Genomic DNA, 541,454 nt, shown 5'->3' on the forward strand with positions numbered 1-541,454 from the left:
GCTCATGTGATGCTAACTGGTGGGGCTCTGTGCAGCCTTGAGTCACTGCACATAAAAAAGATTGGGGACAAGGCAAAAATACTGTGCCAGAGACAGCTCAAAAGAATAGCCCAGATCAGAACACAGGGGAGAAGCCATGGATGCTGATTTTCTGCTCGTTGTTTATTGAGTATTATTGTCAGTAATGCTGATCTTCTGGGCATTTGGGGATTGCTTATGGAGGGTTCCCCAGCTCTAGTTTTTTCAGTGATAGTATTTAGCAATACCTGTTTTGCAGAGAAAACCATCCACGGTGATTCATGAGAAGACCGTGACTAAAGTGCACACCAGACATGGTGGGATACAAAATACTAGTCTTACCTGTCCTGTTTCTTTACATCTGTGAGACACGTTCATAGTGAAGTCCCTCGTTTTTTTCACTGTGTGGAACCTAACGATTCCCTTTTTCTTTGGCAACTCCCTCAGTAGGCAATTACCATGGCTTTTTGCTGTTTTTGTAGGGCTGAGAATCTGGCCCGTTTGACTCCAGGCGTCTGTGAAGTGTGAAACACAAACTTCTGAAAATTAAACTGCTTTGTCAAAAAATCATCTTTCACTTAAAATATTCCAAAAGCAAGAGATGTCAAAGCAAATTTTGCATGCCTCAAAGCAGAACAAAGTAAAAGGCCCCAAAGAGAAAAGGGAGATTCCTGGCCTGAGATTTAAGTGTTCCCTCCTCTAAATTTAAATAACAAAAATATTTTTCAAAATATGAATCTCTTGGGCACTAGCATGTTATGTCACCAAATAATTCATTAAGGAAAGTTAGCTTTACTGCATCTGTTTGAAGTGTCAGAGGTTTCTTTGCCTGAAACAGCCTGTTATTCCCAAGGATGGAGAGAAGAAGAGAGTTCTCTTTGTATTTTTCTTTCAGAGCACAATGGATTAAAAACAAACAAACAAATCCTAAATAATGAGATAACAGTGAAGAAATTCATTCTAAAGGATTCTAGAGTGCTGTAATAGTACGTCGCCATCCATAGTAGGGCAAAGCTCTGTTCCCTCCCTGTGCACCAATTGCTTAGTTGCACTCTCTGCCACAGTTTATTTCCTAATATTCAGCATGATATTTCCTCCTTCTAGCCTTCAGCTTATATGGGTTTAATGCAGCCTGCCCTGAAATTAATGGAAAGACTGCTATTTACTTCAGGGTTCCCTTTTCCTCTTGCTGCAGCCCATTGGCTGCTTCAATGATTTCTCTTGTTTCCATTTTGGCTGGCCTTCAAGTCCTTCCCAAACATCATGCCTCTTGTTCTGTACACAAGCACAGTGAGAAAGAGGGAGAGACAAGATAATAATCTGTTTCCCATGTGCACTGGCCAAGGGGCATGGAATGGTTCATGTGGCAGCAGTGTAGGGAACAAACCAGGCCTCCTGTCCCAGGCAGCCCTCGGCAGTCACCCCAGCCTTCCCCACCTACTCCCACTCTGCGGCAGCTGCCGATACCAACATAGCCAAGAGTTAGGCAGTTTTCTGCATTTATCAAACACTACATGCTGAGTTTTTGAGATCACTAGACACAATCCCACACCTAGTCTTGGTATAATGCCCCCCACTTGGGTGATTTTCCTTCTAACAGTTTTGTCTCAAAAAATGAGCATGGATATGGTCTCCTTGTTTACATTATAGCACTTAACCTACTATCTCTAGAGATAATCTCTCTTTGAGTGATTCGCTTGCTTGACTGCAAACCCCTGGGTTTGTGAAGTATTGTAAAAAGTCAGGTGTATACTTTCAGGTGCTCAATACTGAAATACTTATCAGGTTTTTCTCGCACTGGCCCTGAGTATTTATTAATTGTGGGTTGATACTTTCTTGTCTGGCTTTATCAATTTATTCGTAAATTCTTGGAGAACTGTAGTTTGCCCACAGTGGCAGGATTTGGCCCATGGGTGTTATCTTTTCATCCTATCTCTTGCTCTTATTACCACTGCTGTTTGATGGAGCTGAGTACCAAAGGTATATATTCACCTTGACAGCAAACATTTTTACCAGGCTGCTGTTAACACTTTCTGCAGGGAATGTTTCTCTATTCAGGAATGGTTTTGCACATATTTTCTCTTTAGTAGCTTGCTTTAATAAGTCTGCAGCACTTTTAAGCAGTGATTAAGCTTCGTCATTGTAACATGATGGTGACGTGAAACTCCTCTTCCAAGGTAAATCATCTGAACAGAGTGGCCCAGTTCAGGGCCACTCTCTGAAAGCACAAAGGCTGAGGATACCAGGCCTGCTGAAATGATTCCTGCTGTGACCATTGTAGTGTCTGACAATCATCTGCTTCCCATCAGCCTGAAAGACAGCCCACAATGTGTGCACAGATAGGGAGGGATGAGAAGCCAAGGCAATTTCAGGGTCTCAGTTGGGTCAGCTCAGTTAGGCAGTAGTGAAAAATGTATGTGCGGTGTGGGTGGGAGGGGACGAGCAAGTTTTAACTTTTTCCGAGGCGCCTGTAGCTCTCTATATCTACACCACTGAATAAGGGAGGATCATGGACTAATCAATGGTCCCAATTTCCAAGTGGAACAGACTAGATCATGCCCACCCATCTGTGGGGTAGTCACTTGGAAGAAACTTAAGTTTGAATCAACCAGAATAAGCCAGGAGTGACAATTAAACAGTGTGGACAACGTGCTACCAATGCTCAAGTTCATTCCCACGCTGTCCCTTATTTAGATCACAAACAAACCAAATGCTATGTACATTTCATCGGCTTTGCCTGGTTTTGGACATTCCCGTATGAACCCCAACTGTTTACCAGGTCTTTGATATCCCTGGTCATGTCTGCCAAACAGTGACATCTCCAGTTTTTTGGAGACACACTTCAGTTTCAGAAGGTGCTCTGAGGAAGCGTCTGTGATCTGAACACTGAGAGCCAACTGCCTTTAACTATGATGCTATCTTGTATGCTCAGACTGCCTCAAAAATTCAAGCATTTTGTGCATGTGGGTGGGAGTTCTCCTTTGGCATATGCCCCGCTCCACAAAATTATAGATAAGAGCACTTGTTTCATATGGTTTGTTGTCAGATTCCTTTCAGATGCTTCCTTGACAATGGCAAATAATTGACTTGATTGTTTTCTGTGCCTTTCTCTTATCCATTTTTCTAGCAATTTGAGGATCTTGTGTTTTGGTTCATTTGCTGTCCTTTCATGACCAGAAAATTAAGTCAGCTATATATATCTAATCCTATCTTTTTGTTGGGTAACTCAGAATTGTAGCATTGCAGTTTCAGCATCATGGAGAGATACAAGCAATAACTCTTTTAAAATGCTCTCTAGTGATTTAGTGTCATTTTCTACTTCAGTTGTTTTACATCCTCAAACTTAGTGATGAAACAACTCACATCAAACATGATTGCTAAACATTTCGTCTTGGTTTGAGTGTCTTTTGGTTCTCTGTTGATAATCAACTCAGTCCAAAAGCTACCAGCTGTCTCTGCTGTAGGGAATTTCTGCTTTAAAGTACAATTCACTAGCATCATATAGTGTTGTTGTCTTTTCAGTCATACAGGATAAATGATTACCTGTTTCCTGGTATTATAATGGTTATGTGTGGTAACCTCATCTATTGCATCTTTTTCCTTTTTATTCAGAATTCAGCAGCTGTCAGATGATGGGAAAATAGTAGAAAAAATGTAAGCTAGTTTAAAGACCTAATATTAAAGCCCTTTAGAAATTAGATGTAGCTGTGTTGCTTTGACCTCTTTGGCACATAATCCTTAAAAAGTCAGCAAATGCATGTGAAAGCGTGGCAGAAAAGTGCATTTTACTGTGTTTTCAGTCAGATTTTATTCCATTTCCTGAACTCTCTCAAATCAGGTTGTGGTCAGCAGAAGGTTGTGAGACACATGCTGTTCCCAGTAGATCCAGATAATCCTACTCCTGACATTGACAGGCACTACTCACTTCTGAAGATGGAATCCTAAATGCCATTGCCAGCTTTCTTTATCTAGATGAGGTCCATAATCTTTCAAAGAAGCCATTTTACTTACCTGAGTGCTTTTGACATTACCATTGTTTGTCATGAAGCACTGGGAATCACTCTGCTTCTCCAAAGCGGGTAATGTTCATTCAGGAAGGTTTTAGTCATGAACTCTAGTTGTCCGTAAATGTGCAGACTTCTCTGGCTATGGTGCTTGCCTAGCTTTTCCTCATTCAGTCATAGTACAGAGAAAATGGAAGCACACTCGTGTGTGCTTCAGGGACATCCAAAAGGCACTTTTGTGAAAAGGGATTTTGATTATCAGACAACTCTTTTAAGTTCTTAAATGAAATCAGCACCGAAGTGGAGCAAAGCATAGGTATCTGAAAAGAAATTCCTGTTGGTAGGAAAAGTGCGCAAGAGAAGGGTGCAGCAAAAAACGCACGGAGAGTCATCATGACTTGTGTAAAAAAGATGCTTATCCTTTCTGAGTTGGTACAGTCATTCACATGGTGACACCCATGAGAGCCCTGTTGACCTCACCCTCAAGGCACTAAGAATAGTGATGGCAGCTTGAATTTTATACCATCCTACCACCATTATAGTAGTCTAGCTGGTTCTCGTTAACCAAGTTTTTCTCTCAAACAAGTCTGAAGAAGTCTCATCCCTTCACATATTTACTACCAACCTAGTGCTTATTTTGTGCTTGATTTCCTGAGGTTTTTTTTTTAGTTTATATCACAGAGTTTGATTTTGGGCTGGTTTTTTTGATGCCATCTTGTATTTGTATCATGAGATTGTCTGAGGTTTACAACAGCATTTCTGTTTCCATGTTATTGTGCTGCATTAATACTATGTGTCTGCAAAATCTCACTCTTGGTCTCACTTTCTGCCTCCTTGACAATGTTATTTTGTATTTTTTCTTTTATCAGTACAATTAATCTCAATGACTTTTTTTCCATGATTATTATATACAAAGTCTTTTTGCAGGGCACCCTTTCTTACTCCTCAGATTATTTGTTTTTCGCTTTTAATTTTTTTTGTCTACTTTGTACCTATGTGCATTTGGAGTTTGCATTCATAGGTTACATTTTCACGTTTTCTCTATTCCTCCTAGTGGATTAACTATTCTAGGTCTGGCTCATCTTAAACCTTGTGTTTACATGGGAAATCACTCCTTACCCTTGCATACAGCTCCAGCTTTTGGAGGCTTGTTGAGGAATGTTCTTTTAAGTCTTTAAAATTCTCATATTTAGGTACTTTTAGATTTGATAATCACAGGAATCGTGATATGTTCAGCAGGATGGTCATCTGTTCCAGACTGAGCAGATACTCTTTCTGGTGGAAACAATCTTAGAAAGTTTTTAGTTCTTCACTTGGGTACTCACCAGCTTAGTGTTGATGCATCTGTTCAGCATGTGCCTGCATGTCTATCTCGGAGAGCAGAGTGGCTGCATTTATTTTGTTTCTCCTTCTGCCTGGCTTCACTACATCCTGTATCTGTTTTCCAGAGTAAGCTAGGGAATGTTCAAATGACGAGCATGGTCATCTGCATACAGGTAGCTATGGTACAGTGCCATGACTATTGTTTTTTCTTTAGCAGAAGGATCAAAAATTCATCCTTAATGACAGGTGCAATTACAATTGGCAAGCAATTGAGGATCCTGGTTAGAAAATAAGGCAATTAGGGCACAGGTTCATTTTGACATTGTCAACAAAACAGTCAGTTCAAAACACTACAAGAGGTGAGAATGACGCAAAAAAAGGACAGTGGCACTCAGACCTGCAGCTCCACAACAGCACTCTGTGGTGCTGCCAACATGATGACGGCCAAGGTGATGGGAGATTCACTCTGAATCACATCCATTTACAGGGGCCAGCAGACACAGTGTGGGCAAAGAGCACAATGAGCACACTGCTGGATGTTTTTTTCTTGGAGATAACAGCAGCGGAAGACGCTCTGATTAATAAGCTGAAAGCAAATGCAAATCTTATTAATCCTTACTTGGAACCCAGTCCACAAGTTTTCATGTCATTAGAAATAGGGTTAGTATCAGTAAAGTAGTATATCAAGGTCCTTGGTGTGGGACAGGGACAAACCTATGGGGCACTAAAGACAGCCCCTATGAGTATAAGTAGAAAGAGGCAGATTTGGGAAAGAAGGTAAGATAATCTATGAGAAGTTGGGCCCTTACCCCAAATTGTGGGAACACCCACTAGCACTCCACTGCCAGCAGAGAGGTGGAAACTCTATGGTAAGATTTGCACTTTGCACCTTCCTAATAATTGTCCCAGACAGGCGATGACAGCCCAATGCTTCTGAGTAGTAACTCCTCCAGGAGGAGGAGTGCAGGCAAGCAAACGACTCTCCCAACCCTCTAATAAGCTCATTAGCATATGTCTTTGCTAATGATATGTATGGAACCAGTCTACTCCCAGCTGACAGATATCTGGGTTATTTTACCATTTAAAACAAAGAAACAAACAAACAAAAAACCAAACCCAAAGCTGGAAAATAGCATGCAAAAATAGATTTAAACAACATGAGAAGTGGAAGGTCAAGAGTTCAACAGTTGGGTAGTGCCAGAACTGGGACAGTTTACATAACCTTGCTGTAGCCTCCCCGAGTGACTGCGGCAGTTAGTCACAGGAACATGGATCATTTTTTTGAGAGGATGCTGGCTCATTTTGTGTCATAACGGCCAAAAGGATTAAAGAGAGAAATAGAGATATTCCTCTCCTCACATTCAGGAGGTGGCACTGTTCAGAAATCCAGCCCCAAAATGGAAACAGTATTACTAACTTTATCCATGAGCTTCTGCAATACAGCATGCCCAGAATATCTTTAATTATTTACAAATACTAATTAAACTTCATGCTGCACAAGTAAAAAGACATTTTTAACCCCATTTTATATGCTGAGGAGAGAAGCACTGTAGTCAAAGTATTCCATTGGATAATCTGAGATATCCTTATGGAATCAGTTATTTCTTAGCACCTGCTGACATTTTAGACCTGAAGATTGCTATGTTAGTTCTGTTACACAGTGTGGCTTGGAGACAGTGACAGACAAGAAACATTTTACTTCTATTTTTTGGCATTTGGAGATAATTCTTTGGACAGTGTATACTTCTGGGAATCACAAAGCCCTATGTGGGCCTGTTTCTTGAAATATATCTGCAATTTGTCAATGGATCTACTATAGGGTTGGTCTCTGCAAGTAAATTAAGAAAGTGATATTTAAGAACAAACTTGTGCTTTTTGTTCCACGTTTATCCCAATGTAAGAAGCCAGCCTTTCCAGCATTTCCCTGATGCTCAGCAGAGCGCTAATGCTGACAGCAGAAAGACAACAATAGCACATCTTTGACTATATTATCTGTTCTTCATTTCTACAAAATTATGTAATGTAATATACACACTGTCTCCTTTGAAAATATACTATGCCCAGAAGAGAATTGATATATTCCTTGGCTGGATTATAGGTGCACTGTTGTTCGGAGTGTTCTCATCCCACAGGCTCCTCACTGTCATTTAAAAAATATTTTTATTGAAAGTCAATACCTTTTACCAGCTTTCAGAGAGAATTTAAATGTTTATTTGAGTACATAAAATAAGAATAAGAAATTTTATTCTGACTTTAGTAGTATGTGACTTCTAATAAGTCTGGAAGTTATAAAAACATGGGTTTAATATTTTTATGTTATTTCTGGATTTCCTAAGGTAGTCCCATGTGTGTTTTTTATTTCCATGTCCATATGTAGCCACAGAGAGTGCAAAGACATGCGGAGCTTATAAACACAGACATTTAACTTTTAGAAAATGCATGATCCCATTAGAAGATGTTATGGTTACAGTTTGATGCCTGCGTTGCTGGTTTGGGAAAACCTTTGCATAGTGTTTGAGGAAACACCTCTTCCAATTTGTGTTTTAGGAATATTCTAAGACAAGAAAAGTAGGTTCATATGTATATAAACATTTGAGATTTGACCCTCTACAGCAGTAAGGAAAGCCTCTTCTGCTTATTCTTTGAAGACATAGGGTGATGAAGTTTCTCTTGTCTATTTGCTCCCACAGATGATCTACCTATTGCACAAAAGGCAAAGCACTCTTTTCCTATGCCTGCCAATACCCTTTCTTCTGCTTCCGTGTATTAGTGTGACTAGTGCTGACGAGCAGGATGAAGAGCTCAGTTCAAACCTTCCCTTCTGCTTCCAGGCTGCTGTTCCCACCTCAAAGATGGTGTTCCCAGGGAGGCAAACCTGCCACCTCAGCACCCCCTGGCAGTAATCACCTGTAAGTCAGCAAGACCCATTTAGCGCTCCCCAGCCGAGGAACCTCCTGAAAATATCGTGGGATGTGCCAGGCAAATACTGTCAGCCTCCTAAAATACTGTAGGCAAGTTCAGATCCCTTTTTTCCCCCACTACTCTGTAATTATTTATAATATGCTATACATGACAGACTACAGCTGGTAAAATACGCACAGCCAAAACCAAAATGAATGGAAGTGTTGCCGAGTTAGCAATGTAGAAAGGGAGGAAGTGTAAGACAGAAGATAAAATGGTGAAGCAGATTAGTCACCTATCAGACTGTGATTAATGTACTGGTTTGAGTGAAGAATTTGAACATGACATTTGGTTATTCTTATGAAAGGTAATCTCAATTAAAATGTTTTGATTAAAAAACCCAAAAACCCCAAAACCCAAAAAGTGTAAAATTTAACACTTTGGGGGTCTTTTAAAATACAAGTTTCTTAGGATCTCACTTTTACAAATTATGGCTCAGAAGAATCCAGCAAACAATTCTGACAGGTTTTTCTGAGAGTCAGCCTAGTTTTACCAACAGTGGCTTGAAACAACCAAGAAAATGGAACTTACATCCTGCCCTGTTCTACAAAAGAGCTGCCTTTACATCTCCTTGCTATTACAAAGCTGAGCATGTTTTGTTCTCAAAACATTACCTTTCTGTGCAAACCATGGCTATTATTTATTCAGCATACATTCATGATAGCTGTCACTGATTTCTTGCCCACTGACAACTCCAACAGTCACTCGTGTGTCATTTTGTGACTGCATTCCCAGATGCTAAATTATTATTACAAATAAATCCTAAGCAGGCTCTTAATTTTCATACTGCTGCAAAAAGCCGTGTAGCTCTTTAGGAAGATAGGAGCAGGGAACAGGAAGGAAAGGAGAAAATCTCAACACCACATCATTTAGTACATGTGACTGCAGAACTAAGGTTTTAACAATATTTTTCATATTTTCCATGCAAATGGCTGATGGAGAAGCCATGGACATTATTTCAAGATTTTAATGAATAAGTGTTTTAAGGTGAGATTGGAGAAAGGAGAAAGTAGTTCGGCATGAGGAGGAAGGCCACATAGAGGAAGGAGAGAGAAAACAGTGTTATGGACTTCAGGCTAAGATGCTTAGAAAAGTTGGGAGAGTAAAAGGAGAATATAAAGAACTGTGCCTGTATTATGTGGGTAAATTTAATTATTTCTTCTGTTTCACTGGGAGAATATCTGGCAGATTTTCTGGGTGATTTCTGAAGGCAGATATCAATACAGTCAAGCCATGGTGGTGAGTGCCAAAGAACAAGACTTGTGTGAGGACCTGCTGTGGGCACACATAGGTTTGACTCGTGGAGGGAACACTCCAGCACATCTCACCTCTGCCACAGGGGCCGCAGGAACTCAGAGCAGCTCTGCTGGCCTTTATGATCCTAAGGAAATTACAGGTACCCTAAAGGGAAACCCAAGGCTTCTTCCTATGCTTCCCATGCAACTACCGGCACTTGATTCCTGACTCCAGCACTTGATTCCTGACTCCACACCTTGCTTCTCTTCAGCTATACTCGCTCAGAGCATCAGGCTTTCGATGACATGCTGCCAAGCCAGTTTATCTGCACTGGCTTAGAGTAGTTCTGTGGCTGCTGTGTGATCTTGTTTTGGTTTGCTTTCATTGATTAGTTGGTTATTTTCTGATTTCACTCAAAAAAGAGTGGTAAGTAGTTTTTTGATTGATTGGTTGTTTTTTTTCTTTGTGCGATGCTGGTTTTAATTCACAGCAAGAGCATTCAAAGTTTTGGACAAACACTCTATATTCCCGCTTTTTGATTATAAAATTAAGTGCATTTTTTCCCTATAGCTTTTGCAGCAAGATTATCTGGTTGTTTGATTAATTTCCAAGATATTAAGATCCCCAAGAAACCTCTATTGACTTGTGAAGAGGTAAGATTATGTATAATCCCATAAAAAAAGGCAAACGGTTTATGAAAATGCCCCTTTTCCTAAAGCCACATTCTGGTTTTCTGCTGAGAAATCTAGAGTATTAAGATACCATTTGCAGTCCTGACAGTCTCCAAACAGGAACCAGTAGCCAATTCAGAACAGACTGATAGTCTCCATAACCCTGCTCTGCCTTCAGACTGCTTTGGGCCAGCTGAGGCAGGCTGTTCTCTAGGCAGCAGCTCTGTTCTGTCTCAACTGGTACCTGCTGCCTGCTGCTGGCCCAATGGCTGCAGCCTGTGCTTCTCAAAATCTATAGGATCAGGATCCCGATCAGTGTTTCTGGAAAGGCAGAATAAGACCTCTCCACTGAGCTGCTGTTGTCATCCAAGAGAATGAAAAGCGGAAATTGTTTTTTCAATTGATCCATGCATTTATACTCTTGTGTTGTATATATGTTTTATGTGGTAATATAATTTTTTTAAAAAACCAATCTTCATCGAAAGATTAGGAGGGAAACTTAAAATTAGCTACTTAGGAGCCTGAAAATTTTGTTTCTTTTTACATCTATAATTGGGTTTAAAGTGAGAAGTGCCATAAGTGACATTTTATTTTGAAATTACCATCCTTTCCAAATTCTTTATTTGAACTCATGGAACAAACTCTGTTTAGTCCTGAAATGTAATGATCGAGAGTCACCTACACACAACCTACAGTCACCCAGACAGAGAACTGAAACTCTTTCTTGTCATGAACACATATCTGTAGACATTCTGATAGGAAACAAGGTTATATTTGAACTTGTAAAACTGCAATTTCATCAGGAAATCAAATTGTCAAGATTAAAGAACTCTCTGGTTAAATATCAGCAGCCAAAAATGAAATCCAGGGAGGAGAAATGAGAGGGAAATGTAAACCTTAGTTATTGAAAACTTGTGTTATATTTTGCTATTTCAACATGTTTAATTAGGTTTCTCTCCCTCTGCATTTGTATTTTATATGTCTCTCATGTTCTTGTTGGAGCCTAACTGCAATTTCTTCAATGCTAAGGCAGAAGAGCTTTCCAGCCTAGGAAATAAGGGAAAGGGTGATGTACCAGTCTGTCAGTATGGGAGCATCCAAGGTCACAGACAGGGTCATGCTGAGGAGAGGACTTGAAGCTGGAGCATGCGATACTTTCAGAGGACACTGGAGGTGGATGCAACACCTTGAGAAATGCCGGGAGGATTTATGGCAGTGCTGAGAACCTGAAGGGAACAAAGTGTACAGAGAACTTTTCTAATCACCTGTCTGTGGGGCAGGGTGCACTGTGACTGTAGGACAGTGAAGCCTGCACATCTTCGGGTGCAGTGCAAGACCGAAGCTCCAGCAAAGGTGCCCCGCCGTGCTGTGGGGACGTCAGGTACACCCCTGGAACACAGCCACGGTGGGGCTGATGCTCCTCTCAACACAGCTGGCCCAAATACTCCGCGATTAAATGTGGAAAACGGAATAAAACCATAACCCTGGAAAACCTCTGCCTTTTTCACTGCCACCGTTGTCTTAGAACACACCATTGCCAATTTCAAGAATTAGGGATAAAAAAAGAATCGTAAAAGTAAAACAAGGCGTCGTCTTTCACAAAGAGGCATAATCTGCTTAAGGTTGTTCTCCCATTCATCGGGGATGCTGAGACGCTCAGCTCACTCCTCCCGCCTCCCGAGGCGCCCCGACAGGGCGCAGAGCACCGCGAACGGCTCCAGCGGTGGCAGCTGTCGGCCGCGCCCCCTGGCCCGACCACCTCTTCTCTTCCTCCTGCTCCCGCCTCTTCGCCCCCGGCTTCTCCTCCCGGCCAGCCCGGGGCAGCCCGCGCCACGGCCCCGCCGGGTGCCCGAGGAGCAGCGGCCGCAGCCCGGGGATGTCTGCGGGCGCTGCCCGCCCGCGGCCCCCGAGCCCGCCCCGCCTCCCGCGCCGCCCGCCAATCCCAGCGGCGGGGGCGGTCGGGCGCGCTCTGCCATAGGCCGGCGCCGCTGTCAGTCGGGGCGGCCCCGCGGAGGGCGCTGCCGGCTCCGGGCGGACAGCGGGGCCGGGAGGCGGCGGCGCTGCGGTTGCGCCATCTGTCAGGAGCCCCGGTGGGAGGGAGCGCCCGAGCCGCGCTCGCCCGGGCGGAGCGGAGGCGAGGCGGCAGCGACAGCAGCAGCGCGGAGAGCCCGTGCGAGCTCATCCCTGCCCAGGCTGCGGCTCCGCCGCCGCACGGAGTCGCCGCCTCCGCACCCGGCCGCGGCTCGGCGCAGTGCGTCCGCCCCGGGGAGAGGCAGCGGCGCTCCTCGCTGCGGGCGGGCGGGCGGGGGCAGCCGGCGGAGGAGCGGAGCGAGAAGGATGCGAGTGCGGCGGCGCCGCCCCGGCCCCGCGCTGCGCTGAGCCGAGCCCAGCCGAGCCGAGCTGAGCCGCCTTAGGTAACGGAGGGGCCGAAGCCCGCCCGGGAGGGAGCGGGGGCGGGGGCTGGATAGGTGGATGGATGCATGGATGCTGCGGCGAGTTTGTTTCCTTTGTGCGCCCGAGCGGTGATGGGGTGCGGGGGTACCGGGGCGGGGAGGCGGCCGCGCTGCTGTGGATGTCCCCCACGCAGCACACGCGGACCCCGCGCCCGGTTCCGCCCCGGCCGCGGCCCGGGGAGGGCCAGGGGCAGCGCCGGGGACCGGCTGTGTGGGGCCCTGCGTGCCCGAGGGTCGCCCATGTCCGCCCCCGCGGCCGCCGGCCGGGGAGAGGGGAGGGGGCGCAGCACAGGGACATATTTGTTGTCGCCGAACTGCGAAAAAGGGGAGGGGGAAATAAATAAAAAGACCTTCTCTCTCTCTGAAATAAATCGTATAGGATTTTCTCGTCTGTGACAAAGGCCTCTTTCAGGGAAGAAAGAAGGGACGCACAAAACGCCCAAGGGTGGTAGGATGTGAAAAGAGGCTTGTTTCTTGTCTCTCCCCTAGAGCCTCTCTGTTCCTCCCCAGATGAGGCCGCTGATCTGGTGCCAGTTCCTTTTCAGACACATTTTAGATTAGGGAGAGATACCAAACGCCACACCACGGGTGCCAGCATTTTGCTGCGTCTGCAGAGCTACGGTGTACGCGTCGCCCGACCTCCTTAATAACGCTCAGTTTGGTCTCTGCTTCCTCGGGAACTCGCCTGATTGCTGCTCCTTGTGGATTCTGTGTGAGCTCTGGGAGAGGACTGGAGAGGGAAGGGGGTCACTTTGTGGAAACAAGCATGATACCTTGGTCCGTTCATTGGTGACGGGGAGGGCAGGCCTGAATAGGTGCTGGAGGAGAGTTTAGGATGAGTGGAAAAGCAACCTTCTGCAGTTGCTCATCAATCGCTCTGATATGCTCCGATTTTTAAGGTGCTAAATAACAAGTGAGAACAGATTAGGCTTTTGAAATGCGTGCACAGGACTGGGAACGCCTTTGAGACCTTGCCATTTTCCTCCTAGTATACAACTCCCACATCCTTCCTTCCACCATCCCTGCAGCTGTAACACTTTCCAGGATCTCCTCCCCCTCCCCCCCCCCCTTTTTTTTTTTTTTGTCTTGATGTCTTTTTAACTAGCTTCTGGAAGCAGAGAACAATTACAGGTGAAGATCTGTTTGTTTATATGCTGGTGGAGGAAGTGTTTTCATTAGAGTTGACTCATCTGGTCTCTCCTGAGGAGGAACAGTAAGCTAAAGGGACACTGTCAACTTGAAATCCAGAGAATGTGTATGATGAATGGAGAGCTGTGTCCAATATTACACCCACCGTCGAGCTCCCTGCTGGAGATTTGTGGTTTTTATAAGCCTGTCTTCTGACTATGTGGGTTTGTCATGCAGTAAAGGAGTAAAAACACACTTCAAATAAAGTTCTGTTAAGTGAACAAAGGAGTGCAGAAGAAAAATATCAGAGTGGGAAGGAGGAAAGGCAGCACCTCCAACTCCTCAGTTACATCAATTGTAGCCACTGCTTGACCCAGTGGGAAACTGAAGGGGCGATTGTTTTTTTTTACAGTCACACATTTACTTAGTATCAGTAAAGTGGAAAGGTTGTTACCTTTTCCCCAATAGTACACGAGTTTTCAGCGCCTTGGTGTATATGCTCAGAAAACTGGTAGCGCTTGATGGATGTTTATAGGTCAGTGTATTTTCACAATATAAGAACAATTTTAAGAAGAATATCTCTTGGGAAAAAGACCATGGGTTCCTTCTTGAGCCCTTTTTACCCCATAGAGCTGTGAGTTTGATGACAAAGAGAGAGAAAGATTGCCTAATTAATGCTTCAGAAATTAGTATTTCATTGATAGTAGGCTGCAGATTTGTCATAGTTTGTTGAAATGTTCGGATGCTTCTTAGAGGATGCCTGTAAGCATCCTTCCTCTCCACTTCTAACAAATTGCTGCCTCATCTGTGTGAATTGTCTTTGGCAAAAGTAACAATTTCCAATATGAAGTTGTCTAATGGTAGGCCACTAGCTGTGGGGTTTTGTGGTTTGTGCTTCAGGCATGTTGTTTCGGAAATTCTGCATTGCCTGCTGGTGAAAGATATGGTGGCATGAAATACCAGTTAAGTATAAAACCCTGAACAGGCTTCTCTGGAAATTATTTTGATGTTGAGTAAATACATGTCTTCAGTGACAGACAAACAACTTCGGCATAGGGGCATGGCAGTCAATGTAAGCCAGAAGTGAAGAAGGTGGTACAGAGAAGTTGCTTATTGATCATTTTAATAAGTGTCTTTAAAAGCTAGGACCCGTTCATAAATTTCTATTTCATCTGAGTAAAAATAGTGTTGCTGAGGAACTAGTTATTTTACATACTACACTAGGTTCCACAATACCTTTATGTGAAATGCCTAAATGGTGTTATCTGAAATGCATGAGTGGAGTCTGATACGGAGAGGGCCTCCATGGCCATTTGTCCTATGGTTTAGCTGAGTTAAGTTGAATATACTAATCTGGACATGGTATGGGCTGCACTGGATTTATAGTGTAATAAAATTGTGGCTAAAATAAGTGAAAACTGTCCAGCACCTTTGTGATAATTTAACACTTTAATATGGTACATCTACAATATCATATATTTCATGGTGTTAAAGAAAGCTGAGAGCTGTTGGCCATCTTATGCCTGATTACTTTTATTTAACCAGTGTCTTCATTTTGCTGTCTTGATGCATTATAGTGCTTTTACTTCAGGGATAGAAAGAGTTGAAGGCATATGTTTTCTCTTCATCCTTCTCTCTGGGATGCACATTAATATTTGATTCAAACTTGTTCTGTAAAGTTCTGCTTAATTCAGTTTGGGCACTACTTTGAATATATAATAATAGTGTTTGTTTGTGTCATGGACAGTGCTTTCTAATTTGCTTTATGGGCAGGTCTACTGCTGAGAGTGTATTGTCACAGTGACCTTCCTTTCAGAGGGAGAAACCAATAATGCCTGTCCCTTTCCCACCCCTGCAGCTCCCACAGAAGTGTCTTCACAAGTAATTTTGACCCATTACTCCAAAAACTTGAACCAGCAAATCTAGTTCACATAAGCAATCTCATTCAAATCCAGCAATTAAGGATTCCTTTGGTGACAAAAGGCCTACAGATCTGTATTGTGCAAGTCAGCCATTTACTCAAGTCAAAACCCACAAAAGGGTTTGCATGCTTCAATGTGGAGCTCCTCAAGACCTTGCTACCAGGGCACTTGTGACCCCTGTGGATCTCACTCCCCTGAGCAAGGGATGTTGCTGCTTACTGTGCCATGCTGAATGCATTGTGCACCTCAGAGCTGCGTTCCCAGTGGCCAGAGTGGCAGGGGAAGTGCTGCCAGGGCCGCTCAAGGCAAAGTGCCTCAGAAGGAGGTGAAACTCCAGGGCTGCATCTGCCTGCCTGCTGGGTGTCTCACTTGGTATCACAGTGAGTAGGGTTAGCTACTAGAGTTTAAAAACCCTAACCTGCTTTTGATAGGGTAGTAATAATTTATACAAAAAACCCCAAATGCACACACACCTCCCCAAAAAAAAGGAAAAAGAAAAAAAGAAAGAGAAAAACCTTGTGTTTTGTGTTTGAATAGATGATGAACATGTGTAGAAGAATTCGGATTTCTAGCATTTGCATCCTGTCATGGGTTTTGCTCTTAATGCCTGACTTCCAGACAGAGAAATTACAAGTACAGATGATACATGAAAGGTTGAAGTTGTTTTGGTCCATCCAGGAAGTGTATGACACTTCTTAAGGAGTGAGCACGTGAGCCCCATTAGCACTATGCTATAGGGTAGTCTCACTTATTAACTCAAGCATTGGTTTGGTTTCAGGCAGGTAATCTGCCTCTTGGTTTGAGAGTGGTCAAGTTAAATCTGTCTGTGGGAGGTGTCCTTGAGCCCTGAAACTGGTAACAGGCCTGACCTTAGAGCAGTTTGCAGCCAACGAAAAATACTCTGTTGCTGTCCTTACCACTGGCTGCAGGAAAACAATGACATTTTATAAAGCTTTTTCGGAACTTTCCTTCACTTGGAATGGGAACAAAACTAAACAATATCAGCACTTTCACTGGCGTAGATGAAAAATTAAATTACTTAAAGTCAATCAAAACATGTTACCTCATCTTGCTTCTGACTGTTTTAGGTGGTAACTGGCTATGAAAGCAAGGATTTAACTCAAAATACTGTCATCTGTTTGGAGTAAAATAGAACCTTTGACATCTTGACTTTTTACTGAGGTATAAAATCAGCAACACTTTTGTGCAGCTTTTAGGTATGGATAGAACTAAATCACCTTGCAGAAAATGATTGTCAGATTTTTCCTGACCAGCTCTACTCTGTTTATACCATGAATTTGGATTAATATTTTTCATCTGAAAAAGCTATCAAAAAATATCCTGGCAGTGTCAATTGCTATGACTTAGATAGTCTGAGTTAAATTGTTTTTTTCAAGCGGGGAGAGAACAGCAAATTAATTTTAAACTTCCCTGCACTTCCCAAAATGCAGTTCCTTTTTTTTGTATCAAAGACATCCCAATTTGGATGGATCTACTGATGTTGTTTGTGACAAGGTGCCATGGCGAGAGGTTACCCCATGTTTTCCAGCTCAGCTTCATCTGGTTTAGGGAAGTCTTGCACCTCTGAAAGTTGCTTGTTCCATGCTATAATTTTCTAGATTATCTATGAGCATTAAGTCCTTGATTAAGCTAGAAGCCTAAATTCTTTGAGCAAGTCAGTTGATATTCATCACATTGAGATATGGTTTAATATGATGAATTATACGGGGCAGCTGTGATGTGAGAATGTTTTTGCGAGAACAGAGGAGGTCACCCCTCTGCACTTATTTATTTTGCTATGTTTTGTTGGGGTTTTTAGGAGGTAGCAATTATTGGGTGCCTTTTCTAGCCTAGGGAAATTCTTTGTTCCATCCTGCTTTAGTTACCCCGTGGCTACAACCAGAAAGGAGGGATGTGGAGTAGCATCTGTGAGTGATGTGCTCAGTGCTTTAGAGTACAAAGCAGCCCAGTCAGAGCTCCTCAGAGGAGCCAGAGATACTTTTAATAGTATCTAATGCTGTGCTGTGAAAGCAGTTACTGAGCTGTCCCCAAAACAAAGGCACGATGGTCAAACAGCCCTAAACAAAGACTTTACCTCACATGGTGCACTTTGCTTCACAGCTCTTGGGGTGGCCTATGGAGGAGCTTCTGCACATCCTCGATGCTGCCTTGCAACGGCTCTGGGATCTCTAAAAGACAGATAAACATCTAAAGGTTTGGCTATGTAAGGGTGATTTTAACATGAAATAGAGACATTACATTTCAGACAAAATGTACCATCATTAGTGGGAGTTTTCAGAAATGCTTGAAAAATATTGATTTATCCACCGAAGTGATGTTGCTTGCAGTGGCAAATTTGGAAATATTTTGAAGCTGAAAGTGATTGTAATGGCACCAGCACAACATATGAAGAAGCAGAGAAGTACCTGGGGCAGAGGGATATTGAACAGACCAAGGGAAGAGCTGGCTGAAGCAGGTAGAGAAAGCTGCTCTTGAGTGTGTGTTTGTGTGTGTACATACATTTGCTTTAACAGAAAAGAAGTGTTTGGCACCACTTAAACATGAAAATAACTCTTGATTTAGTGATTTGGTGATTTTGGGAGGAACAAGGAGGAAACCTCAAATGATTGGCTTGGCTTGGATGAAATATCTTCTCCAAAATTGTCTGTTTCCTCTTGGCTCCAGTTTTCCCATGTTAACAGATTTGACAAAAATAGTTCTCAAGCCTTATTGGTATAGTCTAAAATGAAAATATTATCACCAAATAATCATGTCAGGTCTCAGTTTGCTATATGAAGCTATACAGAGAAGTTAAACAGGCTATGAAAATGAAGATCAGTATTAAATACCCACTCATGGTTTGTTTTTCTTTGAGAAAAACTTTTCTGTTCTATGAGAGTTCTCTAATGACCTATCTGGTGGTTCCTAGCATCCTTTTTCTTTACAGTTTTTATTATTCTACTTGTTGGGTGAGTGTGTGGTTTTTTTCAAACAAATAAACTTTAACATTTATTTGAAGGCTTTTTATTGTATGAATAAAGATCTTTCAACCTCCTTTGTTTTTGAACCTGTGTGTGAAAGATCACTTTGCATAACACTGATCTTTGACTTGCAGCTGCACCACTTACAAAAAAGACAGCTCTGAAGGTTTTCCTGACATGACTTTGGAATATCATGTATTTCCTATCTTGGCTCCTGATAGCAAGGTACAGATAATTGTGGAATTTTTTTTAATTTATTTTTTTTTTACAAATATATTAGATTTTTCTCTTTTGTGCCTGACCTTTAAACCACAGAATTGCTCTGGGCTTATAATTGAAGTTGATGCTCTTGCCCAAAATAATTGGGAAGACTTGTTACTGATTAGTTCAGAACTTCTCCAAGCCAGAAGCCACCACAATGTGCTGTGTCACAGCATCGTGCTGGAAGATGAAAGTGCTTGGCATGTAGCTGGAGCTGAGATTAGCAGGGGTATTGGTGAATGACCTCGTGTCGATTCTGAGCTGACAGTGAAACTCAAAATATGAGTACCCACAGACTTTTTCCCTCTCTTTCTAACCTGTACAAACTTCACAGCTACAGTAATGAGGGCTGTAGCTGTCTGTATCAACCAGCATCCCAGGACTCTGATGGCTGTATTAACTCTCTGGAAAAATACAGCAGAAGCTTGTCTGTTACTTTCTAATTTTTGGACTTATGTCACTTCTCTACAGAAGTACTTTTCCTTTTTCTAGCACAACTTAATTCCATGCCTGGTCATTTCTTGGGACATAGCATATGACCAGCTGATACTCCTGTTTGGAAGACGGTGATGATTGTGTCCTACAGCCAGCTGCTTTCACCCTGGGAATGGGGGAGGAGAGCAGATGTAAGCAAAAGCATGTCTCAAACCCATAAAAGAAAGGATATTTGTTTGTTCCTGGGACTGTGTTTTTATTTGTGGGCAGCCCCTCACTAGGAAGCTATGATATATTTTTTCCAGGAAAAAAAAAGCATCTCCAAGACTCGGAATGAAAACCTCTATTGTCTGACTGGGCAATTAGACTGTTTCTTGTCTTAAACTGTGTGTAAATGCTCAGTGTTTGTTCCTAGTGGTGAAGTTCATGGTGGAGGGGCTTTATTATGGTGAAGTTAATGACCTCTTGCATGTTTCTAGACCTCTCTGTGAACAGGTCCTCTTGCACGCTGTCTCTGTATGCTAATAAAATTTGAAAATGGAAGATCTGAATAATAGGATTACAGAGGGGGAGCCCACATCCAATCAAATTTTTGTCTAAAGACCAACAAAAATGCCAGTTCTATTGCCTGTCTGCCTCCCTGGGAAGTAACTGGAAACTCCAAAATTTCCTTCTGGAATTTGTCTTTTGTCTATTGTGATAAAGCCAATAGATTATGAAATTTCTGGATGTTATCACTGTGGGCAACATTTGGATTGATGATTTCAGCAAGAGACAGTCTCACACCCATTTCCAAAGTATTTGGTAATGTCTTGATGGTTTCACTCTTTGAGAGGGAATAAAACAATTTAAAGCTAATCCTTTGAATAGCACAGTATTTGAGGTCATTCATAATTTTAATTTACAGTCTTTAGCTGAATATGCAGGCCTTTTGTTCCAAATATTAGGTTCTCCAGGTATCTTTGAATGGTCAGTGATTTTTATATTCATAAGACCTCATACTTTGGACAGGTGAGGAGGAATAGCAAATGGATTTTTATTTTATTTTTATTTTTTACCCTTTTTTCTATTTTTTCTCAGAAAGACTGAGGCAAACCACCTTTAAAGGGGAAAAGAAAAAGGGTGTTTAATGCAACACATTTTATTAGCTGCAATCACCATTGAAAAAATTTGTAAGCCCATCAGCTTAACTGTGATAAGGTCAGTGTGCAGGGGCTGAAAACCTGAAGAGCCAGATTTAACTCTCAGGATAGCAGACTGTATGCTCTCAAAAACCCCACACATAGCACTGACTTCTGTTTCTTTTGACCACTTCACTAGGAGCTTCACTTCTGTAGAGAAAGTAACGAGGCCAAAAATTTGGCTGAGAAGAGAGCCACTAAATGTTGTGACCCTGTGGAAGAAACATCCCTTACATCTGAAGGTCGAAAGTGACCTTTTGTGCATTGGGGGAGGTAGAAGACAAACATTGACTGTCTTTCTTGCTTAGGGCAGCATTACTGACATGCTTAAAAACTGCAGAACTTCTTGTCCTAATGTTCAAGTGGGGCTGCCAAAAAGGAACAAATAAGGCTGCAGATAAAATACGCAGGGAAGACTGTGTCCCTCTTCCTCCTCCTCAGTCATCACAGGCAGGATGGGGACAGCATCAGTTTGCACAACTTGATGACTCGACATTCAGAACAATTTGCTGCTGGTCCTGTAAAAGATTAAAAAACTTCTTTCATTTATAGACTTTTCTAAAATCATGAGCTTCCTCTGGCCACCAGTGTGATTCAGTGACCTCTTTAAGGTGGTGATGTCTCTGCTCTTGCTACATTTTTAGCAACTCTTAATTCAAACTTGTGAGGTTACATTGTTTGGGGTTTTGGTTTTTTTTGTTTCCTCCCCATGCAATAGGCCTAGGTCTGCTTTATAAAGCTGGCTGTATGGATATAGATGTTAAATGAGTCACCCAAATCTTCCTTTTGTGGTCAGCTCTTCCATGACTTGCCACGTAAGTTTGTCTTGCAGAAGATAGCTGTCATCCTTTTAGAGCTAGTGTGGCACAGCAGGACTGTACTGAGAATAATCTAGGCCTGAAAGCAATGACAGCATAGCTTTGGTTTTACTTCCTTGGCTAGAGCAAGTCTAGGACTCAGGATACATCTGCGTGGCACTATGCCAAGGTGGGCAGAAGAGCTCATGTGGGGGAGCCAGGATAGCCGCAGCGTCCCAGGAGGAACATCATGCTAATGTGCCTGCACTGCTTCCAGGACCACCATGATATGTTCATGATTGCTGTGAGTGTATCTGTGTGGCAATGTGTGGTGCTGTAGAGGTTGCACTTTACTTTTTGACACAAAGGAAATGAGACATCAGAGCAATGAGCAGAAAAAGTGGATTAACTACATGAATGTTTATTTTCGTAGCACCAAAGACTACTCAAATGAGCTTTTTTAAAAGTTGTTACTAAACTTTAAAGAAATCCTTTTTTATTATTATTTTCTTTTTTTCTTTTTTTACATTATCTGCCCCACCAAAGAACAATGGTTATGTTCCTTAGGAGCTTCATCTATAAGAGCTACCCATATGCTTTAAAAGTGACACAGTGCTACAACAGTATCATCCTTCTTTAAAGCAGGATGCATTCAAATTTTATTACCTTGAGAACTGTAGAGTATTTCTTGATGAGGGAGATTTTACCAAAGTAAACTGGTTCAGAAGACTTGCTGTCTCAAGTTTAATTTTGAAGTTGTAATACATTTCTGTAGATTTCTTAATGCTACTGGACCACTGTTGACAGTCTCTTCCAAAGGTGAAATATCTTATGAAAATGCAGGTGTAAGCAACTCTGCAAGGGAAATAAAATGTGTGTTTGCTGATAATGTAGTCACCCCAAACTGTGATAAGAATTTTTTCCTTAATCAGCAATATGTTGCTACTGTGAGTTATAATTTCTGAGAAAATATCTTGAAAATGGCTGTCAAACCACATCATGTAGATTTACTTCATGATTGTTGGTACGGGAACTTGCTAAACCTTTGTAAATTGCGACAATTATTTAGCTTTGAACTTTTTCACATCAGACCTTAAAGAAGGGGGTTGGAAGGGGAGAAACTGTTGTTTGAAGGAATGATGACCTACATTTTTTTTCCCAATCATATTGTAAAAATTTATTTTCTGTAACTGATCTCTGTCTAGAGCTAAAAGATTGCCTTCTAAAAGTACTTTTTAATAGTTCTTCCATTAAGCTACTTTTTAATAGTCCTTCTAACTTCTCTGAGGTAAGCTCTAGGTTTGAAGGAAACAATCTCCCTCAACAGAATATGGATAGCTTCAAAGCCAGGGCCTCATCCAGACAGGTTTTGTGTATCTCCCAGGGCAGACTGAACAAACCCAGCTCTCAATCTCCCCTTCATACGTCGAGCACTTCAGTATCTTGGTGGCCATCCACTGGACTCACTCCAGTGTGTCAATCTTTCTTTTCCCAGGACTCCTCAAACCAGGCTCCAGATGTGGTCTCACGAATGCTGAATAGAAAGAAATAATTACTTCCCTCCACCTGTCAGCTAATAAAATTGTTTATTTGGTGCCAGAGCTTCAGTTGCTGTCAATTGTCTTCATTTCTTTCAATCTGGAGCTGGTGGAAACTGCCCCTTACAGGGGAGTACTCGTAGAATTGTCTGTCATCTCAGAAAGAGCTGGAACAGAGATGGCCCTTTGCTTCCATTACATGAAGCAGATGACCAATCTAGTGTTTACATACAGAAAACTGCAAAGGTTTTCCATTTCACTTTAGTGAATTTTTGCACCAGACTTTCACGCTTCATACAGCAATATAACCTGAAGCAGTAAGATTGTATCACATGTTTTGGTAAAACAGTAAAGAAAATACATAGTAAACAGCATATGCAAAAAGGTGCATTGTGTGTATTCTGTTTGTTTTCCTGGCAGTACTTTAGCTATTTGCTTAGTTACCCACTTTAAAGTGAATGTTTGGTAGCAAATATGAAGATTGAAATAACAGGCGTGCCAACCAGATGAGCCTCACAGGAGCTGTGGGACAAAAACTTGTGCTTAAAATTTTATAGCCAGAAGGTGTTTCTTCTCCACTAGATTTCTGAGACTCTGTCATTGTGAGTTGGGCTATTACAGGTGACTGAAGTACAAAGTACATGTGACTAACTGTAGTCTGTGCTTTTAAAAGGTTTAATCATCCTACGCTATTTGATTATTTTTTTCAAACACACACAAAATGAAAATTTCGTGATTGGTGGTTTAAGTACTTAAATTAATATTTGCTTGAAAAAATAGAACAATTGGAATACAAGATAAACCCCCAACCATCACCGAACCTGTGCACATGGGCCTTACCCTACAGTTGTTGCTGCTTCTTGGAGTATGTGGCTCACAGCACTTAGCTCAGGCATCCTCACACCCCAGTGTGGGAGAGCAGCTAAATGTGTAAATCTTCTACATGCATATCCCTGCTTTAATGTGTAAAATGTTAGTATTTAGCTTAGGAAATTCTGGCTCACAAAAAGCTGTGTCAAGGGAAGCGTCTGAGGTGTTGAGTGGATACTGTCGGCTGCTTGACTGACTGGTGGTTAGGTAGGTGGCTGGGCTGCGTGGTTCCTGTACCTGGAGGACCTCCTGTGTATTTGTTCTATCAAACAAAAAGGAAGCCTTAACAGTCCCATGGGGTAAAAGGAAGCATTGGTAGAGAGGTTTGAGCTGGGAAGGTGGACAAGAGAGGGGAAACGTCAGGCTGCTTTTTTTGTGGGTTTTTTTGGGTTTTGGTTTTTTTGGGTTTTTTTACCTTCAATATTTATCCCCACCAGGGAACTTGTTCAAAGTCTCCCTTCCTACTCTGGATGTTGTCACCACTGTTTTCCTCCTGTGATTTTAATTTGGGTTTTTATTCTCACTCTGTGTCACTGACTCTGGCTGCCAGAGGCTCTTTTAGTGGTCCCTCTTTCATCTGTTTTGTTTCCATAACCCTGCTTACAGCAATCCTGTCTTCATGCTTGCTTACCTCAGTCTTCTCCATTGCTCACCTTCCTTGCCTTGCCTGCAAATCCTCTCATGTCCAAACAAAAATGAGCTGTTTATCCTTGAGGTAATGGGTGCTCACAATGCTCTGATTACAATGCTGCAGAACTGCTTATATTCACGGCAATTAAAAATTAAAAAGATTATTTCTTTGCCCTACCCCAAAAAATTAGTTGTATTTTTTCACTCAGTACAGTTATCACTGTAGGCTTACTTGACTGCAGCTCAGAGGTAAACAAGAAGCCCCTCCTGGTGTGGAAGCAACCCTCGGGTTACCCAGTTTGTTCAGGTTACCCAAGCATTGTTGCGTAGCAGAAAGACAGTATGCAAGAGAGAATTCAAAGTGGAGGCATACTACTAATCTGATCGCTGTATTATATGGAGAAATGGAGAGTTTTGCAGTTGACAGTAATTAATGCACGCATACCCTGCTTTGGCCCCCTGAGGACATAGACCTTCCACAGCTGCTCTTGGCAGTGATGGTGAACAGCTCTCACTGTGGCTGCTCGGGTGAGGTTGACCATCTCAGGCAGGTGCATGCTTTTATTTATTTGCTTTTATTTTAATCAGAAACTATGGTTGCTTGGTGCAGTATATAAGCTCTCATGGGGAGAGAGTGAGAGTTGAAAACCTTTAGAATTTTTGTTCCAGTTTTGATTTAAGTTGTGTGAAAAGCTCACAAGTTTTCTGGTGTTTGGTTGCAGCTTAAGTAAAATAGTTTCAGTGGGAAGATGAGGGGGATGTGTATCAGCTCATACTTAGTATTTGTTTAAAGGAGTTATGCAAGATAAAACTTAGGTTATTGTTAGCGAGTGATCACAAAAGATATCCTCTCCGAAGAGTGTGACGTGTATTATTTTGGTGGAAACTTCAGTAAATGAGGCAACAGCAGTCTTCTGTGACCCTGACCACTCATTTGAGTAAAATTTGGATGGTGGCAAGACTGAAATCAAGCGTTACCAACCTCAAATGTTTAAATATTGCAGTGGTTTTTGGTGAGAGGAAGAAGAGGACAGAGTATGGAGCTAGAGATGTTACATGGGTTCATTTGGACACTGAGGTCCAAGGTAGTCTGGTGGGAGCTGCTGCTGAAGATCTCAAAGGTTGATATCTTTTTCTTATGGAATAAATGTGTGTGTACTTGTCAGCACCTTCTAATTAAATCTAAGACATTCAAATCATGTTGGAAATTGGCTCCACCAGTGTGACTCAGGTATTTTTAATATATATATATTTTGATTACCCTGTCTGGAAGACTAGTTGGTAGAGTTGATTTGTGGCTGATGTATGCTCTTTTGAAATTGCTGATACATAAATGGGTGTAGTAGAGGCTGATCCTAAAAATATTCTCAGTTTTCTTATGTTAACGTTGGCAGATGTTTCTAAGCAATATGCTGTCTTCTTTGTATATAGTTTTTTAATGTCTCTGGCAAAAAAAAGAACAAAACAAAAACAAATTAAAGGGAAGACCTCTATAAAAGGAGTGGTAAGAGCTGGAACATTGCTCAGTATGAGGTTCTCTGGTTTGCAATAGTTGAAGCATTATCAATACTGTCCAAACAGACAAGCTCACCAACTCCCTGCACCTCACCCTCTCTACCCTGGCCAAATATCATACCCTCCTGAAGATGCAGATACCTTCCAGTATAGCTGACCTTGGGCTGTTCAAACACACTGGCTGCCTGAGTGCAATATATGTATGAACTGAAAATGTCAGAAGCAGTCCTTTTATGTTACAGATGTGAGTCAGTTTTTTTTTTTCATCATCTTGTGACTTTATTCTCTGACAAGCATGTGGTGGCTCACCACTTGAAAAGCAGTGCCTTGGGTTTTGACCCTAAGCACATCACATATTGACTGCTGTTTTAAGGTGCCTCTTTATTCCCTCTGGTTCTTTGTTGTAGGAATTTCCAAGTGTCAGTTTTGTCAAGAATTACTTTTTAGCAACTTAAAAGCGATTATCACATTTGCTAAGAGGCAAAGTAAGGAATATAATGTATTAAAACTGGTTGGGAAGGTCTCAAATAACTTTATCTCTAAATCATAATTTTGGAAACTGCCTTTGCTGGTGCATTTAAATCTGAGTATATGTCACATGCTTGGACTAGAGGTATAGTACCTGCCATTGTCTGTACATATAGACAACTGGTTTTGAACATATTTTTCTTTTGGGTTGGTGGAAGAATATGTTAAAGAAGGCATGTGACCTCTTTTTGACTCAAAGGGAGAGAGACCTGGATGATGATTTTTATTGGTTAGCCGTGGCTGAATCTTGGAAAAAACCAGCATAAACCTTCTTGGCAGTATTTTTGTTAGTTGTTTGGGGTTTTTTTTACTTTACCTTATGTTCACAAGAAACTGCTAACCTAATTTTCTTATTCCTACGACAGATCATTTGTGATGAGTTGCCAGAATTCCCCAAATAGATTTTAAGATCCTTGTTAGCACCTGTGGGTTAGGTTCCTTTGCTTCAATTCTTAATACCAGTTCATTTTTTTCCTTTGTACAAATTTGCATTCTTTAGGAGGAATATTTATCAAAGAAAGAAAGATTAATAATATGAAGTATAAGAAATTCTTTGGGTCTACATAATGAATATTTGAAGATTTGTGCCACTTTTATGGCTTTCTGAAACTGTACCTGAAGTCTCCTGTTTCTGTAGTGTGAGGGACCATACAGTACAGTTGACTGTATATTGCAAAATTTAAAAATACTAAAGAGTACAGTGTGGGGTTTAATACAGAAAAGAAATAAGTGTAAAAAACATGGATTTTTGCATAATCTAGATTTCTTGTAGGCATAAGCCTTAAATGGTTTGTTCACTTGTCCCTCAAACTTAGAGTGTTTTGATCTTTCGGAGTAAATTTGAAGATGACTGTGAATGATGTTCATGACTGATTTTTTTCAGGAGAGGCAGGTATGCAGAGGAGACACTGTGCTTTTAACCCTCCTGAAGGGACTGTTGAATTTGGTGCTTGTGGATGTCAAACAACTGAATGCTGCCAAACCAAGTCAGCATGTACGTTTTGCTTAACTAGCATAGCTCTTCTCTCATTTCTTTAGGGTGTCAGGAGACATGGAACAAAAGGGTAGGTGAAAGGGAATGCTCGACAATACAATTGACTAGGAAGTAAGGAGGAGAACGGGAGGATGCACCAGCAGGAAACAAAACTTTGTTGGCCCGGTGATTACAACTTGGTATTTAAATTGTGACCCTTATTTGTAGGAAGTTTAAAACTGTAGCTACTTGATATCTGAAGTAACAGTTTTTATTTTTTTTTTAATGCAGAATCTTTATCAGTAGGCTTGTTTATCGGGCTTTTATAGAGCAAAAGTAACCTAAGCCACTTGATCTCACAATGCTCAATAGAGGATTTGAAAGCCTGATAGCCAGTTTGCCTTCTAGGCATACCCAGCAATCTCCCAGACTCGCTCTACCAGCCAGTCATGGCATTTTAGTGACATGAATTGACTGCATCTATGGCTGAGTAATATTTCTCTTCAAGTCTGTTGGAAGAATGGTTGACTTGTGTGTAATATAATGCCTTACTGTACTTAAATTCACATAGATAATATGCAAAATGCATAAAACAAATTTTCAATCTCTTCTTCCTTTGATTTTTAATGTCCTAAAAGTAATGTTTCATTTGTATCCCTCTCATGCTCCAGAAGTTCAGGAGCAGTCTGCTTGATCCCTTTAAGGTCTTGCTGGTCTGATTTCAGTGACAGTTATAGAAACTACTTGGTATAAGAGAAATTTGGGGCTGAAAAGTGCAGAAAGGGGAGCAAACAAAATGTTTCATTCCATTTCTGGGCTGAGGTTTATATCTCTGTGCTTTAGTGTAGAAGTTTTGACTATGACCAGCCCTTTCCTCTGGGAGTATCTGACCCATCATACTTGTTCTGCGTTTTCAACAGCAATGAAGGTACATGCTGCTTTTTTTTTTTTCTTTTACTAGACTTCTTCAAGATAAATTTATTCACTAGAGCAAAAGAAGGAAGAAGGAGTGAGGGGAGAGGAAGAAATGTATTGCTGCAATTTTTAGGGAGTGAGAAACTTGGTGTTTCTTGGGACTTCCTGTTAAACATCAAATGGTTTGTCAATTTTGTTAACTATCTTTTACGCTTTTTATTTTTTGTAGGTAAGCGTCCTGCATTAGTTCTCACTGAGTAGAGGTGGACAAATTGTGCCACCTTGGCTTAATCTGATATTATCTTTTGTTAAACTGATACAGTGAAAGGGATTTATCTGTGCACGTGTGGACTCTACTTAATAGATTTATTCAACACTTGACAGAGTTGGGGGGGGTGGTTTGTTTGTTTTGGGCTTGCTTTGGTTTGGCTTTCTATATGTTATTGTTCTGGGGCCTGCCCTTCTAGTGCACGCTGCACCCTGGTAGTCCTGATGAAGTAGCGCTCTTCTGCACAGAGCTCTGAGCTGGACACTTATAGTTACTCTGAGTTACATGGTTTGTGTTGGTTTCACCCTCCTGTTAGGTACAGAAGCCTGTGGGAGAGCAGAAGGGATGTGTCTCCCCATCATAGGCTCCTCACACCTAGGTAGCTTGCTCAGACTGGGGTGTTGAGCCTGCTCTTGGTGAAAAGGGTAAAAGGGGGTGTAGGTGTCTGTCCCTCTGTCCCCACCGCTGTTACTAGAGTACCTGGGCTGACATGTGAGTGCAAAGGCATCCCACAAGTTGTAGGCTGGCTGAGCTCCAGATGCACCACTCTAAACTCCAGAAGATTTAGCTGTGGATACTCCCGTCTGGCACAATCCCTCTTTTCTTTCCAGTGATCTTCACCTAAACTGGTATGGAGAAGTGTCCAGAAGAAAAATATAATGCACATAGTAATTCGGTTTTATTGTCTTCCCTGCATTATATTTGTGGGGTCTGCTAATAGATGTCCAGAAGAGATCATTTCACAGCTACTTCAGAGAGTTAGGAGCTTGCAGTTGCAGTAGCTGTGCTGGTTCTCAAGAGGGACTTTTTATGGTCCTCATAGAGGAGGGTGAAATGTTTGGAGATGTGTCACTCCAAAAGTATTGTCAGTACTTCTATACTAATAATCTACTGCTTCTCTAAGGGCAATTGGTTTTCTTAAGTTACAGGTATGCCACAGAATAGTCTTTATTTGCCAGTTCAGTTACAAATACTTACCGAGAGCTTTCTGGCTGCTGTTAGAGCATGTACATGAGCAATGTTCAGTAATGAGTGCTAAGTGGGAGAAGTGCCTGCCCATAATCTTTACCAAGTATCTCACATGGCTTTTTGCAGTGTCTGTATCCAGTACTGACATAACATATATGTATTTAAATTAGCATTGACTCAGGCTAGGTCTTAAACCGAAAAGCACGCAAGCATGTTGAAATAAGGGCAGGCGGATGCCAGTGAGGTTTTAGGAATCCTGCTTTTCTGAGAACAGCTTCGGAAAGTGATACAAAGTTGTGCATTGTAGAAACTTAGGACACGGAGGGGCTTAAGTCGTTGCAGTCCTAACGGTACAATAGGATACAGTGAACACAGGTTATTCCATGGGGGTTCAAGGGAAGAGCATCTCCTACTGCTCTCTTTACACTTCAGTTATTGGAGAGCTTCTAATATCCAGACATAATCAGTATTCGTACAGAGCATCTCTGTTATCATCTTTTGTGTACTTGGAGAAACAGAGAACCAAAAGGGCACAGGTCCTGAAAGCTTGTCTGTTCCTGCCTGTGTTTCTTATGCAAGTAAAATGCACTGTCACTTTGTAAAAACCTTCTTCATCTTTCAAGGCGACTCATGTGCTGCCTTCCCATTCTCTGTCCTTTTTAATCAAGCTGACCAATCCTCTAGCCTCTCTGCATAGGCCACAGCAGAGAAAAGACTTTCAAACAGGTTGACAAGAGGTCATGAGTTCCGGAGTCCACTATGTCTAATCTGGAGTTAATTGAACTGAGGATTTGAGGGCTTGGGTTCTTTCCTTCTGCTGGTAGCAACAACCCATGAAATCTATTGATAAATGAAGTGGTGTGTACCCCTCTGTCCTCCCCCTCGATTGTGGTTAGCACAGTGGCAAAAACAGCATGAAGTTTCCAGTTTCTCTCTGAGCTTAAAAAGGAGAGACTGCATCAACCTGTTGGTTAATCACAGGCACTCCTGTGATGAGAATTTCTCAGGGGATTGGAAAGGTTTGCTCCTAACAATCTTAAAATAGTTTCATTTCAAAGAACATTTCCGTGATTTTTTTTCCTGATGTCAAGGATGCTCAAGTGCTTGCAGCATTAGTGTTTGTATTACAGTTTGGGTTTTAGTTGCATGATATGATCTTGGGTTTTTCATCTGACAGGATCCCTGTTTCCTACAGTGCACTATGGAGCAAACTGAGACAGTAACAGGAGAGATTGGCTCCTGCCGAATCACAGCTTCATCTGTTGCAGGAGCTGGGAGGTGCCATGTGAAAGAGGTGGGGAAGTTTAAAGGAAGGAAAAGGCAAGGGTCTGCTAGGCATCTGGGAAAGAAACTCCACTTAAGCACACATCGTTATGAGAAGTGACTTATTTTGCTGCATAGCCCCGCCAGTAGACTGTGGAGCAACTGGAGAAGTGTCAAGTACGTGCAACTGCAAAGGAAGTCAATGGACTCATTGCTGTGGGTGTACTGAATAGTCAGGCCTTGGTTGTCTCAAACTGGGCACCTAAATAAAGAACACTTTTGAATTTATCTTCTCTTTGTCATCAAGTACCAATAGTACTCCTGGTGTCTCAGGACGCTATAAAAAAATGCATGCTTTGTGAGGGAAAACTTGTGCACTGAGTGGTGCAGGGACCCGTGAGTGAACTGGTTGTGTTTCTGGAGCAGGCTGGGAAGAGAATTCTGTGAAATGACAGTGAATGTCAAAAACAAAAAAAAAAAAGGTATTAGATGTCCACGTTGAATAAGGACCAGCCATTTTAGGCACTGAAGGGGATACTGTGCTCATATGGGAAACTTTTCGTGTGACCATGTAATTAAGAACTACATCACAGTGAAGTCATGGGCAGGCTGGGGGAGGGCAGGCAAATGCAAGCAGCACAACCAGTAGCAGCCCTGGAAACTCTAGCATTTGTGTGCATAATTTCATACATAACTGTAATATTTTTATCATGCAAATGCATGTAATTGGTCTTTTAATGTGAATTTGCAGTGAGATGAGAGAGAGCGAAAGCTGAGGTGTGAAGCTTTGTGTTGTTCAGGTATGAAGCAGCACACTCAATATCCGGAGAGGTCTCACCGCGAACTGGTGTTGCAAGTCAGCACATGTGAACCACACTAATTTGCTGTTGCCTGCTGTGCTTGTGGCAAAGATGACAAACCAGCCTTTGTGAGAATGAGAAACCAGAGACACAATGCAGAATGGAAATTTGGTGCTGTTGGGGGCTGTAGGCGTTCACAGCCTCTGTTCCTGTGGGTGGGAGGGTGTTGTACATGTGTGTATGTGGGGGGGAGTGGTCTGTGCCACAGGTTGGCTTTCTGAGGTATCCCAGTGGGTTAGGGACAGCATGGCTTGTACTGCAAAGAAGCCTGGTGCCCTGGAGGAGCTTACAACTCTGACTTCTGTTTTTCTAATTTTCTGGCTCTGTTTTGGGGTGACTGGAGTGGTTTTGTTTCTTTTTTTTTATTAAACACTAATAATAAGGAGTTCAGTCTGTACCATGCTAAGAACTCTTTGGTTAAAGAATGTGAAGCAGCTCTTTAATGCATATATATTAAACCTTACTGTCCTTTACGGGTAATACAAAGCAGAGTCAGAACATAAACAAGCAATCTCGTGTCTGTCAGCACTGTTACTCTGTTTTATTTTAAAGCTAATTATATTTGAAAGGTGTTGGGGAAATTGAGAACCTGACTTTTGGCACTTACCAGCACAATCTTATTAACCATCACCACCTCTTTCCATGCATTCCTGCGAAGGGCTCCAGTCCTATGATCTCACTTCCCTCATCTCATCTGACAGCTAATGCTCTCAGGTTAATTTCTGTTAACTTTATAACCTAGTCTGTCTTCTGTTTAAAAATAAGAGGTAAAACACTTCTGAAAACTGTCTGGGCTCCCTGCACATCAAAGCACAAACTCATCAATCTGTCCTTTTCTGACTCTCAGCAAGAGACTTCAGGGATATATATAAATTTCTACAGTGCTTGCAGTGGGGTGATAAGATGTTATGAGGTGCACTTGTGCTGGCAAGTGAGATTATAGGATGAACAGAAGACATGCAAGGAAGAAACTACGTATAACTTTTACCTGCTAAATGAGGTGATTGTAAATGAATCCTTTGTTAACTGTGAACTGAAATTTTTTGTTGTTTTTGCTGATAGAGTGGAAGGAAATAGAAGACCTTAAAGCAATCACTGAACAGCTGGCAGTGTGTCAATCAGAAAAAAAAAATATAAATAGAATCAACAAGTTATGTTCTTGTGTTTTTTAAAAATTTCTAGTTAAAACAACTTTTAACATTGAACATGGCAGGTTTCAAAAGCTGTCAGATAGTTATTGGAAGTTGTTGGTTTTTTCTTTTTTTTGTTTTGTTTTCTTTTTTGTTACTACCACCTTGGCTTTTAAAAGGAAAGGGGAGAGCATTGTTTAAGGAGGCCAGAGGTGAGGAGATGTTGTTTGGCGGTTGACTTTTATTTGAAGTAAAGATATTTTTAAAGCCACAAAATAACACTTGATTCGTATAATCCCTGGTGTGCTTGTATAAGCTGCTTATGAATTATAATAAAAAAGAAAATCCCAAAAAGCCTGTTGACAGTAGTATTTAGACACTTGATGAAACATTTTGAGTCTAAAGAAAAGAGAAGAACGCAACCACATCCTGTGCCCATAACATTATTTTATTAGTAAAAGCTGGTTCAGTGCCCATACAGTGCATCCCCAACACCATGCTGATGACATTTTGAGAGAAGTGGGTAAACATTTATACTGTGCTCTGAGAAAAGGTTACCTGAAAGCTCTTTGATGGAACATGGATTTGCTATTTTGTTTTTGCTTCCTTAAACAGAAAAAATACCCCGAACACCCTCTCACTTGTGTCTGTGAGAGGTTTTCTTCCTTGGACTTAATGACGCAAAGTAAACCAGATCAGAAGTGCTATAGGTATAGCAAACAGATCTTTTATTGTTGCTTCTAGTCTTAAATATTTATTTAAGACTATAATAATATTTTTTAACATAGAAGTAGTAAGAGGATCTGCAAAATGTAATGCTGCTTGTGATTGTAACTTTAAGAAAAATCCATTGGTATTTCATGACACAACCTACCAGAGTGTACACTTAACTTACTGATCTGGAAGGGACACCTCCTGTGACTGGTTTCCTGTGGTCTCCAGAAGACAGTGGTCTTTTCCACTGTCATTTTGTCTGTCGGGGTAAAGTAGAGATTACCTGCCGTCTGCCATTTCCTCTTTTCCCTCTGTCTCTGTTTCTTTCTGGGGAGAGAGAGAAATAAATTTTCCTCTGGCTTGTGCAGATGTTAGCGCTGCAGGGAGCTTCTCTAGCTCCAGCTGCAGAAAGCGTTTCCCACATGGACCATACAGTCCTTTGGTCTTATTTTGTCTTTTTACTTGATTTTATTTAAGATTGCTAGTATTCTGTGCTGACAAATTTTACTACACAGCAGTACTATGTGTTTGTGGAGAAGTAATCATTTCGTGATTCATTTTGGAGGCACTCATCTGTTAAAACAGCATATGAAGGAAAAATTATTCAATAAAAAAATTTCTGAAATAGAACTCTAGTCTATTTGCTTCAGAGTCCAGGAAAGGTGCTTTTAAGCAAGCTTACAATAGTACATCTTGTACTGCTGTGTGACCAAAGCATCTGTGTCACAAAAACACTGTGAAAACATGCTAGGTGCCCATGGTATTGATGGTTTTGCTTCTTTAAGAACTGAAATTTTCTACCATCTATTGTTTTATTAAGACCATTTTCATTCTACTTGTGGAGTTTAATGAAGCCCAGACTTCAATCTTGTGTCTCAGTACAACAAAAATCTTGCTTGCACAACTCCCCTGAAGCCTACAAGTAGGAAATGCCATGCCTATATGATTTTCAATTACTTTTAAAGATAAGAAGGATGGAAAAAAAAAAGGATTTTTATTTATCTGTAAATGTTTGTCCTTGCCCTCTCCCCCACTAATCCACTCGTCTATGATACCAATATAGTTTCCACTCCCAAAAAAGTGCTGCAACCTGGGCTAGTTGGAGTGTCCAACTGCTGCTTTTTTGGAGAGGTCAGGGAACAAAATGAAGTGAAACCACATTGACTTACTTTGTGTTCAGGAAAAAGGTGGTGTTAATGGAACAGTCTGGGAAGATGCTGCTTGCGCTGTTCAGTCTTTAAAGAAAAAGTAGTATTCATCCACAAAGTGAGGGATCTTAGCACCAGTCACAAGCCCTGAAATAACCAGTACTTGCAGGTTCTGGTTCTACTTTATTCTTTCTGTACTTACTTGCAATGAAATTGTATTTTAGGAGTATATCTCCTGATCTTTAGAGCTCATGGAAAGCTCAAGTAGTTAGTGAAAGCCTTTATACTTGCTAATAAAGTGGACAATAAAGGGATTGTGAACCCTCCTGTTAACCTGCTGAAGTCAGTAAATTGATGGTGAGGAAGAAAGTGCTGTTTCTTGCAAATAAAATAACATTTAAGTGGGTTGGTATTATAGGCTTTGCAAGGAGCAAAGAAATGAAGATCCATTGACAAAGCCTTACTAGAAATGGTGTGTTTGCAATATTTCTTTTTCTGTGCTGCTTTCCTCCCATTCTCAGTGGAGGCTGATTATTTGTTTGGAAATAAAGCCTGTTTCTCCATTAGGGGTGGACCGATTTCATCTGGGAGAGTATAGCCCATTTTTTAAGGAGAAAGAGCAACAATGTTCGGGTGGGTTGGTTATTTTGCTTGGGTTTTTTTTATCCCCTGTTGTGTATGACAGGGAGCTCAAGGATGCAGAGCTGCCTGGAAGGGCTCTCAACCAGAATGTGCAGGCAGCAGATTACAAGCAAGCCTGGGAGTTTGAGCAGGTGTCTGTCAGAATGTGGGTGAGGCGAGGAAGAGAATATAGGTGGGTTTATTGTTTTTTTCATTGTGGGTTTGTTGATTTTTGGGGTTCTATTAGTAAAGGTTGGGAAAGGTTCAAGGGCAGACGTGGTGGAGATAGAACATACAGCCAGGACAGGAGAGCATCTACAGAAAGCAGAAATGTTGAAGCTAAAGAAAAAAACATAGCCTTGAAATAAGTGAAACCCCACAGTACTATGTAATAAATTCGAGTGGGTTGAATCCCAGAAGTCAAATGAATTTTTTAGAAAAAACACTGGAGAGGCTGTAAATTCATGGACCAGAAAGCTGCATGGTTGTGTTATTATAAAGTGCAGTAATATGCATTTTGGTATTTCAGACTGCACTTGCTTGGAATGTGGCAGGGCAGAGCTTTTTTATTTAACCCATGTTGTTCCTAAAGACATAATGGTTTTTGCATTGTCCAAATCTGAGCATGAGGCTGGTGAGAGAAAGGGGTGAAGATGCTGAAATGTGGAAATGCTGAATCAAGCTGAGGACACAACAGCTCAGAACAGCAGGCATGGAGGTGGCTGCAGGCAGAAAGAAGATATGAGGGCTAGGAGAGGGATTGAACTGGGGAGAGGGAAGTGAGAGGTAGGTTAATGTCTTGTTTAATTGGTAAATCTGTTTTGCAACTTATTCTTTCACATACCTTTGCTTTATCAAGCACATATGTCGTTCTTGCAAGTTTAGTGACAAATACACTTGATTAAGAGGGCTAGGAGGGTTGACAGCAGAAGTCTCAACTGGTGGGAGAAAATATGAGAATTTTTATTTGGGAGATGCAAATTCAGTGTGGTGAGGAGAGCAAAAGTTGCTGTTCAAGGGATTTTTCTGGTGTCTGCCTGAGAGAGTAAAATTAAAAAATAAAATAATAATAAAAAAAATGAAAAGTAAGAAGAAAGAGAAAGATTGAAGTGTGAGGAAAGAGATTTGGACAGTGAAAGAATATCAGACTTCAGGCCCAGAAGTCAGATAAGACTTGCTCAAGGTGTTGAGGGTTTTCAAGACATGTTATTGGAGAGAATGATAGGCAGGTGAAGTGCTGCCTACTGGAGAGGGATGAGGATTCTCATGGGGAGCTGGAGCCAGTCTACTTTCTCCTGCCATCCACAAGACAGCAGCTCTCTGGGGAATGGGAGAGAACCTGAGTTTTCTGGGGTTGTGGGTTATAGAGGCAGAGAGTCTGATTTAGCTAATAGGAGACACACTTAGTGTTTCACAAACTGAGTTTCACAAACCAATAGGTGACCTATTTTTGAAAAATCAGACTGCACTGCAGAAGGCAGGGTCATCTCTTGCATCCATCTGAAGTGGAGAGGAGGCTTTGGCTTCTGAGGAAATTTTGTCAGTCACAATGATAGTGGAGCTGTTGTCTAAGTCTCCCTTTGTAAGAAGAACAAAGTTACATCAAGGTGAAGTTAATACTTCCCCAAACCAGAACTGCAGACCAGGTGCCATGGCATTTTCCATGTTACTCAGGATAGGAAAACGTGGCAACCTCTCTGCCTGCTCGTCCATACGTGCACATGGTAAAATGTCAAAACACTTTTGCATATTTTTAGCTAACTTGGAGTGGGGGATGTATTGGTGTAGGGCTCTCATGTTTGTTCTCAATTGCTTCATAGTTTTTTTCCTTTCTTGGATTAACATATGGAAGGAGTGGGTTTTTTGCATTTTGGGGTTTTTTTTGGAAGGCTGTGGCCTGCAGCAGAGGGAGGGGGCAGTGACAGGGAATGGGAAACAACCAGAGATGCATTTAGCTGTACGAACACCCATCTGTCCTCCGTTAGGAAAAACAAGCGTAATGGCAGTAAAACACACTTTCCTTTAATCCATTTCTCTACGCCTTTATCTCAAGATAAACTTTAAAATTCGAAGTATCAAATAAAGGAGTTGCATAAGGGTATTGCTGTACCCTGGAGCGTGATGTGCAGCACAATAGGAAACTCTTTAGCAAACCTGGAAATCACAGTGAGGAAATAGGACAAATGTTCAAAAATGCTCTTAATTAACTTGCATTATCAGTAACTGCACTGAGTTGGTTTCTCATTTAAATTTTCAATCTAGAGGTCCTTCTGACTGGAGTATTTCATCATTACTGCTGCAATTTAGCCTTTGCAATTGGGACATTTCAAAAGTGATGGGCTTTACTGTCTGAGAAAAAGCTTCTCCAAGTTCTGGCTTTTAAAGCTTAAAACTCATTCTAATATAAATGAGAAAGATGTAACTTTGCTATTGAATCTTACTTTTTTTTGCAGAAGTTGGGAGGTTTTCATATTTATTTAGATACTGATGTTTTAAAATTTGCATACAGTTCTTTGAAATTCCACCTTTGCTTGCTGCAAATGTCATTTTTAGTGCTAAATGAAAAATGATAAATACTTTCTAGGAGTCTGGAGCTCAAGGATTAATGTGGTTGAACTAGTTAAATGTTAAATCTATTCAAAGTAAAACTGCATAGAGACTGCAAATGTTCTCACACGCAAGTAAATCCTTTTTATATTGAGTCTGATTTGCTAAAGACGTAACTGCTCTGCCAGCTTGTTCTGTACAGATAAGTTATATGTTATAGGCACTCTATCTTAGGGTGCTATATTTGCTGTCCCCATTAATGCTAAACTGAGATTGCAGTTTAATTCTGCTTTGTATTAAATAGGAATCAGTGGTTTTGAATGGAAGGGAAGGCGCTGTAGCACACAGTATATTTTATACACAGACTTCGTATCCTTGATGGCTAGAAATAAAAATTTCTCAAGAAAATTACAGGGATCCTGATAGAAGTTTAAATATTATCTCATCTCCTTCAAGTAAATAACTTTTCAGCCTTCATCTGATAAGAGTCCTTGGTGGGGTTTAGTTGAACTTAGTTATATCTGTGAAATGAAAGTATTGAACATCTCAACATCATCTTTTTGTGCAAGTAAGCACTGTTGAAACTTGTGCTTATCAAATAACTGAGAAGTCTTAATTCTATCCCTTGATTTAGCAGACTGGCCATCCATTCCCTCATGTCTAATTTTAAATGGGAAAGTTTTGCAAAAGAATAGTCAGAATGATGTTTTTATTTCACGTGACATATACAAACCTGCAGATAAAACACTGTGGAAGAGCTGCCTTGGGATTCCAAGTTCAAGTACTCACAAGTTGGGGAGTGAAAAGAATTTACGCTGGGACAAGTTTCAATGCCCTGTGTTCTCAGAATAAAAGGTTCCTTTTTTGCCCAGCTACATTCTTGGAAGTGACTGGGTTGTTTTGGCTGCAGCTTCTCAGAACACTCAGCCTGAACTCGGTGCATACAACTTCAGCACAAAAGGTCTACAGAGTTGCAAAGGTTTCCTAAGCAGTGAAGAGCAATGTGTTGGGAAGTTATAGGTACCGCCAAAAGTAAATTGCTACTTCTTTCCATTAAGATTTTTGATTTTAAATTTGCATGTCAGAATTCAGTTTGGGCCATCTCTTCCTTTTTTGCTGGAATCATTGCACAGCCTTTATTTTTTTTTTCTCCTCTACATTAAACAAAAGCCAGAGTTGCTACATCTAAGTCATATCTGTGGCACAACAAATTCAGTAGCTAGTTTCAACTTAACCAGATTGTGTTGCTTTGGGAAAGGTTTTTAATACCACAGGAGATAGAGAGGAGGCAATGAATCTTTTCTTACCTCCTTTGTAATTAGACTAATAAAATCTTACACGTGACATTTAATAGCCCCTCTAACACCATTGCCAGCAGTACAGCAACACTAGGTGCTGTTCTGTGTATAAAAGAGTATGGAAAAATGGACCTTCATTCCTGGCCCACTGCTTTCTCACAGAACCATAGAATAGTTTGGGTTGAAAGGGACCTTTCAATGTCACCTAGTCCAACCCCTACAATGAGCAGGGACATCTTTAACTAGATCAGATTGCTCAGAGTTCTAACTAATCTGACCTTGCGGGCTACTAACTTATAGAAAAACTTATTCCTTCTACTTTGGCTTAATTTCCATAATGCCTCTTCTTGAGTTTGAGCTCCGTAAGGGTCTGCGGTATTCAAAGATGCCCACCTTCACTTCAAAGCAACAAACCTGCCCGGATGGTTCTGCAGCTGCCAGATGTTGACAAGCACCATCTCTTCACATGAGATTTCTATAGGGAATGTTAACCTAGGTTTCAGTGTTTCTTCAGGATTGTTGTGGTCCTGAAGTAATTTTCCCCAAAAAACCACAGGTTATAAATGCAGTTAAAGTCTGATGGCGAAGATGGGACTGGAGATGTAAACATAGTGTTAGTTTTTCAGACTGGGACTTGAGGGCTATCTAAAGGCTTAAGATAAGAATATATATACACACACGTATCTATGAAATCAGGAAAAGAGAAGTCATGTAATTTGAGGCTGTTTCTAATTTCTTCTGCCATGTGATAATGAAACTAAAAGAATGACTTCTCCCACTCTTGGTTGCAAGATCACTAAACTGCAGACCGCTCATCTATAAATGGAAATTTCTGCCATATTCTTTGTTTTTCTGACTAGTTCTGAGTACTATGAGAGCTGTAGAATTACTGTGATTGAATCAAATGTAAACCCATCCAAGAAGTAAGGAGGGTGTTTCCAAAAATTATCTTGGTTGGGGTATAATAAGTTTTAAATGTGTGCTGTTATATATAAAATCTGTGGCCAAAAACTTGGTAAAACCTTCAAAAAGCTTGTTTCCACTTCTAAGAGAAGATTTATTTAGCTTTCAAGTAATCACAAGGCAAACATGGCTGTGGTCTGTAATTTTTCTGGATGTAGTGAAGTATTTTTGGAGGTTTGAGAGCTGTTGATAAAATGACAAACTACTTGTATTTCATGAGCATTTCCCTCATTTTTGAAACTGCAAATGCTCTAGACAGAAGCAGTGATAAGTTATGGATTTCATTCATAAATAATGCATGTTAATATATTTTAATCATTAGTGTAGGTATAAGTACAGGAATTATTCCGTCTCCAGCCTAACTACTGTTGTTGCTTTCTGTTTGAGATTACTTAAGTCTTTGAGAAGTAACTTTCTACTTTGAGGGATAAGACTGGGGGGTGATGACCATCATTTGTCATACCTCTGTCAGCTTCCTTATAGGACATAAAGGCAATTCCTGTGAGAAGTGGTTTTGTCTTCTAAGTGTACCATGGGTGGAAGAGGACTGTTTGTGGGTGTCCCTTTTGGCATTTCATTGTCTGAAATGCCATTGCCTGGCTGCAGCTCACTGAGACCTGGATAACAAGGAGCATGCAGAGGTCCTGGACCTCACCTCTTTGAGGAGTCCTAGGGCATTGGGGAAGAAGCAACCCTGGCCTTATCAGCATATGGACAGCATATGCTATCCATGGAGTTCAGAAGGACATGGCAAGAGAGCTAAAACAGGCCGTGTGATACTTCATTTCCATGCCTATGATTGTCTCCCCACCTTTCTGTGTGTATCAGGTTGAGGGCACTTTCTAACCACCTGCTGCAATGGCTGAGTGGTTTAAAGCAGAGATGTGCAGGGAGGGTGAGACCTCTACAACAGAGCCCTCTTTGGCTCCTGCACAGGGACAACAGGCGGTTTTCGGCTTCGAGGAAGTCAGGGCAGCTCCTCCTATGGTGAAGTAATCTGTCTTCCCTTCCTTTTTTATTTGGTTAGGTTTGCTGCAGCTGTTTTTTTGTTTGGTAGCATTTTCCTTAATGTAACTGGGGAAGCTTCTGAACTGCCACTAATCATGAACAGCTAAAACACTAGTTGTAAACTTAATCCTGTCAAATATAAATCTACTTTCAGCAAAGCCACGGTTGTTGATTTAAATTTAATCAGACATTATCTCTGCCACAATTTTTAAAAAACATAGGAAGATTTTACATTCTGGGAGGGTTTTGAAACATAGCAAATTTGTAACAAAATGGATGAACTTCAACCATGTTGCTTTCTTGTAATAAAAATGCTCTGAGGTAATTCCATCAAATTAGTCTTGTAGAAAAGATAAATATGTAACATGGAAAAAGGTACACCTTTTAACAGACTTGAATGTCCATGTATTTGTTTGCAACAGGCTCATGTTGCTTCTGTCACATTTTTCTTTTTTCCATCCTTCCTTTTTTGTCTCTTGCCTTTAATTATTTTTGAAATCCCAAGCAGCAGCTGTATCTGTACTGCGTCTCATAGGGTGGAGACATAGTGATGTCTTGGAGCTCTCTGAAGTGCTGCAGAATTAGCTCTAAGAAGCAGAAATGAGAGAGTATAGGCTTCAGCTGAGATTCCTTTCATCAGGATATTCAGTGTTGCAGCCATCACATAAACAGCAAAATCAGGTCAAAATTGCCAGACTTCCACTTGCTGAGAGAAAATTTTGTGTAAAACTATGGCTTCAAACTTTTGAAAAGGAGGACTTTATAAACAAGTATCACTATAGTTTATAATACAAAAAACAGTATTACAATAACTATGTTGCCTCAGGGAGCTTATTTTAGAATTTTTCTTCACTCGGTTTTGTAGTATTCGTGGTGCATGAATAAAGCCTATGTTCTGACACTTCATATTGTTAGGGAGATTCTAGTGATGCGCTTGCTAATGCACTCCTCAGTGCTGTCAGCCTCTTGCCTTGAGCTTAGCTCTTTGATCTTCACCCTGTTAAAATGAGGCAAGTGGTTATGGCTTTGTTCAGCTGGTGCTGAGACATGTGGCCAGAGCCACAGGAGAGGCTTCCTCTCTTCGTCATCTGCAGAGGGTGTGATGAGCTGGAAAAGAGGGGAAAGCCTGTGGTCCTCTGATGTGACAACCCTGGGTAAAGCTGAGGCAGCCATGTTAAAACAGATGGGTGAGTGAGCCCCTGCTACTTCTCTTCTGTGAATAATCTTAAAGCTCATCACTCTTGCGAAGCCAGATGGGCACAGGAGCCAAAATTTGTGGTTTTATAGTGTAGTGAGCTTGGACTGGTATCTTGATGCAGAAGGGAAGCTCACCTCGCTCTGTGCAAGGTGCAAACTGCTGGTGGAGCTTGCAGTAGCAGATGAAACTGTAGTTGTGAAGGAAAACACTAGTGCAATGGTGATGACTAGTTTGTAAAGTGAACAAGAGATATGGTTGTCTAGTGTAGTGCTGGATGTTGGAGAAAGTGCTCCCCCACCCCTGCCCCCCAATTTTTTGGTAAGGCTTTACTCGTCAGCCTGGTCTCATCAGTCTGTATTTTTTTGAGATTCCTCAGGACTCTCAAGTCCTGGGAAACCAAATGAAAAGCCTAACTCCAGCTTTTTCCTCTTTTTGGAATTCGCTCCGTTTACCTAGTGGTTCATGTTAGGACATTGGGCAGCGAGATGGGGAGCTCAGCTTCCAGTCTTCCTCCTAGTCAGCATCTCTGTGTCAGCATCAGCTTTTTCTGTCCCTCCTCCAGTGAATTTTTTCAGACCAAATTTATGTGGCTTTGATATAAGGGAAACAGCGTTTTCCACCAAACTCATGTATTTGCTGAAGGTGTTTGCTTTCACTACATCTGTCACTGGCAGCAGTAAGAAAGCCAGACTCATCTTGGCTACTGAAGCAATTTGGCAGTTTATTGTGTGTTTCAGCAGCACTAATCAGAGCTAGATTTGGCCAAATTTAATTTAAATTCTGTTCACTTCTTCACCAGTCAATGGAGGCATGATGATGTCTTCTGGGGGCTTGATGAGATTTCACTGCACAAACCAGGAGGATTTCTCTTAATTGAATCTAGTAGTTCACTGTTTTGGTTTGCTTTTCTAATCTTCTCTCTAAGTCTGAGAATGCAACCTTGACCTTCTGCAACCTAAGCTGAGCCTACTTGCATGTGAAATGCAACAACTTCAGAGATATTTCCTTTGCCAAAATGACTTCTAGATTGTCCCATTTTTGTGTGGCATAAACATTCCTTAATTTTTAAAGTACAGAAAATGTTGCTTATAGTAGTTTTTTTAGTGAATGGATTTGATTTGTTTCATTTTAGGGAGGAACTGCACTGGATATTACATTTATGTTGTTGACAGGTAAATGTTAATTTAGCAGGATGTTTATTAATGCTTCCAGCTTGTTTTCTGTTTTATTCTAGAAATTAAAACTTCAGCTGTTTAATTAAAACCTTTATAGTTTTTTATTGTTGTTTTGCTTTCCCATTTTAGTTTAAGTATCCTTTGTATGAGTCTTAAAGATTATTTTTAACCTTTAAAGTACTTTTAAATGGTTGGTTTGTGAATCTGAGTTCTAATGAGTCAATATAATTTTCTTTTTAAATTTGACCAGTGAGATGAAGAGCAATTCAAAGTTCTCTGATAAGCATGCATGGAGCTTTGGATTATTGCTTTCTTTCTGTGTATTCTAATGAGTACAGTTTCATCCTTTCAGTCGCTTCTGACTGAGAAATTAACTTCTAAGATATTTGCCATCAGTGCATGCATGGAAGAAAAAAATTGCTTGCAAAATTTTTTTATTGCACCCATTAAATGAGTGTGGGGAGGACTATATACTTAAGAGAAAGGAGTCATTAGGAAAAAACAAGTAAGTGTGGGATTAGTTGGGGTGTATGCCTGCAGCTCATGGGTTTCTGAGCAGCAACTGCTGTATAAATGTTCATCCCTTTGTCTTGGGTAATTGTGCTCTGCTGCAGTTATAACACAGAATAAAAGTATGCTTGTGGATAGCTAACGCTCGATATACACCTCCTAATATGAGTTCACAAGCTGACACAAGTTATTATAAAGCATTTGGGACCGTGGGTTGGGACTTCTGGCCAAGAGTTCATGATGTTTGGGCTACGCAGACTGTATTTCCCTCTACACAGAAGTGTGTATTGAACAGTTACCTTGTAGCCATGTTAGCACAATCTGCGTTTGAGAACAGAGACAGTTTGAAGGAGACCATTGTCTTCCTTCATAGTAAACAATATTTCCGGATTAATCTGGGTAAAGACTGTAGTTATCTTTGTATGTGTGTTCAGTTCAATTTCAAATGGCCATGACATTTAAAACTCCTAGATAAACTTGCATCTGTCATCATTTACAATATGCGGATTCAGGATCTAATCAGTCATTTGAGCTGCCATTGTTTGTTGGTCTCTGGCCATGCTGGATGTGTAACTTTTAAGACTGAGCCTACTTTAAAATAACCCAAAAGTAACTAGATACTTTTGTTTAGTTTTCACTGTTTCACAGTGTCAGTAATCTAAAATCAAACTCCGATTTTTTGAAATTATTTTTAATGTCCTGTCTCCATATAAATAGATAGCACAAATTTAATTCTTTGGTAATGTGTCAAGCTGACTTTTATCTTGGTGAAAACACACAACCTTTGTTGTGGTAAGGAAGCCAAAAACTTAACACTACTTAGCCGTGGAATGGTGAGAAGAAGGATGGAAATGAGAATTAACCTCTTCCTTTTTTTTTTTCTTTCCACGAAATATTCTGATGCCCTGTCAAATGATTGTTAATGAAAAATAATTTTTCTAGCATATTTTTCAATTATTTTTCAGTTTAGTAGTTTGGCCAAAATATATTCTTCTTGAGTAACAAGACCTGCATGATGCTTGCACATGTGATAAATGTATGCTTGCATGAACATATCACAGGAGCCAAAAATCAAAGCAGCACCATCAACAGCTGCCTCGCATATAATGGCTGTAAACTGAAACACAGATTCCACCTCAACATGAGGAGGAACTTCTTTACTTTGAGGGTGACAGAGCACTGGAACAGGCTGCCCAGAGAGGTCGTGGAATCTCTCTCCATGGAGACATTCAAAATCTACCTGTTCCTGTGTCACCTGCTTTAGGTGACCCTGCCTTGGCAGATGAGTTGGACTAGATGACCTGCAGAGGTCCCTTTCAACCATAACTATTCTGTGATTCTGTATCCAGTTCAGAAGCAGTGACACTTCCCTCCTACATCGAGCTTCCTTCACCGCACTGAGGGCTATAAACCCTTCTGTGACGATTTGGTGCAGGCAGTTACATGGTGCAGGGTGATAAACTGCCGGCCTCAGCTATGAGCTGAGCCTACATTGTTTGTCATCCTATTTTAATAACAAAAATCTAGAGATTGATAGGGAACTTGCTGAAGTTAATGGAAAAACCCTAATCAGTGGGATTCGAACCGGGCATTGACAGTGCAATTTCTTTGGCAAAAAGGCCCTTCTGTGGTATTCATTCAGGGTAGTTATCTAAAGTACAGCGCCATTGGCTGCATGGAACCATTTTCAGTCCCTTTTCATGTGCTAGTTTCTCTTTATCATGAATAGTTAACAGCTCTTTGTGTTTGCTGTGAGCATGGCTACACGTGCAGTGCTAGTGCTGGCTGCTGAAGAGCAGATTTCGAATGAAGCCTTTGGGTGTGCACCGAGAGCTCAGCTGCAGATGGGAAGTGCCTTTCCTGTGGAATTTAGATTAAAATTGACACCCGTAACATATCATTCTGTTGTTAAAAAAAATGTAGATTAGGTCATAATTCATAAAACAGATATTGAAAGTTTAAATATATAATCTTGATTGATTATATCTTTCTTCCTCAAGCTCAGTGTTGTCTGTATTAAAGCAACTTCATAAAATTTTACAGGAAAAAATTAAGCAGTGTTTTGACCATTAGATGTGAGCCTAGTTTTGAAATATTACTGCATATTATTTCCTGTGTGTTCTCTGTTCGTGTGGGGGGTGAAATGACTTTTCTTTTTTTTTTTTGAAGTGTAGATGTGTCTGTAGATACCTCATCAATCATGCTTAAACTGAATAGGCTTTTAAAATATACATATCACATCATGTGGTTTGGTGTTTAAATAAACATGTATCCAATCTTACTGTTGTTAATTTGTAGAACTACCACTGGAAGTTATAGCCATCTGATCAAGTAAGAGGGCTGGATAAAATCTCATATAAGATCTTAAGGAAGTGCATGTCTAAGAGGAATCTTTAGTCCTAATTTTAAATAGTATTCTAGTACCATGTAAGCTTTTAGTTATTTAGCAGTTAAAGTGTTTCCTCCCATTTTGATGGTGAATTGCTGTATCTGTTTAATTTTTCTTGGATCATTTCCTGTTCACAAAAGACTTTATCTTAATACTCAGCCTTTTTAGTAAACACTCAATAGATAGGAAGTTATATTTTCCTAATAGACCACATCCATGTGGAAATCTGTAAACATCCTTTTACATCCCTTTTTTGGAGATTTATTCATTAGTCATTCCTGCTACACTGCTTGATTTGTGTGACAGCTCGACAAGGCAGTGCTTGTCAAATAGGAACCTTCTCACTCTAACACACCAAACTAAAGCAGTGCAGAGAAGGTGTATCAGTTTGAATGCTAAGATATCTTATGTAGCCTAAAAAGAAAAATAATAACCTGATAGGCATCTTGGATGGCCAAAGGAAGAGCTTTGCACAAACACAAAAATTACCTACTGCCCTGGGAATATTTTTTTCCACATTAGCACTTTGGAAAAGGTTAGTATCAGGAGTGGGATAAGTTGATGCCCATAGATGATCTTGATGGGTCCCTTCCAGCTCAGCATATTCTTTAATTCTACCACTAACATTATATATTCTATAATACCACTAGCAAGAAACCTTAAACACAGTAATTTTTGTGCTGAGCTGGTAGTACTGTCCATAAGGTGATCAGAATTTTTGCCTAGTTTACAATTTGTTCTTTGTACATTGAAGAATATAGATCTTAGCCGATTAGGTCTCTGACTCTCAAAGTTTTGTGCATGACAATGGGAACTCTGTCCCACTCCACATCAGAAGAGCCAGGAACCTCAGCACAGCGGTAAAAGTAAATCCGTGATGGGGACCCCTTGACTGACCAACCTGGCTGCTTACTGAACCTGGCATACCTGGTCCTGGTCCAGCAGCAAAATGCGGCACCATGAAGCAGCTGGAGGGCTTGTGCTTCCCTTCAGCCACAGCTTCTCTTTGCTGTTGCCTTATTATACTTCCCAGTGACAAATACAGGAAATAAAATTCTGACAAAAGCATCTCCTCAGTTGAAAATTTCTCTTCACGGCTTATGGATCGAGAACAAATAGCAATTACCTCAGTCAAGATCAACTTTTCCTGTACCTTTTAGCATAATTTCGCATACTTACTTGGTTCAAAAGTTGATATTTCTTTCCAAGAATGTGTTTGCATATATTATATGTGAAGATTTCATCATCTGCTTTCTTGTAGTGACTGACTTAATTACAATGGCTCCTAGGAGAGATGCACAAAAGATTCTGCCTGAAGTTGTTTGAATTCAGACTTTAAAGCCTGAGAATTGTGCAGGTCTTGATTTCTAATTCCAGAAACTGCACTGCTGATATTCATGCTTTTAATTCTTTTTGTGGCTAATTTGGCAAAACAGTGATGAGGCTATTTTCACTAAGAAAGCTCCAAATCCTGTCAGTTTTGAGGGTGAAATGTGTCTCTTTTCTCCCATGACTTCTAATCTCACTTAAGAGCCCATAAATAAGGTGACCTAAGCATCAGAGGTGGCTAACGTAACCTCTCTGGAGCCCAAAAGCATTGCTCTTGAGGCAGTCACTTGAGTCCCCTCATCTTGGCTCAGCGAATGTGACTATTGCTTCTGCATCTTTCCTTTCTCATGCTAGCCAAAGAGCGAAAGAGTGTGCTGCTTTCATCCTGACTGAATTGAGACTGTGAATTCAGCATGTCTGAGGCCTGGGGAGAACTACCTCCCTTCACCTGCTGAAATAATCTGCTTTTATAATTCTTATTTTTAATGTCTGTGTGTTCTAGAGGAAAACTGACAAGGCCATCATCTGCAGTCAGGCCTTACTGTGCTGCTGTAATGCAAACTAAGGAAGATAATTTCTTCAACCTATATGCCATAAAAACTAGCTTTCTGTGGAGAGCTCTCTTGAATCTCAAATCTGTCTGGTTTTCTCTTCTTCCCTTCCTGTTTCTCCTTCATGTTTGCACTCTGTACAAAATATCTGTATTGCTGTATGTCTGCTCTGTATTATTGGATGCTTTGGGAAAAAGCAAGTATCCCTTTCACAAAACCTTTTGGACAGCTGGTATAAGGAAGGAAATGGCCTGATTCGTGTATTTGAATTACTGACACAGTCTCCAAATACCTCAGATTGCCAAGTCAGGAAGTCTTTTCAATGCAAGTCGGAGACCTAATTCTTTCAAATAGATAAACCGCGCAGAATCACAGCTATATACTTCTTTCTGACAGGTCTAATGTTATTGATGAGTGAGGAGCTATGGTGGGTTGACGCTGGCTGGATGCCAGGTGCCCACCAAGCCACTCTATCACTCCCCTCCTCAGCTGGACAAGGGACTGAGAATATAACAAAAAGTTCATGGGGCAAGATAAGGACAGGAAGAAATCACTCAGCAGTTATCATGACAAACAAAATGACTTAACTTGGGGAAAATTAGTTTAATTTATTACCTATCAAAGGAGAGTAGTATAACGAGAAATTAAAACTAAATCTTAAAACCCTCCCAGCACCCTTCCCCACCCCTTCTTCCCAGCTTAACTTTACTCCCAATTTTCTCTATATCCTCCACCCAGCAGCTTAGGGGGGATGGGGAATGGGGTGTGTGGTCAGTTCTTCACATGTTGTCTCTGCTGCTCCTTCCTTCTCAGTGGGAGGACTCCTCATGGTCTTCCTCTGCTCCATTGTGGGGTTCCTCCCACAGGAGACAGTTCTCCATGAGCTTCTCCAACATGAGTCCTTCCCATGGGCTACATTTCTTCATAAACTGCTCCAGTGTGGGTCCCTTCCACAGGGTGCAGTCCTTCAGGAACAGGCTGTTCCAGCATGGGTTCCCTACAGGGTCACAAGTCCTACCAGCAAACCTGCTCCAGTCTGGGCTTTCACGGGGTCACAACCTCCCTTGGGTTTCCACCTGCTTCCGTTGGAGGTCCTCTCCAAATCAAAAGTACAGCTGATTGGGATTTTTTTTCCCAAATAGTGTTCCATTTTTATTCTTGCATGAATTGGCAGCTGAAGAAGTCTCCTGTTTCCTAACCTCATTTGGAGCTAGGAAAAAAGAAGCAAATATGAAGTTAGCCTGAATTTGCCCCTGTTTTTCGCTCTGATATTGACAGTTCTACACATCCTAATATGTTCTTTCCTTAAAACACCAGATCATGAATGCACTTTTCCATTTACTTCACTGCTTTTAAGTTCAAAAAAGGTTGCATAAAAACTTAGAGATCAGTATCCAATAGAGTAAGTTTAAAAAAAAAGAAAGGCACCAAAAACTTTATTCATGAGAAGATTCCTTGTATATTTTCCATCTTGAAAATAAATGACTGCAGCATGTATTACATGAGCTTATTAATAATTAACCAACTTCTGAAGAATCTTGTGGTACTTCCTTAGCAGACACTCAACACAGAGATGTTACAGTAACCTAGGTCTTGTCCCTACCTGAAAATAACACATAATTTGGTAGAACTGGTAGTGAATATGTTTTTTCATGGGCCTATATTAACTGTTAAATTGAAGCTGCCATCAGGATGTTCGATCCTGTGAAGTCCAGCTGGTGTGTTGAAGTAGTAATATTCTGGGTAATACTGACTCATGCTTAAAGATGCTCCTTCCGGTGTGGTGGCATTTACTGTAACTCTTCTCTGCTCAAGTGAGAGACTGATCTATGAGGTGTCACTCTGTGACACCTTCCAAACACTGAACGGTCTCCTTCCCACGCATGTCACTTGTGCAGAGTTGCCTCTTGGCTATCCATTGGTGTAACTGTAACACTGTTTCAGATACAGGCAGATGACTTATTTCCTGCAGAAAATCCTAAAGCTAAGGATTGGACTCAATGATCCTTGTGGGTCCTTTCCAACTCAGCAGATTCTGTGATTCTGTGATCATTTCTATAGAGCTGCCATTCTACGCACAGCTCTCCTAGTGACTGTTGAATAAGTCATGGTAACTGCACGTCGTAGTGGATTTGGAGAGGTAGAGGTAAAGAGGAAGCATCGGAATAAAAACTCTGATCTCATGGCACATGACCAGTATCTAAATTAATCATATATCTTTGTCTTCTTCTGGAGCGACTGCAGAGCAAGAGATGATGGAAATGAGAGTGATTTCCTACAAGAAAATAATTGAATTGCTGAAGAGAATGAATGTGTGAAGACAAATCTGCAGATAAGAGTTAATACTGCCTACTGATTTTTAAACTGTAAAAGGAACTGGTGAATAAATAGTAAAGATTATCTGTTTCTGTGAAATGTTTCTCAGTAGTAAGTGTGAAGGGAGGTAGCTGCCGTTAACCTCCTGTGTAGGAGCTTATAACTGATGGTGCAATAACAGTAACCATCTTGAGAATCGTGTGGCCTTGAGGAAAAAGAGATGATTCCTCTGTGTTTCTGGCTATCCTTCTGCACAGTGGTGCTTTTTGCGGCGCTGCTCAAGAATCTCCTGCTCAGGTGTGAAGGAAGAGGGCTATCTGGTGTGCAGTGCCTTGGCAGCCCAGATCACTGTCCCATACTTGAGATATGCATTGAGAGGCTTGCCAACTAGGGCATTGCTAGGGACACATAACAGTGTGTAATTAATCTGAGAGCATATTAGGTTCTTACTTTGATTGTAAGAATGTGTGTCTTGTGGGATGTTCAGATGAGGGTTTAAGATTTCATTCTTCTCCAAGTACCTCTCCCCATACCAGGCTTCCTAAGAAGTAAGGATGCTTATGATTTTGATCTCTAACTGTTTATCGGGCAACCGAAGGTGGTGCTGCCACAAAGTGACTTATGCTTTTTTGGGCTGTTTGAGGAAACTGCCTGGAAAAATCTAGCCTCATCCAAATGCTAAGTTGTATGCCCAGGATAACTAATCACTTTTTAAAAAATTAAAATAATAACTGCCATTTAGAAGTCTACGTCTTTGATTTTTTAGAGCTGTTTTGTATAATCCTTATTTGCATAGACCTCAAAGTGCTTCATAGGGTGAGTGAGTATACTTTGCTAGCTCAGAGTAGAGTCCTACTTTTTAAGTGGGATTTTGTTAAGAGTAGAAGATATTCATAATGTTTCCATTTGAGGCTCTGGGTAAGATTAGACAAGCAATTTTAAATTGTACAAGTGCTGTTTCCCCAAGGTATATAGATTGAATAGTTTTGGGGTTGTTGTTGTATTTTTAATTCTGCAAACTGAAGCCTTGAGCTTTTATTATCTCATGTAATAGAGGAAAAGCACGTATGTGGAATCCCAAATTATTTGCCCTTTTTCAATATTAGTTTTGAGAGCTGGGGAAACATGTGGACTATGAGATCTTAGGGTGCTTAGTGGAATGTTTTTCTTCTTGGGACAATTTTCTGTTAGGAACAATGAGGTGCTTAGGTGCTTCCAGTGGGATTTGGATGTCAGTAGAAATCTCCCATGAAAGAGCAGCACAGTAAAGCTTTTGAAACTGGAAGGCCTTTTCTTTCACGAGATATCTGGCCCAACGTATTAAATTACAGGTAAGAGAACACTGTGTTGCTGAAGTTGTTAGTGTCCTTGGTGAGCCCTGGGTTATTTTCCCTCTTTCTCTACTCTTCTAGGAACACACTGCTGGGGGAATTGGCAGTAGGCATCTCAGATACCACATAGCCTCTGGAAGGGGAATGAATTTTATTCCTCACTGCTCCCTTTATCTCCTGAAGAAATGTTGGTCCCTATCAGTTTGTCAAGGTCTTTACACTTGCAAGGAAGGGAACTTCTTTTTTTTTCTTTCTCAGTGAAAGTTCAATGATGTCTCGGCACCATGCTCAGGTAATCACTTAAACTCCCCACCTCAAAATAGATGGGGGGTTGTTTAGTGAGTTGCCATCCCCACTGGTCGCACAAGCCTATTCAAGTATGACCTGACTTTTCTTTGTATGGTCTACTGAACGTGGTGAGGCTCAGAGGATATTATTTTTGGGTGCATTGAGGAACATAGAGTGACCACAGAAACAGATAAATGCAGCCACTGACCTTGCTGTTACCAAGTAATCTTCCTCTCCCAAGCACACATGACTAATCAGAGCTACAGAGAAAGGCAACGAGATAAGCTCAAAGGGAAAGAGAAATCAGATTGACACAGATGTTTCACAATCTGAGAGTTGTGTGGTCACTCATGTAAATCAGGTTGCAAGTAAGGAAAGCTTCTGTGTTTTGCATGCTTGTGTAAATCTAATGTCTGCTTGCAACTGTGTTTAGCTGTCTGGATGGGTGTTTCTAATGCAAATTGCATTCAGAAATATTAATGCAAAATGTTTTAAATCCTTCATGTTCAGTTGCTTGTGTATACCTCAGACTTTCTCATTTTCGAGTTAAATTAGAAGCACGATCTAGTTATTTTCCCACATTCTCTTTCATAGAAGTAAAAACACAAAGCTGAAGGAACATGTGATTATTCAAAATACTGTTGGCTACCCTGTTAAAGTTGTAGAGCTAAAGTCAAGGCAGTCCTTAAGGATTTAAACTTATAATGAATAGGATTTAAAAGCCAGTCTCCTAAATACCATTTTTGTGATTTGTTCCTAAATCTTTTAACAACAGTTGACACATTCGTCTTAACAGTTTGTCACAGCTGAGAAAGCTACAAACCATCTTCCCATGTAAAAGCAGAGATGAGAGCAGAGTGCACAAATTAAAGGGAAGCCACAAAATTGTTAGACTGCTTTTTACTACCCTGAGGTGAAGTTCTCCTTACTCATTATGCAGAAGCCTGAATGGAAGAGAAAGTGAAACTAGAGCCTGCCTCCACAGCAACACAGGCTTCCTCTCAAAGCCTCATGCAGTCACAACTGCCTCCACAGAGCAATAAGGTGAGAGCCACTGCTAGCACTGGTCACTCATGTTTGTACAGGGGATTTGTAGCTGACACAGCCTGCATCTGCATTCACCCTTCCAGAGGGATGTAGTCCAGAGGGATGTTCTAGCTGCTCCCTCCTCTGAAACCACTTACTCCTCTGAAAAAGCAAGTGATGGCTTTGTAGCAGGAGGAAGTACTTACTTGGAAGAAAATGGTGGTATGATGTAGATGATGCTGCAAGTTCATATGTAGACAACTGCTTGTCAAAGCTCTCGTACAAGCCCATGGGACTCTGTCTCCCTGTGTTGCCTGACCAGAGTCTGGGTATTTCTCGCTGGATGAGGTTCTATCTTATGAGTATTCAGGGCATGTGCACACAGATATCCTAAGATAGAGCTGTTGGAGTCTTGGCTATGAGGTGTGCAGCAGTGGAGAAACTCTGTAGAAGGTCTCCCCACACCTCCAGGAGAAGAGACTAGATTTGGTGTGTCCAGAACCCAAACACATGTACATTTTTGACCAGCTGGTTTTCACACCTGCTGCCAGCTGTGCCCTCCTGCCCTGATCCCCACCAGGGGAGCATTGTGCAGGTTGTAGAACAGAAACTATCAGTGGTAAGCTCTTGTGTCACTGTGTGAGAGAGAAGCGTTGGTGGGGATTTTTTTTCTGGAGATAACTTCCTCCTCATATCTACTCCTGACCTTCTTCACTGTCCTGGAAATTCCCTCCAGTAACTGGGCAGCATCATCTGACACTGACATACACATTTCCTTCACCTTCTGTAAAGGACTTAACTTCTGACACTAGTAGGCAGAAGGAGGTATGTTTTTTCCCCATACCTCTTTCTCCACAGTTGAAATTTCTTCTGAGGTTCCTACACAGGCATGAATTTTTGATCTGCTATCAACCTGCCTTCCGGTGTGTGTCCTCTAGTTCTTCTCCCACAGTTTGGGGTTTTGTAACTAGACGAAGATGATGCTTTGCATGCTGTTTTCTAAGCACCCTCCAGCAAAGGGAGTCTCTCCTCTCAAAAGACAATGAGGGGAGTTGTCAGGTGGGCAGAAGAGGCCGAAGCTGGGCTACCTGTCTGTAGTCTCTGCTGAGAGTCTCTGGGGTGTGCATGGGACCACAGGTCCTGCTTTCACCTCATATATCAGCCACGTTCTGAGCAATGGTGCTAGTGGCCCAGGGGTATTCCCCAGCTGGGCATAGACCTGCTACAGGTGCTCTCTGGCTTCAGAGCTGGAGGGCAGCTCCCTGGCAGCGAAGGAATCAAGGGGGTCATCTGTAGAAGCACTTGGGTTTCCTTTTCCAATATATTGTAGGGTTTGCTTCCTCAACTCACCAAAATCTAAGATATAGACCTACAGCTTTTTAGTGCAGTATGGAAGATCAGTTTTGAGGTTAAAAGAAAAAAAAAAGCATAAAAGGTAGCTTCTTTTTTTTTTTCCTTGCTGGTATTTGTGTAATGTGTGTTTCATAAAAATTCTGTATCTGCTAAAGGAAAAAATAGAACTTGTCAACATTCATCTGTGAAGACACTTCACTGGCTTACTAAGTGTAAAGGGCTAGTAGATAAATTCAGTCATTCAGAGTCTGAAGAGTGTAATATTTCAATTTGCCCAAAAATCTTGGGCAATCAGTTTGCCCAGAAATCTTTTAAGAAAACTTAAAAGAGTCCAAAGCTTCAAGAAAGGTTATTTGCTGTGATTTGTATACACAGATAAGTACAGGAGACCTGATAGGATTGTCTGTGCAAGATGTATCAGCTGGAGCCTTGCTGTATTCATCTTCAGTGCCAAGCAACTCCGATTACTCTTTGGTCAAACAAACTTTTTATTCATTGAAGTGCAGTTGTTTGCCAGAGCTATTTGCTGTCATGTGTCAGAGGGGGTACAATTAATACATTGTAAAAATATTTTTTTTTTTATTAATGGAGTATGCTATGGAGATGTAATGGAACCATGCTGGCAGTGCTCTGAGGAGCAGTGCAGGGCCAGGATAAGGATTTGCCAGATCACAGCTGAGCACTTGAAATTCTCCAACCAGCAGGAAGGAAAAAGTACACAAGAGAGCCTCTGGGAACTGTATTTTGGTTCAGCAGCATCCGTTAGATTGTCAAACTGCCTGTCTCAAACTGTTAAGACTGATAAACTGCCAGTAATTATCATTTAGAAAATTAGTGGCTGGCAAGACCATCATGCACATCACATGTGTTGGTTGGACTGGTTTGAAATTACTTTGCTTTAAGAAAAAAAAAAAAGAAAGAAAAATTCCTGAGCCGGCATCTCCTCCAAGAATAGCATTGAGTTTTGACATATGACAGTTGGTGCTGGCAGTAGTTATTTTTGTTGTTCAGAGTAGGCTTGGGAGATACTTTCTTGGAGTGCATCTTGGAGTGCTGTTTACCGTTTGGGTAACAGGGCAATTGAGACCTCTGAATGTTTGTAGCAAATCTAAATAAATAGCTGAGGCTAGTGGGATCTCCCTTCCCCTTCCTATCCTTCCTTGCCTATGACACTGGACAGAGAGAAATAAAAATACCGGTTGCCAGAAGGAAAACTTTCTTATTCTGCAATTGATTTCCAGCCACTGTAAAGGAACTGAGTCATTATGGAAGGGCTGAGCAGGGCAGAGCAAAAACTTAAAAGCAGCTTTGGCTGCACACCACCATCACTTCATCTCCTCACAATCCTCCCAAACAACCTGTATGTAGAAACCATGGCTTGAGTCAGAGCAAATGTAATTTATTTCCCCCTGAAGGAAGCTGAATGCCACCATGACCAAGACCTAGGGATGATATGAACACAACTGTATCATGCAGACATTGCTGTGAAAGAAGATGGGGGTGATGAAAAGGCCATGTAGAAGCTTGCATGATGTTTTTTGTTACAGGAGGTTTGTGATTTGGTCAGCCATCAATGAATAAGTGCAAAGTCTCTGAGTCAATGATCAGTAAGTCTGAAGGACTCCAAGAAAATATCGCTTGTATTTTAGTGTGTGTACCTTTCTACTTCTGTTGAGTGCAAGGGTGTAAAAACTTTGGATGCTCTCTGCTTTTCTCTCCAAGCCGTGGTTCAAGACAGGTCTTCTGGAGTGACACAGCCAACTTCTGAAGTTCCTGCTCTCACTCACTCTCCCACTACTGTTTCATAATTTAAACCAAAACATTTTGGAGTGATTGATTTTAAATCCCCATGTTTCCAAGACTCAGCGGTCAGTGCAGTGTAACCGACAGGCAAATCAGTTGAACTGAAGTAGTGAAGAATTGCAGCAGAACAGCCTCTGCCTCTGAGATAGGGAGACCTCAGGGTTTTTCTTCATCAGCATTTCCAATTTGCTTTGGAACTACACGTTTACAATAGGTGATGCCATGTATCAGCTTAATTTAACCCTTCATAAAAGACAGAGGGAGAATTTTCTCTTTTCAAACAATATTTCAAGTACTGCAAAACAAGTTGCTTCCTTATGACTTGGAGAGTACCAAATACTATGTCACAAAAATGAAAGAAAAACTTATTGCATTTCATTATTTCATCTATGTGAACACTTTATCTAATTCTGTTGATCTAAAATTATAAACAAATTTACCCTGATACAATCTAATTTTCATTATAGACACCAAATGCTATTATGTTGGGCAACGAATTGGCTTAAGATAATTCTGTCTTTACAAAATAAGATTGTAATCAACAGATTTATAGTTTAATAAAGTCTGCCGATATATGTATACCCTATAGCTTTTAGAGCTTTATTTTCAGTTCAGAGTTCCCATTAGTCTAATTTAGGATTATTGGTACAATCATTAGATTTAAGATATGCCTTTTTTTAAAACCAACAAAGAGTGTCAGTGTGAGATACTGAAAAGAAGCAGTATGAGGGAATCATCTATGAGGGATTTTATTGCAAAGCTGTTGGTGGACAAGATTTATTGACAAGAGTATGCAATGAGAGCCTGTGTTCTGTCTAGAGTTTGGAAAGGGCAGGGGACAGTGAGGATATGTAGGATCCCAACTGAGAAAAGTGAGATTTTAGTCTGAAATAATGCCAAAATGTAAAAAGTTTCCATAAATCAAAAATAGGTTTTTTCTTTCTTTTCTTTTTCTCTAAGTCGGTCTAAACTGTAATCACTAAACACTGTGCTATAGTTTATTGGCCAGATAGCACTGATCTTGAGTTTTAAAAGCCCACCAGCAGAACTCTTACCAATATGGATGTAGAAAATCAATTGCATCTTATTTGTGGAAGTACTTAAACAGAAGAAATTGGGGGTTTGTCTGCATGTGCGTGTTTTAGTTTCTGATTTATTCATCTACTTTTTTTGTGCTTTGAAACAATGAATCTGCTCCATTTTGCTTTGTTTTCTAAAACAGCTTTTTGTTTTCACAGAAACATAGAATGGTTTGGATGGGAAGTGACCTTAAAGGTCATCTATTTCCAACCCTCCTGATATAGACAGGGACACCTTCCATTAGACCAGGTTGCTCAGAGCCTCATCCAACCTGACCTTCAATGCTTGATGTGATGGGGCATTCACAGCTTCTCTGGGCAACCTGTTCCAGTGCCTCACCGCCCTCCAAATAAAGAAATTCTTCCTAATATCTCATCTAAACCTACTCTCAGTTTAAAGCCATTCCCATTGTCCTATCACTACATGCCTTTGTAGAAAGCCCCTCTCCAGCTCTCTTGTAGCCCCCTTTAGGTACTGGAAGGCTGCTTTAAGGTCTTCCTGGAACCTACTCTTTTCCAGGCTGAACAATCCCAGCTGTCTCAGCCTGTTGTCATAGGAGAGGTGCCCCAGCCTCCTGATCATCTTCATGGCCCTCCTCTGGACTTGCTTCAACAGGTCCACATCCTTCTTATGCTGAGGGCCCCAGAACTGCATGCAGTACTCCAAGTGGGGTCTCACAAGAGCAGATTAGAGGGGGAGAATCACCTCTCTCAACCTGCTGGTCACACTGCTTTTGATGCAGCTCAGGACATGATTGGCTTTCTGGGCTGTGAGCACATGTTGCTGGGCCATGTTGAGCTTCTCATCCGCCAACACTTCCAAGTCCTCCTCCTCCAGGCTGCTCTCAATCCATTCTCCATCTAGTCTGTATTTTCTCTTGGGATTGCCCCAACTCAGGTGTAAGATCTTGCACTTGGCCTTGTTGAACTTCATGAGGTTTGCACAGTCCCACCTTCAAGCCTGTCCAGGTCTCTCTGGGTGGCATCCCTTTCCTCCAGTGTCTCGACTGCATCACTCAGCTTGGTGTTGTGGGCAAACTTGCTGAGGGTGCAGTCATGTGCCTGTAGTTTGCTCAGCTCCTCGCCTGAGCAAACTTGCAGAAATAATTAATTAAGCTTGGATAGTAAGCAGACTGTGGATCTGGGTCATTTGTAACAAATAGGTGAGATTTTGTGTGATGATTTTGCTAACATGATGAGGTGTGTATACAAGAATGTGAGTTTCTAGCTGGCTGGCTGTGTGTGATCAGAATTAAAGTATGTATACTTTTGTTTCAGAGATTGTATGAAAGGTGACAATATGTGCACTTGCTCTGGTTTGGGATATTCTGAAGGGCTGGCTGGGGAGAGACTGGCATCTCTCTGTCCTGGTTTGTCCCTCTACTTGTTTCAAGGAATTGTAGTCTTCCTTAGATATATTTGGATTAATGTTGCCTAAGAGCCTGTAATTAAACATGTGGGGCATGAGGAACCTGGGAAAGAGCAGTCCTGCTCCATTCTATGCATCCGTCACCAAGGACAGGCACAGCTTGGAGCTGTGAGCAATAGGCCATGGCATAGGCAGCTCTCTCACCACGACTGTCCAGCCAAGGGGGCTGGGGAAGGGGGCTGCAACTGTGCTTCGACTCAAACCATGAGTCCCCTTTTGTGCTAATGGCACAGGAAGACCTTATCTCCAGTATAACTGGAACCAGCAGGGTGTATGTCGGGGAGCACCTTCCTTTTCTCCATGCCCCCCTTCACCCATGCTTTCAGAGTAAAGAGAGGGTTTCTCTGCTTAGAAAGCTGTGTTTCATGAGGACAGGAACCAAGAGACAATTTTTTTCTATGGAGAGTTGCTATAAATAGCTTGCTCTGTTAACATAAATTCTTTCACTAAGTGAATCCTACAAATAGGGTTTTGTTCCAAGCCTACAAAATGCTTTGTATGCTCTTGTTACTTTGTATGTGCTGATGCCGGCACTTCCCCCCACAAAATGAGAGGTAAGCCTCACACTTGCAGGGCAACACTGTTCTCTTGATGGAGTGAGGGAGTCAGCCTTCATAAACAGGCCTGCTACAGCTTTAAATTTTTACATCGTTGGTATCAAAAGGACCACTGGACATTTTTAAGGCAAGTAGGGCAGGACTCTCTGAAGTCCAGACTCATCGGTGTTTAACCCTTCAAGTAGGCTGCAATGTTTTCTACTGCTCTGCTCTCTAATGCTTGCAGTCAGTCCGGGTCAGAAGCTGTAGCTACTGCAAGCCTTGAAAACATTACAGGGCTTTTAGGAAGCTTGTAATTGCTCCGCTGTGAATCCTAGAGTGCGAAAAGAACTTGCCCAGGAGGAAAATGTCTTCTGTTACTGCTAGAAGCTCTAGACGTAAATGATCCCAGTTGTATGATATTCATCTCTTGCTCTGCAGGTTTTTATTTTCTTCCTTTTACATAGTCCTAGTACTGGAAGTCCTCTCCTAGGGAGAAGATTTTCCTGTTTCTGTTTAAATGTGTTTCTGCATTTGACTATCTGATGCTCTCAGTCCATGTCTCTTTCCCCTCTTCACATGAAGTGGAAAGCTGTTGAAATTTTAACAGAGCTGAAAGATGTGACCCAGAGGTGTCTGCCTGGAAAAGGGAAATGCTTTGGTGTGCAGGCAGTTGATAAAACACACGTGTTAAAGAAGAAGTATGCACTCCTGCTTTTTGTCCTTTTTTAAAATGCATCTGTCTGCTTGTGGAGACTACTTGTGAAGACTTCCCTCCCCATACACATGTATGACAAGGTCAAATACAATTCCCTTTCTTGATACCCTTTCATGCATGAAGTGTGCTTGCTATAGCTTGCTATAGCTCTATGTCTGCATAGGTGAGTTAAAAGTGGAGTAAGCAGTGGATGAGCACGTGTAACATGGGGAGAGGAAGCAGACCAAACACATTGTCTGTCATACAAGGTGAATACTGCAGTGTGAAGGGAGTAGGGCATGTTGACATGGCAGGTGGCATTTCTGCATAGACTGTCAGCTGCAGTGCCAATGGCTTTGTGGGACTGTTGTGGTCCCAAATTCTATTGACAATTTGCCATTGATTAGCTGATGATGGTGTTTACTGTTGAAATCTTCGCCACTTGCCCTTGCAGTGGCTCACAGATCGTGCAACGGTTTTTGGAGGAGAAATTAGCTGGTTTGAATACTCAAAAAGAAAAAAAAAGTCTTATCTCTTTGTAACTCTCAGGCATGCATCCCTCTTTTTCTCCATAGGATTGTTATGGATATGTACTTCCAGAGATTGTACCATCAGCCTGTACCATTCACATATTTTGTAGAGTTCATAATCAAATGTGTTTGTGGCTGAAAGTGGCACACGTGCTGTTCTGAATGCTCTTTCTCAGATGTCTCCTGCTTCTGGTAACCCACATTCTGCAGCTGGAGGCTGCGCTCCAGGCACCACATGAATGGTTCATCTTGTGTTTCACTGAGGCAGAGTGAACTCTATTCTAGGTCAAAACTAAATGTGACATTTCCTAAATGCACAAGTCCAAAGTAGTTACAGCACTAAAAAGTGGAGCCTGTGAGTGCTTTCTGTGTGTTATTTCTCAGCAATTTATGGTCTATTTTACTAGAGATGGGAGGGAGGTTGAATGTGCTTTTATTATCCTGGTTATACCTGGAAAACTGAGAATAGGGAGAAAATAAACCACTGTCACTTCATCACAGTGGGGTGCAAAAGACTTACCCTTACAGTACCAAAAATCCACTTTTGTTGTTCCAGGGTGAGAGTATCCAGTTTACAAACAGTGGCCTAGATAATACCTGCCAGCACAGCTCCTCAAATCTGCAGCCTGCTTCTCCCTGCTCCACTCTTTTTCCCCACAGTCCTCACAGGCACAGCGAGAGCAGGCAGTGACCCAGATGCACAGCTCTGAAAGTGCCATTTGTTTCCAGCACTCAGCATGCTGACAAATTTGATACATGGCTACACACGCATCCATCACTGGACCAAAATACACGTCTCCAGTACTGTGAAGGGAGTTGTATCAGATAAGCCACTGCTGACAGGGCCAGTAGCTGCTCCCACGTCCTGTGAGGTGTGTGCCAGCGTGAGTGCATGGGACACCTGCCCTCCGAATGTGGACAGATTTGTTGAGCTGCACGATGCAGTGCTGGTTACAACAATTGCTAAATTTTTTTGACTGCTTAAACTTTCCAGGGGGTTAACAGGAAAGCATTTTGCTACTATGTGCTTTGTAACCAGTCATGCTAAGAAAAAGAAAGGAGAAAGGCCTTTTTCCACTTCATTTTTTGTCAGGGAGTGCAGAGCTGTGTTCTTTCTCTTCTCCTGTTCTTCTGACTATAACTTTATCTCTGATTACTTTGCCATAGACAGAGTGCCATAGACAGAGCTATTACATGTATGTATGGAAATACGTATTTATGCAAATATATATATAAAATCATGAGTCATAGGTATGTAGATACATAAGATTGTTAAGACTGGAACATAAAACTAGTCCTCTCTCTCCTCGTCTAACCGAGAACCTCAGTCAGTCTTTCTTCACTTCTTTGTAGATACCAAGCCATCAAGTCTCATTCAACATGACTAAACAGATATCCATTGATACATCCCTTCCTCTCTCCACCTGCAGCTCTCCACTATCTCACGCCTCTGTTGCCATGGACAACACCAGTGTCCCTCAGCCAGGCCAAGATCTGTCCATCTCTCAATTCTCTCTGTCTTGACTCTGAGATCAGCAGATTCTTGCTGCATACTATCTCTTAATAAATGCCCTGTGTTATCCAGATCACACAGTTGAAATCCAGACCACACAGTTGAAATTCACATCTAAACACTCATTTGATGTCTTCAATTACTGCAACATCATTTTCTCTAGCCTTTTCAAATTATAGTTCCATCTGTTCAGAATGTCTTTACAAATGGAATTTGTCCCATTTCCTTATTTTTTAAGTGTAACCTCCCCTATGTGTTCCTCTACTGATTTCTTTATCATTCAGCATAATGTACCTATCTTTATCACCAAAGCCCCTCACTCGCTCTCTACTTCCCATCTGTCAGCCAGCTCCAAGAGGGCATCTTTCTGCTGACCTAACCCACCCTGTTAATGTTGGCAGGACTACTTTCTTCTTCTCCTTTAGGTCTCTCCTTTAAAATATTCTTTCCTTTTTTTTTTTTTTTTTTGTTCTCTGGGATGCAGGCAACACAGAGCACCTCACCAGCCATGTTTCACTTTCAGAGTGTAGCACTTGTACAAGTAGTAAGCACTCATTGTAGTAAATTTAGACCTTATTGAGATTAAGGCCTTAACCAGCATCTTCTGTCGTTGCAGGCTTTTAAAAATAGGCTCAACATGCATGGTAATAGCAGCATTGTAACCATGGCAATGCAAGGAAGGCAGGGTTTGCAGGCAGGGATCTCTTACCAGACCAACTGGCATGTCTGAGGGCTGGACCAGGGTGACACAGGGATGACATTTCAGGCTCATGAAGGGACTCTGAGCCCCAAAGCATATCTGTTTTTCCCCAGCTGGGTCAGGTGGCCTAATAAAAAGAATAACATAAGTGTAGTTGATCCTGCCTTGAGCAGGGAAGCTGCCTAGATGGTCAATCAAGGTCCATTTTAGTCCTGTGGCTCTGTTTTAATAGGGAGAGCTGACTTTTCATTTTTTGTGTGCTGTGCATTTGAGCATATGCTGATCTTCTGCTGATACCAACAGAAGGCCTCTGAATATCAAGAAACCAGAATAACCTCATTAAGGATCTTCTTGGAGTATATGAGAGCAATATATCGCTCTATGAGTGAAGACTGACTTTGTGCAGCAATAAAACATCAATATTAAAAAGGAAACCAATGACACTTCTGAAACATGTCTGAGACAGAAATCCAGATGCTGTTCGGGGATATAGGCCCTTAAGCTTTAATGTCTCTGCTACTCTTTTTAAAGCTGCAGCTGCATAGTTGGGAGTGTAGAAGGAGGCATAGCAGGAGAAAAACCAGATTTTTTAGCCTCGTTTCCTGAGGAAGTGCAGGTTAGGCTGTTAACTCGGTGTGTTTGTGCGCCAGTCCTTGTCTTTATAACTTTGCAGACTGTCTCCAACCAGGGAGGGGCCTTTGGGGGCAGCATTGGATTTCCTGGTTATTTCTCCTGTCTATTAGCTGCTGGGAGGAGATGGGCTGGATGTAGAGGCAGCAGGGGCAGGGTGCCCCAGGCATCCCCAGAGCAGTCAGCCAGCAGCTGCAGCAGAGCTTGCACAGCAAATGTGACTGGGTACTGGGCATCTGGGGCTATGGGAGAGCCAGGAGCACCAGGATGCAGTCTCGGAGGGACTCTCATTGTAAATTTAGCATCACAAGCCCAAATGAGCTGGAAATCCAGTTTCATTAGTTCCACTGATCAGGCATTTGCTTAATCTTGGAAAACAAAAGATAAAAAAAGTAAGAGAGTTATACTGAATAGTAATGACATTTTAAATCCATAGAATATTTCAGCAAAATAAATGCTTTTGTGTGGCTTTTGCATTGCAAAGAGATTTATATTAATGTAGCACAATCCTGGAATTACATGAATCTTGTGTTTATTCTGGTTCACACTGGGACACTTGCTTTCTAAGGCGAAACCTGATGGTTTTAAGGGCAATGTGAATGTATAAAGACTTGATCTTGGGCTTGAGACTGAAGCATTATGTCAGTGCAAAATCTTTTCATCCATATTTCTGGTATTTCATTAGTACTTCTGGTACTTCATTGGTACTTCTGGTGTCCTGAGCTTTTAATTTCCTGTTTCCCACTATGGGAGAGACTTTTTTGGAAGCCATTAGAGAGCAGGGTTGGTTATTTGGGGTTTTTTTTGAAAGTAAACTGTCAAAATACAGTGACTTTTATTTATTTATTTCCTGAGTATAGAAACCAACAACATGAAATCTCATCATTAAAGTAAGTAAATAAATAATCAACTAAGTAATATGAGGGATACCCTTCTCTTTTTTCTCTTCCCTCTCCACTTTTCCCCACCCTCAGCCCATTGGTGATTTTTCCTAGGTTTGGCAAAGATGCTTCTCAGATTTAAAGTTTATATTTCCTTCCGTTTTGTCTTGTGTGACAGGGAAGGACCTCATTTATTTGCTTTACTTGTCTCGCTAGAAAAAAAATAAACCAGAAAGTCAAGTTTTTTGTTCTTCTATTTCTAGTACTCTTGTTTATTTTGAAACTTCCAGAAAGAGATAAAAACAGCTTAAGAAAAATGCTCTCCAGAGTAATCCTTTAAAGAGCAGCAAACAAATAGTGCAGATTGGTCCTTAAGGCTGTGCTTCCTTTCTGGAGAGGGAGGGAGGTGGGGAGAGAGGATGTTTTCATTTTAGCTTCGCTCTAATCATCCGATCTGGGATTTGATAAACTCCACAAGTCTGAAACTGCTGCCTCGTCCTGTCTTCCCCCTTCCTGCCTCTCAGAAGATTAAAGTGAACATGGCAAAAAGGAAACAGTTTATTTTCAGCTTGTTGTAGTTAATAATTAGTTTACAGTGCAGCATTCTCATTGTTTGTGTTCTAATCCTGTTGCTATATCCTTTTCTTACAGTGTTTACTTTTTGCTTCATAGGCTTTCTTTGATACAGAAATAGGTTTACGGATAGTTCACTCTTGCACTATTTCATCCTCTTTTCAACATTTTAATATTTCAAATCAGGAAATGCGACCACATATAGGTGGAGTATCTTCTGCAAAGACACGCCTTGCCTGTCCCCACAGTCCCCCAGCTTGTGGGGTGCAGTTGCAGACTGTGCCATGCTTTCTTTTCACTCTGACAATCTGGAATTATGGTAGTTAGGAAAACCAAGTGTACACACTATGGAACAATCAATCCATTTATGTATTACATGTACAACATATAAATATTATTTGAGACATTCAAAATTAGCTAAATCTCTGTATCGACTGAACTACAAGAAGTCCTTAGTAATACATAGTTCCCTCTTTACCCCCAATTTGTCCAAAGAGGATATCTGCTGGTTCTTTAAACCTTAGAGGCCTGGAGGTAAATTTGCCAGGACTTGAGACTATTTCTTCCTATGTGTGTATTTTTTATGATTTCTTGCACAATGGTAATGGCTTACATTATGGGTACTATATTATTGCCACATTAGCATCTATATTCTATATATACTCCATATGGGTGTGTTCATTTTCATTGTATGTCATGGATATAATGTCCTTAATTAAAATCTTGCACATTGATCAAAGTGCAAAAATATTTATTGTATAAGTAAGATTCTCACTTAAGAGGGAAAGGGAAAATTGTTTATAATAACAATTGTTTGCAAAAACAAATTTTTGTATATAAAAACCCTACATTTGCCTTGTAATGTAATTGCACTTCTAAATGGCCTTTACTGCCTCTCCAGAAGGTTTGTAAATATGCTGTTTAGCCAGTTTCTGCTAAAGGTTCTGCTTCCAGGCCAATCATGTATCTTCAGAAAAAAATGTTTTCTTCTTTGAGAGACACTGCAAAATCAATTAGTAAAATAGAAGCTTCTGAAACCTTACATTATGCATGCTTTTTTTCCCTTTGCTGTCTTTTTTAACTTTCAGAATAATGTGAATGCTTATTTCTAGCCATAAAAGTGTTTCACTGATGCCACTGGGGTATGGGGCAGGTAAGGATATGCAGGTTGTGGGTGCGGGAGAAGGACACAGCGCTGGCTCTAGCCACCACCTCCCTGCCTCACTATCTGCTTGTGCTCTCTCTCAGCCCCAGGGGTGCCCAGCAGCATCTCTAGGAGCCAGCTCAGAGGGTTGGAGAGTTCAATCTATTTTTAGGACTATGGGCTCCATTCATTTATTTTTTAAAAAAATTTTTGGGGCATAGTACTTCTCATTTTTTTGCAAAGAGGAATGCAAGCACTCTTCCTGCAATTAATGAAGTAATTTTTCTACTATTTTGAGAACTAAAGTACATTGGTACAATCACATGTTCGTCACATGTGAGTAACATTTTCAGTCTGAGTGCATACTTGGTATTGAGCTTGCTAATAGCTTTCCCTATGGATTGCTCAGCCCTCGTGATTGCCGACAGCCACCTGACGCAGGGGCAGGCAGTTCTAGCGGGGAGACTGAGGTGTGCAGAACACACTCTGGCTTTCAGCTCACACAGAGCTACACACTTCCTTCTCTCCCCTGTGTGAATGGCCTGGGATGCAACAGATTGTGGATTCTTCTCAGAACAAAAAGACGGGATTTAGGAATGGGCCGTGAGTGCCATCACGATTGCCTTTCTGTCACCAGGGCCCTCACCGTGTTGTGTTCCACTTGCTCACCATAACCACCAGCTGTCCCACCAAGGGTTTCTTAATGCTGTTGGCATCTTCTGATTCATTGCATTTGCCCCTGCTACCTCTCTATACACATCCACACATTCTACCTGTATTGGCTCTTTCCATGCAGGAGTGCTTGGTCAGATGGTGCCATGTTTTCAGATCCTAGCTTCTTTATGCTTTCAGCTCTCTACTGTGTTACAAAGCAAGTTGAAGCCTGGTAAAGGAGCTGTGAATGAAGATTTTGTTTAGTTTATCCAGCTTCAAAGTTGAGAGGGAGAAAAGGTACTAGTATCACCAATACCGAGCTGTCAATATCAAGGGACTTACACTGCCTGTAGGAGGGAAGCATCCTAGGGTGAAGGACAGCAAGCAACCCTCTTCAACAGCCACAGGACGTGTGGACCAGCTAACAGCAGCATATCAGTTAAAGATAAGTCAATATAGCCAATGTGTGAGGAAATTGAAGTGTCACAGAAAAAACACTGTCACAGTTCAGCTTATGATCTTTAACAGAGTTTGTAGGTTTCTTTCTCTTCATAGCTTCATTTTATAAAAGCAGAAAAAATTCAGGGAAAGCCTCTGTATTTTCCTGGTGTTTTTCTCCCAAGTTTCCTGTTTCTTAAGATTTGTTGCCACTGCAAAAGTGACTTTGCATCTGAGTTCCTTCTTCTCCAAACAGAAAGGGCAGCAGGTTGAAAGGTGTGTTTTTGGACAGCAACGAGTTTCGTGGTACAGACAAATATTCTTGTTTTGAAACTACTAATCTACTTTTGGACTCCTTTTTAGAGAGGGACCTTAGTTATCCTTATTTACACCGTGCATGTGCATGAAGCTTTCAAGTAACTCTTTCAGAAATCCAGTGACTATCACATGAAAAAATAATTCAGGGTGCCTATCCCATAGCCACTGTCCTCTTTCCAAGTTTTGGCACTGTTGCATGGGAGGACAATAATAGTGTTTAGTCTTAGTATGAGTCTTCTAATAGTGTTGCTGTTTGCTTTCTTTTTTCTTTTGCTGTTTTCCAGGGTTATGCCTGGACTTGTTGCAAGAGTTGATTTTGATGGAAGCTCCCTCTTTCTGTCCTCAGCTCTCTCCCGCAGCTCTCTCCCCAAGCCTGTTGATGACCAGGCTTTTTCATATCATGTGCCAGCTATCTGGGACCATCACTTAGAAAGGGGTAGTTTCAGGCCAACAGGGAGGCTTTTGTCTCTGTCTAAGAGCAAGCCTATAAGCTTCCCTTAAACCTTAAATGTTTTATTGTTAGAAAGCTTTCAGATGTTCACGGAATAAGGGGTCTTTATATGTAATCTGGCATTGCACTGTAAAAGATTACTTTATGTAAGTTAAGATGTGCAGTTCCTTTATAAACTGGCCATATAAAATCAGCATGCAGGAGATTGTTTTTCTTCTTCTGTTCAATGTTGCTTTCAGAAGGCTTTTTTTGGTTTTGGTTGGTTGAGGGGGATTGTTTGGTTTTGGTTTTAGTAAGATTACAAATCTTAGGTGGTGGGAATAGGTGGAAAACATGCACCCTATTAAAAACTGAACAGATACACCTCCATGCATTTGTTCGAACACCGGTGTCAGCAGTGTCCTGGGTAACAGAGTCCTCAACCTGTCTAAAAAGGGTAACTCAAGACTCTGTTATAGGGCCATGGTAACCTAATACTGAAAAGTACCTTCTAGACCAATTCATGGCCCAAAATCTATGTAGTATGATGTATTGTAACATAAGCATGGCATTAGACAGGCTATTGCTCTGCAGACCAACCAACACTTTACGAAGTGGATCCAGCTTATTTACAGGTTACACATGCTGATCCAGACATGTTCATTTGTAAACTGTTCTCCAGCATGAAAAACTTGATCTTCCCAGTTTTTGCCAAGTAAAATAGTAGCCCAAGCACCAGGAATGCCTGCTTCTTCTTGAGGTTTGAAAAAACAACAACAGAAGCATGTTGCTAATATAAAATTGACAGATGTTTATGTAGATATTTTTCTGTGTTTGAGTATCATAAACTAAATTGCATCTACTAGCATTTGAAAAGTATGTGTGGCCACTTATGACTTCAACCAGCCACTTCCTCCAACAGGATGAATCTCGTTTGAGCTGCAACATGTACCAGACCAGAATACTCTGTGTGGCTGTTTTTATGCTTTCATACATGTTAATATCTGTTTTAAAGGGTGGGTGAATTGTCACTGAACAATTTTTTGCTTCAATTAAACTCAGGGGTTTTGTGGGTTCACACTAGGATTTTTCACAGTACACTTGATCCAAAGATCCTTGAAGTTGGTGCATGCAAACAGTTTTGGGAGTGCAGAATTGAGCAAAAATGAGTTACTGTGTCTATTGTCAGTGATTTCTCTTTAACCAGTAGTAATAAACTTAATTCTGATCCCAGTATGAACTGACATAAACATATCTGAAAGTTGATGAGGCAAAGCAGAGGTTGTCTCATGAAGCAATGTCATGAAACTGAACACGCAAATGATATGTAGTTATGCTACTCGCCACATTCTGTTTCACAAAATACTTCTTTCTTCATAAAAAGAAAGTAATTTTTATACGAGGCTACATAAATACACTGCTGGTATATATGTAACACTGGGAGGGGAATATGTGTTTTTGGTGAAAGATGACAATTTGTTGAAGATCCTGCTGCCTACAGGAAAAGGCTGTTCCTAGCAGATAACTCTGATTACGTCCCAAGAGTGTTTTGTTTTTCTTTAACGTTTCAAATCAAGTCTCTCTGAGATTCAACTCAACTTTCCATGTGTGTTGGTATGCTAAGGATTTTCTGTATCTTACCATTTAGGAGAAGATGCTTGGACAGCTTTCGTTTGGACACTGTTTCTGTATTGGCAGTGATGTGTGTGTCACAGTTTGGCATGACTCTGTTATAAATGTTTTGGACTGGAATGGGTAGCAATTCCAGCTTCTTATTCCTATAAGATAAGATAATGCTGATGTTGCTTAAATCTAGTACTATTCAATTGCTTCTACTTTAAAACAGCTTCATTTTTTATTTGATTTTAGTTGGCAAGCAGAATGGGAGTTTTTTTTCCGAAAAGATTTTCTTTTTTAGCATTTTCCTTCACCTGCAACTTCTCTTCCTTCCCCTGGCCGCAGTAACAAATAAATCCAAACGTATACTATAAGCCATTCAGTTGGTGCCAGCGACCTGTTGGATATTAAGGTGTACCTTTGTACACTTATAACCAGCTCTTCATAACCAAAGCAAATCAAAATAGTTTAGGTAAATGTCTCTGTTAGAACAACTATTTGTGAAAATAGACATCCATAAGAAGGGCACCTTTCACTGAATAGTCACATGGCTGCTTCCAGATTTTCATTTTCCCAAGCACAGAAACTTGGGAAGACAAGCTTTCATTTTTTAGTAATTCTGGACAGACAAACCTTTTGTCACCTCTTCTATTTATTATACTAATTGTAAAAGAAGCCTATATTGGTGTGCTTCGAAACCTATATTAATTTATTTTTCATCTCCTATGCTGTACTTTCCAAAGCTGTACTTTTCCGAAGCTCTTCTGAAAAGTGCTGGTCCGAATTTGGAGATATGTAACATGATTCAGAGCCTTCAAAAAAAAAAAAAAAAAAAAAAAAAAGGAAATATTCCTTCTACATGCTTAGGTAGAATGAAAATCATTAAGACTAAAACTGAGTTCTGTAAAGGCCCCCAGCTGAATACAAAGAAAGAGTGAATAATTTTTGGTTTACTCTGCAAGCCATGTCCAGCCCTTGCCCTTAATTATGTAGTTTCTCTTCCCTTCTCCGTTCCTGCCGCTCCACTTTCAAACCTATCATCTCCATTGTAGCCAAAGAGACAGGGCATGTGTTGTACCAAAGCCAAAGACATCCCCTGAAAACTTTCAAGCTTTCTACCCCCAAAATTCTGAAGATCTTTCAAGGCTAGAGGCATGGCAAATTTTGTCTCTGCCTCAGATTTAACTAGACACTCCTTGCTAGTTTTTGTCATACATGGTCTCAATGGAGGGCTTGGACTAGACTCCTTTGGCATGTATTAAAGTAGCTGCCTGCAATCCTGTACTGTAACAGTGGAATTCCACTGTAGGTTGAAACAAGCACCACAGCCAAATAAGTGGACCTGCCATCATTTCCATCCTTTCCATCCTTTTACCCTAGAACCAGCATAGGCTTCTTTTTTTCTTTTCTTTTTTTTTTATTTATGTTCTTGTTGTTGGTGGTGGGTTTTTTGGGGGGGTTGTTTTGTTTTTTTTTACTTATTTGCAAACTAGACTAAAGAATTCCCCCAGTTGATTTCAATCCTGGTCACTGCACAGGCATTTTTGCAGGGGGGAGGGAAAGAGGAAGTACTGCTGGGGCTGCATCCAGAAGTTCCACACCAGTGCTGGTCAGGAGTTCAGCCCCTTTTGGCAGTGGTGCCAGCCCCTGTCTCAAGTATTTATGGGACCAGCAGCATGGAGTACAGAGTTTGCCTTATTTGTCACTTCTCTGAGGAAATTATTAAATCAGTCTCCTGGTGTAGAAGAAAATAATGAGCTAATCTGGAGTCGAGATGCTGTTGGATTGTTTTGGACCTGGCTCATTTCTTAAGCCTCTAACTTTTCTGCATGCAAATGTTATCCAATTAGTTTGGAGGCAGAAGTAGAGTTTCTTAACTTGATTTTTTCTTTCCAGGCCAAATGCCTGGAAGCTAGGGAGGGAAGTGGATGGCACTAGAATAATAACCACCTTCCCTCAGCTTGAGCAAAGCAGTTAAGACCCAATTTTTTTCAGTGTTTTCAAAAATTCTGCCAAGATATACAAAAAGTGATGGGGGAGGAGGGGTGTTCATTTTTTCTCTTTATTCCTTGAAATGCTCAGGTTTTTTCTCAACCACTAAACAAAGAAAGCAAGCAGAGAAGAAGACGCTTTGGTTTGTACTTTACTGATAAAAAGTGTGTTCCTAAAACCTCTCTCAACAGCCTCCTCTGATTTGTAATGATTCTTTTTTATTCCCTTGAACCTGAACCCTCCACCCAAATGGAGTCTCAGCTTTATGATATCAGATGTCTGCTTGCTAATCAGGATTTAGAGCAATGTGATCCAACTGCCATGTTTTAGAGGAATATTCATTTGTTTATTGCTGAATGGAAATTCTATTTTCATAACTCCTCCTCATTTAAAGATGACCAGTAGAAGCAATTTGACCTAAGAAGCCATTCCCCTTTCCTTTCCTGCTTATGCTTACAGCATCCTTCAGGAGAGGTGCTGGCACAAAGATTTGCTGTTTCTGCAGCTGAAACAGGTTTTCACGATCAGTAATGCAGGGCTCCAAGTCATCTGTGTATAGCTGTAAAGTTACTCATCTAGCAGTAATTTCACAGATACCTCCCTTGTGGAAAGTTCGGCCATGTACTTGGGGGAGAATGGGACTTTAAAGCAGTTCAAATTCAGTCTGGCTTCACTGGTGTGGACACCTGGGCACTGAAAAGTGTATCCTCCATTTGCTACACAGTTACCATTCCCAAATGTGGACACCAGCAGAATCCTTACTCCTCCGTCTTCTAGGAGTTTACAAACTAAATGTTTTAACATCATTGTTAGTCTGTGCTTCCCCAGTTGTTCTTTCAAAGATTTTACCTCAAGGAAAAGTAAGGCATAGCTGTCATTTGAAATTTACTTGGGGTTGGCGAAATGGTGGCATTTGTCACTTTTGCTTTCTATCTTCTTCAAATAGGCCCTAGTGTGTGTCAAACTGGATATTGTTTTGACTTCCTTCTTCTCCCTCTTTGTTCTTCCAGAGAATGCCGAGTAATTAATACAGTATAAAAATGTAGTGTGGCACAGCCCCTTTTTTTTTCTTGTGTAGTTTTCAAACGAGGAGGCTGTCAAGAACCTACGTGAATCAAATTTCAAAACCATTTTGTTAAAATCACTAAGAGATATGGGGCTGACCATTTTTTTTTAGGGTTGAGTCTAAAATAATTGGCACACTTGCTGTGTGCTGTTGCGCGTTTCGTGTCGTTGACCTTGTCTCCCTGAAGTCTGAACAGCCATCATGTCAGTGACAGTGATGTGTCTGAGCAGTCTGAGGGAGTCCTGCAATTATTTTAATATTTTGCATAATACCAGTAGAAAATAATTAGTTGTGAAGGTTCAAATCCAATTACCTCCTTCCCTAAAACAGGAAAAATAGTGGAAGTTGGTGATAGATGTTAGCAGAGTGAGAAAAAAGTGTAACATAATTGTGGTGTTCCAGTCACTAATTATTTCTTCTCCTTTCTCTCTTATTTTACAGGGTATGTTTTCAAGCCATTTTTGAGGAAATGTGGTGAATGTAAACTTACTCTCTTTGGGGGGGAAATTTTGGTAAGTGGTGCTGTCTTGATCAATTTTGGTTTTCAATGAGAACTTCAGAAAGTTTTTTATGTTTTAGCTTTTTTCAGTTTTAATTTTTTTTTAGCTGACAGGAAATACAGAGATATAGTAGATTATATAGTTGATATGTGTTTGTCTTCCCCTGGTGTGGAGACTAGCAGTATGAGAAGCATTGACAGAGAACAGCATGCTGGGCCTCAGGGCGAGGAATGTGTTTTCATTTGCTCCAGTGGCATCTGCTCTTGTGTTTGTAGCTGTTCCATTCTGTTGAAGAGTGGTTGAGCTAAAACCTAGAGTAGAAGGAATAAAAATGTCTAATTTAAAAACACAGGGTACAAAAAAAAGCATGCTAGTTTTACAGAAAATAAAGAGCAAAAGTAATGCAGAGAGAGTACATACTTCCCAAAGTAGTGGGGGTGTCCAATCACTCTAAAATCTTTCCATCCGTTCCCAGGATGTCTGACTGGCATACTTGCCACATAGAACTCTTATCTCTGAGAGATAGTTAATGCTAAAGATAGTTAATACTCCTGTATACTATACCACTTTTCTATTCCTCCTTTACATACCATGTGACAAGCTTTGCTGCTTGTCTGGCTGTATTGTATGCAACACTTCCAGAGGCATCAGCTTCCAACAGGCTTCCAGTCCTACATTGCTGTGGAAATATGGCACATCATGGGTGACGTGTCTGTGCTGCTGAGCTGCACTGCTCTCATAGAAGGAGACAGAGAAGAACAGGAGGTAATTAGTGACATGCCCCAACTAGAGGGAAGTAATTCAGAGAAAATTCTTTCAAGCTGCAGAAAAAAGGCAGCAGATCTGAAGCAGTTTGTGGGCTCATCTTGCTTTTCCCTCTAGGAAACCATCAATATATACAGTTCTGGCTAGTACCAATCAATCACCATTACCCTTGGGAAAAAAACATGCCAGCAGAAGACTCTGTCCCTCCTTTCCTTTGGCCAAGCACAGTATTGGACTGGTGTCTTTTCTTCAGGCAGAATGTGCAGATTGCAGATGAAAACCGGCTTATTCTCCACTGGCAGAAGACTTCAGAATTGGATAGCCTGCAGGGTAGAAAGCTAAAAATCAAAGACTTGCTCTGTGAGAACACTTGTTCCTTTCTGCCATTTAAAAAACCCCAGATGTTACGTCATACAGAAAGATCTGGATTAGCTAGCAGATGTTTAAGTGTCCTTCTGTAAAATTTATACTCTTAGGGATAAGGTAAGGTAAGAAAAGATAAGATAGTCAAGATCAGAATTTTACAAAGAAGCTGGCCAAGCAGATGAAAAGTCCTGAACAATTGTACCTGGCTAAACCCTACTGCAGCTCATTCTTTTAAACAGTTTTCTCTCTTCAGGTCAGCTTTTCTGACAATTGTTCATGTTGTAAGTTTGCACCTATATCCATATACTGAGAAATACAAAGAAAAATTATTTAACTATAATTTAGTTGTAGGGCCAAAGATGAGCCCCAGGCCAGAGCATGAGTTCCTTAGCCCACGAGATTTTGTGGTGACTTTGATTACTACAGAAGAGGATAGGATCTATTTCTAGTTTTCTTTTTGGTGGTAGTAATGATAGTTTCATCCTAAAAGTTGTCCAGTGTCCTTACAGATCAACTGATCTTTGTGTGGGGTGTGACAAACCTATGGTGCTCACAGGTGAAGGAGAGCCATAATTCAGAAATAGTGATGCCATGTAACACCAAGGAAAAAAGTTTATCAGCAGACCTCAGTCAGATGGTTGTGTTCTAATTACCCTTCAAAGATGTGTCAGCTAAGACCAGCTTAGTCTCCATGGCTGACCTTAATGAAAGAGCATAGCCAAGAACAGCAAGAGGAAAGAGACAGAAGAAGCATGTTTCTTAGAATCATAGAACAATTCTAGTTGGAACAAACTGCCAAGTAATGGGCACAAACTGTCATCTTGTCAAACCACCACTTGAAACCAGTCCTATTAGGTCAGGTTGCTCAGGGCCTTGATTTTCAAAATTCAGCTGACTGGAAACTCTACAGCCTCCCTGGGAAACTTCCCTGTCTTCAGAGTGAAAAAGGTGCTTCCTTGTTGCTGCCTGTTGTTGTTCACTGTTGAGCAGTGCAAACTTTGAATCTTCTCTGCCTCTGAGAGAGAAGTCTTGAGGAAGGCCTCAAAATCAGGAAAGTTCCTTCTTGTGGCTCCAAGGAGATGTGGTGCCACACAGATGCAGTAAACTTGCTAGTGGGGAAAAAAACATAATCTGGTTCACAAAGGTTCTGCTTGGATGATGTTTCTCAACCTATAGATGAAGTTCAGACTTGAAGAGCAGAGCTGCTTGACTTGGTTGAATCTTGAAACTTGGAAGAAGGTTAGCTGACAAACTGATGCTCCTGAAAACTACCTGCTTTCCTGACTTGCTTAGAGATATAAATCAATGAAAAGAGGCACTTCTCACTGCTGGATTGTAAATATCCTGGAATTTCTTCAAGCCAGTCTGGAGCTGGGTTTGTACCACTCCATGCTTCAGGATTTTGCTCTAGAATTTGTTTTCCTACAGCCATTATAGTACATAAACAGTCTCTGCAAATTTTGTTTCTTTTCACAGATGTTCTTTTCACTCATCCCACTTCAAACTGTTTTCAATCTTTTATTTTGAGGTCGAATAATCACGAGAACTTGACTTTCTCATCTATAAGGATCTCTGATGCCACTGTATGGTTGCCTGTGGCATTCCAAATTTCCAGGGAGTTTAAAAATAATTGCAAAAAATATGAAACAAGGAAACAATTTTGCCCGGTCTCTGTCCCTAACCCACTGAATCCAAGAAGTACTGGACATCAAGAGAACATTTTGAATTTATCTTGACATAGCAGCTGAGCTCAGAGGCTCAGCAGTTATTTATTTGTCTTGTATCAAAGTCCTAGAAAAGGTCATGCAGCCTCTGGATCAAAAATTCATAATGGATTTAGGAACTGATTAGAGAAGTATACTTGAATGCTGGGAGGGGAATCTTGGCTGAATTTAAAACTCCCTCAGCTAAGCTGATGACAGTGTGAGAAGACCCCTCATTTGATGAGATTTCTCTAAAGCAGCATTGTAGATTTCAGAGCAGATATTCACATGGCACTGTAAGTCTTGCACTGACCATAGCACACGGCAGGCAGTCACAGAATGGCCACCCTCCACATCAAATACTTATGCAACTGCAAGGAGTAACAAGAAGCATGACTGATGTAGGACAGAAAACCTTGGGGTGATCCGTGTTTTATTTTTTCTCCCTAGTCAGACTGCTCTTTGCCAGTCCGCGCTCCCCTTGAAACTCTTGCCTATTGTAACAGCTTTTTATATTTCTAAGTGTGACTTATGCTGTACAATTTGGTGTTCTGTCCCTGTCTATCTAGACCCTGTAGTTGGTTACAGCCATCAAGATCAGAGGAGGATAAAGCTGTGAAGTGAATAGAGGGACTGCTGTACAGAAAACTTGACCATCTTCCTGTGCCAGGTGTGGCACTGTGCACTGGTCCATTTCCTATAGTTTCCTCTTCCTGGGAGAGCTGTGAATGTTTCAAACACAGGCCTTGAAGCTCAATGTATATCTTGGGGCCTGGAAATGCACGGCTCTTTGCCCTCTGAATTTAGGCAGGGATACCTCCCCACAAGTTCAGGGCTTTTTGATGTTTCAGCTGAAATCTGAGATGCTATGCTTCTATTTGCACGCTTCTCTGCAGATTAGAAGCAACTCATCTTAAACAATGGCTTCAGCTATTTCTAGTTGCTCAGATATATCATGGAAAATTCAGATTTCAGCTGCTAAGACACTCATCTGCTATTTTGTTTTGGTGTTTTTTCCCATTAAGAACAGTCAGGTTTTTCTTCTCTATTTTAAGCAAACAAAAAAAAAAGCAGATAATGACTGCTTTGATTTTAAGAAATTATATACACATCTTAAATTTTTTTGCCTTTAGAAAGATAGTGATACCTTGTGCATTCCTGGGTGTTCAATTTGTATGGTACAATTATTTATATCTCTGATGCCTACCAGAAATGCTATTGAATTTCTCTTGGTAATTCTTCACACTTTTTAGGTTTCTGACAAAAAGTATTATAGAGCAACTATGTAGTATCTGCAAAGAACTTGGAATATGTTCTCACTGCAAAAATAACCTGCTGTAACTTTTGCTTTATTACCTGTACTCTGCCATACACGCAAGAGACCTTGCCAGAATCATTAGCCATTCTCTGTAATTAGGGCTGACCTGGTGTATTTTGGTCCTATTTTAATAGCTTTTAGTTTTCCAGAATCATTAACTTGGGCACTGATGCGCCTCATAGAGTGCTTCTGTTGCCTACCATCATTATGTCTTCCTATGAGCTGAAGATTGTCTTCCTCCTTAGGAAGAAAAGTGTGTGGAGTGCTTGAACATTTTAATATATTTGGGGCTTACCAAGATTTGCTATGCAATGCTTGTGATTCCTTCCATTTTAGTCTATTTCTTTTCTTCCAGTCTAGTCTGTGTGGAAGATGTGCATGTTGGTACTGCTGAGTATAGTAAATGTTAAATCTGGCCCATAAGATTTCTAAGAAATGCAGTTTGTCCCTTGCCCAGAACTGCATGTGTCCAGTCCCAACCAGACTGGATTTAGTCTGCTCTCTGTGAAGCATTGTTATACTTGTGTTCAGTTTATTAAATCAGATAACCCTACACAGGGAGATTATGTTCCAGCCTCCTGCAGAAAAGATCTTTGTGTCTAAGTCTCTGTAATTTTCCCAAGTCTTTTACTACATTTCACTGGTAATTCATTTATTAGAGCTTTTTTTTTTTTTCCCGAGTTTGAGGTGATCCAATCGTTGGAATTGCTCAGCAAAAGAGAGTTAGTCCACGGGCCATCTATGTGGATATCTCTTGCTTTAGCCACTGGAGAAGCAATAGGGAAGAACAGTGAAGACATCAGGTGGAGCAGAGCACTATATGCAGCTGTACCTCTCACCTTTTTTAGCTGGCTCAGTGGTAGAGATGTGTGCAGCGGATCACGTTACAGCAGCTTAAATATCCATGATAGGATTTAGCAAGTGGTAAATTGGTTGTGTTGTTTTAAATCTAGATAATAAGCCCTCTAAGTGCTCTGTTGAAAGAAAAACATTAAGTTTGGAAATTTAGGTGTTGCTTTAGGGAGTGTTATATCAACACTGCTCTTTTCTGTATATGCATTGGTGCAGTCGATACAAAACCTCCTGTTCCATCACACTGGTATGTTCTCATACTTTATGTTCCCCTCCCTTCTGTCTAGAGAACTGAATACAAACATTTATGTCCTACAGGGCTATCCAACCCTTTAGAAGTACAGAATTAGATGTGGAACAGCCTTGCACTTGGTTTCATGTCCAGCTCTGATCATTTAATGTTAAAGTATAAGTGCAGCTTGGAGCAGGCAGGTCCCACCCAACTGGTAGTAGGGTCCTGGGGTGTTGTAGGTGGGAATTTAGTTGCTGGGAAGCATCACTTCCTTAGTGAGCTCATGCCAATTGAGGGGGTTTTTTTCAGAGGTTAGTAACTTAGCCTTGTTTGGCAATTTTCTGCAAAGATCAAAACACAAAGATTTTGCTTTGACACCTTGCAAGTTTATGGTCCAACTCACAAAACCTCTTGAGCTGTTCCAGGAGCAGCTAGAAGCTTTTCACGTGAACAATCACTCCACTTTCCCATGCCTTGCTTCAGAATTAGCTTGAAAAATCTTGGCTGACGTCATGCCAAAAATCCAAAACAGCAACAAAGCAAGGGGGAAAAAAACCCGCCCAACAGACATCCATCACGGAGAATATTGCCAAACTTGGGTCTGTTTGTGCCAAGTTTATAATCAGGCAGCAACAGGGTCTTGGTAGGTAATTCACTCAACCCACAGCTAATGAGCCCTGCAGCACAGGGAGTGAGGAGTGCTGCACAGAGAGCCTGGTATGCTGTGTGTAAGACACAGATCATATCTTGGATTAAAAAGAAAGCATAGCATGATTTCTGGGCATCAGATAAGGCTATTTCTGTGGATATTGCTCTTACTGAAGGAATAGGTGTTATAGTGACAGATAGATCTATAGGCAGGGTTTAAGGCACGAGTAGGGATGTAGATTTTCCTGACCTGAGTGTGCTGTACTTTGTCGTACAGCCACAGTGCTGCTTTACTTCTAGAGTTTCTTTTATGAAGTACAGGGGGAGGGAGATGTTCAAGTAATTCTCTCAACATTAATTCTGCCTCATCAATACTTCATGGATTTAATAGATTTTAGAGTTACAGTCATTTGGGAGATTATTTTATCTGCCAAGTTCAGCGGAGGTTGCTGAAACTAAGAGGACAGAATGCATGCGTGTGTGATACAGGATGCTGTGGAATCAGGATTTAATTATTATGGGATTTATTTAGGAGATTTCTCTGTGCTATTTGTGAAGCTTTATGTTGAGCACTAAATACTTTGCATATAGGCAAGTGATCTCTTCAACAAGAGTTTGGTATGGATCTCTAGGCGTAAGTGTCTGTTTCCACCTCACAGCAGAAGCACACTGCTCTAGTTCATCTCTCATTACATCTCCCTCTCACTTAAATGCTCATCTGGCACAAACGTAATGAAACTGCATATAAAGGATCATGAAGAGGAGGAGAGATCTCATTGCAGATTACCAAAGCTGAATATTTTTGGACATTGAGTTATTTATATTATCACTTTGCTACGCTCAAAGATAAAAGAAAGCCTTGGATGCAATCCAGAAAAATCAAGAACAGAAACTAGTGTAAAGATCATGCATTCGTGCATGTCTTGAGAATGCCTGCAGTGCTATATCACAATGCCCATTCCAAAATAAAAATGAAGATGAGTGGATCCTGAAGGCCAGTGCTCAGTGATGGGGAAGATTACTGCTTGACATTACACTCCATTAGCTGAGGTGGAAAGCTGTCAGGGAGCACTCTGCATTGTTCTGCAGTTGCCCTGCTAGCAATGGTAAACAACATTTGTGGGCTCCAAGGGGTCCCATACAGCCTCCACTGGTCTGGAAGAGTCACCTCTTCCCAAGACATGTTATCAGGGAAATTGCTGATGGTGATTTTTAGAAAATGTCCAGCGAGCTTAAATTCATGACAAGTTTTTGTTCATGTTAGCTCTGAAAACTCAGAGCTAACAGAGATTTATACAGCCTTCTCATAAACAGTGTTTTGTCCTGGTGACCTTTATACTTGTTCCCTACCCACCTATAGGAATATAATATAGCAAGTCATATTACTCCTATGGTTTCTAAGGAAGAGAAAATAATAAAAGATTCAACTGTGTAAATGTCATTCCTGCCCAGCCTGTTTAGTGTTATGAGACAGGGAGAAGTCTGCTTTGAATTTTTCCCTCTGGCAGGAGCTTGAAAAACCTTGAATATTGTGTGCATCCTCGATCATGTCATGCAACAGTAGTAGTGAGAAATATAAAATCTACTATCTCATTCTGCTAGGGTTTTGAGTGCTGTGCTGAGTGCTGAGAATCCTGCCTTTCTAGTCATACAAGATGATATCGAATCAACAACAACCTTTCAGGATAGCTATGACATAGCCACCATCGTGGAAATGTGGTTGGAATGGCTTGCATGACTGGAGTGCTGCAATGGATGGCTACAAGCTCTTCTGAAGGGACAGGCAAGGAAGGAGACATGGTGGTCTGGCTCTGTATATTAGGGAGTCTTTAGACTGTATAGAGCTTGATGATAGTGATGATAAGGTCTGGAGCACATGCAATATGAGGAGCAACTGAGGGAGCTGGGGTTGTTTAGCCTGAAGAAAAGGAGGCTCAGGGGTGACCTTACCACTCTCTACAACTACCTGATAGGAGGATGTAGCCAGGTGAGGGTTGGCCTCTTCTCCCGGACAACTAGTGACAGACCAAGAGGATATAGTCTTAAGCTGCACCAGGGGATATTTAGGTTGAACATTAGGAAGAAATTCTTCACAGAAAGGGTGATTAGATATTGGAATGAGCTGCCCAGGGAGGTAGTGTAGTCATTACCTCCTAAGTGTTTAAGGAAAGACTGGACATGGCACTTAGTGCCGTGGTCTAATTGTCATGGTGGTCTTCAGTCATAGATTGGACTCGATGATCTCAGAGGTCTTTTCTAATCTAATTGATTCTGTGGGATTCTGCAGTTCAGTGATTTCAGACAGCATTGATTTACTGACATAAGTTTTGTGCTTTTATTTAATCAGATTGCATTTCTTACCTTGTATTTTATTTTGTGTAAAACCATGATAACTAAAACAAGTGACTTTACAGGCAGAAGGATAAAAATAAAAATACCATTAAATGGTTTAGATTCTTTGTAAAATTATCAGTTAAATCAGGCATGAATCTTAAATGGGATCTAAAATGTTAACTACTTTGGTTCCTTAGGTTAACAGATGTTCCCATTCATGCAGTGAAGATGCTAGATAGAAAAAAGATTCTATGTGAAAGAAACTTCAACTGTATACTGTGGAAAGATTTTAGGTTGTCTCTTGTCCTCTTTTGCTACTTAGCAAAAGTTAGAGGTTTGTCTTTTTTTTCAGTGGGAACCTACACCAAATTATAATACAGTATGCTTAAAGCTAGTGGTTATATCAGTGCACCAGCATCTGTTGCTGTGATGGGTGCTGAGTGTGGTTAGCTTTAATTGGATTGACTCATCAGTCTAGGAAAGTCCTCATTTTGCTATGATATTTGTTGCTTGTGCGTGACACTTAAGAGTTTCTGTCTATGTTTTCCCCCTGTGCTAATTCCTCAATATAAGAACATTAATCTCTCTCTGCATGCCATTTACTATCAAACATAATCTCCTTTTCCCCATATTTCTTTCTGTTTACATCCTTTGATGAGAAATATTTAGGCCACTACATGTCTTTATTCTTGTCAGACAGAGTAGATGAAAGATCCATTACATGAAATTCTTCTCTATCTATAGAGCAGGATATCTCAAAATACATGCATAAACATATAGAAAGCATGGAGACTGACAGCTGATAGATGCTGTAGACTTTTCATTGTTTTCTACCATGGTGATTATGCCAAATGTGTCAAAACACAGGAAAACAAATTTGGATATGAGTGAAGCGGCACATTTTTTGGCTGAGAAGGCAATGCAATGTCCACAGTCCTATTTTTAAGATATACTTCATGACCATTTTGATATGTGCTAAATGTCTTCGCAGGAGCCCAAGATCATTCCATTTGCTTTTTTAAATATCTTTTCTCTTGAGTTTTGCCCTCTAACTGACTGTAATTACACAGGGAGGCTTAGTTTGAGTCTAACCACTAGCTTTCCTCTGTGTCATTAGATGATGTTGGAGGATTAGCATGCACGGTTGCAAATTACAGTATATGTCTTCATTTTCTTTTTTCGATTAAACAGTTTATAAACCAAGTGTTTCAGATGACACAGAGAGAGAGCATCCATCAAAGCTGACAAAGCAGAAGGAAAGCTTATGTTGAATTACAGCGCTGTTTGCAGCAGCCTTTTGCTCATCCCGAAGAAGTAAGAACATGCTGAACACATAAGCTGCATTGCTAGTGTAAAACAGAATTCTTACATGTTGATACTAAAGTATTCATAATTTCTGTGTTAGTGCAGCATGTGCCTTCCATGTGGTGTAGGTGTTATCCAGAAACAGTTACTTGGAGAAACTTGTCTGGTCATGCACATGGAATATGGCATTGACTGCTATCAGCAATAGTAAATCTTGCACGTAACTGTGGTCCTGTCTTGCTCTGAGCACTTTCATGTGGCTTATGCTCAGCAAAAGATGTAGCACCCTTCATCTAATGTCTCTTGCACCAGCGTGCAAAGGGTCTATGTATTGCATAGTAGGCAGAAAGCAGTCCAGCTTGAAAACATCTCAAAAAGTGGATGGATGTTGGGCATATCTCTGAGGAAGGAGCTCTGTTTCCAGACAGGGAGACCAAAGCACTAGAGCTGCTTGCTGTGCACAGTCAGTAGTCTTTGCAAAGACCTCACACTCACATTGGTTTTGGTACTTTGCTTTTCCCATCCAGCTTAGGTCCCCTAACTTACATCTGCTTTTATGCTTTTCTGCATCTGTGATTTGGGTGAATGTATGTGAGACCTGAATTTTAAATTTTGTGGGAAACACAGACCTGCTACTGTATAGTTGCAAGACCCCTTTTATAGCACCATTAATTTTCCAAAAATCAAAAGAAAATCATGTTTTTTCTTTGAGGAATATATTTGACACATCATTGAAAGTCATGTGTATTGTGCAGGACTTTTAATTGCTGTATGAAATATTTCTGTTATTTAATATCAAAAGTTTCAATCACTATATTAAATATTTCCCTAGTTGTGCTTCTGATTAAAGAAACAAAAAATTCCTAAGCCACCACTTTTAAACACTTCCTCTTCTCTAAAAGACCTCGTCGTCAATACTATGAGAGACCAGTACCATTACAGGCCACCATCCTGCTTCAGCAGGAGCTATAAGAGTGCTGCTGTCAAGTTACTGAGATTGCTTTGCTTCCACTGTAACCAGCAATTCTCGTGGTATTTTTTTCCCAGAATATTTCTCCTGGTTTTGAAGCTACCCATGAATATAGTCAATGTCTTCCTATGCTCTTTTTTTTGGATTTCTTATGTCTGGGATTTGTTCCAGGAGCTTTTTGGTGTAGCTTTAGGCTCCTCTGGGTTGGAGATGCTTCTACTTGTCATCCAGACAAGAACTTTCCTTAATTATTTAAGACCAGGAAAAAAAAAAGAAAAAGGTAAAAGCACAACAAAAAATATAAAACCTTTTTCCATTTCCATGGTGGAGGAAGAAAACACCCTAGGCACAGCTGGCAATTAGTTGTATATTTTCTTCAGGTTTATAACCAGCTCTGATAGAAATCTGTTCTTTGATGGACAGTTCTCTAATGATAGTGGACAGCGAGAGCAGAAAATTTAATATGCTCTGCAAGTCAGGGTTGGTTGAAGCACCAGAAAACTGTGAAAGTCGAAGAGAAATCCCCTTGGAGCTTGCTTTGTCTGCTCTCAACTTGCCCTTTCTTGTGTTTAACCAGTTTGAGTCCAGGTCATCTGCCCTAGGCTTATTTGTGTTAGTGGAGTGGGGGAGTGTGAAGGGAGCTGCTTTTTTTTCTGCTTTTTTTTCTTTAAACCCAGAACACACAAGGAAAACAATAGGTTGGTTGAAATCATGGCAGTTCATGCAAAGTGTCAGAGTAACTGTTGGTTGTTGTTGTCAGAAATCTCTTCTTGGTCAGTTTGGCAAGATATAAATTAGCAAGTGACTCTCCAAAGGTACTTCTGTGGTTATTCAGCATATTTACTGTGCTAACAAGTTTGACAGTAGTTTAACATGTCCAGCAACCTCCAATTACGCTTTCTGTAATTTACAGAAGCAATTCCTTCTGATGTTGCATGCTGTTATCCTGTAAGGGTCTGGAAACATCTAAGCCATCCCAGTCCATTTGTTAAATTTTATAGGTGTTGCTTATCTTAGGATTAAACAAAGACTTGAAAAATAGGATTCTTCAGTGGAGCCCAGTTAAATCTTTTGCAAAGACTGTTAAAGTATGCAAATAGCAGAAACTGACACTCCAGATCATTTAAATCTGTATTACCTCTTCAGTGGATAACTTAAAAACCCCACTGATTATGTAAATGTATTCAGAAACCAGTAGAAGGCTTAAGTATGTGAGAAATCATACTTTTATGTGCTGTAAGTCATCTCACCTGTGTTGTGTTTGTTCTGGGTGAAAAACAGTGTCTGACCGTGACTGGGAGCCTCTCCAGGGAACTCGTCCTCAAACCTCTGACACTGTGATTTACAGGAACAGCACTGTGAAACCTCTTGAACCTTTTGGAGCTTCCTGTTTCTTTCTTGGTCTTTTCAAGACTAATGCAATTTTAGCTCTTTCTTAGCAATTAGACTAGACACATGCAATTTCCTTGTAAAATTGCTTGAGCAAGTCCTTTGGTAAACTGTAATAAACTTGTTGTGGCTCAGGGGTGTTTGGCAGAATAATTAAACTGGACTCTAGTGCCACAAATAGGTATATAGTTAAACACCACAGATCTGCTAAGGTGCTTGGTTAAGTTTCTATAAACATAGTCTCTGTCATGGCCTTATGTGTCTTCTGTTTATGGTTTCTGCTACAATCTGTGCATTGTTCTCTCTGAAAAATCATGTTTTAAGTACATTGAATGATAAAGCAGTTGTATCTCTTACCCCACAAGTGTGCCAACATTAGACAGATTCACGTTGATTTGTGCCATGTCTGTCTTAGGTATTAATTTTAAAATAATACCCTGGAATGTGTTTATTTTAGAATAATACTATTTTAAAACAATACCCCTGAATGTTCAGGGATTTTAAGACAAAGAAAAGAGAGCAGTTAAAGATTTCACACAAATCAAGAATCACCTTTGTGAGTATCTTTCCAAATAAGCCTGAGAACTGTACAAAACTGACAATTACTTTTTCATGAAAGGTCCGTATTGATTTTGTGCAGTATGACACATTCTGCTAGGTCTTTGTGCAAAAGAAGCTGTGCTAACCTCCTGCCCCCTTCCCTTGACGTCCTCATCGTTTTCTGACTGCCTGTGTATGGTGCCCCTGGAGCTATCCCCATAAACACAAATGCACCTTTCAACATCATTTCTCAAGCGTTTTCCTCTTTGTTTCAGAGAGCACAGTGAAAGCAGAGCATCCCTGTTCACACAGAGACATACCCTTATGATTCCAAACAACAGTCTGATTGCTAAAAAAACCCCAAAGAACCCGTGGGTAATTAGTACTGTGTATGTAGTTAATAAATTTAAAATTAAATGCTACTTGCGCTGGTGAAAGTTTGTAGTAGGTTTTGTTATGGCTTTGAAAAAAATCTAGTTTAGTGAAGGCTGTCTCTGAGAAGGAATATTGGTTCTTTGTGTGCTGCCTGCGACAGAAACAAAGCTGGGGGTGCAGTTTTCACAAAGGATGCTGTAAATTTCATCTTCTAGATCATGGAATTCCTGTGCTGAATTTAAGAGAACAGCCCTGCAATGCAAGGAAGCGGATGTATCTTCTTGTGCACAGCAAAAGGAGGTGGTGTGCCCGCGGTCTTGTGGGTGAAATAGGAACCTCATCTCCGGCTTCCTAGTCCATCATCCTCATCATTAGACGATTCCGCCTCCCAGGCAGACAGATTACTTCATATTTTCATTCATTAATGATTTATCAGACAGCTCCTCTCCTGAAGGCTCATCTCCTCAGTTATACTCACAGCCCACACGCAACCAGCAACATGTAGCTGCCAGCTGGCACTCTGGCATTGGGAGAGCAAGTTGCTAGCCCTTCCCGCATCTCCTGCTGCCCCCCCTCCCCTCCCTTCCCAGCTGCTCGGCTCACCTGCCAGCTCCTTGGTGGATTAGATTGCACCAAAGCCATCAAATCTCCATGTGTCCTGTCCTCCTATCCCATCTCTCCAATCTGATAGCTTAATGTGCTTTTCCTTACTATTTTTTTTAATTTAACAAAAGAAAAAAAAAAAGAGAGATGAGATGACTCCACTTGTAAAGTGGCAGTGCTGTGTCTGTTATGGAAATAGTGGCCTCTCATTTTGGTGAGACGGTATGCTCAGTGGTGACTTACATTTTAGTTCCAGGTAGACAAGAGGGAGTGCTGGGGAGGGACTGAGCTGGGTCTGTGAGCAGGAAGGTGTGGGTTGGCAGCAGTTTCAGATTTTGCTATCAGGTGCTTGGCAGAACAGCTCTGTTGAAATCCCTCTCGAGTTGTCTGTGTGAGAGAGTGATTTTTATCACATTGCTAAAGATTAACTCTATTCTTGTTCTCTGTTCTGCTCCCAGGAATCAGGCATGCTCTGAGGTCTGGGAAAGAGAATCCAAATGAATTCTCATGATGAAAATCCAGAATTGTTTGCTACTCTCCAACTTGTCCACTGCCAGCAGGTTGTGACCAAGAGCAAGGGGAAGAAGGGCTACAGGATAGGAGGCAAAAAATATAAGCTAGGAGAAAAGAAATAAATGAAACTCCCTTGAGTCATTTATACATGAATGTATAACTTTTGAATGCTTAATCTGTTCTTGGTAAGTGGTGACTGATAATTAATTTTCTGTCTTCCCTCTCCCACCCCTCCCAGAGTGTTCAGAAAGGACACGTGATAGGAATAATAAATCTCACTATTTTAACAGGCTACAATACAAATTATGGATTAAGTGTGTTATGGATACCTCAGTAGAGAGAAACTTACTCTTCCTAGGATGCCTAAAATCTATTTTCACTTATATAGTTTTTGAGAACTGTCTGAGTTATTCAGGTCCCTCCACTTACCTCTTTGGCACAACAGTTTTAAGTAACCAATGCTAAAGGCATCAGGGTCCAATCAAGCAGCCTTGTTCCTCTTACGACTTGAGGATCGCTAGAGACTGACACTGAGTGGGCTCAGACTTGGGGGAAGTCTGGATCTAAAGCCAGACCAGATTACCTTTACTCTAGGTCTCTGAGCTGGAGCTTTGTACTGCTGCTCTAAGGAGCGAGATTAAAGGTGAAGGGGAGTTCAGGCTGACACACATAATGGCGTTACCATTCCATTTTGTGCTGCAAAACTAATCAGTTTGGATGCTTTTGGCTTTGGAGGGGAAATAGGTGCATGAGAACAGTAGATGCTTGTGTTCTTTGGACTGCCAGGTGTCTGAAAAACTGGTGTCAGCTCTGAGGGTGTAGGAACTCTTATTGCTGCTCTGTGGCCAGAGCAGGCTTCAAGTCTCCCACAGGGGCGGATGGGAGGCCATGGCAGGACTCTGCTCACACAGACTGAGAAGAGAGTGCATTGTACAGTGACTCAGGTCAGAACAGGGGGAAAACCAAGAACAACAGCAAGTAACTTATTTCAAGAGGTAGTTCATGAGCAGAACAAGGACTTGGGACATGGGTCTTGCAAGTCCCCATACCAAGGACACAATCCACTGGTTGCTGCAAGACTGGTGCATTCCAGTACTGTGGATGAGGATGGCAACCGAGATAGACAAAGCACTTGCATGCATTAGCAGCTGTGTCAAAATGTCTTTCAGGTCTCTCAGTAAAATATGTCAAATCTGGCCCATGACTGTCAACAGAGCTAAGGGCATGTTGCTCTAGGAGATTGCTATCAGTAAAGCCTAGTGTAAATTTACAGCACCTGACTACTTCATTTTCTGTCCTCTGTATGTGGAGTATGTTACCTTGTGCATAGGGTGCATTAAGTGTGCAAGAAGTTGCTGTAGTGTAAAGAGTGTGCACTGAATTTCCACCTAGTGCTACCTGTCTGTGCTAAACCACAGTTTACCAAGCAGTTGTTTGTTTTTTCTTGCATCCCATCTCTTAGCTTTACCACTTGAATTAGAGCACAGGATCTAAAAAAGCAGGAATTTGAACCACATCTTTTCCCTGCAAAATGTATACCATGCTTTTGTTAACTTACTGAATTGTTGCATTTGTCTCTGTCTTCTAAAAGGAGTGAGAGGAGGATTTTTGTAAGTGCAGCAGGTCTGCGTATGACCTGGCAGAATCACATATTGCTAGGGTTAGAAAGGGCCTCTGGGGATCATCTACTCCAACCCTCTGCTCAAACCAGGGTCAACTTAAAGTTGGTATCTCAGGGTCTTATCCATATGGGGTTTGGATATCTGTAGCAGTGGAGACTCTCCAGCCTCTCTGGGCAACCTGTGCCAGCATTCAACACCCTCACAGTACTATAGGTTTTTTCTTATGTTTAAATAGCATTTCCTGTATTTTAATTTGTGCCCATTGCCAGTTACTGGACACCACTGTGAGCTCTTGCCTCATCTCATTTACTGCCTCCCATGAGGTATTTATATGCATTAATAAGATTGTCCTGAGCCTTCTCTTCTCCAGGCTGAAGAGTCCCAGCTCTCTCAGCCTTTCCTCATAGGAGGGATGCTCTAAACTCTTAACCATCTTTGTGGACCTTTGCTGGATCTGCTCAAATTGGTTTGTTTGTAAGTATTAAGTCCAGCACAGCATTTCCAGTTGTGAACCCAGTCACCTGTGTTAGGGACTTACCATCAGTGCACTTCAGGAGTCTCCTGGATTGAACCCTGCTGATTCAGGTTGACATTTTCAGCATTTTTCAACATGTTTAATGTATCTGTGGCTGCTATTTCTTTGTGCAGACTATTCAGTCACTTTACATTATTAAACTGTTGAACATCATCCTGAAATTATGCCCTGTGGAATGCAGTTTGCAAAAGAAGGCTCAGTTAAGCTTGTACCAAAATGAAACATATAACCCACCTAATATGTAGGGTTTTATTTCCTCCCTTTTTCTCATGCTTAAATGTAAAATAAGCATTATACTGTAGGAACCAGGCAAAGGCTAATTTGCCTCATTTGAATGTGAAAAGGAGCCCACATCCTTCCTGTGCCCTGCAAAGAATGCAGAAAGACTTTACAGAGAAAACAGATGTACTAATATGTATCACTTGTTGGGGGGAGGGGGAATCCAGGGTGCTGCCATTAAAGCAATGCTGAACTTGCAAGAAAACAAAAGCACCAGCATACAAAATATAGTTCTGGGAAGCTGACACAGTTGGGACTGTTTTCTTTTGCTTACATTTATGCTCCTGGCATATGAAAACCTGCTTTGGAAAAAAAAATATATACGAAAGAAAACATGGAGCCTCATTTTTCACACTTCGTCTTTACTGAAGACAATTGAGTGCCCAAAATGCAAACAAAAGACAGAGGCTCTAGCCAGGCCATAGGGAAATCTGCATTTCAGTCAGTATTGCCTCATCAGAAGAACACACTACTGACATCATAAACAAAACAAACATAACTTTTGGAAGTATCCCTTAATTTTATTGGTATTTTATATACCTCTCTAACACATAAATATGAAAGAGCTAGTCTTGTTATCTCACAAATAATGCAGGATACAGTGGGAAGGGTTTTAATGGTCTAATGGTTTTTAGCATAGAAGATAGAGAGCAAATGATCTCAGATGTTATTTCTATGACTATGCAATCCAGTTCAGAGTACTGCCCTTTCCTGGCCCATCTGTTTATCCCTTTCCAAGAACTCTGGCAACAAGAAGTCAGCACTGACCGGTCAGCCTGTGAATTCTAGTGCTCCCAACTTCCCAAATTCAGCAACCTGTCTGATGCAGATTTGGCCCTGTAGCAGTATAGCCTATCTTGCCAGCTTTTAGCTTGCAGACAGGAGGCAGTAGCATGTGGCCATTTATAATTTATTATATACATGTATCGCCAGTCAAGGATAAGTATAGAAGAATACTTTAAAGTTTCCTATTTAAAGGCTGCCTCAGACTTCCTAAATTAAAAACTGGTTTTCATAAGCAGAGGAGTGAAGCATAACAGTTACACAAATTCCTTCATTCAGCAGTTTTAGCTGGGTAACGTCCATGGGTGAGTATGGTGGTTTGTGAAGATCTTGTGCTTTTTCTTTAAATGCAGCAAAATGGCCCTTTCCTTACAGTCTGCAGTACTGAGGTTCAGGGCGACAACAAAGACCCTTCAAAATTGACATTTCCTGCTTGATGTACTGTTTGCACCTTTGGGAGGCGTTCTTGATTTGCAGAAGTTTTAAAACTGTAACATTGACACAAATATCCAGCCATGGATAAGACAGGCTCAATAACCTTGAAAAGGGAAATTTTCAACCCACTTACCTAAATCACTTACATGAATGTGAATGCAGCACAAAAGCTGAGGTGTTTGAATTGCAGTTTAACTGCTGGCTTGTTTTGTGGGATCAGGCTAAATAAAATCTTGGCCTTGAATTAATGTCTGTGTATTGGAACAAACATCTCAATGCAGCACACTGCAGAAGGAAGGAAGCAGAAGAGAAATTAGATCACCTTCCTGCATTATTTCTTGTAAGTGTAGTCTTCTTACGTATGGAACACACATTTCCTGTTGTAAAAATATTGTAACAGCCTGCAGTAGTCAAACAACAGATAATCTGTTGTTGCTGAAAACTGGAGTCATATTAGATGAGCATGTTTAGAGGGAAGTATTCAAAGACTGCAGATGATCAGACCTCTCACTCTCTGGAAAGATAGTGAGCGTGAACTACATAACAACTGCTGTGATTGTCGTAACAACTGGAGCTTTACATTATGGAAGAAATAAAAGACTGACTCTTCATACAAATGACAATGTGAAGATATGGGTGCTTTTGATTCTTGCTTTTTGTTTTGTATCATCTATACATTTAGACAGAATCATATGGATATCTTATCCTCTCTTCTTCATGTGCCTTAATCCTAGAGTGCAGGTGCTTTATTTATTTCTGTCTACAGTAATACAGGTTTGTACCCCCACTCCACAGGTTGTCTTACAGCACCATTAAGGCCCAGCTGCATGAACTGCACCAACTCTGTTTTGTGATAGCAGCCATGGAGGTGACAATCCAATTCAATAACAGAATCATCAATCATAGAATAATTTGGGTTGGGAGAACCTTTGAAGTCCATCTATTCCAAAACTCTTGCCCTGGATAGTGACACCTGCCACTAGACCAGGTTACTCAAAGCCCCATCCAATCTGACATTAAACATCTCCAACAATGGAACTTTGTCAGCTTCTCTGGGTAACCTATTCCAGTGTCTCACCACCTTCATTGGAAAAGATTTCTTCCTATGTCCAGTTCAAATCTACCCTCTTTCAGTTTAAACTTGTTGTCCCTCTTCCTACCACTAAAGGTCTTGGTAAAAAGTTTCTCTTCATGTTTCTTATAGCCCCCTTTAAGTTTTGAAAGGCTGCTGTAAGGTCTTCCTGGAGTCTGCTCCATGCTGAGCAACCCCAGCTCTCTCAGGCTGTCTTCATAGGAGAGGTTTTCTAGCCCTCTGATCATCTTTGTGACCCGTCTCTGGACCTGCTCCAACAGGTCCAAGGTCTTGTAGTGGGGACCCTAGAACTGGATGAAGTATTCCAGATGGGGTCTCATGAGAGCTGACCAGAACCACCTCCCTCAACCTGCTGGTCGTGCTTCTTTTGATGCAGCCCAGGATATGGTTGGCTTTCTGGGTGGGAATCATACATTACCAGCTCATATCTAATTTTTCATCCATCGGTATCCTCAAGTCCTTTTCTATAGGGTTGCTCTCAGTTCCTTCATCCTTCACCCCGACCCAGGTGCGAGATGTTGCACTAAGCCTTGTTGTATGAGGTTCACAGAGGCCTACTTCTCAAGCCTGTCAAGGTCCTCTGGATGACATCCCTTCCCTCCAGTAGTCAATGGCACCACTCAGCTTGGTGTCATCCACAAGCTTGCCGAGGGTGCCCTCAATCCCACTGCCTATGTCATTAACAAAGATACTGAACAGGGCAGGTTTAGATTAGATATTAGGAAGAAATTCTTTACTGTGATGGTAGCGAAGCACTGTCGCAGGTTGCACAGAGAAGTGGATACCCCATCCCTGCAAGTGTTCAAGGCCAGGTTGGATGGGGCTTTGAACCATCTGTGGAAGGTGTCCCTGCCCAGGGCAAGGGGGTTGGAAATAGATGATTTTTAAGGTCCCTTCCAACCCAAACCATTCTATGATTCTATGATTAAATTATTTATAATTCCTGATGCTTTACAGCCTTAAAACCCTTATTGCCTAAACATTACAACGTATACACACGTCCCAACACATCTTAAAAGATTCTGTGGCTTCTGATGCTCGGCCAGACTGTGGACCACATTTTGTGGCCACATTCTGGGGGCAGGTCACATCAAGGGTGGTAGGCAAAGAGGGACAAAAGTCTGGTTTTTCTTTGTCTAGGGGTGGTCTGATGTTCCACTTCAGTGGCTGTAACACATGATATGTCTTCTCTGGGACCACACTTCTTATGGACATTCAAAATGGTAATTTTTATCTGTCTCTCCATCATGGTCAGATAGCAGATGCAGGCTTTTATTGTGGTAGAGTGACCCACTCAAGTAGCTGCAGAAGAGCAAAGTGAGAATCATCACAAGACTTTCTCTTCTTGGAAACACTCCAGGCACACAGAAAGAGGAAGCCTTGAGTGTTTCATCTGGTTTTTGCGTTATACCATTGCAGACAATCTTTCTGCATGGACTGAAGCAGGGAGGAGCTGGAGGAATGAGAGAAAAAAAAAATTGTGAGTAGCAGAGGTGGAAGCCTTTCTTAGGAGAGGAAGTAAAAGAGAGAAGAGGGAATGAGTTTGGGATCTGTTCTTTTTTCTGTTTTCATTGTATAAAGCTGAGAGACAAGCCACATTCAGTCCCAGTATTTTCCCTCATGAGTTCTGAAAAACTGTACCATTGATATGTGGGATTTTTATATTTTCCTTTTATACTGAAGTTATTTCAGGAGCAACAGCAACCAGCTGGAGAAGAAAATCTTTAGCTTAGCCTTTTATTCTCAAGATAGGCATCGTATCATCCTTGATCTGGTTTCCTACCATAATTCATGTTTTGCATGGAAAAAAATATTCCCATCTTCTTCTCTTGCTGTCCTTGTGCAGAAAACATCAGTATTGCCTCAGTGTTCTCTGACATCAAACTATGCAGCCTGAAAGTTGCTAGAGCTTGGATATTGAAGTGAGTGGCAAGGCAGGACAATCATATTGAAAACAGGTCCACGCAGTCCCCTAAATTTTAGAAGAATGGGAGAAAGAGAAGAAGAGTGTTTTGTTTTGAAGTGAGGGAACTATGTTAGGAACTCTTTTGAATGTACTATGACCATAAAGGACTGAATTAGGCTGTTCCTGAGGTTTTAAATTAATATCCTCTATTGAACAGATGTTTCATGTGTGTTATGTGCAACGAGCCAATTATATAGACAAGTCATGTAAATTTAAGCTATAGATTAAATGCTATGTATACATCCAAATGCTACTTAGAAATGTTTGTCTTGGCTCTCCCTTTCTTAGATAGCATGTAGAAGTGTTGCTGCTGAGAGATAGGCGTGTGTTTGGCTAGGTTTTGGGTTGTGCTTTGTTTTCTCTCGTTTTCTTCAGTGGAGAAAGGAGATTGGATAAAACTCTTTTCTGGTCTCTGTTGACATCAGCACATTCGATCTGCCTGTGTCCAAAAGAATTATGTCAAAGCAATTGCCTGCATTTGTTTCTTAGCGTGTTCTCCAGCAGCACTGTCGCTTGAGGGTCAGACTGGAATACATTAAACTGGAATTGGGGCAGAAACTGCAGCCAGCCTCAGGTCAATGATGCCTCTTGAGATTTGCGAAAGTGACACTTCTGGGGTTCATTGCATTAAATTCCATAGCGTTTCTGTGTCTAGTCTGGATGAATTACAAAGGCAGATGGGATGGTTAGTCTCTCACTCTCCCATATAATTCTTTGTCTGTGTGTCTGGAATAAAAGGACAAGTCTTGCATCTATTTATTTTGTAATATTTAAAAAAAAGATTTTTTTAAATCCATGCACTAAAGCTCTTTGTTTCTATGTAGTTTCTATCATTTATGTTTAGGAAGATTACCACAGTTACTTCATCTGTAAAATTATATTTGTGGAGTCTAGCCTCTGATCCTTGTAATGGTACAACTTTCGACATAAGCAAGCCTTTACAAGGCTTAAAAACACAGTTGCACATGTGCTTAACAGAATATCCTCATGCTGTAGGATGTAGTTGGAGTTGTGCCAGAGGAAGAGGAAGAAAAATGCATCCAAGAGGACAGAAAGTATTAAGATGCAAAAGCGCACAATTCAAACCATACTTTTGCAGGGTCTGATTCATCTTTTATTAGTAGTTCTGAAACCTCACTCTCAGTCAGCTTTCCCAAAACTTTTGCTCTATTAATGACTAAAGAGTTGCAGGTTTGAGTCTTGAGAACTGTTGATAGGAATACTGGGTATAGCAGGGATGAAGTGGTGGTGTGTATGAGTGCATGTACACGTATATATACACACACCACGCTTGGACAGGCCATCTTCCTCCCTAAAATTTTCACAGACTTTCTTGTCTTAGTTCACTCTGCAGAAGTTTTGTACTACAATTTTACTGAAGATGTATGTTTCTTTTATGTTTGTAATATAGCACTGAGATTTTAGTATGTTGAGCATGCTGTGTTTTAGCAGGCACCACTTACTGACTGACCGAAAGTTTGAAAAACATTTTTCCCACCTGTTGAACAAATGTATATATGTAGAATCATAGTTAAATATAATTAGATGTTTCTTTGAAATAATGCCTTCTAAATCTCTGGAGTGGCATATGTGAACCAGTCCTGAGCTCAAGCAATTGGGATTATTTTATCTGTTTTGTTTGCGGAATTTACACTGCAGCATTCAGTCGTAAGTGGGTTCATTTGAGAAGCTTAAAATGAGATGATACCAGCAACTGGCACAAATCAAACACTTCTCTGCCTTCCCGCTCCTGCACATTGATAGGATTAATACTTTCTGGCCAAAGGCCCAGGTTGAAACAGACAGCATGGACAAAAGCTTGCACTGCCTCTTTAAAAACCACCAAATCTAAATATGGGCATGCTGTGGGATGAAGCAAATTCAGTTGCCAGGTCCTTAGGAACCCACCTGCCCAACCTCAGCCTTGGGACAGAGCACCAAAAGCTTTCTTGGCAGCACCCAGTTCCTTCAGGATGGGGGAAGGGGATGAGAAGACATATGTATGTCTTGAGTGACCTAGGAGGTGCCTGCAGGAGCAATGCTCACGTCCACTCATCCTGCTTAAAGGCACTAACTTGTTTTCCTGAAGAAGGTAGCTAGTCCAACAATTCATCCCAAAAGGATGAATTTGGGACAGGAAATATCTGTGGGATATGGAGGACTTCTTCCCTCACCATGATTCTCTGAGGTCACTTTCTGTGGCTGGGTGATGCTGGGATGAAATCCCAGGCAGATCCCTGGGACAAGGTCCCAGTAGCAGGCAGCAGACAAAGTGAATTGCTGAAGCGAGGAGTCGCAGGTGCTCTCTCAGTGTCAGAGCTGTAATAACACCCATCAGTTTCCTGAAAGTGGTTTCCTTGGCATTTCAGTGTGAGGAACTTTGTACAGTGAGGCTTTGTGTGGAGCAAGTGCTGGGAATTGAGAGCCTGCAGATCCTGCAGAAGACAGACAGTTGGGCGTCATTTGTACTTAGATGGCATCTCATCCTCAAAAGGTTGGGGTTTCCCCTGGAGATATTTTGTAAGCCATGAGCAGGAAGGCTGCCAGGATTACTACCCTGGAGAAGGAGTGTTTCTTGGTGGCAACACAAAGCCCAGTGTGATGCAGTGACCACTCACCTGACCTCCAGCCTTAGGCAGGCAGTAGGTCTTACCTGCAGGAGCTCCTGCTTTGTGCCGATTAACCCAAGCCATGTGGGTGTGCATCCTTTTTAAATCAAGCATAGTTACTTCCACAACTTTGCAGAGACAGACAGTGCATCACAGCCTGTTGTGTAAAGGGTTAATTACTGGTTAATTACCCATAACAGATCATTGCTGAAAAAGCAGAACAAAGTTGCCTGTTCACAGTCTGGACTGGAATAGCATTCCGTTCCAATGCATTTTCCACCTTTGCTAGATTAGAGCCCGCAGTTGCCAGATTTATTCATTGTATGAATACTGCTATACTGTGAACAAAATAACAAAATGCCATTTAAGGTTTTGGTTTACAACAAAGCCTTCTGCCACCCAGTTTTCAGTCATTTAATTTCTTTTCCCTGAACACTCTTCCAGTTTTTCCAGCAGTTTTTTGTAAAATGAAGCAGCAGAACCTGAATATGTTATTCATGGAGCAGAGGAATGAGAACCAAATACAGCATCACCATAACCTACCTACTCATCTTTTGATTTTCATTTGTTTGTACAGCTGAGGCTCACATTAGCCCTTTTGGCCACAGCCTTGCGTGGGGAATTCATGTCAAGCTGATTGCTTCCCAGGATCCCGGGTCTTATATTCAGTCTCTGCTTTGGAGAATAGAGTCCTCTCTCTCCCTCTCACCCTGTAAGTATGGCCTGTATTCTTTTTTCTAATAAGGTGATTCTGTACTTGGCCATATTAACACCTAAACTGGTTTCTCCCATCTTTCTACAGATCCCAGTTGCTCTTGTAAGGCTTATCCTTTTGTGGTTTGTTTTCTGCTGTCCACAGTCTCGTGTCTAACCACAATGACTTAACTTTAATCCAGGTCACTGATAAGGCTATTAAATAGTAAAGAGATGATCACCAATACCTGTGATAACCCAATAGAAACCCATTTGTTTGCTAATAAATAGTTTCTCATTTACTGTTACAGATTGGTTTCCTTCATTTATCAGCTTTATAATGCTTTTAATATGATTGTGGACTCAGAAGTGACTTTAGTATAAAATAAGTTTGAGAGTTTTGCCTGACCTCATACAGTGCTCTCCACCTATGGAGTCCTGCTCTCCATGTATAGATGGAGACACTCCATAAGGCTTCAAAGCGTTGTTTCTTCATAAAGATATCCTATAGAACAAGTCAAATGACTTAGAATTGTAATAGTGCTAACAAAGCTGCCTTCATCAAGTGAACTTGTAATTTTTGCAAGAAATTCCATCAAATTAGTTTGACAGGATCTATTTCCCTTAAAGCCAAGTTAATTGACTTTTATTACAGAGCTTTAAAAAAAAATTATTAATTGAGATCTATATTGGTTGTTTTATCCTCTGCAAAACACTGGAGACTCAGCCAATCGGTGTGTGATTACTTTTTACCTCTCTTAAACAGTAGCCCAATATGAGCCTTCCTCCTGCCCCTGGTCCTTCCCCAGTGGCCCAGAACTGCTTTAGATGCAGCAGTAGCAGCTCCAAGACTAGATCTTTAAAAGCTTCTGAAACAAGTTTATTGCTAGCAACTCGTCTGAATCACCCAGAATTGTTTATCTGCTGTTTAACAACCCCTCTCCAGGGGCTACTATAGTGGGAAGCTATTTCATTATCATCATCATAGACAGATCATCCAGCCTTTTATCTGTGTGTCAATCAGAAATATTTTTTCATAACTCCTCTTGCTGTCATATTGTTATGAACTATTTTACCATTTGTATTGTTCAGGATTCAGCATTCATAATCTATTTAGAAAAATAAAAAATTACACATCTGATTTTATCTGCCTTAATTTTTCCTAGTGTCTTCTTCATTCCTCTATATAACCTTTATTTAGCTTTTTTGCTTATTATCTTTTCCCCTTTCTCTCTTCATGTATCAGTTTTGTATATAACATTTTATATGTTTTTTCACTTCTTTGTGAAACAACTCAGCTGTTAGGTTTTTTTATTGTGTGTTATTTTTATCTAGCCCATTTTCATGGTTGTAGCACTGTAGGCATTTAGGAAATGTCTTAAACTGCTTGCAATGTCAGCAACTTTCTGTATGTTCTGCCTTCAGCCTGATTTGACTCCCATTTGCTCTAGTTTTGTGAAATTGCCTCTCAGAAAGCATGCACTGTGATTTTACTTTATGCATATATAAAGAGCATATGTTCATATATTGCTTAAAATTTTGCTAGTCTGGGTTTGATTGCAGACAATGTTAGCTATCTGCACAGGAAGCGTTGGTCCTTTTCAGTCTAAACAACCAGTAACCTTATGGTTTGTGATCATTTCCTCCCTCTGAGACAAAGTGGAGAGCAGGGATGCTCTGACTCCTCTACTAAACCACATATGACTCACAGGCAGTTCAGGTAGCTCCATCATGGGACCAGCAGCAGTAAGTTGTGCTTGTGCTGGCCCTGCAGCTCCTGCCAGTTGCAGTCCCTGGCTGGAGAAGGAAGCAAGTAAGTGGGTCCTGCTGAGCATGGCATGGTTGTGTGATCACCACGGGGTTTAGCTTGTGTACAGTGGAGTTTAGCTATGGCCCATAAGGTCCTCATGTTGTGGTGATCATGCTGTGAACTGCTTCTGAATTGTCTTTCCCCTTTGGTGCTGCAAGGCCTATGTTGTGTATGACTCATTTAGCTAATTGGCAAGAGCTTTATTTCACGGGGTTAGGATGGCTGATCTTTCTTTTAAGTTAGCAGTTAGTGACTTGTCATTTGTAGCCCTTTGGAAAGTACAAGAGTGCTTTAGTGCTAGTGACATAAGGATTCCAGCCTAAGTAACACAGGGAGGGATTTTGTACTTCTTGTATATAGGTGTTGAAGAAGTCCATCATCCCTGTACTCTCCAAGATTGTTTACTTCCAAGTTGTTGGTCACTTGGACAGACATCATTTGTGACATATATGGCCTGTCAACTCCCCTCTTCCATTTGGAACTTTTAAAATTGACTACAACTGTTTCTGTTAATCTTATAATTTAAATGCAGCTATTATTTTCAGGAATATTTTTTGCATTGTTACTTTGCAACTACAACTGTTTCTGTTAGTAATAGAATCTAAATGTAGCTATTATTTTTCAGGAGTATTTTTTGCATTGTTACTTTGCAGGCAGAGGGTATATCCATTTTTTTCAGATTCTTGTAATTAGCGTATAGGCAACTAAAAAGGGTTATCTTCTCATAGCCTCTGCTTTGGTTAATGTTGCCCTCAATATCATGGGTTTGTGCTGCATATGATTGTGGTTGTTTCTTTAACCCAACTTGTCCAGCCAACCTGGCTTACAAAGTGTGTATTTGTTCCCTATCAAGAGGTCCCTTTCCTTTTACAACACAATCCACAAATATGAAATCTGTCCCCTGTGCTGTTTACCTAGTTTTTAACTTCAGCAGCCTTCATTTTTTTGTCTTTTTGTGCTAGGAAACAGGGAGGAACTCCAAACAGAATCTCACAATATCCTGAATTGTTGAGAGATGTGTAGTTCATGGGGCATATTGCAAAACAGTAATTTTCCGTGAAACCCTGTTTGGCTGCTCCAGATTACCATCCAGTCCTCCACTTGTCTTTGTGTCTTAAATACACAGAAACAGAGAAACCTCTGTTGACTACCTCTTCCTCACGCATTGCTCTTTTCATTCTGCTGATGAGGATGGTTGGAGCCATCCTCAGGGGCACTTTGGGTCAATTGCTCTTACTCAGAGGGCCAAACTGGGGAGGGCGTGCAGGCAGTAGGAGGGGTAGCTCAAACACCACCAGCAAAATGTTACCACAGCGTCCAGTGGATGTGTATTTGCTTGGTCAGGTGTCTGCTGTGGGCTTGTGGACCACGCAGTGATTTATGGGCTCCAATGCTCTCTGGACCACCAGACAAGGAGCACCATTGTAGATACTCCTGCATGTTAAACTGAGCAAATGTCCACTTTGGCAAACTTCCACACTTGATTCTGTGTGACTAACAGGATCTTCAGATGGGTTTTTGAGCTTGGCAAATGCACCTTGGTTTGCAGACCAGAATTAAAGTACAGTTTCTTCTCCTAAGCATATGAATCTTTGAGAAAGAATGAAAGAGAGAGTGAGAGAAACAAAGAAATCAGCCTTCCTCTGGCTTTAGGGAATAGGCTATTAAATAGAGTTAGGATCTGCTGTTTTGGTCACTCATTGCATAACAGAAAACCAGATGGCAAGAGACTCACCCATCCTCCTGAAGATGCCTCCAGAGACAGTGCCATGCCCGGCAGGTACTTGTTTAACCTTCACGTTGCCTTAGGCAGTCTATTCCAGGTTGTTTTGCTGTCCTTGCCGATGGAAAGGATTTTCTTCCCTGACACCTAGCCTAAATATCCACAGCTTCCAGTTAGTCCATTATTTCAATGTGACTTCCTGCTTAGGCCATGAAGGTTTAAAATAGGAACTCTATTCCTATAGCTGTTCTGAGAAGATTTCAGTAGCTTTAAGCTAAAGGACCAGGTTGTGGACCTGTAGCTTAGACTCACTACACATGACTATACCTTGCAGATCATTCCCTGACCAGTATGTGCAATGACCTCAGGTTCATGATGAAATAAAATTATCTCTTCTACTTGTCCTCAGATATGGACATAAAGCTTAAAAATAGATCTACCATATGTTTAGTGATACTTAGGTATTTTGAACAATGTGAAGGGCCCTCTAGCTGTTTGCTGGCTTCCTTTGGAAAATTCTCACTAACCCAGCAGAATCTATCTTTCATGGCTTTTTAAGCCCAATTTTCTCTGACTAGCAGAAGCGACCTTCTATCATGATTTTTCCCACCACCTCTTTTTTAAACTCGAAGTCCCAACTCTTGAAGCATCTGGGATGTTCTCCCATGTTTACTGTTGGCTCATCCACCTCCAGACTGTGATATTCCAATTCAAGCAGCCACCTAAGAGTCAGGGCAGGCTGTGGGTTCAATCACCAAAAATGAAAACTCATCAGTTCTACAACCATACACACTGATGCAAAGACAAAGAGGACAATACATGGAGGAGAGAAGGCGTCTGTCCAGTATTGTGGTTTTGTGTTCCTCTATTGCTGCTGCTGCTATCTTGAATTGCTAGTATCTTTTCATGAGGGAGAGAGAGACAGAAAGAAAGACAGAGAGAGACAGAGAGGAGCAGGCCCTTTTAGGCATAGGTCCATGTGTAGCAGTTTTGGTAGTACCTCTTAGAGTTCCCTGAGGTAGCAGCGGGAGATGGGCAACCTCATTGGGCTTTGTGATACTGCAGGGTCCACTCTGAGCTGAGCAGTATTGATCCACCTTTGGAGGCAGAGGGACTTCCTTGTGGTTCACTGGTCTGCAGCAGAAGCCAACAAAAGGGAAAGTATCTATTCTTTCTCCTCCTGTTCTTTTGGATTCTGCCTCAGTTCCCTTCCTTACTCGTCTCCTGCTCTGGTGATTGCCCCATCCAGGTTTCTGTAGATTATCTCTGCTTCTAGGGGCATCTCTCAGCTTTTTGGCACTTGGGAGTGTATGTGGTTAAAAGGAAGTAGAGACTGACCATAGACTTCCTAGAAGTCATCCCAGGTAGCACAGTTGCAGCCTGTGGTAGAACATGGGGAACTGTAGTTTGTAGGGTAGTTGGCAAAAGAGAGTTGAAAATCACTGGTCTTAATCACCTCATGGTTGGACTGTGTGCATCAACACTGACACTCTTCTGTAAGAGGGAATGCAAAGTTAGGAATTGAAAAGAAAATGAGTGATGCAGATGCACTGTCACCACTTCCCACCAGCAGACTGATGTTCACCCAGTCTCCGAGCAATGACTACTCTCAAAAAACTCAATTTTTATTGCTGAGCACAACATGATATGGTATAGAATATCCCTTTGGTCAGTTGGGGTCAGATTCACCAGCTGTGTTCCCTCCCAACCTCTTGCCTACCCCCAGCCTACTTGCTGCAGTGCCAGAGTGAGAAACAAAGAAGGTCCTGATGCTGTGCAAGCTAAAGTAGCTAAAGCATGGGTGTGTTATCAACATCCTTTTGGTCACAAATCTAAAGCACAGCAGAGTTTGGAACGCTATGAAGGAACTTAACTCCATCCAGACCCAATACGCAATCCGAAGCTGTCACCTAGCAGTAAACTGTCATACACTGAAACCACAGTGGCAACAGCTGGGTTTGAGAAAACAGGTCTCACTGGAGCACTTTTTTGTGTGTGTATGTGTAAGTGTGGGCAGAGTTTTTGCGTCTTCCCGTTACTGATGTAGTCAGTACCATCAGCACTCTGGTCCCTTACTGGCCTTTGCCACAATGTGACTGCCACCCTGTTTGGGGTCTCCACCTGTAAATGTCTTTGCTGTTGTATATGGAGCCAGCTACAATGATGGTGAAAAGACTGGGGGTTTCTTTGTGAGATAACCACAGGCAAATTTTTGCTTGTGTTTTTGAAGGAGGATATTTTTAACCTGTTGTAACTGGACAAAGAAGGGATTTAAATAATACTTTTAAAATATTAACAGTAGCAACCTTGGTGACATGAGAACACCTTGGGATGGGAATGGGTCCTGAAAGGGTCTCGAAGAAAGTCATCTGCTGATGTGAGTCTCAGCATGCTCCCTTTTCCTTGCCGTCACATCCTCCAAGGTCTTCATCACAAAACAAATCAGACAAGGCTGAGAAGAGGCTAGTTTCATTTCTGCATGGGCAAAGGGGGGTGGGGAGGGAGCAGTGAGGGTTTTTTTGAGAGAAAATCTTTTTCTATGCCTCTTTCCTAGTCCACAGTGGCAAGCACGCAGAACTTCTATACTGCTTCCTTCCCTTTTCTCCTCTTCCTTCCCTGCCCATCCTGATTCACATTTTGCACTCTGCTCTGTGCTGCTCCCATACTGCAGGTCAGATGAACACCCATTAATCCTGGGCAGATTCTAAAAATAAGAACTGAAAGAAAAAATATCAGAACAGTGTGAATCAAACTGCAATCATCTTTCTGTTCTCTCAATGAGAGAAAATAAAAGAGGAAATCAATGGAGACACTCTTTCACTTCTTCTCTTTCCAAGACAAAATTATTCTGGCATTTGCAGCAGTTTCCCCTTGATATAGGTTTTCTAATTTATACACTTAAAAGACACTTTACAATTTAGGTGCATTAGCTCAAAATGCTTATGCAGACCATTCACCCACTTCTCTCTGCTTGTGAATAGAGCTGCCATAAGCAGCCTGATGAAGGAGGAATGTAGCTTGAAATCACGCTATTGAATTTGCATGGTGCTCTCATGTGTTACTCCAAACTAAGGATAGACCCATCCTCTGGGAGGTTTAGCTATAGAGTAAGCACTGTGTTTACTGTGTGTAGCTGCTGCCTTTAGCTGTTAATTTCAAAGCTTCCTTTAACTCATTTTAAGCATAAAAAAAAACCTTTATGCAGCTTTGAGTCTGACTTGCTCTTTGGCTTATGAGCATAAAACCTGCAGGCCTTCCTTCTAAAGTTAGCTATACATAAGCTTCTTTCTTTTAGATTACAAATGAAGTTTGGATGTTGGTGGGAAACGAAAAAGACACAGAAGGACCTTTTCTCAGAACTGCTCTTCCTGTTCTGTGTTTTTCTAGGGCATCTTTTTCTTAAAGTAATAAAAGCCCTGAGACAGTACAAGGCATAACTCAGTTACTGCAAGTTTAAGAGACTGCAGGGTGAGCCTCTGCTTTAATTGCTTCTTGTGTTTTGTTCTGGTTTGGTTTTGCTGAAAGGGATGTATCACGGAGAGTGGAAGAGAATTCACTGTGTTTTGAAAAAGATGAAGCCATGACATTCACAGATTCAGCTGTCAAAGACGACACAGAAAACCAAAAGGGTGGTAACATGTCCCTTTGGGAGCAGTTTGGAGGTTTTGTCTTCTCTTTTTGGATTGGGGAGCTTTCGATTACGGCTGCTCAAATGGCCACATTGTGCTAATGCAGCTTCCTGTGGCCTTGCCAGGTGACCTCTTCACCAGCCAGTCCCACCACTACAACTGTCCCTCAAACAACCACCTACGGACATTGTTATTGTCTCTCCTGCCCAGCTGGAGCGCTGACTTCCTTTTTCTTCTCTAGTTTGTAAAATACAGCTCGTATAGCTATAGTGTTAAGAAATAGATCATCTGGGTTGTAATAAATCTCTTGCCAGAGTGCGATCATATCCTCTCACCGGCAGGGTGATGGATCTGTTTGTCAAGACATTCATCGCTCTTTCTTTCTGGCATTGAGTGGCCACCCGCCCTGCCCCATGGACAGCTGTGCTCACAGCCTCTGGCAGAAGCCAAGGGTCTGGTTGTAGCTCACTGAAATCCTTCAACATGTGCCTTGTCTTTGCCAGTTCTGACCCCCAAGGCTGGCTGAAATTAAACAGCAAGATGAAGCCCAAACCTTCCACCTTTCATAACTGACTCTTAGTTCAGGTCCCAAAGAGGAAAAAGAGGGAAGGCAAGCACAGGGCTATACTTCACAGACATGTGTTACAACTTAAATCTTGTCTGTAGTGTCAGGAAGCTGTCATTTCCAGGGCTGCATCCCCAGTCACTTACTTGGTAACAGGGAGAAACAGCAGGGCAGAATATGGCACTTCAAAGCTCCTTGCAGGATCTGCTCTTCTCGTAGTAGCAGGAGCTGCTCCTTTTCCTGAACTGCTTCTGCCACCATCGTAGAAGATTTCCAAAGCAACTGTATGCTGACAAGAAACAATAGTAGGAGCACTCCAGCACTGTAAAAGACATTTTCTTTGAACCAGAGCACTATGGCAGCAGGAACTCATCTAAGACTGCTCTTCCTACTCCTCCAGCCATAGATATTCCATTGACACTGGGCAGCAGCCTGACTTTTGACTGCTGCAGATGAACAATTAAACAGCTGGGATTTTTATGGTCAGGCTGCTAAAGCAGAATCTCGGAGTGAAGCATTAAAGGACTCCCTTAAAAAATCAAATTAATGCAGCCTAGGAATTTTTTAGTGCTGTTTTGAAACGTACTTGACTTGAAGTTTTGCCCTGGTGTTTCTGGCTTTTTGTTCAGAAATATCACATAGTGTATATGAGATTTTCTGCATATCTTTAACAGTCAGAGGACATCCAGTGGTAGTACTGCATCTGATTTACATTTTTTAATGCTGTCTGACGAGTGTGGTACACACATAGATTTGCAAGAATTCTACACAAATCTCCAGCTTCATTCAAGGCTGAACCACATTATCACATCACAATAAAATTCTTTCTAGATCAGACATTAGTATAAAAATTATATGAATATATACTAGCCTGCAACCCACAAGCCTGAGAAATAACTAATAACACCTAAAAGTTTGAATTATTTTGAAGTATTTGTTGTATCTTCCTGACCTGCTTTATGATTCCTAAAAATTGTGGAATCACTGGTTAAGCTGGAATGAAGACAGTCCTCTGAAAGGTACCAGAGTTAATAGATAAAAACAAAAATAATTCAATAATTGTTGCAATCTTATTCCATCTGTTTCATTTGAGTTGGCTCGAAACTGACACAGTATTAATTCTGAAAATCCAAAATGTTCCCATCAGCGTAGATGATGAGTCAGAGAGAGGTCAGCAAGCAAACAGCATGAGAATTACTGACCTACATAGGACTAGTTTTAAGTGCCTATTTGTTGCCCAACTTGGAATGCCTTCCTAGCGACTTGTAATATTCAAAGTGGGGGAGTGAACCTTCTCGGAAAATTATGGGGTTTAATGTGTCTCAGGCTTGTGTTTCAAAATACATACTCCATCAGTTTCTCTCTAGGGAGCTACTAATAGTGGAATGGAAAGTAAGACATTTCAACTTCAGGGTAAATTTCTGTGTTGATTATTATCCATATCCAGCCTGCAGGAGGAATTCCTCAGAAAACTAAAATCTCTTTAAAAATTCTTGTAGTTCTTTCTCTTGGAAAGCCTTTTCTGTCCTTCTTGCATCTTCTTGGTAACTCAGAATGTTACATTTTGAATATAAAATCCTACTGTAGCTCATAAAATTTGGCTTATTTGATGTCACAGTCTGATAGTTCTGTGGTGCTTTCAGCAAAACATAAAACACCAAAAAGATGTCCCTTAGAGAATCTATTTTTCACAGCCATGCTGGATGCATCCCTTGGTGTGATTAATAAGCATGTTCACCACAAAGACTGAATAAAAGCCAAGGATTTTGTGCTTCTGATTCTCTTTTAACATAACTATTTCTTAACTCAGCCTCCCTGCTGATGCTTTCCAGACAAGATTTGTAGGATTTGGTCAGAAAAAGACAGTTGATGGTTACCAGTCATCCAGCCTTTCCCTTTCATGTCTTTCACTGGAAGAAGTTGTCTTAAAAATATCCCATCCAATTTCATTCCACAGAAATCCAAGGGGAAGGAGAATGCACCCTACTGGGTTTGAACCTGCTCCACATCTCTTCAGCAGTTTGGACCCCTCTCCCATTCTGGTCCCCTTTCCTGTGCAAGGAGTTCAAGAACAGAGGCTATGGTATGGATGGAAAGGTGCAGAATAGACAGATTTTTCCCTGCATCTCCCTGTACCCCTCAAACATTTTAGGACCTATCTTCTTTTAGAACTCTAAAAAAAGCAGGTTCTGAAAAGGCACCATAATTCAGCTGTGAGTTGTAAAATCATAGAATCATAGAATCATGGCATGTTAAGGGACTGGAATGGACCTTAAAGATTATCTAGTCCCAATCCCCCCTGCCATGGGCAGGGACACCTCTCAATAGACCAGGTTGCTCAAGACCTTATGCAGCCTGGGTTTGAACACTGCCAGGGTTGGGGCACCACAACCTTACTGGGCAACCTGTTCTAATGTATAACCACCCTCACAGTGAAAAATTTCTTCTTAATATCTAACCTAAATTTCCCTTTTCGATTTGTACTCATTACTCCTTGTCCTATCACTACAGTTCCTGACAAAGAGTCCCTCTCTGGCTTTCCTGTAGAACCCCTTTAGATACTGGAAGGTTGCCATGAGGTCTCCACACAACCTTCTCTTCTCCAGGCTGAACAGCCCCAACTTTCTCAGCCTGTCTTCATAGGGGAGGTGCTCCAGTCCTCTTATTAACTTCATGGCCCTCCTCTGGACTTTCTCCAACAGTTCCATGTCCTTCTTATGTACTGTACACAGTATTTCAGATGAGGTCTCACAAGGGCAGAGTAGAAGGGGAGAATCACCTCCCCCAACCTGCTGGCCACGCTTCTGATGCAGTCCAGAATTCTCATGGCTTCCTGGGCTGCGAGCGCACGTTGCCAGCTCATGTTGAGTTTTCCATTAACCATCACCCCTAAGTCTTTCTTCACAGGGCTGTTCTCAGTCACATCTCTGTCCAATCTGTAGGTGTGTATCTGGGCTTGCCCTGACTCAGATGTAGGATCTTGCACTTGGCCTTATTGAACTTCATGAGGTTCACACAGTCCCACCTCCCAAGCCTATCAAGGTCTCTGGATGGCATCCCTTCCCTCCAGTGTGTCAACTGCACTACACAGCTTGGTGTCCTGATGCTCTGAAGGAGTGAATTTACACCAGTCTTTCTCCCATCCATATGCTTACAGATGCAGAAGCTACACTAAGTAGAGGTTAATCAGTACTTTTTGCTTTTCAAATATTACATGTTATAGCTTTTAAAATAGAAGTATAAAAAAAAAGAATTTTCCTGGTATTCCTTGACTTTTCCTAGGATTTGATTAACTAGCAGCGGACTGCTTTTGTTTCTATAAATGGAGCGGATGCCTGGCTTTGTTAAATGTTTCAGTTTTGGCTTCCATTTTGTATCAAGAACCAACAGAAAACCAAAGGAGGTCGATTTACAATAATAAGAATGTTAATACATCTCCTTAGCCTTACCCAAAAGTAATTAAAGTGCTATGATTATATAAATAATTAATAATGATATAATGAATTTTATATCTTTGTCAACTAATATTTTGACCATGTAGGAGGAAACTACTATTCTGGTTAAACTCATGTTGGATTGCTTGCAATGTAAATGTTGGAGTCCAAGAAATATAGCAAAGGCAAGAAAGGAGACAAATAACATAATGTTTATTTTCATTTGTCACTAAGGAAGTCTCAAAAAACATGTAAGTGAGGATTTTTTATGTTTTCATGAAAACACATGTTTTATATTGCCCATAAAAACACAACTTTAGAATAAACAAATTCAGCTTGCTTACATTAGAAAAGTTCATTTTAATTAGACCAGTTACATACCTTTTTACAATCCCAGTGTCAAATTATGATAATTCTGCATGACCCATAACTCACACATCTGAGAAATGCTGCCTTTCTTAATGAAAATGTAATAAAAACTTGTTCCTTTACTGTAAGATGCACAGCATGTTGGATGAACAACATTGTGTGCTCATCTCTGGAGATTTTAGTGTAAAACAACTCCAGATTTTGTTTGGTGATCTCAGAGCTGGCTGAATAACTTCAGCCTTCCACAGCTCCAAATGCTGACATGCAGGGAGACGAGACTTTTGGATATTAAAAGCCTGCTCTGTGATACTGAAGGAGATTAGTTTTTGGAATCCATTCATTAACACAAAGGCCAATGCTGAATGGAGGTTATATTTATTGTCTATGAAACCCCTGAGTAAGCTGAAATCACTTTAGGCATGTACGTGCATACATGTATTCTCTCACATTTAGCCAACTCCCCATGATGCTGTTTCTTTGAGCCAGGAACAGACAACTTGCAGAGACTTGGCTTGAAAAGATGTGTGCATGTAACACTCTCTGTCACATTTTGCAAGAGGCTACAGTTAAGCAGTCTTTATACTTGGATTGTCTAGACACTGTGACAGTGGGAGGGGACAAGTGAAAGAAAAAGCCCATTTTGTCAGTCATTCTCTTTGCATCTCCTTCCCTGTGTGCTGCCATTGCCAGCAAAAAGCTAAAGCAAGCAAAAATCAAACAAAAATCAGGAAACTGATAATTCACTGGTTTACTATACATATCATTCCTAGTAAAAAACCCAAACAATTTTTTTTGGAACTACAGTACATATGTATACCATTTCCTTGTTTATTCACTTTTTTTCAGAATTAATACTTTGAGCAGTTTTAGTTTTGCAGCTGATTTGTCATTTTAATTTTTTCCTCATCAATGTGTAAATGAGGTGTGTAGGGCTGTCTTGTCAGCAGTTGTAAATTTGTATGTGAAATATACCCAGATTTCAGTGGGGATTTCTTTTCCTGCTCAGCTGAATCTTAGTGAATAAGCAACAAGAAAACTCCTTTCCCTCCCACTGCTCTCCCAGATTTCATGTTTTCTATCTTTTTTTTTCTTTCTTTTGTACTTTTTTCCAAGGAAGCACATGGGGAAAAATAAGAGAAGAAACAGAGCTGGGAGGGGAAAGGGAGGAGGTGATAGAATTTCACAGGGACATAAGCCTGCAAGCCATCAAAGAGGCTGTGAGATTCTTCACTGCTTTAAGGTGAAGCATGCTGCAGCACTTGCAGCTTTTAACCAGTCTAATTTAATGGCTCACTCTTCTCTGTTCAGATAGTCAGCATCTCTTTCTGCCTTTCCTTTTGAGCTGGGATTTCTCTCATGGTATCTCCCATGCAGCATTTGCTCTTTGCCCATGTTTTGCTCCCTGCACACCACAGCCATGCTTTCACAGAGGGTCCCAGACTAACTCTTCCTGCCCAAAGCCTCCTGGACACTTCCCATGCTATAGCAGTGAGATGAGCCACCACCACACTGGGTTCTTGTCTTCCATATGGTCCTGCTTCACTTCCTGGCACTGCCCATGAGACTCCTTGGTTCTGAGAGGAACCAGGAAAACTTCACCTCTGTGTGACATCTCCAAACAAAGGGTTTCCAGAGCCAGACCATCCTGCTGTTGAAATTGTAAAAGCAGTAGATGTTATCTCCACAAGCAGTTTTTCACAGCTGATAGATATGAAGCCAGCTGGGCCACCTCTGCACCTGTTGTGGTCCCTGTGGGCTCACCTGGAGTCACTACTGGTGCTGGGCATGCACAGGACTCTGCACCTCCAGTTCCAACCCAGCTTCCAAGGCGATCAGCGGCTGGAGGTCCACACAGCTGCCACAACAGTAGCAGCAGCAATGTGTTTTGCAGCCTCCAGGCTGCAAAACCCTTTCCCTTGTCCTGTTGCTTTAGTTTCTTGAGGGATGCCCACACGTGCCACCTCTTGCTGCAAGTGCAGACTCAGGAGTCCATTTTCTTGTTCTCCTGAAAAAACTTAAACATTTTGGTGAGGGAACCCTGCTGAATGGATATGGTGTCTTAGAGGTAAAAAAGAAATGCAAAAAGGGCACTTTTAAGTTAGAGGAAGGGAGGGTAGACTCCTGCTAACTGCAGGCAATACAGGTAAGGGAAATGCAATAAAATTTCAGAATCACAGAATCATTTAGGTTGGAAAAGACCTCTGAGATCATCACATTCAACCGTTGACTGATCATCACCTTGTCAACTACACCATGGCACTAAGTGCCATGTCCAGTCATTTCTTGAACACCTGATGTCCAGCCTGAACCTCCCCTGCCACAGCTTAAGACTATGTCCTCTCATCCTGTCACTAGTTGCCTGGGAGAAGAGGCCAACCTCCACCTGGCTACAACCTCCTTTCAGGTAGTTGTAGTGGGTGATAAGGTCACCCCGAGCCTCCTTTTCTCCAGGCTGAAAAACTCCAGCTCCCTCAGCCTCTCCTCATAGTACTTAAGGTCCAGACCCCTCACTAGCTTTGTTGCTCTTCTCTGGACTTGCTCCAGCACTTCAATGTTTTTCTCATTGTGAGGGGCCCAGAAACAGACACAGACACAGAAACAGACACTTGAGGTGTGGCCTCACCAGGACTGAGTACAGGGGGACAATCACTGCCCTGGGCCTGCTGGCCTGATACAAGCCAGGAAGCCATTGGCCTTCTTGGCCACCTGGGCTCACTGCTGGCTCATCTGCAGCTGCCTATTTACCAGCACCCCCAGGTCCTTTTCCACTGGAAAGCTTTCCAGACACACTTCTCTCAGCCTGTAGCGCTGCATGGGGATGTTGTGGCTGGAGTGTAGGAGCTGGCAATTGGTCTCGTTGAACCTAACACCGCTGGTCTCAGCCCATCAGTCCAGCCTGTCCACATCCCTCTGCAGAGCCTTCCTACCCTCCAGCAGATCAACACTCCCACCCAACTTGGTTTTGTCTGCATATTTACTGAGGATACACTCGATCCCCTCATCCAGATCGTCTGTAAAGATATTGAACAGGACTGGATCCAATACTGATCCCTAGGGGATGTCACTAGTGACCAGACATCAACTGTTTGCAACACCATTCACCATCACTCTCTGGACCCGGCAATCCAGCCAGTTTTTTACCCATTGAAGAGTGCACCTGTCCAGACTTTGGGACGCCAGCTTTTCCAGGAGAATGCCGTGGGAGACAGTATCAAAGGTTTTGCTGAAGTCCAGGTAGACAACATCCACAGCCTTTCCATCCTCCACTAGGCGGGTCACCTGATCATAAAAGAAGATCAGGTTGGTCAGGCAGGACCTACCTCTCCTAAACCCGTGCTGGCTGGGCCTGATCCCTTGGTTGTCCTGTATATGCCGTGTGACCACACTCAAGATGATCTGTTCCATAACCTTGCTGGGCACCAAGGTCAGGTTGACAGGCCTGTAGTTCCCTGGATCCTTCTTCCATCCCTTCTTGTGGATGGGCTTCATATTGACAAACCAAAATGGTGCTTGTTTTTCTGAACAGGCTTGTAGAATAACTGGAAGTGTCTGCAAATTTTAGAGAATACACTTCAACAGAAGTGTTCTGCTTTTTAATTAGGCAAGGTTAGAGGTAGGAAACAGATATCAAGACTGGATTGTCACAAACAAACAGGGAGCTGCTGCATAATTTTTCAAGCATTAGCACTCATGAAACATGTTTTTTCTGAATCCCATGAATTTGTCAAAACCAACTTCCTGTGTTAATGTTGGGGTAAGGCATAGAAAATAACCAGCCTGGCAGCTACAGAAAAATTAGGAAATTTAAAAAAACATAGGCTTTTTATTTACCCTAAGTGACAGATATGGGCTGAAATCTGAAAGAGAAATATGGGGCAAAAAAAAATGCACTTCACTACACTTTTTTTTTTTTTTTCTGTTCTCCGCATTTTCTCCCTGTCTATTTATATATTCTGGGAAAAGTTTGTCTAGTAAGTCTAGTTTTTTAAAGATTTTCTTTTGTTACTGCTCTTCCAGCCTCAGTGTTTAGAGTATGTTATTTTTGCACCAGGTTACATCTAAAGAGTCACTATACTGGTTCAGATCAAGGATGCATCCAGATAAATATGTGATTCCCTTAGATTAATCACACCCAGCTTCAGAAACTCAGGTTTTGTGCCTAGGATCAACTTGAGTCAATAGGAAAGAGTTCGGTAACCCCAGCACATGGCTTATAAAATGTTAGAGCTAGCAGATGAAAGGCAACACCAGGTAACAGGACTAACCTCCTTTCAGGACTGCTTCTAAGATGTGGTGAATCACCCTCTGTCTCCTTCTATGTAGAGAGAGACAGGACCTAAAATTAAGAGAGATTAACCCAGGCTCTGGTAATGCCCCATGAGTGTGCGGAACAAGAGGTTATAAGAATTAAAAAAACTTAGAGCAACCTTTTCAAACACTCTTGTTTTCATCCTTTCCGGGATCCAGACTTTGAGATGCTCTTCATTTGACATGTTAATTCTTCTGGGACTTTCTCTAGTTTCTTAATGTGTGTACCTTTGGCAGCCCCACCTTCTGCTATTAGCAGGTTCTAGCCTTCAGTTTGTTTTAGTTCTGTCCTCTAATAGCTCCCTACTACTTTCCTGTGCTGTAATAACTATTGGCGCACCGTGACTGCTTTTCTACTTGCCATGCAGAGCTCCAGCAATGGAAGAAGATTGTATTGTCTTTAGGTGAAGTCTACTCCTGGGTAGTTGGCAAGGTCAAATATGAACCATGAGCCAAGTGCCTCATTCTGTGTGGTGGGGGGCAGACTTGAACACCTCAAGCTGCACTTTTTTGGCTGAGTCCTTTGCCTGTCAGTCATACCCTCCTGGTGAAGAGTGAGCAAGAGGGATTTCATCCTCTTTTGCCCACCGTGCAAGCTATTGCCTGGCAGGGCTTGGCAGAGATCTGCCACTACTCTAAGAGCAGGCAGGACCTCTTCCCCAGGCGTCAATGGGAAACTACCAAAAGGGAGATTTTGTGTGAGCTTTTTTCCAACATGTTGCTGTTTATATTCAAACCACTGCAGGGTTTTTTCAAAGTACTTAACTTTTGAGCAGTGAACTTAATTCGAGCCTCATCATATGTGTGTTTGGGGGAGATCTGGTGAGCATCAACATATAAACACCTGTCCTTCCCTTCCTCTCCTAGGATTTTAGATAATGGGCTGTGTGCAATGTAAGGATAAAGAAGCAACAAAACTGACTGACGAGAGGGATGGCAGTTTAACTCAAAGCTCAGGCTACCGCTATGGGACAGATCCCACTCCACAGCACTATCCTAGCTTTGGTGTGACTTCAATCCCAAACTACAACAACTTCCATGCCACAGGAGGCCAAGGACTGACTGTGTTTGGTGGAGTCAATTCTTCCTCTCATACAGGGACCCTGCGTACAAGAGGAGGAACAGGTGAGTTTGAAAGTCTTATTTTAGTTCTCTTAGTGAGTGTCAATCATGTGCCTACAGCAGAGACATGACTGTCTCAGCATGCTGCTTTTGGGGAGAGTTATTGCATGAAACAATGTAAAGAATTGAAGTAGGGGTGGAGTTGAGTCTTCATCCTTACCTTTGCTAATTTGCAGGTGCTAGTTCACTTGGGAGGTGAGAAATTATGTGTACTTACCCAGTTTGGCTAACTGCCCCATCACTCTAGCAGGGAATGGAAAGTGTGGGCTGAGCCACCTCAAATTGTTAACAGGAAATACTTGGCATGGCTATGTCTACACTCTCTCTTCAAACCCCTTTTACCCATTTGGGGTTCTGTGACTGTACGGAGTGAAGGAGGTGAAGTGCCTGCCGGCTGCGTAAGACAAGAGGAATTAGAATGGTTGTTCAAAAAGTAGGAAGGTTTAGTTTATTTTGCTCTTCTGCAACCTGAGTAGCTTAAATGTTGCTTAGCCACCTCATCTCTCCAGGTTCCTTTCTCTCCTACTTTTTGTGATAGAGTATAACGCACCTATCTTTTCCTTTAGGTGTAACTCTTTTTGTGGCACTTTATGACTATGAAGCAAGAACAGAAGATGACTTGAGTTTTCACAAAGGAGAAAAATTCCAGATACTTAACAGCTCGTAAGTTTTAGGCTGGGAAATTAATACTTTCGAACCTATAATGTTTACAATCATGTTTGCTTATGTTATTTTTAAAATCTGATGTTGGATATTCAAGATATGGAGGGGTTTTACTCTATGCTTACTGACTTGTCCTTGCATTTAGTGCACTTTTGCAAAGTGCTTTATTGTTAGAGGAAAAAAAAAAACTTCAACCACATGCAGCTTTACTTCAAAAATAAGTGTGAGATTGTGTGATTCACTGCTTACATTTTACAGTAACCCCACATTCAGAACTGAGACTACCAGCTCTGTACTTTACCAGTAGCCACAGAAGTTCTGCAAGGCAGGTACTAACACTTTTTGCAATCCGATGCAAGTATCTCCACATAGAAATGAGCTAAAAACTGATTCACAAAAGAGGTGCTATCCAGACTTGCATGCCAGGTTTAAAAGCATTTTTTTTTCCTCTTAAAGGTAGGTCATGCAGTCAGAACATGTTAGGAAGTTCTGTTACCATCGCAGTTGCATCTGACATGAAAACCACACTTCTATCCTGGAAATCATCAAGTTAAAATTAATTTTATCAACTGCCCATAGAAAAAAAATCCCTTAGCAACTTAAAAATAACATCTAAAATTCACTGTGCTACTGACCTATATCTGAACATCTTGTAATTCTTGGCTAAGAACATAAAGTGGCAGGCTCTGTGTTATGTTCAGTATTGCTATCATGAAGAAGTAAAAATGGGTTAACAACAATGTCGCTTTCTAAAGGCTTTGTGATATTGGTCTCTTTTTTTCTTACACTGTGTGACAATGAGGCAAATCCATCCCTGGTGCAACTCCTGTTAATTTTAATATAACAACTGCAGGGTTGGAGTTGGCTCAATGTGCATTGAAGTTAAAAAAAATCAGGTAATTCTGTGGAATATTTCATGAAGCTGAAGGGCTTTGATGTAGATGAAAGCACAGAAACTTCAGTTATGATTAGTAAAGGGAGAAGGAGTTTAAAACCTTTCTACTTCTGAATCAGTGCTTGAAAACAAACCCTTTTTTAACCTATCATCCATTTTTGTTCACATTGCCTGCTGCTTTCCTAACCTTGTACAAACTATGCTATAACTTGAAACAAGAAGAAGTTCCACACATTATAAATGCCAGTTGATGAAATCAGGGGATGCTCACAGGGGCTTGCAGGGCAATCATCCTTGAAGTAGGTGAGACAGAGAGATTCTGCTACATGTGAATGGCTGCAGTACATGCATTTTGATGCAGGTAATTACTGCCTGGAAGAAGGTTTTCTAACAAAAGACCAAATATCCACTGATTTTTCTGTAGGATTATAGAAGTTCAGTATCCATTGTAGTCAGCTCTGCATATAAACATGGACCTAACCACACTCCTGGAGTAGTGACATCCAGGCTGGGGACCTCCAGAAGGCTGTGTTTCTCTAAGAATGCTTCCTCTCTTCACTTGTATCAGAAATTATATGAAAGCCCATTTTTTATGTGTCTGCCAATGGTGCTTGCAAACAGAAAGCATATATGTGCATAAAACTAGTTTGTCTGGAATTTTTGGAGGGGTTTGGATTTTTCTTTAGTGCTCAACAAATTTGATTTGTGCTTTGAAGTAAACATTCAGGGCAGCAATACCTGAAATGGCATGCAGGGGGTATCCCCATGATTTGAAGTCAGAAATTATACTAGAGGCAGTCGGGGGTGGGGGTGGGGGAAGGTACTTGCAGAGTGGTTCAGAGCAGAGTCTAACTTTGGGGCTCCAAAACACTCAGCTATGCCCAGCATCCCCACCGCCACTCCCACACACCCTGTCTAGCCCCACTGGCTAATTTCCTCCTACCTCAGCTGCATGTCTAAAATTAAGAGCTGTGAAAAAAACCTGCATTCCTCCTTTCTGGCAATGCTTTGAGAGATTTAAGCTTCTCTATCAAAGCGGAGGGGGTTGTTGCTGATTTTGTGATCATCTACGGGGCTGCTTTTCCCCTCCCTAGATACGACAAAATACCTCCATCTAGTGGACTCTCTGTACAGTAAGGAGAAGAAATGTAATGGTACAATTTATCAACCACAGTATAGCATATTGTCTCAGAAATATTCTACAGCAGCATATGGGGGAAGGGTTAGCACTTCAGCTGGTAAAATTAGGGATGCAAACAGATAGGGCTATTTGTCTGCCATAGTAATTCATACAAGGTGTATTAAAATAGTGTCAACTGCCAGCCTCTACAAAAGCTATTTATTCTTCACATTTTTTGAACTGTAAAATTGGAAGCAGCTCCTTTTTGACTAATCACAGCTGGTTTTTAGTTGTTTTCCTTAGAGTTCATGCTCCTTCAAACTGTTAAAGAAAGTGGAGTTGAAAATTTAAAGTAAGAACCCACCTTGTCACAACCTTTCTTGCCGGTAATAGCTTAGACAGTGTGTTTTCTGTAACTGCTTGCTTCCAGAAGAGGCTGAATTCTCCAGCCACATTTGATAATAGTGCTTTATTTAGTGAACAAAATTCTGGTTTACAGAGAGGGGAACTGTGAAAGAGTTTCTAAGCAGTCCAGAAACAGAAAAGAAAATGCTTATTATTAGCGGTAGGAGTTAAATACTGGTGAATCTGGTACTGAGAATGAAAGACAAATTGCTAAGTCCCAAATCATTGCATCCTGTAAAAAGCTGAAAAATAAACTTCTCTTAAAGCTGCACATCTGTGCTGGTTTAAAGGTAAACCAGCAGCAGAAACGAACACAGCTCCAAAGAGATTATAAGTCAGAGTTACAATTTAATAAAAATAATACCATAAATACAATTATATAGACAAACAATTGGTTTTAACCCACAAAACCCAGATGTATAACCCAGCACCCTGGGGCACAAACAGAGTGTTCATTGGCCCCTGTGCTGAGCCCCACGTGGTCCCCCTGAGTCCAGAGTAAAAGGAGAGGGAAAACCTGTTGGTGAGAGTGCTGGTCACAGTCTGGTCGAGAGCGGTGATCGCAGTCCGGTCGAGAGTGCTGTCACAGTCTCGTCGAGGGTGGTGATCGCAGTCTGGTTGAAAGCGATGGTCACAGTCCAGTCGAGAGTGGTGGTTGCAGTCCGGTCGAGGTTCTGGTCCTCCTCTTGATCCAACGAATGGTACCAGAAGTCCCAAGACCCCAAGATTATATACACTCATGTTCAGGCGGGAGTGCCCAGTATCTCCCCCCAGGGTGGGGAATTCCACAATGGGTGATTGTAAGTCATGGGTGTGAGGACAGGAGCATGCTCCTATCTCACAGGCCTCTTAACACCCAGCTTATGGCCTGCGGGGGCCAGGTGTGCTCTGGGCAGCTGCTGCAAGTGGTCTATGGTTAACAGTTTCTGGTAAATGGCATGGAGGGTGTAGAATACACAGTTTGGGTTACACCCACACAGTGATGAACTGGTCCCAGCTGTTCTAACTAGGACAACATCCTACAGCAGCACACATTGTCTGAAAGGCAGTACCAGGTCCCACTGTGCACACCAGTGTAAGACAAAAATTCATGCTAAGCCTACGGAACGCTGCCTTAAGATACTCCTGCATGAACCTCTTCACATTTAAATGTTGTGAGTCTCTTCCAACTCAGAACATTCTGTGATTCTGCAATATTTTTTGTAAGTATTTGAAAAAGCAGCCTAGTCCTTTGCTACTTCAGATACCTCCTCCAAGTAGCCAGCAGAGGGAATCAAGTCAATGAAGCATGCTCCTTAAGAGCCATCTAAAATGCCATGTTGATAGATGGCTTTTTGATATCTTTGGGTTTCAGGTTAATTATGCTCATAGAAGTTTAAAATTAGCAGTGAATGTGCTGTGACACAGTGTTATGGTTTAACCCCAGACAGCAATTCAGCCCCACCCAGCAACTCAGCCCCACCTAGCCACTCTCTCACTCCCTCCGGTGATGGGATCGTGGAGAGAATTAGAGTGGTAAAAGTGAGAAAGCTCATGGGTTGAGATAAAGGCAGTTTGATAGGTAAAGCAAAAGTCATGCTCACAAGCAAAGCAAAACAAGAAATTCATTCACTGCTTCCCAACAGCAGACAGGTGTTCAGCCATTCTCCAGGAAAGCAGGGCTCCATCACTCATGATAGTGACTTCGGAAGACAAGCACCATCACTCTGAATATCCCACCTCTTCCTTCTTCTTTTCCCAGCTTTATATGCTGAGTAGAGCACCATATGGTATGAAATATTCCTGTCATCAGTTGGGGTCAGGTGGCCCGGCTGTGTCCCCTCCTAACCCCTTGTGCACTCCCAGCCTCCTCGCTGATGTGGTGGGGTGAGAGACAGGAGGCCTTGATGCTGTGTAAATTCTGCTCAGCAGTAACTAAAACATCCCTGCCTTATCAACAGTGTTTCCAGCACAAATCCAAACCATAGTCCCATACCAGCTACTATGAAGAAAATTAACTCTATCCCAGCCAAAACCAGCACACAGTATTCATCTTGGCAATTTTCCTATAAGCTCTCTCAAGGGTCTGTATTAAAATAATTGCCATGGAGACAGTTTTCAGTATTCTAGTCCAAATCCAGCCTGCACAAACCTGATTTTACTGGGCTGTTATGCCTCTTTATGCCATTATGCTACATTTGGAAGGCTACACTACTAATCACTGCTGAAATAATTACAGGTATAAAGAAATATGTTTATTATTTGGGTTTAGATGTGAACAGCAGTCTTGGAAGCATGCTGGTGATAAAGAGATGAGTTGCTGTGGCTTCTTATGCCACACAGTTAACAAAGTCAGATCATTGTCTTTACAGCTGTGCCTCACTCTCACTTCTCCTCACCTCTGTTTCTGCAGGGAAGGAGACTGGTGGGAGGCCCGTTCCTTGACAACAGGCGAAACTGGTTACATTCCCAGTAATTATGTGGCTCCAGTTGATTCCATCCAAGCAGAGGAGTATGTTTTCTTTTTTGTTGTAAAGACCCATTAGTGCTGTATAAGTAGGTGTGAGGAGTTGGTTTTGATTGATTGCAGTGATTTTTCAGATTACTTACATTATGTTTATTCCAGTTCTTAACCGCACTGATAAATAATTAGGTAATTAGTAACAAAAGAAGCACAAGCTCAGTGCTTTTTCAATGTCAAAACAAAGGAAGAAAACCTAAAGGAACATAGGTCTGCTTCCTTTTTTCAGGTGTTGACTAATTTCAAGCTTTAACCAGAAGGTGCCCCTGCTTTTCCTGAACCAACTTGTAAAAATATTTTGAGTCAATTAGTGTGCAAGTCAGCTGCATGTCTATTAAAGAGGGCGCATTGCATCAACAAATACAAATCCTACGATAGTAGGATGCCTACAACACATGCAGCAGGCAGCATAATGAGGACATATCTATGCAAAGAAAATGAGTGATGTGTGTATCCATATTATTTCGAAAATAAGAGATACAGTGGAGGAGCTTATACAGCTGAGCAGGCGCTGGTGTAGTCTGCACTTCAGGTTGATTGTGAAACAAAAAAACCCATTTGGTGCAGGAAGGAAAAAAGGCAGTAACTCTGAAAGCCTCATAGAGAACCACAGTAAAGTGGTTACATCTGGTCCTTCTGCTGAGGTTTTAGAGATGTGCTTCAACAAAAATATTGGTTACTAATACATCACTGTATAAGTCAAATATGTAGCTTATAGCAACATCTGTAAAAATACTGCTCTTCAGCAGCCACACAGTTTTCTGCCCTTTACCTTGTCTATTCCTTCCATCCACCAAGTCTTGGTTTCTGTTTGTCCAAGTCTTGCCTTTTTCGTAGGATACCAAGCAAGCATTCTCAGCAACTACTGATTACAGGCTTAGTGCGAAGTGCTACTGCATAACATATGCAACATTTACTACACAGTTTGTCACATTGGCTTTCCACCATGCTGAGACACAGTATGACAAAAATGGTTGACTATACTTGAGTAACCATCGTTTCCACAAATAATCCTCCATGTTTGAGTTCTGTGACACTAATTAATAATGCTATGTGGCATTTGTCTTACTATTTCTGATGCTTCCCTAAGGTGGTACTTTGGCAAACTCGGCCGAAAAGATGCCGAGAGGCAGCTGCTGTCATTTGGAAACCCCAGAGGTACCTTCCTGATCCGGGAAAGCGAAACTACCAAAGGTAGGCTGGCCAAAGTTATTCCGATAACAAATGAGACAATTAACAAGAAAAATTGTGCTAACTGTGTGACGTACCATTTTCAGTGGTATGAAGGTAGGGATAAGAATCATCTTGCATGTATTTGTGGATGTCTGGATATCTTAAGTCTTAGAATGAGTGTTTAAAGCAAACAACCCAAGTGCAACCTCTGTCATGCTCAACCCATGGTATCTGCAGTGCAAGTGACACAGTGTGATCCTTTGAAATTCTGTATCCTTGGCTGGTGGGGGAAGAAAAGGAAAAAAAAAATATGTAGCAGTTTCAAATTCACATATTAACAGGGAAAAAACTTGAATATATTTCTAATTAATATATTCATAAAGTGTTCAACTGTATCTATTCTGTTGAAGTCAAGTGGAAGGATGTATTCTCCTCCTTCCCTCTAAAAATGTTGAAGGAGTTCCAGTTTTCTTGATGGATGCTATTTTTGCTTTTACATTTTGTTCACAAGGCCTGTCAACATCTTCTCCAAAAGTTTCACATATATGAAAAGATCTCTCTAACTCATATAACTATTGAGGAGAAAACTGCAACTAAGTAAAAACAAACCTGGCCATTTCTCAATTAATCAGCAATCCAAAACAAAAGCTGTGGGAGGCATAAGTCACTGGAATTAATTCCATGTAAGTTCTGAAGTCTAATGATGGTTCATGTGCTTAAAGCACTGACTTGTCAGTGCTTTGATCAGAGCACACTGTCAGCTAGACTTAGCATGCAAAGTGCTGGAGTCAGGCTAGTTAAGGGGTTTAAAGGAGAGAAGCAGTACTTCCCCTCTACCCGATCTATCTTCAGATGCTGCACTGTCATCTAAAATTGTAAGTTTTACATTTTTGACTCTCGTAGTCACTGGATTCTTCCTTTGCTGCCTATAACTCTGAAGACTGTTTCTGATACAAAATCTGAATAGACAGGCTGTTGTTCCAGACAGCCAATTTCTTGTCACCACACAACTTAATCATGCTTCACAGAGCAGTGAGGCACTCTCTTACCAGGAGCAAGACAGGCTCTAACTTGCTCTTTTTCTGCAAATAGCCTCCACCTGTTTTTTTTCACCAACAGTTGCTATGATGTGTGTGAGGAACAAGTCTTTATTCCACTCTGTGCCAAGTTTAAAAACTCGCTCATATATGCAGCCATGGATCCTAAAAACAAACACAACACTGTTTCTCTAAACCACATTATCAGTTTAGTTGGGTTTTCCCATTTTTTATACTGTGATAGGGGATATATTTTGCAGGGCTGTTTACTTAGCTAAATCAGGGCTTTTTTCCGTGTTCTTGGGAGACACAAAAGCATTGGGGAAATGGAGTAATTCATCATGGATGGACTTAGAGCAGCAAGTTTCATTTCTCTGCATTTGAACTTAAGGCTTTCTACATCTTCAGGGTAAGTTTTCCTCAAAGCCATTGGAAAGAACCAAACATGCATGGTTTTTGTCAAAAATGCCTATTTCCTTTCTCATCCTTGTTGTGTTTCAGTATGTTGTTAGAAGAAAACAGCAAGCTTGTTGTTCATGAGAGAGAAAAAAATTGGCTGGGTGGCCTTAAATGGTGTGTTCTGCCATTAGTCTTCTTGAAATGCTTTACTCCAGCTAGTTGTCTTGGGCTTGAGGCAGGAATTGTTTTGTGACCTAGAATTGTCCCTTCTGCTTTAAATAATAGCAATAATAAAATTATACGGGATCATGTTAAAAAGTATCATTGTAGATGATTTTAGCGTGAAGTTAACCTCCCTTGATCAGGGTTGTCTTCTCTTCTTACTTCCAAAATAAATCAGATGGAGCTGGCTTTTCATTTTTTCAATGCCTGACTACCCAGATACTTCATCAGCTTTTGTCTGTATAACCTTTCACCTGGTTTCAATAGCCACTCTTCAAGGCTATCTGGTTTTAGGTTTGGGTTTTTTTTAAAATTCATTAGTATGATATATTGTAATGTCATGTTTCTATCCCAAATTTTTATTATGTATATCTCTTATATTTGAATTTATCATCAGATAATAACATGTAGTATAAATAACCAACAGCCTAAATAAATGAATAATGAAATCCATCTTGGTTCTTGTTTTTGTCTGGATTTGAACTAATGCTCCAGTCCTGCAACTTGATCTGAGGTCAGCGGGGGTCCACAGAGGGCCACCCACGCAGCTGTGATTGCAGACCTGGAGCCACAGACTGTTTACATTTTCCTAAAGAATCTAAAAGAGTGACCAGATAGGCAGGGAGCGTGACTAAAGAAAATACAGCTGCTGCCAGTGAATCAAAACTCACAAATGTGGACATGGAGAACACTGCCTGGAAAATTCTGAAAGGAAGCTGACAATGTACAACCCAGAGTAGTGGTACAAAGCATGCACAATACGTGCTTGCAGATCCTCAAGAAGCTTTGAACTCCTAGTTGAAAAAGAGTTGAGAGAACTCCTAGTTGAGGTGTACTGACTCAGTAACGGTAATGACCTCAGAAAACTGTCCTAAACAAGGAGTATTTTTCTACGCTTAGAAGGCATAGAATCACAGAAGGGCTTGAGTTAGAAGGGATCTTAAAGATTATCTAGTTCCAACCCCACCAAAATAAATAAATAGAAATAAAATATAAAAAAAAGTACCCCACCGTCACTTCTTTAAGGGTGCCTCCCATTCGCTTAAGCCAGAATCATCTGTTTAAGTGCTGGCTCTTTTCCTCCCAAATAGAAGGCAAACAATAGGGAATTTGAGAAGTCCTTGGAGTCAGGGTAAAGACATTTTACTCACCACAGCTCCCTCGGCAGTGAGCCACTCACCAGTGCAACCTATTGCAAGTTAATGTGGTCAAGGAAGCTTCTTCCTGAGGAGATATCCAGGAAAGAGATCTTACACCAGGGCCGCCTTTCACATTGTACAAAACTGTCTGCTTGTGGTTTTTCTTTCCTGCACTTAGCTGACGTGGTTACGTGTGAAAGTAGCAGAGGCTCTGGAAGGAGGACCTTCCTGAGATCTCTGCAGCTGCCAGTTACCTCTTTTCCTTTTAATGCCTGAATTCCTCTGAGTAAACACAGTATTTGCCTGAGCCATGAGTGAAGATTTGTCTTCTCCGCTGCCTTCGAAATGACCATGATTTTGATCAGAAGCTGCATTATGCTGTAAAAAGTGGCTTTGCTTTTGACACCGTAGAGAACCAACATGTGTGCCACTATATGTTGAATAGGATTGTCCTTCAAGTAAGACACCTGAATGTGCAGTGCCCTCCATAGGTGTCTTGAGCTCCTTTTACAGTCAGCAGAAAGCTGGGATTCTGTTCAAGTGCCCATGCCTACAGACACCACAGTGCCATAACACTCATAGAAACTAGGCTGGCATTCAGCTGCCCAAATAGCACCAGAAGCTTATGTGTGGGCATCTAAATCAAGCCCATAGCCCACCTGCAGAGAAGCTACCATTACACCTAAAACTACTGAGGTTCCTTTGCCTGGTCGTGAGTATCCAGAGACATTTGAAATGCCTTCAGGGTATCAACATGGATGGAAAAATGTGACAGCCTGTGGGAAAACTGCCAAGCAGCATGTCCTGAGGCGTCTCGCATGGCACTTAATCCCTGTGCTTCAGCATCTGAGTCCCACTAGTAAGCTCTAAAGCCCCTGCATGGATTTGGGAAGTTAAACATGCAGTTCTTGCAGATCTACTGGTTCACAGTCTTCATTTAGTATCACCTTCAGAAGACTATGGTGTACAAAGTATGCTTATTTGGTTGTTTAATGCTTATAAAGAAGTTTGGTATCCATCTAGGTAACAATACTACGCACGTATGAAGACATTTTCTCCAGTGCTTCCTATGAAAACTTGATATTTACCAGCCACTGTCATTTACATGAAGTGTAGTATTTCCAGTGTAACCTGAAACTTAGAATAGAAAAAGTAAATTTAGCAGCCTGAGTCAGTAAATGTTAAAATGTGAGTTTTCGATTATCCAGAAGTCCCAATTTCTTTCTAGAACATCATGAAAGGAACGTGGTGTGAACATCCTAAGATCTCTCTGACACTCATCTCCTTGTGTTAAATAATTCTGTTCTTTTTCAGGGTATGGTAAGCATTTTTTGGAAGCAATTTCTCTTTCACTTTGTAACAACTGACCAGGAAACAAAATCTTTGTGACTAAAAGCTAACTACAACTTTTGGTTTCTCCTTTGCTTGGAACAGGTGCCTATTCCCTGTCTATTCGAGACTGGGATGATATGAAAGGAGATCATGTCAAACATTATAAGATTCGTAAACTTGACAATGGTGGATATTATATCACAACTCGGGCACAATTTGAAACTCTTCAGCAGCTGGTTCAGCATTATTCAGGTAATTTTTCAGATAATACATGGCACTCTGAAGTATTTTAAAACAAAAGTGTTTGCTGCTGAGCTGATAGATGTGTAAGATACCCTAAAGAGTCATTTGAGCTATGAGTCTTGGTTGTTGTAGTGCATCTTCCATTTTGCCTTTCCCATTGCAGTTCTAAATGGCTTTGAATGCTGTTCACAGTGTAGTGGCAGAGCCTTTAAAACCTAACGCTTACTGAGGTAAAGGTTTTGTCTGCTCTCCTTCTTCTAAGCAAACAGAATTACTGAACTTGACTTGCACATCTCAAAGCATGAATTCCCTGTGAATAAATGAGTGCTAATATGTATCATTTTGCAGCACACTATTGCTAATAAAGCAAATAGGGAATTGCATTATGGAATTGTCACTGAAAGCAATGACCAAAAGGTTTGCATATATTACCTGAGTCAAATTTTCCTGCTTGAATTGTGTTCAATGTGCACAGTATTAGCATTTAAATTGTAATTGGTCTAATTTTAAAAATAAATGAGGCAATGTGGGTGTTTCTGTGTGCATACTGTTTATGTCCACCCACCAAGCTTTTTTTTTTTTTTTAATTCCTGTAATTAAAATGTGGCATGCACTATTCCACCCAAAAATGCATCCTGCTGTCACTGGTGATTAGTGTACAACAGATACAACTTTAAAGGCCCCTAAGCCCCTGCATAGGACAACTGGTTCTTACACAGAAGACTGCCATGCTTCTTTTTGAACAGAAATTTGTATTTTGAATTATTTTGCTTTTTTGTTTTTTTTTCCTTTACTTTAGCTTTTCATAATATTAACAGACGACCCAAAATGCTTGCTGCTCAAAAACTTTTCATAATTTTTACTTGGGAAGTCAACTTCTCTGTGGGGCATTTTTTCTGTATTCTTTGTATTCTGTCTGCTGTATTCTTATGCTATTCATACTAGACATCTGGCTGTCTTCTCCACCCAGTTTCTGATGGGTACATGCTGCCAGGGAGAACTTCTAGTTGTTTCTGGTGACTCTACTTTAAGCTAAATGAGGCATAAAAACTCACATGTAAGAAAGATAATTTTCAACCCCACTATACCAGTTGATATATGTCAACTTTTAGTTTTCTCTGGTCAACTTATTTGGGTGGTATATTTTCCATGCAAAGATGCAGAAACAAATAGATCTAGAAACAGCCATTTTTGTGCAACACAGAGGCATAATCAGTAATATCCAGATAGGGTAGCTCTGGAGGCATGGTACAGATCAACACTCTAGAGGTTTCATCTGCTGTCTCCCAGATCCAGGCGAACGAGGAGCCCTCACTCCACACAAGCCCCTGCTGACTTGAAACATAAAGGCTGCCTCTAACTGCCTGCTTTGCACTCTGAATTGTGGGAGGTAGATTAGCCACAATGCCTTGTGAGTGCCCAGATTTAATTCTAGGGAGAGCTCAAAGATGCCAAATGATTCAGCAAAGATCAGCGTGGTTCCTGAAGAACCACTGCTGAGACTGTAAGTCAGTGCCTTGTTGGCAGGACACCCTTCATGGCCACCCACCCTCAGTCTTCATCCCACAACTGTCCAGGCTGGAGGACCCCTCCTGTTCAGGTAGTTGGAAACCAGGCTACCCAGGTGGAGTGAGCAGTTTGTTCTCATGTGAGCAGTCCTAGGTCAGGAGCTGGATGTACAAAGTGGACCTCTGTGCAGACAGAGCACAGGCATTCCTGCACTGTGCTCTCTTTGCACTGCCAAGTACCCTTATTACCCATACTCACCTCTTATCCCAGCCCCTTCTCACCTAGATATAAAGCTAACTGCAATGTCTGGGCTTTCACAGGTGAGATGTACAAATGAAAAATATTGAGATCCCCAGAGTGTCCTGATGTCAGACTGAAGTCCAGTAACAGCACGTCCGAAGTTGAAGCACCATTCCCCCAATCCCAAAAAGCTGGCCTGTCAAGCATAAGCTCTTGTGCCATCTGGACTTAACTGGAGCACCAGCATGCCAAGCTATTTTTTAAAATTAAAGAAAAGAAGGAGGTCTTAAAAACCTCCAGCTTCTTCTTGCAGCTGTCCAAACTCATAAGGAAGCTTTTAAGATACAATCCGTATTTTTAGTAGTCCCTATCCTAATGTTCCGTTTGGAATTATCTTGGAATAAGACATGTCAACTGTTTGGCTAATCTTCCCTGTTTTGTGATCTTTGTTGTCTTGCTACAGGACACACAACAAGGTCCACAGTCAGGGTGTCTGTAGGGATTCCCCCACCATTACACAACATTTGTGCTGATGAGGTAGAGCTTGGTGTTGCAAGGAGCTTCAGTGCTTGCCCAACTTATGATGCTGAAACAAACTGTTCACTTGCCTGAAAAGAAATCTTGCACAGAAGAATACAGACTATGTTTGAGTCTGAAATACAATTGCAGTTCCTCACCTTGTTCTGCTCTGCTTTACCTGTTTTAAGATACAATTCGCTGTGCAAGCTTTATATTGTAGTCTGCTTTGTGCAGCGTAATATACTACTCATCAATATGTATGTATACATATGGGTTTTTATATATATATGTAATTGTTTTTACTCCTGCTAAAATATCTTGTGTGACTTTTGTCACAGTTCAGTCCTCTGTGAAGCTTTCCAAGAGACAATATAATGAACCTGCCCAAATGATGTAGGACTGGCTGCATATGCTAATAAAGGTTTGCTCTAGAAAGAATGTCAGGAAAAGTCTTTTACATGACACCTACAAAAACACCTTTTCACAGAGCAGAATATAGAAAATACCTTTTCCCAGGATACAAGAAGTCCAGCAAATTTTCATTGCTGTGATTTTCAGAAAAAAAAATCTTCTTTTGCTCAGCACAGAAACAATCCAGCTTGTAATTTACAGATAATTTTTAATTTTTGTATACTGTACTATGGTGAACCAGTTTCTTATGAGGTTGTCTTAATGCAACATTGTGGGAGAAGGGAAATTCTGAGTCCATGAGAGAAAGCACTGGCAGTCACCTTCCATTTCAGGCTGTGGAAGCAGAGACTAAAATATTTCCTGTTCTGTCTCAAATGAACATGTTTCAGTGTTCAATTTCTAATCTTCCAGGATGCTTTGTGGTATGCAACTAACAGCTGTTGTGAGTAGCATTGTTTTTATGCTTACTGTTTTTGTTTTATGTCACACTTTTTTTTCTTTCCTCTCCTTTGCTGTTGGCTTCACTTCTGGCTCCATCAGAGAGAGCTGCAGGTCTTTGCTGCCGCTTAGTAGTCCCCTGTCATAAAGGAATGCCAAGGCTTACTGATCTGTCTGTCAAAACCAAAGATGTCTGGGAAATTCCACGAGAATCCCTACAGTTGATCAAGAGACTGGGAAATGGGCAGTTTGGGGAAGTATGGATGGGTATGGAGCAAAATAATTATTCTAAAATAGCTCTCTGTGTGGGGATTACAAGATGGAAGGTGAAAATGTAGGACACTCTAATGCTCAAGAAAAAAAATTAGTAATGCTCAAAATGTTAGGAAAAATGGCTTTAGAATCATGTCTTTGACTTTGAAATTCTTTAATCTTCAACTTTCACTGTAATTGATGGCAAAAGAAAACTAAAATACCATGTTTTCTTGGAAGGTTTTGATTTTGACAAATTACCTCTGTCTTAATAATAAATCAAGGCTCACACAGTAATCTGTTAGTCATACCAAGAAGCCTTTTTCTGCAAGCTAACAAAAAAGTCCTTACCCTGAGTATCCAAAACCCAGTGTTTGCAAATGAACTTCAATGCAACTCAAAAACAAATCACCTTCCATCTTTCTCAATGCATGCATAATTTTGGATTATAAGTGTGTTTTTTTTATTAATTTCCTCTCCTATAGAGAAAGCTGATGGTTTGTGTTTTAACTTAACTGTGATTGCTACGAATAATACCCCACAAACTGTTGGATTGGCTAAAGATGCATGGGAAGTTGCACGTGATTCATTATTTCTGGAACAGAAGCTTGGTCAGGGGTGTTTCGCTGAAGTGTGGCGTGGTAAGGCAGAGAATATATTTTGCTTTGGATGGATCTTTTAAGGCCCTCTTGGCAGAAATAAACATTTCAAGTAGAGATCTTAAAGCTAAAAGATCAGAATAGTATGAAATGTTAGTTTATATTGCCTGAAACAGTCAAACGTAAATACATTAATCCATGGGGAAGGTTCCTTTCACTTGCACACAGTGGTATGAGAGGCTCGGGCATTAAACTGCATTAATTGCATTGGGTTTATTTGGGTAACTACACAATTGCTAGATATTAAAATAGGAATGATGATAAACCTCTAAGGCAGAATTGTTAACCAGAAATTAATCTGGTAAGTAGACATTTTTCTTTCATCATGTGTTTTAGCACTGATGGGATCAGACCCTGAAAATGCTTCCATCCACTCTTCCAGTTTAAAAATAATGACAAGTATCAGCAAATTGATATTGTCGAGCTAGCTTTCCCATGCATCCACTTCTTTAAGTCTGAAATTTGTATCTGCAGCAGAACCCAGTAACTCAATATAGAGAGCAGGGACAATAGAGGCAAAACTTGCTGGGCCCAGCTGAACTCCCACTTTGAAGTCCAGAAATATTGACATTTTCCAAATCCACTGACACTCTGTTTCCTGCACACTTGCCAGCTAAACTTACTGACCCCCGTCCCCTCCCCTGTGGGCCTCATTCTTTTAATGAGTATAAAACAATAGCAGATTACAATGTGCATAAATCTTAGTATGGCCATAGCATTGAAACACAATACAGTGGCCATTTCATGAGAGGTGGCTCAATTTTTGTGCCAAATTGCATTCTGTAGAGACTCTTTAAAATTACTAATTCAAATTAAGAATCACTATGTGTTGTTTCTTCAGAAAAATTTGGTGGAGCAGTTTGGCCACTTTTTGTTGCAGTGACACAAAAGTATGTAAAGCCAATGAGTTCTCCTTGGTTCTTGCAGCTGTTTCCCATTGCAAGATTACAGCAAGGAGCACGGCAGCAAGTCTGTGAAATCTATAGAATTTATAGACTAGAAATATAGAAAGTTACAGAATCTCACAGAATTACAGTTGACCTGTTGCGAAGAAAGCTGCATACATTTTCTGTTGGCATCTCCAGATAACTGCAGTTTCACCTTCCTGTTCTCCATCTTGAATGCATGCTCAAGTTTCCAGTTCATGATAATGCTTACTGGTCAGCTTTGTGTGCAGTAGATCTTAAACTGATACAGCAGTTAAAGGAACAAATTTTAAAAAATAAAAAAAATCAGCTCTGGGAAATAAAGGGCCAAGTACCAGTACCAAATATCTGTCAGAAATGCAAAAATTATTGTTACAATTATGACATTATGTTTCTTAATGTATAATAAAAAGATGTTAACAGCCCTGAAGCATTACCAAACTGGAGTAGATTAACACAGTAAAAATTAATAAAAAAATACATTAAGTAGTAATGAACTACATATGGGAGGAATTCAGAGGGAAGTCCGTGCTAATTTTCTATTAGAGAAACACACCAAACCACAACAAGAAAACTTAACAATTTAAACTCTAATCTGGGCTGAGAGGATAAGTTAACATTTTTGCTTGATTTTCTTTTTTTAACCAGAGAAATTCATAGGAGTATTTAAAAACAGACCTGCTGAAAACACTTCATGGTAACAGAATGAATTCTGGAATTTTTATTAAGGCAATGTAAACAGATAGTACACAGTTAATCCTGTTAACACACCAGGTAAAATCCTAGTTTGTTAATGCCAGACTGGTGTCCATGAAACTGTGGTTTTATTCCTGGTTCGTATAATTTGCGGTGCCTCTGTAGAGTGGCTGTGACTGACGGCATGCTGGGGTCCAGAGCCTCAGTGACTGCAGACAAAACACACTCCCTGTCACCCATCAGAAAAGATTTTGGCCGCCGTGGTTGAAGTTAGGAGGCAAAACTTCATCCTTCCCTGCGTACATAGGAGTGTTACTAAAGCAAAGTCTGCTTCAGCTCTGATTTGGAGGACTGAGTGAAATTAAGACCTCAAGAGTCTTCCTGAAGTGTGCTGGGGTAGTGGAGGTGGTAGCTCAGGACATTACTTCGCTGACAGTACAGTGACACTCGGCAGAAAATCAAGGCATAATGAAAACAAACTTGCTCTGCATGGTTTTGACTAATATGTGCCTCCAGCCCCCACCCAGACATTTGGGATTGCCCTTTAAGTGATGCGTGACACAGGAGCGGCAGCTCCTCCACTGCTCCTCCCCTGTCCTCAGCTAGACAAGATGGACCTGAGATCTGAGCACTTGCAAAGGAAAGGACCCAGCCCATTTTGTGCTCTGGCAGGTTGCAAAAGCTCACAATGAAGTTATTTTGGCTTAACCATTTCCCCTGCAGCAGCTGAGCCCTGCTAAATGTTCATGTACTTTTAGCGAAGACAAACCGGGTTTTTTACATGTTACCTTTTTTGATGACAGAGCCTTTGTGGACTTTATAGGCTTTCTGCTTATACTCATGCTTAAGTGCAGAGGGGTAATTTTTACCCAATGTGATTAATTCCTGAAGTCATTTAGTGTTGTTCTGCCCTTATTACACAGCAGCTCCCTATCAACAGATCACAGGTCCCATTCAAAGCCATTTCAGCCCTGACTCTGGAGCAGGGTTCTGGCAAGTCTGGGCAAAGACAACCAGAAGGCACTAGAAAAGTGGTATTTCTACCCATTTTAATTTTCCTTCCTTTCCCTTACCCCCCTAGCCCCCCACCCCCACCGTTGCCAAAAAAAAAAACCAACCCACTGTTATCATAAATAGGTCTTCTGGGATTTTGTTCTTTCCAGTTCTTTCCAGTCTTCCTTCTTCCCCTTGCAAATACCTGAGTGAAGCCTTATCTCTTGTGAAATGCCCTGAGACAGCTTTCCCCAACTCTCTCAAAGTCCTTGTGCAGGCTTTTGGATGTTAGAGAAGGCTTGGTAGCTGATGACTGAAAAATGATGCAACTTGTCCATTTCAGTGCTGACCACAAGTAAAGAACAAGATCAAGTAGACAAGAACCACCTCATTTTCAATCAGCAGCTTCTGGAGATGAGGAGGGGAAGGAAAAAATTGTATTTCAGTTTGGAAACACAAGTGTTTCTAAAATCAAATCACTTTAGGATTTGGTTTTGGGGAATTTTTCTTAAAATATTTTTCTTTCCTCTGACAGAACAAAACCAAAATGTTAAAATGTCTTGCAAATAAGAAGTTCTGGTTTTAACCATTTTTGTTGTCTAAATCTGTGACTGGAACTGTGTAGTTGTCTGTAGCAATTACTTGTTAGCAAGTAATTGCTGCAGATAACATGAAGATGGGTTTCAGCAGTCCCACATTTCTTACTCAGAGGAGGTTTCTGTGGAGATCAGTGGAAACATTGAGTAGGACAACAGCAATTGTGACCCAGTGCCAATGGGAGTATTATTTTTCAGTATAAAGAAAAAAACTAAAATATGAGGGAGGCATGGGAGGAATATAATGATAAGGCAACATGGGAAACCAAATTAAAAAAATAACCCTTATATTAAATGTCTTTGCTGGTTTTTCCTTGGTTACATTGGGCATCAGGCAGAAAAAGGAGGAGAAGATATTTAATCTAACTAAGTGTCTGTGCTTGTAGGTACGTGGAATGGAAATACTAAAGTGGCTATCAAGACCCTGAAGCCTGGCACTATGTCTCCAGAATCCTTCTTAGAGGAAGCCCAAATCATGAAGAAGCTAAAACATGACAAATTGGTCCAACTTTATGCTGTGGTATCTGAAGAGCCTATCTATATTGTCACGGAGTACATGAGTAAAGGTGAAGCCAGAGCTGCTGGCTCGATAATATTTTTTCTTTATTGATGCTTCTTGGGGATACAGACGGAGGTGCAGTGTGGTGCATGAACAGCATGTGAGGAAGGAGAGTGAGAACAGGAAAATAAATTCACCTTTGTCTTCAGAAGAATTATGAATTTCACTCTGAATTGGGCCCAAAACCTGATGCACAAAGAAAATTTATACTAGGTGGGGAAGGGAGAAGTTGGTGCAGCATAAGTGATTTTAACAGCATCAGCATCCAAACTTCACTGACAAGGGGAGATGTGCATTTTCTAGGTTTGATGATATTACATGCTGCTTCCCAAGATCCTAGCTTTTTCCAGCACAGGAGAGTTCTTGCAGCATCTTCTTTCAGTGTTTACTTGTCAGCTTAGGATTTCTGTCTCTTCATTTAGCAGTCCTGAGTTCTGTCACATGCACCATGCTCTCAGATCACAGCTTCATTTTCAGTCCACCCCATTTATCATTTTAATACATGATTTGCACATATTATTCTTTCCCCTCCTCTCTGCCTTTCCCTTTCCCCTTCTCCTTTCTCTCTTTCTTTAAGCTACTTAACTGGTAATGATGTAAAATGAGAAAAGGAAAACTTTTTGCTTCCTCCGATCTCCAGCAGGGGTACTGAGAGCAGAGCAAAAAATCTGCTTGTTTTGGAAAAGCAAATGAACCAAATAGGAAACATAAGTTCTCACAGGGAAGTTTCATTGTACATTGGAGGATGTACTCTGAAATTTTAAGTCCATTTTTTCAGTCTGTTTGGAGTTGATTTTTATTTTCCTGGCAGGTGCTTGCCCACCTCCCTCCTCAGAGGCCTCCAAGCCCTGACTAACTCACACTTTAATCATATGTGTCGGTGACAAGCATATGCCTTTTCCCTTTTAAAAAAAAAAAGAAGACTTTTCAAAATCCTTCTGAAGTACATGGTTTATTTTGGCTTACTTTACTAGTTTGTACGGTAACATTTTACATCTTTGGATCTGAGCTTGAGGCTGACAATTTATCAAGCGAGACTGCCACACTTCTCTGTTTGAATACAAGATTGGGATGGAAGCTATAGGCATTTTATTTAAAGTGACAGGGTACCTCCTTGTTTTCCTTTGCACAGGAAGGCTGTGTCCTTATTGTTTTTGCTGAAGTTACTTTCGTTTCATGTCTGCTTTGTCTTCCTAGCAGTCTTCTAAAATTAATGATTCATGCTGTGTTTAGCTCTGGGTTACCTAGAGAAGGAGCACTACTCATTTCTAAGGAAAAATAGCCTTTGCTAATGCTATCCCCTTTGGGCTTATCAGGCTTCAGGCCGACCTTTCATTTGGAGCTGGTTGAGCTGGGATCTGACTTTTTCCATAGCTTGTGTGGCTTGGAACTGAGCTGCTGCTTTTCAGCTAGCTGAGGCCTTTAGAGAGCAGCAAGTATGTAGTTTTAAAGAGCACTGGAAAAGTTAAGAAAGACCAGCTTTCTCAGTAATGGTCAGGAAGACTAAAAACAATGTTGTTTCTTTTCCCTGCAACTCTCCTTGTACTAGTGGCATATTCTTCTGCAAGACAACCTTAAAGAAGAGCAAAGCAAATATAATAGAATTCTAAAATATCATGGGGGTTTTTTAAACTGTCTCTTAAACTTGAAACACTGCTGTCTTTAATATGGCATGTATTGCTGCACTTCCATCCTGATGAGTTGCCATTGTTTTCCTAACATCTTTCTATTGTGTCAACTCTGCATTTGCAGGGAGTTTGCTAGATTTCTTAAAAGATGGAGAAGGAAGAGCTTTGAAGTTACCGAACTTGGTGGACATGGCAGCCCAGGTCTGTCTTCAGAGTATTGAGCACTGAGATGTATGTTTTGTAGCCCCTGTATGTCTGAGTTCATTTTAAATGCACCAATTGTGTCTCATGCTTCTCACAGGTGGCTGCAGGAATGGCCTACATAGAGAGAATGAATTACATACACAGAGATCTGCGGTCTGCAAACATTCTGGTGGGAAACGGCCTAATATGCAAGATTGCCGACTTCGGATTGGCAAGACTGATTGAAGACAATGAATATACAGCCAGACAAGGTAAAAACAATGGCAGATGTAGCACTGAGTGTCATTCTTGTGACAGGGAAAGAATGGAATGTGGCTTTGAAAAGCTCTCTCATATGTTTTGGGGTTTGGCAAATCCTGAGGTCTCCTAGGCAGAAGTTCATTACTGAATGCATGTCCCAAAGAGAATCTCTTATTTAGTTGTCTTCCCTTTAAAAACTGACAAAAATGAAACAAAGATGATGAGTGAGAGCACAGTTGGTAAAGTGACAGTAAAGATGAAGATCCTCATGGTGCCATAACAAAGAGGATACTTTACTTACCAGCCTTGAAAGTCTGAATGGGGTAATCCAGAAAAGTCTATGTAAGCTATTTCTTTCATAATGTGCCTTCTAGTATTTACTAACAACTATCATTATTGCTGTGCTATTCTTATTTTCTTTATTTTGAACAGGTCAACTAGTTGTGCCTCTATGCAATGGAGCTGCCTTTCAGAGTACTATGTTTTCTTTGGGAACTGAAAACATTTTTTTAATAGAAGTGCCATTTTCCAGTGCCACACAGAGTGCTAGGCATAGACAACCACTGATACACTATGAAAATGTATCAAAGAGTTTTGTAGCTTTTTTTAAAAAGCATGTGTGTCATGACACAGGCTCTTTGTAGTTATTCTTTACAAATCATGCTTAGTTGTCAGATGTTGGTCCAAGCTGTAAAGCTACATTTTTGTTCTCTTTCTGCTGGCAGGACTTTGTTAGTGTTTGCTCAATATGTGTTGGTAAACAGCACTCCATCCATTTCAGTGCCAAAGCCAAGGAAGGTCCCACTAAACCCTGTTGTATGTCACCAGAAATCACAGGTCGGCTAAGTGCTTCATTACCTACATTTACTCCTTCCTGTTGTTTCTTCTCTTGAGCAAAGTCCCTGTTTCAGCATAGATCTTGCCATTAATTCTTAGAAAAGAGCTCACCTCTTTCTGTAACTTTTTCTGTAAGTGTTGACAGAAGGAGCCAGAGAGTTTCCAGCACTGCCTTGGCCTAGGAGCAGCAGCAGCTCTCTTGGTGTTCTCACTCCTCTGAACTGCTGTCAGAAGTACCTAGTCACAGGGATGTGGACCACAGGGTGCATCCACCCTAAAATTGCCTGCTTCGCATTTGGACAGTGAGGCCTGATTATTTTGATGGGGTCCTTGAAGTACCTGTGGCAGATACTAATGCAGAGACTTAACCACTATTGATTTCAGCCTGAGCGTGGGAATTGCTTTTTGCTTGAAAAAAAATAGCCTTGTATCATTCTCTCCAGAGAAATAAGAGTGTCTGGGGGCTCTGGTAAACAGAAAGCTGGCTGCTTGCTCTTCCCCTGTGTAAAACAAGAAGAGTTTTCCTTAAACAAGGCAGACAGATCCAGTCTGCAAAATGGCTTTGAAATGGTGTCCTACATTATCTCCATTTCTGTCTGGTTTGCTGCCATGTCTTTTGTTCCCTTTGGAAACCACCCAGTGTATAGTTTTACATGATTAATTATTTGTTTTCATAGACAAGTATGTGACCTACTTCTGGCCAGATCTTTTCGGACTCCTGATCCCTAGAAAATCCTCTGATGACCTGTTTGCCTCCTGGTTTAAATCTCTCAGAACAGTTTCACTCTCTTCACATTTTAAAAAAGCTGTGAAAACCTGCCTGACTGATATTGAGGAGAACCTTCAATTTTTAAGACAACAGAAATTACTGGATTTGGGGTGGGGAAACTTTGAGCTGAGAAAAGCATAACACCAGGACTGGCAAGGAGAGGGAGTGTAGCCATAGGTATCTCCTGCCCTTCCTTCATGACAGAAATCACTTGTATTGAGGAAAAAGTGTCTGAGAAGGGACAATTAGTTTGGCTTTTAAAATGCATTGCTGATGATCTGGAGATCTGAATTGTGTTTGCCTGGCTTCATCTCATGGTGCTAGTATGAAGAGGTCATCTATCCTTCCCATACTTGAGGGCAACGGACAATACTTACTTCCACTGTCCTCAGGGTCAGGCTGAAGTCCTTCAGAGCTACAGAATTCATTAAAAGAGAGACCCAAAGAGCTGTAATCACAAACATTCCTGTAGAAAGGTTTTCCTACTTTCACTAATGTCTTTTAGACCCTTTCTTAAGTGGTAGCTTGTTCTAGGAAGGGATGCTTTTCTGACCAAGTAGCACATTGTCAATTATGCTTCATTGCAATTAACCTGGCTTCCAAGCCAGCTGGGCAGCCAAGGTGAGCCTAAGACCTTTAATTTATTGAGGAAGAAACATGGTTTTTAATGTGGCACTGGATTATTTTTTTTCAAGTGCAATTCAGTTGTGGTGTGTTTAGTTAAACTTTAGTTTGAGCATTGCTTGGTGGAGACCACAGTATCAGAAGGAAATGGTTGCCTATGCTTGTTTCCCATGACCTATTACTTCAGCCTCCAAGGAGATGCATCTGGGGACTGCTCTGTTTATCTAGCTGACTACTGCTTCAGTGGGAATTTTGACACGGGAGAGCCTGGCCAGCAGAGGGGAGGGGGATGGGGAGTGCTCCAGACTGGCAGCTCCTGTGGGAGAAAGGAAATGTTTTTCCTTGCAAAATCCAAAGATTAAAGTCTCTAGTCACTCTCTCCTTAGCAGCCATCCTTCTCTTGGCTTAAATGTGTTAGTACAGAGCTCATTGTTGGCGTGGAGAAGAGGTGGTTTTCTCCAGCTTCACTTGATCTCCTCCTCCCTTCCCCCACTGTCACTTTTGTCTTCGATTAAATATTTTGAAAGGAAACAGATGGGGATGCTTTAAGCCCCAGCAGGCTAGAGTGCAGGATTCCTGAACCTGTGTGGGTATTACTTAGCCTGGTGGTAATGTTTTACTGACTGGTTTATTTTCTTTTTGGTTTGAACAAAGGAGGCCTGACTGCTCCTGATTTATGAGAGGCAAATAAAAAGTAGTTCGTTGTCTGCACTGCCATTTCTCAGCAATTGTCAGGAAGGAAAGAGATGGTCATGCCACTAATGATTTAAAGTGTGTGACTAGCAGCTATACACTGCCATTAAATAATACAAAAAAAAAAAGTTCTTGGCTTGTAATGAGCATTTGGCTTCTCTTGCTTTTAGAGGAAGTGAGTAATCAAAGGGGAAAAACATGCCTGTTAATGTGACGCCCATTTCAAAGGCTACACTGATGGACTGTATTGCAGACTGCACCACTGGGTCTTGCTTCTTTTGACTGATGCTGTTGCAACATCTTCCCCGCACACATAGTGTCAGGCACTGAGTCTTATTCCTTACACTGGTGTTAATGCTGTGTCAGTCCTCTAAGACAAGACTTAAAACTCCTGATATCCTACAGGACAAAGAAAAACTTCCCATCACTTTCAACACAGAATTTCCCATGCAGTTCTGCTACCCTTCTACTGATCTGGTTTACAGCTATGTGGAGCCAAGCACGTGGCATTTTTGTGGAGAGTGCCGAGCGCTCCACAGAGTTGCTGGGTTAGAGTTGTTACTATTCTAAGCAGAGCAGCTGATACAAATTTAAAATTTCCTTAATAAAAAAAAAGAGCAGAGTTATTTTTCAGGCCATGTTTCTACTGCATACACTGGCAGCACTTGCAGTAGTGCCACTCCAAGCACATATGAAAGAATAAGAATCTTTCTGATGCCTTCCAGACAAGTCAGAGCTATTCTGGGAGCTCTAGTACGTGTTTGTAAACTCTCAGATGATTTTTGCCTCCTTAACACTTAGAAATACCTCCTTCTTGCCCTGCTTAAAAACAGGTGATGCTTCTTGTTTTGATTTCCTAGAAATAAACAGGGATTTTTTTCCCCCTCCTTCCAGGCTCTTTCCAGTCCTTTAGTAGGGACATGTTCACCACCTAATCAGATCTATCTTGTTTGTGACTGACTGTACTGCGGGCTGTAGTGTCCAGGGCTTTGTCAAGGGCTTTGTTCTTGCTCTTTACCTGCTGTTCCCTGGGCCAGCCCGGGAGCAGACAGGAGAAAGGACTCTTGCTTCTCAACAGCCAGCCACCTGGGTCTGGGAAGGGTGTCACTGATATGCTCTTACAGAGCTGCCATCTGCTTTATGAGAAGGAGCGCGGCCAGGTCAAGAGGAAGGACAAGAGGAAGGGGGGCGTACAGGCAGAGAGAGAGAGGGGGATGTTTAGACCTGCAGTTCCGCCCCTTGTCCCCCTCTTCCTGGGAAGGGGTCCGCCTGCAGAGCCTGCTTCTCATCGCTGATGTTTTGCCAGGCTTGTAATTTCATGTTCGTTCTCACAGAACAAAAAATGTAATTGCACAGTCCCTCCCACACGGCACTAATCGTCGCCTACTGGGGCTGACTCGTTTCCTGTTTCATGCTTGCTTCAGCACTTCATTTTTACCTTTTGCAGCTTATCCTTTCCAGCCCCAGAAGCAGTTCAGTGCCACACTGAATTTTCTGGTAGCTAACCCGAGAACTCCCTGAGTTTTGGGGTTTTAGAGCTTGGGGTGCTGCATCGGCTTTGGTTTTAAGGTACTAGAGGAAGCAGCTTTGTAGCATTTCCAGAAACAGGATCATTATCAAGCTGGCAGTGGCTCTGGGGCACTAATTTCAGAGGTTTCTGCTTCATCAAGATTTAGATCTGAAGAAAAACAAAGCTCTGAGGGATTTTCACTTGCCTCAGAAGAAATCATGCTGAGAGTTGTATGTCAAGGTCACTCAATCATCCCAGCCCCCTCCACTCCTTCTCATCACATGGTCTGCTTGTAGCCAGAAAAGAATTAAAGGAGGGCCATGGATTGATTTTTCCCAAGGAAATCCTCCTGGGAGATAACCTGTGTGAATGCCTGAGCAGAGCCAGGCAGAGGTCCCAAGAACAGGGCTGAACCTAACAAAAATCCTCAGAGGCAGGAGGCAGGGCTGGCTGCCCTAACAGTAAATTGTATCAGCAGCTTTGGTTTCATGTGGTTGCAAGCAGTGCAGAAACCCAAAAAAGGCTTTCCCCAGGCTGAAACACTGCAAAAAAAAAGGACTGAGATAAAAGCTGCAGATTAGTACCTTGCTTTGGGGCAAAGACAGGCTATCCTGACCTGATGGATGCAGTGTGCGGTTGGGTTTTATGCATGGGGTTACTGATGTGCTAGTTTGTAATAAAAGAGGTTTCAGCAAAAAAAAGAGAGAAATCTCTCCCCTAATGATGTAAAATCTGCCTTCAAAGTAGGAGATGGGCTGCCTTGTCAGCTGGGGCAATTTGGCTTATCAGATTTATTAACGTGCTTGTCAGTAATACACATTTTATTTGATGCTGTAATTTGTTTGCAGCACAAAGTCATCTTGTTTAATAAGCTTCTGAGGCCTGGGCAGAGTGAGGGGATGGAGTTTTTAATCAGTGCGTTGGGAAGAGAGTAAGTGTGGAAACTGTGTGTGTCAGTCAGGAGCCATGCACAGTGTCTAGTCTGTTTGAACTCTTCCTATAGCAACAGCAATCAGGAGGCTTCGAAGCAGCGCTCAACACATTTGGGAATTTTTGTGCTTTCGTAGCAGTGCACTGTCTCAGTCTCCAGTGCAAGACATTGGATGGCAGGCAGCACCCTGGGGGGAACCCTGTTAGACAAACACAACACACCCACTTACACAAGCTGCATGTGATCTCTTTGTGTTATGGCAGTGCACGCACTGTACGTGCAGATGACCAATTTGGCATGTCCTCACTGGTCTCTGCTCTGCCCTTACTGATGCCTCTGCCATACTGGATTGCAGGCTCTCTTGGACCATCTAGCTTCCAGCATGTGTTGCAGGGCCAGAAAACCATGAGGCAGGGCTCTGCTAGCAAGCTCTCCACCAACCCTGCCTTTTTCTCCTCCCCATTTATCACTTCAAGTCTATCATCTATCAGGAAATACTGCAAAAACTGCAGAACGTGATTTTTGATATTAGTTGTTTTAGTCAGAGAATCATCCACAGCAGGGACATCATCATGGCTAGGCTTCGCGAACGAAGATTTGGGAAGGCTCTATCCACATTTTTAACAGGCACGTTGGTGACTTATGAGGCCAATACGAGACAGACATGTCTGATTGCAAAAGGCACAGCAGAAAGACTCCTTAGATGGTATATTCTGCAAAACACGATTCTTTCTGCATTGCCTTTTCTCCTCAAGAGTGATCCTGCGTGTGTTCTCAAGGGAGACAGCTGAGTTATAGATGGTGTGTCTCCAGGCCTCCCGATTGGAGGCCAGAGTAGACCAGTTATGGTGATCAATATGGCCAAGGCTGAGATGTTGTTTCAGGGAGTCCTTGTATCTTCTCTTCGGGGCTCCTCTCTTGCAGCAGCCAGTGGCAAGTTCACCATAAAGCAGGATCTTAGGGAGGCGGTGGTCCTTCATCCTTGAGACGTGCCCTGCCCATCGCAGCTGTGTTCTCATCAACATGGCCTCTATACTTGTGACTGCTGCTTGTTCTAGAACAGATGTACTGGTCACATAATCTGACCAGCGGATGTTTAGATTGAACGGAGGCAGCGTTGATGGAAGCGTTCTAGGAGACGCAGGCTGTCCTGTCATTCAAAAATCCACAGCACAGACCATTTGTCTTCTCCAGCAGTGTTCATCACAGTCCAGTGAGGTCCAGCTCTCAGGAAAAGGGATGTGCTGGAATGGTCCCCTCTTCTCAGGGACTTACCTTGCTTCTCATCTTCCTGTGGTTCCTCAGCACACCACATACTTGTCTCCTAGAGCCACACTGGCAGTATATGAGGAAGGCAAAAATACCAGGAAAACTGGCTACAAAAGAGTCTGAAGAGATTTCTTTTCTCCAAAGATGAGTTGTAGGTGGTTGCTACCTTTGGATCTGAGTATGAAGCACATGGGAATTAAAGCAGGTTTGACTAAGTTCCTCAGAAAAACACAACTGATTAAAGAAAGAAAAATTGTTGAATAAATGTATGTAACGTGAACAAGCAAACCCTCACACTTGGCCATCTTATACACCACCAGCTGATGTTCAAGGCTTCAGGCTCCTGGCCAGCTCAGGCTCCTTTGTTCAGCTGGCATGGGTTGTGTGTACTATCTTAGCTGCACGTATGAGAGAGCAGAGGGACATTGGCCCTTACATTCAGGGCTGCCTGCATAAGCCCGTCTAAAACCATGCACTGCAGGCCTAGGGAACCTGACCACCAGCTACACACAGCTTGCAGTTTTTCCAGGGATCAGCATGGGGTATAGAGCCCCAGGTGGCTGGAGCAGTGTTGCCAACCCCAGGTGGCTGCTGGTGCTGATGAAGCAGGGCCAACTTCCAGGACAGAGGTTCCAGTGATGACAGCTACTGCTGTCACAACCAAGGCAATTTTTAAGGGAAGATGAAGTTCTGCAAATTTTGAGTCTGGTAAACTAAGATTGGTCACACGAAGAAGTATAAGTTAGGGAGATTGAGACCAAAGCCAAGCACCCAAATTTTAGTTCCTGCCTACATACCAACCAATGAAATTATAAAAGAGGCAGAATTTAAAAAGTGGATAGGCATCCAAAACTCCTCCAGCACCTTTGTGAATCTAATCACTGATGTGCTGATGCTTAACTAGACTTAAGTTCCTGACTTCAGGCATTCGGGATTTGAAACTTTGTCTTGCTTCTTTTGATTTAGGAGGACTTACTTGAGCAATTGCAATATTGCCTAGAAAAAAAAAAGTATTTGTTTCTGTGTAATAGTCTCTTAAGATCATTTATATGCAGAGCAGAAAAAATTTTAGCACATCAGAGTTTTACTAAGTAAGGAGATGAGAATTACCATGTTTACTTTGCATTCTGAGTCACAACAGATTGGGCTGTATAGCTGAAGGTATGGGACATTGAGCACTGGGTGTGATGGCAGAACAGCACCAGCAGGGAACTCTAAACAGTGCCATAAGTTCACTCCCTGAGAGTGATTTGTCCACGTTATTACACTTTCCACACTCCTCCTGAAAGCTACGGGAGCTTTTATGAGAGGGTGGTGTGAAGTCAAAGTCAGTCTGTTTCCAAATTGAAGAGTGTTTGTCACTAGGGATCAGCAATAAGCAATGCAACTCTTTTGCCTGTATGTTAATACAAGGCACTGGGGAAATGTCTGCATATTTTTTCGTACATACTATGAGTTAATTATTACCACAAGACTTTTCTTTAAAGTCATACTGAAAATATTTTCCCTAAGAAAACAGCAAATTACTGGAAAAGCAAATAAATCAGTGTTTAAAGACTTGTTATCTTACCATCCTTGCCACAACTGGCTTCTGCAAACTCTGATGATGGATGAACACATTAGAACTGCACGTATTTAAGGCACTACAGGCTTTTCAGTGCCAGGAACTTAAAGTACATTGTCAAGTTATAAATCATAGGCCAAATTTGTGCCTCAACATCATGCACTCCAAGCAACTCGAATGGCAGTATTATTTTTAATTCCTTGCATGTTTCTAATGAAATATTAGGTTTGGTTTTAATTTATGTTTTCACCATGTTTGTCTGTTTGCATTTTGCTCAGCTTGAGCAGCTAAACTAGGAGGTACATTTCCAAATATATCTCATTTCTGCTTATACATGCTAACTGTGTTTGACTTGCAAGTATCTCAGGGAAATGTTAATTTAAAACATTTTGGGAAAAAGAATTTCTATTATATTGAGCTTAATTGTCTTTAAAACTGCTTGGGTTTTTTTTTTCATTTTATAAAATTTCAAACTGGAATTAAAATGTCTTCTTAGCCTTCTCTTGGGATGTGGGACAAACCCACCCCTTCCCTGCTTAGTCTTTCCTTGTGCCCTACACATTCCACCTGCCTGTCCTCTCTGACCGTACTCCATGGAGCTTTTTGTTAACACTTGCCTGCAACTCTTTCTACCTGCACGTGTTGCAGAACACAACAGTCACCTGTAAACTGGTACTTTGATTCTGTCTCTGTTCTGGTTAAGATTCATGTATTCTTTCGTTAGGTGCAAAATTCCCCATTAAATGGACTGCGCCAGAAGCGGCACTGTATGGAAGATTCACAATAAAGTCGGATGTGTGGTCTTTTGGGATCCTACTGACAGAGCTGGTAACAAAAGGGAGAGTGCCATACCCAGGTAAGAAAACAGTCTTACTTCACTTGGGAAAAGGAATGGGAATGAGCCATATGCTTAAACTGGAACATTTGTTTATATTCACTGAGCTCAAATGAGGATGGTTATAATGCATAAGTTCTGTGTATGCTTGGAAACAGCTCTAACTGAAAACTACTGTGCAGTGGTCATTATAAAAATGACAAGGGGACAATTCAACATATTCATTTCTAATTTTGTAGTTGTTCTCAATTCAATTAATATAATTTCTAGACAATTAATGAAAGCAACATAAAATTACTATATTCTGGAGCAAATAGCTCTCCATAACATTGCATTCGCTTTAAGATATCAACAGTTAAAGTCCCAGAGAGACCTTACTCCATTTCTTCTGTCAGTCTGGCTCTCTGCAAGGTTTGATGACAAGGTCTAAACGTCTGATATTACCAAATCTCTTTTTTATAAACTCTTAAATTTCAATCCTTGCTTTTGAGAGGGACAGAAAGGAAAGAAAATAATTCTGCAGTGTGCAGGCCAGAGCTCATAGCAGGGTCACAGCGGGGCCAAATTCTCTGCATGGGGGAACCGGAGGCCTCATGGCTCTTTGTTGAAACCCTGCCAAGTATCCGATGGATTAAGATTTGTAGGAGGGGGTGATTGGATCTGCCTATGCAGAAAGAGCTTTTGATTCTGTTGCCCCCCTGAAGATTGTAGGCATTCAAGTGAAAAGGAGAGGGATGAGGTGAAAGCCGTCCATTACATAGAAAAGAATTCAATCCCTTCATTTTCTCATCTGCGCAGATACTAACAACAGGGGATGCCCTGCATCTGAAGATGTATATAGCTGCATTTTTATTCTTTTTATAAAAAAAAAAAAAAATTCTCTAAATACTCAACTGTATGGCCATGTGCACTGCAGGTGAATTAATGGAAAGTGCCCTACAGCAGTTTCAATGTTCCAGCCTGTGCTGTGATTAAGCAGTCAGTTCCATATATCAGATTGAGCAGGAGAAGCATCAAGGTGGAGTTCTGTTTCCTGTGGTATCTCATGCCACTTCAGAAGCCTGAACTCTGCAAAACTCATGTCCCAGACTTTCACTAGGAATGTCAACTTTGCTAGCACCGAACAGCCAGTAGCTGATATTTGGGTAGAGAATATGGGGACTGAAAGGCATCTCATGATCCGAAGTGAATTCTGGCTTGATTAACAGTGAGCAGCTTAGCAAAGCTGTGACTGAGACCACAGAATGAGGTAAAAGAAAACAGTTTCTGTAGGAAGGATGAGTCCCTCTGTAGAGTTAAGGTGATTTTTTTCCCCTGAGCTCCATATTGGTGGGGCAAAGATGCTTAGTGACTTAACCATCTGCCTTATCACGTGCATGAGCACAAACAGACACGCACACATGCAGGGAAAATACCATTTCACATGAAAATGACAATTTAAGCCCCATGTTTACTCACAAGTTTGTAGCTGAACAAAGTGTCGGCTTTGGATGTCTGCACTTCACAAATGTTTCTTTCCCTCCCTAAATGAAAAAAGTCCACTGGATCTGCATTTAAGTGCTTGCAATACATAACTTCTTGTGGGAGTCATGACAGTAATCTCAGGCATGGGCTGTGTCCTGAAATTCTGGACAGTTTTATTATGTGGCAGTTTGAGCACATCAAAGACAACCAGCGGCATCTCTCCTCTTTCAGCACAGTCCTCCCCCTTCATCCGTCACTGCATAAAGCCCTCACACACCAAAAGTCCTTCCAGCTCACTCTCCCCCACCTGCACTGTGAAGACATGAAGTAGCTGGAAGCAATTTTTTGTGTGTTACATATCACAAAGTCAGCAATTTTCTGGACAGTCATGTACTGCCTTGGTTACACACTGCCTGTGCACTATGCCAGGGCCGTTCCTCGTTGCTGGGACTCCCAGATTGCTCATCCGGGAGGCCTTAACCATTCCCATGGCCACCATCACTCCCCTCCAGTTTTACCTAAGGGCAGCCTCTATTTTACATTTGAATTTCCAAAGTCTTTACAGATTTCAGTCCAGTCTCAGTCCCCAGACCCTAACTGGGAAAGCTTTTATGGATTGAGGCAACAGTGGAGGGGAACTGAAGCCTTCTCAGAAGGTTCTGGTTTTGCATGTGGGCTGAAAAGAGGGCTCAGACTTCCCAAAGTGACAAAGGCCTCCTGAGGTCTGTAGAAAAGACTATCTTCCCCTGACATAGAAAGGACCATCCATCTTCTGCTTCATGCTGGGAAGAGGAAGGACCTCATGGAAGGACAAAGTTTCATGAATACATGTCCCTGTCTGAGGCGTGGAGTAGGGTTCAGATGCACCCGCAAGACTTCTTCTGCCATTGTGGCATGGCTTGCACAAGGAGAAAAAGATGAGATTTCAATTGCCCTGAGAAGCAAGACTCAGGCATCTTCACCCAAGTAGACAACTTACAGGTGACAGAATGCAGTCTGTTGGCACTGCCAGCCACTTTGGCACCCGAGGCGTGTGGATTTACGAGCTCTGAAAAGCATCAGTCTTGAAACAAAGAGGATCATGAACTGTCACTCTGCTGTAATATCCAGTTTCTGAAACAGATGTGGGCATGTTGTCCTGATGTTCCTGCTTACAACTTGTAGCAGGCTGGGGGAGGAGCAGGGAGAGGCCCTCAGACAAAGGGATTGCTCTCTTGCTTGACAAGCTCTTAATGCCTGGAGAGGTTATTTATAGCACACACCCTAGTTCTGGTGTGGTACCCATGCCCCCAGGTCACTGTACCTTATGCCTTCCAGTGCCTGGAATCAGGCATTGTTTTAAACTTGTGTAGAAGGATGGAGAAGTATAATGAGGAGGACAGAAGGAGAAAGCAGGCAGTTTATAGGAGGGAAACAGAATGGGTAGAACAAAACTTAACATGCTTTGTCCCCAAGATTTCCAAGCAGTTCCTGTCCTGATGCCCCATTTTGGAAGAGAGGCTGGAGCAGTGGTGAGATATATGAGCAGTAAAGATTTTGCTAATAGAGATGAAAATCAAGCTGGAGTTCATAATCAAGCCTTGCCCCAAGCCCCATAGCTCCCACAAGCAAGACCAACTTTCTGATAGGTGTCCTCACGTTCATGTTTCAACTAAGCCTGTTTTACTGTCAGTGGTTATAATGGACCACTATGATAACTAATTTACGTGGGGGGGTTTATGCTTTCTTATTCTTTTCACAAGGCAGCAGATTGAAATGAGCAACTTTCATGGTCTTTCTAGGCATTCATATTTTCATTGCTGGGATTAATATTTCCATTATTACAGTGAGGAAATAAAAAATAGATATGGGCAGAGGAGGAGACAAGTTTAATAAAGTAGTCGGCTTGTTGAACTTTTTCAGTGTCTGTTTCTTTCCCTTTGACAAATGCCCTTTGGATTTTAGTTTGTTTTTTGTTTTAATGGAGTTTAAGAGTAGGAGGCTGAATTTCTCTAGCAGCAGTCAGAGGATTTGTGGGGTTTTAACATGCTGCCTTTTGGATAGCCAAAAATCTCAGTTGCACTGAACAAGCACCTCTGACCTTGCCCCTTCTTTCTGCTGCACTTGTCACATCAAGAGCATTTACATTTTATGTCTATTGTGACAGCCACCATGGTGCTATCCACATTGCTGCCTCTGGCCAAGCAGGTCTTTGAGCCTGGGCTCCAAGCAGCCCTGCAGTCTCTGGGGAGCTGTGTTCAGCCTCCACATCTCTGGGGGAAGCTGAGCCACAAGTGCCAGAGAGCACATGGTGCCCAAGCCTGAGACCAAGTATGTATCAGCAAGCCAACATATGTGTGTGTGTAGCATCACCATGGATGGTAGATGAGGAGTTGAGAAAGATGTGTTCTCAGCACACAGCATAGATAAGATCAGGTGTGTTTCTTTGTAAGCAGGAAAGCTCCAGTCACAAATGCTGTACCATCTATTACACCAAGCATATGATTACTTATTTTAAAAATCAAAACCAAAACAAAGAACAGATATTGACAGTCTAGCTTTGTGGGTGCTTTGAGGATGAGGAAATGTTGGGTGTTTTCAGGCCTTAATTTCTAAATGAAGTGATATGACTTCTAGATTTTTAAAGCTTGTTACTACTTTTCTGCAGAAATAACTAGGTTCACATTGTTATCAGTAAGAACAGCATCATGCTTCAAAGGTTGTCTTCCCTTAGGAGCAGCTTTCCTGTTCCCTTCAGTGCACTGTATTAGTTTGATCATTGGTCTGAAAGCATGTACTGGGTCTAGAAAGAATGTCATTCTCAGCCTAGCAGAAGAAAGCAAGAATAAAGTGGTTTAAAACCATCACTCTCCTCGCTGGGCTTCACATGGCCAAAAGTAGTCTATATAGCTCATTTACTTTGTATGTAGGGACTCTGCCTTGTTACAGTAATGTTTCTGGTCTTCTGGAAGAGCAGCATTGCCCAGATCTGTGCTATTTGCACGTCTGTTGTGCTCCATCTAATCAAGCTGCTCAGAGCACTCCAAAGCAATTTCCAGTGTTTTCTTTAGCCACAAATGGAAACTTCACATCCTCTTTTGTGTCACAGTAACTCTTAAAGTAACTCTTAGAGCCTGTAACTTAAAGTTACTACAACGTTTCTATGAAAAGCCAAGCACTCTTGAGTTTCTGTCCCCAGTCCACACAAGCAGTAGATTTTTGTTGTATTGTGCATTAAAGTGGCCATATCCTGTGGCATCCTAAGATTATTGGAGGCTCCACTAATAAAGCTGAGTGGTGGGAGGTTATTTGATTTTTGGTCTTCTCAGAGAATTAAAAGGCTAATGGAAAAGCCATTTTTTGGAAACAGGATGTTTTCTTCTTGGAACAAACTGTAATTCTAGAAACATCATGAGCATAAACTGTTTTTTCATAGATTTGTAGACTTCATAGAATAGCAAAAGTTAACTAGTCCAATCCACCTGCAATAAGCAGGGACATCTTCAGCTAGACCAGGTTACTCAGAGCCCCATCCAACCTGGCCTTGAACGTTCATAGGGTTGGGGGCATCCATGACCTCTCCAGGCAACTTGATCCAGTTTTTTCACCACCCTCATTGTAAAAAAACTTTTTTCTTATATATAATCTAAATCAACTCCCCTTCATTTTAAAACCATTACCCCTTGTCCTATTGCAAGAGACTCTGCTAAAAATGTTGTTCCCATCATTCTTATAGGCCCCCTTCAAGCACTGAAAGGCCACAATAAGGTCTCCCTAGATCCTTCTCTTCTCTAGGCAGAACAATCCTGATTTTCTCACCCGTTTCTCATAGGAGAGGTGATTGATCCCTCTAATCATCTTTGTGGACCTTCTCTGGGCTTCCTTCAACAGGCTGATGTCCTTCCTTCCTGTGCTGAGAACCCCAGAGCTGGATGCAGTACTCCATATGGGGTCTCACCAGAGCAGAGTAGAGGGGCAGAATCACCTCCCTCGACCTGCTGGCCATGGTGCTTTTGATGCAGCCCAAGACACAGTTGGCTTTCTGGGCTGCAAGTGCACATTACTGGTTCATGTCCAGCCTCTCATCCACCAGCACCCCCAAGTCCTTCTCAGCAGGGCTGCTCTCAGTCTATTCACCCTCCAGCCTGTATTGGTACCAGGGATTGCCCCAACCCAGGTTTGAAGGGGTCTAGAAGCATACTGCAAGCAGAATGTCATTTATTATTTACTAAGAGTTGAAACTTTTGGGTATTCATTAGGAGAGAGGAGTTGTACAAATGCTCAGATATTCTCTGTGAGGTGTTAGAAGTGCAGATACGACAGGCTCCTGCTATCAAAAAAGAAACACTAAAACTTGCTTGATAAGATAAGTGAATCTATAGAATAAGTTTGTAAACATCATTAGGCCTTTTAAGAGGTAAAATGTGTACCTGAAGCACTGTTATAAGTCCGACTAATAATTCAACAGATTTAGGGGGAAAAAAGTCTTTGAAACTTCTTTTTTAAATTAGCAGCACATGTCAGAAACAACAGAATTTCTTTGGCAAATCCTAGGTGCTTCAGCCCTTGCTGGATATATGAATTCCAGTAAGGAACATGAGGATTACTTGGTTTAGTTTCATATCTGGGTTTTACTGTGAGGGAAGGGAAAAGAGAAAGGAAAAGAAGGGCATTTTCCTGGATTAAACCATGATAAGAAAACCTGGCTTGACTCACTTTCCAGGGATGAAAAAAATTACTATGATTTCAGACAGCAATGTTTCTTTCATGTTCTTTTTTCTATCTTTTTGTTAAACAAAGGGAAGTGAAGGGCTGTTTATGTTTTTCCTCCCCCCTCTGTTTCCTCAGGGTTTTTCTTCCAGCACACAGTTCCTTATCAGGTTTCAGAGTGTGCTTTGCAGCACTGAGTAAAGCACTGGGTAAAAACACCAAACATTTGATATCTTAGAACAACAAATCAGTTGGGAAGAAGCTTTTCTGCTGCTGTTGCTTCCATCCATGTTGTATTTAAAGGCATATTGCCAAAATAAAAACAAAGAATGCAGTTTGCTAGTATTTTTAGGTATATACAATAGATGAGGTACTAGTAACAGTTATTTTCATAGCCGTTATATGTAAGGGAAGCAAAACACAGCAGAAGTTCTTACCCCAAAATATGAGGCAATTCAGCTGATTCAAAGACAAGGATATGAAAAAAGGATGCAGATTTTTGTTCAAAACGCAAATTTATAAAACTAATATTGAGAACACAATGTGAACAAAATGCCCATGTTTTTTCTCACAGCATCTTGAAACCAGCAAGGCCAGAGAGTTTGGGTTGATGCTGCCTTGAGTTGGTGATGACTAACAGACCACTAGTGTTGTCTTGTAATTTAATGAAAAAGTAAAATACCTTTGAAAATGTTTTTGTGGGATAGTGAAAAACACCCAAACATTTGCTCAGTGTGTGGCAAGCTTTTCTGGTTTGTTATGAGCCTCTGTGACCTAACAACATCAGTTTGGAGACAATAATAGAAAAGAGCCTTAACTCTATGCAGGATCTGATGTCTGCAGAGAACAGTTATCGCTCTATATTCATCATTTTGAAGTCCTAACCACCGTCTACTTTAGATGCCATACAAACTGTTTGCTCCTACTTATAAACATCTAACACCAAAAATACAGTGGATGGATGCAGGTGATAAATGAAATACAAGAAACCAGTGCTAAAGTGTTGGTCTACAGGTTAGGAAACACTGTAAATTAGTAATCTAATCTTTCTTTTTGCAATTATCACTGCTAAAGACCAAATCCAAGGATACAGCCAAGTTACCAGCCTAAATGCTATGTAGTGTAAGGATATTATTCCCTGCCATGGTTTAACCCCAGCTGGCAATTTAAGTGCCATGCAGACGCTCACTCTCCCTGCTCCCACCAAGGCTGGATGGGGTGGAGAACTGGAATAAAGGTAAAACCTTTTCTTCTACCTTGAAAGGGTAATATCCTCATGCTGATATCCATACAAGAGTTTGAGATAAAAACAGTTAATAATTGAAATAAAGTATAATACATTAATAATTTTAATGAAAGTGAAAAAGAGAGGCATGAAAGCCAAGGAAAACAAGGGATGCACAATACAGTTTCTCTCAGCTTCTTGTGCACCTCCTCACTGGCAGAACATGAGAAACTGAAAAGTCTTTGACTTAGGATAAACACCACTTATCAACAACTAAAACCTCTGTGTGTTATCAACATTATTCTCATACTAAATCCAAAACACAGCACTGTACCAGCTGCTAGGAAGAAAATTAACTCTATCCCAGCCAAAACCACACATTGCCACTAGTCAAAGTGTAGAGTAGACAAATGAATCTGCATCGAAGAGGGTGCTTGAATTATTCCTAACAAATAAGTTTACAAAAAATACAGGGTAGAGAGAATTCCCTGGCCCTTGAAGGTGGGACAAGGAAATTCTTCAAGAGGACAACCTGAAAGAAGAAAGTGGAGGATTCGCAAGGAAGGATGGTGTCATGGAAGCCAGGGAGAGGATAAGCTAACAGAAAGTGCAACATCAAGGTTCTGGTTTCTAGATTTGGTCTTGGAGAAACTTAAGTATCCCTGCTGGTTCTCCTGCAGAACTGCCTGGTAGGACCCACTAAGTCAGGGGAGTGAAGCCTACCAATATTTTTCTGCAGAGGACTGGGGCAAGGCTTGCCAACTGTCAAGCCACAAAGCTTGCAGTCAGCATGCATGCTTCTCTGAAACACCTCTGCATACAGTGCCAATCTTACCTTTGGTACTGTTAAAAAGCCAAAGGAATTACTAGAAAAGATATGTAAACTAAAGCTGAGTTGACTGCAATTAATGTTTGGTGAAAAGCACCTCAGCACAGGAATCAAGGGTTGAAGGGATTGTATAGAAAAGACAAGATAGCAAAGGGCCTGGCCTGCCTCTTAGAGACAAGCAAGATGAGCCACCATCCCTGGACATATTTAAAAGACTGTAGATGTGGCACTTAGGGGTGTGGTTTAGTGGTGGATTTGGCAGTGTTAGGTTAACAACTGGACTTGATGATCTTAAGAGTCTTTTCCAACCGAAATATTTCTGTGATTCTGTGACAGTAATGTAACTTTTTACCTTTTTGAGAGAGAGAACTGTGGTTCTGCAGTGGAGCTATTTTGCTTGGTATGTGACTTGTCTTCTGAGCAACTTTGCTCTCTTCTGGGTTGGGATGGAACAGTGGAATGTGATAGAAACAATATTAACCAGCTCACATGGAGAGAGGGCAAATCAGCAGCAATAAGCTTCTGAACTGACATTGAGGGCAATGTTGCTGGACATCTCTGGCAGCCCAGAGTGGCAGAGTTTGTGTTGAAGTTCCTGAAGCATGACCTTACAGAATGCTTCCAGAAAGGCCCACACTCAGTGTGAGGGTTTCAAAAATTCATCCTAATTTCGATAATTTTGAATTTTCTACTTATTACAATGGATTTATTTTCCTTAAGCATTTTACATAATATATTTCACAGCTACTGCTGTTGGAGAGGGAAAGCACCAAATCCTGCCCATTGTGAGTAAGCCAAGAGGGTAAACATGGGAGCAGCATTTTGCTCATCACTGGATCCTAGAACCCTCTACTGAGAAACAAAATAATCCAGGTTACCTTGAAGTAGATGAAGAGCTGAAACAGGACATTGGGGTGGTTTTGTTTCATTTGTCTTAACCTAAAGAAATAAGTATGATTGAGGAAACCTCATATAGATATAATTATACTTGAGTTCATTTTCCTGTAATTTAACTGTGGATTTGTATGTCCTTTACAGGCATGAATAACCGTGAAGTCTTGGAGCAAGTAGAACGAGGTTATCGGATGCCATGTCCTCAGGACTGTCCCATCTCCTTGCACGAGCTTATGATTCACTGCTGGAAAAAAGACCCAGAGGAGCGTCCAACTTTTGAATATTTACAGGGTTTTCTTGAAGACTACTTCACTGCAACAGAACCCCAGTACCAGCCGGGTGACAACCTGTAAATCTCTGGTTTTCAGACACTGTCATGAATTACCAGGTGTTTCTCAGCCCTGTCCCACCTGCCCTTTATCTTCCAACTCTGTGATCAGCTTCTCCAGAGTGCAACATCTTCCAGCACCTCAGTGCACAGGAGGGGCTGAAGTTGAGAACTTCCGCAGCCCTTGCCTATGACCACTTGTCCTAATAATCTGAATGTCCTGGATGAAAAGGAGAAAAACACTTGTTTTTTTCTGAATCAAAGACTCCAAAACTGCATTGTATTGATGTTATGTAAACTGCAAAACCTCTGTTCATTGTAAATAGTAACTCAGTGCCAATAACTGATCCTAGTGCTTTCCTTTTTTTAAAATGCAAAACCTATGTGATTTTAACTAGTCTTCTCCTGATTCAACTAAAAGTATTATTTTCCAGAAGTGGCCTCTTTGTCTAAAACATTTTTTTTCATGTTTTAACAAATAAAAAATCAGGACAGGTGTTTGGTTTTTTGCTTTTTTATATATAAAATATATATAATATATATACATACCTGTACATACAGTATACGGGTGCTATTGCAAAGGAAACTCATTTGGATTGAATGAATCCTGCTGCAGCAGTACCCAGAAAGCGATAATTTTACTGCAGACATGAAAACACTGGTGGGATTCTGAAAGCCAGTGATCTAATTTTTGGCTTTTGCCAAGCATGATTTTTTTAAATTGGATTGCACTTTTTGTTTATGATTATGTACCTGTAGATGGTTGTAACTTTGCTCTTTCAGGAATCATGTGCTGTATTTACAGTAATGTTTCCAATGTTTGACAAGTGTGTGATGATTTGTTCTTGAAATTAAAACGAACATATTTAAAGCAAGAAAACTACACCATCACCGTTTGAACTGGAAATTGAAACTGCAAGGACTTATTGTATCAAAACATGTATACTGAAATGGTTCAAAAAGATTTATTAAGCAGTGTAACCGCATTCAGATGGTCTTAAAATCATAGCATTTTAGCCATGTCCCCCTGCTAAATTGTTGGTCATGCAACTAGGATTTTTCTGTTTTATGTGTAACATTTTTCCATTGTAAAATAAGTGTGTTAAATGTCCTGTACTGCTAATGAAATTACTTTCTCTGTGTCTGCAAGTTCTCCAGTGGAATTACTATGCACTTCTTTACATTTCATGGGGGATGCACAGAACAAAGTATTACCTTTTCAGTTGTCTGTACCAGCCTTGAAATACTTACGTTTAACCAAAAAACAAAAAAAAAATTCATTTCTATTTCTATTGAGTTTTTAATACTGAGTTGCAAATTTTAAAGTCTTAATTACATTTTGTTATGGTTTATTTGCAAGTTTACATTTTAAAACTGTTTAACTTTCTTAATTTAGTAATTAAAAAAAAGGAGCATTTTACATTTGGATAGTTGTTTTTTTGTTTAAACTGTGGAGATAATGGTGGAGATGAGATTAAAAACTTTTCAAGAAGGGGTGTCATGCCATTTGAGGCATCATATTTCATAGGAGTATGCAGACCAGTTACCTATGGGACATCATTTTCCAAATTACTAAGTCAATATGTTTTTAAACAACTGGAGTTCAACTGTAAGGAAGACGGCTGAATGCATAGCTAGTCTCTCATTTTTCTGTTCTACAAACAGTTTGTTCTTTATTAGTTCTGTTGCATTTAACGTGACTACTTTTACATTTACAAGTGTTGCAGGAAAAGATTTTCTATGCCTTGTATTGCTGTTATTGCTTTAAAAGATTGCGGCCGAGTAAGACCTCCCAACAGTTGAAACTTGTTTTTAATTATTTAATACTTAGACTGTGAATTTATATTTTGAAGATTCACACATTTTCTAAAGAGAACCTTTAGTGAAAACTAACCCAATAATGAATTGAGATTCAGAGAACAAATTGTCATTGTTTTAATATTTTCTATACAAAACTTTGACTGAAAATCCTCTTGCAAAGGAGGCTTCCACACTTAGCCTTTCTCGAAGTGTGAATTTATATGGCAATGTTGCTTGTTACCAGATTTCCATGATAAATTGGTTAACGTTTTACATGTAGAGTCTATGAGCAATGTTATGTACATGATATATTCAATGTTGCTGTACCTGTAGCTGTGGAGTACTGAAGAGGCCATGATTCTTGTTGGACTTTTAGCTTCCTCGTAGTACTTACAAAGCAAGTCGTGGTCCTCTTTTTTTTTCCCACAGCTACCCCCCTGCCTTAACACATCCTCCACGGAACTGAGGACTCCATAGTAACTCAGCGGGCCTGGTGAAGCCAAAATGTCACCTACTCAGCCCAGTGCTCGGTGGCAAAGCATGGCCATTCTGCCAAGTTCCTTAGCAGCCTTTGCTATGACACAAATTTGAGTGCAGTTTCCATCTGTAATGCGGGATGAGCCTAGAACATTAGTTTGCCTATGTTTCTCATTGGAAGTAAGACTCAGATGGGGCATTGTTGGGGTTTTATGGCCTTTATTTCTGATTCTTTGGGTTTGCTGTTCCTTGTATTGCATTCGGTCTATGAGTACCTTGTTGGTCTCTGCCGGATCTCTGCCTGCAGCTGGCTTGTGTGCAGACTGGTGCCACTGTTGAGTGGCAAATCCAGACCATTTCTCATCGGTAGCTCTTCTGCTTCTTTTTATTAATGTTGGGAGTTTTGTTGTTTGGGTTTTTTAATCTCTCAAATAAAAACATTAGCAAAAAATTTAAACAAGGTTGTTAGCATTTTTGCTATAAATTAATAGAAGCCATTTCTTAACACTGTGTATACACCACAAATAGCTGTGTGGTGACTGTAAAGTAGAATTTATGAGATTAAGAATTTCCTGTTCCCTCCAGTAATTTTTTAATGTAAGGCTAATAAACTCCAGATAAAAACAAGTGGCCAAATGCTTCCCCCCACTGCCCACCTGACTCCCAACCGATCCACAGTGCAGTGGAGTTCCAGAAGTGAAGTTCCACAGTGAAGTTCCAGAAGAGGTCTTTCAGAAGACGTCCCAGCAGCTGAAAGGACTCTGTGGGGTGACAGAGGCATCTCTAGGCCAAGTTTAATTCAACACCATTCCCAAGAAAAATGGCAGGCAGAAATGCAACACTGCTGCCAAAGGGACAGCTAGTACAATTATTATTATATTTCTGTGGGAAGGAAATGATGTGAGACTTGGTGGTCTTCAAAAAAGACCAACGTTTGTCAAAGGCACTAACATGATATTCTTTGGCTTATGTAAACAGTGCTCGACTTAGTTCTGTGTGACACTCTGGTTTTGATTTAATTACCATTGTAGAAAAAACAAAGTAAATACAAAACAGAAAAGTGATTAACTGCTAAAATTACAAGAATAATCACAAACGGAAAATCTGTCTCCAGTGTGAGTGTTTCTCCTGAAGCCTCTAGACTGGAAGGGACTACCTGCAGACCAAGAAGGCAGACTGTAAATGTACTTGACCTTGCCACATAACTTCAAGGTGAGTTGAAAGTTGCTCAGATTTATTTTAATATGCACCATCCTTTTCTCAAGCTCTGCAATAAAAATGCAGTACACTAATGAATGCAACCATATTGCACCCAAGGGGTTTAAGGGCCTCACACAAGGCTGAGCCCAAGTATGCAAGAGCTATTAGGAGCTATACAGTAGCTTCTCTTCTAAAGTGTAGACAATATTCATTCATCAAAGAAGTCTTTTCCTGTCTAATGGGAAATTACCACCAGCAGTGCAGACAAAAGGATATTTATTTTCTCCAGTCTTGTCAGTTTGAGGGTCTGTCTGTCTTTCAAGAATAATTGAAGTCTGTTTGTAGCTCAGAAATCTCATTGTGTTCTGCAGTCTTGGAAAACAGTGATTATTATTTCCTGTGACTCATATACACGGATATTTTATCACTGAGGGACTCCTGTCGACTGGAGCAGCATTCTCTGCCATCTTAACTGAAGAAGAGGGCACTTTAGTTTCAAATTTTCCTGCACAGACCAAGCCAGAACCTGTGTCCTTTTAACAGAAAAGGAAAAGAGGCCCCTTGCCAGGATTGCTACTGGAGTAGGGTGCTAATTCCTCCCTCTCAGTGCTTCTAAATTTCTCAGGAGAACTTCTTACAGCTAAAACCAGGTTGCTGAAGTTCATTTTGAATGTTAGGGAGGAAATGCTGGGTTCACTTAAGTCTGTGAGATATTTCTATTGACGTTTAATACAGACACTCTTCTTTTGTGTGTGTGTGTGTGTGTGTGTGTGTGCATTTATCTGTATCTCAAAAGGAAATTCACACACAAAAACATTACACAAACATCAATCCATCTCCATCTCCTTGTATTCCTCCCCTGCAGCTGAATGCTTAACAAAAATGTAAGACCAGGACATGAGTAGATTAGAGGACATAATGGTGTTAACAACAAAAGAGCTCCTCTTTTTTTTTCCTTCTATTTTTCTTTCTTTTTTTTTTTTCTGATGGTTCCCACTACATGATCAGTTACAATCCATATTTTCAGGAGAGAGCTGGTAGCAGCAAGTGCTGCTGCCACGTCCCAGTGATGCTCTGTGTCTCTGGCTACTGCAAAGAGCAACCTGCAGCTGATTTCAGTCAGGGAGAGAAAACATTTCTCCCAAGGGCGCGGCTGCAGTTTGGAGCCTGCGGCGTGCATATGCAGGAGGGCTGAAAGAACTGCCCTCCCAGGAAAAACAGGTCATTAGCTGATAGGCACTGCTTCGTGTCATGGAGAGAGAGAGCCAAAGGTTGCAGCACCAGCTGTGTTCACAGCACCAGCTGTGCTCATAGCGCCTGTGCTTAGTTGTGCCCAGGGATTTGGGTGATGAGATTAGAGCAGGCTGAGGAACATGAACTGCATTTTCTGTTACTTGATGTAAACATCTTCTCTGTTACAGGGTAAATAGTGTATGTTCAAGATGGGGAAAAAATTACAGGACTGGTGTGGCCTGTGACTGGAGGGCAAGTGTTACATCTGCATGACCAGGCCAGATGGAAGTTTGATTGTTTGGCTCATTGTTGGGAATAACTCAGCATTAAGCTCTGTGAATGGCTAAAAGGGCAAAGAGCAAAGAAATGAGATTATCCTCCTTCCTCTACAGCCAGGCTAGAGCTTGCCAAGGGCTCTGGTTTGCTTTTTTGTGCATAAGCATTTGTTGCTGAGTCCCCGCACCCAGAGCCTTGTGAAGTTTGCTCAGCTACTTATTGTCACAGCTTCACAGAAAATTCCTGAGCCCTGTAATGGATGGATTTTAATCTGGAAAAAGAAAAAAGAATGCAGAGATGCTTTCTGACTGTTGGGGCTCAGCCTCATGCCAGAGGCTTGTCCATAAGCCGTGGAATCCCCTGTGCTTTATTCACTGCTGCAGCTCAGGCTTTGGGCTGCCTCCCAGACCCACTAGGCTGCTGGATTTCCCTAGCTAGAAGATGGTACTCATACAGAAAGGGTTCCTGGTGTTGGAAAAGGTCTGAAGTGGTCCCAGCTCCTGGCACTGCGCAGGGCCAGGGCCATCCCTGCTCCTGGGCCAGGCTTCCAGGAGACAGTGGCAATGTGGAAGGAGCCTGCAGTTTCCCTGGAGGCCCCTTTGACACCCCAAGCTGCCATGCTCCTGGCCGAGGCACAACTGCATGTAGCTGCTGCTGGGTCTTGGAGTGACTTGGCAGGGACTGTGTTGGTACAGCCTGTAGTTCCAATGACAACAGAGAAGCAGATGCTAGATGCTAACTCCTGCTCTCCTAAAAAAAGCAGAGGCAAGGAGCCACATGGGGAATAGCTTTGTATCTTAAAGTCAGAGGACTAGGTACGTTGGATCATATGAGAGTTTAAACGTTCCCTCAAATTCTCAGGCCTCCCAAAAGCAGTGTGGCCACCGGCTGAGCTTTGTATATGACTTCATATACATACAGTGTATAAAACACATACCACATATTGAACATTTGCATATGTTAAATGTTTTTTGTTCCACTTGGGTGGCCTTCTCCTCCCCCTACCCCCACGTCCTTCCCCATTACTTGCTGATGCAGCTCTCCTCACGTTATTCTAGATGTGACATTTCTGAGAGTCCTGCAGAGGCTGGGGGCTCTTTAACTGTCAAATGTTGAGTAGGTAATGATCAATGGATGACTAATTGGAAGCAAGAGGGAATAAAACAGGTATTACTTAGGTTCTGCTCTTAATTAAGAGGATGCATAATGCTATGGGGAAAATCTTAACAAATGGCAGGAGGGGATTTTGTCATTATGCAGCGTTTAATTAGAAGTACTGCACAAGCTAACATCCAGGTACTGGTTTTTTTCCTTTCAGGTGTCTCTCCAGGGTGTGACTGAAAAATGACAAAGCAAGAGCTTTAAAATAAACTAAGTGGCAAACATTTTTGTAGGCATGTGCCTAGCAATGTAAACAGCAAGAAATAGAAGAAAGCCATGGTTTTCCTCACAATGCAAAAGCAGTGAGGGGCAAGCCAAATGCAGGGAACCGGAGTGAGACCATCATGTGCGTTATGCTGAGGCAGAGGGGATGAAAGGCTCATTGCAATGTCTCCAGGTTAGTTTGCAGCACCAATGTTAAAAGGAGAGCAACATGACAGTGCTTTATTTGAATGGTTGATCATTTGGAAGCAAAATCATTTCGGATTTAGTTCCCTGAATATATAGATGTGGTAGGAAATACGAAAAGCAGCACTTGATACCAACATTATCTTCCTAATGGAAAAAGAAACATTACAATTCCTGAAGGATTAGGAACCACTTCTTAAAAAAAAAAAGCTCCACGTTAGTTGCCTTCCAATGAAAACACTCGTCTTGCACCTAAATATTAATCTGTACTTTCTATGACAGGCCCAATACGACACATCATGTTTCGCTTGTGAACAATATACAGATGATATAATAACTTTAGAGAGTTCAGAGTTTGATCTGACTTTCAGTGATGTGCTGGTTTAAAGGTAAACCAGCAGGAGAAATGAACCCAACTCAAAAGAGACCGTAAGTCAGAGTTACAATTTAATTTTAAAAAAATAATACAATAATACAATTATATGGACAAGTAATTGTCCATATAACCCACAAAACCCAGACGTATAACCCAGCACCCTGGGGCACGAACAGAAGGGTGCTCATTGGCCCCCATGCTGAGCCTCATGTGGTCCCCCCGAGTCCAAAGTAAAAAAAGGGGAGAAAAACCTGTTGGTGAGAGTGCTGGTCGCAGTCTGGTCTAGAGTGGTGATCGCAGTCCAGTCGAGGTTCTGGTCCTCCTCTGGATCCGACGAGTGGTACCAGAAGTCCCAAGACCCCAAGATTATATACACTCAAGTTCGAGTGGGGATGCCCAGTACCTCCCCCAGGGTGGGGAGTTCCACAATGGGTGATTGTGAGTTGTGAGATATTTTTGGAATCCTTGGTAGCCCCTTAGCAGACATGACCCCTCAGGCTGGGTGTGGAGGTGCTAATGACTCCCTGGAGGGGAGTTAATATTACCCATAACTATAGCCTGAGGGGTCAGGTGTGCTCTGGGCAGCTGCTGCAAATGGTCTATTGTTAACAGTTCCTGGAAAATGACATAGAGGGTGTAGAATACACAGTTTGAGTTATACCCACACAGTGATGAACTGGTCCCAGCAGTTCTAACTAGGACAAGTGAAGTCAGTAGGAGGACTTCAGAAATACAAAAGAGGCCTTCAGAAAGCAATTAGGATGGCCTTAGTTTGGGGGATGAGGGAAGGAGTCTTAAAAAACGCTGAAATAAACTTGAGTATCTGTTCTCCAAGTTTCCTAATCCCAAAACAAGTTAATTGACAGCAGTTTCTACAGCTTTGTGGGAGGGTACTTACATTTGGGCTGGGCCTCAACTCTGCTTTGAAACCCACTCAGCAGATAGTGCTGTTAACAAAGTCAACAGAGTGTGATTTTCAAGCTTTTCTCCCTCTCTTTTCTCAGGCTGTTAATAAAGTACATAAAGCTCAAGTGAGAGGAAACTGTTCCAAATACCTGCTGTTTTCTGGGGATTGGCAAGTAAAAGAGGGGACAGAGACTGGTCCTTTGGATGCAGCTGAAGACACCATCAGGTTTCTAGATTACTGGGCCTGGAAGTGCTCACACAAGGGACAGAACTCACAGCCATAACCTTCCCTCCCCTGGACAACGAGTAGCTGTCTACAGGGCTGGTAGGTGGACACTGTTGTTTGCTGGGTGTTACAGACCCACGTCCAGGCTAAGACTAGCAGAGAACTGAAGACTGTGCATAGCCATTGTTGGTAAGGGAGGCCACTCCACTGCATGAAGGGAGAGGTGTTAGATGGCTTCACAGCAGAGCCTTTTACAAAGAAACCCCACAAAGGTGGGTACTGATACAATGTCCCTGGGGGAGACTGCCTACTGAGTCCCCACGCCCAGCCATGGCTTGCCTGCATTCCCTGGGGGGCACTGCAAACACTACATATATCCTTCACATAAGCCCCAGGAAGGTCAGGCACTCCTCAGAGCAACTTTAGCTCCCTGCTCTCATCCCGTCTACATTCACCAAGGCCCTGGTTTTGGCTCATGTGTGGCCATGGGCCCCTCGCCACCCTTACCCACTGTGGCTCACAGGTGGCAGCAGAGCAATCTCTGCTCCTGGGTAGGAGGCTGGTGGGAAGGCTGGAGAGAGAGGCAGCTGCCCAAGCCCAGTGTGGTGCAACTCAGGGCTGAGGAAGCCCTGATGAAAATGATAGGTGTCATGGTGCAAAGCAGCTGCACAGTGGAGCCACCACGCTTGAGGCCAAGCCAGAGGGATTAAACCTTCAGCTGACTCAAACAACTGTGGTTGTAGCGTTCACAGAATGTTCACAGAATGTTCTGAGTTGGAAAGGACCCTCAAGGATCATCAAGTCCAACTCTTCAGTGAATGGCCTGTAAGGGGATGAAACCTACAACCATGGCACTATTGGTACCATGCTCTAACCAGATGAGCTAATCATGCAGCCACTTCAGTCATAAGCATCTACTGCCCATCACATCTGGGTCTGGCTGAGACAAGCAGGGACTGCCTGGGAATTCTGGCAGCAGTGAAGGACAACTTCAGGATGCTCTAAAAGGGAGACCTGGTGTCCTGCTGACTGGTGACTTGGCAGAGGATGGAGGAGGGAGGGAAGGAGGGAATATAGGATGGCCAGTCGCAGGTACAGGGGTTTCTCAGGGAGGAAGGGTAAGCTCAGGCTGCAAGGCATCGCTGCACTGCCATTGATACGGTCATAGCACTTGGCTTGGGGTCACATGCTACTCCCAGCTGCTTGAGTTTTCCCTCCAAAAATGTGGGCAGTCATTCCCTGACAAGAGGAAGCAAGTGCCTTGGTCACAGCTTCAACTCCAGACCATAAAGAGGGGCTGGCAGAGCAGTGGGTGCACAGAGAGGGCTCTTCCAGGGGGAAGGAATGCCAGGCAGGTGGCTCCTATCTCCACCCCCCCACCCCCGTGATACAGGAAGGAGCAGCAGTGGCACTGCTAAGAGCAAGGAGCTTGGGGGATGGTTTAGATGTTCCTATGTGCACAGGCAGATCTATCAGGCATTGAGGCAGCATGTAGTGGCAGCCCATTCTCACTTTGGAGGATGAAGAACCATGCACAAGTTGCAGCTAAGTGAAACTCCTTCTAGGGTTAAACTAAGAAAACGAGCCTGGAGATCAGGAAGAGCTTCTGGGTAGGGAGATGCGCTGAGTGTGGGGTCAGGAAAGCAGTGTGGGCTGGGGCGCGCAGCTGTGTACAGTGGGCGCACCAGGGACTGCTGCTGCAGAGCCTGGCACTGCGCCGATGAAGCGGCTGGTGTGGCTTAGCAGGGCTCTTGGAACCCCGCTGCACCATGCCAGCAGTGCCAGCACTACTCGGCTTTCAGGAACTGTGAGAATACAGAAGCGTTTCAGCTCTTAGGAAAAGCGAGTTTCTGCTCCTTAAGAGTGTAGAGAGGAAAGTGGAAGTGCCTTGAAGTCTAACCTAAAAGAAAGAACCAGACGAGAAATCCTTTTTTTTTTTTTTTGTTCTTTATATAGTTCTTGCACCCATCATGTGATTGTCTCCAGTACTCTGAATCACAATTGTTTTAACATTCGGCATTGACAGTAAGAGACCGAGGGCTGAAAGCAAAGGATGACTTTCCCGGCGAGGCACATCGTTTTGGAATCATACCGGGTTTCCCCTACAGTAACTTATCTGCGGGGCTCAGGCAGAAGCAGCCTGATTTCCCACGAGAGAGGGAGCGAGCTGCACGCAGGCATTTCCAGAGGGTTTTGAGCTTTAAAGTGTCACTCCCCCAGAGAGGCTCTCCCACCGCTGCCGCCACGTTGTGCCGTGCATGCCTCTTCCACTTCCTGCTGCAGAGCCAGTTCTGCCGCTTACCTGGGAGAGGCAGGGAGGGTGTCGTAAAAGGAGGAAAAAAAAAACACCCAGCCGGCTGAGGAAGGAGACCCGGGCACGCCCGGAGAGCGGCGGGGAGCGCAGGAGGCAACGCCAGCCCTCCCGCTTTCCTCGGTCAGCTCAGAGCGAACTTCCCTGGCCCGCAAGGTAAGAAGTGTCAGCGATGCTTTCTCGGCTCCTGTTTGTAATTAGCTGCTGACCCACTTGTGGCTCTCAGTGGGGCTTTTTTCCCCTCAAATTGCTGTCTCGCTCGCTTTCTCCCCCTCTCTCCTGTAATGATAGCCTGAGCTTCACAGATGGTTACAACATGTTTCAGCCATTTCGCTGCAGTTTGTTTGGATTTTTTGGGTTTTTGTTTCGTTTTTTTTTTAATCAGGAGGGGTTTGGGGTAAACACTGGGAACGGACACGCCTGGTGTCGAAATGCTGTCCTGCCTATTTACGTAGTTGCCTGGCAATGCCTGGCAGCCAGGCCTGATCCCGCTCCCGCCCTGCACGGCTCTGCAAGCTTAAGGTGGTTTGTTGGCCGAGGCTTCTCCTCTCCTCCCTTTCCCTCCTTTCCCCTCCCTTCTCTTCTCTCTCCTCTCTGCTGCCTTGGGGCCGCATAGGATAGGTCCATGAACCTGGTGAGGGAGAGCTGACTGGAAGGCATGGAGAAAACAGGATCACAGATCCCTTTTGCATTGTCCTCCATAGCATTGGTATTGAAACAGTGGGAGCAAGGTGGTAGTATTTATTCTTAATTAGATAAAATCAGCCATATAAAACCCATTCACCCAGTAACTAATTGTTTCAGGATACAGGTTTTGTAGGGTTTCCGTTGACTGGGCAACAAGAACAGCACATCTGGGCTTACTGGTCCTTGACCACCACCACTGCCCACCAGATCAGAAATTCCCATTTCCTGCAAGCCCTGGGCGGGTTCAAGGCCTGAACTGGTCACATCAGTGCCGTTACAGGCAGGCGTCAATGCCCCACCATGACTAGATAGGCCTGTGAACCCCACAGCTGGTGATGCCAAAGACAGGGGTGCGAGGGGCACAGGCAGCAGGGCTGGTGCTGGCGAGCATCTGCCAATGGAGCTGCTGCCTGCAATGCCTCTAATGCCTCTGAGGCTGGGCTTGCCCCTGCTGAGTGCTGGCAATGTCTTGAAGCATGCTGGGTTTTTTGTATTTTTTTTTTTTTTTATTCAGTTGGGTTTTCTTTCTGTTTTTCTAAGGCAGGAAACAAGGCACGTGCAATTATGCTGTTCATGTCTGTCAGTGCCCCTCACCCCCAGCCGTGGCTTTTGAAGTTTGGCAGAGGGTACATGTCTGAAAGATATACATTCTGCATGTTTCATGACAACGAGTGAGGCTGTCCTCACGCCAGCTGAGGGAGAAAGGTCAGGTCTCCCAGGCTTCTCTGCAGCCTCCCACCGCCCACGCACCCCTCATCCCTCGAACTGCAGAACAGGGAGAGTGGTTGGGGATGCGAAAGACATCAGCCCCATGAAATACTGGAGGTTCTTCCTTATTAGGAACCAGAATCCTCTATGTGAGGCATGAAGCTATAGGAAAGCAGGCTGAGGGCATTTATCCCTCTCGTGGTGGTCCCTCCATCCCACCCCACTCAGCCAGCTCCAGGTTTTTTGACAGGATTTTTAGATGTGCCAGGGCCATGGGATATCCCACGTTGGGGTTTATTCAGTGCTTATGGGAGTTTTATTGCCAATGGATGGGAAATAACCTCTGGAAAACAAGCACATTTTTAAGAATATCTAAGATCACTGCAGACATTTTCATATTTCACAAAGTTTAGAAAACTGACAGGAAATGCTGCCTATATCTGAGATGCCTGTTTGGATCCTGCTTGAAGATGTCGCCCTTCTAATTTCTTACTACTTATTGCCCAGTATTCCTATTACTTGTATATTGACATCTACATTAAAGAGACAAAAAATATCAGGTCTACTCTTCGCACCATGGATTGCCCAGTGAAGCAACATTAGTGCTGCAAAAGAGAACATGATGTTTGCCATGCAGGGAAAATTTGAAGTATGTTCTCCTAACACATGTAGACTTTCATGCCATGGCTGCAAAAAATACTTAGGAGCAACCATATAGTCAGTGTGGAAGAGGAACATTGTTTTCCTATTCTTTTGCCTACTTTTTCCAGAAAGTATAAAAATAAACATTACCTGCCCTCGATGCCTAAAAATCTGGTCTAGGAATGTGATACACTGCCTTAGTCCTTGCTGTATAGAGTACCCAAGGGAGAGGGTAAGCATCTGTGATGACAGCAGCCAAAATTTTTCATGGTGAAGTGTGAAACTCTGGAGCTTGGATTTCTTTGGCAGTGTTTATTTAGGTTATAGATCCAAGAGAGTTCCCACATTTGCACTTTCTCTTCCTAAAAGGATTTCTCTCTGAGATTTTTTGAGCAAAGTTGTGTCTAGTGCTTCTGTAGAGAAAGCTGCACTTAGAGCAAGTGTACTTACACACTTATGCTTACCTAACCCCACAGCAACAGCATTCATTGCAGTCTCAATGTGTGCATCTTTACTGCAGCTTGCAAATTCTGCATCCGCTTACTCCCATCCTGCAGATGGATATCAGCAGCACCAGGGAGCTTTAAGGATTCAACCAAAGTATGCAGGAATTATTTGGAAATCAAGAAATTTCTGTCTATCCCCACCCCTTGTGATCTCAACTTTGCCTTAATCTCTACCCATGCCATTTCAGAAATGCCATGACTAGTGAATAAAAAACCCTGTCCTTGTGTGTTGTGCACCAAGGAAGGTGAGGTTTCTTTCTCATCTTAATATTTTCTGTTTTAACAAGGTAGACAAATATAACTTTGATCAAAAGAGCAAAGGTATTTTCTCCCTTTCCAGAAGCAACAGGGAGCACTGCCATGCTCAAGTTGCAGAATCTCTCTTCTGTTTCTTCATGACAGAAGGTTTCTAATCAAAAGCAGATAGATGGTTAGTGTGTGTTTTGGGACAGCACATCCTGACAAGTCTTTGTGCTGGGAAACAGATGAAATACCTGATGGATTTTGCAATCAGCTGCAAGAAAACAGCACAGATGAGCCTGAGCCCAACACCCTTCCTGGCCCCTGGCCAGCCCCTTGCCTCCATCGGACAATTTTTAGGGGAGTTTGGCCATTGCTTTGAATTTGGGTACTCTAGTTACCTACAGAAGAATTTGCTCCCCTTCATTTATCTCTCCCTACAGCTTCTGAGGAGCAGCCATGACCAGCAGCAGCAGGCTGTGAGCAGGAGGGCTGGGCGGCCTTTCCTGTCTTCCTGGCAGGAGTAGTGAAAGAACCTCTCTAGGTGTGGGAAGCCTCACAAGGGAGCTGGGATGGGCTTCATCCCAGGAGCTTGAGTCACTGAACACCCACCCACAAAGGTTATTTGCTGAGTTAATGCATGGTGCAGAAATGGGTGTATCAGCAGAGGAAGGAAAAGAAGGAAAAAGGGTTGTTTAAGGAGCTCCCTTGACGTTTTTTTGCAGCAGTACAGGTCTGGATACTCTGTCCCTTTAGGAAGGGCCTCTTCACTTCATTAAAAGCAGAAATATATGCAACAGCTCCAACTGGTTATCAGTAATCTCCTGAATAGTCATAGGTGTGGGGGGGATATTAAATTCTTTAAGCTTTCTGGCAATATCATGATCTGACTTGAAGCTGTAGCGTGTTTAGAAATGAGATTGGGCGCGATCTACTCTCTCCAGCAGTCTCTGTGCCAGAAAAGGGATCAGGCTACAGGTTTCTGAGGGCATTTCAATATGCTGAAGCATTCCTCTACCCTAGTTCTTCAACACGGGAGACCTAAGTGAGTAATTTTTCTGTGCTGTGCATAACTATATTTACAGGATAAGCTAACTAGAAAAGTCAAATGAAACTCAGCAGCAGAAGGCAACCTAAAATACAGGCATAATGGGCTTGGTGTTGGGTCTTTTTCTGAAAGCCAAGGATCTTCAGCTGAGCAGAAACAACACCCTGAAGTACTGCTGTTGGAGGAGGATGTTTTTGAATCATCTGTTACATTTCCAGCAGTGTGAGGATTTCTCTTGGGAATTCCCATCCACATACCATTGCCAGCATTGCTCAAAAAGTGTTCAGCATGTCCTGGGGTTAATTTATCCTTGGGACTATCTCTCCAGACAGAGCTCTGCTGTTGTAACAGCTTCTCTCTCCAACCAGAGCTACTAAGGGAGGAGGAGGATGAAGTCACATTTCCCCCTTTTTTAATGCCGAAGCCCTCACCCCTTTGGTGCCTCCTTCCTTGGCCCTGTGGGAGCAGGGGCTGTGCGTGGGTGTCAAAGCTCAGCTATCCTGCATCAGGGTCTAAGCAAAAACCTGTCTAAAAAAACTAGAAGTTTTTGCAGGTAAAAAAAACAAGTGATGGAATGTCTTTTCTGTCTGACTAAATTATTTTACTCATATATTTGAAGTAATTTTTTTAGCTTATGTTACACAGGAAGGAAATAAGGCTCTCATTTAAATATTAGGTCGATTTGGGAGATAAAGAGGCATCTATCCTTCCAGAGATTAAACTAATAGGAAAGACATTTTTAAACTATTCTGAAGAAAGACATTTTAAGAATTTTGTAGATGATCATTTGCAATAGTGTAATAAAGTCTTAATATCACTCCTTCAAAAGGCAGAGTAAATACATTAAATAGCAAACTTGAAGAAAACAAGTTTGAATTTTCCCTGCCCATGTTGTGCCGTTCATTAGAGTCATGTAGCCTGTGCATGATCTGTTTCACTGATAGCCAGATGTTAGCAATGCAACTAAGAAAAAAAGACCAAAAACTTTGGAGGTTATAGCCTCCAAAGGAATTTAGTAACTTTTAAATCCCATCTGACACCCAATCCAAAACCAATTTATTTCACTAAGCTCTGGATTGAGTTCTTGGTTTCTCCACAGAAATCTGTTCTTCCTTTCATGGTGCTAAACTAAAGGCTATTGAATACAGAAGATCTGAATTCAAAGTATTTTCTAGCATTTTCATCCAGCTACTTCAGGGACCATCAAAGAAGCATTTTAGTGTATGAGGTATTGCAAATTTGTTTCTGAAAAGTCTCATTTGCATGTGGCCAGTTGTGTGGCCAGTTGTCCCCAGGCCACAGCTGAGCTTGTGCTTTATGAACACCAGGGTGAATTTTGCACAAGTTTACTGGAGATGGTCAGAGGGAAAATAAGAGTTTGCAATGTGATTTGTGCCACTGGAGTGCATGTCATTCATTTTACAACCAAATAGACAGAGATAGCCACAAGTTGAAGCATGTCTGAGCAGGCACTTCAGGGCCAGATGATCCAAGGGTCAGGTTTACAAAGCTGTTATGATGAGCAGAAGACAGATGGTTTGTAGGGTGTTTGACACCTAACCTTCATAGGCGCTTCTCTAAGCCTATCAGGGGACCACTCAGCAGCTTTATGGCTTGATTCTTGTAAATCTGACTTTGTGCAGTACTACCCTGTGAGTCACCACCACAAGGACAGTCATCATTTAAACTGCCATCTGACCAAAGGTCCCAGGCAAAGGACATTTTGCCACCTTTGCAGAGCACAGCACAAGTCCCTGTGTCATGGCCCCGTGCTGATTCTGAGAGCTCAAGGTTTTCCCTTTCCCATCACATTGGTTGTGACTGTCAGAGAACCGTGACTCAGCGGGCTTGGCCAGTGTTTGTGATGTACTGTAGAGGGAAAGGGATGCAAACCACAGGGAGAGATATGTGATGGCGGTGAGCTGACCATCAGGGTTTAAAGCCTGGTTGCTGGTATGGGAAGGAGCTGGTTTGGCACCAGACACGGCGCTCTCATGCAGGGGCTGCATCTGTGGGAGCAGCAGCGTGTGTGCTGTGTTGGTGCAACTAATAGCTGCTCTGAGGGTTTGCCTACATGGGAAAATTTACCAGCATAATTATCCCACTGTAGTTATCCCAGGATAACTCTCCCTGTGGATGTGCTTAATATAACATAGGGTATGTATGAATATATGATAAATCTTCTACACAGATGGGTTTTAAGTTACATAGAGGAGCAATATTTACATTGCAGCCCAGCACTAAAGCACAGTTTTTCTCCTACTTTCCAGAAAATGTTACACCCAGAATTTTCTATGTCAGAGGTACTTTCAGGGGGAGGTTGTGTCATTTGATCTGATCAGCATGAATGTAAAGCCTCACTCTTGCCCTCTTAACAGGGGGCACAACATTCGCTTTTACAGAACTGTTGTGAGAGCCAGGGTGAAGGCCAGGACACTGCCTTGTACCTCTCTGTGATCCTGTTCTACTGTTTTTTATACTGTGGTCATCTAAATATGTTCTTCATTTAACCCTTCTGTTCAAGATACCGTGACTGAAGTCATTGCTTGAGTGCTTAGTCCACTCTCTTCTGATAACTCTCCTACTTGGGATTTCAGCTCCTTCAATGTGATAGAAGGTAAATGGCTGGGGAAATGATGACCACTGGGCTTATTTCTCTAAACTCCATGGTAAGAGATAAAATTTGCTGGCAGGAAGCTAATCAGCACTCTATAAGAGGATGAAGATGGCTGCGCTTCCTGAAGCCCACTCAGCATTTACCCATCACTGCTGCTGTCGTTCTGAGTGAGGGTGAAGCAGCACTGTCCATCATTGGGCATCACTTGTCTGAACCAAATTTACTGACAGCACTCCCAAAAGGAAGTGATAACTTTGATTTGGGCCCATGTTTGGGCCCAGGTCAATTCTGAAGGAAGGGGGAAAAATTCCAAACAGTAACTAATCTCTCTAAATTGCCCTTTAATTTTCAATAATTTAAAATAACAAGAGTCATATGATAATAGGATGGATGAAGTGGTATGATAAAATAAGCAGCCACAATTGGAAACAAGCTTTGGAGTTGAAATTACTCAGCTAGGTGTGTGGTGAAGTTTAGATCTGAGGCATCAGCACGAAGCTATTATTAGAAGGTCAGGAGTAAAATAATTGCAAGTGATTGAATTCCCTGGATTATGCCTAAACCAAACCGCCAGACCTAAGTAGTTTGATCTATTGTCAGGTGCAGAAATTACCTTTGAGAGACAGTCCATCTGCTTTTGTCCATCTCCAGTCTCAGCAGGAACAGTGAGTTCCAGAACTCCCATAAAAACAACTGGTTTGCACAACACGATTTCCAAAACTTTAACTGGTATTTCTTTTTCAGACAGAGTTATTTTAGGATTATTGTCCATGTGAAACTGTACCATGTTCACAAGAGCCCTTTCTCTTGTTTTCCAGCCTGCTGAAAAATCCTGGCCTTGCAGTAAGGCAGCTGACTCGCTTCCAGTTCAACTACAAAACTTGGAAATGGCCTCTGTGTCAGGTTAGTCCAAATTATAACTCTGTACTAGCCACCTTTCAGCTAACCCTCTACTTTTTTGTTTTTCCAGAAGTCACCCAGACCTTTCTTGCTGTTTTCTACCATCTTTTTAAAAAATATTAAAATATAAAGGATATAAAGAATGCATACTGCTTTTCAGTACTCCAGCTCACAGTCACTGAATGATGACTGAGGATAGGCATTTGCCTCTATGGCTGTCCATCTACAGTGTTTCTTCTTTCAATTTTTCAGGGACTTTTGTGGGACGAAGCATACCAGTTGAAGTGGATGAATCCATACCATGGTCCCAGTTACCTGAACATGTCTTGGAAAAGGCTTTGCACCCTTCTGGAGAGGATATGGAGGATGAGGAGGCCCAGAGGCCATGTGTTTCTCGAACACCTCAGCCTGCCGCCGATCCATCATGCCTTTGCAGAGCACCAGCATATCATCAGTCAGCACCGTCTGTTGAGCTGGACAGCAGCTTGTGGTCAAAATATACTGATCCTGATGGAGATGGACACTTCTGTTCCTCCAGTGAATCAACAGCAGGAGTATTTCCCTCCAAGAGGCATCTTACAGCTATGGACAAACCAGGCATGCAGCCAAGATCACAGCTTTCAGCTGACACCAGGCACAAATCCAGTAAATCAGAGCAGATCTTGTCTGATGTTCCTGAGGACTCATTGGAGGAGAGCAGCCAAAGGAGTTCACAGTCACAACAACCCTCAGGAAACAGACACCCAGCAGAGCTGGGGACTGTGGATACAGGGTACAACTCCCAGTCACGAGACGTAATGGGCATCAGGCACCTGGAGCCCCCCTTACCGCTGGTGTCTGTACTGAACTCTCAGGATCTCCCAGGACCACTGATCTCCAGAGAGTTTTTCGAACCTGAGCACCAGCAGTGTCCTATGTGCCAGCACTTGCCCCATCCCAATGCGCCCTTGCAAGCCCCCGGCTGCTTTGGGCACCAGTGCCCGGCAGAGCAGCACCCCCAAGGCCCATGTGAGTAGCACCACTCATCCTGCAGGAGGTTCTCTGGGTGTATCACAGCCATCGCTCACCCAGGCAGTGTTTCCCAGTGTGGCATGCAATTATTAACCTCTTTAAACATCTATTTGCAGTCCTTTTACAATTTCAGGTTTTTGAGTTATGCAGCTGGACTCTCTGATGCAAAACCTCTGAGCCAGATAAAAAGTTAAAGAGATCACGGTTACTCATAAATGCAGGCTAATGATTTTGCCTAGAAACTAGCCTTTGCTGGTCACGCTGAGCATACAAAGCCTCTCCCTGCTGTTATTTCATATTCTAGTCATTTCCTTCCTCCTTGCATCAGTCATTCGGCAGCCTCCTATACTGACTTAATTCCTGTTTTTTTCTTAGATTTGCTTGCTCCCACTTGGATCCCCAAAGTTGAGAATTTCCTGCCAGGATCAGGATGGGAAGTTACCCTTGATCTCTGTAAATAGTATCCCTCAGCACTATGACCAAACTCACCCATGTGTTTTATTTCTATGTGAAAAGAGCATGACGTCCATCATCCTCATTTTTTTCTGTTGTGAGCTGAAATGAAAGCTCATTACTTAAAATGGAGCCCTCTCAGCTTCTGGTGATTGTATCGCTGAACGCTGATGTGCCTCCATCAATATGGGTGTTTTGGCTCTTGGAGACTACACGCAGTTTACAGCTTGCTATTAATTAGTATTCCTTTTCAGTCTCTGAGATTTTTATCTGTTACGAAGTGAGCTTTGAACATTCAACAGCAATATAATTGTTTTAATACAATTTATATTACATTAGACTCATGAGACCCCGACCTGTTTTGGGCTGGCTTTGTAATAAAAAGCTGTAGGCCTGTGCTGATAACCCTTTATTATTTTTTTTTAACCTTCTGTTGACTCTACAGCTGTTTAAAGAGTTTTGTCATTCCAGCAATGTGCTATAATTAGGTATATGAAAGAGAGAGGGTTTCAGAAAGTCGGTTTCCAGCTCTAATTTTGGAACTTCATAAAGGGGAAGGGGCTACAGATGGACTTTCAACAACTCCTACAGCTTAACATTTGGAAAATGTCCTCTGCTTTTCTTTTCGTACCTTCTCCTTTCAGTTCAGCTTTCAGCAGACAAAGAGCTGGTTGCACAACACCCCTCACTATTTACATCCATTTACCTCCTCCACAAGTGGGCATCATGAGAAGTAGGACATTTAACTGAATGGGGACATTTTGTTTGAAAGCAGGAACTCTGAAAGGCTTTCTTTAGAAAAATCACTACCATTTCAACCATATCCAGAGGGCAAAAAGAGTAAAATAAACTCAGATGGCTGGAGCAGATTTGGTCAGGACCAAGAAGCTGGCAACTGTACTCCTGTTTCTCACATGCCTGGTACAGCATAAATCACCTCGACAGCTCCTTGCGTTTCAGATAATTGTTGGGCAGTGGCAACCCACAACAAAGCTCTGCAGTTTGTGTGTTGCAACATGCCTCCCCTGGGGAATAGCAATTGTGCCTGGAGGCTCTAAACTGGCTCCGGACACCTGCTATTTGAGATACAAAAGCAAAACTGCTTCTGAAGTCAAAGAAATTCTCAAAACAATGCTATGTGCCCAGGGATGATTATTTCAGGTATCTCTATATGAGAGGTGTGTCGGTGTATGGGGGCATATTTCCCTGGCCACGTTGTGCTTTGAAGGGCAGTGACTTCACCATTAAAGTGCTGTGGATCAGACAGATCCAAAGGAAGCCAGTGAAACACTGGCCTTAAAACCTCTAAACCAAACTGAGTCTCCCAGATCCCTTCCATCTTCCCTAGAGCTGGTCATGAGGAATCCATGAGAAAACCATATTGATTTGTAATATTATTCTCCCAGCCCTTTTCACCCTGCCCTGTTGCAAACAGTTAAGAGGGGGAGTGGGAAAATCTAAAACAATCTCAACAAATGCAATGTTGCCAACTCACAATTTCATCAGGAAAGTCTTTGTAATTATAGGGTTGGTTGGTTGGGGGTTTTTTGTTATTGGCCTCTGGAATTGGACTATTTAATCAAAGCTTTGTTTTCTTTCTTTTTTCCTCCACTTTAAAAAAAAAAACGATAGTCCTCACGGCTGCTAGGGAAAGGAAAGCATGACCCCCAAAAAGCTAAAAGGATTTTAAAAAAATAGTTTTGGGGGGAAAGAGCATTTGAGTACTGCAGCTTTCAGAATCAACTCTTAACACCATAATCAAGCAGTGCTAGTAAGCGCTGCCAGGCTGGACTTTGATCTGCACACAGCAGTTTGAAGGTGCATGGAGCTGCTGCCTAATGAAAACTGCAAGCAGAAAGACTGGGGGGGGGGGAAATTACTTTTCCCTATTTGAAAAGCAAACAGCTTACATTGCTTTCTCTTTCAGTTTATGCCAACAGTTCCACTGTACATTAGTTATTGAACAGCATTATGTGCTTGTGCTCAGTAACAGTGAGGGATTTTTCAGAATTACTTGAACAAAATCGTCACTTTGGGCTTCCCCTGCAGCCTCCTGGATGGCAATGGGAGCAGCAGCAAGGCCTTAAAAAGTCACTTCAGCAGAAAATTCACACAGGGGGAAGTAACAAACTAAGAGATTACTTTTTCTCTTTTCATTTACAATAATCACGGTCTGTTTAGCCTTAGTGTTGCAAACTGATTTGTTCCAGGATTTTGCATCTGCTTTCATGAGAACTTTGGGATGATTCATTTTTACAAGTTATTGCCAAAAAAAAATTTATAAAAAACCCCCAACCCCTACTGAAAAACACTGAGGCATGGTAAGTGCAGGGACAAAGCAGCCCTGAATGTTTTACTGTCAGTTGTCCCAACAGCCCAACCCAGAGCGAGGATCTGAACCATGCCAGGTTCAGATGTGAATGGAAAATAGAAAGCTTCAAACTATAAAATGTTCCTTCATCTGGCTTCTTCCAGAGTGAGATACCTGCAAATGCCTCCAAACTGCTCAGTTTCCTGAGACATGAAGGAGGACGTGCCTGGAAAGGAATAAACACAAACTGAGGCAAAAATGTGTTGGCTGAAATGATAGTTGCTGCCTTTATTTTCTCACCCTCCCAGACGGCAGAGCTCCTTACCAACATTTTGTACAGACATCGCAACCACTTCCTCCTGTTCCTGGACCTTGCATGAGAGTTATCCGCCCAGCCCAGCAAGTCATCCCAAATTACTCAAACCTTCGTGCTCCCAAGGGCACTGGAGACCGACCACCACCCCAGAGGACATGCTCCTCCCCTGGTCCTCCTCGATTCCCGTAAGTATGCCTGGGAGCACTGGGGGTTGGGGAATCTGGAAGCTCCAACCAGTAATTCTGAATCCTTGTACTGTGAGTGTGCCCGGGCTGCAGGGGGGCATGTGAGATGCTGGGTCGTTTTCTTTATTTGCTATTTTACACCCAATGGGGGCCTGACCTTACCTCAGAGAACTTCAAAGCCAGATACCTGATATGTTGTTACAGCACACCCTGAAATGCACACATTAAGAAAGATAAATGCTTGAAGGTTAAAGGGATGAAGGGTTGAAAAATATCTCAGTTGAAACCTTAGAGCTCTCCTGCTCAAGGGCAAAGGTCAATTTGGTGGCTCACTGTGGTCTTCAGCTTTGCGCTGTACCAGCCTGGGACAACTCAGTCATTGGCTTCCAGTGATTTCCTTCTTCTCTCTTCTGTGGTGCAGAGAAAAAGGGAGAAAAACTCATAAATTGCTGATATATCTCTACACTGCAGCTTGCAGCCTTTTCTATGATTTTTCATGTAGTAGTGTAACACCACACATCTGGCACTTTTCATCCAGGGGTTTTTGACTGGTTTTCAAATATTAATTTACCAGGCCTCATATCCTTATATGTACATCATTAGCAGATGGGAAACCTATCCATGCAGGATTTTTTGCTTCCAGACTCTGTTACCTAAAAACAAATTGAAGCTTCAGATATTGAGGATATTTGAAATCAGACCGTTTTTATTTAAGTGCCACAATACTTTTAGTGGTGTTAAACTTACAGGCATCCGTGCTTGAAAATGTCCACTTATGTGACATGGTCTTGGCAGGAAACTGGGAGAATAGGCAGGACAAAAGAGGGCAGATGACTGAAATATTGCTCTGCTCTGGCCTGTGAAAAGTTAGGGGCTGTGACAGAAAAGTGACAGCAAGATAAGGCAATTCTCTCTGCAGCAGAGAGAATTGCACTGAAGAGTTTGTATGGAAATGTAAAAATGTCAGGGAATAGTGGGTGTCCTTTGCAGTAGTAAAATTTAAAAACAGACTCAGAATTTTTGGCACATTTTTTAGATAAAGTGAAGTTTGGGGAAGATCTGTAAATTAGCCACAGGGTGGGTTTTTTGTGGCCATTGTTGAGGTGCGTTTTGCTTTTATATGCTAAAAGAGATCCAGAATATGCGGGGTCTGTCCTGTGGCTGCGTGACTGGTGTTTGCAAGCTGATTCCCAGAACAGCAGTTATATGTTGGTAATATTTGCCTATAGAGTATTTTGTAACAGAAAACATGTGCACCGAAATGAATAAACCAAATCTTAATGTGACAACAGAAAACATGCTGTGACCAGCCTGTCATCATTCATTTAAGGAAGGCTAAGAAAAAAAGAGAGTGGTCTTGACTGACTAAACATCACAGCTCTGTGGGGAAAAGCTCTCAGAGAAACCTAATGCTCATCCAACAGATTCAACCCAGCAGATTCCCAGCACACCTCACATAAAAATCTCTTAAACTGTGAAGCCAAAGTGTCACAAGACAGGAACTGCTAAGCTTCCAAAAACATACCTTTCTATCTGTTCACTACAATGAAGATGTTAGGCAAGATTATTGCACGTCTGGATCTCCAGTCCGTGACATGAGAAAGCCTTATTTGGGTTTGCCATTCCTGGTCAAGAAACTAACTTTGTATCCTTTAGGAAAACTTTGTGTTTGTTCAGAACTGGAGACCCTCCAGAGCTGGAGGTGGAGTGCCCTTGTAGCCCCATTTTTCCCAATTCCCACCTTGCTCTGTGCCCCCTGTGCTGCACAGGATATCGTGAGAGCATGTGAGGTGCCATGAAGCACCCCTTAGATATTGGGAAGAGGTTACCCAAGTGCCACCCTGCTCCCATACATGCATAACAACATCCACACCGCACTATTTCACGCTCAGAAATGGCCTTTGCTTCTGCTAATTGCAAGCTGAACAGCTTTCAGCTATGATGTGACTTACTTCCTGTGATTGATATTGCTTCAGCAATAAACTGCTTCTTGAGGTAGACTGTCACCAAAGTATCCATTCAAAAGATGCTGTAATGACTTAGTACCTATGCTGAGTCAAGCATCTCTACAAGAACTTTTCCTAGCTAATATGTAGATCAAGTTCTTAATGTGTTATTAAAAGAATAAAAAAATTCTGAAATTCTGAATTTTGCCTGAAAAGAAGTATTTTTAAAACCCCCACTTGCTTTTCTTTGTAGAAACCAGCTATACAACCAGCTGCCTAATGGTCAGATGCCACCCAAGGCATGTGGCCCGGATGAAGCATGCGGTTGTCCTTCTGACAATTTTCCATCTCCAGCTGCTGTCCCAAGACCTCTCAGTAACCCTGCAGCCAAGGGAACTCTCAGAACCAGCAATTTGCCGGAGGAGTTGCGTAAGTGGTTGGTTAGCAAATTTGTTCTATGCAAGATTTTACAGCGCAGACTAACAGTTTTAGGTGGGAAAGCTCCAGAAGAGGGAAGGGAGCAGGAAATGGCAGGGGGAATGACACTGACACAAAGACAACAAGAAAAGAGTGAGTGTCATCACATCTGTAGAGTGTGTCTGTGTTCTGTGGGATGGAATTATCCCCTTGAATCCTGAAAATGTAATTGTCATTAATTGCTTGTTATTTTGTTTACAAAAAGTAAACACTGTTTAGGTTGTTTTCATGACTCTTTGCTAAACAGGATGTGCCTCTGAGGCAGGAGGGGCTGAAGCTTACAGTAAAAGCCTAATAACAAACAAAGTCCTAGGGATAAAGCATTGCTGCCTGTCCCAAATGAGACAAATATGTTGAGCCTTGAACCCAGTTTCTCCCTGACCTGGTGAATGGAGAAGACTTTGGGTCAGGAACCCATGCTGAGGGCAGCACAGATTCTGGCTGAGGTGCTTTTATTGCCACCAGCCCCACAAACACATTCACCTTCAACTCATACAAGGAAGTCAGGTTTCAGAAAAATGAGTTCCTTCTTAATGCCAAGGTGGCTAGTAGGTGAGAGGTAGCATTGCTAAGAACCCTCCACATCTCTCCTGAGGTTTTGATTCTTCCTTTTGTCTTCATTTTGCACATCACCTTTCTACTCCAGAGAGTGGCATCTCTCTGGCCTGTAGGAGTGAGTTACAATACCGGGTGCCACTCTTGGATATACTCTACTTTATCAGTTAGATGGAGGAATTACTGGATAAAATAGTGTCATTTGTGGCATGTGCTCAGCTGGGTTAGATTAGCCAGCTGGTTTACCCTGGTGCAAATCCATGATTCTTTAGTTAGTATAGAAAGCCCTTCCACAAGGGCAAGGACAGCTGAAGGCCTTGTTGTCATCAGCTATGCATCCTCCCTGCAGAGGGGGTTAATGCTGCTGCAAGGTGAGGCAGTGTGGCATAAGGGCCCCTCCAGCTCCATATCAGATCAGTGGAGTCTGGGGGAAAGTTGTGCTGGTTGCAGCCAGTGCAGGCAGCAGGAGCTCTGGGTGAGAGCCCAGCCTCACTTATGCCAAAGGGCTGGGGAAAAGCAGTTCTGGCCGCAGGGCACAGTGAGCAGCAGTGATGTTACCCTCTGCAGCTTGCCAGCAACAAGGCAGTAGGACCTCAAATCTACGGCAAGGTTCTGTACAGGGGGAAGATTTCAACACCAAGGCACTGCACTATCCCACATGCATTTTGTAAATAATCCTAAGAAACCGAAGTGGGCAGAACCTGCAGTTCTGGAACAGCAGGAAAAGGAGGGCTGTGACAGTCTCACCCTCTGAGTGGTATATTTAAATGTGTTTCATATTCATATGGACTTTCTCTCCCAGGCAAGGTCTTTATAACCTATTCAGTGGACACAGCAGTGGAGGTTATGAAATTTGTGAACTTCCTGTCTGTAAATGGATTTCAAACTGCTGTAAGTATTCCTTCCGGAGAAAATTAATTTCAACCAGGGAAGAAAAGAAACATTTTTTTAAAAAGCAGAGGCTATCCATTTGAATGTTTTTCTGTTTATCATCACATTCTGTAGGTTAAAGAAGATACACAGAATGAACTAGCCTTGGCTTTGCAAGTTGTAACTTAAATTATTTGCCTTTTTGTTGATTCATATTTTAACTGAATTTTATGCTTTGAAATGTGCTTTAAAAATGACCCTGGAAAATTTCATTTAGTGCCACCAGATACCAGATGGGCAATTGTATGAGGGTTTGTGAGCTGTTCCATTAAGATTGTCTCATATTTGATCTGTAATATCAATATTAAAAAAGGTCAGTTTTCATGTTCCTCCCATCCCAGCTTTTTTTTCTGTGATGCTATTACAGTTAGTTCTTCAGATGTGAATACCTTTCTGCTAAAAAATTATCTAAAATGAAATGAAACAGCCCATCTCATGGTTTCATTTGTTTTGTTATACTTTTAAAAGGGATTCTAAAAATCATTGGCCTGAAAAGGTCTGTGTCCCACTGTCTAATCCCATAAACCATTCAAATTTTTACTGAACTTCTCATGAGTTTGCTTCGACACAGCAGCTCTCTCTAAGGGATCTATCCACAGAGGCTCTAGGATTCAGTGTTCATCAAAATCTTGATTCGTATTTTCTTATTTCAGGAGTATATGCTATCTGACCCCTCAACCTTCACTCTTTGGCTCCGATTCAGGAAACCATTTAAGCAAGTGACTGTCATTAAACTGAATGAGACTTGGTGGGGGGCTTTGCACACGCTTATTTATTTTCCTGAATCAAAGATTTTTTTTTTCCAGAGACTGCAATTATACTTCTCTCCAGCAGTTCTGTACTATGACCAATTCGTAAGAAAGCTTTGGGCACCATAGAGTTACAGAGTAGAAGGCTCATTAATTTGCTGCACGGGCAACTCATGGACCCTGCTGCAGAATAATAAATACAGCAAAATGGCCCCAATGCAAAGAAACAAATATGCTTTCTATGTACAAAAAGGGAAAAAGAAAAACTTAAGAGCAGAACATGACTCATCTATCAAAACTTGGAGAAGTTATTACTTCCTCCATTGGTCACAGTCACTGATTTCTGGTTTCTGAGTTTATTGGGCATGCAGAGAAGCGAGCAGTGTTGGTCATATTCAGTCTATGAAGTCCTCCACTGCTCTGCTGTCGCTGAAGTCTGGGTTACTGCATCCAGTATCAGTGACCTGGCTGACTTCCACCACACACCCTGAACATTTAGTTCAATATGAAGCTAAAACTTCACACTCGGTATACCCTTGCAGCCAGAAGATAGTGGGCGATTGCAGCTATACAGATAGAGAAAGTGGGCAGCCAGCCATCCTCATGAGATGTTTAGAGTGGCAAAAAAAGCCACTTTGCAAACATCACATATCTAATGTTCACCAGCATTGTTTTTTCTTGTTCCATCAAGTGAAAAAATGATTGGGAGCTGGGAGCTGGCAGGGCAGGGCAGCCAAAGGCCCAGCAGGAGCCCAGCAGTGTGCCTACAGCAGCCCCTCTGTGCCTGACTGGTGCCCATCCAGCTCCACTCTGAACTGCAGGGAAAGGGGAGAAGTTGTGCTTGTACACATTTCTTTCCTAAGGGAATCGGGCATGCCTGTTAGAAACTAGAGAAAAGAGTAGGTGCCATATCAGTGCCATCAAATGGAAGGAAAGGTGAGAGGATGTTCACCATGGACTTTCATTCTCTTGCAGATTGATATCTTTGAGGACACGGTACGAGGTATTGACATCATTAAGTGGATGGAGCGCTACCTAGGTGATGTATGTAAGGGCAATTTAACCTTGTTCATAGCAGAGGTGACCTGAGGAAAATGGTTGAATTATAGTAACAGGGACAGAATCAAAATGCAAGACCCTATTGTCATCTTCCCTGCCCCTACAAAAATGGCAGAGGCCTTACAGAGAGAGCGTAGGCAAATCTCACTCACTTCTGTGTCTTACGGTCCCAAAGCTCTCTCTTTAAGAAATGAAGTGCTAATCCTGGAACTCTTGCCAAATTCCAATGCTGGCTGTTACATTCAGCCTGAAGCTGCCATTGGACAAGTTGTTCCTCCATCTCCTTTTTAAATTGTGGGGTTTAGCTATGTTTGGTTAAAGTGGTATCTGTATTTCATCCCAGGCTGCATAGTTGTGGCTAATGTTCATCCTTCTGACCTGTAGCTTTTAAATTGCTATCTAAAACACTGAAGGGTTCTTCTGGATAAACAATCCTATATGTATACTGGAAATTGGTATTCTGTTGGTTGATAGATTTGTTCTCATGACTTGGTATCTATCTAAGCAGTAAAACATAGAATTATCTTGCTGCCAGTGCAGTTCCCTGCAGCAACAACTTCCTCTGAAGTTCAATTGAGCGGTGAGCGCACATCTTTAGGATTAAGCCAAGTTGGTCACGTTATACCAGCAAAGCTGGACGCAAACTGGTGATTCTGTCGCTTGAGACATGTCATCATGGAGTGAATTCCTTGGATTCATGCCTTGCTGAGTAGCCACCAAGCCTCTGACTCACTCTGAGCAGATCTCTGTGGTTCAGGAACAGCATGGAAAAGTGGTGGGCTCTCCCTGGCCTGAGCAAGAAAGCTTAACCATCTGAGACAGCACTACACAGGTTTCCTGAAGATATCCATCAGGGCACCTTAGCTCATGTACTCAAGACATGGTACAACTGCATGCAGAGCCAGCCTGGGGCCTCTGCCATGGAAATGCAGTCATGCCTTTTGGAGTTTCATCAGGACAAATTACGCTTGGTCTCACCATGCGTAATGGAGGTACTAAAACTAGAAGACAGCATGAATTTGCTTTTGCCAAAAACATCATTATCACTTAAAATACAAACTGGCAGATCTCCTTTAGGACTCCAGCACGGTCAATGGGAGAGACAAGTATGTGCAGAGAACAATTCCATGCCTCCACGTGAGGATCTTTCTCTGACTGGCCACCCTAGAAATGTTTGGTTTCCTCCATTTACTGTAGAGGCACTTTCTAACTTCAGAACCCTTACACGTGTGAGGAGGAAGGGACTGCTTGGACACAAGCAGGGAATGTATGCAACTGGGCATGTGTCTTTCTAACCCTCCACATCTGTAAATGCTTATATGCATGTCAGGCATGAGCAAAAGTAATTCTGGAGTATGTTAAGTCAGTGTAAAGGATAATGGCTCCTTACCGTATTTGACCCTGTGATGGGGCAAATTCTCTTGATGTAGCACAGAAGGAAGGAGTTAATTAGGTGCCGGGCTGACTATGAGCCACAGACTTCGAAGCCTTACACAGCCTGATGTGGCTGTGTCGGGGATGAAAGACAGGCCCTAGGTAAACTCAAGTTGGAAGCTTTCATCTGCCAAGCCTCTCCACTGGCCTGCCATTAAGGAGGAGAGATGTTTCCCAGATATGAAGGATGACCCCTCCAGGGAAACCTGAGCTCCAGTGGGGGGCTGGGATTAAAGAGGTCACGGGCTGGATCCAGGCTGTCCTAGCAAGGTAGAGGAGCATTGCTTTCAGCCAACTGGGCGAGGTGGGACAGAGCTGCTAGGTACCCCTAAACCTGCCCAGGCCATCCACAACAGCCCACCCCTGCACACTTCACCACTAAGATCAGCAAGAGAAGATGTCATTTCTGCTGCTGAGAGCCCTCAGGGTAACTTCCATAGACCACTGCCTTTAGTGGCTTTTTGTATACAAAGCCATAGATGGCTAAGTAGATGCACTTTTACATAAGCTGTTGGAAAACATTTAGGTCTGAATTTTAAGATAAAACTTTTCTGTGTATGCACATAGACACTCTACACTGATAAAAAGTAGCCTCATATTACAGAGATTCCAAGTATAAACTGGTAGCTGCTAATATATCTCTTGACATTTAGATTTTCTATATTACGAGATCTCGAGAAATAATGAGGCGAACGAGTGTATGAATTCTCCTGTATTTCCTGCCAGAATGAATGAGATCCTCTCATGTTTGCCAAGAACACAAAGATCACTTAAAACACAAACTGGCAGATTTCCGATCTGCTTCTACCAAACACGCTGCGTTTCCCAATTTCATAAAAGTGCTTTTCTCCCTAACAGAAGACGGTGATGATAATCATAGCAATCAGTCCAAAATACAAACAGGATGTGGAAGGGGCTGAATCCCAGCTGGACAGGGATGAACACGGCTTACATACTAAATACATCCACAGGATGGTAAGCAAGGACATGCATTTGCTGTTTTACAAAGACTCTGTCTCTTCTCAAAAGACAAATCTGTCTCCAAATGGCAGGTTCTTTGCTTTGTTTTCCCTAATCCCTGTAGTTAAACACCCCTCTTTGGAATTCATTAATCCTTCCTCTCATCAGATCAGCTCCGTATGCTCATTAACATCTGCTAAGAGGTTCAAGGGAGAAAAATCCTATTAAAGGTGCTCATCTTATTTCTCCATATTCTTTATTGTTCCAGGTTTTTTTCCCTCCTTCACCTTCTTGAGCCCTTGTATAGCCCTGAGCACAATCTTATCTAACAGTGCCTGACCTTCCTCTCTATAAACAGCCTCTGTTGTTCAGCCATCCCGGAACTGAGGTATTTTTCAGGCAGCAAGGCTGACTGAAAGGTGGAATTGCAAAGCAAAGGCCAGAGGTGCAAGGGGGGATTCCTGGAAGGTGACAGAGGACCAGACACCCTCTCCACAGCCTGTCACAGGATGGACATTTAGCCCAGAAGATGCCACAGAGCCATGAAACTGATCCTTTCTCCCTCGTTTTGCAGTGTGCTGCCTTTCTCACCCTATAACCCATCTGATTCCATAGTTTCGTCCTGCAGTCAAACTTTCCAGAAGCTGTCACCAACAGATGAGCTCTCAGCAGTATTTTGCTGTCCTTATCACCCCTGGGATGCCTGTGTCCAGAGCCATGGGGAACAGGCTGGGTCCTAGCTTGGACACAGACCTGGCCTCTGGCTGAAGTCTTTCACCCTGTTGGAGACTGAACAGGGGCCTTAGTCAAGTTGAGCTTCATCAGTTAGAGATGGATTTCGTGGGATTGCAACTGCAGCTAAACCTATATTTATTTCATACCACAGAACTAAATGCTCAAAAAAGGCTGACATCTTTCCTATATCATTTCTGTAGTAATGAAGAATCAGATTAACTGGCCAAACCAAACCAAGTCCACCAGTGATAGATAAAATCACTTAACAGAAGAGGAGGTTAAGTAAGCAACAAATATTTTTACACATAGGGTTCAGATGCATGCAAAGAAAAATTATCATGGCGTTACAATAGAACTGGCATTTTGTTCTATTCTAGATGCAGATCGAGTTTATACAGCAAGGAAGTATGAACTTCAGATTCATCCCTGTGCTTTTTCCAAACGCCAAAAAGGTAAAATACATGCATGCTTATAAACTTGTTGCATGATAAGTACTTATTATTTTGATCACAATGCACCAGGTGGAATCTTAAAACTAAACCACTCAATTTCTTGGTTCTTAATACCCCACTAGTAATATTTCAAGGCTCCATTTTACATTAAAAGTTTATAGTTTTATGTACATACAAATAAAAACTATTTCATCCACAATATAAATCAGTGCATAAATGTATTTCTGATGATGAACGTACAATAAAACTCAAATTGCCTTTAGCATTGAAAGAATTTAAATGGGGAGAGACAATCTATCCAGGAAGCCTGCTTTTTATATTAACCCTTTTATAATTTTGTCCAGATGTAATGCCGATGAGTGAGATGGGCAAGATTTATGACTGATGTGAAGTGAGGATCTGGAAAAGGGTGTGTTGAGAATATAAAAATAAAGAGTATAATAAATATTAAAGTACTAGGCTGTTCTTGAACTTTGATGGGCCCATCAAAGGCAAACTATAAGATTTTTTAGGACTTGCAATTTCATCTGCCCTCCTTACTTGTTTTGAAGACCCATTTGAGAATAAGAAATAAGTAATGCAACAGATTCTACCTCACTCTGAGAGAATCTCTTGAATTTTTACAAGGCCAGAAAAATTAAATGACTTCATATATAGTTGAGAAATAGCGTTCTTGCCCAATCTCATGCATTGGATTCATGTTCACTTTTCATAACTAAATGCTGTGTGCACTCTTGGGTAGCTGTCATGTTACCCCCAGGTAGGTACAGCTGCACTTTGGAAAAGTGTGGAAATTTCTTTATATTTCCTTGTGTGACAAGATTTTGGAACGTCGGTCAAAATTTAAACAATGTTATCAATGATTATAGGTCTGTGAAGTCCCACTGCACTTCTGGATTTTGGTGTAATAAAATTATTTAGGCACCAATTTAAGCTCGGAAATTTGAAAATACATCCCTGGGTTTGTAAAATATGTGAGGTCCTTTGGAATGAACGGTACCTCTGGTATTTCATGTAATCCCTTCCTGAATGGTCTCAGTCTGGTACTTATCTTAAGTGTGAAAATTGGGATACAGCACTGGTGGAAATTGTGCAGACCAAAGGCAGGGAACCAGCCAGCATTTTCACTCAGTCTTTGCAGCTTGATTGAGTGGAAAGGGCAGGATGGCTCCTAACCTTGGGGCTACTTAAGTGCCCACCACATGAACAGACCCTACACCCTGGTTGCAGAGAGAAGTGTCTCAGGAGGCACTGTAGCTGCCTTTGGGCTTTGAGACAGAACAAAAAGTTATGTTAATTTTGGCTGAACATTATTTATCGGAAGACTATTTAGCATATAGCAGTGTTTCTGTCAGACAGAGATCTGTAAGGAATTTCCAGGGTTGGTTTATCCAGCTGCCTCTATCGAAGCAACAGGCTCCAGGCATCCTTCCTGCCTATCCTCTGTTGTCCACATCACCCTTCAGTTTTTTGAGAGGTGCCTTTCTCATTACATTATGCAGATCAGAATTTTTTACTGCCATTAAGCTTTCTCCACGTATTTCTTTGCTACATCACCTACCTTCATCCAGCTAGTTAATGATAATGTAACTGAGGACGTCATGGGTGGAAGGAGAGCACCAGAGCCTGAACAAGCTGCAGTAATGAAATCCATAGGCAGTCAGAGAAAGTGAGGTACCTGAAAAAATGCCAAGTATATGTACAATTGGATGGTGTTGGTGGGCAAATTATTTCAATTTTGTCTTTTATACTGTGTTTTATATGCTCAAGTAGCAGTGGAAGAAAGCAGAAAATGGAGGTTTGGAGGTTTCATCTGGGGATGTGGCTATTAGATGAGTTAATCTCATACAAAGCACACCATAAAGCACTGCTGGTATGTGAAAATTAGTCAACCTCCAACAGGAAGAGATCTATGTGATCCAAGGAGCGTTCATTAGGAAACGGAATAATGAGGGGGCAAAAGCACAACACACAATTAAGGTGGAACTGGGATTTCCAGTTTCCCATTGTACACTGCTAAAGGAGACAGGGGTCTTGCTGGTTCAAGGTTTGCATCGCAGCAATCCACAGAAATATGTCTTCATCTGGCCACCTCATGACCATTAAGCCATGATTGCCCCATGCTGAAGGCTCCCTCTGGCAGAGTGGAAGCAGCTGGAGGGGTGAGATGAACAGGGTTGATACCAGGGAAGCCAGGACATCTCAAACTACGCTCTGCTGTCATAGCCCTAAACAGTCCTGCCCTCTGCACTAATACACTCTGCCCTCTTCCTACCAGTTTAATCCTCAGGGTTACAAATACTCATTCTATGGCATAGAGAGAATTTCCTCTCAGCTTACAGATGCACAGCCAAGTTAAAAGAATTTAAAGGACAGTAAACCATTTTCCCATTACTCCCACCTGTAATGACAGGTGTCATATGGCAAGGAAAAGCCCCTTTTTCTCTCTCCCTGCTCCCCTGGGTAAAAATAGCAGCTATAGTTACCCCTTTACACACCTTCATCAAGTTAAAATTACTGATTAATGTGCAGGTGCTTTTTGCACTGGCTTCATTATGGAGGATATTAAACGAAACTGCAGGAGCAGTTCTGGAAGAAAGGTGCGGAGTCTGTCTCTGGATGTATAGTGCCTCTCTCATTATATCCCCACTTACTGGTTTCTTACCTATAACATATTTCCCACACTAATTTCCATCTTAACTAATGATTTCCCATATGGACCTATATCAAATCCTTTTCTGAAGTCCAGACCAATTATATCTAATGCATTTCCTTCCTCAAAAAATTGTAGTTTCTTATCAAAGATAGAGAGAGGGCTCTTCAGTAAATGCTTGCTGTATTTCATTGCATTTCCTTCTACAGCTCTTAACAAGATTTAGTAAAGAAACAAATTTCATGTAACAATGGTATGCGCATGCATGCAAACATAGTCATCTTTTTTTCTCCCAGTAACATCTGAATCACTTGGCCAATTCCAAGCAGCTTTGTCAAAAGAGTACAATTCACAAAGACTAAAATCCATTCCTATGCAAAAAAAACCCTAGCAGGTGGAGGCAAGAAATCTTATTTGTGCTCCTAACAAAGGGAATGCTGTGGGATCTTGCCTCACAGTGAGGTGTCCACCTGGTTTAAAACCTGCACTTTAGGGAGAGCACTGACCAAAGCCTATACTTTCTTGAACACTGGAGGAAGAGGAAGGTCAGGCTTGATAGATACCTCTGCCACTCACGAAGCTGCTTGTTCAGAGGCCTAGGTGAGTTCAGACTAATGGGTGTGTAGGTGCCTGTGTGACTTACCTCTTTCTTCCTATACATAAATGCTATAGATCTAACAAAGTGGTTGCAACAATTAACACAAACTGCTCCCTGAGCAGGGAAAGTGATGCAGCTTCATTCCTACAGCTGAACAGGCCAAGGAAAAGACATCCAATTTGAGAAGCACGATACTTGGAAAAGAAAGATTTGGACTGCAGCTAGATTGTTTGCTGGCAGGCAGGACATGTGCTGCCCATGCCAGGGCATCCCCTGGCGAGGTGCCAGAGATGTGGTTCACACCAGCATCTTTTTGCTCTGTCCTCTTGGAGCCAGCTCCACTACCTTGACAGGAACTGTGCTGCTTCTAACAGGAGCCACCTTGGGAAAACACTGCCTGCTAAATGAGAGGTCCAGGGAGCAAGTGCTGGATGTCCTGGCTGCTCGTGTTGCTTACCTCCTTTCTCACTTTGGTTGTGTTCTAGTGTCTTTAACTTCAGCTCTCCAAAAGAAATCTACATCTCATGGTGACCATGAGCTGGTTTTGCTCAAGGATCAGTCTGTCTGTTAATTAATGGTATCATAATAGCCCTTCACCCCTAAACATCCAGGCTGTCTATATGGAAACCTCACAAGGCTGTGGAAACATGCAAACATGAAGTCTGAGTGAGTCTCTCTCCATCAGCCTGCTGTCACTCTCTAGGGCCATTGTGGTCCTGGCTTCATTATGTTAATGGCCATTAGCCAACCCCTATGAAAGACTGCACCTTTCCCAGGGTGCAAGGAGTGGTGGAGGTTTGACCCTGCTAATCTGGAGATGCATTAGTCTCTCCTCAAGCTCAGCATTGGCCTCAACCTCCTGCTCAGGAGGTGGTCAGAGAACACCATACTTGTTGAAGGAAGGTGCAAGGGGAGGGTGAGAGGGCTACCAAGATGTGAAATGCTCCCATGGGGTCCCGCTCTTTCCCTATTGATTCTCATTCCAAGGTTGAACATGTTGTCTGGATCCTTTAGCAGCTACTAAGGTGGCAGCCTTTCCCTGCACAGGACACTGAAATGTCTTCCTTCTCTTCTCAGTGTTTATTTTCACAAGCCTTTCGATGCCTGTCACTGAGATGAGACTTCCTTTGAAATGCGAAATTAGCCAACATGATGGCAGAAGAGAAAGAGAGACAGGCAAGCTGTGAGATCACACAAAGTTCATTTATTTAGGAACCCAAATACAATTCTGAAGCCAAATTAAAATTTCTTGTTGTTACAGGAAGTGCCTAGAACAGACAAAATGAAATCTTGCTTGGCAGGGCCTGACAGAATCTGCAAGGTTCTGGTACAGATTCAGGAGGATTTACAGGATTTAGTGTTTATTTTCCTTGTTTTTTCAGGAACATGTGCCTACCTGGCTGCAGAACACCCACATTTATAACTGGCCAAAGAATAAGAAGAACATCCTTTTGCGGTTACTGCGGGAGGAGGAATATGTTGCTCCTCCAATAGGCCCTTTACCAACACTCCAGGTTGTGCCGTTATGAACATTATAACTTAAAGTGTATGTTGAGCAGTTGCTAAAGGGTTGTTCCTGGCACAGAGCCAACGCTCTTCCAGATGGCTCTTTTTGATGACAGAAGACACTTTCTGCTAAAGGAATTGGTTGTCTTGGGTTACGCAGGCTCAGCTTGTTCTCTCCCATGTTAAACAACTATTTCCAAAGCTGATGGGGCAGAACTCTTTTCTTTAGATTTTTAAATAAGCTGCAAATGGAAAGAATGCCCAGTTTTATTTTAACATCTGTTTTTAACATATTCCTTTATTAGTCATAATAGCAAACAAATACCAGAAATAATGCTGCAATAAGAGTAAAATAAAAATTACATTCTCCTTTTTGCTCAGGGTTTCTTTAAAGATATTCCTGCCTTGTATAGCATTATCAAACCATTAATTTGTATATACACTATTAAATATTTGCCTTTTTAAGGCACCTTATATATTGTGTCTGCTTTTATTATTGCTGGGAACAAGGGAGAAATGGGTTGGATAACGCAAGTATTCCTTAGCCTGTCTTGCATAAAGACACTTGTCTTCAATTAGAGGACTTTCAGATCTGAAATCTCTGGAGTTCCCTTTCCTTACAGCAGCAATAGTCCAGAACAGGAGACCTAAATGCATGACTACGTGTGTGCTGTCAGTGCCACGGAACACTGCAGTATTTTTTGTAGCAGCCCTTTAGGTTCATTGGTGCTCTTCAGCCCTTATTTAAAACAGACCATGTCAAAGGACAGTTGGCGCTTGGAAAGCCATCAATTGTTAAGAGAAAGAACATTGACTCCTACAACTTGTATGCAGTATAGAACAATAAAATAATCAAAGATGGAGAGCCATGGGGTGTTGGCAACCGGGAAGGCTCAACAACATCACGTCTGCTAAAATTGGAACATTTTTTTACAGAGCACATAACCATGACTTTCGTGAGGAGTCTTTGTTTTTTAAACAGCCTTAACCTTACTGAGGTAACAGTGGACAATTGGCTTGAAATTCTGCAGCCCTTATTCTTTAGAGCAGTCACACAATAATGTCTTGCTCTGACACCAGAGCGCTTCATGCCTGCTCAATGCAGGCTCTCACCAAGATCCTCCTCAGCTTTATTGTTTGTCACAAAATGACCCAAACACAGCTTTATAAAAAAGTACATGTATTCAGTAGTCTGAAAAGTAAATTAGCCCAGAAGTTTATATTCCTCTTACAGTATCCAAATTATTTAATTAGCTTTCCACAAAGGTGATGCCAGCATGGTGTGTTGATGCAGGACGTGCCTTGTGGTGCTTATGAAGGAGAAATTTAAACTCAGACCTTCCTTTAGCATAAAGGAATTTCCTTTTGCATAAAGAGTTGCAGCCATTTAAGGGAACTGGTAGAAGGGTGCATTCAGTGTTGCCAACTCCTATAATTTTGATTGTAGTATTGTCTGTGCTTCTTACAACTCCAATTTCAAAAGGGAAGCTCAACAACTGAAATGGGCTAATACCTGCCATGCCAGCAGCTTCCTGACAAAGCACAATAAAACTGTGTTAGGTGGTGGTACTTCTTGGCACCTACTTGCATGCAGGGAAGGAAGGTCTGTTTTTCATGTGATAAATTGAAAAACTAAGCTTCCAATTAAGAAAATAACTTTTTAGTATACGGTGAGAAGCCCAAAGTCATGGCAGAAATCCATCTCAAATGGTCAACAAAATGAAGACAAAAGGAGTGGAATGTGCATACCTGACCATCACCATTTAGAGTTACCTGGAGTACCCTGAGCATGGAGCACAGCCTCTAGGTTGAGCAAATCTTCTGAAAGGCTGTGGCACATCTGCCAACTCAATATGGCTGACTCTGGTATTTTAAGGTATCTGAAACATTTTAACACTGTGAACTAGTCTGTCTGAAATGGCTTCTGCGCCCATTAGCCAATTTCTGCCACATTTAACAGGGAGAGCTCAAAGATACTTAGTGCCTACGGGGTTTCATGGTAATAATTACCTGAGCAAAGAGCAAGCCCCAAACCCGCATGCTTTGAAGGGAGAGGCAGCAGAGGTTCTGGCCTGCAGAGGTCTCTTCCCAGAGGAGGGCAGCTGCCCATCCAGCACTCACAGCAGGCACAGTTGGCCACCCTGCCCTTGGACAGGGCTGGCAGGGTGCTGGGAGGTTTTTTCAGGTGCACAGCCTGGGCAAGGCTGGAGAAATGTGTAGGGAGTTTTGCTGCTTGCAAAGCAGCATATTAGGGAGCCCAGTTAAGCATTCAAAATGATTAGAGAGGCTGGGTAGTAAATTCCTTTCATCATTTTGGCTGTCATCCGAAAATATGTGCTCTAGATTTACCACAGATTTGCTTGGTTTGGGCCAGGGAATTTCATTAAGTAACTCCTGCACCACGTGATACACAAGGTTACATTAAATGGTCCAGTGATTATTTCTATTCTTCTGTTTCAACGATCCTTTTCTGAAAAACAATGTAAGCAGAGTGAGGAAGAAAAACTGTGCTTTGGTGTTTAGGAAGTACAAAGAGCCCAATCTATTTAACTGCTGGGGCTTTTTTTTTTTTTAAATCAAATAACAATTCCTGGGATTCATTGATCTTTACATTAGTTAGAGCATCCTACAAGGACAGAAACCATGATGGGGAGAGTGTGAGTAATGAGCTACCAGCCTAGTGAATCATTTCCCCTAAAGCTTTGTATTTGTAGAGAGACAGATGGTGGGAGCTGTGAAGAGGGAGGGGGAGGAGAAAAGCTGGTTTTTGCAAACAGCGAAAGTATAAAGGACAGAGAGAAAAAAAAGAGAAATAATCAGCAGGTAAGGGAGAAGAAGAGACTAAGAATACATTGGCTGTTTCAAAACTAACATGTTAATGTTACAGTGGATTAGGGTCAAGGGAAAATAGAGGAAGGAAATAGCAGAAAACAAGAGCTTTGTGGCTGAGAGGGGAAAAATTTACCAAGAGCAGCCCTAAATATGTATTTGTAGATGAACTCTTGAGTCAGTTATTAACTTTATGTGCAAATATTGGAGAAGTAGCTGAAAGTATGCAAGATTCTGTCGTGCAGGTTGGCAGTGCTGCTGCCCAGCTGAAGCTGCCAAGCTGCAGGTATCCACAGAGGCAAAAGGCATGGCTTGGACAGCGAAGGTAGCACCAGAGATTTCTCTCACAGAACCTGAACATTTGTAAAGTGCTTGTGGGAGAGAAAATCCACTGTCCCTAATGTGGAAAATAAGAAGCAAAGCAAGAGAGTTACGTACTTAACACAGGGATGAGTGCAGCATTAAGATAGAGATAAGATGATTGAGAGACAGCCTGCTTTATGGCCTTGCCAAAACTCCAATGATATTAATGCATGTAAAGAATTCTTTATGCACATCACCTGTATAACAAAAATATGGTTGTAAAATTTTATCCCACAGTTAAGTTAGATTGGCCTCTCCAGCAAAGGAAGTGTAAAGTGGTTCTAGTACAAAGTTAATTCAATAAAGCCTTGTACATAAGACAAGAAATGCTGCCCTAAGAGCCCATTTTCTCCTGGTAGGCTCATAACTGCCATAATTTGATGCCATTTAAGAAAATAAATCAGCAGATTTCCCTGCAGTCTCTCTGAGACCAGCAGCAAGGCAGATAACAAAGCTGGCTCCATAGAGCAGCCTCATCAAAGGGTGCTTTGCTGAATTCCTTTCCCTCATCTTCAGCCACTGACCAGGCTGCAGGTACTGGAGACCTGGGCATATTAAAAACAGCATCAGTTCAGGCAGCAAACTTGGGCAGTGTGGTCAGGGAAGCTCTCCAGTGAGATGTACTGATGGAGAAAAAGGAGCAATTACCACCCATTAGCAGGTTTCTGGGTTGTCAGACTGGAGGCACTGGTAAAGCTGAGGGAGGCCTCTGGTCTTACAAGGGAAGGGGAGAAGGGAGGGGAGAATTGGGAGCTATGCAGCCTTGCAGTGCAAAAGGTCTACTGTGGTAATGAAGTACACGTCTTGGAGAGTTTCCACCCTCAGCACACAGAACAGGTACACGTTATCTTCCAAAGCAAACATCTCTCCTCTTACACTTTGGCTTTAATTTAACAGGTTCCTCCATGCCTACACCTGCAGCAGTCTGCTACTGTTTAACCCATTTCTGGGAAACAGATCCTGCTGGAAGGTCATAGCTTTTGCCAGCCTCCTCCTCCATCATCCTTTATCATGATGCTGCTGCAGGGAAGCACTGCCACAACACTGGTTTGCAGTATCGATGGGCTGGCACTGCTCCTTCTCCCTGATCCCCAGCATAGGTCTTCTGAAGTTCAAGGGTGGCACATAGCGTATCAATATCATTAGAAATGCCCATTGTGTCATATCTCCTTGAGCTGTGCCAGTAGCCACTCACATGGGTCCCTGCAACCAGCACAAACCACACTGGCACATGAACATCTCACAAAAGCCACTTTTAAAACCCTCTCTGAGAGACTAGGCCTTCATACACACACCTCTACCACCCTGCCTACTGCTATTACAACTAATGGAGGAAGAACAATACCTATATTTGTATTTATATTACAAGTTATAACTCACAGCAAGAGGTGTTCTCTAGTCTGCAGGAGAAGGACATCTGGAGCAAGCAGAGGCATCTATTGCCGTGGCAGACAGGTGATAGTTGCTGCTGTCCATGAAGGCAAAGCCAAATTGGGCCCTGTGGAGGAACATCAGAGTGACTGGGAGAGATTCAAAGCCTGGAGAGACTTATACAGAGCCTGAAGAAGCTAACAATCCATGGACTTTCATGTTATTCCCCAGTTTTATACCATGTTTAATGTACCCCCACATATATTTCTGTGTTAATCCCCTTGGTTTGTATTGTTCAGGGCTTGTCTGGACTTGCCCTCACATTTTCCTGCCAAAAGTTGTTTACCACCTTGTCCTCCCCTGTTTTCCCGCTCATCCCCCACTGACTGGCCGATGAGTGCCGCAGTGCAGTGAGCTCCTATTGGTCCCCTTCCCCTAGATACTCCCGAGTTCCTCCTACCTTTCTCTCATTCCCCAATCCCATATTCCCCTGAGTTGTCAATCCCATGCTCCACCCTGGTTATCAGACCTCCCCTCATCCAAACCCTATATAAGTCCTTGTTTCCCTCAATAAACGGGCCATTGCACCCTGACCTTCTACTGTGTCAGAACCCTCTGTGCAGTGTTGCATCCCTATTCCCTTCCCCCTCGGGCCGTGGCAGGGCCCTGACACACCAACCCGTGGAAGAAGGGAGCAGAGTAGCAGCCACTCCAATCCACCTCCAAATGAAGCCAAGTATAAGCTGGAATTGCTTAGCCCCACTCCAGACTTTGTCAGCTCCGAGCCCAGCCTCAGCCTGATCATGGAGCCGTGAAGAGGCCACCAGCTGTGTGTCCCTCTCTGTGGCCAAGATCACTTGTAAGCAAACAAAAAAACGTCTAAAGCTAAGTTTCCCAGCCTGACCAGATATGCCAGGTAGGCTACATTTCAAGAGCTTGCTGATGTAGATGGGACCAGACAAATATAAATGCGAGTACTCCCCATCATGGCTCTGAGCACTGCATGCCACTGCACACCACTGCACAGATCCATCCAAACTGGGAAAAATGCCACCAAAAGCAAAGGCAGGAGTCTTTAAAACATTTTTTCTTCATTGAAAGGTATCAAGGACTTCTTCAGTTTCCAGAGGGTGAGAGGGCAAGCACGTGCTTGCCCACCTAACCCTTGGGTAAGGGGAGCTTCGCAGCCACCAAGTCCAGGGAGCTAATGGACAGATCCAGAGAATCTCAGGTGACACATGGATGAAGCCAGAGGATGTAAATCCCTGCAGGGCTGACTGTTGAGGAAGAGGCATCTGCCAGGGTGTAGGCAACTTCCCAGTACCTAGTTGCTGGTTGGGCAGGTGAAGTCCTCTCTGTTTGACTCGTACCAGCCTTCTAAGAATGGGGAAATATATGCTGTGGGAAAGCCCCAGAGCACCACGAAAGTGTGGGTTTTCTGGGGCTGCAGAAAAAGGTACTGTAATGGCAGACACTAGACGAAAAACCAACTACTAAAATAAATAAAATTGATTAAAAAACAATCACGACCAGCACCACCTGCAGTGAGCTCATTCTGGCAGAATTTCATTATTTGGATTTTCCACTTTTTTTTCTAAAGAAGTATATTCTGGAAATACTGTCTTGGAGGCTTTATTCAAAGCTACCTTCCTTTACTTAGGCTGACAGTCCTTACAACATGTCTGTTCTGTTTTTCATTAGCTACACCCAGTGAAAGTCTGGTAAATGTGATGCTTTGTGACTGGCATGTTAGGCAATGCAAGTGCCAGCCTCAGGACTTCCAGCAAGGAGCAGGTGCTGCAGTCCACTCTTAAAAACCCTGCAGTCTTCAAAAGAAGAAATTCAGTGAGAAAGACTTCTAAACAGATAACATTACTGGGGATTGAGTGGAATGGCCCAGGAGTGGTGAGTGCATTAAAGAATCGTTCATCTTTAAGCTGGGAGAGAGAATTTAGCCCAGCTTGGCACTGGCCAAACCCAGTCTGGTTAGTATCTGGTAGTATCCATTCTCAGTGGGTGTTGTGTGCACCCCACACATGTGCAAATGCACGCAGCCAGATGCACCTGCCAGAGTCTTTCTCCCAGATCTTCCTTCCTACCAGGCTGTATAGAGACACTGAGATCCAGCCAGCCTCAGCATGATACAGGCACTAATGGTTCCTGAATGCCAAACAAACAGCACGCAGTGGACAACTGACCATTTCTCTTTACAGCAGACTAAAAATATCCCTACCAGCAATGATTCCAGATGCTCAGTACTGGCCTTCCCCATGCACAGAGCCATGGAACATTTGGAAAACAGAAGTTTTATTCTCCACCTTACTACTGCATTGCTGCAGACAGCAGAAAGTTACCCACTCACTCTGCTCCGGTCTCCTTACCTAAGAAGCTGAGACATAGCAAATAGCTGCTTTAGGTAAGGTTGTTGAAGACTTACTAATTAAAGAACTACACACATACAAAAAAATATTTATTTTTATGGGTCCATTCTTCTCCCAGCCTTACAAGATACAGTTTTTTCTTGAAGCACCAGCTGTGTAGAGGCTGAAACAGCAAAAAGCCAGCAGTAAGACTGTCCCAAAAGAAAGATGAAGGGGGGCTCTTTAAATAGGCACAACAGCAACTCAGAAGACAGAGTATAATAAAGAAGTGAGAAAAGAAGCAAGGAATCGTACTGTAATAAAACTGACTGAAGTAGCAAAACTAGTAAGCTAGCATAGATTCATCTCTTTTGGTGCCATGCTTTATTTTAAAAGAGGTAAAATAATTTACCATTTACTATTTTTAAAATGAAGAGCGAAAAGATAGAAAAACAGTATTTTCCTCCAGGCTTTTTAACTTACTAGTTGGAAACCAACCTTCTAAAGCATCACAGTCCCTCCTGAGGACACAGCCATACTAATGACAATTTGATATATCAGTATATCAGCAGTCAAGAGACCGACAGCTGTATCAAGAAAAGACAGACAGGTACACAGTACATGGAAAACAAAGAGGTTTCCTGTAACACAGTGAATGAAAACAGCACATCTCAAATCCTCACATCTGTTGACTGATGTAGTCAAGACTCTTTGCTCACTCCAGGCTGGAGTTAATTACTCCCAGGAGAAATTAACAGGTTGAATTTTAAAGCTCTGGGCTGCATGGACATCAGCAGTGGAGAGACAGGTTTCACTGTTCCCTCAAAGCAGTGCCCAGACAATGGTGTCAATTTTGTGACTTGCTTTACTGGAGCTATACTAGAGAAAATGCATCATCCCCATCAAACAAGCATAGGGTTTTTCTGTTGCCCATATTTCTCAGTTCTGCACACTTCCCTGGTTTTGATGTCTTACAGAGTAGCTTGTTTTGAACTGCCCAATGCTCTTTGCCCTAAGAGCAATTTTCAATATCAAAAAAAATGTTAATCTGGAGGCCCACATCAGACTCAGCCTGTGCAACCCTACACAAAATCAATATTGGGTCAAGCCTTTATGAGACACTACCTGTGAAACAGCATTGGTGAAAAAATACAGTGAGTGCCAGAAAATCTGGTGTCACATTGCATGTGACAGAGCTCAGTAAAATTAATGCCCCAACCTACCTGCTCCCAACAGCCAGAACATTTCTTAGGTACATAACAGGGAAATGCACTTTATCCTACCAAACGTACAGTGTACAAACACAGGTTGCAAACAGCATGTCTGCAAGCTCTGAGCTTGTCAGACAAGTCTCAGTGTCTCAAAACCTTAGTGCAAGCTGGATTTAGCAGGCTTTCAAGGCATTTTGCATCAGCTCAGTTATCAGCTCTGGCTATCATGCAGTGCTACCACCCCACCAAAAACATGGGTTCAGTTCTGATTTCTCTTTTTTCTCACATGCTTCCACTAGGAGACCCGTAATCAAAAGAAGAAAATATTTTTTCATGTGTTGTCTGTGTTTTACAACATTAGAAACAGCTATGTAGATAGCTGCCTCATGCCTAATGCTGAATACCAGAAGGCTGTTCTTATGAAGAGCTTACAGTCTGACTCTATCTGCGATTTGAGTGGCTAACTAAAATCCTTTGCAAATTATCTGTCACTTCTTTGTAAGACCTGCTTCCTTTCTTTATGTCTGAATTCGGACTGGGGATAATGAACTTCCTGTATCATAGACCGGGATACAAGGAAACTCATTGTACACTCACCAAGGAAGAGTATATCAGTAAGTAGCTTATAAGGCAGCTCTGAAGGGTCTTGTAAAAATGACTTATTCTCCAAGTTTCAGTGGTTTGATTAAGTGGATCATGTGATAAACACTTATAATGAACGTCTTCAGATGCTGCCAGGGAAAGCCCAGCAGATAAAATGCTGAATCCCACGGCACTGCTCTATGCATAACAAACTGATTACAAAGACGGAAAAATCATGCAATTCACTGGATTGTTCTCCCACTCAGGACAGCACAACAGTGTTATACAATTTTCTCTCTGCTGCCCCAAATTAAAGTCTCGTTGCTACTCAATCCAGTTCAAACTAGTGCTATTTTTCTCCTACAACTGACCAGGCAGATTACAGCTAAATGTAACTACATGTGAGCAAGCCTAGTCAAGCTTCTGAGTGATTTCTTTCTTATTAAAGAAAACAAAATAACACAAACAAACATGCCCGTGTTGGAACTAGATGATCTTTAAGGTTCCTTCCAACCCCAACCATTCTATGATCCTATATGAAAAGAAAAACCCAACTAAACAAGCACTGAGCATAAACTCACAAGTAACATATGCTAATTTGGTTTATTTAAAAATGGCAGGAAATGTCCAAGTGCATCCCTTGCAGTTTTTACCAGCCCAATACCTGTAGGACCAATGACCAGGATAATATATCGGCATCTGCTCTGTTCTCCCCTCACCCCCAGTTAGCAGCTTGTTGTTCCTCCTCCTTGGCAGCACAGCCTCTCCTCTTCCCCCCCCTACTAAGTTGTTTCTGCCTAATAAGCTACAGTGTCTCCACAAAAGGCATCCTGGCTCTGGCATGAAGCATGGGATGTATGTACCTGTCCCTGCCTTGTCACTCAGCATAGATTACAATAATAAATTACATAAATCCCTGACTCAGGTGTCAGCTGCAGCAGGTGTGACAGATGGGGTGCCTTTAAGAAAGTCTTCTTCAGGTCCTGTGACTGAGATGAAGCAAAGACCCCAATAGCTTCTTTTCCTTGACTAGCAATACCCACGTGCTCCTGCAACCATGGGCAACAGCTGTTTGCACCAGGATGTGCACACTGGTCTCATCCAATACCCAATTAAAATATTTGTCAGGACTGTGCTACAGAGAAGAGGATTTGGAGCTCTGCTGGGTTTTTGAGGTGTCAGGGTGGAGGAGGCAACTGTTTCAGCTGGGCATGGTCCGGCTGTCAGGGAGCTTGTGGAGAGATATGTGAGTGCTAGGCTCTGAGTAAGGTAATTGGTTTTACTTGGGACCCTTAATTCAATAAAGGGGTGGTGAGGGCATGAACAATCCCATTCCTTTAAGCTACTTACTGGCTGGTTGTCCCCAAGTTCAGATCCCAGACTTTACAAGAGTGGTAGTAGAGATGGCAGAAGCTGCAAAGCCAGCCCACAGTAATAATGCCTGTCCTCAGGCTACCTCACTCCATATCATCCCACTGAGTTATCAGCTCTTTAGTGTCACTGGGTGAATGGCCTTAAAAGGAATTGCTTTGGGAGTTCAGGGGTCAGTAGAAACAAAAGGGTAAAGGGTGGTAAACAGCATGTCACCTCAGCAGTTCTGTCCTGCATGTCACCAGTAGGTCTGACAGCTGTCAATGACGCACAGTGGACCAAACTGGCACTGCTAATTCCTCCACCACACTTACAGCCCTCGCATTTCCCTCCTGCTCAGCAGCCAGTACGCACAAGGTAAGAGTGCCCAGCCTGGCACAGAAGTGCAATCACTTGTGCACCATCACTAGAAAGGCTGCTTTGGCACAGCACTTCGGAGAATGATCTTGGTTGTGGTTGGCATCGAACTGGGCTCCTCACTCCACCTGCTTCTCATGCAGAAGAGCAGCCCCACATCACCCCTCCATTGTACTGAGCAGAGTGTTAAACCACCTCGCTGACTACCAACTATCAAACACTTGGATATGCACAGGCACGCAGATGAACTTGAAGTGAGAGGCTGCAGTTTGCACTGACACTAGAGCTGGCCTAGAGGCAAGCCTAGGAGCATCCTTGAAGTACAATATCAACATTTTAACAGGCTACATGAGTTGACAGCCTCATCACACCTACTGCAGATGTTGTAAAGAGACCTAGGGAGGAATGTTTTCCAGATGTAGAACACATTCATGAATACCAAGCTGACTTGTCAGATGAATTAGAACATCAGAGAGGTGGCAGGATGCTTTGCTCCCTGGCTTGACCCATCAGAATTCTTATCTATCAGTTCTGTTTTGAGGAATGCTCCAGCAATTATGGCACTTCACAGAAGTTCTAGGGGATGGTAAAAACTGTTTGTGGTTTTTTTCAAACAGCCAACCTGCAAACACAACTGCAGTTTAAAATGTACATCAAAACCTTTGTATATCAGCTTTCCTATACCATTACTAGCCATTAAGTCTCCCCAGGTCGTGTTATTTTCCAATTAATGGGATTGCACAGGTGTAATTGAAGGGATAATATACCTATCAGCTCTCATCAATTGTGATGGCACATGAGAAAGAGTGCCTTATCTTGATTTACTTTACAGCCAAAGGGAATTCATGCATCTAAGGAGGAGTAAAGGTATCTTTAGAGCATGCTTTGTATGCAATCAGTAAGAATCAATAACAGTAACACTACTGCTATTAGACTCTGTCACCAGAGAACAGTGGAATTTTAAATATGTAAACCAAGCAAAAATTTGCAATTTCAGTTGTTTCCAATTGACAAAGGAGTCTTCCTCCTACATGACAAAACAGATACAGGTATTTGTGGTTTAAACTACGGATGCTAACCTAGCCACAATCTAGTCTGAAATTGTGAATCAGTTTGGAGTACCATTCAGCAGCTGCTTTTTTACTGATCTCATACTTGTATGTATCAAATGCTGTCCACAGATTTCCTGTGTAGGCCTGTCCCCAGGGACTGAAAACCTGGTGTACACAACTCATAAATAAAGTTAGTGAGACATGAGCAAGAAAAAGCATAGCATACTTCTGGGAATCACTCCAGGAAAATAAATATGCAAGATGGCACATCACCCTACACAAAGCTGGCAAAGGTAAAATAACATTTGGGTTCGATCATTATGGAAAAGAAAATAATTCTGTGTTCATATGTAGTCGCTGATTTTCCACTGAGACAAAAGGGTAAAGGTAAGACCAGAGTTTGATTCACAAGAAAACAAATCTGCTGGTAATAGTTGTGCCATATTTAACTAAACTGGGGGACCCAGTCTGATTTTGATCCCTGGTTTTCAGAAGGCCTGTGAATTCTCTAGAAATGATGGCCATTTCCTACCTGTGTGGTTCATGACTCGTCCTATGGCATGTGCTTGCTTGTAAATTCTAGGTATACCTTTCCCTCAACAGTTACAATGCATGACTTTATGCAATAGTATTAAAACATGGTAAAGAACAAAAGCGGAACAATTGTCTTGCTTTCCTATAATGGGTTTGGATGAACATGCCCTCCTGTTTCCATATGTGCTTCACTCTTCTTTTTTTTTTTTCTTGAGAGTAGGATATTACATTTACTGGCATTGACTTTTCCCTCAGAGTTTATTATTTTGTTCCACTTCTGCTCGTCTCTCATTTTCCCAGTCTTTTTTTTTTTTTTTGGTATAGTCTCCTGAATCCTTATTTTCCTATCAAGCTTCACACTAACTAATCCCCAGTTTAGTTTACTGTTGTTATTTATGAGATATTGAAAAGTTTAAGCCACTGTATATAAGGTACGACAATAATATGATTGCACAGAAATGCTCATTATTTAAGGGATGAATTGGCAGAAGACACATCCTGCAACTATGCAGATTGCAGACAGATGTCTACCTGTGTTTTGCTTGGCTGTGATTCGGAAATGTACAGAATTCTTCAAGAGCAAATGTTCATGCACTCTTGCCAATTTTTATTTCCTTGTGGATTGCTCTGTACTTTTGCTTTTAGGGATGATGGCTTACCATTGTCTTATAACTGTTTGCCTGGTAATATTTGTTGGTAATTTTGATTGTGTTCTTAAATATTACTCATGACAGTAGAATTGCACACTCACTGTGCGGATATAGCTTTAAAACAAGCTATTTATTGGTGTCGCACTCCATTATATGTTTTGAAATTTGGAGTTTTAGGACAATATCTAAAAAGTAGTAACTCACACTACTTCAAATGTGGTTTGTTCAGGTACTCACACACTCTGTGTGTGCATTTGAAAGTTACTTTATCCTCTGTATGACTGAACATGCTTATGCTATCTGGTAATGCTACTTTCACTACAAAAAGAACCTGAAGGAAAGCTTTTCATTCATCTCATTGAATGAAAAGTTACTTACAGTATGGTACTAGGTGGGACTGCAAGGCCTGATATAGCTATATAGCACATGTAAGCCTTAAGGCACCTTGAGATTTTAATCTGGGCAATAGCACACTCAGTGCACCTTATGTGTATGAGAATCCCAAGGGTGCAGAAGTGCAACGAAAAGAGAATGGGGGCTGTGTGGGATATGTGCACATCTAGCACTGATCGCTACTTATGGGTAAATCATTTTTTGTTTTCCTCCTAGCAGTTATCCACATGCAGTATATATCTGTATTTTCACTGCCGCACATGCAACAACAATCACTAGTTTCTTTCATGGCAGACTGAGATTCTTGAGAAGTTGCAGTTGGAACAACACTTTACGTTGTAACAACACTTTACGTTGTAACTCATCAAGAGTTATTAATATATGTAACATCTGTTGAATTGGGAAGACAGAGCTTCAGGATGATGCTCTGTAGATGTCTAAGATAAATAATTTTCTTGCTGAAATTGTCAGCACAGATGCTGCTCTGACAGAGTATGATCTAACGGTTTACCTGGAATTGCCATAACAATCTTAAAACAGACTTGCAGTCTGCAATATAATTAGGTTGGAAAAGTCAAGTGAGTATCTTAAAATACTTCACTTTTTGTCGTTAACAGGGCAGCTGTTACATCTCAAGTGTGGAGAGATGACTGTTTCCAATAGCATGTGGTTTGATAACAGAATATAAAAAGACGAATTTTCTAGTTTAGATGGAGCTCCGTAACCACCATCGGCAGAAACTGAAGGATTCCATTAAGTGTTCTGTATCCATTCAGAGGGGAGGGATCAGCTGTACTTTTCCACCTCTCTTGTCACTAGAGCAATGGCCTTCAGAAGATTATCCTACCTGACAAAAGTCATCAAAGGCATAAAATTTTTGTCAAGGATAGGGACTTCTGGGAGCTGATGGGTCCAGACACAGGTTCCAATCTGAGGTGGGAGAACTAGCATATTTACCTTGGCTGGACACTTCAAGACACTGGAAGAATCCAGTGAGGTGGGTGAAGTCAATGGATATGGATTGCTGCAGATTCAACTTCTTTCAGCTTTTCAGGACTGACCATTGCTCCAAAGCCAGAAGATAGTTTTAAGTGTCACATAGCAATTCCTTAAATGTACTCAAGATACTTCATGGGTCTAGGAGGAAAATCTCATTTTCTTTGCCAATTAGATTTACCTCAATGACGTCTTCTTACCATTCTCCAAGACTGAGTGAAAAGTGGCACTTCCTATTCTTAAAACCCACCCAGAATGCTGGCTGAGAGAGAACCACTTTAAGTTCAGACACCAAACCAATCCTTTGTTTGGTGGTTCCAAATGCTGGAAGTCCATCAGTTCTGCAGTCAATCTATTCAGGATATCTGGAAAACAGGACTCTTTCGGCAAGTAGTGATTAAAAAGGTTACTTTTGCTGAGTCTTACTTAATTTTGCCAAGTAATCTGGAAATTAGAAGGACTGACAGGAAAGAATAAAAGGAAACAGCTGTCCCTGGAACAAGGAAATAATTGTCTTATCTACTTGTGCTGTGAAGATGTCCATTCAGGACAACTCTATTTTGAGAAGATGCCTTCAACAGTTTTTGATTTCCTGTCTGTATTTTGAAGAGGAGTATCTGCTGAAATCTTTTAAACAGATATTCTGCAGACTAAGCACAACACAAAAAAAGATTTTATGCAAGTGCCATAATTTAATTTCTTCCTGGCACAGAGAGTAATGCCACATTCTCACACTATTGACATGAAGCCATATAAGAAGATTGCTAACAATCATGATGACTTTTCTGCTTTAGATATTTGTCCACTGGAAACTGGTTTAAGGGTCTGACTTAACTGTAAAGAGGCCACCCAAAAACTATCAGATGACAACTTTCTGTCATGACTTGTGACGTGTCAAGAACTAACCTATATCCTATGAGTTACTCATTTCCTACAAGAAATTCATTTATACTATCATATAACACAATAGCAATGACCTATTCTGCACTGAAATACTTGCCTGCTTTCTAATGTTTCAGTCTAGCAAGCACAATTCTCCTGAATTGACAGAATTTTTAGAGTAAAATGAGAGGTAAGGTTCTGTGGTTTGGGGAAGTCAAAGGGAAATTCACTGCCTGATTCAAAATCAAATTTCCTTGTGATCACGTGCAAATTGATGGGTTTCTGTAGCTCACTGTCTCCAACAGGAAAAATTAAAAAAAATAGAGGAATGAATTGATTTGTATTTGTGAAATATTCAGCTTTTCTTCCCACTTGACTTGTAAGAAACTGAGTGACGCACTTGAGGTTTGTTTTTTAATCCTCACTATTTGAAAGCGCCACCTCTGAGAGTAAATGAGACCACCATAGTTGTGTCTACACTGCAAGGGAATCAAAAGTCCTTTGGACCAGAAGTAAGCATGGTATAATCCTCCTCTCCAAGCCTTATCCATTCCAGATACATTATGGCAGCAAGGACCACCCTCACACTGCTTGTGACCATTAAGATGCTACTGTATTAACCCACCAAACTCACTCAGGTACCCTACATGCTCTAAGGGAATGGAAATATGCCCATATCTGAGGTCAATCCTATATCCTCACAGTACAAAATGTGGTTAAGTGTGATTTTCAAAAAGGTTTCAGGTCTGTTTTCATTGGAGCACAGATCAAGGTCTTAAGTGATTATGCAAATGCAGTAATTATGTAAATCTATAAGACTTATGACAATTGGAATTAAGGCTGAGAATGTAAATGTAGACCCTGCTATCTTGCATTTTGTGAGAGAATTTTTATTTTTCTGAACAATGTAACATATGAAAACCTCAAATCCAACACAGATCTGTACTAACAAATCAGGTTGAGGGGCAGTAGGATAAAGGTTAAGCGTAATTTGTTATTTACAGTTTTCAAAATCATATATAAATCCCTATGTTCTGAGTGCTAAACTCTTGTGCCCCATACATATGTTGTTTGTTTTACTAGACTACATGTGAATGAAAAGAACAGCTGTGACCTCCCCTTCTACTTCGAAAGGGCTCCAACAAAAAACAAACACCCTCTTTAAGAAAAAATTCTTAATTGAATTCATTCATTCTGCACATGTAAGGACCCACAAAAGTATTCCATGTTTTTATTACATTCAAAATTAATAGTGAAGGGGCAGCTAAGGTAGAATTTCATACCTGTTTATATTTAGTTTTGGAGTTATCCCTTAATATTGCAGTTATACTGCATAGTTCACCACCACTGTTTTCTAATCTAGAATTAGACTCATTGTAAATTGATATGGCATTCATGTAAGACTGTAGCTGGGCTGAACCTTTGAGCTCAAGTAATGCCACTTCCTCTTTGTGCAACCTTCAGTTACCTAAAATATGCTATTAAAAGGATTTTTGTCTTTCCATATATAATTTTAACAACTCTTTGTTGGATTGGGTGTCATTTTTTAAGTTTAATCATTAAGCTGATAGAAGTATTTAATAAATTTATTTTTAATAAATTCACTAAAATTACTGCACCTGCACTGCAGGCTTATGTTGCTTTTATTACACCAAATTATTTCTTTCAAATAGCTAACAGTACACAAAAACTAGTGTGTTAAACTAATGCAAAACCCTACACAGTCTTATAGACTTAGCTTACGTCAAAAAATTAGACAATTAATCAGTGTAAGTTCTGAATGTGACCAAAACCGTAAAGCACTCACAGCAATTATCAACCAACTTCCCTTCTCTATGCTTCTTGGGCTGCACACACTCCATCTTTTTTCCACCAGAAAATATAGATCTTCAAATACAAGCATAAATAATGAGAATATAACAACAAAACAAGAAAAAGGCCTCTGAACTCAGCTGGAGAATGAGGCTGTTGCCTCCCCAGCAACAAGATGGTGTTGATCAGTTTGCCTTTCTGTGAGGCAGCTGCTCACAGCTTCTGCTAAGCTTTGCACTCAGTATGGGACATGGAAGAGAGGAGATAGCGGTGCTGGGATAGGAGTCTGGAAACAGGGAATATTGCAGTTCGTATTACGGTGCGAAAGGAGCTGAGGAAGGAAAATGCAACCAAGCCAAATGATTTGTGACTCACTGACACTGTCTATTTTATTTGCCTTGTTATTGGCCTGTGCACATTTGATGATCTCTGTCTTTTGGTCTTCTTCCACGTACTCCCACTGCTATGTAAGATTTCCCATGCATTCAATGACCCAGATGTTTCTCCTCCACCGACTGTCTTCCAATTTGACTGAGCAACTCCTGTGATTAACAGGCAAGAGATACACAAACAGTGTGCATTTTCAGTAACAAATTCTGCAGCTCACTGAAAACTAAATTTTCATTAAAATATTTTTAAATATTTAGTTAGTAGATGACTGATTTGGCGTCTACTATTTTTTAAAATTTTTGTATGTAATCATATTTAGAGAAATTGAAATTCTATGATGAATTATCAAAGTCCGTTACAGAATCTCTGCCTTTTAATACTAAGTAACAGAAAGATTGCTCATGTGTATCACTGCCTGGAGAGATACAGGAACAGGCAAAGAAAGCGAGCGGAATATAGCTGTGCTCATGTAATCCAAATATTTAATAGCCAAATGTTCCTAACAATAAAAAAGCAATAGCAATCTAGTCTGTATCAAAGGATATATTTGAACTCCCTGGGGAAGTTTTGGCTTAAGCTTATGAGGTATGTGTTAGTCAAAAAGAAATACACAAAAAAAGGTAAATTTGTTCTGAACTATTTTACCAACAAAGAGGAGGGGAGGGTGCAGGAATGACCTACACAGTTCTGTACTTTGTTCTTGAAACAAGCAGAGTAACTTCCTTCAAAGCACATGCTGTGAACTGCACAGTCTGTGAGAAGAGCCCAGGCCTGCCCAGATACTCAGATCAGCTCATCCTGCCCAACTGGAGTCACATCATGTCAGTGGACACATCAGCTTAACGCACAAAGCAGTCATAAGAATGTATTCATCCAGCTGAGAGAAAAGTGCAGTATATCTCTCCGTGTCATTTTCTTCCACGTTCTTCAAACACAGTTACATAAACCCAAGCCACATTTCCCTTTTACTATGTGGCAAATATAATCCTCTCTCTAATAAAATAATAATAATAAAAAAAATCTACATCTGAAAAAACATGTTAAATAATTTGCAGGCATGATTAATAGTTCTGCTGACTAGTAAAAATCTGGTTAGAGCAGCTAGAGTATGACGGATTTTTAGGAGCAGGGTAAAGTTTGTTTGATTCTCTGTAACTGAGTGTCCTCAGCTGAACCTACCAGCCCTTTGCTGTGTGAGGATTATAACTCACGCTGCAGTTGGATCAGCCTCCGTTTCTATTTTTAGTGCAGATCTTGCTCCTTATTTAGTCCTGATTGCATAGCCAGAACTGCATTCTCAGCAGCTCAGTGAAAAGCCTGCCTGTTCCATTTTATAACTTTTCCAGACAAAGAGATGGGATGCCGGTAGCTTTCCAAACAGTCTTATTTTAGGAGCTTGCAACATGATACAGTCCAAAAACCCAAGGGCCGCATGAATCCCTGCTGAAACACTATAGACTTTCCTGTAGTTTTACACAGCAAGAATTTGGCTGCTTCTAAGTTAACCGAGATATTAAAAAAAACCTCCAAAACAAAACACACCGAAAAAAAAAGAAAACCCACCAAACAACCAAAACCAAACCCCCAAATCCCCAAAAAACCTTCTTCACCCTAAATCCTAAAAAGATTTTTATTGAAACAGTAATATACATCTGGATCAAATTCTCCAGAAAACATTTTATCCTCCTCAGATTCATAATTTATAAATCCAATTCATGGAGGCAACTACTAGCCAAAAAAGAATTAAACAAGGAAAAATGGAAAATGTTGGTTTAAAAGAATCTCTTAGCAGGGATGACCACACAGAAGTAATTTTCTGCCACTCAATTAAAACCATAAGAACATTCTTAGTTTTGAACAAAGTTTTCCCAGTACAGCAAGGAGTTTCTGTAATTCTGTCGCAATCAGCTACAATGCTTCACCTTCACTTCTAGGATTTGTTTCTGGAATATCTCCTTAATCAAAGATACTTAGTAAGTTATATTTCCATGTTTTGCAAGTAAGCGCATGACTAAAAACAAGATTAAGATGATCAAGGCCATTGTGAGGCTGTAACCATACAAAATATAAAAAATCTACACAGATAATACATGTAAAATACATTTTTATCTACATGTACTGAAATACAATGTCAGTAATGGATCTTGTTTCCACGTGTGAGGATACTTTGCATCTTACCATACAGTGAAATTACACATACGTACAAACAGGTCTTTTATTCCTAACTCGAGACAGTTATATCCTTGCATGCACAGACCTCTTCTTAGATGTAATCCTAACTCCTTGCTGTCCCAACCTGCCACAAATTGCTAAGGAATTGTTATGCTGGTCAGGCAGTGGTCACTGAATTCTCCCGTTTTTATTGTACATGTAAGGATATCCAGCACTCCTCCTGTACTGGGGAGATTGATTGCAGACGGAAATTACCCTCAACTGCCCCTGTACTCAGGCTGTTGACTAGTCCTTTCATGCCACACTGGGAACACAAAGGCAGATTTAAAGAAAATTAACTGGAGGGGTAAAGAATGAAAATCAGTGAAGAGAAGGATGGACTAATATATTCTCATTGTAAATTCAGTAATTTAATTAGCCCCCAGTCAAACACTGGACAAATAACAAAGACAATACAAAACAGAAGGGCCACAAAATTATGTATTCAGCAGGTCTGCATTTGCATATTCTGTGTTCCCCAAATATCCTACTGATTCTGTGAAAATGGAGAATATTTCAAATACATGAAGTCAAGTTCTGTATCTTGATTTAAATGACAGGCTTGAGAGAGAGAAGTTGAATGCCACAAGAAGTGCTAAAGATCACTATCTGGAAGGCAGGAGGTTAGAAACTGAAAGAACTGGAAGTCATTAACTGAAAACAAAAGACCCAAGTATTTGAAAGCTTGTTCATCCTAGCAGTTCTCAGTAACATTGCACTCTTGTGCCCGAAGGGGAGACTACTGAAATTTGGGTATTTGAAATATGGACTGTATTGGCTGTGCTTCTCAGTGTGACACATAAAATTGAAACACATTTAGAAAAATATAATACAAAAATACTGGCACCAAGGTGTCAATGTGTAAATCGAGGCAATGAAATCGTGACGTGTGTGCCTACAAATTAGGAACAAAAATTTACACATGACCATTCTGACAGAAAGGTATTTAAGAACAGAGCTTTATTCTCAAAAAGTCACCCAGATCTATTTTTTTTTTTTAGGATTACACTGAAAGAGACTGAACTGCACATGAAATCATTCAGAAAATGCCTAAAAATGTTACAAAGCCAGAGACTAATATAACTTCCTTTGAGCCCTTTTCAAGAAGGGGTTTTTGAGCTGACACATGAAAGAGAAGCCCAAGAAGCTGATACTGAACTGCAAGGGTCCAAGACATAGTGTGGAAGTCTGTATACCTTTATGAGCATATACCATATTCCAGGAGGCTTGGAAAAGTCTTCCACAGGGAGATTCTAGTATGGAATCATGACAAGATTTTCTCTAGCAAGCCTCTGGCATGAATTTTCTTATGAAACACCATAGCATAGTGCAAAAAGTATCAAATTACCCACAACTATTCTGGACATAATTTTTAATAAAAAAAGTGACTGCTGAATCCATTTGGAAGAAAAGCTGTTCTAAATGTATATAGCTTTGTTTGTAATTCAACACTATAAAGAGTATCTGAACAAATTATTAGTATTTCATGTCTGATGTAATAAGTGTTTTTGTATTTTCAGTTAAGAGTGACCAATTCTGTGTTTTGAATTAGGAAATCTGCATAACATTAAAATAAATTACTCAAGTGCCATTTGAAATCAAAATGAAGTAGGTCACTTTGAAGTCAGCTTTGATGGGCAGTTTTGTTGTTGGTGTTGGGTTTTTTTTTCAAATGAGAGCACGAGTCTGTTCCCTCAGCACCACTTAATCACTGGTAACTTTCATGAAGAGCAAACAAAAGGCCTCTTTTATTTATCCATTATGTTCCTAAGAGGTGAGAACAGCTTGATGCAAATGAAAATCATTAAAGCATTCTGCACTACCATTAACTGTCTGAATATCTGTCTATGCAAATGCAGCACATTACCCAGTGAAACTGCAGCCTCGTGACCTTCCACATTGAAAATCTATGCCTTATGACTCTCTTAAAAGTTAAAATGCTCTCTATGACGTGCCTTTCTATAAGTGCCAGGTTTGGACAGGCATGATAATGGAGTGCAAGCCATTACACAGAAACATATTCAGTTTCAGATACCCCTTCACCTCTTCACCCTGACTGGGCAAGGGGTAACATCAGATATATCTGATTTGCAACAATGCTACAGGACGAATAATAAGCTAAAATGTGATTGCTCAGATATAATCCTGCATGCAATTACACCCATAACTTCACTCAAATGAGTAGTTCCATTTAAGACACAATGAACATATAATAATGCAAAACTGTAAGTGGTTTGTAGGATTAGAGGCCTAATTAGACATAAAACCTACTGACCTAATTCTTTAGAACTTTGTCCTTTGTGTAGCCATTTATGCCCCATATGAACAGTGCACAGAACATGGCTATTCTCACTACGTATCATGCCACCTGATTGAAAAAGATGGGTGAATGTATGAACTAGAGAGTTTACTCCCTCAACAGCAGTATCTGGCAACAGAAATGTACCACAACTCCTGCCTTCTTAAGAGCTTGAACCAGAGACATATTTATGACAGCCCAGACAGCAGGTTATGGAAGGACATTTACTGCTGTTCAGTCTGTCTCTCTCCTTGGCAAAATTTAGGTCAGGCACAAATTTGCACCTGCTGCCTAAGAGCTTTTCTAGAACTAAGTCTTGGCAGGGGTTAAGGACATCTCCCCCCCCTTTGGGACACATACTTTTGTTGCATACTTTCATGTAGCTGCAGAGTAGTTAGGACACTGCATTATTAAACAGTAGCTGAATTAGGCAACAGTAAATCGGATTCTAGGTTTTCCTTTGCTTGAAGGACACCAAACCAGCCTCTCCTGTCTCACAGACCTGGCACATTCCTAGGAGAGTGCCCCCATCAGCAGGTGGTTGCATGTAAAGCATCTCTTACCTTCAGTTCAGAATTCTGCCAAGCAGTGCTGAGGATTGGAAAACTTAGAGGCCAAAAAGAGTAAGGAACCTTTAACTTCCTAGGCCTTATACAGCTTGCATACATGGTACAGAGTGCAGGACTAAGGACTCTTAAGCAGGGGCCCTTATTACTCATTTATTTGAAAGTTATGAAAGGTAAGTAGTGTGTTTCAAGGCCAGGCTGGACATGGCTGTGAGCAAGTTGATCTAGAGGAAGGTGTCCCTGTCCATGGCAGGGGGTTTCAAACTAGATGATGTCCCTTCCAAACCATTCTGTGGTTCTATTTGAAGCACTGAGAAAAGAAAGAAATCAGTGGAACTGAATACCCCTGAAGTCTTGTTCTGAATTTGGCAAATTGGCACATTTTAAAAACCTCATCTGAGACACCGCTACTCTGCCTATACCATTTAGTAAAATGGTACCAAGGAACAAACCTGAACGCCAGGCTGCTCATCACCCTGGCCATTAAGTTGCCAGTGTGTTGTGGGGCAGCTTAGGACCAAAACAACAACTGCTACCTGAAGCAGCACTCCCATGCTGCTCAGGGACAGCATTTGGAAGCAGGGGGACACAGTGGTCTCTACAGCCATTTTTTATTTCTCAGTATAAATGCAATATAAGGTAGGAAAGATTACAAAGGAACCAAGGAGGAAATTACGAATTCTACCGTAGTCCATACCAAATAACTTGGAATTTTTAAACCTTTGAAGTATCAGTGTTATCATTTTATAAATTATTAAATTAAAATAAGCTTAAAAAGTTTTGGGTTTCTTAGGGACACAGAAATAAATTATGCTAACAACAATACAATATTCACTGAAAAGTTGTGTCTCTAACATGCTCATTCATCTCCTTTTCTGTCAGAACATGAGAAATAAAATATATGTTTCCAGGTAAAGCACTTCATTCCTTTGGCAACTACTTCTGTATTTTCACTTTATCTGAGTGAAATTTACTTCTAAACAGAACTATTAAATTTAAAAAATGCTAATACTTTCAAATTGTGATAAAAGATAAGAGCTACTCAAAATAAGCTTGAAAAACATGGATGCTGTTGATTTCCTTTGTTTAAAAAAATTAATTTCTGAACTACTCCAGGCAAAAAGCAATTCTGTGCCAGTCAGAAAAAGAAGAAATTAGGGAACTGACTAGTAATCTTGTGCTGGTACAAGAGAGAGAAACTCAGATTACTGGTATTGAAAGCTTGATTACAAAACAGGTTGCAGCTAAAACGTGGTCTTAAAACACATATTTTTTTTCTCCAATAGCAACTAAGAAAAGGGGGAGATTCTTCATAAGAAATCCAATTTCCTCTTCAAACGAACACATATTAGAAAACGTTACAATGCTTTTAAAAGCTTATTCATTACAGCACAAAAATGCAGTCTCATTTTTAATGTGTACCTAAAGATTTACCCAGAATAGCCACCATAACTGCTATCTTTAGACAACGATCAAGAAAAAAATCAGGGGGTGCAGAAAAGGTATTATTTAATGAAAGACACACCCACTTTTCTCAAAGCACAAGAGACTGTGACACTGACAATTCTTGTTTCAAATGCCCAGTCCTAACACTTCATTTCAGAATGCTACAGTATTGCAGACAAGGCCACAACTACATTTGATTTACTGACTATCTTCTGTTTCCTTTTAAAGATAAAGAATGTGTTTAAAGCTGACTGCAAGAATGTGATCCCTTCTTGGAAGATTCTCTTCCTTCTCTGAACAATGTGAGACTCTTTCAAAGTTATTTTTACAGCATAATCATTTCTTATTTTTCCCTTTGCATTAGTACTTTCACATGACAATCACTTTTTTTTTAAAAAGCATCATCCTAATGTGAACACACCACTTAATTATTACAGTTTAAAAATTAAATAGGTCAAAAGCCTCAGTCTTGTCCTCAGAAAAACAGCACAAAATACTGTCTCCACAAAATAGCTTAAAGAGTACCACAGGAAAAGGAAGGTGGAGGTGCCATGGGTGAGGAGGCTGGAATATGGCATAGTACTTAATCACAGATTTTGGGGACAGTGTTGTTTCATTTCACTAGCCAAGTCACCAAGTTTCTGCTTTTGAACGAAAACAAGCATCACTGATTTTCTAAGTAAAGCAGATGCAAGATTACTGAAGACACAGGAGGAAACACACCGTATTATAACAGAATCCAGTCTCAGTTGCTCAACTGCACAGCTTCCAGAGAGAACATACCCAATTTCTGTACTTGACCAGGTGTCCATAAGCAGCACAGAGGATTTTCCTCCAAAAAAACTGGAAACAGAATCACGGTACCTTACCTTCCAATCTTCCCTAACTTCAGTTAACACATCACATTAGATTAGCAGATCTAATGCTGATCTATGAATTTGTTTTCTTCCCAAGTTTGCATCTCCAGTGGTAGCTATCTCACGCTTTGAGACATAAAATGATCAATATATTGGTATGAAAATTAATTTTGTTTGCAAGACTCCAAAATTGTTGAGGTAGATCTGTGTGCTGATGGGGTCCACATTTTCAGTGTCATATTTTAGCAGATACTACAAGAATTGGTAGATTATAATGGTAATAACATAGTCTCAAAATAATAATAATAATAACAACAACAACATAATAACATCATCCCTTCAATGTAAGCACTGGGAAAAAAAAGAACATTATCAGAAAGTACTCAATAAGTGAACATTTTTGAAACCAGGTTTCAGTAGCTATAAAATTAGTTGTTTAAACATCCAGATAAGAGCACTACCCCTGAAATTACATTGAACTTAATTTCAGTCCAAGCAAGCATGAAAATGCGAGCCTTAAAGGACAACAGAATACTAGACAACACTTAGCTTACAACAAAACTAACACCACCACTTTCCCCAAAAGTCAAAACAAAATACACAATCCAAAGGAAACTTTTAGATATTACATAACTCAATTTTTGGAAAGCATATGGTTCTCTCACGAAACTTCAAAAATCACTCCAAATGTACGGGATAGATTACAATGCAGAACAGGAGGTCCAACGACACAAGGACTGGGTAAAAATCCTGAAGCTTAAGAAAAACAGTGAATAATGCAGGGCTCAGGATGAAACTGTGAAAACTGACAGAAAATAAAAGAATCCCAGGATAGAGGACAAGTAGCAATCTATCTATTCATGTGGTGCCACAGGAGCTGTTGTGAGGCCTTGTTTTATTTGACAGCTTCATTAATTCCTGAGAGGCTACAATGTGGACATCTTTGAGAGCACTGAGATACCTCAAAGTAAATTAGTGAGGCTAAAATGCAGTCAGAAAACAGTAAAATCAAACTGACTACAAGAGAAAGCAAGCTACTGCAATAGAAAAGTCTGAGAAATATTCTGGAACAGATTCTGGAATATATTCAGTAGGACGGAAATACCCCCAAGGCATCATATTTGTAAAGGATCTAAGGATAACAAGCAAGCAGAAACTACAAATAGATTTGTAACAGAGTACCAACAAAGAGACTAATTTAGATTCCACTTGCATATGTAAGCACTGTATCCTGGAGCAGGAAGGTAACAGTTTCTCTTCCTTCAAGCTTCTTGGTGGACCAAACATTAATACTCCCAAGTAATTAATTCTGTCCTACGAATGGAGGTCATATGAATGCCTGGACATAAAACATAAATTCTTCATACATGCTCCTTACAACCATGTCTGGAATTCACCAATGAGTTGTAGGCATATCACAAGAAATATCTATGCAAATTGGATGGAATTCACATAAAAATAACAGAAATTCTTTGGGAGCAGGAAAGAACAAAAAGCAAATGCTACAAACCTAAACAAGTGTTAACTTACTTGCTTAAGCTAAGCAAATAAGAAGTTCAAAATGTTTTTTTTTTTAAGTCAGGTTGATCTGGAAAATTATTGCAAAGGAACAAACATCAAGAAGGAAAAATAATTATCTGAGGTGATAAAAGGTTTTGTGTATATATATATACACACACATAACTAGTAACCTAATTCAGACAATAGAGAAAGCCTATAGTGAGTTCTAAACTAGAGGTAATTGTCCTAATAGAAAAAAATATAGCAGGTATCTGAAACTGCAGTATAATGTATACATTCATATATGACAGGGACCAATACCAACAGAGATGGACAAAATATTTAATGGAGCTCTGCCATCTCTAAGCTAATCTTAAAACATTTTAAGTTTACTCTTATAGCAACACTCCTCTTTCCTTTTGGATAACAGATGGCTGTTTGTGATCTACATATTGCACTGAGGCTTCTTTCACTTTGTCTGATGCATGAATGAGGAATGCCTCCCATAAGTCGGACGACATGGCAGAAAAAAACATAGCATCTAAAATTAAATGGCTTTCACTACTTACCATCCAGCCCCATTTCTGTGATTCATTCACAGAAACACATTTCCCATTTTAAAACAACAAAAATTCAAATAGTAACCACATACTCATGTATATTTTGCTACATAAGTTATAGAAGACTGATAGGGCTTGTGGTAGTTATAGTACTTGAAAATTTTCCATTATGACACCCTTCTAATTACTTATTATTTGAACCATTCGGACTAACTCTCTTCACACCAGACATATTTCCCAATGGAGAGTTTCAACTAAATGCTTTGGCTATTTATCAGAACTAGAATATGAAAAATTATGTTTTACTTGCCTGTTGAAAAACAATTCTTAAAACCATGTACCTGAGCTGCACTGTACAGAGTAGACATTTCAGAGTTTGGTAGGGACTGGCAGTTTTCTTGTTAAAATAAACAAATTACTTTAATTTTTTTTAAAAAAGCTATTCAAATGCTCAGTCTCTTTTCCTTGTATACTCCACTACTTGCCAGTAACACTGCTGAACATACCAATCCCACAAACAGTATTAATGTTGAAATGTTATTATATGTCATTACACACTGTTTCTTCTGTTAACTCCATACCCAACTTCTATAGTCATTAGTCTAAAGCACTAGACAGCAGGCTTTTAAATTATGCTGATTCAGCAATGGCACTCAAAAAAACTACTTTAGCACTACTCAATTATCTAAGACTTAATTCATCCTCATAAAATTTCATCTACAGAATTCTCATTGTCATACATACAATCCCTAAACATCACTCATTATTATACTGTTAACTGTTCCCTAATAATGTGTGTGTTCTTACACTAAACTGAATTCCTTATATAAATATTTTACTCTTGATAGTAGGTCATTTTCCAAGTATGGAAGGGAACCTCAATCCCTTCTTGACATGTAGAATTCTGGAGCAGATCTGGAATCTCATCTTTACAATTAAGTGCTTACTGTCCATTTTCTTACAGGTTACATATGTTGCTTCTCAATTAAATACACTTTCTCAATTTTTTTTAAAAATGGCATAGTTCTACAATGTTATACATTTAACTATTTATTAATTTTTACATTTCAGTTTATCCAATTTTCTTGAATACTTATGCATTTTCCCGTATATACATTCAGTGACAAGTTTTTCTGATACAAGGCAACAGCAAGACCTGAAAATGTTGGGAAAGAAATCATTATTTAAAAAAAAATCAAAACAACAAAAAAACCACCAAAAACTGAGTAACTTTCAGTCAAAGCTTCTGTTTGAAATATAAGTTGCTAAATGCAAATACAACCCAGGAAACAAAAATGTTCAAAGGTGATTCGCATTTTCATATAAACATTATGTATGTGAATTTGTATACATAACTCATTTACAGATATGAACATACATGAGGCCACAATGCATGTTGTAAAAGGGTTGCATTCTGCACTACAGTCAAGATTTTCTGAAACCGAAACCTGTGCAATATCTGTGGTATACAATGTGGTTTGTACCACGATGATGAAAACTCATTTATCGTAATGGTTAAATTGTCTGCATCGATTAGAGGAACCCACTATTGAAATGTTCAGGGATCTACATGCAATCCTGCTAGAAGATTTGATAATCAGGTGCAGTCAGATGCGATTACCAGCAAACATCACAAAATCCTTTTCATAATCTCATCAATCTCCATATTAAAACTTGCTGAATGCTCTGCCCTGCTATTTTCACTGAGAGAATAAATTCATTCCTCTGTTGGCTAGAAACCTTCTTTCATGGCAAGGTTATGTCCACTTTATATCTCATCATTCTACATCGACACTGTTCTTAGGCTTACATATTCTTTATTCTTCCTTAACTCCAAAGTTATGGATCTTGTATAAAATGCTGTTCTGCTTCAAGATTAAGGTTACTAGCAACTTTTATTTATATGCTAACTAGCATTGCACTAAGGACATTAAATGAGCAGACTCTACTTGTAGCCAACTTCCAGTTTTATAGTCCTTCTTTCAACACAATCCACCATAATTTCCCATCAGCAATTTTCTTATGTTATGCATCCTCCTTCATTTCTCATAGGGTACTATACTGAATCATTTTATGAAGTAAAGATTAAATGTGATTGTGGTGGTGCTAGGATGATGGTTGGACTAGCTGATCTTGAAGGTCTCTTCCAACCGTGATGGTTCAGTGATTCTGTGAAATTGACTTAATTTCCTTTGTCAATAAATTATTTTATTAAAAAAATTACACAGTTATCCGAACAAATCTAATGTTACTACACCAAAGACATATTTCTTTTTTTACTTCTATGCCTTTGCACACCCTATGTAACCCTATGTTACAATTTGTTTCATATGTCCCACACAATGCACATAACACTTCCATGGGCTCTCCTTCAAAGACATTTGTTTCTTTCCAATCACGACACCATTCTTGCCCTGATAGGTTTATTAAGTCTCAGCCAAAAGACTGCTTTGATACTTCTCATATTTTCATAATTGAGAATTAGGTTAGTTTTGCCATCAAGTTTCTAGTGACAAGACACTGTTGGTGTAATGCTGTTGATTAAATGTGTGACTGCCCTGGTTCTGACAGAACCTGAATGCACTACACTTCAGAGCCTAGCCTATATCTATTAATTGAGAATGAAAATAAATAAATAAACCTCATTAATTAGGACCTTAAGCACTTTTGCGGACTAAGAGGATGACTTCTTGCACTGAGTCACATCTGAGGAACATCTAACATGAGACTATGGATTGTCATACGTGGCAAAGTACATACAGGTTTGGCAGTCCACAACTACACAGCATAGTACCAAATATTTCAGTCTGAAGATTTAGACTTTTTTCATTCACTTAGTCTGTGGGCATATTGGGAAATAAACTTCCTGTGTAATGAAGACAATCTGACTGTTTAGGTTAGGATACCAACTGGATGGCTCATATATTACTCCTGGTCTGTGTGCCCAGGTTTTCTCCCTGGGCACAGAAAAACATCGTGTTTCTGTCATCTGAAAAATCAACACCTGAAAATATGTGTCACCCTCAGCCCTCATTCTGAAATATAGTTTGGATAAATCCAGGGCACCCTCATACTGAGAGAGCAGTCCAAAATTTCAGATCATAGATTTCAGAAATACTGAACATCCTTGAAATCAATAAGAACTGAAACACAGATTCTTTAGTTGGTTTTGAAAGTAAGATGTACTTTTAGAAATTTTACCTTTGTCTCATAGTCTAAACTTTTATCACCAAATTCTGTTGCACTCTGCTACTATAATTAGATATTTGAAAAATGTGGCTCTTCCCTTGGCCCCCATCATCTTTAGTCACTAGATGATTCTGTGTCTGCTCATATTTGCATTTATAATTTTTCTGTGAACTGCGATACCATTTTGTGACCAATTTTTTTAAGTAGCTACACAGTAAGCATTAAGGAAAAACAGAAATGGTCGTGCCTTTTGTTTAAAAAAAAAAAGCAAACCTATATTGATTTTACTCTATAGAGAAATTCTAACTTAAAAGACAGTCATCAGTTATGGTTATAACTAATACTATTAATACGCAAATTTTGATTGTACAGCTGTTTAGCTGTGCATGATTAAAACCAGTTATATATTCAAGCTTGATTATTTTCATGCAAATACATGGCTGGCTAATGGGGAGAAAAGCTGCTGCTTAGCAACTGGATGAACAGAGAAAGGGGGTGACTTGCTTTATAACAGGAAACTGGATGAAACCTCAGAGAGAGAACATACAGTGTTTGGAGGTACCAGGGAAAATGGGTGGTAGTGCTCTCTAACCGGGATGTTTCCTTTTGCAATTATTGATATTGTAGAATGGCAGTATTTTCAGGTAATAAGAGTGTAAACTACAAGAAAATTTATATATCATACATGTTCATGCACATGTGCATGAACAACACATAAAACAACTGCCAAAGACAAACACTGACACACAAGTTGATATGCAGGAAATACAGAAACAGGCTTTGTGTGTCTCATCTACTGTAAGGGTTAAACTGATTTGCAGACTTCAGCAACTTTAGCTACCACAAGCCAAGACTTCTGGAAGAAGTGTTCTCTTTTTATTCCTGCTGATCCAACTCAGCCCCTGCACTGCCTCCTTCCCTGTGCAAGCACAGGCTTCCACACCCAAACATAATGAGGCAGACTGAGGAGGACCTGATCTAAGTTAAAATTAACTCACAGGTTTTAGTGGGATCACTTTTACCTGGCTCAGTTTCCAAATCAAGTCTCTTGTGCAGCTATTCAAATGCTTGCACTGGCATGAGGAGGAAGGCAGGGGACCTCCCGTGACAGTGCTGACTCAAACCTTTTCTGAAAATACAGTCTTACCATGGTGTGACCCTGCAGACGAATTTATTGACTTGACTGCAAGATGACTATGAAAGCAGAAGTGAGCTGTAAGAAATGAAGGGAAACTGAAAAAGCACAGCTCAGAAAGCATGTGAGTTCCACAAAAATGTCTGCATGGCTATAAAACTACCACTTGGATTAAGCTATTTACATCAAAAAGGAAAGTCACACCATTTTTTTTCTGAGAGTAACACTCAATACTTTCAGAAATCAATTCATACCTCATATGAACAAGAAACTGGCTCTAAGTTAGGTAGTGACTGTTCTCATCTCAGTTCTGCTGCCTTCTGTTTGCACAAGCTCTTCCTAATTCAAAGCATGGTTCTCTCTGATTTAATAGACAACATAAAAATTTTTGTAATTAAATAGAAGACTCTGAATGACGTGCTTTAGTGAATCCTGCTTTATGCTCCTAAAAAGTTAGTTAATCTTTCTACGTTATTCTGTTGTGGGCAATTGCTTTCTCTTCAGCAGGACTACCAGGTATGAACTTGTGCCTACACCTCACACACCGCAGCCATTTAGGAGAAGCCAGAATCCACCAGTAGCTTAAATGTCTTTGTTTATACATCAACCCAGCTGAGGGGCTGATACACATCATGTTCTGCTGCCTATGTGTATGACAACAGACAGTAGCATATTGGTATCCCCTAGCACATAAGCGGACTGCTGATGTATCTTCAGCTCATGCAGGAAGAGGCACCAGAGCACAAGTGCCACTGTTCAAAGGCATTAAGGCGTCAGTGAAATACACAGTGGTGGGAAGACACAATGCTCAGGAAGTCAAGATGATCACATGAACAGAAAGAAAACAGAGCACAGAATGGAGTAACACAAGAACTGTTATTGCCCCTACCGAGTCCTACAGAAAATTAGGGAAATGTATTAGTGGAGCAGCAGTACAAAATGTATTCAAATAACAATAGTTGGAGATGGTGTTTGTTAACAAGCTTCACCAGTAAGCTTCTAGTGATTTATTAGCTTTTGTGAAATCTAAGTATTCATAAGAGTATTCTTGCAGTTGCAAAGGTTCTCTAAATATTAGCTTTGCAAATGCAAACAACTGTCAAAAATTAAAGTTGCAACTCAGCTATTCTTTAGATACAATGAAAATACTTTGTATTTCAGCCCTATTTCAACCAATGACTTCTGTGACTCAAGATTTCTTGATGACTAGGTAGTTGGATTTTTCTTCTGTTAGCATAAAATGAGTTTAAAGATGAAAACAGATGTGAGCTAGAGAAAATAAACAGCTTACAAAGAAAGAGTAGGAAACCAGTTACTCTTGAGTAGACAGGCAAGCTTCCTGTTCATTACAATGAAAAAATGAAGGGTAGCAACTGGCTGACCTGTCTTTTGTTCAAATCTAAACCCAAAACATATGTAACCAAAATGTGAAACATGTGTTCTACATATTGGACTTGTGTCAGGTTTTATAGATCTGTACATTTGCCTCGTATTATCCACTCCTGCACGCACATGTAACAGCACCATTCTGAGGGAGCGTGAGAGTATTTGGCCTTTTAGCAGGCTCATCTTCAACCCTGCCAACACTTTGGATATTTGCTGTGGATTGATTTTTCTTTTCCCCCGAATCCTCAGCCCTGAAACAAAGAGACTGCAACAGGAATCTTAAACCTAAACTCGAGGGTTTTGCTATCACTCTAAATAAAAACATGCACGAGAGCGCAGCAAAACGCAAAACAAGCTCCAGGCACTCCGAGGGCTGCGGCTGCCGCGGGGCCGACCCGCCCGCAGGAGCAGGGGGGCCGCGGCCCCGCCCCCCCCGCTCCGCCGCAGCGCGCCCGGCCCGGCCCCGCCCCCTCCCGCGCGCTCGGCCCCGCCACCAATCGCCACCGCCCCTCCATGGCGCCGGCCCCGCCCCCCGTGAGCCGCGCGCGGGGACAGTCACAGCCCGAGGGGGCGCGGGCGGCCGCGGGAGCTCTGCTGCTCCGTTCCACTCCCACCACCCCCGACCCCTCCGCAGTCCCGGGAGGTGACCGCGTTTGTCTCCTCCCCCCCATCCAATCTTTTAGGTTGATTTTTTTTGTGTGAGTGTTGTTGGCCCCTGCGGCGTGCGGAGACTCACCTCCCCGCCATCCAAAATGGCGGCCGACCCAGCTTAACCCCGTCGTGTCCCGGCAGCGCTGCCTCCCCCGCCCCGACGCGCCATCCGCGGCTCGGGATTCCGTAGCCTCGCCCCCAGCCCGCGCGGCCGATCGCCGAATTACCGAGGTCCGCCCTCCCTCCCTATTCTGCCACGGGGGGAAGGGAGGGGGTAGCATTGGAAAAATTTCCCCCCCTGCTCCCACGCACGCTCGCGCCCCGCCCGCCGAGCCCACACGAAAGGCTGGGGGGGGGGGGGGGGGCGTGTGTCTGTATCGGGGAGTGAGTGACACCTCCCTCGCTCGTTGCGCCACCCGCCACAACACACGGCCCATCCACCCCGCCCTCCCCATTGAGTTCCCGCAATGGTTGCGTCCGTGACGACATCATCATGGCAACAGCAGCTGCCGCCCGGGGCCGGGGCGCCGCCGCCGCCGGGGCGTCCGGGGGGGACAAGCGCGCGCTGCCCCTGAGGCGCGCGCGGCTGCACGGGCTGTAGGAGCACGCGCGGGGCGCGCCGCCGCGCACGCGCCCGGAGCGGTAGCGGCAGCACTAAGGGACGGGTGGGGGGGTGGGGGGAGCAGAAGCACGGACAGAGGAGGCGCGTGCGGGGCTGTGCGCGCTCCCGCGGGGCGTGCGCGCGCTCCGGCAGGCGGGCGGGCGAGGAGCAGCAGGCGCGGGGGGGCTGCGCGCGCGCGCGCGCGCTCGCTGCGGCGGCGGCGGGCGGGGGGAGCCGTGCGGGCTCCGCGCTCGCTCCGCGCTCGCTCGCTCGCTCGGTGCTGTGGTGGTGCCTCGGCGGCGGCGAACAAACATGTTCTCAGTGCGGATCGTGACTGCCGACTACTACATGGGCAGCCCGCTGCCCGGCCTGGACCCCTGCCAGTCCAGCTTCCGAGAGGCCCCGGCCAGGCGGGTGCCTGTCGTGAGAGTCTTCGGCGCCACCCCTGCAGGTAAGGGGTGACCCCCCCCCGCCGCCGCCACCGACGGGCGGGGACGTCCCCCCGCTGCAGCGCCGCGGGTCGTGCCGGCGCCGGTCGCGCCGCCGCCCACCCCGCGGCGGAGGCAGCGGCGGCTCCCGCTCTTTGTGGCTGGGTCGCGCCCCCCCCTCCGCGCCCGCCGCCTCTGCGGCGTCTCACCTGCCGGGGGGAGCTGGGAGCAGAGGGGACCTGCCCCGGGTGTCCCCGCGGGGAACCTGCCCGGGTGTCGCGCCGCGCCCGCCCGGTGGCGGCGGGGGCTGCGGGTCCGCCGGGGCTTTGTGCGGGGCTGCCCCGGGAGAGCGGAGCAGCTGTGCAAACACCGGGGCGGTCGGTGCCGCCCTCGCCCCCGGGGCCCGCACGCCGCTCTCCTGCCCTGCCTGGGAGGTGTTACCGCGGGAGAGTGAGCGGGCGAGGGGGAACCACAGAGCGCGGCCACAAGTGGGACTTGCGCGGCACTTGGGAAGTGGAGCTCGTGTGGCGGCGCGGATCGCGCACGGCCGGGGGCACCGGTGCGGCACCGCAGGAAGGGGCGTCCTGAGCGCCGGCCACATGTTGCCCCCCGGGACTCCCGAGTGTCACATGCCGCTTCTTCGCTGCCTCTTCTCCGTGGCCTTGTGGGTCGTCCCACGTCTCAAATGTGTTTCTGACCAATACAAAAATGATTCAAAGAAACTTCTGCCAATCTGAAAAGCACTTTTATTACGGCCGGGGAATGCAAAGGGGCAGGTGTTCTCCCCAGTGCACTCCGCCGAGCCAAGAAATAACATAGCCTTTTATACAGTTTGAAAGTAGCAAGCTCAAAATTATCTTTACACACACTCCTTTTGCAGTCTTTCTTATCTAAATAGACACTTAGTTTTACCTCCTATTCTTACCATTATAGAGTAGTTACGTAAAGTTTTATCACTTCAAGCAGTTTCAGGTTCCCCACCACTCTATACGTGCTAAAAAGCCTTCCCCATTCTCTAAGCCTTTTATCTCAATTGCCCACAGTTCGGTCAGAGACTTTTAAGCAGTTTTACATTTTGCAAAGTCACACCTTCATAGCTAAATATCTAATATTTTATTTCATTCTCTATTTCAATTCCCCCCTTTTCTTTTAACTAATGCAAATTCTTTTGCATCACTTTTTGTACAGTCCAGAGCACGTGTACTTGTTGTACTATAGTTCTTATTTTCCACCACATCCATAGATTGACGATTGTAAGGAGGAGAGCTGCCAGCATCAAAACCAAGATCGGGTGAATCAGGAAGTTAAATAGCTGAGCTACCGTGGGTGAATGTCTATTGGTTAATCCCAAAAACATGCTCCACCAATGATGTTCTCCAGTTTTTGTCACTTCTGTAATGATGTTTTTTATCTCTGTTGTGTCGTGTTTCACTTGCCACAGCATGCGACGTGAAGTAGCATTTACCTTTTCCATCATTTGTTCAATATCCGGATGATAGAGCATTTTCTGGAGGATATTAATGTCCATGCCTATTTGTAGTTTAGGCACTTCATGATATGACATATATCTATCCGAGATCAATTGCATGGTGGTCACAGGAGCAGTGTATTTAAAGTCACATCCTATTATTTTGGTAAAATTGCAAACACAGAAGTTAGTAGCATTAGTTAGTTCTTTACAATTATCAATTGTTATACTTGTGCAAGGTGTCCTGATGCAGGCACATCCTTTACCTACATAATACACTTGGGACTGTGCCTGTGTATTTGGGAACATTTCAAACGTACATACACTGTCTTCTGTATCTAAACATAAATCCTCCTTCTCTATTACAGCATTTTCACACACATATCCTAGTTGTTCCCTAGGTATACAGGCCTTCGTGTTGACAGTTTGCCACCTCCCCGTGTCCTTGTCATAGCTTGCCCAGACATTATGCCCTATAGGTCTAACTACAATGTCCCGGTGTATTGCTCCTAATGCTAAGACAGGAAATATGGTCTGTTCTTTTGCCTCACGGATGGTAAGACCATATGCCTCTATTTGTTCCTGCTCTGTGTTATATGTGAAGTTCACTAACTGCCACCATGCCTGATGTTCTTTTTCAAATTTACTTGTGGTGTCTTGTCTGGATATGATCTCTCTTATCTCTTGAGGTAAAATTCCTGAGGTTCCTTCTCTTATAATTCCTGCCGATACAGATTGTATCCATTGCTGAGTTTGGATACACTGTATTGCTACTGAGACATCTTTTTGTAATTTTCCAAAGACATTAGTCACAACCTGAAAGTCTTTAGATGTGTGTTCAGTTAACAAGATCATCAAATCTGTAGTAAAAGATTCTGTTTCAGCTATAGTCATTAATGATGATCTGAGTGGTACTTCCATATAACATTTCAAAAGGGCTCAGCCCTTCTTTAGTTTTAGGTTTGACCCTTATTCGCAATAAGGCCAGAGGTAATGCTTGGTACCAATGTAGGTTTACTTCTTGACAGATTTTTGCCAATTGTTGTTTTATCAAATGATTCATTTTCTCCACCTGACCACTTGCTTGTGGTCGATATGGAGTGTGTAATTGCCAATTGATTTGCAGGATGCTGCTAATTCTTTGTATTACTTTAGCTACAAAATGTGGTCCTCTGTCCAAGGAGATGATGTCAGGTACTCCAAACCTGGGGATAATTTCATTAAGTAGTACCTTGACAACTTCTCGAGCCTTATTGCTTCGAGTCGGGAAAGCCTCTGGCCAATTTGAGAAAGTATCTGTCAAAACCAACAGGTATCTGTAGCCTCCTTTCCTAGGCAACTCAGAGAAATCTATCTGCAAGTGTTGCCCTGGGAGATTACCTTTGCCAATTGTCCCTATCTCGATTTTATTGGTTGTGTGAGGATTATTTTGAAGGCAGGTCTTGCATTGTTTAGTAACCTGGATTATTGTAGTGTATAAATTTCGTCCTATAATTTGTTTCCTTAGATATTTGTGTAATGCATCTGCCCCCCAATGAGTTTTGTTATGTTCTGCCTGTACAACTTTCCACAGTACTCTTTCAGGTACCACTATTTGTCCTGTTTCTAAGTAGTACATGTTACCTTTGCGTTGAGCTTGCTGATCTTTTATTAATTTTAAGTCCTCCTTTGAATATGATACATTAGAGCTTACCTCTATAATTTTGCCATCAGGAATTAGGGAGGCAAGTTCTACCTGGCCGTTTTCTGCTGCCTTTTTCGCCTCTCGATCTGCCAATCGATTGCCTTTTTCTTGGTCAAGCCTTTTTGATGTCCTCTACAATGCAAGCCTTTTCGGTAACTGGACAGCTTCAAGTAATTTTAAGATTTCTTCTGCGTGCTTTATCTGTTTTCCTTGTGATGTGAGTAACTCTCTTTCTTTCTACACTGCTCCATGAGCATGAACTACTCCGAAGGCATACTTTGAGTCCATCCAAATATTAATGTCCTTTCTTTTTTCTTTCAATGCATAACCAGCTTTGTGGATTCCATCTTTCATATAGCTGCTTCCGTCCGTGAACCACATTTCTGCCTCAGGCAGTGGTGTATCTTTCAAGTCCGGTCAGCTGAAATATGTTGCTTCAATAGTTTCAATGCAATCATGATACACCGGTCTCTCTGTGGTTGTTGAACTTGATAAGAATATTGCTGGATTTATGATGTTAGTGATGACGATTTCAACATCATCTTGTTCTACTAGAGTGGCCTGGTATTTGAGAAACTTGGAGGGCGAGAGCCAGTGACTGCCTTTCTGTTCGAGCACTGCTGAAACCACGTGTGACACTAGAACAGTCATTTTCTGTCCCATTGTGAGCTCTCAGGCTTCTTGTATGTTCAGTATTACTGCAGCTACGGCCCTCAGGCATCCTGGCCATCCTTTGCTCACTTCATCTAACTGTTTAGAGAAGTATGCCACTGCTCGGCAATATTGTCTGACCTGCTGGGCCAGGACCCCCAGTGCAATTCCCTGCCTTTCATGCGAAAAGAGCAAAAAAAAAAAAAAAGGCTTAGTTACCTCTGGGAGGCCCATTGCAGGTGCCTGCATCAGTTCTTTCTTAAGCCAATGGAAGATTTGTTTAGCTTCTCCAGTCCATGTTAATTGTTGATCTCCATCTTGTAGAATTTGGTATAGAGGTTTGACTATTAGTCCATATTTGTAGATCCAAAGCCTGCACCAGCCAGTCATTCCAAAAATGTGCAACGTTCTTTTTGGAGTCTGGGGCAAAGGTATATTACAGATGGCTTCTTTTCTTTCTGGCCCATGTCGATGTTGTCTTCTTCAGATTTCTACATATTGCAAGAGGACTCCGCTGTCTGAAGGTACAGTCTATTCTTCAAGATCTTTGGCAAACTGATCTCCAAAAATTGTTGGATTATTTTATATCCTTGTGGGAGAACAATCTATGTAAACTGTGCTCGTCTTCCTGTATCCGGGCTTTCTCATTCAAAGGCAAAAAATTTTTTGATTTTTAGGGTCCAAAGGCAAGCAGAAAAAGGCATCTTTTAAATCTAAAACAGAAAACCAGACATATTCATTTTTTGTTTAGTTAGAAGTGTATATGGGTTAGCTACCACTGGGTGGAGCTCTTCAAAATAGGTGTGTTGAATTCTGATTTACATTCAATTAATTCTTACCGGCCGTGTCCCAGGTTTTAATCTTACTGTTACAGGTTGAGCGTGTCTGGCCCTTCCTGGGGTCCTGTCAGCCCAGACCCCCCGGGTAGATCTGGTCATAGATTGCTGGTGGTACTTCTCCCGATATCTGTGGCTGGATTAGAGCAAGACTTAAAATTTCGATTAATTCATTTTCTTTTACTTTAAGTTGCATATCTCCATTGTTGAACCTAATTTCTGCATTTAGTTTTTCTAATAGATCCCTTCCCAAAAGTGATTTAGGTGCATGAGGCATATATAGGAATTTATGTATACCTAAAGTCTTACCTAATTTAAAACTTAGTGGTTTCATAGAAGATACTTTTTCAACTTGACCAGTGGCTCCTATCACATTCAAAGATACATCGTCCATGAGGTTTAATTCCTGATTTAACACAGAAAATGTTGCTCCAGTGTCTACTAAAAATTCTATTTTATGTTTATTTTTCCCCAGTTCCATTATAACCAAGGGATCCCTGGGGGCAAAACCCCTCGGTCCCCTTTAATCCTGGTCCAATTCTGCCATTAAAATAGGTTTTTGCTCCCTTTGAGGGCATTCTCTTTTCCAATGTCCTTCTTCTTTACAAAATGCACATTGGTTTGGTCTCAATTTCTGCTGGTTACCACTTCCAGGGTGCCATCCAGGTCTCTTAGAGCGATGTTCTCTTTTACCCAGGGCGGCGATGGTTGCCTTTGTGATAGCTTTACTTAATTTCTGTCTTTCTACCCCAACTGGGTCATCTTTATATTTACGAGCAATATCCTTCCAATTTTCTAAATCTCCCATATAGAAATTAACTTTAAGTTTTATAGGCCCCTGCGGTCCTGCAGCCTCTCTTAAAGGGGCTTGTGTAGTTCGCCTGGCCTCTGTGTATGGGGAGACAGATTTTGCTCTCGTTTTACTGCGTGTCCACTTGCTCAGGGGAGATAAGTAAGGAATTTCCCTTCTTCCCCTTTCTCCGTTTCTTTCCCTCCCCTGCTGTCTTGAAGATGTGGACAATTTACTGTTTGGTCTTGAGGGGGGGGCAGGAGCCCTTCCTTCGGCTATTTCATTTGCCCTTTCTCCAAAGGGACTTACATAATCCTTAATTCTACTTTCTAACTCCTTGTTGGTATATTTCAAACATCTCTGTCCTATTGAACAGTTTGAACAACATCTTTTGAGTTCTCTTATATCTTGTTTTACATTCTCTTTCTCTAATGTTAGAACAAACAGGTCTCATGGGGCTAAATTAATGCCACACTCCCTCTGCCATTCTGGGTGTTCCCTCAAGCAAAAGAACATATTAGCATAGACCACTTCATTCCATCTTCCATGCCTTCGCAAAAACAACATTAACTGCAGTAAAATATTATAGTCTAATGATCCGTGCTTTGGCCACTTTGCTCCTTCCTCTAGTTTATAGAGGGGCCACCATTCTGAACAATATTTGATTAGAGTTTTCTTGTTAGTAATCTCACCCTGAGATTCCCCAATTTCTTTCCAGTGTGTTAAAACACATCCTAATGGACTTTTATCAACCTTTTGTTTTCCTTGCCAGTTTCCCATTTTTAGCTTTTGCTTTGGCCTGTTTCTAGTCGTGCCCTTTGCACAGATGTAAACTCGTGGTTATCTGCAAATTTCAGTTATATACTTTCAACACACACCACACACACACCACACCAGCTTTGAGGCAGGAAAGTTCTGAGTTAGCCCTGTTAGCTTGTTCAAGTATCTCCTGTCTGGTAGCAATCCTCAGTCTGGCAATAAAAAACTCCTTTCTTAGGTGTTCACAAAATAGTCACACTCCACACTTACTGATACAAGGTAACAATCTCACAATCTAAGTATTAATGAGAAAAGAACCACCCTTTTTTTTTTTTTTTTTTTTTTAACCTTATTTTACCTGCATATTTTGTTACTCTCTCTTAGATACTGTATAAAACCGTATCTAAACTTAACCATTCCAATGTTAAGATCTCCTAATGCCACTCTTACCCCTAACACGCCAAAATTGCCAACATTTAACACAGATTACAAGTATGAGGTGAACAATTTTACAAATTGAGCAAAGATATGGGTTTGCACTTTCAGAGGTTGTCAGCCCTGGAGTTTATGGCATCTGCAAGCGGCCAGCAAACTTCCTGGCTTAATTCCTGCAAACAATGAGTGTTAAGGTTCCGCCTAAAACCATAAAACCACAAAACCACTATCTCCTGTAAACACACGAAGGTAGTCCTTTTGCCATGATTAGGAGAAAAACAGTAACATATATGAAAACAAATATAATTACCCAATATTTGCTTACTTAACATACAACAGTAATTTCATGACATAAGAGACAGTACTCACAGACAAAACAATACAATTCAGCAAACACATGGAACACAGACAGATGGTTTAAAACAAACCCAGATATATTACCAAACTTATAATAATAGCAATTCCAAAGCCAAGTCCCAAATCTAGCCACAGTGGTAAACTCAAAAACATCTGTCACAAAAAAACCTATACCACCCTCTAATGGGACTGTTAACCCATATTCAGAAGGATGCAGCCCTCTGCCCAAAATTCCTCTTTTTGGTATAGCTTCGGTGAGACTCTAACTCACAATCAAAGCCATATGCATCCTCCTGGTAGGACTCGAACCTACTATTAAAAGGGTGTTGCTCTTGTTAGCTGCTAGCAAGCCCAGAGCCCTAAAAACCAGCGTACGACTTACGGTTTCCTTCCCAAAACCCTAGGGAAAAATAAAAGAGTGCTTTAAAATTTGTATACTTGTGTTTTAGAATTTGTATACCTGTGCACAGGGTCTTCATCTACTCCCGTGGTGATCCAGCGGAGCCCGGGGAGCCTCACCGGAGTAACGTCCCGGGGCGCGCAGAGGGTCCCCGGTTCCGGAGGGTCCTCACCGGCGAGCAGAGATTAGTCCCATCTGGGTCGCCATATTGATTCAAAGAAACTTCTGCCAATCTGAAAAGCACTTTTATTACGGCCGGGGAATGCAAAGGGGCAGGTGTTCTCCCCAGTGCACTCCGCCGAGCCAAGAAATAACATAGCCTTTTATACAGTTTGAAAGTAGCAAGCTCAAAATTATCTTTACACACACTCCTTTTGCAGTCTTTCTTATCTAAATAGACACTTAGTTTTACCTCCTATTCTTACCATTATAGAGTAGTTACGTAAAGTTTTATCACTTCAAGCAGTTTCAGGTTCCCCACCACTCTATACGTGCTAAAAAGCCTTCCCCATTCTCTAAGCCTTTTATCTCAATTGCCCACAGTTCGGTCAGAGACTTTTAAGCAGTTTTACATTTTGCAAAGTCACACCTTCATAGCTAAATATCTAATATTTTATTTCATTCTCTATTTCAAAAACGTTTTCAGAAAAAAATTCTAAAATTTAATACTTAAGAAAATTAATTTGATATGTATTGTAGTTTACCCATACGTTAAATATTAAGTGGGAAAAAAACCCAACATGTTTTTTGAGATATTAGGCATATTAAGCATTGTTGCTTGTGATCCCTTTACACTTAATGTTGTGTAATGCTGACCTTGGGAATTCAGGAATTTCTGCATATTTTTTTTTACTTGCCTGTTGAAAATTGTGTATTGGTATATACATTAAATGTTAGGCAAGACAAAAAGCACGTAATAAAAAAGGCACAGCAGAGGTGTCTCCCTTCACTCAGTTATTATAGTAGAGCAGACCTTTTTGTTGTATTTCTTGATGGCTTGTTTTGTTTTGTTTTTTTTTTAATTCAGAATTACCTCTCTGTTCTCTGTTTAGGCACAGAGGAATGTGAGACATTAAAGCTGTTGTGCTCTGATGCAACTACAGCTCCAAATTATTAAATGGATGAGTGGGATTAATAGATAGAGTATTGAAATAGTGGGACCTATGTTATTATAGCTCTAATTCTGCATACAAAGGAGATATTATGTAATAATATTTATGTAATGACACGAGTAACTATTTCATTATTAAAAAATGCAGAGCCTGAGGTTGTTGGCAGGTAGCAGGATTTCTCTGCATGCGTGTGGTTAACTCATTAAGGCTTATTTTGTTTTAAGAAAATATTTAGGCTATGCCATATCATGAATGTGGCATCGTAAATAAACAGTGAAGTAGTTTAGTTGTCCAGCTATTAGGAATACAGTAGGAAATCCCTGGCTTCCCTAACCATAAACTTTAATATTCATTTGCATAATAGAAGTGTTTCTAATTTGTCTTGTTAGAGAAGACAATTCATTAGTGTCTGCAAAGGCGGTGTGACTTGTCTATCTTCTATTTATTTCCTTTTTAAACTTTGTGTAATGGCTTTTTTTTTCTGTTCTGTACCTTTAGTAATGTTTGCATCGCTGCACTGTTGTTTGGGTTTTTTTCAAGGAGGCAAATGTAATTCTATCTCTTCAAAGGTGTTGAACCTAGGCAGACATTGTCAGAAGTACTCTGGCAGTGATTCTCAGGTTATTTCTTGAGAGTTGAAATACAAAGTGAAATGAAGTATAATCATTTACACCTACATTGTCATTTTCTTCGAGAAAAAGAACTAGTAAAAACAACTTCTAGTATACTGTCCAAGACAGTAGGGTATCTGTATTCTTTGGCTTACAGAGGCAGTGCAATGCTTGTCTCCACTTGGTTTGGTCTGGGTAGGGATAACCCTTTCTCACTGGGTTTAACGTGTGTATATTGACTGCGGGAAAGGTGCTCAGTTGCCTTGCTGCCTCCATGGCAGCAACCCATTATGCCTGTATAGGCTGCTTCACCTCTGGCATGATTAGCCCTGCACGAATCTTAGTGTGTTTATAGCTGTGTGCCCAAGCTGTGTAGTTAATTGGGAGTCAGGTTGAGAACGGACTCCAAATTTCACCTGCTGAGTGAAGGGGGTTTGATTGGTATGTGGCAGTGGCTTGTGCAGATGTTCAGAAAGTCAAACGTCTGGCAACCCTGTATCCTTGTGTCTACTGTCAGCTATGGACAGTGGTCCTGAAGGCACCCACCTGTGCTTCCCGTCCCATCTTCTGGAGGTACTGTGCTTCGTGAGGTATATGAATGACAAGGGTTGCCGGTGTTCTGACCTTTGAGGGCTTTTATGTAATCCAGAACCCAACAATTAATTTCTAAAAGTTTACTAGTATAAAATTCAAGGGGTTTGTGATTGGGGGAGATAAAAAACAGACTTTCAGTTAAAAATAATGGAAGGATCAACTCTTAGAACAGACTGTGTTGGCAATAATATTTAACAACTTCTTTATGTCTTTTGAGGAAGAAATCTCGTTATATTTGGCAAGACTGCGAATCATCTCTTGATGTCCTACATCTTTGTGTAATAAGAGCTTGAAAGGCGAGGAATCAAAATTTTGTTTAAACCCAAAGATCCGCTTACAATATTATGTTATTCTGTGAAATAAAAACAGTAAAGTTCTGATTACAATAGCAAAAGATGAAGTGAAGCATTACTGGAATTTATGTTTGAGTGTATCTTAGCTGGTTGAGCTGTTTCATTCCATTTTAGCTGTTTGGTGCTTTAAGCAGACTGGCATATCTGTTGACATAGTGACTTGGACAAAAGTGTAATTTCAGAAGTGCTGCAACACTGCCATGATGGTAATACAATGAAACCAGTGTTGAATTCATGCTTTATTGTGTAGAATCGTCAATATTATTTGATACGGTAGTATTTGTATCTCCAAAGGAGCCTCATAATATTGCAGCTTATATTTAAAAAAAATAGGTTTTAATTCACTGGGTAATGCTCAACTATGAAACAAAGTTTCATTATCTGCTCAGGCAGTATTGTCTACTAGCTAGCAATTTTTGTAAGTGCTTTTTGTAAAAATAGAAAAAACCCTTTGAAACACAGCAAGGCCTGTTGTTTAGAGTGAAATCGTAACGCAAATTTATTTTTCTGTTAACGTGTGTTGTTTGTTGAATTGGCAATTCTTGAATTGTCATTCTTGTTCCTAATCTTAGTCTTGTTGAGATTCTTGCAACCACATAAGTACCTTAATTTATAGCTTCAAAACAGATATATTTAAGGTAAGACATACCTGTAATTATAGAAGTCTTGTATGTTAATAGTTTTGTTTGGGTGAGATTATTCCATAGGTCTTCATCACAGAATATGCTGAGTTGGAATGGACCCTTCAGGATCATTGAGTTCAACTCCTGGCCCTGCACAGGATACCCCAAGAGTCACACCATGTGCCTGAGAATATTGTCCAAATGCTTCTTGAACTCTGTCAGGGTTGATGCCATGACCTCTTCCCTGCAGAGCCTCTTCCAGTGCTCAGCCACCCTCTGGGTGAAAAACCTGTTCTGATATCTAACCTAAAGCCTCCCCCAACTCAGCTTCACACCGTTTCCTCAAGTCCTGTTACTGGTCATGAGAGTGAAGAGATTGGTACCTGCTCCTCCCTTGTGAGGATGTTGTTGACTGTGATGAGGTCTCCCCTCAGTTTCCTCTTCTCCAGGTTGAACAGGCCAGGTGACTTCAGCCACTCCCTGTGGCCCTCCTTTGGACATTCTCCAACAGCTTAATTTCTTTCTTATATTGCAGTGACCAAAACCGCACACAGTCCTCGAGGCCACACCAGTGCAGAGCAGAGTGGGACAATCCCCTCCCTTGACCAGCTGGCGATGCTTTGCCAGATGCTCCCCAGGACACAGCTGGCTCTCCTGGCTGCCAGGGCACTGCTGACTCATATTCAACTGGCCATTGTCCAGGACCCCCAGGTCCCTTTCCACAGCGCTGTGCTCCAGCGACCAGGGTTGCCCCATCCCAGGTGCAGAATCCGGCCCTTTGTTAAACTTCATACAGTTGGTGATTGCCCAATCCTCTAATTTGTTGAGATCTCTCTTCAGGGCCTCTATGCCCTTTAGGGAGTTGGTAACTCCTCCCAATTTAGTGTAGTTACAAACTTACTTAGTGTTCCCTCAAGTCCTGCCTCCAAGTCCATAATGAACCTGTTGAAGAGAACTGGGCTAAGGATGGAGTCCTGGGGACTGGATTAGTGACCAGATGCCACGGCTGTATTATTTTTATTCCTCTGAAAAAAGTGTATGGAATTTAATTCCCAGTTTGTTAATCAAGCTTTATAAGTCACCCTAAACCTCCTTCTAATTTTATATTAAATTTAGATGACCTCAGAAGGAGAGCACTATCCCATGTTGCTTCCATTTAGCTTGTACTGTGAAGATTTGTTTACTATGAGATGTCCTGTGGTGTATGGAGGTATCAAAGCTTTGATTTCTTTCTTGCTAGCTTGTGGCCATTTCAAGCTCTTGGAGTCTGTCCTCAAGATTTCACTGACCACTTTAGAATATATATGAATGCTCAGTTGGGTGTTTCTGTCAGGTGCTTATTCAACTGCAGGAAGACAGAAACAAGCTGTAAATCCATCCATAAAAAAATCAGGGTGAGACTAGATGTCATTTTAGGAGAGATATTAACAAGAAGCTGAGGTTGCTAAATTATTCCTTTGCTTAACAAGACTGAGTGCCCATAAACCACATATGAGATACTTGTTGATGTGTGATAATGAGTATTGTCAAACAGTTGAAATATTAAAAGAAAGATAATTTTTATTTGAATTTGATTTAAGGCTGATATGTGATAAATTTTATAGAAATAGGTGTACATGTTAAAATTGCTTTTGAAGAGTGTTAGGCTGAGAAATGTGTGTTCAGTTAACAGGAGGGCCTTTGGAGAAGGTAGATTAGCAATTTACTTAGGAAAAAGCAATGTGTAGGTTGAGGAGTAATAGAGCTCTGCTGTCCTCAACTTTATGTATTTGTCTTGCTTGGAAAGGTTTTGTATTTTACATTATGAAATCACTGATCCAAGAAAGAATCTTGTTTCAGGGCAGCACAAAAACTCGGCCAAAGAAGAGGATGTTTTTAAGTTACTCTTGCATGCTTTTGATTAGGAGTTTTTCTGAGGCTAAATGTAATATGGAGTAGGGGCTTACAGTCAGTAAAATTTGAATGTATTTCATATAGACATTTAAGTTTGGTGACTTCACCTTGGTTTTCTGAGAGCAGGGGAAAAAAAAGCAGAGGCAAATGCTCCAGCTCAGATCTGGCTCCCTTCCAGCAGCAGTAGCTCTGGTATGACTCAGTGAAGGGGCCTGCTTATGTTCTTTCTTCTGTTCTTCCCTCTCCCTTTTCCCCCTTCACTGACCTGACCAGGCTCTACATCTAGTCCAGTCCCAGTGTCTGTCTTTCTGCCCTCTGTTGCTCATTTAAGAAGGACTAGCTCATTGCAAGATGTCGCTGAGCTCATGATTAACTTTTTTCTCTCCCCATTTTTGCTACCCTTTCAGACACTGTGCCCCATAATGGTCATTCCTGCAGCCTCCTTAGTTCGTTATCCCAATGTTCACAGCCAAACATCATTGCAGTTGCTGCTACTTCCCATATTCCATCCCCCAGAAGTGTATACTACTTGCTAGTACTCTTTCAGTTTCTTCTGTGGCTTCACTGTGAGAGGATGCAAAATAGAATATAGCCATTATGGTGAGGCTTATACCTCTGCTTTCCCTTTTCACACCCTTTCCCAAAATATACTGGCATACAACTCTTGCTAAGGGAGTTATTCTGTGGGCTGCAGCATGGCCTAGAAGATTTTTTTGTGTTGTACAGTGTAGCTTCACTTCCATCGTACCATTTCTGCATCTTGCACTGACAGGCTTCTCATACTTCTGAAGAACCGAAAAATTGTCTCTATTTTTTTCACTTCAGAGGTTTATAGCTTCTGTGAGATGTGAACAGGGCTCCAGTGGGTTTGAGGAACTTGAAATAATATGTTTATTCTGAGATTGGTTTTAATGTTTGAGTTCTGTCAACGATGTGATTTGAGATACTTAGCTTGTTCTTACCTGGTTCTTAAAAGGATGTGTTTTCTAGGTTTTTGGTTTGGTTGTTGTGTTGGTTTTTTAGTGGCGTTTTGTTTGTTTCTTTCTTTTTTGTGGGATTTTTGTGTTTTATTGTTTTTTTTTCTGAGAATCTTCTGGTTTGGGTTTTGTGTTTTTTTTAGAGGCATTTGTTCTATACTTTGTATAGATTGCCTGCTGACTTGTTTGAGCAAAGGGAGGCTGCCTGAATGAACTGAGATTCTGCTCCGCTGACATGAAACTTGTTAAGTAGCCAATTTCATACTGCTATATATACAACTTGCTAAAATTCTGTTTCTTAAATAAACCTTAAAATACTGTGACAAAATCATTGTTCTAGGTAGAATCCAGATATTGGGTTCATAACCAATATTCTGCTTGCTACTGTAGAGTACCTTTCGGTCACATCATTAATATATTTGTGCTTTTCTAATTCAGTAAAAAAAATACATGCATAACTGACCCTATGTGCTTAAAACTCGATCAGCTGCTGACTTCAAAGTGTTTCACAAAGTAGCTGCATCTGAATTGAATCTGGGATTGACTTTTATGATCAGTGGCCCTGGAAGTAGACTAGGAGCTTATCTATCTCAACCACAACTTCCAGTTCTGTTATATACTTCTTAAGGGTGCTTTTTGGCTGCTTGTTGAAATATCTTCTTTTTCAGCATGTAAAATGAACACTCCTCAAAATAGAACACTAGTCTGAAAATAGTTGTCTCTCTTATTTTTACCAGAGTAGCACATGCATATCACAGCTGAGGTTGGCAGGACTAGACGATGTGTAAACACTCAGTGAGAAACAGCTCCTGCTTAGTAATTTTTGCAGTCTGAGTAGACAAGATAAATATCTGAAAGAAGGAAACAGGTGTAGTAATACCATGCTATCCATTTCTTCGCAGTTTCTCTTTTCAGAGTTCCAGTATTGATCACTTAATAATACTGTGTTCTGCTAACTGTTGTCGTTGTTCTGGTTTTGTCCTTTACCCTTGGTTGTCTTGATTGACCTCTGTGTGCAGTGGACTCTGAGAAGGATGATGATGACAATGAGCATATAACCATTTGGAAAGAGGCAGTATGAACACTGATACTAAAAGATTTATAGTTTATGTTCTGTCTCACAGATGAAGCAGCTAAAATATTTTATAATGATTGGACAGGGTCACTGGAGATTCAGCCTCATGTTACAGGAGATCTGCTGATCAAAATCTCAGGACAACTGGCAGTCAAAATTTTCGTTTTCGTCTTTAATTAAGCACTCTGTATCTCCAGCTGTTGCAAAGCCAGCATCTCAACCTCATCTGTAATCACTGGATGTTGAGGTAACAACTGCTGAACTTCCTTCTTTGCTTCTTCCTCTCTGTCTGCCATGTCATGTGCGCTGTCTTCTGTGTTACAATTATATATGTTTTTTAAGTTCCTATGTATGTCTCCTCTATATCACATTTATTCTATCAGGAAATTTGGCTCACCATATTAAATTGTTATCTCACATTTCAAGATTATGTCCTTGACAGACAGCAAGGTATATGTGTGTAAGGAAAAGAATGAATTTACTTAGGGTCCCACATCAAATAAGTGGCAGAACTGATAGTACAATGAAGAAGCTACTGTCTACAAGCAGTGTTATTTCTGTGCTACTACCTTGCCCAGTAATAAATTAATGTAAACAGTAAAATAATGTTCTTTTGTATGTTGACCGAAGCTATAGCTGTGGTAGCAATTACAACATTAAGGCCTAGGTTTGATTAACAAGGTCCAGGGACTGGTTGCAAAGACTTGCCATGAAATACATATAGTTAGGCTGTAATTGCACTGTTATTCACAATACCTATATGTATTCTGGTGAAACGAATAATTTTTAAGAATGCAGTGGAATAATCAAATATAGGAACTTGCAAACAGGCAGTATTTTTCTGTCAGGGATGCAATTAAGACTGAGAACAGAGCCCAAAATATACAAGAACCTAAACAAATACCAGAAGAGTTTGTACTAGATATAGGGACTGTCTGAAATGTCACTGCTTGCATAGGGTTCATTCATGCATGTCTGTTGAGGTTCTTTTCTTTCAAGAGCTGCTTTTTATTACAGAGAAGTTATTAGGTATATAGAGAACTTTGTGGGGTTTTTGGCAGGGCATTTAAATAAATCTTCACACTTGCTGGCTGGGCTGAGCCATATGGCTTTTTAGGGAACCATTTGATGTCTGTATGTTCCAGTCTTTCTGTGATCAGAATGGCCATTTCAGATAACTTCTTCTGTGACTCATATATATGCAGTCTGTCATGTTGACTGCACGGTTGAGTTCATGTTATGTTACCTTAGTGTATATGTGCATGCCTTCTCAGGCTATGGAGCCATCGTCCTTGGAGACATTCAAAAAAGTCTGGATGTGGTCCTGCGTAACCAGCTGTAGGTGGCCCTGCTTGGGCAGGGATTTTGGTCCAGGTGACCTCCAGAGGTCCCTTCTGTCCTTAACCATTCTCTGATTACTGAGATTGCTCTTGTAATCTTGGCAAGGTTATGGATCAGATCATCCTAAATGCAATCACACAACAGCTACAGGATGGACAAGGGATCAGACCCAGCCAACACGGGTTTAGGAAGAGCAGGTCCTGTCTGACCTGTCTGGCCTGATCTCCTTTTATGATCGGGTGACCTGCCTGGTGGATGAGGGGAAGGCTGTGGATGTGGTGTGGATGTGGTCTATCTGGACTTCAACAAAGCCTTCGACACCATCTCCCATAGCATTTTCCTGAAAAAGCTGGCAGCCCATGGCTTGGACAGGGGCACTGTGCTGGATTAGGAACTGGCTGGAGGGCTGGGCCCAGAGAGTGGTGGTGAACGGGGCTGCATCCAGTTGGCAGCCAGGCACTAGTGGTGTCCCCCGGGGATCAGTGTTGGGCCCAGTTCTGTTTAATATCTTTATTGATGATCTGGATGAGGGGATCGAGAGTACCATTAGCAAATTTGCAGATGACACCAGGTTGGGGAGGAGTGTTGATCTGCTGGAAGGCAGGAGGGCTCTGTAGAGGGAGCCGGACAAGCTGGAGAGATGGTCTGATTCTAACAGGTTGAGGTTCAACAAGGCCAAGTGTTGGGTCCTGCACTTTGGCCACAACAACCCCTTGCAGCGCTACAGGCTGGGGACAGAGTGGCTGGAGAGCAGCCAGGGAGAAAGGGACCTGGGAGTTTGGATTGACAGGAAGCTGAACATGAGCCACCAGTGTGCCCAGGTGGCCAAGAGGGCCAGTGGCATCCTGGGCTGGATCAGGAACAGTGTGGCCAGCAGGACCAGGGAAGTGATTCTTCTCCTGTACTCAGTGCTGGTGAGGCCACACCTGGAGTACTGTGTCCAGTTCTGGGCCCCTCGGTTCAGGAAGGATATTGAGGTGCTGGAGCAGGTCCAGAGATGAGCAGTGAGGCTGTTGAAGGGACTCGAGTACAAGTCCTATGAGGAGAGGCTGAGGGAGCTGGGATTGTTTAGCCTGGAGAAGAGGTGGCTCGGGGGAGACCTCATCACTCTCTACAGCTCCCTGAAAGGAGGTTGTAGCGAGGTGAGTGTCAGTCTCTTCTCCCAGGCAACCAGCAGTAGGACAAGAGGGCACGATCTTAAACTGTGCCAGGGGAGGTTTAGGTTGGATATTAGGAAAAAAATTTTTACAGAGAGAGTAATCAGACATTGGAATGGGCTGCCCAGGGCAGTGGTGGATTCACTGTCCCTGGAGGTTTTTAAGATGAGACTGGATGTGGCACTTAGTGCCATGATGTAGGAACCATGGCAGTGTTGGATCAAGGGTTGGCCTTGATCTTGGGGGTCTTTTCCAACCCAGTTGATTCTATGATCAGTGAGTATCCAGGTGCTCTGTACAGCCTGTTTGTGCAGTGCAGGTAAACACAGTTCCATCAAAATGGTGTGGAAAGGTTGCCAAGTAGCTGTCTTTAAGTTGATTATCCTATAACTGTAAAAATTACTGGAAGGTTTTGTGGTGTTAGTGAAAACTGATTTAGATTTGGAAAGAAGAAAAGAAAAAATATTGACTACAGAAACCATTGCTAAGTTGTGTTTGTCCCTCAGTGACATGTTCTTTTCCTAAAAATTACAGAAAACGTAGGAGCATACCTGCTTATTTACATTCAAGTTGTGCCTCCGTGCTATTTCTGACTAAACCAGTGTTTACTACAGAAAAGCTGCATGTCCTATTTTAGATGCAATATCAACATGCGGTACTCAGTGTGAATATTGAAGGGACTCTGGAATGTTGCACCTAATCCTTAATACCTGACATTACTCCTCAAGGGAGGTTTACAACACGAGTTTTCCAAGTTTTGTATAATGAGATGTATAATGAGTCTTTCATTTTGCGTTTGAAACTACCTAGGTGGGTTTCTGCGTAGTATAGATCTTATTAAGCAGTGGGAATTGGAAACTGATTCAGCCCTCACTTTTACAGGTACTGCCTTCAGATCAGTAATGAACAAATTTTTATTGCTGCCACCCCTACTATATTTATTATCCAGATGAGGAGGCTATTTTCTGGAGTTCTTGATATGAAACTTTTGTATTTTCTTTTTAAAAGTTATGTATTCAACCTAGCTAAAATGTTACAAAGTGCTTCCATTGCAGATGAATCATTCTTCGTGTTTTTGTATGTCTTTACTCATTAACCATTAAGCAGATGGGTTTGTGATGTTCACATTTGTAAGCAGTGAAACCTATTTTGCTGTCTGTAGGAAATTAGAAGAGATTACAGGCAATTTCTTATGTTGGCATAAAAATAATCTATTTTTGTAAATACTTTGTGTCAAATATTTTAATTTTTGAGCTGTTCAGATTAGCTTTGTGGAACTAAGACTAAGCCATCTTTACTGTTAGACCTAAATAGTAGCAGTAAAAACAACCCAGTTCTGCTGTGGATTAGCTTTGTATCTATTTCCTACAATAGAAATGTGTTTTCACTCAATGTTGATTAATGTTGATGTTGGAAGGGACAGCTAGAAATTGTCTAGTTAGTCCAAGCACTCTGCTCAAAGTGGGGCCGCCTAGACCAGCTCCAAGGATGGAAGTGCCACAGTCTGTCTTTGTAATTTCCAGTGTTTGACCATCCTCACAGTAAACTAAAACAAACGACAGGGAAAACAAAACAAAAAAAAAACAACAGCAACAAAACCCCCCAAACAAATAAATAAAATCACCAAACTTCTTTTAAGTTTCTTGTATTTCAATTTGTGTTCATTGTCTCTTGTCCATTCATTGGGTACCACTGAGGAGAGTCAGACTCACTCTTCTCTAGTGCTTCCTATCTGGTATTTATACACATTGCTAAGATCCTTCCCACCCCTAGTCCTTCTCGAGGCTACAAAATCCTGGCTTACTCAGCCTTTCCTTGTATGGTCCAAGCCTTAATTGTCTTCATGGCCTGTCTCCAGTATGCCCATGTCTGGTACTGGGAAACATCTCACCAGTGCTGAGTAGAGAAGGGTCCTGTCCCTTGACCTGCTGGTGTTATTCTTCCTAATGCCACTCAGGACACTCTTGGCCTTCTTTGTGGCTGAGGAATGTTGTTGGCTTGCATTCATTCAGGATTACTGGGTCCTTTCCTGCAAAGTTGCATTTCAGCCAGTCTGCCTTCAGCCCATGGTGATGTACAGAGTAACTGCTGCCCAGGTGAGGACTTCGTGTTTCTCCTGTAGGGCTTCATGAGATTTCTCCCTCACCATTTCTTCAGTCTGTCAAGTTCCTGCTGAATGTCAGCACAACCTTCTGGTGTATAAGACATTCCTCAAATTTTATCATCTGCAAACTTGCTGAGGGTGTACCAGTTCAGTTCTTTAGTGAAGATGTTGAACGACATTGGCCTTAGTAGTGACCTCTAGAGTACACAACAAATGACTGGCTCCATGTTCTATTATGGCAAGGCTGTTTCTTCTCAAGTTTCATTTCTCTCCCTGCTGTATAACAGTCAAATCTTAGAGATCTCCAGTGTGTTTTGTTGGTACCCCTTCCTTTTGTAGCATACCATCCTCTGAGGTGAAAGTATACACACCTCATCTCATTTCTGATTACAGCAATGTTTGTTTTCTAGAATTTATAAAACTTCTATGTAGATACCTCAGGTATCGTATGACTGTAAAAGTAACAATCTGTATTTTCTGTTTTTTGATGGTTTTACCTGACAGAAAACATAAGAATTATGTAAAATAACTGAATATAAGCTGTTGTATGACTAAAAAGATGTTCTGTATCAGAAATACAGTTTTAAATTGTTCCATTTTTTCCTTACTTCAGAAGAGTGGTGTATGTTGTACATAAAGTAATTTAACTTGCCATGATAATTCAGGTCATTCTTTATTCTGTTTTAGTTTGTTCCTAAGGAACATGTGCATATATTTGTAAACCTGCAATTCCCATGCAGTAATGAATTTAGTACTGTAAATTCAGTATAGATTCCTGGTTGTAGACTGATGCATTACAAAAAACAGTATAGATTCCTGGTTGTAAGTATAGTATAGATTTACAGTATAGATTCCTGGTTGTAGACTGATGCATTAAAAAAAACCCACAACAAAACAAGCAAAAAAACCTAAACCATAAAAGATCCCTCCATCAACACAACCCCCCACCTTTGGATAGATGGGAAGAACAGAACAAAGTGCTGCTAAGCATTTATGGACTGTGCCAGCATGTCAGGTTTTGGTGACTGTGTTCCTATGCCAGCAGTTGGAAACCTAATCAAGGAAATAAATAGCTGTTTTTAACCACTGCTGTATTAAAGATGAAAGGCTTAAGAACAGAAACCAGTTGTTTTAGGCAGTGTGCAGATAATAGTAGATAGTTCTCACTCCAGAAAAATTATGTTCTGTATAAACAGAGCATTGAAAGGTGTAGAAAGAGTGATATGTTATGAAAACAGATGGCATGGCAATATTGTTAGTCATTATTTTGAAGTGGAATTTTGTAGGAGTGATTTCCTGAATGGAAAAGCAGGAGGAGGGTAGGATGTGTTGAAAGAAGACTGGGAATGGAAAGGAATATGTAGAGCATATGAGGTGAGCTGGGGAGGGGTAAGGGTTGGACAAAGGAGAGTGCTGAGAGCCAGGACTGCAGAAAATATTGATGTTGGAGTTGCAATAACAGGGACCAGTTATCTGAGGCTGCTCCCTCTTGGTTTCACTTGCTTTGGCTCATGGGGCTGATTCACCCCCTGGAATTTCTTATCTCCAGACTTGTGGCTGGAAGTAGACGAGGTGTTACATGAGGTTTATTGCTCTGTGCAGTGGGAGAAGAGAGAAAGAAAACAAAGTCTGCTGACTGAGAACAGTCCAAAAGGTATAGAACATAGTGGAGAACTAGAACATTTTCATGAGCACTGTGTAGTTTGTGAACACCCTTTGTATTGCCAACTTTGATGAAAATTTATATTATTTTTAGGTTAAGGAATGTGAAAAAGTAAATAAAACAAATAAATATCTGGTGTTCATCTTCCCAGTGTTTCGGTAGAAAGAAATTAAACAACTAGACTTCAAGCCTGACCCTGCAGTGATGCATGCACAAGAAGATGCGTCTTTTGCTGACAGAGAAAGATAGGTGGGCCTGTATAATGTTTGGTGCATATGTGGCAGGTTTAAAAAACAGAACAAAACCCATGAAAAACAGGACTTTTCTTCAACCGATCATCTCTTTAGTGCAAATGGGCTTCCTGTAGCCTGTTTGTTTGTCATGTTTTTCAGTTACATTCATAAAAATCTTACTTGTTTTGTGTAAGCTTGATTTGTTGAAAGAAAACCTTAGCAACATCTTGTTCTTTCCAAGTTAGTCTTTGGCTTTTTCAAAATGTCATTCTCTTATGGAAACCGCTAGCAATGTAGTGTTTTAAGTTTACTAATAATTTGGCTTCTGTAGCCATCTGACTCATAGTACACCATTTAATTTCACTGAATGTTTGAATTCTAGTTTTTAAGGGATGAGGGCTGCATTTTTTTACTTCTAGTACCCTGATGATCAGGGACTTGATATTTTGATAGCAGAACATTTAATGATGAGAGGCTGAAGATTATGCATTTGGCAGTGAAGTTGTGGAGATTAAATGGTGATGGAAAAATAACAGTAGATCAGAGAGGAGTTGGCCAGAGAAAGTTCAGTAAGAAGTTGGTTTAGGAGAAAACCTGGTGACTAAGACTGCAGTGTAGTGCTTTATTGTCTGAAGATACATAATTTGGTATACAAGAGTCAGGAGAAGCACATGCACTGTTTGAAACTGAGTATACAAAACTTGGCTGTTTTTACAGCTGCTTTGCTGCAACCATCAGTTGAAACTTAAAGCTTAATCATACAATTGAATCTCTGTACATCAGATAACTTGATGAGCTTCCAAAACCAGTAGATTGCATTTTTTTTTTCTACTATAGTTAATGATTTAAAATGTTTTATGGTGTGGAGTATTGAAGAGTTTCTTGGTCCAAGAATTTGATGTAGTAACCATCACATTGCATCAATACTGCTTTCTGAAGACTTCTGATTTTATTTCGCTTGTGTTTCAGCACAAAAATGGACAAGTGTGGTTATTTGTTAGTGCTTTTACACTAGAAAGTTGCTTAGGAAGAGGCAAGAAAGGGGGAAGGATTGATAATATATATTTGCTGAGCTAAAGAGACTTTTAGGGAGTGTTTGTGGTGGTTTTAGTTTTGGTTTTTTTATGGAGGTAGACTCAGTCTGTTGTCCTCAAGTAATTGGGTTCATTGTTAGCACAGCATAATTGAGGTTTTGGCTGTTCTAGAGCTGAAAATAACTTACTGCTTCAGAATGTTTTGTGAGCTGCATATTGATGCTGTAATGAGTAACTAAAGAAAGGTAGATGATTTTCTACTGGTTGTGTTCTGAATTACTGCACACACCACAGCTTTGCAGAAGTGTGCTATTTGAGTACATCAGAACAGTAAAACAGTGTACTTCTAGTACTGGAGGTGGCATGTTTATGTGAGGATTACAGAAAAAGATAAAGAAAAAAGAGGAAAAAATAAAGCTCGGAGAGGGAATTAGAAATCCATTCCATCTGCATTCATGAAGGAATCTCATTTTTTTCCATCTAAACATATTAAAATGGTTTCTTAATTTGTTTAAATGTGTACTGATCTGTTACAGATACTAATAATTCCTTAATGTAACTAGACATAATATAATTAGATGTATTCTACTACTCTGAATATAAGCCCAGCTCTTCAATATCTGTAAATCATATTTAAGTGCATTCCAAGAACCATAGTCTTTTTGACTGAATAGAACCTATTATAGCAGTTACAAATGTTATGGTACAGTTTTCAACAAAATTTTGAATGTTCAAATTAAATATGACTCTAATTATTAACTTTTTTTCTTTTTCACATTTAAGTAATACTTGGAAAATTTTGCAACTGTTGTATTGATGTCCTTTATTTTCTTCAAGTTTTTAGAGGAGTGGAGGAGGAATGTGTGATAGGGAGAGCTATCTGCTAAATCTGGCTTTGTCAATACCAGAGTGATTGGGTATGAGAGCAGTCCCGTGTGATTATACTTGGAAGTGTAAGTTTCATTTGTTGGTGTGGGTTTGTTAGGGAAAATTCAAATGTTTGGGAAAATACTATTTAAAAATCAGTTTAAAGGTTAAATTTGTGATTAAGGATGCTAGTGTCATCTGTACAAAAGGAATGACTTCTAGTAAACTTCTGTAGAAGTGATGGCAGTTTGAGGGTTTTTGGTGTTGATTTCCTAACTATTGTCACTGGTGCATGTCAAAATCTCTCGATGTGGCTTTGTTACTTCTTTCTATGAAACTTACAGTACTGGTAAAAGGGATGGCAACTCCAAAAATTCTTTCCAGTGTTCCAGCCAAGAAATAAACAATCAAATCCTAGTTGTTATTACTGTTTGAATGCTAATCAGTTACTTTTTAAAGTATGATTTTTCTTTCCTCCTTGTAGCACTTGTGTCCTCTCAATTTTAGAAGAAATGTGAGATTTAAATATAGTTCGATGTAATGACTTAAAAAAAAATCACTTTATGAAAGAAAAGATTACATATTCCAAAGTACAGCAGCTGTTTTACAGCATCTGATTGCAATGATTGTTTTTTCCAAGGTGCTATTTTAAGCAGTCTCTAATTGGAGTGTTAAATGTAATGTGCTTATTAGTACATAATATAAAGAAACTTTATATTGTCTTATATTCTTGTTTGCAAGGTAGGATTGGAATTGAAAGAAAAGAATACAAGTTACTTGCATGTAAGGAAGCAGTCTTTTTTTAACCTGAGTTGTTTGTGGTTTTTTTTCTATTTTGGATTAGTTTTCAGTTGACCAACAAAATCCATGACCATGAGAAATTACATATTTTACAAGGAGCAAAAAGTGCTTTTTTTCATCAAGCTGTGTTCTAGTAGCTGCTAGCATTTAGAAGAAGGAAATCTCCAAGTTGACACTGGAGGCTAGCCATGTTAAGGATAAGGTGCCAACTGCATGAATTGTTTGTTTTTCTGGCAAATAGCTTCTGTGTATACTCATCCCTAACTCAAAAGTAAATCTGGCCTGAGGTAGTTTCTGCTTTTATGAGTTAGTTCAAGTTTAGCTCTGAAGTCATGAAGCATAGGTCACATATGTAGTGAAAATTGTTGCTCTTTGACCATTTTTGTAGTTGCACAGTAAGGTCAAAAGCTCCTTTTCCTTTCAGGAACTTCAGTCACATTTTAAAATAAGCTCAGTTGCAACTGGACATCATTGTCTCTCATTGTCAAGCTGTATGTTGAAGTATTTAGGTTTAAAAAGGCTTCTGAAGATTACCTCTCATGAGGCTTAGTTGTATTTCTGCATAGGCCCAATCATAGACAAAAGTCTTTACTCCAAAGAGAGTTTTATATTAGAATTTGCTCGAGCAGTTACGAAATGTGTTTAAAAAAAAAAAAGCAAACCTGTTTTCTACTGTTAGTGAAAAAGGAATGATCTTTTCCAAAGTAAAGTGAAACAAAAAGAATTTTGGATTAAATTAAAACTCATAATTTCCATTAAGTGAAAGGTGAAAAAAGGGTAAGAAATGCAGTAGATTATGATGATTATAGCTAATATTTATTTAGAAATGGCTTGCAACTTTTGCAGTGGGGAGACAAATATTTATGTTCTGTAATTGTTAACAGAGTTCTTGATCCCTAGCTGTTGAACAGTGGCAGGTGCAATAACGGGATTAACATGTCAAAAATGTCACACAAAGATTTTTTTGGTAACTTGCCACTGTTGTAGGAAATCATGTATTAGATCTTTGTTTTAAGACAGTTTCTTAACACTTGAGACATTATCAGGGGCAATGAATTTCAAGGGGCAATTCATAAGTTGTGTGCAAGGAGGTTTGTCAGTAGATGATCGAGATTATGTGGTTTCATAACATCAAGACTTAATTTTTCAGTAGTATATAAGAAACACGATTCCTATAAAATCAATGTCTTTCTGGCTGTCTTTTTTTTTTTTTTAAGAACTGTGCTACAAGTATTTTTTATTTAGAAACAGTAACTGGATTCCCATGGGTTTTTTAATGCATAATTGTCAAGGTTAGTTACTTATTTGTAGGAGAGAATGAGGAGAACCCAGAGCCTCATTTGTGATTTCTGTATGAGTTTAAGGTTTTAGTTCTTTATGACTGTAATTTTTAAGTGATTGCTATTTTTCATGCAGTCATAATTTAAGGTTTTGTCTCCCCCACAACTCCCCACTTCAGGTCCTAAACAGAATGTTATATGTCAAGACCTGAAAACCTGATATTAGGAAGATAAATCAAAAGACTTGCCATATCAAACCACTGCCCATTTAAGCGATATCTCTGTTGTTTCATTATTACTTTTTAGATTTACATATTAGAGTTATTTTAAATGGGATTAAACTCTTGCAAGAGAATATTTCCTTCAAGTTGGCCTTTCAATATTATGTTCAGATTAAAAGCTGAAAATCACATGCAGAATCTGTGCAAAGACATTTGCGAAGATCTTTCTTCTAATTCCATTGCAAAAGAGGGGGTTTTGAGTGTTTATCACACATATAGACTGCGTGACTGCTTTTGTCTCTGAATGCCATGTATGCGGTTAGTGAATGATTTTGTGCTTTAAAATATTTAATTAATTATTAATTTGGTTATTATAGATTTGGAATCAAGACTGAGGGATTGAATGACTTTTGTACAAGGTCATGAGGGATTTGAAGTGGGATTCATCCTCTTTTTCTTGCCTCTACGTGTTTTAATCAGAAGCCCATCAGCTAAGATAATGATATGCACTTGTGAAGAATTCCTCACAAGATGTGTTCCTTTATGCCATAATAGAGCGTGCACATTTGTACAGTAATGAGCAATAGACTGGAAACAGACATTGTAGAATATATAGTCTCTAAACAAACAATCTTGTTAAAAGGTTGTATTTTGAGGGGAACTAAAGTTGGCTTATTTTATTAAAGTTTATGCTCTTTTTATCACATGTTAAGAACGATTTTGATTATTGAGTACTGATAAATGACAAGACTCACGGGATAGCATTTTGTGCTCTGAATATTAAAGTTTTGACTGTGATGTGTCTTCTAATGTTTTTGAACCATATTCAAATACAAGTCTGCATACGTGATAGTGCACTTCCACTTTCTGAAAGAATTGCTTGAAAGATAGTCCCTGACATAGTTTGGCTCACACAGTTCCTTTTTTTAAAAAAAAATTCCTGGACAGGGATACTTGGCAGGCAGTCATATTGGAAAATAATAAACATGCCTCTGCCAGAAGTGTTTGAATTTGTTAGTCATCTGGTCTGGACTAGTAGCTGCTTAGAGATCTATGAATAGCAACAGTACAGGCAGAGGAACAATTTTTCTGCAGGCATAGGATTGAAATTATTTTCATTTGGAACTCTGCCTTTGTCATCAAAGAGTTAGAAATATAGGGATTTTTCTCTCGAAGTTTTTTTTCCTGAAGAAATTAAAATCTGTTTATGTTACATATAATTAAAAATTTTTGAACATTAATTTTAGAACAGGACAGTGCAGAAACTCCCCAGTCACAGCAATTAATTATTTTTCTGACCAAACTCAAAACAGAAAATAAATAGCGTTACCTGTGTTTTTATATCTCAAGATCTTTTGGTGGTTTTGATGGCAATTCTTTTCTGCTTTTTCTAGAGAGAATTTGTTATCCTTTAAAGGGCTAGAGCCCCAGAGGTTTTAATAGTCAGCTTTTCTTTAAGGTTGCACAAAGCTTACTATTACTTTCTCTCAGTAGATTTTCAGGTTGTTTTCCCAGTCCACAGCCATCACTGTTAATGCTGTGATGTAGCCTCGCCTGTGTGAGAAGTTCTCCTGTCTGTGCCTTGCTCTTGATGCACTTTGTATCAAGAGTAAAATAAATACATGCAAGTTAATTGACTTGGATTTTAAATAATCAGCGAAGTGTGGGCCGTAACTATGCAAAATAATTTTTAAGCAGAGATTTCTAATCCTGATTATGGTCTGTTTCCTCCAGTTGTCCAAGTGTTCGAATGCCCACTGGAAAAGTAAGAGCAGTCTGATGGTTAGAGAGAGTTCAGGTTTTGTTCTTTCCATCAGTTTCCTGTGAGACTTTGGAAAATGCTTCTAATGTCTATAAAAATACAAAATAAAGTAGAAGTAAAGTCCTAATTTATAAATTGGCATAGTGCTGCACTGGTAATTTAATCTAAATAATTCGAGCCTACATTGTCCTATTTTCACCTTTTGGTCTGATTGCAAATAAAAAAAAATATCCTTTTTTTCATTGTCCTGAACTTTGCTATCAGTACTTCCAGGTTCTTCTGTTTTGGATGCCTGAGCAAGTTCAAGTGTGTCAGTTGTGTCTTTAACTCATTATTCATAATTTCATCATTATTTTTCAAAGGATTGAATTAAACCTTTCTCTCAAAAGGACCTGGAGCTGAGACAGCTAAATAAATTTCATTGTCCAGGATAGAAGAGATACTGGAAATAAAATGCAAATACTTCCAAATCTGAAACGTGAGAATGGGAATATTTCTGTTCTGTGATACTGGTGTTCTCAGAGACTTTTTCTAGACTTGAAGTGGGGCCTCTAGTTAAATAGTGCTTTTATTCCTTTGCAAAACAGTACATCCTGAGAAATTTTTTACTTCTTTTTTAAACAAGCAAGAGATGGTGGCAACTTTATACCTTAACAGCCCCAAAACATTTTACTAATTGGTAATCTTTACAGACTGTGAGTTAACTGCAGCAGTAATTGTCCAACAGACCTCAGGGACAAAAAAAATTGGAGCTGTGATTTCTCAGTGTACTTCTGAACTTGTATAAACTTCTTCATCTATCTCCTGACACTGAATGCTTAGTCTGAAGTTGTTGCATGGTTTCAGGAAGATGGCTTTTCAACTCTTCAAAATGTAAATTGCTTCTGAGGAAGACTAAGTCTAATAAGGTGTGTCTTCACTAAGCAATTAGCAGTAGTGCTTTTGGTTCTTGTCCAAAAGTATATCATATCATTTACATTAACAATCTGTTCAGATTTGGTCAAGTTTACTGACTTTAGGGAAAATCATAGGTTGGAATTCAAGCACATTTCTTACTCAAGCTTGTTGTGACTACACAGCTAGAATTATTTTAGAGGCTTTTAGTCCTTCAGGCCTCTTGCTGCAGTTGTTCTCGAGGGGCATGTAAGCTGACATTATTTGCTGGTAAAACCTCTTAGAGGATCTCAACATGAAAAACAGAACATACCACTAGAGGTACATGGATGAACGAAGAGTATTGAAGATGCAGAGTCACTGAATGGCATTTTACAAGGTTAACCTGTGTTCTTCAGATGTGGTTGCTAATTTTTTTGTTCTCTAAGGGGTGAGCAGCTGTATGGGCATCTAAACACATATGTGAATAAAGCGAAAGCTATTTTCGGAGAGGTGGATACAATTGCTTCTCTGACAATGAAAAGAAAAATATGTTCAGTAGCTTCTAGTCCTCTTTGTTTTCTTTTATGGCTAGCTTTTACTATTCCAGTAGTTGTAGCATGGGAAAACAATAGTTTGAGGAGATTACCATATGTGTATTCTACCATCAGCTGAAATAGAGACCTAATAAATGCTTGCTTCTGTAAGCCCTTGGGTAAAAAGCAATGAATCCACTACAGAAAACCAACTAGTGTGGAATAAATTGGTTTCAAATGTTTATTAGTTTAATCAAAAAATATATTAAAACCATATAAAATTATGTTTCATAGCTAATCTGTAGTGTTATCTGCAAGTTTTACCTGGTAGTGTGGTAAGGAGAATTTATCTTGTTTACTTACTAAGTATGCAGTGTCCTGAGAGTTCTGTCCCCTCCACATCGCTCCCTCTTTTACCTAACATTTAGTCCTAAAACTCTCCAACATGCTTTTTGTTGTTTTGCTTTTTTTGTATCTGTACTAGCCCTGCATTTGTATGAAAACTTCTTAGTCCACGTGGACCTTTGATTAATGTAGTGAGATGTCTGAATTGGATTTGGATGTTGCTGTTTCAGTTATCATGTTCTAGTGAAGAGCTTAATGAAGTCCAGTGGGTGTCTTAAATGTGGATGGCCTCCATCCCATTAATAAAATATGCAGATTTTAAACAGATTACAGATCAAAACTGAGGACTTACTTTGATCCAACTGGATGATGATGGTGATTTTCTAAGTGCATTGGAAGTGCAAGTTCTCCGCATTCTTTAAACGTGCTTTTGATGATCCGTTCGGCTCAAAGGCTTAATACTGTAAGATTTGAAATATTTATATTCAACTTGTATAGATATTCGATACCTTTTTCTAAACATGGTAGCTAATAGACATAAATTTTCAAAACCTGAATCAATAAAGTTCTGTTAGTCTAACTTTGTATGCAGGTTTGTATAACACATGCTGTTCCTTGCCATCTTCAATTTAAGCAGAATTTTGTGTAAAGTCAGACTTCTTAGAATAATAGCAGCAATTCCAGGGGACATAAAAGAAAGGATCTTGGGAACCTTGTTTTGTGATTTGTCATCTTAATTTCATTTTCAAATGAGAACCAGTTCTGTAGTTGCAGTTGCAAGGAAACATTCAACACCAAAACTAAGTCAATGTATTAAAATACTGTGTGCTTGAGCTGTCAGAGAGCTTGAAACAATAGTTCTGAGGTATGCACTAACCCATTCTTAAAACGATGCCAATATGAGTGCCAGTAGTGATGCTCTAAAATGTCAGAGTACTTTACTGTTTGTTCCTTGAGTTTAGAAAGTAATACCATATTTATGCGTATGTTATTCACATTCTGAAAATGTAGAGCCCAGACCAGCTGATAGAGGGAATAAAATGAGCAAAAGAGCATATGTACATGGATATTAAACTGAACAGAAGCAAACTTTTAGATTTGGAATTTGTTTTCTGAAATAACTATTGTAAAACTTTAGACTTGCTGATATAATTAATGTCAATTCAGGATACTTCAGTTGTAGGGCATACACATTAATAAATTATATTTATTTCCTTGAAGAAAAACTACCCCACTGCTTTTTCTTTTGTTTGCCTTTTTTGTTGGGCTTAAGGCTAACTATGATTTTGATTAAATGGCTTAAACATTTGTTAAGATACATTTGTGCAGAAACGGAATCAAATGAAAAAAAAACCAACTAAAATACTAGACATTGTCATAGACTACCTGCTTTAGCTGCCTCTTCTTTAAGTGGGGAGGTTGGACTAGATGGTCTCCAGAGGTTCCTTCCAACCTCAACTGTTCTGCCAATCTGTTATGTGACAGAAGAATTGCATTTAATATAGCTGCATTAAAATAAGTTTATCCAACTAGTTGGTATTTCAGATTATTTTCTTCTTTGTTTTGTTGAAATATTTTATCTTGTTCTATTGTCTTCAATTAAAAAATACTTAAGTCATTTATACATGGTATATATTAATGGTGCTCTTTCTCAATTCTGAAGGAATATCGTTGATCTGTTTGACGGAACTTGAAGATACTTGTTCTGCACCTGCTTTAGACAGATGCTCTGTCACAAGGTGTATTTAGAAGAACTCTAATTCTAGGTCACTCTTCCATTTCTATGGTTTCCTTAGCATTTAAAATCATTTAATTGAGATTATGTTAGTGGCTTACAGCAAACATAAACCTCAGTGTAAGTTTTTTCACTTTCAGACTTAATTGTTAAAAGGTTTACTTTAAAAGGAGAGGGTTTGTTTGAAAGTTACTTAAATGGGAATAATTTGGGTTTATGGCTGTTGCCTCATAATAAGACACTATCAAAAGGTTTGAATAGTTTTGTGGTATTCAGTTACTGAGGGTTTTCTAGTAGCCATTTGTGTGAGGGTCTGCCTACCACTTATTTCATCTCAGGGCTAGGTTGATGGTATTTTAGTTTACATTAATCAGTCTTTTCAGAAATATGATTAATGAGTAGTACTGTGTATGGGGTTTGCATGGCAAGGTTTTGGCTACAGGGGTGGCTTCTCCGAGAAGCTGCTAGAACCTTCCTGTATGTCTGATTGCCAGCCGGCTCCAAGATGGACCTGCTGCTGGCCAGGGCCAAGCCCATCAACAGCAGTAGTAATGCCTCTGGGATAACATATTTAAGAAGGGGGGAAGAAAACTGCGGTCACAGAAGAGAGGAGTGAGAATATGTGAAACAACTCTGCAGCCCCCATTCCCCATCCCCCTGTGCTGCTGGGGGAGGGAGGTAGAGAAAATTGTGAGTCAAATTTAGCCCAGGAAGAAGGGAAGGGTAAGGGTGACAGTTAACTATTTGGATAAAGGAGCATTTCATCCAGGTGAAGTTAGTACAGCTGGCAGAGATGCACTCTTGCTCACGATGAAGCACTTCAGCTGTTGTACTCAAGCATTACAGACTTCTAAGAATTGAGTTTCAGGAGAGACATACTGTTATGTCAGTAAGTTATTAAATCTTCAATCACTGGAATAAAGGCAAACAGCCAACACTTAGTAAAATTTGCATAGTTCAGATTAAGTTAGATTTGATTGTTGGCATTTAAGAGCTCAGTTAGCATGCAGAGTATCCCTTCAGCAGATTTACATTTGTCAGCTTTGGTGATTGCAGTGAGTACCAAAGGATTTTTAAGTAGGAGTACTTCAACAGAAATGAAAATAAAAAATAAATAAGTAAATAAATAAATCTGAGTTAGACAGTGCTCTGTTAGTCCTGCAAGTAAAATTTTAGAGTGCAGACATTTCAGGGGGAATGCTCCTTTTTGGAATGAACACACCCCATACTGTAATTACCATATATAGAGAGAGAAAATATATGTAGTTAGAAATGCTACAATGTTTTTAATACACAATGTATCTTGTGTTCGGTTTGACTGATTTTGAGCTCTAAGATAAACATTCTTGCATGCTTTTGCACATATATTTTTGGTATTGTTACTGATTCATTTTTGGTTTTATTCCTGTAATGTTTGTTTTATTTATTGTTCTTTAGCCATATGCCCTGAAGTACAAGCATACTGTCTCTTTCTGGCCTGTTGAACAACAATATTCATTCTAACTGTAGTAAAACTAATTAATTTATTGAGAGTACAGGACACAGAAGAGCTGCTTGACAATTTTTTTATTTTACTATTCACTGCAGTGTACAGAATTCAAGGTAGAAGTTTTCTGATAACTATATCACCTAATACTATATGCTTTCATTTGTTTTGAATTATATGTGTTTGCAGAGTAAGAGAAAAGTTAAAAAAGTTTAATAACTTTGGGGGTTTCATCCTTTTAAGGAGCATAAATATTTCACATGAGAAACTACTGGTTATAATATTTATAATAAATTATTTTAGTGCAAGTGGACTGTGGTTGTCCAGTTTATATCAATAATGTATTCATAGAATTCCAGAAGGGCAGAGAATTGTGCAAAGTTAAGTAGTGCAGCAGTCAGACATAGTTACATAAATTACTTGATAGAGTTTGGGTGTTCAGACAAAGTGGGATGTTGTATGTAAGAAAAAGGAATGTAAGCAGAGTCCATGGTATAGAAAACAGGGTCTGCAAAAAGAATTTCTGGTCATTGCAGACAAGCAGCTGAATGAATATCAGTATGATGCCGAAAGGGTTAATACCATTTTTGGTTACAACAGAACACTGAGGGGGTTGAAGGTAGAATTTGTGAAACAGATGTGATAAGCAGTGTGTCTGACTCTGTGCCAATGTATTTTAAAGTATGTTGGAAAAATATAGGGGGCTCGGAAGAGAGCTCAAACATGGTTTTTCCTCCTACAGAGAATATTAAGATACGCTTTTGTTAGATGGTATCAGGAGCAAGAGAAGTTCTAGTTTAGTGAAGAAAACCACTGAAAAACCCCAAATACCTGAAATTTATGCTAATCAAATTCAAACAAATACTTACACAACAAAGAATTTGAGAGAGAAGTTTAAATGAACTGCCTGTTTGAGGAAAGTGTAGCCACCTCTTCTCCTAAAGCCAGACATAGATCTTTCTAAAATGCCTGCTTTTGTCATGTGAGCTACTGGACAGCCAGATGTCCTGGAATACAGGATAACTTAAAAAAAAAAAAAAGTACATTAAATATCAATCCACTGCATCAGTATGATTCAGTGCTGTATCAGTGCAGGGTTGCTCCTGGATGGGAAGCACTGCTGCTGGTTCAGTCTCAGCAATGCAGAGTGCTAACTATAGGTGTGTGAAGTAGATTTAAGTTCCAGTTCACCATTAGGGTCCTTGTGTTACTTCAGAGCTTACTGGCCTGTGCAGACCTGAGCTATATGTAAACAGCTGACCCCAAGTATTGGAGTTTTAGATAAAATCTGTGGGTAGGGTTGTGCTCTCTCTATCTTGGAGCTCGTAAGAGAGCTCAGTAGCTTTGCAGCACCGCTTTAATGGTGTTACCCTATAGTAACAGCTACGCAAACTGCCATGGCAGGAGCAGCTGATACGCTGTAAATTTATGTGCTGGTTCAACCTGCTGTAACTTGTGCATGTGCTCATGCTTCCAGGGATGACAGGCAAAACATCATGCCTGTGCTTTCAAAGCATTTGAGCAATCCGTTGTAGTGTCTTCATCTGGTGTCACTGCTGTAGTGGAACCAGAGTTTGAAACTAAGTGTAACTATTCCATGAAATGTGTCCATGGGTAATCAGGGTTTCTCTCTGCCATTTTCTTACTATGGGGGAGGGAGAGTAGTGTCATAGAGCAGAGAGGCCTATGTTATCTTCTAAAAGCAGCTGTTAAATGCACAATGTGAGTAAATTTTAGGTTGATAAGCCAGCTTTTTGAGACGTGCTTGTCCTTAAAAATTTATCTGATTAATATTTCAGCATGGGCAGGATTGGATTCTTCTGACTGCTTGTGACCTAAGAGAAGATGCCAATACTGAGTGCTCTTATGCCTTGTAGCTCAGGGCATAAAGGGCAAGTGGCTTCTATCTGCTGTCTGTTCTTTCTGGTTCTAAGAGAGAATCCTGTAATGAATGCATACCTTATAAAATAGATGTGATGTGGATAGAATTTACTTGCCCCTTGTTTCTTTCTCCCTTTCAGGTAAGATAAACACTGTGTAGTAGCATTTTGTCCAGGTGCAAAACCAGAAATGTTTGGGTTCATAGAACATTGGACTTTATTATATATCCAATATTGTTAAACATTTCTGATGCTTATTGCATCCTTCTCCAGAATGATGTATAGGACACATGAGATACCTTTTCAGTTAATGTTTGATCTGGTTAGATCTACTGAAAGATCAGGCAACCGTCTCAGCCTAATAAAACCACTATTTAGCAAGCCCAGTCTATTTTTATTCAAACCTGGTTTTAGCACATAAAAAGCAGCTTCAGGAGAGCACAGCATCAGGCCAGATGTGATTTGATTCTGTAGTGTGTGAAATAGAAATAGAAAGCCTCTGCTGTTCCTTTCTAAAGCAAGTGTGTTTTTGTTCCAGTTAGTGTTAAGCACTTCAACTTAACTAAGTTCACTGATACCAAATACATCATCACAATATTCTTTGAAACAGTTATCTTTATTTCTAGACAGATTGATTTATTTATGGCAATACAAGTATTTCAGTGATACAGACTTGATTTATGGCACTGAGAGACCTTCCTGGCACTACCATTGCACTTGCCTCTTCCCGAGAGCATGAGAGCTCATTGCAAAATATAGGTCAGTATTGTTTTGGAAACAAATGTTTCCAAATAGTCAGACCCTTCTGAAAGAACCTCATCCCTTCCAGTCCCATTAGAGGTCATACTTTCCTCAACACATCTTGGTAAAACACAAGTCAGAATGAATCACTGGAGAATTTTCAAGTGGAACTGAAGAGATGATTGTTGTACAAGAAGCAGCTGACATTGTCATATTTACTCCAGTACCCTCAGCAATCACAGAAGGACTGAGCCTATTCTAGACAATGGGCTTCATTTGTTGAAGGTTGATGTCCATCATTGAATATTCACTGAATTCAGTATTATTCGTTTACGTCCTTCACAAATATACACTCCAGCTTGAGTGAATGTTGTCCTGGTTGAAACCCAGTTTTTAAAGGGAGCACTATTAAAGGAAAAAAGTATTTGCCAAAACATCACAGCTTTCCGGGCAGTCCAGCTATGGGCTTAGTTGAGAGGACTTCATACACTTCAGTGGCAAACTGTCAAGCACTCTGCATTGTATTTCTCATAAAGCTTCATAGCATAGAATCACCATGGTTTTCTTTTCAATGTAAGTTACATTTGATGTTTCTGGTTTAACACTGCTGTGGCTTCGATTCTTTAAGGAGAATGTGTTCCTAGGAAGACTTTAGGAAGTGGTGCCCATTGACCACTCCTCTGCTTAAGAAAGGCAGAGAAATATATATGCTTCTTGGTAGAGGTGATTGTGCTGTTCCTACTATTTTTTATGGTTCTTTCTCAACACCTCTTTCCTCATAGGTCAAACGTTAGTGGTAGGAGTCCTTAGGGTCCTTTCACTGTTAAATTCATGTAAACATGTTCTTCTGACAATTAAACACATGAAAATATTTGGTTTTTGTTCTCTCCCCCTTCAGGGAACTGCAGTACAGAAATATCTTCATGTAGTGAATGGTAGCACAAAGTATATGATACAAGTTTTGAAGTACACATAGGGAAATGAGTCGAGATAGGGAACTGCAAATAAAGAGCCTCACACATATAGACAGGCTGCATGGGCCCTAAAAGTGCAGGCAGGTAACTGAACAGATCATGTTGTTTGAACATGGTGTGATAACTACACGAAGAGTAATTTTATCAATTATTTTTGTTGTATGAATATCAATTGTCTTTGTCTACTTGTGTTTGCAATGATTCTACTTTTGCTGAAATAGTCAACTTGGGACTAGGAAAGTTTCAAAAATGACTTTGTATTACCTCCATTTGAAGTTAGACAGTCCTTTATTAGATGTTTTTCCATTAGAAAAATTAAACTCATATTCATGCATGCTTATAGTGTACACTGGGGGCTTGTCTGCATAGTTTTTTATAAGCAATGAGCTGCAAATTAGACTTTTAAGCTTTTTTTTTTAACCAGAATAAAGGTACTTGAGAAAATAGCCTGTTTTGTAATACACATCCCTAGAGCTATATATCTTTCAGTTGAGCGCAGATGTTAATTATTAGTTGGTTAACCTCAAACTTCTCTGGAGCAAAAATGTAAACCTGGTCACATGGCAGGCCACGGTGTTGATTTCTATCATCAGTACTTCTTAAAAGCTTTTTAACAATAGTCTTAACTTTTTTTTGATGTTTAAGTAAATTTGCATTCTTTTGCCTAACTACAGATAGTGGTTGGTGTGTCTTGAATCTTGTATTGGGTGTATTACAATTAGATTGCTTTTGTTCAACTTTTTAAAGTGCTTTGATAAATCATAATTCTGACACAGTAACTTTATGCAGATATGTTTGAATCTCCAATGCTGAGCCAATTTCTTGTGCTATGATTTCTTTGAGAACTTTCACGAACATTTGTTTTCATTATATAGATCTGTATTTATAAGGGATATTACCAAAACATGAAACTCAAGTAATCTTATGTGGTTTAAAAGTGATAAGACAGTCTTGAAATTGTAGAACAAATCCTTTTCTGTTTAATTAGTCTTTGGAAGTTGCTTGGTTTGTCAGTCCAGTTTGCCGAAACTATTGTAAAATACTGACTGACCAGCTTGCTTTAAAAGGAAGAAAAATCTAGAGATGTTGTTTGCTCAAATATGTTATAGCAGTTAGTTAAGTAGTATTTGCAGGAAATACTGCTTTTTATCTTTCTTTAGTAAAATCATGGAAGGGACACAGCGTAAAAGCTGTGTGGGTGTACCAGCTGTTCCTTCCCGCTTGTAAGAATGTGATAGTACAGGGTTGTTTTCCTTTGCTTTTAAAGTAGATAACAATTAAGTTATCATTTTGAATGCTGCTTATGCTGTCTATTAGCTGACACTGATACTGTGTGAAGCAAGAACTGTGCACAACTGCCCTGTGCAGCTTTGTATCTGTGTGTGCTGGCACAGTGAGTTGTGCAGTTATAGTGAACTTGGCAAGCTGATTTTTGCAGGGTAATTTTTTTATCCAGGTCAATGTTCCTGCTCAGTTCCTAGTGCAGATGTCCAGAGTCTTGGAGAGCAGGAGCAAGACCAGATGACCTAGACAGCTTAGTTTTTGTCTGATTTTGTCTCTACTGTACAGCCAAATGGCTTTTTCTAAAGAGTGATCTTTCTGTCATGTCTTCTCTCTGTATAAACACGTGGAGGATATTTTTGTATTGAAATACTTGGAACACAAAGTTGATTTTGGGGTTGTGTTTTTTGCTTTCCTTATGCTGTATTTTGATTTTTTTCCTTGACTTTCCTAGAGAACTAGAAAGACAAAAATTAAAAACTGAGGAACATATATAGCAGATGTAATACTTTGGATTTGTACAACTGTGTTATTTCATTTCTTCCTAAGTATTGTTAAGGTTAAAAATGAGTGGAGAAATGGAAGTAGTATCCAAACTTTGAAGTGTTTTCCATTCAATTCACTGTAATCTGAAAACTCTAAAATCTAAATGGACAGTTTGCTATATGCTAGGTTTAAATGATGCTTTAATAAATATATTTTTTAAAATTTACTTTAGAGTGTAATAAGTTAAAACATGCTTGTATTTCAGCAGTAATTCATAGGTAATATTTAAATAAATTTGACATTTAAATTTGGAAAAAAAATCAGTAAGCAAATACTTTACTTCTAACTCAAATACATCCATATACCTTTATAATGTAACTTCTGCTACATTTAGCAATTTAGATGAAGCATTTGTAACCAACTGCACTCATAATTTCACCTTTGGATACACTTACTGAAGTTGACGTGTGCAAATGCTGAACATGCAATACTGTCATAAAACTGGTTTTAGATAGAAATTCATAAGGAATCTAGTACATTATTCATTCCAACCACAAGGTGACTCGTGCACTTGTTCTTTTAGAGCTTGAATTGTATGAGGAAGTATATGTATTCACCATAAAGGACAGCATACAGCAGTAGCTGAACCAAATGTCTTTTGTTTACCAGGTTTGCTCTTTTTGGCCTGGCCTGATCTTGATTGAGAACATTAAATAGTGTGATAGATGTCAGTTGTGCTGAGGTCAAATGTCAATCAGTTTAGGTTTGGTAGATAGTTGTTCTCATACTGATATGTAAGAGCTGATGTTATGCTGGCAAAGCATATGTGTTATGATACCGTTTCTTGTTGCTTAGTTCTGTATGTTCTGTTAATATATTGCAATTTCCTGTAGGAATTTTGTGACTTATCAGCAACCTTGAAGTTCAATAAATTGATGCTTTCATCTTGAACACATTTACGTTTTACCTATCTCAGTTTTCCATTATTCAGTGTCTTATTGTTAGGTGGCTTGCTTCTTTATATTGTTTATCTAAGTGTAGTAAATCATTTTAGGCTTAACCTGAAATACAAGCTAAACCTAAGCAACAGAGGAGAAATACAGCCTTATAGAGCCTTGGAAATACTAACAAAGATTTTGATACAGACTTTTGGTCCTTCTGTGTCCGTGTTCTTCTATGTCTATGTTCTATGTTCTGTGAAAAGGAGCAGATGACTTTAGATCTTGATCTAGATCAACATGGTCTGTCAAGTGGCATCTACAGGTCAATTGGTTTTTTCGCCTTCAGAGAACCATGAAATGATTTGGCTTGGAAAGGACCTTTATAGATAATGTAGTCCAATCCCCTTGCAATGAGCAGGGACATATTCAACCTTCAGAGTTGCCAAATTTTAACTAGTTCCCTTCCCATCTCTTTTCCTCATCTGCTATAGGAGTTCTGCAGTCCCTGTTTATCAGTGTTGCATATAAATTCTTTATTAAAAGAACACCAGGGTTGCAGTCACTAAAAAGAATGAAGATATGGCAGAAATCTTTTCCCTTGTGTGAAAGCATTAGGATGATTTTCCATAATGTGATAAAATGCTATTTTTTCTCATTTTCCATAACAATTAGCATATGGTGCTTAGTGACTTTTTAACCAATTATTCAGCAAGTGAGGGCAATCTTCTTTATTATCCACAGTCAAAAACTTAATCCAAATAAAACATTCACATAGAGAGGGTTTTTTTTCTTGTAATGTTAATGTATTTATAATGTTTTGTGATGTTATCTGCAAGTCAGAGCTATGGTAATGATAGTATCTTGTACATGAAGAGCTGAGATTACAAAGTGAAAATATTAGATTTTAATTTTTTAAACTTTTGTGGGGTTTTAACCTGAAAGTATTATGGTTTAAGTTTTTATAACTTTACAGTGCTTAATACTTTAATTAAGCATAGGATTATTTTGCCATTTTCTAAACCATTTTAGGTGTTTCAGTGTAATAAAGGCTCCCTCTGCCTTTTTAACATATGACTTACTCAGCATCACAATAAAAATTCCAGGAGAAAGGTGGGAATGCTATCTGTTTACTAGAATGATATTCATCTGCCTCGATGATGAACGTTTCTGTATGCATTGGTGCCTTCTTCATTGGCATAAATTTCAAACTACTGTGACAAATGAGATATGCATTATGCAAGTAAGTAATTCAGCATGTAGTTCTGACTTATTGCAGATTCCAGGTCTTTCCTCTGTATCAGATGAATATGTTTTGTGAGAGAGTCACTTCCAGTTGCACAAATACACTTTAATAATATATGTGAGGAGCCAAAGGCTTAACTAGTTGCACACTGTTCTGGCACTTGCTAAGATTTCAGTGACTAGGTTGGCCATGTTCTGCCTTCACCCCCACAACTCCCACTCTGCATTTTTTCATCTCTCTGTTTCCCCCTCTTCATGCAAGGTTTTGTCTTTTGGGTTGGTGTTTTGTTGTTGTTGTTGGGTTTGGTTTTGTTTTTTTTTCTTTCTGCCCTTGCTGGATACCAGCAGTAGGGCTACTGAGAACCCAGAGAGAGGGAATCTATGTATTTTAATGCAGTTGTTTTGCTCTTGCTGCACACTTTATTCATGCTATTAGACAAAACCACAGAAGAAATCCCCATTGCTCAAATTTTGTTTTTATTTTTAAAGAAAAACTTGTAGTGTATCAGTCACAAAGGACATAGATATAAGCAGCATCATGGGATTGGACACTAGGAGGAATTTCTTCACAGAAGAGGTTATTGGACATTGGAATGGGCTGCCCAGGGAGGTGGTGCAGTCACCGTCCCTGGAGGTGTTTAAGGAAAAACTGGATGTGGCACTTAGTGCTGAGGTCTAGTTGACAAGGTGGTGTTTGGTCATAGGTTGGACTTGATTATCTCAGAGGTCTTTTCCAACCTAATTGATTCTGTGGTACTGCCTATGTATCACCGTTGTCATAGATTTGGGGAAAGGGATAACTGGTGATGGAGAGAATTCAGATCTGAACAGAGCAATGGAGAGATGGATATTTAGTCCTTCAGAGCATTTGAGATATTAGCTTAATATGTGAAACTAGATTGTTTTTGAGGGAGAGCTTTTGTTTTCAGCACAGAATGGTAGTCAGTAATTAGTTGTTCTGTACACAGAATTTCAGCCATTGAAAGTTTATTAGCCAGTGACATGACCTTGTAAAATAGGAGTATCTGGACTGGATGACACTACATCTGTGACAGATACTTCTGAGTAACACTTGAAAACATTTCTTAAAGAATGCAGACATTGCTGTAAGTACTTTGCTTTGGCAAGTGAAGCATCCAGTCTGCGAGGTCTTTACGGCCACTGTGAAGGTTATTGAGTAAATACAAGAACCACATGAAATGATCTGTACACAGCAAGCAGTCTTTGGATACATGCTTTCTGTAAAGTGCTCAGGTGTTAAAGTTTTTTTGCTGTAGCACTAAGACAGAAAAAGATTTTGTAGTTTTAACCATGTGAAGAGGTAAAACAGTGTGTGTGTTACCAATTAATGACTGTAACAAGCCTAAGATAAGAATGCTGCAAAGACTGGGCATTCTTTGCAGAAAGGCTCAAGCAGGCAAATAGCCATGAGACCCTTCAAGTGCTGCCACAAGACACTAGACGTTACAGAAGATGAAAAGAGGGGGACGGATGTCTAATTAAGGATGAGGAAGTAAAGTAGTATGTTGCAAGAGAAACCAAAATAGGAAGTACAATACTTAATAGTATTGCAAAATGTGCAAAATAAAATAGCAACACCAGCTGTATTACTGAAAGAGCATTTATTTACATATTTTGTAAAATATAAAGGAAGAAGGCATAAAAAGATCACATTTGAAGAGTGACGGATGCTGTGCCTGTATTTAGCATCTGTTTTCTTCAGTGGATGCTAAGGTCTTTGTTTACCTGGAGTGGGGGAGAAAAATCCCTGCTTTTTAGTACCCACAGCTGAGGGTGTGGCAGAGACCTGAGGACTATATTTGCAGTAGAAAGCAAAAAACTAAAATACAGATTCTTTTGATATGCTGTAGATAAAGTCTAAAAAGGGCTAGTTTCATTTACTTTTGGTTTCAAGGACTTTTTTCCTTGTATATGAATCTTACCCTCCCATGTCTTTTGACAAGCAAAGAGGCTATCTAATATATTGACAGGCAAAATAAAAATAGAGAAATAACATTACTGTAGTGTGATTTCCACATACGTGCTCTTTTAGTGTGAAGGAAAACAATTAAAAAAAAACCACTGAAAAATGCTGTAATCTGAATTTTATTTTTCTAATGCTGCTGTTTTTTCTACTGTTTAAAACAGTTGTTTTTGCACTTGCACAATATCTTTCAAGTTAATCCTGAGTAACTACTGAATATAAGTATAATTATTGAACAACTGCTAAATTGGGAGTGAAGAAGTTAAAAATTATCTGAAGGAAAAGAGGATGGTAAGATTTTTTGTGTGTGTGTGATATGAAGTATAGAACTGCTCAGGATTTACAATTCTGTGAGGTGAATCAGGATTCAGAAGAATCAGCCTTCAAGAATACGGTTTCTGTAGCTCCTGTGTCGAGCTGCTCCCTCTCTAATGGCTCTCTAGAATTGAATTTGGCTGGGGATTGGTTCATGGCAAACCAAAGGCTGCTGTTACCAGCTGAAAATCATTTCCCTTGTGTAGCTGGTTGAAGGATCCTGTCATGAGAATCTTTAGGCAAAACTTTGAATAAGAATTTGAGGTATATGCAATCTCAATCGAAAGCATTTTTTTTAAAAAAGCTGCAATGGATTAGAGCATTCTGTCACTCTATCTGCTTGCTGTAGCTTCTCTTTCTCCCTCACTTGGAAATGTCTTGAACATTCTGCACCGTCGTGCATAACCTGTTTTGGAAAACTCATGAACAGGCATATCTTTCACTAATATGTTTTTAAGTAGGTTTGTTGTTAAGGGTAATATTGTCTCCCACATTGTTTAATTATATATTAATACAACAAATGGACAGTGTTTATACCATGTCATTTAATGTAAGCTATGGTAATAGGACTAATTTATGGAAAGCTTGTGGTTAAATATATTAATGTTGCATTGAAAGGTTTTATTACTCTGGTGATTGAGGCTGTATGTTGTTTTTCATTAAGTTAATACAGGTAGGCTGGAACTTCTACTCTGAATAAAGGTTTAAAGCAGAGACTTATAGCTGTAACACCCTCCGAAGTCTCCTGGTGAAGTTAGAGATCACAAGGTAGCAGGTAGAAGTCTACTAACACTGACTTCCTTTATTTTTTTACCTTTTTCAAACCTTCTGGCAGAGTTTGTAGGGCTCTAGAGGCTGACATCCAGAGGATCATTTCTGTTGACCAGTGCTTGCCAGGTTAGACTTGGCAAACAGCAAAATTCCCACCCAGCTGCTTCCTTCCGCAACCTACCACCCCAATCTGGTAATACAGGGGGATAAAATAGGAAAAACAGAAACATTAAAACAATAGGTTGAGATAACCACAAGGAAATTGCTTACCAATTACCATTGCAGGCAAAACAGACTCTATGTGGGGAGAATTAACTAATTTATTGCCAATTAAAATTGATTCAAGTAGTGAGAAACAAACTCAAAACAGCACACCTTTCCTCCCCGCTCCCCCCAGGCTCAGCTCTGTTTCTGCACTCCAGACTCCCCAGACCACACACCCTACCCCTGCCGTGCAAGCTCACATGGAGAGTGGCAGGGAGGTTGCAGCCAGTACATAGTGGTATCTCTCTGCCTCTTCCTCAGCTCTGATGTGGGCTCTCCACAGGCTGCAGTTCCTTCAGGAATATTCTTGTGCTCCACTGTGACATTCTCCAGAGGCTGCAGGGGATATCTGCTTCCATGTGGGCTCTTCCATGAGCTGCAGGGGATATCTGCTGTTCCATCTTCCTCCTCCACTTTTCTCTTACTTTGGTGTTCTCTTTCTGAAATATGTTTTCCCAGAAGTGTCCACAGCTTGGCTGAAGAACTCAGCTGTTCTCTGCAGTGTGTCTGTGGGATCTGGCTGTGTCCCATACCAAGTAGCCTCTGGCCTCTTCCCGCAGCAGCCCCCCCTCTGCCAACCGCTTGCCACATAAACCTTGAACACAGAGTTAGTAAGATATTAAGAACACAGTTTATTTTCTGGGTCATGAGATTCTTTTCTCCTGCTATTACTGTCACACACCGTGTAGTCATTTCAAAAGCTTATACAGAAATTTAAAAGGTGTCTATAGTAAGGAAGTATTTTGTAAGTAAGTTGCTACTTGTCCAAAAATTATAGGCCTAGAACATACAAAAGATAGTAAGAACTTCTGTAATGAAATAAAAGGGGGGGCTGTGATAAGGAGTACCGAGTGCTGCAAATTTGCTTATGGGTAGCCTAAGAGCAGTGCTCATATTTGTGGAGCACATCCTCTAACTTTCATTAGCTAGAGAAGTAGGCTGAAATGACATTTACCGACAAGTGGGAGATCTTAATGCAAATACAAAAGCAAAGAAAAATTCCAAGAAATATTCACAGAATTAGTTAGTGCTGTTTGAAGAATAGAGGAAGAGAAAACAACAAACAATGTGGTGTCATTTACTTGTTAACGTAAACTAATCTGACTCATCAGTGTGCACACTCTAGAGTGTGTAATTTTGGGGGGATTGCACAAGCTTGGTGTTGTTTGGGAATTTATAAATAGCGAATGTTTCTGAAAAGTGTCTATGAAAGATAATACTGATGAAAACACTGTTAACTTTACCACAAGGTCAGGGGTTTTTTGCCTGCAGTTTAGAGTAACTAAACTTTTGGCAATAATTTATGGTGCTTTTTCTCTAACTACCTATGTAGCTGACAGGAAAACACCTGTTGAACAAAAATGTTTCAGTTGGTTTTGTCTGACACAGGAAAAGAGACAAATTGTGGCTGGAACAATTCACACACATCACAGTATTTAAACAGGCAGATGAGCCTCATACAGAGATGAAAGTTCAAGTTCAGTTACCAACCACCAGAACCTTTTCTTCTTTGAATATCTGTTCACCATTTTCCATTTACATGTGGCTTGTGTTACTTGCATCAAGAAAGACCAAAAAGATAGGTAACAGAACTTGTGTAGCAGTATCAATCTTTAATGAAATGGAGAGAAATGGAAACCAAATGCTGTCTGACTACTCTGCTCCCCCTCTTTACTACTGCCTTGTTTTTTCATCTTTTACAGGATGTGGTAAAGTACACCTCATTAATTTACCTGGGACTAGTAAATACATTCTTTTCTATTCAGCTGTACTCTGGTCAGTGTGGTCAAACATACTTTGCCTCTGTTGCTTTCATGTGGTTGCTTTTCTTACTGGAATAGCAGCTTGCCTGTGTTACCAGCCTGTGAATGCCAGAAGCCCAGTATGATTGCTAGAATCTGTAGCTCGGGCCAGCTGCATTTGCCTCCTTTATGTCTTTTAGTTCATTTTAGCTGGCTTCATAGTGATTTTTGACACTCATTTTAGAAATAGCTGCTGGTACTGTCCAGCTGCTTACATGAGCAAGCTGTCAATAGCGGAAGCAAGAATAACATTTTGTGTGTGGTTCATTTTAGCGATGGGTGCTTAATAAGTGAATACCTAACCTTGCCTTGCATGTCTTAAGAAAAGAAGAAAATGTTGTTGCTATTTTCTTGCAACTCACAAGTCATCATCTAATGAAGAAGGGTTTGTATATAGCTCATCCTTGCTCTTTGAGGTGCTTAGCTTCTTTGGTCTCTGTTATTTCTGGAGACTTGTACTTTTAAATTATCTTCTGCATCTTTGGATTTTCCTGCTTCCAGTTGTAGTGTGTAACAATAAATTTCATGAGTTATATTTCAGTTATTTTTGCTTGGGGATAACAGTAGGTAATAGCTGTTGCTTTCTGATAGTGTACCTTTGCATCCTATAAATGGTTAGGTTCATCAGTAGTATTTCTGAGATTGTTTTCTAATATCACAACAGGAATTCCAAAAGGTCCATCCTTCTCATTTCAAGGCAGAAGGAGGTAGTTTTGTGAAGATCATCAGAATATCTTCACTGAGTTGATGTATTAAATAACCTGTTTCAATTTTTATGCTTTTTTCTTGGGGTTTGCTCATTACTTATGTGGGAAGAAATAACAGAGCTTCTTTTACATATTAGAATAAAAAATATATGTTAAATATTCTCAGTAAGACACAGATAATAGCCTTGGTTTTGGAACTTACAATTGATACTTTCCATCAACAGTAATGCCCAATGTAAAAATCAGTGTTTCAGATGTTTACATAAGTGTTACCTCAGCTATTATCTTTAAACCTTGGAGCAGTAGAAACACTCGTTCCAAGGTTCTCAGGCATCTGGACCTTGGGACCTGACATTTTTGCTAGAGAACCTGAGAGGAATTTATCTTTTGGAAGATAATGAATTCAAGGAAGCTTGTGGACTTCTTGCTCGAATCTAGTTACTGCCCAGAGATCTGCTTTTCTCTTATCTTTGTTTCTCCCCATAGTTCAAGATATTACATCAATATGCACCTAGTTATACAGAGATTTTTGATTTTAAATTACAAACAGAAAACTCAGCTCTTTTCCCTCTCTAAGGATCTCTGCATCAAGGGTAAGGAACAGTCTAATTTTAATGAGTCAAAGGCCCTCGTTTTCTTTGTGGGTGAGCTTTCTTTTTTTATTTTTTTATTTTTTATCTTCATATGAGTAGAGGTATTACATGAACAGTTACTGACTAAAGAATTAAAAATAACTAAACCCTCCATTTGGATTCCAACAAACGTAAGAAAAAAAAAAATTTGTCCCATTTACAGGTGTTACTGAAATGTGTTTTCTCAATCCTAGGGAAAAACTGAAAACTTTCACACAAATATCTAATATTATATATGAAATAAAGTCTTTGTGCTCTGTTCTTGATTTTGTTTTGAGAATACCTTGCTGCTGCAAGACCTTATTTCATTATTCTTGTTTCTCTGACATCCAGTATTCTCTAGTATCCAAGACTACAGTGAGTGTAGTCCTCCCTTTCTTCTCATCCCTTGGCAAAAAAGCTGACTTGATTCAGGACTCTGGGAAAAGGTTGAGAGTTTCATTTAATCACCGAAGAAGTTACATTACCGTAATATACTGCTGAAGAACTTTGCGACATTAAAAGATTAAACTCTTATGTTTTGAATGACATAGCAAGAGTTGTAAGACGGAAAGACCTTCCCAGGTTTTGCTGGGAAAGGGGTTTATCTTCATCAAAGCATTACGTTACTGGTGTCTGTCCACGTATGTGATTCATTTGCTTTGTGTCAGAGGGAAAGAATGGTGACAATGGTTTCATAGGCTGCGTTATCACCATAAAGGAATCGAGTTCTGTCTATTTTCAGTAACTCGTTTCTGAGTGGTACTCAGGGATTTGACAAGTCCACCTCAGTGAGCGACATAGATTAAACTTAAAAGCACCATCTAAACTGTGTGCAAGATGTTCGTGTTGCATCTACCTAGCAGGGTAGATAAAGTACTCCTGTTACAACTTGATGTTGCTCTCTAAAGCTTGTTCCTGGAGGAAGGGTGAGATTGCCTACAACATGGTACCTTTTATTGTGTGAAGAAATTACTATGAAATTGAGTTCTAATGTCTATCCCATTTATGAATTTTCATTTTTGGAATTGTTTTTCCAACAGGATTGTTGGTTTTCTCATCTCTGTAGGCATTACAGTTCACAGTTTTTCTCAAATATTTTTGAATCTAGGTAGTTCAAAAGTTACTTGAAAATATCTATTATCTTTTTAAGATGGTGGCGTCATGTCTGTTTCTTTCTAATGATTTTGCTTTACTGTTGCTGTTAAAGGAAGGAAATCCCTTATAACTGCTTAGCCTTTTCTGCATCCTGTAGTGACACCCTTGATGTGTTTGTGTGTCTTCTTCTGCTAATATTGCCCATTTTTAATTAGTCCTACCACTTAACAAAACTACACTTAAAGTACTTCTAATGGATGGCAAATGTATAAAAGCCCTTTGTCTTCCATCTTATGCATCTTTTTGTTAATCACCAGCCAGAATTTTCCTAAACTCTTGGGCTTTTGCCATGCTTTTAAGTGCTGCTGCATTCTCCATTTTAACACACCCTACCCCACCCCCATTGTATTTTACAATGGTCTGGGAGAAATGGATCACAGTTCAACAATTAAAATAACAGTTTTAGGGACAGCTTCAACAATACTGGTTGTTCATTTACATGTAGGATTGCATTCCATGTAGTTGTTCCCCATGGCTCTGCTTAGTTTCTTATAATGGAATCAGCTTGTTCTACAGCAGAAATAACACAGCAAAATATTTCTGCATGTAGACCACCATTTAACTGTTTTCTGAAGTCATATTTATCTAGATTTAGTTTTTGTTTTCTAAATATTAAAGGAGATGATGTCTATTCAAAATGTTTCCACTATTAAGTTCAGCTTGCGAGGGTTCTGTAGTCGGTTCCTAAATTAAGAATTACAGAATAGGAGCTAAATAAATGGCTTAGAGTGTCATTTATGAGAAGTTAGTAAAACTGTATCACAACTGTAGGACATGCTCTCATTTATTATTAGAAATAGTAGAGTAGTCAGAATGGATTCACTCAAGGTAAATCATGCTTGATCAACCTGATTGCCTTCTGTGATCCACATGCTCTGTTCAGACATGAGATAAGTCTTTTTGAGGAGATAAATGGAGGCAGTGTCTGCAGGAGCTCTCCCCTTGATGGAATATGAGCCAGCAGGTAGTCATGTCTGTGTGGAATTCCATCTAGAACATTCTCCTTGAATGTATATACAGATTTCCATGTGCTAGCTGTGATGACTCCTGAAGTGTTCCATGTCTGTCTTGTTTGCAGACTTTGTTCCTGAACTGGAGAATACAGTAAGTTCCCTTATTAGTAATTTTCACATTTTTCTTTTGTACAGAAATTAGTCCAATTTGATCTCAGTGGAAAGAAGTTTTTAGAAGTTAAAATCAAAGTCAATGTTTTCAAATTATGAAATAGCACTTCTCTGAGGACACTTGAATAATAATCCTCGGGTTCTCTAGCTTACTGTACTGTGAAATTAGGTGTTCATAAGTTTGGGCAAGAGGCTGGACAGGATGAGTTTCAGAGGTCCATTCCAGTCTCAACCATTCTGTGATTCTGTGTAGATTGCATCTCAGTTTTATCTGTACCAAATCATCATGTGTGGCTGAGCATTTTGGTGGTCAGAAGACATCAGAAGACATCCTATATCTTACTAAGTAGTTGTTGAGCATCTTTGCATTCTTTATTGTACTGGTTCTAGTTCTCTTCTGATAATATTGAACTTTTCTGTCTTAGGGTTGCTACAGATTTTTCTTGTAATATTATAAATTATAGAGTAACTCAAGAATTATTCTCGGTTTGTACTCCTAATAGTAATATATATGGCAATCCTCTTCCAGAAAAAATACAAGACTCTTTCTTAATCTCTCTCTCATGGATTTCAAGTCCACGAAATGCTATATTTTAATACTTCAGTAATATTTATGCCACTTGCTTTTCTAAGTATGTGTTTGGGGGGTGGGCTCACTTTCTGTAATGTATGAAATATTGCATTTATATTATTTTTGAAGTATTGATTCATTATTATTATGGCTATTCATCTATATTGATGTTTCATTCGCAGTGTCTTCTTTTCAGAGAAAATAGCCAGTTTCCTAGTGGAGTATCTTGTAATATCTCAAGGGTTTGTGTATTTCCTTTTTATTCTACGTTACAGCAGCATTTTTTGTGTTCCTTCATTTAATGCTTCATTCAGTGCCTTACAAAGACTCATGATTAAACTTCAGCTTTACTTCTAGATTTCCATACGTTTACTTAGCAGTTCCCTTGAGTTGTACTGGAATGCTTGATCTGTAACCTGCAGATCAATCAGGCAGTGCAGACCTCATTCTTCTAGAGAGTGTAGGCCAGAGAAACTGTTGGGTCAGCGTCCTCATCCTGACTGCTAACCTGTATTCACCACTAGCCCACCACATTTAATGTGCACATTATGTTCATTTCTCAGTAGAGACATCATGTGTGCCATTTGTGTACAGAATGATTTTGGTGAACAGGCACAATTGGTCCATGATGAGGCCACAGAACAAAACATTTTAGCAGCCTGTCCCATCTGTCACCCAGTGTTGTATCTGGAAATTCTGAGGAGAGCAGTCATATGCAGAATCTGCTGTCCAGCACCATTTCCAATGATTCTACAGATGTAAAGAACCTGATGAATAGATAAAAAATAACATCTGTTGGTCACTGTAAGTGGGCACTGTAGCAGTTGGTGCTGTTCTAGTGGTACAAATTAGCTTCTCTATATCTCTGAAAAGAAATAGGAATTTAAGAGTAACATAGTTAAAGCATAAAACTCATTAACCTTTTCCCAAGCCAAGTTTTTAATTTATGTAAATTGGTGGGTCTTTGCGGCCTGAAATCCTCAGTGGGTAGATCTGTTTTGTCCTTGTGACTCTATTGGAAAGAATTCACTAGAATTTGTAATGGTTTAGTGCAAACCATGGTTGCTGTTACTGGAGTCTGTCCTCAAACTCAATACCATGACATTTGATGTACTTTGATGCTTTTACTTAAATGATGGAAATAAATGACTGCTCTTAATACTAGCAGAGTACGACTTGTAGTAATGTGGGTGGAAGTAAAAATAGCAGTATAACCAAAAATCATGGTAAATAAGTCAATACTATCAAGGATCAAAGTAAGTAGCTGTGTAAACCCATGTAACTTGACAGCTACTGGCCTCGTAGTAGTCTTACATCAGCAGTAACTTGTTTGCTTTCTTGGCAGAATCAAAAATGAAGAGCAGCTCACTGTATATGTTCTGTAAGATTTCCCTGGAGTTAAGTGGTAATTTGACTCTTTACTCAATTTTAAGCTATAGTGTGTTTTTCATGGGATTTTTGCACATAAAGGGGAGTGCAGGGGAAGGGGACAGAAGGAAAGAGAAGGAAACATTCTTTGTATGTGTCCTTTTTTTAAATTCAACAATAAGATTATATTTTCAGTTCAGCAGGAACTGTTAAATAGCTGCTTAACTTGAAAGGAACCTTAATTTAGGTGTAGTAAATTTGGCTGTCTCACTGTTCTTTTTATTCTGGTGCTTTGCAATTTTGTGTTCTAGGGGGACATAGATTAACTATAACTCAAAATACTTGAGCAACCATTAAAGGTATTTTTTAAAGTATCAAAAAGAGCAGGAGTTTATAGCTATTAGTGCAAAAAGAAGTGTAAGTGCATAACTGATTGTGACTGACAGGCCATAGGTAGAAAACACCTGAATTTATAAAATTCACGGGGGGGGGATAGACCTCTCGATTTGCCAGGAATTCATAGTCTGTAGCTCCAATATCAAATTTAGCTTGGGGTGAGTTGGTTTGTTCACTTGTTTTTTAAAAGCTTTGGTGGGCATTCAGACAAATTATAATATGAATGAGTTTGAATTTCTCCCTGAATCTGATCCTGGGATACATTAAAAAAACCCCACCACAACCAACAACCCTCTCCCCTTCCAACTCAACAACAAAAATACAAAAACGCACCAACCTCAAACCCTTTCCAAAAACAAACAAACAAACCAAACTTGAATAGAGAAACTGTAGAACTTTAATTGTATTTGGATGGGGGAAGCCTTTATTTCAAAATCAATCTTAAGTACAACCAGGAGTAAACACTCAGATTTGTTAGTGACTTGGTACAGAAAATAAATGGTTTGGTACCACTCCACAAATCAGTCCTCTTGCAGTTCACATGCTACTAATAAATTACTTTTTCCACCTTAGGGGGGCAGAAGTTTCTTGGGATATAAAGCTTTTACTGTGCTTTATTTTTTTCCATTAAAAAACCACCCCAAACAAACCTTTAGTTCATAGTGTCTCTGTCTTTAGTTTCCCCTTTTTCTTAGTGTATTATTATTTGAAAAACATGATACATAAATAAGAATTTTCTTTTCCTGAGATACTTTAAAGGCATGAACAGAATTCCTAGATGATGACTTCAACATTATGAATGCTTATATAGATTGTATTTCAACACTGATGAAGAGGCTTGATGGAGTTGACTTGCAAGAAGAATAAAATTCACCGTTAAAATGGACTTGTAGTACCATCCTTTGAGCATTTTTTTCACTTCTAGACATTATTTGAGGAGCAATAAATCTAATCCCCAGTTAAAAAAAAAGGCTATGCTGTTATTGGTATTTGGAGGCATGCTTTTCACAGGTGCAAAAGGTTTGCAGGCAGTCCTGAGACTGAAGCTCTGTTCTACCTGCACTTTAATGGATCTAGAGCTGTCTTCACTGGGTGGCCACTGGTGCACTGATGTGGGTATGAATGAGTATAACTACTTCAGGCAAGGTCCACCTGCTGAGCAATAATCTCAGTTTGAAAGAGTGGACTTCTGGAAGTCTTTTCGTTGGTCCTGTGGACCAGTGAAGTTGTGCTGCCTCTTTTTAATATTTATCTCCTGGCTGATGAAAGCACAGCCTGTTTTGTTGTCCTTGTGCAGGGAGTTCATCCAGACAATGCAAAACGATGTGTGCTGCCTGTCATTGTGGTGATGGGTAAATCAGCAACATGTGCTTATAGTATTTTTCTGTGGAAGTTTTTCACTGGCCGGTGAAAAGTCATGAATGATCTTTGGGACTGAAAAGGTTGTGAGCAGAATCTCAGGTTTGTTTCAGCAGTGAACGCATGCTCTGCTGTATTGTGCTAAGAGAGCAGAGAACATGCACTGCACTTGAGACTAGCCCTCCCCTCACCCCTCCAATAAAGAGAAGATGTGGCAGGTTTGGGAGATCCCAGTCTGCATCACTGTACTGCCTTGTCTGAATGAGGAGCTCAGGTTGTGGTCTGGCACAAAGGTTTTCATGGTGTGTTCTTTCATTCTGCTGTTACTGCAGGCTTGTGGAAGCTAATGCTGAGAACTAAGCGTGGTATTAGAAGTCTAGAGATCTGCGTATACAGTAGAGACCTTTCAGGGATCCACAGATTTTAGAAGTTGAAAATCACCTGGGTTTTTTCCACATCTCAACTTATGCCTTAGTAACTAGAATATTAAATGGCCTCCTAGGTGCTCAGGACGTTCTTTTTAATTTCTTAGAGGTTGTGTGCTCATTCCAGTGAAGAATGGGAAGAGCTTTGATACTGAAAAATTTTCACAAAGCTGAAAAACCATTAACTGTCCAACACTGACTCAGTATGCAAAATTATTCTTAGGAATGTGTTGTGTTATGACTACAAAAAAAATAATTAGTAGTGAATTCTGCTATTACACAGGTGTAATCCTATGTATGCCATGTAACTACATCTGTTCTGTGTTGTTTTTGTCAATTAATCAAATGTGAGAACTGCTCTACATTGATACCTTTTGTTTGAAATATGCCACATTTGTTTCATAAATTTATCCTATCTGCGGAACCAGAAACCAACATGAAAAAATTCAAATTTGGTGACTCCTTAAAAGAAGAAAAAGATGTAGTCGTTAGAAAATAAATGTTTACCCTTTTATTTTCAGGTCAGAAGACTTGTCTCCACTTACATGGTATCTTTCCTTACCTCTATATACCATACGATGGTTTTGGACAGCATCCAGAATACCATCTTCGTCAAGTGGCATTCAGCATTGACAGAGCCCTTAATGTGGCTTTAGGCAATCCATCTTCTACTGTTCAGCATGTTTTCAAAGTGTCATTAGTATCTGGAATGTAAGTATGACCTGTTAGGATTTTTGGTTATTTGTTTTGAAATGTTTTGCAGTTGTACTACATTGAAGCACTTACTTTGCACTTGGGTGACTGCAGTGCCACTCCTTTTTCTTTCCCCTCATGTATACAGGCCTGTACAACTTTAAGTAACTTTTCTCACTTGCTTTAACATAGTCAACAGGTTTTCCCCAAAAAACCCGCTTGACACAACCTTTTTTACCTAAATTTGTATCCCAGTGTCTATAATTTTTCCAAATCTGTTGGTTTTAGCTCTGCTGTTGCACTAGTACTTTCCAGCCACAATTTTCTACCTTTCTGGATTATTCTAGGTTTCCCAAGACCAGGCATGCCTTGCAGAAGACTGACTCTAGGTCTCCTTTTGTTTTTTATCTAAAATGGCCTCCACAGTTTGGGTCATGTTTATGCATCTGATTCTTCCAGCAGTACAGGCCATGAAGTGGAGGCTCTTAAACATTCATTTCTTTATCTACCAGGCTGACTGTTGTGTTTTATGTGGTATAGCTTCTGCTACTGCTGGAACTACATGCTATTATTGACCTTTAACATTTTAAGGATTCTCTTAGTTAATTTTTATGTATCTTGCATAATCAAGGGCTGAAAAAATATGTCAAATTATAGGAAATAATAGGAAACTGTCTTGGAGGAACACAAGTAGTCTATACATGCATGCAATTTTTCATCTTCAAAGCAATGTAAATGCTAATTTTCAGTACTGTGCAGCACTTCTGAAATATATTTTTTCTAATTGTTAAGAGTCGGAAGATAATATTTCTGGTCCCAGCCAGTTTTAGTGGCTTCTAGATATTGGTAGTAAAGTGGCTGCAATAAGGTGTTTTTATTTTCAATCAGAACTTTCCACTATTTTTACAGTAACAGGTAAGGTAACCCCCCCAAATTCCTTATTTTTGTTCTTTTTGTGGGAACTATGTAAATGGTAGTATAGCTGTTCATCTCAACAGTGAAAGCTGGGCAGAGTAAACTGTTGAAGACAATCTTTACTTGAATCAATGAGAAAATAACAGGTAGAAATTAGGAGAACCTGCCTGTTTTTTACCTCCCTTGTCTTAGAGCTTCAAAACAGCCATTACTGAAAGTCAGATGCTCATTGCCTCAAAGCAGCATAGGAAAGAGTGTTTCAGGTATTTTGCTTGTGTAAGAGCCTAACTGAAATATATCTTCATCTTTACCTGGGTAGATAGACATGTTTATGTAGTGACACAAATGTATTCTCACCTGAGACAAATTCTGCTCAGAGATATAGTATCTCTGTGATAAGAAGCCTATCTTGGAGACCTTCTGCATTAGCAGAAAGATTTGTTTTGTGTTAAAAGTGTTTGTTAAACCTCTGTAAGTTTAATATAAAATTTTTGTTGCATTAATTTCCAAACATAGTAGAGATCCAAGAATAAAAAAAAGGCAAAATATTCTGTCCTTGTCTGTTATGAAGTTAAATAAGGTGTTCATAGCTAACCTTGAAAGTGTTGTAAATTTTGTCCTCCTTGCTGCCATGTCAATGTGAGGATGAGCCATTATAGCTTAATGTATATAACCTGTCATTAGGTTTATACTATAAGAGAGAGAATGAATCATATACAAGATATGATCTCCTTTTCAGCTTAGCAGCTTTAAATTTGTTCTTTCAATGTAGCTCGGTTTTAACATCAAATTTTTTTATCAGTTCAGTCTAGCTTTTGGCCATACTAAATGCATGCATGCATGTTTAACCATATTAAAGGTAGCAGTAGTTGTGAGGTTCTGTTGAGTTTGTGTTTTATTTAGGGCTGAAATCCCTCTTACTACTGAACTTCATTTCATTTGACTTAGCAGGTAAACGTCCGCTCTAAAATTTTTTGAAATAATATTTTTGATGAAGACATTTTATTTTGTTTGTAGAGGTAACAAGTAAATTTATGCTTTCCTGAATTTCTGTTGACTTTTGTTGTGATTACTGCAAACTGTTGACTTCTTGCATTCACCCAACACATTGAATTATGGCCTGTTTCCTTAACGTGCTGTTTTACAGGCATGTTAGATTAAATTAGAATTCTAGATGCTGAAAAGTGAGTAATTCAGTCAAGTTATACCAGAATTAATGTTGCCTGTTCAGCCTCAGTTTAGTCTTGACTTATTCATTGTTCTGTGTATTCTTTAATTGCATTCTCAAATCCTGTTTTCTTCAGGATTCATGCCTCATTTAGTGCACGAGGTGATTAGTAATCACTGAAAATGGGCAGCTATTCACTCTTCTAAGCCATTTGCATTGTTCAGTTATTTATGTTACACAACTGGTATTTACTCATTTACACCTGATCTGCAGGATTAATGTCCTTAAGGACTTTGTTGCAACATGTGTCAGAAAGTGTGAAGGCTGTTTTTGAAGCAGTCCATCTTCTTAAAAGTACTATTATGATGGTGTGCCATCAGTGTGTTTTCACGTGGGGAAAGTTAAAAACAATGTTAAGCCATAAGTGCCTTCTAATTTTTTTATATATTTTTGTATGTATAGCCCCTATTCTTTTTATCCTTATACAGAATCATAATGTTCCCCTTTGGCCTGATGTGGAAATTTTCATTCTCTAGTTTATCTTCTAATTTTTGCCCCCTAGAATTTAATACTCTTTATAGTAAAATGTGTTTGAATAAATGCCACAGCATAACTAGCTAGCTTCTTGCTTTTATTTCTTTCTCTCCAGGCCTTTTTATGGTTACCATGAGAAGGAGAGACAGTTTATGAAGATTTATCTTTACAATCCTGCAATGGTAAAAAGGTAAAGATGTGGAGATACAAAGTTGTGTCTGATTTCCTTATATCTTGAATTAAAAAGTCAGTTTTGAAACAAGATTCACCAATAGCTTAACAAAATAAAAGTTACAGAATTATTGTCCCAAGATTTCAAGACACTTTAGACATTGCTAATTTTAAACACATCAGTAACCTTTTTAAAGCAGTAGCATGTTAGGAAAGCAAGACCAAAACATACTTGCCTTTAGTTGTCTTGTGTTAACTGTAATTCTTGAACACTTGGAGAAATTTGCATCTGGTTACTTTTTCTGCAACTCTTGAGGAAAACTGTGTAGCCATCGTTCATATATTATGAAGTAAATTTGGATACTTCTTAAAAGGTTTATGATTCCAGCGACAATTATTAAATATAAGATACATTTGGAAAACTGAATAGCTTTTGTTATTAGGCAGTTTCTCTGTTTCTCAATAGCGTTCTGTTAAATGAAAGCACCGTCGATCTCAGTCTTACTATCACAGTAGTTACAGTACATTCAGGAACAAATAAGGAGGAATTGTTTCTCAAGCATAAACTGAAACCCCTAGTACCCGCTGGAACTTTTTTTAAAAGGTCTAATACATGATCATAAGATAGGATTGTCTAATTTTTCTTCTAGGCTAGTGGAATTTTGCATGATTTAAGATTTCTGTCTTAATGTAATCTGTATGTATAGCTGACATGACAGTTTTTAAATTTGGAGCTTCTTGTGATGGATTGCTCCTATCCAAATAAGCACTGACAACTCACTTAAATTATTCCTTTGTTTTTTGTTGTAGAAAACTTTATTTTTAATCCCAGTTTGTTGCATTTAGAAATGCTTAGTGCTTTTCTTTGATTTGTAGATATATACTATTAATTTGAGATAAACTTATCGCACCAATTCATAATTAATCCAAATACTTGCAGTTATTTTTTAATGTGTAGCTGTTTAAAAGAGAGGATTTGTCATGCTTCTAGGGAGTAGTTAAAATACTGTTTCTGAGTGTACAGTATGTAGCTTTAAAACCAAGCAGGATGTCATCATATACTTGTCAAGGAGAACTAGAAAGACTTTTGAAGTTATTACTGGTGTGTATGCACACATCTGCCACAGTTACTTTGTGGAAAAGATTTCCATGGCCTACAGTGGCTTTGGATCAGTTGCAGGAACAGTGCAGGATGGTTTTTTTTTGGAGAGTTTCATGCTTTTTAGGCTGAAGGATTCAAGGCTCCTTTGTAACTAACACCCAAATATTCTATCTATATTAGCAGAGATCATTTTTGCGCATCTCTTAGCGTGAAAACACAGTTCTTAAGTTACAAATACAACTAAGGCAAAATTTAGAAAGTCTTTTATATTTTGATAAAATTAAAATAAAGTGTCATTATTGTTCTGGAATAATTTTTTGTTTATGTCCTAATTTATCTTTAATTTTAGAGTTTGTGAGCTTCTGCAAGGTGGAGCCATAATGAACAAATCTTACCAGCCTCATGAAGCCCATATTCCCTACCTCCTTCAACTCTTCATAGACTACAACTTATATGGAATGAATTTAATAAACCTGGCTGCTGTCAAATTCAGAAAGGCAAGGAGAAAAAGTAAGGTGTTTATTTCTTAAGACCAAATTGTTTTGAAGGCTAAAAGCTACCATTTTGAACAAAATGTCACTAGCTGTCGGGCTTTTGCTGTAGTTTGGCTGAATGTGTATAGTGTTGTTTCCCTAAAGTTTGCTTTCTGTGTGAAAACAAAGTCCCTGTGTATCATTTTTCCTTTTTGTCCCTGTGTGTGGGATTGAGGAAGAGCCTGCTTCCTGAAATAAGGAGAAACACATGTTCGGTCAGCAGTGTAGCTGTGACCATACCTCTTTTCAAGTTAGAAGATTGAGAATTGTTGTTATTTGGTTGAAGAATTGACATAGAAGATAGCATACTAATACTGTTGCTTAATTTTTTTATGTTTGTTTCTGATCCTTATGTCAGTCCAAATTATTTTTTTTGCTGCAGCAGTGTCTGTGCAAAATTATGGCTAATCATTATGCTCTGATGACAAGCAATGTTTTTAATCAAAGTGCTTGTGTTTGTGCTAAGGCTGTTTGCTCTAAGGTGAAATTTGAAGTATTAACATCTGAGCAAAGGAAGTATTTTTAAAAAGTAGTTTGGCATTTTGAATGTACACACTGACACAAAAATTAAGTTTGGTAAGAATGTCCCTAATGTTATCTAAATGCTTCATTATAAAGGAGACAACAGCAGGAAAACCATGTCTTTCATACTTAAAATTTAATAAAATAAGGATTGTTTAGATCATAACTGTTCTTACAGCTAATGCAGAAGTTGAAAAGAATGGTAAAGTATCTTCCTGTAAAAATGCTAAGCAATAATCATACTGACTTTAATTTTGTTTCATTATTACAGCAGTAGACTAATGCATGAAGTTTTATAATTAATTCTCATTTAAAGGAAAACACTCTTCATGCACACCAATAGGCCACACTTTTTGCTGGTGTCAGAACTGTAGGAAGACAAAAGGTCAGCCATGGACAAGAGCATCTTCAGGATTTTCAGTCCTGAGGAAGTATAGTTAGGTACCTTTTGTCTTCCAAGTGTCCAAAGCAGCCATCTGGAAACATTCAATGTGATTATATCATATAGTTGTTGCCATTCTTTTTCTATAGCTATTTTTCCTCTCTTTCAGATGATAGATTAAGGACATAGGCTATTTTTATTCTCCTTCATCATTTATTTAAGGATGAGAGACCTAAATCTTGAATGGGAACAAGAGGGTAAAAGAGGAGCATGGGCTGAGACCAGTGGACTTCAACTATTCTTGTAGGGAAGAACCCAATGGGATAAAGGGAAGAAAATGGCACCCTTGTCTGGCTTGATCAGATAATGGCTGCAGTGCTCCTAGCAACATTCATACTGCTCTGCATGGCTCCACATCACACATCCATAAGTAGCCAGCCTTGGTCTGCTGGACAGGCACAGGATCACTATCTACTGCTCCTGGCACAGCAGCTGAGCAACAAATGGTTTGTCCCTGGTACAGCCTTACAGAGGCACTGCTGTCCTTGTACAGCAACCCTTTCTAAGCTCAGACCTGTTGGACAGGTCTACAAGGCACAGCCTCTGCTTACAACTGACACACTTACTTGCCTGTTCCACAGCGTCTGTGTCTTGGGAGTATGCATTCATTTCAGTCAAGTATAGTTGTGTTATGCAGGCCAGGCCAAACATTGTTTTTAGACAGCAGTAAAAGCCTTTGCCTAAGATGTGCAGCAAACACTTATTTCACTTCCCTTGCAGATGATGATCTAAAATTTGGTCTGGCAAGTAGTAGAAAATTCAGTAGTAGATCTGTTTGTAAATATAAGTGAGCAGCCTCAGGAGCCTATTTCCAGTGGTATTTTTCTCACTGAGATAAGTAGACTATTTTGAAGGCTGAAAGAGGCCAGCAGGCAAATTTGTTGGTAGCAGGAATATTCTGCCTTCATCAGCCTGTATCCAGAAGATGCAGGAGTTCATTTTCTCAAGTCCTTGTCTTTATGGACAGTGATGAAAGCTGCAAGTTCGTTCATGCACCACATGCCACTCATGGCTGGGCTTCGCGAACGAAGATTTGGGAAGGACTCTACCCGCATTTGCTACAAGTGCACTGGTGGCTAAAAAGGCCAATGCGACAAGTCCAGTTGCAAAAGGCACAGCGGAAAGACTCCTTAGGTGGTATTGACAAGACACGGTTCTTTCTACGTTGTCTTTTCTCCTCAAGAGTGATCCTGCGTGCGTTCTCAAAAGAAGCAGCAGCGTTATAGATGGTGTGTCTTCAGACCTCCCAATTGGAGGCCAGAGTAGACCAGTGATGATGATTGATATGGCCAAGGCTGAGATGTTGTTTCAGGGAGTCCTTGTATCTTGTCTTTGGGGCTCCTCTCTTGCAGCAACCAGTGGCAAGTTCACCATAAAGCAAGATCTTAGGAAGGCGGTGGTCCTTCATCCTTGAGACGTGTCCTGCCCAACGCAGCTGTGTTCTCATCAACATGGCCTCAATACTCAATACTCGTAACTGCTGCCTGTTCAAGAACAGACATATTAGTCACATAATCTGACCAGTGGATGTTTAGGATTGTACGGAGGCAGCGTTGCTGGAAGTCGCAGGTAGTGGCGGTAGATGACCCATGATTCGGACCCATATAAAAGAGTAGACAGTACAATGGCTCTGTAAACACTGATCTTGGTACTTCTCTTCAGGTGTTTATTTCGCCAAACTCTTTTATGGCCTTTGCTAACCTCTTTGTCAGTCTTACCGTCTGAGGAGATGATGCTTTCCAGGTAATTAAACTGCTGGAGTGATTAGAGCTCTGATTTGCCAATGGTGATATGGGGATGATGGAAGACTTCCTGAGGTGCAGGTTGATAGAAAACTTCTGTCTTCTTCAAGCTGACTTCCAGCCCAAAAAGCTCAGCAGCATCTGCAAAGCAGGATGTGAAACGCTACAGAGCTGCTTCTGTGTGGGCGACAAGGGCGGCGTCATCAGCATAAAGCAGCTCCCGGACAAGATGATTTAAGGTCTTAGTGTGGGCCTTCAGTCGCCTTAGGTTAAATAGACTTCCATCGGTACGATGTAGGTACCATTTTCTTCGTCGAGGTCTGCTGTGGCCCTTTGAAGCATCATGCTGAAAAAAAACGCAGCCTTGTTTCACACTGTTGGTTATTTGGAAGGGCTCAGAAAGTGTGTTGCCATATCTGACTTGGCCGTGCTGATCCTCATGAAGTAAGGTGATCATTTTAAGGAACTTGGGGGGACATCCTAAACGTTCCAAAATCTGCCATAGACCTTTTCTGCTCACAGTATCAAAAGCTTTGGTGAGATCAACAAGGGTTACATAGAGTCCTTTGTTCTGTTCCCTACACTTCTCTTGCAGTTGTCTGAGAACAAACACCATGTCTGTGGTACTCCTACTGTCCTTAAAGATCTTTATATCAAGAAAAGGGGAATATTGAGTATCCTTAAATCTCTATCCCTATGAGTAACTCTACTGAAGAAACAAACTGATACAGGAATTTGAGACTTGATTTTTAGAAGTATACGAAAATAGGGTTCATGGGGAAGAAAGGGAATAATGCACTAAAACTGCTCTGGTGTGGTATTTGAAATACATATAAATTTGAAAAATAATAGTATATATTTCGTCAGTTGGCCTATAAACTTGCACAACTGCTGTGGGATGTATTTTCCTTTAATATATACAACTATTTAACCCTGTTTTGTCAACTCAGAATAATCAAGTTGCAGATGAAAAATAACAAGAGACGTTTCTATACCTAATAAGCTTGCATCTTAATAGGGAGAATTAGCTGATGTGCCACACAGTAAAAACATGGCTGTGTTTCTTCCTGGACCAGCTCTGCCTAGGGGACAAATCATCACTTTGGAATAGCACAGACGCGAAGCTATGCTAGGTTTGAGCTGAATCTGTGCAAATGGGATCAGATACGTTGTGTTGTCTTCCTGGAATCACCTGCTTAAGCATCACAGTGCATTAGATGTTAACAGTGCTGGTGTGGCTGAAATGTGAGTTAGTTCCTGCATAAGCACAGGCGTGTCTCTTCACCACACTTGAGTGCCACATATCCCATGTGTGTTTAGTGTCTGTGTACCATGTCAGTGCACTTAAGAGTCTGATGTACCATCTGTACTGGTAATATTAAATAATAAATGCAGTTATATAATGATATGTTTAAAAATATTTCCACATTAAATGAATTAATTTCTCATGCTACTTTTTTTTCCTAGGTGATACATCAGGTGTAAGTAAACATCATAGAATTCATTTGCCAGAAAATTCAAGCCATGTATCTTTCATTGAATGGGAAGAAGATGAAATACCAAGGTCAGCATGCCAATTTTTTTTAATCTGTGCTGTATTTTGTTATATACATCAACTTGTATGTAATACAGGATTCCAATCTCATTTAAAGGACCCTTATATGTTCAAAAAAGGTGCTGATATGACACAAATTATCGTTATTTAGTTTCTTGGTATAGTTTTGGTCATCTGACACTTTCTGGTGTGTGGTTGGAAAAATCCAACCAGGACATAACAATGGGAACAACTTTTTGATTTTTGGAAGATAAGTTTCTAGCTAATGACTTCTGATTAAGAGCCAAGGGAGTTTAGTAGTTATAGAGAATAGTTACACATCAGTTCACAGATTCTGGTTTTGTAATCACTCTTAAGTAACATGACCTCACTGATGAGGCCGCACCTCAAATCCTGTGTTCAGTTCTCAGCCCTGCCTACAGGAAAGACACTGAGGTGCTTGAAAGTGTCCAGAGAAGGGTAGCGAAGCTGGGGAAGGGTCTGAAGCACAAGGCTCATCAAGAGCAGCTGAGGGAGCTGGAGTTGTTTAGCCTGGAGAAAAGAAGGCTCAGGGTAGAACTTTATCACTCTCGAAAACTATCTGAAATGTGGTTGTAGTCAGGTGAGGATCAGTCTTTTCTCCCAGGTAACAAGTGGCAGGGCAAAGGAAAATAACCTTGAGTTGTGCCAGGGAAGGTTTAGATTGAATATTAGGAAAAATTTTATTCACTGAAAGGGTAGTCAGGCATTGGAATAGGCTGCCTAGGAAGTGGTGGAATTGCTATCTGTGGAAGTATTCAAAAAAACATGTGGTTCTGGCACTTGGGGCTATGGTTTAGCACTGCTAGATTAACAGTTGGACTTGATGAGTTGGGGAGGGGAGAGAAACTGACAGTATCTGGGGCTACTTTGATTTGTACAGTTTATCCATAGCAAGTTCCTTCTTTAAGCTACTTCCTGATGTTTGACAGGTCCTTCTGTCATCTAGTGGTCTTCTCAGTCTTAGGGTAGTTCCTGTCATTCTGCTCCAAAATGCTTATCAGGCTCAATATTCCCTGTTTCCCGCTAGTGTTATGTTCTGGGAACATTTGCTTCTCCAGTAGGAAGTGCATGCCTTAAACCATACTTCACAGTTTTCTAGTGTGCAAAAGCTTGTGTTAGGTAGCATCTGGTTTTCTGATTCTACTTCTACTTTAAGATTTTGTAACAACATTCATCTGACAGTTGTATCGTGATTTTACTTGTGGTCACTTTATATCCAGTTGTTCTTGGACAACTCTTTCTTCTTTTTGGCTGCACACTTCATTCACAGTCCTTTTCAACGTGTATTTGGCTTGTAAATAAGTACTTACTTACTTACAACTTACTTAACCTTTGGAAGGTTGGATTGTAAATTGGACCAGGATCATCTGATGTTACTTTACACAGATGTGGGGAAGGAAGATGAAAAGAAAGCAAAGTAGCACTTCCTGGCTGTCAAAACCAGAGAGGGATAAGGTCAGCATAGCAGGAGCCAAGGCGTGCATCCTCATAGCTATAACTACAGGCCTTGTTTCTGCCTTCTTCCACGCTTCTGTGTATAGAGCCAGGGATGCAGCACCTTACCTGTGCCAGTCCTTCTCCAGCACTCATGCTTGTTCCAGAAGTGGGATGTTAGCAGTAATGGGGAAAATCCAAGCCTGTCCGTTTCCCTAGTATATTTATTCTCTGTACTTTTGCCAGCAGGAATTTATTTCATGAACATAAAGCCTGAATACTACATAAGATGCCAGACAGATTCTCTCTAGCACTGTATGCAATGATACTGGTAGTTCCTGATATGCTTTACAGTTTCATTTATTGTGCCACTTTGGCTTGTAAGCATTTTAGGATTTATTAGTACAAGGTGATTCTATTCCTTTTTTTTTTTTCCAATGGAGCATCTTCTGTTTGGAATCCCTTGGAAGTTCTTGTAGGATCTTGCATCCCATTTTTATATTTCATCCTGTTTATATTATTCTAATTCTAAGTTATCCTGCTTTTGTTTTCTAATACTGGCTTATGTCTACTGACTTGTCTTATCAGCATATTTCATTACCACACTGCTGCATTTTCTGCCAAAAATATTAATGAGAAGTGAAGTAGACTCAGTCACAGAAACTGGTCTATATTCAGTTATACAAATTTTTTATCAATCCTCTGGGGTTTTTTTATATAACCAATAGGAATTTCATCTTTACTTAGCTCTTAAAATGCTTTAATGAATTAGGAACTCATTTACAACTCCTCCAACTGAAATTTTTTCTCATATGATACTGTGTCAAACACTCTTTTGTCTAGAAAATTAATTTTTTTATTAAAGGTGTTCTAGCATGACTGTCTTTCCTATGCTGTAGGATGTACATGCCACAGCAAAGTAAAAAACCTAAATTTTTCCAGTCCTAATTTTGCTCTGTTCTGTATCTACATCAAATTAATTGCCTGTTATAATTTCTCCTGGATTATTTATGAGAGGCATCAACTTGAAACAGTGTTCTTGTAATCAAACCCATGCTGCAGTCCCTCCTTCAGATTACCTTTCTACTTTATTTCCTTTCAAATTCTGAAAATTTGTATCTAGGTCGTTTTAATGGACCTATAATTGTCATGATCAACCTTGCCTAGGGTACATCTGACCTAGATCATATGAGATACCTATCCGAGGAAGCCCTTGTAATTGTTTCTTAAAATGACTGTGACTCAATTGTTTTTATTTTTGCAGTCTACAGCATTACTCAATATCTGTAAAGCTGCCTTTCTTCCTTTATTTCTGTCTTTCCTTAATGAGTTCTGTATTCCCAACGTATTTAGCTTCTGTGTGTAGCTATATCAACAGCTGTATTGATTTCTAGTTTCATGTGCAATACCAGGAGAGTCCCCGCACTTTATTTTCCAGTCCTCTTGAGTTTAAGAGAAATTGTCTGTTTTGTGAATTGTTTAGCAAAAAAAATTTACTTGCTGTATTTCACCACTTGAATGTTTTCAGCAGCATTTGGAGTTTCTTCTGTCACTGAAATTCTAAGTTCTTTGCTTGTTGTTTATATCAGATATGAAAATCACATAAATCTTTCCCTACCTTTCAGCTGTACACTGAAATTATTAGTTGTTATGTCAAGAAAAAGCAAAGAGGGAAAAGACATTCAAATGTTGTTTGAGACCACAAAACTTCTAGGCCAGTCTTGTATTCTTAGTGACTGGGATGTCTGTTTGGCCTCATTATCCTTTGTTTTGTGTACATTGAGAATACATTTTAGAGATAGTCCAACATGTATCTGCCAAGTCCTTGCTGTACGTGGCAGTTAACAAGTTCTCTTGTTTAACGAAGCAGTGCCAATGATTTGGCCCTTCTTGACTTTGGAACACAGTATATCAGTTGGCTGAACTATGATTCTGGGTACCTGGAAGTTAATATGCTAAATACTATTTAGAAGTCATGTACGTAACATGGGTGGCATTTTGCATGAGTAAGTGTCAGTGGTGGTTCCTTATTTCAAAGAACTTTTGAGAACTCTGCCAAAGTTTCTTGGTAACTGAATTCCCTCTTCAGTACTAGAAAACACCCTGCTAGTCTGCCATATCTCCAAAACAGTATTTAACCTAGCTATGTCCTGTCATGCTCCTGGCAAATCTCTGAATTACCAACTTGCTGCTATGATTAGCATACTGTATTGAGCCAGGGACATGTCTTTTAATGTAATTCTAGAGCGATTCTGTTATGAAGTAGACAAATGTCCAAAGCCCCTAGTGCCCAGGAATGCCTGCTGTTCTAAGGCTTTTAGATACAATACTTGCCAGTGTTATTACCCTGGAACCTGCAAAGCCTGCCTTAAAATGGGCAGTAGACACCTGAATCTGGCAGTGCTATCCTAAAGTTTTTGACATCAGGAGTTCTTTGCATGAGACACATTTATGTTATCTCTCAAGTAGGTAATAATAAATGATGAAACCCTTATAAGAGTTCCATTGAGAAAACTTTTTGGTAAACATCAGACTTGGAGTAAACTGCCAGTCAAATCTGCCACTTGGACATGATGCATTAAAAGCAGAATGACTGGTAGACTGCTTTTGAGAAGCACTTTTTAAAAATCCTAGATTTGCTATTAGACACTAGTTTATATGGAAGTGGAGACATCTGACGCATAACACTTTTGCACAGTCTAGCAGATTTTTACTAGGTTTGTGGATGTCATAGTTGCTTTTCTCACTTGTCTGGTTGTGCATGTTTTTATTTAGCTATTTGATTTTTAATATAATGTTCATGTTATTAAAGTCACTGGAACATCCCGAAAACAGAGACATGTTTTCTTCCATGAATAGAATATGGAAAATTATTATGTCAGATTTTAGAGTCCTTATCAGTGCAGTTGAGTGACACTTTTCAGATTCTCCATGAAGTTAATTTTTGTCTGCTATGCTCAGTTTAACATTATAAATACCTCAGATGCGATCATCACAGAACTTGTTTCCTTAGGCTGTCATTAATATTGGTAATTAGGATACTGACACTGATGTTCATTCTTCAAGGTTTTTGAGGGCTTTGATCTATCTAGCTGTATGTAGTGGTGTAGGTAGTTGACTGTAGCTTTAATTCATTGCCTCAGCATCTCAGAATCCAAACCATGGTACTTTCTTTGAGCACAGGTTTCATCCTAAACTATACTTAACATCTCAGTGGATAGTGCAAACAAACTATTATTTTCTTCAAAAATAATGACCATTTTCTCTGTCTCTTCTCAAAATAATGTGTTTGGAGAGTTTCATACGAAGATAAGATGGATTTGTATTGCAGGTTTTCAGCATGGTGTATAGGTATGAAGGGCAGTTTAAAATGGACTGGTATGAGTATCCCAAGTAGCCTAGCGTGGCAACTCAATGTTGCGCAACCCTGATTTATCTTGCTTTTTGGAGAGTAAAGTTTTGTTCTTTTGCAGCTGGGTTGCTTCTGTTCCTATGCCACCTCACTTAACTCTGCCTTTCAAGTGTCTGCATTCAAGCTGTATCTTGTGAACAATTCTCTCTACATTCTCTTTTACAAAATGAAACCTAGACACATTGTCTGGGACTAAGTCTTCTTTTCTAATCTTGTTCTAAGACAGATATTCTCAAATCACGGTTTTGACATTACATAAACCACGATTTTTCTTTGCAAAACTGATGCCTGTGATATGAAGCAGGTGATTAGTCTGTTGTGTAGGGCAATCTGTGTCAAACAGGCCATTCTGAATATCTTCCAAGGGTTTACAACTGCTAGTTCATATTTTCAACTGATTACAGCTGGGAGACTAGACATGTTCTGACTTCTTCTCACCAAACTATTGACAATACTCAGATTAAACAGTTCCCAAGCAGGATGTAATAATGTTAAATAACTGTACTTCAGGACAGTTTGTGCTCCTCCCTCACCTCCTGACATTTTTGTTTTAATCAGCGTAAATTAAAATGCTAAAAGGGCCAGTTGAATCTGCTCTGCTTTCATGAGCCCTTTGAGGCTTTTCCTGAAGGGGGAACAAATGGCTTCTTGGCCTTAGTGGCTTACCTGAATGTGGCAGAAGCTTGTAGTGCTACTGCCCTGACTTCAACTAGTGCAAGTGTCTAGCAGCTCACCTTGGCAAGGTTGTTAAATGCCAAGCTAATGAACTGGTTGTATTGGGAAGATGTTTTTCAAGTGTTATGAACTTACTCTGCATGTCAGGTGTCTTCATTAGCTTCCACATCAGTCCTTGGAGCATGCAGTTTTGACTGCCAGCCCTGCCTTCATCTTGAAAATGTTAATGACAACTATGATGATAAATCTTAAATTTGTTTCAAAAAGGACTCTTGTTAGCTCAGTGTTTGTAATTTGAATAATAAGCCATGTGAATTGGAATACTGTTGTTTTGGCAAAGAGATTCCTTAAATCTGTTTGATTTAGAGCTTGGGCAAAATGAGCTCTTCTGCTTCTAGTTGCTCAAATTGTTTGAATGAGTTGCAGACAAAGAACATGCTTCAAATTAATATTATTATGGAAAAATACTTAAGTTACATTGACAACTACCAGTTTGTTCTGAATTCAGCAATGTTGAATTTAGTGTTATTTTTATATGATAAATCCATATTAGAATCTCTCATAGATAAGAAATCTGATTATTTGGAAGGCTCTTGGCCAATTTTGTCTTTGGTCTTGATCAGTTCTCAAAAAAACTCACTGGCCACACTCTTGATGGGGATGTAAGAAACCAAGACACCAGTTAATTAACCCAGACAATTGGTCCTGAAGAGCTTTGAGGGGAGTTTCAGTGTTTCTCTAAAAATTTTTAAAGGGTAAATAGACTTTCACATAAACCTGGGAAAAGGTTTCTCTTTCTTAGCTTCCTCCATGAACCTCTTAAAAGTGGTTCACTGACAGCAACAGGTGGAAGGTCACTGACCTCTGCAATTCTGAAAAGGCACAGCAGGAAGCTGTTACAAGATCCTTGCACAACAACCTTGAATCTGTTTCTGGTATTTTAAGTCTTCACCGAGCCAGTTATCCTTAGTTCAGCATGTGTTTGGGTTGTTAATGCTCTGTTTATATTCACCAGCATAAAGAAAAAATCTGAAAAATAAAATATTTTTTGCTTCACTTCCCTTATCTGTAAATGTTAAAGCGTTTTGCATTGCTCTTAACTATGAATGAGAGAGAAAAATTCTTGCCACTGTGTTTTCTGGGTGCAAGATCATGCCTATGGATGTGGTCCTATTAGCTGAGTTCTGTAGAACATTTCATCTTGTATTTGAGGAGGAGAACATTATTGTAATTGTACTTAGCGTTGTTTGCCAGGTCTTTCTCTTCCCACAAAAGGAAAAAGCTAGACCATCTAAGTTGAAGATACAGATTTCTTATCTAATTAGATTTGAATATGACCATTAATTTAAGGACTTGCAGGGGAGGATAAGAACTGATAATTCTGTATTCAGTTACTCACTCCATTCCCCATGAAATATTTTAGATGTTAGTGCAGTTAGAAAATGATGATCCATGTTTCGAAATCAGTGTATTGATAAAATTAACCTGTGGTATTTATGTTGTCACAGCTCTTTAATGTTGAAAGGTGTTGAGCCACAAAGTACCTGTGAATTGGAGGTGGATGCAGTAGCTGCCGACATTTTAAATCAACTGGATATTGAAGGTGAAGTGTTAACAACATTCCATGTAAAATGGTTTTAGAATAGAAACTATGTTGTCATCTTCTTTTAAAGCTCAGTTTAGTTAAATCACAATCCAAATTTCAGTGTTAGTAAATTGTTGATTTAAAAATTTATAAAGTTTAAAAAAAGAATTGAATTAACTCTGGAAGAAAACAGGTTATAAAAATAGCCTATTATCAGAGCAATATAAAGAGATTTTTGTTAATGCATAACAGAAGGTTTCAGACCTATAAAGAGAATAGTAATGGAAATATCAACATCGAGTATGCATGTGTATGTACATACACCTATATATACATACACACACATACTTGATGAGAAGACCATAAAAAACCAAAGATTTACATTAAAATAAGAGATCTAAAAAACAAATCAAATTACACCTTAACTTTTACATAACACTGAATCCTAGAGTAAGACAAGAATTACAATTAAAAAATAACAGACTAGAATTGCAAAAGAAATGAAGAATAATGTCAGAATCTGATTTGGGGAAAGAATGCTTTGTCACATTGACAGACTTCCCTTCATGTATTCTTGCCTATTTCAGCCCAGATTGGCAGGAACCCTGGTTTGCAAGCTATATGGGAAGATGAAAAGCAGCGACGGAGACAGAAATGTGAATCTTCTCAGATTAAGCCACCTGAGTCACAAGGTAAAATTGTGCAGCTGTTAATCCAAACTTTGAATGAGAAGCAAGCAAGAGGGTAGGATTTAAGTTGGTGTATCAAGTTTGAGGGCTTTTTAGATGTGGTGGTTTTTTTCACTTCCAAGCTTACTGATTGTCCAATATGTGTATTCCAATTTTTAAAGCAAGATACATAATCTTGCCTAAAAACATCATGATTCTGCTAGCTACAAAACATTCTAGACAGAATGAAAGATAATGACAGCTAAGATTGCATGGTTTGTGATGGAAAACATTTAAATGTTTAAATACTGGCAAAACTAAATCTCTTATCTTGAAGCTTTCCATTGTAATTTATGCATGAGAGCAATTCCTTTTAATTTCTGTGGAATTATATCTAAGGTGATATTAGATTAAAATTCTAATAGGATAGACAAATCCCTGTGTTCTTATGTAAAATTCATTACAAAGGGAAGACTGTGCTCTGCAAAGTAATTGCATAAGGAACAGGCTATTCTCTGCAGAACCCAGGCCACGTTTCTTTTGAAATATGAATGATATTTGGCAAGTAAGCCAGAGGATTGCAAGAAGGAAAGAGGCAGGTTCCTGGCTAAGGCAGACTGCTTTCTCACTGACTTTTTTCCTGTGTTTCTGTGTAAGGTTATTCAGGCTACATAAGCGAGACTTTTCAAAATTGTTCACTGATTTTTCTTTTCCTGGATGCTCACCTTAGTGGAATTTCATGATTTGTAAATGCTGTTGATACTCACAGTTACAAATGAGATCAGTCAGAGTATGTGAAGTATTTGAAAGTGTTTAAATATGCCTGGAAAATCAGCCCTCGGTTTGGCACTTAAAGTTAGCAGATACTTCAACTTTGAGCCATTTCCTAATAAAATTAGTAATTTTAGCTGCTCTCTGTGTAAGAGGTCAAAGTAAAACTGAATAACAAATATTTTTCAAATTTTAAAGACCGTGGATTTGTGCCAGCAACAGAGAGTGAAAAATTTTTTCAGAAGAGACTTAAAGAAATTCTCAAGCAAAATGACTTCTCTGTGTAAGTATTTAGCCATTTATCATAAAGTATAGTATTCTATGCAAACCTTAAATATGCATTTAAAAATTACTTTTCAATTAACTAGAACATTGTCAGGATCATTGGACTACAGTAATGGATCAGAGGAGTTCTCTGCTGAGCTAACACTACATTCTGAGGTACTTTCTCCTGAAGCCTTTCAGTGTGCGCCAGCTAATATGGTAGAAGTGCATGATGATAAAGAGATGAACAAAGGTGAGTATTTTTAATATCATGATTGTTTAGGCATAAATCTGTGTCATGGTTTGGCTGTTTATACTGTTAGCAGAAGGAAGTCATGATTGTCAGTTATGAAAAAATGAAGAGTAGTTTTGCTTTTATTTTTACTATTGTTAGAGTAAGCCTTTATAAAATTGCCACAGCAAATAATGGGAATATACTTGGATAGTAAAATCCATTCTGAAGTGGCTTGCTTTCATAATGTAGTGATGTGTCTTATGTGTTTTATGCTTTCTCTTCTTTTTTTTTTTTTTAAGACTCCGATATGATGCATACTGCTAAAGAGGAGGCACTTATTAATGAAGAAGCAATTTTAAACATTGTGGAGAACAGTCAGAGCTTTCAGCCTTTGTCTCAAAGACTGAGTCAGACTACAGTTTTTAGTGAGTATGACTGGAATGTCTTTTCTTCCAGGCTATTTTATTGTCCAGCAGTCTTTCTTGTGTTCACTTAGGTAACCAGTCATGAAAGAAAATAAGTAGTTTACCTCAGGGAGTTTGTCAAGCAGATTGAGTCTTTTTGTGCATGCATATTCTACCGCCACCAGCACTAAAACACCTTATGTTTTCTAAAAAATGTCACCAGGACTGTATTTGTAGAAGCTACTGTGTTTTACTGGTTCACTAAGCCCTTTCCTCTCGCCAGGTCAGCTCAATGCAATCTCTTGTGAGTATTGCTCTTCCTTGTGTTCCTAGGGTTATAGGGCTAAAACTATCAGAATAAAGAAGATTTTGACTGTCTGTCTGTGGTACTCTTGCAGTTACTGACTGCATCTTTCTTACAGTTAAGGTAGGGGACATGCTTATGATCTGTCTTTAGAAGCTCAGTTTTCTGGAAATACTGGGGGATAGTAGGTTGATAACGAGAGGCAAGTTGCAGCAGAGCATTTCCCAAAATTTGTAAATATAAAAGAATGGTGGAAGGCAAAGAAACAAGAAGCAGAGCATTAAAGAGGGGAAGAAAAACCATGACACCAAAAAAATGTGAATGGCATGAGGGGGAAACAACAATAAAATAACCAAGAAAGGAACTTGTATGAAAATCTACTTCGGGTAGAAATACTCTAGAGAAGATGAAAAGCACACAGTTCCTGCTATCTCTCTATGTATGTTCTTGGGTAAATATAGTGTATAATGTCAATATGCACTACATGGTGCAGGGCAGGGAGGAGTATCTAAAACCCATATCCTCCAGTGTTTTTGATACCTATTGGGTGTGAATATGTTAATGGGCAACAAGATACAATACGGCAAGAGTATATGTCTATGGGTAAAAAATGATACAACCTTGAAATCTTTTCTTGCTAAGGAAGGAGGAGTTAGATGAAGAGTGGTTTGTGATGCTGTTTTATTTTGCAGAGAGTAGGCAAGATTTTGGTTATCAAAGTGTTAAAGGCAAGGATTTGGATTTATTGGGAGGACTGTAAGAAGTTATGTGGGAACTGGCAAACATGAGCAAGCCTGAGAGGATGAGCAGTGGCTAAAATAATATATAGGGTATATCTTTGACTGTGCATTTGAATTGCTCAACCAAATAGGAGTGTTGAAGTGGTATGTTTTTTCCATTGACTAGGGAAAAAAACAAGAAAAGTTTGAGATTATCTGACTCTTTTTTGTCCTTTTTTCCTCCCCACTTCTTCTTTTTATCATGGGGCTACTAATTCCTGTCTTCTGTGACCATGAGTAACATGCTGCATATTTAGGTCTCTTATGCTCTTTCATGCGCTAGTCTTCACTATTCCTTTGTAGAGTTGTAGTGTCACAGGGACTGTGAACCACATGACTTCTACTGTTCACTGTGAATTACCCAACAAGGTTCACATTAATGTGAAATAGAGGTTGGAGTTTAGTGAGGGACCTCACAAAGGGCAAAGGAGCCAAGAACATAAAGCATAATTGAAGGTTAATTCAGAACTCTGGCAAAACCGATGGTTTCCACTGTAAAGGGTTGTATGGTGTCTTGTGAAGCCTTAATAAAATATGAAAAATGCCTTCTTCACTGATGTTGAGATCTATTTTATGTAATTCTCAAGATCATTGTAAATCATATGGTATTCCCTGAGTAAAGAAAGTAGAGATTGTAGTTCTTCGGCCAGAGGAGAAGAGAGAAGTAACAAAGATGCATGGTAGACTGGAGATCGTAAGTTGGTTATGAGGTCAGATGAAAGGTAAGCAGGAAGAGAGTGAGAAAAATTTGTGACTTGAAAGGATTTTTAAGAAACAAAAATAAAAAATGAGAAGGGAAGTGCATGAATTAGTGTAAACTTGGGTCAAATAAAAGAAAATAAAAAACAAAATTAAAAAAGAGGAGCGAAATCAGGTAAACTTTCAGTGTTTAGAGAAACCTGTGAAGATAATAGATTATAGTGAAAAGAGAGCTGAAGTTAAGCATTATTGTAAAGGAGAGAAGGAGGAAGAACTAGTAGATCAAAATCAGTATCCCTTTTCACGAGATGCAGTGGTTGAAAGTCTTCGAGTGATACAGAGAGAAGCACCCAACAAAGTTATTGAAATCATGGGAGATTGAAAAGGTGGTGATGCTTTCAGAAGCTGGCACTTGTGCTGAAATTAAAGGGGAGAGTGAAGCTTTACTGAATATGAGGAGGTAATAGGAGAGTGGAGAGAGAGGGAGAAGTGCTTCCACTAAATCTATTACAATCAGAAGAATAGGGCAGAAAAAAAGAAAGTTGTCAAATTTTTAAATAAAGAGCTAGAAAAAATAAATAATAAAATTTGAAAAAATTAGATATGAAAAAAGACTTGATTCTGTAGGCTGCTTTGCCATCGACATTAACAAACTAGTAGATTTTTAGATGGTGAGGGGGTTTTTTTGTTTGTTTTCTTTTGCTTGGGTTTGTTTTTTACTGATAGACTATAACTAGTCATTCACAAGTAGAACAAAATATGGATTCTACTCGTATGGGCTTTTTCTGCAGTGGGCAGTAGTGCTGATGAGGCCATGATTGATCTGTTGGCTGGACTGGAGACTGATGGATATCGGACGGAACATCAAAAAACATTCTCTCACCATCATTCTCTTGGAAGCTGTCGAAATTCTCAGAACAGTGATGATGAAGAAAATGAGCCACAGTGTGAGAAAGAAGAAATGGAACTTAGCTTGTTAATGTCCCAGAGGTGGGACAGTAGCATGGAAGAACCTGGGCCAAAAAGAAGGTATTTTGTGATTTTCTTTTCTTAATGTTTTTTTCTGCCAGATCTTTCCTCCTTCCCACCTTGTTGTCAAGTGTGCAATGAGCCCAGTGAGCTGTAGAGAGGTCTCTGTTGACAACATTGGAAAAACCTGTGCAGATCTTGGGATGGAATGCAGCTGTTTAGATGATGCTGTGAATCATTGATGTTATGTGGAAATAAAGATTAAATGTTTAGGTTTGGCCAGACATAAGCTTCTAATTTCCACTTTGAGGAAAAATTGAGCAGGCTTTTTGTTCTACAAGTCCAAATACAAAAAACCTTCAGTGGTAGTAACTTCCTGGTAAGGTCACAGCTTGAATGTAGTACAAATATTAAGGTATATCTCATACATCTTTAACTGAAGTGAATATTTAAGAAGTATTCATGCGAAGACTGACCAAGATGCCTGAGAAAAACACCCATTTGTTTCCATACTCAAAGCTTAAATCAAAACATGAATGTTGCTCACTCTGCTCAACTGCTAAAGGTCAGCAACTTGAATATTTTTAAGGCCAAGATTCTTGGAACACTTTTTCAGGTTGTAATGACCTTTTGTACAGTCCACACTGAGAGGCACTGAAAGCAGCTATATCCAGTTTCTCTTCACCCCTGCTTTCATCAGACCTTCTGATATTTATAATTCCATTTGAAATATGAGAGATTTCACAGACATACCAACCTGATATTTGGCAGTTTTTTTAGATCACAAATTATAATTATACTATGTTTTGGAGAATCAGAGAAGTATAGGAATATTTCTTTGATTTCCTGAAGACACACAAAAGTTGTAACAGAATCAGAAGTTAGATCATTAGTCTCATAAGTTCGAGACATAATTGATCTCTAAAGCTAATTTTCCTGTCTGACCTTTGATTTCTTTGGGTTTTTTCCCCTCATAGTAGTCAAAGTTGAAATTTCCACCTCAAAATATTTAACATTAATCTTCATTTTAGTGGTAGTTTCTGTGTAAAACCAGCCTGTATCTTGCAGAATTCATTAGCTCAGGCAGAGCTCTGTATGGGCATGACTGTACAACTTTGGCAGTCAGGTAGGATCCTGAAGCAATTAAGTGCTTTTATGCAGTAAAGAATCCTAGTTAAAAGCTCAACAGACTTGATGATCTGTCTCACCAATAACTTGCTCATATATCCCTACATCTTAATTCCAAACAGAAAGCTCTAGGGAGAATGTACATACCAGGTGCTTCCACAGGGAGTCAGCTTGTGTTCAGAGGGAATTACAAGTTCTGTTTCACTGAGATCTCTGCAGAATCTGGACTGACTTCAGACACAAGCATGGCTATCTTTGCCCCCAGCATGATTCTGCTCATTCGTAAAGAGCCAGTTTGAGTCTGATGATGGATCTAACTTTGCTCAGTTTTATTCTGTCTGCACTCAGGCTCATTCTATCTGTACTGCTTCCTAATGCATCCTACCATTTCCATACTATCACTTTTCTGTTATTGAGCATTCACCAGTCTTCCGTTATCTCAGAAAATATATTGAGATAATTGTAAGATAATTAATAAGATAATAAAATATATTGAGGCGTAACCACACCCTACTGAATTAATTAAAGTACTTGGGTTTGATTTGCGTTGAACTGGACTGGTTCATATATGGTGTATGTATGTTACACAAATTTTCCTGGAATCCAAACTGATGGCCTTGTATGCAGAGAAATCCAAGTTGTTATCTGCAGAAGTCATCTCCAGTCTGACTTGGTTGACTTAAGTTGACAAAGATTTACCTGGGATTAGAGCATAATTCAGGTTGGAAGAAACATCTAAATGTAACTATGTAGTCCAATGCCCTGGTCAAAGCAGCTTTGGATAGATCAGTTGCTCAGGGCCTTGTCTGGTCAAGGTTTGAGTACCTCCAGAGACAGAGATGGAATAGTCTATATGGGCAACGTGTTCTAGTGTTTAGACACACTCGTAATGAAGAATGTTTTCCTTACATGTAACATTCCTTGCAGCAGCCCCGTACCCATTGCCCTTTTCATACCACTGTGTATTCTGAATCTGGTTGCATTTTCTATATATGCACTCATCAGGTACTTGACAAGTGCAACAAGATTTCCTCATAGTTTTTTCTTAATGCTGAATAAATCCCATTTGCTTAGTCACTCCTCATATGTCATGTGTTCCAGTCCCCAGTCATTGGCTGCTTCTCAGCTGGATTTGCTCCAGCTTGTCAGTGCCTGTCTTGTAGTGGGATGCCCAAAACTGAGCACAATACTCCAGATGCAGCCCCACAACTACTGAAATCAGCTACAGTCTGGCAGTCACAGCCCAAGATGCAGTGGGCCTTCTTTGCTATAAAGGCGCACTGCACACTCTCATCTTCAACTAGTTGTCCACCAGGACTTTTTCATCTTTTTCTGCTAAGCCACTTCCTAGCCCATCTCTCCCTGCCTGTAGCCATGCATATTTCATCCCATTTTAGGGACATTTGGATATGTCTTTTTAGAAGTGTGTGAGGTTCCTGTCTGCTTTTTCTCCAGCCTGTTGAGATCCCTTTGGAATAGCAGAACATACCTGCTCTCCAGAGTATTAATCTCTCTCCCCAGTTTGATGTTAATTTGCATATAGAGCTGAATGTCTCTGTACTGCACTTTTCCACATTTTGGGAACAAAGAAGAGGGAGAACTAAGCTCACTTAGGTACCTCACTGTGCTTGTTACTTGACTCTTCCAAGTCATGTGTTCAGATCTGAGTGGAAATTAAGTAGCTATATTTGAGCCTATTGTTTCTGAACTAATAAATGTGACTTGATCTAAATTAACTCAGTGCTGAGCACATTCAGATGTCTGGGTGTTATGATACATATAATTCTTGCTCTGGTCTAACTCCACTCATAGAAGATTTCTGCAAAAGTAGACTCTATTTAGGTTGTTGTGGATTTTCGTTCCTGTAACTTGAAGACATTTATACTTATATCCTGTAAGGTACTACACAAACTTAAAAACAAGCGACACACAAATTAAAAAAAAAAACAAATCTCAGTTCCTTACAATGTATCTGGGTTCCTCTCTTGTATCCACAGAATAGCTAGTTTCTATTAAGAATTATGTCCATATCAAATTTATTTTAAAGAAGAAGAAATCAAATTCTTAAGCACTTTTAGACTTGTAATATACTGGAGGATTTGTTTTTTGTGGTTTTCTATTATATTTTTTCTTCCTTCCCCCCATCCCCCAATAAAGCCGTACCACCTTAAAAACATTAAAAAAAAATCATAGAAGCTTTTCTTTGTAGATGTACTTCTTTTTTCCCCAGCAAATTTATGAATGTAAATATGGCAGTGTAGAACAGTTAACTTAGTAAAAGCAGCCTTAGTATTAGCAACAGTTAATGTTCAATGAGGGATGGAAACAAACATAGTGGTCATGATTTAGTTAAGCCTGCCAAGAGAGGCTAATTGTTATAAACAGTAAAGATTTTTTAGCAAAAAAACCCAAAAACAAACAAAAAGCCAGAAAAGTAAACATCTGTTTGCTAACAGCTGAACCGAAATGATTTTGCATAGTTGGTTTAGTCTTCAAGTTTCAAGCATTTTCAAGCAGTGAAATTAAATCTCAGTAAAATTGAAATAAAATTAAGCATCTAAAATACCTTCTCTGTCTTCTTAAGCTAGTGAATCCTGCTGTTTTAAATGGTTGGCTGCCACTGTTGCCTCTTAAAGTAGTAACACTGGATAATTTTTTTAATTCTCAGTGAGAAATGTAACAATTTTTATTTCCCTTTGCCTCCCCAAAACATACAAAACCATATAGCACCACACCCCATGATTTCCAGGTCCCTGTGGCTACTGATTTTCCTAAGAAAAGTATTGTGCGTCAGTTAGATCCTTCATTCTCCTTTAGGTCGGCTGGCAAAAACGTGCATCGAAGTTCAGCAGAAGAGGATTCATCTTCCGAAGAAGAAATGGAGTGGAGTGGTAACAGTATGCTCCTAACTAATCTCTCTATACCTCAGTTAGATGGCACTGCAGATGAAAATGGTGGTAAGTAAACAGAAAATCAGCTTTGGAAGTTGAGTCATTGTTCATTTTCACATCAGTTTGCTAATTCTCAAAAGTGCTGACCGTTTTCAGTCCTTGTTTCAGTTGGAAGGAAATGTTCTCAACGGATTGCAGAAACAGGCCCTTAACATCTTCCTTAAAAAACACCAATAGTTTAATCTCAATGTCCTCTATGAATTACCAGAATCTTGTTTTCTTATTGTATCAGTGATCAAAAAAGGAACATTGTTTAATTAGTTTTATAGAAAAAAACCTTATTGCAAGGAGTATTTTTCTATTACTATCTGTTATGCAAATATGGTATTAAAAGTAATGATTCTTTAGGATCATTTATCCTCCTAGAGTTTCATTATAAATAGCAAACATATTAGTGTGTAAATTTAGGTGATTCTTTGCTTTGCAAGTATTGGCCACACATGCTAAAATATAGTGAACCTTCATTTGGACCTATGTTTCATTGAGCAGATTGCATGTTCATATCTTGGAATTGCATGAGTAAAAACTGTGCAGTGGCAAAGCTGATGCAGAAGAAACTGCCTTTCAAAATCTATAAAAAGTAAATTAATCTGTAGAGATACCTCTTGCTGTCTTTACAACGTGTCTTCGATCAAATAGCCTTAGTCAATCGAATACACACTTTGAGGTTAGGCAAATATATAAATAATATTTGTTTCATTAGAAAATCTACAGTTTTTCACATTACAGTGTTCTGTTGAGAAAGTGAGCTGTATAATCTTATTATATAGACAACCACAGCTATTCTTTTGTGTTCAGTGTTTAAGACATAGTTTGCTTTTTCCTTTGCTTTTCTAGCTATAATGGTACGGTTTAATACATGATTTGATGCACTACTAATATGACTTGTTTTTGTAAAATATACAGTTTTAATTTCCTTACTTGCAGTACTTTCTCATTTATCGTAAACCAGAGATGCTACTGGCTAATGAAACTGTATCTTAAATAATTGTTTAAATTTTAGAATATTTAAGCAAGTGAAATGTCACATGCAGAAAGTGGTCAGCTTAGAAAGTTTATTACTGTGAACTTCTACATCAATTTCTTATAATAGGAGATACAACAAATTCAAAACAGATCTCAGTCTGGATCCTCTAAATTAGAAAATGCTTATCCACACATGAATTTGTATCCATAACATCTGACTGACTGACAAGTATTTTTGCAATTTTTATGTCTAAACAGCCAAGTATCTTCCAAGTGTTTGTTGACACTGCCAAACTCCCATTTTCTTGGTTTTCAGTTAGTCATCATCATTCTTTCTGTTGACCCCTATCCTCAAAGAATCATAGGCAGCATCTCTCGGTTGTGTTTCACAGCTTATGGACTTTGTGTAATAACATTACAAAATGTTATTAGAATCAGATTGGAACTTCCTTTTATTTTTCTCATCCAGCAACAAATAAATTGCTAAGCTGAAGGCAGCATGAGTCTAAGATAATCCCCAAATTGGTTGAGACTTACAGTAAAGGCCCGAAGGACACCCTGTCTAGTACATGAGTATACAACGCATGCTTCCAGGTCATACAGTATGTTTCATATCTCCTATCCCCCTTCAAGATTATAGCTAAAGATGTGGACAGATGAGCAAATTTTTGTGTGCCAGGAGGTCTGCAGTAGCTCCCTCTTTGCAGTGGAATAACCTCCTTCAATTCTTCACCCGCTGGTCTCAAATTTACGTGCGAATATAATACATAGATATGAATTCAGGATCAAACTAACTGCTGCAATATTCTTGCATAAACACCTGAATGGGTGGTGTATTGCTCTGCTTTATAAAAAGACAACAAACTACCTATGTTTAGTGCACAGAACAGTTAATATAAAGCCCTTGCCATGTTGTGAGATACTACCTTAGCCTTCTGTGCAATGACTTTTCTGTATGGGGAAAGTCATCTAAATAAATTCTTTGTTTTCAGAGCCAATGAGTATACATACTTCTCAGGGACAAAGCAGGGTGTAAAACCTTTTCTGGAAATCAGCCTGTTTGTACTTAGTTGTCTGAAAGTGATTTTAAAAGCCTTCTCTCGGAAAGTCAGCATGAAATCTTTGACAATTGTATGCATGTCTACTCTTTGACAATTGTATGCATGTCTACGACTTAGGGTTAACTGACAAAATGGTTGTGACACAAATGTACAGATGATAGGATTTTGATAAAGGAACTCATACTCAGGGTTTATAGCTGTCATGATTGTAAATGTAATGTGATTTGCAAGAGTTTTGTTTATTGTTTGGATGGGAGGGCTTTCAGGAAGATATTAGTAGAATGGTTAATGCCTTTTTTTACAGATTAACTAGAATAAAATTGCTTATCTTCCATTTCAGACAATCCTTTGAATAATGAAAGTTCTCGAACTCACTCCTCTGTTATTGCAACAAGCAAAATGTCTGTAAAGACCTCAATCTTTCACAAAGATGCTGCTACGCTAGAACCCCCATCTTCTGCTAAGATTACTTTTCAGTGTAAACACACAAGTGCCCTTTCTAACCATGTTTTGAATAATGAAGATTTCGTAGAAGACCTCACAAAGCCAAACACAGAAACAAGACCTGAACTTTCGGTCCATTCTCTTACAAAAGAAAGCGCTTACTCAGCAAAGTACCCAACTCCATTCAGCAATAGTACCCATGCAGAAAACTCTCACAAAGAGAGTAACAAGAAAGATACTCTCCCAGTTCCTTCGTGTGGAAATAATATTTTTGACTATGAAGATGATATTTCATCAGTGAACAGACCAATACCTAGTAGGAAGTACATTAGCATCAGAAAGGCTGAAAAGGATGTGTCTTTTATGCATGTGGGCCGCCACATTGGTGACAGCATGTTGAATAAAAACTTATATAACTTTTCTGATTTGAGCCACTCCAAAGGTAAAAAGTCTTCTGAAGTAAATGAAAAATCCAGCAGTGCAAGTATAAATAATTTTTTTCCAGCAACAGTTACAGAAAATTGTGAATTGGTGTCTTGTTCAGGAGGCAGTCGAACTGTGGTACATTCACTTGAAAATAACACTGATGAAGGTGGCCTTAATAAGCTTAAAATTAGGTATGAAGAATTTCAGGAGCACAAGGCAGAAAAGCCAAGCCTCAGTCAACAAGCAGCACATTATATGTTCTTTCCTAGTGTTGTTCTCTCTAATTGTCTCAGTCGACCACAGAAGTTAGCTCCCGTGACATATAAATTACAGCAAGGCAACAAACAGTCCAGGTTGAAACTGAATAAGAAGAAGCATAGTTTTATCAGTCATCAGGAGCCTGCAAGTATAAATGATGTTGCATCAGTGAAGGAAAGTTGCTATACACAAGGTAATGCTTGTAGTAACATTCCTGATAAGGACAGTGCTTTACCAAGTGACTTAGTTCAAGTTCCTCTTGAGGCTTTTGAAAACAAAATGCCTACGAGTACTGCTAATTATACTGACTGTCAGTTTGCAGATGGATCTCTTGAAACTGAGCAGTCATTTGGACTATGTGGGAATAAATACACACTCCGAACGAAACGGAAGGTAAACTATGAGACTGAAGACAGTGAATTGAGCTTTGTCGCACACAACGCAAAAATCAATCTACCTCAACCGATAGAAAGTGTTGAAAGTTCAGATGGGTCTCAGAAGTCTCGAAAGCGTAGAAAACTTTCTAAAAAATTGCCACCTGTTATTATTAAGTATATTATCATCAATAGATTTAGAGGGAGAAAAAATATGCTTGTTAAACTGGGGAAAGTAGATTCTAGTGAGGAAAGAGTAGTACTCACAGAGGAAAAGATGAACTTATATAAAAAGCTTGCACCTTTAAAGGACTTTTGGCCAAAAGTTCCTGACTCTCCTGCAACCAAATATCCTATTTATCCACTAACACCAAAGAAAAGTCACAAAAGGAAAGCAAAACATAAGTCAACCAAGAAAAAAGCTGGAAAACCACAAAAAACAGGTAGTACAAACATTAAAAGAACTTTAGCTTTCAGAAAAAGGACTCACACAGTTCTTTCTCCTCCTTCGCCCTCCTACAGTGCTGAAGCTGAAGACTGTGACTATAACTATAGTGATGTTATGTCTAAGTTAGGTTTTCTTTCTGAGAGAAGCACAAGCCCAGTAAACACATCTCCGCCTCGCTGCTGGTCTCCCACTGATCCAAAAGCAGAAGAAATTTTGACCAACCTGGACAGAGAAGCTTTATTTAGTAGGGGGCCCAATATATACAACAGTAAGGCTGTTAATACTAGTGTAGGAAAAAATACTCGAGCAAAAACTCAGGTTAAGAAATGTAAAAAGAAATTTGCTAGCACCACTGTATCTACAAAGAAAAAGAAAAAGATTAATCAGGCCGATAAGACACCAGATGATGGAAAGAAGAAACCTAGAACAAAACAAAGGCAAAAAACGGCTGAAAAAGTGTCCTCAAGAAAGCGTGTTGTATTTAAAGATGAAAAAGGAAATAGTCGCTCTACTGCAGAAGTAAAATTTGTTCTGAAACATCAAGATCTGCCTGAGATTTCGTACAACTCTGTCAGCTCTCAGCCGCTTCATAACCGGAAAGACAGTCCTCTTTCTGGCTATTCAGTGGGATATCTACCATCTGCACAGTTCCCTTCAGCAACTGATGCACAAGGTAATTCTTCAGGCTGTTTTCATTCACTGATGGAAATCGATAAGCCTGGAGATGCACAGTGTTTGCCTGCTCCACGGGAAGACCCTCATTTATCTTTTGCATCTATTCCTGTGGCATCTGGAAGGGAAGTACCACAGATGAACTCTCAAAGGCCCAGGACACAGAGTGCTATATTTAGAATGAAGGATTCTGCTCTCATTCAAAACATATTTGATCCATCTAATCACTCAACTCACATAATCCAGAATGCACACATCTCTAAAGAGAATACTTCTGCAAAAGCAGAAGAGATAAAAAATTTGCAAATCAGATATTTACCACCAGCTGGGAAATTAAATGAAACTCGTGACTCTTTGGACACAGCAAAGATGGATCAGTTACATGCCTCTAACTATTTGCATTGTAAAGAGAATAATCAACAGCAGATTTTTTGTTTACCAGAGGCATCTAAGCACTCTGATCCATGTCCTTCTATTCTTAAGCCATCTGAGGAAAACCCAGGACCACTTCAGTTGCCTAAGAACTGTTTTGTAACATCTTTGAAGAGTCCAGTGAAACAGTTAAATTGCGATCAAAGCCAGAGAGGATTTATTTTGGACATGGCACATTTTAAACCTGAAACAGTAAAACAGAGGTCTCTGTCAGAAACAACCATACAGCCAAAACCCATCTCCCAGTATAAAAACAGGAATATAGTGGCCCCATCAGCATTTGGTGAAGGACAGTCAGGCCTAGCTGTTTTGAAAGAGTTGCTCCAAAAGAGACAGCAGAAGGCTCAGAATGCAAGTGTTACGCAGGAGCCATTGCCGGATAAACCACAGCTGAGCAGGGGTGTACCCTGCCCTCTTGAACAGAATAAAGCCATCAAAAGGTCACGGTCAGTAGCATCGTCAAGAAAATCTCGTGCTCCCAGGAGTACAAAACCTAAAGAAAAAACAGTAAAACTTTCAAAAATGGAGTCTTTAAGCCAGCAGATCACTAGTGGCATTGATCACTCTGTATCTGATGACAGCCCCATTTTTTTTTCAGACCCTGGTTTTGAAAGCTGCTACTCACTTGAAGACAGCTTATCTCCAGACCACAATTACAACTTTGATATTAATACTATAGGGCAAAGTGGATTTTGCAGTTTTTATTCTGCAAGCCAGTTTGTCCCGGCAGATCAGAATTTGCCCCAGAAATTCTTGAGTGATGCAGTTCAAGAATTTGGTTCTGGACAAACAGCAGAAAATGACTTTCTGTGTCATAATGACCAAAAATCGGAGGAAGAGAAGCAACATTCTTCAAGCACAAGTAAATGGATACGATCTGGTTCCCTAAGCCCTGAGCTTTTTGAGAAAACCTCACTAGATAATAATGAGAACCACTGCCATAGTCAATGGAGGAAAAATGTTCATTCTTCAACTTCTAGATCTAGTTTTATTGATACCTCTTGTACGCCAGAGACTGAGGTCTGTTTAAATGAAAAATTCAAATTGAATAGAAATACAGTAAGTAAAGAGAGATTTCTTAATCTTTCTCAGCCAACCAGCTCAGACTGGATTCCAAGCCACATTAGAAAAGAAACCACTTTTGAGCCCTGTCAACCACTTGATTCAGTTAGTACCTCATTTACATCCATATTGTCTTCTCCTGATTGTGAACTTATAGATGCAGCTTCTGAGGATTTAGAATTACATGTTTCAAGAAACAGTGAGACATTAACTCCAACTCCAGATAGTTCACCAAGATCAACCAGTTCTCCCTCACAGTCAAAGAATGGAAGTTTTACACCTCGTACTGCTCACATTCTTAAGCCTCTCATGTCCCCACCCAGTCGTGAAGAAATTATGGCCACTTTGCTGGATCATGATCTCGCAGAAACAGTTTATCAGGAACCATTTTGCAGCAATCCTTCAGATGCTCCAGAAAAGCCGAGGTACTGTATTAAATGCATTTCTGTCTACATGTGGTTGTGATTATAAAAAATTTAATTTATTCCTGTAAGCAGTTCTATGCTGTTATGTGACACAGATGCATGAAAGATCTCATCTGATATACATACATTTGAAGTTGAAAATTACTGTACTTCCAGTCCAAATACTCATTTTCATTCACGATATGTTGGGGTTTTTTATTGCGTGATATTGTTATAGTAAGTGGGAATGTGCCTTCTGGGTTTGTAAAATAAAGATACTGCTCACAGGAATTGCATAGTGAAAAAAACTGCTTTTCTCTCATCTTGAGGACTGCCTGCAATGCAGTTCAGAGCAAAACGGTAATTCAAACTAGTTTTCTTCACAGGGAGATTGGAGGGCGGCTTCTCACAGTGGAAACTAGACTTCCAAATGACCTCCTTGAGTTTGAGGGGGACTTCTCATTAGAAGGTCTACGACTCTGGAAGACTGCATTTTCAGCAATGACAGAAAGTACTAGACCAGGATCTCCTCCTCATTATGGTCAGTCTACTGTTAATAAAAGAGAAAATAATAGCCATAACACTAGTGAAGACAAAAAAATAGTCATAATGCCATGCAAGTGTGCTCCAAGCCAACAGCAAGTTCAGATATGGCTTCATGCCAAAGAAGAATATGAACATTTCAAGAAATTGCCTAAGAATCATCCTGCTGAGCTGGCAAAGGCAGCTGAGAATTTCAGCTCTGCAGTATTGTCTGAAGAGAAATCTGTAGAAGTAATAAAAGTAGCTAAAGATTTAAATTTATCTAGCCCAGAAGATGAGAGACCTATTGTGCCTACAAAGAATTCTCCTGCCTCTGTGGCAGAAAATACAAAAACACAAACCAAGGAAACCTGTGATAAGTCTATAAGCACTATAGGAACTTCTGTAAATACTGAAAATGACATAGACTCTAATAAAACTTCATGTGAAAGCAAGACACTTACTACTTCAGCACTAGAACACGATAAGGAAGAGGAGGAGGAAGATTATTACGTCAATTACAGTTCACCAGATTCTCCAGTGCTTCCTCCTTGGCAGCAGGTAGCGTCTCCAGATCCCAAGCAGTCCAGTTTAGAAGACACAGAGTGGAAAAATCAGGATATTATTTTGTCTTCTATGGAAGGAAATGGTGCAGTACCTGTTGGAAGTGCACAAAACTCTCCATCCACCCAAGAGGACATTAGGACATCCTTTGACACATCCCCTTTTCCAGTTAATGAAGATCCTGGAAATTCCATTTGCTTACATAGTACACCCATTGTGCAGAGAAAAAACCAAGATGGAATACCTGAAGTTCTTGGTTTTACTCCTTTATCTGCAGGTAAATCCCTTAAGTGATTGTAATGATACACTCAAAAAAAATCTGTATATATTTCTTTTAACATACTGAGAAAGTACTTATATCTCCTCAAAATATATATTTAAAACTAGTTTTGGAAAGGAAAAGGCCTGTGCAGTATTGTTAAAGTAACTACTGAATTATTTTAAAAGTCTGGAAGTAGAACACTCATTTGCTTCCTAATAGTCTCTAGCATCTGAACTCTGACATGATGGTTAAAAGCTTAATTTAAAATATTGCTTATTCGGGGGATTTTGTAACATTATTGACTATATTGCTTGTGTTTTTTGAAACATCATCTCAGTGTAGAGTGTGAATAATACTGCAGTTTTCAAGGTGGTAAGCATGTGAGGCTTTGTAACTTACTGGCCTTGTACTTTTTGTTCCTAAATATTCATAAATACCAAATAGTAATAGTTGTGCTTTAGATTTGACAAAGGATAAAGTTGTATTTGCTTATAAATATAGTATTTGTCTATAATGTTAACCAAATGCCTCTGGATGTTTCTACCGTGTTGTTCAATGCCTAGATAAAACTATTGAGGCTAAGTAGTGTTGCACTCATGTTTACAGAACCAAAAACTCAGAAACTGAGCCACAAGAGGGGAAATAATACTGATGGTCTTCGAAGAGTACTTCTAACCACACAAATGAAGGTAAATTAAGATTTTAAGTACAGATGTATTTTTATTATGCCGCACATACACATTTCCATTCTTTTTTCTGTGTTGTTTTTGTCTTCTTCTGTTAAGATCTTGAAAATACATTTTAAATGGTTGGGTACAGTTGTAGAATCAGAGCACACACAAAGTTAGGAAGAAATCATGAGTTTAATTTGGGTGGAGCAGGTGTAAATTGGAGATTAAGAGTTTTATATTTTAGGGTAGTGAGAGACTAATGAAACACTAGAGACACCATGTAAGGATGTTGTTTTGCTCTTTGATTTATAACATCCTTTTAAAGTTCTGTAGTGATTTCCATTTTTGTATGTATACACACACAGACCAGCATACATTTATGTGTCTGTATGTATATTTGTTTTCAGACAATGTTCTAAGCATTTTCTGGAAACAACAAGGGCAGTTATAATGTTATCCTGACAGTAGAAAGGGATTGGATTACATAAAATGATCACTCACAAGTTTTTCCTAAACAGTTTTTCTGCTGTTGGAAACAGAACAGTGGGCTAGGTGCACTACTGGAGTGATCCAGTAGTTTTTTCATCCCTGTATGCTGGTATTCACCTATATCAAGTGTGTACTTAATGTACCCTTAATTCAGTGCCTTAAAAAGTGATGACTAAAACAGAGGTTTCTGACAAATTGTTGCTCAAGAGAGAAGACAGAATTTCTGGATTCCATGTCCTCAGATTTCCAAGAAAGCTAGCGTGGGATTGAGTTTGGGGGGGAGTTGTAGGGTTTCAGGGGTTTTTGGTTGTTTAGGGGTTTTTCTAAGTATCTCAAACTGCCTCTTGCTTTACTGTGAGGTTTCACTAAAATTATTGCTAAAAGGCAGAAAGATACAACTCCTGTTTCCATGTTGAAAAATTACGTGAGGAGATAGTAAAAGGTTTTCTCTTTTTAGTAATTAATGGTGTAGCATTTGCATTTTCATTGATAAATATATATTTTAATATTGCATATTATTTAATATTGCATATGAATTTAGCAACCTGTGATTTTTCAAAATTATCCTGTGCTTTTTTCTTCTCCTGCCCAATAAGAATCAATTTGCTGCCCTTGGCGTTCCAAAGAAAGAGACTTCCCAGATTGAAGGACCATCTTTAAATAACACTTACGGTTTTAAAGTCAGTGTGGAAAACCTGCAGGAAGCAAAATCTTTACATGAGGTAATTCACTGTTACATGTCATTATAAAAAATTGTCATTTATCGGGCCATTTTTATAATGGTAAAAATTAAAAATCTTTTCCTCCTTGGTCCCTTCCTGACTTAACATTTATTAGTGTGTGATGTCTGCAGCTTTTAAATAGTTGATCTACTAGTTTCAGCTTGATCTCCAAGTGCCTTTAATAGTATTGAACTAAATTTCACAGTATTCCGGTTGATATGATGGTAAATCTTCCTTTAAAAATAAAAACAAAGGAAAGATCAGAAGGAAGAAATAAAAAGTTTTGTATAAAAACATTACTTGAAAAAAATAATTGACTGTAATTTTCATGGATCGTTTCCTTAAGAAGTAATGCACCTGACATCATTCAGTCAGGCCCTCCTGGTATCTCTACTTGTTACCTTCTGAACTTGTTGGCCGGTTTCTATTACATTTAACAAAATGGTGCCTGTCTCAAAGAAGGTCTCTATATATTTAATGTAGATGAGTGTTCGGTCTGGGAAGAGGAATCAAAATTTGTGCTGGAGAAAGGGAAGCAATGTAAATACAGTACCACTGTGTTTGGCTGATAACTGGCCAACCAGTATCTATATATGTGCTCCTAGACAGTCACCACATCCATGGCTTGGAATTAGCTGTTGACCAATGTGCAGATGAGATGGGGAGATAGCAGTTTTATGTGCTGAGTAGATAACACAGGGGAAGCCACAAGAAACCGATAATCTTGCAGGAAGTGGAGACAGGGTTTGGATAGTAAAATTTCACTTCAGTGATGGCTGTAGTGATTTAGGATGCAAATCTAGAGGAAATCAGACTGCCCCCAGGGCAGTTTACATGCACAGAAGTATTTGTAACTCTTCCCTCCTAATCCCTCCAACCTGTCCATTAATCCACATTATCAGCTATATTATGCAAGACAACAGAGCAGTGATATAGAGTTGAAACGATATTAAATATTTATTGTAGAGTCAAAACTTGACAGTATATAGGGATTAACATTTTCTTAATGTAAACCATTCTGCAAAAAGCTGTGGCAATATAATTTATTAATGAAAGTGAAGAGGAAGTTACGTATTCTTCATGCCTTCCTGTAAATGACTTAGTCTTCATGCTTGCTTGCACATCTTGGGTGAGGGAGGGAAAGGAAAACAAAGACCAAGAGTGATTCCTTGTTCTTGATTAGTTCAGAAATGTAATTCAGCTCGATATACAAAGCTGTTTGAAAACTCTACAGGAATTTACAATTGTTGACAGTGAACATGATCTGGTTTTTTTCCTATTTTCTGCTTTTGGTAGAAGAGTACAGTACTCAGAAACACATACTGAATTTTCATAACTGAGTATAAAAATGTATTAAGTGTATTAATCTTTTTTTTTTCTAAGATGGTGCTTTTTGCAAAAAGTGAGATCCAGAGATGCATGTTTAATCACTTCTGTTAATTTTCAGGTGTGACCTCTTAGTTACAATATAATATGACCATATAAATGTCTGCACCGTCTTAATTTGCACTAATAATCTCCTCTTAATTTTTTTTTTTTAAGAAACCTCCAAAACAAACTAACTTACTGTGTTTATTTGTTGGTAGGTCCAACACCTTACCCTCATCAGTATGGAGTTACATGCTCGGACGAGACGAGATTTGGAACCAGACCCAGAGTTTGATCCGATCTGTGCTTTATTCTATTGCATTTCATCAGACACAGCACTGCCAAATACTGATAAAAAAGAAATCACTGGTGCTATAGTGATCGATAGAGAAAGGACTCTCTCAAGCCAAGGTTCTTATTTCTTTTTTCTTACTGTATTTTACAAAAATGCTATTTCATACTAATCAAACAGTAGCAAGCAAAATGTAATTGAGTACCTATATTACTGTGTATCTCATTTAATTTTGTCTTGTTGAATGGCCATATTAAATATAGAGTTTTCCTGCTTATATCTTCAAAAGAACTATTGCATGAGCTGTAAACCACAAATAACATACACGTGCAAAATACCGATGTTTACGTACTTGTGGACAAGCTCCTGCAGTGTTCTGAAAGTGTAAAGAGGAAAACCCGCCTTTACTTTCCTACTCAAGTTGCTGGAAGCTACAAGTAGAAAATGTTAAAAGCAAGACAGTATGTTTTATATTTTACTTAAGGGTTATTTTTGTGGTTTTATCTGATCCTTTTAGGATCTAAACAGGGGCCCTTATTCTATTGTACCTTTTTGGCTTTGTTTAGACCAGTGATACTCAACCTGTGGCTCTAGAGCCGGATGTGGCTCTTCATGGCCCTACAGGCGGCTCTCGCAATGTAGGCATCTGATCGGCGCTCCACTCTATCAGGCAGCGCGGGGAGCACTGAGCAAATGGACCAGCAGTGTGGGAGTCGCTGAAGTTCCCCCTCCCATAGGGGGAAAGAAAAGGAGCTGCTGGGATCCCCCCACAGGTAAGAGTAGAGATCACCTCCCACCCAGCAGCTGTGGGGCAAAATGGGGAAAAACTTGCCCTTTTGCCCCTTCCACCCCTCCACCCCACTCCTTCCTAGCAGCCAGAAGGGATTGAAGACAGAATGCTGCTAGGAGAGAGGATGCTGATGTGTCATATCATGATGTATCAATGTGTGGTGATGTTAAGGCAGCATCATCACACATTGAAGTGTCATGATGGAAAAAAAAAAATCACACTGTTGATACTTGATTTATATGGTGCTCTGCAATTCCATTTTATACAGAAGTGGCTCTCCAGCTGTTAAAGGTTGAGTACCACTGGTTTAGGCTAGTAAAAAAACCAACCAACCAAAAAAAAAAAAAACACAAACAAAAACCATCCCCAGAGTAGTCCTCTTTCTTTCAGAGTTTCTTTGGCATTGTGATGTGTATTAAACCACAAAATACTGTCTAAAATTTTAAGTGTGGACAAATACCTAGCAAAAATAAATTTAGCGTTAAGGCAACAGCTTCTTCTTTTACCAGTTTATTTTTCAAAGTATTGTAGATATTATATCATGTTAAGTTCTTATTATTCTCAATGAATTTTATTCTGGTATTATATGCTTGTTACTATCTTTAAAAAATTTATCTCCATTACCTTACTAAGTGAGATTTTTCCACAGTATAGCCACTATGGCTCACTAGGTGTGTGCCACTGATAATTTATCAAGAAAAAGCTCTCTGTAAAGAGGTCCAGTGATATTTTGAAAAAAACAAAGGTTCTGATCTGGTTTTTTTAGCGAAATAAAATGATGTGTTTAAATGTTATTGTGACATTCGTTGTTTTAATGGATATGTACTGTCAATACTTTCTTGGTTAGAACTTTTTGAGATACCTGTGGAGTGACTGACATTGAAATACACCTCTTTTTTCCCCTTTCTGTGTTACAGTACTCATTTTAACATTTATTTCTGAAAGCACTTTTTTAAAATTCTCAATCCTCAGAATGTGTCAAAGTAGAATACCTTGTAAAAACTCCAGTTTTTAAAATCCACAACGTTGCCTTAATAGAGATCTTACTATCTGTCGTATAGAGAAACTGAAAACACAGAGTATGCACTGCATATTATTCATTTATAGAGGGGTTTTTTTAATATGGAAGGCAAATGACGAGTTCCTGTATGCATACAAATTTAGATATTATTCAGACATTATCAGTGTAGACACTCCTAGTGTCACTAAGTGAGCAATTGCTCATGTTTTTCCATTTCTATTAGTAAATCAGCAATGTGCTGAAAAAAAGTACTGTTATTTAGCATTTTCATTCTGTAAGGCTTTTTACAAAGCACTACTCTAAGCTAGCAATTAAAATATATATTTTTCATGAAAACACTATGTAAGCTGTTCATATAGTCCTTCAATATTTCTTATTAAAAATAATTTTCTAATAGGTGGACTCTTGTACATGTAAAATGGTGAAATTTCTCTTGAATCATGTTTATTTATATCTGAGAATTTGTGCAGGATTACCACTAAAATTTACAAAGTGAAAAGAATAATTTTTTCCACTCAAGAGGAACAAAATAAGTCCGTGGAATTAATTGTGTTAATTATTAGTGTTAAGGATAAAAACAAGTTATGTTCCATATTTCTTTTTAGTTGTATGTTTTATTCTAAAGCAATATTGTTGACTGAAGTAATGGAGTTCCTTCTAAATTGTAATGGGTTTTTTTACTTTTATTTTCTAGGGAGCAGAGACCAAGCCCCCTTGCTCACAAGATCTGGAGTTACAGGACTAGAAGTCAGTTACGCTACTGATGAAAGAACTCTTTTCCAGGAAGTAGTGAATATTGTAAAAAGGTAGCATATCTGTACGTTCTGCTTTTATTTTTCAGGCTTGGAACAGCAGATTTAGTTCCTTCAACCCTTGCCTGTCTTTCAAATACTGATTTTTTTGTTGTTGTTTTCCTCAAAGGCTTATTTCTAGAGTGGACAAGCGTGGTGGTCTTTCAAATAAAAATAATTTTTGGTTTTCTTTTTCTCTGACAGCAAGAACATTGAGATCCTCTTAAGCAGCTGAGTTACAGTCTTGAAACTAATCAGCCATATAAGTAATCTTCTTTAACATATAACTTTTCCTGTTAACCCCAGAATTCATTACACATCTCTCTCTGAAACTCTCAGAATAGTAGTTATTGACAGTGCTGAGAGCTATAGAAAATCCCTCAGACAAGAAGAGTTTTCTAGAAACTCTGAGGCAAGACAGAAAGAACCCTACATGGTACTGAAACTGCTGTGGACAGTTTAAAATAACAGTTAGCTGAAAAACCAGTTTCCTTCATTAGCTTTGTCTTCTCTGAATGGAAATCCCCTGCTCCATCAGACTTGGAAAACTGCTGGTTTTCCCCATCTCCGCCAAGGCTGGGAAGCCTCTTTGGAAGCCCTCTTGGCTGGTGAATAGGTGGAACCACAGATGTCTCTCCAGACCCTACTGACAGAGGTGCAAACCTGTAAAATTGCAAAGAAAAATAAACAGATTTAAACTGTGAGTCACCCTGCTGGAATAGAGGCACAAGAAAAAAAACTAGGCAGAGTACATTTGCAATTCTTTCTCTCTCCAACCAGAAAACCTCTGATGAGAAAGACTTTGACCAACCCCATGAAGCCAGAATACAAAAAGAGTTGCTGAATGCAACCAACACAGGGTGGGTCCTGACAGAGCAGCAGATCCCTGTTCAGAGAAGACAAAATTCAGGTAAGGAACATAATTTTATTTTTCTCTTTCTGGGAAATCTAGTGCTCCATCAAACTTAGGAAAATTACTGAGAATGAGAAACTATCAATAAATTAAGAATTCTCCACCAGTTGTATGGAATTTGGGAGAACTCAGCAGTTTTATCATTGAAGAACAGAAGTCATCTATATCTGTACATATTGAAGGCATTACAGAATAAAAAAAAGCATGCAGTTTTGGTGTACTTCAAGATGGAATGTAGCAATCAGCAGGTTGCTGACTGAGAAATCTCCGCCTGAGAGATCTTCTCTAGCATGTGCTAGCATGCCTTTTTGCTGCCACAACTTTATCATCAAAGATTGAGTTAGTTAACTTGTATTCCTGGAAGATAAAGGGTTTGATCTATTAATGGAGAGGCAGCCTGCTGTCATCGTCTTAGCCTACTATCCTCCCTCCTCTATAAAATAACACCTCATGTATCAGACTTCTGATGAACTCTCAACAAAGATGATTTTGAAACTTCTACTGCATCTACAGTTTCCTGCTCTTTTCCATCCCTTTATTTTCTGTAGCCTGGGCAAAAAAGAATAAGAAATTTTGTTGGAGTATATGTTTTGTATTTCTTAAGCACAAAATGAGTGTCTAGGCCCAGAATAGCTTTAACTGAAGGTAAAAGTATGATAAAACTACATGATTAAAAAGTAGTGGACTGTAAAAGTCTTCCTCAATGAGAAATGAACAAGGAAACAGCTTTAATGAAAATCAGTAATTATTTTATAAAAAAATCTTCTGTTGCTCTTCTTAGTGTTATTTTTTCCACCACAAGCTAGGTACTTTGGTTGTTCTGATAATGCACTTAATAGTAGGTCTGATAGGTTAGAAGAAAAAAACTATCGGACCATGTTTAAGAAACATTACCACTTCAACTTCAAAATCACCTCAGTTTTTCAGCTGAGGATCGTATCAGTATCTTATATGCTGATACATGCTTTAGGCTAGATAATAATAAGTTCTTGTGACCAAATAGCATGTCCAGCATGACTGCAGCTTGCTTTTGGTTCATGTTCTTGGTGTCTTTGGCTGTTGGAGGGAAGGATGGAAGATTGAAATTCCAGGTTCCTGGTATAATGAATGACAGAATATCTATTCAGTCTTGATTGTCAATATCATGAACAGACTTAATCAACTTTTTGGAGCACTGAACAGAGAGTAGGAAGGAAGGAGGAATTGTCTTATGCAGTCCAGTTTAAGAGTTCTTGTTCCCATTTCTAGTCATTCTCTTAGTAGTTGGCCTAATTCTTTCTCTTATTTCATATATGTGAAGTTGTGGAACATGCTCATTTGTTTCAAGTTCCAGCCTTCTACTCCTCGGCTTAGACCTTTTAGTTTTTTTTCTGTCCTGGTTATTGAAAATAAAAGAAGGTTGATTCTGTCACTTCTTGTCAATAGATGTAAACTCTGGAAGAGCACAACAGAGAATTCTTGACCACTATTTCCAGCACACAGATGAGGGCAAAGTGATTCCTGGACAATTTGTAACTTCCTGCAACACTCTTAGCTCATCGATCTCTTGTTTTGACTAGGCTTCTGTCACTGAAGAGTGTTTCCCAAATCTAATTTTTTTGTAGCAGAGCTAAAGTCAACTCTCTGTCAACTGACATTGAGTATTGCTCCTGAAAGTTCACTGGAATTGATGAGCTGAAGTTGGATTCAGTTAACACCTTCACTGTGAAGTTGTTCAGCATGTGCTAGCTCTGAATGACCACAGTAAGATTAATGTGTTTCTACCTAGACATCCATAAAGTAAATACCAGGTTAAATATTCTTATGTGGAATTAGTAGATGTTGTCTCTGATTAACTCAGAGCTGTTGGCAAACAGAATTATCATCTTGAGCATAGATGTAGACCGGAAGAAGACCTGGTTGTTTCTGTTGAATTGTGATCTGTGATTTCATCTATACTGAAAACTAGATTTGTCCAAATACTGAGGGAAATAAGGACCTTTATTTCTAGGAGATTATTACTGAGAGTGATTCATCTGTGAAATGGGAGTACTTACAAGTGTGAGTACCAAAGTCTATGTAGAGAAAACTTTAATTCTAAAAGGTAGTGAAACACTGAGGTTGAGGATGGAGAGACAGGGAACAGACAGGAAGAGCCATGGAGGTGAGTTTGGAGGAAGCAGGGAAGGATAAACAGCATGGATTTGCAACAAAGAAAACCATCGATAAATTGGTTCTTGGTACCCTGACAACCGTCTTAGAGCTTGAGAGGAAGCTGCACCTACTAGGGGTCCAAATTTCCCTTCTTTGGTAAGCTATCCTCTAGCTGTAAACAATTAAAAAAAAAAAAGGTATTTCAGCTCAAAACTGGCAAAAAGCAGCTGAGAAACAACCTCCTTCCCATCCTGTGCAGCCACTGGGGATGATCTACAACCACAGAGATCCAAGTTGTACATTTTTTTTCTTGAAATGGAGCCTGTATCTGTATTGCTGTCCTGAAGAATTCTGTCATGCTGCCTGAACAGCTCCCTTGAATAAACCCTCTCTTTATTTTACGGTGTAAGCTGCACTGAATTGTGAGAAAAATTGGAAGAATCTATCTGCTTGAGAAAGTAAGAGAACCATCTCTCTGAGCCTGAAGGCAAGAAAAGGAGTAAACATATTTACGTAACTCCATAAACTAGCCAGTACAAAACACAGGAAAGCTGACCGAAGAGGAGGAGGTGGAAGGGAATGCTACAAGAATGTTTGTCTTGGAGATTTAAAACATGTGGGAAAATTAGAGATGTCCAAACCTGATGGAGCAGTGGATTCCCATGAAAGAGAAATTAAATGTCTGGGCCTCTCCTACACTTTTAAGGCATACTGTGCTTTTCTTCTGTAAGTGCAGATACTACTAGATAGTACAAAAGGACTGGTCCTGCAGGCATGAGAGGAGCAAAATTTTGGGGAATTCATGTAGGAATGCACAGTCCCTGTCTCTGTGACACACAGAGAATGTGGAAACAGGATGGGCTTGAAAAAAAGAGTAGTAGATTCACTGCTGCGTGAGACTTACCAGACACCCACAGCTCTCTCTCTCCGTGGAAGTAGTTAAGTAGTTTTTGATAAAATTACAAAATGAGAATATAACATGAGACTTTACTTAAAAGATTTTGGGGATAAAATTTGCATAATAATTAACTGTTAATGTTTAACACTTAAATATTTTGTATAATGTTTTTCTTGTAAGGTGTAATGCTAATGAATTTCTTGTTTGAATACAGTGCATTATATTTCTTCTTCTGTAAATGCTCTAGCAACATTTTCTTTTTAAAATAGGGATGTGTTAAACTAACCTTCTTTTTCCAGGCCAGTATCATCTTCTGTGGCATTTTCCTGTAGAAATCTTTAATGTCCTGTATCAACTTTATGGATTTTTATTGTCTAAGGCAAATGGAAAAATGTTTCAGATATTTCAGTTATGTATTTGAGTGACCAAGTATTCTGTTGCTGTGCACAGTTACTGCTTTTGTCTGTATCCTAGGTGTGACCTAATTTTTTCCCCCCCTTTTTCCCTTAATCTTAGCTGGAAGAAAAATAGCAGTCAGGAAAACCAGACACATAATACAAGGGAAGGTATAACTGGGAGCTTCAGTATTCATTCATGAAATTGTCAAATGAGAAAGTGATGTCATAACAGCATATACTACTTAGCTAGAAAGGAAAATAATCGCATTTCTTCTCTCTGCAGCATGTATGGGTTGAATGTTAATGCTGTTGTGTTTAAATCCTACCGGCATAAATGCTGCTTTTCATCTTTGCACAGAGACTGGCAACAGCATGCAAAACAGCATCAGTGCCCATCCTTTTAACAAAAGAGCACTATGTTGGCAGACGCACCTCTTATTCTTGTTGTGTTAGTCCTAACCAGCAGCTTTCAAATATCAGTATTACAATTTACTAGTTTCTTGCATTTGTAACAGCTGGTCTCATTACAATTTCTTTTAATAAAACAACTTACACTGATGATGAAGACCAACTGCATAGTATACTGTAAAAATTGTGAGAAGGGAGAATGAAACATACAAAACTTGTCCTCTTAGCTCACAGCCTGTTGTCTTTGTGGCACCACATGAAAAGGGTTGAGAGACAGAGAGACTTCAGCTTAGCTCACATCAGCTAAACTTGGGTTTACCTGTTCATTTTCCCATTTGGAATAATGTCATCTTTTAGCTCCAGATGTCTCTTCTTCTGTAATAGGAAAAAGAATACCACAGGAGGTCTTGACAGATAACACACTGGTTCATTGGTACAGCTGCTACATGAGATTGGGCTACAGGAGAGGGCATTTCTGCAGCATAAGTTGAGGCAGCATTGATCAACAAGGAAATTAGAAGCGAGAAACAACAGTGTCTCTTGTTAGGTGCAAGAAATCTGATAGGTCTGTTAAACCTGTTGCGTAAGGTAGATCTTACGCATGCTGTCATGCAAGAGTTTGGTGTTCTAAGTATTGTTCAGCAGAAAGGAGCTCTTCAATTTAATCTATCTTCGTTTTTTCCTTTGGAGATAATTCAGCAATACACTTGTGAATGCATACAGATACACATAAAATACATGGATGTGTGACTTACTGCAGTATTTGAGCAACTCAGTTGCTGGTAGTATATTTAATTTTTTTTTATGCTTTTAGAAGGATACCATTTGGATCCAAGTTTTATATATGGGCAAACTGACATTAGGGACTGTGTTTACAGGGAATTTACATTAAGGTTTGATTTCACCATTTACTGGCTATTCAACCTTGATTTTCCATGTAGATAGCTTTGTATGACTTTTCATCTAACTGAAACTTAGACATCTGTACTTCATTGTTGGTGTCTTAACTAGCTACCCTCATCACCATGGAAGTTGAATGGAAAGAGCAGGATCTCATTCTACAAGAGGTGGCTAAAATATAAAAAACAGATTACCCAAAGAAACCTTTTTTGTTCAATGACAATAAAGAAACCATCTTAGAAAACTTGAGGTGACAAAATTAATTGAAATGAGACCCTTCCCTGAATGAATACATGTGCAGTGTATGTCTGGTTGGGATGGAAAAGCAGAGTAAGTCATGTGCTGTAAAGCGATAGCCTATGACTCACTAATGTGCCATTATAGGCAATCCCTAATGGCCTGTACAAGCAAGACTGAGTCCAAAACTAGCACACTGGTTTTTTTTAAAAATCATTTGAGTGATAAGCTTTCCAATTTACATGTGAATTTCCACAAAATTGTGCTAAAATATGTTATATTTAAATTAGATACAATTTATTTATGTGAGAAAATGCATGTGTCTGAAAACAGCATAAACTAAAGTGCTTTTATGTCTTGTCTTATAAAACATCTTCCCATTTGAAGGATACTAGAGAAACAGTTCTTGAGATTATATGCAGATGGATTACAGAGGTCATTTTGTTCATTAGGGTTAAAAGAGAATAGGAAGATTAGGTCCAGAATTGATGGAATGTATTCAGTTTTAATACAGGGGTATTTACAGTAATAATATAATAGCCCACTAAAATTTTGTTAAGTAGGAAGTGAGAAAGGTAATGCACTGTTGGGCAAGTTAAAACTCAAAGTAACTGTCCTTCATCACAGGTGGTAGGTGCCAATGCAGTTATGGCAACTTGCTGCTTCCAAACTGTATACTTGTTTCAGTTCAGAACAGGCTTAAAAGAGCAAGCAAATCTCTGGCATAATGAATACTGTTTTATGTACCACACAAGCAGTTCTTCACGAGTTTCTCATTCACGTTTGCATCTATCATGGAACCTATCTGCATAATGCCTTGCACTGTGTAAATCTGCAAGTGTTTTCCTTTTAGAATTTAGAAATCAGTTTTCAAATATGAACATAAATGAGTACTTCCCTGATTTTAAATAATCAGTAGTGTTTTTCAATATGCTATAGTTTAATTATCAGAATTAATTTGAAAATATGTTGATTTTTTGTAACTTTTCTTTTATGCCTGTATAAACCATCACATAATTTCTTTTTATTTCAAAGCTTAGATGGAGCTATTCATAATTTTGGAATGTCATTTGGCAATCGTATGTTATACAGAGCAGCAAGTGGTCATAACTCTTTCTGATGCTGATTTCGCTGCTGGAATGAACTGCAGGCTAGCTTCAGTCATTTGTCCATAAATTGTTCCAAGTAGCTTTGGGTTTGTACCATTGGTAGAGTAAGCTTCCAAAATGACTAAATTTACTGCATCCAATTCTGATGATAATTTCCTCTCTCCAAAACCAAAGAATCATTCTTTTGACATGAACAGCAGATAGCGCAATATCATAGAATCAACTGGGTTGGAAAAGACCTCCAAGATCATCAAGTCCAACCCTTAATCGAATACTGCCATGACTACTAAACCATGGCACTAAGTGCCACATCCAGTCTCATCTTAAAAACCTCCAAGGACGGTGAATCCACCACCTCCCTGGGCAGCCCACTCCAATGTCTTATTACTCTCTCTGTAAAAATTTCTTCCTAATATCTAACCGAAACGTCCCCTGGCAGAGCTTAAGACCATGCCCTCTTGTCTTACTGATAGTTGCCTGGGAGAAGAGACCAACCTCCACCCAGCTACAACCTCCTTTCAGGTAGTTGTAGAGAGTGATGAGGTCTCCCCTGAGCCTCCTCTTCCCCAGGCTGAACAACTCCAGCTCCCTCAACCTCTCCTCACAGGACTTGTACTCGAGTCCCTTCACCAGCCTCACTGCTCTTTTCTGGACCTGCTCCAGCACCTCAATATCCTTCCTGAACTGAGGGGCCCAGAACTGGACACAGTACTGCAGGTGTGGCCTCACCAGTGCTGAGTACAGGGGAAGAATCACTTCCCTGGTCCTGCTGACCACACTGTTCCTGATCCAGGCCAGGATGCCATTGGCCTTCTTGGCCACCTGGGCACGCTGCTGGCTCATGTTCAGCTTCCTGTCAATCCAAACTCACAGGTCCCTTTCTGTCTGGCTGCTCTCCAGCCACTCTGTCCCCAGCCTGTAGCACTGCAGGGGGTTGTTGTGGCCAAAGTGCAGGACCTGGCACTTGGCCTTGTTGAACCTCATCCTGTTAGAATCAGACCATCTCTCCAGCCTGTCCAGGTCCCTCTGCAGAGCCCTCCTGCCTTCCAGCAGATCAACACTCCCCCTCAACCTGGTGTCATCTGCAAATTTGCCAATGGTACACTCGATCCCCTCATCCAGATCATCAATAAAGATATTAAACAGAACTGGGCCCAACACTGATCACACTACGAGTGACCGGCCGCCAACTGGACACAGTACCATTCACCACCACTCTCTGGGCCCGGCCCTCCAGCCAGTTCCTAACCCAGCACAGAGTGCCCCTGTCCAAGTTGTGGGCTGCCAGCTTTTTCAGGAAAATGCTATGGGAGATGGTGTCAAAGACTTTGCTTGAAGTTCAGATAGATCACATCCACACCACATCCACAGCCTTCCCCTCATCCACCAGGCAGGTCACCTGATTATAAAGGGAGATCAGCTTGGTCAGACAGGACCTGCCCTTCCTAAACCCGTGTTGGCTGGGTCTGATCCCTTGTCCATCCTGTAGATGTGGTGTGATTGCAGCAAATGCAAAGTGCTAGTTCTTTTACTTTCTCTATAATACTAGAAATCAAAAACTTACTTTAGAATCCTCTGCTTTATGCAAAAATTGTATCAAAAAATGATTCCCTCACAAGTAGAAGCAGGTGATAAAGGGAATTTTTGCTAAAGCCCAAATTGTAATAAAGCAATAGTCATACTGAGTAAGAAGCTTGAAATATATTTCACTGGAAGTTATTGTCTATGGCAGAAGTGTGGAGAAGCTCTTTTCTGGAGCTATTCTCAAAATAATTAGTAACTTCAAAGTGAGTAGTCATCTGCCTTTGGCTGGGACTCACAAGCGAGGAAGACACTTCCTGATAAATTCTGAAGCTTCATTTGTAATGTCTGTGATACAGCTAACTCAGTATTTGGGGAAAGGGTGTTCTCTTATATTCAACAGTCAGGAAATGTCGGCATTTTTTTATGTGCTAAGGATGCAAAAAGTACAGAGATCCTGTTAAACCAAGGCCTCTGTCTACTTCTCCCATAAACTAAGGTCTACAAGCCTGCATTCTGTTGTGGGGTTGGGCATAGACTGTGCTCAGCCTATTGTCCAGTCCTCCACCCCTTGACCGTTGCCCTTTTGTCATTCATTTGTATTAAATGCTTCCTGCTGGAACTCAAAACCCCTTGACTGAGCTGCATTGAAAGAATCATAAAATCATCAAGGTTGGAAAATACCCTAAAGATCATCTAGTCCAACCAAGAAGCTTCCCACTGAAGCTTCTTTTCTTTTTTTTTGCTATAAGAATGACAGATGTTACTTTGGCCAGTCTCTCTGCCCAGTCCAAGAAAATCATTCTTAGTCTCTTTGGCAAGTAACCAGATCTCAACTTCTGATTTTAAAAGTGCCTACTCAAAAGGTAGGTGATATTGACTCTGAGCTAATTCCTACCTGTGCTTTGTCTTTGAAGGCATGTTGTTTGTCCTTCTGTCTAGTCAGCTCTTCTCTGAGCCTTATTGGAAGGCAGGCAATTACTGTTTCAGGAGACAATTCTGTCTTTATTGTACTTAAGCCAGCCAGCTAGAATGAGATACAGCATAAAATGAGTTTTTTCTGCATGTCTTCTAGAAAGAGGGTTTCGTAAAGGAAGAGATATTTAAAGAGAACTGGTAGATATGGTTGCTTTGCTCTGTGTTTCATTTTAGACAGCTCTCACTCAACTGCAAATTGTAACTCCTAATAAAGGGTTATCATTTAGGACCAGAAGTGCCCCATGATTACTATAAGCTACACTGCAGCATGCATGACACATTGTTATTTGCAAAACATTCAAGTTAACCTAGTGGCAAATCTAGTGGCAAATTCTGTTCCATAGGCATGACTGTTTCATTCCACATCTGTCTTGTGCCAGTAGCTAGGTTTCAGTTTATGCTCGATACATCCTGATTCCATCAATAAAACCTAACAAGACCTCAATTTTGTTCTTTATTTGTAAAGACTGAAATAACAGAAATATGCTAAAAAAATTCCAGTGAAAATACTCTTTCTAAATATCTTTGCAGTTGAATGTTATTGAAAATTCTAAAAGATTGTGTTTTGAGTAGTCTCCTAGTCCAGATGCTGCTGTTATAGAAACCCATTGTGACTGAATCTTTTTTAAACTCAACATGATTTGAATGAAATCCTGTTTATACTCTGTTCATGGAAAATACTTTCTTAAATAATATGAGGCTCATTTTTCTTTTCCCCCCACCTCTCTAGATATGACCCAGACATTTTGTTAGGCTATGAAGTCCAGATGCATTCCTGGGGTTATCTCTTACAGAGGGCTGCTGCACTAAATGTTGATTTATGCCAGATGATTTCTCGTGTGCCAGGTAAGTTATTGTAGAGGGTTTCAGTTCAGTTCCAATAGAAGCAAGTTGAAATCTATGAAATTAAAAAAATAAATGTAGAGTGTTTCTTCAGATGGACCTCTTTTTTGTTCTTGCTTATGTGTTGTTATAGTATAATCACACACGCCAAAAACTGAAATATCAGTGAGATTCTGGTGTTTTCTGAATTGTCAAATTCCTTGTGTATTCTACTTCTGGGTGTGTCCTCTATTCATAAACCTGAACTCATTTTCTATAATTGTGTGTTAACTTTTCAATTCTTGGAGGTGCTTCTGCACCAAACCTTCCCTTGCTTCTCGTTGACTTCAGTCATCATCTGTGGTTTCTCTGGCTGGAATATGAGGATATAAAAATACTCCTGCACAGCACTTGCCCTGGCCAGCAGCACTGTAATAAAATCCTCACTTTCAATACCCACTCTTTTACTGTGGGCAAATTTTATTGGGCCCAAGTGCTGATGCTTTCCTCCAACATTGGGGAAAAGTCTGTTTGGATTTTTTTTCTTGAAAACCTGGAGAGAAAATTATCCATGAGAATGGTAAGCCTAGTGTCTATATTTAGCCAATCAAAAGAAGCTATCATTTTGAAGAATGCAGTTAGTGAAGAGCTAAATAAATGTGCTCTTGCACCTGAGGAGAACCAAGATTACTGTAAAATTACAAACTGTCTCAAAAATTTGTTGTTACTCTTTGCGGTCATGAAGAGGATATAGATGAGGGAGATTTTAAAAATCAAACCCATTGAAAAAAATGTTTTTTTCAGGGCTCTTGCCAAAGATCTGCACAGAAACTAAATAGCCATGAAATAAGAAGTACTTTACTGTGATTGTTCTATTAAAAATTTGAGCCTGTTGCTTTGTAGTGGTTGCAAAAGCATGTTTTAGGAATTATGGAGCAAGGAGAATATGAAGCAATGAATGTAAATGTGAAAAATGTAAAAATCTGTAGCGTGCTTGTACGTCAAGTACTGTGGTTCTAGCTTCCTCATAACCTTCCCCCCTCCCTAAGTGGATAAAGGAGAACTGGTAAAGATGAGAAGGATAATCCAAATGTGTCTAATAATTTAATAAGTTGGGATTCCAGAAGAGACAAAACTGTATAGGAAAGGTAAAAGCCTATGAAATCTTGAGGGATAAAGGGAAATATGGATTGGTTTTTCATGGTCTTTTCCAATGCAAGAACCAGAAATCAAGTGAAGCTAATAAATGGCAGCTACAAAATAGAAGTTAATTTTTCATCCCTATGTTATTGAACTGTTGAGTTCCTTGTCACAAGATAATACAAATGCTTAAGGTGTATATTGCTTTAAGAGGAGATAAATTATTGGAAGAAAAATCCATTGGGATCTATGATATGTGTGAAAATAATGTCTCGCCCAGGAAGCTGCAAATGGTTAGAAGCTGGGAGAGACCTAGAGGGAGTATCAATAATTGCTTCCCCCATCTTGAAGCATCTGCTTTTGAGTACATGATAGAACATGATATGGGCTAGTTGAATACCCAGCATAGGAATAGCATCTTTTATGTTGGAGTCCTATGTGCCTGTGCAGAAGAACACGATGTTTTAGAAGCACTATGTTCACATACTCCTTCCTTCAGGTTTGAATATTTGTACACTCTTTTGATGCTTTTGATACCTGTGACATGTTTAGAAAAGATCTGAGTTATAGAGTCCTCCCAGGGACAAGAAAACATAAGATAAAATTTGTATCTTCAGTTGAAAGTTGTTGGGAATTGGACTTTGGTGAATTTTTAAATACTTAATATGTGAAAACAGGAGCGCATGATAGTTTAAATATGAATTGGCTCACAAGTTTTATTTTTTAGCACAAAGCTCTCAAATTTGTTCTTTAGAAATAATAACTGATTGCATGAATCTTGTTATGCAATTCCCCTGATGGTTCAAATTGAGATCATGCACTGACTGCAATAATAATGCTTCTGTGCTCAGTCTTCAGAAGCACTAAAGAATGCTCTGAAAAATTTTTGACCTGTTACACCTCAAGATTTGCAATGTCTTTGGTAAGAGGAGCAGTAAGTGTTGTAGTCAAAGGTTCTTTAACCTCCAAGGATCAGAAAGGTTTACTGCTCTACTGTAGAAGTATGGCTGAACAATCTCTTCAGTTTGGGACAGGTAACTACTGTTGTTCTCAAAGGCTGAGTCAAAGCTCTTGTCTTGCAGGGCAGCTCTGTCTGCACTATAGTTGATGCAGAATCAACAGTTAGATCAGCAAAGCTCTTAATAATACCCATCTTCCTGACATAAGCTCTTACTCAAGTTACTGGTATTGAGATCCACATTAATCAGTCCTCAGAGAAAGGTGACTGTATGGTTCTTAATGGTGATGTTGTTACGTATTTCACAGTCGGGCTTCCTTCCCCACAAATATCAAGTCCCACACAACGTGGGTTCAGTTCTAGTGAAGGAAACTAGGATTGTAGCCCTTAATATTTTTGAACATGAAATTCAAGGGGGCATGCAGGACATAGGCCTGATGTCCACAGCACTGGTATTCATAGTGCAGATGATCTTGTGCATCTTGGTAGATGCACATTCAGAAGTGGAATACATAACATTTAAAGTGTTTCTTAGAACTGGTGTTATTGTAAGGTAAGTAATTATTTTTTTTGACACAGTTGCAGAAGATAAGAATATGTTCACACTGATGAGCTCTTCTCAAAAATGTCATGCCATAAGTGTGGGCTTGCATGCAGGATCATATACGTTCAAGCTGTTGTGTTCTCTGTTGCTTTGTGGCCTCCTTGTCCACAGTTTTGACCCCGTTCCTCTTGCTTTTCCAACCCCTATGCTTCATATTTCCCTCCCTTCTTCACATGCTGTATTTTCAGAACAGGAAGTTCCTTCAAGCAGTATGCTCCTCTTTCCTCCTATTGAAATAAAGATGGAAGGTACTTTTCCTTCCCTTTCCTGTGATTTCAACTTAACAAAAAGAAAGCTGGACTTCTCTCTGGTTTTGCTTTATTGGCTGAGTCTGGTGCTGCCTCTGCCATTTACAAGTGAACTATTCATAAGTCATTAAGACACATCACAACAGAAGTGAGTACTGTGCCTGTGCGTAGTGGCATTTTTTTTGTGTGTGCACTGTGGCCTCCTGTTTCCTTCTTTGCATCACAGCTCAAAGTTAGGGAGTGGATAACAGAGGATAAGAGGAGACTTCATTTCATCTCATACACTTGAAAGATAGGAAGAATGTCCAGTTCTGCTTCTCAACAGCGTAGTTCCCAAAGAGGCTTAGGTATTTCTGGTGATATGTTCCCCACACCAGTTGTAGAGTAGTACAGGTTTTTGTAATTTGGCAGTGCTCATCACATGCAGAGTCTGGTTCATCAGGGTAGTGGGTCTTCCTTGTGACCACAGTATACTTTGTTACCTGTCTTTACCTGCAAGACGTGAAGCAAACTTGAGAAATACAGGGCATCTCCTAAACAAGTCAAAAGAGAACTAGGAGACTGCGGAAACTAGAACTAACCAATAGTTTCTTCTTCCAATAAAACAAAAAAAAAATTGAGGGGGGGAAATCATAAGTTCCTCGCGTTCACGGGAGATCCGGCATGTGGAAATGAAGAAAAGCAGAAGACAAAATGTTGCTGCTTGTAGGCCATTTTTTCCATGCAAACATGAAAAAAGAAATTGCTATTTTTGTTCCTTAAAAATCTGAAACAAGGATGTTAAAAAGATAGTATGCATTTTGGTGAAGCGAATGAAAGGTCTGCTAAATTTTTACTCAAAACAGAATTGATTAGGTCAGCAAATGACAAATAGGTTTTGTTAGCCATATTTTAGTTGATAGGATACACATTTGAAAGGTCAACAGATGAAATTAAGTCTGTATTATGTTTCACAGCAGTTCTGCAGAATTTCATGCAATTTTTACTTCTGTCTTCAAGAGTAAATGTGTTTCTTGGCTGTCTGAGGAACTGATTGCTCAGTTCAGATCATTATTGCAAAGCGTTATGTATCCACACTTGTGCACACTGTCCAAAATGTTCTGCTTTTTATTAACGGAATACTGTGCAGGCATACCTGATAAATGAGTGATGGCAGAATACAAAACAACCAACAGTTGAAAAATGGATATGAATTTAGAAATGTGAGGAAATTGCTTCAAAGTGCTTTCTCTTCCATTAAATTATTAAGAAGAAATAAGACAGGAGGATCAAATCAGTGTGTTTTTCTATTGAATTTAAATCTGCGTGGTACATTTAAAAAAACTTCTATGTGAACTCTGGAAAGAATACCAAAACTGTAGACTTATGCTGACTGAAAAAAAAAGATGATTTCAAGAAATGTATACCAAAAAGACTGTCTTTTCTTGTGTTCTAGTATTCCAAAGCATGACAAAAATCAAGGATGGCAAAAGACAATGTATTTCTGTACTTTGGTCACTGCTGTCTCGCAGAAAGATGCAGAGTGCTGAATTTGTTCCTTCTTATTATCTTCTCTTTCTGTGCTATCCAGAACTCATGTCTACCTGCTCCTACTGCTGTGGGTTTGCTTTTACTCTGTGAAAAGCACTGACTTTTCTCTCCCATGACCTGGTTCCAACTGTGTAAGATCTTTGCAAGTAAAACCTTGAGTTATAAACTCTTTCGGGCAGAAGTCACTTTTTTTCAATTATAATTTTTTTATGTTGTGCACTAATGTGTGTGCAGCTAACTCTCAAGTAACATTCAGCATTGCTTAACCAATGTATTCACTGTAGAGAATATATTGCCTTGGACACCATTTCAATGAAACTGAAGTTTCATTCAGAGGAATGTGCAAGAGCAGAAAAACCTGGGGGACTTTTATTTAGAGATTGTGTAGATGACTGGTAAATAAATAATCTTGTGCAATCAGTAACAGTCTTTATGAATTCTTATTTTTCTAGAGAGTTCAAGTTGGAAGAGGGATAGCTTGATCTGGTCTTGACTGTCTTATAATTCGTATAAAATTCTCTTTTAATGTCTTTAGATGAAAAGAAAGAGAACAGATTTGCAACCGAGCTGGATGAATATGGATCGGATACAATGAGTGAAATAAATATTGTTGGGCGAATTATGTTGAATATTTGGAGAATGATGAGAAATGAGGTAAAGTTTTTAAAAGGTTAATGTTTTCACTTACTGGCATTTTTTAATTATTGTAGACTTTGTTGAAAGTTTCATGTAATTTGTGTAACTCTTTGATCTTTTTCTTTCTAAACCTTTTCAAATAGAGTAGTTTGCTGCTTTTTGAGAATGGATTTTGCATATTGCTAAAATAAAAAATAAAATAAAATAAAATAAAAAATAAAAATAAAAAAGTCTTGAATCAGTAATGTTTTATAATGATATATTCCTTTTCCCTTCTTTGTGGGTTTGGAGAACAACTTACCTGTTTTAAAAATTTGAATTTGTCTAATATGGTTCTTTTACAAAATTAAATACTTGAACTTATTTTAAGCTGTCAGATTTACTCTTTTCTTTTTTTTCCTTTTTTTTTTTTTTTTTTCCATTTATGACCTTACATTTAATACTCAAATGGTTCAGTCTTTACAAATCTCGTTCTGACTAAATTCAGACCTTATCTTTATGAACTGCTTAATTCTGCATATTCTTTTCAGTTGATGAGGGATACTCTTTCCTGACTTGTTAGGGACTTCTAAGTATAAATGCTTACCTTTTTAACAAAATACCAAAAAAAAAAATAACTTCAATTGTTACAGTTTTTGAAAAGTAGAGATTTCTTTGATTATGAAAGCCATTGTTCATCTTTAATGTGTCCACTGTGTTTTTCTAGGTGAATCTAACAAATTACACTTTTGAAAATGTGGGCTTTCATGTTCTTCATCATCGTTTTCCTTTATTTACTTTCCGAGTTTTGTCTGATTGGTTTGATAATAAGGCAGATGTCTACAGGTAACGATCTATTAATCCATTTTGTTTGTTGTTTTTGAGGCCAGATTCTTAACATCAGATAGGTATAAGCTGAAGTCAGCATAGGAAGAAATAATCAGTTTAGTTCAAGCACTAGAACAGTGTATATGCAGCAAGATGAGCTTATTTACTTGGCTGTTCTGTTGTATAGTTATACCCTCAATATTTCAACAAGACATTTTCAGTTAGAGTTTCAACATATCTGAATAGATGTACTGTTTTGAAGTTCTGTAATGTCTTTTATTTTGTGTATGCTATTCATCAGAAGGGCTTTTAATGAACTGTCAGCTTCTGTTTCACTTCACAGTGCATGTCAAACAAACTAGGCTTAAAAGTAGTACAAAACAGTGTGCAACATGTTAAGACAGTAACTATAGCTGCTTGAAAATACCTTTGTATAACGTGTGTCATATTGAGCTTCACTCTTCCATGAGTGATTTGGTATTGCATGATATGAACAATTCATAAAACTGAGTACTGATCTGCATGTTGTTTGTGACATACATAAAATTTCTGTAAAAGTTAAATACTTTTTAACTAGGTAGAAACTTGGTTTATACTGAAATTCTAAATCTATGTTCAGCTGAGATAGGTGTTCTTAATATGGAAGGATGTCTCCACAAAAGGTCACTCTGTTAAAAAAAACATGTAAACACATGAAGAGAAACTCAGTTTCTGTTTTGATAATCCTTTAGGACAGTAAGGAAAACAGAATATAACATGTCATTGAGAGATGCCTTAAAAGTAGTTTGCTGTAACACATTCTGTGAATATCTTTAGAATATGTAAGTATATATTTATGTATGCAACATTTTTGAAAAAAACATATGAAAATGTCCTAGAGGTAATTTTATTTGCTGGTTTGTAACAAGTTATCATAAAACTACCTTTTTCTTAGTAGAAGGAGCAGCACTCGGATTGTTTATAACGAGGCATTTGCTTTCACAGATGGAAAATGGTTGATCATTATGTTAGCCGGGTCCGTGGGAATCTCCTGTTGTTAGACAAACTGGATTTGATTGACAGAACAAGTGAAATGGCGAGACTTTTTGGCATTCAGTTCTTACATGTATTAACAAGAGGCTCCCAGGTAAGACTTAGTTTTTCTTATACTTCACAAAATCAAAATAGGTTTTACAAAATGTTTTAGTTCTTCAGTATCTGTTCAGTTCATAAGTGTATTTTCATAGGGTCACAGAAGACTGTTGACATGAAATTAGTGTGAAAGTGAAACATAAAGAATACCATTTAGTCCATTATTGCTGCTTTTGAGTTGGCTAGTCTCAGAGTTTAAAAATAGCTGTTAAAAATAGAGTTGCCCAAATTTAATCATACCAGTAAATCTCTGTCTTCTACTCACTTCAGAAGTACTAAGCTTTCACTTTGAGTTGGTATTGTTCACACTTAGATGAGTCTGAAAATGAGTGCCCTCTAAAACATAAATATAATTGGGCGTGTTTTAGAAAGATGAGATTATTTTCTTCCAGGCAGACAAAGCTGCATCGAATATATTCTAAGTGACATTTCCTGTGAAGCAGACTTCTGAGTGAGATTTGCCATGCAAGATGTGTGCGGTTCTATTATTTTGGTACTAGCATCAGAGAGAAAGGGAGAAGGACAGAGTGAGAGCTACTGTTTATTTGAGACCCCAGCACGCTCCAGTACTACTAAAGGCTTTCCTTGCCCAGGTTCTGAGTGACTTGACTAACTCGACTGTTGTCGTGGCTTCATGTGAGACCTGAACAGCACCTGAAATGAGGCAGCTACTCTCTCATGTGTTACAGCTCTTCTCTTGTCATCTACTTTCCTACCATACTTCTTCTCCTACAGTCTTTCTGCTTTCTAAAAAACAGCTGACCAAAACTGATTTTTTTTTTTTTTACCAACTTCTATGGACAAAAAGACAACTTAAAGACTAATGTCCTAAGCAGACACCATTGTCGTAAGACAGGCAGATATGGGAGTGTCTAAAGCTGCAGTTTCCTTGACAATTCAGTCCAATTAAAAAACTTTTGCCAGCTTTTTTCCTTTGACTGCAATTTTTATGTCATCTCTTGACCCAGTGCAGGTTCTTGTTGGTTTTGCTGGTAATGGCCCTCTGTGAGGGAGTGGGGAGCAGGCAGGCAGGCACCCATAGCAGAGCCATGGTGGCATTCAGTAGGTATTTGCCAGTTTATCTCCCTGATTTACCAGAAAATAACCGCTCTTGGAGCAAGGGAAGAGAAATGCACAGCTAGGGACAGGGAGTGTGGGACCGGCATACTGCCAACATAGATATACTTAAACTGTCATGATTGCAGCCCACAAACACTGTTCTGCCTGTCATTTTCTCAAATGTCTGTGAGTGGGAGTGAGCAACAGAAGCATACTGCATTTTCTATCCTGACTGTTCTTTTTTCTTCCCTTCTGTGCACCTATGTTCTGTTTCCACTGAAACTTTCTGGATCACAGAAACAGCAGTTGCAACAATTCCCAGTCACTTCAAATAATTTTTTTATTCACTCAGAAGAATCATCACTTCCTTTTGTGAAGATATTCCTTTACTAAAGCATTGAATTAGACATAAATAAATAGGGCTGTTTTTTCACTCATGTTGTTAGTTCCTAGTATGACGTTTTGTCATGTCTTCAACAAGGTCTTTGTTATTTTATGCTTCCTGTACTACTTGTGGTATCATCAGGGAGAAAGCATGTTACCCAGTGCAAAATGGCAGAGTTTTGAGATGAGTTGACTTAAATTCTTCCCTTGGTTCTCTTATTGCCAAGTACATTCCAGTTACTTCTCATGGTTAAAAGCATGGAGGCACAATTATCAGCTTATATGACTCACACATTGTTTTTGTTTCCCCAAATATTGAAATAAAATTGCTGTGCAGAGTCCTATGGAAAATGGTCATCAACTGTATATACTTTGTTTTCTTCAATAATGTGCAACTCTAACAGAAGTACAGTTTAGCAAATGCTTATTCAACAACTGTAGCATGGCTATCCATATATGTTGTTGCAGCCTGTTAGATGTTTATTTCTTCCATAGATAAAAATAAGAAGTACTTTACTTTCAGTGATCAGGGCTAAATGAAGAGGAAACATGGAAAAGTGTCACTATATGTGGTAGAAAATATAGAATCATAGAATGTTTAGGGTTGGAAGGGACCCTGAAGATGATCTGGTGATAAAACAATCCATTAAAATATACATTAGGAGCTATTTATTTTGGAAAACTACTTTTCTGTACTTTAAATTTAGAAAATATAAATGTGCATTTGCACTGTTTTAATGCACACGTGTTTGTTCTGTGTTTTTGAAATTATAATGATTATATATCCAAATAATATATATATCCAAACTGATGTAATATCCAAACTATTTTGCAGTATCGTGTGGAGTCTGTGATGCTGCGTATTGCGAAGCCAATGAATTACATTGCTGTGACACCCAGTGTCCAACAGCGAGCTCAAATGAAAGCCCCACAATGTGTTCCCTTAATAATGGAGCCAGAATCCCGCTTCTACAGCAATGCTGTTCTTGTCTTAGATTTCCAGTCATTATATCCTTCCATTGTGATAGCATACAACTACTGTTTTTCAACCTGCCTGGGACACGTTGAAAACTTAGGAAAGTAAGTTGTTCTTCTTTTCTCAAACTTTTATTCCATAGAGACTTTAATGTCTTCTAAGATTCTGAGAACCCTTTGTTGTTCTTGGAAAAAATGGGCAGGTATGAATAGCATCATTTTCTGTTACACAGTAGGGATGATAAAAATATACCATGTGGGTGTGTGTGTAAGCACATATATACATATACACATCAATATGTATTTTTAATTAAATATAGAATTAGACTGTGTTCTGTTAAAAAAAGCAACAAACAACGATGTGTATGTGTGCGTGTGTACCTACACCTCTTTCATTATTGTGGTGATGCTGTTTTTTAATATTGCTTCAAAATAAGGTAATGTAAATGCACAACCTATCTTCAAAACTGGACTAGTACTACTACTCCTTAATAGATTATGGTAGTTCTTTTAACAGTTGTAGTTCACTCTGATCTTAACTATTTAAAATTAAAAGATACAATGAGTTATTCTCATTAATAGATGTGTAGCATCTTTTATTGAGCTTAACAGTTATTCTGTTAATTGGAAAAAAATCTCATTGCTCTTTATAATTACCTCCATAAAACAGTATTTTGAAGAATGGGAAGATGCATACGGTAATTGCTAGGCATCACCATCAGGCTTTTAAGTTTCTGATTTGAAATTCTGAGTTTGTAGGAAGAAAATTTGTGGAATGTGGTACTCGGTAAACATGTATGGTTTCCATAGGGCATTACTGTATGAATACGTGCCTCCACCAACTCAGAATTTGGAAATAATTCATTAACACAGAAGAGACTTGATAAATTATGCATGCATTGGAATTTAGCCATTTATTAGTACTTTATTCCTAGAGCTTTTTGCCTTTGGCTAAGAAATATGAAATTATGTTATGTTTGTTTATACCTGAGTTTATTCTATCCTTGCTGGCATTATCAGCATTTCAATTTGAGCTGATGCTGTGCTTGATTGGGCTGTAAATGAATGACTTGTCTTCTTATATAAATTCTCTCTTTATTAGATATGATGCATTCAAATTTGGCTGTACATCTCTCAGAGTACCTCCTGACTTACTTTACCAGATTAGGCACGATATCACAGTGTCACCCAGTGGAGTAGCTTTTGTCAAGGTAATTATACTAGTACTCTTTGACAGGCATTTTCACTCCGTGTTGGCTGCCTAGCTTAAGGTCAAATTGATATTGTAGTTTATATTTTGCTACATTAAGAGCAGACAGAAAAGGGAGGTTCAATCTCCCATTTCGCAATGTTCTTTGATATTTGTCAAAGCGTTGAACTTCTGGCAGTTCAGGAAGTAAAATGTCATTTTATGTTTTCCTTTTTACTGAAGGCTTATTTCATCTATAATTAAATTGTATTTTACTTGTGTAGTTTGGGGATCAAGCGGTAATTATCTGTGTGTAACTCTTCATTCCTCTCCTGCCTGCAGAATGCTTTCCTAGAAAAAGAGTCATGGACTGGGAGATGAAACTCCCTGACTGTTGTTCTCATTTTGTATTCTGCTGGCTGATTTGTAGTGGATATGGTCTGGAGTTCCTACAAATGGTTAGCCAATCACCAGCATACATGTATTTAATGGAAAACAAAAACTTTAAGTAAAGAATATTTGCAGAATTTTTAAAAGACAATATTCCTTCAACATTTAATATTTTGAGAATTAACAGTATTGAAGTCCCATTTTATTTAATAAGATTATCTGAACATTGCATTAGCAGGGCTGATGAAAACAAATAACAAAAAGTTGTTTACTCTGCCCTTAAGAGCTTTGCCTATATTCTAGATTCCTTGTAATATTTGTGGGAAAAGCCAAGCTGTTGGTGGCTAGGGCATCTTACTAATTACTTTGTCTTCCTGACAGAGGTTAACTAACAGTTCTGGGTTTTGATTTTACACCTACCTGTTTAGGTTACGCTTTTAAACATAATTTTTTTCTTTGTTCCCTTTATGGCAGCCTTCAGTAAGAAAGGGTGTGCTGCCAAGGATGCTGGAAGAAATCTTGAAGACTAGGATAATGGTCAAACAGTCAATGAAGGCTTATAAGCATGACAAGGCTGTGACTCGAATGCTTGAAGCTCGTCAGTTGGGTCTTAAATATATTGCTAATTTTACATTTGGTTATACTGCTGCTAATTTTTCTGGAAGAATGCCATGCACTGAGGTAAGGGTTACAAATAAAAACATATATAAAATGTGGGAAAGGCACTAGTCAGATAACATAGTATTATAATTTTTTGAAACATACTTAAACTAAAAAAAGCTGGTTTTATTTGTAATACTGCAAATCAGCAACTTAGGATTTATTTGTGACCTTTTGGAAAGAAATGTCTTATTTTTCTTCTTCCCATAAAGAACATTTGAAGTTGGCATTTCTATAGAGCTATCTCCAAAGGTGGATTGGATTACAGTTCTAATAGTGGAAATAAAATAAAACATTGTAGCTATTTCATAATTTTCAGAGGAATCAGCAGAATCCAAAACCTAGAGAAAGTGGTCCAAAGCAGTCATGTCTTGCTCCTTACACTTTCAATATGTCTGAAGAAGTTTAAACCAAATTTTTCTTTCTTTTAATTCTTAATATTTTTTTGTCATCATTCCTTCAATTCTTTTTATTTTAGGGTAATTTAAGCAAGCTTTTTATTTCTTATATGCATTTAAACCATAAAATAAAAGATATTGTCTCAATATAGTAATTTTCATAAACAGATCAAAGACAGTTAGGCTGTGTTTACCATGAGCTAGTGTTTGGTTTAACAGTAAGAATAAAGCTTTCAATCTGTCTTTAACTTTGCAGATTGGAGATAGCATTGTCCACAAAGCCAGAGAAACATTGGAGCGTGCCATTAAATTGGTGAATGATACAAAAAAATGGGGTGCTCACGTTGTGTATGGTGATACAGACAGGTAATTAATGGTCTGCTTCTTATAATGTTTTAAAATCATAGTAATTCTTTGTAGATAGATTTTTCTTTTGTCTCAAAAAGGGGAACGTATGATGCTGAAAAGAGTACGTGGACCCTCTTTGGATGTTGCTTACTGTCTTGCAGAATATGCAAAGTAAATAATATCCAGTTTCCTCAAGTTTGTTAGGACTCTTAGAACTTTGAAGGTTTCCTTTCATTTGAAAATTACGTGGAACAGAAAGAGGGGGGGAAATAATATTATTTCAGTTGTGAATTAGTATAAATCTAATTTACCAAATTACTGGTTTTGTGCCCATTTCTGATGTTGCTTTTATTTTAGAAAATAGAATATTTATAACATAGTAGGCATTACCTCTTGAGGAAGGCACTATTTTAAGCTTCAAAAGTGGATACAATTCAGAAGCAGCCACCAGAGCATGCAAAGATATTATTAGGCTGCCTGAAATACATCATATAAATATCTCCCCTTTCTCAGTCAATCTTTCATCTAAATAATAGCCATGCTCTAGACATATCTATCTCTGTTCTACACTCAGATAATTTTTCAGCCGTTGGGAAACAAAGCTTGTCTGGCTGTCCTTCTGTAACAACTTGTGACTCCAATGACTGATTTCAGCTCGATTTGATAAAAGACTTGAAATTTCAAAGATACTGAATTCATAGTAGTTTCACTTAAAAAAATTGTTGGAGAAAGGAAGTAAAATCCTATTGCTGCTCATGGACAGCAAAAGTGGCGTACCCAGAGTTCTTTACAGTTCTCTCCTGTGAACTCAAGTTTTGCAGTGCCTGGGAACGGTTGTGTTCCCTGCCTCAGCAGCTGGTCACAGCTTCGTCAGGCCTTTGGCACTCCTCATTTCATACTGAACGCTGAAGTTTCTCAGATTTTTCGCTTTTCTAGCTGAAGGAAGGGAATGCAATTGATAACAAAATCCCTGCCTTGCTACCCCAGAAACTATAGCTTATAATTTTCAGGAACCAAGTTGAGCAGATTTGCACTTATTTCCTATGTCTGATTTCTTGTAGCATGTTTGTACTCTTGAAAGGAGCCACGAAGGAGCAGTCTTTTAAGATTGGTCAAGAAATTGCTGAAGCTGTAACAGCAACAAACCCCAAACCTGTTAAACTGAAGTTTGAAAAGGTAAAAGGAAAATACTTTACTTTGAGTATGTTGAGTGAAAACACTGTTTTTAAAAAAAAACAAAACAAAAAAGAAGATAAAAGATCTTTCTGAACCCTAATGTAGGATAAGGATATACAACAGTCATGTGCTGTGGTGTTTCTCTGGGTATATATTGCAAGCCCCTTAATGCCTCAGGGACCTTGTCAGAGGAGCACTGCAGTATCAACAACAAAAAGAAATATTCCTACTTTCACATCAGGATGCATGGTGGCCTGTTGTGCTGGCAGCATCAGGCAGTTTGAAATTCCTGTCTCATCAGTTTTGGGAAGCATCTCTCTGGGTTTGGCATTACTGATTACCTTTTATGACAAGGTAACACCCCTAGTTGACAAGGGAAGCCAGTTGATATAAACTTTTCGGATTTCAGCAAAGCTTTCAAGGTCTCTCCCAGGATCCTTCTGGACAAAATGTCCAGCACACAGCTGGATAAACACATCATGTGATGGGTGAGCAATTGGCTCATGGGTTGAGCACAGAGGATGATAGTGAATGGAGTAACATCAGACTGGTGACCTGTCACTAGTGGGGTTTCACAGGGCTCCATCTTAGGCCCTGTGCTCTTCAACATCTTCACGAATGACTTGGATGCAGGACTGGAAGGGATACTAAACAAGTTCGCAGATGATACAAAACTCTGAGGAGCTGTTGACTCCCTTGAAGGCAGGGAGGCCCTTCAGAGAGACCTTGACAAATTAGAGGACTGGGCAATCATCAACCATATGAAGTTCAACAAGGGAAAGTGGTGGATTCTGCACTTGGGATGGGGCAGTCTTGGATGTTTGTACAGACTGGGGAATGAGATGCTGGAGAGCAGTGCCACAGAAAGGGACCTGGGATCCTGGTTGATGGCAAGTTGAATATGAGTCAGCAGTGTCCTGGCAGTCAGAAAGGTCAACTGTGTCCTGGGGGCATCAGGCTAAGCATTGCCAGCTGGTCAAGGGAGGGGATTGTCCTGCTCTGCTCTGCACTGGTGTGGCCTCATCTTGAGTCCTGTGTGCAGTTTTGGGCACCACAATGTAAAAAAGATATTAAGCTGTTAGAGAGCATTCAAAAGAGGGCAACGAAGATGGTGAAGGGCCCTGAGGGGAAGCTGTATGAGGAGCTGCTGAGGGCACATGTCTGTTCAGCCTGGAGAAGAGGAGACTGAGGGGAGACCTCATTGCAGTCTACAACTTCCTCATGAGGGGAAGAGGAGGGGCAGGCACTGATTTCTTCTCTGTGGTGACCAGTGACAGGACCCAAGAGAATGGCCTGAAGTTGTGTCAGGGGAAGTTTAGGTTGGATATTAGAGAAAGGTTCCTCACCCAGAGGGTGCTGGGTACTGGAACAGGCTCCCCAGAAAAGTGGTCACAGCACCAAGTCTGAGTTCAAGAAGCGTTTGGATGATACTCTCAGGTACATGGTGTAAGTCTTGTGGATGGTCCTGTGCAGGACTAAGAGTTGGACTCAGTGATCCTTGTAGGTCCTCTCCAACTCGGCATATTCTGTCATTCTCTGTTACATACCTACATTCAAACCAACTTGTGCGACTTAGTAGAGAAAATGTTCACCATCCCTGATGCCAGTGCATTAATTACAAGCCTGATATTTATTCTTTAGTCAGCCTTAGCACACTTCGGGGTATGTCCATGTGATACATACGTATACCTATAAAATGAAAAATCATAAAAATCCATTCAGTAGGCTTCTGGAAGAAATATTGATAACAAGTCTTTTCTAGAAGAACAAGGCAATGTGTTACTAATTTTGCTGAAAGTTTATAATTGTAAAATCCTTAGCAGGGTGTTCACGTGATAACTCACGTGAACTAGCATTAGTTCTAGCGATCCGGATATTTTCAAAGTACATACCTGACTCAACGAGTTCAGTCAGAATTTGTAAGCAAATTGCCATTTTCCATGGAAAATACGGTAGAAAAATATTAGCAAGAAAAGTCAGGATTCCTGTAGAAGGCACAGCAACTTTTGCTCACTGAGTGATGTACAAGGACCCTTTCCACTTTGAGGCATTTCTGTGTCATTAAGCTGAAGGATTAATTGGCCAGAAAATAATTCACTAGGTGCAAGGATCCACTTGAGAAGATACCTGAGTGCTTCGCTTTTAAGTGCTCTTCTTCACCTGTGGATCAAAATACTGAGTACACTTTATACAGTAGCTTCCTTGCATAGGAACAGGAAAATGCCTCAAAGCTGGAACATCTGTTCAGGAAGATAGGATACCTATATGCAGGACCCTCTTCAGCCTGAGGCAATCTAAATTCACTGCTCCCTCTTCTACAAGAGCCAGGAAGATGTGGTGTTATCCTAATAACACTGTGAAGAAATCATTCTCCATTCATTCATTTAAAACTGGTCAAGGAATACTGACACAATCAAGAATGAAATAATAGGTTGGAGAAAACAAACAAAAGAGACCATTACCCTAAATATCCATTCATGAGAAAACCATTCCTCCAAGCATAGACATTAAGAAAGCATACTTTCCCAGATGGAGATACTAGCTGATTTTTGGCACTTCCTAATTAGATAAAGTTTGAAAACAGAAAATTCTAAGCACTACTTTTCCTGGGAACATTTTCTTCTCTGATGTTTAAAATGAAGTTGCCTTTATAAGAAAGAAAGATAATGGAGTTACATTAGAAATGGTGACAGGTACAATCCAAAAATTAAGGGTACTTGCAACAATTTATACTGTCAATTTTCATTTGAGCTTCAGCTAGATGAAGTAGAAAGTGATTTAAGAATGGAACTCCACAGAATCCCAACTTCGTCAGCCATCCTTTAACAGTCCTTTGATCTAGTTTATCAGTTTCAATGATTTAACAAAAAAACCAAAACACAACAATGGCAACAAAGTAAAGTATTCCTTAGGAAACCATCTATGTTCAAAGCCACCTTATATTCTCAACACATGCCAGATTGGGCTATCTTCTTTCTAAACATTTCAGGTGTACTTGCCATGTGTCCTGCAAACTAAAAAGAGGTACGTGGGTTACATGTATGAAACATTGGACCAGAAGGACCCAGTATTTGATGCAAAAGGCATAGAGACAGTCCGAAGGGACTCCTGTCCTGCTGTTTCCAAGGTAAAATGTTCATAGATTTCTTCCTGAGTGAAATTATAGTATTCTGTTATTTCATTTTATATTTGTTCTTTCTCAGAGTTCCTAGTCCTTTTGAGTTGTCTGAGACTTCATCTGTTTTTCTAGTATGAGCCATTTGAAAGATAAATTGAAGATCTTTCACAGCATTACAAGGACTTGCATTTTAAATCTTATATTTCATCCCTAAAGACCCCATAAAAAGCCCTTGGCCCATGTAAGTTCTTTAAAAGACCATTCTTGATCCAGTTCACTTTAACGGAAAGTAAGTATTAACTCCCAGACGAGTGAGACACACTGATACGTCTGCTGAATAACTCACTTATATAAATCTAGGTTTGTTAAGAATTCATTTAAAATAAGCTTTCTTACCTATATATTTTAAACTATGTATTGGGAGGCTGTAAAGAAATGGCTCTTGTTGTTAGCCAAATTAAAACAATTTTATGCCAGTAAGAAAGGTAACCAAGTAGGAGGAGTTACTGCTCTTTTTCCCTTCTCTTTTTTTTTTCTTTTTTTTTCTTTTTTAATCCTTCTTATTCTTTTGTTTGCTGAGGTGGTCAGAAAGTCATGGCAAAATGTTTTAGATGACAGGGAAAAACCTCTCTCATACTCTGGAAGACCTCTGGAATTGTTGAAGCAGTCTTAGTGCTGGAGTATGGATGATGTCATGAAAGATATGTCAAACTGAGGAAAAAGTTGTCGAGTAGTGTGCTTACGAATGTCTTTGAGTGGAAGTGATTGCAACCTATTGTCATATTAACATTCTAGTTCACCACTGCTACTTTTTCTGAGCAGTGTATTCATATTTCCTTATAATTTACTGAATAAATTGGAATTAATTGTTTTTAGTTAAACATATATGGTTTTCTCACCTTTCTCATTTATTTAAAAAGATACTTGAGTGTTCTATCAAGCTGCTATTTGAAACACGGGACATAAGTCAGATCAAGCAGTATGTTCAGAATCAATGCATGAAGCTACTGGAAGGAAAAGCCAGCATGCAAGACTTCATCTTTGCAAAAGAGTACAGAGGGAGCTCAGCTTACAGACCTGGAGCCTGTGTACCTGCCCTAGAAATCACCAGGTAATGAGATTAAGAAGTGCTAATCATCGATATTTTTTATCTTGACCTTTGTGCTGACAAGTTATGAGGAGGAGATCATAGGTATTTTTTATCTTGATCTTTGTACTGACACATTATGAGTAGATCATTGATATTTGTTCTCTTGACCTTTATACTGTCAAATTGTGGGTAGCAGTAAGATCTCTCCTTCAGATACTGTTGCAGCAGTTGTCCCTGGCTTCCTTCTGTGTGCGAAAAGAGACTAGGCATGAGATAGTCCTAGAAAACCATTTTGTAGTCCTGGAAGCAGCCACACGTGTTTGAGAGTAAAGTCTTGTCCGGATGTTGTAACAGTGTGTTCACTCCTGTTACTTATGTTCTGGGTTTTGTATAGGGGCTTGACTCTCCACCTATCACTCACAGATATTAGATATGATAAAAATTGTAATAATGATGTCTCCCAGTGCTGTGAAATACATTACCAGGCATAATTTTTCATTTTTAAAAAAGTACCTTACTTAAAGTTAATATTTCATCCCACTGATAATGTTTATTAGAAATAGATAGTGTGAGTTGGCACATTTTGCCACCTTGCTTAATACAAAAGGTCTTCCAATTAAGCTATACTTTTTTAGTAAAATAAAATCCAAGTCCAAACTGAATTGTCCTTTGCTTTCTGAGCAAAGGACAATTCAATTTGAAGCAGGTATCAATCTACTGAGCAAGCAATCTCAGAAAGCAAAGGACAATTTGACCAGAAAGCAAATTCTACTTGAGCTCTTTTTAATTCCCTGGCTGCTCTTTATTAAAATATTTCTTTAAGGAAGAGGTAGCTAAAAAGCAACCTGCATGCAAATCCAAGTGACATGAAACAGAATGTGTTTTTAGGGCACATGTTCCAAGTTCTAAAATTCAGGTCTGATCACAGGATAAATTAAAAATGAAACAATTTGGTCCTGTGCTTCATAATAGATGTTAGCTCCAGTCATCTGGAGACAACTGATATAATCAGATGGGGAAGCTTATAACCAAATGGATTAACTATGAATTTGCCTCTGGATGCATTACAAAGACTATTTTTTAAACAGGAGAATGCTTGCCTATGACCGTCGCTCTGAACCACGGGTTGGGGAGCGAGTGCCCTACGTCATTGTGTACGGCATGCCCGGCCTGCCCCTGATACAGCTGGTGAGGCGGCCCATCGAAGTCCTGCAGGATCCCAACCTGAGGCTGAATGCCACGTACTATATCACCAAACAGATCCTGCCCCCACTGGCCAGGGTGTTCTCACTTATCGGCATAGACGTCTTCAGCTGGTACCATGAGTTGCCACGGGTAAATGTTTTCAAACAGTTAACAAGTGCAGTGCATCTGTACAGGGTTTGGCTTCATTGTGACTTTGAATGGAATGAGGTTTATATGGGGCAACAGCAGAGAGTATTTTACAAAGCAGTGTTTGATGCTCAAACATGCAGTCCTGATTCTTAGATCTTCTGTGTGGTTTTTTCAGTTCAATTTTTTCAGCCAGCTGTTCTGTGCAGGGTTGGTCACACAGTCATATTCTGTTTTCTGACCCCTTCCATAGTTTGTGAGAATGTTTTGCTGTGCTGTATATTTTTAGTAGTATGTGTATATGCATCTGTTTAGCAAATAGATGTTGGAAATCCTATTTTCCAAAACATTCTGACGATCCTTCCTCTGTATAGAAAAGGTGGTATGCCCCAGCAGCAGGAAAACGTCAAAAATTTGTATCACCCGAAATTTTAAAATAATTGTATCCAAACCTGACTTTCCTAAAAGTTAAAAAAGTCATTGGGATGCAGGAAGAGAAGCGTTAGATAGCTGGATTTTAGTTCATGATACCCCTTATAAAAAAGGGAAAGACAGTGTGTATCTGTGTTACTCTGCTCAGTGTGGACTTCAGCAACATAGTAGTATCTCATATTTCCCACTGCAGACTTTTAATACAGCCTCGATTGACTTCAGTTCTTTTCTCTACCTTTCCAATGGCACTGTGACAGTCACCTTAAGTATCTCAAATAAGCTGCTCTAAAAAGGTGAAAAGAGCCCTGGCTTTCTGCAAGGCCAGGTAGCACCAAGGAAGTCACAGAGAGCAGAGTAGCAGGAGAGTGAAGGGTAGCACAAAGCTTAAGTCATGCAGCAGCAGGAGCAAGTGAAGAGAACAAACTTCTCTGGGTGACAGAGCAGTGGTGGAGCCTTGTCCAAGGAAATCAGAGCATGAGTTAGTGCCGTGGACCAAAGCACCATGGCAGCTCTGTGACCAGGACTGCACCAGCACAGAAACTCTAAGGAGGGCAGAATCTGGAAGGCAGTCACTGGGGCTGCAGCCAGGGCATGTTTAGATGTCAATCAGATCAGCAGCTAAAAAAGGAACAACTGCAGGAGGTGGAGTTTGAGTTGAGATCAGGAGTTTAGCATGTGACTGAGGATTTCTTTGGTTATTCTTTCTCTTCTCTGGTGAGGTTACCTGTGAAATAAATGTAGGTGTGGGTTCTATTCACTTCAGGCCAATGCTGCACTCTTCAGAGTGATGCAATCCATGTTCATAATTTGTGTATGAACTCATGCCCTGCAGGCTGTCTTGTACCTTCTTATTCCTTAAAAAAAAAACACTTATGTAATCTAGAAGTAAGGCAAGCTGCTCTTTGAAAGTTCATTACCTCTTAATTATTTTTCTTAACAGATTCAGAAGGCTGCCTCAACTGCCCGCACTGAGCTAGAAGGACGCAAAGGCACAATCTCCCAATATTTCACGACCTTACACTGTCCTGTGTGTGATGAACTGACCCAGTATGGGATCTGTAATAAATGCAGAAGTCAGCCACAGCATGTGGCAGTGATTCTCAACCAAGAAATCCGAGAGTTGGAGCGTAAGCAAGAACAGCTGGTCAAGGTACGATTAAAGCATTGTCATATGTCTGTCAGCAAAAGACAGGGGCTGGAATTTCAAAACAGGGTGTCACTGAATGCTCACAACAGAAATGGGAAGTACAGTTCGGGTGTTAAATGCACTGCAGCTTGTTTGCTTTTCCCATTGCTGTCGCAGGCAGCGTAGCAGCTGTTACTCTCCTTAGCTTTGCGTAAAACTAAAGGCAAAGAGGGGCTCAGAACAGAAGATGCTTTTCTCATTTTCTTCTTTTTTTTAAGATCATCTTGTATGGTCTGTAGGTGCCTTTTTATAATGACAGTGATGGAGAGCTGTGAAAGTATGAAAGATTCACCTTTTTTGCATTAAGATAACAGATGATGCTCTAGTAACAAAAACGTTTGTGCCAGAAAACTTATTTATATGTATACCATGGATGTGTTTTAGCTTGGAGGTTTTCTTGTTACCTTTCCTGTTACCTTTCCTCTCCATAGGAATTTTCCAAGCTGTTTTTTCTCTTGAGCTAGAAATCAATTAAGAGGGTAGCTGACTGTGCTCGTGAATATATGATAGCAAAGCACAGTGTCTCCTCTTGTGGAAACGTATATACCCTCACCTAATTTTCATAATGTTGTATTTTATAATTAATAAATATATTGGTTAAAATTTATTTTTTGCACTACCACAAGAACGATTTTGAAGACTTGTCTGAATTTCAGAGACATAAACATTCCTGTAGTCTAAGCATTGATTTAGTAGGTTCTCATGGGGTAGTTATAAACCCACAGTAATTCACTATTCATAGATATTGCATTACTGAGGTGTGGACTTCTTGATGTATTTTGTAATATTTGCTCTTATCTGCATTATAAATGGCAGTAAGTAAGGAGATGCATGTTCTGCAGTTTTCCTACGGTACTCTGAATCTTCTACATTGCTCTTGTTCTGGAATAAATCAGAACTTGGCAGATTGGTCCAGCTCCACAGAAGGATCAGTGGGTTTGATTAGAACATTCTCTTGTCCCTGCAACAGTTCAGCAAGGCCTAGGATCCTGATCCAGTCAGTGTTTGACGTCTCTGTAAGAACACTTGTCTTATTTTAATATGAAGGCATATATATCCTTCACAGCCTAAATTTTTGGCCCTCTGTGACTATAAACATGCTGGAGCCAGCAGAAAATTACTTAAAAATCATGTGCTGTAGATTAAGACCATAGACTTCTCCCCTCACAAACTGAATTTAGAACGTGTCCGAAGTACAGTTTAGTTTGGTCTCTTGCATTTGAACCAGCCACAGCCTCTTTTAAAAGAACTAGGGCAGATGTATTTCTGAGGTTACAAACCCTGGAACAAGTTGTTTAAATCCTGTTCCTTTTGGTCATGGTTGCAGGCCAGAGGACTGGTATCCTCTGAGGTGCCACATGGGGACTTGGCCAAGAGGGGCTGCTCCTCTCTGGCTATTGTCAGTCTGAGTTTCTGGTCTGCAGGAATTCGGTGCTGATGCAGGGCTGGCTTGAGAGGGTGCTGGTTCCCAAATAATTTTAACATGGAAAGAAGGAAAAGAACTAGTTTTAAAAGCAAAGTGATACAATTTTGGTTTGTTGTTCAAGCTATGCAAATGGTAGGATAAACTGTGTAACATTTTAATGTTACAAAACACAGGTGTGGTTGGAAGGAAACTTCTGAGGTTTTGGAAAAACCACTGGAGGTGGCAAATGTTGCAAAAGATAAAAATAAAATAGCGAAGCAGAGGACTTCAGTTTTCTGAAGGTAGCTACCATTGGAAAAACTGTGCCTGCTGCTATTTTAGTCAATCTGGTATCTCATGTTAAAAGTAGTTTCAAGCAGCATTAACAAGGAGTTCCTTGAACAAGGAGAGCAGTGCAACTTATGTGGCCTGTGTATTCCTGTCTTAGGAGTGATTGACTCTGACTAGATAAAACTCTAATTGAAGCTTATTTTGAAACAAGAGTAATTTATTTAACGTCCCTTTCCTCTGCAGAGAATAACTGCAGAATAAGAGATGTTTATTTTTTCACTAGGAAACTTTTATACAGTTTATCATGAATAGAACACTCTGTCCCGCTTAAATCCACTTAACGTATTTACCTTGCTTTTTCAAGTACCACCACGTGCGAGTAGAATTTAATTAGCAGGATTTGAACCCGGGCTATACAGTCCTGCTGTTGTTCTCTGCCCAATTTAGAGTGGGTGCCTGCCAGCCACCCCACCCGCCGCCAAATGAGCCACCTGGTAGTGATGGGAGGGGCTGCAGCAGAGAAGGGAGCTCCTCTGGATCTCTCTGTGTTGGGGAAAAGCTCAGTGCAGCAGCCTGTCCTGGTGATAGTCTTGACTTAGTAGTCCCAAGTGGTTTATGCCTTGCTTGTGTCACTTAAAATAATCTGGTTTGCTTTTTTTACATGTAATGTAGATATGCAAGAACTGTACAGGCTGCTCTGATCGACAGATCCAGTGCATCTCCCTCAACTGCCCAATACTTTTCAAGCTCTCCAGAGTAAGCAGAGAACTGTCAAAGGCACCGTATCTTCGCCAGCTACTTGACCAGTTTTAAATGATCTGTGTTACAGGATTCCAGGTGCTATTTTTTTTTCTTCAGTGTTTACCACACTAAGACTATTGTGCATGGTGCTTTTTTCAATTCTCATCTAGTCCAGGATTTCCATTTTACCTGTTGGGTTTATTATCTGAAGAATAATGAACACTTATCATAACTAAATTAAAAAAAACCAAACCCAACCCATTTGTTGATCTATGAATCGCTCACTTTTTAAGATGTACAAATTTCTTCTTCCTTTCATGTTTCTAACATACTGTTTTATAATGCTGATGTTGAAATAGCTCTGTGTACCATCTTGTAAATCCATTTCAAAGTAGAAGTCGTTTACTTCCTGGAGGAACGAGCACTGAAAACCTCTTGAAATGATAAAACCATTTGTGTGTGTTTTTGAACTGTCAGTATCAAGACGTGTTACTTATATATTATCCATTCACTTTATAATTTTGTCTGCGAAATATTTTGTAAATACACTTTTTTACTTTTCAAACAACTGAGTAAAATAATGTGCAATGACTTTTATACAGATAATTTTAAAGTTGGTTGGTATATCTCCTCCTAAGTTTTGCTTGATTCCAAGTAGATTATTATTTGATCAAACTGTGCAAGCAGTAGTATCATGTGTAGCATTTTGAAACATCATTTTCTAAAAATTGCTGTCTTGCTTTAGCTATTAATGGGGCATTGTGAGGAACTGTGCAAAGACATTTTTGTTACAAACCTGTGGGACTGTTGCAATACTTTAAATATAAAATTTTATTCCATTTTTGCTTGTTTTGTATAGACATTTCTATTGCTTCTAAATATGCTTAAAATATTTTCTTTCCTTACATACTGTACAGTTAAATCTTATTTGCCACCATCTTGACAAAATGTGTATTTAGAATATTTGTATAACTGTATAAAATGGAAAAGGAATTATGTGGTCAGTGCATTGTTTTCTAAACTGGAAATCATTTTGTTTTAGAAGTTAATAATGGAAACCATATTAAAATTGAATAAAACAATATGGTAAAATTTTTTTTTTTTTTTTTTTTTTAATATTTACCCTCAGTTGCAGACACCTTTGTTTCCCTTGTCTGGCACACACAGTAATATGAAAAAGACTGCTCAAATAAGAGTTAAGAATCCAGCTTAAACTGTAGGATCTAAAATCTCAGTAGCAATTCTTAGAGGCCTTCCCCAAACCAGAAGATAAGTATTTCCAGTTTTGCATTAGTCAGAACAGGACTAAGTTTTAGATTTAGAGTCCAGAGTAGCTTTGAAAAATAGACCAAAACTTTATTTACATCAAGGAACCTGAGTGCCTTCTCCAGATAGGAATTTATTACAGTCAAGACACAAGTCAATCTATTAAATTTCACATTATACAGTATGATGTAAAGCCCACACCAAGCAGAATAAAAACTATTAAATATATAATGGAACATCCACAGATTGCAATGTACTTGTATGCAAAGTAGATAAAAAAATAAACCATCAAGGCATAAAACTTTGCCTGCTCCTGCATTCAAGCATTGGTCATGTACAGAATAAAAGTGCAAATGCAAGGAGGGTGAGTGCTTGCAGTACATTCCAGTACGTGGCAGTGCTATGGAGATAAAGTTTTAAATAACACTTAACTGCAAGAGGTTACCTTTCACACTGTAGCAGAGTGCTCATCTTCAACCCATTCCTGGTTTTATGAACAAAAATAGGATTCTTACCAAATTCAGATATCTAATCCTTGGATCACAGCTCTTGTCCTCAACAGAGAGATTACTTTTCTAGCATAAGCAGGATGATAGTAACATAATACAGTTTGTTTCAAGTAGTTTCAACCCCTAACATGTAAGCACTGAAACTTTCTGGAGGACCTGTCACTTAAAAGGCAATGTAAATAGATCCGCACTGTAAACAGACCCTGGCTAACTATAGGCCAGGAAGCAACTTACTTGGAAAGGATATTTAAACATGTGAAAACTAACACTCACTGTCTAAAAACAACCCTTGAGGAACACCAAAATCCAAGAACAGGGAAAGCTAAGCCTTGAACATCAAGGGTGCCTAGAATTGTTGTGAGCTGGACTCATTATTGGAAATGTCCTAGGACTTGTTTTAAACTTAAATTGCTTCAAACATTTAATTTTCATTCAAGGACAGTCCCTGCAATTAAAAGCAGGTTGGTTAGGGGATAAGGAAAACACTTTCTGTCAGTACATCTCAGTTCAAGTTTGAGACCAGAATTAAGACCTTGAATGCTCCAAGTCCTGGCTAAGATGACTCTAAATTTAGATGTCATTCAGACAAAGGTCTCCAGGCATCAGTAGGACATGATTCTACATGGTACCATTCAAGATAATTCTGCAAGTTCAACTTACAGCCACTACTTTTTGGATCCTCTATTTTTGGGAAAAGGCTGCTCTTACCTTGGCATTCCAGCCTGTTGCTCCATTCCTACTACACAGGCCTCCTGCTTTTTAAGGGGGAAATGGGAATGAATTCAAGTTACTCACACAGGAATTAATACAGACAGTTAAAAAAATAAATCTTTGTTTTGCGCAATATTTCTACATTTGTTGGGAAGACATTGGTCAGAAACACAAATAAGTGTGTGTATACGTAATAGATAAGCTTCAAAGAGGTTACAGGGTATTTCCCAATGCAGTTTTGATTTAATTTTCTGGGATTTTTAGTACTCAATTATGCAAGACATGTAAACTATCCCTGAGAACAAACTTACATGCAGGACATTCCAATATGGAAATTTGTCAAAAATTAATGTATGAATTGAGGATATTTAAAATCTTCCTGGTTACGCTGATGTCAATGCAGGTGAAGCCCATGGATTGCGGCTGCAGTGGGGAGCTGCCACAGGAATATTTCCATATCTTTCATTGTGTGCCCTGCACTTTCTCCCCATCCACCAGTGGGATTTGTCCTCCCTGTCAGCAAACACCGTCTACTTTCCACACACAGCAGTTCCTGCCGTGTGTAGGAGGAAAAATAGGAAAAAAAAAATGATGAAATGCACGTTGGAGCTGCACTCATTTCACGTGTGCCTACCATGCCATTTGTTACTAGGGCAAACCAACTGAGCACACAAGGCCACACTGACTTGCTCCTGTCACCTGTGCCTAGGACAGGACTTGGCCTGATATTTAAAAGCGTTTACCATCATCGTAAGCAAAGAGAGAAATCTTGTGCCACAAGTGAAACAAGGCCTCATTTTTAAGTGCAGGTTTATGCATTGCACTGGAAAAATTGCCACGGAAGGAATCTGGCAAAACCACAATGGCATTTAAGTACCGATGGCAGAGGGAGGGAGACACCCTGCAACATGGCAAGATGCAAACAAAAAAAAAAAAATAGGCATTTTCACTGCACATTGATTCCAGCTGCTCACTAACTTCTCAGAGGAAAGGAAAAAGCCATGCAATTCTAGGTTGCACATTTGGAGGATGAGAGAAGGAACAAAAACAGACCTCAAATACAGGGAACATCTAAGGTTCTGTGCTATCATGGAATCATAGAATCAGCTGAGTTGGAAAAGACCTGCGAGATCATCCAGTCCAACCCTGGATCCACTACCACCACAGTTGCTAGACCATGGCACTAAGTGCCACGTCCAGCCTCATCTTAAAAACCTCCAGGGACAGTGAATCCACCACCTCCCTGGGCAGCCCATTCCAATGTCTGATGACCCTCTCTGTAAAGAATTTCTTCCTAATATCCAATGTAAAACTCCTTTGGCACAGCTTAAGATTGTGCCTTCTTGTCCTACTGCTGGTTGCCTGGGAGAAGAGACTGACACCCACCTCACTACAACCTCCTTTCAGGGAGCTGTAGGGAGTGATGAGGTCTCCCCTGAGCCTCCTCTTCTCCAGGCTGAACAGCCCCAGCTCCCTCAGCCTCTCCTCAAAGGACCTGTGCTCGAGTCCCTTCCCCAGCCTCACTGCTCTTTTCTGGACCTGCTCCAGCACCTCAATATCCTTCCTGAACTGAGGGGCCCAGAACTGGACACAGGACTCCAGGTGTGGCCTCACCAGCACTGAGTACAGGAGAAGAATCACTTCCCTGGTCCTGCTGGCCACACTGTTCCTGATCCAGGCCAGGATGTCATTGGCCTTCTTGGCCACCTAGGCACCTGTGTTACACCTAGAGCTCTTTTGTTAGTAAATGAAAACCCCTTAGCAAGAAAAATACTAGTAAAAGTGCATAGTTTAAGAAAACCAAACATGAGCACATTCTGATAACACATCCTTAAAAAATACAACACTTAACAGTAATCTTGGCATCTATCAACTTGAAATTCCAAATTTGTTGAGAGGCAGGTTTTGCCATTGGCTACTAATGCTTTTTTTTTTTTTTCCCCTCTTACAAGGGCTCATTGGTGTGACTGCTCCTGCCCAGGGCTTCCTGCTTAGCAGCAATGAACCTACACATATAAGCCACAGCTTCTCTGCTAATATCATCCCCCACAGAAATCCAAATGGCACCAATCCAACTGGCCAGGGGCAAGTAGTCATACAGTACAACCGGAAAGGTTTGTCTCATTGATAATTCCCTCTCCTTCTAAAATTTTCTTTTTAACACATTACTTCGTGAAAGTCTTGGCACAGGAAACCAGAGAAGTTGTTGTAACTTTAATTTAAACAACTGGCTTAAAATTAACACATCCCTATGCCAATACCATATATTAAGTAATCTTTTAGCTGAAGGGAGCCAACAAGAAAGACAGAGAGGGACTTTTTACAAGGGCATGTAGTGACAGGACAAGGGGGAATGGATTCAAACTAAAAGAAAGTAGGTTTAGATTAGATTTTAGGAAAAAAATTCTTTGTTGTGAGGGTGTTGAGGCACTGGAGCAGGTTGCCCAGAGAAGTGTTCAAGGCCAGGCTAGATGGAGCTCTGAGCAAGCTGATCTAGTGGAAGGTTGGAACTAAGTGATCTTTAAGGTCCCTTCCAACAGAAACCATTCTATGATTCTATGATAATTTTATCATCTTCTACATATATTTGTTGATTTCAGTGGTGGTGCCGTAATTAAAATCACAAATATTTTAGATTATTTATATTTGTCACCACTGTTCAATAAGTCAGAGTTGTGCATTAGAGCAGATTAACAATGACCCATTTTGTGCCTCTTCCCATAAACTGCTTTGAAGTGACCCAAAGGCATGGTTCCACTCCCAAGAAATAATTTCCAGTTTTTTCTCATCTTAGTGATGGAACCAGGAATCTATATATTTTGCCAAAAGGTTATTCAATTTACAGCCGCTGGGCATCACCTGAAATTTTAACTGATTTCCTGATCACACACAACTTTCAAATGCAATAAAAATATTCCTCTTTCACAAGGTAAGGAAGTTCAGCGTAACAGATAACAGTTCTCTCTCCTCTCTCGTGAAAACATTTTGTGACAAAGCACCTTGGACCTGCACTGTTCACCAATCCCAAAAAACTGAGTAGTCTGAGCAGTCCCCTTCTTTCCCAGTTATCACAGCATATCATACTTGGATGCATGCCTCACACTTAGAAAACATCTCTTAACATTTTAACAGTTTCAGCATAGCCTACACATTTATCACGGTACCCCATTCACATCATTGAGGACCTGCCCACTCTGAGACACATCGCTGCAGGCCGAATTTCCATTTTAAAAAAAGAAAGTCAGCTTTGACTTTAATCACTCTTCTCCCACTCAACATTCCCATTTTGTCTCCCAGGGGAGCCACCAGCAACCACTGGAGAATCACCTGATACATTGTCCAGAGGGGGCTGGAGAGTGACTTGGGCTGGAAAGTCCCTTGGTATCTTCTGGGAGGTGTCTGTCAGAGAGTTTTTGAGCTTGTCATTCATTTCTATTACCTCAAAGTCTGCTTCGTTCCACTCTCTCACATCCTCATCATCATCCTCATCCTCTTCATCCTCCGTAAGCCTTGAGTTTGACAACAAAGCTTTCTGGGTCTCGCTGTCACTCACTTCTTTCAAGTCATTCTCACGGGGAGAGGTGGCCAATTTGTACATCACTGGGAAGAGTACAACTGTCATTACAGAAGACACGAAGGCAGCGTACATAACCACGGGAATGTGGTGAAACCTGCCTTGGAGATACCCCACCACAGCAGGAATGCACATCTCACCCAGCGCAGCACCAACCACAAACAGAGAAGCCGATTTTCCTTCCACGACCGTGTACTGTTCTATCCAGGAAATGCCACTGGGGAAGACAGAAGCCATTGATGCTCCATACACGGCAGTTCCCCCCCACAGGGAGGCTCGATAATGTGCAAAGAAGGCCAAGGCTGAAGAGGAGACAGCAGATGCTGCAAGACTGAGTGTGATCATGGTGCCAGGGTACAAGAAAGCAGCACCAAATATTGCCAGTCCTCTGCAAGCAGCAAACGTACCCCAGAAGACAGAATTCAAAGCAGCTGCTTCACTTTCTTTCATCTCAGCAAAGACCACTGCATAAGTAAATACATAAGAGCCATAAGTGACCTCTGCTCCCACATAGAAAAGAAAGAATATGAACAGGAGACCAATTAGAGCACAGTGGTATTTGGCAAGCTTGTCCTTCTGCTGAGAAGTCTTTGATTTGTCTCGAGCTGAGCTGCCCTTTGAATACAAAACAAAAAGGAAGAGGGAAACTAAGAGAAGATAGGTCCCTATGACAACATAGGACCACAAAAAGTCTTCCTCAAGATGGTCCTGCAGTGCTGGTGTAGCTGATGCAGCTGATGCTGTTGGCACAGACTTCAGGACAGATTGGTTTGTCTTTTCAACCACTGGAAGTTCTTTAGATTCGGAACCTCCCAAGGCCATTTTAGCCAGGATTGGAGCCACAAATGCACCGACAGCGAAACTGAAGTGTAAGGCCTGCATGTGTGGCCCAGCCTCTGCTCCCCAGGTATTCAGTGCCAGTACATTGCCACCTGCAGATTGGAGAGAGGAGGATTCAGTCGTTTTAGTCTGAGACCAGATACTGTTTTAAAGACAAAAAAAAAAAAATACAAAACAAACCATAACCTATATTACTAATTCAGTGTGCAACAATGCCAGATTTAGCAAATACAATGTGCAAAACAGTAGTTAACTGAAATTCTGCCTTAAATCCCTGTGATTAATTGAGCTTTAGGAGGGTATTCACAGTAGTCAAAACTAAGAGCCACGCAGTGGCTTAATCCAGCAACAGTGGACAGCCACAATTGTGCCAGGGGAGGTTTAGGTTGGATATTAGAAAAAATTTCTTCACGGAAAGGGTTGTCAAGCATTGGAACAAGCTGCCCAGGGAAGTAGTTGAGTCACCATCCCTGGAGGTATTTAAAAGACAGGTAGATGTGGCATTAGGGACATGGTTTAGTGGTAGACTCAGCAGTGCTGGCTTAACAGTTGGACTTGATGACCTTAAAGGTCTTTTTCAATCTAAACGACTGATTCTGTGTATCTAATTACTCTACTTGACAATACGCAGCATTTTTCAGCCTTTTTTAAAAGAACAAATTTAACTGCTGCTCATTTCTTTAAGTATTAAAAGCAACAATGCACAACACTAAGAATCAGATGTCCCGTTAAACAACATCCCAGGGAACAGCATCAATCACTTGCTTCTGATGGGCTGGAACTACCTCAACTGCATTAAAAGGACTTTCCAGAAGCAGAAAGGTTCACATCAATACCGCTGCAAAGATCAAACTACAATACCTTCAGATCAACAATAATGCTAGAAAATACAATCCCAGAGAGATGTTTTAAAGTAGTCCCTCAGACAAATGCAGGAAAACAAGAACAGTAATCAAATTCCTGTACTGCAGTACAGCAGCCCTTATCACTCAGCATGAACACTCTTCCAAATTAATTCAGTTACGCTTTACTGCCTTGCTCTTACTTTCTTCTGCTACTCCTGATCAGGCTGAGAAGTCTCCCTGCCTCTCAGATCTGACTTCCAAGCAGTACATCCACCCACTGAAGGTATTTTTACCATTATCCAATAAGATTTTCCCATCTGAAGAATTTTTCAACCAAGTGCTGTGTATAATGATCCTACCAGAGACAGCAAATGCACCTTGGCACTTGGGTTATTTACCATGGCCTGTGCCACACAAAACCATCTTTTCACTACTGGATCCCTGTATCGTGCTCTTTTAAATCTTACCAGAGCTCCCTCAAACCCCACAGAATTATGGCAGATGGTTGACATGTGCAGCCATCATTCCTCTGTGTGCCCAACCAGGCGAGCCACAACAACCAGGCCCTGGCTGGGATGCTTCCAGAGCTGTTTGGACAGCTAGGTTAATACATGAGCCAGCTCTTTCTTTCTCAGAAATAAAGGCTTCCCTGAAGCTGGTCAACTGGATCCTTAAGTACCTTGCTGGCTAGTAAGCATCCCCAGGCTCCCAGCACGCTGCTGGGACATCACAGGAGAGGTCCCGGGTGAGCGGCCACCTGTTGCAGCTGCACCACCACATTCTACAGCAATGCCAGAACACTCCACTGCTGATGTATTTGTAGTCATTTCCTAATCTCCACATGCAAGTATGACGGCATTTCCCAGACATCTCTAAGTGTGCTCAGGTCTCTTGCCATGTCCTTGCCTCCTGATGAAAACTGCCTGCTAAAGCCAGCCATCCCTAACTCATCCTTTCTAAGCTGTGCCCAATGAACTTATGAACTTATTTCTGTGGGAGTTTATTTTTTGTACCTTCAGTATGACTGACCTTTCTATCCACACCTGTAGACATTTGCTCTGCAACTTCACTGGTACATCTTAGAATCGTAGAATCATTTAGGCTGGAAAAGATCTCTGAGATCATCTCCCTCCAATAAGGAGAGTATTAAAAAGCTGGTTTTGAACAGTTTTCCAGCAAAAGTGTCATTGTTTTTTTGTTTTCTTTCCAGGTCATTTGCAGGATGCACATGCCACAGACTTACAATTTGGGGGACAGAGCAAATTTGTATTCCCAGCCACCTAAGCTAAGCCGGCCAAGGGTGGAAAATATTCCTTGATTCAGGGAGATAGGTGCCATGGTGCTGTGAGCTATGGCAGTAAATGCCTACTGTGAATTCCCAACTTCTGCCTAGCTGGCTTTAGGTGGGAAACATTCCAACACAACAACTGTGAGAATCTCTCTCTCAAACATGAGAGTTTGCTCAGGATTAACTCATCTCCAGCTAATGTTAATGAACTGTATCCTGACTGGTTCCTGTAATTTAAAGAAAACACTGCTTAAAGAGCACAGGACACTTCCTTCACACCTGTAATGTTCCACTGAAATGCACACTGGTCACTCCACGCCCCAAGCCCCTTAAAGGAAGGCCTGTCACAGACACACAAACACTGGAAGCCTCAGGACCAGATTAATCAAAGAATCCCAGTCAGGTAAAACAGCTCCCCTCTTTTAATTCAAGATGTGTCACAAGAAAAAACAGCAATCATTTTGGTATGCCTGAAGTTTTTTCCAATTATTTTGTTGAAGGAACCTTACCTGTGTCCAGAATTCCCATGGAGCCTCCAATAACTGACATCAAGGCAGTTAACAGCAGGGAGTCCTTACACCAGGGTATCCCATAAAGACCAACCGTTGTTGCAACCATGGATAATGCTGGAAAGGTTAAAAAAAACAAAACAAAACCTTCACGTACTGCAGTTTCCATTTAAACTACACAGAAGACCAAGAAGAACAAATACATTCATAGTTATCAAAGTTACAGATAATCCTAATAAGTGATGCAACCCAATCTGTGGTTTGAGCAGTAACAGATAGAAGGTTCAACAGATCATTTTTCGTTTGGAAAAAAAAAGAATTTTATCAGGATATAAACACTGTGTGACAAACCTGCTAAAGCTAAGGGAATAGCAGCTGCTGCTAGGACACTAAGAAGTCTTCTGCAAACTTCTGATCTAGAAATGTTACTTCACCACAAAACCAGTATCAAGTTTGCCCTCTGAGAACTGCACAGCATTTTATTTGGCTCCATTTTAAAAGAACACAAATCACTAAACTCTTAAAATCCTTTAAAGTAATTGCACCTTGGCCACCAAGAGACCTCTGTATATGCTGACTTTCATTTATATTCTGTTCCCACATAAGGAATATATTCCAAGGGATTTCTGGAGTTTTAAGAGACAGGGCTACAAAATTTCTCGTCATAAATTTAGCAGCAATTAACTAACTGTGTTAGTTTTGCCATTACTGACGACACTTCGAACATGCCTTTCCAAAAAAAATATTTTTTAGCAGATGAAAATTATTTTTATTACCATTTGGGAGGAAATTCAGCAGTTAAATTCTATGCTTATAATTACCTGCATAATAAAATAATCTGCAATTAATATCTTGAATATACAGTATTATGTTTTTAGAAGGTTTGTATCATTTCAGATGTCTCTCATTTTTCAAATCAATGTCTGATCATAGATGCAGCAGATATTAAAAAGATTGATGGGGACTGATATAGTTAAGAACTTAGGTTAATTCCAAACAAAAACAACAGTGGAAAAAATAAATACCCAGAACCCTGAAGTCCTATCAAGATACTTGGAATATATGCCTCCAAACATTTTTGAAGGCATGCATGCTGAGCTGCATGAAGAAAATGCTAGAGATGGGGTGTATCAAGTACAGCTTCTCAGGTGTCCCACTCAGAGCTGAAAACTAACTTCTTAGCAGGTGTTCATTTGCCCATTTCAGCTTCAAACCTGAAGATTGGCACTTAAAAGCAACCCTGACAAAGATAGATTATGTCTTCAATTTTTTCTCAGTACAGTAGCAGGAAGATAAAGTCTTAAATGCGAGACACAGACAACTTTGACCTTGTCAGGTGCACAAGGAGGAGGCTAAAGGAAACCCACTTTGCAGGTGTTCTGGAGAAGACAGGAAAAGGACAGGGAGAAGACTGAATATAGGCATCTTAGAACAAGAGCAAATAAGAACTGATCCATGAAAATGAAGACGAGAGGGGAGAATGACATTATATGATATGACTGCTCCTTATAGGAGACAGGCACATGGGGATACGAAGAGACTTTGTTCAAACATTTAGCAATGGAAAAAGGGATCTTCTCATATTCTCTGAACTGACCCTGTGATTACAACATGGCCCTCAAGAAAAGCACAACTCTCTTTGAATTTCCCTGAACAAAGAAGAAAATAGCAAGCCCTGGTGTATGATTTAATCCCTAACTTACAGCATCAAGGCACACACTGACACTACTGAACTTAAAAGAAAAAAAGGCAGAGCTTCCACTGTTTTAGGTGTGCTCTGAGAATCTCTACTGGTACGTGACACTAACACAACTCTAAAAGGAGCCCCTCGTTTCTGGGTGCTGAGTGTGGCTCTTGGCACCCTGACGGCTTAGCAGCCCTGGTCTGCCAGAACAAGGCCAGTCCAAGGCAAGTTTCCGCATGTCCAGAAAAGTGTTAAGATCATCAGCTGCAGTTCCTACAGTTTAAATGTTTCCACCATCACAGACGGTATTTAATGTTTTCCATTTTAAATAAGTTCTAATTTGGCTAAGGTACTCCAGTCAACATGTCCAGACTTCTGTCCACATGAAGATGATCATGTCTGATGAGTGTTAAGTAAGGGAAGGGTTTTAGAAAACTCTCCCCACAGAAACGTGCCTCAGCATGACTGCTGGGGGTTTCTGCTGTGTGCATGACAGCCAAAACACAGCTTCCTGTTTTGCTTGTGTGTTTCGTGGAGTGGCACTGTATGTTCCAACAGGATCTACGCTAGGCACATTACTTAATACAAACTAAGAAAAGTCCAACCGTACTTTTCAGTCCAAACAGGTCTTGTCAGTTCAATTCCAGCTACCACTGCTGATGTGCCCGGCGGGCCCAGCCTGTTGGCAGTGACGCTGTAGTGCCCGAGCACACATAGTGTCAGGAATCCAGCACGGTGGAATATGGCGACAGCGAGCAGCAGCGTAACTGCCGGGATTTACGGGGAGCAGCACCAAGTGCCACGGGGATTTACGGGGAGCTGCAGCACCATGTGACACGGCCGCCCCTTCCCACGACTCGGCACCGCTACGTAAGGGCGACACCTCTCCCCCTCGGGCTGCGCACGCTGAGGAGAAGGCCAAGTTGCCCTGAACAGTTTGGGACGGGCCGATTTTCCTGGTGGCCTTGGGGCCGACGGGGCAGCACTCACCAAGCAGGAGACTGGCGTTCATGCAGTCGAAGAGCACCCCGCCGATCACCGACCCGCCCAGGTATCCTAGGGACCGGCCCACGAAGATGTAGTAGATGTCGCTGACGTTCTTGCCGACGTTGGCGGCCAGGTTGGGGAAGGTGGGACCCAGCACCGCGATGCTCATCCCCTGCAGGGCAGATGCGGGGTCACCTCGCCCGACCCTTCCCCCGGCCGGGCCGGGAAGGGGCCGCACTGCCCCCCGCTCTCCCCATTCCCGTGGACGGACTCACTCACCAACCCCAGGAACGCCGCGCACAGCGCCCCGGTGATGCACCAGCGCAGGGCGGCTCCATCCCCGCCGCAGCCGCAGCGCCCGCCGCCCGCCGGCCCTGCCGCCTCCTCCTCCTCCGCCGGCTCCCCCGGGCCCGAGAACCGGACGTACATCTCCCGCTCCCCACGGGCCATGGCTCCCTGCGCCGGCTCCGAGGGCCGCTCCGGGCCCGGGGAGCGCGGCCGCGGCTCCACCCCGCGCACGGCGTCGGGAGGAGCTGCCGGAGCGCCGGGCTCGGCAGGGGAGGGGGATGGAGGCGCCTCTGCCATCGCCGCTGCCTTCTCCTCGGAACACTGCTCTGCCTCCAGGACCGGCATTCTCAGGGCAGTTCACACTCCACTTTGCACCCTACACTCAGCTGCTGTCTTATACCACACCGCTATCACGCTCGGGAGGAGCTCATTAGTTAAATAAGCCCCTATAAACCAGCACTTATTTATTTATTTAATCTGTGTTATCACAGAACTCCACCTTTCAGACAACTGAGCATAAAAGGTCTTTATCTCCTACAGTGACTGTCACGTTATGTTGATAAACCTTCTCAAGACGCAAAGAGCTGTTGGGTCTCCTCAGAACAAGTATTAAAACATTCCTAGTGGTATCATAAAAGTATTATAAAACTCTATAAATTCCTACCACTCACCTGGAGCAGCTCACAGGCTGTGCAACATGTTTTGTTTCATTCTCATTATCTGGAACAGAGGTGCTATTCTTTGTAAGAAAGGCTCTAATCTTCAGCCTACTTGGTATATTTAAGCCTCACAAACAACTCAAAGATAATTCCAAACTGGCTTGTTTTGTTTTGCAAGTTGTTCATAACAAATATATACTGGAATATAACAGTGCACGGGGAATGTAGCAACCAATTCCTGTTTCTCCTGGCACTGGCAAGCATGTTGCAAGTACACTCCTGTTCCGGGTAGCCTGGGGGAATTTAAGCATTAAAAAAATTTAGCTGCCACAAGTAACAAGGAGAGATAACATTTAAACCTGGATAGTTCACAGCCGTGTCAATACTTTTGCAAGAGTGCAGTCTGAACTTTGAGCTATCTGCAGAACTTCTGTTCTCTCAGAACTGCTGAGCTTCTGTTCATAGGTCCAGCAGCGGAGACAATTCCAGATAAAACAATTTCAAGTATAAAACATCAGCATTTATTTTCTGAAAGTCATATACAAGTCAAACTGCATTTTTAAGTTTTAGCATTTTGCCTTTTTATAAAAACAGCTTCCCAGAAAAGATACAGCAGTATTTGAAATGTATTCCCTAGGCTTGTCCTCACTGTTGTTTTAAACACTTACAAAGAAGCTTTGTACCTCAAGAGTGTACAAATGGAAACAGCACCCAGGCTCTTATAAAGGTTTTGGGCACCTTTTTCAAATTTAAATTTGAACTACAAGCAGCTTAGAGAATAACCCCAGGTGAAAAGGGGATATTTCCTCCACATCATCAGATATGTTTATTAAAGAAAATTAAATATTTGACCCTACTACAAAGAAAAGGTGAATGAACTCCTGAGATTTACCTAAGTTGTCAATGAGGAAACACTCCATGCTTCATGCCGCCAAGGTAAATCAAAATGAAATTGGTAGCAGGCCAGTAAATGATCAAAGGCCCTACTGAATTACACTGGCAGTTCATGAAGCAAAAATGAGAAAGAAAAATATTAAAAATTGGAATTCTTTTAAAACACCATTCAAGCTGATTTTACCCATTTCTCTCCCCCCCTCAACTTTACTTTTGCCTTTTGTGAATGTATCTCTTTCTGTAAGTTTGATATTAAACCCCAGAATGGAAAGAGAAGATAATTTTTTCAGAAAGAAGTAAAGGTTTATAAATAATTAATTTTAAAATGGATTGTCAGTACAATTAGAATTATATGGGTAGAACCATATATTAACTTAGGATCACATGGGGACATTTCACTCAGACCACAGTGGTAATAAAAGATGTAAAATCTTTTAGACAGAAGTCTGCACACTAAATTCAATAATTATCATAATATAACATAAAATTACTTTTAAAAATTACAAGTTTTACAGGAGAATAAGACTAAAAATGATGCATGCAGTAACAAAGGGGGCACTTAAGAACTACCATCTTTATTCTGAATAATTTGAGGCTGATCACAGTTATTTTAGCACCATGAAAAACATTACACATTCATTTCTTACCCTCTTAACAAAGCAGAACTTGAAAGAAAGTAGTTAAGGCTCGCAAAACATATATCCTTTAATATCAAAAACAACATACAAAATAAGATGTCTATAAAGATACTTAAACATGTCAGTGTTATCAATATTAGCAAACGTTTTGGTATAAAATCACTCTAATTTTAGCATATGCAGTTCCAAAACATTACAATTGTTGATAAAATATATATATTGTAAAGGGCATACTGAACATATGCCAAAGTTTACATGGCTGGAAACTCACTGGCCGGCTGGAACCGTAATGGTGCTGTGCTTGTCAACAGTGAGACACACAATGAAAATAATTACTTTTTCCTCAGCCATCTCTCACATTCCAGTGCTACACCTCCTCTAGTTAAATGCAGAAAGTTTGTGTATGCCCTGGTCAAAATACATTGTATTGATATATACATACACAGACACTCTTAATAGCAGAGGGTCATTTCTGACACAAGCTTTCAGATGCCAGCTTCTGTAACACTTCCAGCTCTCTGAAGGGCAATCCAGGCCCCAGACAAGGCACCACCTCTGCTCCCTGCTCAGAGGGCACAGCTGAGCCACTCCATGTGAGCTCCCAAGGCAGGGAGCTGCTCCATGCCAGCACAGGGAGAGCCCGGCTGCTTAAGGTAAACTACACAAATGATAGTAAGAATAGTAGCACTGATTCCCATCCTGACATACTCCTTTTGGGGCTGCAAGGAAGCATCTCCCATCCCTTTGGCATGTACTACCTGATGCAAAGAATCGAGCAGGGCATTTTTGCTTTACAATGGCAGTGTCCATTTTTTTTTACATCACAAGCCTGTGATCAAAGCATTCACCTGGCATATGCAAGAGCTGCCTTCAGTGCTCCTGGGAGGTGATCCAATCTCACCCCTCTCACTTCACCAAAACTTGGCTGGTCTGCCAGGCTATGGCTACTCAAAGATTTAATGCAAGAAGGCTGAAAAGTACTATCCATATCCAATATGGTGTGCATCAGTTTGACAATCCAGTGTCTCTGAAGGGCAGGGGGGAATGTATATGCCCAGACATTGGACGTGAAGGACCAAAGGAGAAAAAGTGTCCGTTGTCTACCTCTGATACCAAATATACCCTGAGGAACGGCCACAGAACGCCTAACGCATCTTTGAGGTGAGGGAACAATTTTCAGGGGCAATAAATGGTCACTGAAAATAAATTTAGAAAAATAATTAAAATGTTAATGCTGAACAGAAGAAGATCTGGATGAAAGCAATTCTAATTATGTTATAATTTGAAGTCTTGGTTTGAGACTTGTATGGGTCATCTACTGTAGCCAAAGCAAATCCAACAATACTTTATTAATTAATCATTTCATACTGTTGTATAGCATAGATGTAATAATAACCTGAAGGGTTTTCATTATTTGACTCTTTGCTGAACAGCTATATTAAGATTTACAAGGATCTCATACGTACTGAAAAGATGTGTCAGCCAGACATGAAGACAATCAAACCTTGCTCAAAATTAGTCTTGGTTTCAAGACTAATTTCTGGTGTATTAATTATAGCATTAAGTAGGACTGGAAATTTCACATCACCATTTTAAGTGAACTTCTCTTGACCGAATTTCTTCTGAAGCCTACCCTGAGAACATGCAATGGAAAAAAAATGATTACTCTGTTTATAGGATGAGAGAGCAATGTCTATGGAAAGTACTCTAACGAACCGTTCTCAAGAGAGGGATACATCAGAATAATTTAAGAGTCTTCTTGAATTAAGCTAATATTTTAATTTTAGAATCTACCAGCCAACAAAATTAAGTCTGGAATGAATTGGGTCATCAAAATGTAAGTTCAGCAGGCTTCCCATGAACAGGTTTTCACACCTGAAAATAAATTGCTACAAAAATTTATTTACATTTATTCAGTTAGAATAAAATTGAGTATTCAGTCCTTTTCTCTCCTAGTTTTCAGAATTGCAACCATTTCAACAATATTTAATCATTTTCATTAATGTAATAAATAGCTATTTGTTTGGGGGTTTTCTGTGTTGGTTTGGGTTGGGATTTGTTTGGGTTTTTTAAAGGGAGACAGCTAACCTCATTTTTAAAACCTCAGGGCATACAGAATTCAGTATATTTCTCAGTAAGTTTCTCAATGATTGGTTGGCCTCACCACTAAAAATCTGAATTTTTTTTTCCACTTTTAGCTATGTCTTATCTAGCTTTAGGACACAAACTCCTTGTGCTTTTGTCCAAAAAAAGAGTATTTTCTATTGGACATTTCCCCCATAGATACAAGCTAACAGAAAAGATGCTAACAGAATTCTTCTGCATTAATTTACTTTATCTTCTCCGAGAAGCCTTTCCAATTTTAGTGTTCTTGCAAAACAAGCACTGGCATTAGAAATAGGTTCATTATTCCAACATCACCTCACCACACCAGCACAGCTTCCTTATCCTTAACTCTGCTTCCCTCTCATTTAATACCCCACTCACTAGCTGTTTTTGACATAGTAATGACTCCTAAACAGTTATTCACTCATTGTACCTCCTCCTGGAGTCATTTGTTTGTTGGGGTTTTTTGGTTTGGGGTTTTTTTCAATAAATGCTGTCCTTCATATTTGTGAGCAATATAATGCTTTTCGTTACTCAAATGTGAGAGTTTGGATTTTTATTTTTAAAGGGCATGCCAATAATTAATCCATATTATTGTTATACCATTTCTGTGTCATTTCTAAAACCTAACAACAATTACTTTATATACTCTGCTAGAGAACTTATAGAGATACAGAGCAGCAAGTCGGGACCATGTCACAATTATATCAAGATATCTGGTCACAATCATTTCAAATTGCACCAGTGATAAAGAGCAGCCTTGTTTTTGGTTTAAAACTCAACACCAAAACACATGAAATGCAAGATCTGTGATGAACATTAATTTTTTTATAACAAAGCATTAGGAAATAAGAGGCTTTTACCACATTTACTCAACAACACCTTTTGCGTTGCCCAACTGGAAAATAATACTGAATAACATGTTCTACAGAAACACTCCAGACAAGAGCAACATCAACTGTTAACATCACTTTTGTAATGAAGGCAGCATTTCATAGTAATTTTAATTAACAGTACTATGCATCTATGAACCTGAAGGGACCTCTGTTTTCCAGACTGGTTTAGGGTTTTTTTCCCCACCTCCAAGTCCTTCCCTATACACCTCTAATATTTTAAGATTCAATTATTCAGAGCTCACTCATGTAAAGTAGGGATTGAAAGTCTGCAATAGAAAAAGGGTCTGAGGTTTCATCTACAATAATTAGGATGCTCTGTATATTATATTTAAAGAACTTCCATCAGTTGCTAGACGTAAACATTCAATGCAATAGTATTGCTGTTTTGTATCACAAACCCATGTGGGTTTTCTGAGCAATTTACTACAACAACACTGGAGAAGGAAAAATAATGAAAATAGCAAAGACAATAAAGGCTATAATTCAAAAAAAAAGTATGCCTCCACGGTTTGTGTAAAGAACAAGTACTGTTACTAATTAAGAAAATGCACTTAAATATACACTTTGTCCAGATCACATTTAATTTACTCTTCACTATGACAGTTCTAAACAAGGAAAGAAAAATTATTGGTATTGAATGGACCTGAAAAAAAGAATTATTAATTATTTCAGTGATTGTTGATCCATACCCACAAATAAGCACTGCACTTAGAAGTGTTTTATGATAAACTGAAAAGCAGCGTTTTCATCTCAAGGTCTTATGCTTTTAAATATTTTTCAGAAAAAGAGGTTTTCAGAAATACCTACTTGACAAACAGTGTATAATACTTAAGAATACATAAGCAATGGAGCCATATGTTTAGGATGTTAAGCAAGAAATAGGACATGCAAAGACATTTCTTTATATTTGAATAAAATATGGAGCTATATTCTACAGGTAATTGAACACACCTATATAGACCTGTAATCAACCTGCATGTTCACTTAGTGCAAAAATCCTTAATTGATGAACTTTGTTTTAATAGTTCATGTATATTTCCACATTAAAAACAACTTGGTATTGCACTTAGAATGTATCTTTTAAAGCTGTCTTGTTTTTAAGAATAAAAAAAAACCCCTAACAAGTACAACAGAATAATTTGAAATTCAGTCTAATTCACAATACTGCTCCAAAGAATTAGTCATTACAGTTTCAAAACTATCAACTACTCTGAGGTTTCACTGAAAAAAAAAATTATACACATGCATCTTAATAGTATTGCCTTCAGTAAATAAAAAAAGTCTATAATTCAGCAGCTTTACTTCTGAACATGTTCGCACTCAGAGCTTAGTTTGTACATATTCAAAACTTGAGCCCAAGAATTTCATCCTGAACATTCTTTGTTTGGGCTACTGTGAAAGGTGAAAGCAAACACAAGTGAGTGTTTTGGCAAACTAAACAGGCTGGGGTATTTAGAGAAAATAAAAAAGATGTTTAATAATTTAGTTTTCTAATGAAAAATCATTTCATCAAGAGTTTAGGGAATCAAAAATATGCATATTCATGTTCATGATATAGAATTATAAAAGACTGTAAACAGCATGAGAAACTTCAAAATACAAATCAGTCATAAGAGCTACTACATTATCCAGTATAAACACCCATGGGTGTGCCTGCATTGGATGGGCCATAGACATGATTGAAGAATCCTGGGTCAGTGAGCCAAAAACAGCTCTCACATTTCCAGAAATCGGTTCTGATGGATTAGAAAAATATTCTCTTCACACACAGAATCACTACACACATACACACTAAAGCTACAAAACTTCAAATACCTTGAAAATGTGGCTTGAGATCAAATTCAACGACTCATCAAGAAAGTTCAATGGTATAAAAGATTCTTATAACAGTTTTGCAATTTGAGCAATAGTTCAAGACTTCTTCAGTGTAGTATAATATCTTCAGCCAAAAAGTAGAAATCAAACTTCAGTAGAGGTCAGGATGGTATAGGGAAAAGAAAACATCAAATGCCAGATTCCAGTTCTCTGACTGGCTTTTCTGTTGTGTTTGACACCAAAGTGCTTTCATTTTCCAGCATTTTCTCAGTAGCTTCTCCATCAACAGGTTTTGCTCTTTCTTTTAACTTCTGCCGTTCATGGACCCAGGGGATGCAACATAAAATAGCTCCGCCAATGAGGGGAGGGACTCCAGCCAGGTAAAATGCTACATCATAGGTGCCCAGCTTATCATGCAGCAAGCCTGGAAAGACAGGAAATAACCACTCATAAATAATGGGGCCTCAGGAATCTACGAACAGGTCTTGGATTCAGAAACCTGAGAGCTGGCACAGATTATAACCACTGACAACCTGATGGCCAAATATACATGTACATATAGGTAGAAAGGTATTCCAGAGTTGATTTGAAAGTAGTAATGAAGAGCTCAGTATATCACCCCTCGACTGCTTAACTATCACCCATCAAAAACAAGTACAATTTTTCCTATTTGAAAGTTGCTCATTTGAGCTTCTCCAGCACTTATATCTTGCCATGACTTGGAGAAATTATCCCTCTTTTAGTTACAGTTGCTTCTATTAAATGTGCCTCTTCCTCTTATTCTCTATATACTGCATATATTGCATTCCTAGTAGCCTCTTATTAAAAAGCGTGTTTGCCAATAATTCACTCTAATTGCTCTCTCCAAATTCCTCCCATTAGTCAAATTCTATTTAAGTATTAATAGCTGTGACAGTATATCCAGATCAGGAAGTACCTAGTCTATGGCATTCTAGCTTTAAAATGTTGTCCTTTATAATGCTGCATAGTTCAGTTACAACTTACCAAGTACCTTTCAGTAGCACTCACCAGATCTCAGAGTAAATTAGCACTGAAAATCATCAGCGGTAAGGAACACAGCTTTAGCTATTTATATCTCCCAAAGAACTTCTAGTATTCAGCTTCAAAACCTTTATTTCATCAGTCTCTCATCAAAGAATGAATAAAGCTAATTTTGGAATCCAGTTAATTTTCTGATTCTAATCTGGAGTCCTACTCTAATACAGGCAACCTATAGGCTGTCACTTCAATAGCATGGAAAATGTCAGGTCCTAAATCCAACTGGAAACTTACCTTTCTTTTGAGAAATGTTTTACATCTGCATACTTAATGAAAAAGATTGATCAAACTTTGAAGAGTGCAGTAAACTAATAATCAATGCACAGCAGTTAAATTCACCGCATCTTCTCAAGAACGTACCAAGGAAACCTACAATGTCAGTGCTCTGCATATGATGTAGGAATGGAAAACATGGCCAAAAAGTCATGCAAACATAGAAACATATTTACAGCTACAGAACATGTCTATACTCACCTGCAATGGGTGGTCCAACTGTCATAGGGACTGACATGAGTCCTAGTAGAAATCCTATAGCCTGGGAGACATCCTGAGCCCCAACAAGCTCAAAGGCAATAGGAGCCATAATGCAAATGAAGCATCCATCGAATAAGCCCATGAAGAGACACACGGCTATGAGAGCTCCAAAGACATGGCACAGTGGAATCATCATAGACATCAAGCCAATAAAGAAGAATGAGGCCACCTAAACACGACCAAGGAAGAGATATAAAAACACATTGCACCAAATTCACAAATATTAGGGTCAGACAAGCTTCCTTGCATTTCAAGTGAATTAAATTATCTGCCTGTATTTGCTTTAAAATACATACACGGATTACCACCATCAGAGGTTACATACCAAGATAAAACAAATACATAACTCATGACAAGCAAAGAAATTCCACTACCCATTTCACAAGCTTTGAAAATGCATTTGTAATCAACTATCCTGCAGTGACTCTGTAAGGTCATTTCTCATGCACCAAAATTTTTTGAGAAGTTGTTCCCAGCTCTTTCCACAAATGAAAGTCACAGAAATATCAAAAGTTTATTATAGCTGAAACACTGTAATTAGACTCCTCACTATTGTAATTTAAGTAAAAATATCAGTATTGTGAATGATTACTTCAGGATGCTTATATTCAATAGAAGTGAAACCATTACAATTTTTCCACAAAAGTGTACTGCTGTAGTCATGCATACTTACAAAGATTTTCTAATATAACCTTAGATTATTTATTTGTTTTAGACTAAAGGAATAAAACTGTCTTTCAGCAAAATAAAGCAGAATTAAAAAGAAAATAAAAAAGGTAATAGTTTTGCCTGTGGACCATCCATATGTCAGCATAGGAAATCAGTGTCCCAAACACATCAGGAAATCTAAGTTTTTCTATGACAACAAATACTCCAGGAAGGTAATCATTTCCTAAGAATTTTTGTTTTCCATAATGCAGTGCAGACAACATCCACTAGATGCCTCCCTTGCTATTCATTTCAAAAGACCAAATGGAGAACACCTCGCAGTTGCCAACAGGCAAGTGGACTAAAGCTTTTCCGAAATCCCACATTCTGCCTTAAAAAAATATCGTTAATAAGTGTGGAGGGAAAGAAGTGTATATCCTCCTTCATCCCCAAGCTTCAGCATTTCTGGAAGCTGTGACTCCTTCTGCAAAGTCTCCTCAATTAAGCCCCTCTCATGTTCCCATGGCCATACCACTGCGTACTATACTCAGAACATACTTAACACCAAATCAGCACCTATCAAAGATCAAGAAAAGAGATCCAAAATCCTTAATAGAGGAACATGTGGAAAAAAATTAACCTTTCTGAAACCATTATGAAATCACGGGATAAAACAGAGAAAGCAGAATCTAGAGAATCCCCAGAGCTTCTCACTCACATGCTAATGATTAGTAATTTCTTCCATTCCCAGCTGAAAACAGCAAGCAGCAAATAGACATTTTCTTAGCATTAAAAATAAAAGTCAGATTCATAAACTTTGCACCAAAGACTCCTAGTATCAAACACCATACACTGAATTTCCCAGAGTTTTGAAAGTTTTCAAATTTGAATTTCCAATCAGTTAGTTCTGCTTACTTATTAGCAGCACCTGAAACCAAAGCCTTCAGAATACACAGTTCTGAAGGAATATAGAAATAATAAAAACATACCTGTAAATAAATTTTTTTTGCACCAGGAATATAATCAGCAACTCTGCCAAAGATCAACCTGCCAACTCCTGAAGTAATGCCCAGACACAGCAGAAGCACTTCTTCTGGCACACTGTCACCAAATCTGTCTTTTACATGATTCATCTGTTTAAAAAGAAGGTTGAGAAAATAAATTTGCTTTAGAATTAAAAGACAGACCTTGGAAAACTTGAGTTAAATAGAAGTTAATCTGTGAATCTCAGATTTATAAATTCAGCTACAAATGGTCATCTACATTACTCTGCTTTTACAGATTTTAGAACAGGTAGGCTCTGTCTAATAACAAAAAAGAGAGAGAGAGAGAGAGATCTTAGAACAGTTTTCCCCAGCCACTCTTAATTTACTAGTCATATTTAAAATGTAACATAGAATCCACAAAGGCTGACTGAAACTGGCTGCTTCCCTGGCCAGGGCAGACTCAGAGGTGTGAAGATACTGAGTGATTAATTGGAATCACTGCAATACTGCTCTGTGCAGTAAGACAGAGACACAGGCTACCAAACTTGCAACACAGCTCAGGGCAGGAGCAAGAAGCAGAGAGCTGGAGACCAGACAATGCAAGTAAGAAACCAGACAATGCAAGTAGAAGAGGCCCTCCAGAATGCCTCATCCTGACATCCACAACCACCACTATGATGTTCAGGGGCAAGGAGGCAGAGGAGCAGGAACCACTTGCAACGCCAAATACTACAGCAAGCACTTCCTCAAGAGGGTACAGCTACAGCAGGGACAAACAAGGCAGCCTGGAAGAATGAATTATCAGCCACTTCAACCTAAAGAACTAAGGCAACTGATCAATGGTCCTGACCCCTGTATCAGTCATTACAACTTTAAAGTTGTTAAAAAAAAACTATTACCATGGCTTGATGGATTTTTTATAGTCTCCCTGGTTCCACAGTGGATTACGTTTGTTTGTGTGTTTGTGGTTTTTAAATCAACCTTAAAGTCTAGAAATTACGCACAGGGAAGATTTTTTTGCACTATTACCTTTTGAAACACATTTGCCAATACCAAATATGCCAAAGGGGGCATTAGAAGATGTAGAAGTCATTTGCACAGCCGTGCAAACTCTGTGCTCATAAGTAGTTCTGAACAAGAAAGTAAAGACTCAGAAGTGTGAAAGAGCAAAGAGAAGAAACAGATTTTAAGTAAAGATGTAGTAAAAACATTTGAGAAACAAGGTAACCAGAGGCTGATGGACCCAGATAGTAAAAGTTGCACACCAACTTATTATTAAATCTGAGTATGTGATAAAACTTCAAACAAGTGAACCCTTAATTTCCTACCTATAAAATTTAAAAGTTCCATTTTAGTAAACACTTCTAAAGCAAAATAGTCTAGATTCTTTTCTGGCAAGAATGTTAGTATACAAGCAGTGCCTTTTTTTCCAACATAAACAGGATTTGCTAGTGATAGTAATTTTCTTAAGTATAAAATCTATTGGGCACAGAAAGCCTATTAAATCCAATATTAATTTGTCCCATATAACTGATTTTGTAAGAAAGGGAAAAAAAATAAGGGTTAGTGGGTTTGGTTTGGTTTTTAAAAATTCCCTCTAAGTTAAAGTGAAGACAGATGCATGCTCTTTCTATTTTTTAAGTTTATTTTTCTCTTTGCTTTTTGAGACACACTTGGGAACAGAATCTCATGAAATTTTTCATCTGGAATGATACTTAAACATAAAAGATAAGCTGTTCTTTTTATTCCCTTTCCATCAAAGGTAAGAAGAAGAAAAGCTGACAGTTTTTCCACCTCTACCTTCACATGCCTGTCAACACCTGCAGGCTGGCCCAGCTGGCAAGAGAAGCCAAGGTGTTTTATGCTATTCTTGTCACCTGTTCCACTTCCATGTGTTTGCAGCCTCTAGCTTGTTTAATTAGCAGGCCTGATTCATCCGCTCCCTAGAGATTTTCAAGAGGTAAGATAAAGCTCCACATCTAGATAACTTTTAACCCTGCACCTGCAACTCAGTAACTGGGTTTCTCAAAGCAGCACGCAGGGTGAAATGCTGTCCTCTTAGATCAATGGGGAAAAATACTGGATTCAATCAACTCCTTAATCAGGAAAAAAACCACTACTCATCTCAAACTTCAAACATCTGAATTAGCTTTTTTTTTTTTTTTAGCTTTCACTGTTTTTAAGTACCTCATAACCTTTAAGAAAGCTTCTGACTAGATGTAAGGAGAAACTTTTTCCCCAGGAGGGCAGTGGCACAGGCTGCCCATAGAGATTGTTCAGTCTCCTTCCTTGGAGGTTTTTCAGGTCCAAGTGCACAAAGCCCTGAGCAACCTGGTCTCATCCTCAGATTCTTAACAGCATATTCAGCCTTCAGTGATGCAGTCACTAGGTAAGCTTTACTCAACAGCAGTATTAACTAAATGTCTGGAAATACAGTGATTCAGGATTAATTCACTACTGTAAGTGCTAACTCATTAAGGACTTAGAGACACTTATTAACTATAGGTTAAATATCTTTATGATGAAGTAGCTCAAACAAGATTCAGATTTCCGCAGATTTAGCTGCTAGAACTACTCAAAAATCCCATGATGAGCAATTGCTTGTGAACCTTCTCAGGCAGCATTTCATGCATTAACGTTCCTGTCATTGCAGAATTATACAAGTTGTAATTGTACGACTCTTTAGGCAGTAGAGATACTTTAGGCAGTATAGATACCGCAGTCAAATGGGGACCCAGGCATACAATTTCCGAAGCATTTTCCTATGGGTTCTGCTGCTTCTCAGTAATGTGGCTGGCTCTTCATTGCTGAATCGCAGGTCTGATTTCTCCACTCGTAGAAAAGACCTAGTTGGCTCAGGCAAAATTACATCCAGACTAGCACAGCTTCTCTGTTTTTAAAGCTAGAATTTATCTTCATACAATCCAGTTTTCCAAATCAAGACATAGACAGTGAAGAACATAACTGAATGCATCCCTGGCACCAGTATTCTACCTGTGCTCTCTATCATCAGGGTAACATGCACAGATCTTATTGCCCAAATTCTCATTACTGTTAGAATGAGACTAGAAGAAATATTAGCCTCTACATATGGCTGGAATGCTTTCAGTCTTGGTTAACCTCTCTCCATCCAACTAAGACCAGATTTTGCCAAGACCTTCCCTTCACTGCACATACAATTCAGCTATATTCACGCAGTAAATCAAAGACAGCAATCTGAGCAGAGCTGTAGCTCTTTTTTTTCCAAACACAAAGAACGTGAATCCAAAGAAGCAGTTATGAGCTAGCAAGAAACCACTCTTTCTCTGTCAACTGTTTTCTTCCCATGTATATTCCATTATGAGGATTCCCAATGAAGCACAGCCTTAGTAGGCTAAATATAATAGTCTTTCTCACCGAAAGAGATGCTCAACAGCAACATATAACCTAGAAAACTCTGAAGAAAATAGTGGGTTTAATGCGCTCAGTTACTGATTCAAGTCCTTACGTCTGACACTTTCATTCAAGACAAGTGTAAGGAAAAAAGCAAACGCTTATGGGGTACTGCTGGTACCATTCATATATTGGAGATACTATTCCTAACTGCTCCAAATTAAGTTTCCTGAAAGAGCTGAAAGGGTGTAGAGGCCTAGATGATAAGGGGGCTAATGTGTATGTCTCAAACACCGATAGCCACATAGCTCTGGAACCAATCAAGGATTGTTGGTAGTAACAGCCAAGGATTGTTGGTAATAACACACTGTGAGAAAGAACAGGATGTGGCTGGAGAAGGGGGCCATATGGAGGGAGTGCAGCACTTTTCCAGGACAAATGTCCTTGTTCTAGCTCTAAGAGATAAGCATAACGGTGCAGCGCACCGGAATGAGGCTGAGAAGCAGGCATGGACTGTAGGGAAAAAGCAAGACTAAAGACATCAGAATCCCTCTGATCCATTTCCAGAAAGGTCTAAAAGAACAGGCTGCACATGATAAGCAACTAATTTGCATAGAAAATGAGAAATCTCCAGGGCAGAGAGACGTACCCCTATCAAGTCCATGCAGTGCCCCCAAAACCCTGGACATCCCTATCACCTGGATTGATTGACACTGGATCCAGGACTGACTGGGGGTTTGTTTCTTTCTTCCTTCTTTCCTTTCTCACACTCTTTAATTCATCTCTCTCTTTTCTCTTTCACTTTATCCAAAACTCACTGCCATGTGTTTATCTAGGAGATCAGAGACTAACATACCAATTTCCATGCCAAGTGTGTAATTTACTAATAAAACTTTGTAAACTTTTGCAGACCCTCTCACTTGTTTTGTTCCTTTTGAACATGAGCTTCTATCAATCCTAGGTGCTCCCTTTCTTGTAAGGGTGGAGCCACAAGAGACAGTATAAAGAAATGGGCACAAGCACACTGGTGGATTGGTGTGGCTTGGGTGTCAGCAGCAAGACAGATAAGGCACACACATATCTGAGGAAGCTCGCAGTGACTGAGAATAAGAACAAGGAATAAAGCCAGGGATCTGCAAGAACTGAACTGTAACATACACAAGGGATGAGAGTTAAACTGTTGGATAACTTATTCTTTTAAAGCATTTTTTTAAATTATCATTTATGATTACGATCCATAATTTAGAGTCTCAGTTCTATCTGTTTCTTGTGGCCTAAAACAGTGTTTCAGGGCTTATTCTACTCTCAAAACTCAACTAGCCACTATGTCCAAAATTAGCTACTATCAGCCAGTCCTAGAGAGTTACAGGTCAATCACATTAACTTGAATTTCCAGAATAACAGCAGAAAAGGAAACAAAACTAGAACTATTTGTAAACATCTAGCAGGCAACATCACAATCTAAGGATCAACACAGATTTGTGGGGAAAAAAAACCAAAAAACCCAAATTTCTCTCTATTACGTGGTGGGTAGCAAACCTTGCCTACAGGGGTAAGGGCAGATGTAACAAATCTTGACTTTGGCCAGCATTTAGGAATTCTCTCAAACATAATTCTTATGAGCCAGTTTGGAATACATGTCTTAAATGAAACAATTGTAAAGATGAATGTTCAAATGTTTGGAAAGGCTATTTCAAAATAGCGATTCACTGCAAAACTGAATATGCCAAAGAAGGCACAACCAAAATCTTCCCCAATGTATTGCTATTTAATGTTTCTGTTAATTATATGGACAGTGAAATAGATAATATACTTTTAAATCTGCAAATTACATCAAATTATGAATATGGCAGGCACTGTAAAGAAAAAGACTGGAATTCAAAATGATCTTGGCAAACTGGCATCTCAGTCAATAATGTGAAATTAGTTATTAATTCATAATGTTTTTATGGAAATTAAACTATATTGAAAAAACACTGAGGCAAAAAAATCAGGTGCATGAATACAAGATGGAAGAATGCTCTGGCAACAGCTCTTTAGAAAGGAAACTAAAGGTTTAGCAGATTAAAACTTCAGCATGTTCCAATAATGTCATATTACAAAAGTAATAAAAGACATGAATTCATTACATGATGTGACCTTCACATACTGCTCAGTACCAGTAAGGGCTCAGCTGAGTTTTTATGTCCTGTTTTGTCCATTACTCATTATTAAAGACATGGACCATGTGTACAGAATACAAAAGACCTGGCAATAAGCAGAAATTTGACAACTATGACCTGTGAAAAAAGATTTTTAAAAAGAAATATTAAAAAAGGTCCTACACCAAAGTCTGTACTCAAAAAAAATTGAGTAAATTGGATGAAGTACTGGCATACCTCCAGTCTTATTTTCTATGATTCCTGGAGTGATTTGATGGATGTCTTAGAATAGTCACAAATGCATACTTATTGAGTGTTAAAACTTAAAAAATCTTTGTTTAGCTCTAGCTTGGTAAAACATTGCTGTATCTTTGATTAAAAGTAACCTTATGACTGGAGGAAGCAATTTCCTGACATCATTACTTACGTTAGGCTTCTAAAGAGCTAAGTAATTATTTTCAAATCATTGTGGTATTTACTAATGTGATACAGTGTTATCAGTTTACAATTTATGTAATTAAAAGTGAGCACATTACATGACATTCTACAATTATGAAATTATGGAATATCAAAACTATGGATCAAGATATCCTACACAAACACCCAAAAAAACAAGAATATATTTCATTAACCACTGATGATTAATATTGTATGTACTGGACTTGTTAAAAAAAAAAAAACAAACACACCTTTTGGCTAATTGTTTTAAACACCATTTAAGATGGATTCTCAAAGTAGCTAATAAAAGTGAAGCAACTAAAACCTAACATAGCAACTCCATTCCCTTTATAATATTAAATTAAAAGCTTATAGTATGGATTAATTTTATTTAGCATACTTCAGTAAAATTTTAATACAAGTCTGCTGCTTCACATCCAGTTTAGTCTTCCTCAACTCTAAAAAAAAAAAATTCCTATTGTACTATTCACTTTAGGGATGACAATGCTTTGGCCTTGACTTTCAAATATGGTCAGACTTCAACACTCCAGCTTAAAAATAACAATAATAAACCTCGAGAAGATGAATATAGCAGCATATACTATTTGTGCAGAAAGAAATGGAAAGACAGCCTAACAAAAGTGATTTTCTTAAACCAAGATCTATTAGTAGTTACAGTTACTTCAGTTAAGTACCCAATTTCTTTCCTTATTTTTGCCTATATTAGACATCACTGGAAATATTACATAGATTTTACAGAAAGTATACATTTAGCTTCTGACAGTTCAGTTCAGCAACACTGAAGGTAAATTTACAACTGAATATATGGGGAGACAAATGGGACTGTGTATTGACCAACTAAATGATATAGTAAGTAGGAAAAGAGAACTGCTAACACACCACTACAATACGAGAAGCAAGACCTTTATTACAATATTGTGTTAGCTACAGCATTTACATTTCACAAAAAGGATGTCTTCTCACTTCTTAACTTAAGGTGTTTTTCTTAGACAGCTAGCTTTCCAAACTGATACAAAAAAAAATTCTTTGAGAGGTAATTTGGAAGCCTGATCCCAATGCTCCAAGTTGCTCTGTGGAGCAGCTTCTTGGACCATAAGGACTAGTCAGTCAAACTAAACATCCTCAAGTCAAGTGAGAAGAGTATCCCTCAGCTTAAAAGATGTTCTGAAAGACAGCTATGAGACTGGTTCAAGATCTCTGGAATCTGCCAGACTAAAAAATTTACCAGTAGAGTTCTTCTGTAACTACTCAGACAGGAAGGTGACAATGGCAAAGAGAAACAATGGAAGCCAGACTAAGATCAGAATGAAAATAAGTATTTATTTGCATCAGTGAAAGTAATTAGCCAGGAACAAACAGCTTTTACAAAAGGACAGGTTTTCATTTTACAGAAGAGTGCTGCTACCTCAAGTAAATTTTTCAGCTCATCAGTAGAATTAACAATAAGATTACCAGACAAGATTGTCAAAAGGCAGCTTCTTAGAGTAGCCCCTTTAAAAATTACAAATATAAAGATTTTACTTCTTGCCTATCTTGAAGAACAACACAGTAAGCAACTTAGAGTCAACTGGTTAGTAAACTAAGGAATCATTATCTGCCTACATGCTGCAATGCTATTGTCATGTCCTCAGAGAGCTTGACTCTACAACAGAATTTGTGCTGCTTTTATTATGTCTCTCAGGACTAGACTCCTTAAACACAGAAGTTAGGTGAGTAAGATCAAAACTGATTCTCAAACCTCTATTCAGCCACCAGGGCATCCGTGACACTTCAGTATTAGAAATCTACTTGTGTACATCGTTATAATCACCTCAGCTTTCACAGACCTGAGTGAAATACCTTATTCATTCTACTGGAAAACAGAAGAAAGCTCTCACAAGGGTTTCAATTCCACTTGCAAGTCCCAAATACACTGGCAACTATCTACCAGACCAGGATCTGAGAAATTGAATCAAGTAGTCAAATTTTCATTTAAAACACAACAAAAAGATGATGATAGCCTCTCCTCCTCATACAGAGATACAGTCCTTACTCAGGATACAAACATTTCTTTTCCCTTTTTTCTTCTGCCTGAAGCAATCCAAAACCACCTCTCCCTTTCCCCAGGAAATACTGTGCTCAGAAGTAATGACTAATTTTAACTCAATCATCAGGATACAGATATTTATGCTCTGGGGTTTTTTCCCACCTGGACTAATCCAAAACCACCTCTCTCTTTTCCTAGGAAATATTCTGCTCAGAAGTAATGACAAATTTTAACTCAATCATCAGAAAAGAATGTGAAAAATAGCTCACAGCCTGACAATTACTGGCAATCAAATAGAAAGAGCTAGGTTCTGAGATTTTCTCAAAGGAAGAATCAAAACACATAGTAAAAAATTCACAGATCTGAACAGGATTTAAAAAGCAAAGAGGGTTTCTATGAAGCTCTTCTTGGAGCAGAAACTGGACACAAAAGCTGGTCTGTATATGACTGAAGGTATTTGGCAATTAGTTTTTGTTACTTTGTAGGAGGGTAGCAGGGAAAAAACATCAGCTGTGATCTCAGGCTTCTGGGCACTTGTGGAGTTTGAAGAGTTTAGTTCAGGTCAAAATGCTTCAAACATTCAAAACTAAGATGCTGAGTTTACCATTAAAATAGCATTAAAAAAAAAAAACCACAACACAATTTACTCTGACTTATATGCTCTATCTGCTATTAGAATGGTTTGTATTATGTCACAGTACAATAACTAATGCGGCGTTAGAGATTGATACAAAGGAAATCACAATGTAACTCAGACCTTTCAATCTGCCAGCATTGCAGACCTGAGGAAGACTCCTTTCCTCTTATCCTTTTAATTTCTACATGAGTATACCTGCAATCTATTTTTTTAAAACTTTCATTTACATTTACTTCTCAAAAAATCAGAAAATATCAGTTTTATTCTTTTCCATTTCTATTCTTTCTGAAACTATATATTTTTTATTCATCTCCAGTACTTATTTGAAAAGCATAGCTTAAATACACTGTCATAACAATCACAAGGATAAAATAGGAATTAATTTAATTCTTTCTCCCACCCCCACCCCCACTGTCCAAAGTGGGCAATCTAACCAAGAATAAATACTGCCAGGTCAACATCGAGGAATACTGAAAAAGAAATGGGTGCACAGGATAATTACAGAAGTGGATAAAGGGGGAAAATTTCACTAACCTGGGCAGTCAAACTGCAGCAGATGTTGAGATCTGAAGGGAGATAAATGCAAAGATTAGAAAAGCAAGTAAAGCATGGGGAGCCACTGAAGACTTTGGGTCTCAGAGGTATCTGCTTAATAATTACATTGGACCTTTACAAAACCAGAGCCTTGTTAGTCTTCCATTGGAGACAGAAATATGATAAAGTGGATGAGAAAGGTAATAGTGCTAAAATTGACAGCTATACCTACAGTACAGAGAAATATCTGTCACACAGTTATCTGTTAGTACTGGACATAATTTAAGAGATACTGTCCTACCACTACAAAACAGACTAACAGCAGATTCTGGGAAATAAAAGATGTAGCAGACCTCAGACAAATGACTGATGTAGATGTGAAGAAATGAGAATTCTTGAACAGCAGCCCATAAAAGCAAATGAATGTAGTGATGGAAACTGAATTTTCCAGTTTCAGGAAAAAATATTGCGACACACCAATTAGATATTAAGCATTACTTTACATAACATTCTAAAAGTAGCAAATTTATAACATAATACAGGTGGTGCACAAAACACAGACAGTACTTACCTTACAAGAACTGAATTTCTTTAAGAGCTGTTATGTGTATGCACTTTAACTTATAAAATCTGCATATCCACGGTGAAGTTTAGAGATTTTTGGTTAACAGAGTCCATACAGACTTTTCACCATGCTCTGCACACAGACATAAAGGACAGCATTTATCTCTGTGCTTCTATTTGTCTCCACTGTGGAATCCAGAGGCATAGGAATTAAAGGGAGAAGAGAGGTGCAGGACTAGGACTGTACACATAGAATGCACAACCTGACCAGCTTCGCTTATTGCAAGGTATAGAACTCCATTCTCCTATGGCTCCTTGAGCAATTCTCCCACTGCAAAGGACACAGAGCAACTGCCACTGTCTTTGTAGAGACGACCCCTCTTACAGGGACAGCAACTGAAACACTGGTTTCTCAAATGAAGAGTCTAATTTAGAGATGTCACATCTGACAATATTTAGGGAACACGATGTCAGTAGGGGAGGCTTGAAGAGTTACAAATATATTTGCAAGCAGTGTTATAGATGACGACTAGGGTCTTGTCAGGCAGAACTATTGCAGTGAGATTCACCCTGACTATCATAGCTTATCCTGATACAGCAGAGCTCAAATGTGGTTCAGGAATCTTAGGTGGTTTCTATACCCCCTTCATACTTTCCTGTGTAATTCCTCCAAGTGACCCAATACTTTTGCTTGGGGAGGGTGCAATTCACAAGTGGAAAATGTCAATTTTTGTGTATTGGCAGAATAGAGAGAATGTTTTGTCCTGAATAAGTAAGGCCTCTCATAAATTTCCAGAGTATATGGAAGTGAATACAATTTTTAAATTATATAGCAAGAATTTCAGATAAATTCCTAGGAAAACTGTGGCTACAGAGGATCTTCCAAGAACTCAGCTGTTCATTTCTCCAAGTTGATTGCACAAGTCAACAGTTTTTATTGGCACAGATTCTGGAGGCAAAGGTTCAAACACTGAATTTTCACAGCAGAATCTGATCTCTTATTAACAAAAACAAGACACATCACTGATACAGAGTGAGAAATGGGCAGATAAAAGTCAAAATTCATGGCTAGGCTTCGCGAACGAAGATTTGGGAAAAGTCAAAATAGCTGGCTCGTAAAGAACAGAGCTGAAGGTCAAGTCATCTTGGTTCAATTTAAGAAGGTAGTCCAAGGTGATAAAGTAGTTGTAGAACAGTTAAATCATACAGAGGCACAGAACTTACACTACAGACCAGAAGCGTGGGGGAATGAAATCTGGCAACAGAAGTCTGTCATCTGTAATCCATATCAGCAAGTCCTCCTGCTAATTTTTATATATCTAAAGTGAAAAAGACTACTTTTATCTAAAGAACATGGGGAAAAAAATGGATTTTCCAGCAAAAGATAAGTAACATAGACCAGTACACAGCACTATCTTTTTGTCCAAGGACAGACTATGTGGGCACAGCACTAGACTCAGCAACTCCAAAGTAAAAAACACAGAAGATCTGGAGACAGGCTAAGCCACCCAGGGGACAGATTAATATTTATCCAAGTTGTCTGATTTTGCAATGCAGCCAAGATGTTTATATACATCAAGAAGTTCTTATGACTAACATGTACTCTACAGAGATTCCAAATAGCTTCATGCCTCTCCCACAAATAAAAATGCTTGGAAGCATCTTTACTTTTCATTCTGAGGTGCATTTTCTTTCCCAATACAGTTTATGAGAATCTTAGAGCAGAGTCCAAGGTGATGCTCTGTTTCTCAGTGGCAATATTTTTTTTCCAAGCACTGTCTGCAGTCCAGTCTCACTTCCCTGTTCCTTGGAGTTCCAGCTGAACTTATTCCTGGCAACGCAGATTTCAGTGAAGCAATGAGACACTGGATCTTCAGTATAATCTAAAGAGGACATTAAATCCAGTACTTATCTCCCTCCCAAGACAGATTCCCCCAAGAAAGTTGTTGGAAAAAATGGCCAGACACACACCATTTTTTCATCTTAAACATGAAGCAAACAGACACAGAACACATACACCCCACACAGCTACTGCTTACCAAAAATCTCTACATATACAAGGATGCACCCATCATGGAATATGATCGTGGCTAAGCATCAAAAGGAGAAGTCAGATTTACTCAGTAAATTAAGAAATGGGCAGCAAAGCAAGGTGCAAAATACTGAAATCTTTTTCTTGAGCTATTCTGAAGTTTTAAAAGAACAGTCAGCGTCATGGTAGCTTCCACACTGCATATCAATTCATGAGTAGCTTTGTATACAAGCCTGTAGCCATATCTGAACAGCAAGCCTAATTTTCAAATATATCTAGTAATTCTTTAAGAGTATTTCCTTTGCTAAAAAATATTTCAACATAGAAAGGTAAACTTTATCAATACATATTTCTATTGCATTATCTACAATCTAGCTGCTTTTTTTAAAAAAAGTAAAACACATAAGAAATATATGCAATATTTTGTTCAACTATTCAGTTGTTAAATTCAGTTTTTCATCCTGCAAGGTGTAAGACACTATAAATAAGGCAGGGCCTACCATTAGCAAGAGGCATTTAATAAAAGAAACTGCTAAATTAAACTATATTCGTCCCAAGACAAATTACTACAGGACTGAAACACTGCATTAAAAACAAAACACAATACTCAGCCCCTTCTTTTGAAAGTGTCTCATAATTAATATTGTCCTGAAGGCATACTGAAACTTAGTAGTGACCTTGGCCACTGCTTAGAAAAGCCTAGGCAGCAACAGTATTTCTTTTTAAGCAGTATTTCTTTTCAACGTGGCTAAATAAAGTACAAAAAGCAACAACATATCTTTTAAGCTACCTGGCACGTGACTTTGTATCAAAGTTTAATGGAATTGACCTAACAAGCTCATAAGAATTAAGGATGCATGATTCTGATTAAGTAAATATTTTCTAAGGGTAAAAGAACAACACTAAACCCTTCAACATCAGACTGACTGCTGAAAAACAGAAGTTCTCTATTTATTATCAAAACAAGCACAAGACAAGTGACACAGAGAGTAGGTATGCTTTCTTTCAAATGTACTTAATAATTTCCTTGAAAGATAGTCCTTACTAAAAACACTTGGAAAGTGTTTTCACCTGATCTGACAGATTGCTGTTGTGAACTCACTATTTAAACTTGAATGGACTAAACTAGGATTTTCTTTGTCTGTCTTAGAGGGTCATCAAAAAATTGCCTATTTTAGAGGGTCATCAAAAAAAACCCACTCTCAATCACTGCAGTTTAGACTGATTTTAAAATTGAGAGGAATAATAACTATTTGATCTAGTAATCTTCTGACTTATCAGTTTGTTCTTCAAAAATCTGAATTAATGCTGAAACTATAGAATAAAATTAAGTCAAAACTTATTTATAGTGTTTATCTCAACCCAATTTCCAAGTGACATGTAATGGAACACCTATTAATGGAATTTGACACCAATTAAACTGGGATAAGAAAAGCTTTCCCTTTTAGTTCTCCCTTGCAAGAGCCAAAAGCAATATGATGCCTATTTCACATGCAGCTGATATCTACCAGTCAGGGACTGGTAATTCTTGCCAGCTCCTTGACATGAATACTATCTAGCTTGCCATATAATCAATGTGTTTTAGTTAGAGCCCACTTCATAAGCAGGTTATTTCTCCAGTTTTTACTTGATGAAGCAAATACAGTGCAGATAGTTAAAACTGCAAATACTTGGCCAATTCTATTATTCCAAAGCCCAAAATGAGTTTTCACTTCTTTCGTACTACAAGTTTCGCAGTGCGTGTTCTCCTTTCCAATATACTTCAGGAAATGCAAGAGACATGAACAGAAATCAGGGCTGGCCCTGAAGCAAATGGAGACCCTGCCTGCACCCTCAGGAGCTCCTCAGCTGTGCCAAGCTGGCATTCAGCAGCTGATGTGCAGTGACTCGAGCACACCGAATCTGTGACCTCCAGCCACCATGGGCCTGGGGGGTGACACACAAGGACCCCAATCCATAGGGCCTGTGGCACCTGCACTCCATCACATGGTCAAGAGCAGTTATTCCAGCTGAAACTATCCTTCCAGGTGGGAAAAATGGGACTTGGTTAAGTAGAGAAGCCAGTTCTGAGGTCTAAGAGGAGAGCTGTAGGCAGCAGGTTCATTTGTATAAGTGTTTACTTCTTAAGGTGCTTGCAACCAGCATTCTAGCAGTCTGGCTGCTGTTGGCCAACCCCAACAGTGGGAAAAACTCAAGAATTTTAACGTAACAAAAGCTGTCACTCACCTAAGGATTGTATCCCTTTTCCAGTATTGTTTACTGCATTTTTAAAATTGCAGCAATGAGACAATAGTAACTTTCATGTTCAAAAGATCAGGTAAGCACTCTGTGGTTTAGTAGACATACCAGCAAAAAACCTTATTTTTTCTTATAGCCCTTGATTTATTTGTAAGTGCATACTTCTATGTACTTCTGGAAGTACATAAAATGTGGGGGGTTTATCAGAAGCAGACAAAACTAGGATAAAAAATGTCCAGAGCTATCTACTTGAGTTGAAGTATCTGTTGAAGGCAGAATCCATACTGTTCCTTCATGAACACTGATTTATTCACTGTCTCAAATACAGATCCACATGGACTTCCTAAGGTTTTAGTCCCCCCAGGATACATCATTGCCCACCAGCAATAAGCGCCACTTCACTTATTCATGTTTCCATAAAAATAAACACCTCTTTCCATTAAAAGTATTATCCTCATTCAACAGGAGTGAAAGCACCCTATAAAAAGAAAAAATGTATACTATACTATAAAAAAAGATAAAGAACTTTGTCCTCTACAAGTCAACCAGCACCTTTAGTCCAGCCTATAAACTACAAGCATTTGTACAAGCATCTTGGTAAAAACTTACAAGCTTTTTGTTCAATAAATGTATTTCAGAAGTTCTATTTGACTGCTTGTATAGCCTTACTCTTTAATTCTCTGCATGAGTTAACAATCATTTAGGATTTGACCAATAGTTTTCTCTACACCACCAACTCCTCTGAAGACTTATTTCAAAACATCGCTATGAAGCTTACGAGGAAATAGCATAAGATGTCACAACAGCTTAGTCCTTTAGATTGTACGGTCCTTTGAAATAGCCTAGTTCAAAGTATTAAAGAGTAAGACTTACATGATTAAAAACTAAGTAACAAGAACTAGCCACTAATAAAATTCAGTTTACAGCTGCTCAAAAACAAACTAGCCCCCAACACAAGGTAATTTTGCAAATAAGTATCTGATGCAGAGTCAGTAATCTAACCAATGTATTACCAGAAAGACGTGACACCACCTGTTATACTGCATGAAAACCCCTGGGCTTTTAAGTCATTGAAAATTTTTTGACAGAATTAAAAGGTATTTATTATCATTAATCTTAATGTTCTATCATGGGTGAATAACAAATATTAAAATGATTCTTCTGTTTTCACAGTGCATTCTACTTCTACTAGTCCAATCAAATGCTCTTGAATGTAAGGATGTGTAATGGTCTAAATAGAGCATCTCACTGCAGGTCGTGGGCTCTTTTTCCTCCCCACATCTGTTCCTTTTAAGCCTTTTGGTTTACACCACTTCAGTTTAGACAGCACCACCAGCAAGCCATTAAGAAAATAATTCATCATTTCAGTAGTGTAATGAGTGCCTGTCAGATACAATGTATCTCCCAGTTGCACCTAAACTTTGTAGTTTAACAGTGTACTACAGAAAAAAATCTGCTAGGGAAAAAAATTAACTCTAGCACATGTACAAGAAACGATGGCTGACTGACAGCTTCTCCATCATCAGAAGCCAAAGCTCTGTCAGTCACTGTAGACAGCACTAAAACACAGCTCAACTAGCAGCTAGTAGGGACCAGGTCAGAGGATCAGTTATATTACTGCTATAGTAGTAAACCACAAAGCTAAAGCTTGAGAGACAGAAAAATACAAGTATTTTGCTTTTAATAAAGCTGAAAAATGGTGAATAAAATGCATCCTAAAAAATCAATTCTTTAACACACCTCAATATAAAGGAACAAAAATTACAATTTTTACCCATTTTCTGTTTTCTACTCCTTTCACACTTCCTCTAAAACACAGAACTGTCATTGGCAATGTATGCAACTGAGTACCAAAATGAAGAATTCTCTTTGGAACAGCACAGAGTATTTTTCAAATGTCTCTTTTCATGGTTGAAGTATTTTAAACTTTAGACCGAGGACAAAGAACAAAAATTTTAACCGGCTTAACTAACAGTCCTGATTAAAGCCCTCTTTCAACCAGACAACAACCAAGTTAATTTTTCATTTCTCCCAAACACAACTTGCAGTTTAAATCTTGCTTCCTACCAGCAATTGCTTTCTTAGTCTGTAACACAAAGGCAAATAGCTGTAGTTTCAAGCATGTCATATGTTGGAAGAAATGTGCACTTACCAAATGAACATAAGGCACAAAATATCCAAAAAGGGCAACTGGGATCCCAAAAGCCCAAATTCGGTAACTGAGAACTTTGAAAACAGAGAAATTGCAAATCTTTTTTCCAGGGGGAAATTTGAACTTCCCTTTCTTTCCTCCCTCCTTGTCTTTGGTGTCAGAAACAAGGGGTTTATAAGTAAATCCAGCCAGGAACAGAATAAACATAAGGATGCACAGGACCCGCAAGGTGTTGAACAGGTTGACAGAATCGAGCAAAACTCTCAAGAGGAAGGGCAGTGACACTGTGAACAAGCTGCTGCCTGCAGTGACGATGCCATTCACTAGTCCCAGGCGCTTCTTGAAATAGTGCCCAAGAATGACCAAGGACGGCTGGTATGCAAAGGAGCAGCCACAGGCAAACAAGATTCCGTAGGTGAAATACAGAGGTTCAATGGTGCTGTACCAAAAGAAAAAAAAAAAAAGAAAAAATCATTAGTGTTTTGTAAGATAGTGGATGCTCATGTTCACCCACTATATACATGACAGCTTTTCAATCAACAAACATAATTACAGAAGTGAGTTGAGTTTGCATATACTTATAGTTGAAATGCTCTGTGTCAGCTTAATTCAATGATTATTCTAATTTATTCCACTGAAAATTTGACAGAATTCACTGAACAAGTAAAAAAGAAAAATTATATTCAATTATAATTACAACAAATATTGTGGCTAAAAAGTTTTAAAAATCATTGTCGGGGCAAATTAGCCAAATATAAATTAAACCGTAGCTGGGTTTTTGTTTTCCAAAGAAAGGCATACTGTTTCCATTTAGACATTTCTTCACTGTGCTAGCAGTTCAAACATAATACTGAACACTCATCATGAACCCAGAAAAGTCAAATATTTAAACAATTTCTTATTAAAATACAGTACCAAAGTAGTAAACATCATTATTAATGAAAAATAAAACATTTAAATACTGACAAGTTTTGGCAATATAACACATTATTAGCAAATGATAAACTTTTTTAGGTATTAAATTTTTTAGACAACGAATTCCCTCTAGATTAATTATTTTAAACTCAGTGTTGCAATCCATATATTGAATATGCTCAGAAAAAAATTGAAAAGTGTTAATCATGAAATATTTCAACTCATAGTAAGGTGGATCTTCATCATAAGGTTCTCCACCATTACCATCTACTATACAACTGAAATGAAGCAGAGCTGTTTTAAGTGATCACAGGCAATTATGTGCCATTAAAAGGTATTTGTGCAAGAAATGTTAAAGGTATGAAGCAACAGTATCAGTATAACTAATTAAATTAGTTTTGTAGTATTAATAAAGTCAAAGGAAACATTTATTTACATTTAGATGATGGAGGAGAAATTTTTATACAAGATTTCTGAGGCAGCACATGATGGTTTATATAATTATTTTTAATATTATGTTTTCAATGAACTATCATTTCTTTTTTTATCAGCTAACACCCACTTTTAAAGTGATTCTAACAAACCGTTATAAAAAGTTTAATCTGTTAGACCATGTATTAATTTTTTCAGGGGAGTATGAATGCTTTATGTAGTGCTTTCCATCACAGGAAAGCACTTCTACAGCACCCCTCTATGGAAAAATACACTCCACAAGCTTCCCATACATTTGAAGAAATTCTCAGAAAATAGTATTTAACTAATAAAGGTCTGACACCAGGAACTCTGGTTTAGCGTATTACAGAGAAAAATATTTGTATAATATAATATTGTCACTTTCTATATTAAACTATCAATTTCTGAAAGTGCCTATACACAGCATAAGCCAGCGGAAACAACATATGGGAGAAAGACTTATTTTTTACCGTTATCAACCAAAAATAACCAGGAAAAATAAAAACAGACATTATAAAATGAGAGGAGGAATATAATACAGTAAGGGCAAAGAACTTGTGCTTCAATCTGTAGATTCATTCAAACAGTCTGCAGCACAACATACATATTAAAATATTGTCCTACTTTATAAACACTTACATCTCAACTTCCTAAGAGATAAAATTTATATTAAGAAATTAGAAAAAGCAGTAAATCATATTTCCATTTATCTACTTTACAATACTTTACTTTTAGAACACGGACTTCTATATCTGAACTATACTCCTTCAATTAACTGATAACATCATAGTCATAAATCATTTTAGTGTAAGTAACATAATGAAACACCAAGTATGCACAGCAACCTGGCATGTACTCTTAGAAGAATTCACTCTCAAAAGGCTCTTCAAAACAAAATTCAATTAAGCTAAAATATTTTTAAAGCCTTTACAAAACAAATTCCTCTCGCATGCCTCTTCTTTGCCTTTGTTCCACTGGATATCAGACAACACTTAACATACTACTAGGAAGCAAGGAAGAAGAAAGACTTTTCCAAGATGAATCTTTTAGTTTTTACCTCACCTTTAGTAAGCAGCTTCTTAAAACTTATCAGGAAGTGGGGGTTTTGTTTGTTTGCTTTAATAAAATGAATTAAGCAAAATATTTGCACTTCAATTAACCAAAAAATAAAATAAAAATTGGAAACTAGCTCAAGTAACAAGAAAACAAACTTTATTTTTCCTACAAATACAGGTTAATCCAAGAATAAACATAAACATTAGTCTCAGTATCTAAGACAGAAATATTTGCCTTCTCTTCCTGTCAATTTGTGGACATGTTTTCACATTAGGGGATATATGTCCAAGCTAGATGTAATAATAGATCAGGCACAGTGCCACATAACATGGACAGTCATCCATCCACATCACAGCCAGCTCACATCTATCTGGTTCAGAGGACAAGCACAGAAGAGACATTTTCACGAGCTTATCTGTACAAATATATTTTCATCTATGTAGGAAATTCTTCCAAATGTAGCTCTTGATTGTTCCTCTACTTATTCTGACAAGGGTGGGGGGAAAAAACAGCAGTCTGAGAACTAGAGATAACTGGCTTATTTTCCTGCTGCTTCTTAGCCTATCTTCACTAACCAATTTCTGTTGATAACTAGAATAAGTAAACTTCCTGTTTCCTCATCTTCTACTAGGCACGTCCAACAAATCTGTCACTCTTGAATTTCTTAGGATTTATTCTGCGGAAGTTATAGAAACATACAAAAATTGTAAACTGGAGAAAAAAACCCACTCAAAGTTTTTTTCAGTAACATAAAAAACCCAGAGATTTTTCTTAAAAAAAAAAAAAGCTTAAGTTTATTTTCTTAAGAAAATAAACCTTAAACTAAGGTTTTTGCTATCTCCATGTTTAGCAATTGAATCACTAAAAACAGATGAAAACAACAAATTTTATTAGAACATGAACACTTTCCTGGAGGCCCTACTGTGTATTTATCAACATTAAAACTGTTTTAAAAGCAAATTGAGGGGACAGGGCAGAGAGGGAAGACAGCAGCAATGCTTATGTACCTTCTGAAACACAACATACATTAAGCAAACATATAACAAGTTTATTCAGGACAATGCTATTATCTTATAGCAATAGTCTTGTTGGTGATACATTTATACATAGCGGCTCCTGTTAAATAGCAAGTGCTGTTACGACATTCTATTCTATTTTTTAAATCACTTTTGAAGTTGAACGTTCACAATTCATAGTTTGAAAGACAAAACAAAAAACAAAACAAGTTTTCTACTTTAACAGATAATATAAAGTAGCACTTTATGTTTACTCCTTCATATTCTGTTGCTAGAATCAGCATTACCTCTACCCTGTAAAACTGATAAAATACTTTGAAAGTTAAGAATTTAATTTTTTTACCTTACAAAAGAACTTGCAAGGAGTCCAGCAAGCCCTGCTGCAGCTCCAACAACAGCAACTTTTCGACAACCAAATAGGTCTGTGAATATGCTGACTATTGGAGAACAGAAGAAGACCATCCCCATAGAAAGAGAGTTCACCCACGCTGCAAAATTAAAAAAGAAACAAAAAAAACAAAAAAAAAAATTTTAGAAGACCAAGAGATTTCAGCTTTCAACTAGTATTTATTTTCATCTGAGATTTTATGTCGCTCAACTAAAGCAGGGTAGCAACTAGGTAACTATTTTAAAAACATTTAAATGCATTTTTAAATATATTTACCTAACCTGGTAAAAAAAAGCCTAACAATTTACATAATCAACTAATTTAGATTTTATCAGCTCAAAGAATGCATTTAACTTTTTTGTAGCTATTACTTCTACCTTTTTTTTTTAAAACACAGAAACATTCCTCTAGTAAATAACCTAATATTCAGTCTGATGACTAAGTCATTAAAAATACCTTTAAGGCTTCATATCCATTCTGACTTGAATTCACTTGACTTAATTCTAGACTTTTATTGACTTTAAATAGGTAGGTTTGCTGAAAAAAATAATTTTTAAATTAATTACTAGTTCTAGATCATATTGAACATCAATAACGAGTAAACAACAACAGACTTTTATACTGTAATACACACATTAGGAATTTGATTTTACTTTATACTAAACAAACCAGTGTAGTAAAACCATTTCCATATATGATGGAACAATGTCACCACATCTGATACTTCTCCAGCTTTACAGACCTCATTAAAACTGTACTTGGTTATAAATGAGTCTTTAAATCATTAAGATTCAATTCAGATGAGTCCACTATAGTTTCAGCTACCAGTGCTTTTTACTTCAAATAGCTTAGGTAGAACATAATTTGTTAAATATTTTCAATTAAAAGTCAGCTTTCTGCTTTACTTCATATGGGTGTTCAGGACCACATCACTTCCCACTTATAATCTAACAATCTTTGAAACAGGCATTACTGATCTTACACTTAATAGTTCTCCCAGGACATAAAGGTCAATCAGACTGCCATAGCGCAATAGTTACAACTAATATATCTGGCACATATGTTACCATGTATTGCAAATATCCCCATCTATTTCGGGGAAAAAATGGTCTGAACAAAAAGTAGAAAAATCTGCTGATGCAAGATACATTGGAGGGAAAAAAACCACTTTAGCTTCTTTTTCAACAGTACAGAAAACATAAGACCTCTTTCAACCTGGAATTGATAAAAATCTGTGCAATCTAGGATTTTTTTTTACAATATCTTTCCTAAAGACACAGTTGGATAAACAATTGTGATTCAATTATAAGGGCAAATAAAACTATCTGAAAAAACATATATAACCCCAAGACCTGATGAAGAATATTTGCAAGTATATCTACCAATACCGAGGCTTAGAAGATGTGTTGTTAAAGTGCCAGTGAGCTGGACACATTGATGAAGACCCCACTGTGCAAGGCACTAAAGACAGAAAAACAAACCAGCAAACAAAAAAATTGTTTCTTCCAAGAATTTACAATGTAAATGAAAGACAAGAGAACAGATGTCTAGAGAAAACAAGAAATTAGTACAAGAAACAAAACCTTTATTTTAGGGCAAACAGTGATCTCAGTGAACCATGACATAACTGTTTGGGGTGGGAGGGTGGTGCTATTGGGCATGTTTTTTGAGCATGTGATAAATGTGTTTCAAGGCACAGTTTGAAGAGTGAGGTACTTTCATGGGCATTTTCTGTGTTTCCTGGGTAGGACTAACCCATATATAATACCCCTGTCAGCCTTGCCCTTCTGCATCAAACACTCAAGCAGTATGAAGGGAGAGCACAAAGGACTCAGAGGAACAAGGCCTGTGACAGCGACTGAAAGGCAAAGACTGAATTTATGAAAGGTCTGTACTTTCTCTTCCTCTGCCGTTAAGGAAGGCTCGAATGCACCTTGGGTGTTGCAGGAGACGACTTGAAGATCTGCCCCATTTTACAGCCTATGTGGTTACTGATGGTACAAGACAACATTATACCAACTACAATTTGTAAGCAGGAGTCAGAGAGAACAGATGCTCTCATATAGCCTGGAGACCAGCCAGTTACAAAGCTTCCAAGCAGTCCAACTTCTACAAGACTCCTCTTTACTTATCTTTCCCAGAGTGAGCCTGCAGTTTTACTGTACAAAAGGGAACTGCAAACACTAGGAATGTCCATGTCTTCTTGTCATCCTCCCAAATAAATGGTAGCTACACCACCATGAACAGTGCTCAGCATCTCTGCTTGATTAGCAGGGCAGCACTAAGAAACAAAGCACATGGGGGTACCCAGATACTTGGGGGTATCTGCAAGGCCAAGAGAAAAGGCAGCTAAATCTTGAGAAGTGGGTATCACAGGACTCACTGTCAACAGTAGTTTCATGTGGTATGAAGGTACCATGAAATAGCTGAACCTCCTGTCACACTCCCTGCCTAGGTACAAGAAGACACAAAGGCAACTGGCACTAGACAAGCCCACCACAGATTACTTTCTTTTGAGAATCCCATTGCACATGGACAGGTACATGCACTCTATTCATGAACACAGGCAAAGAAAGTGGGCATCTGTTACTTGCATGAAATAACAGACTAAATTACCTCAGAGCTACAGGCTGTGATTTAATTAGCATTCTCCTTACTGAAATCAAGTTTACCGTGTTTTTAATGGTTTACACAGCTAATAAAATAATTGGAATATAAAAGCTTGAAGTGAAGCCATTCAGCACAAGTTACACTGAGTTAACAATGTGCTGATTTTGCTCTTCATGCTTCCAGGTACTAATGAAAGAAGTATGCCTTTGTTATCCCTTGATTCTCTCTTTTTTTTGTTACAACAAAGACAGGGCAAAGCATAAAAGAGAAGAAAGGTTTCCACTGGTTTTCAACACAACAGACAGTTAACAGGAAGAACAACAGCCCTATCTGAAGCATTTCAGAACAGACTGGTTATGTGCAAAGAAGTCCCACTAAAGAAATGGAAGCCCATACTATACCACTTATCTACCTAATGAAAACTGGAGTCACTAAATTACAGTGTCAAGCTAATGCGAGGCTCTTGTGGTCTACAGAAACATAATAGATATTGTTGGCATGTCTTGTATGAACAGTTTTATTATTTATTGGACAAAATGTTCCTGAAGTTAAATTCACGTGTATCCATAGTTCAAGAAAATGTACCGTATTCATCCTTTATGAAGAAACCTAGCATCAAAAATAATTAAGATATAAACAAAACAGCACATGCATAAATCTTTAATTTCCTTAAGGCAAGTAACTCTTGCTGCAATATTCTCATCCTATGAAGAAATTGATGGCTATCAAGTATATTCAATAGATCAAGTAACTTTCAATTTTGCTTTGTTCAAGTAAGCTTTCCAGCAGTCTTACACTTTCTATGCAGTATGAAAAATGTACAATGAGTTGTCTTCCACAGTTTTTTAAATAGAAATTACAACTGTCCCAAACAATAAAAAAAAATTACAAATGCAGCTGGACAGAACACGGAGAGCTCTCTAGAGCAGCTATTACATAATAATTAAAGCATTTCTCCTCTAGGCTATTGGCTGCTTTCCTGGCCACAAGCTGGCTATATTCCAGAGCTGATAATTCAGATACTAATACAGCTCTTAATTGCTACATATAACTGCATTCATATTCATACACAAAACATTTTGATTGCCATAGAAGAAAAGCTATTCCTACTTTAAGGACTTAAACATTCCTTGAGGCAGTAGAAGCTAAGAATTAGTTCCTCAAATCGTGTAATTCTTTTCAGAATAAACAAATAGTTCAAGAATTTGAGAGATCCTGTTCTGGAGGAAACAAAAGTGGTCATTGAAAGCTATTTCTGGAGCCAGTTCGCTCATCTCCAGCTAATATTAATAATTTCTTGCCCATATAATCACATTTACATGACATTTATTTTTAAGAACAAAATAACTGCAATACTGTGTAGATCGAAGACTGATTTAGCCCAGTATCCTATTTCTGATCACCACAAAGTACTTAGACAAAGAACACTGGCTATGTTCTCCCAACATCCAGCAATAAGCTTTAAGAACATTTAGTTCCATCAGTATTACTTTGGCTTCACTGCTTTTATTGTAATCAGTTACAGAACATGCTCAAGCACCAGCAACACATTAAACCCCCTTTGTTTTGAACTTACTCATAGTTTAATTCCCCTACCGTGAGAAATATGAATTAATCATCCCTGCTCAAAATTCCTCTTGAAACCTATGATTTTATATGCCTAAATCAGATCTGTTCATACTAATTTCTTCTCCAAAATGAAGCAACATTTTGATTCAGTCTGTCTTTTTACAGAAGATGTACTCTTCCCTCTTGCCTCTTTATATTGAGTCTGATTGAGTGCATCATACTTTTTCTGAGACAGGGTAGCCAGAACTGCATACAGCATTTAATACAGGACAAACAATAAGTTTCTATGCTAAAATAATTTTTTCCAGTCTCCATGTTGTAATTATCCTTTCTTTTTAGGTTTTTTTTGGTTCAGAGTAAATATGTTTAGAAAAACTATCCATGACCTTATTTTCCTTCAAATAGCAATGCTGTCTAAAGAGGTAGATGCCTTTTTTTTTTTAGCACTTATTTGCATTACATTTCTCCCCATGAGACACATAAACTGAATTTAATCTGTCATATTAATCACTCAGCAATAACAGAATAACTCAGCAAGTCTAGAAGTCAGTAATCAACACACTCATATGAGGACAGGCTATAGAGTTTGAATTTGTTCAGCATGCAGAAGACAAGCAGCTCAAAAGAAATCTAATCTGTGCCTCCAGGTATCTAACAGGTGATCATTACAGAATATAAAGCCAGCTTCTTTTCATTGATGCACAGTGACAGGACAAAAAAATCCCAGCTGAAACTGCAATAAAGAACACTCCAGTTAGATGTTATGAAAATTTTCCACAATGAAAGTGGTCAAAAATCAGAAGGTCTGATCCAAGAAAGTTACAGAAATTCCATCCTTGGATATATTCAAAACTTGACTGGACAATACTTGAGGTGCTTGTTGTTGCACGAACCCCACTACTCACACCAAGGAGTCCGAGAGCAGAATTAAACTTTACTACAAAGGGCATCAGTTTAAATACAGTGTTTAAATCGTGTCACATGATCTCTCAACCAATGACATTAAAGTATTCCACTGAGCATGCGTGAGAGTACAAAGACTACAAGTCCCATAAAACTTTGCAACATTCCTCCTGCTACAAATACTGAACAATCTGATCTAACTGAGAAGCTCAATGTATTTTAGCTTGGCCTGACTTTGAGTGAAGGGAGTCAGACCAGAACCAGAGAGACTCCTCCAACTCAAGAAACTGCATATAATTTATGCAAGAATACTGTTCCAAACCCCTGCTTCTTGAAACTGGATTCTGAAGATCATGTTAAACATCAGCAGTTCTTCAGGAAAAAAAATTAAGTTGGCAATATTAACTTGTTCAGGTAAGAAAAAAAGAAATAAAACTAAGCTATGAAATTAAAACCTTTAGGGTTTTCCCCACCTTCAAAAATGGGAAGGAGTTGAAGATGTCCTTGAATTCTAAGCCAAAAATATCCTTATAAGTAATCTCTTGAAATCTATTATTAGCACCATAGATGTAAACTTCATTGCTTAGAATTACTGTATCTACCTCCTACTGATGGCAATTTTTTCATCAGTGTCGTTTTATTCTTGTTGCCTGTGCCCAGAAGCACTGGTTTACCCTTTGCCTAAGGCACTCCAGACACATCCTCTTTTATCCATTATCTATTTTTCTTTCTCCAGGGCAAGCTAGTTTTCCAAAAGAGGGAATTGTTCAGCAGATGTTAGGTAACCAACAGATCAACAGAGCCATTACACGCAACAAGTATTCCAATATCCTCCCATGTCCTTTGAGAGCCTCTGTAGGTCAGCCTCCTGGAAACTGCCATCCTATTTTTATAGCACCAAATACCTTGTGCTACATGCCTTGCTTACACATGCCCGTGAAAATTGTTTCAGAGCCTGCTCAGTAACTTCTCATGAATCGCGAGGAATTGCGTTAGTTGTAGGTGCAAAAGGAAGAGCAACTGCTTTCCACACAGCTGCTCCTATTACTGAGCAATCCACAGATCACAGATCAGTATGCCAGTAGAAAAGGAAAAAGTGGATGTTAAAATGCATGCACTGACACATTTGGAATTCCTACTGTCAAAAAAGTGCACTGCAAGTTCTATCCAAAAGAGATCTGCTGATGCCATTAGAGAAACTATCTGTTTAAAGACTAAAAATAAATTTATGACATAACGCTGCCACAGGAAGTATTCTATACTCTGAACTCAGGTTACATGACTACAGCTTTCAGTTCGCTTACTTTCCAGTGTTTAGTTTGCAGATATCTGAGCTAGGCTTCCCTTAAACCAATACTATCAACACCCTCCCTTACCCCCCCAGTCCCCCCCCCCCCAAAAATCACCCTAATTTAAATGAAAATTCTAGAATATTTTGGGCAAAGATAATTTAGCACAAAGAAATACTATCTCATTTGGACACCAAAGCTATCTTGAACAGGGTTTGGAAATCACAGTTATCTGTAAAGGATCTATTCAGATTTCCACAACACACTCAAGAGATCATGGTCAATACACAAAGATTTATAAACCAGGCAACAGTGGAAGTACCCAACCACAATACAAGATATTGGAGGTTTTTCCCTACTCTTTTTTCTTGTTTCCTGGGGAACAAACCTTTTACTGAATAACATTATTACTGAAAGGTACTACTAGTTATGATTGGAATCAGAAACCAAGAACTATATGTGACCCACTGGATCACAATAAAGAGACCTTCAAATAGATACCCTGTTTCCATATCACAAGAATGAAAGCATAACCTCTGCTTTCAGCAAACATGAGGTCATTCTCAGGCAGTTTGAATGAGTTTATTCTGACTGAGCTCACAGATTTTGCCAATAGCTGTAAGGTTTCCTGTGCTTATGCATAGCATCTCTTCAACATACGTGCCTTGTGACAGGTCAAAATGCTACTTCAGGTTTGTATAAGCCATGTTGAACTTGATGCAAGAAGGTGGAAAAAACCATAAACTTGCAAATATGTTGTAAAATCAGTAAAATAACCTTATAGTAGGAGTAAGAAACAAAACCAAATGTTCTACCAAGCCAAAATACAGACCTATTTCTTTCAAGGCTTTATACATCATTCTCTGAAGATGTGTGATAGGTGAAAAACCAAGGGCCAGAAGAGATTCACATATATCCTTAATACAGTGAGCCTCCCCAAACTTGCCATTTACAAAAAATGGACTACAGTAGTTTCACCCTCTGCCTTCAAAAGTAATGACAACACAAAATCAGAATTTCTACTGAAATCAAGTCCTTGTGGGCATAAGCAACAGAAAAGTAAAAACAATGTGTATTCATATACTGACAAAACATCCCATACCACTGCAACTAACTGATTACTTAACTAACATACAATTTACACTTGTTATAATAACACTAGCTTAGGCAGAGTTTTGTGGACTTTTTATTTTTTTCTTGTTGGTTCCCCCTTTAACAAAGCACAGTTTTGTAATGGTGAACCCAAAGCAAATATCGTGGGAAGCTGACCATGACATTTTCTTCAAACTATAAGTCACAAAATAGAAACCTGAACAGTTAAAGAAAAAGATGTTCTTATAGGCAAACAATGTTTACTACTAGAAAGACTGCAGCTCTGTGTATTTTAAAAAGTTAGAAGAAAATAAACAAATGCTTGAGTTAGTAAAAGCTAAAGCAAAAGCTAAAAAATGCAGCGTTAGAAAAAATATTGCTGCTAGAGATAAGTATTAAGCCTTCAGGAACCTTTAAAGGAAGGCTGAAGTAAATCATTAACAGAAAAACACGTGCATTCAGATTTCATAGCAAACTGAGCTTGACCTTTGACACTTAGTAAAGTCTGAAAATGCTGTGGCAGGAAGAATAAACAAGGAACAAATCGATAAGAAATGGCTGTAGCCACTTGTTTTTCCTTTTAGGAGTCATACAAGAATGTTTTCTGCTGACTATCTGAGATGGTTTTCAAAGCACAAGGTAATCATATTTTTAACTAATGGCCTAAAAGCTGAATTCCAGAACTGATTTCCAGGCACATTTTTATCTTCCCTTTCCTCCCTCCAAATTAGCACTGGTTTGTTTATTCACTTTTTTTTTTTCAATTCCAAACAGTTGAAGGCCAAAAATTATGTTGTTTTGATTTAGGATAGGTAATGTTCTGCATAAGAAAGTATAAGCTATTACTTTCAAACGTGACAGTCTGATTTACCAGAAAGGTTTAATCCTAACTGCTCTCACAACCAACAGTTACACACATTCCAAACATATCTGCAACCAAACATGTCATACAATGGTCTCATGTTTTAGAGCTATAGCATAGATTAGACCTCAAGATCCAAATTCCTAAGTTCTTATCAGAACTACCAGTCTTCTTTCTTTACCCTCCCCTCACTTGCACTGGGGCAAGACCTGCATATCAAGATTGCCTTTTAAATGACACAGGCATACATTTCACTTCTACAGTATCAGAAGTCCTTGGGAGACCACGAAGATGAAGACAGCTGTGATAAAGAAATCTTACTTCACCAGTACATTTGGTACACTATTTAAAGTTCAGGAGCACAGATTTCCATCGAGCAACTCACAAACTAACCCCAACTTTTAAAATGCAAATACCCTTCTGCATCCATCAGAACTGGGTAAAGGACTCCATCACATCTCAGTAACTTCATGCACATCCTCAGGACAGACTGTAACAGCACGTATTTCCTGATTATATCAACATATTTCTCTTATGCTCTATGGATCCCTACCAAAATAATGAAACTTAACTCGGGTTTTAAATCCATACCTTCAAGGTTCAAACTGCTATCTAAAAGATCTTCCAGTGTTACAAACCACCCTTTCCCATTCTCCACCCCAAAAGAGTTATTAGTCAATAGCCATTTTAAGCAAGGGACAGACTAGTTACCATGAAGAAAACACTAACCAAACCCAAAATACTATTATACAGATCAAATAAAACATAAGGACAAGTGATTTTAGGGCAAATCATTTAGATGCTGTATCAGGTAAGTATTTTCAAGGTAAGATCTGGTTGTTTAACTTACATCTGCTTCAGAGGAGAAGCAGACACAAAAGTGTCTATTTTGAAACAGAACACCACAATCCAAAAAACAGACAAGTGTTCAGTGCCTGCATTTAGCAATATAAGTACAAAACTGAACTATACAGCAAATTTCTGTCCTTGCAATCATAACATATTTTGTGCTATAAATTATGTGGAAAGCTATATTTGACTTTAAAGCAAGGAATCTTCAGATAAAATGAGGTGACAATTAAGAAGTTCAGTATGGGTCTCCTTCATAAAGAAAGTTTTCTTGTTTCTCCAATATTTTCATATAATTTTATCAGCCTTATCACAAATACAATGCCAAGTGGACACAGAAGTCCAAAACTGCAATATTTTTAAGCAACACTAAGAATTAGATGTTGTTGTCCTAGGCTGAAGAAAAAAAAGGGGACTTTCATGAATCTCATTTTCTTTCACCCCTGTCACCCAATCTCTTCCCTTCAAATACTGAAAGCTTAGTCAAACAACAGGGGCATCTTAAGTTTTTGCACAGCAAACAAATTAATTAGTATTGTCCCTTTCAGAGGACTAACAGGGAGAGGAAATCATCTGCATGGAAAGCTCAGTAAGAGCAGATACAAGAAAAAGGATGTATGACAGGGTAAATCTTTATGTCAGCATATGCCCTTTATATCAGTTATACTCACATGTGACTCAGCTTGTGCACTAACCCTTGCAACAAAGTGAACCAGCTCCTGTAACTCTTGACCTTGTTCTTCTATCTCTTCCCCATATAAAATAGTCAAGTCTGACAACGTAATTCACTGGGACAATAAACTATTTCTCATTAATTTAGTGCCCAGCTACTCAGGCAATTATCTGATTTCCAGCAATCCAAATGCCCAGGTTGCCATACATCTAGAAAACCTGAACAAATTGCTACTTTGCATACACAGAGTAATTTTATCTTAGATAATCAGCTGATAAACCCTCCTGGATGTGACTTAGTGCATATGTAATATATCACATACCCAACTGAGATAAATCAGTCTGACAGATGGATGGTATGTGAAATACAGCCTATTGAGGTACTTAGCAAATTTGTAGTTCACATCTGTCCCATCCAGTCTAATATCTAGTTTGGAGAAAAGCAAACAACAGAAAAACAACAGGTTATATATATTTTTTATTCCATTAATAACAACAGGTTTTGACTGGAATCTTGACATTGCAAATACGTACCACAGGTTGCAGTTACAATTTAGATATTTACAGTTAGTAAAGCACAAACCTTTTTTAAACAAAAAGCTTCCTGGTAAGCTGTTGAATCATAGATACACTCTCCCAAGATAAAATACACTGTCCAAAGCCCATTCTCTGCAAGATCCTGGAGTAAAACAAATGGGCAGGAAAGTAGGAAAGTCTCTTTTGATCAATCTTTAATGTTTTTCCTTCCACAAGGAGGTGGAAGAGAAAGGAAAGGAGGCTTTGAATACTCAGTGCTGACAAAGACAGCATGGGTTGAGCACCTACCACAGAAGTACTTACCCTTATAATACCAGCATGCCCTAGGGCTGTAAGTTATTTATGTTTCTAAACATGCCACTTTCCCCTAGTTAAAAACAAGCCACAAACCAAAAGTGGTTTCCCAGAAGAGTGGTTCCCAAACTTCTACTGCAGCAGTAGAAGCAGCCCACACTCCCAGCCTTGGTGATGCTTTCCTGGCATCTCAAATAAGAATTTCTGGCTTAAGGAACAGACCCCCTTAAGAGCCACGGGTGGCATCCAGGCATGGCATCAGGGTGGTTGAACTAGATGATACTTAAGGTCCCTTCTGTCTCAAGCCTTTCTAAGCTTTTATGCTTAAAGTGGTTTTTGGGTTGTTTTTTTTTTTTTTTTTTTTTTTAATTAGGAAACACTGAGTCAAACATGAAAGCAAACATTTCCAAAAACTATTTTAAAGGAGCACCACACTTAAGTTAATAATCTAGAGCTGAGAACTTAAATTTGTGGTGGATTGTCCTTGGCTGGACACCAGGTGCCTACCAAGCCATTCTCACTGCCCCTCCACAGCCAGACCGGGGAAAGAAAATATAACTAAAGGCTCATGGGTCAAGATCAAAGGACAGTGAGATCATTCACCAATTACTGTCATAAGCAAAACAAACTCAACTCAGGGAAATTAGTTTAATTTATTACCAATCAAATCAGAGTAATGAGAAATAAAAACCAAATCCTAAAACACACCTTCCACCTCTCCTTTATTCCTGGGCTCAACTTCATTCCAAAATTTTCTAGCTCCTCCCTCCAGCAGCACAAGAGGACAGGGAATTGGGGTTGCAGTCAGTTCATCTGACACATTGTCTCTGCCACTCTTTCCTTCCCAGCAGCAGGACTCCTCATGGTCTTCCCCTGCTCCAGCATGGGGTCCCTCTTACAGGAGACAGTCCTCCATGAACTACTCCAGTGGGGGTCCTTCCCATGGGCTGCAGGTCTTACAAACTGTTCCTATGTGGATCCCTTCCATGGGGTGCAGTCCTTCACAAACAGATTCCTCCAGCATGGGTCCCCCCAGAGGATCACAGCAAACATGCTGCACTGTGGGTTCCTTCAGAAAAACAATTTAGACTCCGTTTTTTGTAGCCATTTTCACATAACTTTGTTATTTCACACTCAGCACCAAGTACTTCCATAGCAAAATGTAGCAACTTAATTTTAAAATACAAATAAATGGGCAAGTAATTGAGCTACTTGAGCATTGTTTTATAATTTTAAAATAACAATGTCTTTTGAGCTAAAACTCCATTTCCTTGAGATAGGGCACAAGTTTTATTCTGCAACATTTGTCACATCGATAGGTGATTCTTAGTATTACAAGCTGTCTCCCTTATTGTACAGTACTATTCTCCAAAAATAATATGATTATGCTTAAGACATCAAATCAGTTCTCAAAATATTGAGTATTCCTGTAAAAAAAATAATTTTGTTATCTATTTATATAGATAAATTCTAGTCAAAGATAAGAAAGTAATAAAGTCTATGTATCTTATATAGAAAACAAAAAGCATGTATAAACAGTGATATCTGGAATAAATTTGTTATTTAAGTCAAGAAACACAGCATTCTATTCCAATAATACTGGTACTACACGACTTATTCTTTGACTTTGTATTCACCTATTGGTGTTCCTTTACCACAACTACAATACCTGCTTCCAGGAAGAAAAAAAAAAAAAAAAAGAAAAATCAAATTTTGGTTAGGATTACAACCTTCTGAAGGTTCTTTTAAAGAAAAAAAGTTTTGCTTGATAAAGATCACACTATCTCAGTAACAAAACCAATGGGTTTACTGACTATTTTGCTATATTCTGGAAAAATATCAGAAGTCCAAAGCTCTTATTTATAATACAATTAGGTAAAACCTCACGAAACTGAGCCAATCATACTGCTGGTTCTTTTCCTCCCCTGTTTTTCACCAATGCCTTTAGCCCTTCAAGCTTCTGGGTGTCTCCATTAAAAAGACTCTTTGTACCCACCATGAACAAACAAACAGGCACACATTGTCCAGTGCAAATTTTTTCTCTGAGGTCCTGGATTAAAACATTCTTTATTACTTCCTTAACACATGAAAGATGGGTTTGGGTTTTTTGATTGTTTTTTTTTTTCAAGACCCTACTGGAAACACATTTTCAGCCTCACTACTGGCTAAACCAGGGACGCAAAGCTGAGGCAGCTTCACCCTCCACAGGCTGTCAGATCTGGCCTGAGATTTCCCCAAACACTTATAACTAAAAGACAAACAAAAAAAAATTATAGTCCTATTTAAAATACACTAGTCCTTCCCTTCTGGTCTAAGCTTGTATTTTCAGGAAGTTGCACTTGTACAAGAACAATTAGTTCTTTCCTACACCATGTCTGGTAAAAGAGTCAATGAAAGACAAGTGATATAGCAAAGCTTAGTAGATTTGTCTAAAGAGGACATTTCCAATTTTCAAAGTTCAGTTTCAATTCCACCATCTTAACAAAGGGGTTTTCATGCACAGTGTCCATTTGGAAACAAGCTTGTCCTCCTGGAGAGCTACTGTAGCATTTACTCCCAGCTACTACAGAGCTAACTGATCTGGTATCAGGAGCACTACATTGTATCAGAGGGGGCAAGAAGGCATCTCAGTTGCACTAAAATAATGCCCTCACCCTAGAGGTCTCTCTGTCACGTAAGTCACAAGTAGCTCTTATATTGATAAAATGAGTAATTACAAGTATTACTCTATCACAAAGAAAACCTCTGGGAAGCTCTGCACTTCCCAAAGAGTCCCCCGGCATAAGAGTTGCTAGCACAGAATGCTCTCCTTGCAGCAACTGGAATACAAGTTAGTGAGCTCAGCAGCTGTTCTAAATTTCCACAATGAGAAGTCCAAATATTTTTACGGGAAAAACAACAGACTTCCATGACTGATTCCTAAACAGAAATATGGAAATTTAGTGCACATAGCTTGACCTTGATAACATCGCATAGTGTAAACCAGCACTAGGTAAAAGTAATCAAACAACATGAATAGTGTGCCTGCTCATGAGTTTGGAAGAATTTTCAGGTAAGACTGCAAATTAAAATATCAGTCCAATAGACTCCACGAGTCTATTGGGCGTGTGGACAGCAGAAGAATGGTATCTATTTTAATTATTCTGAAATTATTAAAAACTAAAGTATACCATGCATGTTTCTTTAGCTGAAGCGCTTCAAAGAAAAGCTGTTGACAGTTGGCATCCCCCCACAGGCAGCCCAAAGAAAACAAAGAATCAAGAAAGCCCACTTGCTTTCAATTCACCCTGCAGACTGGAGTGCAGAAATCTTTGTGGCTTGTGCTTTATTTAGTAAAAAGCACTGGGTGCCAAAGGATGAAATAAGCAGTAATGTGAGGAGACCTTGGCAGTTTAAACCTGGTGACAACCACCCCACCAGTTCTCTAGTAATCCATCTCCAGAAGAAGGTGGCTGCTCTTCAGAGAGTTTCTTCAAGGAACACAAGAGTAGGTTACTGTGCAAGGAATGCATACTTAGCCCATGAGAGGAAGTGAATCAGAAGCATGAAACAGAGGAATTGACAAGTGTTGAGCACATTAATAGGATCTGAGGATCGATAAATCTGCAGGTATGAACAAGACAGGAGCCCACAATACCAAAAACAAGAAAAGCATTAAGTTGATAAGCCCCAACACTAAAGCTGGTGTGACAGAGTCTTCTGTTTTGTCTGGCACCAGCAAGGTAGAAAAGCAAGAAAAAGGAGAGAAAGAAGACTAGGGAGATTTCTTGGAGGACAGGATAGGAACAAAAAGATTCTAACAGCTCCATATCTGCTCCCAAGTCAATAAAACAGGGACTACATTTACAGTAAAGCAAGGGACAAGCTATAGGTTAAGTCATTAAGAGATAATGGTGGGAAGATAAACAACAGGGTTGAAGATGGAAGGCAGCCAAGAAAGGGATTCAAAAGACTGAGTAAATCCTAATCTAAGTAATGACTCAGAGGTGGAACAGGATGAAGAAATTCTCACCACTGTGAGCTCTCATAGGGTACCAAAGTCACATCCAAATTCAGCACACAAATGCTGACCCAAGAAAACCCAGCAGACATGACAATTTGATAGCAGGAACCTTTCATCGCTCATTTCATTGGGAGGATTTCTAGCAATGCCACTTTGATACATTCATCTATGTGGTCTGGTTGCTCAACAGTGGATACTGGGTATGTGGAGATGACTTGTATGCATGTGTCAATGTTGGTGTGGGGGGCAGGTGTTTGGTTGAGTTTTGTATGAGTTTTTGGGTTGGTTTGTTTCATTTAAAAACCACCTCCCAGCCTCAAAGGACTCATTATGAGATTTGCTTCAACACTATTCATCATGGAAATAGAAGAGGATGAATGGGACAGGTAAGAAGGGGGGGGGAATCATACTACAGCAACAAGGGAAGCAGTCCATACCTTCCATCCACATATCATTCAGACATTAAGGAACCACATGTACTAGCCTTAGTACAAACCATTTTATGTCTGACTCAACATTTCCCACTATTTGACCAAGGGAAAGACTAAGTTGCAGGAAAAATTCCTGCTTTCCTAAATAGCATATGACACCAGTTTACTGTGGAAAAAAAAAAAAAGCCAAACCACTCCAAATTCAATCTTCTTTTAAAGCTTTAAATTTAATTAATTCTTTTCCTGGGTATTCCTGGCTTATGAACATCACAATTTAAAGATCAATTCAGGTAATTCCATGCACCAATAAAAGGATGTTGCATTTTAATACATTCTGAGACAGTAACTTACATGTGGAACCTTCCATTTAAGCTAGACAATGCAATGTCCCATGTCACTTGCATCCTTCAGTCATTTCTTAGGATTACCTACTCAACCCAATGAAATTGGCAAAAAGTAAGAGTTGTTAAGAAAACAAGTGAAAACAAAAAAAAAGTGGAGCTTGTTAAAAAACAAAGGGAGACTAATTAGGACAGGAATTTGATCTAATAAATTATTCTGCATGAATAATGATCAGCTTGTCAAAATTCAGTGTTTGTTCATGAAGCTCACAGCTGGAAACAGGAGGGATATTTCAGGTCAAGAATGAGGTTCTTTGGCAAAATAACATAAAGAAGTTTGCACAGCTCCTGCCAACATCATGCTTAGCTTGAGGCAATGCTTTTACTTTCAGGAGATCTGAAGTGACTCAATTAAAAGAAAAAAAACCACTTAACATATCCAATAATGAAAACAAAGGATTATGGTAGTTCTACAACCATTTTACTCTTAAGAATATTACAGACTTCATACAAGAAATTACAGAAACTTGAAAGTAAAAAGACTCAAAATAAAAATGCTATTTTTAAGTATTTATCTTCCCTTGATAAATACAACTGTAGACAGATCCTTAGAAGACAGAAGACAAATTCACTCAAGCTGCTAATGCTCAGGATGGCTTCTATCAAACTGTGTCATTCCTATTCTTAAAAAGCCTGCAAGGAATAAGACATGAAAGTATCTTTTTCGTTGCCCCTCTCCCCCAGTCAAAGAATTTCTTCACATAATCCTTCCAAGGCAAACAGATGACACCATACACTTCAGCATTAGTGACCATAAATAATAGTTTTCATGACAATCAGAACTAAATATCCTCTAGGTGCAGGCTGGTAGGAGCTTTAAGAAGAATACTTACCCTTTTCATAGCTTTAATATACCCAGATACAACAAAAGTATTATGAAAAAAATGGAGATAGGAAAAAACATTTTTGTTCTTGTTTGAGGGGAAAAAACTCAGCATTTCCACATGGCAAAGATATAACTACTCCACAAGAAGAACGAAGGCTCTTCAGTACATGACTAGCAAATTTATATTTTTAAGTATGTTTTCTGCATTTTCTTAGAAAAACTAGAATAAAACTTAGAACAAGAAGTGAGAATTACCTTATTCTTTTACAAGGTTTAGTTTTTAAGGAGTACTCCCTCATCTAATTTTTTTCTAGAAAGCAATAAAACAAGACAGAAATAGTTCTTCACCACAATGAGGAGGTCACTACCTCTGATACAAGGTCTCTTCAAAGGGGCTGAATATCATAAGCTTTTGCACACCTAAAAGCAGCTTTAAATACTTATCAGTCATCAAGCAATCATGAATCACGCAATTAAACATCTTTTGAATAAAAAGATTTAAGAAAAAAACTCTGTTTAGATATAATCACTTACTAAGAATTATCTGGATATGCTAAAGTAACATGCCATTCAAAGTAAGTTTAATGTTCTAGCAGCTTACAACAAAGGGTTCATCCATCACAAAAGATTCTTAGAAAAAACAAAGTTTCCATTGGATATGAGAAAACCCCCTGGAGGTACGAATAAACTGAGTGAAAGAAACAGAGAGAGGTCAAATTAGCATACAGAGAGTAGTTACCGGCAACATCCAGAAAGAATCCATGTTGAGTCAATGCTGTTTGGCAATCTTAGCAAATCACCTGGAAAGGGAAGAAGGGCTGAGAGACAAAACTCCTTATCTCAAAACACAATTCAGGTGACTGCAGCTGAAAGGTATTTTTTTGTTTAGTTGGTTTTGTGTGTTTGGGGATTTTTTTTTTATTTTTTTTTTTTAGAGAGAATACATACAGATGACCTGATGAAGTAATTTTTTTTTTACTTCTCAAACATAAACGGGACTCTCAAAAGTTATCAGAAGGCACATTTAGAACACAAGGAAGAGTGAATTATGTTAAGAAAAAATATTTAACTGTGCATCCCTTACAACTGAGTGTTTTGAAGTCCACAGGTATTAAGCGCCCTTCGAAAAAGAAATTGATATAAGTTGTACTTCTGCCTCTCGGAGTTCAAAAATCACTGACTGGCCAAAGGGGAGAAGGTATATGGCAGGATGGATTACTTTTTAATCTGTTACTAGTATAGGATACAGAACGCTGTCTTAAAATAATTTCAAGTCTGAAAGTCTTTCATTAAGCATTAAAAATACACAGCTGGTTTTACAAGAGATAACACATATGAAAAGAAACACTTCCCATGCACCAGATACAACACTGGAAGGAACGACTAATCTGCTGAGGGAAAGGCTGTTATGTTCAAGGATCTCAACGCTGAGAAACAGGACAACAGCAAACAGAAGGAACTCAAAGGCAGATGTAAAGTCTTCCACCTGGGATGAAAGCCAGTACAGACCACAGGTCAATTGCTTAGAAAGCAGATTTGCAGAAAGGGACACCTTGAAGCCCAAGGCTACAAGTTGAATCTGAGTCAGCAGAGTGCCCTTCAGCAGTAAAAACTGACTGCATTCCAAGTTACATTAGCAGGAGCATTACCAGCAGGCTGAGGGACATGGGCATTCCACTTTCATGAGGCTGTATCTGGGCTGCACTGAGTTTTCTGCTCTCCAGAACAAGAGACAGACATTGATGTATCAGACTGAATGCAAGAGAAGGCCACCAAAGTGACTGAGGGTTGGAGCATCTGACACAGGAGGAAAAGTTGGGAGAGAGTTGGGTTTTTTTAACCTGAAGAACAGGCTTGGGAGGCATGAGCAGTGCAGATCTTATTGACATCTATAACTACCTAAAAGACAGTGAAAGTGTAACTACACTGCTCAAAGGGGCCCAGCTATTACACAAGAGACAGAAGATGGAATATTGGATCTCTGTCTGAACCCAACCTGACAAGGGCCAAGTAACCTGATCTGAATGAACTTGTTCTGAAGAGTGGGTTGAACAAGACGGTCTCCAGAGATCCTACCCAGCCTACTATTACTCTGCAATTCTACAAATAGAGACACCACAGCTAGAAGAGTTTTCACAAGCACAGCTATTTCCTCTAAAATCCACAGCCAACGTACTTGAAAGGAAAGGTCATAGGTCTTTCTTGCAAATTAATAGGAGTGTCCATGCATTGAGACTTTGGGACATTTTTATGTGATGAATTTCTCATCTCCATAGCTAGCAAACACAAATAGAAGATACAACAAAAATAACAACCATATATCTTGATAAATTAAACATCTCTCAGTTTACCCTGGAGGTTCGTTCCCAAGTAGCTTAAGTTGATAATCATAAATATAATCTCAATTTTAATAATTAAATTTCTGCCAGAAAATTACAGAATCTATTACATGTTTCTTTCAGCAGCTCCTGATTCTTCTTGGAAGAGAGTTATCATACCACTGAAGATTCTACTTTAAAAAACACAAGTTGAATTTAATTATTCAAAAATCTTTATAATCAAGTTTAGCACCAAGTTAGTTTATTTTCTCAACCATTCATGCCACTGAGCACACTGACACAACCACTCAGTCACAACAACTCAAATCCTGTTTAAAAAAAGCAGTAAGTCACACACCCAGGGATGTAGGCAGTGTGCAAAATAAAAGCTACCGTTGCTTATTGTGTTGTGGTCTCTATTTGCATTCAGAAGTTACAACCTGCAAGAAGCTTGTATTGAGGTGGGGGTTGGTTTCCTCTCCCAGGTAGGAAGTCACAGGACAGAAGGAAACGGCCTCAAGTTGTACCAGGAGAGGATATTGGGAACTGGACAGTAGGAAAAAATTTCTTCCCCAAAAAGACGGTCAGGCATTTGGAAAAGGCTGCCCAGGGAAGTGGTGGAATCACCATCCCTGTAAGTGTTCAACAAACATGTGGATGTGGGCTTACAGACATGGTTCATTAGTGGACTTGGTAGTGCTGTGTTAATGGTTGGGCTTGATCTCAGAGGTCTTTTCCAACCTTAACAATTCTGTGATTCTACAATATATGTATAGATTCTTTTGCAGAACTTTTGAAGAACTAACTTCTTCATAAAATTCAGAATTTGAGCCATCTCAGTTTAAAACAAATTTTCAAGTGTTTGAGAAAGCTATAAAGCAATTCTAACTCAAAATCAGCATTAAAAAGACATTGGGAAATGCCAAATCAAGGAAGTCTCTACTAGCAGTAGCCCAGGAAAGCAAAATACTAGTTAAAGTACTTACAAACTCCAGGACAACGGTGGGAGAAAAGTAACACAGTTCAATTTGCTCTGCTTCTGATAAACTGTGAACAGTATGATGTTCACATCTAACCTGAAAGGGTCAAGAATAATCCATTTTCTTGTTTCTACAACAACTGCATGTGCATGGTACAGAAGACCCATAAATATGAAGTCACACACTTCTGCATTTTGTATCAGTCTACTAAAGAATTTTTTAATAAATCTGATTTTAATTAATATTTTAAATATCAAAATTCAGATCTGCAATGACAAATACATACAATACTGACTTTTTTCCCCTAGATGAATGTATTTCTACTGTGTGCAGCTTAAAAAAAAAAAAAAAAAAGGCAGCACTAGGGCTCTGCAGTGGCAGAAACAAATCTGCAAACAGCAGGCTGGGTTTGATTCTGTTTTTGTACTGTCCTATAAGTATGTGTGTGCATTCAGCAATAGAAGTCCCTGTGTGCAAAAGGAAATGCTGTTTTCTGCTTGTGTCAAAACTAAAACATCATATATTTGAAGCAAGTACCTGTGGCACTACATGGCTTTTACACTTCTCCTGTTGCCAACCCATGGATGATATCTGAACATGAACTGAAGGAGTGCTCTGAAGTCTCCATGCCCCCTCTAAATACAAGTTAAACATAACTTACTGAGATCACTTTAAACTTAAAGAATATTAATAACTGTGTCCTTATATGGCAAGTCTGCTACATCCTGATATTTTGACAGTAGTTAAAATAAACAGAAGGAGAATAAGTAAAGCCTACTTCTTTAAATTGAGGAAGTTTCAAGCAGAGATTCCACAATGAAAAGACTATCTACAGGAAAAAAAAATGCAGTTCTCATTGACAGACAAAAACATATTGCATGAAACAATTACTTCCAATCGGAGTACTTAATCCAAGTTAACCCAGGGTATTGTCATCACTTTGCCAAAATCCCTGTGGAATTTTGATCAAAGATGTAATCTAGTAAACATTATAATAAACAGCATAAGAGAATCAGAATGAACATATACTGTTATATGTAAAGACCAGCTACAGAACAGGAATTTGACACAGAGGCAAATACAGATTTTTATAGCCTCAAAAAAATGCATAAACTGCCCATAGCAACAAGCTACAGAGACAGAAAATACCCATCAGGCCAGAAAGATCCAGGAACCACTTAAATTACTTCTTAGTTATCCTGCAAATAGAAGGTGTTGAAAATATGTTAGGCATTTTATTCTACAGGGAAAAAAAAATCTAGGTGTATTTGAGGCTTGTTTATCTACTTATTTGTGGGCTCTGAATACTTACAGATATATGTGTGGGGAAGGAAGTCTGCTGCCAGGCAAAGAAGAAGACTCCAGTGAGGTCAATGCAGCAAGGGTGGCTGCTGAGCAGGAGCTATGAATGATGACTCCTAACACCCCCTTTTTCAAGCTGCTCTCCAAAGGCAAAGGAGTAAGGACCACCAGCAACAAGGGGCATGACTTTCAAATACCAAAACCCTAAAGACATAAATCACAAGGCCACGCAGTTATTTTAGAACAAAAAAAAGGATTTTGAATATTGACCTGCCTAAGTCATGTCAAATAAAGGAGAATAAGGAAAATTCATGTAATGTCACAGGGCAGACTGTCTAGACCTAAAGAACACATGCCTTCCTCTATGTCCAAATCAGAGCACCAACCCAAAATAACAGTTATTTCAAACTCAAAGGTTTGGTCATTCAAAACAGCAGTTCATACTGTATCTTACTGCACACATGTCCTAACTCTGTACTGCCAGAAACATTGACATAAATTTTAGTCTCCAGCTTAAACTTCAGTTGATAAATTACAGTAAAACTCATAAAGGTGTTCTAGTTTTAGCTGTGATTACACCACAGCATAGGGGAAAAGAAAATATCTATCTTCACTGCATATATTTGTATGCTGCAAAGTTCAACTGCTATAGTTACAAATAAAAGACTGAAAACTCGGTTTCTGTTCATTTGTGGTTAACCTTTTTTAATAGTTCACTAGTTCTGACAGCTCCATAAACTTACAAAACTAATTTCTTTAAAAGCTAAGATCTCCTGCTCAGCAAGCAATTATCCCAAGATTAGTGTCTGGTAATTTATTTATTCCCTTCAGTGAGCAGAAATAATGGGAATTGGGTTTCTGTGACTTTAAGCAGCTCATGCTCAGTTACCACCAGATGCTCTAAGTCATCACAATGAATCGGAGCAGGAAAATACATTAATTGGATTAAGTGTTACTTTTACATTTCCCTCTTTTCCAATCAAAAGTGGAGAACATCTTAACTCATTTAATATAAGAAACGTGAAAGTAAATGTAATAAGAGTAGTAAAACTATTAAAATAACAGAAGAGCATTTCCATTTTCCTGCATTTCTTCTCTGGTTTGAAAGCTCAGAAAAGCAGACAATTGCAAACAGAAACTGTGGAAACCAGTGCTTCATCTTGGCAATTCACATCAGTAAAATATTGAGAGCTGATACATACAGGAACGCGGAGACCTTACATCTTGATGCTGAAGATCAACAACACAGCAAAATCTTGAGACAAGAAAGAATGTTATCTAGACAACTTAAGAAAAAAACTAAAATAGCATTGGAGCCATTTTCTAATAGCACAGCACTGACCTTTCCAGATGCTGCCCACATACAGATAATAACTGTTAAGAAAAAAAGAAAGTGGCCCTTCATTAACAGTAGTGCCATTGGTTGCCTACGCCTGTTTAAGCCAAAACCAGGCAGCATGCTATTCCAACAACCTATTTTCATAGCAACTGGTCTATTTTCAGAGAAACCAAAACATTACAGAACAAAAATAAAAGGCAGAATGTTCAAGTTAAGTAAATGAAAAAAAAAATTATTTCCTATATAATATATATTTGGCATATATAAGAGTGAGTACCAATGTGATCATAATCAGGGCTTTTTACATCAAGAGATAAGCATAAATAATGTCTAAGCCTTCAGATTCAATTTTTCTATTATTGTTCTATCTAACCTGTAACACCAACATAACCTAAAAGTAACTACAAATTCTATGTTACAGCTAATACTTTCAAGTTTTAATCGCTACAATGTTTTAAGTGTTTTCCTTAGACTCAGAAAACATTACCAGAATGATTCCACTTGTATTTGGTAATATCCAGTTAAATCCTAGTCAGATCATTTACTTATTAGACAGTTTCCTCCTAAAAACCAACCAAATACTTGTAAATTAAATTTGGAGATCTTGATGAGATATAACTAACATATGACCAAAAGTCTCAAATAGCATATTAGCCCAGCCAACACTTTAAATTAAAAAAAAAAAAAAAGTGTTGAATGGCAGGTACCAACTGGCATGTCTCAGATACTTTGGCAAAGCATTAGGTCCTGCCATGACAAATTTCAGGGAAGCAATTTACAGCTTCCAACTTCTACCAAATGTGGTGCTCAGCATGAACTCCATCTCCCAGAGACAGGACATAACTGACTAGCGCTGTCTGGCCTCCGTGTATGCCAGGGGCTCTGTAATCCTGCCAAGACAAAAACTGGAAACAAAAAGGTTACAGAGGGGAGGTTGAGGGAAAAAAAAAAAAAAAAAAATCACACCACCAAGCAGCTATAATTTGTCTCCAAGAACACGCTTTAGAGGTCTACCACTGCTGGCTGGTAAGATTCTACTTTCTTGATGTTCTCACATTGATTTTTTTTTTTTTCTTCTGTGTAGCCTAACTTTGCTCATCAACAAACCACTGGCCACAATCATGCTGGGAAAAGCTGCCTATAACTGCCTTATATTTGGAAATAATTCAAAAGAACACAGCACCCACAATTACAGTCTAACTGCTGGGAGCTATATAAACGAATTTAAGCATTCCAAATACAAGACGAATTTACATTTGCTTTGAGGAATGGAATCATACAAAAGTGTTGGCCACAGAAAGTCAGTATCAGCCTGTTTTCTATATGCCATTAAGTAAATTCTAGAGCAATTAGAAGCTGAAGCTCCTAGAACATCACATGGAAGACAGTTCGGCAAATAGAGCTAAATTCCTAACTACATACTACATCAAGAGCATCAAAGAGTTCTATGGGGCATTGCTTTCTGTATCGATCTTATCAGGCTCTGATAAACCTTCAAAAGGAAAGATAACTTTGACAATAAACCCCCTAAAGATTCAACTAACTGGGTTTGCAAATGTGGTCTCTAAGTAGCATGCACTGGTCTGCACATCAGAGTGGATATTATTAGTCAGAACAAAGACCATACAGATGCAGCACACACAAGTGTATGACAGTATTTTTTGTTGTGCCCAGGGTCACTACAGGACACCTGGAGTTGGATTCAACTTACAAGTTAAAGCATATTAAAGAACCCAAGTGTAGATGCCCATGTGAATGTGGAGTAAAAGCTCCCATTAGAGCCAGTGGAGATCCAGCCAGCAAAGCTAGGGTAAACTGCAGAGTTTCAGCCCACCCTAAAGTTAAAGCCCGCATCTGGCCAGCTGAGTAACTCTCCGCACACCACTGAATGAACTGAATAGATCTCCATCTGCTATAATCTGCCAGTTGAATTCTATGCCTTGCCAGGTCTCTCCAGGTGTAATATCACCCTTGCATATTTTACATCACTGTCTGAAAACGTCCCCAGACATTCCAGTGCAGCAAAACAGACAAGCAGAGCAAGGCAAAAGAAAAAAAACACCAATGAACGCAAAATGCACATTACTGGTACAGTGTGATGCAAAGCATCACAGAATGATCAGCACCAGTGCCATTTAGGAAGGCTGCCTCTCACCTCAGTACATATCATGACTTTCAGAACATAACAAAACCCTCTGATAATCACATTTGCTTCAGCACTCCCATAGCGACCCAGATAAAAACAGGAAAAAAGGTACGGAGGGGAACGACTATATATAGTTTGCCCATTTAATATTTTAACACATGCCAGATATAACTACCGAGGGCAAAAATGTAACTATAATACTTCAAACTGATAATCCTTAAATTGAGTAGAGCATATGGACAGATCAGCTCTAAAAGCCCATGGTACTGTTTTCTATCATAAAACAGTGATATCCTTGTCTTACACTAAACTGAAATTCATGACTTACTGAACTTCAAAGGACATGTGCCCATCCTAAGCTAAACCAACTGCACAGGAAGAGGCTTTTCAATCGTGAAGTTACTTCATAAAAAATGGACACAGTAGCTAAAGACAAAAAGTAACTGCTAAAGCAAATAACAATGTCAACAGCAAAGCATAGCTGTTATCAGAAGCAGTACAGTCAATTTAAAAGGCAAGTCCGTACACAAAAAAGCAAATAAATCTGTGTGGATGCAGCATTCTCACTAAGCTTAACAAGATGTCCCACTTTTAAAATAAGCAGATTGATTTTACCTTTGATCTCTTTCACCAGGCCTAACAATAGGTGGAGGCTCCTTCTTCCTTCCTCTGCATTTACACTAGTCCTAAACTCCCCTTATTTCAACTACCTTTATGTAAATACTGCTAAACCCTTCTTTAACCATCTCTTAGATTCCCACTAAACATTCATGTACTCCCCCAATCACAAACCCTTAATCACACAATTCAATTGATGTTTTACACAAAGCTACACAACATTTCACTAAAACATTGGCCACTACAGGCACTTATTCAAGAAAAAAGGATTTTATTCATTATACAATTTCACACTTAATGGCAAGATTCCCTTAAAATTAATTCATCACACTCCCAAGCTATGACTTTTGCACAAAGATATGTGGTAATTCTGGCAGTAATGGCCTGAGAAAAAAAACCAGTTTATGACCCTCGTGAGTCTTCTGTCAGGAAATTTAAAATTAAGAAAAAGCAGAGCTTACAAACTCAAGGGCAAATCATATCCTGGGGTGCATCAAGCACAGCACTGCCACGCAGTCGAGGGAGGTGATTGTTCTGCTTTGCTCTGCACTGGTGCAGCCTCACCTCAAGTTCTGTATGCAGTTTTGGGTGTCACAATATAAGAAGGGTGTAAAGCTATTAGAGCACATCCAAAGGAGGGCTACGAAGGTGGTCGAGAGTCTAGAGTGGAAGCCACATGAGGAGACACCGAGGTCACTTGGCTTGTTCAGTCTGGAGAAGAGAAGACCAAGGGGAGACCTCATGGCAGTCTACAACTTCCTCATGAGGGGAAGAAGAGGGGCGGGCACCCAGAGGGTGGTTGAGCATTGCAACATGCTCCCCAGGGAAGTGGTCACAGCGCCAAGCCTGACAGAGTTCAAGAAGTGTTTGGACAATGCTCTCAGGCACATGGTGTTATTCTTGGGGCTGTTCTGTGCAGGCCCAGGAACTGGACTTCGATAATCCTTGTAGGTCACTTCAAACTCAGGATATCCTATGGTTCTGTAATGGAGGGCTCTACATTGCAGAGTAAATCCACTGCCTTTTGTAAAAATAGAGTCTACATACTCTACAGGGTCTGTAGCTTGTTAGGAAACAAGTAAGGTTGCTAAGGGGCAACCTCTCCCCCACTCTAGTTGAAAGGTTTACGGATTTTATGACATATAGGTCAAATATATATAAAATTAACATGTTACTTATCTATTAAGCAGGATGCAGAGTAAAATGAAAAGATGAATCTTAAGCTTTAGAATGGGAAACAGTTATATAGTTAAGAATCAATCATGGTAACATATTTTATCAGAATCATCAATGGTGCACAGCACAGGAAACAGTATTAAAAACTGTGTGGTCAAAGTAGCATTTAATGTCTTAAAATGTAAAAAAAAAAAAAAAAGGCATGATTTACCTAATTTCTGATAAGACCCAATAAATCCACTAATTGGCTACAATCACACCAGCCAGAGAGTCACAAGCCTAGTCACCTTATTCACATTACTGTTAGTACTCATTTCTAAACTGTTAATTCTAATTTCTAAATACGACCACTCCTAATTATCTGTTAGAGTCCACTGAGCCCCCTGTACTTCAGATTTTAGTTTAACACAAAAAAGAAAAGCAGTAACCAGGTTCTAAGGCAATGTGACGAAGCTGTGCTGTTGTAGTCACAGAAATTATTCTCTTCCAAAAAACCAAAAAGGTGTGTTGAAGAGGAATCCCAGAACAGTTCACACAGCACTCTCTATAGAGCTCTGCAAAAGCTCAAGGAAAGCAGAGATCTAACATTTTTTAGTAAAGCAATGTCTTGATAAAAATGATGGAAATCCTTTCATTCTAAGAATACTGTTTGTAATACCCACATCTTCTGCACAGTAAACACTGAGCAGCAATCAGCATCTCAGCTGGCAGAGATCATATTCCAAAGAACTAGCACTCAAAGCTTCCATAGAATCCAAACTGCTTATGAACAAGAAATTGTGAGATGTGCTAAGATTGATCACCTTCAGAAGACAATATAAAACTTGCAGCAAATTTTCATATTGAAATGAAGTTTCTATCCTTTCCATTCTAATCCTTCTCACATTAAGAATCTATATCCTTTTTGTTTGAAACTCCAGAACAACCACATAGGTCCAGATGCAGGCAATTTTAACAAAATGATAGAATTTTTCACCTGGCTTTTAAATTACTGTTTACAGCACCTCACTTATCTATGATCAGGAAAATACATACTTAGAATGCTGGTAGGTGGGACACTGCATAAACTGAGAAAAGAAATCTCAAATGCTCAGAAGTAGCATTGACAATGTCCCAAAGAACAAGCAGCAGAGTAGTTTGTAGGATATCCACCTTTCCCTACCTGTATTTTCCCAATTATCCTTAATAAATACAGTTAAATTATTTTTAAAATATTTTAAAATTTTGACCAATTGCTGAAATAATACATGTTCATCTAAAAAAAATATTAATACAGTATACAGTTGTTGTCACAGACCTTGATGCTGAGACTGAACCTGTATCACATAACATACATTAAGTTAAACGCCTTATACCACATATACAAAAGATCAATAACACAGCATGAGAGAGCACAAATTGCATGCAACATACTGTTTTCTTTGCCTGATATCAGAAAAAGCAATAAAAATTCAGAACACCAGAGTTGGGTCATTCTGACTAAACTGACTATGCAAAGACTAATATTGTCCATAACGATTTTGTGCAGTTCTATTCCAGCCATCCCAGTAATCCACCCAATTCTATCCCAGTCCCCCAACACACATCTTTCAAGGGTCAGTGATTTCACTGCATGAAACTAAATGTTCATTAAACTGCTGCACCATTAACAAAATACTTTGATACATAGAGAGGTATAAAAAGCTGTTAATGCTTCATGCTTCAATCTGTAAAAAATGGGGTTACTCTGATAGGATTATAAAATACATCCCAGGCTTGCACAATTTATTTAAGCTTCCAGAAGACTCCCTAGTGTTGATTTAATTTTCTAGATCACTGCCAGAACCCAGCTGTGTCAGAAGCTATAAGCTGAGAGTCCTAATTTCTTTCAAGTCTGGAATGCAAGGTTGCGTTTTGATGCGCATAAGCTACGTAAATATTTCAAAGGTAGGAAATTAAGTTACAAAAGAACAAAGGTCAATTTCAAATTCCTTGTCATGTGTCAAAACCATAAAGGCTTTGTTTAAAGTACATACCTTCAGTTTTGTCACACACATGACAACTTCAATCAATGAACTCAAGGGGCCACAGGCAGTAATTTCATAAATAAATTGAATGAGAACCCAAAAGTCATCATATAAATAGCACACTCAAGATTTGAAAAAATATTATCTAGCAACACTACATCAACTTTCTAATAAGGTTGTTACTCTGAATCATGACACATACCACTGATATGTCCAAAATATGCACCACAGTTCAGGTTCTCAATTTCAATCTCCCATGCTTGAGATTAAGAGCATCTTTAGGTAAAACATCATTACCACACCTTCTTCCCCCTCATAAAAACAAGCAGCATTACATAGAAGCTGACATCAAACCACTTTGAAACTACTACATGTGCTAAACATGGAGCAAACTGACAACAAGTAGGCTTTCAGTCTCACCTGTGCAACCCATTGAGATTATTCCAAACCAGCACAATCTCCAGCATGTTTAATAGGATCAGGTTACTGTCCAAGTAAGCCCTGGCTGTGTAGGCCAAGCACACTTAGTGCTTCCAGCTTTTCTGACAAGAGATACAGGCCTGCTTGGACAAACCAAATTGGTTTCCGTTCTATACCAATGTCTTTGCTGTTCAACTGTTCATTCTTTATGTGCCTTAGCTGCCATCCAGATTCCAGTCTAGAGCAGACTGAGTAGTTACTTAACATGAGCATGGCTAGTACATGCCTGGGTATAGAAAATTGACAAGACAAAGTCACAAAAGTCAGTCCAAGGACAACAGGGAGTTCTAGAGAGACAGCACAAAAGCCTACAAAGATACAGCCCATCGCAACACTCACTCAAGATCACTTTTTAAATGAATACTAACCTTCTCTTTTCTTCTTGCATTGAGTTCTTAAGCATTCACTGCAATATAGTAAGAGCTAAAACTAGGATTTGTCTAATTAGAACAATCTCTTTTTGCTGCCTTAGTTAAGTGATGTGTTGGTTTTTTGGTTGTTTTTATTCTATTTTTTTTTTTTTTGGTAAAAGAGCAGCTTTCCTACCTTATACACAAGAACACTGTTCCTAGTCTCATATAATGAACTTGCAACTATGAAAGCTATGTTTCGTTCCAAAAGAAAGGATTGTTCATTCCTTCTAGACTGCAAAAGCTTAAAGATCACAATATATTTAGAACATTATGCCATAGTGTATTATCCTTGTTTAGAGTTAGAGCATTGACAAAATACAGTTAAAATTATGTGGTATCAAGATACTTCTTTACAATGAAGTAGAAAGACTTTTTTTATTTACCCAATGCATTTTCTATTTGCAACATTTTTATTGAAGTATCTTGAAAAAATGGCTAAAACCCAGAGCAGGAGCCAAAAGACAACCCTTACTGACGATTTTACAAAGAACTTCCCAGAGGACAATAGCTAGAAACTAAGAGAATTAAATTAATAGCTAATATGTTTTAAATTACTTATTAGTCTTCCTATCCGTGTTCTTAAAAATGCAAAAGAAAAGAAACTATTGAGTTACTTTGGACATATACATAAAATACAGCTCTACTGTACAAAGCACACTGCAAAAGATAAACAGCCAAAGAACTCACTACTTCTCTTATTCAGGAAAAAGAGAACAAAAAAGTTGCTTTGCAACTTCAAGTCTGAGACCACGTTCCATGGGATTACAGACATGCTGCTGATAGCAAGAGCCTGGGCTCAACATCCCAGTAATCCCTTCCTGTGTGTGGGAACTAACACTGATGATTTTTAAATTGGTCCCATCCTTACTAAAGGACTGCTACTCTAACTTAGCTATTAAAACCAGTCATTCCTGTCCAGTTCCCATGAAAATTAACAGCAAGATATAAACCAGAGCTGCTGTTATTGTAATAAATTAGATCTCTGGAACTAAAACAGATAGTGGAAGATCACAAGAGAATGTTTTCTCATAGAATTGTTGTCCTTCCTGTACATGTTTGCTGAAGATTGAACTGCAGTAGTCTAAGTCTGCATTGTTTGTTTGTTCACAAAATGAAAGAATAAATATACAAAATATATAAGAATATATAAGAAACAACTTATATAATTCCTTCACATAATGAAGGAATTGACTATTCTAATGTCTAGCAGCTACCTTATAAGCGCTGCATTAGCTTGGATGCAAGTAATCAGTGCATCTCCTTCCATGGAGTTCACAGAGCAGAAGCCATTTAAAATTGGGTAATTACTTGCTGAGCATTATAGATCAATGTTTATTGAAAATGTTTATGTGACTGATCAAATACTAATTCCCAAATGTATTAATAAATTAATCCACAAATTTAGAAATGAGGAACTGAAACACAGATTAGGATAGTCTCCAAGCAACAACAATGCTAAATCTGAACTGCCACTGAGTTCCTCAGCTAAGATTATCCGTGGCTCTTCAAACAGTGGGTAATATGTATATAAAATTCAGAAAACATTAAATACCAAGTTTCATATGACTGCTGAGCCCTCACATCATGAAGGGGCTGACCTAGAGCACAGCTCCAACAGCAGAGCCAAGGCAGCTGGCCAACAACAGGGCATAGCAAAGGGGACCAGCTGCTCTTCTCAGAGCAGCCAACACTCGCTCACCAGTGGTGCTGCCACAGGGCACACTCCCCAGCACACGCTGCAGCAAATGTCCCCCATGACACCATAGGTCCCAACTCAGACTGTGCTCCTCAGGAAGGATGCATGGAGCAGGTCTGTGGCCCCCCACTGAGGCAGGCAGGCACTCAGATGCCTAAGGAGGTGTATGCTTGTGTTACCAGGTGAAGGAAATGTGGGAGGGGGTCAGAACACTGCACAGCACTGGAGGTGGCAAGAGATTGACTTTACCTTCTCTGAGATCCTCAAGCTTCAAGAGTCTGAACCCCCAACTACGCCAAAGGTGGAGCAGGTAGTCTTCTTATTACTGTGAATCCAGCAAAGGACTGCAAAAATGAGAAGGGAACTGAAGCATCTGACACATGGTGAGAGGCTGAGAGAGGTGGAGTTGGTTAGGTTCAAGAAAATGCTGGGGGGAGGGACAGCAATTTTACCAGCATGCATAAATATCTGATGAGAGGAAATTAAAAAAGACTGAGTCAAACTCTTCTCAAGAAGCAAGAGCCAAAGGGCACAAATTGCAGTACAGAAAATTCCATTTAAAGGTAAGAAAAATCTTCTTTACTGTGAGGGTGGTCAAACACTTGCACAGATAACCCTCAGAGCCTGCAGAGTCTCCATCCTTGTAGATGGTCAAAACCTCCCTGGGCAAGGTCCTCAGCAGCCTGCTCTAGCAGACATTGCTCCAGGCAGAAAGGCCACAATCTTAACCATTTTGTTCTTATTTCTAATTACTGAATTAACTCAAACTTGCTAAAAGAGTAAGTAGACAAATTGTGCTATAATAGTTTAAGAACAGTCTACTGTTTCTTCACACACACACACACAAAAAAGACCATCACATTTAAACTTCAAGATGGCTTTTAACAGTACTCTTCTAAGGAGGCTAAAGAAATCATGATAAGAGAAAGAATATTATCAAGAAACTTAAAGTGTCTGGACACAAAGCAGACTGCACTGAAAAGTGAAATCATCTTTATAGATAGGCAAACACTAAGCCCTGGTACATCTAGCTAAGTCCAAGAAGAAGGTCTATTAATAAACACACACATTTTACTAACTTCCCCTTTAGACAGCAGTTATTTAGGCCAACTCAAAATGAGGAAGGGAGTTGAGAAACCTCAAAGAATGGCAGCCAAAATGGATGAATAAGATGACACTGAACAGATTACAGGGATCAATTAAACAAAACAAGGTTGAAGAGCAAGGAGCAATGCACACTGGAAAACTTCAAAGTCAACTAAGCTTCACTGGCTGCAGGTACCAATAATAAGTAGCAAGAAAAACATTAGGTTATGTAAATAATGCAAACTAGACATCACAATGTTATCATAGTACATCATTCATGCCAGAAAACAGCAAAGCCTCATTTTGTAACATGACACAGTACCTTTCTTCTAGGAGCAGAGACGATGACAAAGAAGTAACATTGAAAGTATGAAAAGTATTTCACATGGAACAAAACTTATGAATAAAGTACAGTAAAAACTTAGCATTTCATACAAATCCATTGAAGTTGATTTTAGAGGATACAGTTTTGTCTGACAGGCAGCACACCAAAGCTAATAACTTGAGGCATGTGAATTTAATGTAGAGTGGTGGCAATAGCCAGCTGTCTTTAGAGAGAAATGAAAGTACTGCCTCTTAAGAAACCCACAAAAATAAACCAGTAACCAGCCTTCAGACACATCAGGAAGAGTATTCTCCCTAACTAAGCAACTTGTTGCAAGTTAACCTGCACCTGGAAATAAAATGATCTAACCAACGTGAATTCAAGATGAGAAAAAAAAACACAAAAAAACCAACCTATCTAGCAGACTCAAGGCTAATCAGTCTGCAGACAACTTATCAAGAGTTCAAGAGAAGCGCTCCAGACATATGAGATAATAATCCAGGGGAATTACAGAACCGGCATTGTAAATTATAGAACAAGGAGCAATTAAACTAGTTTTATCTAACTTTTTTAAAACTGAAACCTAGCCTTTTTATCTCTGTTGCCACTAGTATCATAGTATTTACTTCCCTTTTGAAAACAGGTATGTGTACATACACACACAAAACCCTGTACAGTAGAGGCATCTATGAAGACAGCACAACACAGGACTAGATGAGACTCACACACAGATCCCTAACTTAGATAACAATGGGACTGGCTCAGTGCTCCTCATCCCCATGTGGCAACTCCAACAGGGAAAGGAACCAAGCATTTTTCCTGCCAGAGCCTGGAATGGTCCCAGAACCTGATCCGTTCCCTTCAAGGATGATTAGGCTACAATTGCACTTGAGCACTAGAGGCCCATTAGGTCTGCTCTATTTCCAAGGGCCAAGAGCGTCCTGTATTTCATTGACATGGGTTTTTTCCACCCAACTTGTTCCTCAAACACAATGAACTATAAACAATGAACAGAGTAGTTTCCTGAGACTTCAGGCACACCTTTCTAGAAGTTTTATACTTACATTGGGGGCTTTTCCTCTTCTGCAGCTGTACATCAATTAGCTTTTGAACAAAAAAGTAGCTACCCAAGGAAACAATAGATTTGCTTATATAGTGCACTACATGAGCAAGGAAGTGAGCTTTTTACTAATAGAATACCAAAATATTCTATACTAGTTATGTTCAAATTTTTACATAAAAAATAATTATAACAAGGTGCTCCTTGAAGACATTTGTGAACCCTCTATTATCCGCAGTCCAGGTTTTTCCGTTGCTGCTCCTAAATCCTGCAACAATGTTAATTATAGTTATTTACCTTACACATCCAGTGCTGATGCTGCATTTTGGAAATGGCCCTGCTGCCTTGCCTGTACTTTTGGTTCCTTCCACTTCTCATCTACAAGGCAGAGTCACTTCTTGACTACATCCTACTCCATTCTGCCTCCTCCCTTTTTGCCTTTCGTACTGATAAATATCCATCCATCTACTAAAACTAATAAAAATAGTACAGAGTATGATACTTAATGTCATCCCATTTTGCCTTACACGAAGAAATAGGCATACATTTTTAAGATATTACAAAATGCTATTAAGAGATAACAAAACCAGCACGTACTATAACCTACTTAATTCCTATTTTTGAGAAAAACAAGCAAGAGACAACTACTGATTAGTCCCAAAAGAGCAGGCACACAGAAACCTCTGGCAACACATGTGCTTACGGCAGAGGCTAAGTAATCCTGGAACTTAAAAGAAAAAAAAAAATCTGAATTCTGTGGTACTCTGGATCAAAAGTGAGATGAAACAGACACCTGGGATCCCTGAAGAAATTACCTGGAATATTCGCACCTCTCAAAAATCAGCATTTTAGATTTAAAAAAAAATTTTTTCAGAAGAATTAGACTATTAAAAAAACCAAAACCACACAGCAAATCACTACAAATTCCAGTTTTCCAACTCACTAAATCTAACTCAAATGCAGTTTCCACTCCCAGATTTGGGTAGCAATTAGTCCTAGCACAAAAAAAAATAAACAAACAAAAAACCCAACTAGGTTAAGTACTATAATCAATATAATGGGAATAAACAGGTTAGAGTTTTCTCCAACACTAAATAGTGACTTTTTCCATTAGTCATTCTTTTTCTTTCTCCACCAGTGCCAGCTAATCCATCAGTGTTCAATAAGAGCTACATTACACTAAGTGCAATTGGCCATCCTGATCATAGCTCCCCCTTTTGGCAAGCTAAATATTGTATGAGGATTTTAATTCAGTTCACATTTGGTTTTATCTTCACAAGACAAGAAAAAAATAGCAAACAGTAACTAGCCAATGAGGCTCAACATTAAGAAACAAAAAGCTCTCTCTGACAGCTGCTGCTTAGCTCTTACAGTGCCCCCGACTCATCAAGGTACTTTTAGGCATTGAAAGCAAGGACACCTTTTTATCTGCTGTTCACAGGAGACTCCTTTTTTAATTTGCAGTCCTCCTTCACATGCACACAAGTTGTCTAGCCAAGGCAGCTATCTCATGGTATTTCCCCCAACTTAAACCAACCTGAGTTTAAAAAAAAAAGGCAAAAATAGTGTCTTCTGCATTACCCAAACCAGAGCACATCTGATAGAGCAAAACAAACTGCAGCTGCAGCTGGTTGGTTTTGTTTTTCAGATCACTTAAAAAGCAATGCAGGAGGTGCTGGCTCCATCCAGGACTCTTTCTGCTCTTCTAAGCAGGATGCAAAAGATCTAGGCTTTAAAGCCAGTTCCCATTTCCCCCACACACACTCTTTTCTTCAATTGGGCAAATTTTCAAAAACATGGGTGGAGCACACCCACAATCTCGCCTCACTCAAACACCAGTGGTGCAACTACTCTTCTGGAAGGTAAAACATAATAGTTTCAATCTGTCTCTTGTGGATTATTTTGACTACTGCACTACTACTTAAAGACTTTTTTTAAGTACAGTTTTGAGAGGTTGTTACTACAGAACCAGAAAAAGCAATTACACCTCTGCATCACGAACAGAGAGAGTATCAGCCACCCATTTGCTTCTGCATTTCTGACTGGCCAGGGACTCCCAGGTCAGTATGCAAATGTTCACAGCACCTTCTCTGAACCTCCTTCTTCTCCTATGCGGGCTAAGGAGCCCAGACACCTACTTCTGGATATGAATTTCCCAGCTGCAAAGCAGACACTGCCATACCTGACGTGTAGATGTAGCGTCTCATCTTTATAGCTCAAGGACACCGAGGCATACACCTTCTATATCACCATAAACAGTTCAAATGCTGGAGAACACATCACTTAATGCTCCACCACAGCTTTCCAGCTTTCCTACTTCAGTAGAAACACCTGCCTTGGTTTTCTACTTCAGCCAAAATCATTGTTATTAAGCTGGGGGAGGAAAATTAGCCTCTTTGTTTCCTACATCTCAACTTTAGGCCCACTTATCCCACTATTAAGGAAGACATAGATTTCAAAACTCTTTTAAAGATCTGTATCACCTACTAAGTAGTAAGTTTCCTAGAAGGCTTCCACCTCTGCAAGGCTACTACCTGGAACACCTTTTTTTTTTTTTTAGAAAAGAACAAAAACATTTGCTCTTTTAATATTTCATTTTTAATAGTTTAAATGAAGCTACCTTTTAAATAAGCCAACTTTATTTACTATAATAAATTATTACAGCTATTAATTTGTTATTATTGCGAGATCCGAGAACTGCATTTCCTCAGCTTGCAAAGTCAAAGCACAAGACACATTCCGAAGAAAACTCACGTAAAATAAAATAGAATTTATGCTCACCTTTGAACTAATTGATACTTATGTGTCCAGAGTGATTTAGATCAGTAATGGCAGAGTGGATATTTGATTGTGATAGTACTGTTAAGGTCTTTAAAGTCGAGTAAACACCATTAATTTTACTCATGAGTTTTGTGATATTGGTTACAGCAGTAAATCTGCACATTGACATGCTCTTTTTAGCAACTGGTAAGACCATTTTTGAAATGTTTTAAGTGCCACTATACCCCACTATTAATTAATCATTTAGACTAACCATTAGGCTCACGAGGGCAGGGGATTAAAGATTTCTGGGACCGGGAACGTGCACTCTTCCCAACAATGCACGATGACAGACACAAAGATACAGCTGCGGAAGAAGCCAGAGTACACCTGCTTCTCTCCCTGCAGCTTCTCCCCTGATATCCCCGGATCTTGCTGCCCCCGGCACTGCCTCGGGGCCACGGCTGCGAGCGCGCACCTTCACCGGGAGGCGAGAGCAGCTTCTCTTGCCCCCGATGAAAGGAGTGTTTCCGAGAGCCTCAGCCCGGCCCCACGTGCTCGCGGCGGGGCACGGGCAGGCTCCGCCCGGCCCTCACGCCCCTGCCGAGGGGTCTCGCTGCCCGCGGCCGGCCCCGAGAGCCCCGCGGGGCTCGGACACCGACCGCCGGGCGGCGGCACCGCCAGCAGCAAGAGCCCCGGCCGGGACACCTCCTGCGCTCGGGCTGGGGGCGGGGAAGGCCCGAGGCGGAACGGGCTGTAAGCGACGCCGACCCCTCTCCCGGCCGCCTCTCACCTGTTTTGAAGGCCAGCTGCTTGTCCTCGCTGCCGCCGAAGAGCTGGAGCATGGAGACGAAGAGGACCCCGCACGAGTTCTGGATGCCGAAGACGGCGCCGTTGCACCACATGGCGGCCAGCATCACCACCCAGCCCCAGCCGCCCTCGGGGGGCTCCGGCGCAGCCGCGCTCCCGGGGCAGCCCGCGCCCCCGGGGGCCTCCGCCGCCGCCCGGGGCTGGGCCCTACTCTCGCCGGTCCCGGGGCGCCACTCGCTGCCGTTCTCCCGCCGCGGCTCCTCAGCCGCCGATGGGCCGGGTAGGGGGGGCGCGGCGGCGGGGTCCCCCTCCGCACCCTGAGGCTCCAGCTGCTCGCTCACCGGCGCCATCCTCGGAGCGGGCAAGAGACCCTCAGGCGCGCCGCTCCCGCCTTCCTCCTTCTCTTCACGACCTTTCGTCCCCCGCCTGCCTCACCTCCCCACCGCGGGCATCCTGCGGCGCCCCGTCGATGTGCCAGACCTAACGAGGCCACCCCACACAACACACCCGCCCTCTTCCCGCCGTGCCGCCGCCGCTTTATTTTAAAAGGGGGGCTCCCCTGGGGGCGTAAGCGGCACGAGCGCTTCCCTCCGCGCCGATTGGCCGCGGGACGGGAGGCGGGACGGGAGGGGGGCAAGGGGAAGGGAGGCGAAGCCACGCGCCTCGCCAGCCCTCCTTCCCCCCCCGCCCTCCAGCTCTGCCTCTCCGGCGGAGGGGGTGGAGCGGGGCGGGACCGCGCCGTGTCAGCGGCGGCGGCGGCGATAAGAGCTCCTGCCCTGGCCGCTCGGAGAGGGGGAGTCGAGGAAGCGGGGGGCGAGGCTGGAAGTCAGCGGTTAGCGGCCGCTGCGGGCGCTGGGCGGGAGGAGGGAGGCAGAAGGCGGGCGGGCGAGCGAGCGCCCCGAGCCCGCACACAGGTACCGCGCACTGCCCTCGGCAGGCGGGGCGGTAAACAAGCCCCTGGCCCCGCTCCCAGGCCGAGCCCGCTCCCCACGAGGCAGGGCAGCTGCACCCGCTGCAGCCGACCGAGCTGAGAGAGGAAAGTCTGAAACTCCCGCCCCGGCTGTTTGCAAACAACAACCAAGTAAAGAGAAACCGCCCCAAAATGCGCACACCCCGACACACGCACGCGATGACAGTTGGCGCTCGGCCCTGCCCGGCGCTCTTGGGCCTCCGGGGAGCTCCATCGTCCACCCTCCTTCCCGAGGGGAAGGCTACCAGCCCCGGCAGGGGGCTCGGGGCCCTCGGGGCATCCGCTGTCCTCCTGGACAGCTGTCCACCTCTCCTTCGGCCACCCTGTGCCAGAGGGGGCCGTGGGGGAACCGCATCTCCTCGTTTGTCATCTCTGTTTAAAAGCAGGGAAAATACTCTCTGTATACAAAGGAAGAGAAAATACTGCTCTTGCACACCTCATGGCATGCTTCCCATTTGCACAGAGGCATCAACTCTTGACCTTTCTTCCCCACAGCCAATAAAGTAAGAGGATAGGGAAAGGAGAGGTCTGAAGTGTTAGATGACAAGCTTTTTGACCCATGATCTTGCTTCCAAGCTTTCAGCTGCACATCTGTTCCGGCATTTGGCAGCTACTTATGTTTTAAGCAGTTTGGGCTTGATGGGGAAGAGCAGCTTCTCCAAAGAAAATCAGCGGAATAAATCTGGATGCTTCGTCCTTCCCTGTGAAACCTGGGGTGCTCAAAGCAGCCTCTTGCTCTTGTACACTATCACGACTTTTTCCCTCAGAACCTGGGCTGTTACTGCTATATCATCTGCGCCATGCAACTCCTTTGCCTGCCTGTTAAAGCCTCTTCCTCCTTTTTTTGACTCTGAATTGCCTTCTCCATCCTATACGTACCAGTGGCCACACGGGTAGAAAAAACTTAGTCCAAAATAAAGCACAGATCCATAAGACCGTGTCTTCTTGTTCTGCACACATTACTCGGTCACTCTCCACGTGAAAAGTTGCAGCTAAAGAATGAAAACCATGTAACAGGGTAATGAAAGCCTGTGTAATGTACACTGAGCAGGTGTTAGCTTTTAGAACGATATCGACCTTTGGATTTTTAATTTTGCATGATTAGTGTGTTCACATTTGTTTTAAAATAAGTTACTTTTTAAAAAAGTTTACAAACACATTTATGATTACAATGAAGTGCATTTTATAGATGCACTAATCTTGCTGCATACTCCATTTGTCTTGTTGCCTATGTGCATCTGAGTTAAACATAAAAACATTACATGTACACGTACAACAGCAGTAGAATATGGAAAACATAAAAGCCTATAACAAAACACAATCTAGCTGTATGAAATACATAATAATTGTCAAAGCAAAGAGAGAACACTTGGCTGACCGTTGAAAAACACATCTGTTCCCCCAAGAAATAAGTTTTGATGGTTATGAAAAACCCCAAGCTTAACTACGCTCAATCTACTTCATAAGCAATTTAACACACAAAAGTTAACACTTCACATTCTCCAGTAAGTCTTTGTACAGAGGCTGTTTTCCAGAAAGATCTGTAGAGCTTTCTTACAATAATTTTCCCCACCCCAATATAACATTTTTTGAACAGTTGTGATAGAGAAAACCTTTTTTTGAATCAATCTTCATTACGTTTGCCAGCAATGATTAACTTAATTAAACTTTCAGTTGCGTAAGAATAGACAAAGGCAGAATCCAAGATTGGATCTTAATACGATTGATTCAAAGGAGCACAGTTCTGCCAACATTATATATTTCTAACTTTTAGTTAGACTCCTCAGATTACTTCACCTACCTCCCCGAATGGGGGCTGCAAACTGTATGATAGTCAAATCAGCCGGAGGGAAGAACCAGATATTTTTTCAGTTTTGGACAGTATTCAGTTAAGCACAAGAGTAATTCCTTCTCTGCATGTTTTTCAGTGTAATATTTAGGTACTGCATTTCATTTCCCTGTTTCCTACAAACACTGTAACAACTCCCCCAGTCTTTAAGATAAAGGATGTGTATTTGAAAAAACCCATTGTAAATGTATTGTGAACAGCTTCCACTTCTGTGCATTTTTGAAAACAAATTCTATTTTCCAGTCATTGAGTGTTTCTTATACCCTGATTAGTATGAACTAATTATTTTCCCTTTCTCCTCACGTTTGGGAATAGAGTCATAAAACCTGATTCTTCAGTATATACAGGTTTTATAAATTTGATGTCTATATCTGTTCTGAATGTTTCTTCCATATTCTATACCTTGTTGTCCTATTGTTATCTATCTAAACTTAAATTTTTATTTTTTTTTTTTTAAATTAGGGCACATGGGGCCTTCCTTTATGGGCCTCAAGTAGATATCTAGGGAAACTTTGGTACATTCTCCTCCTGTCAAGAGCTAAACCTCTTCCATTTTGAGAGAAGTCTCTTGAGATCTCAGCTATTTTCCTGGTAGTTCCCAAGAACAAGAACAATGAAAGCTCACTCTTCATAGTCAGGTGATTTTCAACCATCACTTTCCATGGAAAATGTACTTTGCAAACAGAAAATGGGCAGGTTTGACTTCATTTGATTGCTGAAGTTTTTGTAACCCAAATCATTCACAGTAAAAACATTGGTGCTTAAATTATTACTGTCAAAGAATTTAAAAAAGATTATTTGCAAAAAATAATACTATGGAAAGATATGTGAAAGGAAAGCCACCTTTGTGGCTCTGCTATTTGAGCCCTGTATGCTCACAAGAAAAACAGTTGAAAAGGAACAAGAAGGGAGATGAACATGAGATAATTGTCATAAAAACCTGTGAAAATAAAGAGGTTAGAGTTATAAAAGATATACCTTTTATACAGGTAACGGTATCTGTTTTAGCTAAATTGTTGTTATGAGCAATGAAAAAGAATCATGAAACCAATGGCAAAACAGAGAGAAAAGTGGAAAAAAATCAAGAGAGGATGGATAAGCAGAGAAATGTGATGTAAGAAAAACCTTGGGTTTGTCTGTGTTCCTGTTTATAGTAATGTACTTATTTTACATGTTTTATTAATACCTTACAGCTGATAACAGACAGCAACCGTGCATGCAAAAGACATAATGCTTTGTGACAGACATCTGCTATGACGGTACTTAGGTTGTGCCTCTTTTAGGATCAATACATAAAGGCCAGTGCCAAAGGAGGAACTTGCCCTGTCACCTGTGGGCTCTCAAAAGCCCCAGAGACCACAAAATGGCATCTTCTGCAACCCTATCTGGAATCGTAGCCAGCTTCCCACTAAACATTCACTTGTTTTCTCACAAGCTATTGAAAATAGACCACTACTTCAGTAGCTCTCACATGCAGCATTTTCTTTGACCATAGGGAATATTTCAATTGCCAATGACTTTAAAAAAAATTACCTTTATTGTTGAAGTACTCTGTTAGTGACACACCAAGACTTTTCCATAAACCATTATATCTGTAGAGTGTTTCAAAATTATGTAGTATTCTGCGAAGGTAAAGTGAACAGGATGCAAAGCCTGGAGAGTACATGTTCAGAGAGTTTAATTCTTCCTTATTCCATTAATCTGATTCGAATTTGTACTGTAATCAATGAAAAGGGTATACCTACATCATCCAGGAAAAAAAAATCTTCAGTAAAATGCCTAACTTTATCACAATTTGCTAAAAGCGGTACAATAGATACAAACACAAGAGATTGAGGAACTATACAGAAGACATGAAGCTAACAAAAAATTTTGTGACCACTTAGACTAACGCATACTCTTAATGATGAAGCTTTTTCGTTGTATAATTTTCAGCTAGTATAAGTAAGGCACCTATTCAGCAGAAGGATTTGGACTTAAGTCAGAAAGATGAGATAAACAGGATAACCATTAAAACACAAAAACATATGGTATTGCCAACTGTGTGAAGATCAACATTACATTAAATCCCATTCAGTAAGCAGTGTTTATGCATCTCTCAGCCAGACAGGATGTTCTACTGATGTTTCAGACTGGGCTCCAGCTGAGTCGTATGAAGTACAAGAGCTGCATCTGATTGCTGAGCAAATGAGTCACATTCTCAAAGATAAAACCCACAGATTTTATTTGTTTACTGTGGGAAGTGTTGGGAGCATCTAGCCTTAATTTGATAATACCTACAGTAGAAGTTTCCTAAACTGCTATTAGTTGTCAAGATATAGGTTCCCTCCTAATTCGATAATAGCTAGTTTCTTATTTGTGCTTTAGCAACAGAAATACCAAGCAGAATGAGAGAGAGAAAGGAAGTAACCTAAAAATCTAACTAGTGAAGCAAAGGAAAAGCAACACATCCAATTCCCACTTCCATATTTATTTAAAACATCAGTTCCAGACTTAACATTTTCCTTTTTTAGGTTCACCTAAAGCATGGATTATGGCTCAGGCTGGCTCCATTACAAATTAACTTCAGGTTTAGTTCATTATTCAGTGAAGTGTGGATGGGACTAGACAGATTGTTGTCTGGAACATAGTTAACACAGAGCTATTATTAAAGGTAGGCAAGTGAAAGAAAGTGGCAGGCATTACCTGTAAAAGCCCTCTGCCCCTGTAAATCTCCAGTTGCACAAAGCTAAGTTTTTGATGGTAGACTTTTGGTGTAGTATTCCTCTAGCCTACCTTGTGACTGTACAGGGACGGGGGCACAATTACTTTAAACATTAACATTTATGATAACTGATATTGAAGGAGCCCAGATGACTAGCTTAGTTGTACAAATGAGAACTCTAGATACCTAAAATTTGGTGAAATTAATCCCACCCTTGTATATTAAGTTGAAGAACAACTTAAGATAATTTTTATTCTGACCTCAAACATGGAATTTGTTTTGATCATATTGCTAAATGAGGAAGCATTAAGAATACATTCTCCTAACATGGTCATTCACCTCTTTCTTGGCAGTGAAATAACTGCCAAGTAACATCATTCATCTTCAAAGTTTTCGAATGAGCAGGAACTGCTTCAAGTCATTGTTTTAGGCTGTCTTCAGGTTTGGTTTGATACCATAATCCAGGTCAAGTATTTCATATTACATGCATTATCATAGGATTTAAGCAACTCAGAGTTCCTTCTTTGTTTTACATAGACTTGATATCTTCCAGACCACCTTTGCAATCTCAAGAACTCAATTTTGTTTCCAGCAAAAGTTTGGAGCACCCTAGAAGAAAATGTTTTGTCAAATAAACCCAATCCAATTGTTGTCTAGAAGCAGATTTTGGTTGTTTACTCAGTCATCAGTCAACTGACATTTCAGGTTGCAAAAAGTCCAAAAAGCAAAAAGCTACTACCTCTGCCAGTACTCCTGGAGTAATGAAGGAACCACAAGGAATACAAGAGACACTACTCTCGCTCACTTGATTTTTAAGAATTCTAGTTTCTATGGAAGTTAAATAAACTTTGTTTATCATAACTTTCTATTTGTCGCTTCAAAAGTGTTTCTGCATTAAAGGCTATAGCAAGGGTTAGCAGGTGTTAGTAGCCCCATTTTAAGGTATGATTTACAACAGTGTCAGCATTTTACTTAGTAAGTAAGCAAAACTATGTATCTAAGTGAGTCAATTCAAATATTAAGGCATACGAAAATTGTTAACAAAGTCTTCCATGTAGAAAGTCTACTTGCCTTTGCAAATTGAACGTATTTGTGTTGAGAAATACAATATTAAAAAAAATTACATTTTAAGAGTAGTATAAGAGTACTAAATATAGCAAAGAATAGTTTGGGGTTGTATATATTTGCATTGAAATACTTAAACTATATAGGACATTAAATATATTAAAAATAACTTCATGCAGCTACCCCATAGCTGGCACAAAAAGACTTAATTTCATTCTACTTTTCTACTCACCAATAGTTGTTTTAATATATGAAAGATTAACAAAAAAGCAATCTTTTTCCAATTTCTTTTTCCTAAATTATTGTCCCCAGTCTACATTTATTTCCTAACTACTATCTCAAATCCTGAATTTGAAGTCGAGTATCTCACAAGAAAAAATCTAGTCTGTTGCAGGTCAGCTCAGAAAAAAATTTATGTACTATCTCTCGTTCACTTTTCTCCAATTGATAGGTTATTTAACCCACAATTCATCCCATATATGATAATATGTGTAAAACAGATTTTTAAAAAAATGGCACATGGAAATGCCTCATTTAGTTAGCAATGACTGTATTTCATGAAATAAACACCATCAAATATATCCTCTCTTTCAAAAGCAGAACTAAATTAATCCTTGTATTGACAGGGTGTATTATCTTTAAGTTAAATAAATCCTATATCAATGGCCTTCCTCTAAATATGTATTTACTTTGTGGCTAAGTAAAAATATTCCAGCTGTTGAAAAGTAACCACACACATAGGCCCTGCACTTTCTATTTATACTCTGATAAAATCCATCCCTACCAGATTAATGGGATAACCCTTACTTTACATACAGAAATAGAATAAATTAATCCAGAAAGAAGGATTTTATAGTATAGGACATATTCACACAAATAAATTTCATTAAGGAATCCTAAATTGCCTTCCATATTGCTTAGGCTGAGAGAGACAATGCACTACCCCGGCTAGCCTCGCCCATAAGGACTACTATGTTACCCTATAGCTGGTCATTCGTCGTGCAGCATTTACTTGAAAGCCAGATGTATATCACTCAGATTCAGTAGGTCCCAGTGCTATTTGTATTCCCTCTGAAATAGCATTTTTGGTAAATCAAGGGATGCAAATAGACTAAGATTTCTCTCAGGAAAACCTAACTGCATTCCCCAAGACAGATAAAATTAATAATCATTTTGCTTTGTCATCATAATGATCCTCCCAATTATTTAAAAGAAAGACCACGGAAAGATTTTGCATTACAGAAGCTTCTGATCACAGGAATGTGACATAACAGATGCAGTATCAGTTTTCAGGCAGAATTGTTCAGTATATAAAATGTCTAACTACCTAAGTGGCCATATGTGTCTTACATTTTAGTTAGAAACACTTGAAAGGAAAAGGTGAGTCTTCCCTCCTTCCCTCACCAGGGTGAAATCAAGGTCATCTTATTTAAGCTCTCTGGGATAGTAATATTTAAAATTAAATTACACTCTACCTAATTATTTTACTAAAAGCCTTCAACTCCTCTAAGCTCCTCAAGTAGCATCTTCTAAACCTTAAAAAAGTTGCCAACTGTTAAAATAATACAGCACACAGAGTACCACCCTTTAAGGGAAAGCTCACGTACTCAAATTGGGCCAAATAAGCAATAAGACGATATAAATCCCAGCCATTTAAACCACATGAATGATCCCCAGACACTTAGAAAACTGATTCATAACCATGCACAAGGAGTGGTATCACAGTTTAAGAATTCACTTTGCTGGAATTTACTGAAGGATACTGCTGTGTACTAACAGGATTTTACGCTTAGTAAGACCTATAATGAAAACTGTGTACTCAACTGTGTACAGTTCTTCTATTTCAGGTAAATTTGCTATGGAGAATAGCATTATTAATCATTAAGTCATCTCAGGCTTCTGTATTATCCAAACATATCTAATATTCTCACTAAGAAAGTCACCACTGACATAAGGATGTGATCTTACAAATAACTCAGGACCCTTATTTTTACAGAAATAATGTTTTCTAACCTTTTATGACCCACTTTGTTCCCAGACGTTGTAATTTTCTAGTTCCTGTGATCTTAAGGCATTTTACTAATTGTATTCCTGCAGGATGTTTGATGTACTGCCACCAGTCAGTACAAAAGCAGAAGCTAGGGGACTATCGATCCTTTCTTATTCATGCCAGTACATATCCACATATAGAAGAGGGCTTATTTTTTCATAAGTTAGTTTAATATATGACGGACATGTGAAAAAACTTGAAAAAGAAGAAAAGAAATTATTCTCACGTAAGACTGTTCACATATGAAATACTGAGGAGTAACTACAGAGCTTTAACTTCAGACTGTCTTTTACTTCATACAATGTAATAACTTGCACCCTCCTAAGGAATGGGAATAGTTAACACTGTGTCAAATTTTGGTGTGGAAACACTTGGTAAAACCCTACTCACCTGTATATATCCAGTCTCCTATCTGCTTTTCTCCTGGGGAAAAATAAAGTTGTCGTTTATTCAGTGTTGGGAGGGTTGATTCACTCCAATTTAAATACAATTAGCAAGATTGTTACACAAGTTGCAGTTGCCAGATCTTTATGGCTGGTAATACCTCAGCCAAAGTACACAGTATTTTCTGTTTTCATTACGACTTTGCAAGGCTATTGGTTGGAAAAAGTAGTTTTTTGGTTGTGCAATGAAACCAAGCATAGCCAGGAATTACGAACACTAACAGAAAACCCCAACGTTGCGTTTGACTTCAGCTTTCACAGTAGCACTGATACTTTAGGGTAACTTCCATGGGGATTTGAGTGGCACTTTTCTCCACCTAGATATTCCTGATATGCAGGAGCAATGTGAGAGAGAGAGACTTCTGACTGTCTCCAGTCCAGATGTGTGCTTCTTGTAAAGATGAAATGTCACTCTCCTTTTGGAAAGCAATATATGCATGAGATATTAGCTGGAAGCACTAGTTGTCACAGGAGGGTTGATGTATGTTCTCTGGTTAGACATCATCTTATCATAGTTGTATCCAAACACAATCTCTCACATTTCAAAGTTTTGCTGATACAGATAGACCCAGAGTTCTAACTCTGGATTTCTCGAGCAAATCTCCAGGTGCAGATTCCTTCTTTAATTCCATTCTCACCACCATGAGCCTCTTCTGTCTCTTACCCCCAAACCAACCCACCTAATTACTTGGAGAAATTCCTCCTGACTCTATCTTCCTCTTTCCTAAAACATGGCTTCCTAACGGTTTTCAGAAACAATTTTGATGTTAAAGTAAGGGGCATAGGCTTAGTACAAGAATTTCTTACCCATGACCATGTAAGAGTTACAGGTTTGTTTGTTTTTAAACAAATTTTTGAACATAGTCCCTGCAGTCTGCCTGAACTATTCACCACCAGCAAATCCTGGCCTTTCTTTGAAGTCTGAGGCCAGACAGCCCCTCTAGACTTCTGCTTCAGCTGCCTTGTTTGTGGTGGTACAGACTTTCTCTTACTCAAGGAAGCACCTTCTTTTATAAGAATGAGAAGACTTGTAACTCGGGGTGTCACAGAGCACAGACCACTAACGATAGAAACACAAAGGCAGACTTTGCACGCTTCTGGTGTATCTGCAATAGCTCAGGAAAGGTCCTTGAATCAAAAACTGAAGTGTTTTGTTACACGCAAGTGGGTGTTATTCACACTCTCAGACTAGGAACGAATTCTCCCGTTATAGTTCAATTGTATCAGTACGACTGGAAAGTAAAACATATTTTGATCAGTCTTTTGATCAGCCTCAAATATTCAGTGTTTAAAAGCAAACCAGGCCTTTTTGGCAGGACCCCTAGTACCTCTTCCAATAATTTTCCTTTCTTTCTTCCTTCAGGCCTCAGTCTCACATCAGGGCAACTAAACTTTGAGCCACACAAAGGTAGGTAAAGCTTGCTTCATATCCTATTTATGCTTCTCCAGGCAAAAAGGTCACCAGGGAATGATTTAAGAAATGTTTTCCCCAATACTTACCGAGAACTTCTGTACTTGGACTCCCTTCTTAACCCTTCCTCCTCCCTACATTGGGAGTTACCACTCCTGAGACATAAAAACTCACAACATTCCCTAAATAACAAATGTATCACGTTGTAGTTAGCTCTACAGAGCCATTTCACTGTGAAAATGAAAGAGAAATTTGGGCTAGGAAAGGAAAATGTCAGTGTATTTGTCCACTAACCATTGTTCTGCCTTGCTAGCTTTTTATATCATTCCTGAAACTTTCTCCTTAAACAGCAAAGAACGTAATGCAAGTTTATATTGATTTTTCTGCAGCAACCTTCTCTGCTAATCTGTTCCAGAAGTTTGTAATTTAATACATATATTATCTGTACCTGCATGCTCTGCTATTTTTTCTTATGAAATTAAACAGGTCATTTCCTGTAGATCTGTAACAACAGTAGGAAACACCCACTTACATTAACTTTAATTTCAACTTTCCATGTCAATGCATATCAGGACCATTTGATGTGACAGGACACATCCCCAAAACAATGTAGTTTCTGCAATACCTTTAAAACGGGACCAAAATTCCTGTGCTGCCTGTTATGGTAGTGAAACCGAGTTAACTGCTGAGTGAACAAAACAATATGAAGTTCTTTTCTCCTCAATGTCTGACAGCACTTATTTCACACACTGAATAGCTCTGGCATCTGATCTGTTAGTAGCTGACAGGAAACCTGAATTCAATTTCCAGAGGTGTTTTTGTGCTCAATATAAATTACGGATACTCAACTACTGCAAACTCCTGTTTCTGTATGCCTTGAAGGCCACCTAAGGATATCTTACAGAGCAGGAATTGCCATCTACCGGCCAAACCGAGAATGGGCTTTGTCCACAATTTATTACTACATCTCTCTGGCTAAATTTGGAAATGGATTTGAACAAAGGAGACAGTGCAACTGGCAGGCGAGTCTGCCCACTGGGACAGAAGTGTGCGCATAGTTCTCCTTGTCACACTGGAAAAGGAGGAGAAAAACTGTAGAGAAGATGAGTTTGAACATTACTATGGTTTATTGAGGTGTTGATTTAAAAATAGATAGCCAGTAAAACTATTTTTATCTTCTCATCTGGAAATGACACTCTAATTTTTACACTTTTGAGTGGCAAAAAGAGAAGGTAGGGGTGACAAAACCCTTGCTGCTGGGAGAGGAAGGCCAGGTCTCTGCGAATTTCCATGTCCAGATCAGAGCTGGTTAGAGGGATCAGGGAAGCACCACAATATTCCCTGCCCATTTTCACCCCAAATCCTATATAGCACAGCATGCTCATCCCCTGACTGTCCTCTCTCATCTGCTTTTTCACAGCTGTGACTTTTTTATCTCCCAAGCCCTTCTATCTCCAAACTCCTTTCACAACCCCCCCCAGCTCTCAGAGTCAAACCACTTCTCCTCATCCTTTCAGTTCAGAAACCCTGACATCTTCAGTCTTCTTCCCCATCCTTCCTTAAATTTTCTTTCATACCAACTGTATTAACTCTCACGCTCTTCTACATACTCAGCTGTATTACTCCAAGAAACTCCAGCCCATTGGGCATGCATCCATGCCCCCAGTGCAGGCCCTCACATCTGTCCCAGCTGCTTTACTTCTCCTGCTTCACCCGCTCAGAACAATTCTACCTCTCTGAAGTCAAGACAAGACAGAGCAAGTGGAAAGGTATGACAAGTCTTGGAAAACACAGATGCAAAGAAGGTTTAATTTTCCTCGACCTACTGGCTGTGCTCTTGCTAATACAGATCAGTTAGTCCTCGTTGCTGCAAGAGAAACTGCAGATGCCTAATTATCTGATTGCTCACCAGAACCTTTCTGCAAAGCTAATTTTTATCCTCTGTATTCCACCCTGCACTGGTGCATGGGCTTATGACATCTCAGGTGCGGGATCTTGCCTCTACCTTTATTGAACTCCATGAGGTTTTTGTTGGCCATTTCTTGTTGTTAGCAAGAAACTTGCTAAAATAGAGGAATGACCTATCCTGCCCTCCAGCAGAGTGTCTGCTTTCTCCAGTTCGATGTCATTCATGAGCTGCATGCCAGTGCAGACCATCCCACTGCACAGGTGGTTGACAAAGAAGTAAAGCAGTAACTTCCTCTTAGTATTCCCCAGCCTTAGTGGAATTATGATAAATTGACTTTTTTTCCTGTCACTCATATTTTCTAGCAGGAGTTCCATAGCTTAACCGCCTGTGTTAAAAAGTTGCATTCTTTTATGTGCCATCTATTTTATTCATTGGCTAGTCCCAAATTAACTGTCTTTTCCCATACAGGAACATCTAGGACAGGATAAAATGGCTTGAAGTTGCACCAGGGGAAGTTTAGATTGGGTATTGAGAACAATTTCTTCACAGAAAGGGTTGTCAAGCATTGGAACAGGCTGCTCAGGGAAGTGGTTGAATCACCATCACTGGAGGTATTTAAAACATGTGAATTATGCACTTGGGACATGACTTAGTGTTGGATGTAGCAGTGCTGGGTTAATAGTTGGACTTGATGCTCTTCGAGGTCTTTTCCAGCCTAAATTATTCTGTGATCTCCATGTCATTCATGAATACATATATTTTTGCAATATTCCCCTTCAGTTATATCTTTTCCAGGCAGAAGAGATTATTAATTCGTTCTTCCTGTAGAAGCCATTACATATTTTAAGATCGTCTTTCACTTTCTCTGAACTAGTTCTCTTACAATCCTTTTCAAGGTGGAGGACAGGCATAGCTGAACTGCACACAGCAGTCGGGATATGGGCATACTTTGAATTTATACAGCATCAAATTTTTATCCTTGATTTCATTTTCCTCCTGTTCATTCTTATTTTCCCATACTAATTCTTAACATTTGATTTCCTTTTTGGCTGTAAGTATCAGGATAACTCTTTCCCCCTCTACTACAATTGTAAGGTCTTATTCCCTTTTTTTTAAGCCAGTGTCAGCTTTGTTCATCATTTGTACATACAACACATAATTTGAATGGCATTAGAATGCACCCTCACCCTCACAAGAGTCTTCTGGATACTTTTGCAGGTGGCATTCATCCACACACCAATTTATCCAACATCATCAAACTTTGTCATATCATGTTATAAAACTACAAGCTGTGGAAGAATTTGAATATAGCCAGTAACTGGGAAGAAAAATAGCAGGTTAAATTAGATACTGAGAAACATCAGTGTGAAAAAACCCTTCTCCAGGTACATAAAATAATGGTCCCTGGTATATTATTATAATTTGAAAGTTTATTTGAGAAGAGAGATCTTGGTTTTATTTTGGTTATTTCTGTGGCAGCAATAGCTCCCTAAACAATGTCTAACAGGTATATAAAATCATAGAATCATTTAGGTTGGAAAAGACCTTTAAGATTATTGAGTGCAACCATAAACATTATACTGCCAAGTCCACCGCTACATCATGTACCTAAGCACCATATATCCAAGTCTGCAGCTGAGCAAAAGCCCCAGCAGCAGTTTTTTTGGAAGGGTCCTCCTGTTTCTGCAGCACTTTCATCTGCTGATATTGGCATTGCCAAGACCATGCTGCATGTAAACATTCCAGCTGAACATTAATCATTACTAAGAAGAGAAAATAAAAAAGGAAGTGCCGAACACGTCAGAATTAGTCATACAATACCTTTGATATTACATAAAATTCTTTTCTCAGAAAGAATATAACAGAACTAGAAAGAGTACAAGGAGGACAAATAAACAATATGTTACAGTTTCTGTGTGAAAAGCATTTAAACTGATCAAGACTCTTCAGCTTGGGAAAGAAATCAGTAAAGAAACTGAGGCATGTAAAATCATGACTGGCATGAAACAGTTGAAAGAAAATGTTTGTCTGCTAACTCACAAATAAAAGACCCAAGGAAGATCCAAGAATATGATCAGGCCTCAAGTTTAATCCAGTAATTTCTATGTCACTCAACAAAACTGAATTATGAAAGTAATCAATACAGGGTGTTTAAGATGCCAAAATTGCATACTTAACCAAACAATGAGAAGAGTCAGAAAAGAAAGATGCAATAACAACAAAACATAACAAACTGGAGATTACTTCCAGCTCAGGAACTTTATAAACTACAGGTTTCTTTATACTGGAAAATAACAAGAAGGGCATTGAAATAAAGCTCTGTCGAGTTTTCATGTTCTCACACTCTTTCCCAAAGCACAAGGAACAGGACAATTAATATTCATTTTAAACTTCCAGGGTGAAGCACAAATGCCATTCCCTGCTACTGCAGACACTGCAGTGTATTTTCCCATATTTGAGGAAGTCACATGGACAACCCATCCAGCATGTAGGGGATAAGTCTTACCTTTGGGAAAGGAAGTGTCTAATTCATGTCCACTCAGCTGAAAAGAACCTTTCATGAGAATTGAGTGTAGTTGCTGTCTTGTGACATAGATGAAAATTCAAAATGGGTTGAAGTAAAAAATGTCAAAGTAAAGCAATGTGGTTCCACTTAACTGAATTTTTCTTTTTCTTCAACTTACGAAACAGTAGAATTGATATTTACATTATTGGCATGTTTTATTGAATATAAAGGTATGAATGATGACATGGTGACAAATCAACTTCTTCCTATCCCCAGAGTTTTCATACAGTGGGAAGTTTTGGCTTTTAATTCTCATTTGGAACAACATAAGGTTCGCAAATGTTGGAATCCCCAGAAATTCCATTTTTCTAACAGCTCGTTCTTTGTCATAGACTGACTATGAAATATCAGTGTATTTGTCTGGAAAAGGAAGGTTTGTGTCACTTAAAAACATTCATTTTGTAGATATATTTATTCATAAAACTGCTAATCCTTAGTGATCCTGTTGAGGTCTCTCCCTCAGCAGGAAACTAGAGCGGCAGTGAGCTCACTTAGATTTTTGGGTCCATGGAAGCTGGATGCATCCCACACCCAAACTATTGATCTACAACAACAAAGCACTTTAATCACACAAGTACTTACAGTCATAGAATCAACTGGGTTGGAAGGGACCTCTGAGATCAAGTCCAACCCTTGATATAACACCACCATGGTTACTAGACCATGGCACTAAGTGCCACATCCAGTCTCATCTTAAAAACCTCCAGGGACAGCAAATCCACCACATCCCTGGGCAGCCCATTCCATTACCCTCTCTGTAAAAAATTTCTTCCTAATATCCAACCGAAATGTCCCCTGGCAGAGCTTAAGACCATGCCCTCTTGTCTTACTGTGGGTTACCTGGGAGAAGAGACCAACCTCCACCCGGCTACAACCTCCTTTCAGGGAGTTGTAGAGAGTGATGAGGTCTCCCCTGAGCCTCCTCTTCTCCAGGCTAAACAACCCCAGCTCCCTCAGCCTCTCCTCACAGGACTTGTGCTCGAGTCCCTTCCTCAGCCTCACTGCTCTTCTCTGGACCTGCTCCAGCACCTCAACATCCTTCCTGAACTGAGGGGCCCAGAACTGGACACAGTACTCCAGGTGTGGCCTCACCAGCGCTGAGTACAGGGAAAGAATCACTTCCCTGGACCTGCTGGCCACACTGTTCCTGATCCAAGCCCAGGATGCTATTGGCCTTCTTGGCCACCTGGGCACACTGGTGGCTCATGTTCAGCTTCCTGTCAATCAAAACTCCCAGGTCCCTTTCTGCCTGGCTGCTCTCCAGCCACTCTGTCCCCAGCCTGTAGCGCTGCAGGGGGTTGTTGTGGCCAAAGTGCAGGACTTGGCACTTGGCCTTGTTGAACCTCATCCTGTTGGAATCAGACCATCTCTCCAGCCTGTCCAGGTCCCTCTGCAGAGCCCTCCTGCCTTCCAGCAGATCAACACTCCTCCCCAACTTGGTGTCATCTGCAAATTTGCTGATGGTGGACTCAATCCCCTCATCTAAATCATCAGTAAAGATATTAAACAGAACTGGGCCCAACACTGATCCCCGGGGGACACCACTAGTGACCGGCCACCAACTGGATGCAGCCCCGTTCACCAGCACTCTCTGGGCCCGGCCATCCATCCAGTTCCTAACCCAGCACAGAGTGCCCCTGTCCAAGCTGTGGGCTGCAGCTTTTTCAGGAGTATGCTGTGGGAGACGGTGTCAAAGGCTTTGCTGAAGTCCAGATAGACCACATCCACAGCCTTCCCCTCATCCACCAGGCAGGTCACCTGATCATAAAAGGAGATCAGGTTGGTCAGACAGGACCTGCCCTTCCTAAACCCGTGTTGGCTGGGTCTGATCCCTTGTCCATCCTGTAGGTGCTGTGCGATTGCACACAGATGATTCTTTCTCCACTGCAAGAAAAAACACTTTTCATAGAAGTTGCAAAATTATTTTTGCAGATGTGATTATGTATCATATAAGTTTTTATCTCTCCTTTTCCTGTCTTCCAAGTCATGTGTCTAGTTCAATGTCCAAGAGGGGACATAGAAGACCAGAAAGTTTCTGATTGCAGTCATCTGGCTTTCGCTGTGAGAAAACACCTCTGCTATTGCCTTGTCTTAATAGTTTGCCTGTTCTTTCTCAGCACTCATTTGTTTTGCTGACAGAGGTAGGCCCATGGAAACTAGCTCTTTACCTACTAAGTTGAAAAGTTCACCCTGTTCTGCTTTTTAATAGAATGACAAAACTTTCCTGTAAACTCAGCTCCCAGAATCGATTACAAGTCTAGTGTAGCTGTCTCTGACCAAATGTTGGCACCATTTTAATAAACCACAAGTTTTGACAAATTTTTTACTTCTTCTCTGCTAGCATTTAAAACATCTTTTTCTCCAGACATACCAGTCAGGTGGCATAAATCTCCTGCCACAAGCATGAGTCTCTAAAGGAACAAGAATTCCCTTTGACAGAATCTTATGCACGAGACCATCTTTCAGGTAGGTTTATTGTGTCCTTTGCAGCCTGCATGCTGAGAAAGCATTTCACCTTTAACTTTTTCATAATATTCCTATAACTATACTTTTTCCTTAACTTTGTCTATACACACTTAAACTCTTCAGTCACTTTACCACATAAGCCACAGAATAGATTTCCTTCCAGGAATTAAAAGTAACTGAGAACCTAATCAGCTATTGCATCCTGAAAACACCAACATGGGTCTAATGGAATTTAAATGAAGTTTAAAATATTTTTCATAACTGGAGAAAATAACTAAATCTGCCTTCAAAAGACCTGAGGCTCATGCTAGAATGTAGTGTTAGGTTTCCAAGCATAATATACCATGCAGTATTTCTGATCATGCTCAGACTAGAATAAGCCCAATTTGATCTTTTATTCAAGTTCATTAAACAAAATCATTTAACACAGCTCAGAAAGTCTTGTTCATGGCCATGGCTCCATAGCATCAGAGGGAAAAGAAGTGTGTTGAAAAATCTTTATAGCATAGGAAACACTTTCATCTAAACTAGAGGCCACATAAGGAGTTTTATCAGAAGATTACTCCTGATGGAAAGGAGAAGTTTCCTGAATATTTTGAAGGTTGCCTTAAAACCAATCTGTACAGATTTCTTCATGTTTTGCTAAAAGGTACACAGAATGACCTGGAATCTCTCTTATGACTGACTAGGGCTGGGTGGTGTCGATCTTTGTTGAAAAACCTCAGCATTTCTGAGAGGTTTTTTTTGCAAAGAAAATCAAAAATCCTAAGCAGTTCTACTTAGGTCAACTTCTTCCTGACCAAGTGCTGCTCACAGCCGTGCCAGCTCCACCACAGCACAGACAGCACAGGCTTCAGCCACAGGGAGGGACATGAAAGCCACCAACAGAGCCCACACCAACAAGGAACTCACAACTTTCACATTTTACCTTGGTTCCCAAAGCAAATCCATTTGGAAATAGTCAGTTAACTTTTGCTGTCACATCTGTAAAATAGTGTTAAAAGTGATCTTCATCAGGAAAGTTGTGATGAAGCTTACTGGCAAATGTAGGTCCCAAAAACTCCCATTGGTTTCCTGAAGAACAAACTCAGAACCATAGTAATTCTCAAAACCTGGGCACCATCTTACAGATATTACTCTAAGCAGCAATACAAGGCAGGAGTTCCCTCATATCTCCTGTCCCACCCCAAGCCTTTTACTTCCTCTCCAGCGCAGCAGCCCACCACCTAACTGTGCTGTGAGTCAGATCAGGGAGCTGATGTAGGCTTCAAAACAAAGCAGGCCCCCTTTCCCCTCCTCCCCCCTCCACCTTTTCAAGCGAGTTCAATTCCCTGACCTGGTTGCCAGTCCCATAAACAGCTGCACTTTCCAAACTCCTTAAGTCAGCACCGCTGCTGAACTCCCCACATGGTGTTATCTATAAAGTGTTTGATTTGTGGGTTTGGGGTTTTTTTCAAAGAAATATCATTATGTATGACCTACTGCCTCTGAGAAATTGGGGAAGGCTAATGGCAGGAAGGGTGGGTATCCCTCTCTCCCTGGAAGGAAAGTAAGAAGGAAACACTCAGCAGCTACCAGGTCTCTGAATTTTTGAGTGTGCCTTTCTGCTCAGCTCTGAAGAGACGAGCATCTGAAACACAAACAGAAACCCCTCACTCATCAACTACAGAGTGCACTTGAGTAGTACAGCTGTTTGCCTACAATACCCTAGAAGCCCTTAGGTATCTCAGGTATGTTCAGAGAAGAAAGGAGAAGAAAGAAAAAAAAAAAGAAGAAAACCACCTACAAACTTCTTTTCAAGACATAAAATATAAAGCCTGTCTAACATTTCTTTCAAATAACCCTACTGAGCAAGGAATTATTTCTGTATGCAAAGTAAGCCAGCAGGAGCCAAAATTCATCATCTCTTATGAATTAAAAGCTCATTACTATTTATTGGTATGCTGTATGTGCACTTTGGAGAGCCTCATTAATTCTTCATAATAATATGCTTTCATTGAAAAAAAAAAAAAAGGTGGTTATGGGAGGTGAATGCAAGTTCTTCATCACACTCTTTGCAGTGTACCATCCCAGTACAAACTCCCTGATACAGCAGCTGTGACTGCCCATCTTTGGCAGTGACTCATGCCAAACAGGTCCTTGCTCATGAGCATCAGGAGAGTTCAACTTCACTTAGACACGTTTGGGGTGAATTTGTACTGCTAAATATTTTACATTTCTTTGTTGCATTGGCAGACTAGTTCCCATCACACACAAGAGGATGACACACCAGGAGAAAGAGGAGACATTTTGCCTGAATTTTTTCTTCCACCTCACTTCTGCATTCCCTTCCTCCAGAGGAGAAAGCAGCTTCTGAGCCAAGGAGCTCAGTTGCCACTGGAGAAAAACATTAGTAACTTGCACTTAAAACTGAAAAGATGTAACTACTCATTAAATTCTTTGGATTAGAAAGAGAGAAACCGTGACTTAGAATGAAGAATATGCCTTTATTTGAAAAACAAGCAGAGAGGGAAGAGGCTTTTAAACTATATTTCGGCAAAAGATGATGTTAGGCCCCAGCATGCCTCTCTACAGCTAGAGTTGCAGCAATAATTCCAGAGCATAAAGCAGTACCAGTAATTCTGCCTAGAGGCCAGCAGTAGTGATCAGTGGTTTAATTTTGCAGATTTAAAGGAAGGAGAAATAACTTCAGCACCTAAATCAGCCTTAGAATTGATCACACAGAGCTTGGTCTTAAGTGAAGGCCCTTTCACTGCATGCCTGCTGAGCACTGCCTTCTCCACAGAGTACATGCTAATGTCAGGAAAGAGGGAGATAAACATAGATTTTGAAGTTCATCTTACTTTGCATTGCAGCACTGTATATGTGAAAAATAGAGTTTATTGTGCATAAACAATAAAGAACAAGAAACTCAAGTTCTTGCCAGCACAAAGAGATGGTCTGGACAAACAATAGGAAACGGGTCACTGCAGCTGTGTCTGGTTTGGTTTGGAGGCTGTGAGGGTGAAGGAAGTCAAGAGGAGAAATTTGCAGCAATCAAAACAGGAGACAGGGCCCACATGGGCATACTTCAGGATCATGAAACCAAGTGAGAAATCCATATGTCATAGGTGTTGTGTTGCATCACAGGAAGACTTATGGGATTATCAAGGGGGAAAGGAGGAATAAAATGAGATTTTGGGGTAATGTCGTTAACCATACTCTCTGCTAAGTTCTACTCAAAACTTTACATTTACTTCCCCTGAATTACTCCATGCTTATGTTACATAAACAGGAGGTGGGGCAGGGGAGATCAAGTAGAGAGAATATGACTGAAAGTCAAAGAAAAGAAGAACAAACAGGGAACCTGAGATGTCTTAGAACTTTCTTGATCAGTGAATATCTACTGTGTTCACCGATTGCTCTGAGTAGATGATTCCCATGTTATTTAGGATAAGCCTTAATCCCAGATTACCTATAAATTTTTCCTTTTCCAACGCCCACCTTCATTTCTTTGCCCACACAGCACTTAGATCCCTCCTGCCTACCATGATCTCCAAGATAGTTGATTCCCAACCTCATCAGGTAGGTCTCTCAGAAACCACATCCTCCCAAAGTTTTGGAGTTTTTGACAACTTCTCCTTACTATGTTCTATGTAGTAGTGTGACAGCAAAGCAGTTTTTCCTATACAGTGTTAGCCATATTGTTAACTTTGAACATTCACCCATTTAGGAAGGCAATCCCACAGAGACTTCACATTCAGAAGCCTCATATCTCTTTTCCTTGTACATTTTTAGGAAACCTGACTTCTCATGCAACTGACCTATTTCTCAGCTATGTCTTTGGATTGCATCTGGGATGTGTCAGCACTGCTAGAAGCACTTTAGCAGATTTCAAAAGGAGATAAATTGTGCTTGGGGACATGGGAGAACTCTCTGCACCGTGTGTAATACACATGTCAACATGTATTATGTATGGCTATGTTATATATATCATGCATAGCTAACATTTTCCACTTTCCTCTCTTTAATAATGAAAATGTCTCTAACAGTTCTGCTCTAGTCTCCTTACCCTGCTCCCCTATATTTGATAGTATCTAGAATAAGCAATGCTCAGCCTTTTTTCCTCTGGCTGGAGGATGCAGCAGTCAGTGCACTACCCAGTGTGTCTGCCATGTCCTCTTTTCACACTCTTTTCTAACCCTTCCCAGATGCAACCAAGCCAGTGGGGGAGGGAATCTCTCACAATCAAACCCAGAAAGCACTTACTGAAAACAAATAAGGTTGCTAAGGAACTGTAAAGATAAACTCAAACCTACAAAATCCAGGAAGGAGAAGGGAGTTCATATGCTCTTTTCAAATACATACCACTCATTGCTCTCAGTGCTCAGTCTGTCAGACTACACTAGCACAGAGCTAAGGCTGTGATGGTGTGCACCCAGGATGGATTCCCAAAAATGCAGGGATCCCAAGAACCTAGCGGGTTTTGACACTCAGTATCTACCTCTCTTGCTACTTTTTATAATTCCTGCACACAAAAAACAGCCAAGTAAACTTACAGTGCAGATAGGCTATGAATTATATGTATATTGTTATTTATAATGACACAATAGACTAGTTAACAGCAGCAATGAAGACACCAGCACAGCTGGGCAACATCAGCACATGGACCGAGGGTCCACAGAAAGCTCAAATCATACCTTCCTTGCCCTTACCATCCTACCAGCTAGACTAAAGAGAGCACAGGCTTGACTGCTGATTTGCAACTCTACCTCTGTTTTACCATATAGGTACAGCCTCGGGAGCCACGCTTTGCCCACAGGGATTTTCTTGAAACCAAAGCAATTACTATGCTCAACCCATAAACAAAGTTATCTCCAGTGCACTGGGAGGTAAGATGAAAGCCAGAGGAGAGGGATGAACATGCCAGTTTTGCCTTGCCCATGCCATGCAGACCCTGGGGCCATGTTTATGTGTTTTCAGAGCCTAGTGAACTCTGAAAGCAAGGGCAATTGAGGTGAGGTAAGCCCCTTTCATCAGCTGCCCTTTGAGCACTGCATGTTCTGTTCTCAATGCACACAGCTACAGATGAATTTCCTATACTTTGAGAGACTCTGGGAAATAAGGTCATGTCACTAGAAAGGTTATATTTAGCCTTCCCATTGCCACTCACCTTGAGTTAAATCAGATATTTGGAATGTAGCAATTGCCTACCCTGCAGAGGTGCTGTTATACATGCCATATGCATTAGCCACCTGCCTATCAGTGCTTCATATCAAGGTTGAAACTTCTCTGAAAGACATGAGGTGATCTCTTTTGTTAATTTGGCTTCATCCTATCTTGTCATAGAGAGATCAGAATGGTTCATTTCTGCCACGAAAAATAAGAGAGAGCTTTTCCACTTCCCACACAAGAATTTGCACCAAAATGGCACAACTTTGACAAAAGCTACAAATAAAAGGGTATTCACACAAACAGCTACAGGTGTGGGACATCAGACACTTCAAGTTCCACCTCTAGTTACGAGAGACAAAAGACCCTGCAAAGAGCGAATAAACGCACTTGGGTTCTCCCCACTGACTGATTTCCCATGCCCAAGGATTTATCATCTCTCTGAAGCTGCACAGTAACCACACTCAGGTGTTGGAAGCTACAGTAGCCCTCACCTGCCTGAGACTCCTCTTCATACAAGGAGCAACCCAGCAGCAGCACTAAACAAAACCCATATCTCTGAGGGCTTCTACTGAACAACTGTCTCACTTTTTACATTAAGAGGTAGCAGGATGTTAGATAGTCTACGCTACTGCTAAGAAATGAAGTTTTTAAACACCAAATTAAGCACCAAAATTAGCTTCCAAATTAAGAAAATACAACTTACAGCCTTTTAAACTATGGCCATGCTGTCTTTTATGAACTTACAGTATTTTACTATTACTTTTACAAGTCTAAGCTTGTAAAAGACAGCATGCCCATTAGTACAGCTCTTCTACAGCAATTACCAAACACAGCTTTCAGAAAAAAGCCTAGTGATTCGTCCTTCAGAAAGATGCAGTGGGAAATACAAATCTGAAGTACCTTGTGGAATCATCAATTTCTCAATCACATGGTTATAGATCAGAGAAAAGGATTTAGAGAGAGCCATGCAAATATATTGATGATAAATACGTTTGCACCCCCATAGTGATCCCAAACCTGTAAAGCCCCTCCTTTTTCACACTACAAATTTTATCAAATGAACACAGCAAGAATGTCATGTGTGGCATTTGCACAGCCACAGTTATGGCTCGGCTCTCTTTCCCATAAGGAAAGCAAAGCTGCACAGCAGCTTCCATCCAGGATGCAGAAGACAATTGAAAATAACAAACCGCCTATTTCTGATGTGACTTTTCAGCTGATTAGAAAACTAGCAAGAAAAGATAAGGCATTAAAAACATAACTAGGACGAGCAAGCTTGCTGTGTTCATGATAAAGTGTGTGTACACTTTTATCATAATTATGCTTAATTATGTTTTTATTATAATTATGCTTAAGGTCAGAGTAACGGCTTCTTCAAAAGAGACAAGCAGAAGTAAAATAGCCAGGTTTTTTAATGTGTTCCAAAACAGAACACCACACCAAAGTCCCACTGAACTCTTAAACTCTCATCCCCTCCACCCAAGTCTTTTGCTGAGTCTTCACTAATTCATGAGCACAGACTTGGGAGGAAAGCAGGGTAAGAAAAAAAAAGATCTAAAAAAAATGTACCTTTTGTGGTTGCTTCACATACTTCCATTCTGGGCACAAATCAAGCAGCAAAGATTGAAATTCAAACTGCAAAGGTTTCATTTATGCCTAAAGTAAATACCAGGTAGTTTGTTACCATGGTGATGAACACACTAAAAACACCTTAATCATTCCCGATTCTGCCAGTGTAAAGCAGGGCTTGATGCAACAGTTAAAAGCATAGCATGGCATCAGACACGTATTGAGTTCACACTTTAGAAAATGGTTTATAGTTTATTGAGTGTTGCAGTTGTGCAAAACCTGAAATACATAAACAATAAATGAACAGAGAAGTGTATATTATGCACATACACTGCTCTGGTCCTGCACGGAATTTCAAGAAGAACTGATTGATGAAAAGTTCCCAATGTAATAGCAATAAAACTGAAGTTACTCGGGGAAGGGAAACTCAATCTATCCCACTCCTTCCAGTTTGATGCCAGCAAGAGATGCCCAAAGGCTGGAGAGGGATTGCAGGTCAACAAGAGAGCACCTGAGGGGCAGCAGCGAAGAATTTCAGTGACTGCTATCAGTAAGTCGCTTATTTGGAGATCCAATTTAAATGCCTCTATGCTAACACACAGAGCATGGGAGATAAATAAGAAGAGTTAAAGATGTGCACACACCTGCAGGGCTATGATCCCATTTTCATCACTGAGACCTAGTGGGATGGCTTCCACAACTGCAGGGTCTTTAGGAAGGACAGGCAAGGAGATGAAGAAGGAGCATAGCCCTCTATGTCAGTGATCAGGGAGTGCAGGGAACTCCGCTTGGGGATGGAGGAGGAGCCAACCAAAAGCTTATGGGTAAGGATTAAAGAGAGGGCAGAGACAGGTGACATTATACGGGGTTGCCTGACCAGAAACACCGAGTGGATGAGTCCCTCTACAGATGGCTGGGGTAACCTCACCTTCACAAGCCCTGGTCATCACAGGTGACTTCAACCACCTCAAGGGTGGTTGGAGGGACAGCACAGCAGGACATAAGTAATCCAAGAGATTCCTGGAGTGCACTGATGACAAATTCCAAGTGATAGAGCAGCCAACAAGGAGAGGTGGTATGATGGACCTTGTTCTCAACAAGGAGGGGATGGTGTCCCAAGTGAAGATGCCCCTCAGGGGTCAGTACTGGGGCTGGTGCTGTTTAACATCTTTGTCAGCAACATGGACAGTGCACCCTCAGCAAGTCTGCCAATGACACCAAGCTGTGTGGTGAGGTTGACACGCTGGAGGGAAGGGATGCCATCCAGAGGGACCTGGACAGGCTGGAGAGGTGGGACTGTGCAAACCTCATGAAGTTCAACAAGGCCAAGTGCAAGGTCCTGCACCTGGGTTGGAGCAATCTCAAGCACAAATACAGGCTGAGGGATGAATGGATTGAGGACTTGGGGGTGTTGGTGGACAAGAAGCTGAACATAAGTCAGCAATGTGTGCTCACAGCCTGGAAGCACAACCATATCCTGGGCTGCATCAAAAGCAATGGGACCAGCAGGTTGAGGGAAGAGATTTTGCACCTCTATTCCATGCTCCTGAGATCACACCTGGAGTACTGCATCCAGCTCTGGAGTCCCCAACATAACAAGCATGTGAACCTATTGAAGCAAGCCCAGAGGAGGGCCACAAAGATGATCAGGGGGCTGGAGCATCTCTCCTACGGCAACAGGCTGAGAGAGTTGAGGCTGTTCAGTCTGAAGAAGGCTCCAGGGAGACCTTATAGCACCTTCCAGTACTAATGGCAGCCTGCAAGAGAGCTGGAAAGGGACTTCTTATAAGAGCATGTGGTGACAGGACAAGCGGGAATGGCTTTAAACTGAGAGTAGGTTTAGATTAGGTATTAGAAAGAAATTCTTCACTCTGAGGGTGGTGAGGCACTGGAAGAGGTTGCCCACGAGAACTTGGGGATGCCCCATCCTCAGAAGTGTTCAAGGCCAGGTTGGATGGGGCCTTGAGTAGCCTGGTCTAGTGGAAGGTGTCCCTGCCCAGGGCAGGGGGGTTGCAACTAGATGGTCTTTAAGGTCCCTTCCAAACCAAACAATTCTATGAAAACTGTTCGGGAAATGAGTCATCTGCTTGACTAGCATGCGGTTGTTAATACCAAGAGAACAAATACTCAGCTTTGGAAAACTAAGGAAGTCATATCACATTTTTTATTTTAAATAACCAAGTTCCATGTTAAAGCTGAATACCCCAATGTTGCCTTTAAAATGACAAATGATTCAAAAGGTGTTTTTTATAAAACTAAAGCTAACAGCAGATAAATCTTTTATGTCTGACAACCTATATTACTACATATATATATATATACTAAATTTGAAGGTACAGTGAGTTTTCAAAGCTGTTCCAGGCTATCAAGCTGATTTTGACTTTTTGGGAGTAGCCCCGCCATCTTCAGCCAACTTCTCTGCTGGCCTCTTTTTTAACCCTTTCATTTTCCGCGTCTGCAGTTTACTGAGATCTTGCTTCTGCATGTGGATTCGACCATAAGTTGTGCCAAACACATCATGGGAGATATTCTTCTTCTTCTTAGGCTGTAAGGAAAGAACAATGTTACTATTTCTGAGTAGACTCCCAGGAGCTCTGGCGAGAATCAAGTGCCCAAAAGCAAGGGCACATTGTCTAGAGTTTAAAGTTGAAGATTTGTGCTGTATGTTCTAAGTGCTTCCAGAGGAGAGTTTGGATGCCAGCTGATCACCACAGAAGTGCTGTGGCCCTAGAAATCTCAGCTGGTCTAGATAAAAGTCAGCTTTAGTCAAACATACAATAAGTAATACTTCAGCTTTTTTTCTTCTTTACAGATAGAGCTGAAAGTAATGCACTTTCAAAGGTACATACCTTCAGGGCTTTTGGTTGTTTTAAAGATAGCTTATAAAGGTCATCTGAAGCTAAATGTGTCCTCCTCATAACCAGATCTAATGAAGGTCCCATCTCTTCCAGTTCAATTCTAGGTATTTTACAGCCAGATTTCTTCAGAAGCACTCTAGAAGGGGAAAAACAACCAAAATAAATATTGTCCCAAGTGATAAAGAATTATCCATCTTCCTGAAGGGCAGGTTCAATCTTGCAGTTCAAAACAGAAATCAACTGCTACCACTAACTCTATTATCAAGAAAGACATCTGTCAATAACAATTCATAAAATACAAAATCTGTCCCATTATTATTTCAACATACCCAAAAAATACCTGGCTAATGTTGTTTGTTTGTCTGGTTTTTTTTAATGAGACCAGTATAATCAGTATTACTGTTAAAACTCAGTCCCAGTACCCTGAAAGCCATATTACTCCTCAAATTCAAAACAGCACCCTTGGTATTAACAGACATGAAAAATATTTATTATCATTTACAGCAAAATAACCTGAGCAGTACCTGAGGAAGTGTTTTGGTTTTTTGTTTTTAGAATGAGACTGATTAAAGTGATTTTGTAATAAAAGAAATCAAAATCGCACGGAACACAAGCTATGAATGTTCACAGCCTCCTACGGCAGGCCATGAACCTGAGGGTGAACACCAATGCAGCAAGAAAGATTGTCGTGTCCTGCCTTTTTCTGTTTTTCCTTGTGCATCTCTGGCTGCAGCCTACCACCTGTCGCTCTCCAGCAAACACCCAAGTGAGGAGAGTCCGAGAAATCAACCTGAGAACAGGCTAAGTCTATGAAGTCTTACACAGTACTCAGAATCCACCAAGTTAATTCACATCACCTTACTAATCCAAGCTAGAAGGAGGTGCTCAACAAGGAAGGAACCAGCAGATTTAGGGCTCAAGTGTTTTCCTTCTGCAGTACAAGTTACTCTGTGTTACGCTGGAGCACTTCTACACACTGCATGTTTTAAATGCAGCTCAAGCCAGTTCAATTACACAACTATGGGTTAAATTTGGGGAAAAGCTGACAAGTGTACCAAAAATCAAATAAATAAAACACATACTCACTTATAGCTTCGCATGTAAATTTTGCCATCTACAGCTGTGAAATGCAGAACATACTCTAAACCAGCCAGACGAATACTGGGCACAGTAGGACCTCTGAAGAAATCTGAAAGAGTATTTAAAAAGAGTAAGTGCCAGGTTTCTTGGCTGAGAATAAAACCAACAGATGGCTATAACAAACTGGTTTATCTCAAAACAGACCCACATCACTGATGGGAACTCCATTTCTATAAGGATATTTTTCCTGCATCTAACTAACTAAGCAAGACTATACAAGGGATGGCCTAGAAAAGCTGGATGTTCAGTGGGAATTTCACAAAATAGTTGCTACTTAAAACTGCACTCTGGCCAAAACACAAGAGAGAAAGTTCAGTGCATGTGTTAGTGTGCACTGGTGAATCCAAACATGTGTAGAAATCCTGACAGGAACACAGTGACTTCCCAGAGATAATGTGGTAGCAATATATGCTATCTAAAAGTAAGTACATGGAAAAGAGCAAAGGCACTTCCAGAGCAGTGACTTCACATTATTAAGCTAATTGGAATAATTGCATTGTCTATTCTTTTAAATATTCAGCTCTGAAGTCAGGAAAAAAAAATTATCTTGTGTTTAGGTTAGTTAATAGCTAGCTAATAATCAGATCTTTGTACAGATCAGTACAAAGAAGCCATTAGCTCAGGTGTCTGTTTAAAGACATCATTCAAACCTGATACTTGGTTCTTAATCATAGCCAGATTTGGAAGAAGAGAAAGAGGGATCAAAACCATTACACAATAGATTGAAACTGTATCTTGTTTACTCTTACCTACACTCTCTCTCTCTGCCTTTAGATGTATAATTTCTTTCATACATCCCTCACAACAAGGCACTTTTGTCCTCTGGGTAGAACAATATTCATCATTAAATCTAATGTTTTCTCTATTTAATAAGCAACACATCTATAAAATTAAGGCACTTGAAATACTTGCTTAGTCTGCAAAGAGAACACTGAAACACACAGATTAAATAATAAGCTGCCTGTAGTGAGGTTCTTATATCAAGCTATGAAAATATACTGTGCAATCAGAGAGCTTGCAAGGAGCACAGCAATCTGTCCAACATATGCAGAGGGTGGAGAAAGAATGTGACCTTGACCAAGGGAACAAGGTGTGCTAATAAACACGACAGGGCAATGCTGAAACATAGGAGAACCGCTAACAGATGCAAAACCCATCAGTCTTTCCTGCTCTGTCCCATTTTCAGATCCCTTGGCTAGTTGTCCTTTCCTCCACCACCTTTTTTCAAGAGAATCAGCACTGGAGTGACATCCAAAACAAAGTCTTGCTGGCAAATACCAGCTGGAGTCAGGCCAGGAAATTTCCTTGTCAATTAAATACTCTCTTTCCTCTTCTTTTGAGTCGAGCTTGTAGTTAGAGGAAAAGTTGCAAATAAAACATTTTGTTTGCTTGTGGCATATTTTTTTCCCTTCGACTAGTTCTCTGCAGTTTACATTTACAGTGGTTTAACTGGCAACACCTCCCCTTCATATTTTCCTGTGGCATCATACATCCTTTTACCCACAGGATGATCTCTTCCAATAAACGCAGGTGGTCAGGAATTTCTGTTTCCTGGCAACACTGAAGAGCTGCAGAAACCTTACACTTCAGTGTACCCAGAGAGTTGAAGTTTTTTTTAATGTACTCCTAATTTACAACTCTGGCTTTGGTTGGATTACAGACTTGCTTTCTCCTTTCTTTCCATTCCTAGTTCTCTCTCCCCCTTGTCCTCAAACATGTTTCTAGAACTTCTAATTTACTCTTTCCTGCAGAGAGCTTCACAGGACCTTTCCATTTCCAGATTAAATTTCTAAATTATTTTGGAATGCAAGTCTATGCAGTTTTTTCTATATCAATTTGTATCTAAGAGCTGGTAACACTGTATTCTATGTAGCTATAGTTAGCATTAAGGCAGTTAAACTCTATCCCGGACATTTCCCAGCCATGCCCTTTATTGGCCAGAAGGAGCCCAGAAATTTTTCGAAACACTCAAAAAAAGTCTGCATGAGGAAGGCTGTATGCAGAACAAGGTCACAGTCAATCTAAAATTGCAGAGGTCTCCTGCAAACCAATGTTTTAGAAAGTATATAAGCAAGCCCTATAGTGCCTAGCCATTTTTAGGATAAAATGGGTGTGTGATAACAGAACTGGCAAGCAGGCAGTGTTGTAAGAGTTAAAACATTTTATATAAAAAGTTATTAAAATTTATGAACTGCATTCCAAAGACTTATATTGTAAATTAACTCCTACACTACCACATCAGAGGGCAATGAAAGCCAAAAGAGAAAGAATGGGATGTCCTTGTCTTCCAGGTCTCTAAGGAAAATGCAGCTGTCATTTATTTCTCCTAAATAAATTCTTCCACTTCACAGTTTAACCAGACTATAGGTTTTGGTTACCATGAAGACAATAAATCACCCTTGCCTTTATTTTTACAAAGAAACTGCTGCTAAGATGATATTCCAAACATGCATTAGCCCCTTTGGTATCACAAAAGCCAATGAAAGCTTGGTTGTTCACCAGCATCACTGGCATCACAGTGCTCTGGCAACAAGAAGCTGCTAGCTATCTAATATTCCCTCTGGGATCCCAACAACACTGGTACAGCAACAAAATATTTGCTGCTGTTGTTACAAAGACATTTTTCTATCTTTCTTAGCAATTGAGTGGCAGGTTAAAGGCACCATCTTTTGCAGAAACAGAATTAATCAGTTCTTCCCTATCAGTTAAGGCCAGTTTTGAAGCAGGTCAAATTATTACCCAAATGATTTTAATTGATTAGTAATACCTTCAAGCCTTTACTCTCCTTAACCTTTTCCTTTGTCTATTGCTTTGCATCCAGGTATTTCACAAAAGTCAGCAGAACAATTAAGACCTTGAGTACTTTGGCATATACTCAAGAAGAATGATTGGGTGTAGAGTACATTCGACTGCAGAGTCATTAACAGCAAATAAATAGGAGAGGAGAAAGGACAGATGAACAAAGAAAAAGGACAGGACAAATTACTTAGTTATTGGGTAACTATCTTGCTATGCATGTCTCCCATTGAAGCTGTTTGATCCATGAGGTGCCCAGGGAGGTGGTGGAGTCACTGTCCCTGAAGGTGTTTAAGAAAACACTGCATGTGGCACTTAGTGCCACGGTCTAGTTGACAAGGTGCTGTTTGGTCATAGGTTGGACTTGGTGATCTCAGAGGTCTTTTCCAGCCTAGCTGATTCTGTGATTCTGTGAGATTGCCTGAACAAAATACACTTCAGAAAATAAATGCACCTGCTTCCTGCAGTATAAATACTCATTTACAACAACATAAACATCCAGTATTAAAACTCACTTATCTTTGTATTCAGTATTCACCCAATTTCACAGACTTATAAGCTCAATCACTAGCCTTTCACCCATCCCCAAGAACCAGTCAGCTGTATGGAGAGGATGAAAATTTCCTCCTCTCCTGCTCCCTTTCAGTCTCATTCCAGATGAGACACCTTGCCTTAAGGAATTATAATACTAAGGAAAAAAAATTCTCATTTTTAAGGTCTGTTTCTAAAGAACAATTATTTACCTGTTTGCCTAGAAACCCATGAATGGAACTGAAAGAACAAGACTGTTACTGGGCCAGTTTCAGTATTTTATCAGAGCTTAAAAAAATAAGTAATCTACTTTTAGGAAACCTATTAAAAAGAAAAAACACACCACCCTACTTATTAGGTCTAGTTCTACCAAGTAAGATGCATTAAGTGTCAAGAGACACAGTACTCTACGACCTCTATGTCTGACTGAGCTACAATGTGCTTTATCTTCCAGAGCCTCCAACCTTGAGACAAGTAAGAAACGCCAGTTTGTTTCCTAACCTCCAGGCCTGCCTTGAAGTTAGGCCACAGCTATTATCTGCAGCTGACTTTTACTGCACATGTTCTTTCCAATGGCACATTTGTTAGAATTGGTGGAATTTCCAACAGAAAATGCTTTCATTACAAAACAGAAGCTCAAATATACTGATCTGACCTTTCTGTAAGCAAAAATATCGTACTTTCTGAACTTAATCCACTGGTTTCAATTTAGATACTTCAAAAATATTATTTGGTTAGAAAAGTGACAATTCAGTACAATTACAAGGTCAAGATATTTTGAAAAAATGACAGTTTTAGGAATCCAAAGTTTCAATTTCAGAGTTTTTTAGGCTAGTCTTTTTTTTTCCCCTCTAAGAGTCACGATGATTGGATAACTTTAATTGAGTGTGACATGAAAGTTACAAGTGCCTGCTCTTGTTTTCTTTCTGTGCTGAACATAAGCAAACATTTTTTGACAAACCAGCATTTCCCAACAGATCCCATTACTACAGATTTATGCAATCCTACTGTTTAAATAATCAAAATACTGACCAATAAGAAGGCTCTTCAGTCTTCTGTATTCTTCATTTACATCAAACACGTCGCCAGCAAATATCAACATAGGTTTTGTTCCTTCGGGACATTTACTGTTCTGTGGGATAAGAATTTTAAAACAACAAAAATTCAGACTGTGTTAAGGAACATATTATTGACTTAGGTGGTTAGCCATTCAACACTGGATGAAACACTGTGGTGACCTATGATCCCTGCAGACAGAATAGACACTTTTTTTTTCACTGAACAATGTTGTAAATGTATGGAGGGACTTTGTTTTTAAAAGGGTGAATTGTATTATTCTTTGTTCTGGATCAAAGAAAGAGGGCTTCTTTACTATAAAATGTATAAGATAACTGCTTCCAGTGGAAAAAAAAAAGAGTGAATTTGACTGCAGTTAATAACAAGAAAACTACAATTAGAGGCAAACAAGTTTATTCTACTTCTGACATTGGAGAGTACACGAAAAAGGCTAAAAGAACAGTTTAGTCAATCACATAATTTTAATTCTGGAAAACAGGTACATTTATTTACCTGTAACTTCCCTGTTATAAACAGTGTTATGAAGACACACTACAATCTGACTTCAAGGGAAGGATTCACATTTATAAACCATAATTTCTTCACTATCCTTCTGAACTGCTCTACCAATTTATACACTGGAATAAGTACCGTAAAAATTACTTATTTTTCAAGTGCATGAACTGCTTGATACAGAAGTACACACATACAAAATAAGTTTTAGTCTTGTCAAAATGAGCCTACCATAGCCAAAAATGTGAATTTTCTCTGTATTTAAATAATAAAGATGTTAGATCCTCGTCTGAATTAAGTATAGTTCCCTGAAAAATGGCATTTATGTGCTACTAAAAGCTAAAGAAAGTTCTGGAATTATCTCAGTCAGCAGAGTGATTCTCTCTGGTTATAATTTGTGAACAAGGATTTCAGTTTTCAAAGACTGCACCAGTTTATATAGGAACCATGGGCAGAATCTGACAACTTTGTAAATGTAGCTCTTTAATTAAAAGGAAAATATTAGAAATAAAGCAAGACTAAAACAGAATTTGCAAAGAAAGTTGCAAGCTTGCTTAAAACAACCAAAATAAATTAAAAAGCAGAGCATAAAATTAACGTTTTGGAGTACACAAATTACCAATCCTCACATACTGCACGAAACACTTTTTTAAACAAAAAAAAAATGCACCAAAAATCTACCAGTAGGTGTCACTGAAATACTAGATTAGTGATTCCTTACCTTGACATCTTTTAGGGATACAAACTTCTCCACGCCTAGCTCAATCATGTCCAGGACATGATAGTCAAACATGCGACCTGTGAGAGTAAAAAAAGAAAATCTAGCTATTCAAATATTCACTGAAAACTACACTTGTCATCCCAATAAAAACCGAAGTGAGACATATTACCTATTATCAGGTTGTTAGGTCGCTTCTTGTTATGACAGCCAAACAGAAACAGAGAACAATCTGATTTCTTGGAAAAAAATTCCTGCAATTGAGGAAAAGAACAAAACCCATGAGTTATAAATTGTAGGGTTTAAAATATTCTGCAAAGGTATAGATCACAAACCTGTGAGTTTAAGAGCTGCTTAATGAGAAGAGCTACTGCACTTACCAGAAGAGTTTTGAGCATGTCTAGGTCCACTTAAGTTAAAATTGGCAGCTGGATTTAAGGTCCAAATAATTTCTTTTTAGTTTTTTTTTTTTATTTTCCACTGCATCTTAAATGTCAACCCAGGCAATTTTTTTCTTGTCATTTTATCTGTAACACCATTTTTCATAATTTCTCATTATTTACTTTTACATACGATACCTTCATCCACTTCTCTTTGCCTGAAGAGTAAGTATTTGCAAGCTGGGTGCAGTAGTAATGCCTCATTTTAGTTCCCCAGCTAAACTTTACGTAGCCCATTAGCTTTGCCTAACAGCTTCTGAACAATCAGTTAATTTCCTCAACAGCAAGTCTATGAATATCTTTAAATATCTAATCTTCTCACACTCACCACAAGAGTCCTACTACAGAGCAACTTCCTGTCAATTTATTATTTAAGATGCTACTTAAAGCCAAGCCAGTAGTGACTATCATAGAGAAGATCTTTTTTCCAGGTGGAGTAGATAGAGAACCTATTATGATATTATGTCCAGAGCCAACATTACAGTCGTTCTTTTTGAGGATGTCCAGCTACAAAGTCTTTTTATACACTGTTGCTTCTCAGGGCAGCTCCTCATTTTGTGTATCAATGGTTCTGTGATACACACACATACACTATTTATCCAGTACTCCCCAGAAGCATATACCTGCACCTAGCAGTTGTGAAGCAGAAAAGGACACTTCAACTCCTCCCACTCCTGCAACAGCATTGGCTCAGAGAGGACACAGCAGCTCTGTCCCTCTGGGAGGTCGAGAGACACCTGGAGAGGTTGGATTTATTGCATGTACATATCACACAGCTCAGCACAGAGTTTTGTCACCAGGTCCCTGAAAAATGCTGACTCTGGACAGGTCAAGAACAGACCAGAGGGGACTACCCTTGAAACATGTGCTCATACAGCTCTGCTAATTACTGTGTGTTGATATCTACACACTCTCTAATAGCTGTATATTAAAGAGATGCAAAAAACTCAAATGCCTCATTGTGTCCTGCATATACTGCAACAACACATACATTGCAAAGTTGCCCTTTTAAAAAAATGCCAGTAACCAAGTGAAAAAAACCCCCACAAACTAACTTTATTTGACTTTCTATACCTTTCTAGGCTCTGATTTTCTGCTTGGCAGCTTTCCAGCTACTTTTGCCCCAGCTCGTAACGCTGCATGGGGTTGTTGTGAGCTAAGTGCAGGACTCTGCCCTTCACCTTGTTGAACCTCATACAATTGGCTCCAGCCCATCAATCCAGCCACTCCAGATTCCTCTGTAGACCCTGCCAAGTCTCAAGCAGGTCAACACTCCCACCCAACTTGGTGTTGTCTTCAAACTGACTGAGGATGCACTCCATAGAACAGGACTGGCCCCAATACTGAGCCCTGGGGAACCCCACTGGTGACCAGCCACTAGCTGCATGTGGCACCATTCACCACGATCCTCTGGGCCCAGCCAACCAGCCAGGTTTTTACCCAGTGAACAGTGCACCTGTCCAAGCCACGAGCAGCCAGTTTCTCTAGGAGAATCCTGTGGGACATAGTGTCAATGCCTTTATTATTGTCCAGGTAGACAACATCCACTACCTTTCCCTCATCCACTAAGCAGGTCACCCTCTCAGAAGGAAATCAGGTTGGTCAAGCAGGACCTGCTTTCACAAACCCATGCTGGCTGGGCCTGATCCCCTGGTTGTTCTGCACATACCGTGTGATAGTGCTCAACACAGTCTGTTCTGTGACCTTCCCCAGCACCGAGGTCAGGCTGACAGGCCTGTAGTTCCCCAGATCCTCCTTCCGGCCCTTCTTGTAGATGGGCATCACACTGGTTAATCACCAGTCAACTGAGACCTCCCCAATTAGCCAGGACTGCTGCTAAATGATTGAAAGGGGCTTGATGAGCTTTTGCACCAGCCCCCTGATTAACCTTGGATAGGATCCCATGTGGCCCCATACATGTGCATGTATTAGTGGTGTAACAGGTCACCAACCATTTCCTCCTGGATTATGGGAGCTTCATTCTGCTCCTTGTCCCTGTCTTCCAGCTCAGAGGTCTGGGTACCCAGAGAGCAACTGGTGTTGCTATTAAAAGACCAAGGCAAAGAAGGCATTAAGTACCTCAGCCCCTTCCTCATCCTTTATGTTTCCTCCTGCATCCAGTAAAGGATGGAGATTCTCCTTAACCCTCGCTTTGTTGTTGATGTATTTGTAAAAACATTTTTAATTGTCCTCTATGGCAGTAACCAGATTAAATTCTAGTTAGGCTTGGGCCTTTCAAACTTTCTCCCTGCATACCCTCACAACATCCTTGTAATACTCCTGAGTTGTCTGCCTCTTCTTCCAAAGGTGATACAGTCTCTTTTTATCCCTGAGTTCCAGCCAAAGCTCTCTGTTCAGCCAGGCTAGTCTTCCCTGATGGTTCATCTTTTGGCACATGAGCCTGCTCAAAAATGTTGTAAGAGAAAACATTGTTTATACTTACCAATGATGTTTGATCCTCAAAAGGCCTGGTAATATTTTTCCTGAGAGGAGAGGGAAAAAAAAATGTTAGAAGAAAAAAAAAAAAGACAACAGGCTCAGACAGACACTTCTACTTAGTTCTCCAATAATAATAAAGTTCTGCATTCTACTGAAACTCCAGCAGTAGAGGCTCAGTTAGAGTTCAAACCACAAGTCATATTAATAGACTTCCAGACCACCATCACCACCAGTGACACTCCATGAACAGTTGCATTTGCCTGTTCATTCAACATTAAATTTAGCAATTACGATTGTCTCTGCACTACAGCCATACAGATATTGGGTTCCCATTTTGAGCAAGACTTACAGCTGAATCCTGCTCCATACCACCTGGCACAGAACAGGGCTCAGCATCAATGCTGATCATGTGTAGCTTGTTTCCAGTCTATTCAAAATTATGATCAATCTCAGCCACCTCAGGTGACCCTTGTCATTGTTCAAGCCCCCATGCTGGTCAGCTGGTCTGAAATTACCAAAAGCTGTCTGTCTGTCAGAGGACTCAAAGACATCAAAGTGAGATCACTTACTTTTTATACAGGACAGCAAAAGGCTTCTTCACAGCATACTGCAAAACACAAAGTTAAACACGTGTCATCTCTAAAACATGCCCAGCACTGTTTTTGCTATAACCCTACAACTTACATGATCATATGAAACAGTAACTGTTTGTGCAGATCAGTCTAGAAGAAGGCACCTCAAAAAGCCTGCTGAGAGTAACACCCTTCATGTTGGTGACAATCTTGGTTTCAAATTAATTGAAGGAGTTATTTGTAGAAATTGAGAAGCAGCTGAAATCAAAGTCATGTAAAGGAATCCCTCTGCTTCTAGGGATATGAGGACAAACAGCAGCATAAGATGGTAAGAAAACAACAAAGCAATGTAAGAAAAGAGTGTAGGAACAGCTATGTTTTTCAGCTATGGACTTAGGAGACAGAATTGGTAACTTAAAGTTTTAGGAGAGGCTGAAAGCTCCATATCAATACATACAAGCAGTTTACAGGATTCTGGGATATGACTTAGCTGTGTGATACAGTCCCAGTTCTGTACCTAATCCTCTTGTTTTCAAAGGGACTTGGCAGAACTTCACTTTATATACTGGACAATTGTGGAAAAAATAAGAGAGCAAGCTCAAAATTTCTGGCAAAGAAGAAATTGGAAGAAAATAATCTCCATCAATAAGAATGTAATGACACCTTTGGAGTACTGGTCAATCTGAGATTTGGGGTACAGGGAGAGTATGAAAATACTGACAGTCCAGCAGAGAATATGCAAATTGTAAGAAAGAGAAAGGAAGGCTGCACACTATGTCCAACAACTTACAATATCTTTAAGCACTGCAGTCACTGTTAAGTTTGCATTTCCCCCTCTTATGAGCATAGCATTTTTTGTATTTTCATTAAGCTTGGGTTCTCTCTTCTCAAGAAATCTTTTTGCTCTCTTAGTTTTAGGCTTCCTGTAACAATAAATTAATAGTTAATAACTTAATATTAGTAACAACACCTGACACCACAGAAAACAATGAAACCAAACTAGAATTGGAACAAGCTGTGTTCAAGTAACTTGTTTCAATGACTCAAACTAATCCCAACCAGCAGAAATACAATCAGTGCCAAAAGCTCAGTCTCAGGTGAATGTGTTTTACTGCCACTCCTCTTCCTCTCTGTTCCCCCCAGGTACAAAAGGTGATTTTACAGTCTTGTACTTTTCAGTTTCTCCTAATTTAGAGGTTAAGATATACCAGGATTCCCAGCCCACTGACAGGCTGAAAGCTTCCCCTCACACCAGCTCCCTCCCCAAGCCAGAGACTTGCTTCTGGGAAGAGTATGGCACATCTGCTGGCAGGAACCAGAGAGCAGGGCATTAGTCAAGTGAAATACATCAGCCTTCGCAGGGGCACACAGCTTATATAAATCAGTAACTACATGGCTTCAGAAATACATTTCTCCACCAGGTTATCTTCTCCGTGAAACATTATTTTTAATTTCTTTTTCAAAACAAACAAAACCCCCAAACACACAGGTATCACAGGACCACAGAAAAATTAGGGTTGGAAGGGACCTCTGGAGATCATCTAATCCAACCTTCCCGCCAAGGCAGGGTCACCTGGAGAAGGTAAAACAGAAATGCATCCAGGTGGGTTTTGGATGTCTCCAGAGAGAAAGAGACTCCATGATCTCCCTGGGCAGCCTGTTCCAGTGCTCTGCCACTCTCAATCTAAAGAAGTTCTTCTTTTTCATGTTGAGGTGAAACTTCCTGTGTTTTACTTTATGGCCATTGCTCCTCGTCCTGTCGCTGGCACCAATGAAACTTCCAGCAGAGACGAAGACAGTTCTCTCAGGTATACAGAAACACACAAATTCAATACCAGCTGGGCACCGCGACTCCTTTAAGCCACCAACTGAGTAAGGGCTGACTGGCCATCACTAAAAAGACGGTAGCGCTCCGTTTTCCTCCTTCCCGCATGTTTTGCAGAGGGCTTTTCTCTCTGCTGACTTCCCCTCCGCCACCCTCCCCACAGCCCCGCAGCCGCCCGCTCTCGCTTCCCAGAGCCCGGGGGGGGGGCAGCAAAGCTCGGAGGCCGCCCAGGGCGGGAGGAGACCCCCGGCACACTCACACGACGCGGTCGAGCGGATCCATCGCCGCCGCCTCACGTGCGGAAGGACGCGCGGGCACCGCCGTCTGTGCGTCACGTCCGCCGGGAGCGGGCGGGCGGGAGCGCGCCGGGCCGGGCAATGCGCGTGCGCGGGGCAGGGCTGCGGGACCCCGGCGTCCGGCTGAGTCCATAGGGTCACTCGTCCCACATGGAGAAGGGCTTGGAGCGGGAGCCATACGGGGAGCGGCTGAGGTCACTTGGTCTGTTCAGCCTGGAGGAGACTGAGGGGAGACCTCATTGCAGCTTCCTCACGAGGGGAAGAGGAGGGGCAGGCACTCTGTGGTGACCAGTGACAGGACCCAAGGGAATGGCCTGGAGCTGTGTCGGGGAGGTTTCGGTTGGGTATTAGGGAAAGGTTCTTCACCCAGAGGGTGGTTGGGTACTGGAACAGGCTCCCCAGGGAAATGGTCAGAGCATCAAGTCTGACAGAGTTAAGAAGCATTTGGATGATACTCTCAGACACATGATGTGACTCTTGGGAATGGTCCTGTGCGGAGCTGGGAGTTGGACTTGGATGATCCATGTGGGTCCCTTCCAACTCAGCATATTCTGTGATTCTGTCCCCCCTGCCCACCAATTTTTAACTGCATTTCAAATAAACAACTTGCAGGGCCTTTTTTTCCTACAAAATTGGTAAAAAGGCCAGAAACCAATTCTGCTAGAATATTCCCTGTACATAAGGAAAAAAGCTCACACATATGTAGTGACAGACTTGGCAATTGGTTAAGAAAACATGAGATAGAGTTGCATTGTGACAGAGAACAAACTCTTGGAAGCACCTCTCTGTTCTCAAGGGGCCATGGCAAGCATGCTGAACCTACCACCCACCCAGCCTCCTCTGCAGGAGATTCAGCTGTCAGCAAGTGCAGCCCAGCTCCGCAAATGCTCCCCCCAGCAGACAAGAGCACGTGTTTCATCAGTTCATAACATTCCCAAGATCGTTATTCCAGTTATAATTATCCTCTATCAGCACCACACAAATCAAGTCTGAAGGGTGCTTTTAAACTTCCATGGTTGCAGTTAAAGCCAGAGAGACGACTGAGCGGTCTCCCTGAAACCTCAAGCGTAGACACTACCATGTCAAAGATCCATACCCAGGCTGGAGGCATACAGGACATGGTCCCTCTTCTTCTTCACCTTCCTCTCCCTGCCTCCCTTTCCCCTTTGATTCAAGTTACTTCTACATAGCAAAAGCAGAATAGTGGGATTGATGGTTTGCAACTGCTGTGTTTTTGATGACTTGTCTTTACCGATCCTGTGCTGTGAACGACACTGGGAGTGAACTTCTCTGATCATTACTAATTAAACTATTTCATAATTATTCTGGAATTAGTTAGGTGTTCCCATCCTCACTATTGCAGTTACACTGTTTTGAGGGAGGCAAACAAAGGTAGGAAGGTAGAAGGGTCAGGAAGAAAATGTTTTCTGTTTAAAAAAATGTTGTGCTTTTAAAAACATTATTCTGAGTGCACCACACACTCGACTGTGATATAAAACGGTGGGTGACAATATAAATTATGTAGCATTATGTAGTGTCAACCCACAGAGTAGCTAGGCACCACAATACATTTCCATGGACCAGTTTGGGAACCACTGATGCATGGGTACAGGATCTTAAGTATAAAAACCTTTAAAAAAATGCCAGAGGAGAATATTAGAGCCAAGAAGTTACTGGGAGGAAAAATAAAAAGGGAGGGGACCACACTTCCTTTTGTATAATGTACATTATGTTATACAGAAAATGGGGGAAGGAGAGTGACAGATGCCTCTTTAAGACCTAGGTTTCAGTTGCTGACAAGTTTGCAGGGGTTTTCAAAACTTGAGTGGACAAAGACCTGAACAACTTGCCCTGAATTCAGTGTTGACCCTATTTTATATAAGAAGCTAGATTAGAGACCTCCTAAAGTCCCTTCCCACATGAAGGATTTCTAAGATCCATCAAGGAGACAAATGACACTAGAGAAAATCCAAACTAAGCAATCTGCTATTCAAACAGTCAATAGAAGGCATATTTGTACTGCAGTTATTGAAAGGAAAAAAATCAAATAAGAGCAGACACATATGCAGCTGAATATGACACACAAGGGGAAGCTATATTTGAAAAATTCAAGACTTTATTTTAAACAATGATGTTTTTTAATTTTTACAAAATGTTCCAGACTGTAAAATACATCAACATTTTTCTAAGCTATGAGTTTCTTTTAATTATGTAACCATTTCCTCTTGTTCAAGTTTGAGGTAGAGATACATACATTTCAAATCAGTTTTTTAAAAACACTTCGGCCCTTCCCACTATATTTCAAACACAAAAGCAATGCACAAGAACACAATGTCTGTTTTTCCATTATTAATTGCTCAGATAAAGTGGAAATCATGTCATAGCCTGTAAAAGTTGGCCTGTTAATTCTGTGAAAAAACCATGACAAGATCAGAGTTGATATCATGAAGGGACATCCTCTAAGGCAGTATTTCCAGAAGGAGATTCCTCTATCCCAGAAGCAGGGCTATCAGGCAGAGGAATAGAAGCATCTATTTCCAAGGTGTGCTGCTTCTCCAGATCACAATTCATGTCAGAATTTCCTTCACCACTCACCTCTCCCTCTGACTCTTCAGTCAATTTTTCTTGGGTCTGGCCTGACTCCTCAGAATCATCCTTTTCACGCATAAAACTGCAAATCATATTAGGCCTGCTGTAGGAAAAATCTCTGTCCTTGATCTGTAACCACTCCACTCCACCTGATGCAAAGAAGGAAAACTTGTATTAGTGACAAAAGGAGTTAAGAGTTAGCAACAGTTTTTTCTTAGCTAAGTTCACTGTTATTAAGGCTGAGCCTGACCAACATACAAGTAAAAGAACCGCTTAGGACAAAAGGATGTCTTTCAAGAATTTGAACCAACACTAATTTTTGTTGCAAGCCTTGTGTGGGGCTTAAACCACTCATCTTCCTTGTAAACAAGGCTACAAATAACAGGAAGATATTTGGTAAAGAAAGGCCATCTTAAAATGAAGAGAAACTTGACTGTTGATGAATTAACAACACATGCACAGGCTAAACCAACTTCTCCAAGATATATAGCTACAGGTTCTTATCCAGATACTGGAGGCATTGTGCAAGGTTCCTTATGTCACCAGCTCCATCTCTAAAGAGCAGTCATGAGGGAGATAAAATTATTATGAAAGTAATGAAAAGCATGATACAAAACTATGCTATCATGAGTGCTGTGTTCTGCTCAACCCACACTGTAAAACTAGAAAAGGGAAACAAGAATTGGTGAGTCAAGTTAGCTATACAGGGAAAGGGAAGCCAAGTAACCAACAACTACAAAAATCATAAGACAATTGCAACAAAAGACAGAGACTAGAATTCTACTCAAAGGAGATAGCTGTTTATAAGGCTGGCCTGGGAAAACAAGTAGGGACTGACTTATCTCCTAATTCTGATGACAAAATAAGTAACACACACTCATTGAAAGCACCAGATCACATATTTGTAACAACCACAAAAGCAAACAAACAATCAGGAACACCCACAGTAAAGTTGCACTTTTTCCAAACAGAAATGTGATTTGAAAACTGTCATAAAAATGGAAGAAGTCAAAAGTATAAACAGGTTCAAAAAGCAAGTAAAAATGACAGAGCGTTTATGGACTAAAGACACAGTAGTCCAAATGAGAACTTTTGTCAGGGTACTGATGAACTGCTGAATACCAGAAGGATAGCAAAAAAAAAATTACTCATGTGTATGTCCCCTCCTACTACTTCTTATACACCCATTTATACCAGATCAGGAAGGACATCGACCTGTTGGGGCGAGTCTAGAGGCAGGCCACCAAGGTGATTAGAGGGATGGAGCACCTCTCATACAAGGAAAGGCTGAGAGAATTGGGATTGTTCAGCCTGGAAAAGAGAAGGCTTAAGTGACCTAATTGTGGCCTTCCAGTATCTAAAGGGAGCCTACAATAAATATGGAGAAGGACTATTTACAAGGGCATGTAGTGATAGGACAAGGGTGAATGGCTTTAAACTGAAAGAGGGTGGGTTTAGATTAGACATTAGGAAGAAATTCTTTACTGTGAGGGTGGTGAGGCACCGGAACATGTTGCCTAGTGCAGTTGTGGATGCCCCATCCCTGGAAACGTTTAAGGCCAGGTTGGATGGGGTTCTGAGCTATCTGGTCTAGTGGAAAGGGTCCCTGCCCATGGCAGGAGGATTGGAACTAGATGGTGCCTTTGAACTCAGGCCATTCTATGATTCTATGATTTACTACTGCCCACAGTTAGAAATACAATACAGGAATATAACCACATTTGTTCTGATCCAGTATGGGAGTTCCTGTTGTATTTAAGTGTCTGACACCACCCTTAGACTCTTAAAATAACTGAAACATAATTCAAAATACTGAGAAAATATTTTACAAATGCAATAAAGAGAACAGAATGTTTCTTCACCTAAATTTTAGAACATCTGGCAATATAAGGAATGACATTAGAATTAGTGCAAGAATTTGAATCATTCCTTGAAACTCAGGTGTATCAAGCTCTTGGAACAGACCTTAAATAGAACTGGGATTCACCTCCCACTTCAATTTTTATGCATTACATGTTGTCAATTCACAAGAGGTGGTAGTTACTCTGCATGCACAACATTAAACTTCTATTAGGGTTCAGAAACAAAAACGTTTTTCAGCAAGTATCATCATTATTGCTGTTCCAGAACAAAAAAGGCCTTTTTATTAAGCAAAATATTCTCTAGTCTATTGTACTTTTAAAATAATAGTTTGTTTAATAGTTAAATATATGGAGAGAAGAAATGGTACATGGTGCTGATAAGAAGGCTTATGTTTGGTTAGATTGTAGATGACATTTCATTTTATATCCCCTATGACCAATGTCCAGCTGACTGCTCAGATTTAATGTAAAATGGCTACATATTCTTAAAATATGACTCAGTAACGCTGACTTGAGCGAAAAAAGCAATTAAAAGCAATAGGATACTGCTAATGAATACTACTATATAAAGTAGGATACTCAATATTTCACTATGTAAAAGTACTGACTTTTGTACAAAAAAGTACCACTAAAATAAAAAACAAAAATATGAGCACTGAGTTCTGCCTACACAATGAAAATCAATATGAATGGTCTTCTAGGTATGTTGTTGCAAGTTAAACTCATTTGCATTTAACTGTAAATTCAGAAAGTACAATTCAGTTCTAGTACATACAACATGGAACTTCTTACTACTATTTTCAACAGTTACAGAGACTCAAAAATGAATTAGAAAAATTGATGAAAGTAGGAAAAAACAAAATCAACAAAGAACTACTAAACAACATCTCCAATTTCAAAACTTTTAGATGACAGAAAAACATACCAGGGTACATCAGCACGTGTTTGCCCTGCTCTTAAACTCTTTTGTAGGAGTCTCCTACTAGCTGTTTCTGGAGGCAGCACTGGTCAGAAGGAGTATCTCTCTCCTCTTTCCATGTGTGTTTAGTACTTTTGCATTGAAATATACATATTTGCTGCCTAAAGAAGAAAGCTCCTTTAACTTTCTACATGCTCTTGAATCAAACACTTAATGAAGGCTGACATTCCCAAGCATATGTCATCCATGTCTGTATGCATAAAGGCACTAACCAACATTCTCTTCTCCTTCCTTCTTTTCTGTCAGAAGGGTCCGTGTCATGTTCAACTTCTTCACTGTGTGACACTTGTATTTCAGCTGTACTTTTTGGTTGCCTTCCGCATCTACTAAGAAGAGAGGAGAAAAAACAATACCCAGACCCCAATCATTATAGTGAATTCCACTATCAACTGAAATAAGTATTTTTAACCTCCCCAGCTACCACAGTGAACAGGACATTAAATCACAACAATTACCGTGCTCTGTGTTTTCTTCAAAAACCACACAGGTTCCCAACGTATCTACGTAAATCAAAGTGAGAAAGTTTTAGAGACCAACTTATATCAGCTGCAGATAGTGTACCCACTGGCCCAACTCCGGGAATGTTCTGATTTCCAGCCCCTCCCACAGGCACTAGTAAGCACACCGCCAACTCAGGAACAGACAGGAGTATCACAGGAGGATCCCAGACCATTTCTCCCAGGCCACCGTTGTCACCGTAAGGCAAATGAGAGAACTACAGATTGTACAACACGTCAGTCCTGCTTACACAGAAGACAATAGGCAATTACTTTAAGGTGTTTTATGTCCCATATGTCTGTCTGCTAACACACTAGCTGGTGCACCCTGGAGTCAGCTTCCAGGCCTACTTCCCAGGAAGTCACAGATGCACGGTTAATTTAGCAGTGAACTCAGACTGCTGCTGCTCTGTATGGTGTTATACAACCACCCAGAACTTCAGCATCTCAGAGGACCAATTGCAGGATAATTAACTAATGTTAAAAAAGCTCTCTGGGTCACATGAAAAAGGAGAGATTGTATTCATCGTAATTTTTCCTACCTTCATATTCTCCTGCAAATACATATCTGTCCACTTGTAAAATGGGCTTCTCTGTCTCTATTCCCTACAAAAAGAGGGACAAAATTGCACAGTTGTCAAGTCTCTATTAGCCCAGGCAAATTTCTCGCTATACAATCAGAGAAGGCAGACATAGCAGAATCCAGATTACATCAATTCCTCGTAAAGATAATTGGACCAAAACTCCAAACCATAAGGTAAAAAGAACAAAATAAGTAAATGCAAGACAAAGTTTCTTTTGTTATTAGAAGAAAGGAATGGATTCCAGTCTGTAAAGCTTTCTCAAACTGCCAGGTTCACATGAAGAGAAGTACATCTTTAAAACAGGATTTATGGAAGTGGACAAGAGATTTCTGCAGAGGATATGATTTTACAGAAGCTAGCAGACTTGCGAAAAACCATGCAATTAAATTAATATTTATTAGTTTTCAAAAAAATGTAATAAAAGTAGTTTTAGTCATTACAATTGACCCTGAGGTCTTCTGCAATGTTAAACATCTGGGATGGGGGGAGAAGGAGTTTTCTTTGTTTTTGTAGGAGGCTTAGTTAAGCAGTGATAACAACTGCTATAAAGGGTTCAGCCAATCTTACTGTAGAATCAGTGCACTGTTAATAAAATGTAATGACATTTTTTCAGACTATCATCAAACATGTCACTTTAACTATATTAAATACAAAAATATACCAGATAATACCCTTCTAGTAATCATAGCAAAACTCAGTATAGAACTGTCATAGGAAATGCTCTAGTATGTTAAAATAAATTTAGATCAAACTGCAGCCAATGGTCTATTTAAGTTACAGTTTATTTAAGTTACTGTTTATTTCCTCTAGGAAATTAATGTAACCTCCATTTCAAATTAACAAAAATGTATGTTTGCACGAAAAAGATGTTATTTTCCAAGCTCCAATTTATACCAGTTCTAGAAACTTTCAAAAGCCTTTGGAAAATACACAAGGTGAAGAAATCCAGCATAAACCATTGCATCAGCACAAGAAGTGCAATTGCTGGGTCACAGAAGCTTCTGTGATTTCTGTGTCTATATCGTGAAGGAGTTGGAAAGTGTTGTTATTGCATTTTTTTAAACAAGGAGTGGGAGGGTAAGGCAGTACTTCTATCAGCTCATTCCCTTCCTCTACAGCACAGGTTTTCCAAATACATGAGCCAGGATCCCCTTATATATCTCTTATATATATATGATAATATAATGTATTATCTCTTAATATGATTTATAATTATAGATTGATAGAAACCAATGTCTGAACAGACTACACTAATTAAGGCAAAATGGCTTTGAAAAGTACCTTGTGAACATCAGAATTATTCAGGACATGAAGATAAGCAGATGCTAAAAGTTTTGAAGATGAGGCACTATATGGTAAATTCCATAAAATACAGCATATCACACAGGATAATTACAAGAGAATCTCAAAGCACAACATTTAAAAGAATCCCATTAACACTACTGAAGCATATGCCATTTCAGCCACCAGTAATGAAACACGTGTGTAATACATTTCAAGAGAATTAGGGCAGATCCAGGAAGTAAATCTGCTTATAAAAGCATATCCATCCAAAGATGGATCATTTATGAATTTTGATTGTTTCTACATTTGAGACATTTAAAATTGACTTTACCACCCCACATATATTCTGATCAGTGGCACACTCAGATGTTCTCTTCCGTCTTTTCTGTCTGTAATAAAGGTCTACTTTCAGAAAGGATTTGCAAATCAATAGTACTAGTACTATCTAGACAGCTCTCATAGTCTACATAGGGTTTGAAGGGCAAATAGCATCTGTCCCATACAGAGAAAGTGATTAAACAACTCAAAAGGAAAAGGACAGGTAAACCAGATTCTTATAAGAACCTCACAGTGAAGCAAACAACATTCAAAACTGTTTACCAAATGCTTAATAACCAGTTATCCTTTACAAAACTTGAACTGGCCAGGCAGTCTCTGCAAAAAAACACATTATAAATACAGTGCAAATCAGAAAGATTTTGACTTTACCTGTCAGATGTATTTAAGTGATTTGAAGAAGGGTGCTTAACAATATATATTTTTTAATGAAAATCACATTTTTAATGTGAAATACACAATTTTTAAAAAATAACTTAGAGCTTGAAATCGGAGCGGATACTGGTACTAACTTATACATACCTCTGAAAAAGTTTCCTTATATTTACACAATACTATATTCAAAAACCTTATGCTGTTTCTGAAATAGAGCCCACAACATCCAGCCAAGTACAGCACACGTAATTCTCTATCAAAGATTTGATATAAATGTTATTAATGTCAAGAAGTTTAGAAGCAGTGTCAGTCCCTTGTTCACATCTATAATGACTTACCCCTTTCCTATTGTGCTGTAATCACTCACCAAAATCTTGCATTTGTTTTCACATTTTTCTAAGAAGTCTGAATCAATAATTCCTGATAGTTCCACCATGACCAGCTGCTCCTACAAGATAAGTTTATAATGTACACCTGTAACAGATATCTGAATTCAGGGGGGAAAAAAAAAAGCCCCCCAAAACACAACCCAAACCAAACAGAACAGCATACAAAGACCCAGACCTTCAGAATAAACAGACCCCAAATGGGAGTTATTCGACAGTTCATCAAGAGACAGACAGCTCTTGTAATACCCAGGGAAATGTAGCGATCCATCAGACACCCGTTTCACACATGAATTTCCTGGCCTTTTCTTCCTAGGTAGGAATGGAGCTCTTTTCTCCACCCTTGAAAAATGAGCATCAATATGGTGATTTATGAATTATAACAATATGACCAGTTGCATATTCCAAACTAATTTTTTTTCCTAAAGCCTTAGTGCATACCTAAATATGACATCACAGGGGAGGTCAAGCAATGTGTTAACTGAAATAGTTCCTTTTTATAACATATTGTTCTGAAATTAATTCCTATATGCAATTCCTTACAATTTTGAGTAAGCAAAATGCAAAAACAAAGGAAAAAAAAGTCTGCCTTGAAAAAATATTCAAGGAAAACAAGAGCTTTTAAGAGTCACCATCTACTACACATGCATAAATATACATAATAATAGAAGAGTAAGTTTGTATTTTAGGATTTTGTTGGAGTGAGTCCAGAAGAGGGCCACCAAGATGATTAGAAGGTTAGAACACCTATCCTACAAGGAAAGGCTGAGTTGGGATTGTTCTGCATGGGGAACAGAAAGCTCTAGGCACACCTTACAGCAACTTCCAGTACCTAAAGGGAACTACAAGCTGGAGAGGGACATTTTACAAGGGCATGTAATGATAGGACAAGGGTGACTGGCTTTAAACTGAAAGAGGGTGGGTTTAGATTAGATATTAGGAAGAAATTCTTTGTTGTGAGGGCGATGAGGCACTGGAACATGCTGCCCAGTGCAGCTGTGGATGCCCCATCCCCGGAAGCGTTCAAGGCCAGGTTGGATGGGGTTCTGAGCAATCTGGCCTAGGGGGTGGCATCCCTGCACGTCGGGGGGGGGTTGGAACTAGATGATCTGTAAGGTCCCTTCCAACCCAAACCGTTCTATGATTTTATGAGGTCAGGAAGCAAGTGAAACTGGAAGATCTCTTTCTGACAGCGCCCTTTTCCAGAAAATCTGCAGCAGAACCGCCAGAACCACGCAGCTCTGGCGACGGCACCGCTGCAGGGGCAGAAAAACCCGCCGGACCCAGGGAAAAGCGCTCGCTCTGTGCCCGGCCCCGCCGCCAGCCCGGGCACAGCCACACCGGGCCCCGTTACTGCCTGCCCTGCCGAGCGGGCGGAGAGGGGGCGGGCCGGGAAGGGCCAGGCGGGGGCCACGGGCGAGACACGCCCCGCGGGGGGCCGGCCCCTTCCCCTAAGGCTGGGGGGACGTCGGCGTGCACCAACCTCCACCTCGTCTTCCTCCGCTTCATCGCTCCTCTCGCCCTCGCTCCCCGTGCCCGCCGCCGCCGCCGCCATATCACCAGCGCCCGCCCGAGCCCCGCCCGCGCCTCAGCGCACACCACGTGGTGCCGGTGCCGCCATCTTAGAGCGGGAGCGGCCCCGCCTCGCCCCTACAGCGCGCCTGGGCGGGCTGTGCCACGGCCGGCGCTCCCTTGGTGGGACACAGCCCCGACCCTGCGCTGAGTATTTAAAAAAAAAAAAATAAAAAAAATTTACTGTTTGGCTCTCCCAAATGCTGTGCAGGTTTTTCTCGAATCTCAGAAGTGGTACTGGAAAATGGAGATTCCTAAAATATCTTCCATCATCCTCCGTTTGTTTTGTTTGTTTGTTTGTTTGTTTTGAGAAAGGGCTGTCAGATACATCTTGACACAAGTAAGGCACTGCTTCCGGTACAGACCATTGGTTTAGAAAGGTTTTATCACATAATTAAATAATAAAATACACAGTTCATTTCAGTGGGTTATGTCCTTTGCCTGATGCTTTCTGGTGATCCTGTCCGGTTTAAATACACCCCCTGCCTGATTTCCATCTGCCGTGGGTTTCTGAGATATCTTCTTGACTTGTGTGTTTGTAAGTACAGGACGCTGTTGTCCACAAAAATCAGATTTGTTACTTGTTGTGCAATAAGCCAGTAATTACACACTCGAGAGAGACACTGATTATTTAATTCAGAGTCACACATGCCTGGGTGTTTGGTGGTATTCCACAAATCAAGTACACCAACTAACAAAACCTTTTGCTATTCATACACTTGAGCAAACAAAGGAATTAGTGTTCATTGGCTGCAAGTTACATAGTACTCCTATTAATTAGTATTCTGTCTTCTGTTGGTTAATGATTCTCTCGTTTCTCATGCTAATTAGTCCCATGCTCAGGCTTTCTCTTCTGAGTCAGTGGGTTTCTTGGGTCAGTGGCCCATGAGTTGGTGGTCATGATCTCCTCCTGCTGGAATTACCTTTCACCCAGTTGGAGCTGATTTCAGCACAATTGCTGAGTTGGCTTTACTAGTTTCTTCCTGGAGGATTCTGTCAAATGTCCTTGTGGCCTGTAAATTCTGTATTCTCTGTGTCCACTATCAGTATATTGGTATATCCTTCTTCCCAAGTTTTGGTAACTCCCCTCTAGGTCCGAGATCATTGAAGCATGTCAAGCCCTAAATCTTAACAAGGCAATTTACCAACAAGTAATTTGTTTTTCTAACACATGAACATCACTTAGAGCTTGTTAGCTGCTCTCTGTTTCATGGATTAAATCTCACTTCTTGTTGGTTAGGCTTGAAACTATACAAAGATCAAACATTAAAGAACATCCTTCCTCAAGAAAATTTTATATATTCCCATAATTTTGCACTCCATAGTCCTCAGTCTCATACTGGTTTTGTAATGTAATTCTTCCCTGTTTTCCTTCCATATGCTATGTTTTCTGATTTTGTACCAAAAGTGTCTTGCTACTTGTTGTGTCAAAGTCATCTATTAAAATGTTAAATAAAAACTGATCACAAGGGAGTTCACTGTAAATTTTTCTCTGGCCTCTACTTATCTTCCATAAGATAAACATAAATGTCAGTAAGTGTTTAACTGTGTGCAGGTAGGTGTGATTTAATGCATTTCTGCTTTTCCTAGAAAAATCACTGATCTTATATCAAATAAGTTTGGTAGGATTGTTCTTTGGGAAGCCAGCATTAGGCTTCATCTAATTTTCTGTTAAGCTTCACATTTTTAATTATTTTTTTGTAGAGCTTGCTTTAGAATATTACATACTAATGTGGTAAAACCAGCCTATAAATTTGGATTAGTTCTAAATACAGGAAAATATTCTGGGGCATGTTACTTCTTCACCAGGCAAATTGCAAAGCCTTGAATTTTGACTGCAGGGGATAATAGCTGTGGAACAGATGTTTGATATACTGCTAATGTTAATTATCAGATATTTTAAAATAATATTTGTATAATTTGGTTAGTATGGGCCACTGTATTTGGGAATTGTAGAAGATAACAAAAATAATTTTTTGAGTATCTGATTTCATGTTCTGCCACTAGAAGGACATAGATAAATAAAATTATGAATAGCTTGTTCAGAATTTCTAACAGAGGTTTTTAATGTGCGTCTAACTTTTAAAGTTGTATTTAAATGTTGGTAACTTTAGCTAGTTGTACTCATGCTGTACAATATGAGTACATGTGAGTAAACCCAACCTTTCAACAATTCTTAACTACTGTTTTCTATTTGTTAAACATTATTCTTGGCAGTTACATTTTTGCACCAGGTCTTTCTGTTTAGATAAAATTTTTGTTGTTTTAAAACAAAGTTCTACCTCAATAAAGCAGAATAAACTCCTTATTCTGAATATATTTTTTAATTAATTGTCATAACTGACAGTGCTTCTGTAATGTTACATTTAATGTCATTGTTCTCTTTTTATAGCTGAGAGGAGGTTAAGTTTCATAGTTAAAACTATTCAAAGCCCTTACAGGAACATAAACCTGTGCCAGAGCAGCCTGTGTAAATCATAGACTGGCATGAAATGCTGTGAGGGAGACAGTATATTTGTTTTCTTTTGTATCAGCCTAAGTGTCATGTAGTATCTGGGGCATCTCAGTCTCCTGGTTATCATGGTTCAGGGCATGCAGTTGGATGATGGGAAATTTTTGGTGCGTTAGTGCCAAATGTATTTCAGAAGAGAATACCTCGTTTTCAGGCTAAATTTGCCATGGGCATTAGTTGTTTACCGTGGTCTTTCATATCCTGGCAGGAGTATTTCAACAACCTATCATGTTTCTGAGGCCTCAGCTAACAATGCTGTCAGTCCATGAGCAGATTTATTGTGTGCATGCTGCCAGAGGCCAGTAACTTGATGGCACTTAGATAATTTTGAGTCAGTGACAACTAAATGGTCAATTTAAAATACATGATCATGTTCGAGATCTGCATATGGATGCAATAGTTTCAGTGGGTTCACTTGCAATTTAAGAACATTAATACGTATTTTATTTTGGGCCCTGTAGTTTGCAAATCTTAGTTGTGGAAGTTCGTAAATTAGAGGCTTGGACTATCTATTTTAGCAAATAAACATTGTTGCAGTTAAGGTACAGCATAGGAAATCAGAGAAAGTTCACTGAAACACATAATAAATTCTGGCTTTCTACTTTGTCTAACTTTTTCATTTTCTTTTGATTTTTATCTTCATGCTTGGAATTCCTTCTCAATCCTTTTGCAGAAGGGAAGCAGCCTTTCTCCATTCCATCCTGAACACTTGCTGTCTTTGTGAGGCTATGGCACTAGTCTAAGTAAAAGGTTAAATGTTTTGTAAAAACACAGGATAAGAGTCTTTGTTTGAGTTCTTGTGGGTTTTTTTCTGTCTAATTTGATTGTGAGTGCCTCTGGTTGAAAGCCTTTTTTATTATGGAGTGAAAACCCACAAAATTTAGCATTTAAAAATGGTAATAGAACATATGCGTGCATCTATACACACACTATATGTTTAGTCTTTGTATCTGTACTGTTTACTGAATTGGCTGCCTCAGGAGAAGGGTGTTGTAGTTCCCAGGCTTTTTTTAAGTTGGAAGGGTAACTAAAAGCGATGATGTGACAAAAGGTGGATATCAGAAGAGATTCTCAGTAAAATGTTACCATGTGAAATGGCTAAATGCAAAGATACAGCATTGTAAGGTGCAGAGAGATGCAGAAGGAAGCTTGTAAGAGGCTAATGTGTATTCTTGGCTCTAGCCAGGGTTACAAAAGGTAAATCAGCCCCAGGACAAAGGTAATTTGCCCATAGTATTACAGAAGATGATTTCAATTTCCCTGCAGCTACATTGCTGAGCTTCTTCATTTTGCAAGCCAAACCAGCTCATAGGTGTTGCCAAAAAAAAAAAACAAACCGCTTGTTTCCTTTGCATATGTGCCTTTGTCTTTTCCATAACTCCTTAAACATTATGTGAGGAAATCCTTACCCTACTCAGAGAAGAGTAGGGTAAAGTAGTAAGGGGTGCTTTATTTACACAGAGCTTGTTCTGTTTACTGTGTCTAGTCTAAGACGATGGAGTGAGATGCAGTACAGTAGGAGGGAGGGAGCACTGGGCTCACATTTTCCCTAATCTTTCTTTTGTCACTTACATACTTACAGAAGCACTTCTGGTTGTCTTTGACATCCCTCATCGGCTTCAGTTCTAGCTGCTCTTTAACTTTCCTGACCTGCACGCTTGAACAATGTCTCTGTATTCCTCACAGGTTATCCGTCCTTGATTCCACATTTAGTATGCTTTCTTTTTGTGTTTGAGTTTGGCTAGGAGCTCCTTGTTCATCCACAGAAGTCTTGACTTCCTACTCATTGGGATGGACAGCTGTTGAGCTTGGAGGAGGTGATCCTTGAATATTAACCTTGGGCTCCCTTTTCCTTCAAGGGCCTTATCCCATAGGACTCCACCAAGAGTCCTTGAAAAGACCCATCTTGTCTTCCTCAGGGAAAAAGAGCTTAGCTGTTAAAAGTAATCTCATCAGGCTCAGAGCTTCAACTGCTTCTTCTTTCTACTGAGTTGTCTCCTGACAGTCTCATGTCCTGGAGTGTATGAGGGCAAGAGCAGTTGGAAACATCCTGAGGAAACTTGGTGCTATATCCACATGTGGAAAGAATGCATCTTCATGTCTGTGAGTGATGGGGCAGGAAGAGAGTGGCAAAGCTGAGAACAGCTGCACTGTCCTGCATGGAGTCCTAAAACTGGGATCTCTCCTAGTAAAACTTGGCAAATGACAAGCTTTGGAAGCAGGTGGTAACAGATAGGGAGTAAATTATGCTACTTGTTATCCAGCTGGATTAGAAGAGGATATCTATCTATATAACTGACTTGCTAATTTATGAAATACCAAAGTTTGGAATCTTTTACATCACCTCAGATTATTTGGCATCAGTTATTTGAGATATCAAGATGGAAATTCTTACTTCTACTGGGCTGAAAGCAGTTGAAAGCCCTTGACTTCGAAGTTCACCAGGAATAACTATTTTTCAGGGCCAAGCTCTTATTTAATCTCAGCTGACCTGTCTGTATTTCATAGAATCAGAGAATGGTTTGGGTTAGAAGCGATCTTAAAGATCATTTAGTTCCAACCCCCTGCCATGGGCAGGGAACCTGGCACTAGGCCAGCTTGCTCAAATCCCCTTCCAACCTGGCCTTGAACACTTCCAGAGATGGGGAGTCCACAGCTTCTCTGGGCAACCTGTTTCAATGCCTCACCACCCTCACATTCAACAGCTGCTTCTGCACCCTCAAAGTAAGGTGACATGCTGGAGTGAAGAATGTTTGCAGATCAAGGTATGAGAAGATGGGGAGTCTAAGCTGGAATCTAAATAAATTTTGGGCTTCATCTCAGCATGAGCCAAAATTATTAAAGGCTGATGTGATCTCTATAGGTTGAAATGAAGACATACAAGTTTAACAAAGTTGACTATGCTCTGTGTATGTCCCCTAATGTCTGGTAGAGGTGGAGAAGCCTGGGTTCTTGATGTTAAGAATTTGAAAAGGGCTCAAAGGAGAGCCCAGCAACTCTTAGGATGATTTAATCACCTGATACTTAATAGCCATTCCCAAGTGTATGAAGGAAAAGGTAGCACAATCATGTTCCTGTAAAGGAACAGACGTGTAATAATGAATTTTTAATCTCATGTGTAAAGACACAGGATCAAACTGCTAGTAGCTGAAGCTAGAAAAATTCAGAGCAGAGTAAGCCATTTTTCTTTACAACCAAGGATAAACCTAACCATGGAACAACTTAGCAAGACTTGTAATGGATTTTCCATTGCTAAAGATTTCAAAATCTCTTTATCCAGAAGATTTGCTCTAGCTCAACCATAGCTGTTGGCTTTGATGCCACAGTTCAGGGAAATCCTGGGACCTTTGTATGTATGTGAGGTCAGAGGACAGTGGTTCATTCTTAACATTTATAAATCTGTTTCTTATACATACTGTTTCTTTTCATCCAAGCAAATCATCAACAACAAGAAAACTGTTCAAGTTAGTAAGCTAAAGAGTGGACTTACATAAAATGGCTGACAGTTCATCTGATTCTTCCCAACATTAGGTGTGAAGTTCAGAAGGTGAAGTGAAGGCAGGGGATTACAGTGGTTCTTGAACCAATGCCAGCTGAGCCAGAGGCACATAAATATTTCATCCAAATCAAGCAAACATCAGGGAAGTGATTTATTACACATTTCAGCCAGTGCTGGCTAAAAAAGGGTGGAAACAGAATCCTTCTACGGTTTACCTTCTAAGGTTTACTAAGTCATCAACATTGCTATGCAAAAGGAACAAGAAGCACAAAAGTAGGTTGTGTCTGTCCTCTTCCTCCCCGTGGTCTCATAGTTTTGAGGAGAAAGTAACAGACTCTATCAACTGGAAGATCTTGTACTTCAGACTAATCTCAGCTAGTCTGGAGTCAATCCACATCTCTCGGAATAAAAAGTCATCTCAACCATCATATTGTTCTGAACATCTTGAGTCTTATTTTCTGCAGCAGAGAACAAACTCAACATGAATAACAAGACAAGTAGCTGGATCTCAGTGCATTAAAAACTTTGGTGAATTAAAGCCAAGCCTTTGTACATCACAGAAAAGGAAAAAACCAAGAGAGTCTATAGAGCTTTGATACAATACAATGGTGACAAATTTCACTGGAATGCCTTAAAATTTATGGGGTTTTAGCTCAGAACAGAATTCATCCCCAAAATCTTTAATCACAAATAGTATGATTTCATTCTTGTGCAACTGCTTCAGCAGGTACTTACATACACACATTAACAAAAATCTTTAGCTGAATTACAGTTCTGGGTAGGAAATTATCCTTTCCAATTCTGAAAACTGTAGTAACCTGGGCAAATGTTTTCCTGAGTCTTTTTTGGTTGGTACTTGAAAGTTATCAAGACTGTTTTAAGTTCATTTGTCCATATCACAGTATGCTCATTCACTTTTTACACCTCTTTCAACTCCAGATGAAAAATACCATGAAGCTAAATGATAGATTTTAGATCTTACTGGTCATCTGACCCAAAAGGGTCAGAATCCACATCCTAGTGGCAATACATGAAGCCACTCAGCCTGATCACCTCTGTGTCTCCCAGTATTTCTGAACTATTGTTTTACAGTCTTCTCAGGTGGTCCTTGTTACACATCCACTGTCCTGCTGGTTCCCTTTTTTCCTTTTCTCTCTTTAGGCACAGATCTCCAAATCTGCCTGCCTGCCTCCTTCTTCTGTGTCTCTGGATTTATAGCTTCACTTTTAGAGTCTGAAGCAAAGAGCAGTGAGATGAGCAATTGTAATGCCTTTGCTGTGGCAGAACAGAGAACCCAGCTGCCCAGCACAATCTCTGCAATGCCGCGTTCACCAACATGTTGCACAAGATTGCAGCTCCTTTTCCCACCTGCTTTTCTTCTGAGAATTAGCATCTTAAGCCACAAACATTCAGGAAAATTGACATGAGTAGCATGAAAAGTATTTGTAAAGAGCAAATATTTCATCATGCTGATGCTGGAAAAGAGGTGTGATGGAAGACTCCCTGATGGTTCAAGTGTTTATTTTTAAACCTGATATAGATGTGTCCAAACTGGCTGGACATAAGTTAAGATACTGAGATATCCAAACTGCCTGTGAATAAGAAGCAGAGTAAACTGAGCAAGCTTCAAGCTTCTAGACAGCACAAGAGACACCAAATTTAGTCAAGGTGAGGGGATGGGACTGGCCCAGTCCTCTCCTGGAAAGGGGAGCTAAAGGTGTGGAGCTAGGCATCCTGGCAGGGCTTGGGCTCGATATTCAGGCACCCACTGAGGGAGTGAGATGGTGATTGCTGCTGCTGGAATAGTCAGCTGCTTCTTGGCCACACTGCCCTGCATGTCTGACTCCACCCTGCAATACAGGAAAAGCCCTCACTTTCCGGGGCTCTGGTACAGGCAAAGTGGGCAATAGAACCACAGCTATGCTGCTGTTCTCTAAAGTCTGCTGCTAGAGGCAAGTGCCTGCTGTGTCTTTGCCTGGAGAAAGCCCTTGAGGAAAATGTAACTCACTCAGTAAATCCTTGATACTGTGGCTCGAAGTCTTCTAGTGCCTGCACGAGCACACTTGGAGCTGTTTGAGGTATCTCCATCACACAGCACATGACACTGCTGTTTTAACAGCTATTCCTTATTAGGTGGAGGATAATGCCAGTACTTCAGCGGAGCCCTGGAGCAGTACATACAGACTCAACAGATTTACAGCTCTTAGGAACTTTCAGTTCTCTCCAAGTGGAAAATCCATGTTATTCTATGTGTTTTACACAGTTTTAATGCTAAAAGGAATTAGAATGCTTCCTTCTCTTTTACAGCTACATCCAATCTTTACTATTTTCTACTTAACCTTTTATTTGATTTTCTTTACAGAGCTACCCAGCATAAAAAGACAAAATACAGACCAAAATGAGAAGAATACCCTCATGTCAGGATTTTGTTTATGATTAAAGAAGGTTGGCCCATGTTTTACAGGATAGGATTTGAGAAGATAAGTTATCATGTACAGACTAAGGGAGGGCATTTATAAGGGGCAGGATGGGAAATGAGGCACTCAAGAGGGATAATGGCAAATGAGAAATGGAATTAGCAGAGCCCAGGCGGTGCAGAGGAAGGACAGATAATGAGTCACCCTGGAAGGAGGAGCAGAGCCTTACAAAGAGGACACAGACTTTGAAAGCCATGCAGAAGATTTGGAATGAGGAATGGGTCTGAAAGTGTGTGTGGAGAGAGGGGGAAGGAGATGTGAGCCCTGCTCCAGAGAAGACGCACAGTTCAAAGGGTTTAGCAGATAACACCAGCAGATAACACCAGCATGTATTCAACTATCATAATAAAACATCTATGTGTGCATGCCACATGATCTGAAATACAACTGTATGCAAAAAAATGGTTGCCTGCTCTATAATCTATAGTATATCAGACTCTAGTAGTATATATACCCATTTAATCTCTGTTAGATAGACTTTTTTCTTAATAGCACAATTAAAATTGGCGCCACACAAATATGAATGCAGTTCAGTCATTTCACAAATAGTTTATGCCTATTTAACTGGAAGCTTCAACCAAAGTAAAGCTTTAGGAACTGACTGATCAATCTCAGCAGTGGCTCTGCTGCTATCCCCCGCTGGCTGGGATTGCTCCAGTAGCAGTACTGGCATTTTAATGAACCCTAACAATGAAGATGGACTGGAGATAGTACAGCAGGCTCTGCACCAGAGCGGCGAGAATACAGACTCACCTTGTGCTGCTGTCTCTTTGTTGGTTAACAGCAACTGTGAGCAGAGGCATGAGAAACTGGCAGTTTCAACACCTGAAAGAGATGCAGTGAGACCTAGCATTGAGAGCCCTCAGATTCATGAGCAAGAGCCATGCCTCACTAAGTTACACACCAAACCTCAGCCGAGCCACCCCAACTGTCCGTGTGTGTAGCGTTTACAGTGTGATGTCTTCAGTTAAAAATAAACATCATTATGGATATAAAATCTGAAATCATGCCGAGTTAGAATGTGTGACCAGCACTTTATTAATGTTTACAGTGATTTATAAATAACAGCATCTCTTCTGCCACTCATCTGTGGAGAAGTCTCCTGTGGAAGCCAGACGGTGGGTAGGGAAGCTGCTGGTATTTTAAGATGTTTCAGGCCAAAGTGGGAAACAAAGATATTTTGGGGCATTACATTATATCCCCTTATTGCACCACAACTCTCACACGCTCATGCTTCCATAAATTTGTGCTGCAGAGCTGTTAATTCCATTGTGGCTTTTTGATGTTTACTCAAACAACATTAGCTTTACTGTCATGTTTACAATGTAAAAAAAATTTGGTGAAAATGTCAGCAGGATGGTATCTTTAATCATATTTATTGATTGACCTCAAAAGGCTCAGTGCAATTTAATCGGAACCCGTCAGTGCAGCCACGGCTGGGTTCAGCTGGTGCCTGTTCCTAGCACTGCCTGGAGCCCAGATTTCACAAGTAGCTTTTATGTCTACTGTCCTTGAAGCCACTTGACTTCCCTGATATTTCTCTTTCAGCCCTTCCTTATTACAGCTAATACAATATGGTACGTAGCTAGAGATGGTTACTCCTAAGTAACATGAGGACTTAATAGGTAATCTCTGGAGGGGAAAAGTCATCTGCTCCCCAGTGCCAGTTGCAGTTTCCTGTTCTCTGACCAGTCCTGTGCAATGATGGGATCCCTATACAGCCAGTGTGGGAGGGTGCAACCCGGCCCCCAAATCCCTCTGCAGCTGTGCTGTCCAACCGCTCCAGAGTGACATTGTCCAAGTTTCTCCCCACAGCCAGGGTTTGTCCCCTATCCTCAGAGGCTGGGATCCCCAGCAGCACCCACTGCGGCGCAGGGCGAAGATGCCCCACGCCCCGCTTGGTCGCTGCGTCCATCCTCGGGGACTCGGAGGCTTGCGAGAAGGGCCACCGGGAAGGTCCAGCTGCGGGGGCACCGGGTGTAGGCTCTGCCTCGGGGCGGCCCGGCGGCCGCACACAAGCGCCGCGCCGGCCCCACACAGCCTCGGGCAGGGCAGGGACAGGGGTGCCGCCTCAGCGCGGAGTCGCGGGGCGGGGAAATGGCGGCGCCTCAGGGGGCTGCGCTCCCGCGGGGAGCTGGGCTGGGGGCGAGTGGGAGCGGGTGTGTGTGTGTGTGTATGTGTGCGGGGGTGTGTGTGTGTGTGTGTGTGTGTGTGTGTGTGAAGGGCGGGTTCCGCGCCGGGGGGGCGTATGGCTGTGCCTTGCGGTGAACTCTGTCAGAGAGGTGCCCGTGTGCCGGAGGCGCAGAACGGGGCGTCTGCGGACGGGTGAGCCCGGCGAGGGGGCGGCGTGCGGTGGGTGCGTGTGCTGAGAGGTGCGCGGTGTGTGTGGGGTGAGTGCGTGTGTGTGTGTGTGTGTGTGTGTGTGAGTGTGTGTGTAACTGCGTGAGCGTGTGCCAGCGTGCAGGAGTGCGAAAGTGCACGCGTGTGGATGTGCCTGTGCGGGTGTGTGCGGTTCTGCGCTGTGTGCGGGGGCGGCGCGGCCGCGGGGGCGCAGGGCGGGGGGTCGCAGGGGCGGGTCGGTGCACTAAGACAGCCTGGCGGCCCCCGCCTGACTGACGCCGCCCGGGGCTGCTGCCGCCCCGCTCCCGCCCGCGGCGCGCCGAGACCCCAGATCTCAAAGCCGGAGCTCCCGCCCGCGTCCCGGAAATGTCGGAGGGGGTGGCAGGGGGAAAGGAGAGCAGTCCCGCCGCCGTCGCCCCATACTTCGCGCCGGGGCTGCCCCGCGTCTTTCCCCGCGCTGGGCCGTGCAAAACCTCATTGGGAGACTGGACAAGTACTTGAAGGAGGGATCCACTGGCATCAGATATCAGACTGAGGACATAAGCGGACTGGAAACAGCTGGGAGCACACCGTATGTACTTGCGTCCTCCACAGTGGGTAGCCACTGCTGCAGACAGCATGCTGAGTGAGCTAGATCCAAAAGGGAAAATCTTTTACGAACAATAAATTCTGTTTAGTAGCTTTATTTTTAATTCCAGCTATTTAACTCCACTGTCTCTTGTACAGAAGCAGAGGAATAGAACGCAGTAGATCAATCACAGCAGATAACAGAACGAGAAGTTTGAATCCCTGTCACTTAGCATACCATGACCTTTGGTTTGCTTACAATTACTGCTTTTACTCACGAAGGCATCATTACCTGGAAAAAGCTGTTATTGAGCTCTTTAGGAATTCTGTGTAGGAAGACTGTGAAAAGTACTGTTGTGAATGGGTTTTAAGCCTTTAAAGCTATTGGAAAAGTAATTTTGAGGAGTTGTGTCAGGTTGATCTGATGCAAAGCCAGTGCACTGACCCACTGCCAGCATGCCTTACCTCTGTCTTTGCAAGAGGAAGGGTAATGAATAGGGAAGAAGGACCAGAATCTATAACAAATACACTTACAATTTACACTGACTGAGGAATACTGTTCAGAAACACCAAGCAAAAAGTGTAAAGAAGGACACTGTCATGGTTGACCACATTCTTTCAAGTAGCCCTTACCTTCCTGATTCACCTCATTGTTCAATAGATAATGCGTTGGGAAAGCAAGGCAACAAATGCAGTGTGATAATCTTTCCCATGACTGTTGTATAATTTTAAATGTCTTTTATGTATTGCTGTTTTAAGAGGAGAGTAGTGCTTTAGATGCAACAATGGAAATGGTGAAAAGTACTACATGGCAATGTAGAAGCATTCTGTAGAGTATCAATTGCCTGCTACAGGACAAGATGTAAATTTTTGTATGTATTTTCAGTAACAATGAAAAAATAAAGCAGGTTAGTGGATCTGTTAATTTTTTTAAAGTTGGTTCATAGACAAGCTTAGGTGCCACACTGTTGGGGCTATATTACCATATCCTGTAAGATTGTTGCTCCATTTCTGATATGATTTGCATTATGTAATTAAAGTGCAATTATTTGGAGGACCAATTCTTAAAAATAGCTTTGGTTACAGCACACAGTGCCTAGGGTCATTTGAGGGTATATCTACATGAATGGGTGTTGACAGTGACATGTTCCTTCTGCCTGTGGCCTGAACCAGCCAGCTGGGAGCCAGCTCCAGTGTAGCAGCTGTGTAGCTGCAATTTGTGATTCGCTGAATGTGAGTTAATAAGGCTGGCTTGGGCTCAGAACTGTGCTAATGTGGCAACAGGATTTCTGAAAAGAAGTTGGTCTTATGTCCAGCTGGCTCAAAGCACGAATAGATCAAAGACATGACTGTGTCTTTCTGTAAACTAGTCAGAAATGTAGGTCAGGAGATGAAGTGTGAAAGAATTTATCTATATTTCTATAGCTGCTGTCAATGAGATTTTTGCCTTTATTAAAAAAAAAAGTCACTGCTGACAATTGCCTCATTTAGTTTGCAGTAAGCTCACGATATTTTTCAGTATGTATGAATGTAGACTTTTGATTTCTAACCCATATCAGAACAGATTATTTTTTAAAAAGAATAATTTTAATTTTGTTTTTTTTCTCCCTAGAAAAGCAGGTGGACGATCTTTCTAGAAACCAAAGATCTATGAGCCTTAAGGCTCGAAGACCTCACTATCTTTTATTACTTACATTTGCAGGGAAGCATAGCTGTTTTTTTCCCAGCAAGCAGTCGAAAGAGGGGAATACAATTGTCAGCTCAGATTCCAAATTAGACCTAGCCAGCTCTGGAGGGAGTTATTAGCTGTCTGAAAATGCCTCAGCAGTACCTACTGCTGATGTGATTTTTTTTTTTTTTTTTTTTTTTGCTATAGAGATTTGTTCTGAGGAGAACTTATATGGATTTCTGAATGGTGGATAGACTTGAGCTGCTCTATACAAGTCTATATTGAAAATGGAAAATATTGAATTCTATTGGCCTTGACCTTTTTAGCTCTTTATGTGCTCTCTTGGAGATTCTGAAGACATGTTGTTTACACTTAGGTTCATCTTTTACAGCTAGTAGCAAAACACATATATATACCCTCTTCACATAATTAATTCAGGACTTTCTGTTCCTATTTCTGTTCTTACAAGCATGTGTTGTACCTAGGTCCCCAGTGCATCACCTTCTAACACCTTCTTTTGTAACTAATAACTTTTTATGGCAGTTCTTGCATTCAGAGTAGTTTATACCGAATAAAATTATTATTTATTGAATGGTGACTGATGCCAAAGTACATTCACCTGAACATGTGCTGCATGGGGTGTTTTTTTTTTAAAAGATTGCTAATAAGTATTGCTTTATTTTTATTTACAGGGTCTTCACACTGTAATTGAGCAACAAAATTATAGGAGATGAGAGAAGATGCCTCTAAGTTTATACTGTCCTATCTGTATTTTGAGCTGATATTTCTGCTTTATCCTCCTTAAAGGATTGAACTTGACATCCAAACGTCAGACTTGAACATCTTAGTCATAAGGTCCACCATTAGTATCTATCATGGGCTCAAAATTTCCTTGCAAAGAAGTTAGAGACTTCTGTTTTAAAAAATAGATGTTTATGCTGCCATACAGATACATATTACTTCTGAAAAAAACCACCAGGTACCAACTTTAAGATACAAAAACATTTTATTTTTGAGGAGGATAATTTTTTTAGAAGGTATTATGGTAAAACCCAAGACTTTCTGTCTTTAAGTAAAAGTTGTATAGTATAGTACACTTCCACTGTGCATGAAAGCATGCCCAGTCCCTTGGAAGCAGAAAAGTTTTTCCCCTTGTAGAAGCTAAGTAACACCTCAGACTTGCTCTCCCTTATATTTGGTGTGTTGAAACATATAATGATGTGTAACTGGCACCATTTCAGTTTCTTTAAGCTTATTCAGCCATTACTGCTCTGAAAACCACAAAAGACAAGGCAAAGCATTACAAGCATTACAAATGCCCTTCTGTTGTCTTCATTTTGGGAGCAGTCCAGATGGAAAGATTCTACTCAAAAGACCAGCTTTGGACCAGTCTGGGCAAGGGACTGTGTGTTTGGCAAAAGCTACGAATGGCCAGGTCTGGCATTGCTAAGAGGAGCAGTGGTCACTGCCAACATTTCTCTTTTACTTCACTTTCTCTAATCAGCTCAGAATTAATAGGCAACAGCCCTGAATTTGGGACTAGAAGCAACAAATAATTTTCTCTCTTGCCTTCTTGTATGCTACTCCAATCAGCTCTTCCTCCCATATTAGCAGATACACACAGTGACCAGCAGTAAATTATTAATTTAGCTGGCTTTGCTGCTTCTCTGGAATTCCTGAACTGCATCCTTTTTTTTTTCAGGAAATGTGCCCAAGAATTTTACAAACTATAAAACTAATCCTAATACTGCACTGAAATAAGAGTTACTATGATGAGTATTTTCACTGCTGGAGACAGCAAAAAACCTAAAAAATATTCAACCTCTACAATATTCAATCTTTACACTGGTGTCTTTTATCAGTGTAATTTTGGTTACTCAAAAGAGGGTGAAGTAGTTCAAATCTCTTAACCTGACTTAGAATATACATATTTACTCTTGTGTAGCCTTAAGATTGTCTTATCAAAAAAATATCCTCATAATATTGTGGAGTCAGGGTAATTACCAATGAAGGATTATTTCATCGAGCCTCTGCATATTGCCACCTTTTCTAACATTCTAGTTGCCATTGGTGCTTCTGTCAAATAAGGTAAATACCATTATTTCCATACTGTATAATTGGTTTACAGTATTGTGAAAAGAGTAAGGACTTCCATTCCTTCACAGTCCTCATGACTCACGAGCCTTGTCCCTGCTTCGCAGTCCATGGGAGAGAGACCTTCGCTTGGAGTCGAAGGGCCGAGAGGGGTGAGAGGAGCCCCCCTTGTGTGTAATGGAAAGAGATCCACCTACAACTCTAGCTATGACTGCTGCATGCAGAAGAGAGAGACACTGCTGCCCTGAAGGTGGAAAGGATCTTTCCTTCTTCCCTTCTGGACTTTTATTTGAGGGAGATGAGATTTGATCCAATGTAAATACTGCTTTATCATAGGAGAGATAGTTAGGATTGTGTATATAATGTATTATAATATTTATTTGTGTAGTAATTGTAATATAATTCCCTTTCCCCCACACTGAGTCTTGTGTTGTGTCTAGAAAACCCCTCTCACACTGGGGTGAGTTGTGTGAGGGGGGCTTGGACTCAGGAATTGGATTTTTGGGGGTCTCAAACCACAACAATTCATATATATGTTAATTTTAGACAATGATGTATTTTGAGAACTCTTAACCTGGACAAGCAGTGGTTGTATTTATACACAGGTTTCAGTAAATTTTAACCAGATGTATAATAACATGCTTTGCTTTGAAATAATACTGGCATATAAAGAAGTATATAAAGAAGTATACTTGTGTTACATAAGATGAAGTGCTCTACTACGATTATTTGATTGAGATCTATTATATCAGGAAACAAATGTATAGTTCAGCTTTTACACTGAAATCCTATAGTCAAGCTTGACTACTATAAGAAATTGAGCAGTGGCTCAATTGGCAGTTGTCCAAATTTAGTAAGAATAACTAGGATTACAAATCTTTAAAAAGTAGTTAGGACAGTTTTACGAAAGCTGGTTTAAACACGATTTCTGTGTATCCCTAGACTTTTTTCTTTATGAAAAATCAAATTGGATAGCTTTTTTGCATAGCTGATTCATTTCTTACCTACTGCTTGACATAGTAACATGAGGAGTTGAAGGGAAAAATCACTGGTTTGTAACTTCTTGTCTGCTGGGCCCTTCTGGGTGGTCTGCATAGTTTAAACACTTCAAGAATGAAGTATTTAAAAGATTACAGTGTTAAGAGAGCAGGTAATCAGAAAACATATTTTCCTGTTATGTAGCAGCACATTAAATGGAAGAGTTGAAAGGCACAAATATAAATTGTTCAGCTTTTCCGTGTCATGGCACTTAACAGAATACAACTCCAAATAAACTTTTTAGCATGCTTAAAACTAGAGTATTAAAACATATGAATTTACAGTTGATTATCTGCCTAAAAGCAGTGAAAGAACAGCTCAGCAAATTAAATACTAACATTGAAACCAATATTAATCATAGAAGAGCATAGACAACTACAACAATGGCTGTTTGTTTGTTTGTTTGCTTAACTGCTTTCACTAATCTCATCAGCTTTCTGCTCAGTATCCTTCAGTTGTAGGTACCATTGCTTCAGCAGTTATGGCCTGAAGCCTTTGCAGCTTTATGTTGTTTTTATATATGCCAGTTTTCACTGGGTAAATCATATCTTCTGTAACCAGAATGAGTAATTTTCTTATTTTTCTGTCCTCCCCATCGTCCCCTCATATTTCACAACACCTTGAGGGAATAAATAAATCATGTCTTTATTTAAATCAGCAACTCTATCAATGCTTTCAGTTTTATATCAGACTTTCACTTTAAAAAAATTATAGGATTTGAGATTTAGAAACTATTAAATGCTAGATCATCAGAATGTGTCTGTAAAATACATGTCTGTAAGAACCCTTAAAACTGGCAAATTCAGGCTGCAAGAGAGATGGTTTGGACAGAGTATCCCATCCATAAACCTAGATAATAATGTGGCTTTAGGCAATGTGCAGCAAATAAAGAACACAAGTCTCCAAGTCTAATCAAGTGAACGTAAAATGAGTAGACCTAGATGTTAGGAAGAAATTCTATACTGTGAGGGTGGTGAGACACTGGAACAGGTTGCCCAGGGAAGTTGTGGATGCCTCTCCTCTGAAGTGTTCAAGGCCAGGTTGGATGGGGCTCTGAGCAACCTGGTCTAGTGGAAGGTGTCCCTGCCCATAGCAGAGGGGTTGGAACTAGATGGTCTCTAATTTCCCTTCCAATCCAAACCATTCTGTGATTCTGCAGATGCCTTGCATGCTATTTCAAAATCTTAATACTTTAAGAGAAAGAGTGATGGACTGAGAGGATCAATATAATCTAGAAAAAGACACAGGGAAAATAACAGGAATGCTATAAATGACATAATTTGGAGTTAGTGATTAGGGTAAAGTACCCACATTAGGAATTTTATGATACAAAAATGCGGATTCATGTTCTGGCTAATATAGGAATGAAAAATGCTGAGATTATGGTATTCATATGTCTGGACTTGCTCCTAAATGTGACTTTACATATTTTAGTTGTATACATATACTTAAAATTAATAGCAGTTGCCAAAGGCAGAACTAAGCATGTTATAGAGAATGTAAAATTTTTAAAAAGATATGGCTCTCAGGCAGCTGCAGAAGCAAGACTCTCTAGGGCCTGCCTAATTTTTTTTATTATTATTAAATATAACAGCAGTTCTGGTATTGTAAGTACAGTGTATAACAAGCAGTAGAAGAAAACTGAACAGTTAACTTGAAATTTTGTTAAACCTTATTTCCAGCAATGCTTCCTTGTTGGCAGGAAATAAACTAACACCAAACACTATAAGCAATTTTTACCCTAATCCAACCTCCCCTGGACAGCAGAGGCCTGGCTGAACCGTAAGCAACATGCAGAATACCCCACAGACCACACCATCAGTAATCCCATAGTATGAAATTAAGCAGGATGAAAAAGTGCAAGTGTAACTTAACCTGAAGTTAAACACATAATTGAAAGTCAGTGGAACAAACTACCAGGAACTGCCTGTCTCAGTATCTTCCTAATGACAGTGTTCTCTTCCCAGGGCTTGCCTGTAGGTACATTCACATTGTGGCTGTACATGCATTTGAAATTGGAATGGTTTTTAAGTATGTTTGAGAACATGCAGGTGATTCTCTGCATCTGTTTGACACAAGTCCCCAAATGGGCTAAGCCCATTTTGCTTAGCTCCATGCAACTGAGTAGCTCCTCAGTTGTTCATTAACCTTTCTACTGAATTGTCATTACTGTGGCTGCATGGGAACATAACAGGTCAGCACTGAACTATCCTGTTCTTTCTAGGCTTTGGCCACAGGCTTGGCTTTAATACTTCAACAGGCTTCAGATTACATATAATATATCTGGAAGCAATTTTTTCCACCTCTAACGGTTTTGTCTGTATAGCATGGGAGAACTCCACACCTCAAGAGCTCTTCCTCAGCATTTTTTCCAAGACTTGTGCATTCAGTTATTGATGGCATTGCTTTGGGGATTATCACTAGGGTAGTTTACACCATCCCAGTTGGGAAGCTTCAACATCTCTGCCAATATGTAATCCTGCACCACCAAACCAGCAGCCAGACTGATAGCCACTACCTGCTTCTAGAGTCAAACCACTCAGATCTGAGTACTAGAGCAGATTCATCTCTGTCATCAACACAGTACAGTAGAGGTGTAGGATTGGAAACCCATGGCTTTTAATGCCTATTCAATTGGCTTGATACCAGCATTGGTGTCAACAGCTCCATTTCTGCCCTGTGTTGAAATGACATCAGGGAGCTCAGGCACACAGAACTACCTTATCCTCTTACCTGCCCTAATCATGCCCACCCCTCTCTGTCTCCATACAGTCTAAGACAGAATCATAGAACGGTTTGGGTTGGAATGGACCTTAAAGATCATCTAGTTTCAAATCCCCTGCCACGGGATGAGATTCCCCCCCGCAGCTTTGCAACCACCAGTATTATTCAGTTCTTGGACTTTCAATTGCTTCTATTAGCTTTTTTAAGCACAATCTCTTTTCTTGGGACACCATGACTGCAGCACTCATCACTCCAAACTGAGTTCAAGTGCAGAAAGTCCACAAGAAATGGAAGGAAGGACAGGCTACCAAAAGAAAATATAAAGCCTTTCCCAGGCAGAGATAAAACTAAACTAGCCAAGTTCAGTTTTTAAGACTGCTGAATCAAGGAGGTGACTGAGCACCAGAAAAAAATCCTGATATACTCAGTGCCTTTTACTGAATGTCAGTCTTCACTGAGTCAGTCTCCTCTGAATCACACAGGTCTTTGGTCATAGTAGTAGTTTGTGGAATGAGATGTGCTCCATACACTACAGGCAGCATCAAGTTAGAGACTATTAAAAGCTGGACCTCACAAGCCCATGGGACTGGATGGGGTTCATAGAACCGTTAGGGCTGGAAAAGACCTCTAAGATCACAGAGTTGAACCATTTACTCAGCATTGCTAGAGTCCACCACTAAAGCATGTCCCTAGGTGCCACCTCTAAATGTTTCTGGAATACTTCCAGGGATAGTGGTTCCACCACTTCCTCAGACAGCCTGACCACCCTTTCCATGAAGAAATATTTTCCTAATATTGCATCTAAACTTGCCCTAGGGCAACTTGAGGTCATTTCCTCTCATCCTGACACTTGTTATACAGGAGAAGAGACTAACCCCCACCTCCTTTCAGGTAGTTGTAGAAAGCATTAAGATCCTCCCCTGAAACTCCTTTTTTCCAGCCTAAACAATCTCAGCTCCCTCAGCCACACTTCATTGGACCTGTACTCCAGCTCCACTGCCCTTCTCTGGATGCTGGAGCACCTCGATATCTTTCTTGTACTGAGGGGCCCAACACTGAACACAGTAGTCAAGGTACATGGGCCTCACCAGTGCTGAGTACAGAGGGACTACCACTTCCCTGATCCTGCTGGCCACACAATTTGTGATACAAGCCAGGAAGCCGCTGGCTTTCTTGGCCACCTGGGCACGCTGCTAGCTCATGTTCAGTTGCTGTCAACTAGCACCACCAGGTCCTTTTCCACTGAGACACTTTCCAGCCACTCTTTCCTCAGACTGTAGCACTGCCTGAGGTTGAGGTGACAAGTGCACAACCCAGCCTGTCCAGATCCCTCTTCAGAACCTTCCTACTCTCCAGCAGATCAACATTCCCACCCAACTTGGTGCAGTCCACAAACTGACAGAGGAAGCACTCCACCCCATCATCCAGATCATCAGTGAAGATACTAAACAGGACTCGCTCCAACACTGAGCCCTGGGGAACATCACTAGTGACCAGCCACCAGCACTCTCTGGACCTGGCCATCCAGCCAGGTTTTTACCCCCCAAACAGTGCATCCATCCAAGCCATAAGCAGTCAGTTTCTGCAGGAGAATGCTGTGGGACACAGCATCAAAGGCTTCACTGAAGTCCAGACCAACACCATCCACAGCCTTACCCTCCTCCACTGTGCAGGTCACCTTGTCACAGATGGAGATCAGGCTGGTAAAGAAGGACCTGCCATTCACAAACCCATGCTTGTCTGGGCCTGGTTGTCCTGTACATGCCATGTGACAGTGCTCAAGATTATCTGCTCCATGACCTTCCCTGGCACCAAGGTCAGGCTGACATGCCCATAATTACGCAGATCCTCATTCTGGCCCTTGTAGATGGGCATCATGTTTGCTACCCTCCAGCCAACTGGGACCTGCCCAGAACTGCTGCTAAATGATTCAAAGTGGCTTGGCGAGGTCTTTCACCAGCTCCTGCAGTACCTTTAGATCCCATTTGACCACATAGACTTGTGTGTTTCTAAGTGGTGTAGCAAGTCAGTAACAGTAACCCTTTCTTCCTGGATTATGGGAAGCTTGATTCCAGCCCCTGTCTTCCAGCTCAGGGGACTGGGTATCTGGAGAGCAAAACCTCTTATTTTAGAGACTGAGGTAAAGAAGGCATTAAGTACCTCAGCTTTTTCCTTGCCCTTTGCCATTATGTTCCCCCCCACATCCAGTAAAGAATGGAGATCCTCCTTAGCCCTCTTTTTGTGCTTAGTGCTCCTTTGGCTGTCATCTGACAGTAAATCATCTGAGGAAAGTCTTTCCTACCCCTTTAGAATAGCTGTTCAATTGATTTATTCACAGAAATTAAGTGGGCATGTGGACTTACAGCTACAGTGCCATTTCCTCCACTGGTTTATGACAAATACAAATATCAAGCAGCTAATAACTACAGGAAGCTTTGCATTTGTATTGCTGTAATTGTTGACATTCTCAGGTCAACTATCAAGCACCCTTTACAGGAGAGGGGGTAAAGGAGCATTATTGAAGGACACTCATGAGGTAAAAAATGTGAAGATGAGAAGTAATTTCACATGAAACCTGCAAACTTCAGGCAAAGCGAGTTAAAACAGAAAAGTATGAAGATGAATCTTCAGTTTGTGGAGGTCAGTCTAGAAAACAGTTCTTCAGAGGTAGATTACTGCTAACTTGTTACAGCTGAGATCGTTAGACAGGATCTCTTGATGCTGCAAGTTGGAATTCCTTATTTTCATAGAGGAGATAGTAGGTCATTTTCAACAGTTGTAAGTACTTGAAATAACTAGAAGTTACTATTTAATACCTAGAGCACAATTAGAAACATGTAACATCACAGATAAGATTCTGGGTGACTGATGAAACCTGTATTCAGAACTGAACAGTTTGAAGGTGTTAGAGCTCCAATACTAACAACACAAGTTTTCCCTACTTAGGTGATTTTGGGGGATATCAGCATTGTTAGAGCTTTGAGGGTAAACTGCAGCTACCATTCCTAAAGGACTAAGTCACATGAACTCAAGAAATCTTCACTTATGCTGGTTGCATCTGCTTAGCAGTGACATCAGTAGCCACCAGCTTCTAGTCTAGGTTACTATCCAGATACATGCCTCCTTTGTTTTAAGAGACAAACCTCACCTTGAACTCTCAGTCTAATTAAGTACCCTAAATGTATGCCAGTTTTTTTACTTAGAAACAGGAGCTGTCTGAATTCAGAGGACTATTTAAAATATTTAATGCTGAAGAAAAAATACAGGTTAGATGAAGATGGCAAATTTTTGTGTCCATTTAGAAAAAGTTTTAGCCTCAACAACAGCAAAACATTTGCATTTGGCTTTGTCTGACATACTGCCTCATTTAAAACTACTAGTGTGCTAACCGTGGAGATGCATCCCCTACAAGGGCAAAGCAAATCTAAAGTAAATTAGGACAGTAAGGACATAAATCTATTTCAGAATTAAACCATTTGGTACCAAAAGACATGAAAACAGTTAAGGGTAGAATTACTGGATCATCACTGCAAACAATTTAAGCGAACTTTTATTGAAGCGTTAAGTTGTGGTACAGATATTTTTAAATGATCAAAGTCTAACACCACAGAAATTATAAACACCATACTCCCCCCATCCTGATCACCCAGATAGTTCAATAACCCATTCAACAGCTTTCATTTTTATAGCCGAGGCTTATGCTTCTTTTTTTAAATCATGTATTTCAGTATTACTTGAAAAGGGAACCTCAGTCTACTTAAAGGACCTCAAGCCAACCAATGTCAGAACAATTGGGACAATGTAAGAACAAAAAACCACAAATATTGGTCCTCAGTATTAACACCAAAAAGCTTTAGTGCCATTTACAGCATGTAATTGATAATATTGGTAAAGAACATCAATAATATGCTTAAAATATAAAAAAAAATCCAAATGTTCCAACCACTTGATTTCTAACCAAGTAGACTTCAGTTTATAAGCACTGAAAAAGTGCTTCATTTATAAATATGGAAGGAACAGAAAAACCATTGCATCAAACCAGAAAGAGTCAAAACATTGCAAGGACAAGGGGGGGGAAATATCTCAATTTTGTAGTTAACACACTGGTCTCACAGCTGTTAAAATCCCAGTATTTGCAAACACAGCTGAAAGGGTGCCAGCTCTTTAAAGCCTGCATTTTAGTCAATACCCATTGAAGTGACTTATTCATGCTCCATGAATAGCATTCTACTTCACTGCTGTCCAGATGTCCCAGACAGTTCTTGTTCTATGCCTTCACTTAATGCCCTCAAGTCACAGTAAGAGGAACCACCTTAGCAATTAGGAGGAAAAAACAGATGAAGTCACAACACTCAAATACAACGTAAGTCACATGCACAACTATGTCACAGGACTGTCACAAGATAGAGGCATTAGCTTTGCTTGGAACAACAAAATGAAGAGACACTGGACCAGTTTAGAAGCACTCTTTACAGTAGGTCACAGGTTTTACTGAGAATAATCCAAACCAATCAACACATCCAGACTGGCAAATTCCACTCCTCCACTATATCTACCTGCCAGTGCTCAAAAGCACCAACTTCTTAGTCTGACATAACAGGTGATTAGGACAGAAAATGTCTGGTGCCAACATGAACTTGCACTTTGCAAAGCTGTCACACAACTATGCCAAAGCACTTGCATTCTGGCTCTGCTCTTTTCCTAATCAAGACTTGGACCTTCTCCAAATTCTGTCGTGTAGCGGTGTGACAGCTTGGGGTTGTGGACAGATAAATGAGCATTAAGGTAAGACAAATTTTAGCCTGCACTAGTACCGATACCCAAGTTACTAAAGGTGAAAGACCAATGTATTAGCCCAGTACTACAGTAGAGCTGAGCAAATTCCTATAAGCTTTATTAGAGCATGAAAAGTCAGTCTGATTTAAAAATAAATCAACCACCACCTGTAGTAGCAAAACAATTTGTAACTGTTTTAAGAACTTTCTCCAAATATGAAAGTGTTAAGAATCAGTTTCATTAGAAATCATAGAAGTTTGTCAAAAACTGTTTTAGACTGAAATCACAACATAGATGAAAAAAAAAAAACAAAAACAGAGCAACAATTTAACAGAGAACTGTCCCCAGTGAGTAGGTTGAGGCTAAAGTCTAATGAGGACGAAAGCCTTGTCTGTGGGGAATTTTTGGTGATACCTGGAGAAAAACTATATTGTGTGTAATTCTACCTGAATCATTTTTACAAGTGTTGTAAAGTTTCATACAGTAAGATTTTTCTACATGCACTTCAATTTCACAGCAAGAGTGGCATAGAGTACCTAAACACAGAAGAGAGCATTCATGCAAGATATCTAACTCCTTGATATAATAATGCATACAATTCAAAACGGTTATACTAAGATTACACCTAGGGCTTTCCAAAACTACAAGGTGGTGGGAGTGGAAAACATGGCCCCCTGAATCATTAACTAGAAAGCAACCACCACCTTCTATATGGGATTTCTTTTTGCGCTTTTTCTTCATTTTTAATCAACTGTGCTGTTGCTGGCGATTTTTTGTAAAACTGGTAAAAACGAAATTATAATCACTGAATTGGGCAATCTGGTGATCAAGACGTTTAAACCCTTCAATCTTCTGGGCAGAGGAAAACACTGTGCGACATTTAGAGCTCTAGAAAACAAAAAGGTAAAAGTTATTTTTAAACTGGCATTTAAAGATGGACTAGCATACCATGTATTTCATATGTAGTTCTTGTGATACTTATTACCAACATGCTTCAAATCTGTGCCTGACAGTGCTACAGGAAATTTCATTCCCAAGCAGCGATTCTGCTCCCTACATGTGATGCTGCAAACCATTACAGAGGATGGAGCACCTCTCCTACAGAGACAGGCTGAAAGGAGTTAGGGTTGTTCAGCCTGGAGAAGAGAAGGCTTGTGGAGGACCTTTAAGCAGCCTGCCAGTACCTAAAAGGGGTTACAGAAGAGCTGGAGAGGGACATTTTAACAAGGGCATGTAGTGATAGGACAAAGGGGAACAACTTTAAACTGAAAGAGGGTGGGTTCAGACTAGATAATAGGAAGAAATTCATTGCTGTGAGAGTAGTGAGGCACTGGAACAGGTTGTCCAGGGAAGTTGCAGATGTCCCATCCCCAGAAGTGTTCAAGGCCAGACTGGATGGGGCTCTGAGCAACCTGGTCTAGTGAAAAGCATCCCTGCCCATGGCAGGGGGGTTGAAACTAAATGATCTTTAAGGCCTCTCCCAACCCAAAACATTCTATGGTTCTATGACAGCTGGCAGCATCACCATTAATAGCAGCACTTCTACAACTGACAGCTGCAGGCAAATCCAGAAAAGTGCCAAAGCAAGAAATTATGCCCATTAAGAACGGCACAGGAAGTCATCAGAATACTGAGACTGGGTTGCCTCATCTTAGTATTTCTGAAGAACTCTGGAGATCAGATTTAGTACATGCCAAAGCAATAGTGAAGAGTATTTTTACTTTCTGAAGAACCTATCATCCCCATATAAAGGCAAACTGGAAACTTAATCACCACTAAAAATCTCTAGCTTTGCTTTATTTGTGTCTGTGTGCATTTCATAAGCTGACAAGCTAAAGCAAGAAAACTCACCTGATTAACAAAGAGGGTTGTCACAAATTTTCCTGGCTTGAAAACCTCCACAACTTTTCTAATCAGATCATCATAAGAGGTCTGACTTATGTTTGTTTCAAAACTAACATAAGAAAACTCTGGTTCTGGAGTGATGTGAATAGTCCAGTAAGTTCCCTGAAAAAAAAAAAATGTATTGTTACCACCAAATATTTATTAATTATCAGTATGTTAATTATCAATGAGTGCAAAACTTACATCCGATTTCATCCCATTCATTGAATACCCACAAGGATTGAACATTGTAGCATCAATAACAGAACCTGGTATCAGGTCACGAATTCCACTCATCTGAAATAGAAGTTAGAATTAAACAACTCAGTTTATGATACATCCTTACACTTGTTTAGATTTCACTCAAAGGTAGAATCAACATTTAGGGGGCAGGACATCAGAGTTCTCCCAAGAACAAGTCAGTTTGGTAATTTGTACCACTGCAGATGAACTTGCTTTGCATCCTGTCACCAAATAACTTGTATGCACCTTGTCACTCAGTTATTTATTACACTGCCTCTTACAGAACCAAGCTGCACACATCCAAGACAAGGGAAAAGCTTAGAATTCTAAAACAGTTGCTTTTGCTGCTGAAATGGCAAGTGGAGCTTCTGTTCAACCACTGTCCAAGAAGTGAAGCCTATTTACATTTACTCCAGAGTAAAGATATACTACTTTATACTCTAGAATAAAAGTGCAATCCCAAGCACTTCTAAATCCCACATAATACCTGAGGTACATCCAAATCTCAGTAGCAAATAAGAGAATCAAAGCCTAAGACAGAAAACAAGATGAAGTAGTGTATTTGTCAGAGAAATTTGTTCATGTCATACGACTTCCCCATTTGGAAAAAGGGGAAAAGGAGGCATAACCATCAAGTTATGCTTAGACCCCAAGTGTGCCCTTCCCCCCATCCAAATGGTTCCTTGATTTTGATACCTAGATAACCTTTGGATTCATTATCTTCGGTCTAAGCCTTACTCCTCATAATCCACATCCTTCAGTCAAAGTTACTCAAATTGTGGTTTTATTCCTACTCCTCCATTTTTCAGAGTAAAAGCTTTCAATCATCCAAAACACTATATATTGCTCCTTTCAAAACACTAAAGCAGGGGCACTGAAAATATGATGTTCCCCAGAACATTCTAGAGTTAAATCCATTTTACGCCTAAGGCATTAACCTGACATTTTCTATTAAATCTTTCCTACCACAAAATAAGCCTTCTATTAAATGGTAATTAAATGAAACATTTTGTTGCCCGATTTCCACCGTTCCCCAAAATTATTAGTTTTCAAGCAAACATACACGAGTGACATCATTTGCAGTAACACCATCTTTCATGTAGAACTGGTCCATAACTACTGGGTCAAGCTCACTCATCAGAATTTCCAGTGTCTGATCAGGCTGATTGGATATCCGACTCTCTGGGAAATCCAGAGTGTACAGGTACCTATGGAAAATACAAATCACATATGTAATATATATTAAAAGCACCAAGTTATGTTCTACTGTAAGCCCCAAAGACTTCCAAGTCTTCACATACATACCAGCAATCAGAATTCATACGCCCCATGCAATAAGCTGCTCCATCTAGACAAGACAAGAAGTCTCCAGTTAATGCATCACAGCTGAACATTTATGAAAAATATTATATTCATCTCATATTTAAAGACAGAAGTTTTCACAGAACCCCATGAGGTTCACTGATACAGTCAGCATCTGTGTCAAATAACCAGGCATTTAGCTTCAGGAATGCAAAGTTAATCAGAAAAGGAGGTTCCCTCAGAAGCGAGTCTGGACACCCCAGCTGAGAGCCTACTAGCAGGAAATTCAGATTACAGCTTTTGCTATGCACAGAGAGAAACCCTGGTACTCTTAAGCCTCTATTAAATACATTTATGATTTGCATTTATTTTCAAATAACTCAGATGAGTACCACAGCTTCCATGTTCCTTCAAAAAAAACTTTTCTGCCAGTATTTAAAATTTAAGATTCTTCCTGTAAGTTTTAAACTTTACTAAATTTTATTAAATGTTTAAATTAAATTTTTGGCACAGTGACTTTTCTGAGAAAAGCCCACATTTTTCTTCAGTGTATTAGTTAGTTTAAATTACTATCCTAGCTTTTGACAGGGCTTTTAGGGTTAGTGAAAGCTAGATCCTGCAGAGTGATTTACTACACTCTGTTTAGAAGTCTGAAGATGACCTCAGTTAACACAGGGTGCTAAACATCAAGCTTACTATGATTTAAATTTTGATCTTGGCAAGCTAGCAGCACAAATTCAGTAAACAGCTCTTCATTTTTATGCAAGGACTGCTGAATGCATGGCCTGGCAGCCTGTACCTATTGTACTGCTTGTCACTTCCCATGTAACATCAACCCTTCACACAAGCTGTACAACTTTGCTGAAGTTTCATGAACTTACTTGGGAAAATTTCATTAAGAAACTCTACTTCTTCCTGGAAATTCCTATGTGGGTACTCCTGGTGGGAAGGCTTCATGAAATTCTTACGTGAATAAAAGAAGCTCTGAAAAAATAAAGGTGCATCTTAGATATTGAACATATCCACCCATGTAAAATTAAAAAATTTAGAAAAATGCAAGCATTTATCATAAACTTTTACAGGACCTAAAGTTTTCACTGTCAAAACACTGCTACCTTTATTCCCATTTCAGAGGCATATGGTTATTATTATCTTAATTTCTAAGCTATAGGAAACAGCTTACTTCCAAACTTGTTTTCCACTAGAAAACTCCAGTGACTTCAGCACTGACAGCATGGGCACAGAAGTCTTTCACCCTTAAGTAACTCAGCACAATATCATTTGATAGTTCACACCCGTTAAGAGGCAAACAGAAGGATAAATGCTACAGCAGAGCAATCTTATACTACAATCTTCCCATTATGGGAAGCGTACATAAATGTCAAAGTTCCAGAATATTTAATAGAATCAGTGAATTTGAAATAGTGGTAAAAAAGGTTTGTGTACATTCTAAGGAAGATGCAACATTTTTGACACCTTACCTGAATTGAGTCAAACCCACTGTACTCCCTAGCAAGCTCCAACAGGGGAACCAGTGCTTGCAGTAAGAGGGTGGTACCACACGTCTTCAAAATGAAACGTCTCTTGGAGACAAACATGCTACTCTCACTGTAAAAAAGGTGTGAAAAATATATTAAGTGCTCTACATAAAACAATCCAGCTCTTAGTTCTTGTCCCCACCAAATGCATTAGTCTGAGTATTCAGCATATGGTACATAAACATGTTTGGCAAATGGACCAAAACTGTAGATTTCAGCTAACATTTGAGAGCAATTATGATTTCCCAAAACAAATACTTGCTCCAAGCATGGTATTATGGAGATACCCCACTACAGGAAGACATAATACATGTATTAGACATCCTCAAACTATTTGAGAAATACAAACATGCTGTAAACTGGGTACACAGCGTAGACATTGAATGGAATGTCTTAACTCTGACATAGAACAAACTTGTAATCTTTTTCAGCTGACAAAGCCTATGAGAAGGTGAACTCAAATAAGGCAAAAGTCTTAACAGAATTTAATAAGTTGTCTGGCTGCATCTTCTAGGAAAGCAGACTACTAGAAAGAGGTAAATTAGCACCAGTCCACAGGAACATGAAGTCTCACTATACAGGTACAGCTATATGATATGCCTGTAAAGATACAGAAATTAACTATACATAAACTAAGTCAGATACTTAACTGCAGTTCCACTGAACTGAAGATAGGCATTGATACTACATCCAGAATATTTAAACACGCTTAACAAGTACGTTTTCACCAAGTAACTGAACAACAGGAGTAAAAATTAGCTTAAATAACGCAATTTGGAATGCTGTTTACAAATTCAAAGTCAAGACTATATTTCATCCAAGATGCAGTGTAACTAGCTAGACTCTTTTCAGAATTTTTTTTAAAATACATGAAGCTTGAAGAAATAAGACTTCAGCACAGTTTCTTTGACTAGCTTTGACTAGCTTGCTCTTAAGCCCAACCTTGCCCTCAAGACAGTCTTTCAGAGTACAAAAGCTTCAGTATTTGTAATCTGAAGTAAAGCAGAGAATGTCAAATGTATCTGTAAAGTTCACATAGAAAAAGCAAGAAAGTATTTTGCAAGATGAAAAACACATGGCGAAAGTAGTGTCCTTACAACTAACTGCTGCACAACACAAAAATTCCAGGATTTCAGGAAAGCTACATTTTTATAGATGTCCTTAGCTCAGATGGAAGGGTTGTTCCATATTATCTGCAGTTAAAGCCAATCTACTGATACAGTTTTTTTGCTGATCTATAAGTGACACCTATATGCACTATTTTGCTGACGCAATACCAAGCCTCTTAACTGGGGAGACTTATTTACCCCCCGGACAAAATTCAGTGTTCAGGTGCAGAACCACCACAGCTCCATCAATCTTTTCAGTTAGAGGAAAAAAGAAACAGTGGTAACTGCGAAGACATTTCCACCTCTTAACAGAAGCATGAGAGTACTGTGATTAGCAGATCCCTGCAAGCTGTAGCCATCAACAGCAGCATATTAACCCAAAATTGGTCCCATATGACAGCTTTCACTTTTCCACCTCTTAAGAGACTAAAAGAATGCAGTAGTGGCTTACCTGAGTACATAAGCTTCCTGCTTGTCAGTTTTTGTCACACTTATGATCAAACAATGCACATTCTCCAGAAGTTTGTCCCACTCAATCCTGTAAAGGAATTACAGAAAAGCACAAACAACAGGTTAAACAAACCAAAGCATTCTGGAGTCCCGGGTAAAAATTGTAGCCCAAACAAGACTAGAGCTCTTGTCTTGAGTTACTGGATCTGAGAGCACAAAATAGGAAGACTTCTTATATAGGGACTGCCTAGAACAGTAACATCCAATTTCTTAGCTCTCAATGGCTAAGTATTCATCAAAAGCTGTTACTGTAGTCTGCTGCATGCAGACAACTGCCAAACAGCAACCCCAAGCTTCTAACTAAGGGAGTCAAGATAACCTTAAATCCTGCATCCCACATGTACAAAGATAAGTTATAGCAATTAATTTTAAGGTATGCTTTAGGTTGAACCTCCATACACTTCAATCAGAAGTCATTGGCAACTACTTGAGTAATAAACCAGCAAGTTAGCATTAAGATGTTTTAATTGATCAGCATAGAGTCAAGTTCCTAATTTAGCTGAAAACCATCCCTAAAAACTAACAGATTTCAATGGCCTGAATTCCTCTTTGATCAATCGGGATCACAGAATTTCTTCTACCTCTAGAAGATATAGAAGACTTAGAGTAAATAAGAGTTTCAAATATTATACTTAAAAGAAAATAAACCAAACTATTGTCATACAGGGCAAGTTGAAGCCACAGTGCTAGATTTCAGTATAAATGTAAAAGTTTAATATTTCAAGTCCTAATCAGAAAGGACAGACTTGCAAAAAACTACTTTAGTTGTCAACTTAAGTCTTGTGTCTACATCAGATTAGTAGAATCCAATATAGTCAATTTTGCTATAAATAAGACAGGAACAAATACAGCATCCTGACGTCACAAAATACAAGACTGCCAGCTGTCCTACTTCTCCCATCCCTCCCTTCCCACAGCATGTTCCACCTGCAGGTCGTGCTGGCTCTTGTTCCCAGACCTGTCACGAACCAAGAGATTTACTAACCCAGCATAAAACTAAGCTACCCATCAGCAGAGCTGGAAATGCTGCAGGACCCTTTGCAGCTGGGAGCACGAAAGAAGTGCCAATTTTTCATCACCAAGCAAGCTTAGCTTGCCCATACAACTGTCAGCATAATCCGTCCTCAGGAGTCAGACCTCTCACCCTTTACTGACACCACAAAAGCCCTGTAGTTGTACTTCAGGACAGAGCACTCACTGTTAATTCCATTGGCAGGCTTCCTCCAATAGCCACCAATCTTTCCCCTCAGAAAATTGGTCAGTTCACAAAGTCAAAGTTTTAGATTCTGCTGTAAGTATAATTAAAATATCCAGATGTTCTTCAGCTTTTCTAAACGCTCCAGCAAATAAATGCCTTAATTTCTCCCTCAATTCTCTAATTCAGGAGAATGACTCCTGAAACTGAATTCTGTACCTTTACTACTAATACTCAGCATTACACCAGAATAGTATATTTATACATGATTCAACCAGAACACTTAACTTACAGACTCACACTATAGCCTCCTTTTAAATGAGACTGAAGCTATTAAAAATGAGTTTAAGAAAATCCTACACATTTTAAAAGCACTCACAATTAAGAGCACATCTGAACAAGCTTCCAAATTCAGTGATAAAACCGGATACTTAAAATCAAAGTGAGGTTTACCCTACCATCCCAGTTAGTGACCCTTGATGAAATACTCTTCTGCAACTATAGACATGACAGCACAGACACTCAAATCTGCATATCAAATTAAAAGATTATTTTTAATGCTCATCTCAAGCCCCACAGATTTATTCAGCTCTATGCTTATGTCATTGACTGGATTTAGCTCTGTTCTTAATATTCAAGTGTATATGAAAATGCACGTGGCTGCTCAACTTGAAAAACCTGGTAAATGCAAGGAGTGAAACATATAGAAAAAAAAAATCACACTTTCACTGACAAGAATACTGAAAGATTTAGTTTCTCTGGCTACAACCCACCAGCGTAAGTTTGCCACCCTTAATGTTTTCCCTTTAACATCCTATTACATTCTTCCTGTGAATTGAACTAAGTAATGTTTTAAATTGTTCAAATCATTCTGGCACTGCTACTGACAACATTTCATCTGCCATTAAAGAAACACCCAGTGTCTGACATAGCATTTATGAAAGGTGAGGAAGGGTTCCCTAATGCTGAGCTGCACTAACCCCATATGTACATTACTACAAATCTGATTTTGTACTTTCCTAAGTATTAATGGGCATGTAACTATCTTAGGCTTTGCAAGAGCATACGTCTCAGCCTTCACAAGCTTCTTACCTGGTCAGACAGTCAAAACCTCAGCTTGATGCAGACAAGTGACACTTTTAAGTATTGCTGTAGTGCAACTCCATGCACACATTTCAGGGAAATGGCTTGTTTAAGTTTCAAACACATTAGCAGAAGAAAATGTACAAATTTTGGTCTTCAAGTAGTCCAACAATGAGGGGTCAGTACAGCATAGTATCAACAACACAATATTGCATGTTAAGTCCAAAGCCCACCATGCAAAGAAAGTCCCTAGTTATGCTTGTTAGTACTACAGCTGGTATGGTATTTAGGGACCTTTGCTCAATTCTTCACTGTTATACAACAGAAACCACAGCTAAGCATATACTAAATGTTATGTGCTCAGCCTTTACACAAATAAAGGGCAAGTTCATAATTTGATGATTAGAGCAGCATCAAGGAAAAAAACTGCAATTTGAAACGGACAAGATGCCAGGTTTGCTTTAGATGCATACACAGACTAACAAAGGGTTGCAGCACCCAGGATGAGACTTGGGAGAAGTTTTGCAGAGATACTGGCCTGTATCTATATACATTTTAAACTTAAGTACAGAAAACTAAAGAAAGGCTGGATTTGATCCAACATAATCTATTTAAACAAGATGACCTTAGTATTTGGCATGGTCCATTGTTTAAAGCACAGCTAAGGAAGAACATCTGGGACTACTTTGTACCAAGTAGATTAAGCTCACAATAAGTCTAACTCTTGCATTTCCTCCTTTTTTAAAAAAATCTGTATAATTATGTAAGCATCACTAGCTGAGAGAAGCAGTGTCTACCCACACTTAATGTAGAAACAAAAAAAAATCCACCTTAAAAATAGTATTTCAATGGTTATCAGTACATGTACTGCAGCTATGCACATTTTTTGTCAAGTAAAAATTGACAAAACTAGTAACTCAAATATTTCACAACACTACTTATTTCATTACTGAGTTAAGTTTGAACTTGGAAGCAAAGCCTCCAACTGAAACAGGGGGAAAAATAAAAGACTAATTCTCAATAAAATGCTATCATGGGCTTCTGCTCTTCAAAACTCCTTTTTCAATGATCAGTGTGCATGGCATTACTATTTCCTAAATTATTTTCCATAGCCAGACATCAGGACAATCACAGTTTGGAAACTGCTGTCCTATACTCAAGCATAGTAGAGTATGATCTGAGAGAGTCATTGGCAGCTCTCACTGGAAGCAAGTTCTGCAGCAGATCTGCAAAAACACACTTGAAATTAGCTCCTCACTGTTGTGGGCTTATTGACTGCTTCATTGCAAAGCTTTAAAATCCCATTTCTCAAGTTTCAAATAACTGCCACTTATCCAAAGTTAAATTAGTTTCTCCAATTGGCAAGCATATTGCATCTTAAATGGCTGCACATTCTCAGAGAATAGCAAATGTAAATGGAATACATCTACTGAAGTATGAAAAACTGTACTTGCTTCAATGGTAGAAAGTTGTGTTCTATATCTGACTTAGCCAAAAGAAAAAAAAAATCAAGTTCAGCAATCCACTCCTCTACCTATACTGCAATATTTAGTGCCTTATCAACAGACTTGTTACCAGAGTACAAATAACTTCCATTCAAATTGCCAACCAGGTATATCAGTAGGGAAAAACTATTACAACTGAGAAGTATCTTAATTTCAGGAAGCATGCCTAAAGTCTGTAATAAATAGTCAACAGTGCCTCACAACCAAGTCCTAAACCATCATGTTTGCTCCTTTATTTCATACTTCGCAGGAATAAAGAATGAATAAGCTATGAAGCATGTTTTCCTTGCCAGATATAAACCATGCTTTTGAACGCAAGTTACTGGCCCCTAAGCTTTTACCTTCGGGGGTAAAACTTGTTCTTAACACAAGTCAAGCCTATCAGGCACAATACTGCTGTTTCGGGCCAACTGGGAAGGTGCTAACAGCAATTTAAAGAGATAAAGAACTACATCAAGAACCTGTTCTTATCAGCAATTAATAGCCTCCACAAGCATGCTACCCCACCACCCCAGTAACAGCACCTTGCCAAGGCAGCCAGACGGCACTGGGAGGAAAAGATGTTTTGCAGTAGTGCAGGAATTCTTAGGAAATAAATCATATGAAACTACTAAAGACAGCTTAGGCTGTATACATACTCTTGCATAGCTTTTCATTAAAATACAATAGCTGACAAGTCTGTAGTACCAAAAGTAATAAGCACTTTAATCTTTACTGTAAGACTTTGTTTTAACATCAAGCATTCAACTGCAGAGCAGCCTTTTATCCCCTCACCTGTTACCTACTAAGTATTTTTAGGAGCCACAGATATAACAGTTACCTCATTAGCAGGCTCCAGTTAAGTAGGCACATTCCTATCAATGCCATGATCCAGACAGTCAAGCTTAATGCCATGTCTAAACTGCCTACGCTGAAGAGATGTAGCTGAGACACAGGAAAGCTGGCTAAGTATCAGTGTCAGCAGAGTTGCAACATTGGTTTCAAGAGTCCTGAAACAGGTACAGTACAGACTACAGAAGTCACAAGCTTTTTAAAGCACCTCCTCATGTACTAAAGCTCGTGTATTTCTCTGTAGACAGCTGCATGTGAATTATTTTCTACTGGAATTAGAATTTAGTTCATAAATTGCTGTTTAAGATAGATTACCTTGAACCACATTCACAGCCTGAGTTCAGACCCAAGGCACTGGCAACTTGATAATTTTACTTCAGCAGTATCTGTGAGGTGCACAAAAGTGCCACACCCTCTATATGCTCTGTGGGTAGATGTACAGAGAGACTGTCCGCATCCCCCTTATCTTAAACTTAAGAAACTCTTCAGGGACATGCATTTAATCGGAATTAAAGGCAGGCACCTGAATGGAAAACTACATGCACATTAGAAGTGATTTTATGCAGTACTCCTCACAAAATACTTCTTACCTAGAAGATCCCAAGCCAACTACTTAGAGCATCATTTCCAAATCAAACCAAGATATTTCAGCAATGGCACAGATAACCACAGACAGTGCTTCGAAGGCTCCATATTTCTCCCGTTGAAGGCCTTACATCATTACTGCAGCTACAGCAGTGTACATGGAATAGGGACTCCAAAGCACAAAACATACATGACACCCAAGGTGTTTAAGAAGCATGAGCCCCAGCAGGCACAGCAAGAATTACAAGCAACATTCAAGGCCACTTTGAGTGTAACCTTCTCCAGAAGGAACATACTGTAAGGCAAGCAACTCCACCATGAGCCTCAAATCTTCCCATTCTCTTGGCTGCATAAACAGCCATTAGGGAAGCCCTTTGGGGAATACACCAGGACCCACATATTTTAATAAGATGCTCTCCAGAGTCCCACTAAGGGACCAGGCAGAAAGCGACTAAACAAATTCTTTAGCAGTTTCAGTGGTAAGGTAGGAAAATATCAAGTCTTCAACTTAAGTCTTCACTGCCTGCAAACAGTACCAGAATCAGTAGTAGTGAGTGTAAAAGGGTTTATTCCCTTTGTGTGAAACCGTTCTTTAATTACAATTGTGAGTTACAAGCAAGCACGCTTTACTTGTAATTTTGAACTTGAAAGCTGAAATCTAGTTGATTAATATCAATTTTGGTGAGGAGAAGACTGCATTTTTACATAAAGTTCTCTAGATAACCTTGCATCACGCACAAAAAGGCTCAGCAAGTACAGTGACAGAAGCCCTTATCTTAGCACAATCTTGCCTTCTTTTCCAGACTCCACTGAGTTTTGTTCCGAAGCACTGCAGGAGTAAGAGTTAGAACAGGGCTCATGGCCCAGCTTCCTTGTACCTTCACTGTTTGAGAAAACAGGTAGATAACTCTTGTTGTGGTCTTCAGGACTGGGGGAAGGGGTAGAGGTGCAGCGGCACTGCAGCAGTAAGCTGACTCAGGCTATAGGGTGCAGTACAAAGCAAATATTTACAGGACTTAGATGCCTGACTATATGTATATGGGTGCTTGGAAGCTTTCTTGTAGCACAGGATCAAAATGTGGTATCAAGTGTCACTCCATATTGCTCATTGCTGCAGTTTTCTCTAGCTTGTGTGTTCACATAATATAGACAAATAGGAAGCAGATTAAAAGTTCATAAATAATTTCAGAGTATTCTTCAGGGTTGAATGCTTGACATACGGGCTCTTACTACTTGCATCATTAACTTAAGGTCTCAAACTTGTGTACATTCAAGATCATGATAACCCTTGAGATGTAAAATGCATAGTTGCACATTTGAAGGAATAAACAGCTTAGTCTCCTGTGGGAATAGTGAATGCACTACAAAATCACCATGGAAATCCAGGGCTCACAGCAAGTTCATCATGTTTTCAGCAAATCCTCCAGTTTTTATACATGGTTTAAGGCTATTTTTAAAAACCATGCCTTACAAAGCATGGTGAGAACGAGCACTAAAATTAAAGCCAATTATTTTGAGACCACAAAAGCATTAACTTCATTCCACTGCTGAACATAAGCAGGGTAAGCATCTTCAGATGCTTGCCACTATTTCAACCACAAGACCTCTTTGCAGAACTCATTAGAAAGTCAACAAAAATACCCCAAAACTTAACAGCAAAGTAAAGCCCATGTTCAATACTTTTTTAGTTGGAACTTTTACTGAATGTATTAAAGCAATAGTCACAGATGTTTTCTGAAATACAGTACACTCAATCCAAACTTTTATCCAGAAAGCAAGCTTGCTCATAGGAGGAAATATGTGGGAAAAAAAAAAATCTTAATTGCATCAGTTCAAGAACTTTTTTTGCTGATGATATCCAGCAAAGACTTTAAAATATCTAATCCCTAACAAGCACTTGGCAACATGGAAATTTTTAGCTTTGAACACCAGCTTAGTCATTCAGTAGATGAATGGCTCACATTTCGCTACTAAGCAGGTATTACAATACAAAAGGCAAGCTCAACTGGTTTGCAACTTGATTCTAATTTAGCTATTGTTCTACAGTTTCAGCTTTGATTTCAAGTTCTGTTCAACATAAACTAGCTTATTCAATCACCTCTAAAGAATTAGCAGTAGTAGAAAATATTGCATTCAGGTGTTTTTTCGTCTGTATCTATCAACTGCAGTAGGTAATTTAATTACAACAGTTTTCCAAAAGTGAACATTTGTAAAACTTCATGTTAGAAACACAGTATCACTAATAATTACTGTTGGACACAGGTTAACAGTAATTTTCAGACACGCCACAGCTTCCTACCAAAGAAAGTACGCAACTTCAATTAACATCTTGTATTAAGAGCCAATTAACACAAAGATCTTCAAAGCTTGCTCACAGCTCTGAAACTGTGTTAAATACCACATGTTAAACACTTAACAGTTTGTATCTACTCCATTAAAACTTTACAGCCATAACTAAACAACACAAAGGGACTGTCCCAGTACCTACATTGCAATTACACTAAATGCTCTTGAGAAGTCTAAAAGTTAAGTTTGCAGTTTTGCAAACACGAGTCTGAGCTGGAAAGCGGAACACCAGAGAGCATGACTGTGTCAGCGAGGAAAGCATTTGCAGAATGCCGTCTGTAAACTACATCTGCATATTCGAACACCAGCATATTAACACAGTCAAATGAGCACTTTGGGAATCTTTCACATTTAAAGTCAAACACTACAGGAATCCTCCAACACCTACACAGCTTAGATCTGCAAGTATTTCAGCTAGGATTTTCAACAGTCTTCCAGGATTGACTGGACATTACCTATACAAGCTGTTACCCTGTGTCTGCTACACCACTAAGCCTCAAAGAGCTATATAACCACATTTGATGATTTCCATGTTAAGCATGTTATTTCAAAACGTCTAAACAGCTTCACAAAGTCAAATTTACATGAGCAAGCTACCTCGTTACACCAACACGTCAGAGGTAAACCTATTCTGCAGCGCCTCTGGTATGGCAGAAATGAAGCTTCCACTACCCATGAACATTGTTTTATGAAAAGGCAGTTACCTGCCCACTAGCAACTCAGATCTTTGAATAGTTAACCCTACTGATATACACACAGAGGAAATTTGCCGAAGAATACCAAAACAAAGGAAAAACAAATGGCATACGCCTTTGAATGGTGATGCTATCATCAGTAACATATTCTAACCATTAAATACACCACGACAACCTCCTTTCCAAGCTCTCTTGCTCAAGCTCTCTGACTGAAGACCACTGGGTAACAGTCTTATGCACAGGCAGATCTGGATACACTTGAGAACACCAGATCTTCCAGCTAACATTCAAAACTGAAAAGCTGAACAATTAACCATACTGAAAGTCAACTACAGACAAAAGTATAACCTTCAGATTCGCCCTGTTTGCTTAGGACAAGCCTGCTTTTTCCAACTATGTTAGCTGATAGAATCGACATACCATTCTTGTCCCTGCAACCTCATGCACAGTTCTGCAGATTTTGCTTTGCACTTCAAGCTCTCAGCTACCATTTTCTGACACTTCCAGAACGCAATGTTCAGTACATCTACAGCTGGACCCCCTAAGTCGCAAGTCTGGGTATTCCACAGAATCACAGAATGGCCTGGGGTTGGAAGGGAGCTTGAAGATCATCTAGTTCCAGCCTTCCCAGACTGTCCCCCTATAAAATACAGTAAAGACATCTCTGGCCCGCCAGGGTTCCAAAAGCGACCCGCGTGCCGGCAGGTGGCCATCGGCTCCTGCGCTAACAAAGGCGGCGCGGGCACATTCCTGGGCGGCGGGCGGGGAGCGGCGGGAGCCGGTCCCGAACACGTGCGTCCAGAGCGGAGCGGGCCCCGGGCCTTCCCTCCCCGCCCCAGGCGGCGGCGAGCGAGGCGCCAGCGCATTCCCCAGATGCCCATTGGGTGACGGGCGCGGGCCCGGCCCTCCGCGGCTCCCCGCTCCCATTGGCCTCGATCCTCAATGGGGAGAGCCACGGGAGCGGCCGCGCGGCCCGGGAGCGCGGCCAGGGGACTCACGTGTAAACCGCGGCTCCGGCCACACTTCTCCAACGGGGAGGAGGGGACACCCCCGTTCCCAGCGCCTCCCTCACTCCGGTGCTTCCCACGCCACAGGGAGACACGGGAAGGGTCCCCGTCTATCGCCTGTTTCTCTCCGCGACAGCCGCTGTACGGACCCTGTCCGGCTACGCAGTGCCGGAGGTCGCCGCCAAACCGGCCATGTGAGGGAACCATCAATCCTCGCCGCGTTAACCAGAGGGATGGCCCTTCCCAGCTTTCATTAACTGGGAACGAGATTCCTGGGCCCCCGCTCCCCGCAGTACAGCGCAGGCAGGGTTTTCCCGAGCTCTCTCATCCCGACGCCGCCTGTACGAGCGGGGCCAGCCACCGCCGCAGCGCGGTGGGCGCCGCCGCCGTGCCCCCGGCCGGGAGCAGCACTGCGACACTCCCGCCTCGCCCCGCGGGCGCTCCCGGCCGGCGGCACACGCCCGGCTCTCCGCTCCCCGCCGCCGCCACATGTTGCCAGCAGGGACCGCGCGGGGCTGCACGAGGTGGCGGCGCGGAATGGCTTCCGTCCCCGGCACCCCCACCTCCCGCCGGCGGCCAGGACGAGGGGAGGCTCCCTGCTCGGGGGGTCTCTGGAGGGCGGCGGAAGGTCACCCCCAGCGGGCAGATGCCGGGACTGTCACCGGGGGAGGGGGAAGGCGGCCGGCAGCGCCCAGCCCCCACCGACGGCCACCCCGGAACCTGCCTCCCCCTGGCGCGGCCGCCATCGCCCCCCCAAGCGCCGCCACACCCGGGCCATTCAGGGACCCTCTCGCCCCCCCGGGGGCAGCGCTGCCCCCCGCCCCGACCCCACCCCGCGCCGGCCGTTCGCGGACCTGGGTATGGTGCGGAGGTCGCCGGACCCCTTGCTCTGGTGCGGCTCCTGCTGCGCGGGCTGCTGCCGGGCGAACCACACCTCCAACAGCTTCTCGGTCCCTTCGAAGAAGTGTGCACCGCTCTCCTTCATGGTGAGACAACTCGGCAACCAACAACCACAGAAATTAAACGACAACCAAACTGCCGCCCCCGGCCGCCACCGTTCGCTGCTGCTGCACGGGCCGCGCTGCCGCCGCCGGGTCCCAGTCCGTCCCGGGCGGGTTTTACCTTCTGGGGGATTTGCTTAATATTAATTTAAAAAGAAAAAAAAAAAAAGAGAATAAGTAGAAGAAGGAAAGATATTTTTTTTTTTCAAACGGGCGAAAACCACCCGGAGTGCGCGGCGGCGGATGCGGCGTGAGCGTGTGTGAGCGGGTTACAGTCCGAGCGGGGGTGCGGGCAGGCGATGCGGTTCGGTTCCTTGTAGTCCGTGTGTTCCCCTGTTACAGAGAAGAGCGTTGAGCGAGCGCTAGCTAATGTCGCCGGCCATACTGTGTAAGCGAGAGGCCAGTGCGCACGCAGCCGCCTTTATACGCCGCAGGTACCCGCATCACTCGGGGTGGCGCTGCACATTGGGCGGCCGCCGCTCGGGTCCGCCCTTCCCTGCTTCCCATAGGGCGGCGGCGACGCTCGTCCAGCCGTATGCCGGTTCACTCGGCCCCTCCCGTTGCAGCCCGCGCGCCCGCCCGCAGGGAGCGGGAGATGGAGCGCGGGCGGCGGCGCCGGGGCCGGGGCCGGGGCCGCGGGTGTGGCCGCCGCGCCGCCATGGGACCGCGCCGCCCCCGAGGATGGGTGGGAAGCTCGGCCTGTGGTCGGCAGCGAGCCATCCGGGGAGAGGGGAGAGTGCGAGAGGGAGCAGGGCTGAACATGGCCGAGAGACGGTGGGGGAGCATCTCCCGAAACCATTCGGCGCGTCGCAAGGAGCGAGTCCGAGAATTCCGGCTTTTCCCGGGCTGCGGCGGCAGCGCTGCCCCGGCACCCGGCGCTCCTTCTCGCTCATAAGGAGGAGCTCGGCCAGGCGTTCAGGCGCACTTCCCGCTCCCCTGGCCCCTTCCCGGAGCCCAGCGTATGTGACCGCGCAGCGAGTAGCCGCTGGGATGCGTGTGTGCGGCACAAGGAGCGACTGACCAAGCAGGGCATGTGCCGCTGTAGGCGCAAACGGGAGGGACTGCGGGTCTGTGTCCCTGGGTCAACGCTTGATTACCTGCGACTTTTTTCCCCCCTAATATTTAGAAGAAATTATTGCAAACTAGACAAGTTTATAGTCGTTTAAAGCATTTTTCGGCGATATTATAACACATTATAAATCCAGTGTTGCAGTACTTCATAGCCCGAGGAAACCTTCGCTAACGACTAAATGAAGAAGAGAAAATGCCATCCGCCCCGATGAGCCTGCGGTAGTTAACACTACATGGGACTGGCAGCAGCAGATGGCTGGAGACGGATGAATGAGTCCCTACTAGGAGACAGTGAGATAGTATCAGTATCGGACAGCATAATAGGCACTGCGCTCTGTCCACAGCGAAGGAGTGACTCACTGAGACTGAGGCAGTGAGTCATTCCCAAGGCAGCTGGATGTGAATCATGCCCTAGGTGCCTAGTCGCCGCTTGTATGCATCCATACCACAGCCTTAATAGCTGGCAGAGAACCATGTTCTCTAGTGCTGGGGCTTCACCGGTTTTTATTAACTTTGTGTGAGTTGTTACTACCCTAAAAAGAAGGTCTTCCTTTCTCAGCCGTTTGTTGCTTCCTCCATGCTGCCTCCTTCGTTGTGCCGGCACAAGCACTTGCATGGCTGTATAGTAGACTCCATCGTGTTTAGCTACTTAGTTTTAATGATGGTTAATAGTTTTTAATTGTGATCAGCTTTAACTTGCATCAGTTTCCCAAGCCATTTCATGTCCCAGCTACATAAATGCGTGTGTTGGTATAAATAAGGCTGTGCTTTGGCATGCACTTGAAATGGATAGGGAGTGCAGGACCACTAGTTTCAGTAGGCACGGTGGATTAAATCTGCTTAAAGTGCTTAGGAACTACAGCTGAGAGTTTGTGGACTTTGTCCATATTCCCCATTTATTTTTAATATCAGTCCACCCATCCTTGGTTTTAGATGTGCAATACTAGTTCCTAGTCCTGTCTTCTGTTGATTTAATGTTGGTCTCTGGTTTTCAGTTAGGTGTTTGATCCTAGTTTCTGTTTGCAAGTGATCTGTGTCACATTGCTCCAGCCAGATGTGTCTTTTTCTTGTCTTGGATACTGTCTTGAGTGGAGTCTCTAACTTCCTGATTTTGGCTATGATGTGGTCTCACTGCGTGTCTTGGACCACGTGTTCACAAATTTCAGCATTTCCTGAAGTCTGACTGTGCTCTTGTCTGCCCCCTTCAACTCGTGCTTTCTCTGACATTTGCAATTCAGGACTTTGGTGTCTTCTCACCTGCTACGAGATGAGATGCTAGTCAGGGTGGGCCTAACCCACTCACTGTGTCTCTTGGTTTAAAGGCACATCAATCGCCCATAAGAATATTTCTAAGGCATTTCAGAGGAGGACAAGACTCAAAAAATGAAGTACATTCTTTTTTATTTCTAGGAAGCTTCTCTATATGAAGGATAACCTATGAAGCCTTGTGAAGCTTGAAGGTTTAACAAGGGCCAATACAGTGCAGTATCACCAGCTGACATGAGGAGGGAAACGATCTCAACACTGAATAACATGAAACAGTGAAAGAATTTGAAAACAAACACAAGTACTTTGTCTGATGTGTTAGAGAAGTAGCAGGGTGATGTTGTATATTTGAAGCCTGACGGTATGGGTGTGATCACCCAAAAAGAGATTTATATTAATGCTGAAGGCTGCAGGCCTTTCTTCACAGGAGACTGGATTGCTGACAGATACACACAAAACAGGTGGAGGAGGGAAAGGAGCGAAACACTGAAAGCTCTTTTTTGAACTTGACTGACAACTAGACAATAACAAAGTATTGTCTGAGAGACAGGCTGAGGTTTCAGGAAGGACAGAAGGAGATTGTTGTGGATTAGAGGGAGGTTCTGTGAGTCATCATTCAAAAGATGGTTGCTGAATTCATGTTTACAACTGAGATTACCCAGAGATAAAGGGAAGGTCAGGAGCTGAAGGACCAGCAGGTTTGAAAATGTCCATTCAAAGGGATTGCACTAATTTAACTAGAGCATTTTTGAAATTGATTTAATAACATCAATCAGGCATTTGAATCTGGAGGAAGGATGGCTTGGGAAGACAGGAAGGCTCAGGTATCATCATATGATTGTGAGACACAGGGCCAAATATTGTTTATGATCTGGTTCCTTTGTAGTAATCTGCTGGCACAACAGGCTATAGCTGGCCAGGTACATTCCCCAGTGTGCAGGAGGAAATTCTATGTAGTAAAAAAACCTGTTGCAACTATATCAACTCCATTTTGCCTTTTTCTTTCTTTCTTTCTTTTTTTTTTTTTTCCTTAATGTTAGGTGTGTAACCAAACCCAACAGTCAAAGTGGTCCAGAGTTTCTGCATGCCAAAACAGAGTTTTGGGGCAGTCAGAAACAGGATGTAAGCCTGTATGATGCCAAAGCTGCTCCCCCTTTTCTTTGCTTATCCAGCTGCAAAGCACAGAGCTCACAGAGTTAATGTGAAGCAATCTTTGGTCTCACCCATATTCTTGAATAGTGCAAGCTTGGTGTCAGCAAATAATCGAGTCCAGAAAGAGAGATGAGAAAGTATGAATGTTTTATTTTACAGAAAGGACAATGATGAATTCTGTATTCTTATCCAGTCTCTTTACACTTTCCCAGTAGCACAAAGGGGCTGTAGAGTTCTTGAAATTTCTCCCTGTGGTGTGCAGAGGTTTCCTCACTTTGAACAGCTATTTTGAGCAGCTGGAAAGATCCATAGGAGGCTATGGCAGCAAAGTCATTTAGAGCAGCCAACTTATGTGAGTGGCATTGCCAAGAAAAATGAAGATTCAAATACAGAATTAAAGCCGCCTATACCAGCCCTCCACCCACTCGGCAGTAACAGGTCATGCTTGCTCTTTGTGAAGGAGAATATTCCTTGTTAATATCTATTTAAACGTTATATTAATGCTAATTCTGTGCAACTCTGGTATGTGACTGTGACAAGCAAAACCTGTAGTGTGTTGCTGTCTTCCCAAATTGTTGTGATGGTTGTTACAAAAAGAACAGAAAAGCAAGTTGCTGCAGAACAGTGTAGGCACAGAGAATGCATTACTTGCAAGGCATTTTTTCCCTTCTTTTAGAAATAAAAGCCCTCATCTCTACTGTTGCCAACCTGCCCATGCTCCTCCATTCCCATTTTGAGTTACTTGCCCCACTTCTCAGGTTTCTGCTTACGGAGGGGACAGCAACTGCAGCCAACTTCACTGTTCAGAGAGTCAAAAGTCACAGAACAGAATTTCTCAGCACATCTGGGCTGTTCTGCAACATGATAGAAATTCTAAATTGTGTCATAGTAACAAGTAGAAACTATCTTTCAGTAACTGGAGCTATTTTTAGCTCAAAATAGTGATTTCAAGTTATTTCCTACTGAAAAAATGAATTTATTGCCCACAAGCAGGAAATATCCTTCTAAATTAAATGTGGAAAGTAAATATGAAGAATTGTCATGTGAAATATGTTCAGGGTGCCACTATGGTTTCCTCTGCAGTTAGTTTAGTTTTGATTGACAGTTGTAAGTATAGTACTGCCACACAATTTATCTCCTGACAAATGATACTTGCTGACAAAAAAAAAAAAAAAAAAAAAAAGGAAGCTCTGACGATTAAGTAAGTCTTGTAAAATTCTCTGTATGTGAAATTGTAAAGTATAAGTAGCATATCCTTAATATTTGGACAGTGTATGTCTTTTAAAACCATGTAACTACTCAAACTTCTCAAAGTTTAGCTTACAGATCCAGCAGCAAATATTTGGCAAATGGAATAATCACTCAGTTACATTTGGAAAAGGTGAATTAAATAAAAAAAGCTAGGAATTTCAATTTCGACCTAAATTGAACTTGCTGCTAGTTTATGTGTGTTTTGCAGGCCTTGATGTCATAGTGATGGGGTATAAAAACTCCTTTGCTGGAATAAACCACCTGTTTGGTGATGGCTGTGAAATTTGCTTCTCTCCATTTACCTGGCAGTAGACCCATGAGCTCATGTGCTAGTTCCTTTCAGCAATGGTGTGGAGAAGATGCAGGGTCTTGCATTCATTTTTCTGAGGAGTTCTGTTCTGTCTTTATTCTTAATGATGCTGTGCTACACAGTCCTGCCATTATCTAAACTGTCTTTGCTCCCATGATCAGTCATTGTACTTGTAAAAAAATGAGACAAACTATTAATTTCAGATCAATAGTGAAGTGCAATTTATAATTTGCCAAGATTACCTTCCATTTCTCCTCATTTTGTATTCCATACCACTACAGTCCTTTTCTTTATTATCTTTTGTTTATGGGGATGAAGAATCTTTTTTGTTTTTTTGCTTTTCGTATCTTTTTGGAAGTCTAATTCAGCTTAACTTTTGACACTTCCTACTTTGTCCTTTGTTTTCTTTATCTCTCAGATAACATTTCCTTTGTGCTTAATCCTCTTTGCCATTTTGCAAATGTTTTGGGTTTTGCTTGTGGTTATTTATTTAACTAGTTCTCTTTAGTAGAACTTTTTCTGCTTTCTTGAGACACAAAGTCCATATACTTTTATCCTTTTCACTTAATTATATTATCCTCATTATTTGAATTCCTCAGTCCCTTACTTCACAAGTAAGTTCTCTGGTTTTTCAAAGCTTGTCCTTTTGAAATTGAGAATATTGTTTACTTCCGGAGTAGAAACTGTTACCATCTTTCCCTGAACCAATTTTTAACTAACCAAATTGTTGTATATCTGACGAAGCCCTCTTCTGTTATTAACGTCAACTCCTCTTTGTTAGGCAATGACTATCATGCTTATATACTTTTTAATATGCATCTGATTAATGAGTATAATGCACTGAATGTAATAATGAATTTAATTTACAATTACAACATAAATCTTTTGTCTTTATCTATGAAGATTACTTATAAATACCTTTAGCTCGGTTGTAGTTACCTTCAGTATTTATGTGTACCTAATTTACTAAATATATGATATTATTCAACCTAATCTAAACTAGTTACAGTTGATCTTTGAAGAAGGACTAAAGAAAGACAGTTGGGTAATCCTGCTTTTTTTCTTACTGATGTTATTTTTTCAGTGTTCTAAAAACTGGTGTCAATCCCTACATTTGGATAATTAAAAAGTACATGGAAACTGCTGCTTGAGATGTTTTGTAGTTGTGTTCCTGAAAACGAAAAGACTTGCTTACGCTTCCCTTATTTTTCACTATGGCAGTAGTTGTATTTTGTATCAATATTGATTTACAGTCACCAATACAAAGCAAGAAAACTATTTCTGATCCTAAAAGTCTCTAAGATTGCCTTACTAAACGAGACAAACGGACAGCTTTCCCAGTCTTTCTGTGGCACTTGGAAACAAAGCTGTCAGTCAATAGAAATCTTAGACATATGTAAGCAAAACTGTTGTCAACCACATGGACTAGTTTTGTTTACTTTTGTTTGCTTACAGAGTACGCAAAGCTGCATCCTTTTTTATGTGAACCTATTTACAAGGCATGTAGTCAAAGCTAAAAGAATTCTCAGGGAGACAACACTGAAACCCATATTTCTCTCAAGAGTACATAGGTATATCCAGAATTCAGTTTAAAATGATGTTATTTTTGTATTCATTTAGAGTGTCTCAGAGGTGAAGCATATTCATTCCTTTTTGACTTGATTGAGGAAAGCCAGGCTGCCTCTTTATGCTGGTCGCTTCTGCAGAGACATCTGATTGTGATTGATTTATAATGAGCCTTCCACAGGGAAAATTTCATCATATTTATCTGAAAAGTAATGAAAAAATATTTATATAAATTGTAATTGCTTACATTGTTTCTAATTGCTCATTTATATAAAGAAGGGATTTACACTGGTTATATTATTATCAATTTTAATAAACCTAAGCATAAAAAAAAAATCACCATTTAGGTCATAAACTAATGAGATTTATTCAAACATAATGAGATTTCAGACATTAATAAATTGGGATTTGACCTCTGGGGTATTTGTCAATGTGTACATTCAAAATTTCAAAACTCTGAAAATGAAGTGAAAAGAAAACATGAGGCTATCACATGAACAGAAATACAAATCTTAAATTGAGACACTGAGCGATACTGATATGACAAAACCAAAATGGCTCTTTATGTGGCTTTAGACACACTGCTATATTACATCCAGAGCAAGCAAAAAGCTTTCTTATAAAAAGAGGAGTAGGTACCAGATTTAATGTATAATTAGCTGGTTTACAATTGAAATAATTTATTCTATGCTACGTGACAGCATCATTTAAGTCTCTCTGTAGTAGTGTTCCCTCTAGACAATGCTAGAGCTAAGCTGGTGTCAGCATTTCAAAAATAAAACCTTTAAACAAAGGTTGTGACTAATTTCTTAAAGTTGCTTTAAGATAAATTGCTACAGAGAGCATATTTTTGGATGATAAAAAAAGTGATCTGGCTGTTTTGGAGACTGGAAGGCAAAGCTTTCGCACAGAGTTGGGCGTAAGTGGAGCTGATCATAACATCCAACAAGGTACTGGCAAAAAAGTATCAGTTTTTCATAACTGTAGGTTTTTTTGTTTGTGTTTTTTTGTTGTTGTTGTTGTTGTTTTTAATATGGATCAGTAGTCCTTCATTAGACCAGAATCTACTTGGTGCCCTTTTCACAAATATGGGGTAGTTTAATACTATCCCTCCCTCTCTGTTTTCAAAAAGGTCTAAATTGCACAACTGTCTTTGATTGCTGCTTTGAGTCTGTGCAACAGCCAGGCCACCTGTGGTGGAAGACATGCACTGAGCTTTTATACACTTACAGCTAACTGCAAGCACAGGAGCCTTTTTGTCATTTGGCCAACAGAGTATCTCTTACTAGTGATTTCATTTTGTGTGCAATTACAGAATATATGCTGCCTGATTATGAAAAGTTGTCTTAAGCAATAAGCTCAGTTTAATCATAATAATTTGATTTTTTTTTTAACTTAGTATTTGCAACATATAACACAGAATCATAGGATCATAGAATTAAGGAAGGGACCTTAAAGATCATCTAGTTCCAAAACCCCTGCCATGGATACCTTCCACTGGACCAGGTTGCTCAAAGCCCCATCCAGCTTGGCCTTGAACACTTCAAGGGGCATCCACTTCCCTGCTCAACCTGTTCCAGTGCCTCACTACCCTCACAGCAAAGAATTTCTTCCTGATATCTAGTCTGATCCCACCCTCTCTGAAACGTCTGAAGCAATTGCAGGCACCACCAGAAAAATTAATCTCATTTCACTTTTACATATGTAATGCAGATGTTGATAACTAAGATGTGTCACCCAGGGCTTCCCTTGGTGGACAGTGTAGAATAACAGGTAGGTTTAGCGCATGAATCACCCAACTTATTTTAGACAAGGATTCATTAAATTTTCTAGGTACACCAAAGGATCTACTTGTTCTACTGGAAGAGTAAGTGTGGCAGTGAAACTATATGTCCAGTCTGGGAAAAGTGAGCAGAGAACTGAACTGCCTATGCAGCAATAGCAAAAATTTTGCAATAATTTATTTTAGTAATATAATTTATTTAAACTGCTAAGAATTTTGCACGTAGGCTGCATGAAAACGGCTGCATAAAAGCATGCCTTTCTGTTTCAGGGATTGAAAGACTAATGCATCTCTACTGGAGAGAAAATATTAATAAGCTTCCTAGAAATTTTTTGAAGAATGGTAAGAAAAACCCCTGCTGAACATCACCTAAGAGCATTTTTCTTCCATCTTTACAGCATCAGCACTGAAATTTGCATTATCTAACTTCCGATGTTTGCAGTGCTGATGTCTCCATCTGAGCTAGTTCTCTGTTGGAGTCAAAGCAGAACTCATAACTGAAAACCCCAAGGTTTATAGATGTGACTCCATGAGAAAGTATGATGCCAGCCTGCAATAGCTGACACTGCAACACCAGAGTACACTCACACAGAGCTGCTCAAACTGATACAACTCAGCTTCATCAAGTGTGATTGTACTGGGTGGAGCCACACCAAAATGTGATGTCACCCTGTGCTAACTTGTGCTGTGCTCCTCCGTGCAGAATTTTTCCAGAGTCAAGACATTAGAATCAGTTTTGCACGATTCTCCATTGCATAGTGTTTTCTAAAATACATTTTTAATTTTATTTTCCTATTTAACAAAAATCCGTACTTTGCAACTTTCTGCCATCAGCACAAGATCTGTAAAAATAATAATGGTACCTCGCATTTCTGGTTTGCATATCTTTCATAAATGTGGAACTTAAGCGAGTCCTTCTAAAATTGTTACTCATGATAGGACAAGAATGATTCGATTTTGCGGAGCAGGAAAAGTAACTTCACACTATGGAATAATGTTTCTGTGCCTGAAAAAAAATGCACCAGGAGGTGAAACTGTGTTGCAGGTTTTATGTGACTAGCATTGGATGAAGAAATTCAGAGCGAAGAAAGCCACATAAATGAAATTGCAGGCTGAAGAGGTGCTGGCCCTGGCCTTCATCAAGGAGACACCCAAGGGAGAGCCACTCTGATGACAGATAAGCAAATAGCATTCATGCTCTAGAAGTTAGTTAGCAATGCTTACCAGACACTGGGCAATCAATTGGGCTGGAAAACCCACAGTGAAAACAGTTGTTGTGCAGGTCTGCAAGATCATCAAGCATCTCCTACTTTCTTGAGATTATGAATCAGGGTGGTGCCTGGGGAACAGAGGAATCTGAAACGGGGGATGATGAGGTTGCGGTAGGGAGATAGGTTGGATGCATACTGAGTCTGCATCTTCTGAATACAAATGGGCATATTTGTCCATGATGTAAACCTTGGCTGATCAAGGAAGATATGCAGTACTCACAGGAAACGTTTTTCTTTGGTTTTTATTGAAGCATGGATAGTGAAACTTGGCCTTCGCTTCCCAAATGCCAAAACCAAAAAGAAGAGATTCAACCTTTGTTTCAGCAAATGCAAGGTGAATTTGAATAATTTACTTAAAATTCAGAAGCAACACATCCTATTAAGCCTGGTCTGAGTGAAATAAGGGTGTTGTAACTGCTGCATACTTTTAGTTCAGGTTTTGTGAGGCCTGCTTTAAGCAATAGAGAAAGCATGGCAGTAGATTGGTAGGTTGAGTAGGCAAACATCTGATTAATTTCTGTGGCACTGTTTGGTTAAGGGAAAGGTAAGATCCCCGCAGAGCTGTGTTCTCAGGAGGGCTGTTCTACCATTATTGACCTTGGAAACAGTAATCAGTTTCAAACTAACTACATTCATTACTGAATTCTCCTTGGTTTGAGGTTAAAGTCCAGAGGCTGCAGGAGGGTTTGGAAGTATCCAGGAGCATAAGAACACACTTTGGAAGCAAAGAGAACATACAGCACAGATGCAAGGTACTTCTGGATGCTCCTCCTCTTGCTGCCACAAACGTGATTGCAGTGCACACCGCTAGGAATGGACCTGCAGAACATAAGATCTTCAAAATCAAAATACTAATGTGTATGCACTCACTACATGGCCAGAACAATCTCTCCGAGGTTCCCTTATGCTCTTTCCCTGCTCCCAGAAATTCATCACTTCAGGGCCCCCTCTCCTTTTGAGAATTGCCAGGGAGCACATTGCCAGAGGGTGAATGGCAGGAACCACCTTGCCTGCACTCAGTTAGGAAAGACAAGTAAAGGGCGAGGTAGGTGAGACTGTCTGGAGTTAGAGATGAGGTGCATGGCTATCGGGGCAGCTAGTAAGGAGGAGGAGCTGGGAGTCACAGCTGAGAGCCCTGAGGACAAGGATGTTGTACAAGGACATGTGGTCGAGCTTGTGTTGTACAGGGACATGTGGTCAAGCTTTAAATGCAAGTGTTTTTACAGAAACTTCTGCTATTTAGTCAGCTTTCTCATTACAAAGCAAACCTATTCTTATGCTAAGGAAATTGCTGGGGTATGATTGTTGTTAACATTAGTATATGAGCACTCAGCACACTGGTAATGTACTCTGTAATTTTCCATTCTCAGGGAGAAAAGCCAAATTGGTACTATAGACAACTTCACAGGAAGTTAATTTTGCAATTTAAATATCCTTATTGAAAGCAAATAAACAAAAAAGCAGTAAGTGAGTATGTAGTGATCAGGAATTTCTCAACACTGTTTGGCTTGTTAGATTAATGGGCTAAACCTGTTAATGTCCTGCTAGGGCAACTGTGTCTTTTCCCAGAGAGCCAGTATGGTTTCTGTACAGGTAGTCAAAGTTTTGCTGGTTTCCCTGGCTGGGTAGTCAGGCTGGTAAGGAAAGTGGCAATACCTACTGTTCTCAGGGAGGACCGGGAATTACAGCTCTGCAGTCGTGGACATTTGAGAAATTCCAAGAAGGAATTTGAACCTGAGGGAAGGCTTTTTTCTTTTGCTCCATGACTCCTTAATTTGTTGTCTAAAGGGCTGATTGATAACAGATGCACCTATCTGCCTTTCTGTTTTTACTGAAGCATGATGTTTTTCTGCAACAGGATTTTTCCTGTGATCTCCCCAGGATATTTCTCCATTTACCGTATATGCTCCTGGTCAGCATTCTCTGTGCAATAAAGAAGCGCTGGAAGTGTATTTTCTTTAACCCATTTCCCCCCTTAAATCTGCATCAGTCCTTCAGCAATTATAGTGGCTGCAGTTTTCTGGGACCTTCCCTCAAAGAAGAGATTGTTAGATTTGCTTGGTAACAGGAAAGAGAAAGACTTTGGAAATTCCCGAGACTGCAGGAATTTCTGTCCCCTTCCAAACAGCTTGCCCTGGGTAAAGGCATTGCTGCAGGGACACTAAATTGCTGGGGATTGCCTGTGAGTCCTATGAAAGAGGGAATTGATGTAGGGGATCTTAAAGTACAAGGACTGGAACAGTGTAGTCAGTGTCAAACTTAGTACAGGAAGCAGTGGTTAGGACCATTGTAATGTCCCCAGCAGTGACAAAGGCCCAGGTATACACACTTGCAGGCTCCCAACCATATGTACTGGGATGACCCAAGGGCATATCTTCATGGAGTGAAGAAAAGTATGAGAACCTAAGAAAATTATGTGGAGGGATCAAAAAGAATCCAGGAAGATAAAAAGGCCATTTTTCTATAGGCAAAATATGTATTTTGAGGAAATCAGAATTTTTCCCTTGTCTGAAAGCTGAAGAAAAGCAAGCTACCGTTAAAAGCCTGTTCCTTTCTTATGCTAAGCCATAGAAGAAAAGAAAAGGCTGTTCCTTTCAAGAGGAAAAAAAGTCAAGTTCAAGCATTGCCACAAAGGAAAAAGCATACCTTTTAAAGTAATATGCAGTAGGACATCCTTAAGCTTCTGTCCCCTTTCATTGATGTACTCGACTCTTTGGAAATCTGCCTCTAATCCCACTGTGTTTCATAAAAAACCTGGCTCTCCACACTGATGCCTGTCCTGCCTTAATACTCTGCTCTCTTCTTGCTCTTCAGAGTTGAGGTTTTTGTTCCACTTCAAGTGTGAGTTGTTTGGGGGAATTATGTTATTCAGGCAACACAAAAGCTGAGTTTTCACATCAGTTTTGTGGTGGAAATAAGAATAGTGATGACAAAAGTTAACACTTTAATTGCAGTAGAGTATGTGCATTTTCATTACAGATTCAAGAGAGTAAATAAAAAGCAACTCAGCACTAGGGAGGTTGACCAGCGGGATGTCCTCTATCCAGTCTCCCCTCATATGCTTTTCATGATGATATACTAATTAAAAGCAAATAGATTTATGATCAGTAGTCTATCTGTAGGTCACAGAAAAACAAATGGTAAGCCATTCCAAGACCTTTTGTACCAGAGAAATGAAAGATACAAAATATTCCTAAACTTGAACAGGGCCTTTGGCTTCTTATATCTACATCCAGTTTTAATAGAAAATGCAGCTATTAATGTCCTCTCAGATAATACAACAGAATGGCTTAAGCAAAAGCTCTGAGTGAGCCTAGTTTAGTCAGATGTCAAATATGATTAACTGCAGTGGCTTTGGATGGCTTAACATTTTATTTCCAACACCTCGTTTCTTACAGTGCCACAATACATGAGGCAATCTGAAGATAACACAGCTATTGATTTTTTAAAATGACACAAGTGCATTTCATGGAAAACATCAGTATTAAAAAAAAGCAAGAGTATGCATGATTATGAACAATATATAAGATAATGCAATAAACACAATACAAAAGTAGCATTGTTAGTACAAGACTAAAGTGGTTAATTTTGCCATGTAATGGAAACTGATAAGAGGGGGACTATACAAAGGTTAACACCATTTTGAAAAAATGCCAACACACAGCTCAGGTGCTACATTGGTTCAAAAAGCAATAGGGATGAGTAACCCCTTATTCTCTGTATTTCATGCTAAATTTCTCAAAGTCACAACTGGCTCTCATGCAAACCTTAAGTCTATCAGTTAAACAACAAACTATATTCCTGTCAAACCCTGCCTCCAACGTGACTTCTTTCAAGGAATGGCAAAGCCTGTACATAAATTTGGCGGTCCGAGCATTGGGTTTGTTTAGCTCTTCTGGGGCACGTCGCTCCCTGTACTGATTTAACACAGTATGTGAGACTTCATGCAAGTCTGTAGTACAAGTCTGTGGGGGACACACCTTGGACCAGCTGCTGAGGGTTCCCATATTTTCTGCATAAATGCAGCAGCAGTAGCAGATAGGCATCTCATTGAGAAAATGTGAAGGTGCAGGGTCTGCAGTCCCTGGTACAGCACAGCCACATGTTTATCTACTTGAACTCAGGGCAGTGAGGAACAAGTGAAATGCTCTGTGCCAGGAGTTGAGATCATATGTTTTGGAAAAAATAGGGATATACCACTCCCTTATTTTCTATCAACAACAGCGATGGTACAAGGTGGCCTCTACTATGCAAGAGAGTGCAGGGACAATGGGACCTACTGCAGCTTATCCACCCAGAGTACTGAAGGGTCCAGTTGTTGTAACCTGCTGAGAGGTATGGAGCCATGTTTTATCAAATCTTTTCCGAGACAGGATGTACATCAAGTTTGCTTTGTGTCTTGACTTTTAATAGGAAGTGCTAGTTTTTTTGCTTCAGAGGTAGTTTGTCTTCAGGGTCCTCACGGGTTTCTGACTCCTGAGCTGGGAAACATGTACATCTTCCATTAAACTGTCTCTTATACAAGGTTATTCTAATGGAAGAAGAGGGAAGGGTAGCCATAATCCCATTAACTCCAGCAGGATTAAGTAATTATTATGGCTGTCAGCATGCAGTCCCAGAATTTGCCCCTAATATGGGATGCCCTTATACAATATACCATTATTATCAGGATATCAGCTCCTGACACCTCTTTTTGGTACTTGTCTGTCAAAATGTTTTTATTCCAGTAAACTGAATCTTGGCTAGAAATAGTAGATGGATTAATGTCTTAATGTACCATCTTTCTTAAATCTCATCTAAAATTTTTTTAATGCTGTATATAACTTAAGGAATGAATCTTCTTGCCTGCGTATCCCAGTCTTGCTATTTTTTATATTAGCAGGCCATTTCTTTTATGTATATATATATAATATATATATAAGTTACAGTGGAGATTTCAGAATGACTTCAGCTTCAAATCCGCTGGCTAAGAAAAATATCTGAGTTTGCTATTTTAATGCAGAAATTGTCCCACAGTATAAAATAATTGGATTTGGATTAGTTTTAAGATTACAAAGAAGGAACCTCCTACCAGGATCAGAGTGCTGCAAAATATTTGCATTCCTAAGACATGTAGAGTGCCTAGGTGGAGCTTTGACCAAGTATTGAACCACTTCTGAAGTCTCTCTGACTGCTGCCTTTGAGAAGACTGTCATTCAGTTCTTAACTCTGTTAGGAATTCAGGTGGCTGACTTGCCCACCATGGGGCCACAGGCACTGGTAAGTGCTCAAAGGTTCATTACTTGCCCGCAAGTATTGGTTCTCCAGGTCTGTTTTGCTTGTACACAGCTTTACAACTCACTTCATTCAGCAGGGCAGTAAATTCTGAGAACTTAGTGAGACATGTGAAAGGAAAGGGAAGAGCACACCTTTATGATGGTATGTGAACATGCAGAAGGCATAGTGCTAAACTGCACCTGAAAGTTACATGCACGAAGCCAATGTTCAGATAGAAGCATCAAAGCAGGTAAGCAGCCTTAGCCGTGTTAATGCAATCTTATGATCAGAAAAGTATAATAATTTTGTGTGTTATGTATTTATGCATTAAATATATATTTGCATATAGTAATGACGACTTCTGGCAGGGTTTCTCAAGAAAAATATTTTTAAAATAAGGGGTAGAATTTAAAAATATATTGCATATTTTGTAATAAATACAGTAACTGAAGGATTTTAATATCAGAAGTTATCTATTTATTCTGCTGTTTTACTTGGTTTGAAGTTATATCCTTTCAAATATGACAAAAGGGCATTCAAGAGACCTGGCTACAGTGGAGGCTACCAGCACACCTCAGAGTTGCTCATTCCATGTCACATGGCATGGGAATAACATAACCTGCAGCCCAACCCTCCCAGCTATGCTACAACTTCATTTGGCCCTGCTCAGTAGTTTTTTTGTTATTCCTTTTGCGTCATTTGGCTAATAAAGGCCTCCTAAAACTACTTAAAAATTGCACTATTTTACATTGCAGTGTAATTAGATTAAATTAAAACAGCTTTGTGAGATTATAAATAGAGATAAGGTACTCATCTTTAATGCTTATATATTGGCTCAGGATGCAACACTACTTCATGCTGTAGATTATGATAAAATTGGTATTAGATAAAATGGTATTAGAGATAAATTTATAGGAATATCATATTGGTGGGAAAAAATCCTTTAGAGTGCTATAAATATGTTTACACAGGGGGGTTACCCACTCAGCATTATTGATTTTCAAATCAATATAGCAAGTATAGTACACATGGTTGTGTGCAGTCAAGGGTTTAGCATGGTTAGATCTGTTTATACTGGTTTAGCCATCAGCAGGGCAGGAGATTGATGTTTCCTTCCTAGCTGGAACTGATGAAGATACAGTGTCTCATTGCTTGTCACCATCCAGCAGCAGGTTACTGCACCCACACCTGCCGTGTAGGTGCTCCATGGCTCATCTCCTTGGACACTTCACTGGAGGTTGTTCACCAGTTTCCCTGGCATGGAGGGGCCCATTTGGGATCAGGCTGGCAGAACTGTGGGTGAAATGTTTGCAAACAATCAGTGATAAAGGGCTAGGGAGGAGTAACAACTCTGGATGGAGCAACTGTTTGCAAACTTTATTTGTGCTTATTGTCTAAATGTACAGCCATAAACCAAACAGATAAAAATAGCTCTAAGTCAATGTAAGAGAAACCACACACAAAAATTGAACTTGTTTGGTTAATAGTGCGTGAAATAAGTCCATATAGCTTCTGTATGCAGGAAAGAGCTCCTGAAGGGGATTTTACATGATTTGCCTCCTAAAAGCTCTGCAGTGGTCAGGGCACAGCACTTAAATTTGCTTTTGATACATGATCAGTTTGAGCTGGGAAATCAAATTCCCCATATTCTGGGGCTTTCTTCCATATTTTGTCTTTATTTCCAATATTGTTTCTCATATAGATGTGCAGACCTTCTCTATTACCTCCTTTCTCTGTGAACACATATTACGTGCCCTGGTGCCTGACCAATATGAGCTACAGTCACTGCATATTGCTTCCTCATCAGTAATTTCCCAAATTTGCTCCTCTATTTTCAGTTTATCCAGAATTGGTATGACCACCAGATTGCTTTCAGACCTTAAATTCCTCTTAAACATATTTTTGACACTAGGTGGATTTTCCTACCATTTCAGGGAGCTGACATACTTTCAATGCAATTTGAATTGTTGACAGTCATAAATAAATTCATCAGTAATGCCACTGAGTTCAGCATGTCTTTGTCTTCCTTCCACCAAAGTCATATCAGGGTGAATTGGTGTTCAGCTTTTTTTTTTTTTTTCCCTTTTTTCCCCCCTCACTTTTTATGTGTTTTTGAAGGGATAAGGATGACATGTGGTATCAATACTCAAGTGATATCAAGGAAAAGAAATTACACACAAAATAAAGCACGCAATTTTATCAGACTTTAGAACAGGTATCATGTTACCTTCACTATGCCAAAACCAGTTCTTTTGGTATCTGAATTTCGATAAGATACAATCTAGGATATTGGAAACGTGAAAAAAGAATGCACTTAATAAAAGCAGAATATACAGTCATACATACATTGCATATGATTCTCATTTGTGGATGTTTATGTAGAAGATCTTTCATATGCAGGAAGTCCTAAAGGCAGTTAAAATATTGCATTCAGTAGGGTTGTATAGAATGGACCTATTAATATTTTTTCTTTTTTTTTTTTTATTTTAATTTACAAATAATCCTCCCTAGGTTCTGACAAGGAACTACAATTATATTTGTTTGGGAAATGATGCCTAACTGCTGAAGCAGAGACAGTTAAAAAAGACACGTCCTAGCTCCTGAAATGTGATCCCAGTCTCTACTAATTTCTGTATGAATCTAAATAAATCAAAACCACTGTAGTTTTTCTGCTCTGATACCACTAAATGACTTCGGAAATTTCCCTTGAATGTTGTAAATGGTATGGAAACACCCCAGACCAATATTTTGCGTATTGCCCTGACCTTCCATCCTTAAACTTTATTTATAAACTACTGGGAACTGTATCTATTACATTGTCAAAGGGTATTTCTCTGTGATTGTAAGCCTCAGGAAACAGGGCTTAGGTGATATACTGTTTGCCTACCCATCTTGTCAGACTCAATCTAATAACTTTTCAATCCATCATTTCAGTTACGTTTGGCTCAGAAATAGAAAACTTCAGGCTATGAAATTCCTCCAAGTTTTAAGAAACATAACAGCTCAGTGAAGGAAGACTACTTCCTTGAAATTATTACTGTGAGTGAAGGGCTGCTGCCTGAGCTCAAAGGTTGTTTATTATGTTGAGTTTGCTGGCAGCCAGCACATGCCCAGCTGAAAAGCAGCCACATCCCCTTGGTTCTCATCCAGCTGGTAGCTGGGAGGCAGGAGGAGGGAGCTGTGGACACTGGGGGAAGGGAAGATTAATGATGGGCAGGGAACCTGAGGTGTGGACACCAGGAGAGAATGAAGAATGGGACACGGATCCAAAGAAGTTAGGGCTTCATTTCAGACACTTCTTAAGAGAACAACTTGATCTCTACCCGGGAATGATTAGAATCAAAAGCAACTCATCAAAATTAAGCAGACTGAAGTGAGCTTGGCATTTAGAATAGATTCTTAGCATAACCAGCACAATGGTCACCATTTCAACAAATTATCTTAGTTTGTCTTCTTTTCCTTAAGCATCCACACAGTGTTCAGGAATTCACCGCTGAGAACAAACTGGTAATCTGATGCCAGTCTACTGCTATTGTTTCTGTTACCACTGATAGCACAATTATTTCTATTTCAAGCATGCTTGCTTCTGTAACAAGCATGCTAAAGTTACAGCTCCTGGCTTTTGTCTTATGCCAAAGAATCCATTGCAAATGATGGACTCGATAGGTTATATGAAAAAAGTTTTGTTTGCACTGGCAACTATCATTTTGTAATAATGAAGTAAAAATAATAATAAAGTAATAATTAATACTCATAGTGCCCACAGTTACCAATTAGATTTGAGGCAGTCCCATTAATGATGTCTAAATATGACTGTTCCTACTTCATAGACACAAGAACTGAAACACATATGATGTATTTCTTCCAGTGCTAAAAATGTAGTTTGGAACAGATTTTGGGATAAACATGTCTCTATTAACTTACTACTGAAGATCCATTTAAAGAGCATATTAAATTCACTTCCTAAAATTTAGGTCTCCTTATTCTGAGATGACAAGCAAACAAACAAAAAACCAACCCAACCTTTCTGTGTTTTTTTGCTTCCAGACAGTCCTGAAAAGCTCATGCACGCATAAAATTCAAATTTATACAGTTCCTCAGAAATCACAGGATAGGTGGAGGAGCCTGTTTTACCAAAAGTTTACCCAAGGGTACGAAAACTTAATTCAGACAAAGATTTTGTTTTGGCTGTCATGATATCAGACTGTAGCTGTGCAGAATCAAACAGAACTGTTTGAGATTAAGGAAGATGAGAAATGAAAGCTCAAGTTCATGTGACATCTCATCACGCTAAAGAGAGAGCAAACTCTAAATTGGCATTATAGGCTGTTGTTAAGGATTCTGCTGGAGAGTAGAGTGGGTCCAAGGTGGTAGGGGAATTTTGAGTTCAGTGACCTCAGTTTGTTTCCTCTTTCTGAGAGCTGGACACACAGAAAGTGCAGAACTTCCACACTTGCACTGCCTGCTATCCGGCATATGGTATAGCTCTTGCAGAAGCCACATATGAGCTTCATGTCATTTAAGAGCTATAGGTTACCTACGCCTGCATTAGAGGTTGGAAGAAGCAGCACATTAGAGTTGGAAGAAGCAGCATATTTTGTTCAGCTGGTTCACACAACAGGAGCTGTTATCAGTTTGTTAATCCTTTTGAGATCCATACTGACTTCTTGCTGATACCAGCAGATGGGAAAACCAAAATAAACTGTGACCTTTTTCTACCCAATCCCTAACCATAGGGATTTGGTAGTTTCCACATGCAGCATAGAAGAAGGGAGCCATGGCAAAGCAATTAGTCTAGTAAGATGCATCCCACTTCCTTCTCATTCAGCTTTCCTATGGACGGTGGTTGATGCTGGCCAGCCACTAAACACCCACCAAGTTGCTCACTTACCCTGAGGTGGGGTGGGAGAGAAAACCAAAAGGGCAAAAGCAAGAAGGTGGCATGGGTCAAGATAAAGACAGTTTCATAAGTCAATAAAAGAAAAAAGGAGGAAGAAAAATAAGCAAGCAGTGGAATGGCACTCACTCACTCACCACCTCCCACCACAGACTGAAGCCCAGCCAGTCTGCAAGGAATGGCAACTTTGCAAAAACTCCCGCCCCCCAGTTTCATAACTGGGAATGATGTTACATAGCGTGCAAGATCTCTTTGGTCAGCTCATGTCAGCCTACGTGCTGCGGGGGCAGAGTGAGAAACAGAAAAGGCCTTGATGCTGTGCGAGCACTGCTCAGCAATAGCTAAACATGAGTGTGTTATCAACATTGCTTTGGTCACAAAACTAAAACACACCACAATACAGGCTGCTGTGAGGAAAATTAACCCCATTCCAACCAGACACAACATACCATCAGAGGCTACTGGGAATCAAGGACACTTTATCCTTCAGAGAAACATTAACGTGGCAATTGAACACACTTCATCTTAGGTGCATTGATTTAACAATTTTGATTGCCCCTATAGACACTCAGTGTCTATGTGTAAAATTGGAGTGAGGATAAGACAGAAGTTAGTGATATGAAGTTAATCAGCAGCAAGGGCATTCACATTCTGTAGTAAGAGCAGCTAGTGATTGTCTGTGGAAGCATCAACCCCATACTTCCCTTGCATCTACTCTTGCTTCTGCATCTTCTGTGAAGCTAAAGTCTCAGTCACCTTCTCCTTGATACTTTACCCATCCAGAAGCACTGTAGGGATTTGACAATAAAATTTTTGACGTCTGTTGGCAAGGCTTTAAAAAGTATTTTTTCTTTAAAACTCAGTGCCCAAGTCTTTTCTATATATGGAAATACCAATAGGAATTTGACTCAGGATAATCTCTTTTCTTCTGAGTTGTACTGGCAATATTGTAGCGTGAAGTACAAAAAGATTTTGGTGAGTTGTTTTTTTAGGCTGACTGAAATTTGGCTGAGAGCAAATTTTTTACTGTTTGATGGACATAGCTAGTAAAGCTAAGTGATAGTTTTAGTAGTACTTTAATCCAGAAGTTTTCCTAAGGATGGGGAAGTATTCTGCCTTGCATTGCAGGTAGAAAACCTGGTGCCCTAAAAATCAGAACCATGCAGGACAATGGAACTCCTGGTTCCTGATCTCATTAGACCATCTAGCTTTCTTTTAAAATCCAGAGTTGCTCAACTTCTTCAGCATAGTGAGCCAGCAGCCAATGCTGTCATTTCCTATTTGACGGTAAATATAGTTCTGGAATCTAGATAATTTAGGATTTTGTCACTGAGGCACAGATGGAGTTAGAAAATAATAAAATTAGGGGGGAAATAAGAAAACCAGAACTTCAGTAACATATTGAGCCTCTCAGCATAGGAGTTCTTAGGTTTTTCTAAATCTAATTCCACAACAGTTTTACAAAATCATTCACAGGCAGGAGAGATTCAGCTCTTTGATCACTTATTTCTTTTGTTAGCACAGCTCCTCAGATTCTAACAAACTATGTTCTAGTGAATTCCTGAGCTGGAAGTTTCCTCTGGACTATTGTATACCCTAGCTGCAAATGACATAGTATTAATTAAATATGCCTTTTTTCTCAAATTTATTTTGTACTGTTTATCACCCCCCCAATCATTTATCTTCCCAGCTAACAAATGTATTCAGCCTGTCCTCATAGGATCATAGTAATGGCTGTAGTAGATGAGACCACAGGCTCATGTAGCATATGATAAAAAAATATCCAAAAAGAGGAAGGAGGTAGCAATAATCCCTTCTGTATGCCTTCCCATCTTCCAGTAATCTGAGTCCTGCAGGCTTGCTAAGACATTGGTCATCCAATCCTGAACATTACTGTAGTCCTTCTATATGGGCTTTGAGATGGGGTAACTAGAACGGAAAGCAACACACGTAGTGCACCACAGTTATATATAGAGTAATATAAATGTGCTTTACATTATGTTTTGCTATCTTTTTCTTAAAAAAGTTTACCTTTCTCGTGCTATTAATAACTTCTGAGCACTGAACCTTTGTTCAGAGAACTACTCACAGTGACTTTAAGGCTTTTCCTGGCTGATACTAGCTTTTAGAGTTCATCATCATGTCTGTATGTTTTAACCCCCATGTGCATTACGCTGCATTTTAGAACACTGCTTTTCAACTACTCACACAGTGTTGTGGAAGCCTCTTGCAGTATTTTTCAATCAGCTTTAGATCTGAATTATTAGATATGTTCCTCAAATGTTGTCACGTCGTCATTCATGCCTTTTCCCAGTTCACTTATGAACTGTGAACAGTTCTGTGTTAGGTATAAATCCTTGTGGAATAATCCTTCTGTCATGAGAACTCATGGTTTATTTTCATCTTTTGTATTTTTTCTTTTTAACTGGTCAGTCCATGAACTGAGGGTCCTTCTTATATCACACAGAATAGAAGAGACATGGGAAAATAAGGACGGAAAGAA

General features: G+C 40.1%; 9 protein-coding genes and 1 long non-coding RNA gene across 24 annotated transcripts; 4 read left to right on the forward strand and 6 right to left on the reverse strand.

Moving 5' to 3' along the window:
* The first annotated feature begins 12,264 nt into the window (after nucleotides 1-12,264).
* Nucleotides 12,265-156,209, forward strand: FYN (FYN proto-oncogene, Src family tyrosine kinase). 4 transcript variants are annotated; one of them, XM_064649742.1, is made up of 15 exons: nucleotides 12,265-12,627; nucleotides 73,067-73,137; nucleotides 96,938-97,072; nucleotides 113,759-114,016; nucleotides 114,580-114,676; nucleotides 119,489-119,587; nucleotides 120,687-120,790; nucleotides 125,001-125,150; nucleotides 128,361-128,525; nucleotides 128,996-129,151; nucleotides 132,767-132,946; nucleotides 134,692-134,768; nucleotides 134,869-135,022; nucleotides 143,933-144,064; nucleotides 153,289-156,209. In XM_064649742.1, exons 4-15 carry the CDS (start codon nucleotides 113,770-113,772, stop codon nucleotides 153,495-153,497), a joined length of 1,770 nt encoding a protein of 589 aa, XP_064505812.1. In that variant the 5' UTR covers nucleotides 12,265-12,627; nucleotides 73,067-73,137; nucleotides 96,938-97,072; nucleotides 113,759-113,769; the 3' UTR covers nucleotides 153,498-156,209. The 4 variants fall into 4 exon arrangements, with proteins under 4 accessions (XP_064505812.1, XP_064505811.1, XP_064505809.1 ...); XM_064649741.1 differs by lacking the exon at nucleotides 128,361-128,525 and having other exon boundaries at nucleotides 12,267-12,627; XM_064649739.1 differs by lacking the exon at nucleotides 128,996-129,151 and having other exon boundaries at nucleotides 12,269-12,627.
* Nucleotides 156,210-163,569: 7,360 nt separating this feature from the next.
* TRAF3IP2 (TRAF3 interacting protein 2) lies at nucleotides 163,570-190,000 on the forward strand. Its single transcript, XM_064649745.1, is given in 11 exon segments — nucleotides 163,570-163,871; nucleotides 163,874-164,002; nucleotides 171,113-171,197; nucleotides 171,447-172,202; nucleotides 175,278-175,470; nucleotides 177,670-177,845; nucleotides 179,251-179,339; nucleotides 181,103-181,171; nucleotides 183,479-183,595; nucleotides 184,693-184,767; nucleotides 189,401-190,000. Coding segments are annotated over 11 exon segments (1,914 nt in total). The 5' UTR covers nucleotides 163,570-163,793; the 3' UTR covers nucleotides 189,548-190,000.
* LOC135411745 (sterile alpha motif domain-containing protein 1-like) lies at nucleotides 175,229-224,214 on the reverse strand. 10 transcript variants are annotated; one of them, XR_010429276.1, is made up of 6 exons: nucleotides 222,563-222,869; nucleotides 194,097-194,214; nucleotides 191,535-191,994; nucleotides 188,064-189,766; nucleotides 186,329-186,445; nucleotides 175,229-175,880 (listed from the first exon to the last, which is right to left on the reverse strand). XR_010429276.1 is itself a non-coding variant. In XM_064649750.1 (3 exons), exons 1-2 carry the CDS (start codon nucleotides 224,105-224,107, stop codon nucleotides 194,112-194,114), a joined length of 495 nt encoding a protein of 164 aa, XP_064505820.1. In that variant the 5' UTR covers nucleotides 224,108-224,214; the 3' UTR covers nucleotides 175,229-175,880; nucleotides 194,097-194,111. The 10 variants fall into 10 exon arrangements, 4 of the variants coding, with proteins under 4 accessions (XP_064505820.1, XP_064505819.1, XP_064505822.1 ...); XR_010429278.1 differs by lacking the exon at nucleotides 222,563-222,869 and adding an exon at nucleotides 197,815-198,682; XR_010429277.1 differs by lacking the exon at nucleotides 191,535-191,994 and having other exon boundaries at nucleotides 222,563-222,875.
* Nucleotides 223,288-350,319, forward strand: REV3L (REV3 like, DNA directed polymerase zeta catalytic subunit). Its single transcript, XM_064649744.1, has 32 exons — nucleotides 223,288-223,529; nucleotides 276,484-276,673; nucleotides 279,388-279,462; nucleotides 280,895-281,055; nucleotides 285,252-285,348; nucleotides 292,390-292,484; nucleotides 293,054-293,158; nucleotides 294,104-294,188; nucleotides 294,274-294,422; nucleotides 294,704-294,829; nucleotides 297,382-297,619; nucleotides 301,505-301,644; nucleotides 304,006-308,206; nucleotides 308,572-309,548; nucleotides 310,140-310,222; nucleotides 311,290-311,415; nucleotides 313,002-313,194; nucleotides 315,581-315,692; nucleotides 325,903-326,018; nucleotides 331,010-331,128; nucleotides 331,817-331,935; nucleotides 332,902-333,043; nucleotides 335,327-335,571; nucleotides 336,569-336,677; nucleotides 337,520-337,726; nucleotides 338,360-338,469; nucleotides 339,513-339,627; nucleotides 342,617-342,754; nucleotides 343,666-343,856; nucleotides 344,924-345,170; nucleotides 346,540-346,749; nucleotides 349,154-350,319. The coding sequence occupies exons 1-32, from the start codon at nucleotides 223,391-223,393 to the stop codon at nucleotides 349,292-349,294; spliced, it is 9,501 nt and encodes a 3,166-aa protein (XP_064505814.1). The 5' UTR covers nucleotides 223,288-223,390; the 3' UTR covers nucleotides 349,295-350,319.
* A 234-nt stretch (nucleotides 350,320-350,553) lies between these two features.
* Nucleotides 350,554-363,699, reverse strand: MFSD4B (major facilitator superfamily domain containing 4B). Its single transcript, XM_064649746.1, has 4 exons — nucleotides 361,715-363,699; nucleotides 361,439-361,607; nucleotides 358,765-358,881; nucleotides 350,554-356,214 (listed from the first exon to the last, which is right to left on the reverse strand). The coding sequence occupies exons 1-4, from the start codon at nucleotides 362,066-362,068 to the stop codon at nucleotides 354,962-354,964; spliced, it is 1,893 nt and encodes a 630-aa protein (XP_064505816.1). The 5' UTR covers nucleotides 362,069-363,699; the 3' UTR covers nucleotides 350,554-354,961.
* A 133-nt stretch (nucleotides 363,700-363,832) lies between these two features.
* Nucleotides 363,833-429,527, reverse strand: SLC16A10 (solute carrier family 16 member 10). Its single transcript, XM_064649748.1, has 6 exons — nucleotides 428,778-429,527; nucleotides 391,897-392,041; nucleotides 388,114-388,552; nucleotides 371,962-372,105; nucleotides 370,265-370,493; nucleotides 363,833-369,155 (listed from the first exon to the last, which is right to left on the reverse strand). The coding sequence occupies exons 1-6, from the start codon at nucleotides 429,142-429,144 to the stop codon at nucleotides 368,920-368,922; spliced, it is 1,560 nt and encodes a 519-aa protein (XP_064505818.1). The 5' UTR covers nucleotides 429,145-429,527; the 3' UTR covers nucleotides 363,833-368,919.
* A 25,573-nt stretch (nucleotides 429,528-455,100) lies between these two features.
* RPF2 (ribosome production factor 2 homolog) lies at nucleotides 455,101-468,224 on the reverse strand. Its single transcript, XM_064649753.1, has 10 exons — nucleotides 468,098-468,224; nucleotides 466,804-466,936; nucleotides 466,011-466,048; nucleotides 465,446-465,485; nucleotides 462,735-462,816; nucleotides 462,566-462,642; nucleotides 461,308-461,407; nucleotides 456,895-456,997; nucleotides 455,800-455,944; nucleotides 455,101-455,495 (listed from the first exon to the last, which is right to left on the reverse strand). Exons 1-10 carry the CDS (start codon nucleotides 468,118-468,120, stop codon nucleotides 455,316-455,318), a joined length of 921 nt encoding a protein of 306 aa, XP_064505823.1. The 5' UTR covers nucleotides 468,121-468,224; the 3' UTR covers nucleotides 455,101-455,315.
* Nucleotides 468,225-470,232: 2,008 nt separating this feature from the next.
* Nucleotides 470,233-478,630, reverse strand: GTF3C6 (general transcription factor IIIC subunit 6). 3 transcript variants are annotated; one of them, XM_064649755.1, is made up of 6 exons: nucleotides 478,510-478,630; nucleotides 477,008-477,088; nucleotides 474,604-474,667; nucleotides 474,020-474,064; nucleotides 473,777-473,890; nucleotides 470,233-470,872 (listed from the first exon to the last, which is right to left on the reverse strand). In XM_064649755.1, the coding sequence occupies exons 1-6, from the start codon at nucleotides 478,579-478,581 to the stop codon at nucleotides 470,577-470,579; spliced, it is 672 nt and encodes a 223-aa protein (XP_064505825.1). In that variant the 5' UTR covers nucleotides 478,582-478,630; the 3' UTR covers nucleotides 470,233-470,576. The 3 variants fall into 3 exon arrangements, with proteins under 3 accessions (XP_064505825.1, XP_064505826.1, XP_064505827.1); XM_064649756.1 differs by having other exon boundaries at nucleotides 473,777-473,887; nucleotides 478,510-478,629; XM_064649757.1 differs by lacking the exon at nucleotides 478,510-478,630 and adding an exon at nucleotides 477,276-477,297.
* A 10,332-nt stretch (nucleotides 478,631-488,962) lies between these two features.
* On the forward strand, nucleotides 488,963-493,529 carry LOC135411750 (uncharacterized). Its single transcript, XR_010429280.1, has 2 exons — nucleotides 488,963-489,997; nucleotides 492,355-493,529. It is a non-coding gene; the product is annotated as an uncharacterized LOC135411750 (long non-coding RNA).
* Nucleotides 493,530-501,050: 7,521 nt separating this feature from the next.
* Nucleotides 501,051-519,527, reverse strand: AMD1 (adenosylmethionine decarboxylase 1). Its single transcript, XM_064649760.1, has 9 exons — nucleotides 518,982-519,527; nucleotides 508,822-508,908; nucleotides 507,205-507,331; nucleotides 506,605-506,707; nucleotides 505,727-505,769; nucleotides 505,485-505,629; nucleotides 504,383-504,475; nucleotides 504,146-504,301; nucleotides 501,051-503,182 (listed from the first exon to the last, which is right to left on the reverse strand). The coding sequence occupies exons 1-9, from the start codon at nucleotides 519,110-519,112 to the stop codon at nucleotides 503,042-503,044; spliced, it is 1,026 nt and encodes a 341-aa protein (XP_064505830.1). The 5' UTR covers nucleotides 519,113-519,527; the 3' UTR covers nucleotides 501,051-503,041.
* Nucleotides 519,528-541,454: the final 21,927 nt, after the last annotated feature.

This window comes from Pseudopipra pipra, chromosome 3, assembly GCF_036250125.1.
Source record: "Pseudopipra pipra isolate bDixPip1 chromosome 3, bDixPip1.hap1, whole genome shotgun sequence".
In the NCBI taxonomy this organism is placed as follows: Eukaryota; Metazoa; Chordata; class Aves; order Passeriformes; family Pipridae; genus Pseudopipra; species Pseudopipra pipra.

Coding starts and splice junctions, on each gene's coding strand:
- SLC16A10 (XM_064649748.1), bottom strand. CDS start 429,144: ATGGCGCCGGTGAGCGAGCAGCTGGAGCCTCAGGGTGCGGAGGGGGAC. Junction 372,106..388,113: donor TTGTGCCTTATGTTCATTTG/GTAAGTGCACAT, acceptor CTTTTTAAACAG/ATGAATCATGTAAAAGACAG. Junction 370,494..371,961: donor CAAAAAAAATTTATTTACAG/GTATGTTTTTAT, acceptor GGTCGTGTTTAG/GTGGCCTCATTCTTCTTTAT.
- GTF3C6 (XM_064649755.1), bottom strand. CDS start 478,581: ATGGCGGCGGCGGCGGCGGGCACGGGGAGCGAGGGCGAGAGGAGCGAT. Junction 474,668..477,007: donor AAAACAAATGCAAGATTTTG/GTGAGTGATTAC, acceptor CTCTTTTTGTAG/GGAATAGAGACAGAGAAGCC. Junction 473,891..474,019: donor TGAAGAAAACACAGAGCACG/GTAATTGTTGTG, acceptor CTCTCTTCTTAG/TAGATGCGGAAGGCAACCAA.
- FYN (XM_064649742.1), top strand. CDS start 113,770: ATGGGCTGTGTGCAATGTAAGGATAAAGAAGCAACAAAACTGACTGAC. Junction 114,017..114,579: donor GCGTACAAGAGGAGGAACAG/GTGAGTTTGAAA, acceptor CTTTTCCTTTAG/GTGTAACTCTTTTTGTGGCA. Junction 120,791..125,000: donor GGAAAGCGAAACTACCAAAG/GTAGGCTGGCCA, acceptor TGCTTGGAACAG/GTGCCTATTCCCTGTCTATT.
- RPF2 (XM_064649753.1), bottom strand. CDS start 468,120: ATGGATCCGCTCGACCGCGTCGT. Junction 465,486..466,010: donor TTTGCTGTCCTGTATAAAAA/GTAAGTGATCTC, acceptor CTCTCCTCTCAG/GAAAAATATTACCAGGCCTT. Junction 462,643..462,734: donor ACCTAACAACCTGATAATAG/GTAATATGTCTC, acceptor TTACTCTCACAG/GTCGCATGTTTGACTATCAT.
- MFSD4B (XM_064649746.1), bottom strand. CDS start 362,068: ATGCCGGTCCTGGAGGCAGAGCAGTGTTCCGAGGAGAAGGCAGCGGCG. Junction 358,882..361,438: donor GAACGCCAGTCTCCTGCTTG/GTGAGTGCTGCC, acceptor TAACCTTTCCAG/CATTATCCATGGTTGCAACA. Junction 356,215..358,764: donor CATGGGAATTCTGGACACAG/GTAAGGTTCCTT, acceptor TCCAATCTGCAG/GTGGCAATGTACTGGCACTG.
- REV3L (XM_064649744.1), top strand. CDS start 223,391: ATGTTCTCAGTGCGGATCGTGACTGCCGACTACTACATGGGCAGCCCG. Junction 335,572..336,568: donor CACGTTGAAAACTTAGGAAA/GTAAGTTGTTCT, acceptor TCTCTTTATTAG/ATATGATGCATTCAAATTTG. Junction 336,678..337,519: donor GTGGAGTAGCTTTTGTCAAG/GTAATTATACTA, acceptor CCTTTATGGCAG/CCTTCAGTAAGAAAGGGTGT.
- AMD1 (XM_064649760.1), bottom strand. CDS start 519,112: ATGAAGGAGAGCGGTGCACACTTCTTCGAAGGGACCGAGAAGCTGTTG. Junction 505,770..506,604: donor TCTTAATGAAATTTTCCCAA/GTAAGTTCATGA, acceptor TGTCTTGTCTAG/ATGGAGCAGCTTATTGCATG. Junction 505,630..505,726: donor CGTATGAATTCTGATTGCTG/GTATGTATGTGA, acceptor TATTTTCCATAG/GTACCTGTACACTCTGGATT.
- LOC135411745 (XM_064649750.1), bottom strand. CDS start 224,107: ATGTGGCCGGCGCTCAGGACGCCCCTTCCTGCGGTGCCGCACCGGTGC. Junction 194,215..223,715: donor CTCCCAGCTCCCCCCGGCAG/GTGAGACGCCGC, acceptor GTTCCTCCACAG/GGCCCAATTTGGCTTTGCCT.